The sequence below is a fragment of the Vulpes vulpes genome, chromosome 13 (assembly GCF_048418805.1).
Source record: "Vulpes vulpes isolate BD-2025 chromosome 13, VulVul3, whole genome shotgun sequence".
Lineage (NCBI taxonomy): Eukaryota > Metazoa > Chordata > Mammalia > Carnivora > Canidae > Vulpes > Vulpes vulpes.
This window is the reverse complement of record NC_132792.1, coordinates 61125478-61678007: the sequence shown is the minus strand read 5'-3', so window position 1 is coordinate 61678007 and position 552530 is coordinate 61125478. Positions and strand designations below refer to the sequence as shown.

Sequence of the window (552530 nt, the reverse complement as noted above, 5' to 3'; positions counted from 1 at the left end):
ACACGTTTTGAGGCAATGCGGTGCTGTTGCAACCTGAAAAAATAGATTCCTCGTAATTGAAGATAACAGTTTTAGATATGTTTTGAAAGTCTGGAGAAGTATATTATATAAAATGTGACTGATTCCAAAACAGCGGTAACAATAAAAAATGTCCAATGAATGAATGAATGAAGACAGTTTTTCAATGCTATAATGTACCTCCATGTGACATTGGACATTTAACTGGCCTTCAGTTTTTAGGATGGGTTTACTTACTGTTCACATAGTCCTCTACCTAACTGCTCACGCGCTCTCCTACAACTCCTATAAACGTTACGCCTACCAACAGTTCTTCCAAGTACGGTGTTTGGACATTTCCCTCTCTTCCCCTAAAAGTAAAGGTCGTGCGAACAAATTTTGGTTCTTAACATATGATTTCTAACCAGTAATCCATCATCAATACATCTTAAATATCCCACCATATCTTATAAGGTTACTAACATTAAATATTACAAAACAAATATAATATTAACAGAATGAGCAATTTGAAGAGACTAGAATTCTACATCTATTTCCATTACTGTATAACGAGAAAGAAGGAAGGAAAGAAACAAAGAATTCCTGTATAGGTTTTATTTATATTGGATATATAAAGTCAAATTTAGAAGGTAAGCTTTATTTTATGAGCCAATATCCTCATCTGAAGAGTCTCACACTATCTTCTGTCTCTTTAAATCACATTCTTTCAGTGGCTTCAGTTCCCTATGCATTCAGTTGTCACTCTTCTTGCAGTAACAAGGTTTAATTTAAAAACAGGCTGATGTCTTATGATTTTATAATATATATGATATTGTAATGATACTGGTTCTGACTCTGTTGATTTAAATTTTGTGATAGCTAACTAAATTCAGTATGAAATGAAATTATCCTTGGTACTAACTAGAAAAGTCAAGACAATGAATAGGCAAAAAAAAAAAAAAAAAAAAAAAAATCCTGAGGGATGCATTAACTAATTTAAAAAAATAAACTATTTTGAGGGCACCTGGCTGGCTCAGTCAATAGAGTTACTCTTAATCTTAGGATTGTGAGTTCAAGCCCCACATTGGGTGTAGAGATTACTTAAAAAATAAAATCTCGTAAAAAAGAAAGACTATTTTCAACCCTCCACGCAATATAGTTTTTTGGAAAAAAATAATATTTAGGGAGTTGAGAGTTACTCTATGTATTTGATAATAATGCATTCGTATTTAAAGTACTAAAGTATTCCTTGATTAGTTCATATAGATATTTTCCTATGTAGCATGATTTAGGACAGATTACAGGGCATATTTTTATGCACCTATATTTCTTTAAAAAACATAATATTGAAGTTTAAAATGAATAACCCTACTTCTTAAGTCATTCTACTTTGCATTTTACTTTAAAGGTTATTTTCAGATTTTCTTCAATAGTGATATTTACTAATATGGAAACTAACGTTTTGTATGATTAAATTGCTTCTGAATTTTTGGAAACTGTGTTTAATTCTTAAAGAATTATTTTTAAGTGAATTAATATACTAAATTATAGTTTAATTACTTTCCTGAAGCCAGTGATAGTGATTTCATGTGTATGTATGTGTGTGTACACATATGTATATGTATCATATGTATATGCACACACACATACACAAATAAACATATATACCAATTTGCTGAATGAATTGTCGGTTGTTCTGCTTAAGTATAAAGGCAAAAGCTTTTGAAATGGCTTAGAATGATCTGAAGTTCGATTAAGAAAAATATTCTGTATGCTATCAGTTTTTTGAAGTTTCAGTGATGAATCTCAGAAAAGTGTCACCCTACATGAAGCAGAAGAGGTGGGGAAAAGTTATGAGAGGAGTCTGTCCAATACAGGGCTCAGGCTATCCTTTTACGTATAGTGGTTGCAATCTTCCTATGTGCTGTAATTCTGTAACTGTTATTACATTTAGTCTTTGGTTTTAAATTTTTCTTACTACTTCAGGCCTTTGCTTTTAACGGTGATCTCAGCATTCCCATCGCCACATTGCGCACACATGGAAGGTTGTAAAAGTACAGCCTATGCATTCTCTCACTATTGTTCCATAAACCTACAGCCTACTTCACTAAGGATAGCTTGCTTTTCTCACTGAGAAGAGACATTTGAAGTCTACTAAGATAGATAGAGTTAGAGATCCTATATCTCTATAGACATTTTTATATGCATATATTTGCTACTTATTTGTTTTTGTGATGATACATTATAGAAATTACTTAGATTCTCATGTCTTGTTTTGGATGAAGAGATGAAATATGGAGTTCTTCAATATATTGAATGTTCTGTAGACTTCAGATTTGTCTAATACATAGTACACACACCTGGCAGGCCACCTTTTGATGGCTGACAATAGTTTCCCACTCAGTTTGGTATCAATTTACCTAACTTTGCCTTCCAGAAGAAGTAGCTGGTTAAGAACAAAATTATTGAATTTTCAAGTGATATTTCTACTAGAAATAGAAAGCTTTGGACAGTTTTACCTGCAAATAACAGAATAAATACCCACTCAATAAATACCCATCCACAAATATGTTTGAGAATTCACTGTGTACAAGGCATAGCCAGTGGGTCTCTTTTTTTGTGTTGGATGTGTTTGGTTCAAAAACCTTCTCAATATCTCTTTTGTGTTAATGGTCGCTTGTGTCTTTTACTTGAAATGACATTATCTGTAATGCAAACCTATTCTAATACCTTGTAGGTATATATACTGTATGAAATCAAGAATACTAAGTTGGAAAAATGCTTTAGAAAACATACATTTAAATTTGAATTATCTAATGCCTCATGCAAATTTCTTAGAGTTTCAGATGAATATATATTTTTGTAACTGCCAAGTAAATGAGTAGATCATAGCTTTTGCTTAAAAAATATTTTTATAAGTATTCAGTTGAAAGTTAGTTACTTTATGTATTTGGATATAATTTACATTTCAGTATTTTAAATAGTATTCATTATTTTAAAAAGTATTTTACTATTATTTTACTATTTTAAATAGTAAAATATCAAATTTGTTCTATAAATAGTAATTCTTAAAAAAAAATAGTAATTCTTTTGAAAATATTCATATTTAACATTGTATAACAGCCAAAATGTAGCAATAAATTTCACCTGAGTGTGTTATTATAAGCAGTCAATTTTTCCTTTGTAAAAGATACATGTAACATAGTTTCATTCAGGACTTTGTGAATGGTTAAAATGATCGAAGTGCATTATGTATTTTTATATCATTTAATTTTGTCTGCATAAAAGACTAGAATAGTAGCATTGTATCATTAACGTCAATAATAATAAAGCAAAATGTAGTAAGACCATTTCAGCTACTTTCCACTTAAATTTTTTTAACCAGTCTCTATTATGTTCTTACCTGTTTGGGAGACAAAAATCCATGAAACAGAAATTTTCACCCATTAAGAGTTCACAAGCCTGACAGAAGAAACTTGGTACACATATGAAACAAATCTACAAACCTGAGCCAAGGTAAGTTATAGAGACAGTAACTGCTAGGAAAGGGACAGGAGAAGAAGTTTAATATGGGCCACAGCATAGGAAAGGTTCACGGGAGATACAAGACTTGTGCTGTTTCTAGAATTAACTAGCTAATCTTTAAAGATTATTCAGTATATACTATGTATAAGCCCCAGTCCTAGTTGCTGAGGGTGTTATAAATGCACATAATTCCCAAACTCTGCAGTTAAAGAATGTGGTGTATCTATTTTATAACAATAGAGCATTATAGGGGCAACTGGCTGGCTCAGTGGAGCATACAACGTTGATCTCAGAGTTGTGAGTTAGGGCCCCATGCTAGGGGTGGAGCCTACTTAAAAAAAAAAAAAAAGAATCATGAAATCCCAGGGAGGAGTTTGGAAAGCGTGTATGTTGTTGATTGTGGAGGCAACCTCCGAAAATTCAAAAGAAATAATCATTGAAGGAAACAAAAATCAATAACTAGACTGTGTTTTTTGGAGATTGCTGGTATTACCTGAGATTGCAAAACTGAATACAGTAAAAAGAAGGAAATGGAATCAGCAAGGACAGGTGATTTGTTTTAAAACAGCATTCCAGACACTGGTATTCTGGAGATGCTATTAAGATATACATAAAGTATTTTGTGGTGAAAATATGCTTTAAAAACATGAAATTTAACAGGTGTTTTTATCATAGGATTTATCTAACCTTTTATTTAAAAAAAAGATTGTATTTATTTATTCATGAGAGACAGAGAGACAGACACAAGCAGAGGGAGAAGCAGGCCCCACGCAGGGAACCTGACATGGGACTTGATCCCGGGAATCCAGGACCACACCCTGGGCCTAAGGCAGCACTAAACTGCTGAGCCACCCAAGCTGCCCTCTAACCTTTTAATATACTTGTGAAAAATCCTTACTTTGGAGGAGAGGGGTGCAATACCTTGTTTTTCAAACTTACTAGAGGGTAGGACATATTTTATAAAAGACTTGTGGTGCTGGGGGGCTCGGTCTGTTGAGATTCTGACTCTTGATTTAGCTCAGGTCATGATCTCAGGGTCGTGGAATTGAGCCTGCCTGGGGCTCGGCATGTAGTCTGCTTCCTCTCTCTCTTTTTCTCAAATAAATAGATAAAATCTTTTCAAAAGGTTTATTAGTATTTTCTTGGGATACAAATATTCAGCAAAGCACAATTTGGGAAAAAAATTCTCGAAATTTCATGATAACATGAAGGAGGAAAAAAGGCAAATACATTAATAGGAGATAATGCAACCTTTACCTGATGGGAGTACCATCAAGGCTTACAGGAAGAAATGACAAATATTGACATAAATAAACAGTAACAGTGGATTAAGATTAAAAGCAGGCTGTGATGTTTTATTATCTCACCATTCATCTATGTTCAGGATATCAAGAGGCAAAGAAGAGCTTATTTCATTCAGAAATGCAATGGTCTCCTCTCCTTTCTAACCATTTTAGCCCTGTAATGTGATCAGATGCTAGAGGAGAGGACACTTTATGATGTCAGTCCTTGGCTCCAGTCGGCCATGTTTTCTGAACTAAATTTGTAATTTGCCAATGGCTACGTCCAGGGTGTCTTGAGTTAGATGACTTAAAAATAAAAGATGAATTTCCTCTTCACAAAACGTATTTTAAAATTTGCTAAGTTTAGGGTTTCCCAGACTGGCATTGATTGGACATTTGAACATGACTGGAATGCAGTAATACAAAATATCTCACTGATTGTTGAAAGGTAGGTCTTGATAACATGAATGTCCAAGTCATCTCTAAGATTCCTTGGGATCAGGAATCTTCAGATATAAGTGTGGGCTCCTTCACTATTAATTAAAGAGGATGCATGGGAAGAAGTTTCAGCATAAGACTCTAGAAATTAGCAAGCCATAGAGTTCTTAGACTCTCTGCCCTTGACTCACTATGTTGCTTTTATTTAGGAGTGACCTGTGAACTCCTTGCCAGAAGAGTGATGAAATATATTATTCCAGGGCTGTGCACTCAGAGAAAAAAGGCAGTGATCACCCCATGATGTAATAGAGTGCTCTGTTTAGGGCATGTTAGTTCAGAAGGATGAAGACAACTGAGGGCATAAAATATGGACAAAGTGTAAGTAAGGACATGCAGAGATTGATTGCCAGGAATATTAGGTCCATTAAAAACTGCTGCTGCTCTCTGTGCCCCCATGTTGACTGTTGAAAATATTTACCTGAGAAGCTAGACGTTAGGACATTACCTAACTCTAGCAATGAGGGGTCTGGAAACTGTAACTAAACATAGAGAAAATAGGTCTGTTGATGATATGAAAATAGGCTTGTATATGCCCCTTGAAAAACTTATTTGAATTGTATAAAGTATTAGTTGGAAGGTTAGCTACGATAAGCTTTTTTTCCCCTACTTTTTAAAATTGAAATTCACATAACATCAAATCAACCATTTGATTGATGGTTGGACACAATTGAGTGGCATTTTGCACATTCACAATGTTGTGTAGTGGCCACCTCTACCCAGTTCCAAAATAGTTTCATTACCTCCAGACAAGTTCTTTATTTTATTAAAGATTTATTTCAAGATAATCATAGATTCACATTTTTGACAAAGTTGCAAAACCGGTTCAATGGAGGAAGGATAGGCTTTTCAACCAGTGGTGCTAGGACAATTGGACATCATAGACATAAATATGATTCTTGAACCCAACATTACACCTCATATAAAAATTAACTCCAAATAGATCTTGGGCTCAAATGTAAAATAGAAAGTTATAAAGATTTTAGAAAAAAATATAAAAGAAAACTTTCAGGAGCTAGCTATAGAGTTCTTAGTCTTGACGCAAAAAGCATGATCCATAAAAGGAAAAGTTGATAAATGAGAACTTATCAAAATTTAAAACTTTTTTTCTATTTTAAGGACTATGTGAAGACAGTGATAAGACAAGTTACAGACTGGGAGAAAATAGTTGCAAACTACATATCTGACAAATTAGTGTCTTAGAGCATGTAAAGAACTCTGCAAATAGCCAGTTGCAAAAGGTTTCCTACTGTATGATTCCATTTACATAGCATTCTTGAAATGGCATAATTATAGAAATGGAGAACAGATTAGAGGGAAGGAAGGAAGGAAGGAAGTGGGTGTGTCTATTCATAGGCAACAAGAGTGATCTTTGTGATGATGGAGTCTTCTCCCACTTGACAGTATTAATGTTGATTTCCCGGTGGTAGAACTGTCTATTTTTTTTTTTTAAGATGTTACTTTTCAAGGAAACAGGGTAAATGTTAAATTTCTCTGAATTATTTATCAGAACTGATGTGAATCTACAATAATCTTAACAAAATTTCCTATTAAAAATATAGAAAAAGGGCAGCCCGGGGGGCTCAGCAGTTTAGTGTGGCCTTCAGCCCAGGGCATGATCCTGGAGACCCAGGATTGAATCCCACGTCAGGCTCCCTGCATGGAGTCTGCTTCTCCTTCTGCCTGTGTCTCTGCCTCTCTCTCTCTGTGTCTCTCATGAATAAATAAATAAAATCTTTAAAAATATATATAGAATAAGAGGACACCTGGGTAGCTCAGTGGTTGAGCGTCTACCTGCAGCTCAGGGCATGATCCCGGGTCTGGGCATCAAGTCTCACATCAGGCTTCATGGAAGGAGCCTGCTTCTCCTTCTGCCTATGTCTCTGCCTCTCTCTTTGTGTTTGTCATGATTAAGTAAATAAAATATTTTAAAATATAAATATAGAATGAGTTTTAGATGACTTTCAAATGATAGCTTAAAGGTAGTTTTATTGGGGCATTTGGGTGGCTCATTTGGTTGAGCATCCGACTCTTGATTTAAGCTTAGTTCATGATATCAGGGTCATGATATCAGGCCCCACATTATGCTCCATGCTGAGCATGGATCCTGCTTAAGATTCTCTTTTTCCCTCTTCCTCTGCTCCCCACCCCACCACCGCTGGAGCTTTCTCTCTCAAAAAAAAAAAAAAAAAAAGATTTTTATTAGTAAGGAAAATAAAATCACATTCTGAGATAGAGGCTAATAAACATGATTTTCTTCTATATTATTCTTTCCTCCCAGCATTCATTCATTCAAAGAGTCAACTGTTCAAATTGAGCACCCACTCTGTGGAGGCATGGTGTTGGGATTGAGCATACCCTGTTCACCCTTCAAGGGCCCTTGAGGAGCTCATATTTTATATGTGTGGCAAACTCATGGCCAGATATACAATCTACTACTCTGATTTAGAGGCTCAGTCCAGCCCTTAATAGCTCTGTAACCATGGACAAGTTACTTCTTTGACCCTCAGACTCCCAGAGCTGTAAAACTGTAATAACAATACCACTTACTTCAAAGGGCAGTAGCATGAATTAAATGAAATAGTGGAGGTTAAGAATTTAACACTGAGCTTGGCACCTGGAAACACTCTAATGTTCACTAGATAACAGACTATTAAGTGTTTTTATGAGGTTGAACTAAAATAAAAGTAGGAGGAAAGACTCTGAAGAATTGTTTTCTTCAGACCCATGGCTTATTTGAGGAAGAGAGAGATGAGACTGGAGGGTTTAGCTGCAGTTGGAAAGCATGATACGCCATGCTAAGGAGTTTGTAGTTTATCTTATGGGCAGTGATGAACCTTTGGAGTTTTCAAGCAGGTAGACAAATGAGATGATCAAAAGAGTTAACATATACAGCAGTGCAGTTAGAAGGCTGTTAATGATGAAAATAGTGTTTCTCAGAGTGGGATTCTCAGGCCACGTGCTCTGAGACTCTCTAGAGTCTCTGGAAGGATTATGTTCAGGGATTTTAATAAACTTTACAGATGATTCTTTTTGCACTTTTGGGTTTGAGAATCCTGATCTAAAGACAAGTGATGGAATTCTCAAACAAAATCATATCAGCGATAATAGAGAACAGGGGGAGTTTTGAGAAATATTTAAGGAGTGGATTAGCAAGATTTGTTCATCCATAGGATGTGGGGAAGTAAATTAAAGGAAGGAAGGAAGGATGTTGCCAAAGTTTTTAGCTTGGACAATTGACCTATGGAGAGCTAAGGATAAAATCCTGTAACACTAAAATTTAAGCAAAAGAAAAGATGCTGTGAATTAAATCTGAAAGAAATATTTGAAGTAGTTGTGAGGAGATTCAAGAAAATGGGTGGTCATGGAAGTGAAGAAAATAGAGTTCAAAGAGGGAATTGTCAAATGATTCAAGGATCATAAGTATGATGAGAAACAAAAAGGGCATTTGGACCTTGAGTTACTTTTTTTTTTTTTTTTTTTTTTGCCTTTTCTTTGTCTTTAGTTGCAAACATCTTAAAAGCTTGCTTGGGGGCAGCACGGGAGGGGGGGGGGGCTCAGCGGTTTAGCACCGACTTCAGCCCATGACGTGATCCTGGGGACCAGGGATCAAGTCCCACGGAGCCTGCTTCTCCCTCTGCCTGTGTCTCTGCCTCTCTCTCTCTCTCTCATGAATAAATAAATAAAATCTTAAAAAAAAACTTGTTTGTAATATCAAAGAGTGCATATATATATATATATATATATATAGCAATTAACAATGATCCCAAGAGTGCCTAGTGCCAGCACTGGATGATACCTATATAAGTCCAGTTCCTTCGGTATAAGTAATAGAAACCAAAGTGTGACTAATTTTAACACCAAAACAAAACATAAAAAGGGTGAAGCAAAGTTGATAAATACTGTAGGTAGATCTGTGGGGCAAGACCAGTCAGTCCCCAGTGTTCAAATAATGTCATCAGAAATTTCTGATTATCTCACTTTGATTTAGCCCCTTTCTCAACCAACTCTGCTGTAATAACAGCAGATTGGCCACCAACATCACGAAGCTTTTATTTCACAGTTTACCAATATCAATGAAAGGGAACTTACCAAAAGTTGCAGCAAAACTCCTGCTTGCTTCTGATCCGTCTAACCAGTCATGTGACTTCCCTTTAACCTAATCACTAGAGCCAAACAGATGCTGTACTCTCATTGGCAAGGATTGCATTGTCTGTCTCTTGATTAAGAGTAGGAGTTGTCAGAGGATTCCCAAAAGAAAATCAGAGTGATATTATCAGAAGCAGGAATGGAGGGATGCCTGCGTGGCTCAGTGGTTGAGCATCTGCCTTCAGCTCAGGTCGTGATCCCACGATCCCACATCAGGCAACCCACAGGGAGCCTGCTTTTCCCTCTACATATGTCTCTGCCCATGTCTCTGCCTCTCTCTGTGTATCTCTCATGAATAAATAAATAAAATCTTTAAAAAAAAAAAAAAAGGAATAGATCCTGGTCAGACATAAACAACAGATGGCCACAGGAGTAGTACTAGAGTATTTATGTGCCAATCTTAATTACATGCTTTATCTTGCTCTGATATGTTCATCAGTGTATTTCCATTTATGAGAATTTCCTGATTTTCTAAACCTAGAACAGGAAACTGGTAGTAGTTATCTTTAAAAGACATGCTTGGTCTAAAGCCAAATTATAGTAGGTTATATACAGACCAGATGAGAACAATGCAACTATAATTTTTTTTTATTTTTTTATTTTTTGGTAAAATTGGTAGAAAAGAGGGTGCCTGGGTGTTAGAGTCAGTTGAGCATGGGATTCTTGATTTTGGTTCAGATCATGATCTCAGGGTGGGACGATTCCTGGTGCTGAACCAGGAGTCTGCTTGAATCTCTCTCTCTCTTGCTCCCTCCAAAATAAATAAAATATTTTTTAAAAATAAAAGTAAATTGGGCAGGCTGGGTGGCTCAGCTGTTTAGCACCGCCTTCAGCTCAGGTCGTGACCCCCGGGGTCCTGGGATCGAGTCCCACATCGGGCTCCCTGCATGGAGCCTGCTTCTCCCTCTGCCTGTGTCTCTGCTATGCCCTCCCTCTCTGTGTGTGTGTGTCTCTCATGAATAAATAAATAAAATCTTTAAAAAAATAAAATAAAATAAAAATAAATTAGTAGAAAAGGAAAAGGAGAGAGCTGGAGCTACAGTTTGAATAAGGGGCTGTGTAGGGACACATGGGTGACTCAGTCAGCTGAGCTTCTCACCCTTGATTTCGGCTCAGGTCATGATCTCAGGGTTGCAGGATGAAGCCCCAGGTCCGGCTCAGGGCTCAGCATGGAGACTGCTTGTCTATCTCTCTCTGCTCCTCCCCCTGCTTATGCTCATATACTCTCTAAATAAATACATAAAATCTTTTTAAAAAGAGAGAGATGGTGCAAAGTGAGTGTTTGTTTTTTAGCTTATAGGCAAGGAATCAATGGAGAATTACTTCTCTGTTAAGAATGAAAATGCTTAGTTTTTGGGGGTTTTTTTTCCTATGTAGCTATTACGTATAATGCTTTTCACAATAAGGGTATGTAAATACACATCTCTTGGACTTTTATTTGGCTTTGGCCCTTAGAGACACATTACTCAAGTGTAAGTTTCAGATGTGAGACCTTGGTAGAGACCACGTTTTGTGGGAAAATGGGTTTGGGAGTCCCAGTACGTATTTGGCAGATTAATGGTCTGAACACGAGCTCCATACTTGTATCAGAATCCTCTGAATGTTGAAAATGCCAATATAGCTAGCTAAACGATGCAGATTTTTATATTTAAATTACATGCATTATTGTCCACAGAATGGAAGTATTCTTAAAAAGTAAACAGGGTAAAGAAAGTCTGGGGCACGCTATTTTGAATTCAGATCTAAACAGTAGCTACAGTGTATAATTCTGAACTTATCCTTGACCATTGATTCTGGGATAGAATAAAAAATCAGAAGCAGAAGTACTAGATGATTATTACCAGGGTAGTAATCACTGCGAAAGATAACAAGTATCAGTGACTTTGAATTTTAACTTTGTAAGTCTGAAATCCAGAAAGAAATGTATCTCGTGCACTCTAAGTAAAAAAAGATGAAAAGCTATTACACAGTGTTTTCACATCTGACGTTATAAATCACAAAGACATGTAAGAGGCATTGCCCACAGCTTTTCTCAAGCCTCCAGGATATATTTCAAGCATCTTTTGGAGTGACTTTAACCCACTGTCACTTTATTCTTCAACCAAAGGAGAAAAGGGAAAAGACTGTTATTAAGTTTCATTTTTCCCAGGACCATTTCATCAAAGTCTATGAGATCACTGAACAGAGTTATCAGCAGCCTGAGCCCAGGGCCACAGACAGCAAATGATGCCAAATTCACCTGTAGGGAAGAGGCAGAGTGAAAAGTTATCAGAAATATCTTATATTAGCATTTAAATGGACATTGGTTAAGGGAATGGTCAGAACAAGCCAGTTGTTTGAGAAAACTGAAAACGTGCAAACTTGATTGCAGTTCCTGCCAATGCTCAAGGGAGTAACGCCATTTGAAATGTTAAAGTTTTGTTTAAAGATTTTATTTATTTATTCATGAGAGACACAGAGAAGGGGGCAGAAGCAGGCTCCTCGCAGGGAACCTGACGCAGGACTCGATCCCAGGACTCCAGGATCACGCCTTGAGCTGAAGGCAGACGCTAAACCACTGAGCCACCCAGGGATCCCGAAATGCTAAAGTTGAATCACACCTCTGTTTCTAAAATCCTGAGTATTATGATGTTAAATGTAGAGACTATGGAAAATGTCAGAAAGGAGATGTATAAGGAGATTTTCTACATCTAAGGCGATAGTGACCTGGCTGATGGAAGGAATGTTGCTGATCCTGGCTGGCGGAGTGTGGGGGGCCCAGCAGGTGGTAGTAACCCTGTCTTTTATTTTCTGTATTCTGATGTTTTGACATCTGGGGCCTTAGTGACTCTGGAGGAACTGCCCTCCCCAGGGTTACCCATTTCCCTGAGGTAGTAAACCCTCAGCAGCCGGTGTGCTTTTCAAATATAAACAAGCCAGTGGAGAGCCCAGATCTCCAGATCTCCAGCCACCTCCTCAAATCAGGTTCTCATACTCAGGGTCATTACCTCCTGGCCCTAATCACTCCAGGGCCAGGTACCAGACAACTAGACAGATTTATGCCACCCCAGAGCCTCCTGAAATTATTTAAGCCAATCCTAACCTGCTTACCCTCTCTCACCTGTTTCTTCCTGTAGAAATCACAATAATGTCTCCTGCTCCCACTTCCTCTCCTTCTCCTCTGCCTCCTGACCTTTCCTGGCACTTCCCCACATGGCCCTGTGTGGCCTGGTAGGCCTCCTGCCTCTCCCTTCCGCCGGGGTATCGTTTTGGTGGTTACCATCTCCAGATCTGTTGGCCTCACCATACCTGAATAATACTAAAACCTGCTTTTAAACAGGGATGGAAATATGAGAGGGGACAGGAATAAATTTCTTTTTAGGGTATCTGAAAAGGTAAAGTTCTATTGAGTGGTCATATTGCCCCGAAAACCATTCTGTGATGGTCCTGGGTAAAGACTCATTCACAGCTGCTGAAATGTTCCTCCTTAGGGGCCACTATAGCTCACCAGCATCATCCACTGTGCTTCAGAATTGGCTCTACTGGTTAGGTAGTTACTTATTTTATTTTATTTTATTTTATTTTATTTTATTTATTTTAAGATTTTATTTATTTATTCGAGAGAGCGAGAGTGAGAGAGAAAGAGAACAAGCGCAAGCCTGAGAAGAGGCAGAGGAAATGGGAGAAGCATATCCCCCGCTGAGCAGGGAGCCAGACATGGGGCTCCACCCCAGGACCCTGGGATCACGACCTGAGCTGAAGACCGACCCTTAACCGACTGAGCCACCCAGGTGCCCCGGTTGTTACTTTTAGTTAGTTGATTGATTATTTTGTTGATAATATGCTCACAGCTATGGGCATAGAACTGGATGTATTTTTTTCCAAGAGGACAAGGACACATTCTCCCTTTAAATCATGTGATAGGTTTGTCTGTATCTGCAGAATAGGTGTCAAGTGGTGGTTCCTAAATCTGGCTCACCAGCAGAATCGCTGATAGAATCAGAAGACATAAATGCACCTTTTTCCAGGCCTCACTCCAGTTTTACTAAGTAATTCTGGTGACCTGCCAGGTTTGGAAACTCTGAAGTGATATAGCTTAAACCAGCACTTCTTAAACTTTGATGTGTGTATGAATCCCCTGGGAATCTTGTTGAACACAGATTCTGATTCAGTGGTTCTGAGTGGGGCCTGATACTGCATTTCTAGCAAGCTCCTTGGAGCAATAATCACATTTTGAGTAGCAGAGTCCAGCACACAATTCACCCCAGGGACCTTATTTTAAAATACAGATTCTTGAGAATTTACTTGGAGGTTCTGATTCAGCAGGGTGGACTGGACCTAGGAGTCACTTCAGATCACTGTATCATATGGTTATTATATCATTCAGGATATACCAGCCTAAGGAAAAATATCTGAGTGTCACATAAGAGTGGCAATAGGATAACAGAATTTATTTATTTCAAGTGATGCATATTAGCACCTGCTCTGCACCAGCATTGTTCCAGGACCTGGAGCTACTGCAATAAATTAAGAGGGATTCTTGTTCCCATGAGGGAGATGGCAAATGAAAAAGTAAACTCCTCAACAGATAAAACAATCCCAAGGAGTGGTAAGTGCTTTGAACACTATAAAGCCTGGTAAGGAGACAGCGTCCTAGAGAATTGCTGCTGGCAGGATAACAAGAGCCACAGCAGCTGTGATGCTAAGGGGAGTTAGTGGGTGAGGAACAGAATTTACAAGTCCAGGAATGCTGAAGTATTTTACTTGGATAACCCTGTGTCCTTCTCTGATGACAACTGATGACAGATCTACTATTCTCTTCATTTTACAGGTGAAGCAACGGAGGCGTACAAAGGTTTAAAAACTGGTCTTTCCAAAATGTTATCAAAATTGTATTTTAAAATACACATATAGGGCATCTGGGTCGTACAGTCAGTTGAGTGGCCAACTTTTGGTTTTGGCACAGATCATGATCTCAGGGTCATGAGATGGAGCCCCAAGTTGGCCTCCGCGCTCTGTGCAGAGTCTACTTGGATTCTCTCCCTCCCTCTGCCCCTCCCCACCCCTCACTCTTTTCTCTCAAATATATATATATATATCTTATATATATATCTTATATATATATATATATCTTATATATATATCTTATATATATATATATATCTTTAAAAATATTTTAACAAAAGAAAATAAAAATACACATAAAATTTACCATCTTAACCATTTTTAAGTGTACAGTTCAAGTGTTGAGTACATTCACATTGTTCTGCAACCGATCCTCAGCACATCTGAAAAGCTGAAAGTCTGTACCTCTTTTTTTTTTTAAGATTTTATTTATTTATGAAAGACACACACACACAGAGAGAGAGAGGCAGAGACATAGGCAGAAGGAGAAGCAGACTCCTTGCAGAGAGCCTGACGTGGGACTCGATCCCTAGACTCTAGGATCACACCCTGGGCGGAACCGCTGAGCCACCCAGGCATCTCTGAAAGTTTGTACCTCTTAAACCCTAACTCCCCGTCCCTCCTCCCTGGCCCCTGGCAACCTTTGTTCTTCTGCTGCTATGACTTTGACCACTCCAGGTACCTCATCTAAGTCCAATCTTATAGTATCATCTTTTTGTGCCTGGCTTATTTCACCCAGCACAATGTCCTCAAGGTGTAGCATGTGACAGGATTTCCTTCCCTTTTAGGGCTGAATAATATTCCATTGTATGTATGTGACACGTTGTACTTATTCATTTCTCTGTTCACAGACACTTGGGATGATTCCACCTATTGCCTATTACGAATATACTGCTATGACCATCAGTGTAGTAATTGGTCCTCTTGCCTCTTTTCATATACACCAGACTCATCAAGGCCCTTCTTGCCCCAGGCCTCATTGTTCTTTTCTCCACAAGGAAAACCTTTTCTCAGATATTCTCCGGTTCTGTGTGACACTTTGCTCAAATCTCTGCTTAAATATTACTCTCTGCTTAAATATTACTCCCAGGAGATGTAATTAATATTACTCTGGTAACCCCATCTAAAATCTACCTTCTAGTCCACAGCATTCTGTGCCCTTGCCTTGCTAGAGTGTTCTTCAGAGCACTTGTCAGTACTTGGTATTATATTATGGACTGAGTATATTTGTTTGTGGCTTCTCTTCCCCATCTGTCAATATTACCTCCAAGAAGACAGACTTTTCCTTTTCCTGTAATGCTCTATCTTCATTGCCTAGGATACTACTTGGCGATAAGTAGGTGTAAATATTTATGAATGAATAAATGAATGATGTAAGGAAGGAAGGAAATGGTGGAATCTGTATTTGTATCCAGACCTTCTGTTTCCAAAGCTCTTGCAGGGTTGCTGCCTCACCCAACCTCGGGGTGCTTTAGGATCTGATTGGAGGGATAGGGCATGGGAATGGAGTTTCTGAGTGGAAGATCACTTGTGGTGAGGGTGGTGGCAGTCAGTGAGAAGTTCCAGAAGTGTAATCCAGATGCTGAAGGTGGAAGAAATAAGATCCAATCGTAACTGAAATAGTTCTTTATTGTGGGTTGAATAGTGGCCCCCAAAAGATAGTACATGTACTAACCTCTGGAACCTGTAGATGTAACTAAGAACTGTGTCTTAGTCTATATAGGCTGCTTTAACACAATACAAAAGCTTATTTGTTAAAAGCATCTTTTAAGATGTAATTAAGTTAAGGATCTTAAGATGAGATCATCCTGAATTATGTGGGAAAACCCTTAGTCCAATGGCACAGGTCCTTATAAGATAAAGCCAGAGGGATAGGTGAGACGTGGAAGAAAGCCATCTGAAGACAAGACAGACATTGCAGTTCATGCCACCTCAGCCAGGGAACTCTTGCGGGCCATCAGAAGCTGGAAGTGACAAGGAAGGACTCTCCCTCAGAGCCTTTGAAGGAAGCACGTCCCTGCCCACGCCTTGATTTCAGACTTCTGTCCTCCAGATCTGTGAGAATAAATTTCTGTTGCTTTAAGCCACCAATTTGTACAGCAGCCCCAGGAAACGAATACAATCCTAAACTTAGCAAACCAGAAGGGATAAGAGAGGGGGCTAGCGTTTGGTGCTCTTGCTAGATTCAGGACCCAGTTTAGACACACTGAAGACGTACCTTGGGGCACCAGGTGTTCTTGCAATCCCCTGACTCCGCATATGTGTCTAGATGGGCTTCGGCCCTGGTCATGGCTGCACCGGGCAACATCTTCACTTCATGTCGCTGGGTGGGGTGGGGTATGGAGAGCCAGCAAGGGCTGGCTGCACAGTATAGTGGGCAAAGCGAACCAGATGGTAGAGAATTTAAAAACGCTAAAGATGCATAACAAGTAAGAAAGTACTGTGGGTATTGGTCATACCCCCCAAAAAAGTCATTTCTTGTCCAAATGATAAAAACTGTTTCATTTCTGAGTCTTTATCAACACTCTGCCAAAGGAAGATAGAGTCTTTTCTTTCTCTCTTTCTAGGGACTTTGAAAAGCCCAGAGAAAAAGCTTACTGGGATGAATTTAAATTAAATCTTTTCCCAAGGCTGGAAGGTGATTAATAACCCACTGCCTGGCCCTTAAAGACTTATACTTATAAAATTTGTTCAGTGCCCACTTGTCCTAAACCAATATTTTATGTAAAAACTATTGGCCTTTCAGAGCTATAATCACACCAAATAAAGTTGTGTATCTTGTGCATAGTCTTACTTGGTATTTCATGTATTAGCTTTTAACTCCCAAACTTTATATTTACTATTAGGATTTAAATTTTAATTTAAAAAAATGCTTACTTGAGCTTAATAATAGTGTTAGGTTTATAAATCAATAGCAAAAACTCATTACAATTTTTATTTTTATTTTCAACTTGTGAAATTCTCCCAACTTTCTCTTCTCTGGCCAGCTGACAGGGTGGTATTATGGCAGTTTGATGTGTGACTGAACGGGTCTCTCCAAAATTCTTATGTCAAAACTTAATCCCCAGTACGATGGTATTTGGAGGTAGGGGCTTTGGGAGTTGATTAGGTAGTAATGGTGGAGTCCTTATGAATGGGATTAGTGCCCTTAAAAGAGACCCCAGAAATCTCCTTCACCCCTTCTGCTGCGTGAGGACACAGTAAGAAGATGGCCCTCTATGAACCAGGAAGTGGGTCCTTATTCAGACATTGAATCTGTTGGCTCCTTGACCTTGGACATCTCTGCCTAGAGAACTGTGAGAAATAAATCTCTGCTGATTCTAAGTCACTCATTCTATGGCATTTTGTTAAAGCAGCCTAAAAAGACTAAGGCACAGTTCTATTTGTCAGGGCCAGACACATAGGAAAAGCCTTGCACGTTACCACAACAGTTCCCATATTGCCCATATTTGTTGGTTCTTTAGGAAAATTGTCTATTTTGCATCTTCGTGCAGGTACTGTGGAATGAACAAACATATATAAACCCATTTGGTGAGAACTGTTGGCCAGCAGTCGGTACCACCAGCTAACCAGATACTTTGGCCAAGTTTCACTCTTTCACAGTATGATTGTATAAATGGAATAAAATAACATAAAATACTTAAATACTTAAAATACTTCTTGACTTCCCAAAATAATAATAATTATTATTTAATATATTAATTTATTATTATTATTATTATTATTATTATTATTATTATTCCTGGCACAGAGCAGCATTTAATATATGCTACTTTGCTCTAATACACCCCTATCCCTCTTTCCATGATAATTTCATTTCTCTGTCAACTTCTGGAAGAGTGACGTTAATCCTTACTTATTTGCATGTGAGGGGTATTTTCAGGAAATCCAAACGTTAAGTCTTCTTTGTCTAAACTTTCCTCTAGTATCAGCTAGTTTCTAGCTGTCTGTTTATCAGAAATTTCCAGACTGTCAACCATGCCCATTCAGTTTTACAGCATTAGCAATATTTCTTCTTTTTTCTCCACATAGTTAAGTTTCAGCACAATAGGTAGCAGGAAAAGTGGATTTCACCAACCTCAAAATGTTTATGCTTATTCATGCTGTTCCTAATGCAAGGGTCCATCCATCTCCCGGGCTGTGGCAGCTGGAGCAATCCGTGCTGACTGATTGGAGTAGGAATTCTTCTGAGTCAGTCATGAACATAGCTGGGCCTTAAAAGATGAGTATGACTTTGCTAGATATAGTTAAGAAGGAAAAGCACACCAGGTTTCTGCTAAGATGTTCAGAAAATATAAAAATGTAAGGCTCCAGTAGAACGATGATGCACTGGCTATTGTCATTCTGTTCTCTTCCGTAAGGGGCCCTGAATCAATCTTTGCTAAAAATGACATATGAACACCAAGACATGTTAACAAGTTAAACCAAAAATAGGGCAGGCAGCAAGGTGGTAATGGGGACCAGGGAAGCACTGTGGGGGTCATGGCAAAGATACACTGCTACAGAGACACCTCCTTGACCTTTGTTAAATGCTTCCACCATAAAAGCTGTAGTTTAGTTGAGAAAAAAGCTTCTCTTCGGAGATGAATATCACCATAATGTAATTAGCTTTAAAGCACTTTTTTAAAAAAAAAATCTAGAATCAGGGTGAATATTTCCAAGTTGCATGACAGTGAGCAATGCTTGTCAAATAGTATAGTCATTGGGGCACCTGAGTGCCTCAGTGTTTGAGCCTCTGGCTTTGGCTCAGGTCATGATCCCTGGGTCCTGGGATCGAGTCCCACATCAGGCTCCCCGTTAGGAGCCTGCTTCTCCTGCCTATGTTTCTGCCTGTCTCTGTGTGTCTCTCGTGAATAAATAAATAAAATCTTTTTTAAAAATCTTTTTAAAAAAACCACAAATAAGTATAATCATTAATACAGATGCATTTTGCTATAAACATCTCTGATACACAAATACCCTAATTTATAGAAAAAAGTATATATTTTTATGTATGTGTGTGTATATATATAGAGAGGGGAAAAAAAAACAGAGAGAGAGGAAGCCTAAGTAATTCTTTATAGAAAGTTTGGCAGCATTTTAAAAATTCTAAGTATCCCTACTGTGATCATTTGTATTAACTAGTATAACCATACATCCATTGGGTGAGTTAGGATTCTCCGCTGGTAATGGTCAAGTTGGCCACTGACATTAGGAAGGTGGCATCGTCCAGGGGAAAGAACACAGGAGACTTGATTTGAGGCCCAGATCCTCCCCGGAGTAGAGTCACCCTGGGAGCACCCTACACGCTTCAGGGCGCTGTTTTCTCAAATGTTGAATCAGAGAGTTGGCTCAAATTAAATTTAAGGTAGCTTCTATATAGTTAAAACTATCTAAAAGGCAATGTTCAAGGTTCAGGAATCCCAAGTGGAAAGGAAAAGTGAAGAAATGCTTCTAGAGAAGATATCTTTGGGAATAGACAAGGAAGGATACATAATGGAAATTCATCATGCTTTGAGTTCGCATTCCCAAGGGAGCCATCCAATCCACAATAAGTCTACAGAAATGAAAGTTGGGAAATGTGGAGACTTTAGAAGAATAGCAAGCAGTCTAGTTTGGCTACAACAGGGATGAGCAGGTAGAGAACAAGTTCGAACATATAGATTGAGACCATACAGTTTATCTATTCAGCAAGTATTTACTCAGGACTTACGATGCGCCAAACACTGTCCTAAGCCTAAGCTACAATAGTGAGTATGGTAGGTAGGTTTCCTTAGGGAAACTTCTAGTCTTTGGGGGGAAGAGAGACTATTTAGCAGCTTTGTTAAGAGAACATTTGACAAGAACATCCAATCCAGTCTGGGGCGGGACAGTTTTTGAAGATGCCATGTGTAATCTGAAACCAAAGGTTGAATTGATGTTAGCCAGGTACTACTTGGATGTCTGTTCTAGGCTGCGAAGTATCTGCCTTCCCTACCCCTTGATGTGTAGCTCCTGTTATCAGATTATGAGCCATGTGTCCAGGAGCCAATATAAATGAGTCACTGGCACTCTGAGCAATTGAGATTATCATGCAAAAAAAGTGTATTTACCATCCCTGGACTAGGAGATACTACACCAGATATAGCATGGCATCTCGTCAATTTTAAATACAAATGTATACTTCTAGTTCAAATCCCTCATAAATGGGGAAAAAAGCAGGTAACTGTGAGACCGTGATTTTGATTGAATGCTCCCATGGATATTTAAGTCATCCAGGATGATAATGGGAATAAGAGTAGAGTCAAACTTTAAGCTTTAATGACAACATTTTCAAAGAACTTGGGTAATTTTTATCCAGTTGGAAGCAAAAGGGAAGTAAGTCCTAATAACAGCTGCGATCAACCTAAAAGCCCTGGGGAAGAGGAACAAGAAACTGTTTAGAAGTGATCATGGAGAGCATGAGGAACACAGCCACCTGCTCCAGGATGACAATGCATAGGGGAGGAGAGGCAAGGTGTGGCAGCCAGATTGAAGATGAGTTGGACTACACTTATGTTGAGATCTTGGGATGAGTTTAGCTTGAGGGTGAAAGGTGGGCACAATGGAAAGACATGGTCAAGGAGTCAAAAGAACAAACATGGTTTTGGGGACCCAGGGTCTAGGATGAGAATTTAGAACTGTGAAGAAGACTGAAAGGTTTAGATCTGTGATAGTGGTAAACAGTGGCAGGGATAAAGGACTTGATGACGAGATGTTTCCCTATTGATGCAGGCAGGAGCTTCTCATTTATGCCTGAAGCCAGACAACAATCTCTGCTCTGTGGCTGACTTCCTGACTTAAAATATCAGCAGCTTTATGCCTTAGGTAGAAAGGTAGCATAGCCTGGGCCGCAGCCACCATAATCTCACTCAGGGTTCTTCTATGACAACCCCACAGGTTTGTGGAAAAAGCAGGGGCGTCTTATTTCAAGATTACCAGTCACGGTCAGGGTTGGCATTAGCTGAATCAGTTGGAGTCCCCAGGTTTATCCTAGTTAGAACTCAGGTCTGGTCTCCATACTAAGCATGGAACTAGAATAGAAGCCAAATCGACCCATCAGTGATGGGTGATGAAAGGGGAGCCTCGGAGTGTGGAAAGAGAAGCTAAATTGTCCTTCAGCTCATTGCTCACACAGGCCACTAAGACTTCCTCTAGCCCTGGAAAGCCATACATGCAGGAATCAGAGCCCTGTCATTTCTGGCAAGGATTCCTTAAACAATTCCAAATGCAGCTCCTTTTGATTACATGACTAGGTGTGATGAGGCAGGATAAGAGCGGCATGAAACAATCCAATCATGCCTGTGAACACATCGAGAACTGAAGCCATTTGAGTGATTTGCTAGAGAGTATATGATGTCAGTGACCGGTTATGGCACCTACCAAAAAGGAGCAAGTCCATCCCTCCTCTGGAAAGTGAAGCCTGAGGTAGACACATCTGTGCCTGTCCTCCTATCTGCTTTAAAGAGCAATCTGAGGGGTGCCTGTGTGGCTCAGTAGGTTAAGTGTCTGCCTTCGGCTCAGATCATGATCCCAGAGTCCTAGGATCAAGCCCTACGTGGGACTCCTTGCTCAGCAGGGAGTCTGCTTCTCCCTCTCCCCCTCCTCCTGCTTGTCCTTGCTCTCTGTCAAATAACTAACTAACTAACGAACTAACTAAATAAATAAATAAATAAAATATTTTTTAAAAATAAAAAGAAAGAATCATCGAAGACGCTGGGGGTGAACAGCAAATCTGAGCCATGCCCTGAATTGGATGAAGACACATGCACATTGTCTCAACATATACCTCAGCAGGGTCACCAAGACGTGTCTCCTTGAAGCATCCTTAGGATGGGGTTCCCAGTCAGCATGGAATCCTTCAGAACACAGCAAACCGAACAAACATTCTAATTGAATCCCAGAAGAGAAAAGAGGGGTGGACCTGGAAAAACCTAAATCAAACTGGACTTTTGAAATCCAATAAAAGATGAATGTGCTATATAAAAGCTAAATAATAAAGATGCAAATAGCAACCTAATGTTACCCTCTAGAGGACAATGGCATCTGATATTAATAATACACACATCAGACTGGGAACATGGGTCAGGTTTTCTTTATGAGAAGTGATTTTTTTCTTGGCTTTTATAATGCAATGAATTTATAATTCTTTTCTCCATAGTAGCTTTTCTTTATGACTTAGTCACTTAGGATCATCTACACAGATTTCAGTATTACTCCACCAATACTTTAAGTAATAAAGGATTGGTGGGAGGGAAAATATGATTATAAAACTCCAATACTTGACATCAGAATCAAGTTCACTTTCCCTTTTCTGGGACTGTCCATAACTTTTAATTTCAATTCATATTATAACTGTGTGAAACTTATTTTTTCAAGCAAGAATAAATGTATGCAGAAAGCTTTATATCTCTCTTTTTTTTAAGTGGAAGATGAAAGAGGAAAGGCCCAAGGAAAATACTAAAAGGAGAAGTCACCACTTCCCAGTACTCCTCCATCTTGTAAATTAGCTGACAGGTGTCTCTTCACCCCCACCCTTCACCACCTTTAACATGGGCTTTCACAAGATCAAGCTAGAACATCTTAGTGAAATAAAATGAGGATCTGGGTCAAGGAAGGTCCTCGACCACCAAATAGGATGGATATCTGCCTTCCAAAGTTTCAATTTTATCCAAAAAAGTCCTGGTAGCCAAAATTCTCACCCATTTTAAAACATTTCCATGTAAATGCATTAAATATACTATATATATATAAATAGTATATATATATTAGAATTATAAATTCATTGCATTATAAAAGCCAAGAAAAAAATCACTTCTCATAAAGAAAACCTGACCCATGTTCCCAGTCTAATGTGTGTATATATGTGTATATATGTATGTAAATATATGTATATATGTGTGTGTATGTATATATGTGTGTGTGTGTATATATATATATCTCACATGCTTTATCTCCTACAGAAATTTTTCCTACATTTAATTTATATACTTCCTTCCTCTTATTCTTAATCATTTTAACCTAATTCTTCCAGATGCAATTAAAGCCTATTTCCTCTACTTTGGTAATTAGAGAAATTTCCTCTATGTAGGTAATTTGACAAAAGAAAACACTGCCAATGTTTCCTTCCTAGACTGCACATCCTTAGTTACCAGGGTTTTTTTATAGTATGAATGAAAACTCAAATGGAAAATTCAGCAAACACAGAATATTCTTGTGTTAACCTCAGTTTACCTCTGCTGCATTACTCAATTTCTGTTTTTATAATGCCAGTTAACTTAGGGACTTAACAAAAATCAATTCTGATTTCTGTCAACTCTCAGCAAAGTTGATGTGTTAAGATAAGGTCCATTGGAACTAGCATTTTGACAATACAAATTCAAATGTAGTTGAATCAAACCATTTGATACTTGACTTAAAACTTGATGTAATACATTTCCTTTTCCTACTCCCTCCTACAGTACTATTTATTTTGAAGTCTTTGGGGATCTCAGGCATGTATTTTCCAGACCCTAAAGCTACTATATGCACTAGGATTCATGTGCTTTTTGGAGACAATTCTTTTCTAAAGTCTGGTTTTATCCAAGAATTATTTGCTCCATGAAGCTGTAATCGTGAAATACTTTTTCCAATAAAAATCCTACAGTAATATATCAGGAGCTTTACAACAGTTTATTACTACAGAAAAAGGTCATTTAAATCCAATAAAGCACCATCATCATTTAACCTCTTTAACGAAGAAACTAGCTTAGCTATTATAAAATATCTTTCCAAGTTTGGCCTTAAAAATAATTATGCAAACAAATCAAGATTCAGCATTGGATAAGAGCATGAGATTTGCATTTAAAAGATTTGAATCTCTGTTCTTTTATTTACTAATCCGCCTAAACTTGGGAAAATTAACTGTTAACCTCTCTCACCTGAGAAACGGAGGCATATGGAGCACCCAGTGGTGCTTATAAGGAATAAATTCCAAATGTATATAAACACCCAGTCCAGCAACACTGCAAGCATCCACAGATGGTAACTCTTTGTATTAATTGAGTTCTATTAATTTTCAGTTGCAACCTTTCCTTTTTTTATTTATAAAAATAGCCCTATGTAATAAGAACATAAGCAATGAAAATAGGAAAGGTTACTCCTTGAATTTATAAGAAATTTGAAAGATATAATATTTATTAGATTAATTATTACACGGTCTACATTATTTTTATAATTACATATTTTATGCATACACATTTATATGTGTAATATATTAATAAATTATAAATTTTATTTATTTCTTTATACATGTAAAATTATATGCTTTATTTAGCTTACAGCAATGTATTAATATTTAATTAAATTCCAAGTGATTTCTTATAAGCCAAATGACATCATAGTACTTCCAATTCATAATACATATTTTACATTTAAGATTTTCTGGACACAGAGTATCAAAATACAGTAATAATCATATGTGCCTAAGTTATTCAAACTGCAAATAGATAAATGTCCAATACATTATTGAGGTTTAAAACAATTGGAATTGGGCAGCCCGGTGGCTCAGCAGTTTGGCGCCACCTTCGGCCCAGGGCCTGATCTTGGAGACCCTGGATCAAGTCCCACGTCGGGCTCCCTGCATGGAGCCTGCTTCTCCCTCTGCCTATGTCTCTGCCCTCCCCCCGCCCCCGTGTCTCTTATGAATAAATAAATAAAATCTTAAAAAATAAAACAATTGGAATTATTTGCATTTACCTCAAGATTCAACCCCACACCAGTCTTTCTTTCTTTCTTTCTTTCTTTCTTTCTTTCTTTCTTTCTTTCTTTCTTTCTTTCTTTCTTTCTCTTTCTTTCTTTCTTTCTTTTTCATACCAGTCTTTCTTGCTGAGATATCTTGGAGCTCTAGTAGAGAATGCTGGAGATCAAACCCAGAAAAGCAGAATCAAATCCGAAGGGTGAGGTGCGAATAAAAGGAGAGACAAAGTCTAATGAGGGTTAGAAAGTGAACACCAGGAATGTGGCAATAAACAAGGTCAGTTTGAGTCTCAAGTCCAATCTAGCAAGTTCATGTACCACAAGTGGACTGAAAAGCATCTTGCTTTTTTACTTTTTTTTTCTATATAAAAATATTTAAGTCTAAAGAAATTTTTTGGAGTATGATTGATAGACAATGTTACATTCGTTTCTCCATATGTTATGCTGTGCTCACCACAAGTGTACCTTCTAGCTGTTACTGTACAGCACATAGTCCCTATGCTGTACCGTTCATCCCCATGTCTTAGTTATTTTATAACTGGAAGCCTGTATCTCTCCCTCCCCTTTACCTGTTTTACCCAACCCACGCCCCTCCCCTCTGGCAACCACCAGTTTGTTCTCTGTATTTATGGGTCTGTTTCTGTTTTTGTTTATATTGGTATGTTATATGTTGTGTAGTGACACTGGTCTGCTTTTAAGGTAGACATTTTCAGAAATATTCAACAGCAAGGCCAAGGTTGCTTAGTTAAAAGCAATGATTCTAGTGAGAAATAGTCAAAGGCTGACTTAGGGAAATAAGTAGAGAAATGGAAAAGAAGGGAAAATAAAGGAATTTATCTTGGTAGTGGAATTGGCATATATTGACAACAGGTTATTTATGAAAGACTTCTGACTAACCTATTTTTTCATAATTCTTAAAAATACATTCAATCATTGCAAAGTATACGATAGGAAATGTTTTGCCTTTTATGTGTTTGGTCAAATACTACCCTTCCTGTTCTGAACCAAGAGCCAAGATTCTAAGTTTTATGATATTGCACTATGGCCAGGTGCTTAAGCTTGCCCCCCTACACAAGTATCAAATCCGTCAGTGTAGAAAGCTAGAAAGAGTAATCAACATATTACACAATTTAATATTAACTCAGCAGAATATATATAGTATTTCCTCTATTTCCCCTTTGCCTTGCCATCTCATTTATGCTTTTGTGATGTGTTTTGACATCATTTGGGGTGCCTGAAGGTGAGGGCAAGCTTTCCATTCTATTTTTTCAGCATTTCTGTTTATGTCCATGTTGTGATGGGCTCTGATACCCCCAACTCAGACCCAGTTATGCAGTCTCTAACTGATTTCAGCAGTGTCCTTTGAATACTTTAAGACACCACATGAAATCCTTGCCAATTTCTTATGTTGTGCAAAATGGCATCCTAGTTTTATTTTCTCATCATTGCCATCATTACCACACCTCTCTGCATAGCTTTTGTCCTTGAGGGATAGAGTATCTTCCATTCCCTTTTCAAAAATTTTGCCCCCATTTAAACCCTCAAAGATTTCTGTGCCCACAGCTCCATTCCCACTTCTTTTTTTTTTTTTAAGAGTTATTTTTTTGTTTGAAGGAAGGTGGGTGGAGCAAAAGGAGGGGGAGAGAAAATCCAAGCAGACTCCCTGTTGAGTGCAAGCCCAACACAGGACTCAATCTCACAACCCTGAGATCAGACCTGAGCCAACAAGAGTCGACCACTTAACTGCCTGAGCCGCCAGGCACACCCTCCATTTCCACTTCTTTCTAACCTATACAATTTTTTTTTTTTTTTTTACTAAATTAAACGTAACAGTCCCCCCTCCCCATTTATAATAGTTTATCAAACATCATTTGGTTCTGGAATTGAAATCAATGGAAAACATTTCCTGCTTCATAGGGAAATGAAAATTAAGTTCCAGGTTGCTTAAGGGATGTAGTCCAGGGAGCTGGCTGTCCCCCAAGAAGACAAAGATGCGGGAGCCAGAGGCAGCTGCCTGCAGTCGGATTGGCACTTCTGGGGATGGTTATGTTGTTCGCAGATGGTGCCTTGATAGATGCGTGTTCACTGTGGGGCTGAAAATGTTGTGGGCACTGAAGCACAGGCAAGTTTTCATTCCCCTTATTTCTGAAGCAATGAGAAAATATTTCCCGTGTTTCAGAATGATGCTGCAGATCCTCTTAGACGCATTCAGGAGTGCAAACTCCAGCCATTTAGATTTCCCCTCTGAGGAAGTGTAACTACAGGGTTCAAGAGACCATTCTCTCTCCACCCACCCAACCACCCCTCATTGATTGGGAAACCACCCTCTAGTTCTGTTTTTATTAGAACTTTTGCCCTGTGGGATATTTTATGTTTCCTAGGCAAATGGCAACATGAGAACAAATGCGTATATAGTTATATACATAAAGACACCTCTAGTAGTAATCGATTTGGATTGTACTGTAATTTCTTTGGCCAGGAGCAAATAACCACCTGTCTCAACCAAGTGACACCAAATCCTGCTCTAGCAGAAACCAGCCAGGGAAGCCTAAACAGGTGGAGCTTTAGAATAGAGTTTCTTTTCTTTGTTCCTTCCTAGGGAGAGTGGTTTGAAGAAGGAAAGGTTGGGCAAAAGAGCCCAGATCTTTTTCATTTGAAATACTTTGTGGATGTTATTTTACACAAAAGACCTGTTTCTCTGGATTCTTTTTAAAAAAAAAAAAAATTGGCAGCAGCATAGTGAGGTATTGTTTATTTTTGCCTTTGGAAGCCTTGGAGCGAAGTGAAGAAAGAATCAGCAGCTCCAGATTCTGCCCCTTTGTAGCTTTATCGTCTATTTTAGAGAATATGGACCAAGCTAATCCATAGATTTCCCAGAATTTTCTTCCCTCTCATCTGCAGAATGATGGTCTCTGCATCCATATTATCTTATTGCCTTATACACACAAGATCTATCACATCATGTCCTAGCTATCTATTTATACAGAAGAGCCCAACTAATGGCTTCATGTAGCCTGGAATTTATAAATAAAAGAATTCTCCATTTTTAATTACAGTATGCAAAATATGACAGCAAAAAACATTTTTTGATTCAGGGTTCGAGGCTAATAATTGGCATCCATCCATTGAAATTTGACTATAAAAAGATGTTACATAATTCATTATTAGCGTATATCTATGACTTTTATGGCATTTCTGACCATTTTGCAAAGTGAAGCACACAATTTGGAATTGCCTCATAATACACATTTGAGGCTCATTAAAGAATCTCTATCACAATTGTAATTTTACCTGAAAAATACTAAAGTTAGTGGAAAAACCTGATCCCAAATCTCCATTCTTCTATGTTGTAGTTTTGTAAATGTGGGTGAGTTCTTTTTTTTTTTTTAAGATTTTATTTATTCATGAGAGACACAGAGAGAGAGAGACAGAGACACAGGCAGAGGGAGAAGCAGGCTCCATGCAGGGAGCTGGACATGGGACTTGATCCTGGGTCTCCAGGATCATGCCCTGGGCTAAAGGCGGTGCTAAACCGCTGAGCCACCCGGGCTGTCCCATATGGTTGAGTTTTTGAGGCTTTGTTTTCTCAGCTTTAGAAGGAACCAGTCACGGAATTAATATAGGGGTTACATGGGAAGTTTACAGAAAGTGCTTAAAAACTCAAGTATTATGTAAATATTTGTTGTTAGAGTAGTTGAATCTGCATGGATCTGTGGCATCATGCTTTGCAAAAAGTATCTAGTTCCTATATCTTCTATGATATGCACAATAAAGTTCATCTTTCAGGAGATCACATCTCCAAAAAATAATTATTTCTTTACTCAGGAAAATAGATACAGTATTTGGAAATAGTTAAGGGGACTGTCAACTTTGTGTTTTTTAAAGATTTTATTATTTATTTGAAAGAGAGAGAACATGATCAGTAGGGAGGGGCAGAGGGGGCAGGGGAGAGAGAGAGAGAGAGAGGGAGAGAGAGAGAGAGAGAAGCCGACTCCTAGCTGAGCAAGCAGCCCACTGCAGGGCTTGATCCCAGGACCCAGAGATCATGACCTGAGCCAAAGTCAGATGCTTAACCGGCTGAGCCACCCAGGTACCCTGAATGTCAGCTTTATTAAAACTATTAACTATGCTATAATTTGATAAGTTATATATTCTACCTGTAATTCTCTACTCAATTTCACGTCCAGGTAGATATTTAGAAAAGTGCAAGATGTCTCTGTTTTGTTGGTTGGTTTGTTCTTGAATTTTTTAAAAATCTATTTACTCTTTTTAAATATTACAGATCTGGTCAATTGTCTCACAAAATGGTTTTCTCCTAAAAAAAGAAATCATAATTGGGGCACCTGGGTAGCTCAGCCAGTTAAGTGTCTGCCTTCGGCTCAAGTCATGATCCCGGGGTCCTGGATCAAGCCCCACGTGGCGCTCCCTGCTAAGCACTTTCTCTCCCTCTGCCTGCCACTCTGCATACTTGTGCTCTCTCTTTCTGTCAATTAAATAAATAAAATCTTAAAAAAAAAGAAACCGTAGTAATTATGTTATGTATATAATTCGAATACTGAATTTATTTTTGAAATGTTTAAAAATACATTCGCCAAATTTAAAATCAAATGGTACCATAACTAGGAATTTTTCCATAGGCATTCTTGGCTGGAAAATGGATTTTATTATTGTACATATGCACATGTTCATGTGAATATGAATATCACTGCATGATATGAATATCACTTGCATGATATCCTTTGCCCCTCAGTTACAACCCAAAGAAATGCTATTCGATTTTCATTTGAAGATATAATTCAAGTGGAACTTAATTATTTTGAAATGATGTTCAGTTTGGTTTGGTTTCATACGTAGCAGCGGTGTGGAGGGTGTTCTTTCTGTTGGTTCAGCCTGATATTATTCTCCTTTGGCCTGGTCGATTTGTGGTGATGAGCTGACTTTCCGTCCTCTGCTAGAGAGTGAAGAGCGACCACAAATTGCTCTTATTCGGTTTATAAAATGCTCAGTGTTGCTCTGATCTGGGAATCAAATTACAGAGAACACCAAGACCTTCAGGAAAGGCGGGGACACAGAGCACATTGCAGAGACACAAAAATGAGTCCCACCCAAGATGCTGGGAGAGGCGCTCCTGGGTGCCCTAACTGTCATGCAATCTGGTTCCCCTTTTGCAAGATGACCCCTACCAGCCTGGTTCCCTCCATCCACCACCTTACTCAGTTGTCATTGTTCCTGATCTCTCCAAACCCCTTTTTTGAAATTACTTCGTCAGCCATCTCGCCCCGTATACAGCTTCAACTTTGGCCAATGAGAAAACTTCCCAATCAAGCTGTGAGGTCCAGGAAAACAACTCCAGGCAGATAATCTTCAACTCTAGAGTCAGAAATTGATGTACTGAGCTCAGCACTGAGAAGTGCGCAGAGTTCAGATAGCAATAGCCCTATAAACAGCCCCAAAGCAAAAGACTAGCCACTAAGTACAAATAGCCACAGATCAGAAGATGATTTCTATGTACAAAGAGTGCTTTTAGCTATTCTTTTGACTTTGCTGTCAATAGCAGTTTTCAAACACACAAAAAAGAAGCAATATTCTTAAATGCTTCAGAATGAAGGAGTGTTTTACGTCATTTTATTCTACATCAAAAGCCTAGGATAAGGTCAACTTTTGGTATTAAGCCCACACTTAACTCATAGTGGGTCAGGGTGTCCAGCCGGGAATACACAGAGATTATCTGACATGCAGATATTTTGTAATATGTTCTTTTTTGTAATATGCTCTATGTGAGACATATCTGAGCTCACCCAAGAGAAATGATCTAGTTCTCTAATTTGTCACTTGAATTGAAAAAAGGAAACCTTTTTAGAAAACAGATTAGTCCCTCCAACCAACATAAAAATCCCTGTAATGTGATAATTTAATTAATATATGCTATGTGGATAAATTCTAGCAACTTATATATACTAGCTATAAACTTTTTAGTGCCTTTAACTGAAAGGTTTTAAAATGCTGTTGGGACTGAAATATTTTCTGAAATATCATTCAATTAACTTTGATTGTTTATATAAAGAATGATGGGAAACTAATTGTCAACCCAGATAATGCTTTTATTGCTAAGAAAGCATAAATTCTTTATTATTAAGCAACTGCAAAATTCTTTTATGTGTTTAATGATGTGGCTGTTATAAAACTAGATTGGGCAAACTGCTCATTGTATGTTTTCTTGTGAGGCAGTTTCATTAAGAAGTTACATTTGGGGGGATCCCTGGGTGGCTCAGCAGTTTAGCACCTGCCTTTGGTCCAGGGCATGGCCTGGGATCTGGGATCGAGTCCCGCATCAGGCTCCTGGCATGGAGCCTGCTTCTCCCTCTGCCTGTGTCTCTGCCTCTCTCTCTCTCTCTCTCTATCATGAATAAATAAATAAAATCTTAAAAAAAAGAAGTTACAGTTGGATGTGTGAAGATGTGATCAGAAACGGTTCTCATTTAAATTAATTGTGAAATGTCTGAGTCACATAGTACCAGGGCGCATATTACCTATATTAGTTAGAAGCCTAAGTTTCCACTCTTGGATTTTTAGCAAGAATATTTTCATTATGTCTTAATTTAATTCTGCATCCTTAACTTTTTTATTTGTCGCAGTATTCTTTAATTGACGTTTTCTTGGAGACGTGAGTTCTGAAAATTTGTGAGCTGCAAGTTCAAACTGGCCCTCAAGGTTAAATGGAAAGCTCCTATTTTTTTCTACCAAACTCCCTTTCTCAATCCTCAGAGCTCACCATTTCCTCAAGTTCCCTTTCTTGCCCATTCTGTCTTGAAATTTAAGGTGTATATCTGCAGTACAAGTTGAATCTTATTTTTATTTTTTTATCCAATATAACAACCTCTGTCTTTTGAGTCTTTAATCTGCTTAACACTTTAAGCGTTGATATAGTTGGTTTAATTTTATTTTCTTGTTGTTTGTTTTCTACTAGCCCCACTGTTCTTTCTTTGATGTTTTTTATTCTCTTTTCCTGCCCTCTTTCCAATTAATCAAATATATTTATTACTACCCTTTTTTCTCTACTAGTGATTTTTAGTTCTATATGTTTGTATTTCAGTGGTATACATTTCCAAATGCATCCTTGACTTACTGTACTGCGCCTTAAGTAAATAATACAAGAAACTTACAGGAGTTTATCTTTATTTGCTTTCTCCCCCCTCCTCTCCAAACTGGAACACTGTTGAGAAAGAAAAGGTTCACCAGAATTGGTATCAACTGGTTGGACTAATCTAGCACATACGAAGACTCTATTTTTGTAGCCCCTCTCTTCCTGGGACATACTTCTTTAGAAACTGCTGCTATTTTAAACAAAAGTGGCTCAAGGTAAAGATTAGGAAGAAGGCTTTGGGGATCACAGATCATGGGCCCAATCCTTGATCTGCCACTATCTAATAATTTTTGGCAAATTAATTAAACTATGCTGTCTTAGTCTTTACACCAGTGGTAAAAATTGATCAAATGAGATCAAACCCATATAGATGTTATGAGAATTTAAAAACAAAATGCCTGGAGGGCACAGGATGCTGCCTGGCATACAGAGTAGTTACTTAACAAAAAGTGGGGATTATGTTTCCTGTAATTTTTTTAAAGACACGTGTGCCTTTGCTCAAGTTTATACTTTGCATTTTGAGAACCTTTGCTGAGGTTGCAGTAGACTGAGAGCATCATCCCACCAAGCTCTGCAGGAATGGCCTCAGTCTGTTGCTATAGCTAATCTTTCCAAATGCACACGGAGCACGTCTTTCTTCAGCTTGCAAGTCTTTATGGTTGGCTATCATCCAAGAATAAAGTCCAAGCTTATTAGCATAGCAAAGAATTTCCCAAGCTCTTCCCTCTGTACAGTCCACATTTCAACAAATTCAACTCCTTGCTACTCTCTGTTCAATAAAATCATGCCTTAGGGCCTTTGTTCAGGGTGCCTGAAGAATGCTCACTGATTCTTCATGACTCATCTCATCTTCATTGTTCAAGTTTCTCTGGTCTTTCACAATGGAGTTAATTTTCCCCTTTTTTTGTGCTCCGATATAACTTGGGATGTATCAGTAGCTCTGAGAGCAGTGTAAATGAGTTAAACTAATGAGTTAAACTAATACATGAGGTCAGCAGGACAAAAAGACTCTAGAGATAACATTTCTCCAACCGGAATTATGAAGAAATATGCCAGTGGTGGTTCTCATTCCTAGAGAGCCATGGAAAAGGTTTGTGGGATGTTATTGTTATAACAATGATCGAATGTGCAGTCAGTTCTGCTATGATGTTGGTTTCAAACCTGTGAATTTGTTCCAAGGCAATTAATATACGAAGGAACAATCTGAGCATAGAAGCGAATTTCGAGTTTGCTTTTTGCAAAATTCATCCACAGGAAACACTAAGGTAAATGCAGAAAACTGCACCCAGATGAACCCAATTGTGTGGGAATACACAACATACACACGCACTGGGTGGGAAGCAGAATACACCACCCCAGAAAATGCCACTTCACACACTTCACATGTGGATTATTTTGAGCTGAAGACTATCAGGGCCCATCAGAGTAAAGAAGAGCTTTTAACCTGCCCATTAACTGCTTATAAGAATTTAGATAGGTGGCCTGTTAGAGGAAGAGAGCTATTAGCAGAGATAACTTTTTATATCCAAAAAGACTTAACTGCATGGCAAGGCAAAAATTTATCAAACATTTGCTCTTTTCGTTTTCCTGTGAATTATCTCCCTTCCCTTTGAAGCCTCAGACTTCGCCTCCAGACTATCTCCTTCTCTTTAACTCACGAGAGTATGTAAATCTCAATTACCTGACTGCTGGGAAGTCTAATATTTTATTGGGGCTCATGTACATATGAAATTTGTTGGGGATCCCTGGGTGGCTCAGTGGTTTAGCACCTGCCTTCAGCCCAGGGTATGATCCTGGAGTCCCGGGATCGAGTCCCACATCAGGTTCCCTGCATGAAGCCTGCTTTTCCCTCTGCCTTTGTCTCTGCCTCTCTCTCTCTCTCTCTCTCTCTCTCTCTCTCTCTGTGTGTGTGTGTTTCTCTCATGAATAAATAAAATCTTTAGAAAAAAAAAAGAAATTTGTTTTTCCCCTGTTACTCTGCTTATGTCAATTATTTAGCAGACCAGCCAAAGAACCTAGAATGGAAGAAGGGAAAAGTTTTCCACCCCAAAACACACACACACACACACACACACACACACACATGCACACACACTCCAAATATCTACCAGCTACTTCAGGTCACCATGTGTTATCCTACAAGGTTATGTTTTATTATTCTTTTGTATTTGTGAAATTTTATATATAAAACAAAACAAGAACACTTATGCAACATCCTAAATCTGCTTAAGAATTCTAGTTCAAAGGCAGCCCTGGTGGCTCAGGGGTTAAGTGCGCCCTTTGGCCCAGGGCGTGACCCTGGAGACCCAGGATTGAGTCCCACGTCTAGCTCCCTGCATGGAGCCTGCTTCTCCCTCTGCCTGTGTCTCTGCCTCTCTCTGTGTGTCTAATGAATAAATAAAATCTTAAAAAAAAAAAAAAAAGAATTCTAGTTCAAAACACCAAGTAGTGCTTACAAAGGAGAAACCACTAGAGGATCCTAATGGAAATCATCAATACTTCTAAGGATCCTGTTGGTGTTAGTACTGCCAGGCTTAAGAGTTTCCCACGTCACTACAATTTCCAGTCTTCAGCTTCCAGGTGAATCTCTCAATGCAGATGGGAAATCTGGAGAAAAAAAAAAAAAATTCCAGCAATTAGGTGGACATTATTTGAAGACTAAGGTTATATATACATTGAATCAAAATTTCAATTTTGATGAGCTTGGTATCTACTATAAACACATGCTCCAAAAGACCTACAGTTCAAAGGCAAAAAGACATGCCACAGGAATGAAGACTGAGAGAGATCACCAACAGGAGGACAATGAGTCATACCTGTCCACATTGGATATTACAATTCCCACCCACCCCTCAGGCTTTTAGATTACCTCTCTTTGATCACTTCACAATAACTTGCAAGTTGTAGCCCTTCCAACCTCTACTTCCCAAGCAAACTCCAGGTCTTTTGCAAGGTAAGGTGCCATATTTACCCTAGAAGTTATACATTTACTAACACTGAACACACAATATTTTGCTACCATTTTTATTAGGTTTCAATGTTTTGCTTGGTTTTTAACATGTCGCTGACAAAATTTTTGAATTTTGTGCCTCTAACTCCCATTTTCCTCTATCATAAGCCCTGTGGTTTTTTAATTGCACAATTTTGCATGACAGGTGTTTTTAGGAGTATGTCACATTCTGACAGAACTGACTGTACCACTGTATCTAATGGGCTGGTGCTGAACATGCTAGTCAGAGCCATGTGTAGGAAAAACCAAGAATTTTCTTATGTTGGACATTACTTCCCATGTCCCTATGGGCGTAAACATAAAAGAAAAGCTCTAATTATCTAAGTCTAGAACCCAACTCAATTTAACATACAAACTTAAAAAGGTTTTAAACAGTTTATTCTTAAATATAGACTGAAATTTCAAGAAGTGTCATTACCATGCAAATTGAAGGAGGATTATATTTTTTTCTAAGGACTATTCACCACTTGAGGAAGGCAGTCCCCTGGTTACAATGCCAATTAGGATTTTTTTCATCTCAAAAAAGAAAAATAAACATACACAAAGAAGTATAAATGAAAACCCCCACCAGCATCATTCTGCTCACGTGTCATTTCTGTGGTGATTCTATGTTTTCATGCAAAGATCAGATCCCTTCATTACATCTCCTGGTGCAGTCATGCCTGAGCATCTGTATATTGAAATACATATTTCAGATCAGGTTCCTATAATAGACTAAGGGTATAATGTTGTATTAATCATGGCTTTTCGTTTTTTGTATTTCAACGTTTTGACATCTGGAGTCTTGCCAACCCTGTTGGATTTTGCCCTTGTCAGGATCAGCCAGTCTCTAGAGGTAGTAGACGGTTTGCCTGAAGGCGTGCTTTTCCAGTACAAACCAGTCAATTCAGAGGCTATATCCCAACCATCTCCTTTAGAGGCTCTCACACTTCAGGCCACTATCCACCTGCTCTAATCACCCCAGGGCCAGGTACCAGGCAACTAAGGGCAGCCCTTGTGCTCTGGAGTCTGCTGAAATTTTTCCAACCAGCCAGTCCTAAGTTTGCTTACCTAACCTCACCTGTTCTTTCCTGTGGAAACTACAATAAAGGCTCTTGGCCACAGTTTCCCACCTCCCTTTTTCCTCTGCCTCCTGACCAACCTTGGTGCTTCCCTGTGTGGCCCTTAGTGACATTGTATGCCCCCTCCTGTTGGGAACTATAAATAAACTTTTTAATGACAATTGTCTCCTGATCTGTTGTCCTTATCATACCTCAAATTTGTTATTAATATACTACATATTAAACCAAGTATTTATTTTAAAATGTGGGTGAAGTTTGGCTTTATTTTCTATGCATTTCGTGATCATAAAGGGGGATTACAACTAATTATTATAAAATGGTAGCATCGCATTTGATGGAGTAATTACTGAACAAGTAATTGACTACCTTAGGAAGAGTATTAACTTAGTTTTAGGAAGACTATCCCTTTTTTAAAAGATTTTATTTATTTATTCATGAGAAACACAGAGAGAGGCAGAGACACAGACAGAGGGAGAAGCAGGCTCCCCGCAGGGACCCCATGCAGGGACCAGAATCATGCCCCGAGCCAAAGGCAGACACCCAACTGCTGAGCCACCCAGGCACCCCAGGAAGACTCTCAATGAGAGGTTGGTTAGCCAACTTTGGGGTGAAACAAATGACACTTTTTTTGTCTGTGTGTCTCAGCATCACAAGTATTTTGACAAACTCATGCAAAGTCTGACTTTCTTCTATGGACTATAGGATACATGAGATGGAGTATACTGTCACCAAAGACTCAAATCAGAGCAATGACTCTGCCTAGGCTCCATGATTAAATTTACAACATTCCATCAATTTGGCCTCAGATCTCGTGTTTCAGCAGAGAGGAAAAAAATGATCATCAGAAATGGAAATTCTTATTTTTTTGGCAATTAAAATTTTCTATATAAATTAAAAACTACAATTGTAATTTGGACTCTAGTCCTTGAGAATTGGGTTAGGATAAGTCAGCACCCCAAATCTGATAATCCTGAGACAATGTCAAGATCAAGCAACTAATCCTAGAAGGCTTTGACAATCTTTTAGGAGAGCCCTGGACCTTGATAAATTTACCAGAAAACCAGAAATAAATCACAACTGATACTGAAATTGTAATTCAGAACCACAATGAGATCCCACCTCACACCAGTGAGAATGGTGAAAATTAACAAGAGAGGAAACAACAAATGTTGGAGAGGATGTGGAGAAAGGGAACCCTCTTGCACTGTTGGTGGGAATGTGAACTGGTGCAGCCACTCTGGAAAACTGTGTGGAGGTTCCTCAAAGAGTTAAAAATAGACCTGCCCTACGACCCAGCAATTGCACTGCTGGGAATTTACCCCAAAGATACAGATGCAGTGAAACACCGGGACACCTGTAATTCAGGTTGATACGTCTCCTTTTACCCTAAATCATCATTTCCTTTTGTTGAATGTTTCTAATTCTCATTATATTTGCATAGCTACAGCAGATTGAATTGTACCTTCTCTAGATTTGGAAAATATAATGTCTACGGAGTGACTGGCACATAGGGAGTGTTGAATGAATAATATAGATAAAGCAATAAAGTTATCAATCATTACAGCTTCATCACCGAGATGACAGAATAATGTACTCCAAGGCTAGGTGGCTCTAAGGTCAACACCCAACTTTGCCACCTAAAGCTGTATGTCCTTGAGTATACTCTTTAAACTTAGTTTCAACATCACTATAAACTGAGAATTAACCTATGACTTATTTTATAAGGTTCCTAATTATTTAAACACGTGAAGAGTTTAATGAAAGGCAATGTCCCATGACCTGTCAGTAAAATCTAATTTTCATTACCATTGTTATTTCTGTTTTGATTTTTTTTAAAGAGACAGAGAAATTGGGGGGGCGGGTTGCAGAGGAAGATCTTAAGAAGGCCCCAGACCCAGTACCCAATGTGGAGCTCGATCTCAAACCCTGAGATCATGACCCGAGCCAAAATCAAGAGTTGGACACTGAACTGACTGAGCCACCCAGACACCTCTGTTTTGATCTTTAAAAAAAAAAAAAATTCTTTTAAGATTTTATTTATTCATGACAGACATAGAGAGAGAGAGGCAGAGATACAGGCAGAGGGAGAAGCAGGCTCCATGCAGGGAGCCTGATGTGGGATTCGATCTCGGGTCTCTAGGATCATACCCTGGGCTGAAGGCAGACACTCGACCACTGAGCCACCCAGGCGTCCCTGTTTTGATCATTTTTAACCCTTTCATCCTCCATCTCATCAGAACTAATAAGCTGAGTTGATTTTATCTGTCATGAAAGCTGAATTGCTTTCACCCTTAACTTTGAAATATGTGTAATGCAGAAAGTGAGACTCTGATCATTTGGATTTCAAATCTAGCATCTGAAATATTTAATAACTCCAAATTGCCTCACCTCTGCTCTATTTTCTCAAATCTGATCTTTGGGGAAAATGGCTTTTCGCTTGACATGAGACTGTTTTAACTAAAGGCATTTTGTTCATATCATCTCGGTAGTTTCAAGTATAAGGGTTAGCCATATGGGTAATGAAGGATAATATTACATTATGACTTGATATTAACCTAACTAAATGGGAAAATATCAAGTATGACTTTCAGAGGGAACTTAATGAATAGAAGACTCAAAGGTAAATCACTTAACTCATTTATGCATAATGTTTTCCACTAGACTCTAGCCACTTTTTTCTTCATTTATTTCTTCTTTTTTGATTCTAAGCATAAAAACAATCCATGGGGAAAAAAAACTCCATAAATTCCCAATTCTAGGATTACTTAGGTAAAACAGAAGTATACAATTTGTCTTATTATAGAAAAATGTTAAAGACAGGGACAGGTATTTTTAAATAAACAGAAATTCACATACAAAATTTTGTAATCTTTTTTAAGTTGGTTCTTCATTTTTTTTTAAAGATTTTATTTATGTATTCATGAGAGACACACACACAGAGAAAGAGAGGCAGAGGGAGAAGCAGACTGCATGCAGGGAGCCCAATGCGGGACTTGATCCCAGGACTCCAGGATCATGCCCTGGGCCAAAGGCAGACACTAAACCGTTGAGCCACACAGGGATCCCCTGGATTTTTTTTTAAGATTTTATTTATTTATTTGACGGATACAGAGTGAGAGAGAGCACAAGCAGGGGGTGCAACAGGCAGAGAGAGAAGCAGATTCCCCACTGAACAGGGAGCCTGATGTGGTGTCACCAGGGCCCTGGGATCATGACCTGAGCTGAAGGCAGAAGGTTAACCAACTGAGCCACCCAAGCACCCCTAAAATTTTGGAACATTTGTGTTCATATATTCACTGAAAGAGCACCTGTAAACTCATAAATTTTGATTCCTGCTATTGTCTTAAATCACAAGGCCAATTTCCCTCTATTATATTCATTAAAGTTTAATGTAGGCTCAACAAAAAATGTGGAGTTCTATGCCAGAATTTCCTAGTGATGCTACAAATCAATTCCAAAAAATAATTATGTTGGAAACACAATAGTCAACATAAGTACAATCCAGAATTTGCTGGCTATGTTGGCAGGGTTCTACGTAGAAGTACCCTGAAAGAATGGGAGAATCTTCACTGCCAAGCAGTCAGTGATCATGTCAGTCATTAGTTTTTGAATATTATGACATATTGTAGCGATGTCCCCAAGTAAAGCGGGTGTAAAAATAAGACCTTAAAATATGGAAACAGGGCAGCCCCAGTGGCTCAGCAGTTTAGCTCCGCCTTTGGCCTGGGGTGTGATCCTGGAGACCGGGGATTCACTCCCGCATTGGGCTCCCTGCGTGGAGCCTGCTTCTCCCTCTGCCTGTGTCTCTGCCTCTCTCTCTCTCTCTGTGTCTCTCATGAATAAATAAATAGAATATTTTTTTAAAATATGGAAACAAGTGGAATTCTCATCTCTATGACCTCCAATACAGTAATGTATTTCTGATATACAGTGAGAAGAATCATGGCCATGCGATTTACTTTTTTTTTTAATTATTTTTTTATGGCCATGCAATTAAAAAAAAAAAAGTCACCATATGCTAAGCTTTTTGGATGAATTCCTACATCTGGAGCGTTTGAGATTTAAACCCTTTCTATGGCCACTTAAATTATCCAGGCTCTTGTTGTTTTTTTGTCTGGTGGTGTTGGTGGGACTCATCTTCAATTCAGGGGAGGAATGAACTTATTGAGGTCTTCCTTCTGTTGCTAGACTGGATATCAGAAAACACCAGACCTGGGTGAGTTTCTGCTGCTCGTTGGGTGGAGACAGCTTTGTTATTCCTCCAGTTGTTGGGGTCCCAAACCAGTTCTTCTTCCTCTTACAGGCTTTCAGAATTCTCCTTCAGTTGCCTGTGTATTCTTTCTGGGGTTTACAACTATTAGTAAGTCAGAAAAAGCAGAGAGAAATAAAGTCTAAGCCATCTTACCTGGGTTAGAAGTACTAAACTGGCTAAAAGCATGAATTTTAAACTCTGTGAGTGTTATACTTCAAAGTCAAATGGCTTTGTATGTATCTGGTTTTGCACTCTATTTTATTTCATGACTATGTTTTTTTGTTTTGTTTTTAAGATTTTATTTATTTATTCATGAGAGACACAGGCAGAGGGAGAAGCAGGCTCCATGCAGGGAGCCCGATATGGGACTCGATCCCGGGACTCAGGATTATGCGCTGAGCCAAAGGCAAATCAAATGCTCAACCACTGAGCCACCCAGGTGTCCCTCATGACTATGTTTCGATTAATCAGGTTTGCCTCTGTTCTTCATCAGTACAAGTTATGCTTCTGCTCCCTGCCTTGTAAAAAAACAAATTATAGTTTATGTAGATTTTTGCTGCTATTGCTGTTGCTTGTCTATATTCAGCTGATATGTTCTTGAACAAATCAAATTGTCAAATGGTCTTCTGGCTCATTTTCCCATTTGTAAAAATAGAGAGATTCATTGAGAATATGCCTCTGAAAATCTGTTACTGAATAAACTACTGAGGAAAAATGTAAACCAGCAAATGAGGGAGATGGTTTGGCAAAGACTCTCATGACAGTTTGAACCAGAGATTTCTTCAAGTTTATCAAATCAACCAGTTTGCTTGGAATGTTTCACCATGTGACTATAGGCTTGACAATTTATCTCCCTGTTAATTTTCTATTCTATAATTCAACTTTTTTTTTTTAATCTCCAAAGATTTTTCTAGGTTTCTTTGACTCTGTTTTTGTAAGCTCTATTCTGGACATTATGTCGGATTGAGACAATCCTAGAAGTGTTTGAAATATAGTTAAGTCACAAGATCTTTACCTGTATAAATATAATTACCAAGATATATTAGAATTAGAATGTGGTCAAATATGTGAATGAAAGCTTGCTATAGTATAAGCTCCATGAGGGGAAACACTGAGTTGATTTTTTTATGCACTATTTATCCCCAGAGTGTAGAACAGAGGCTCAATGAATACTCATTGAATTAATGATGGACAGCAGAAGTAAAATTTTAAAAATTAAAAATCGATATGGCATAATTTCCAGTGAATAAAAATATAGAGCTGGGACGCCTGGGTGGCTTAACGGTTGAGGGTCTGCCTTTGGCTCAGGTGGTGATCCTGGAGACCTGGGATCAAGTCCCACATCAGGCTTCCTGCATGAAGCCTGCTTCTCCCTCTGCCTATGTCTCTGCCTCTCTTTCTCTGTCTCTCATGAATAAATAAACAAAATCTTAAAAAAAAAAAGAGCTAACCAATCAGAATGGATGCCACCTGGTATACACTACTGAGTAGCAGCCATGGGTGCAGATCCAGAAGAGAGAGAGAGAGAGGTGCCAGTGGTGCAAAGCTTCAAAGGTTTGTAGATTTCAAGGTGGAGTGGCGGGTGATATTTAACTGGGGGAATGATTTGAGTAAAAGTGCCAACCAAGATGAGAGTTCTAGAGAATAATGAGCAGAACCATCTGGTTTAATTGGAGAAAGAGAATAAGGAGTTTTGAAAAGGAGCTTGGGGTCCAGATATCAGACAGTCTAAATACTTCATTTTTAAAAATCTTTGTATAAAAATATACAGGGGGCTCTTTTGTTGCTTCAAAAAATAATAGCAATACAAATATCTGAGTCTGTCTTCTTTTTCATTATTATCAGATTAATTAGTTTCACTTAATTGTTAGTTGAGTTTCCAAAACCAAACAAACCATTAACTTTTAATACATAACCTTAAAAATGTAATAATGACACAAAGTACAGAAATAGCTTCATGCCTCATAGCCATGTTTAAATGTTCTCATAAAATCAAATGAAACCTATTACTGATATTAAAAAACTAAAAGAAAAAAAGGTATATCTTGACCAAATTATTCTTGGAATCTGTGTGTTTGGTTAAGTCTTTTCTATAAGGAGAAATAGAAACAACTAGCAAATTTTTCATGTGGCATGAGTAATCAAGAGAGTGGGAGGGAGGGTCACCTTACATGTGCATAAATAAATCATATTCAGATTCCTTCATATGTCTTACAGTCTTTCTCGACCCTGTCCTGATCTGAGAAGCATTGAAGAGAACAGTGACTCAGAGCCATTATTTAGTTATACAGAAGAAAAGGCTAATAAATACTAAACCCACTACTTGACTCTCTTCTGTCCTTGTATTTTTCCCAGCACTATTAACTGGGACACAGATTGTCTTCTATCAGAATCTGGAAAAGTGAGAGAGATTCAATCACTGATTAAAAAAACAGGTATCTGAAGGAAATTTTTTAAACATTTTTTTTTAATCTTTATTTATTTATGATAGTCACAGAGACAGAGAGAGAGAGAGGCAGAGACACAGGCAGAGGGAGAAGCAGGCTCCATGCACCGGGAGCCCGATGTGGGATTCGATCCCGGGTCTCCAGGATCGCGCCCTGGGCCAAAGGCAGGCGCCAAACCGCTGCGCCACCCAGGGATCCCCTGAAGGAAATTTTTTTATTATTACAGAGAAACAGACAAGAACACCCATTTTAAAATTTGATTTGAATTTTGAATCTCATTGTATACACTATATACCGGTAAAGAATGTCTGTAATAATAGATGACGTATCAGAATGCTATTCTGGGTCAAGCATGGACAGGAAGGGATTCTAAGACCAGACCACACTACCGTGTTTACTTCACCCAAAAGCATAAAGGCTTCATTCTAGGAAAATAAGAAGATAGAGGGATGCCTCCAAACAATGAAAATGCATATGATGTTAAGTCATAAAGGAACCTAAACTCCCTTCTCTTAAATTAGCAAAATTTGACCCACCAACCTCACATATGGCATTGACCTTGAAAACTGGTTTTACACCTTTAAGATGTTAATTCATCACCTCCTAACTAATTCAATATCTTCCTCTGAAGGAACATTGCAATTTATTGAAGGAGCATACAGAAACATTTAGAAGCCTACCCTTCATTAACTTTAAAAAGATGCTAATCTCAATGATCTCCATAGGCCAATTTATTAAAAGAAAAATTAGTTTAATACTTGGTGAGTGGAACCTCAGAGCCTAAATTAATCAGTTCAGCACCACTGTCATTGTGGTGGGCTAATTGCAATCATCTTCCCTCCTAAATCCTTCTCTTATCTCTTGTATCTTCCCAAAGCCCTTTAGCACTCTCTGGTTTGCTACTATTGTTTCATTCTTTCATACATCCTTATATCCACTATGTGATAACTTACATGGTTCTTTATGTCATTATTATTTTTTAATTTTAATAATGTTTTTATTGAACCAAATAAATCCAAAATCTTATCATTGTAAAATGCAATCCATATAAAAGTGAGTAATATATTGTATATTCTTCATTTGGACTGAGTGCTCAAAATCCAATTATAATTTTACATTTACAACACATCTTGATTTAAAAGTTAAATTTTATCAGATGTACTTCATCTGTATTTAGATTTCATAAGATTCACAGTTGAAAAAGAATATTCATATACCCAAGTTGTTCCAAACATACCTTAAAATTTTTCAAGAACTAAATCAAATATCAGTTTTTAAAGTTAAATTTCCACTAATTAAAATTAAATCAAATTTTAAAATCCCATCTTTTTATTGCTGAGTAGTATCCCATTGTATGGATGGACCACAGTTTGTTTATTCGTTCATCCAGTGAAGGATATTCAAGCTGTTTCCAGATTTTGGCAATTGTAATAGAGCTGCTATAAATATTTACATATAGGTTTGTGTGTGAGCATAATGTTTTATTCTTCTAGGGTAAATATCTAAGAGAGGGAATACTGGCATACAGTGAAGTCTGTGTTTAACCTTACGGAAAACAGTTTTCCAGAGTGCTTGTATTATTTTGCATTCCCACCAGCACTGTAGGAGTGCTCCGGTTTGTATTCTCACCAGCCTTTGGTTTGGTGAATAACTTTGTTTATTTGTATACTTTAATTTATTTTTTTAAGATTTTTTTGAAAAGCAGCCTTTACTTATTTATTTATTTTTACATTTTATTTGTTTATTCATAAGAGACATAGAGAGAGGCAGAGACATAGGCAGAGGGAGACGCAGGGTCCTCACAGGGAGCCTGATGTGGGACTCAATGCCTGAACTGGTATCACGCCCTGGGCTGAAGGCAGGCACTAAACCGCTGAACCACCCAGATGTCCCATTTTTAAAAGATTTTATTTATTTATTTAAGAGAGAGAGAGAGAGAGAGAGAGCATGAGTAAAGGAGGAGGGGCAGAGGAAAAGGGAGTAGCAGACTCCCCGCTGAACAGGGAGCCCCACGCAGGGCTCAATTCCAGGACCCTGGATTGTGACCTGAGCCAAAGACAGATGCTTAACCAACTGAGCCACCCAGACATCCCTATTATTTATTTTTAAAGACTTACTTATTTGAGAGAGCAAGCATGAGCAGGAGGGGCAGAGGGAGAAGGAGAAAGAATCAGAAGCAGACTCTGTGCTAAGTGTGGAGCCCCATGTGACGCTCAGTCTCACGACCTTGAGATCATCACCCGAGCTAAAAATCAAGAGTCAGATGTTTAACCGACTGGGCCCCCCAGGCACCCCTGGAGAGTAACTTTAATTTGGGCCATTCTAATGTTTGTGCTGTGATGCATTTCCCTTATAGCTAGTGATATTGAACATCACTTTATGTGTTGAGTTGCTTACCATATATCGTCTTTGTTGAAGTGTCTGTTCAAGTACCTACTCAGGTTTCAGAACTAATAACCTGCATCCCTATGGGAAATAACTTTATTAATTAAAGTATAGTGCTTTTGTAGAAGTCTCTTTGCCTTTGGTCCTACAGCCTATTAATTTCCAAAGTTACTCAGGTCAGTGCCTTTCCCCCATCTTGCTTATTTCGTGTTTCATTCCCCCAGGGAGGTTATATACATTTGCAAAATTATTAAACTGAGGCTTTTTGAGCATTTGAAGAGTTTATTTGAAGAAAATCAAATTGGAGTTGGGTAGTGCCAAATTGGAAGCGGTTGGAAGTGCTCCAGCAACAGGAGCCAGGGGAAAGAGATGATGAGGAAGCAAAGCAAGGAAATGATTTGATTGGCTGTAGCTTAAGCAGTTGCCTTATTTGGGAAAGCCCATTTGGCTGTTTGTGATTGGTTGTCCTTAGGTTTTGATTCCTCAACCTTGAGGAATTTCAGGCTTCAATTTTGGTTTGCTTATATAGGCTACTAAGGCATTAAAGCCATCTCAGTTGGGGCCCCTGGGTGGCTCAGTTGGTTAAATGTCTGCCTTTGGCTCAGGTCATGATCCTAGAGACCTGGGGTCAAGCCTCATGTTGGACTCCCTGCTCAGCAGGGAACCCGCTTCTCCCTCTCCCTCTGCCACTCTCCTTGCTTGTGCTTGCTTGCTCTCTCTGTCAAACAAATAAATAAAATATTTTAAAAGGTAAAAAAAAAAATAAAATAGCAAAATAAAATAAAGCCACCTTAGTCTAATGGCCTGCTTGTTTGATTAATTTAACAGTTTCAGTTAGATTATTTTTGTCACCATCTAATTTCATTCTGAGATCTCTGAATTGCTTAAGTGATCTTCTAAAATCTGCATATATTAAGGTTTGTTCTTTGGGCTGTAAAGTTCCAATAGGTTTTGACAGACACATGGCATCATATGCCCACCATTATATATCATAAAGAAGAGCTTCACTGTCTAAATAAATCTTCTGTGCTTCACTATTCCTAGGGGATTAGGGATGGCTCCCCATCCCCAATCCAAACCCAATCACTGATACATTTCCATCTGTATAATTTTGGCTTTTCCAGAATATCATATAATTGGGATAATAAAGTATGTAACTTTTTTTAGACTGGCTTTTTCACTCAGCAATATGTATTTAAGATTCATCCAAGTCTTTTCATTCCTGATAGCACATTGCTTTTTATCATTAAACAGTATTCCATTGAATGGATTGAAGAACAGTTTAATTACCTCTAGGTTTTGCAATTATGAATAAAGATATATAAACAATTGGACAAAGGTATTTTTTGTGGACATAAATTTTCATATCAGTTGAGTAAATACGTAGGGGTACAATTGCCAAATCATATGGTAAGACTGTGTTTAGCAGTAAATGGAATGGTCTGCCAAATGGTCTTCAAAGTGGCTGTATCATTTTGCATTCCCAGCAAAAATTAGTAAGAGCTCCAACTCTCTACATCTTTACCAGCAATTGGTATTGTCATTTTTTTGGATTTTAGGTTGAAGCCTTACTCTAATGTGATCTCCATCTTTATAAAAGGAAGAGACATCAGGGATATGTGTGCACAGAGAGATGACCACAGGAAGTCACAGTGTGAAGACAGCCATCTGCTACCCAAAGAGAGAGGCTTCAGGAGAATCCAAACCTACCAATACCTGTTCTTGGATTTCCACCTTCTAGAACTGTGAGAAAATACATTTCTGTCATTTAGTTCACCCAGTTTTTGGTATTTTGCTTTGGCTGCCCTAGCAAACTAATCCACTGGGTTCTGTATGTTTTCCCCTATGTTTTCTTCTGGAAGTTTTATATTTTTAAATTTGATATTTATGTCTGTAATCCATTTTGAGTAAATTTCCATGGCAGGTATAATGTCTGTGTCTAGGTTCTTTTGTTTTGTTTTGTTTTGTTTTGCGTATGGATGTGGAATTGTACCAGTACCAATTTTTAAAAAGACCACTCTTTTTCCATTGAATTTTTCTTGCATCTTTGACAGAGATCAATTGATTATTTTTGTGTGGGGTTATTATTATTTTAATATTTAAATAAGTGAATTTGAATTAAAAATTAAAAACAAATATCTAAAAATACAGTAATGATCTACTTAGCTTGATATTAACTCCAAGGCTATTAACTGATCTGTATAACTTATTGAATCACCTATCTCACTTTGAATTCTTTTTTTATGTTCATAGATGAGGTCAGATTGAGCTAGTCCTTAGAACAGAACATTGCATTTGAATACCAATTATTTAGACTGGCATTTAGGGGAATCCAGCTTCAGGCCAAAATTTTATAAGAGATCTTTCAGGTCCCACCATAGGCGATTGCAAAGTCCTTAACTGAGAGACTAGATGGAGGAAAGCTGCCTCCCCACACCAGATTCAGTGGAGCGCAGCCAGTGCATTTCAGTCTTGAAGGGGTTGCAGTCAAGGACTCAACCATGGTTAACTTCCCACCCCCGATCCTGCCTTCTGGTAGTCACGCACATATCATATTTGCATATGTTCATCAGTACAAAGCTTTAGCATGTTTGTTTTGATCATCTTTTATAATTTTTATTCCTGTTTCTTTGATTCTCCAGATTCCATCTGGTTAGGTAAACATTCTCATGGTTTTAAATATTAATTTTTTTCACATTTGGAGTGAGGAAATTTGTAAGAATTCTCAGGAAATTAGTGGCACACTTATTTTCAGAGAACTATTTCGTTTGATGGTTATGAAACTTACACTAGGTACATTTAAAGTGAAGATAGACATGCCTGTAATTTCCCTTTTGTTTATTTCCAGGATGGCTAAAGTTGCTGCTTAAAGCAGTCTTATTGCATCTGTAAAAGCATTTGTTTCTTTATCATGTCACATTTCTTATAGCTGTATCTATTCACAATCCTCAAAAAATTCTACAGAATTTTAAGCTAAACTTACTTGGAGAATATTTTTTCCTAATACTTCAGCAGATTCACACAACAGCTGCTGGGCTCTCCTGCAAACAGTTTAGTAACATAAAGATCTGGGAAAAGTGCTGTTCAGGGCTCACTCTATAGGCTGGGCCTTGGGTTTGTCACTTAATTGAAACATAAGCTTCCACCAATTATTTTATAAGTAGTGATTCCATCTCTATTATTGTGTAAAATCTGTAATACTTATAAAGCTGTTATATATATTTATCCAGCTGACACCTGCACACATGCATACACAATATTTCAAAATGGAAACATATTGCAAATTCACTACAGAAACAACCAACCCTCTCCTATTAAATTTCACAGCAGAAAGCATAGTAGATAAAAGGGTAACAGATTCCGGGCTACCTATAATGCATACATTTGAGTTTACAGATAGAGGCTCTAAGTTATCATCACTTAGAATTTTAAATACTTGAATATAAAATAGCTTCAGTTAATACTCTCCTAAAATACTGATAATGACGCACATATACACATGGACACACACATGTGTGTGTATTTATGTATTTTTTTTAACTAAATGCTATTCCATAGTACAAGTCTAAGTTCTCTTCTGGGGTAATCTGATTCTTGCCACAAGAGAACATTGAATGTAATTGATGTGGACCTCTCTGGTCATCAGTGGAGACACTCTTGGTTGGTAAGATGGGTTCATAAAATTGTGTGAGTCTCTGACTGTAGAGCATTCACGAACTAGTAAAGGAGACATACAAAGTTATTAAAACAAAATCAATAAGTATTTCAATGGAGGTAGATGCCCTACTTCAGTTAAGTATGAAAGGGATGAAGAAGTTAAACTGTATGTCTGGAATAGTCAGAGGTGTTCACAGAAGAGATCACTATGCTGGATATTAGAGAAAGTAGAAATTATGTAGCCAGACAGAGAAAGGAAAGGGACATTTTAAGAAGAAAGTATATTCCGTGTAAAGTCATGAAAGTGTGAAAGAATAAGATCTGTTTGACAGAATAGAAATAGTTTTGGACAGCTGTAACATAGAATACATGTGACAAAGAAGCCTCTCTTACTGGGGATGAAATAAATTTCCAATGAAAATAAGAGATGATTGAAATATGATGCCATCATTCAGCACTTAAACCAACTTTTAAAATTTGAGGAAGTTCTACTTGTTTTTTTTTAATATTTAAACTTAAATATTTAATTAAGTCAATAGGTTCAGTGAGAAAAACACAGGAGAGTAGCAATAAAGTATATGCATTATATTTGAAGGTGGAATTGTATTAAAGATCTATAGTTATATGATTGACAACCACCCAATTAGTAGATTTTCAGTATGGAAATTATTTCTAAGCTATTTGGCCATATAACTGACCAGCCCCAGGAAAAAAGACATGTAGATATGCACATTTGAAGGTCCACCATCAAAATAACGAAAAAATCTTGGCAAAGTTACCTTTAGGGAAAGTCTACCACTCACTGGTACAACCACTTGTGTGGATCTTCTAATCTGCCTTTTAGAGTGTCACTGTTAAGAAAGAAAATGCAAACAAGGATTACTTAAGAACAGTTTTAATGTGAAAGAAAGGGACTCAAATGAATAACAGGAGGAAATCTTTAGGAGAAAAGAGAGAACGCAGAGGATAGGACAAAACTTCAACAATAAATTCCTGAAGGCAAAAAAGACAAAAAAACAAAAAACAAAAAACAACCACAACAACAACAACAAAAATTCCTGAAGGCACCACTTCTTTTCTACTGACATGAGAAACAATCACCTCACTAATGAGTGAATAAACACAGGCCAATTTTAGAGAGAAGGCAGCATTTGGAAGGAGGGACCCTCCCTTTTAAAATGGCTTTTAGCCTAAGAGCAGCTTGAAGTTGGCACCACTTTGAATGGCTAAGATTATGAGGGAAAACATGTACTTTTTCTGTCCTGAAGAAATGAGAACAGAATTCAGAGCTACCAGAGATACTGGAGAGTCTTGGAGGAAATCCTGAAAAAGTGAGAGAAAGGGAGTAGGATCCTCTAATTCTGTGTTTAAGCTTTGCCAAGCTTTGTTCAATCCCTTGTCAAGCCTTATCCATGCATGTGTATAACAGACTCCAAACAGCATAGAGTTCAGTAGAAGACCAACCAAGTTAATCAAAATAAAATTCAACCATTTTGAAGGAATAAAGCAGAACTCAGTTTCTAAATTACAGAATTCATGATGTGAGGCTACAATAAAGAAATACATCGCAAAGCAGAACAGGAAAATATTACCCATTCTCAAAAGAAGAGAGAACAAAGAGACTGAACCCCCAAATGACCCGGATGTTGGAAACAGCAGGCAGGTTTTAAAATGGATTTTACAACTATGCTGAATAAAGCAAAGGAAAATGTAACTCATAACAAATGAAAAAATAGAAATTCACAGCAGAGAAATTTAAGTGAAAATTCTAGAATATGAAATACAATATTTGAAGTTAAAATTCAGTGAATGGATTTAGCAAAATGTAAGTGGCGGAAGAAAGATAAATCAGTAGAATTTGTCAATCTGAAGAAGTAGGAGATAAAGATGGGGGAAAAAGGATGAGAACCTCAGAAACCCGTGAAACAATATGAAAATGCCTAACATACATGTGTAATTGAGTCCCAGAAGGAAAACAGAGAGAGCACAGGAGAGAAAAATATGTGAAAAATAATGGCTATGTAGGGTGCCTGGGTGGCTCAGTAGGTTAAACATGTGACTCTTGATTTTGGCTCTGGTCATGATCTCAGGGTGATGAGATGGCCATTTGGGATCTGCACTCAGTGGGGAGTCTGCTTTGCTCCCTCACCCTTTGCCCCTCCTCTCACTTGTGTGTGTGTGTTTTTTTCTCTCTCTCTATCTAAAATAAATAAATAGGGAAGTCTGGGTGGCTCAGTGGTTTAGCACCACCTTTAGCCCAGGGCATGATCCTGGAGACCCAGGATCAAGTCCCATGTCCAGCTCCCTGCATGGTGCCTGCTTCTCCCTCTGCCTGTATCTCTGCCAATCTCTCTCTGTGTCTCTCATGAATAAATAAATACAATCTTTAAAATAAAATAAAATAAAATAAAATAAAATAAAATAAAATAAAATAAAATAATAAATAAATCTTTTAAAAAATGCATCTTTAAAAAAATAAAATAATGGCTGGACTTCCACTTCTGGCCAACAGGGAGTAACATGGACCAGATTTACCCTTCTATGTGAAGCAACCAAAAAAATTAAACAAGATATATGAAACAACACTTTTCAAGACACTGGATATCAGACAATAAAGAATAGTGATGCCTAAAGATAGGAAATGAGGTTACTACTATGGTTGCTCCAGCTTACTGCTTTAAGAGTGTTACACTGAGCTGAAAACAAATCCAGTTGGGCTCAGTCTCCCTAAGTTGATGAGACAGAGCTGAGAGTCTAAGAAGAGCCAAAGAGTTAGAGTTTGTAAGACAGAATATTAAAGAGGGAAGAGTTACAAAGAGTTATTCCAGAGGGTCCTCTTTAGCATGAGCGGAGAATTGATAGGTGCGTGTACATGGTAAGGAAACTATGTGAGGCCATAGAAAGAATGATCAGAAAGGATTTAGAGGAAATAGTGCTTGGTACTCACACAGAGCTGGAAATAGTACCTGACCTTGCCATTCTGAGTTATAGCCTGAAAAGGAAAAAGATGTTGGTGTGAGAAATGAAGGAAGACCTAAACACATGGAAATATATCCTGTGTTCATGGTCAGAAGATTCTATACTGTTTCAATGTCAGTTCTTCCTGAATTCACTTACAGATTCATTGCAATCCCAATCAAAGCCCCAGCAGATTATTTTGCATAAATTGTCAAACTGACTCTAAAATTCATATGAAATGTAAGTACCTAAAATAGCAAAACTAATTTGAAAAAGAACAAAGTTGGAGGACTAATGTTTCCTGATTTAATATTTATTATAAAGCTATAGTAATCAAGACAGTATGATACTGGCATAGATATTGAAAGAATAGATTGAAGAGTTCAGAAATATATCCATACAAAAATGGATAACTTATTTCCAGAGAAATGTGAAGGCAGTTCAATGGACAAAAGAAAATCTTTTAACATGGTAATGGAACGGGTGGATATCCACACATAAAAATGAACTTTTGGGCAGCCCAGGTGGCTCAGCGGTTTAGCGCCACCTTCAGCCCAGGGTGTGATCCTGGAGACCTGGGATCGAGTCCCATGTTGGGCTCCCTGCATGGAGCCTGCTTCTCCCTCTGCCTGTGTCTCTGCCTCTCTCTCTCTCTGTGTCTCTCATGAATAAATGGGTAAAATCTTTTTAAAAAAATGAACTTTAAAAAATAAATAAGTAAAATAAAATAAAAATAAAAAGTGAACTTTTATCCAAATCTTTCCACCATATTGAAAAATTAACTCCAAATAGGGCGTAGACCAAAATGTAAAATTGAACACTACAAAGCTTCAAGGAAAAATCTATGAGAAAGTCTTTGTAATCTTGAGTTAGGTAAATATTTTTAGATATGACCCCCAAAACATGATTCATAAAAAAAATCAGCAAGTAGCATTGTGGCTACCAGGGCCTGTGGGGAGGAGGACATGGAAGTAATTAATAGATATAGAGTTGCAGTTTTGCAAGATGACAAAGTTCTGGAGATTGATTATACGACAATGTGAACATAGTTAATAACACTAGATTGTACCATTAAATGTGGTTAAAATGGTACATTTCATGTTATATGTATTTCACCTTATCAGATTTTTTTATTTTTTTAAATTTTATTTATTTATTCACGAGAGACACAAAGAGAGAGAGGCAGAGACACAAGCAGAGGGGGAAAGCAAGCTCCATGCAGGGAGCCCGACATGGGACACATCCCAGGTCTCCAGGATCACGCCCTGGGCCGAAGGCAGGTCACCCAGGCTGCCCCAGATTTTTTTAAAAGTGAAAACCTAGAAAACACCTAAGCATCCAACAATAGATAGCATACATTAAATGAAGTATGGCATTGCATTTGATGAAAACCTTTAAAGTCACTAAAGTTGATACATTATAGAAGAATTTTTAATGACTTCAAAAACTCATGTTCAGTATTAAGAAAAAAAAGTGGGTTTAGAAAGCTGTTGAAACTAGAATCCATTTTTTAAAACAAGCATTTTAGGGGAACTTGGGTGGCTCAGTCAGCTAAGCATCCTTGATTTTGGCTCAGATCATGATCTCAGGGTCATGAGATCAAGTCCCACCTCAGGCTCTGTGCTGGTCGTGGAGTCTGCTTAAGATTCTCTGTCTCTTTCTCCCTCTGCACCTTCCCCCCCCCCCCCCACTGCTCTCTCTCCCTCTCTAAAAAAATAAAACAAAATCAAATAAAATAAAACAAGTGTATGTAAGTATTGAAAAAAAGTTGAGACTGTTAACAAGCGTTAAGACTAACTGACACAATAACAGGTGTTTTTATTTTATTTTTTGCATAGTTTCATATTCTAGAAATTTTCTATAAAACACATTTTTGTAATCAGATTTTTTTAAGTTATTTAAATCAATTTTAATACACAAAATTACAGTGGTGATAAAATTGTATAGACCTATTAAATTCTATACTATTAGGTTCTTTTTTTTTTTAATTTCTAAAGTGAGGAAAGACTAACCAAAACAAATGTTGGTAAGGATAAGGAGCAAATGGACCTCTCAATCCCTTCTTGACAGAATGTGAGATATAAAAACTGTTTGGAAAATACCAATAGCTTAATAGTTTCATAAAAAGTTAAACACACACCTGCCATGTGACCCAACCATTCTAGTCCTAGGTATTTACCCAAGAGAGATGAAAAGATTGTTCATGAATGTTCATGGCAACTTTATTTGTAATGGCTTCCAAATGGAAACAATCTAAATGTCCCTTAGGAGGTGAATGGATAAACATGATGTGCTATATCATTATGGTAGATTGCTACTCGTCAATGAAAAGGACTGAACTATTGATACACACAATAGCACATGAATCTCAACATAGGTATGTTGACTGCAAGAGTTAGACAAAAGAGTGTACATGGGTACCTGGATGTCTCAGTCGGTTAAGTATCTGACTCTTGATTTCAGTTCAGGTCATGATCTCAGGGTCATGAGGTGGAGCACCATGTTGGGTCCTGCATTGAACGTGGAGCCTAGTTAGGATTCTCTCTCTTCTTCTGCCCCTTCTCCCATCCCCCTACTCATGATCTCTCTCTTTCTCTCTCCAAAAAAAGAAAAAAAAATCTAGGAAATACAAAGTGATGTATATTGTCAAGAAGGAAATCAGTGAGCCTGTGAATGGGATGAAAGGTGGAAGAAATTACAGAGATAGTAGGAAACTTCCTGGGGTAACAGATATGTTCATTATTTTGATTGTATGATGATTTCCTGACTATGTATGTATCTCAGAATGTATCCAAATGTACACTTGAATATTCACTGATTTATTGTATGCCAATCATACCTCAAAAGGCTGCTTTTCAAAAATAAGGGAAATTCAAATGGGAAAAATAAAATAAAAATAAAATAAAAAAATTAAAATAAAACCAACTTCAGCTAATCATAATAAAATTACAAATATCAAATATAAAGAGAAAATCTTGAAAGCATCCAGAGCAAACAACACATTCTATACAGGTGGACAAGAAGGCAGTACACATATTTAGAATTCTGAAAGAGAAGTGAAAAAATATCTGACAACTCAAAATTCTATATCCAGCAAAAATGAAGAAGGCTAAATAAAGGCAACCGTAGCTAAGAAAAAGATAAATCATCACCAGCAGACATACCCTTTGAGAGATGCTAATAGGAATTCTTTAGGCTGAAGGGAAATGACACCACACTAAAATTTAATCTTCACACACTAAAATTCAATCTTCAAGAAGGAATTGAGAGCACTGGAAATAAAGAGAGACTTTTCACAATACCAAGAGAGTCAGTTCATTAGGAAGACATAGTATTTATAAATATTTTTTTCTCTCATAACAGCTTCAAAATTCATGAGATAATGACAGAAGGAGAGAAATAAGCAATTCTGTAATCGTAGTTGAAGAGTTTTTAAAACTATTTTTCAGCAATTGATAGAACTAAAGAATATCAGTAAAGATATAGATGGATCTGGGATAGCTGGGTGGCTCAGTTGGTTAAGGAGCTAACTGTTGATTTTGGCTCAGGACATGATCTCAGGGTCCTGGGATTGAGCCCCAAGTCTGGCTTCACTCTCAGCTCAGAGTCTGCTGAAGTCCCTTTCTCTCAGTCTCTCTCTCTCTCCCTTCCCCGTTCTCTCTCTCAAAAAAATAAATGAATAAATGCATAAATAAATAAATAAATCTTTAAAAAAATATAGATGGATCTGAACAAACTATCAACTCCTTGATCTGGATGATATTTATAGAATATTACACTCAATAGCTAGTTGCATAATACATATTTTCAAGTGTACTTGATATGTTCACTGAGATAGATCATACGCTGGACCTTCCAACAAATCTTAAATACATTTAAAAGATGAAACTGACAAAAGCTCAAAAGAAGAAACTGATCCTCAAGTGTAAAAGCTTAGAGTCCTATGCAAAAAGGCAGGAGAGAAACGCTGCTGTATCTCACTCAAATCAGGCTGCAAGAAATTCTAGGGATGCTGTTTAGGATTAAGCGGAAAGTTGACAACACCAACTCTGATGTGGAGAATCTTTTGAAAATCCATGATAATCAAATCATTGTGGGCATCACATTCACAGAAGAGAAACATCTCACATTTTGGACTTCTGACTCAGAACTGCTCTCATGTGCAGAATGCTCAGTCCCCGTGTTCCCCAACCTGCTGGTATAATAGTTGATGGGATGTGTAGGACAAGGGCAACACCAAGAGAGGGGGCTACAGAAGCTGGTGATAATAATACATTGGCTCTGAATAGAGCAGCAAATAATATTTCTTCTTGACTGACCAAGAGCCAAATTAAAGAAGACAAACTGTCCCAGTGCTTGCCCATTGATGCTGTTCAATGGACTGTCTGCAATTCACCCCTGAGACCTGGCTCTGTAGATACTATTGTAACAGATATGCCATTTGAAAGAAGAATGACCTCCAAGAAGAGAGGAGAAACTGTAACCTTTATGCAGCTTGCTTACCAAGATGAGCTGTATCTGTGCACCTGAGACAGGCCAGGTTCTATTGCTTACCAGGCCAAGAAACGCTCTACCAGGGCATTATTTCTAATCAGACATGTATGGCGTAAGGCACATACTATCTGGGTGAGCCTAGAGGGTCTTCCTGCAGCAGCTTATGTTCTCAAACAGCCATCTCAAGCCCTTGATTATCCTCAGAAGAAGATGGTAGAAAGAGGAACTCTCTGGGAATGAAAGAATGCAAAGAATGCAGTATTTGTACTTCCCAAACTGGAAATGTCAGCAAAGAACTGAGAAAAATAGCATTAACAAAAGTGCAGTTTGCACTATTTAAACTGGTCTAAGGCTCTTCACCCTGGTTAGCAAAAGAGGTGAAAGAAAATAATGTGATGGGATTGAAAAAGATCCTATCGGGAAGCAGAGCTTTTCTTTGGATCTGTTCTGAAGAGGTAGCTTTCCTTAGTACTTTCCTTAAAATGCTTCAAAAATGCCCAGAGCAGAGCTTACTGAAATGCTCTGGGATTTGGGTATAGAACAGTTCATTTTCAGATTGTATAGCAGTTCTTGTTTTGCACGGTGGCAGGTAGAAAGTTACCCCAGCTTAAAGGGAGGCAGAGGACGTGAGAGCATCTGAGGCCATGTCCCATTGCCTGTGGAGCTTCACTGTTTAGTTGCTCAACATTTCATTACTTCAACCTTAAAAAACAAAGTCCAGGAGGAGGTGAAATCTCACGAGACCTGTAGGAAAGTTTGCCATCTGCCTTGAAAATGAAAATAAGCATCCATTATTCAGATTAATACACAGAACTAAAGTAGACGACTGAATTCATCGAAGGAAGTACAAAGATCCTTTACTATTAGTAGAGGACATGTCCATGTATACATCGACAGATGAAGCACAGGACAAAATAAGCCAGATTAAAAGCAAATTCACTTTTCTTTTAGTAAAGAAAAAAAATGAAAGCAGTATTAAAACATTTAAAAAAGAAGATGCTTTAAATGAGGGGTATTCAGATAGCAACAATGTCTTATAGTAGATCCTATCTCCCAAATATGCACAAAATCAACGGGGAGATGGGAAGTATAGGTTGAGTCAATCTCCTCAAAAGACAAAAAGATAAAACTAGACGATAAAAAAAAAATAGAGAATTAGGCAACATTAACTAAGTGGTATTCCAGGTAGTAAGAATTAAAAACATGGGACAAAAGAAATTAGCAAAGAAGGAGGAAGAGGTGGAGAAGAAGATAATAGAAAAATATTTCCAACAACAGGTTGAAAAGAATGTACTGTCCTCAGCTGAATGACTAAATGCCTAGCACAGTGACTAGGGAGAGAAATTACCACCACCAAGAAGTTTTGGAATACTAAGAATAAAGTTATGATTTGGAAAACTTCCAAGCACAGTGCAGGGGAGGGGTTGTGGGGTATGGGGTGGGATGAGCAGGGCAGCAGAAGAAGTTGTCAACAAAGCTAGGAACAACAATGGCATCTGACTCTTAATTGCAACACTCTTGTCAGAAGATGATGGAATTGTGCCTTCCAAATTCTGAGAGAATTCTTTCCAATCTAGGATGGTATGTTCAAAGAGTCAAGTGGTGAGACTAGAAAAAAATATTTTAAAAGATGCAAAACATTGGTCTTCATGCATCCTTTCTCAGGAACCTCCTGGATGATGCTCAAGTAAAACGAATTTCTAGAAAAGATATGGAATTTGGGGAACAGAAGACCCAACTAGAGAGCCAGGTAAAGTTAATTCCTGACATCATGGTAAAGAGAAATACTAGAATGGTGGCAGGGAATCAGGTCCAGGAAGCAAACTCATCCAGTTAGAGCAAGAATATCCAGGGATTCTGGAAAGCTTGTTCTAAGAAACAAAATAGCTATATTTACCTCTGGTTTATGGACATGTTCTGGTGAGTTTTAGTCACACTAATGGGAGGGAGTTTAGGGATGAATCAGTGGAAGGTATGTATGAAACGAATTAAACCAATAAGAAGCATTGATTGAGGCCAGGGAAATAAAGTTATACAAGGAAATGCTTCCTTCGTTAATGAATACATGGTTCAGCTGTGATTATTATATGACAATATTAATGTCAAATTGAATATAAACCTAGCATGGTATATAACTACATTAGGTGAATAGAGAAAAGGTATATTGGAAATGAGGAAGTGAAATCCTCATCTTTCATAGTACAAAGTCAATAGATATTAGTATTGAAAGAGTCAAACAATAATACATGGTATAATGCAGGAATATGATGGTAAATAACGGAGGAAAATGAGTCAAACATCTTTTCTCTGGAAAACGTTACTCAGGGGTGAGGAAGAGACTAGAAGACAAGTTTTATTTTTCCATCGTAAGTTATAAGGTGATTTGACTCTTTAGGAAAAAAATAAGAAAATGAAATTTAATATGCAGTGATGTTACATTGTATCATTCAGATAACTATTTTTTGAAAAAAATTATTCCTCCAAAAATATACATATAGGAATACTGTATTTCCAGGCCCTTCCCCTGCTGCTTTATTGAGATAGAGTTGGCAGATACAATTATAAGATATTTGAGGGATCCCTGGGTGGCGCAGTGGTTTAGCGCCTGCCTTTGGTCTGGGGCGTGATCCCGGAGACCCAGGATCGAATCCCACGTCGGGCTCCCGGTGCATGGAGCCTGCTTTTCCCTCTGCCTGTGTCTCTGCCTCTCTCTCTCTCTCTCTCTCTCTCTCTCTCTCTCTCTCTGTAACTATCGTAGATAAATAAAAATTAAAAAAATAAGATATTTGAAATCTACATTATGATGATTTGATACATGTATACATTTGAAAGGATTCCTGCCATCTAGTTCATTAACTAGAACATTATTTTATCTCAAGAATTAAAAACAATTTAAATTCTTTGACCTTCAAAATCAGCCATTGGTTAGCCTTACATCTCTTTCTGAATCATGAATGCTATGGGATAGACAAGCTAAGGACCCCCGGGTGGCTCAGCAGTTTAGCGCCACCTTCAGCCCAGGGCGTGATCCTGGGGTCCCGGGATGGAGTCCTGCATCAGGCTTCCTGCATGGAGCCTGCTTCTCCCTCTGACTGTGTCTCTTCCTCTCTCTGTGTCTCTTATGAGTAAATAAATAAAATCTTAAAAAAAAAAAAAAAAGGAAAGCTATAGAATTAGTAAGTGATGTGTCCACCATGTAGATTATCCCGTATTGGACGGAGAATTTTTTCTCTTCATGCTTGAAATAAAGTGATACTCCCCTACTCCCCTGTGAAGCTGTAAGCCAGGTCTAAAAGTTCACTAAAGTCAAATGTGGGATTGCAAACAATATTACAACAAACTTTTCCAGGCAGTCTTCCAGTTATGGTGTGAGAAAAGGAAACAATGACTTCCATTAGCTGTGTACGAAATTAACTATGTATTACTAACAGAATATATACTTTTCTAGGCATGAGCAAGTCTACTGTGGTCATGGGGTAATCACCTCCCCTCACTCCCCTTCAGAAGAGGACTGACTTTGGCCTGCCTTGTGGAGAGTGGACGTGGTGCAGAGGAAGGGAGCTAACTTGTTGCCATGTTATATCCCAAATCCATGTTATCACGAGGCATCATTGCCGGGTTTGTTGTAGGGCCACATGGCGAGCCTCAATCCGTTTATCTCAATTTAAGTAAAGTGCATTTTGTATCTACTACGGACAAAATATTGTAGTGTGTGTATGGTGTGAAAAGATAGTCATGACAACACACGGCATGATGACAGAACAGGTAGTGCCACATGGGGTTTTTTTCTAAGGTTCCATTCTCGTGCAGAGTCAGATCACCGAGGTGCAGTTTCTCACAGACCCAACACTCTCAGGCATACAAATTGTCTAGACTAAGAGAAAGTTTTTTGCAGTATTTTGCTCAGCTCTCCTCTGTGAACCTAAGCAAGCTGAGGATCCTGTGTGGGGAGCAGGTAGAAATTTGTGTGGTGAAGCAGGGAGGCTGTGGGGACCCAGCGAGGAGGAAAGAGGTTCCTTGAGGGAGCATCCAGCCAGCCTCCTTGTCTCAGGGTGGAAGGAAAAATGCATCTACATTTCTTTTCTCCTTCTTCTCATGTTTATTTCCTTCTCCATCTTACCATCTCTTAACATCCTTGTTTCCAGCCCATGTAACCCCTTGGTTGGGTGGGCAAAATTTTTCTTGTGTGTGGGGGGCACAATGGACCACAAGGATTTTGCTCTGGGGCACAGGGATTCTTTTAGGTAAAAGCCATTTAACACTAGAATCATTAAACTTGAAAAGAAGAGCTATGATGTTGCCAATGTTAGCTCGTCCTGCTGGGGATGGAGGGAAAAATCATTACTCAAATATTCATAGGTAATACAAAAATGAATTTCTAATATTTATTATTCCATTTTTTATTTATCACCTGATGACATGATACATGTGGTGTGTCAATATAGTTCTAAGTATTTTTTATAAATACTAACTCATTGGATCCTTATATGAACTCTACAAAGGCAGGTTCTATGATTCACATCCTCACCTTGCAGATGAAGAAACTGAGGCCCAGAAAGATGAAATAAATTGCCCAAGGTCACACAGCTAATGTGCAAGAGAGATGGGGATTAAACCCAGATTATCTGTAGGGTCCCTACCATTTAATGCCATTCTGCGCTGCAATGTGGTGACTGATGAATACATGTAAAGACAGTTTAATTGCTCATTGTAGTTGCTAACTTGATTTCACTTATTTTCTTTATGATGCCCAACATCTGGGCAGCTGAAAGTTTAAAGATTGCTCACGTGCTGAAAATGTCATCAGGCATATAAGGGTCTGGCGGTACAGATAACTTGAAAACCCTCTAGCTACAAACATGAATTGCTCAATAAATTATAACTAACATCCTTATAAATGCATGGCTGAACTGCTAAGAAAGGCAGGAAAATCGCCTTAGGTCAGAAATGAAGAAGGAACTGAGGATAAGAACAGTGAACCGCAGAGCTGACACGGTGTCTGTCGGGGTGGGGGTGTGGTATTTATCATATTTAATAATCCAGGGGCTTGAATTTATTTATTTATTTTAAAGATTTTGTTTATTTATGAGAGAGGGAGAGAGAGAGAGGCAGAGACACAGGCAGAGGGAGAAGCAGGCTCCATGCAGGGAGCCCAACGTGGGACTTGATCCCGGGTCCCCAGGATCACACCCTGGGGGGAAGGCAGTGCTAAACCGCTGAGGCCCCCGGGCTGCCCCAGGTGGCTTGAATTTAATACCAGTACAGGGAGAGATAGAGTTGGGATCGAGACCCACATCTTGATAGTGCTACCCCTTCAGTATGAGTGAGGATTAAGGAAGGCTAAGGGAACTCTCAAAAATTGTGGGAGGGATTATAAATTTACACAACCACTTTGGAGAGCAATGACAATGTCCCGTGAATTTGAATAGGTGCATCCTTATGACAAAGCAATTCCTTTGCTAGTTTTATATGCTGGAGAAAACTCTAGGCCATGGGGAAAATCAGACATGGATGAGAATTTTATTGCAATGTTGTTTGCATTAGTAAAAACTTGGAACAGGAGAGTGGATAAATGAATTGTGCTATATTGGTTTAATGGAATGCACAGAGCAGTGAAAATCAATGTACTGTAGACATGTATCATCAGGGATAATTCTCAAAAGCTTCACTTTTGTGAAAAAGAAAGACAAGTTGCAGAGCATTTGCAGCATTAAACCTAAGAGCTGAAATGTAGAGAATCAGAAAGAATTAAAAAAAATTATAATTCTTAATGTGAGTCAAGGCAGAGACCAAAAAGGACTTCTCTCAAAAATGAAAGCCACACCAACATTGCAGATATAATGGCTTCTGTTAGGCTCAGTATTTCCCGTGCAGACCAGAGCTTCAAAACAGGCCCAGCAGCATGGCAAGAAAGATAGAACGGTGGCTTTACTAAATAGGAAATATTCTCATTTATTTCACCGAAATTCAAATCAACTCAATCTATCTGTTACTCTGCTTTCTCTCCATACTACATCTTTGCCTCTTTCTGGCCTCACCAAGCATCTCTCATTTCCCGAATCCACACACACGCACAGGGTCTCAACCTTATGCAAAGTCATTTAACTTCCTTTTGCTTTTAAACTTGCATTTAAAAAAAAAAAAAAAACAAAAAAAAAAACTTGCATTTTAAGCTCATCATCCTGCTCACCAAATAAAGGCCCCCCTTTTAGGATTTGTTTATAACTGTGTTTCTGTTTTATAGCAATATTTTTCTCTGTTACAAACAATTAAACAAAAAACACAACAGGAGTTCAAGAGGACCTTGGAGCCAACAAAGTTTAACAATTATTGTTATTTCTTAAAATAACATCTTTATTGAGTTATAATTCACACACCAAACAATTTACCTAAAGTGTACAATTCAATGTACAACCATCAGCACAATAAATCTTAGAACGTTTTCATTACCCCTAAGAGAAATGCCATATCCACCCCTTATATCCCCCTCCCTATTTCTGGCCCTTACCTTCTGCTCATCCACCATATTTCCCCCCTGCTCTGCCTCCTGTTCTCTTTCAGCCCCAGGAAACCATGAATCTACTTTTTTGTACATTTTGTTTATATGGATTTGCCTATTCTGAATATTTCATATCTAGAAGCATATAATATATGGTGTTTTAGGATGGATTTCTTTCACTTAGATTCAAGATTCAAGATTCATCCATGCTGTAGCATGTATCAGCACATTTCTTTTTATCACCAAATCATATTACATCATACGGTCATACCGCATTTAATTTAGTCTTTTAACAGGTGATGGATATTCAAGTGTTTTGATTATTTTGGCTTTTTGGTTATTACGAATATTACAGCTATAAACATTTGTGTATAAGTTTTTGTGTAGTCATGTGTTTTCATTTCTCTTGAATATACACGTAAAAAGCAGAATTTCAGGGTGATATAATTCAGTATTTAACCCTTTAAGGAACTGCCAGACTGTTTTGTAAATTAGCAGCATCCTTTTAAGTACACACCAGCAGGGTATGAGGATTCCAGTTTTTATACATTTTTGTCAACAGTTGTTATTATCTATCTTTTGATTTTAATATAGCCATGCTCTTAGGTGTAAGTAGTATCTCACGTGGTTTTGATCTGTTTTTATCAAATGAATAGAGATGTTAGGTACCTCTTCATTTGCTTATTTGCCATTTGTATATCTGCTTTGGAGAAATGTCTGTTAAGCTTCTTTGATAATTATCTTTTTTTTAAGATTTTATTTATTTATTCATGAGAGACATACAGAGAGAGAGGCAGAGACACAGGCAGAGGGAGAAGCAGGCTCCACGCAGGGAGCCCGATGCGGGATTGATCCCAGGACTCCAGGATCACGCCCCAGCTGAAGGCAGGTGCGAAACTGCTGAGCCACCCAGGGAACTCCATGAAAACACATTTCTTAATCCAATGCCATCAAAATGAATACCTATGTTTTCTTATAAAAATTTTTAAATATTTTATTTATTTGAGAAAGAGAGAGTGAGCTGGAGACACAATACAAATAGGGAGAGAGGCAGAGGAAGAAGCAGGCTCCCTGCTAAGCTGAGAGCCAGACGTGTGACTCAATCCCAGGACACCAAGATCATGACCTGGGCCTAAGGCAGACACTTAACCAAGTAGCTATTCAGGCACATCTTCTTATAAAGTTTTTTAATGATTTTTTTTTCTTTCTTTCTTTCTTTCTTTCTTTCTTTCTTTCTTTCTTTCTTTCTTTTTTTTTTTTTTTTTAGAGAGAAAGCTGAAACTGAGGAGGAGGCAGAGGGGCAAAGGAGAGGGAGAGAGTATCTTAACCAGGCTCCACACCTAGTGTAGAACCCAACATGGGTCTCCACCTCACGACCCTGAGATCATGACCTGAGTCAAAATCGAGATTTGGACTCTTAATGGATTGAGCCACACAGGTACCCCTTTTAAATAAAATTTATAGGTTAGATCTTGCATTTAAGCCTTTGATCCATTTGAATTAATTTCTGTGTATAATATGGTAGGTGTCCAACTTCATTCTTTTGCATGTGCTATCTGGTTGTACCAACACTATTTGATGAAAATACTGTTCTTTCTCTTTTGAATTATCTTGACACTCTTGTCTAAAATCAAAATCAGCCACACCATAAATGTGAGGTTTTAGTTCTGTACTCTAAACTTAATCCCACTGATATATATGTCTGTCCGTATGCTAGTACCACACCATTTTGATTACTGCAGAGCTCTGTAGTAAGTTTTGAATTCAGAAAGTGTGTACCTTCCCACGTTGCTCTTTTTTTTTTCAAAATTGTTTTTGTTATTCTATCTTACATTTCCATATGGATTTTAGGATCAGCATGCCAAATTGCTGAAGCTAGTTGGAATTCTGATGGGAACTGTACTGAATCTGTAGATCAATTGAGGAGTATTATCATTTTAACAATATTAAGTCTTCCAACTTATGAAGATAGCTTTCATTTTATTTAGGTCTTTTTAAATTTCTTCCAACAATGTTTTATAGTTTTCAGAATATAAGTTTTATACTTCTTTTATTAAGTATCTTTATGTTTGACTCTTTTTTTTTAAATTTTTTTATTATTTTTTTATTCATGATATACATAGGGAGAGAGAGAGAGAGGCAGAGACACAGGCAGAGGGAGAAGCAGGCTCCATGCCCGGAGCCCGACATGAGACTGGATGCCGGGACTCCAGGATTGTGCCCTGGGCCAAAGGCAGGCGCTGAGCCACCCAGAGATCCCGTTTTATTCTTTTTGATGCTGTTATAATTGTTATGTTCATTCCCTTTTTGAGTTGTTTATTGAAAATGTATAGAAATACAATTAATTTCTGTATATTGAGCTTCAATCTGGCAGCCTAGCTAATATACTGGTTTCAACAGTTTTTCTTTTTCTTTTTTTTTTAAGTGGATCCCTTAGGATTATCTCTATGTAAGATCTGTAACCTCAAATATAGTTTTATCTTTCTCTTCTGATTAGAGTAACTTTTATTTCATTTTTTGGCCTAATTTTGCTGGCTAGAACTTCCAATACAATGCAGAATAGAAGTGGTAAGATGTTATTTATTTATTTATTTTTAGCCTGTGCTTCTCTCAGATTTTTTACTTTCTTATGATGAGTGGTAAAGTAGTCTTGAGCTTATGTCTTTTCTTTTCTTCTTAGAAGTAGTAAGAAAGAAGTGAGTTGAAGGAAATTGAATACTGTCCTATAACTACTGAGAACAACTAAAAAGAGAGAGAAGTTGTGACCATTAGCATTAGGAATATGAAAGAAAGAGATCAGAGGGCTCTCAAACCTCTCCCAGGAACCAAACAGAGTACAGAAGAGTGGTCTGGGCCTGAAACATGGTCTTAATTAAAAGCATGAAAGCTTGTGGAGGTTCCTTGTCAAAATATAAAGCTTGGGATGACTGGGTGGCTCAGCAGTTTAGCGCCTGCCTTCAGCCCAGGGCATAATCCTGGAGTCCTGGGATCGAGTCCCACATCCGGATCCTTGCATGGAGCCTGCTTCTCCCTCTGCCTATGTCTCTGCTTCTCTCTTTCTCTCTGTCATGAATAAATAAATAAAATCTTATTTTAAAAAAAGCTTATTCTTTTTACAGTATGTATCAACTTATGTAGGATTATCACACAGTCAAGAGTGCATTTATATAATTAGATCTCAAATTTTTGGCTGGACGAAAAATTTCATTTAACAAACCCTAAAAAGGGGCACCTGGGTGGGCTCAGTTGGTTAGGCATCTGCCTTCAGCTCAGGTCATGATCTCAGGGTCCTGGGATCAAGCCCCACGTAGGATTCCTTTATGAGCAGGGAGTCTGCTTCTCCCTCCCCCTCTGCCTACTTGTGCTCTCTCTCTGTCAAATAAATAAATAAAATCTTTTAAAAATAAATAAAATTTTAAAAACCTAAAAAAAAAACCTTACCCAACCTTCTGTTAGTTGCTTCATGCACAACAAAAATAAAATGTATCAATATAAGGTACTAATATATAAGGCACTATCAATATAAGGTATTCCTTATTTATGACACAAGGCAGTAGAATATATTGTTTTATTTTTATTTATTAATTGTTAAGATTTCATTTACTCATGAGAGGCAGAGAGAGACAGAGAGGCAAAGACATAGGCAGAGGGAAAAGCAGGCTTCCTAGAGGGAGAACAATGTGGGACTCGGTCCCAGGACCCTGGGATCACACCCTGAGCCTAAGGTAGATGCTCAACTGCTGAGCCACCCAGGCATCCCGAATATATTGTTTTAAATTAGGCCTTAGTGGTTTATGTTAATTTTTCTTTTAGTTTGGTTATGAATATGTGTCATTTAATAAAAATTTAAATCTATTAGACTGTCAACAATACCTTCCAAGTTATGTTTGGTTTCTTTTCTCTGGATTCCTTCCCCTTTTGTTTTTAATATTGGCATTTGAGATTTGTTAAAATATTAAATTCTGACCAATAAGAATATATCATTTAAATCTCTAATTTTTCATAAGTAGCAGACTGATGACATGGGAGCTATTTCAGAGTAAGAGGTAAGATTAGTGAGAAAATCAATTTAGTTTTTTTTGGCTAGTCATTGCTTACCTTTAAAATGGGGAAAAGGAAGAGGAGGAAATACGGATTATCTCTGACATATCTTCCAGTATAATCAACAACATTACAGTCAAAATTTTTTGAGTATGTCTTGGCAGGCACTGTGCTAAGTGCTTGACATTTTCTCATGGAAGCTCACATCAACCCTACAATATGGGTCTATTAGTATTGTTGATTGTATGTCTGAGGCAGAAGAGACTTAAAATCTACAAAGTTGGTATGTACTAGAACTAGGGTTCAAATCCATGGAAGGCGGTGTTCTTTTATGAGATAGAGGGTCAGATGTTGCCACAGAAGCAGATACAGGAGAGTCTCAGGAAAACAAAGTTGATTATACTCACAAGTCCTCAAGCCTGGAAGCAGCCACACCACACAGAGCCACATGGGGATGCCTCAGGGTGGTGAGGAGGTAGAAAGGAAGAGCAAAGGGAAAGCTGAGGCTAGAACATTTATTTAGGTTTCCAAGGTCAAGGCAGGGCAAGGTGAATGGTTTAGGATTGGCTAGTTTAAATAATTTTCTTGGGCTCTGAGTTATATGGATGGCACTTACTTGCCTGGTAGCTGCTCTTTGGATGATTAACGCAGAGGAATATTGCCTCTGCCAGATGACATGACGTATGTGCCAGATTGAGAAATCAGGCTCTGGATTGGTTAGTTTGCATATCAAAGGCAAGCTTCTGGCTGAGTGGCTGAGCTCTTCTTTATCTGGAAATGAATGAGCTAGCCCAGAGATGGGGAGTCTCTTCCCAGCCTGCAAGATTTTTAAGATGACAAAATACCATAATAGAAATAAAATTTAAAAAATATAAATAATGCAAAGTCTAAATCCAAGCCTGTGTTTTTTAAACATTCTCCAATATGACCTCTTTTATTCTAAAAACAGGTAGTAAGAAATTAACAAAAAATTATATTACAATGTTCAAACACATACTTCTATTGTTGGAAAATATGAGTTGATCAATTGCATTACAAGTACATTAATGGACCTTAATGAATATTCCTCTAGACAGATATAGCTTTGAAAATAAAAATGTGGGATGCCTAGGTGGCTTAGTGGTTCAGCGTCTATGTTTGGCTCAGGTAATGATCCTGGGGTCCCAGGATGGAGTCTGGCATTGGGCGCTCTGCGGGGTGCCTGCTTCTCCCTCTGCCTGTGTCTCTGCCTCTCTCTCTCTCTGTCTCTCATGAATAAATAAATACAATCTTAAAAAAAAAAGAAAAGAAAAATGTTACAGAAGCAAGAGATAATTGAGGTGTTATTGGATATTCAAAGGATTCAACTACAATTCAAACTGATCCCAAGAAATAAAGTGAAAGAGCACCATATGGAATAAGATAGATTAGTATTTTGACTTTTCCAACAACTAGTATGTTATTAAACAGCTATTGCCCTTGGTTTCCACACATGTAAAATGCAGAGTGATAATGACAGATGATCATGGTCACACAGTTGTAAGTAGCTGACCCATATTTTAACCTTAGGCATTCTGAAGGAAACAAAAAATGTAAGACATTTAAACTTGTAAGTGGTAAAACAAAACAAAACAAAAACCCAAACCACCTTCCCCGGCCCCCACAAAACTTGTAGATAGTAACTCAAATGCTGAACAAATACAGAGAGAGCCCATTTATTCCAAGGAGAGATAGGACACATATTAGAAAAATTTAGTCTTGCATATTTCATTGCATAAGGAACCAGTTTGTTACAACCTAATTGCAAGTCTTTACTGAAGGGAGACTATTTTGAAATTAAGTAGCAGTGGAATTTCCTAGAAGGTTTGACATACATCTTTGTTGCCTGTTGGAATTCTAAATTCTAAAATATTCTGAAATATTGTCATTAAGACCACAAGTTTTTGCTATAATGCCATTCTATTAAAGATAATGAAATAAAAAGTAGAAAAATGTGTTGCTTTTGATAATTTTTTTTGAGCAAAACAGATTACATGAGTCAGTATATGCTGATAGTAAGAAATAACCATCCCAAGGTTTATGAAATCTTGGGTTCTCTAGCAATGATTTGATAATAAAATATGTCTAGCAATATGACTGTTAATGGCAAGCATTACAGACAAAGGGATCTTAAAATACATTTTAGAGACAGATGTAGTAGAAAACAGTTGTTATCAATTCTAGCCAATTGGTTTTCATCGACCACTGACAATTGTTTCAGGCCTAGACTGGAAGATGAACAACATGCTTTAAGGAAAAAAAAAAAAAAAGTAAAAGACAAAAGAAAGAAAAGTGGCAAATTGAAGAGGAGAGGCTAAAGAAATACATAAGGGCAAATCAATGCTGCCATCTTACTCAAACACTGTATTTAAGTACTCATAAATATTTAGAAGAATATTCTATTGAACAAAATCAATTAGATGTAATTATGTATGTACAAAGGGAATTTAAACATAAGAGATTGAGAACCTGGTTATTAGATATGCTTCATGGTTACCTAATGAATTACCAGCATTTTAATCTTTTATTTATTTATTAAAGATTTATTTATTTGAGAGGAGTGGAGAGAGATTGAGAGAAAGAGAGAGAGAGAGAGAGTCCACAAGTAGATTCCCTGCTGAGCAAAGTGTGATTAGGAGCTCCATCCCAGGACCCTGAGATCATGACCTGAGCTGAAATCAAGAGTCTGATGCTTAAGTGAGCTACCTGGGCCCACTTATTTTTTCTTTTTAAAATGCATTCATTCATTCATTCATTCATTCATTCAATTTTTGATTTCCTAATCCTCCCAGTCAAAATTAGAAGGTTTAGCTGATGTTCCTCATGACCTCGTCATAAATCTTTTGTGTTAGATACCTAGTAGGTCAGTGTGATGGTGTTTGTGGAACCTTAGCATACCCTTACACATCACAAAAATCTCTCTCAGGATCAAAACCATCTGAGGATTGGAGAGAGGGTATCATCCATAGGAAATAGGCCAACATTTGCTTTGGAAGGAGAGTGGTTTTGCAGAAAGTTGTCTTTTTTTTTTTTTTAAATTCACTCTAGGCTATGGTGGTTCTGTAACTGAACCAATGTGAGTTCACTCCTTGGTGAGTCACAGACCAGGTGGGAATTGTCACACAAAGTAAACTATTTGCAGCAAGTAAGGAGATCACGGGGAATGACTTCCAAAGCTGTGACTCTCTGAGCAAGTGAATAGGTTCCTTTTATTTAGGGCTAGGATGAATATATAGGAAGGGGAGCCCTGTGATTGTTTGTAGAGGTGGGCACAAGGTCTTGTGCCTTAAGGAATGTGCCTATGCACACATACTGTTACGTAAATGAGGCTTGTGCTCTTCCTGGGGCAGAGATTTTCCTATTATAATTAAGTAAAAGTAATTGTCAGTCATTCGAGAGGTCACTCTATGGTCCTTCTGTGCCGGTATGAGTTTGAGGTTGGATTCTAACAGGTCTGGGTGGTCTGGGACACTGGAGGTCTTCTCAGGGCAGTCGCTATCGCTTGAGGGGTGGTTTTGGTTTTCATTTGCCTGAGTTAAGAGATAAGCTGGAAATAAGAACTTAAAGAAAAATGAGGACAAAGGTCAGTAAGTACAAGCAAAGGGGCACTAAAGGTCCAGTCTTGGGGTCTAGCTGGTGTGAGTTCCACTAATTCTGCTGAAATATATCTTTAACTGTGGAGGCCGAGAAAAATTAAGGCCATCCCACCTAAAGTTTAGCATCAGCACAAGTGCAGCCACCCCAGGCCCCTGTGAATAAGAGCTGAACTTTAGGGGAAAAACTGCAGAATGTCCTCAATGTCCTCGGCAGAGAATCCCATATCAGAAAGACAACAGAGCCCACACCTGTGGTAGAAAGTCCCATATTAGAATGAGAACAGAGCTCAATGCCCTTGAAAGCCCCATATCAAAATGTAAACAGAACTTGAGAAATTCCTCCATCCCTTCTGAAAAATCCCCTAGACCAGCCTATAAAAAACCCAGCTATAACCCACTTCAGGGTCCAAGTCCTTGCTCTGCTGTGTCGGGTATACTTGGACCCAAGCTCGAGCTTGTAAATAAACCCTCATGTATTTGCATCGGTGTCGGCTCCTCGGTGGTTTCTCGGATTCGCAATCTTGGGCACAACATAACCTTTAGTGCTGCTGGGGTTGTTGAGATAAGTTGCCTGACTGAGCAGTAGTTGGCATTTACAGAGATGCATGTTTGAGAAGTAGGTCCCATGTTACTTACTCCTTGATAGCTAGACTGGAGGAATAGCACCTCCTGTCCTAGACAGAGTATCTGGCTCCCCAGTGTGCAGAAGAATAGTTTCTCCTTACCAAGTCATCTTTTGTTTGCTTGTTGCTCTAATTTTGCTTGTTGCTTTTGTTGCTCTAATTTTCTCCTTCTTTTCAATAAATTCACAATCATGTTACAGCATTCTGTAACATTTTTCATCGCTTAAGTTTTGTTTTTTTTTTTAATTCCTAACAAAGGCTATCACTAATTGGGATGAAAAATCAAGACAGCATCATTTTGGAAATTATAAGCAAAAAGCATGTCAGAGTTAATAGTTTATTGATGATTCATAAAAAAGGTGTCTACACAGTTTGATACATTTACTTCAAGTGATTCATAATATAATTGAAATAAACAAGTGATAAAAAGATATTGACATGAAGTATTTTAGATAATTGCTAATAAATATGCCACATATTAAAAATTAAATATTATAACCTAATATTTAAAGATGGAGATTAAAGACAGAAGTGTCACTTAAGAAAGCTGGATGCAGGGCTTTGTAAGTTGGCAGCATTATTTGAGTTGTGTAGGTCCAGTTAGTCAGTTATTAGTGTGGTTAGAATCAGTCCCAATGTGATTGATTATCATTATTCAAACATACAAGAGATATACAAGCAGTTTGTCAGTATATTCATTTCGTATGTGGCCAGAAAATTACCACAGTATCTTGCCCTACTCCTTTTCCATATAAACACGCTAGGGAAGTAAAATTAGTCATCAAAATACCTCTTGATCAAGGAGTGCCTGGGTGGCGACGACGTTGGTTAAGTATCTGACTCTTGATTTTAGCTCAGGTCAAGGTCTCAGGGTTGTGGGATTGAGCCCTATGTGGGGCTCCATGCTCAGCAGGGAGTCTGCCTGAGGACTTTTTCGTTCCTTTCTCTGTCCAGCCCCCTGCCTACCCCGCACTGCTCTCACACACTCCTGTGCATTCTCTCTCTATATATATAATGAATACATAATTTTGTTTAAAGATTTTATTTATTGATTCATGAGAGACACAGAAAGAGAGGCAGAGACATAGGCAGAGGGAGAAGCAGGCTCTCCCCAGGGAGCCCAGTGGGGGACTCAATCCCAGGACCTTGGGATCATGACCTGAGCCAAAGGCAGACACTCAACCACTGAGTCGCCCAGGGGCCCTTGAATAAATAAATCCTAAAACAAAACAACAACAAAAAAAATCCTCTTGGCAAAATGAAAAGGGAAGTGGTATGCCTGGGATATTAGTAGCCAAGGCTTTGGGAGGCAGAACAGTGTTTAAGGTGCTACCTTGGTTCAAATATGGACTCTGCTACTTACTAGCTTCAACCTTGTGCAAGTAAGTTACTTACTCTCTGCGTGCCTCAGTTTCCTCACCTGAAAAAAAAATGGGAGTAATAGTAGTACCTACTTCATGACACTGTTTTGAGAAGTAAATGAATCAGGGCAGTCGATAAAGTGCTTGAAACAGTACCTGGCACACAGTAGATGCTATATATGTGCTCATCATTTGCATTAGTTGTGAGAGATAGTACTTTAGGCAGAAATGAAGAAAACCCTTTGTTATTACCCTTACCCCCGTAACGGCCAGATTACTCATATGTGCTGGGTCTTGTGGCTTTTTGTCTTGGTAGACAGGCCTGAATAATCACCCAAAATTCCCATTTCCTCCCATTTTCCACCCTTCAGGTACAAAACTTTCTTCCCTTATTATAATTTCTTTGTGTGAAGTAATACAACTGAGTAGATCATTTAATATGATAATCTATACCTATCTTACAGCTCTATTTTTGCATCTAGAATATCTTCTTTTTAATTAAGGGGACTATAATACCACGTCTCACTGCTTTGATTAGCAAGATACTCTTTCTACCTTGGACATCTTCAGGTAATTGGTTCAATACAGTTGATGTGAATTTTGCAAATCTCACCCTCAGGGAATCGGAACAACGATGAAGAAGATGATAATGATATGATGACAATAATAGCAATATTAGCACTACCCTTTATTGAATCTTTACCATGTGCCTGCATTTGTACTGAGTCCTTCCTGCATTATCTCATGTAATCCTCACGATACACTGATGAACTAAGTGCTATTTATCTTCAGTTTACGATACTGAGGATAGAGAGGTTAAGAAGCTTGCGAAGATTACATGGCCAGTAAGGGGCAAAGCCTAGATTTTATCCCACGTTAGAACTCCAAGGTCAGTATTCTCAATGATCATTCTTGATAGGCTCCTGAATATGTCCCTGCCTTTCAGCTGAATTTGAACTACTGCTGCATGAAAAAGAAAATACATTCTAAATTTTCCTGAGGAGGTACTGAAGAGATATCAAAGTCAAGGGACACCTAAATGACCTTTCACACATATACACACATATGAGGCCTCATGCTATTCACAAATCTAATACTAGTTGAAAATAGTGTCGTTGTAACAAAGCATACTATAATATATGCAATGATAATAAATATTCTTGCATTAGCCTCAAAATGCACTCAGGCATCTTCTGAATTGTTTCCTGAAACATATTGAAAGTTCCCATATATAGAGTATCCCACCATGTAATAGTTGAATGTGATTTAAACCATAATTATCATTTATTTTTGACAAATTGGACTTGGAAATCTAAATACATTAGGGAAGTCCCTCACTCAGGACTATTTCAAATCCCTACTCTTCTGCTTCGTCTCCCAGAATCTCCCTTTATTTCAGTGTCTCTGACACAAACTCTCCACCCAATAGCTCAAAAAGAAATATCCTGGCTCACTGAATTCTCTGTGAAGATATTTGTCCCTGTTTGTTATGAAGTTGAAAAGTGAAGGAGATACAAGAAAGGGGCACCTATGTTCTAGGGCTTATAGTGTAAATTTAAGGAACCTGTATAAATTTCTCAGCTCTTTGATTTTAATATTTAATTAATTTCAAAGGATTACATTGCTAATACTTCCTAATTAGGTCAACAGGCTTTCGGCCATTTTTCTCTTGTCTCATCAAAAATAATTTGTTTAAGGAGCTCTGCAAGGGAGCTTAGTACATTTTATAAACTGGATTCTGTATATTTGTAAATTATGCTGACAGGCATTCCTATAACACAATGAGGTCAAAACAATCTCACGGAAAATGGCCTTTTCATGCTGTACTCAAGCCAAAAAAAAAAGGGAAAAGAATCATAAAAACACATATTATGTGTATAGAAGAAAGTTGTTAAATCCAATCCAAGACATTGGTGCTTTTCAGCTAATCTTAAAGGGAGTAAATGAAATAAATTGTTAAAATGTATAGCAACAGGATATTAATTAAAGATGTATTTATGGGACGCCTGGGTGGCTCAGCAGTTCAGTGCCTGCCTTGGGCCCTGGGCATGATCCTGGAGTCCCGGGATCAAGTCCCGCATCGCGCTTCCTGCATGGAGCCTGCTTCTTCCTCTGCCTGTGTCTCTGCCTCTCTCTCTCTCTCTCATCTCTTATGAACAAATAAATGAAATATTTTTAAAAAATAAAGATGTATTTATGAAGAACCTATTGTATGAAAAAATATTATATTACATGCTATAAATTATAAGAGAATTATCAATACACAATTAATAATTTTAGAGGGTTTGCAATTCAAAAGAGGAACCAGGATATGCACACAATTAAATGGAACAAAACAGAACCTAAATGACATGTGTTTGAAGAAAAGTTTAGCCTGAAAGAATATAGCTGGATTGAATAGATCCAAAAACTTAATTCAGTCATTCAACTGCTATCACTTGCATGCCTACTGGGTGCCAGGTCATGAGATAAACCCTTCCCACTAAATTAAATTCTTGACTACTTTTCGGGATACAGGGCAGAGATGGAAGTAGTGTCGGCTTTGGATTTAGAAAAACCTGAACCAAAATCCTATTGACTGGTACGCCTGGGTGGCTCAGCAGTTAAGCATCTGCCTTCAAGCTCAGGGCATGATTCTGGAGTCCCGGGATCGAGTCCCACATCAGGCTCCCTGCATGGAGCCTGCTTCTCCCTCTGCCTGTGTCTCTGACTCTCTCTCTGTGTCTCTCATGAATAAATAAATAAAATCTTTAAAAAACAAAAAACAAAATCCTATTGACTATTCATTGGGTGACTTGGGCAAGTAATTTATAATCTCTTGGCTTCATTGCAGAAATCAGAGGGTCTGATTTCTCTTTGATTCTCTTTTCCAACCTCATCCTATGTATAGATCATCAACGAGTGAATATATCCCATCCTCTCCATCCCCACATGCCTAGTCCTAAAGCTGGTTCTCCTGATTGCTTATGGATTCTGTAAACCAAATTGGCTTTCTATCTCCATATCATTCTTTCTCAATCTATCATGCATGTTGTAACCAGAGCAATCTAAAACTTTTACCTCGTCACAACACTCCTCTGCTCAAAATTCTTTAGTTACTTCAGATGCAAGTCTATTCTTTTTAAGAAGGCAGTTAAGACTTTTAATGAGCTGAACTGTTTACATTTTTAACCTTACATATCAATCTTCTTCCATGAAAACTCTACATTCCTCTATCCACCAGCCTATTTTTTTGTGCTCTGTGCCCTCGTATATGCTACTTTTTAACGCCAAAACCTGAAACATTGCCCCCATTCACAACTCCACCAATCCCATCTTGAAAACTTAATTTTAATCTTCCTTTAAGACTTTGCTCAAGCACCACCTCCTTCGTGAAGAATTCCTTGAGGATCTTGGTACAGGTAATTTTTTCATCATCAGTATGTGCACAGCACACAATACATTCAAATGTCTTATTTGTGTATATGCCAATTGCCTCAACAAGACTGAACACCTAAGAGCAAAGAAAAGGATTTTTACCTTTGAATCCTTAGCCCTAACGTAATGTCTGCTATGGGGAGGTTGTGCAATAAATATTTACTGTAATGATGAAATCAGGTTTGGGGAATCAGTGGAAAGAACCAACAAATGCTTTCTGGAGGAGGTGGTATGTGAAGTTGGCCTTGAAAAACTTCTGAAATAGTTTCTTAATTTTAACAACGTAATTTTTGGATGTTCAGTGTTTTAACACACCTAATATATATACATATATAGATGCATATCTTCATGATCCTCCCTTTAATACATAAGCGTTTTGCCAGTGAAGCTTTGTTATTTCCATGCAAGGCCCATGGTGTAGTTGCTCTGAGTGAAATGATTACTTACTATGTATGTTAATTATCCTATTTATTAGTATTTTTTAATTTTATTTTTTATTTATTCGTGAAAGACACACACAGAGAGAGGCAGAAACATAGGCAGAGGAAGAAGCAAGGCTCCATGCAGGGAGCTGGATGCGGGACTCGACCCTGGGACTCCAGGATCACGCCCTGGGCCGCCCAGGTGTCCCTAATAATCCAATTTAAAGACACATCTTCCTTGTGTCTTTTGGAAGAACTTTGATTCTCTAGCACGATGCGGTATCAAAAGTACTTGACTTTTTAGGGGGTCTTAGATGGCTCTAAACAATACCTACTAGCAAATAAAAATGTGGATGTGCACTATGTATGTTTAATTTCTCCTAAATATATTTTGAAAATTATAAGTAGGCATACTTTTGATCCATTATGGAAAACACGACAATACTAGGCACTTCACTGCTATTCAATTAACTCCCTCTGGGCAGATCACTCAAGTCTGACTGTTAAAGTAATAACCGGGGGATTGTTTCACTCCAAACCATGTGTAGTTCAAGTTATCGGTGATGGTTCAGCTATGAGGTACTCTGGGCAGATTTCTTACATGAATTATTAGATGGAATGAACAGTACTTTCTGGAATATTCCATTCTTAACTATTGCATGTTTCCATACAGGTAGATCTGTTTAGGCAGTCATCCAGAAGAGAAAAAAAACCACCAATACCAACAAAGAAATTATGAATTACAGAAACCCAGGACACAGAAAGAAAAATAAATCGATACGGTTGCAGTTGGCTCTGGGTACAACTATTCCCTTCCTATTTTCCAACACAGATCTTTATGTTTTGGCAGCACATCCCGGTTGGGAGCTACGGAAATCGTCTTTGGAGACCTCCATGTGGCCCTCAAGAGAACTCTGTGAAGAAAGCTCTGCGGTCTGCTGGTCCTCGACCAGGAAAAAGTCCCTGAATAGTAAAGGAAGCAAGGTGTTGGCTAAGCTTGGGGATCCCATCAAGCGCCTAGAGGAAGTACCGGAGTGGAGCAGAGGAGCATGTGGGGTGAAGCTACAGGCGTCCACGCATCATTACATGCGGATCGTAATCCACATCATCCTCTGTGGATCGGGAATTCCAAGTCAGGAGGGAGGGCTGGCTCACCGCTGTCCCGCCTCCAGGTCAGAAGCGGAAGGAGGGCTCCCAAGCTTGGGGGCCTTCAGCGGGGTCCTCGGGCCCTGGCGCCCCTGGACGCGCTCCAGGCCTCGCCAGACCCGAAAGGAAGGCGCCTTCACGTCGGGCCCAGCCCGCAGGCCCACCCGCCTCTGCCGTCTGCGCTCCCGAGTCCGAGCCCGCGTAGGCAGCGCGCGGGTGCCCAGGCCAGACGCCCCGCGGCCGCGGGCACGACCCCCTCCGAGCCGCCTGCGGGCCGCCCGGGGAGCCAACAAGCACCAGGCCTACGAGCACCCTGGAAGAAGCACCGTCACCATTGGCTTCCGGAGCGGCGCCGTCGCCGGGGAGCGCGGGCGGGCAGGGCGAGCGCGAGAGGCGCGCGGAGGGGCGCGCGGAGGGGCGCGCGGAGGGGCGCGCGGAGGGGCGCGCGGAGGGGCGCGCGGAGGGGCGCGCGGAGGGGCGCGCGGAGGGGCCCGCGCCGCCGGGAGGGGACGCTCGCGGCCGGGCGCGCGGCCACACACGCACGCACACGCACGCTCGCGGCGAGTTCGAGCCCCGCGGCCCGCGGCCGCCCGAGGGCGCCCCCCGCGCCGCGCCGAGCCGCGCCGAGCCGAGCCGCGCCCGCCTCCCGGCTCCCGCTGCTGCCGCCCGGGGGCGCGCGGAGCCCGGAGCCTCCGCCGAGGATCCCCCCGGCGCCGCGCGCTGCAGGGAGCGGCGGAGGCGGGCGCGGGGAGCCGGGCGCCGCGAAGGAGTTCTCCGCTCGCCGCGGAGTTGGCGGAGTTGGCGGCCCGCGGCGCCCCACGCGCTCGCCGCTCCCCGGGCTGCAGCCCACGCGCGCGGCCCCGGGGGAGCCGAGGCTCCGGAGCGCCCGTCCCGGCCCGTCCCGGCCCCGGCCCCGGCCCCGGGGAGGAAGGGGGCTGCCCCCGCCGAGGCGCACGGCCGCGCGCCTCCCGCACTCTCGGCGGCCGCGTCGGTCTCTCCATGGCGTCTCACCAGCAATCCCGGATCCAGGCTTACCTGGAGAAGAACAGGATCGGTCCCCTGTTTGAGGTAGGGCGCTGTGGGGCACGGCGGCCCCGTCTGTGTTCGCGGGAGGGTCCCGAACACCCGGACGCAGGAGGGGGAGTGGACCGAGGCGCGGGAGGCGGCGGGCGCGGCGCCGGGGCTTCGGCGTTCGCTCGGGCCGGGCCAGGTGTCCGGGGACGCGGCCGGGCGGGCGCCTCGCGGGTTACCTGGGCGCGGACAGGTGAGCCGGAGCCGGTCCTGAGGGCGGGAGTCGGGCAGCGCAAGTTGGAGCGGCCGGACTGCCCTGGACCCCGCAGCCTCCCGCGCAGGACCCAGACCGGCCGAGACGCACAGATGCTCACACTCGGACTGTCTCGCTCACGCACACTTTCCTCCCGCGATTTGCACTATACCGCATGCTGGATTTTTTTTTTTTTTTTTTTTTTTTTTTAAATATGGGCAGTACTAGAAACCCAGAAAGGTGGAAGAGGTGCTTGGCAATGGGAGAGAATGTGGTTAACTGGGGGCAAACGGGAACTGGCAAGGAGCAGGCTTCGGGAGGTGCTGGCGCGTTGCATGCAATTGTCACACCGAGACGCCGACGTTGATGCCTGGACGGAAGGGGAGCCCTTTGCATTGCGGACCCTGCCTGTGTTCGGGGGAGAAGGGGGCGGAGAAAGGTTCAGGAGAAGCAGACACGTATTTACGAGTGGAGACGTGGAGCTCTGGGCTGTTGTCTCTCGCCATCAAAGAACTGATGACAGAAATACAGCAGCAGAGGGGACGAGCGGGAGGACAGGAGGGAAAGAGCAGGAGCCCGAACCGGGCGCTGGCGGAGCGTCCCGCGGGCAGCAGGGGCGCCGGGCAGATGCCGCTGCCGCGGGGCGGGGAGGGATGCCCACGGCCCGTCCGCATTCGGTGGTCCAGCTGGGCGCTGAGAGGAGACGATCGGGCAGGGAGGGGTCAAGATCCCCTCTCCAACCCCCCCAAAAGAAACCCCAGTTGTGGTCATTATTGGGGGGTTACGTGTCTGCGGTGTCCGAATAAGGCTGCACGCACGGGGGGAAGAGCTAGGGAATGGAGCTGTTTCCCTAGTATTGATGAGAAGAGAGTTAACTGCAGAGAGGGAAAAAAAAAAAAAAAAAAAAAAAAGTGAAATAATATCCTAGCAGAAAAAAGGGAGAGGCAGACAGGGTTGTGATCCGATAGGGAAGGATGGGTTTCAGGCAACTGAGATTTGCAAGATCTCAAGTTTTCCTGCTGCCCAACTTTAAGTTAATATTGTTCTATCTCGACAGATACGGCCATTGTTTCAACTGAAACTCGTTGTAGAGAGTCATAAAGTCCTATAATGCACGTCTTGATTCTTGTTTCTGCCAAAAGTGTTGGTAAAGGAAGTCCATATATGAAAGCAAAAGAATTGCTGGAGCGACCAGATTGCTTTTCTTGAGTCTAATGATTAGAGACTCTACATGAGTCTATGAAAAGCAGAATCATAATAACCCTTTGTGACACAGTGTATTGTGTCAAAACAAACATAAAAGAAATACTTTTATAGGGTCTCCACTCCCCTAGTATATAAAGTACAATTTACCAGGGAGAACATGTGAATTGTTTTAATATATTTATTGGCGTTTTAAAATTCCTGAGACTCTCTCCAAGTGATAATAATGGAGTCTGAAATATATGTAAACTTTCTACGTGATTGGGAAATAAAATCCAATTTGATTTTTATCAGGTGCTCATTTTTTTTTAAAACTAGCTCATTAGATAGTTTTGTGCTGATGAATTTTTTAAAAAGATTTTGTTTCTTTATTTGAGAGAGAGTGGGAGAGAGAGCACGGGAGCAGGGAGGACAGGCACAGGGAGAGGGAGAAACTGACTCCTTGCTGAGCAGAGAGCCTGATGGGGGAGGGGGGCGCCATGCCCCCAAGGCTGGGATCATGACCTGAGCTGAAGGCAGGTGCTTAACCAACTGAGCCACCCGGGTGCCCCTGCATTGATGAATTTTAAATGATGACAGAATTGTCTCGTGAAATCAAAAGACCTCTTCCCCCCCAAATCAAACAATGATAAAATTGTATGCTGTGTATCTTACGGATTTTTTGGGGGTGATATATAACCTACATCCCCATCAGCTTAGATTGCAGTGATGAGTGGTTAATTTTTGAGGGTTTATTTGCACTTCAAATAATTGAAAGGAGAAAATAGCTAACTTCTACCAAAACTGTACACAATATTGTATTTCTAAACTCCTTTAGATGAAAATAAATCTCGTTTCCAGGTGACTTAAGAGCATAAACTTATGTTGCCTTCAAATATGATTTGACATGCTTTGACACATTATAAAACCATGCTTAGAAATCATTGCATTAGGGTCTTAAGTAATGATATTTTAATTAAGTAATATAAAGATGTAAGGTGAATAAAGTAATAATGACTTATATTCTACAAACTCTTTGAAATTTTTGTAAGATGGAATACTTTTAGTATTCTCATTGGCTTATTCAAGACAGGTTAGTAGCGAATAGCCTAGGCATCAATCTATAAGGAATGCTTGACATCACTTCAATAAATTAGAACTGTAATCCTATTTAATATAGATTTCCACATGTAACTTCTTAATTAATTGGCAAGACGTGAAATGGTTTGGTTTTCACCAAAGTACAGTATTTTACAGAACATATAAAGTTCTCCAAAACTGAATGGGGTCTCTAGGTGAAGGGTGTATGGAGTTATCTGTGCTATTCTTATACTTTTCCTGTAAATTTACAGTTATTTCAAAACTAAAAAAATATTACAAATAAAAAAATCTAGGAAATAAGTATTTAACAAATAGTTCACCCATGGGTTTTTTGTTAAACATTAAATTATGTGAATTTAGTTAAGAATTGTATTAGTAGTTTATACATGAAAACCAGAAAGTAACAAACTATATTTCTCAGTAAAGAAAATTTACAATTCTGGTCAACTAAGCCTATGCATTTTCCTCTTCTTCTTCCAAAATTTTATTGGAATATCAACAAAAATATTAAAAAAGAACCCAAATGCACAAGAGTGCTGGAACACCAGGAAGGGTACTGAGGCAGAGAGACTATTTCTCCTTCTTTACAGTAGAGTTTCTTTATTATGAATGGTGGTATCTCCTTTGCCCTTATATATAGTCAAGTGGCATAGAGGCTATAATAAGTAGTGGAAATGCTGTTTGGAATTCCCTGGAAGGACTCAGTTACGACATGCTCCTCATATGCCCTCCCTCCTTCCTGTTGTCTAGACTGCCCCTTTCTTTGTAATTCCTCCTTTGTACCTTTCTTTACTCCCACCACCTGCCCAGGTCTTCTTTCTGTCACTATGGAACAGTTTTCCTTTTCTAGAGTTTTGTATAAATGAGATCATACACTATGTACTTTTTGGGGGTACATCTTCTTTCACTCAACATAATTATTTTATAATAATCTATGTTGTGTCGTGTATCAATAATTTATATCTTTTAATTACTGAGTAGTATTCTGTATGGATGTATGCTTTTGTTTTTCTTGGGTAAAAACCTGGAATAGATTGGCTGGATCATATAATAGGTATATGTTTAACTTTTTAGGACATTAGCCACTAGTTTTGAGAAGTGTATGTACAATTTTGCATTCCTATGAACATTGTACGAGAGTTCCAGTTGTTCCACATTCTCACCAAAACTTGGTATCATCTGTCTTTGTAATGATAGCCATTCTAATAGATTTGTGTGATCTCTCATTGTGGTTTTCATTTACATTTACATTGTGGCCCCATATTTACCCCTATGTGAGACCAGTGTCTGTGGAGACTATGTAGGAAGCCTGACGTCTCTCATCCCTAGCAGTGAGACATTCTTCTCCCTCCTCACTGGGGTCATGTAAGAGGAGGCCTAGAAAAGAGTCAGGACTTTCTACACTGCTGAGTGGTAATGATGCCACTCCTGCCATGAATTCCATGCCAATATACATTATAACTAAACTTCTGGGTGTGTGTGTGGGGGGGGGGACGACAAAATATATCTTGAAACCAACAAGAGAAAAATATCACACCTATACAGGAAAAACAATTTGAATGACAGCAGATTCTCATCAAACCTGTGGATGTCAGGGGGAGGTGGTACAGCATTTTTCAGGTGCTGAAACAAAGAGCCTAGAGTTCTGTACTCAGAGAAAATATCCTTTAGAAATGAAGGGGAAATCATATTTTGATATTGTGGACATTGCTGCACCATAGGAGATGCTGAACTCTAGGAAACAAACTGATGGTGGCTGGAGGGCACGTGGGTAAGGGAATGGGGTAACTGGGTGATGGGCATTAAGGAGGCTGCTTGATGTAATGGGCACTGAGTGTTATATGCAACTGAATCACCAATTCTACCTCTGAAACTAAAAAAAATAAAATAAAATAAAAGCAAAAAGAAATGAAGGAGAAATCAAGATTTTGTCACCAGCCGGTCTACCCTAAAAGTATCGGTAATGGAAGTTCTCTAAAAAGAGAGAAAATTAGAAAAGAAAAAAATTTAGAACATTTGGAACCTTTAGAACATGGAAAGAGCAAAAATATGACTAAATATAATACATTTTTCTTCTCAAGTTTTCTAAATTATGTTTGATGCTTGAAGCAAAAATTATAACAGAATCAGACGTGATTCTGTAAAGGAAGTATTTAAGACAGTTGTATTTTAAGCAAGAGAGAGTAAAGGGGAGCAAAGGAGGTAAGGTTTCTATAGTTTACTTATATTGGTAAAACAAAAACACTCATTGATAAGTTGCATATATAAAATGTCATACCTAAAGCAACCTCTAAAAAAGCTATATGAAATGATGCCCTCAAAAATGCTAGTAATGTGGGGCACCTGGGTGGTTCAGTCAGTTAAGCATCTGCCTTCAGCTCAGGTCATTGTCCTGGGGTCCCAGGATCGAGTCCTGCTTCTAGCTCCCTACTTGGCAGGGGGTCTGCTTCTCCTTCTCCCTCTGCCCCTGTGTTCGTGCTCTGTTTCTCAAATGAATAAATAAAATCTTTTTAAAGCACTCTAGTAATTTAATTGATTTTTTTAAAAAAAGATTTCATTTATTTATTAGAGAGAGAGAGAACATGAGTGGGAGGAGAAGCAGAGAGAGAGAGGGAGAAGCAGACTCCCTACAGCAGGGAGCCTGACATAGGAGCTTGATCCTAGGACCCTGAGATCATGACCTGAGCTGAAGGAGGACCCTAAGATCATGATTTGAGCTAAAGGCAGATGCTTAACCGACTGAGCCACCCAGGTGTCCCACAAACTGTAGTAATTTAAAATGGAGTTATAAAAAATGTTCAAATACCTCACAGGAATAGGAAGAAGAAAAACAACAGAAAACAAAAAATAACATGGCCGACTTTAGCCCTAATATGCCAATAATTAAATTAAATGCAAATGGTCTAAATATACCAATTAAAAGACAGAGATTGTCCTAGTGGACTTAAAAACATGACCCAACCATATACTGTATCTAAGAAACTGATTTAAAATACAAAGATATAAGCAGGCTAAAAGTAAAAGAATAGAAAAAATATGCAAACGTCAAAAGAAAAGAGGAGTGGCTATTTTAAGACCAGATAAAGTAGACTTCAGAGGATAGAAAATTACCAGAGATAGGAACTGTCATTATATAGTAATATAAGAGTCAAGCCACCAAGAAAAATAGCAGTCTTAAGTGTTCATGCATTGAACAACAGAGCTGCAGAGTGAGGCAGAAATTGGTAGACTTAAGCAGAGAAATAGACAAATCCACAACCACAGTTAGAGAATTTAAAACTCTTCTCTTGACAATTGGAAGAAACACTCTACAGCAAATCAGGAATACTAAAGAGGACCCCTCAACTACACATCAACCAACAGGATCTGGTCGACATTTGTAGGCCACTCTATGCAACAACTGCAGAACACCCCTCAAGTGCATTGGCATGAAGAAGTTGAATGACTCAGTTATATAGGATGAAGTAGGTGATCTTTGGAGATAATTCAAGCTTAGCAATCATTTATTGTCTGCTTGACCCAGAGCACTTTATTTGATCTCTGTGAACATCAATGTCCTCATCTGCAAAATAATACCTAAGACGGACTTTATGAGGAATATATGAAGTAAAATAGAGACTAAAGAACCCATTCCAGTGCCTGGCACCTAATATACACCCAGTAAGTTTTGGCTGCCATCACATTAGATGCTACTACTCTTTTGTATTAATATTGATAACTCAGTGACAGACTGTGTGGAGAGTTGCTTTTGGAGCATGGCCTTCTAGTATCCTGAAATTAGAACTAATTCAAAATGTGCATCTGCTTTTTCAGGTTGTAGTTCTGGTATCTCTGAAGAATTGTGGCGCAGGTAGAAAGGAGAATAACATTTGGCCAGGCAAAATGTGTGTGTGTGTGTGTGTATGTGTGTTCTTTGTTCAGCAGTGGGGGCAAGTCTTGCTTGTTGGCTCTATCACAAAAGTATACTTTGGCTAAATTTGGAGACATTATATGTAATTAGAAAACAATCTTGAATAAGTGTTGTCTCAGAGAGGAAACCTGGATTAGCCTCAACTAAAATAGCACACATAGATCCAGCCTCTTCTGTTATTCTCTGTAGTGTGATTTTTTTTGTAACCCTTATTGTCATTGGATATTATTTTGTTGGATTTATTCCTTTGATTTCAGTTTATACTCTGTTTATCTCACTAGGATATAAGCCTCTTATAGGAAGATATTTTGTCAACTTTTTAACTGCTTATATCTTCATGCCTATCAAATGTTTGGTACATAATAGGTGTTCTACTAAATAATTGTCAAATACATTTATGAATAAAAAAGATCAGGACCAACCTATCAGATTTGGAAAGTGTGGTTTGGTTATGAATAATCACTTGCCACTAGAAGTCTGAGAATATCTCAGCAGTTTATAGGAGATTTCACTTTCTTGAGAATTCATTATGACTTTGTTATCTTTTCAAAAGCTATTAAATTTTTTGGTACATGATGTTTGGAACATCATTTACATTCATTTGGTACATATTTATTGGGTGATGTATTATGTACTGAGAAATATAAATTAAAAAAAATTTCCTGTCTTCAAAAACTCCTAAGCACTTAGAAAAGAGTGATTATACTTGGGACACTCTCAACTATCATATTCTGGTAATTTTACTAAAGCCTACCGTGGTTTTCTGTTTATATGCTTGGTCCATTTTCATGCTCCTCAATACAGTCCATCCTTATACAAATAGAAGTAAGAAATTAATATTTGAAATTCAGATTTATTGATTGGTTTTCAAGAAATTTGCCATAGAGTCAAGTATGTAAATTAAATAGGGTAGAAAATAAATATGTTAAATAGAGTAGTTTCTGTTGTTTTGTTCCTGGAAGTTCTTAGCAACAGTAAGATATCTAAACATGAATTATTAAAAATATCTAAGTGATCTGATTTTTGGATAATGTTCTACATGAAACACCCTGATAGTTTTAGGTTGTAAGTTGTTCCTTTAACATAAAAAAGAGAACTTTCTTTTTGAAGTGTAGCCTGGAGCATAAAGGAGTGTTTAACTCCTGCTATTTCTGCATTGTTTTGAACATGATCTAAATTGAAAGTGACTAGCTATATTGAATTGAGAATACATTTGATTTGTCTGTACGTTGAAATAATATATCTATTTGTATGAAGTGAACTTATTGTATAAGATTTATTGTAGGGATGCCTGGGTGGCTCAGCGGTTGAGTGTCTACCTTCAGCTTAGGGCACGATCCTGGGGTCTGGGGATTCAGTCTGGCATCCAGCTCCCTACAAGGAGCCTGGTTCTCCCTTTGCCTATGTCTCTGCCTCTCTCTCTGTATCTCTCATGAATAAATAAATAATATCTTTTTTAAAAAATATTTATTGTAGCTGTATGTTTTTGAGATATTATTTTTATTTTAATGCTATTTTACTACTATGAATTCTCTCCAGAGGACCTGGTATTGTTTTGGTTATTTCATTTTTTTCAGTTGTATTTTTTGTTTACAATGTATAATAATCATCTTAGCATTATATAAAATGGTAATTAAAACCAGCTACAGTTTATTAAATGCAGAACATTATTCTATTCTGACTGAAAATATTTATTGAATCATTTTTTATTATCTTCCTTCTTAGTGTTATAGCAATGATTTGAAAAATAACACTCTTAAAGTATATAGATGACAAATACTCTACTTTGTGGAAGCTTAAAGTCCTAGATTTCACAGAATTATTTTAAATCGAACCCTTTCTTTAAATTCAGTTAAGACGTTGAGGCAACATCCACTGCCACAGTCCTTGGATTGATAGGGAATCCAGAACAGAGATTAGTGTCGCTAGGTTTATCAATAGTTCAATTCTGAGAAATAATTAGTGAATAATTCAAGAAGGTCATGTACACTAAGTTCTCAGGTTATTAGCAAACATGTTTTTTTTTAAGATTTTATTTATTTATTCATGAGAGACACAGAGAGAGAGAGAGAGAGTGCAGTGCAGGGGGGTGGGTAGTGAAGAGACACAGGCAGAAGGAGAAGCAGGCTCCATGCAGGGAGCCCGATGTGGGACTCCATCCAGGGTCTCCAGAATCACGCCCTGGGCTTAAGGCGGCGCTAAACCACAGAGCCACCTGGGCTGCCCAGCAAACATGGTTTTGATAAAGTTAGTTGAACAGTGACTTGGGTCCCCATTCAGCATAGGGTAACCCACTATTGAATTACTTTCATTGAGCTATGCAGAGGAGGGATTTAAGAAACCTTTATTGAGACTTATAAGAATCAGACCATGAAAATGCAGTTTTGTCATCTTTTAAAGGTTATCATGGAGGGGCATGTTAGTCCTCGTATGAGAACTATTGTTCAGTTCTATAATGTCAAAGATGGTGTATGAACCTCACCTCCCTCAGAATGACTAAAATAGAAAACACAACAAGTAAGTGTTGATGAGGATGCTGAGGAAAAGGAACCCTCATGCACTGTTGGTGGGAATGTAAGCTGGTGCAGCCACTGTAGAAGACAGTATAGAGGTTCCTCAAAAAATTAAAAATAGAACTGTCAAATGATCTAGTAGTTCTACTGGCTGTTAATCCAAAGAATATAAAAATACTAATTTGAAAGGATATATGCACCCCTATGTTTGATGTGATTTATAGTAGCCAAATTATGGAATTAGCCCTCACAGTCCATTGATAGAGGAATGGATAAAAGCAGATGTGATGCACACACACACACACACACACACAGGAATATTACTTAACCATAAAAAGAATGAAATCTTGCCATTTGCAACAGCATGGATGGATCTAGAGGGCATTATGCCAAATTAAATAAGTCAATCAGAGAAAGACAAATAGGGCAGCCCGGGTGGCTCAGCAGTTTAGCGCCGCCCTCAGCCCAGGGCCTGATCCTGGAGACCTGGGATCGAGTCCCACGTCAGGCTCCCTGCATGGAGCCTGCTTCTCCCTCTGCCTGTGTCTCTGCCTCTTTCTCTCTCCCTCTCTCTCTCTGTCTCTCATGAATAAATAAGTAAAAATAAAATCTTAAAAAAAGAGAAAGACAAATACCATATGATTCCATTCATATATAGAATTTAAGAAACAAAACAAAGAAAAAAGAGACAAGCTGAAAAGTACACCCAACTATGGAGAACAAACCAGAGGGGATGTGGGTGGGTGGGGATGGGTGAAATATGTGAGGAGGATCAAGAGTACACTTCTCACAATGATAAGTACCCCCCTTCTTTCTGGAAGATTCATACCTAGTGGTAGCCAGAATGCAGACCATGATCATGAACATTTTTTTTCCTTTTTTGAGGTATAATTAACCTACAGCATTACGTTAGTTTCAGATGTACAGTGTAATGATTCAGCAATTTTATGCATTTCTCAGGACTCCTGAAGATAAGTGTATTATTAATCTCTTTTATCTATTTCACCTCTCTCCAACTTACATTCCCACCAATAGTATATGAAAATGCCTTTGTCATGAACATTTATGCCTTCATTCTTTTCCCCACATTGTCTACTTGTTTATCTTTTTCCTTCCACTTTTTATTTATGCCATTTAATCATAATTTATACTTCTTTGGAAAATACTTTAACTTCTTTCTGACATAAGGATGAATATGTTCTATAAATAGTAAAATGACTTACTCTTGGTCCAAATAATTTAGGCACATCATAGGTTATATTTGAATCCTCTGTTTCCTGTTGTCACACGTGATAGCTGTTTTTCTTTCTAAAAATGTTTGGCTCATTCTGGATTGTCTAGTGAGAATATATTTGCAGGACAATATCTCCCAGGGTTAGCCTTATGAGTAGCAGAGACGAAGCTGCCTGAAAGGCAAGCTTTGAGACTTGGGACTTTTGCATGATCTGTTTTCTCTGCTTAAAAGTTTTCTCTCACATGCCTCACATGGCCAGCTCCTCTTGCTGTGCAGATCTCAGGTTTAAACATATTGTCAGAGAGGCCCTCATAGACCACTCAGATTCGACAGTTTCCCATCAAACTCTACCATGCCACCTTGTTTTATTCCCCTACAGCACTCATCAAGTGTGGCATTTTCTCATTTATTTGTTTAGTGTTGGGCTCCCTTTCTTAATTAAACCTCCACAAGGAAAGGGCCTTTGTCAACCTTGTTCTTTGACCTATTTCTACAATGCACAGTAGCCCATTTCCTACAATTGGCTATTTATTCTTATTCTTCTGACTAAACATTTTCTTAAAAGGTTAAATAAACTTTGCTCTAGATGAGATATTAAGGATCCATTAAAAATGTAGAAAAGGCGAATTCCAGATTATAATAATGTGTGACATTATTATAACTATGTAACATATGCAAAAAGATAGGAATGGGGTATATAGCTTTTATATGAAGTACTGAGTAGAGGGGCTATTTTTGCTCCCATAGCCATTCTGGTTTTCTTTTCTTTTTCTTTTTTTTTTTTTCCATTCTGGTTTTCTAAGCTCTTCATGTTACTGTGCTATTGCTTTTAGTATTGTTATTTATTTTAGATGATTTTGTCTTCTTGAGGCCCCTACTGACTCCCACATGCATATTGTATTTGCATATTAGTACTGAATTTCTTGTCAACTAAAACCTTAATGGGGCCTCTTGGGAAAGGCTGAGAGGAAAACCCCTCATTGAGTAGACAGATCAGAAATGATGGTTATGACAGGCTAGGAACAGGTAGCAAGGAAATGAGCATCAGGTGGGTAGAAATGGTACTGAGGAAGGCAGGAGTGAGTCAACATTTTCAAATATAACCCAACTATCATTTTTACCCATCCTCCCTTTCTTTTAAGCCCTCTTTAAAGAACTGAAAAAACATTGAGAATTGTGAACACACACTGCACACACATATGCACACACTCTATTTCTCCATTCATTATGGCCATGCTTAAATAAGAGTATGCATTCATTTTGACAAATGCTGGTAACTGTGGGCAAAATGCGAGGTTCATGTAAAGTTTGGAGATAATCAAACTTTAGGGAATGTTCATGCTTGCACTTTGTCACTTTTAGCTCTGTGTCCAGACATCCAGGAGATTGGATTCACCGTCCTGGGCCATCAAAGATGCAAGAGTTTTGGAGTACTGAATTATGGGATGAATTCCAAAGTAGGGTGGCATTCGGCATCCTCCAAAATCTATTTAACCATACTGCTTTCAGTGTGAGCCAGGCTCATTTGTCCAATTCACCCTACTACATGTAATGCCAAGTATTTGCTTGGTATTCTGTCTGCACTGAGTATTTTGTCTCTTTTCTACAATATCTTAGACTAGGTATCCTGGGGGACAGATGCTAGGGTGGAGATATGCATGCAGAGGGTTAATTGGGGAGTGCTCATGGGAACAGCACCTTGAAGGGAGTGAAGGAGATGGGTTTGAGTGGAGGAACAAAGTGAACTGTGACGCCAGTAATAATAAAACGCTGGGCTCATCACATCGGGACCCCCACTGGGAGAGCCTTGAAGTGGGGGGACCTTTAAGGCCAATCCAATAGAAGCATGGGGGCTGGGCCTTTGTACTTCAGTGATTAGAAGCAAGCTTCCTCCAGAGAGAGAGAGAGAGAGAGAGAATGTGACCTTGGATGAGTCAACTGCCTTCCTGGAAGGACAATTCTGGACCAGGCCATAGGTGAGAGCCTCCCAACAGCCAACATTCCTGGCAACTTGCAGAATGAGCTTTTGTTTCTGAAGGGAGAATCTGGGCACATACCCCAGAACCTACGTTTTCCTGTCTGAGTATCAACCACTCATTAAGGGATAGTTCATGTTTTGTCTCTTTAATTAAATATTTTGGACATCTCTGGCAACCCTAGATTTTCTGTTTCTGTGAATTCCTGTGGCACATGGGCCTGCGCTACTCACTTTTGGGGTCAATCGCAATGTTACTTCACTACTTTCTGGGTTGTGGTTTGTCTTTCTGACTATACTGATGGCTTTCTTTCCCCTAATATTCCTTCTGAGTATCTAATTTGTAGTATTTGCACTTAAGAATTTAATTAAGTACTTGTTGAATGAATAAATGCAGAAAAACAGCATGGTTTGCAGAAACACAAGCTAATCTTTGTTTTACCATAGAGCTGGTTAAACCTTTCCACCACTTTTAGGTTTCACAAATGAAAAATATGCCAAGATCTCAGAGAAGGTTAAGAGATGATCCATGAAGTAAAAGGAATGAAAATCTTTGTAGTCTCTTACAGAGTTAGTGGATTCCCCCTTTTTTTGTGTGTGTAAGATGGACTGATTTGGATTTTCTGTTGTTTGTAAGAGTCTTAAGTGATCCATGTGGTTAAAAATACTGTGATTTGCGTACAGTAAAAGCATAACTATTTATGTGATTCCATTCAATCTATGCAAGCCTAAGGAAGATGCAGCTAAAATAAATGGCATCCCTCTTTGTTTAATTGATTGCCTTCTTACTCATATGGAGTATACATCTGGGATTCTTTAATGGAGGTGTTTTTTCCTTGCTGGCTCATTTTGACTAAGTACGCAGGTTATTCATAATCATATAGCTTATAGGAATTAATTCTGAATTTGATTTTTTTTTCATTGATACTGAGATTTTATTTAATATCAAGCAGAGTTTTCATTTGTGAAAAGCAAATACATTGCTGAGTTAATGATAGACAAATTGGTCATTTTACTCCTCTCTGGATTAGTGAAGGTGCTACAGAATTTCTATTAGCTTACTTTCTTCTGTATTTTAATACACTTAAAAATGTGATTTTGACGGATCATCCAGTTCAGTGAAGTCCTGCTTCAAAAGGGCTTCAACGCCAACTTACTCTGAAAATGAGTGGGTTTTTACCATGGATTATTCTCGGAGATTGGACCAGAAAGTGGATTTAATTATGATGAAAGAAATTTATTAATTTGATTTTAAATGTGCATGGAGAAACATGCTAACTTATCTTATTTATTCTTACTTAGAAATTATTTTGAATTTTTCTATGAAGAGCCATATCGTTTGTGAAAATGACAGTGTTGTTTCTTTCTTTCCAGTCATAATAGCTTTTATTTCCTTTCTTTTCCTCCATATGATGGCTATCATTAGTGAAAAGTAGTAAAAATGATAGTTTTGTTTCTTTTCAATCTCCATAGCTTTTATGTCTTTTTAAAGTCAGGGCTAAGAATTCGAGTACAGTGTTGAAAAGAAGTGGTAATACTTCGTATTTTTTTAAGTGGTTCCAATTTTAAGAGGAATGATCATTGCAAAGTTAGTGGGGTTTTTTTGTTTAATAGATATTTTTTAAAGTTAGGAAAGTTTCCTTCTCTTAGTAGTTTGCTAGGATTTTTAGGTTAAAACTTGAGTTCACATGGGGCACCTGGCTGGCTCAGTTGGTAGAACATGTGACTCTTCATCTTGGGGTCATGAGTTAAAGCCTCACATTGGGCATAGAGATTACTTTAAAAAGATTGGTGGCCCTGGGGTGGCTTAGTCAGTTGAGCATCTGACTCTTGATTTTTGTTCAGATCATGATCTCAAGGCCCTGGGATCGAGCCCCGAGTTGCACTCCATGCTCAGAGTCTGCTTGTCCTTCTGCTCCTCCTCCTGCTTGCGCTGTCCCTCTCTTTCTAAAATAAATAAATACATCTTTAAAAAAAGAGTTCACTTAATATTTAAAAGATCTTTTTTTATATATTGAGGTTATCATATGATTTTTCTCCTTTATTCTGTTTATTGGAAGAGTTACATTATTGGATTTTAAAAATATTAAACCAGTTTTGCATTTCTGGAAGAAATTGATTCTGATCAAAATGTATAATCTATTTTTTGCATTGCTGGGTTTGGATTGCTAATATGTTATTTAAGACTTTTCATGGGCAGCCTGGGTGGCTCGGCGGTTTAGCACCACCTTCAGCCCAGGGCGTGATCCTGGAGACCCAGGATCAAGTTCCACATCTGGCTCCCTGCATGGAGCCTGCTTCTCCCTCTGCCTGTGTCTCTGCCTCTCTCTCTCTCTCTTTGTCTCTCATGAATAAATAAATAAAATCTTAAAAAAAAGACTTTTCAAAACTTCTACTTTTGGAAGTTTTATTTTTTTTTATTTTTTTTTAATTAATTTTTATTGGTGTTCAATTTACCAACATACAGAAAAACACCCAGTGCTCATCCCGTCAAGTGTCCACCTCAGTGCCCATCACCCATTCCCCTCCAACACCCGCCCTCCTCCCCTTCCACCACCCCTAGTTCGTTTCCCCGAGTTAGGAGTCTTTATGTTCTGTCTCCCTTCCTGATATTTCCCAACATTTCTTTTCCCTTCCTTTATATTCCCTTTCACTATTATTCATATTCCCCAAATGAATGAGAACATACACTGTTTTTCCTTCTCCGATTGACTTACTTCACTCAGCATAATACCCTCCAGTTCCATCCACGTTGAAGCAAATGGTGGGTATTTGTCGTTTCTAATTTTTAAACTTAATTTTTGTATGTGTGTGGTTTCCCCAGAACAGTAGGATGCATGTTGTATAATATATTTACCTTCCTCCTGAATAATGCAGAGGCTTTAGAGTGCTATGCCTCTTGCCACCACTTTTCCCAGTTTATATGCTGTTGTTCGTTATTCCAATTCCAACCTACAAAACATCCAGGTAACAAATAACCTTAAACCTTTATTCACATTTTAAGATGTTCTTTCACATACTTCTTCTTAGACATCCTTCAAACCAATCTTCTACTTCTGTTCTTTTCAGATCTTTGAGGCACACCATTATCTACTGTCCATAAATCAGTGAATCCCTACTTCTGGCAATAGATCAGTTATGTAGGCAAGTAAATATTCTCAAGACTTGGGAGCGTTTCTCTCTATCTTTCTAGAAGACTTCTTAGTGGGTGTATAATGCTTCAACTGTCCACTTCAATTTTATGCCAGTATGTCATAAGGGACCAGGTCTAAACAAGTCTCAAGTTTTTTGTTTTGTTTTTTTTATCCTTCTTTTTCCTTAGTCATGAGTCATCATGAACTTGCCATGAGGATGTACATATAGATTGAGGGCAAGGAGGCAATATGACAGAAGTATGTATGTAAGGATTGTGAGCCACCTGCATATGTAGCTTACTGTGCTCTGGATTTCTGCTGTAATATCCAGTCTTATGGTTTGGTAGTCAGAGAATACCCAGTTCATAATGAACAGCTCAGGTCTCAAGGCCAATTCATGTCCAATGGTCAGATGTTCTTCTAGGGTCCAGTAGTATACCAAGAAATATATTTCAAAAGGAAACTGATTGTCTGGAGAAGCACATAGAGCCTAACTAAAAATCTCTTGAGGCCTGTGCTTATTCTCCTATGCAGGCTTGCTAGCCACTCAGTGCAGCATCCCACTTGGCCCAGACACTTGGAGTATTATTGGATCTCCCGGGACATAAGGATTTAGTGCTAGAACAGCATATACTACAGCAGGATCTGCTGCAGAGTCTGGCCTTACTCTGGACCCCACTCAGAAGCAGCAGCCTCATGGATTATCCAATATATTCAAGTAGTCAATATATCAGAAGCTTGCCCCTTTGTCGGGTTAGGTGGTGTGGATGCAGCAACTTCGGAGAGGATAATCTTGCAGGATTAATGGGCCCTTAGATACTTCACCAACTTGGTACATCCCTAAATTTTCATGAGGTCAAACTATCCATTGTGGGTAACTCAAGTCAGATTTCAGCCTATCAGATTTAGTTTCTTTTTCTTTTCTTTTTATATAGATAGAGTAATATTCTGTAGGCTGCCCATCTGTTCTACTTCTAGGGACACTATGATTAATTATTAGGCACTATGAAAGACTACTGCTGGTCAGAACATTTTGCTTATCATTTTGTTCCTGTTACTTGTTGTAATAAATATGTCCATTCTGTCTGTGGAAGTTAAGCAGCGGCACCTGACCTTTGTTACTCTGGAAGCCATCATCCCAGTTGAAAGCAGAGCCTGCCTTAGTGGCAAGGTTTTCACTGTCATCCCTGGCCTTCAGAAGACAGCCACCACAGAGCTTTTCAAGGATACACTCTTGTTCTTCTCCCTAATGTATTTCCTAATGCTTTAGTGAAGAAAATGTCCTTGTCCCTGTGTAGATTCAAGGGTGAGCGAATGTGCAGTTGTCACATGAGAAATTCACTCCACTATTCTTATCTTTCTAAGCATTTGGATTCTTTCTTTTGTATCATGATGTACTATGGCATCTCAACCTCACTGAATACAGGACTATGTTGAGGCCCAGTGTCAGTCAAATTGTTAGAACAGGAGGGCTAACACTTTACAAAAGGAATCTGTAGATGTTTCCATAAAATATTATTGTACTTGCTTTGATCTAATATCTTTAGAATTCATTTCTAAACACATTTTTGCCAAAATAAATTGGGGACATATTATAAAGTCTAAGCTGTCTCCTACAGAGTAAACCTTTTTAATTGTCTGCCAGGAAGAAGGGGATACCTGATTCTAGTTATTAGTCTAAAATAATAAAAAAAAAGAATGTTAATGAGAAAGGTATCCCATTGCAAGGCAGCTGCCCAGGTGACATTATTCAAGGCCCCCCGAACAGAATAAGACTATCTCCTTTACAAAGAGGAGCATCACTTCCATGAAATTATACCTATAGCTCTAAGAAATAAGAGATTGTTTTGCAGCTGCTGCTGAAACTTTGTGGTTTTCTGACTGTGATTTGAGCTGAGAGTTAAAACTCTGAGCTTGCCATTATTTCTGTATGGTGTTAGTTTAGGCAAAATCCCCCTTATGATCATTAGTTGCAGTCCTTATGCTCACCATTAGTACAGCAGTGGTCAAGTGTAGCAGCCGTTCGATTCCCCAAGGTGCAGGCTCCTCCAAGTGATTTATCACAGTCAAACACAGGTGATCTCCTTGGTCAGGAGTTTAGCAGTGGGGTTCACGCTCATGACCAAGCAAGTTCCATCTCCGAGGGTCTCAATCCTAAGTACTGATTAGGAGCAAGCTGGAAAACAGAAACCACATTTAGTATTTCAACAGAGATGCTCTGTTATGAGGAATTGGTGGAATAGGGGTCAGAGGGTGGAAAAAGCAAGTAGGGAAAAGCTGGGGTAACACCAGTTCAGTAACTTTAGGAAGCAGCTATACCGAGAGCCTTTGCAGCATAGGGAGGAAACGAGTTACCAGAATTTAGAATCTCAGTAGAGGGGGCCTTTCCTGCTCAGAAAGGAGCTTTACCGGGGATCTCTGGGTGGCTCAGCGGTTTAGCACCTGCCTTTGGCGCAGGGCATGATCCTGGGGACCCGGGATCGAGTCCCGCATCGGGCTCCCTGCATGGGGCCTGCTTCTCCCTCTGCCTCTCTCTCTCTCTCTCTGTATCTATCATGAATAAATAAATAAAATCTTAAAAAAGAAAAAAAGAAAGGCGCTTTGCCTAGATGGTTTGGGTACCTCTGTGGAGCTGTAGTGAGGGTGGCTCCCCAACTGCCAACAGAAGCAGAGACAGGAAGCCAGTGGGTCAAGGGGTGATACTGACAGGAACAGCATGCAGGCAGGAGGGAGTCAGTGCCTTCTCCCCTCTTCCAGTTTGCCTCAAGTTCTTCTGTTGGTATGAACCCAGTAGGAAGCCAGCTGCCAAAGGAAATGAAGTTTTCAGAGTCCCAGTTTCTGAATTATGAAGCAGACTTTAGAAGTATGGATGTGTTGAGAGATAAGATTTCATAATTAGCACAAAGGTTATAAATTTTCTCTTGGCTTGGGTTAGGGAGGATCACAAAAGCCGAGTGAAACAACCTAGCTTTCTCTGCTTTTAGGAATTCCCTTCAAAGGATTTTCCCCTCTAGTTTTATCTTACATTGGCTATTGCAGTAATGGCTAATGCAGTAACCAGTTTGGTCGCTCTTAAGTCCTGGGCAGATATATATGCAGAGTTTCATATTTGTATTAGGATTCTCCAGAGAAAGAACCTATGTACACACATACACACGTAGATTTGGCAGAAGAATTAAGTCAGATGATTGAGGCCAAGAAGTCCCATGATCTGTTGTCTCGAAGCTACAGAACCAGGAAAGTCAGTGGTGCAATTTATTACTGGTCCATAGGCCTGAGAACTAGGAGAGCATCAGTGTCCAGAGTTGGAAGAAGGAGGATATTCCAGCCTCAGCAGAGAGAGTAAGTTTTCCCCTTCCTCTGCCTTTTTCAGGCTCTCAGTGGGTTGGATGATGCCCATCCACTTTGGTCAGGATAGTCTTCTTTACTCAGTCTACTCATCCTTAACTGCTAATCTGTCCTAGAGATACTCTTCATGGACACACTCAGACATAATGTTTTTCCAGCTATGTGGGCATCCCTTAGCCCAGTCAAATTGACACATAAATTTAGTCATCACTATATTCAATATGGTTTACTTCTGATCCACTGTTCTCTGCTTTAATGCTTTAGCCCAAATTTCAGAGACAGCTGGAACTGCCTCATTCCATGTCCTAGTACACTGGTTAATTTACTAATAGAATTTATTTCCTTTTCTTAAGTCACAGTATATATTATTTATAGCAGCATGAGGCCAAAAAATTAAAATATGTTTTTTCTACCTTCATTTTAATATGAATACATATTTTGGAGTTTATTTTCTAGTTAGTAGCCTTGGTATATCACAGAATTAAGATAAATACAGCCAGAAGACATTAATAACAAAAACCAAAATGACATATTATAATTCTTTCTTAAAGGATAGTTATACTTCAGAATTTTTGATTTGAAGATTCTATTAGAAATATATTTGTATGTCTTCTGATGTGTTTTAGATAAATCTATAGCAAATAGAGGATGGAAGCTCTTAATCCTTGATACTCAGATTCTCTTTTCAAAGTCTAACTTAAAATGAAAGTTTTCCTCTATTTCTGATTATAGCACAACAGATGTGAACCTTATTTTGTTATTCATGTTAGGTAAGATTTGTTGTAGTTCAAAACTGACCAGACATGGATATCGTTTGAGGGCCTAGCTATCCACCAAACTCAGATGAAGATACTTGAACTTCCTTATAATTATTCAGTTTGAGATTTGAAATTCAGAGTGAAGCCCTGAGGACACCACATAGCTCCTACAACATTAACCATATATCTCCCAGTGATAGGAAGAATCCATATATGAAACATACTAATCAACTAAAGGTAGTTATCTTTATCATTATCTTTTAAAAAATAAATGATTAAGGCTTAAAGAGTTTAAATAATTTGCCCAAGATCATGTCTAAATGCTAAAATTAGGATCTCCTTTAGGGGAAAAATGCTTGGCCCTTGCAATTAAAAATTGTTCAAATGACAATTTGTCTTTTTACTAGAAGTGACATTCGGAAATTACTTAACTTCCTTAACTTTCATTTAATCAACCAGAAAGTGGGGTAAATATTTCCTACCTTAGTGGCTTGTTGTGAAAATTAAATAAGGATATATGCTTGGATTTAGTGACTAGTGTAAAACAGAGTCAATCAATAGTAGTTTTCTCCATATAGGAAAAGGTGTTATAGAATCAACATCATTAAGATTCTTTGAGATGTTGTCTAGCTCTATCAGAGATAGTTCTGTGATGACTCATCCACATAAAATTAATTGGACTTAATTTTATGCCTTATAGGAGAGAGATTTTATTTTTGTGTAATAAGGTGACATAGGAAATTGAATTTTTGACATGAGCTTTGCCTACTACTCAGTAGTTTCCAATGTTTTATTTGTATAGCCCTATCCATAAAAATTAATTTTTTATGTACCCATAATATTTATATGCATGTATAAATTATAGGCATATACAACTGTGTTAACAAATTCTATACATAATAAAACACATGTAAATGAAGACCTTTTCAAAAGATGAAGAAAAGTAGAAGTTCTAATATTTTCTTCCATTCCCTGGAATGGTCATGTACACTACATTAAGAAACTACTGCTCGAGACGCCTGGGTGGCCCAGTAGTTGAGCGTCTACCTTTGGCTCAGGTCGCGATCCCGGGATCTGGATCAAGTTCCGCATCAGGCTCCTGCGAGGAGCCTGCTTCTCCCTCTGCCTGTGTCTCTGCCTCCCTCTCTCTGTGTGTCTCTCATGAATAGATAAATAAATCTTTAAAAAAAAAAAAAAAAAAAAAAAGGAAACTACTGCTCCAACCATTTAGTGGACATACACAAGCATTGCTACAATAGAAACTCATTATATAGAATATTACTGTGTTCTTTTCTGCTTCTGTTGGTATTCTAGTGTCTTTCAAGCCCAGAAAACAAACAAGATGACCCGATAGAAGGTGGTCTTTCAGTCATGAAAGATTGATTCGTGAAGTATTTGTTATAGAGTGGGCCCCTAAGAATTTTGTTTTGCTTAAAAAACAGAGTACAAACTACTTAAAATATTCACATGTCTTTACCTATTGTAATCTAGGAATTAGAATCTATTTAGTGAGTTCTTATTATATACCAATATTGTGCTAGGTGTTAATTTGTTCCAAAAGTATGATTAGACTTGATGATACTACATATTATAAATAATATACAGATATATTCAGCAAGATAGCCAAGTGGTTAAGAGTTTGGGCTTTAGAGTCAGGCACATCTAGATTTGAATCAAGTCCTGAAATTTATACTCCTAATCTCCATCAGTCACTCCAGCCATCATTTACCCTTCAACTTTGTGGAGTGCCTGCAACATACCATTGACTGTGTTAAGTGCTAAGATGTTCAGGACACACAGTGTTGCATGAGGCCATGTCAAGGTCCCTGTCCTTTATCTGTTCACATTTGTATCCCCAAGATGTAGAACAATGCATGTATTTGTTGTGTGAAGGTAAGGAGGGAAGGAAAGAAGGAAGAGGGAGCTGGAAGGTCATTTGGTATATCAGAAAAGGCAGGCATTAAATTAGAAAAAAACTTAGATATTTAATTTTGATTGAATTGAGAAGAGAAAGAGAAAGTACAGCTATTATGATAGCTTTTAATTGAGAGTGCCTCATGAAGCATAGGTAGGCCATGTGAATATTTCTTCAAGCAGTGATGACACAGAACATAGATTTAATAGAGTTAATAGATGTAAGTTGAAAGAAAGAGTGGGAACAGGATATGGGCAGAGATATAACAGGGTGGAAGAATGCCCTGGGATAGTGAGATGCTTAGCCTGATTGACCCAGGAATAGACTGCTGTGCCTCAGGAATAGAGAATAAAGGGAGCAATGGTGAGAAAGTGGCTGGAACAGCAGTCAGGAGTCAGATCCTCCAAAACCTGTAAGGTTGTTGTACTACTTATTTTTGGTTCCTCTGCCTTTCCTTTTATGTGATGTATGTCTTTCTTTTTTTCCCCTCAGTCATTTCACTTCACTCTGTCCATGCCTATAGAATCAAATGTATTGTAACCTAACAGATAAAAAACAAAAAAATCTTGTCTAATATATTGTACATCATTCTTATTTCTTTCTTATATGCAGCATTAAAATTGAGTTCATAGTGCTCTGGATTGTGCTACTGACTTAGAATCTGTTTAAGCTAGCCTATGGCATTAAAAAAAATATATATATACATACACAGGAGATTTCTATTTCAGGATTTCTAGTGAGGAGATGTCAACAGGGAGATGTCAACAGGCCATGTTCATGTACACAAAGGCCATAGAAGAAAAGTTGTCTATAACCTAAGGATTTGGATCGCAGACATCCAAAGTTCCAAAGGAATGTCCTGGAGATGCAAAGTCTGATTTTCAAATATCCATGAACAGCTAACGCATTCCATCATCCTGTCCCTTCTCCAAACAATTAGTTATAAGCTATGGTTTACTTCATCTGTTGTTACTTCAGTTGTCAATCCCAGGTATAGTCTGTTCCTGGTGACAAGAATCAGACTTTTATGAACGATACTCCAGAAAGCATCTGTTCCCTTTCCCACAAAGGAAAAATGTCTACTATAGTTTTCATATTTCTACAGGTAGGCTAACTAAGCATGAGGTTTATCTCCCTCCACCTTCACCTGCCCCATTCCATAGCAACGTTGATTTAGATAAAACTTACTGGGATATCATTTTGTTTTGTTTTAAAGACTCATTTATTCACTTATTTGAAAAAGAGAGGGACTGAGAGAGCACAAATAGGGGAGAGGCAGAGGTAGAGAATCTCCAACTAGACTACCCACTGAGCGGGGGAGCCTGACCCAGAGCTCTGTCTCACAACCTGTGAGATCATGACCTGAGCAAAAACCAAGAGTCAAATGCTTAACCAATTGAGCCACCTAGGTACTCAGTATTGGGATAATTTTAACCGTCGTTGCTATTTTTGCTTTTCTTTCTGACTTTGCTCCCACTCTTGCCTTTGCAACTTTATATGTTCTCCTTCCTTCCATTGCTTGGACCTTCCTTTCATTTCTCTTGGCAGTGTTATCTGATTCCTTCCACTGGCTGTTGATGTTCAAACAAACAGAAAAAAAAAAAAAACACATTAAAAAATTCAAATAAAATAAAACCTGAACAGTGTAGGTCACTTTTTAGAAAATAAAAAAAAATTCACATTAAATTATTATTTTGGACACAAATGTGTCAAGACACCCTTCTGTTCCTCCTAGGCATATATGTATATGCCCTCCACCCTGTGTCTTGTTGCATGTTAATCCAAGGCTCCTCTAATGGTTAGAGAAAATATCTTCAGGGTCATTAAAATTTGTAATATGGTTCAGAATGCCTTTAAATTCACTTGATAAATTAAAAAAATATATTAGCTACATTTTCTCTGACAGGAACAAGATGTACTTGAAAAAGAAATTGAGTTCAGCCCAAAAAAATAAGTTGTAGAGAATGAAAGAAACTTGAAGAGAAATCCAGCCTTTAATTATGTTTAATTGTCACTGTGGAAATTTCTGTTTACAGTATTGTCATTTTAAAAAGATATTTTTAGAAGTGACATTTTGATTAGGATAATTTCCTGCTTCCAACAAGTGAGTTTTTATCAGTATTTGGCTCCATGGCTGTCAAGCCAGCAAAACTGTTGATAGGTTTTTTAGATTGGATGAATGCAAGCCCCAGATTTCTTTGGCTCTAATTGGGACTTACTGAATGCGTTGATATTTTATTGACATAAAAAAACCCACTTTATGTAACACTAACGTAATTCAGTTGTACCACTTGGTAAATAGATATATAAGACACTGATGAGATCAGCAAATGTTTTATTTGTGCAGACAATTTGGAAAGAAACTCAGGTTGAACCCAAGCTTGGAAGAATATACATATTACTTAATCTAAGGCAATCAAGATTTACAACACAGGCACTAGCTTCAGAAGATTCTTTTGGGAAAACATTAACTTTTTTTACGTGTTGAATTATGCCCTGAAGCTAAATTTCAACTGAGAGTCCATATGAGTAAATTAGATAATAAAATGTAAGCAGAAAGGTGAAAACTGGTAAGATAAGTTGTCTTAGGGAAAAGAAGGCTTTTAGGTGAAGGAATTACAATGAAGAATTCTAAATCATTATCATGAACTAAAGTATGAAGGATTTCAGTTATTTAGTAGAAGAGCAGGTTAGTGAAAAGTACTTAAATATTTTTTTCTGAACATTTTAAGAATTATAACCAGAAACGTTTTAAGAATTATAACCAGCCAATATGGGATTGGCTAGTTTGTCACACTATCTGAAAGAGGAAGATTAGGTTATGATTCTCTAACAAGAAGGGAAAACAGTAAACTTCATGAATCTGTATTCAGAAGCCCTGCTCACAGTTTAAGTCTTCCAAAGAGATTTATAGGTTAAGTAACCAGACTTTAATTTGTCCACTTAATCCCTGCATTTCGTGTACAGTCAGTGTCATATTTTCCAATTTGTAAATGTTACCTTTTGACTATTCCATCACCATTGGAAGATCTCCACCATTTATACCCTATGTTTAAAACACCAAAACATCTATAAGCTTTAATAGGCAATTAAAATAGGCAATTAAATGGGTTACAAATTATGTGTCTTAAACATGGTATGTGTTCTCTTCCATTTAAAAAAATTTAAATAGTCATTGCTTAAAAATAGAAATTAAAAAATAATCAAAATAAATTTGTTTTATAACCTTATCATCAGAAGTAACTTATTAAAATTTTAATACATATTTTCCATTCTTTGTTATGCATATATGTTGTTTATTTAACAAACTGATTCATAGTATACCAACTGGCAACTTGAAAACTTTAATAAGAAATATATCTTGCATAAAAAATTCCTTTGATATTAAATTTAATGCTATTTCTTATATAAAGCATCATAAGTTATTTAACCAGTTTCCTATTTTATTGGGCATTTGTTTTTCCATTTTCCCATCTTTGCAATTATAAACATTGCTGTGATGGATACATATATATATTTGCTTCCTAGTATAAATTGTTAGTATATTTGCTATATAAAAAGATGTGCTCAGTTTAGGGAATTTTACATGTATTGCCAAACTGCTTTCCAGAGCAATTATTAGAGGTCACAATCTCAGCAGTGTTGTAGGTTATTTATTTCTTCATATTTAGCCTCTATTTCCTCATCTATAAAATAAGAATAATGATAATAATACAGTTCTTTCCTGCTTTCTAGACTTGTTGGGAAAACACATTGTAATGACATATGAAAATGGTTTCTATAAAGAATTAGAACCTTGATGTTTCAAGGTCCTAATGGAGTTTTCTCCAATAACCTGCTGTTTTCTGTTTTACTGTGGCTTCTGTGAACCTCTGTGCTTGCTGATTCTATCTCCTGTCATCAAGTTAGTTTTAGATATTGAGCCAATTACTTTACATTCAGTACAAATAAAATGTCTGAAAAGGTGATACTGTGACCCACTCAAATCAGTTATGCAGTTGCATGCATTTATCGGCTTAATCCTTAAAACTCCACCTGCCTTTATTAGTTGGAAATAACATGTCTCCATCTCAGCCTACTCTTTGAAAGGCCCAGGAAATCCCAAGGAATTATATAACCTAAAGAAGGGAGAAGCATCCATCTCATTATGTACTCTGAATACCAAGGGCTTAATTTATATTTATAAACTAAGCTTTTTCTTCTGCGAGGGGCCATTCTTTTGCTGCTATGTGATTTACCCTCTGTGAAAGGTCTCACTTGTTATTCCAAAGGGTATTTCCATCTATCTGCCCATCTAAGGAGGCTTATCTTCCATAATTTCATGTGGTCCCGTAGTTTCACATAATTTCTGAAATAGCTAAAAACTCTTCTTATGAATAAAATATATAATGTAATCTCTGGCAAGGGACCCCTGTCAGTAGATGGCAACTATCAGAGAATGTCATCTTAGGAGAAGGCATTGAGATCTGAGTCTTAGCTTGGAAAGTCCAGAGACTAGCTCTTGATATCCAGCATTGGTGACCAAGCTCTGAAAAAAAAAAAAAAACAACAAAACACAAAACAACAACAACAAAAACCCCTCTCTTACCAAAATACACACTTCCAGGTTAGGACAGCAGAATGCCATTTATCTTACAGAAAAAGATTGATAAATACATCCTGGACCAGTAAAACTGGTGGGCATGGCTGGGAGTTTTTCTTGGAGCCAAGCTTTATGAGAAGAAAATTATTATTCTAATACATTTCATCATTTTTTTCTGTAGGTAATTTTCATTATAGGGTTGAGAATAGGCAAGCTTTGTGTTTGCCAGGATTTTCTCTCCATATGAATAGAGCTATGCGAGACTCAGAAGATTCCTCAGAGACATTGATTGGAACAGCGAGAGCTAGATGCGTTGGTATGAGGCTAAGATGTTCCATACATTAATCTTATAAAATCTTTGATTTTTGCAAATAGATAAATACTTAAAGACTAGTTGTTAAGATCTCCCCGCTGGATGAGCCTTGGATGAGCACTGCCATTGTTTGCCTCTTGACCCTACTTGTTATGCTTCTGTAGTTGACCATCCTCCCTTCCAGTTGACAGATTTCCTTTTTTTAGGTTTGTTAAGTGCAGCCATATAGGAAGGAAGGCTCTTTTTAGAGGACTTTTTTTTTTTAGAGGACTTTTTATCTCTATGTGTTTTCACCTCTTGTGTATTGTTATTATAGATTTTTGCTTAGTGTTCCATTTATCTCATTTATAGGTTTTTTTTTAGAAGTGTGAAATCTATAACCCTTAACACTTAAAAGACATAAGTTATTTAATCCTTTTAACAATGTGCTATTATTTTTATCATATCCATTTTGCATGTATGTGAAGGATCTTAGCATTTAGGGTTGACATCACTTTCCCAAAATATACAGAGTACAATTAGAGAAGATGATATGAAGCTGGGATATGTCTGAATCGAAAACCCATACTTAAAAGTTTTTTTTAGATTTTTTGATTTTTTTCAGCTTTATGGAGGTATGACTGACTATATGTTTAAGGTTTACAAAGTGTTGATTTTGTGTACTTATATATTGCAACATGATTGCTGTCATTGTATTAGTTAACACCTCTATCTCATCACATCAGTATCTTTTTTCTTTTGTGGTAAGAACATTTAAGATCTACTCTTATAGCAACTTACAGGTATACAGTACAGTATTATTAACTATAATCATCAAGCTGTCCATCAGAACTTCTTTTTTTTAATATTTTATTTATTCATGAGAGACACAAAGAGAGAGAGAGAGAGAGAGAGAGAGAGAGGCAGAGACAGACAGAAGGAGAAGCAGGCTCCTTGCGGGGAGCCCAATGCAGGACTTATCCCCAGACCTGGGATCACACCCAGAACCAAAGGCAGACGCTCAGCCATTGAGCCACTTATGTGTCCCAGAACTTAGCTCCTCTTATAATTGGAAGTTTATATTCTTTGACCAGCATCTCTTCATTTCTCCCACTTCTCTATCCAGTAACCGTCATTCTACTCTCTGTTTCTGTGTGTTGGGCTTTTTTAGATTCCAGGTGTAAGTAAAATGATAAAATATTTATCTGACTCATTTCACTAGCATAATACCCTCACATTTTATCCATGTTGTTGCAAATGTTCCTTATCTCATAGCTAAATAATATTCCATTGTATATATACACACTATATCTTCTTCATTCATCTGTTGATGGGACTTAGGTTGTTTCCATATTTTGGCTGCTGTGAGTAATGCTGCATGGATGTTGCAAGTAATCAACATGGGAGTACAAATATTTCTTTGAAATCTTGTTTTCATTTCTTTTGGATATGTACCTGGAAGTGGAATTGCTAGATCATTTGATGTATCAATCTACATCTTCACCAACAGTGCACAAGGTTCCCTTTTCTCTACATCCTCACCAACACTTATTATCTCTTGTATTTTTGATGATCAAAGCTTACACTTTTAACTACTAGGCTAGTTTGCCCTATATCTCTTTAGATTCTCTACTCTGCACAGTATAGCAGCCACCAACCACATATGGCTATTTAAATTAAATTAAAAATTCAGTCCTCACTATTCATATTTCAAGAAGTCAATAGTAACATGTGGCAACTGTACTGAACACAACAGAAAAAGGTTATTGCCATGATTGCAGAATATTTTTGGGGAGCAGTGTTGCCTTCGATTCAGAGGTATTTCTATTTCCTATTCTTTCTGGGTTCCCAACAGTTTCACACAGTGAGATGCCATCTTCCCTGGGTCCTTATGATACCAGTTTTCCTTCTGCTTCTTTAGGCCATTTCTGCTCAATCTTCTACTATCTTGACAGCTTTTTAAATGTATGTTCTTGGGGCTCAGTCCTAGAACTTCATCCACCTCTTTGGATTCAAATGCTTTGCCGACAATTCTTGAGTTTTATACTTTCACTTCATATCAGATCTTCTGATATGTCGACTTTATGTCCTTGTTGCTTAGATTTATTGTCAGTTCCATCTTCCTGGGAAGGAAGGGGCTCCTTAGACAAGAACAAGAAAATGAGAGGATGACTCTAGTGAGCAGAAAAAAATGGACCAGATACTAGATGCCTATGAGCTATTCAGTGTAGAAGAGGTGAATGACAGCACCAGGCTAAGGATTCATGAAAGCATAAGACAGGTAAGATGTAACTGTCATCCGAGGTCCAGTACACACTTGAATGTAGTTAGTTATCCAAGGCCATTATTCTGTGTTCATATCTGCTTTTTTACTTCCTGGTCTCAGTAAAATTTTATTGAAAATTCTGAACTATTTCAACTGTACTATATAAAACACGTGAAGGAGAGAACCTTTTGCCTAAATTTGGGCAAGATTGTTAACTATGAGATTGTGTCCTCCATCTCTTCATTTTTACTTTGGACCCATATGATGATGACTGTGATCATTCATGAGCTTCAAAGATCTGTGTCTTGCTTGTATGGTTTAGACATTTCCCTACCATAAGATTTTCCTTCCAGTTTTAATATTGAAGTTTATAGTATTTATGCTGCTAAAAACATACATTCTCTTCAAACTGTCTACTGAAAGGAAATATATTTGGGTCTGGGATGTTCCTTTAGGGTTTCAAGTCCAATAGATACATCTATACTTGCAATGTGAAAGTGATCAATAAACTTATTTATCACAACCAGATTTATACTTCAGGATGTAGAGTGTACAACAGTGAATGTTGCAGAGAAAAGTATAGGAAAAAATTTCCTCACTCAGCACTGTGGCCCATCCTGGTTCTTTAGTGTGTGGTGAGAATTGCTCATACCCTCTCCATAAATATTTTGCAACCATGTGCCCAGGAGATTATCTTGGCAGTTACTAGGTAATGAGAGAATATTTGCTGGATGAAAGAATCCAGGTTTGTGTCATTAAGCAGTCTAAATAAACCTGTGCAACCTCTCTAGTTGGGTGGAAAGTGTGTTTCTGTTTACTAAAAGCAATGCACAAGACATTGGGATTGCTATGAGTATATTTTAAGTAGTTTGCCATTCAGATGTGTGTCCTGTTTATAAGTGTTGTAAGTTTATAAGTGTTTAACAACACTGCCTTTTCTCAGCAGATTCTCAGCAGATATAAGAAAGGAAGTTTCATCTTTTTAAAATAAGCTGAACTAAAGCTAAATGCTTCAGAGATGGAAATTCAGCTTGTTCCAATTATATTTTCTGAAACTACTTTTAAAAGATTTTGTTTACCTCTCAAGTCAATGTCAGTTGAAAGTTCTTAACCCTCTTCTTTGAAGTTTTAATAGGTTCTTAATTATAGAGGGAAAAGATTTCAACAACAAAACCTATGGATCAAAGAACATGGATTCAAGGACTTTTGCTAGTTTAGTGTTCAAAATACAAATATATTGCTGTCTGCATCAAAAAGGATGCTCAGTAGAAGCCAGTATGATTTTACTGTATAAAGACACAATTTAGCCTCTGCTGCTGCTGATTACTATCAGATTAATAGGCTAAAGTTGATTATTTAAATACATAAAAATACTGTGAGAAGGAAATTGTTTCAGTCATTATGCATAGATATAACTGTTATTTCCACTCAGCCAAGGGCATTGTTCTTTCTCTGCGTATATTTTGAAAGATCGGAAATGTAGGTTCTAATAATCTGATGGAACAAGTCTCATGGTGGGAGCAGATGGCAAAATTTTAACAGATGACATGGAGAAAGTAGAGTAATTCAACTTTTATTTTGTTAATATATTTTCTATCAAAGAAGATTATCTTTAAACACCATAAAACAGGATGTTCTTGATTAAGAGGAAGCTGAAGACCAAGAAATGAGAAAAATATAACGCAATATGCTTTTAATGAGCTGAAAGTCTTTTGGCTCAGAGTTACATCCTTTTGAATTCAACAACAATTGAGGTCATAGAACCACAGTGTGCCTTTTTTAATTAATAAGCTGACATCTAACTACAATTACTATGTGCTAGTCACTGTTCTCAGCACTAGGATATTATTTTATTTGATTCTCCTGGCAGCCCTATGTGGTAATTTTGTTAGCTCCTTTTTAGTGATAAGGATACTGAAGCATAGAGAAGTTAACTTTTCCAGGATCATGCATCAGTCAAGTGGGGACTAGAATTCAAACCCAGGTACTTCAGTATCAATATCCATGGGTTTTTGTTTTTGTTTTTTTTAATTTTATTTATTTATGATAGTCACAGAGAGAGAGAGAGAGACGCAGAGACATAGGCAGAGGGAGAAGCAGGCTCCATGCACCGGGAGCCCGATGTGGGACTCGATCCCGGGTCTCCAGGATCGCGCCCTGGGCCAAAGGCAGGCGCCAAACCGCTGCGCCACCCAGGGATCCCCAATATCCATGGGTTTAATCCCCATGCCGTACTTGCCAAGCTGAAACACAGAAGTGCCAAAACAATGAAGGCAGAAAAGTGGTTTTAAATTTTCACAGTGGAAGACTAGGTATATTCAGGAATCACTAGGAAGCAAGATTAATTGATCCAGAGCCAAATTATAGAATTTTTTTGCAAAGTAGTTTTTGAAATTATAAAGATATAGTCAACACCATGTTATATTCGTTTCAGGTGTACAACATAATGATTCGGCAAGTCTGTATGTTAGGTTATGCTCACCACAAGTGTAGCTACCATCTGTCACTATAAAATGCTACCACAATACCATTAACTATATTCCCTATGCTGTACCTTTCATCTTTGTGAATTACTCATTCTATAACTGGAAGTCGTACTTCCCACTCCTCTTCAACCCTTTTCATCCATCTACCACCCCCCTCTCCTTGGCAATCATCAGTTTGTTCTCTGTATTTATGGATCTGTTTCTGCTTGTTGTTTGTTTCTTTGGGTTTTTTTGTTTGTTTGTTTTGTTTTTTTAGATTACACATAAGAGTGAAACCATATGGTATTTGTCTTTCTCTGACTTATTTCATTCAGCATACATAATACTCCTTAGGTATATCTATGTTATTGCAAATGGCAAGATCTCATTCTTTTATAATGGCTCAGCAATACTCCATTGTATGTACATTATACACACACACACACACACACACACACACCACAGCATATTTGTTTATTTATCTGTCAATGGATGCTTGGGTTGTTTCCTTGTCTTGGTTATTGCAACTAATGCTGCAACAAACATTAGAGTGCATTTTTGGTTTTGAATTGGTATTTTTGTTTTCTTTGGGTAAAGACCCAGTAGTGGAATTCCTAGTTCATATGGTAGTTTTATTTTTAATTTTTTGAGGAACCTTCGTACTATTTTCCACAGTGGCTATGCCAATTTACATTCCCACCAGCAGCACACAAAGGTTCCATTTTCTCCAAATCCTTGCCAACGCTTGTTACTACTACTGCTACTACTTCTTCCTTTTCTCCTCCTCCCCCTCCTCCTCCTCCTCCTCCTCCTCCTCCTCCTCCTCCTTCGAAGTCTAGCCATTCTAAGAGGTGTAAGATAATATTTCATTGTGGTTTTCCTTGTGCATTTCCCTGATAAGTAGTGATATTGAGCATCCCTTCATATGTCTGCCGGCCATCTGTATGTCTTCTTTGGAAATAAGTCTGTTCATGTCCTCTGTCCATTTTTAAACTGGGTTATTTGGGATTTTTTTGGTGTTGAGTTGTTTAAGTTCTTTATATGTTTTTGATATTAATTCCTTATCAGATATATCATTTGTGAATATTATCTCCCATTCAGTAGGTTGCTTTTTCATTTTGCGGGTTGTTTTGTTCTTTGTGCAAAAGTTTTTCTGTCTTCGTATAGTCCCAATAGTTTATTTTTGCTTTTGATTCTCTTGCCTAAAGAAATATAGCTAGAAAAATTTAAGGCCAATGTCAAAAAAATGACTGCCTATGTTTTCTTTTAGGAGTTTTACAGTTTCAGATCTCACCTTTAGGCCCTTAATCCATTTTGAGTTTATTTTTGGGTATAATGCTCCAATTTCATTATTTTACATGTAGTTGTCTAATTTTTCCAACACTATTTTTTGAAGAGACTTTTTCCCATTGAGTATTCTTACCTCCTTTGTCAAAGATTAATTGATCATCAAACATGGATTCTGTTGTATTGATCTATGTGTCTATTTTTCTATCTGTACCATACTGTTTTGGTTGCTACAACTTTGTAGGATATCTTGAAATCTGGGGTTGTGAGAGCTTCAGTTTTATTCTTCTTTTTCAAGACTGCTTTGGCAATATGGGGTCTTTTGTGGTCCCATGGAAAATTTAGGATTGTTTGTTCTACTTCTGTGAAAAAAATGCTGTTGGTATTTTGATAGGGATTGCATTAAATCTGTAGGTTGCTTTGGGTATTATGAACATTTTAACAGTATTTCTTCTTCTAATCAATGAGCATGGAAATTGTGTCATCTTGAATTTCTTTCATCATTGTTTTGTAGTTTTCAGAGTACAGATCTTTTATCTCTTTGTTTAAGTTTATTCTAAGTCTTCTATTCTTTTTGGAACAATTGCAAATGGCATTGCTGCCTTAGGTTCCCTTCTACTGCTTTATTATTAGTGTATAGAAATGCAACAAATTTCCATATATTGATTTTATATCTTGAATTCATTTATCAGTTCTAGTAGTTTTCTGATGAAGGCCTTAGAGTTTTCTATATACAGTATCATGTCATCTATAAGTAGTGAAAATTTTACTTTTTCCTCACCAATTTAGATGTCTTTTATTTCTTTTTCTTGTATGATTGCTGTGGCTAGGACTTCTAGTACTAGGTTGAATAAAAGTAGTGAGAGTAGACAGACTTGTCTTATTCCTGATCTTAGAGGAAGTCTCTCAGATTTTTTTGCTTAGTGTGTTAGCTGTGTGTTTTGCTTTTTTAATATGACCGTTATTATGTTCAAGTCTCTATATCCACATTGTTGAGGGTTTTTATTTATTTATTTATTTTTCCATCTTCCTATCTTGATAGAGGTGTGAACTCTTCTCACTGTAGCATTCCAGGGGTTCTCTCTTTAAATCTCAGACCGAATTCGTAGGTTTTCAAGATGATTTGAAAGTTATCTAGGTAAGTTGGCAGGTACAGGTGACTTGGGGATCCTACTCTTACGCCATCTTCAGTGCTTTGTTGAGAGTTTTTAAAATCATGAATGGATGTTGTAATTTATCAAATGCTTTTTCCGCATCTATTGAATAAATCATATGGCTATAATTTCTCTTATTGATGTGATATATCATGTTGATTGATTTGCAAATATTGAATCATACTTGCATTCCTTTCACTTGATTATGGTGAATAATTTTTTAATGTATTGTTGGATTTGGTTCACTAATATTTTGTTGAGGAGTTTTGCATCTATGTTCATCAGAGATATTGACCTTTAGTTCTCTTTTTTTGTGGTGTTTTTATCTAGTTTTGTTACCAGGGTAATGCTTACCTTACAGAATGAATTTGGAAGCTTTCCTTCCTCTCCTATTTTTTAAAAACAGTTTGAGAGTAGATAACTTTTCTTTAAATGTTTGGTAGAATTCACCTGTGAAACTCTCTGGTCCTGGACTTTTGTTTCTTGGGAGTTTTTTTTTTTTTAATTGATACAATTTAATTGCTGGTAGTTGGTCTGTTCAAATTTCACATTTCTTCCTGATTCATTTTTGGGAGGTTATATGTTTCTATGAATTTATCTATTTCTTTTTGGTTGTCTAATTTTTTGGCATAGAACTTTTCATAATATTCTCTTACAATCCTTCATATTTATGTGGTATTGATTGTTATTTCTCCTGTTTCATTTCTAATTTCGTTTATTCGAGTCCTCATTTTCTCTCTTTTTTCTTGATGAGTCTTGCTAAAGCTTTATCAATTTGGTTGATCTTTTCAAAGAACTAGCTCCTGGTTTCATTGATCTGTTTTATTTTATTTTTTTTAAGATTTTATTTATTTATTCATGAGAGACAGAGAATGAGAGAGAGAGAGAGAGAGAGAGAGGCAGAGACACAGGCAGAGGGAGAAGCAGGCTCTATGCAGGGAGCCCGACACGGGACTCCATCCTGGGTCTCCAGGATCAGGCCCTGGCCGAAGGCAGGCACTAAACCACTGAGCCACCCAGGCTGCCCTGTTTTATTGTTTTTTTCTTTTAGTTTCTATCTCATTTCTACTGTACTTTTTATTATTTCCTTCCTTCTACTGGTTTTGGATTCTGCTGTTATTTTTCTAGCTCCTTTAGGTGTAAGGTTAGATTGTTTGAGATTTTTCTTGGTTCTTATGGTAGGGGTGTATTGCCATAAACTTTCTTCTTACAACAGCTTTTGCTACATCCTGAAGGTTTTGGACCATTGTGTTTTCATTTTCATTTGTCTCCATGTATTTTTTGATTTCCTCTTTGATTTCTTGATTGATCCTTTCATTGGTTAGTAGCATGTTATTTAACCTCCATGTTTTTGTTTTCTTTCCAGGTTTTTTCTTGTGGTTGATTTCTAGTTTCATAGCATTGTGGTTGGAAAAATTAAATGGTATGACGTCACTCTTTTTGAATTTGTTGAGACTTGTTTTGTGGCCTAATATCTCATTTATTCTGGGGAACATTCCATGTGCACTTGAGAAGAATACATATTCTGCTGAAATGTTCTGAATATGTCTTGTTAGATCCCTCTGGTCAAATGTGTTATTCAAAGCCACTCTTTCCTTGTTGATTATCTAGATGATCTCTCCATTAATGTAAGTGGGATACTAAAATCCTCCACTATTATTGTATTACTACTGATTACTTCCTTTATGTTTGTTAATGGCTGCTTTATGCATTTGAGTGCTTCCGTGTTGAGTGCATAAATACTTAAAATTGTTATCTTCTTGTTGGATTGTTCTCTTTTTGAATATATTGTGCCCTCTTTGTTTCTTGTTACACTTTTTGTTTTAAAGTTTTTTAAAAATATTTTATTTATTCATGAGAGACAGAGAGAGAGACAGAGAGAGAGAGAGAGAGAGAGGCAGAGACACAGGCAGAGGGAGAAGCAGGTTCCATGCAGGGAGCCCAACATGGGACTGGATCCTGGGACCCCAGGATCATGACCTGAGCTGAAGGTGGTTCTAAACTGCTGAGCCATCCAGGCTGCCCAGTTTCCTGTGTTTTCAATGGGCCAATCTGTGACTGCCTTGTTCTTAAATTGAATTAGATGAGGCATTTATCAGAAATGTAGTAGCACCAAACTGCAGAAGAATACGGGGGCAGAGCACCTGGTATCAACAAGGTCCATACCAGGAGGGGGCTGACAGCTGCTGGGCCTGAGGCAGGAGAACTTGTAGGAGTTGTAGGGGGTGGATCTGTGCAGGTGCCCAGTGGTGGGAGGTGTGGTATTAGCACAGTTTGTTCAATTAGCTGTTTGGAGGAGACCTGGAGCTGAGGTGTGGCTTGAGGGCGAGTGTCTGCAGGAGAAAATATCTTGGGATGCACAAAATAATCTGTAGGGTTTAGCAACTTAGATAGTGAGTGTTGGAGCAGTGCTGGCTCCCTCAGGGGTCTGTGTATTTATACTGGGCCCTAACAGAGGGAGATGGCACCTATTTCCTACTGGCTCCCAGTAGGGAGCTACTTTTTTATTAACACCAATTTTATATTTCCTAGTCGTATGTCACAGGGAATACTTGGTTGCTTTCTATTGTTGATGGATATTTTCTACTGATCATTTCTAATAATGAACTACATGAAGGTTGCTTCCAACTTTTGTCCCCAAGACCAATTTTTTTTCAGTAAACAGACATTTAATTCACTGTTTTTTGTTTTGTTTTGTTTTTTCTCTCCTTTACTAATTATCCATGGAGAAACATCTTTATAAAGTTTGCATAAAGGATTTGGGGATTAAATGCAATAGCTTATATTTTGTATTTAGCAACCTCATCCTTTAAGCTTGCTAGCTTCATTGTTTTTCATTCTAGAGACTCAGTGGAGTCTAACATAGCTTTCTTCCTCTCCAGAGTGCATAAAAATTCTTATCTGATCAACTCAGCTACTCAGCTAGCTGGAGTCACCCCTCCTCTGAGGTATGAATTACCTGTAACCACTTATCACCCAACTCATTATGATATGGATTTTTATGTAAATGTGTTTCTTCTTCTCTCAAATTCAAGTTTCTTGGGAATAGGGGCTTACATACCCCTCCAGGTCCCCCTAATCTCTCTTGGCTATACGCACTTTAGTAGACTGAAGTACTATGGTGTTATGATACTGAGCAGTGAACAAATGGGTATTTACGAATTTTTTTTTAGCTTATTCTTTTTTGACACAGGTCAGTAGCTTGATGCCAAAACACAATGCAGGAAATAATGTTATAGTCGGCCAAAATAACATGGCTTGTAGTATAGAGAAGTAGAAAGACCTCTTATCTTTCAAACCATCTTCCATGGATGCTGTTTCACTAGTCTAGTCTAGTCTTGTCTTTCTCAGAATGTTGGCATATATCAAAATAATCTGTAGGGTTTGTTACAGCACATATTGGTAGATCCCATTGTCAGAACTTTTCAGTAGATATGAAGTGAGACCCAAGAATTTGCCCTTCTAATTCTCAAGCATGCAGTTGTGGCTGGCCCAGGAGTCCCACTTTGGGAACCCCTGCTCTATACTGGCTTTAGATGAGTTCTATAAGTTTCACATTAGCCTTTTCTGACTAGGAATAGGAACTGTACTGCAATCCTTTTGTATTGTCAGTTGATAAAGAATGCATGTAAAATACCAATTACAAGATGTGCTTCCTAGCAGGTATTCAGTGAATTGAAGCTTTATCATCGCTAATAAGATCTGGCATCCAGATTTTAGTATGCATATATTGTACAGAAATTTATTAAGTCCCAGCCCCCTCTTATAGGTAGATTAATTAGTGAACTATTGCCCTCATGGAACCTGTAATATATTGAGGAAAAGAATAATACATAGGCAATTATAAAATTGAAGACATAGTTTTTATCTCAGGGATCAAGCATGATCTGTGATCTTGGGCATGCTCCTCAGTTTCTACATTTGTGATGTAGTGATGAGATAAAATCCACATAGTTGCCACGAATTAAGTAAGGTATCATAAATGTCTTGTATACTATCAAGAGCCACTTAGATTTGAGGTACAGACCAAAAAAAATTAAAAGAATATGTATATAGGAAAGACCATGATAGATCGAAAGAAAAGGATTCTTGTACGGCATTGTAGTGATGATTTATAGGCACATTTCGAGCACATCCAATACCTTAGTATACTTGTTACCCATGTTATTGTACACAGCACATGAGCCTCCCTCTTTAAAGGTAAGAACTTACTTTGTAATTATTGTATTACAAAGGCATGGGTGACTATTTTGTTTTTTTGATTGTAGCTTAGGAACTCAGAATTTTCAGGCACTTGGAAACTTACTCATTCAAGGGGTTGTATATTAGAAATCTGAAGGCAAGACTGAATAAAAGAAATAAAGTGATCTTTTGATAGATGGAAGAGATGATTGGACATTTTCTTTTCTATTTATTTTCTAAAAGCCTCAGTGAACTTGTGTGGAGAAAAATATATTTACTTTTCACATAAGAAGCAAAATCTGGTTCAAGGACAGTTTCTTTAGATGGAAATTATTTTTAGGCTTACATAATCCTAATGATGACCACTTTTCTTTTAACCTCTTTTCTAAGGTGCTTATTTATTAAGGCCTATGAGTAAGCATTTTGGTAAGCTACAGTTATCTTTTTTTTTACAGTTACTTTTGAAGTGATTGTCATCACCATTACTATTAGTGAATAGGCGACTCTTTCCTTACCCTGGATTTAGGTATCCTATTTCAAATTTGACTTTGTTTTGTCTTTTTCCTCACTATTGCTATATATATATATATATATATATATATATATATATATATATATATATATATATATATTTTTTTTTTTTTTTTTTTTTTCCCCCTTTTGGTGTGTCATTTTTTGCCATGGAAGGAACTAGAAGGAAGCAGGATGCAATGAACATACACTTGGTTGGGGATGAAGGATTGGAGTTCTTGAGTCTGCCAATCTGTCCCCTGGAGCAATCTGAAAGTTTCAGCCATTGGGCTCCTTGTCCATGACTGCAAACTGAGTTTATTCTCCTTGGAAAAGAAAAGTTCGAGGGGTAGCTGAATGTAACTAACTAAATTTATGAAATTTGTTGAACTAAAAGGTATGCTTTCTATATAAGCCATAAATGGGTCAAGAAGAAATAGCTAGCAGTAAGATAATATATACAAATGCTCTGGGGGTAGAAGTCAATACAAATCAGAGGGGATTTTGAATGGAAGCTATATCTCATAGATTCTTTAAAACTAGAACAGATTTTCTTTTCATCCCTGTCATATTTTTCCTTTTTACTTTGGATATGGGAAGTTTATCAAGTTTTGATGGCTTAGCCTGTGCATCTCCCCCAGGCCATGAGCGTTGGAACCAGGGATCTGAGTTTGAATTAAATTTTACCACTTAATAGCTCAATTTTTTATTTATGAAATGGAGATGAAGGTTTTTAATGTATGAGTGTATTTGTAGTGTGTATCATGTAGGGTACTCCAGAGAAACAGATCCAGTAGAGATTTATTTTAGGGAATTGACTCATGCATTTGTAGAGGCTGGCAAGTCTAAAATCTGTAGGGCAGGCCAGCAGGCTTGAAACCTAGGTAGTTGTTGCATGCTGGGGACAGAATTTGTTTCTTGGGAAACCTCCGTTTTTGTTCTCAGGACTTTCAAGTGATTGGATGAGGCCTACCCATATTATCAAGGGTAATATTTTTTACTTAAAGTCAACTGATTGTAGGTATTAACTACATCTGCAAAGTATTTTTACAGCAACACCTAGATTAACATTAGACTAAATGACCAGCTACTGTAGCCTAGCCAGTAGTTGACTCCTAAAAATAATTATCACATAGTCATCATATTAATAAGAGCTAATATATACTTACTCTAAGCTAAATGTTCACATGGTTACTTCATTTGGTTTTGATTTCTCATGTTTACATCATAGGAGGAGATTTTACTATCTTAGGATAAAACTTGTCACTGTCCTACTGAAATTTGCACAAGTGTGGGAGTCAGGTCTGGGTCAACTAGATTCCTGCCACAAATATTTTCAAATTCAAATTGGAAAAGAATGTTTCTCTTTACCGTCTCAAAACTGAAGCTGTACTGACATGCTGGGGATCATATCCCCCATGCCATGGTTGAAGAGCATTAGACCAGCATGCTCAGAGAAGCAATGATGAAAGTCAGAGAAAGGTAACCACAAATGTTACAAGAGGTTTCTTCTCTTCTAACTCAATTAACTAATTGCTGCTTTTCTTTCTTCAAGCAACTTTAAGTTAGGCGTTTAGCACTTGCTACCAGAGTCCAGCATGATACTGCCGCATAACTATCAAAATGACACATAACAAACAACCATCAAATCATAGTAGTTTAAGCCACAAGTTTTCTTTCTTGCTCACATTCCATGGCCATTTGAATCAGTGGGAAGTTCTGATCTCTCTCATCTTTACTTAAAAACCTCCACTTTCTGAAATATGGTAGGCCATCAACAGAGGGACAGGAAGATGGCAAATTGTGTACTGGTTCGTAAAGGCCTAGAGTGACATAAATAAATCACTTCTCATAGTTCATTGTCCAAAGTGAATCACATAGCCACCTCCAAATGCAAGGAACTGAGAAAGTGTAATCCTACCATATCCGGAAGAGCAAAACCAGGACAACTGATGAACACCCCTGAATGGCTCACACAACTTTAAACTCATGTAAAACACCTTATATAGTTTTGTTGGCAAAAGGTAACTGATCTGAAGGGAATATAAATTCTGATTTCAAAATTACCAATTTTTTCTTTTTTTTTTGCCATGAATTTTATTTCTTATCTACAAAATATTTTTCTTCCATGAGATCATGAAGATCTTCTTTTATATTTTCTTCTAATAGTTTTTTTCTTTTTTCATTTAGGCATTTAACAGATCTGGAGTTTATTTTGTATAAAGTTTGAATTAGAACTCTAATTTTATTTTATATATGTATAGAAAATACATTGTCCCAATACCCTTAATAAAATAGTCCTTTCTTCTCAGATATACAAGGCCACCTCTAAAATATATTTTCTCACATTTACTTGGATGCATAGAGGATTTTGTTTTTTCTTCACAATGTTCTATTTTTTAAAGTAAAAAAAAAAAACATACAAACCTGGAAACAAGAATAACGTGGGTTAATTTTGAGTTTGAGTACAAGAATGTTTGGTGGAGGGGTGACTGGGTGTCTCTGTTAATTGAGGGTCTGCCTTTCCCTCAGGTCGTGATTCTGGAGTCCTGAGGTTGAGTCCTGCATCTAGTTCCCTGCTGAGTGGGGAGTTTGCTCTCGCTCTTCTTTTGCCCCTCTTCCCTTGCGCCTCCTCCTGCTCATACTCTCTTCTCTTTTTCAAATAAATAAAATCTTAAAAAAAAAAACAAGAAAAAAAAAAAGAATGGTGGATTAGTCTTTGTAACTTTTGTATATTTTCCCAAATATAAAAGAATGTTTTGCCCAAAACTATTTTTTTCCTTTGTAGTTTTTGAAGATATTACAGATAAAATTTCATTACAAAATAGCTTTATTTATCAAATACTTTTTTATCCCCAATTATGCTTTAATAAAAAAATACTTAATACAAGAATATTCCAATTAAATATATAAAAACTGATAGCTTCTCAGAATCCACTTTAAAGGAAATTGATCCTAGTTCATCCTCTATTCTTGGTTTGAAGAATATGCCTGTGTTAGGGACTGCATTCTCTTTTCTTTTATAGGTTATTATGATTTTGAAAAGTGATAACATCATGTTCTTGGCTTCAGGGAATAAAGACTAAGCTTTGGAAAAAGCCAAGAGATTGAATGTTGACCTTGGAAATGTTTTGTAAGGGAATATGTTATAGAAACACATTACTTTCTTAATTTTGTTTAATCCATTAGCCAAAATTTCATTTCATTTGTAAAACCGTGCTATAATTCTCACTCATGCTTTAAACTAATTATTTGGGGCTGGTGAAAGAAGAAAATGCTAAAGACTGGGGTGGATGTATATCCATGTATGCAGTCAATTTTTTACAACTGAATAGCCTCTTGTGAGTAACATGAGTTGAACTCGGATATTAGTGGTGGTTGGTCAGGCTAAAGTCTATCTGTGAGGGCTAATCTCAGTCCCATCCCATATATTACAAGAAATGTTGTTTATATGATGTGATGAAATAGAGAAGTGTGGAGATTTGACAGACTTAGTATTTGATTACCTATGGGAGTGAGGGTGAAGGTGTATTCAAGAATAATGGGATAGGTAGTGAAATTGAGTGGGTAGACATGCTATTTCTGAAGGAAGAAACACACATCCCTGGCAATTATTGACTCATTTTTAAGTGCCAAATGTTAAGCAAAGTAATTTTGTTTCTAAACATGATATTTACTACAGCTTTAATGATGAATTCCATCTTGTTTTGGACTCAGGCTCTACTCTAAGCACATAATTTCTCATTTTAAGTAAAGGCAGTTATCTCAATGCAGCATTTAGTACTAAAAATGATGACATTTCTGCTGTTGCCATCTAGTGGCCATTACTAGTTATTATATCTTTCATTTAATTTTGTGTTCAAGATTTCATTTCTTGAATTATATCGTTTTGAGAGAGAAGGCTATATATTACATATATTACAGTAAATGTTAACTGTTGGGGAATCAGCTTCTTTGAAAATTCAGTAGAAATCCCTATAATTGAATGAATCATATTATGTAGAGGATTAGTGATGTGAAGCTTCTGTTAAATTTTGTAGCATAAATTCTAGTTTCCTAGAGTAGGACTTGAAACAACTTATTTTAGCACCTTTAGGGAAAATTTAGCAAGAAAGCCAGCAATAGCTAAAATTCCTTCATATCATGTCAAATAACAGAATGTTCCTCAATGGCAAAAACGTGGAAAAGTTACAAACGGTTGATTTGTATTATTGTTGTTTTTATTTTGTTTTGCTTTCGTTTTCTTACAAAGAGGTTTTTTATAACTATCAGCATGTACAGTTTTTGTGTGCCCAAAGATTAATGTCATCATACTCTGAAGGACACAAACAAAGGGAAAAGTATGGGGTTTTCCCTGGAAATATAATGTCACTGGGGAAAGATAGCAAAATATACTGTTTGGTTTCAGCCATCTCTGAATCCAGCTACACACACACACACACACACACACACACACACACATGCACATATACACATGTTCCAACCAATAATTCAAAATTCTGAATATCTGGAATGGGACCCCCTTTCCTACTTAGTATCACTGGTCAAATACTAGTGGTGAACTCCTTGAATGTATTGTGTTTTATATTTCTTATGTTTGCCTCACCATGTCAAGTAACAAAAATTAAAGTTCTGATCAGTACAGATTGTTGATATGTAGTGTGAGAAATTTAGAAATATATATGAGTGTAGATCTTTTTTTAAGTAGGCTCCATGCACAGTGCAGAGCCCAACGTGGAGCCCATTATGAAGCCCATCATGAAGCCCAAGGAGAAGCCCAATGGATCCAGGGCTTGAGGTCATGACTCTAAGATCAAGATCTGAGCTGAGATCAAGAGTCACTTAATGAACTGAGCCACCCAGACATCCATATAAGAGCCCAGATCTTTGTGGTTTAGAAGTTTATAGTCTATTAGGGGAGAGATATGTAGACAACTATTATATTAGAACTATGTTATTAAAACAACTGTATAATGGCAGGCAAGGGATACAGGAGAGGGCTATTAGGAGGGCCAAGTGGGAAACCCATCAGCTTAATTCAGTGTCTGCTAGAATTTGATGTCGTGAGGTAGATGGCTAATATCCATATTTTATTTGGAGTATTCAGACATAAGGAAACCTACAGATGCTGAAGGCAGGGAAATAGAAGTGTGCCGGCTACTTTTAATAGAAATTTACATGTAATAAAACCATACACTTTCTTCTATATCTCCTCCTAATGGAGCAGTACTTATAGAAATTTAATCAACATTTACACTAAATAGCAATTTTGGGGACATAATTTTGTCTCTACTCCTGCCTCCATTATCTCTGCCACCAAACAGAGAAATGGCTTATTCATTTTAATATCTCTAAGGCCTTAACACAGAGTTTGGCATGTGATTAAAAAAAAAAGCTCAGTATCTATCTACTGAATTTATCAGCATGTTTCTATTTGTGTAATATTTACAAAAATTTTAATGATGAGTTAATACTTAATAATTGTAATAATAAATAAATGACTAATTCCATTTCATACACTATACAGCATCACTCTTAGTGGGTTTGTCAGCATAGACAAGTGGACTTACTCTGTGTTCTTCAGTTCCCTCATCTGCCTCTCACCTGTACCCTTTCTTCATTCTTTTACATTGAAGCAGCCTCCTTTCTCCTAGCTCCCAAAATATTTCCCCATTCTCCTTTCAGTCCCCTAATTTTCCTAAATGCTATATTAATTAGGCTCCCAGCTTCCATTTTACTAGATCAGGATCCTAATAATCATGAGCTAACTCCTTGTTTGTTTTTTTCATTTAGCAATTTGACTTGGAGGAAGATTGTATGTGTGTCTGTAAACTGCTTTATTCTGCATAATAATTGTAAATATTATAAAATGGGGTGTATAGTAATTTCTTTAGCCAAAATCTTATAGACTTTTAGTTGTTGACAGTCTTTGTTATTTTAAATAGTGCTTTAAAGAAATGTCCTTGTTTATTTGTCCTTTTTGAATTGGCTAGATTGGGATGCACATTTTTACTTTTGAGATGCCTTGCTACAATTGTGCTGCACTGTTTAAGAGCCATTTCTTTTGTCCTGTGAACTATCTTTCTATGTTTTTTTTTTTTACTGGTTTCTTTTAGTCTGTTTTTTTCTATTATTTGTGACATTTGTACCACAAATTTATAAACCTGAAACACAGATGATTTTAGAAACACAAAGATATGAAAATATAGCCTATGATTTTCCTGTAGCCACTTTAACTATTAGAAGTCTGTAGGGTCCCTTAATTAATTTAAGAGCCTAAAAGTTATGCTTAAACAAAGCTAATTAAAATTCCCTTGCAGTTGAACCAGTAATTAATATTTGTGAAGACTATCCCATTTATACTAAATGTGTAGTCACAGGTTGATGAACATAAGCCTGAAAGAAATATGTAACCAAACAATCATCAGGAACAAAACACAGCACACTTAAATATTTTGCAAATCTAGTAGTATTATCACAAAATAGAATCATTATTTTGGCACAGAAGAATTCACTTACATAATCCAACATCCCTAAGAAAGAAATGATTTCAAAGCAGTTTGAGAAAGTTTCAAGCACTCTTGAGATAGTCATTCTATATTTGAATTGTTTTGCTAAATATGCAGTTTTAGCATTGGGGAAATTTACTGAAAAAGCAGTTTACAGCACAGCAGTATCTGACTCAGCAACTCTTAACTTTCCTTTAGACAGGGCTGGCTTTGTGGGTGTGCGACCTGGGCCATCACACAGGCCCCCAGGCTCAGAGGTCTCCACTCTTGGTTTATTGCTTTATTGTTGTCTTGAAATTCTTAATCAGTTTTGAACAAGAGATCCCATATTTTCTTTTTCTACTCTCTATAGTCATGGAGAACCCGTTGATGAAGTTTCCTACTATAAAAGGAGTTTCAAATCCATGCAGTTCAGTATTTCCATGGGCCAAACTAACTTCTTGAAGACCTGCAACAAACATCAGTAAAGAGCTTTGCGATGTTATTGTTGCAGTAGTAGAACATGGAAGATGCACCTCTTCCACGATGTACATGTGTGCCCATGGCGGAGGCCACTGGGAGGTTGGAGTGCCTGAAGACCAGCTGTGACTCCTGTGCTCATCAGCTCATCATGCTCCACCTCCTGGAGACTTGCTCATTCTCACCACTGGCCACTCTTCTGCTTAGGTTTCTGTGATTTCTTCCTCTATCTTTTGGAAGCCTCAGAGTTACAATAAGCGAGTGAGTCAGTTTGTCCTTTGATTATTTAGGTTTTTGAGGTGATTTGATGATCATTTGTCCATCAGAGTCTGGTATCATTGTTAGCTTAGCTATCACTTATTTTTACATAAGGATCCTATATTGGATCTCACAGAATAGAGAGCTTGGGGTTACTTAAGACCTAAGAATTTGGTTTACTCTAGGATCACTGGGTTCACCCAGATCCTAAAATAAAAGACTGTAAGTCTGTTACTAACCCAATCTTCTCTAATATATTGTAAATTCAGATGTGTGGGCCAGTCTGAGTCATTGCTTATTAGGATGGTTCTCACAGACTCATCACAATAACTTGGTGGTGGATTGAACTTAGACTTGGCAGAGGACACAGATGGATGATAGGTTGTGTGATAGGTTACAGTTCATATGTCATCTAAATTCCATCCAGGGAGGGTCCTTTACCTCTGACAGTATCATAATCTGTAGCTACCCATGTTGGACATATGAAAGAGCAGGCAAAAGAAACACACAGACAAAATCTGGTTACTTACTACTACTGAAAACTAACTCAAAGAAAATAAACAATTGATTTTTGTTTCCAATCTCACTTCTTCCCATAATTCCATCCCATAACTTCCAATCTCACCTCTTCTCATAAAGTAAAGGTAAATCAGTCTAGTTTTTTTAAAGTATCAAGGCAAGTAAAATAAACTCTTCTGTTTTCCTCTGTAATGAAACTGTTAGCATTCTGTTGTTGTATCCCAACTTTGAGATTTCCTGAGTTTCTCTAGCTTCTTTGGCCATGAAAAATAGCAAAAAGAGCACCAAAAAAGTTGGCTACTGGGGGGAGGGGAGGAATGAAAGGTATAGAAATATGAAAATCTTATTACCAAAGGAAAGGCACAGAAGGTTATTTACAGAAATTTTTTTAACTTACAGGGTAGGGTGTTGTGTATAAGAGGGAGGAGGGAGTGTGGCCCTGAAATGTGAAGTAGGTTGGTCCAGGGGATCCAGACCTGGGGCTAAGAGCCTCGTGGAAACAGAGGAAAAACTGGGAGATGGAGTGTGGATAACATGATGATTCAATCTGCTGGTCTTTTGGTAGCGTTTGTCTTAGTAAATTTAAATGTGGTTTCCATCCTTCTTGGAGCATATTATCATAGAACAGTGGAAGGATCCAGAATCATAGAAAGGAGTGGAGGATAAATTAGATTTGTGACTATACAGAAGACTACAGGTGTGATATTCTGGGTGGTAAACAGAGATGTGTTTGATACCTTGGGAGAAATGTGAGGCATAGTGGGTCTTCCTGAGAGCCTTATGGGTGAAGGAAGATCATCTGCTTACACTGGACCAGGAGTTTCTTGGGCAACACTGTTCTTCCCGCAGATCCCAGTGGTCATGGTATGTCCATGATTTGCTTTGTTGGGTGCACTGGAGCACAGGGCCTGTGATGATCTTCCTTTTGATGGAAATATATTTCCATATATTTTGATGGAACTATGGTGTGGGTGGCTCAGGGGGAGGAAGGCCAGCCTGGAGGAGGAGGAGGCCAGGGCTGCCCTGGGAGAAGGGTGTTGTGGAGGCTGAGTTATGAGATGTGGAAGTGCTGCCTCTGCCTGTGGCTGCAGAGCCTTATAGAGTGACTATGCCCCTAAAATATGAAAAGTAGTCACCTCTTATTAAAATATTATCACTCAAAGACTTTTACTAAGGATCAAATTCTATATTTAAACATTTCCTTTTATATTAAACATTTTCTTTTCTAATGTTTTATCACATTTCTATACACCTGGCTGGCTCTGATTTTTATATTCATACTATATTTTTTCTTCTAATCTTTATAGACTATCTCTTCTCATACTTTTTTTCTCATGTAAGGTGTGAGGGAGATAAACTCTGAATTTCATGTCTGAAAATATCCTTATTTTTCTCCACAAGGTTGATCATAGCACATTCATTTCCCCTCTCACCCCAGTCAAGGATCTGAAAGGTACTGCCCTTTTGTTTTGTAACCTTGAATTCTACTGATGGGAAGTTTATAATAGTCAGATTTTCTTTATAGGCAACATTTTCCCCCATTGACATCTTTTATTTTATTTTTATCTATGAGCTCATAACATTGCATCAGGATATTTTTAGTTGTGGGTTTTTTCATTAATTCTGGGCTCTTTCAGTTTGATGCTTTGGGTATCTCTTCAGCTTAGGGAAATTTAATTATATATTTTTATTTACTTTCTTATTTGCATTACCACTGTATCCTTCTGAAATTCAGCTTCTTAAAAGGCTGTTGGGACTTCCATATCTCACTTCCATGCCTCTTCATTTATATTCCTTCATTCTTTTTTTATTTTTATTTAATTCATTGTTAGACTTATTAATCTCTTTTTTTAGGTCACTAACATTGACTTTAATTTATTTGAGTCCTTCCAATTATATTTTGATTTGAGCCATAATATTTTAATCCCCATGGACTCTGTATTTTTCTCAGATTTTTTACTTTTCATGGCAATGAGTTCCTATTTTATAAATGCCACATTCTTTCCAGCTAAATTTCCTAAAATAGCTCTATTTTTTTTTTGGCTCAGTTGTGTTCTTTGTTTATGCACTTGTACAATTTTTCCTAAAATTTCTGGTGATTTCTGGTTGTTGATTCATATATATGAATGAAAATGAGATTGCTTATTATAGATCATTTTCTCTGTATTTGACTACATTCCCCTATCTGGCCCCTTCCTTGACTGGGAAGGCTGCGTGAATTATTTGAGGTCTTAGTAATCAGGCATCCTCTTACAATGCATCGGTCGAACACCCAACTGCCCAAATGAGGGCCTTGTTCTGGGGGTAAAATGCTTTCCTGTAGCTCACTCACAGGCATCTGTCCTCACTTTTCAGGAAATGTAGAGTCCAGTGTTATCTCAAGTTCTACTCTGCTACTTCTTGGAGTTTAAAACCATTCCTGGGCAGGTGGCACAGGAAAAGAGTTCCCTGACCTCACTGTGTGGGTAAAACCCCAACTGTCAGCAGCACTGCTTGGGAGAGGGAGATGGGACCTCAACTAGCGTAGTTGCTTGGGAATGGCATTCTTTTATGAATCACATCAAAGGCTTTCCCTTGCGCTCTGGCTTTGTGCTTTATTTTTTTTTTTTAAGATTTTATTTATTTATTCATGAGAGAGAGAGAGAGAGAGAGGGAGAGAGAGAGAGAGGCACAGGCGCAGGCAGAGGGAGAAGCAGGCTCCACGCAGGGAGCCTGATGCAGGATTTGATCCCGGGTCCTCAGGATCAGTCCCTGGACCGAAGGCGGTGCTAAACTGCTGAGCCACCTGGGCTGCCCTGGTTTTGTGCTTTATGTTAGATGTTCTCTCTAGCTTTCTTGGAAAGAAAAGAACTTAATTCCCATGTCTTGAGCTATAGTGTCTCTCCTGCTCTGATGTTACCCCAACCTGCATCATTCCTTCATGCTTCCAGAGTTTCTCAAACTTTCTAGTCCATTGATGGCACCCTTTTTTGCTTTCTCCTGTGAATGTGTTTTCATTATTTAAATAGTATCTTTTATTTTAATAGGACTTTGGCGCATGAGGGAAGGGCTAGTCAATGTCAAAATGTGTAAGAGCATTCTACTGTATTGAGAAGCTGACATGTTTTTAACTTGTCGCACAAATGTCACAAAACCACATGGCTTCCAAATAATACTTGTGGTCTGGATTTGGTGTTGAAGGAGAATATTTTTGGTCAGATAAAAGTATGTAAATGTACACAGCATATTTCATATGTAAAACAGTCTTGAAAACAGCTGTCAAGATTATTCATTGCCGTAGCAGAAAATGGATTTTACTGAATGATTGTGAATCTTTCTAAATCACCTTGTGGTTTACCAGCTGCAGTAAGCTCAGTTGAACTCCGAATGTTTGTTGAAACTGATTGCTGTTTATTGTTCATTAAGGAATTTTAGTCTAAAGCACATGATGTCTGTTTTTATCAAAACATATATAACTCAACAAAATCGTATATAGAGCAATATAAACAGAGTTTAACACATACCTTATGAATGGGAATATTAGGTGCCTGCAAATTAGAAATGTGTTACCAGCAATTACTGATGACATGAATATGCTCTTTTACTTTTCATAAACCATAGGGAATATATGATTGTCAGCATGCTGCTAAATTAATTTATCTAAGAATGTCTGTGCCTAATGCCATGACTTTTGCTTTAATGTAGATATAGTATTTAGCACTAAATGCCTTGTCAATTAACTTTTTCTACATTGTGACTTGGTGTTATGCATAATAGGTATTATATTTCTTCTAAAACGAATCATAAATTCAAATATGTTTTATAATTTTGGATTTTAATAGTAGTAGTATAGCTGAGAAAGTATTTTAATAAAAAAGAAAGATTACTACTTAGCCATTTTAGACTTGCTGGATTTAAGAGAAATTTCATATATAGTCCTATCTTTCAACTCCATGTTATCAGGTTATATTGCCCACCACCCTTCAATGTTACTTTTATCTATAGACCCTTGGGTAGTCACCCATATTCCTCAATAGTTTTAACTCCTAATCATTACCACTCTTTCTAATGCTACACATGTATTCATTCTTGACAATTTTCATACATGTGTAAATGATCTTTCCCTCATCCTAGTGTCTTTAGTCAACTTTTAACCAATGATTTTTACCTAATTTCCATCTTCTACCACGCTTATTGCTATTACCAGTAACTGCAAACTCTGTAGTCTCACTTTCAATCATCCTTCTCTCTGACTGTCTCCTTCTGTCTTTCACTGCCTCTAGTATTCTGACCCCAATATTTCTTTGACCCTATCTGGACATCCAGTGCGTAGATCTTACCATGTTTTCATTTTCCCTTACTTCCTTGATGTCCTGACTCTGTCTCCCACCCAGCTTAGATTCTGGGGTCCGTGGCTAGTCATAATTATTCCCTTGCATGTACCCTCAAGTGCTTTATCTCTTTCTCAGTCCATCCCATTCAATTGGCAAAACCATAACCCTGCCTAAATAGAAACATTTACTTCTTTCATGTGTATACCTGTGTAGCTGAATATGGCTGGGAGGGAAACATGCAGTGACACTAACTTGTCTTGCTTTAAATTTGTGACCACAAACATCAAGTGGCAGTGGTCATATTTATAGTCTAATTACTCTCATACACTCCTACTCACCATTTTAGATGTTTTCCTCTCCCCAAAACTTCCAGTCCTCATTTCCCATGCTCTTTTTCTGCTTTAGACCTTGTTTCCTACTTTCCTGGGATAATTGAAGCACACTGATTTGAAGAGAAAATCAACAGACGAACACCACCAGCTATAGAGCAGGGGTATCCTTCTCTTTTGTTCACTGACAATCTGCAACACACAAAGCTGGTTTACAGTAGGTGCTTATTAAATATCTGCTGAACAAATAAATAGCATCATTGATATTCTAAAGGAAGCATTAAAATATTAACTTAAAAATTACTATGAGCACTATCTATCTCATTTGTCTGGCTACTTCACAACTCCTTTTATCAAATTGGAGCTCTTGGTCCTCTGCCCCTGAACCATTCCTTGCTTACTATTCTGTATCATAATGAGTGGCACTGACCACAGCTCAGTCATTTAAGCTCAGCACCTAGAAGATTCATTCCTCTGGCTGCTTTGACCCTTCCTCCCCAGATCAGCTCTACATTTGAAATTTGTCTAAAATCAGGCCACTGCTTGGGACCCTCACTGATGCTACCACAGCAAGTCGTCTAGTAGTCTCTGAACAGTTTTTTTGGATTTCCCTCTTGACCTAGTGGCCAGAGATCACCTTTTAGAAGGTAAAGGTAAATCTGTCCTTCCTTAACAGCATTCATTGGCTTTGCACTCTATTTAAAGTAGACTCTATGCTTTAATGACAAGACTCTGCAAGGTCTGGCATCTGCCTACCTCTTCAAATCACTCACTCTTCAGTGTCTGTTGGCATTGTTTCAGCTCTTCAGATGTATCAAGCTCATCAATACCCAGGAGACTTTGCATTTACTTTCTCTTTGCCTGGAATGTCTGGTTCTAGTTTTACCCTCAGGTCTCAGATCAAATATCACCTCCTTAGAGAAGTTTTCTTTACCACCCTCTGTAATATATCTCACTTCCATTTTTCTCTAATGTATTATTCTGCCTTTTGTTTCATAGAGCTTTCCAGAATTTATATTTATTTTACTTGATATGAGTGTTTATTATCTTACTCTTCCAAAGAATTTAAGCTCCCTAAGCCCTAGGACAAATTAGACTAATGTATTTGGAGACTAGAGATTACTATAAATATGTGATATGAAAGTGAAAGATGTATCAAGGGAACCTTTGCTATCTGTAGAGTCTAGAGCATATTATTATAAAAGATGAAACTGCAGGTTGGGAATAGTTTTTATATATTTATGAATGCCATAATAGGAAGTATGTATGGTTTTTTTTTTTTTTGCAGGTAATACGCAGCTACAGAAGATTTTTGATAAAGCTATTGATATAATTTATTCATTTACTCATTCTTTCTTGTAGCAGATGTGCCAAAAACTACTCTTTGATCTTGGGAAACAAAGATGTCTAAGACATGTTTCTGAATTCTGCAGATAGCTGTACTGGTAGACATAGGATTTAATGCAGTGGGATGAGTGTTGTCTACAATTGTGTTCATAATGTTATTCAAATACTTCTTATGCCTAACCAACTGTGCTTGGGGCTGATCAGAGCTGTTTTTTTGTTTTTTTAAATTCCATGTGGTTCTTATTATGATAGTCACTTCTTTGAAGCTATATTTAGTAGTCATCTGTAATAACACTTTCCCACCATTTCCTCTTCTTCTAATGAACTGCCATTTCCACCATCCATATGGCTATTAGAAAGGCTGTGATGTTCTTCATGAAAACCTAATCAATATGTCCACTCCATCTCTTCTCTGGGAATTTTTATATTTGTAATCCAGAGAGTCAAAGTTCATTTATATCTGTTGACCTGAGATATAGGAGCTAAGTTAGGTTGGCTATGTATGGCCTAGAGGACAGTTGGTTCAGATGTTGCAAGAATTGATTTCTGACATGTGGAGAAAGCCAAATGCAAAGAAAGAGAAAGTAAATGGAGAGAGACATATGAGCTTCAAGAGCTTGCCTCCAGTTGTTCCTGAAAGCCAGCATCTGTCATTCCACTTCCTGTGGATTGGTTATTCAATTCATCTGGAATTTGTAAGCCAATAAATCTGCATTTTTCCCCCAAGCTAGAGGTTTGACTGAGCCATGCATTTTAGGGGACAATATTATTTTTTTCAGTTTTATTGAGATGTAAATGACAAACAGCACTGTGTAAGTTTAAGGGATATAGCACAATGACCTGACTTATGTATATTGTGAAGTGATTAACACAATAAATTCTCTTAACATCCTTACCTCACATAATTACAGAAATTCCTTTTTCTTGGTAATGAGACTATTAGGATCTATTCTTTTAGTAAGTTTCAAATGTACTCTACAGCAATGTTAACTATAGTCATCATGTTGTACATTATATCCCTAGGACTTAGTTGTCTTCTAACTGGAAATTTGTAACATTTGACCACTTTTACCCAATTTTTCCACCCCAGGCCTCTGGTAGTCATGCTACATGAAATAAGTCAGATAGATAGAGAAAGATAATACTTTCTATACTGTATGGTCAATACTTCCATAAATACTATATGAACTTGCATGTGGAATTTAAAACAAAAACAAAAACAAAAACCTCACAGACAGATCAGATTTATGGCTACTAGAACCATACATTTAAAAATGTTAACCACGGAAAATTCTCCATCTATCTACTTTATACTTTACACAGAGGGATCTTCAAATATATGGCTTCATCTATCCTCTTAGCAGTAATATTAAGGAGAGTTGTTCCTTAGCATATGCTACAGCAAATGGTATCCACAGCTGCCAACTCTGCTCAAAATGGCTTCTCTATTTGTGCTGTTATATACATATGGAGTCTGGAGTATGTTGAAAAGGCTTCCTTTTTTTACAAAAAATTCTTATGGTGTGGACTTGGCAATTAATTGATAACCGTTGGGAAAGTCACTTAAAAATTCTGTCTCAATTTCCTAATTCTAACAGGAGCAAAAGAATACTTGCTTCATGGATTATTGTTGTGAGCATGAAAAGAAAGCATATCTTAAACTCCTGGACTGTGTGATGAATTGTTTCTTCATTCTTAACCAGGCTGTATGATTGGAGGGTGGTATTTTAAACTTTGGGTTTTTATTAGGAAGATGTTAAGATTGCAAATAATTTTTAAACAACTCCCCTGTCTAGTTAAAAATGAGTTAATTTATGATGTTTTCTGTGTATAATTGTTGAACCATTCTCATTTATGGCACATCTGACCCTTTTCTCTGCTTTATTTCTGACCACAGTAATCACCACCTATCAATATGTTATATAATTTGTAGATTTATTTTATTCATTACTTCTTCCTTTCACTATAATGTAAACTCCCTGAAAACAGAGATTTTTGTCTGTTTTGTTCACTTCTGTATTCCAAATATCTCAGAAAGAGACTGGCATATATCAAGTGATTAGTAAATATTTATTGAATAAATGAATGAGTGAATATTTTAGAATAATGTTATGACTGTTGCTTGTGTTTATTTGTTAATATCAATTTAAAAAAGTTATTTATAAACTTTCATCTTTTGTGGTCTTTAAGTATCATATTATTGCTTTCCCAGAGCTGACATCTTAAGACATGGGAGAAGGGAAGGATGGAGGAAAGATTTAGATACCATATGGGAGCAGTTCCACTCTTGATAAAAATGGCTCATAGTTTTTAGCAACTGCTATTAAAACTACTGTTCATATAAAAAGACTTAGTATACATGGTAATTTCTGAGATCCTTTTGGATATCCCAACTGCCATTCTTTTAATTAAAATAATTCTAATTAGAGTTTTAAAAATTAATAGACTATTATTATTTTATAAAGATTTTATTTGGGGTGCCTGAGTGGCACAGTTGGTGAAGCATCTGCCTTCAGCTGAGGTCATGATCCCAGGGTTCTGGGATGGAATCCCACATTGGGCTCCTTGTTTTTTGGGGAGCCTGCTTCTTCTTCTGCCTCTCACTCTCTTTCTCTCATAAATAAATAAATAAAATCTTTAAAGAAAAGATTTTATTTATTTATTTATGAGACAGCAGGAAGGCGGGAAGGGAGGGGCAAAGGGAGAAGCCAACTCCCTGCTGAGCAGGGACCCTGAAATCATGACTTGAGCCAATCAGGTATCCAATAGATTACTATTTTTAAGTAATTTCATTAATAGAGTAAAAAAGTACCTGATTTCTTAGAGCATTTATAGGTTTTTAGAAAATTTTAATAGTACAGAGAGATCCCATATACTTTTTTTTCAAATTTAACTTTAAGCTTACTTTTGAGTCTCTTTGGAACTGTGTCTCTCAATAAGATACTGATTAAATAAACTTTACACATCCTGTGGAATATTACACAGATGACTTTTTTCCATGTGTTGTTATGAAAAATATCTAAAAGATATGCTATTAAATGAAAGAGTGAGATATGTAAAATATGTTACTTTTATGTGAGAGGAAGGAATAAGAACATATGTTGTTCTTGAACATATTTTTATAAATAAATCTGAAAGAGCTTAGTAATGATGTACTAGATACTTTGGACCAAGCATTCAACGAAGGAAACCTGGAATAATTGGTCAAAATATAGAAAACATCTTTATGAGAGCCTCAAAAAAGCTAACAAATTAATGAAAGATGACTGGGCCATGATCAAGGAGAAGATGAAAATTCAGGGTGGTAAGCCATGTTTGGGGCTACTTTTGCCCTGAGAGAATCGGTCCTTTCTAAGAGGCCACTAAAAGATTGACCACAAAACCCCAAGAATCCATTGTACAACTGAGGCACCTGTGTGCAGCTTCATCTGCCAGCAGTAGCATCACCAAAGCACTAGGCCATTCTAGTCCCTGGACACAATTAGAAAACTAGTGGATCGTCTGATGTTCCCACAGTGGCAGTGGTAAAGCTGACCCAGGCCTGGCTTTACAAGTTGTCACATCAGCAGGCAGTTCAATTTACCTGTGGTCCTATTCACCTGCTTTCTACCTAATGGCATAAGAAGAACAAGGGCAAGAAACTTCTTGCCTACCCCTGACCATGATCACCCATTGATAACAATCAGTTTAGGAAAGAATTTTAGTTTCTATTGATTGCAACACCAGGGATTGAGCAGGAGTTCCACAGCCCTAGAAGAACAAAGCAGACTAAAATTAACATTGCAAGGGCTCTAAACACTAAGCTATCTTTTAAACCAAAGTCCACAAAAGTAGGGCAGAACTCACATGCTTAACCTAAACAGTGTGACTGCATGTTAAATGATAAGATATCAGTAAATAGGATCAAAAGAGTTTCCTAAGATATTAAACAGAATGTCCTGGAGATATATATATAATTATATATAAAATCACTTCCAAACCTAGTACCAAGAAAACCACAATTTGAATGAGGAAAGACTAGTCAACTGAAGCTAATATCAAAAAGAACTGGGTGTTGGAACTACCAGACAAGGATTTTTTTTTGAGAGATTTATTGAGAAATAATCGACATACACCACTGTATAATTTAAGGCATACAGCTTGCTGGTTTGATTTATAGATGTTGTGAAATGGTTACCACGAGAGATTGAGCTAACATCCATTTTCTCATATAGATATAAAAAAGAAGGGAAAAAACATTCTCCTTGTGATGAGAACTCATAGGATTTATTCTCCTAACAACTTTTGTATATATCATAATGCAGTATTAGATGATTACATCATCATGTTGTACATTACATTCATAGTACTTATTTATCTTATAACTGGAAGTTTGTACCTTTGGACAGCCTTTTTAATAATTTCCCTTTCCCCCACCCTCTACCTCTAATAATCACAATCTGACCTCCTTTTCTGTAAGTTCCTTTTTCTTTTGTAAGATTCCACATATAAGTGAGATAATACAGTATTTGTCTTTCTCTGACTTACTTCACTCAGTATAGTGTCTTCAAGTCCCATTTATGTTGTTGCAGATGGTAGGATTTCTATGTTCTCATGCCTGAATGTTACTCTATTCTATATATATACATACCACAACTTGTTTATCCATTCATCCATTGATGGACACTTAGGTTGTTTCCATTGTCTTAGCTATTATAAATAATAGTGCTATGAACATGGGGTGGCAGATATCTTTTCAAGCTAATGTTTTCATATCCTTTGGATATTTATGCAAAAGTGGAATTGTTGGATCAAATGGTAATTCCATTTTTAATTTTTTGAGATCGTCCATACTGTTTCCCATAGCAGCTGTACCAATTTATATCCCACCAACTGTGCACAAGGGTTTGCTTTTCTCCACATCTCTACCAGCAGTTGTTATCTCTTGTCTTTTTGTTGATGGCCATTCTAACAGACATGTGATGATATCTCACTGTGGTTTTAATTTGCATTTCCCTAATGGCTGGCGTTGTTGAGCATCTCTTGATGTACCTATTGCCTTTTGTGTATCTTCTTTAGAGAAATGTTTACGCAAGTCCTGTGCCCATTTTTCAACTGATTGGTTGATTTTTTTTCTATTGAGTTGTATGAGCTCTTTATGTATTTTGTTTTTTTTAATAATAAATTTATTTTTTATTGGTGTTCAATTTACCAACATACAGAATAACACCCAGTGCTCATCCCGTCAAGTGCCCCCCTCAGTGCTCATCACCCGTTCACCCCCACCCCCCTCCCTCCTCCCCTTCCATCACCCCTAGTTCATTTCCCAGAGTTAGGAGTCTTTATATTCTGTCTCCCTTTCTGATATTTCCCACACATTTCTTCTCCTTTCTCTTATATTCCCTTTCACTATTATCTATATTCCCCAAATGAATGAGAACATACAATGTTTGTCCTTCTCCGATTGACTTACTTCACTCAGCATAATACCTTCCAGTTCCATCCACGTTGAAGCAATGGTGGGTATTTGTCGTTTCTAATGGCTGAGTAATATTCCATTGTATACATAGACCACATCTTCTTTATCCATTCATCTTTCGATGGACACCAAGGCTCCTTCCACAGTTTGGCTATTGTGGACATTGCTGCTATAAACATCGGGGTGCAGGTGTCCTGGCGTTTCATTGCATCTGAATCTTTGGGGTAAATCTCCAGTAGTGCAATAGCTGGGTCGTAGGGCAGGTCTATTTTTAATTCTTTGAGGAACCTCCACACAGTTTTCCAGAGTGGCTGCACCAGTTCACATTCCCACCAACAGTGTAAGAGGGTTCCCTTTTCTCCGCATCCTCTCCAACATTTGTGGTTTCTTGCCTTGTTAATGTTCCCCATTCTTACTGGTGTGAGGTGGTATCTCTTTGTGGTTTTGATTTGTATTTCCCTGATGGCAAGTGATGCAGAGCATTTTCTCATGTGCTTGTTGGCCATGTCTATGTCTTCCTCTGTGAGATTTCTGTTCATGTCTTTTGCCCATTTCATGATTGGATTGTTTGTTTCTTTGGTGTTGAGTTTAATAAGTTCTTTATAGATCTTGGAAACTAGCCCTTTATCTGATAGGTCATTTGCAAATATCTTCTCCCATTCTGTAGGTTGTCTTTTAGTTTTGTTGACTGTATCCTTTGCTGTGCAAAAGCTTCTTATCTTGATGAAGTCCCAATAGTTCATTTTTGCTTTTGTTTCTTTTGCCTTCGTGGATGTATCTTGTAAGAAGTTACTGTGGCTGAGTTGAAAAAGGGTGTTGCCTGTGTTCTCCTCTAGGATTTTGATGGAATCTTGTCTCACATTTAGATCTTTCATCCATTTTGAGTTTATCTTTGTGTATGGTGAAAGAGAGTGGTCTAGTTTCATTCTTCTGCATGTGGCTGTCCAATTTTCCCAGCACCATTTATTGAAGAGACTTTCTTCCAGTGGATAGTCTTTCCTCCTTTATCGAATATTAGTTGACCATAAAGTTCAGGGTCCACTTCTGGGTTCTCTATTCTGTTCCATTGATCTATGTGTCTGTTTTTGTGCCAGTACCACACTGTCTTGATGACCACAGCTTTGTAGTACAACCTGAAATCTGGCATTGTGATGCCCCCAGATATGGTTTTCTTTTTTAAAATTCCCCTGGCTATTCGGGGTCTTTTCTGATTCCACACAAATCTTAAAATAATTTGTTCTAACTCTCTGAAGAAAGTCCATGGTATTTTGATAGTGATTGCATCTTTATATATTTTGAATGTTAACCCCTTATCAGGTATACAGTTTGCAAATATTTTTTCCCATTCTTTATGTTTTTATTTTACTTTGTTAATGGTTTTCTTTGCCATATGAGAGCCTTTTGTTTGATGTATTCCCATTTGTTTATTTTTGATTTTGTTACTTGTGTGGTTTAGGTGTCACATCCAAACTATTGTTTCCAAGACCCATGTCAAGGAGTTTTACTCCTGTGTTTTCATTTAGGAGTTTTATCATCTCAGGTCTCATATATAAGTCTTTAATCCATTTTGAGTTAATTTTTGGGAATGGTATAAGTTATGGGCTCAGTTTTATGCTTTCATATGAATGTCGAATTATCCTAGCACCATTTATTGAAAAGAGTTGTTATTTTTTTCCATTGACTATTTTTAGCTCCCTTGTCAAGAGACAAGGATTTTAAAGCAGTTGTCATAAAAATGATCTAAGAACTGCAGGAATGGTGTTAGCAAAATAGATAAATAAGATATCCTCCACTCAGATCCCCTTCTCAACAGCAATAGTTTGACATTCATCCACAGAAAAAAGTGTCTTTTAAGGAGATTTGCGATTCTGGTAGGAGATTATGAAATTTTGATGTGGTCCAAAACCAAGGAGAACCATTTTGTGAAGCACGCTCAAATCCAGGCAGCTGACTCACCAATCCTGATCCCAGTTACAGACCTACAAATAGCTAGGTACCCTCCAAGTATTCACAACAACCCCATTTGGCCTTAACCCTGTCATCAGTGCCATACACCAAGGAACCTAGGAAGAGTGATGCCTACCTGTGTATTGGGTAATAGGCATACAGACTTCAGTCTTGGCTATAGATGATGAAGTGGTCCATAAGCCAGCTGCAGCTTCTCTCTGCAAGGGTCCAGGAGCTCCTGGAAATAAGCCTATTAAACTGAGTCAGACTGTAGATTTTAGAAGAGCTCTGTAACTGGGCTCCAGTCCATTTCACCTGCACACTGTGAATAATCCTCTGGCACAGGGACCCAGCAGGAGCTACTTTTGTCTTGCCCTCCAAGATCCTGAAAGGGCTCTATATTTGGCTCCACTCCCTTCATAGCCATAATTTGCCAGATGTCCAGTTGGCACAGGAATCAGGCAGGAGTCACTAATGTCTGTGGCTCAGAAGATCCTGAAATGGGCCTATTATCAACTCTAGTCCCTCCAACTGTGGTCAGAGAGCAATTAACCATGTCATGGAACCTAGCAGGAGACATATCTATCTGTGTCTTCAGAATTGGATATGAAGACCTTAGTCTTAGCTGTGGGACCTGAAGCAGTCCTGGAGCTTGATTCTAGTCTCTCACAGTCATGATCTAGGGCCATCCCTCTACATAGGGACCCTTCCAGTGACCCAGAGCACTGCTATGGGTCTGGTAGGACACAGCCATCCATGCATCTGGTAATAGGTCCACTATCTGAAGATTCAACTGAATAACCTGATCCAGACCTTTTCCACAGCACCATCCTACTGAGAGAGATACAGGAGGCGGTCTCATTCACCCAGGGACCAGACAAGATCCATGTCTATCTCAGCTCCTGATAATAAGTCCACTGACATGGACTACACTACAGCCCTAGAGACAGCTTTAAACCAGCTGTAACCCTGAAATTCTGGAGGTAAACTTATCAGTCCGGGGAACTGATAGAAGAAGGTTTTTACCTGCCAAAACCAGTCTTTACAGACTGGAAGAGGTGTTTGCTCCTTCAGATACACAGATACCAATGCAAGGCCACATGGATTGTGAAGAATTGGGTAGATAGGACACAACCAAAGAAAACCAATAAAGCTCCAATAACGTTCCCCAGTGAAATGGAGATCTATGATTTGCCTAAAAATTCAAAATAATTATCTTAAAGAAACTCAATGAAAATGTAAAAGAACACACATAAACAACTAAAAAAAGTCAGGAAAATAATGCATGAACAATATGAGAAGTTCAATAAAAAGGAGCCATAAAAAAGAACCAGACAGACATCCTGAAGATGAAAAATACAGTGACAGAATTGAAAACAAAAAGAAGAAAGAATGAAAAGGAGTTAAGAAAGCCTATGTGAATTATAGGACACCAAAAAGTGAATAAATATTCACACGGAGAAAAGGAAAGAAAGCTTATTATAAGAAATAGCTGAAAACTTTCCAAATCATGGGAAAGATCACGCCACTCAGGTACAGGAATCTCAAAGGACCCTAAGCAAAATCATTCCAAAACAGATTACTTTGAGACACATTATAATCAAAATGTTAAAAATCAAACACAAGAGAACTTTGAAAGCTCAAGAGATAAATGGCTCATCACATACAAGTGAACACCCATAAGGCTATCAGCAAATGTCTCTATAGAAATTTTGCAAGCCAAGAGAGAAGGGATCGATGTATCTGTAGTGCTGAAGGGGAAAAAAACAAAAAAAAAAAAAACAAAACAGGCTGCCAAGGTAGAGTACTATGTCTGATAAAGCTATCCTTCAGAGATGGAGAGATACAGACATTTCTAGACAAAAGCTAAGGGAGTTCATTACCATTAGACCAGTGTTACAAGAAATGCTAAAGGGAGCTCCTCAAGCTGAAGTGAAAAGATGCTAAGTAACAAGATGAAAACAAATAAAAATGCAAAACCCATTAGTAAAAGTAAATACGTAGTCAAATCCAGAATGCCCTAAAATAATAATGGTAGTGTGAAAATCAATTTTAACTCGAGCATAATTGTTAAAAACAGTATTAAAAATAACTATAGCTATAATAATTTGTAAATGGATGCACAGTATAAAAAGGTGTAAAGTGTGACATCAATAGCATAAAATGTGGGGGAACATTTCTACTTCAATAGAAATGTAGACTTTTTCCCTGAATTGTGGGGTGTTTTTTTTTTTTAACACAATTGAAGGTTGCTTGTTATATCTTAAAGTAGACAGTTATGTCTATAAGATATTTATCTATGGAAAAAGGAGTTAAAGTATATTGCTACATAAAATAAATTACAAAGGAAAACAAGAGAAGAAAAAAGGACTAAAAGGAACAACAAAAAGAAAATGATAACAAAATGGTAATAATGAATCCTAACCTCTACCTATAATTACTTCAAATTTAAATGGACTAAATATTCCAATTAAAAGACTGAATGGATTAAAAACAAGATCCAACAATATGCTGCCTATCAAAGAATCACTTTAGGGCAGCCCCGGTGGCGCAGCGGTTTAGTGCTGCCTGCAGCCTGGGGTGTGATCCTGGAGACTCTGGATCGAGTCCCACGTCAGGCTCTCTGCGTGGTGCCTGCTTCTCCCTCTGCCTGTGTCTCTGCCTCTCTCTCTCTCTCTCTCTCTCTCTCTCTCTCTTTGTGTCTCTATGAATTAAAAAAGAAAAAAAATCTTAAAAAAAAGAGAATCACTTTAGTTTTAAGAACACAAATAGGCTGAAAGTGAAGGGATGATAAATGGCTACATTAAGAAAATAGAAAAATCTTAAACAACCTAAGTTTACACTACAAGAATTAGGGGGAAAAACAAACTAAACCCCAAGTTAGCAGAGAAAATAAAAAAGATTAGAGCAGAGATAAGTTAGAGACTAGAAAGACAATAGAAAAAAAATCAATGAGTCAAGAGCTGGGTTTTTGAAAAGATAAACACAGATGACAAACCTTTAGCTAGACTATCCAAGGGGAGGGCATCCCTGGTGGCTCAGCAGTTTAGCGCCGCCTTCAGTCCAGGGCGTGATCCTGGGATCCCAGGATCGAGTCCCACGTTGGGCTCCCTGCATGGAGCCTGCTTCTCCCTCTGCCCCTCTCTCACTCTCTCTCTCTCTTGTTCTCTCTCTCTCTCACTCCCCCCCCCTTTCTCTCATGAATAAATAAATAAAATCTTAAAAAAAAAAAGACTATCCAAGGGGAAAAAAGAGAGAGGACTCAAAAGAATTATAAATGAAAGAGATGCTGGTGATTTTTAGCGAACATTTAAAGAATTAATGTAATTCTTCTCAAACTCTTCCAAAAAACTGAAGAGGAGAGAACACTCCCAAACTCATTTTACAAGACCACCATTACCCTTTTACCAATCCAGATAAGAACACTTTTTATGGACACTTGGGTGGCTCAGTGGTTAAGCCTTTGGCTCAGGTTGTGATCCCAGGGTTCTGGGATCGAGTTCTGCTTTGGGCTCCCCACTGGAGGCCTGCTTTTTCCCTCTGCCTACGTCTCTGGCTCTCTGTGTCTCTCATAGAGGATGAATGGAATCTTAAAAAGAAAAAAAAAAGAGCGAGAGAGAGAACACTTTTTATAAGCAAAGAAAACCACAGGCCAATATACTTGATCAGTATAGATGCAAAAATTATCAACAAGTTCCTAGCAAACAGAATTGAACAGCACATTGAAAAGATTATGAACCATGATCAAGTTGGATTTATTTCTGAGTAGTGCGGATTGTTTAACATATGCAGATCAATAAACATGATATGCAGTATTAACACAATGAAGGAAAAAATCGCTTGAGCCTCCCAATGGAGGCAGGGTAAGCATTTGACAAAATTCAACACTCTTTCATGATAAAAACTTTCAAAACATTAGGTGTGGAAGGAACATACAATAAAATAAAGTCCATATATGACAATCCAAAGCTAACATTATACTTAATAGTGAAAAGCTAAATGCTTTTCCTCTAAAATCACAAACAAGACAAGGGTGGATGCTCTTATCACTCCTATTCAACACAGTACCGAAAGTCCTAGCTAGAACAGTTAGTCAAGAAAAAGAAATAAAAGGCATCCAAATCAGAACGAAAGAAGTAAAATTGTCTCTATTTGAAGATGACATGATGTTATGTATCCTAAAGACTCCACCAAAAAACTGTTGGAATCAATAAACTAATTCACTAAAGTTCTGGGATACAAATCAGTTTATACAAAAATCAGTTGCATTCCTTAAAAAAATATTTTATTGATTTATTCATAAGAGACACACAGAGACAGGCAAAGACATAGGTAGAGGGAGAAGCAGGCTCCCTGTGGGGAGCCCAATGTGGGACTCGATCCCAGGATCCCAGGATCATGCCCCGAGCCAAAGGCAGGCGCTCAACTAGTGAGCCACCCAGATGTCCCTCAGTTGCATTCCTAAACACTAACAATGAACTATCTGAAAAAGAAATTAAGGAAAGAATCTTCTTTATAATGCATCAAAAGTAAAATATATTAGGAATAACTTAACCAAGCAGGTGAAAGATCTCTACACTGAAAACTATAAGATTTTGATGAAAGAAATTTAAGAAGACAGAAATAATGGAAATATGTCCTATGTTCATGGATTAGAAGAATTAATATTGTTAAAATGTCTACACTGCTCAAAGCCTCAATAGATTTGATGTAGTCAATTCCTATCAAAATTCCAGGGATCCCTGGGTCGCTCAGCGGTTCAGCGCCTACCTTTGGCCCCAGGGTGTGATCCTGGGGTCCCGGGATCGAATCCTGCATTGGGCTCCAGGCATGGAGCCTGCTTCTCCCTCTGCCTGTGTCTCTGCACCCCCCCTCTGTCTATCATTAATAAATACATTAAAAAATATTTTTTAAAAATTCCAATGTCAGTTTTCACAGAAGTAGAAAAAAACCCCAATTTGTATAAAACCATAACAAATCCCAAACAGATAAAGCAATCTTGACTAAGAAGAATGAAGCTGTAGGTATCACAATTCCTGATTTCATATTATACTATAAAGCTATAGAAATCAAAACAGGTACTGGCATGAAAGCAGACATGTAAATCAATGGAATAGAATAGAGTGCATAAAAATAAACCCATGCATATATGGTTAAGTAATATTTGATAAGGAGTCAAGAACACTCAGTGGGGAAATGATAGTCTTTTCAATAAAGTACAGGAAAAACTGGTTATTCCCATGGAGAAGAATAAAATTGGATCCTTGTCGCCACCACTCATAAAATTTAACTTGAAATGAATTGAAGATTTAATTTTAAGGTTTGAAGTTGTACAATCCTACAAGAAAACATAAGGGAAAAGCTCCTTAACATCAGTCTTGGCAACAATTTTTGTCTATAAAATCAAAGCATAAGCAATAGAAGCAAAAATAAAAAAAAGTTGGGTATACTTTAAAAAAGCTCTGCATGGCAAAAGAAATAACAAAATGAAAAGGCAGCTTATAGACTGGGAAAAAAATGTTTGCAAACCATATAACTGATAGTTAATATCCAAAATATAAGGAACTGATTCAACTCAATGGCAAAAACAAGTATCATGGTTAAAAATGGAGAGGTAACCTGAACAGACATTTTTACAAACAAACAAACAAACAAACAAACAAAAAAAAACAAACAGATGTACAGATGGACAAAGGGTACATGAAAAGATGTTCAGTGTTACTAATCATCAGGGAAATGCAAATGAAAACCACAATAAGGTATTACCTCACACCTGCTAGAATAGCTATTGTCAAAACATAAGAGAGATAATAAGTATTGGTAAGAATGTGAAGAAAAGGGAGCCCCTTTACACTGCTGGTGGGAAGTAAACTGGCACAGCCACTATGCAATTAAAACAACAATGGAATATCACTATAAACTATAAGAATAATTAAAATTACTTATTTAATGCTGGTGTAAAGGTAAAATTGAATACTCTAAAAATGGCTTAGCAGTTCCTTTTAAAACTATAGTGGTCTTAAAAAAAAAAAAAAAAAAACCTATAGTGGTCTTAGTATTACAACCCAGCAGTAGCAGTCTTAGGAATTTATCCCGGAGAGATGAAAACATATGTTCATACAAAAGGCTATGCATACATGTTCGTAGTAACATTCAGAATACTAAAAACCTGGAACTAACCAAATGTCCTTCACCGATTATTGATAGTTATTAATGAAAGGTTAAATACATCATAGTACATCCACATCATGGAATAACACTCAGCAATAAAAAAGAATAAGCTATTGTGTATTGTTGTGCATATCAACATAACTTGAATGATTCTCAAGGAAATTATGCTGAGTGTAAAAGTTAATTTCAAAAGGATATATATTTGGGCAGCCCGGATGGCTTAGCGGTTTAGCACCGCCTTCAGCCCGGGGTGTGATCCTGGAGACCCGAGATCGAGTCCTGTGTCAGGCTCCCTGCATGGAGCCTGCTTCTCCCTCTGCCTGTGTCTCTGCCTCTCTCTTTCTCTCTCTGTCTCTCATGAATAAATAAATAAAATCTTTTTTAAAAAAAGAACAAAAGGATATATATATATATATATTATGATCCTTGATATATAATAACCTTGTTAAATACAATGATAATAGAAATGGAGAATAGAATAGTGGTTGCCAGGGCTTAGGCATGGAGCAGGGGAGTAGGTGGGCATCACTAGAAAGTGATAGCAGGAGGGAGTCTTGTGATAATGGTGCAGTTAAGTATCTACACACATGGTGAGATTGCAGAGTTGCGTGTGTGTGCACATGCACATTGCATGTAAACTGGTGAATGTAAATAAGTTCTACAGATTGTACCAATGTCAATTTCCTAGTTTTGATATTGTAGTATATAATTTTGCATGAAGCAAGCTGGGTGAAGTGTCCATGAGACTTTTTGTACATATCTTTGCAACTTCCTGTGAATTTATAGTTATTTCTTTTATTTATTTATTTTTTATTGGAGTTCAATTTGCCCACATATAGCATAACACCCAGTGCTCATCCCATCAAGTGCCCCCCTCAGTGCCCATAACCCAGTCACCCCCACCCCCCGCCCACCTCCCTTTCTACCACCCCTTGTTTGTTTCCCAGAGTTAGGAGTCTCTCATATTCTGTCTCCCTTTCTGATATTTCCCACTCATTTTCTCTCCTTTCCCCTTTATTCCCTTTCACTATTTTTTATATTCCTCAAATGAATGAGACCATATGATGTTTGTCCTTCTTCGATTGACTTATTTCACTCAGCATAATACCCTCCAATTCCATCCATGTCGAAGCAAATGGTGGGTATTTGTCATTTCTAAAGGCTGAGGAATATTCCATTGTATACATAGACCACATCTTCTTTATCCATTCATCTTTCGATGGACACCGAGGCTCCTTCCACAGTTTGGCTATTGTGGACATTGCTGCTATAAACATTGGGGTGCAGGTGTCCCGGCGTTTCATTGCATCTGTATCTTTGGGGTAAATCCCCAGCAGTGCAATTGCTGGGTCGTAGGGCAGGTCTATTTTTAACTCTGAGGAACCTCCACACAGTTTTCCAGAGTGGCTGCACCAGTTCACATTCCACCAACATTACAAGGGCTCCCCTTTCTCCACATCCTCTCCAACATTTGTTGTTTCCTGTCTTGTTAATGTTCCCCATTCTCACTGGTGTGAGGTGGTATCTCATTGTGGTTTTGATTTGTATTTCCCTGATGGCCAGTGATGCGGAGCATTTTCTCATGTGCATGTTGGCCATGTCTGTGTCTTCCTCTGTGAAGTTTCTATTTGTCTTTTGCCCATTTCATGATTGGATTGTTTGTTTCTTTCCTGTTTAATAAGTTCTTTATAGATCTTGGAAACTAGCCCTTTATCTGATAGGTCATTTGCAAATATCTTCTCCCATTCTGTAGGTTGCCTTTTAGTTTTGTTGACTGTATGTATCCTTTGCTGTGCAAAAGCTTCTTATCTTGATGAAGTCCCAATAGTTCATTTTTGCTTTTGTTTCTTTTGCCTTCGTGGATGTATCTTGTAAGAAGTTACTGTGGCTGAGTTCAGAAAGGGTGTTGCCTGTGTTCTCCTCTAGGATTTTGATGGAATCTTGTTTCACATTTAGATCTTTCATCCATTTTGAGTTTATCTTTGTGTATGGTGTAAGAGAATGGTCTAGCTTCATTCTTCTGCATGTGGATGCCCAATTTTCCCAGCACCATTTATTGAAGAGACTGTCTTTCTTCCAGTGGATAGTCTTTCCTCCTTTGTTGAATATTAGTTGACCATAAAGTTGAGGGTCCACTTCTGGGTTCTCTATTCTGTTCCATTGATCTATGTGTCTGTTTTTGTGCCAGTACCATACTATCTTGATGACTACAGCTTTGTAGTACAACCTGAAATCTGGCATTGTGATGCCCCTAGGTATGGTTTTCTTTTTTCTTTTTCTTTTTCTTTTTCTTTCTTTCTTTCTTTCTTTCTTTCTTTCTTTCTTTCTTTCTTTCTTTCTTTCTTTCCTTCCTTCCTTCCTTCCTTCCTTCCTTCCTTCCTTTTTCTTTCTTTCTTTCTTTCTTTCTTTCTTTCTTTCTTTCTTTCTTTCTTCCTTCCTTCCTTCCTTCCTTCCTTCCTTCCTTCCTTCCTTCCTTCCTTTCTTCCCTTCCTTCCTTCCTTCCTTCCTTCCTTCCTTCCTTCCTTCCTAGATTTTATTTGAGAGAAAGCACATGAGCAGGGGGAGGAGCAGAGAGCGGGAGACGTGCTGACTCCCCATCAAGACCTGAGCCAAAGGCAGACGCTTAGCAGACAGAAGCACACAGGCGTCCCCTAGCCACAGTTTAAATACTGCATTCTCAAGTGCCATTTCTATCACTGCAGAAAGTTCTATCAGACAGTGCTATGTGAGATCTGTCAGGAGGGGGAATTCAGTACTTCACAAATCAGGACACAACAGCAGCTCAACTGAAAGGTCTCACATTTATTACTGAATCAACCTACTGGTATAGAGGCATAGTAACAGAGAAAACCATTCCCTTGATAAGACATGTCTATTGGCCAGGTAGGAAGGATGTTTCTATATTGATAGGATAGGAATATGTGATCTCCATGCAGCTTAAATATGTGTGCCAATTATGTTTGCTATTTCATGATGTGCGATGCTTCCTCATAGACTCAGCTTGGTTCTTCTCCAGTGCCTCCTCTTGGAGTTGTACCTGATTTTATTACCAGTTTTCATCCGAATCCACTGGGGAATAGGACAATTCTGCTTTTATTTCTTGGCCAGGAATCGCTTGATTCTGAAAGTCTTGTGAGAAGACATGGCGATCACAGTCAACCACATGCAACCAGGATGGTGGCGGAAAGGAAAGCTATGGTTTTCTTTTTTAATATTCCCCTGGCTATTCGGGGTCTTTTCTGATTCCACACAAATCTTAAGATAATTTGTTCCAACTCTGTGAAGAAAGTCCCTGGTATTTTGATAGGGATTGCATTAAATGTATAAATTGCCCTGGGTAGCATTGACATTTTCACAATATTAATTCTTCAAATCCATGAGCATGGAATATTTTTCCATCTCTTTGTGGAACAGATCAACAAAACCAGGAGTTGGTTCTTTGAAAGAATTAGTAAGATATATAAACCATTAGCCAACCTTATTGAAAAGAAGAGAGAAAAGACTCAAATTAATAAAATCATGAATGAGAAAGGAGAGATCACCACCAACACCAAGGACATACAAATGATTTTAAAAACATATTCTGAGAAGCTTTATGCCAATAAATTAGGCAATCTAGAAGAAATGGACGCATTTCTGGAAAACCACAAACTACCAAAACTGGAACAGGAAGAAATAGAAAACCTAAACAGGCCAATAACCAGGGAGGAAATTGAAGCAGTCATCAAAAACCTCCCAAGACACAAAAGTCCAGGGCCAGATGGCTTACCTGGGGAATTCTATCACACATTTAAAGAAGAAACCATACCTATTCTACTAAAGCTGTTTAGAAAAATAGTTATTTCAAAATAAACTTTCTTAGAAAACTGCGCATAAATAAAAAAAATAGAAAATATTAAAAACATCGTTAGGAAAATTCTGATTTTTCTTTAAAGAAATGCGGCTGAATTCTCAAAAATAAAATGGAATGGAAAGAAAATAATCCCAGTACATAGTGAGATAGAGTGAAAATATCTTCAGGTTTATAAAAAAGATTGATATACAAAACAAAACACAGAATTTGTCACTACTAAAATAAAAGGTATTCCTTATGCTGCTGAGAATGATCCCAGATGGATGGTTGGAGATGAAAGAAGAAATAGAACAATAAGAATAGTAAATATATAGATATGTATAAATGTATACTAACCAGGGGTGATAAGTACAATCAAAGTATTCTAAGTTCCTTGTAAAGTCTGAGATGAAGGAAAAGAACCAATTAATATTTAATGTTACATAAGTCAGTATTAATGTATAATCTCTGGATAACCACAAAAAGAATATTAAAGGTATGTGTGACTTTCAGACTAACAGAGGAAAAAGTAGACTAAATTTGAGCTGATGCAAAGAAGAAGAAAAATGAACAGTTTTGACTAAGTAAATAGAAAAGTGATTGATACAAGATAGGAAGAATTTTTCCTAAAGCTATGAGAATTTATTGTATGGCTATAATCCTTAAGATATTATAACAATGGCATAAGATTGGCAAATAGATTAATGAAAGAGAATATAGGTTCTAGAAATAGGATCATGTATGTGGTCACTTGATTTTATGACTTTTCAGGGTATGTGCAGTCAGAATAAGTACTTATTATGTAGCAGTGTTCACCTATGATAATCCAGTATATCCATCACCAATTTGAAGCTATACTTGCCATAGAGAAGAAATGTGTACATCCTTTCCTTAAGTCACACTAGTTCTAACAGGAAGGGTTGGGCATGCATTATGAAATTTCCTCATTATTCTGTCATGTTGAGCACCTTATTTTAGTTATATATTCTTTATAAATGATAAAAGTCTAAAATAAATTAATTCGTACTCGACTGAGAGACATTCTTCTTCTTAGGGTGATTTCTACATACACCTGCTACTTCCGTCATGGGTTGATTTAATTAATTTCTTTGAGTTTTGAAATGCTTTACTATTTCTTCTAAGTATCACCTATATTTCACTCCTACAGTGGTATTTTCAAGGAAGAACCTGGAAATTCCTAACACCAGATAAATTGTTTTGATAGACTTTTATGTTGAACAATATAATTCCCTAACTGAAAGTGTTTTCATAGGGCATGTTAATATTTTTCAACGGGGACCTTGATATTTGCCTAGAAATTTAATTACATGAATATTTTCTCAGAATGGATACTAAATACTCAATAATTTAAACAGAAAAGACATTTCTTTATTAGAGGAAAGATTAGTAAGCATTAGGTAAATATTATACCACTTGTCATCCTTCGATATTCTACTGGCTAGATTTACTTATTATTTGCTTATATTATTAAAAGTAGAGAGGATTCAGTGTCTATGACTTAGCTTTAGATTTGGAATGGCTAATTTTCATTGTGGTAATTTCATCATTCTTAATTTTCATTATAAAATAACCTAATTTTTACTTTCCCCAGATTATCTAGATTAAATTCTATAATATACAACAGGGCTAATTAGATGCCTTTTCTCATTGTAAATGAGTATTGTAAACTTAATTTTATATTAAATTATATTTGAAAGGGGCCATGAGCCTTTCAGGATAGGAGTGCAAATTTTCTAGGCCTTTTTTGTTGTGGGTGGGTGTGTGACTATGATGGTTTGCATTGATGGGTTGTTGGTGAGAGGCAGGTAACCAGAAATAAGCAAGGATTTAACAAGCACATACTAGTTTGGTTGTGCGTCTTGTATGCAAGCCTTTAATTTACAGAGAATGATTAAATCTATATAAAATACTTGACGCTTGTGCATATTGGATTCAATAAATAACCGACACTTTAATTGTTGGTATTCACATTTCTTCCTTTTCTTCTGAGATCAGTGTTCCAGTGAAATCCCAGTTTTGGGAATGATGGGAGTGAGTTTAGTTAGGGCAGGCATGGGCATGGTTCTAGGGTGGAGGAAGGTTGAGCTACCAGCAGATAATTTGAGTTCTTTGAATAGAGGATTTGACAGAAGAACATCAAACAATTCTCTGTCCCTTTCTCATTTGTGTATAGAAATCTAGATGCTGCATTGGAACTCATTTCTGGACAAAGCCAAAACTCAGAACAGAGCTTAAAGGCAGGGAAAAAAAAAATCCTAGGTCTACTTCCATTCAGAAAAATGAAAGGAGAGAAAGGAAAGCATGGGTTCTGTTGTGGGTAGAAATCAAGTAGAATTTGACCAACTGAGAATGGTGACACCAATTTAAAATAATGTGGTTTCAGGGTACCCGAATGGCTCAGTCATTTAAGCATTTGACTTTTGGTTTTGGTTCAGGTCATGATCTCAGGGTCATGAGACCAAGCCCAATGTAAAGCTCTGTGCTCAGCACGGAGTCTGCTTGAGATTCTCTCTCTCACATTCCCGTAATCCTCCTGTCTGCTCCTCTCTCATAAAATAATAAAATAAAGTAAAATAAAATAAAATAAAATAAAATAAAATAAATAAAATAAAATAAAATAAAAATAGATAAAATAAAATAAAAAATATAAAATAAAAGTTGTTTCAGGAAAAAGTGTTTCCGGGAACAACTGATTTTAAGTGGACATTCTCTCATATATTTGTTGATAACCCAACGTCCATTACCTGTCCATTTATAACATATTAGTTGGGTGGTGGGGGTGGGGTGGGCACTCAGAAGGTTGAGATTTCAAATGCAAATTTTTAAGAGACATAATTAAAAACAGAAAGTTGAAACATGCAGATTTAGAATTAATTCAGTGATCAGGTCTTTATACAGTTTTGAACTAAAATAACATTCTGCAGATGATAATGTGCCATATGCAGTTAATATTTAAGTTAATTATAGATATTGAGTAAAAAGAATCTGATCGACACCACCTCCATTATTGAATGTAATACGTCTTGCATGTTTATTGATTTAACAAAAAGACTACATAATGATAGAGTCCTAAGATTTTAGAAATGGCTTTTTGTTTCTTGATAACTTTCTCTTGAGGTTAAGAGGAACAAAAGTAATAAGTACTCTTAGGGTAATGAAATACAAAGTAACTTACTCGCAAAGAAGTAATTAAGTAATTTTGGGGCAGAATGTCATGCTGTTTGTATGCCATGGGACCCAGAACGAGAGTCCTTTACCTAGAGTCTGTGAAACCTTAGAGGATCAGTCTGTGGATGGATAAACACTGAGGAATGCTATGTAAAATTTGGTGTTTGTGTGTACACATGGGCTTTTCTATTTGTTTTTTTAACTAAGGAGTCCCATAGCTTTCATTAAATGAAATGGTCTTTTATTAAAATGATTTTTACTGTTGACTGGTTACCTTTTCCAGTTTTAATAATGACTCTACGATGAGCTACCTTCTCACTCATGGTTTTGCTTTTATCTAGTGGACATTAAAATTAAAATGCATTTTGAGACACTCATTGTTATTTAATTAGTATTCATTCTCCAGCTCATTAATTGTGCTAATGTTACATATAGTATGCGGTTGTCTATTATTAGATATAGTAGCCCTAAATTCCATTAGTCCTTACATGTTGTATAATATAAATTTGCAATCAGTAATTACTTAATGGTTCTTTAAGTTATTTTTCAAAATTTAAAAAAATGTTATATTCATTTTTAAAATTAATATATTTGAATTGGTACCAATAACAAAATTATAATTAACATGGAAACAGTTACTAATGCAGGAGATTCTCTCAATATATAGTATATTCCTGAAGTTAAAGACTGTAGTTGATAATAAACTATATTAAGAGTACATCTACTTCTGGTTTAGAACCAGAAAAATAATGCCAATAAAAAATGCAGTATGCATGTATAGCATCAAAAATGTATGCTATAAAACGTGATAAAAATGGTAATGATGGTAGTACTAATCAGCACATAAAGTATTATGATGTAAATATATAAAAGTAATACTAACATGAAAATATTAGCTAACACTTCTTTCAGGTGGATCGTTGTGGGTTCAGTCAGGAAAACTGAAGCCACTGTATGTATCTGGATCATATAGGGTTTAAAACAAACCAGTTTATGTGATGGTGAGTTAGAAGGTGGTACATGGAGGCCAGGGAAATGCTGCTGAAGGTTGTGGGGCTGTCACCAAAGGCAGGAGGAGCTGATCCTGAAGGTATCCACCTGGATGGAGCGCAGAAGTAAATGGCTCTCCAATGCGTGCCTGGAAGCTGCCGCAGTCCTCAGTATCCTTGCACAGCTCCCAGAGCTATCCTCGTCTGCAGTGGTTTTCACAAATTTGCTGGGAAACTGCTGTGAATTTCTCATCTGCTCTCACATATGCCTGCAGTTAACTCTGGAGAATTTCTTCTCTCTCTCTGTGCTCTTTCCAAGTCTCCTATGAATTCCTCACAGTAGGAAGCTCTAACCCAGATCATATAAAGGAGATTGTGGGAAACAGTTCCCAGCCTTAGAAGGAAATGGAGACAACCTATATAGGCTACATATATCCCAAGCACTTTATGAATGCACACTGCATTGCGATCATTTTATTTAATCCTCCTGGCAACTCTGTGATGTAGGTAGCATCATCCACATTTAGTAGGTGGAAGTATTGAATGTTAAAGTGATTGTCTTGCGCAGAGTCTTACAGGACACCATCTGATTTCAAAGCTTTGGTGTCTAATCACTACCTTATCCTGTGTCTTCTGTTGCATTTCGTTTACATTAGTAATATTATTGATACTAGCTAAGCATGAATTAAATTGGTGACAGTTGTTAATATATTTTGTTTGGAACTTTAATCCCTCAAATTTAAGTCCGTAAGTGCAAATCGATCATGTTAAAATTTTTTTTTTTAATATTTTTTTAATTTTTATTTATTTATGATAGTCACACAGAGAGAGAGAGAGAGGCAGAGACACAGGCAGAGGGAGAAGCAGGCTCCACGCACGGGGAGCCCGACGTGGGACTCTATCCCGGGCCTCCAGGATCAAGCCCTGGGCCAAAGGCAGGCGCCAAACCGCTGCGCCACCCAGGGATCCCAGATCATGTTAAAATTAATACCTACATTTTATCAGTCCCCAAGTCCTTAGCCTAAAATTTCCACAAATGTTTTGTTCTAGGGCAGGATTGCTATTACCACTTCCATTGTTTCAATTTTTATAAGCCCACAGCCAACAGTCTCCCAGGGATCCTTGGCTAAAGGAAGACTTGAATGTCACTGAAGCAGTAGATGAGGAGGGCGCCCACATTCTAGGCTGATTCCTGGCTGAAAAGGAGGCAGGCAAGGTCACTAGTAGAAGAGGCCCAGGCGAGTCCTCTCCAAATCCTGCCCAAGTTCAGGACAGCCCCTGAGCTGCTCGGGGAGGGCTTTTGATATTGAGCAGGACGGGCCGCGGGGCCCTGGTGCTCAGAGCTGGGGAGCAGCCCCGCGGTCATTCCAGCATCCCTTTTGGGTCTGAGGCTGGCGTCCCCGTAAGGTGGGCGGAGCAGGAGTAGGTTTGTGGCCACGGGCAGGACTCCGGAGACACAGGAATACCCTGAAACACCGCAGCCAGCTCTGCGGCCACGGGACCCCCGGGACCCCCTTAGGGGGCGTCTTCAGGGCTGTCCGGGCCCCGGGACTCCAGGGAGGCCTACCTCCCGGACAGGCTTGGGCGGAGTCCACAGACAGCGGCGTCGGTGGGTCTCGGCTGGGGCAGTGCGGACGGAGGAGACTGCATCCCGGGGCGGCCAAGGCCTTGTTACCCGATGCCGCGAGTCTGCGCGCGCTCGGGTGCGGTTCTGGCTCCGGGGCAGGCGGGCGAGTACCACCGAGTACCACCGCCACCCACCTCCCCGGGGCCCGGATCCCACCTGCGCTTTGGGTCTGCGCCTGCGCCTTCGCAGCAGAGCGGGAATCACCCCCGAGCTCCAAGCCCCAGCGCCCTGGGCGCTCATCGGCGGCCTTTGCTAGCGGACGCCCAGCGCGATCCCCACGGGCCGGTGCAGTGTGGACGCCCAGCTCGATCCCCATGGGCCGGTGTAGTGTGGACGCCCAGCGCGATCCCCACGGGCCGGTGTAGTGTGGACGCCCAGCGCGATCCCCACGGGCCGGTGTAGTGTGGACGCCCAGCGCGATCCCCACGGGCCGGTGTAGTGTGGACGCCCAGCACGATCCCCAGGGGGCTGATGTAGTGTGGACTCCCAGCATGATCCCCAGGGGGCTGATGTAGTGTGGACGCCCAGCGGGATCCCCAGGGGCTGGTGTAGTGTGGATGCCCCAGCGCAGTCCCCAGGGAGCCGCTGTAGTGTGGACGCCCCAGCACGATCCCCAGGGGGCTGATGTAGTGTGGCCACCCAGCGGGATCCCCACAGGGTGATATAGTGTGGACGCCCAGTGGGATCCCCACAGGGCGGTGTAGTGTGGACACCCAGCGCGATCCCCAGGGGGGCGGTGTAGTGTGGACCCCCCGGGCTCATGTCTGCCTCTTGGTCAGGTTCTAGCACCCAGGGAACTTCATGTCACAGCTGTTGCATTGATGGTAAGAATTGTAGTTAAGCCTCCTCTCCCTCCACAGAGTACGGCCTCCCTACCTTACACCGGTTGCTCTTCTGGAGTCCTTTTTGCCTTATGTGAACCATCCCTGTGAACCTTTTACGCAGTGGGGTTTCTGTCACCAACCTGACATTCTAGCTGCACGACTACTTTCTCATTTCACCAATCTTTCTGCCTCTCAGTTATGTCTTTGTGCATATAAATCTTTGGGTGGGTGGGTGGTGGGATCATGGTAGTGGAAGTCAACCTTTTTTATTGTCAGGAGCATCTTTGCAAATCTGAGGATTTAAATTTTCACTTCTGCAAAAGGTTTCTGTCCAGTTCAATTCCTCAAAATTAGTCACATTCTAATGCTGGTGGATAGGTGGATTGAGTGAGAGTCAGGATAATTCCTCTCATAAACACGATAATCTAAAGCTAGACTGTTGTCCAGCCAAGGTACCCAACATACCCTATTGCAAACATTAACTATTTTCATTTTTTTTAAAAATTTATTTATGATAGTCACAGAGAGAGAGAGAGGCAGAGACACAGGCAGAGGGAGAAGCAGGCTCCATGCACCGGGAGCCTGACGTGGGATTCGATCCCGGTCTCCAGGATCGCGCCCTGGGCCAAAGGCAGGCGCTAAACCGCTGCGCCACCCAGGGATCCCTATTTTCATTTTATTTATGGCTGAGTTTGTCCTGTGATACTAATATATATTCATTAATGGAATGTAAGGGTATCCAAAATTAGTTACTAGACTAATGATATTTTAAAAATTTAACACTGATACTTGGTTTATTATGACTGTATAACCCATCTTTTTTTATAACCCATCTTAAACACTTCAGTTTATTTTATTTTTTTAAGTTTTTATTTTAAGTTTTTATTTATTTATTCATGAGAGAGACAGAGAGAGAGGCAGAGACACAGGCAGAGGAAGAAGCAGGTTCCATGCAGGGAACCTGAGTGGGACTCTATCTGGGTCTCTAGGATTATGCCCTGGGCTGAAGGTGGCGCTAAACCACTGAGCCACCCAGGCTGCCCAACTTCAGTTTATTTTAAAAGAAAGAAAAATATCCAGAGAGACTTTCCATCTCGTTTGAAAGGTAAAAAAGAAATGCATGAGATCTTCAGAGGTTTCAGAATAGAAATTGCTGTGGCTTTAAAGCCTTGTTATCAGATCTGATTTTGCTTTATCTGAGTACCCAGGCCTTCTGTGACAGGAGTAATCTAGTTGGTCCTTCAATGCATTTTTCTTTTCTTTCTTTTTTTTTTTTTGGGGGGGGGGTAATGTACAATGAATTTAAATAGAATATAATACATCTTTTCTACAGAGGCAAAATCCAGAATGTTTTAAATTATATCCCATTTATGTATAATTGGGCTTTAACTGAACCCTGCTTTGTTTTAACCACAGTATAGGAATGACTTCTTTAGTTATAACTAGTAGTTGAGATCTTGAATAATAGAAATAAAGAAGACCTGTGCCAGCTGGTTGTTTGTTTACTTCTTTTTCAGAATATACTTAAAAAAATCACATTTGTCTGATAAATTTTTCTACAAAGTGTTTTTGTGGTAGAAATCCTTTGCTTGTTTTAGCTCCAACCCTATGTTCAATCTGCGGATTTGAGATACCTTGATTTATTTTATCAATGTCTTTGAGGTTACCTTGTAATCTTGCCATCTACAAAGTCCATTTAGCCTCTTCTCAGATAAATCTGCGTGTTTCCTGAGATATCATGACAGCAATTTCTTATATAGGAAGTTTGAAGAGTATATTTTGCTGGGCTAAGAAATCTATGAATGCTTTAATTGTTGTTTATTAGGACAATAGGGGACTTTAATTACTAATATTTACCTGTGGTCAGTAAACCAAGAATGAATTAGTTAATCCATTCATCCATTCCATACCATCTATGAGCTATGAAGAGTTCCAGGCCTAGGGAGAGAGTAGAGGTCAAACCAGGCCAGCCCATGTTCTTAGTGATATGGTGAAGGAGGATGAGCAGAGGCAGGCATAGAAAGATGAGCAAGTATTAAATGAGATGATTCTGGTTAAAGAAGATTCTTTAACTATGAAGAAAATAAGATAATGAAGTGACAAAGACTTACCTCATTAGGGTAAGCCTCTTTTAAGAAGATAGCATTAGAGATAAATGATGACAGCCATCTGAACATCTGAGAGAAGAGCATTCAAGGCAGAAGAAATAGGCCACCAACACAAAAAGACAATGGGATGAGGAGAATTTTAAGTATCCCTTCTGTTAGCACTCTTAATACTTGATTTTCTGGCCCACTCATAAGATTATTGCCTTGCACAGAATCTAAGCATAAGATGATAATTGACAGACTAGAATTTTGGGCTAAATCCAGCAAGGTAAACTGTGCTTGATATGACTGTACAGTGGTGCATACAAGTTCACAAACCTAGGTACACAGCATGAAGTGATATCCACATGGCTTAGCAGCTGTTCATATGAGAATAATCTGGGGATTCTAATTGACCACAAATTGGAGCTTGCTTTTTGCTGTTCTTGCCTGGAAAAAAAACAATGTATAGATGTTACTCTTAGGCAGCTTTTTTGCCTAATATAAGGCATCATTATAGCTATCCAAAAATGGAACAGGCTGCTTCAGCAGGTAGAGAAATCTTCATGGCTTAACTCATTAAAAAAAAGAATGAATACCCATTAGGGCTTTTGGAAAAAGTAAATCCTGTATTGTTGGGAGACTAGTTTAAGACACTTTTGGTTTCTGTGAGTCTGTGGCTTATTACTTGTTTCTTTCATTCCAATAGAATTTTCTTCATTTTGTATTTGTATGTGATTAAGAAGGAAAAATTAGTATCTAAGGTATATGGTGAGGTTTACTGAAAGTAAACCTTAGATACATTAGATACATTAGTATCTAAGGCATATGGTGAGGTTTACTGAAAGTTTAGTTTGTAAAGGCATTTCTCAAAATAGTAATCTGAAGTTTAAAATTCTTGTGCTATAATTTTTAAAAGAATTTAGATCAAAGTTCAAGTAGAATAACAAAAATAAATAAATATATCTTGGCTTTGCCCGTGTTAGACTAAAACATAGCTATATAACGTAACATAGCTGCACTTCATTTTCCTCATAAGGAGGACAATAATTTGTACCTGCTTTTCAAGATTATTATTAGGATTGAATCATTTGCTATACGTAAAGCAGTTAGAGAGTACCCGGCAATAGTAAGTGCTTTTGTAAGTGTTCACTATTATTATTAGATATAAATGTACGTTCTATTCTACCTTCAGGAATTAATGACCAAATTAATAACTGAAACACCTGACCAGCCAATTCCATTTCTCATTGACCATCTTCAGTCTAAACAAGGAAACCGCGGACAACTTCAGAGAACTTTATCTGGATCTGCAGCTCTCTGGGCAGAAAGTGAAACATCAGGTAAGTGAAAAATTTATTTAACTATTGATTTTGATACATTTAATGTAAAAATGTGCAAAATCTTTCTGATTATAAGATAAATGTAGATGGTTACCACGGGTTTTACATATTCATTTGAAAATGTGCTTCACTCATATGCTAACATTTCACTCATGTAGAATTTAAGAGAAAAAAACTAATGAACAAATAAAGAGAAAAGAGACAAAAAAAGACTCTTAAATACAGAGAACACACTGGTGGTTGCCAGAAGGAAGGTTGTGGAGGGGTGGTTGGGGTGAAATAGAAAAAAAGGGATCAAGAGTATGCTTAGCTTGAAGACCACTGAGTAATATATAGAATTGAATCATTATGTTGTACACCTGAAACTAACATAACATTCTTTGTTAATTATACTTAAAAAAGAGGAAAAAATTAACTTGTCATAAAATATTCTAGAATTTGAATATATTGTTATAAATTGTGCTATATATTATGCTTCAAAACATAAGAATCTGTGTGTATTCAATTTTAATAGAGGATTCAGAGTTGCACAAAAAGACTTCATTCAGTATGAATTCAAACTAATTATTCTAAGCTTATTTCTTTTCTTTTCATGAAGAATTTGAATTAAATACTTCTAGCTTACCTGTAGAAAGATAAACAAAGATTTTAATGGTTACCTTTCACTTTGCCCAAACTGATGATTATTCTCTATTTCCTGTGGTGCCTATTTTTATCTTATGTAGTAAGTTTGACTTTAGGAAGATTAATTTACCCTGGACATTGGAGAAACCAATCTTACCAAGTCTGCAATAGCCTCATCTCCCTAGTAAGCACTGGTTAAGATAATTGAGTAGACTTTTTTTAGGTGTTTTGGTTTAGCATTTACTTATAAAACCAAATCTCCTATGCCTGTTATGTCATTAGCCAACTCCTAGCCTAATTCTCATGGGAATCTGACTGACAGAACTCCAAATATGTTCCTGGAATGACATTTTCACTTCTCCCATCTTCTTCATGGCTTATGAGATCCCCTGAAAAGATCTTGGTCTCTTTTTTGGCTATAGTTTCATGTTGGTACCTTCTTGAGACCATGTCTCAAAGCCATACTAAAGTGAGTAGGGAGAAGGGTATCCTCTGAAGAATGTAGAGCTCTCTGGTGTCAGTTATCCATTGAGAAGATTTCTGTATTATACAGGAAACTAGGATACAAACTTTTGGCATATAAAAGAGAAAACTCTTGCATTTTCCTGGCTTCACATTCTTGGGTTTAGATTCTAAGTAATATGGGTATATAGGCATGAACACTGCTTTGTAGGTGCAGAGATGGCACCCATCATGTAAAGGCAGACCATATGAAATCTATGAGCCCAATGAAGCTCTTATGAGTCCATATTTATAAATTATAGTATCTGGGGTGATAATAGTGTGTTAAACTCTGCAGTTTTAATCATCACACATTTAGTATCCTATACTTCCATGGGTCAGAAGTCTGTACCTACCAGAACTACATCCTTCGTGTAATTTCACAAGGCTGGAAATCAAGATATTGGCTGGGTTGCATTCTCATCTGGAGTCTGGAATAAAAAAAAGAACCTGCTTCCAAACTCATTCAGGTTGTTGGCAGCATTAATTTTATTGTAGCTCTGTGACTCAGGTTCCTGTTTTCATGCTGGATTTTAGCCCGGGGTTGCTGTCAACTCCTAAATGCAATCCACAGTTCCTTGCCATGTGGCTCTTTCATACTATGGCAGCTTACTTTTTTAAAATCACCAAGGGAATTTCTCTCAGTCAAGTCTACTTAACGTGTTTAACATAACATAATCATAGCATTGATATCCCATCACTTTTACCATATTCTTTTGGTTTGAAGCAAGTCAAAGATTCTATCTACTATACTCAAGGGGAAAGAATTATATAAGGCATAATGTAAGGGGCAGAGATTATGGGGATCATCTTAGAATTCTAACTAACACAAGTACTGATGACTTACTGCTTGGAGAGGGTGAAGGAGGTGAGGAGATAATTATAACTCCCAATTTACTGACTTAGGCAATGGCAGAAATGCTTATTTTAACAAAGCAAGATGGCAACACAGGAGTAAATTTGTGAAGGACAATAATGAGTCCACTTCCTATTGATGACTTTGAGTTTCTTGTGAGGCATCTTCATAGATAATTCCAGGAGGCAGTTAGATATGAGTCTAAAACTCTGGTGATGGGTCAAGGCAGGAATCACAGAGTGGCATTCAGCATTATGGGTATAATTGTTAAAGTTATGAGAGTGAAAGAATAGAAGAAGTTGTGGTCAAATTTGCCGGTAAAGTGGAAGATGGACTGGGGGAAAGAAAGTGTGAGGTTATATCTGATACCTAAAATTTTGTCTTTTTATTAAGAAGTAAGTAAGAAGTAAGGCTGTTGCTGAGGACAAGAGGGTTGGAAATTGAATAGGAGAGATTGGAGTGATGCCAGTTGTGAAAAGTCTCCAAGGAAAAGGAGGAAATAGTTGGCAAAAGGAAAAAAAAAAAAAGACTGTGAGGCAGTTCTGGGGCTTCTCTGAAGTTGAAGACATGAATGAAATCATCAGTGCAGTTGTGATTTTCTGCAGTGGTGCCCAGAAGCAGTGGGAAGGGAGCAGAGCAAACAGTTGAGGGACTGAGTGAGAATTGTAGTTGTGACAGGGCAAAGGTGGAGGGCAGAAGAATGGTTTTACAAAGCAGTTGACAACATTTGTGAGCAATTTATGCAAGTGATCAAAGCACATGGTCTAGTATGAGAAGATCTTGAGCAAGGATAGAAAAAGAATTAGATGGGGACACTTGGGTGGCTCAGTGGTTGAGCGATCTGCCTTTGGCTGAGGTCGTGATCCTGGGGTCCTGGGATCAAGTCCCACATTGGGCTCCTTGCAGGGAGTTCTCCTCCCTCTAAGTCTTTGCTTCTCTCTCTGAGTCTCTAATGAATAAATAAATAAAATCCTTAAATAAAAAAAGAAAAAGAATTAGACAAAAACGCAATCAGAGAACTGAAGATAAAGACCTTTAGAAGGCTAGTGCAGGGGTAGATGTAGTAAAAATATGAGAGAAGTAGAAGGATGGGAGATTGTAATATTTGAGATCAAGATTTCTTTTTTTCTTTTTTCTTTTTCTCTCTCTTTTTTTTTTTTTTTTTTGAGATCAAGATTTCTGAGGTGGAGTGAGTCCAGATAGATGATGAGAAGGTCCTGATGGGAACCTTAGTTTTGGGATACCTTAATTATCAGGGAGGTGAAGCTCTTCAGAGTTAGGGAGGACAAAGAAGTATGAGATTTAATGCATGATTTTTCTGAGTATTAAGAAAATGAAACCAGAGTTGCATTCGAGTTGTTGAAAAGTCAAGGGAGACTGTGCCAACATCTTGAGTTGGGCTGTGGAGTAATCGGGAGGAGAATGATGGCAACCTTGAAGAGAAGTGAGTAGTGTAGACAGGCAGCATTTAACACAAGAGAGGAGGGACTTCCAGCTTAACCGTATTGGGCTAAGAAGATCCAGCCTGTGGCTGATACCACATGAGGGAATGAACCCCCCATTCCAGGAAGCTGCAGAGGAAAGAGTGAGGTGTCTCTTAAAACATGAAAGAATGGGTATTGAGGATAGAGAAGTGTTTGTGTACAATGGATTGTATGTCCTAGAAGGTGAGGAAGAAAAAATTGAGAGAGAGTATGACAGGAGAGAGAAGGAAAGCATAGGATAATTTTTGGATATGAATATAAGTAAAGAAATTATAATATGGGTGACAGTAAATAATACCAGTTTATACCTTGACTGCAATTTTGAATTATTTCTTCTGTGCATGCTCTGACTAGCTAGAAATTATCTCAATATTCAAAGTATATTGGTATAATATCTTCTGAAAATATCTTAAGTTGTCCTCTTATTGCCTTTAAATATATCTAGGAACTCAGGATACAACATCATCTAAAAGTCTGTCATTTAATATAATTTAAGAGAAATCTGAAACCTGCCTTATTTTTATTTCTTTATAGATATTCTAATTATTTTTCTTAAATACTTGTGGGGTTTTTTTTCTTTATTTCTGATGTTGGTAAGTTCTACTGGGAAAATATCTTGATGATTATCTTTTTCCTTTAAATTTTTTTCTTATATTCAGTGAATCTTCTCAAACGGCAAATCCAGATCTTCAGCCTAAAACTATTTTCCTCTTGTGTACTTAGTTATCTCTTCTATTATATTTGTTTTCTATTTCTTCTTCAGGAAAATAAACCACCTGTAAATTGAGTTTGCTTTGCTATTCTTCCTTCCTCCCATTTAATTTCACATTATATTTGCCTTTCTTTACTGCCTAATTTGCCAAGCGTGCTGTGTCACTGATTCAGTTTTCTGCAGTATCACTTTTCGCTCTGTGGTTTTGAAAACAAATTTAAATGCTGGTATCACATTTTGTTTTTTTGTCAGTATTTCCTTATCTTCTTTATTCATTTCTGTCTGCTGTTCTATTTTATTGTAGATTGGTTGATTAATTTACCTCCTCTCACATTTCTTGTTTCATAGAATCCGTTTTGTTTATTCTTATTAAGAAGGCAATTAGCCATATCCTAAAATTTAAAGGTTTTCCAGAGTAAATCTTTTCTAAAACTAGATTTTTCTTTGTATCTTGAATGATACATTCTTGCTTTTCATTGAAATTTTTGTAGAATGATATTTTTTTCCCATTTACTCAAATTTAAATGATGAGGGGGATTCCATCTAGTTTTCGGTTTGCCAATTAATAGGATAGATGGATTCTTCTTTGTCCCCTCAACATATAGCTTGGAACAATTTGGATCCCTTTCAAAAATTTTAGAGAAACAGATCAAATCATGATTGCTACTAAAATTCCATTATCAGTTCAATCCTATGGGTCTCTGCTATACTCATGAGTAACTTTGTCTTATCCTGTTTTCAACCAACTAAATAAGAACAGTATCGTTGCTAGATTGTTTAAATTAATGTGGATTTTCTTTCATGCCTGTAGTGGAAAAGTAAAAAAGCCACATACTATTCCTTCCTTGTTCTTTTTAGCCTTTTTCTTTGTATCATGAAATGCTCTGTTTTATGACCAGGATTCCTTTCCTTTAGCCATGTTGCACTGGAAGATATTATGGTCCTGGGATGGATATAGAAAGACAGATTCTCATAGAACAACAGGAATAGAGAACTCTGATGTAGGGGCAAGTGTCATGAATGCCTAGAAATCTTCCAGTCCTTTTCTGGTTTGCCTATTTTGTGTCTTAATCTTATGTCTTATTCCTATCTGTAGAAACATGTCCTGCATTCTGGCAGACCAGACTGACATTTCTGTTCTAGAGTTTTAGAGTATTTATGTCTCTTTTGGTATTGAATGGCATGTAGTAAAATTAGGTAGTAAAATTAGGTAACAGCTGGTTTAGTACAAACTTCAAATATAAATATGAGGAATCCATATAATGTTTAATGATGTCTATTTGGTATTTACAAGTGGGTGGCTAGAGAAAGATTGATGAGACATTCATAAAGATAGGATAATTTGACAACTTATAACTTTATTTTATTTATTTTTAAAAAAGATTTTATTTATTTATTCATGAGAGAGACACACACACACACAGAGAGAGAGAGAGAGAGAGAGAGAGAGAGAGGCAGAGGCAGAGACACAGGCAGAGGGAAAAACAGGCTCCATGCAGGAAGCCTGATGCAGGACTCGATCCCAGGTCTCCGGGATCAGGCCCTGGGCTGAAGGCGGCACTAACCTACTGAACCACCCAGGCTGCCCACACTTATAACTAAACAAGAAGGCAGAAGGAAGCTCTAAACTCTCAGGAATGTCACATGGAGGAAAGAGAAGGATGAGGAAGCAGTGAATGAGACAGAGGAGGAAGAGTCAAATAGGGGATATGGAGATGAGGAGCACGTAGGGCCTGAGGGTCAGGGAGGAAAATATCCCACAGATAGGCCTGTCTAAAAATATGAAATGCTTGTCAAAGATGTCAGGAGGGGTGACCTCTTGGAAAGCTCATTTAATTTGGGAATTGGTATGACTTTGACCACCTTTGAAGGTGAGCTATAACTTTCAACAAAGTTGGTTGAATTACCCTTTCTTGAGTAGAGAAGTGGAAAAAAATGAGTGATGCTAGGGCAGAAATGTAGGTGACTGTCAGTGGTTTAACATGTCAGTGAATAATAGATAAGATAAAATAAGATGAGTAAATTTTATGTGTTTAGTTATTTTTATTTATTGATTTATTATTTTTTTTAAAGATTTATCTATTTACCTTAGAGAGGGGTGAGGGGCAGAGAAAGAGAATCTTCAAGCAGATTTCCCACTGAGCGCAGAGCCCAGCACTGGCTCAACCCCACCACCCATAGGGTAAGGACCTAGCTGAAACCAAGAGCCAGCTGAGCCATTCAGGTGCCCCAGTGTTTTCATTAGAATACAGGGCTTTACTCATACTACTCATTGAAAGAATGTTATTTTAAGTAATGGTAATCCCATGCCTTAAAGAGTCTTTCTGGAAGCCTTTCACAGTTTAACACGATCTTAATCATATTAATATACAAATTGAATCATGTCAAATTCAAAACTAAAATTTACAGGGGAAGTTAAGCAAGGAATACTTTTGAATATTTGCATTATTTTTGATGTGAGGTGACTTATGGCTTTTGCCAGGCATATCTAATGACTTCACAGATTTAGATTTTGGTCAATCTTGAAATCACTTATTGTTGAATATATCTGTATATATATATTTTTGTTTGTCTTAACAGAACATAAAGGAACAAGAAGGGATTTCAGAAGCTATGATAAACCTTGGCAATTAAATGCAAAGAAGCCTAAAAAATCAAAAAGTGACCTTGCTGTGTCTAACATTTCTCCACCATCACCAGAATCCAAATCATGTAAGGAATTTTGTCATTCAAATGTTACTTAATGTATGTAAGTATGTGTTACTAACAAAATGAGGAAAAGGTAAGAATTAAAGTCAAACTTTTTATCTGATCTTTCTGGCTATTAATCCTAATGAATGTCATGTTCATTTCAGCAGTAACATTGAGCTTTAAATAGATCTGCTCACTCGTATTCTCAAGAATGTTTAATTGATTTAGACTTTTTTGAGTATAATATTCTTGTAAGAATGTAAACTGCCTAGAGCAGGTTCCTTGCCTGTCATGTTCAGTTGCAGCATTGTATCACATTCAAAGCAAAACTAGCCCTACATTTAATAAAGTACGTAAAAGCAAATGAAATCTTCTAGTTTTTATTAATTAATTAATTAATTAGTTAATTTAAAGATTTTATTTATTTATTCATGAGCGACACACAGAGAGAGAAAGAGAAAGGCAGAGACATGGGCAGAGGGAGAAGCAGGCTCCAAGCAGGGGGCCTGATGCGGGACTCGATCCCAGGACTCCAAGACCATGCCCTGGGCCAAAGGCAGGTGCTAAACTGAGCCACCCAGGGATCTCCAAATTAAATCTTTTAGAGGAGAAGTAAAGGAGATTTATATTCAAAAAAGTTAATAAAATTTAAATTCTTAATATTTCTCCCTTCTTTCAGGCCCTCAAATTCTACTTCCTCAAAAATAGTTTATATATTTTCACATCCTTTGAAAGAGTTGGCATCTTTTACATCCTTTTCTTTCTAAAACTAGCATATAAAATAAGTGTGAGTTGTTTTGCTATTTTATAAAACTGGTTTCAACTATATACATTCTTGAGCAATTTGTTTTTATTTATTTTAGAATGTACTGTGGTTGTATATTCATGCTAATCTTATACTTTGTGCATACTGTAGCATGCTGTGAATGTGCCATAATTTATTTATTCCCCTGTGGAAGGACAGTTAGATTATTTATAGAGTTTTGCCGCCACAAACTACTAACTGAAATATCTTGCTATTTCTGATAAAATGAACAACCTTGTACATACCTACATAAGTATAGGTGTTCTCATTTCTTTATGATAAGATTGCTGGGTCAGAGGATCAGTATATTTTTATTATAGTAAATATTTCTGATTACTTTTTTTGAAGATGGCAGAAAAAATATTTCACTAGTCTGAGATTGCCTTTGCTATACAGCATTATCATATAATATCTTTAAAAATTATTTTAATAAAAACAACAAAAAATATGCTTTGGAAAATAAAGTAGTAGTATAGGCTTTGGAGCCACTTTTAACTCTTTTAGATGTTCTTTTTGGTACACAAGTTTACATATCCAAACATACAAGTAACTTACACAGTTCCCTTTTACTTTTTAAATTTGAAGCATCATCTCTTGACCTCCTTCTAAGACTTTGTGGCTTCATACCTCAGGCCCATCTCATCCCCACAATGCAATCATGCAAGTATTTTAAATGTTGAATATATACTCTACATCGATATTATGACTATATTCATTAGCATTTTTCACAATAGATCTGTTGGTATCCAAATATTAATTTGTTTCTAGAACTAATGGTTGTCTTATTTTTCTCTCTGCTTTGTTTTCTGTGTACCCCTCACTAATGTTTCACCAAATGTTGCCTTCAAGCATTCAATACTCAGTACGCTCAAATACATCAAATAATTCTAACTTTGATCATATTTTGTTTATATTTTATTTCACTATGAAAAATTAGAGACCTCTCTTCTGCAGCCCTTTGTCTTCTTGCTCTAATCTTGGCTTCTTGGTTTCTAGCCTTTTTCTCAACAGTCTTCTGAGACCATCCTTCACTACCATTCTGGGGATTCTCTTTTCCTCCTTTTTGTGGAGGACCACCTGTTCCTGAATCCCAAGCCTTTCCACTTTTGGGTTTATTTATTCCTTTTGGTGGAGTCTCTGCACTGAAAGCTTTCTGAAAAAGAATAATTACAAGATAAATGTTTGAATCCTTACAAGAAACTTGATTGGTTCCTCAATTGGGTATAAAATTCTAAGTTAGAAGTAATTTTCAGTTGGAGTTTTGAAGGAATTTCTCTTGTGTCTTTAGGGGCAAGTGTAGCTATTGAGAAGTCTGATGAGAACTTGATTGCTGTGTTTGTCCCTGGAAGCTTGTAAGATCTTTTCTTTATTGCCACTGTTGTAAAATTCTATGATAATATGCCTTGAATTGTTCTGGACATTTAATGGATCCTTCCAATCTGAAAAACAAATTTCTATATCCTTATTACTTTGACATTTGTCCTCCTTGATTGATGCTTGAATGTTGAAATGTTATGAAATGTCCACCTTTTTGAGCATCTCTCTCCTCAGGGACCAGACTTCAGCATTCTCTACTTTACTAAATGCAGCCACCACTCCTCAATTTATACTGCATCTTCCAAAAAAGATTTGCTGTTTATTGCCTTATAACATCTTCTCTTCTTGTTCAACTAATTATTTGACCCCCCCAAAAATTCTTTATTACAGTTTTAGTAAGCATTTAATGGAAGTGAGCATAGATGTGTTCAGTCTTCTGGTTTATCAGAAGACAGCAAAATGTCTTAAAAATATTTACTAATTGCTGCTGAAGGAGTTAGTAATTATTTTTAAGCTGTTAATACGTGATATAAAATATAGTTTACTTTTGTGTTTTTTTCTAAGTTATAGAAATTATTAGTTTTAAATCAGTACCTGAGTTTTCTTTTTTTCTATAAACACACTTCCCTTTACTAGTTCAGTTAAAACATTTCTTAAAACCCAGTTTGTAACTTCCTTCTGTTTACTCATAAGAATACTATTTCCAAGACAAACATTTTTATTCTGTACATTGATCTTGATACAGTCTCTCACATAATGATGAGTACTAAATTTTTTATCATTATGTAGCATGCTTATGAAGTAATCATTTTTTTTAAAACATAGTGCCAAGGTCAGTAGATCATCCTAAGTGGAACTGGCGAATTAAACCAGAAAGCCGTGATTTTGATGAATTGAACCACATCCTTCAAGAAAGCAAGAAGCTGGGAAAAGCCCTTGAGAATCTTTCTCGAAGTAAGTTCATTTACCTGATTGTAATTGAAATTCCTAACCAATATTAAAGTAGAAACATTTATAACTATTGCCAGTAACCCATTTCCAGCATCCTCACTATAATTACGGGAGAGATTGTGAGTGTGTGTGATTTTGGAAATGAGGATTGACCTTGCGTTTTACACAAGGTTCCTAGGAAGACTGATATATAGAGTAGAGGAGCTGTGGACACTGCCCCCAACCCACCCTGCCCCTTGCCCTTATTATTGGATTCCAGTCTTTCGGCAAGGTCTCTTTTACCCAGGTCAGCTACACACATATAATGGTATCTTGCTCATTCTTCTTTTTTGAACCTCATTGCTTTGTGTCATCCTAAATAGTAAACATACCTATTGCCTCCATGATTTTTTCATGTTTCTAAACTTTTAAAAATTCTTTATTTAAATTCAGTTTAGTTAACATATCATGTATTTTTAGTTTCAGGGATAGAGTTCAGTGATTCATCAGTTGCATCACACCCAGTGCTCATTACATCATGTGCCCTCCTTAATGCCTATTACGTAGTAACCCCATCCCCCCACCCATCTCCCCTCTAGCATCCCTCGCTTTGTTTCCTAGGCTAAGAGTCTCTTAGAGTTTTTCTTTGTCTCTCTATCAGATAAGTCATTTGCAGATATCTTCTCCCATTCTATAGGTTGCCTTTTAGTTTTGTTGATTATTTCCTTCACTGTATAGAAGCTTTTCATTTTAATGTAGTCCCAATATTTATTTTTGCTTTTATTTCCCTTGTGGCAGGAGACCTATCTAGAAAAAAGTTGCTACAGCCGATGTCACAGAAGTTACTCCCTGTGTTCTCTTCTAGGATTTTTATTGTTTCAGGTTTCATATTTAGGTCTTAATCCATTTTGAGTTTATTTTGGTGTACGGTGTAAGAAAGTAGTCCAGTTTCATTCTTTTGCATGTAGTTGTCCAGTTTTCCCAATACCATTTATTGAAGAGACATTTTCCCATTGCAAAGGATCTTACAATTTTTTCATTAGTAGAAATTCTCTGGTTGGGATTCAAGAAGACCCTAATTTTGGCTAGATTTACTTTGGAAGAAATAATGATAAAGTGATTTTAGCTTATTACTATATTATGTTCACGAAATAAGTCTTATCCTATTAAATGTCAAAGGCTTATATTAATATGTATAAATCTCACCCCTTTGGTCAGAGATTGTGGCTCTTTATAGCCTCTCAATTTATCTAAAAACATGAATTAAAAGAGGAACGATTGAAGAATATGCCCAGTTATTACATAGGTCGTCAAATAGAGGATGTCAATTTTTGTTCTTTAAAGTGTGATAACTGACTTACAGAAACTTATTATATCATTGTTAATTGGTTAAAAAAATTCACTTGTCCTTAACACTTTGTAATAAGGGAGTTTGAAGGGTGCCTGGGTGGCTCAGTTGGTTAAGTGTCTGTGTTTGGCTCAGGTCATGATCTCAGGGTCCTAGGATTGAACCCCACATTGGGCTCCATGCTTAGCAAGGAACCTGCTTCTCCCTCTGCCCCTCCCCCTTCTCATGCTTTCTCTCTCTCTCTCTCAAATAAATAAATAAAATCTTATAAAAAAATAAGGGAGTTTGATTGCCTTTTGCTTATATATTTACCAACATGTATAGCAGAAATATCAAGGTTCAAGCTACGGTCTGTCCCAAGAAAACCTAGGTATGGCTTTCTACGTGGGACCTAGCAACTGATTACCATGATCAGAAGTTAGTGGAGGGCTCATTTAATTCTTTAAGGAAGTCTGGAGAAACAAAAATGGCCAGAGAGCAGTCCTTGGTTGGGAGAGTAGAAGAAGTGCAAATACGGGACATTATTCTTGGGACAAAGTCAGGGCCAAGAAAGCTGTCAGGTGAGCCAGTAACTTGGCCAGAAATAAGGTATAACGTTTAGTTCTATATATATTATGGAGAGTTGCTTTTGGCTTCCCATGATGGCTTTAAGTGGACTCTTTGTGGCAATAGTGGTGGGGTTTATGTGCAGGTAAAGGAGTAGGTCTTTATATAGGGAGGGATTGCTCTTTTCTACCTTTAAAGGTTTTTTAAGTCTCTTTTGGTATAAAATGCTGCCTTCACGGAATGACTTGAGTTTCTGTGATTTTTGCTCTCTGAGGTTTAATACTTTTCATCGTAGGCCCAACATGTGACTAACTGCCAAGTTATCAATTTGCCTGAGATGGCCGGTGTAAATTAGTAAAAATGCAGCTTTACCATTTAAAGATGTTCATTTAGCAGTCTAGCTGCCCAGGGCTTAACTATGTAATCACAAACTCAGTTCTTCTATCGCCCTGAAGCAGGATGTCATTAATTCTTGATATAATAATCTTACAATAGCTTCAAGTTGGTAACTCTCTCTAATCTAACCTCTCATCTCTAATCTCTATTATGCCTCATTTTATTTACTAGGAAGACATAGGCAATGGACTTTTTCTTCAAGGTATGGTCAAGGGAATCTTCAGTGTCTTATTATTGTGGACCTTTCTCTCCAGTGCCATAGCTATTGACAGGAAAGTTTGAAAGTTTTTAGCGATCTCTTAATTTTTATACTTTCTGATAGGATTTTCTCTGGCAAGGTTGGACTTTGCTTTATCTTAGTTGTGCTGTCCAAAAGATGTGACATATTTTAGAAGTATTTGTTATTTACCTGAGATTGACAGCAAAAAATCATTTATAGCCTCCAAAATGATAGAATTATCTCAGCTCTATAGCTGTCAGCTTATCCAGACTTAAATTCTCTCTCTCTCAACAGGAGTCAAATAATAACAAGAAAGACTAGATATTCTTTCTAGTTCACAAACAGGATTTTTGTTTCAGTAATAACTGTACTGTGCTTTTCCCTGGCTTTTTGCAAACCTTTCAGTGTAATGCTTTATTATATTAAGTTAGTCGAGCTGTGACACATGCTATGCTATGATTCTCTTAAAAGGTAGATGTGCTAGAAAAATTTGCAGTGGCTTATAATGTGGCAAAGTCATGTTGTTATAGGCATGGTGGATTTTTGGTGCCTGGATCCCTCCCTTTGCAGCACTTCTGAACATTTGATTTGATTTGATTTGATTTGATTTTGATTTGATTTATTTATTCATGACAGACACAGAGAGACAGGCAGAGACATAGACAGAGGGACTCGATCCCAGAACCCCAGGATCACGACCTGAACCAATGGCAGACGCTCAACCATTGAACCACTGAGGCACCCCTCTGAATATTCTTTAAACATGACTTTCTCCTTGCAGGAGCCTGGATTCCTGCCCTTTCCAAGTGTTTGTTTCCATCTGACTTTAAAGTGGTGAGAGAAACTGTTTTTTGAATAGGGAAGTTGTGAAGATACAAGACCTTCACATCCCCACATAATGTATCTCTTCTGGTGGCTGTGATCGAAGGGCTTGAGGGCAGCATCCTTCTCAGTGAATTATATTCAGGCCCATCATCTTATTTCTGGTGATGTTAACCTCAGTCAGTTGGTTAAGGTGGTGTCTGTCAGGTTTCACCACCGTAAAGTTAATACTTTGCTTTTTTGTAGCTAATAAATATCTTAGGAGAGATAGATTGAAAATATCATGTTTCTTTTACATACTTTTACCCAGTAATTTCAGCATCCATTGGTAAATCTTGCCTAAAACAATTATTACTGGGGTTTTCTAAAAGATAGTTTCTGTTTTTCTCATTCATTGTAATTCTTAAATTCATTGTACAATTCATTGTAATTCTTCTTTAATGGAAAGAAGGAAAAACTGACTTATAACCACCCCCAAAATAACAGGGCCTACTCACCTTTGCTTGTCACTGGTCATATTTCTCTAATACTTAGATATGTATGTGAACACGAATGTGGATATATGTGGCTATATGTATATGTAGATATGGATGTGAATGTGAGTATAGATATAAGCATTCATCTTTGAATATTGATATAAAGAGAATAAAATACATGTCCCCAAATGAATTCACACTGATTATTCTTGGCTTTGAATATGCTAAATTTGGCAGATTAAATTTACTTAATAGCTTTTTCAAGAAACCACAATCTAAAAGGGACAGATTTGTTGAGAGGTCTTGCTATTTCTCTTCTACCTACATTTTCATATGCCGACTCTCTACCTGGGTCAAAGACACATTCTAAAACCTAGCAAAGTATCTCTATGGATTTATGTTTCAGAAGTATGAGGTAGCATTATTAGTAATTATTGCTTTGGAATGGACTAGTGTCCATCAGAATAAATAATTTTTCCCTAGAATGCCTTGTGGGAATAAATACATATTTATATATAAATAATTAATAATTTTAGGAAACTTTTCTGGAGAATGAAAGAAAAAATAGTGTACTTATATTAACATTTATTATGTTATTCTGAATTCTTCTCTGTTGGCTAACATCTCATTTAACTATACTTTAGTCACACACTTATGTATACACACAGATATACACATTGTGTCTGAGTTTATAATTAGACTGTAAATTCAGTCATTGTTAGGAACACATTTTTTTAAAGTGCCAGTTTTTAAATATTATGTGCACTCTATGCTGTCTTAGTTATGTCCTTTTTTGAGACCATAATGTATATTATGTAAAATAGATGCAGGCACTGCCATGGGAAATATCGTTGATCCACTTACTGCCACTCACTTGCTTCCAGTTTTGAGTATACCATTTGGCCTCCTTCCTCACATTTCCTCTTCATTAAAACGAAGTAATTTGTCCCAGATTGCCATCAAGAATCACTTCAGTTTTCACAATTTCATTTTAATAATCTATAATTTATATTTCAAAGTTACAGTGTATTCATGGCTTATAGATTGTGGTTCAACCTGCTTTCTTTCTTCTTTTTTTTATGATTTTATTTATTTGAAAGAGAAAGAAGAGCACATGAGCAAGGGTGAGGGAAAAAGGGAGAGAGAGAAGTAGACTCCCTGCTCAGCAGGCAGCCCTTCATGGAGCTCATCCTAGGACCCTGAGATCATGACCTGAGTTGAAGGCAGATGCTTAACTAACTGAGCCACCCAGGCATCCAACCTGTTTGCATTCTTTCTAGCTCTTTGTTATCCTCACTCTGTTCCTGCATTATGACCTGCATTGTGACCTTCAGTATATTGGAGTATCTCTGGTGTATCTTCCCTTCATTGTTTTTCATCCTTTTATCTCACTTCTGATTTCCTTCTTCTGTGGGCCAGCTTTACTAACAGTCTCATTCCCTATTGTTTCCATCCTTCTGTCATGTCTCAGTGTGAAATTCACATCTTCGAATAAGTGCTGCCAACCTTCAGCTTTTCCTCCCCAGTAAGGCTGAGAGCTCCAGGGAAAAATGGCTCGACCCTGTTGGACACTACCCTACAGATTCTTGGTTTTTCAACACTGTTACTTACCTTGGTCAGTCCCTCCTTTCTGTACTCTTCCTGCAACCATCAAAAACCCACACAATAACCTATACACCCCTATTTATTCCCTGTCTCATGTTTTAGCAATTAGCTTGTCTCTGACTTTATAGAAAAACTTAATTGTAGAATGTGTAGAAGATGTTCCCCTTTATCCATCTGCATACATAAGTGCTTCCACATCTTTCCTCTCCTTCTCCTGCCATTATCAACAGTGAAGATGGTTCTCACATTTAAAACCAAGCTTTCCACCCATGATCTTGACCCTTGTCCAGTTCTCTGAGATATGATTCCATTAATTACTTTGTCTTTTCTGTACATGGAAATCTTTCTAATTCCAGTCCCACTAATATTAGTTTGTTTTTTCTTCAAAAAAATTATTTATTCATTCATGAGAGACACACAGAAAGAAGCAGAGACATAGGTAGAGGGAGAAGCAGGCTCCCTGCAGGGAGCCTGATGCGGGACTTGATCCCAGAACCCTAGGATCACGACCTGAGCCAAAGGCAGACGCTCAACTACTGAGTCACCCAGGTGCCCCCATACTAATATTAATTTTGTGACTTTAAGAAAATGTTGTAACCTCTCTGTGTTTCAGTTACGTTTTCTCAAAATTGCAATAGTAATGGTACCTATTTCTTAGAGTTTATGAGAAAATGAAATGATGTGTCTAAAGTGCTTCATGTGGTGCCTACTATATAATAATTGCTAATTAAATGTTAGATATTTTATTTCCATTACTGTGTAACAAACTACCACAAACTTGTGGCTTTAAAAATACGAATTTACTATCTTACAGTTTCTGTGGCTCAGGTATACAGGTGCGAGTTAGTGGAATGCTTTACTGTGGGTCTAGGCCAGCTGAAATTAGGTGCTGGTTCATGCTATGATCTTATCTGAGGCTCCAGGATCTCTTCCCATGTTCATTACAATTATTGGGCAAATGTAGTCCTTGTAGCACTAAGATCCCTGTTTTCTCATTAGCTTTTGGCTAGGGTTTGCTCTTAGAAACTAGAGGCCATTGTCAGCCTCTTGCCTTGTGATCTTCTTGTAATGGTAGTTCCCTACTACTTTATTGAGTCCACTGGGGAGCATCTCTCTGAAGCTTGACCTTCTTTTGAAAGTTTCACCTGCCTAGGACAGGACCATCAGGATATCTTTCTGATTTACTCAGTGAACCAGTTAGTAACCATGTCAGGAGAGGGATATCCTTTCATATCTGATCGTGCAGACTCAAAGAGAAAGGATTACACAGGTGTGTACCTTGGGGGCCATCTTAGAATTCTGTCTACTACATATATTCTTAGTATTACTCCTGTTTATCCCTAATAGCCTGTAACATGTTCCAGCTATGCACAGCCCAACAGAAATGTAATGTGAGCCATTTGTGTGATTTTAGATTTTCAAACAGCACATTACAAAAAGGCAAAAAGAATCCTATGAGATTAATTTTCATAAAATATTTAGCGTAGTCCTCTATATCCAAGTTTAACTTGTATTCCATATAAATATTATTACTGGGATTTTTTTCATACTGAGTCTTCAAAATCAAGTACGAATTTTAATTTACATCACATCTCAATTTGAACTAGACACATTTGAAATGCTCAATGGCCACATGATGAATGGCTACCATATTGAATACCACAGCTCTCATTAATGTTAAAAACAAACATACCTGAAAACTCCTCTCTTGAGTTTGAGTTACCTCATGGCAGTATCAGAATTCCTTCTTCTTTCAAAAAAATTTTCAAAAGAAATAATGAACACTCATTATTTCCACTTGCTCATCTTCCTTTCTCCCTTCAATATAGCTGTGCGATTGCACCTGTCATTCTATCGAAACCTTTCTCATTGTGGTCAGCAATTGAATCCACATTGTCAAACTAGATGAACACTTTTCCAATACTCATCTTACAAAATTGCTCTGGTAGTTTTAACACCACTGATTATTCTGTCTGTCTTCAGACTCTCATCTTCTACTTTCTGGGACCTTGCTCTTAATATTTGATCCTCTTGGATGTCCTTCACACCATTTCTTGTAGGTCTCATTCTGGTGCTCCTCCTTCTTCCTGGTCACTTTAAATGCTGTTCCCACGTGTTATCCTTTGTTCTTTCAAATGGTCTCTGCTTTCATTGTTATTGTCCCTCATAGTTTTAACTGTCATCCCTGAAAAGCTAACTCAGATGAATATATTTTCCATACAGACTGTTTACAGTTTATACAAAATGTTTGGAGCGTATCTGCACTGGGATATCCCACTGTCATGCAAAACTCAGTATATCTAAGTAGATCATACATCTTTCTTCAAATGTGACCCTTTTCCTGCATACTTTTCTTTAGGTGATGGCACCATTGTTTACCAGTTCATCCCAACTGGACCCTTATAGACTCCTTTCTCTTCCTTGCTGTTCATAACTAATTAATTACCAAATTTTGTTCATTTTCCCCTCAGTCTTGGGTTGGATTCTCTTCACCCCTGTTAGTACTCCCTAGGTCACACTTTTTTTGAAAGAAGAAGAAGGAGTTCCTCCAATCTCTCACTGTGTTCATTGTGATAAGTCTAAAGTGGAAATCTGACACCCACTTCTTTCAGCTATTCAGTGTTTCCTTAAAACCTCATAGAAAGTGTTAAATGATCTGACCCTTAAACCTGTCTCCGTATCATCTCTCATGACTAGCCATTTATGCACCAGCAACACAGGAGCATTTTCACACTTACTGAGGTTCTTCTGTTTCCCGTATTTGCTTATGCTGTACCCTGAGATCTCACCCTCACTTCTCTCAAGTGCTTCCATTTCTACCAAGTTACTCCTATTCCTCCCTTTAGCTTCAGCTCAAATACCACTTCTTCCAAAATCCAAAATGATCTACTGTTGCTGTCCTTCTCTAGACTGGATTTGGTGTCCCCTTTTTATGCTTCTGTATTTTTCTCTGAACATACTTACTTGCTATTATCTGCTTTTCACTAATCTCATTCATGGTTCCTCTGCCCTGGACTTCTCCAGCATGTAGCACATAACCCAGCTGTGATTTGCTCAGTGGGTGCTACCTGTGATTCCATTTCTTCCTGGTCCCTCTCCTCTGAGACATCTCCCTAACTCTTTCTTCACTGCAGATCTACTTCCTACTTCTCTTAAGTGTGGGCCTTTGATATCAGGTTACATGGGTTTTGTATTTGTAGATTTGATTTGTTTGCTGAGCTCTTTGGCTTTAACTGTGGCTTATCTATTGAGGGAGTTATGCTGAAAAATAAATAGTTAAGTGAGTAGGTAAATAACAAACAAACTAAAAGCAAGGGTACAGCAGTTCCATATTATATGACATTGGTCAACAGAATGTTTCCTTAGCAGAGTTCTGATTCCAGGGTAGCAGGGCTTCCAGCATTTTCCAAGCCTAAGGCTTTTGCAGCTTTTGGCAGTTTTCTCTGAAATGAGGCAGCAATAGGATGAGTATCTTTAGTCCATCCAGATATCAGTCTACAGATTGCAGCCTAGGAGAAACTCTGGCTGGAACTTTTCCAAGGAAAAGAGCCCAGCTGTTGAGAGGACAGAAGACAGATATTTATGATTCGTGACTGGTAATAGCAATCTGGACTCAGCCAAGAAAAAAATAACAAATGGCTTTTTTAGTTCATCAATCATGAACATACCGAGAAAGTCTTGTCTGACAAACAGCCTGAGGAGTTAGAGGATGACAGCCTGTGAGTGAAAATGGAAGCAGATAATGCAGAGTTCTTTGTCCATTCATTGCCACATAGATTTATCTAGTCTTCATACATTATAAGATGGTTAACACATGCACCCAAACCTCAAGACATATTTTAGTAGGAACAATAAGTGTGAAAAGCAGAATTTCAAAGTCTTGTATAAGGTGCCTTTGGAGGGCCTGTGGGAGTGTAGAAGAGCCTCCAACAAGGAGGTTTACGGCCCACCTGATGGAAACTTTATTGAATGGAGTCTAGAAGGATGAGAAGGTAAAGCTAAGGTAAAAGGAGAACGAAGATGTATCATGGGGAGAGGGAGGTGCCTGGCAGAGAGAGAAGCATGTGTGTAAGAGGAAAATTTTATATTGTTGATGCATAAAGGATGAAGTGATAAAGGAAGGCTATGAAAAAGAAAGTCTAGGTGGCAGGGGAGCGGGGAGGGGGGAGACTTCTGTGCTATAGAGATCTTGTAATCAGGTCATCATCCCATGCTTTTGAGTAATCACTCTGGCACAGTGATTATAGTCCTTGCCTTAAGCAAAAATAAAATGAAGAGAGGCTGAAAAAGCTATGGGATAGAAAAAAGAGAATGGGCTTAAGAAAATGTAGATTGTTGTATGACTAAGAGTCCTTGGTTCATATGAGGGAAGGGTGCACATAAAGAGAAAAATATGTATTTGTTTTATTTTTGTTTATAATTAAGGTGAATGGGTGCTCTCTCTACCTCAAATAAAAATTCAAAAGGGTTTGGGGGTGAAAGTGGAGTTTTGTTTCACACTCTAGTTTCAGATACTGTTGGTACATCCCAGTGGTATAGATAGCTCTTTTCTGGTTCCAGCAGTCAAGTACGTACATATCAAAGTCACCTATTTGGAAAAATTGGGTTGGGGATATAGATTCGGGAATCTTCAGCACATATAGAAAGACAACACACACACACACACACACACACACACACACACACAATCAGCATTTGAGACATAGGTAGACAAATGATCCAGCTGAGGAGACTGAAAAGGGTGGGATGAAAACTAAGATAGAATTTTCATAAAAATCAAAGAGGAGAAAATATTTCAGAAAATATTCCTGAGGTGTCTGAACTGACAGATAAGTTTATAAGAAACAGATGGAAATCTATTCCACTGTGAGTACAGCTATCTCCAAGCCCTACTTCCATTGTTTACTGCTGTGGGATTTGTAATAGTGAAAAGTTGGAAATTAAGTATCTCTTATTAGAGAAATGGATAAAGAAATCATGGTACATTCACACAATGGTACACTGTAGAGCCATTAAAAATGATATAGAAAATACTAATATGAAAATATAGTTAAGATAATGCTTTAAGTAAAAAGCAGGTAATGAAAGTGTATATATTTCATATTAATTTTATCTTGTGTATATGCCTGTATAGACATACAGTATTTATATGCATGCCCATACATGTGCACAAAATTATTTGAAAGAATTCACAACCAGCTGTTATTATTTGTCTGTGAATGGAAACTTGTTTTCCTTTCTCCTCTTATTATATTTTCCAGTTTTTTGTTGGTAAACAGGTATTGGCTTGATAAAGTGAAATAAAATAGGCGTCTTTTTTTAAAAGATTTTATTTTTTATTTATTAGACAGCAAGAGAGCACAAGCAGGGAGAGTGATAGGCACAGAGAGAGGTAGAAGCAGACTCTCCACTAAGTAGAGAGCCCCATAGGGCTCAATTCCAGGACCCCAGATTATGACCTGAGCTGAAAGCAGGTACTTAACTGACTGAGCCACCGAGGTGCCCTAGAATAGTTATATTTTTGTAGTAGGAAAGATTCCATCTGATTACATCTCAGGATGTGTATACAGAATAGTTTCAAGTTTCAAGAAGATCATGAAAGCAGATGCTAGTAGATAGGAGATGGAAGAGTGAATGGACAGTAAGGAAGAGAGATAACGAGTATAAGCACTTTGAAAAGTTTTGATGAGAATAGGAAAGGCATGAAAGAGAACACAATTAGTGGGGGAAGGTAAAGGATGTTGGAATTCTGAGTCATTTTGGTTTGGTTTTCTTTTAGTTTTGCGCATATGTGCGCATACATATGTACATATATGTGAGTGTGAGAGAGAGACAGGAGAGGAGATTACAGAGAATACATAGGCATTTGTGTACATATGTAATGGGTTTTAGGTGATCAGAGGAAACCAAAAGAAAGAACTAGCAGAGTCAGAATAGAGGAGGAAGGTAATAGATGCGGATCAAACACCAGAGAAGGTAGATGCGGATGGAGTCAAGAAATAGGTGTGGAGTTTGCTCTTCCTGCGAGAAAGAACATGTCATCCTCTGAGATTAGAGAAAACAGTATAAATGGCTTGTTTCAGGGAGGATAAATCGGAACATCTAGCGAGTTTCAATGGATAGTTTCAAAATTTTCAGGATATTACAAGTTGAAGTTCTTTAATAGTGAGCACATCCTTTACATCGAAGAGATGGGTAGGGGCCTGATGAAAATCCTTAGGTTTGGAAGTGTCCATCAAAGACTGAAATAGCCAATAAGTAAAGTATAAAAATTGTTATGGGGTTCTAGAATAAGATTCTGCAAACTCTGACCAGGGAGCCAAATCTAGCCTGTGGTCTGTCTTTGTGGCCCAGAAGCTAAGCATGTTTCTTAAATTTTTAAAGGTTGTTTAAAAAAAGAAGAAGAAATATATGGATATAACATAGACCATATGTGACTTGAAAATCCTAAAGCATGTACTATTTAGCTCCTTACAGAAAAATTTTCCAACTTTTTCCCTTGGTAACCAAATTGAAGATAGAATCCCTCATTTTGTGGCAGGAATTCTCTTTGCTGTGAAGGCAGTCACCAATCTAACTAAAAAATATTTTAATTGGCAAATGGTCAGGGCTACATCTGAAGTATCAGTAATGTTCATTTTGTTGATATGTGTGATACTTCCATAGGTATTTGCTTTAACACTATGCATTATACTCAGTAGTGTTCTGGGACACTAACTCTAAAAATAATCCTTAATTTGTAGCATTTGCCAATTTCCATTGTATAAATACTCCCAACATGGCTAATTTCAGACTACCAATGTGACATTAGTGAATGAGGATTTGAGAAGAAATGTGCAGAATAGGTTGTCATAAGCCAGTTTGGGCCAGTTTGGGATTTTTTCCATAGGAAAACAAATTTTGGAGAAATAACTAGTTCCATTTCATACCATATGAATTTTCTGACCTACTCTCATGAAATTAATTACACTGACTTAAGCTGTAAAAACTTTTGAAAAGCTTCTAATTCCATTTCTTGTAGCTACAACTGAATTTGAACTCTAGGGCTAAGCTGATACATGGGAAGATGCACATCTTGGTGAATCAGATAGCTCTTGTTTTCTTGATGGAGCACAACTCAAATTTGGGAATGTGAGAACTGTATTTTGGCATAAATTTCTGATACCGCTGAGGCCTCTTTGGAGATTGGAATAAATGGAAATGCCCATAAGCTGAAGGACACAAATGGAATCCATCCAGATAGGCTTGCGCTACAGCAGAATCATGAAGCCACCTCTGACATGCATGACTTGCCTCTTTATCTAGAAGAGAAGCTTAGTTTCTGAAGGCACTAATTTTCCCCAGTTTCTTAGAGGCAGCTTTCTTCTATAAGTTGGACACCATTGCTACCCTAAGCCAAGCCTCTTTGGCTACTCTGATAGGGCAATGTTTCCTTTAAGGTTTCAGTTTGACTTTCAGGAAGATGAAGTATGCCAGTATGCATCAAGAGTCCCACAAGTTAAACTCTGAGCCTTCTTTCCTTACCATATTGTAGCAACCCACTATATTTCTTCTGGCATCTTTTCCAAGGTATTTTATTTTCTGTTCCTCCCTTCTTCTCACCTTCTATAAACTTAAAAAATATATAATCTTATCATATAAGGTATTATGGCTCTTAAGAGTTAATGAAATGGCCAAAAATTGTAAAAATGTGAAATAGCCGTGAATGCTCTCAGGAAATAGCCGTGAATGCTCTGCTAGGCACTAGGAGAAAAATCCTGTTCTCATTAGGGCTTCATGCTTCTGTAAAGGAGCATTTCTTTAACATTCTTTCAACTGCTTTTAATCAGTTTAAGCTTTTTTTTTTTTTTAAAGATTTTCTATATTTATTTAAGAGAGAGAGAGAGCACAAGCACAAGTTGGAGAGGCAGAGGGAGAAGCAGACTCCCCACTGAGCGGGGAGCTCAACTTGGTATGATCCCAGGACCTTGGGATTATGACCTGAGCTGAGGGCAGATGCTTAACTAACTGACTCACTTAGGTGTCCCAGCCAATTTAAGCTTTGATTAAAAATGAAATAATAAAAAGTGAAAAATATCCTAGGTAATTTGATATAAATACTACAGGATATATATATATATATATATATATATATATATATATATATATATATATATATGATAGAGTGGAGATTTGTTTAGATAATTTCTTAGGCAAAATCATCAGAATACATAAATGTTAGGAAAATATAATAATAGGTATTTGAGCAAAATATGTAAGACCAAGCACCCGGAACAATTAGAAATTCCTTTCCCAAGTGAAGTTTCCTGTTTAGTTAGTTTGAATTGTATTCTGGGACCTGTCACTTCACTTCATTGTACTTTAATATCTCTTCATAACAACCTTCTCTTTATCTCCAGTTTCAACTGGCAGATATTTTTGTCTTGCAGAAAAGCTCTTGATACACGCTAAAGTGAAGAGTAATGGACAGTGAATAGAGGATGCAAGGAGCTAGCTCATAAGTGATAAACAAGTACTGTGTACCATGTATTCTGACCATTCAAAAGCCTTTTGACTTACTTGCTAGCTCTTGGCTACATTCTACATGGGTGAAGCATTACCATTATTATGAATAGATTATTCATAAGTAATATGAGGGGTAAAAAATTTAAGGATCAACTGATAGCTTTCTCACAATTGAAGGAGAAAACTCATTGCAGGGCCAAGGGCATTCATGCAGAAAGTTGAAAAAAATCAAGAGCGTTTCAAAAATCCCAGTCAGTTGAATCATGGATTATTTAATTCTAAAAATCTAAGTTTTATGACTGTGGATGAGAGAGTTTTGTTTTATATATCTTTTCTCTCTCTTTTTTTTTTAAAAAATAGATTAAGTCTTTTAAATATTTATTTTAAAACAATATATTCAATTTTAATATTGAACTCATTGGAAAGGAACACTTTTTTCATAGTATAATAAATGTAAATACAAGCATTTAAAATGTATATTTGGCTTCTATAAACTAGAGTAATGTATTTTAAATCTTCTGTAGACTGTGACACAAACTGCTTGATACTCTAAAATTCCTACATTAGCTTGAAATCAGAATCATTCTAAGTGACATTCATATTTGTATATATATTTAAACCCAAACATTCACAAATGTGTGACTTATATCAGGCCTTTAGAAATGTTTATAATTGCCCAGAGCTTTGGGTTCCCTCATCTGTCTACGGATGCTCCCACACTCTGTATCTGAGTTCACCATACACACCAGCTGCAATGCTGCTCCTTTATGAAGTCTTCTCTCCTTGAATTGTTTGAAGAAGCTGTCTTGGGATGCCCGGGTGGCTCAGCGGTTGAGCGTCTGCCTTAGGCTCAGGGCATGATCCTGGAGTCCCAGGATCGAGTCTTGCATTGGGTTCTTTGCATGGAGCCTGCTTCTCCTCCCTCTTCCTGTATCTCTGCCTTTCTGTCTGTGCCTCTCATGAATAAATAAAGTCATTAAAAAAAAAAGAAGAAGCTGTCTTTATAATAAAGCAAGTCCTTGAATAATTGTTAGGTTTCCCCAAATCCCAATAGTGGTATGGTAGCTAGATTCTCTTTTAGAATAGTGACACATAAAAATTCTCAGTTATCAATAACTTTTACCAAAAAAGAATTTCATAGAGTATTGCGATGAATAATGTGTCTCAAATACACCTGTTTTAGTTTTATCTACAAGGGGAGTTGTCGTGCCATTTACCAAGATGAAGTAGGGCATCTTTTTCTACTTTGTGTATATTTGATTTATTAGGTCAGTGGAGAGCAAAAATAATATATAGCAGCCCACAAAGTACAAACATTCTGTACAGACATTCTGTACCTGATCAGGTTAGGGGATTTTTTTACTCAGACTTATTTTCTTGCTACTGTTTTCAGGTTCTTTTTTCTAATCCAGCCCATTCTTTCTTGGGCTTTATTTATAGCCTGCTGAACTTGGCTTCAATCTGTTTTTATTTCCTCTGTATTTCCTTTGACTTCAAACCTTAGAACTTTCCTTGTCTCTTGGCCTATCCCACACTGGGGTTTGATGCCAGCTTCCCTTTACTCTATGCCCCAAACCTGAGGGTTAACTGAGCCTGCTTCAGTGCCTGGCCACAGTACATGCCACCATAGGCACACCATTGTTCAAAAAAAGGAGAAGTAAGGCTTTGGGAGGGTTTTATCTTTAACCTGAATATCCAGACTGAAATGCCCACAGGGATTCAGCAACTAGCTCAGAAAGAAGGTCTATGCTGGTGATAAAGATTCGTTGTTCATCACCGCATAGAGAAATAAAAATGTCATTGGTATGAATTAGATTATCATGAGAGTGTATTAGTGAAAAGAAAAGACAGCTCAGCAAAGAACACTAGACATTTCAGGGAAGGACTCCCTGCCCCCAAAGAAGAGGATTCCCGTGAAGAAGACAAAGAGAATGAAAGGGAGCACAGCATTTCAAGGAGGAGGAATGAGGTTAAAAGAGCGTCACCACAGATAAATAAATTAAGGACTAAAACTTTTCACTTTGCTAACGTAGACCAATTTTAGAGGAGTAGTAAAGACAGAAACTCGACTAATATACAATGAGAAATGTATAGATCGTTTGAAGGTGAACTTGTGAGGAGGAATCATTTATCCATAGGCTCAAAAAGCTGTCAACCGAAGAGAATATGGGGCAAATTCTTTAAGCTCTATAGTATGTGTTTTCATCTGTAGAACAAGGGAATTAAATGATCTCCAGCCACTATTCTGCTATAATATTCTATCCCTCTAGGAGTCTAAATCAGTTCTTAAGAAGGAACAAAATTATAACAGGCTAAGCCTTATTTGATCATCATTATAACATAATGACAACATCTTTACATTTGTCTTTGAATATTTGTTCTTCATTTAACAATCTACCAGCAGTATGGTACTTGTTTTGTTTCTGTTGCACATTTACGTTGTTTCAGCAGTTCATGCTGTTATAGTTGGCTTAACTTCCTTATTTGTGTTGTTAGTAGAAAGGATGTACCACATTATTTTGAAGCACTAATAAAAGGCAAAAGCAAAATGGAAAACATACTAGTTTTACAAATAGAACTTTTGTTTTTGTTTCTGACGTTGTATTATTAAAGACTTTTTCTAAAACTTTTTTATACATCTCTTTTGAATCCCAGGTATTGCACTTTCAGATGAACTTGATAAGGTAAGTTGAAAAGAAAATGTAGAATTGACATTTTAATTCATTGTCTAAATGAAAGACTTTCTGATACACAGAGTGTTCGAATCTGATTGATTTGGTGCTAACTTCTTAAAACTTTCAGTTATATGCTTTGGTTTTTTTTATGAAAGCTATTGCATGAAGTATATATATGTATATATCACCTACTCTCTGGAGTCAAGAGTTTTAGAATTTGGTTAGAGAAAACGGAATCACTGTAATCACTGAATCACTGTACAAAAAAAAAAAGGAAAACTAATAATATTATGTAAAGTATTTTTTTCTATATATGATGATGAAGATGATGTTATGGAAGACACTTGTACTTTTCTATAGCTATCCTTTGGAAACCTAAGTCAGTAAGTTTTTGTATTGTTTTGTTTTTAATTTTCAAGATGCAAAGAGAATATGATGGTTACTTCACCAGGGTGATAGTTGTGAAGTGGTGAAAAGTGATAGAATTAGGAATATATTTTAACAGTAGTGTCAGTAGAACTTGTTAAATGTATCCAATTTGGGAAGTTGTAGAAGTCAGTCAATGATGATTCCCAGGTTTGGGAGATGAGCAGCTAGGTAAACTGTAGTGCCATTTATCAAAATTGGAAAAACTGGAGTGAAAGCAAATTAGGCAGATTACAGTAACATTAAATGTTGTCTTTTGGCTTGCTTATTTTGAGTTGTCTATTAAGCATATTTATATGAGCAGCTACTCATGAGAATTTAGTTATATACTTAGGAGTCATTGGGATAGAAGTTCTCGGTATTGATTGATTGATTGGTTGATTGTCTCAAGGACCCCTTATACTCCTATGACAGAGGCTTTGGTTTGTGTAGATTATATCTTCTATATTTACCATGTAAGAAATTAAGACTTCTAAAAACTGTATACGTTTTTCACCTAAAAAATAGCAGTGATAAAACCATTATATTATAGATAACATGTTTTTTTAATGAAAATACTTTATTTGCCAAAACAAGGTATTTGTGAGAACATTACATTATTTACATTTCTGAGAGTCTATTTAATGTCTGGCTTAATTGGAAACTTCTGAATTTTTGAAACTACTTCTGTACTTAATGTGTTATTTCACCCCCCGCTAAAAATCTGACATCAGATATGTAGTTGGAAAAGGGCAAAGCACCTTGAAATAGCCATTAATATTGTGAATGTTGACGCAAATATCTCTCTAAACAGAAGACATATTACAATTGGCTTAGTGGCTAGATACATAGAAAGAAAATGATAGAAAGTATTGTACAAGAAAAAATGGGATTCTATAAATCATTACATTTTAAAATAAACTATAATATAATAATTGTATTATTTCTACAAAAACAATAAGGTTAGTATTCTTCTATTCCAAATAGGATTATACCTTTTGAATTTTGTACCATAAAAATACATTTCTGTATTAAGTAAAATTTATCAATATACTTTTAAGCATAAAATAAGCCATAATAATACTTAAAAATTAATTTATATCGGTACTATGTGCAAAACTAGATCTTGACTAGATCTTGGCTACAAACAATAGCAACTAGAACAAGTAGCAGATGTAGTCTTTTGGCTTTGTCCTGCTTTTCTAGTCTTCGTCCTCTGTGTGTCCATCATTGTCTTTTCCCCAGCTGGCCTCCTTCTTACACCATGACCTTCCTTACAACTTGCAGAAATTTCATAATTGCTGCTCCTGCATTTATATTCTGTGTTCACTTTATGTACAAGGCCTCATCATCTCTATTTCTAGGTTCAGTTGTTCCTTCCAATTTATTCTGCAAAGCCCTGACTGCCCTAATCATAAATTAGCTTGTGTGATTCTACTTGGCCCTATTCTTTCTTCTGGGTGCTAACTAGCAGTGGGGTTAGTGTCTACACCATCTTGGTGAGCTAAAGAATATTGAGCTAATTGTTCTTTGAACTGAAAATAGATTTTACCCTCACCCTCACTGGATGCCATGATACTTGGTTAGTATCATCCTCAGGACACATCCTTCCCCCAAAACCCTCTTTCTTCCAAGTACTTGCTGAGAGGAGTTTCTCTTTAATTAAACTGCAGACATTGCTAATTTTCATTTACTTACCTGACATTCCTATTTTTGAAGACTTCATGGAAATTGCTGAAATTATTGCACATTTATTATTTTTAATTTTTATTGAGATGTCAACAATTGTCATAAATAAACTCTTATTTAAAAAATAGTTATGACAGTGCAAAGAAATTGTTCCCATTCCTATATTAAATTTTTTAAGAGTACCAGATAATAAGAGGCAAACACAGGCTGCCAGAGCCATAGCCACTATTCTTTGCCTTCCTGGAAAGCAGCCTTGGTGGAGGAGAGAGTTGGCCTTATGGCGCTCTCTGCTGACCATGAAGCTCACAGTCCTGCATTTTTCTTGGTAAGAAAATGTGAATCTCAGACATATCCAAAAAACAACAAACAACAACAACTAAACAATGATTTACAACTTGTGTTACCTGAAACCTGTGTTTTTAATGTAATAATAAAAATCAATTAAGTTTTTTCCTTTTAATCTTCCATTAACAATTTTGGGGGTTCGCTGAAGATCATTTTTCTTATCCTCTATAAAGTACTAATTATTTACTATCCTATTCCAATTATATTCAATTGTAATTTTTTGAAATAATTTTTTCCTTGTGGTTTTTAAAGTTTATGAATCCTGATAAAGGTAGTAAGAATGATTAATTTTACTTAAAATGGAAACAAAATAAAACAGAGGCTAATGTTAGTTTTAAGACTTTTATTTTTAGTTGTGGGAATTCTGTTTCTTATTCATTGCCCTTCCTCTCTCCTTAACCACTGTATTGGTTTTCTTTTGCTGCTGTAACAAATTAAAATAATGCCAACTTATTGTCTTAGGGTTTTATAGTTTAGAAGTTCAACATGACTCTCCCTGGACTTAAATCAAGGTATTATAGGGTTGCATTCCTTCCTAAAGTTCTAGGGGAAATCTCTTTCCTTGCCTTGTCTAGCTCTTAGAGGCTGCCCTATTTCTCGGTGCATGGCCTTTTTTCTGTGTCTTCAAAACCAGCAGTATCTCCTCTCTCGCTACCTGTGGCCAGGAAAAGCTTTCCACTTTGTATGGCATCATGTGATTAGGTTGGGGCCACCTGGCTAATCTGTATAATTGAATCTTAACATTTTTAACCTTAATCATGCTAAGTCCTTTTTGTCATTTAATGGAACATATTCACAGGCTTGGGGGTTAGGAGGCAGACACTCTGAAGAAGCTTATCATTTTTGCCTCTCAACCACTATTCAGGTTCAGATAGTATGACCTTTCATATCTGTATCTAATTCTTGGGACCGCTAGCATTCCAATTCATCCTTCAAAGTGCCATATAGTAGACATGGCCGGTTACTGCTCAGCTTCTGTTCGCTGGAGCAGTGTGGCCACTTCTTCAAGTGTGGTCGGGGTTGGGTGCTTATGGGCTCACTCTCTTCCTGAGGACTGCTTCAGGGATCCCTGTCCTGCCCAGGGATGCCTGGGGTGGCCTTCGGCCTACCTACCTACTGAAATAAGACAAAATAATTTTGTCACCTGTCATTTACATTCCAGGGCTCCTTCTGACGTCAGTCTGTGAGGAGACTTTTCCCGAACCCATATATTTGCCTATTTTCTTCCCCTGTCTTCTGCTTCCTTTACTCTCTTCCAGGTTCACTTGAGAGACCCTAGGAATATATCACTTGATATAGCCTCTGGTTCTAGGGAGACTTAGAGAATCCTGCTAAAAACTTTCCATGACTCCCCTGCTCCTTACCAAATTAAGTCCAGATTTCTAACACTAGAATAAACAGTCTCCATTTTGTCACTCAAATCTATATTTTATGCTTTGCTTCCTTCTTTTTCTCTATTCAGAGTCTGTTTTGTGTTCAACAAGGAATAGTGTAAGGAAGCTAGACCACAGTACTTCTAAGTCATATTTTTTTTTGTTTTTTTTTTCCACATTTTTGCTCATTGTCATCCCCTCACCTCTCTCTAACTTTTCCATTTTTCAAGCTCTAACCTCCCCTGTTCACTCTTGCAGAAAGTGATCTCAACTCCTCTGAGTTCTTAGAGAAGATGTAGCAACCACATCACAAATGACACTTCTTGTCTCATAGTATGGAAATTTTTGCTCACTGCTTAAAGAAACTGCCTGATATTTTGGAAAAATCCACAGAGTAAACCTTGGATTGAACCTTGGCTCCTGCCATTTACTAATTATGTGGACTTCAGAAAGTTATTTATAGATGCTGAGCTTTAGTTTCCTTCTCTGTGAAATGTTGTGGATTTAGTAACTATTGAAAATAACATCAGTTGCTCTCCCACTCAAAAATAATTTTAGGCAGATGGCTAAAATATCTAAAATATAAAACATATAAAAGGATTGTTTGGGAAAGTCAAAGATAACAGAGCATAGGAATTATATGAGTCCCCTGCACAAAATGCAGTTTGAGGCTCAATATCATCATTCTAGTTGAGCTACAGTTGAACTTTTTGTCACGTGGTATCATCATTACTGACAGCATCATAGCAAACCTGTTCACAGGAAAACTAACTATTCTTCCTACTGAATCTTAAGAAAACTATCCCCCATTTATCTTCATGAAGTAGATACATATAATGTATCAATAATATCCTTAAAACTATTTATGCTTTATTTATGCTATGTTCACCAAAGGCTATCAACAGAGTACAAAAATAACTTCTAGATTATGAGGAATATTTGCAAATCATATATATATTATAAGAGACTGATATCCAAAATATATAAAGAGCTCCTGCAATTCAACAATAAAACAATTTACCTGATTTCAAAAAAAAAAAACTTCAATAGACATTTCTCCAAAGATGATGTACAAATGGCCAGCAAGCATATGAAAAAATCCCCATATCACTCATCATTGGAGATATGTAAATCAAAACCACCATGAGATACCATCTCAAACCCTTAGGATGACTACTATCAGAAAACCCCCAGAAAATAATAAGCATTTGTGAGGATGTAGAGAAATCGGAACATTTGCAGTTCCTAAAAACATTAAAGATAAAATTACCAGATGATCCAGCAGTCCTATTTCTAGGTATATATCCAAAAGAATTGAAAGCAGGATCTCTGAGAGTTATTTGCACATATTTTAGCCTTATTCACAATAGTGAAAAGGTAAAAGCAACCAAGAGTCCACTGATGGATGAATAGATAAACAAAATGTGATGTATACATGTGATGGAGTATTATTCAATCTTAACAGGAAGGAAGTCTTGCCAGGTGCTAGAACATGGATGAACCTTGAGGACATTATACAAAATGAAAAAAAGTCACAGAGAGATATAGACTATCTAATTCCAGTTATAGGAGTTATATAAAATAGAATAATAGAAACAGAAAATAAAATGGTAGTTGCCAGGAACTGGGAGGAGTGGGACATGGGAGTTTTTTAATGGGTGTAGGGCTTCAGTTTCACAAGATGAAAGAGGTCCTCTCAACACTGGTTTGCACAGCATCATGAATGTACTTAACATTACTGAATTGTATACTTAAAAATGCTTTGAGATAGTACATTTGTTTTACTATAATTTAAAACAATGTACTCTTACAATAAATAAAATCATTAGTTTCATAGGAGTTCCTTGAATAATGTCTGCTGACCTAGGCAGATATCATAACCCAAAAGCTAAGGTTGGTTGGAACAATTCCACAGAAGTCTAAATAGTGAAGTATAGGACAGAGCTCCCTGGTGTTCTGGTGTAAGTAAAAGATACATTTTAGAGTATTTAGCATTATAGACAGTTTGCATATCTTTTAGACAAATCATCATTTAGACATCTCATTTCACTAACTTTGTTAACTATTGAATGACAGCTTGAGTTTCTAGGCCTTGAATTTTTAAATAGGTATAATAATAATAATAATGGATGTAATAATAATGAACTATTTAGTGCATACTATATTCTAGACTTTGGGATAAACATTTCTTATAGATTATACCATTTTATCCTAATGAAAAAAATATATTTGTTAAGAACTTACTGCATGCCAGGCAGTGTTCTAAATTATATACCTGCAGTATCTTAAATATTTACTAATATCCTATGAAATTAGATACTATTATTCCCATTTGACAAATGACAAAATTGGGATGCAGAGAGGTTAACAAACTTACCAGAGGTTATATTACTGAAAATAGAGGTGGGACACAGACTCAGGCACATTAACCTCACAGACCATGTTCTGAATTATGTCATGTATATGATATAGTTACTGTTAGTTATCAGACTAATAGATGAAAAAAATCAGAGCTCTTAGGGTTTTATAAGTTCCCCCTTCATCCCACAGTAAATGGAAGAACTGGAAATCAAATCCAGTTAGTTTATACTCCAAAGTCTATACTCATAGTCTCTTCAGTGGATTATGCCAGTGTAGTTCCTATTACAGGTGCCTGGTGCAGAATAATCACTTAATAATTACTAATTAATAATTATATTATTAATATAATAGTAATTAATAATTACTATCTTTATTAGAAATTCTTTGTTCACAGTGCCTACTAAGTCTGCACAAAGCTTTTGGGAAATAATTGTGTAATAGCTGGAAGTAAATATGTTCCATTTCTCTAATCCAGTTTTGTGGCCTTTTACCATACTTCTTACTATCAAGACATTCTCCTTGAGTTATTTTATTATATTAAGAACTCTAATTCTAGTATGATAGAAATCTAGGAAGGGAGATAGACAGGGTAGTGTTCATGTTCTCAAATAATGTTTCAACATGTAAGTTAAGTATACATGAGACCATCCAAAAGACTAACTAGGTGCATAATAATGGATAATATTTATTAAGCATATAGTATATAACAGGTACTATGTCAGGTGCCTTAAGTACATGTTCTTTTTTTTTAAGATTTTATTTACTTATTCATGAGAAACACAGAAGCAGAGATAGGAGAAGCAGGCTCCATGCAAGGAGCCTGATATGGGACTCGATCCCAGGACTCCGAGATCACGCCCTGAGATGAAGGCAGATGCTCAACCGCTGAGCTACCCAGGTGTCCCTTAAGTACATTTTCTTATTAACATTCACAAAAGCCCTATGAGAAAGTTCTTATATCATTTCTACACATAATACAGTTGAAACCCATGGAGTTTGGTAACCTGTGTAATTTTACAGATACAGATAAAATACTGTATAATTCAGGTTTGAGTATGAATTTAACTCCAAAACCCTTTTTTCTTAAATACTATATTATGTTGCCTCACTAAGAAGTAAGAAGCTCCAAGAGAGACTATTTTTTATTATTTCAGACTGCTTATATGATACAAGTAACATTGAAATCTGGTACAGACATAATATGCTATGGGCTTTCTAGCCACCTGGTGATTGCCTTCACTAAGCATACCAACGGAAGGACTAAAAACTTAACTCCTTTAAAGATAAGATATTTTTTCACTACACAGATTTGTTTTGTTATTGACTTTCCATTTCTATTCATTTCTCCCCAAGCAAACAAATCTGGATTGCATTCCGCACGTGTGTGTGTATGTGTGTATGTGTGTGTGTGTGTATGTGTGAATATGTGTATGTGCTGGCATGTGTATAGTTATTTGGAGAATGGTTTTGGGATTTAGGGCATACTTACATTCTTATGATCCTTTGTCTTGTTTCTGTGTTACAGAATCTCTTGCCCACCCACATGTGACCACCTGCATGTGTATCATATATTTTTGGCAGTAGAGGAAAATCCATAAAACTGCTTAATATCTTGTGTTGGTCATACGTTTGATCTGTAACAAGCAATAGTCTTAATATTAAGGGAGACTACTAGTATGATTATTGTTCATGTTTTGTCTTAAAAACCTATCTCTCAAAAATGAGATGTGAAAAATGACAATCAAGGAAAAATATTTGCAGTTTACATCACAGGTAAAGCTAAATTAAGCTTAATAGAACAGAGGATAAAAGGCCTAAATTCCACTAAAAATGAACCATATAAATTCCTCACAGAAAAAACATGAAAATGTTTCTTAATCATATGAAAAGATACTAGGCTTCATTCAGAATAGGAGAAATCAAAAGTAAACACTACTGCTTACCTATCAGATTTTTAAAAATTCCCAAGTTAATTAAAATACCTTGTTGGTGAGACCGTGAGGAAACAGGCACTTTCAGACATTGCTGGTGAGAATGCAAAATAGTATAAACACAATGGAGGAAAAATTTTCAACATTTAAAAAACTTCATGTGCTGTACTTTTTGATCAAATGATCCTGTTTCCTTGACTGTATTCCAAAGACACACTGGCAAAAATATGAAAAGACCTATGCGTGAGATTATACCTTGTCATGATACTGTAATAGCAAAATTAAATATTTTAATAGCAAAACAGCTTACTAAAAGAAAAATACCGGATATATTATAGTACATCCACACAATAGAATATTATATAGCTGTAAAAATGAAACAATACCTCTCTAGAAACTTCATTTTTTTGGATAATCACAACTTTGTTTTTTTAATTTTTGTGTATATATATATATATATATATATATATATATATATATATATTAAGATTTTATTTATTTACTCATGAGAGACACAGAAAGGCAGAGACACAGGCAGAGGGAAAAACAGGTTCCACGCAGGGAGCCTGATGTGGGACTCAATCCAGGGTCTTCAGGATCGCGCCCTGGGCTGAAGACAGTGCTAAACTGCTGAGCCACTCAGGCTGCCCCAATTTTTGTATATTTTTAATTGGAGTTCGATTTGCCAACATGTAGTATAACACACAGTGCTCACCCCGTCAAGTGCCCCCCTCCGTGCCCATCACCCTGTCATCCCATCCCCTTGCCCACCTCCCCTTCCATTACCCTTTGTTCATTTCCCAGAGTTAGGAGTCTCTATAGAGACTTCAGAACCAGAATTTTTGGCATGAGGAAAGGAAACACAGATGTAGGACCAGTATTAAGTAAAAATCCTATAAATCTGTTGTGAAGAGGAAGCATCATTAAGAACTCATATTTTTAAATGAAAAAGGCAAGAAGAGGAAATATGTTTGTAAGTGCGCTACCATTTATCTGAGTAAGTGTAAGAAAATATAGATACATATTTATTTATATTAAAACCAAAATAACAAGAGCAAAATCTGTCATACTGTGAAACACACACACACAGCTGTTTTTTTTTTTAAAGTTACCTATAGAAAGGTGTAGAGAGAGAGGATAGGGATAGAGGCTTGATTTCTTAGAAATGCGAATATATATGCATTTGGGACCATTTAAATATATAATTTTAAAACAAAATCTTAAAACAGTAATTTCTAATAATGAAAAGCAAAATGAAACAAATCAGCACAACTGTGTTTCAGGTTGATGGTGTAAACACGCTGAAATAAAATACTCCCAGTTATTATAAACACAGTGACTTGATTGTTATCTGTTCCCTAAGGACAGAAGGAACAGCAGTAAACTTTTAAATTGTTTTTGGCAATTGTATCATTGATGGATAGTGTTGGCATTACTACAAAGAGATTATTGTCTATGCATTGTGTGATATAGTGAAGAAGTAATTATGTTGATATCCTTAAGAACCAGAATTTTTGGCATTGGGAAAGAAAATACAGGTGTAGGACCAATATTAAGTAAAAATCCTATAATTCTGTTTTGAAGAGGAAGCATCATTAAGAACTCATATTTTTTTGATGAATCACTAAATTCTACACCCGAAACTAGTATTACACTGTATGTTAATTTAAGTGGAATTTAATAACTACTTTTTGAGAAAGGAAAAAGAACTCCTATTTTTTAATTTTTAAAAATAAAATGCGCTCCCCACTGGCACTGAGCACAACTGGAAAACAGATACTATTTTCTGAATATCATTCTCTGTTTCTTTTTAAAGATTTTGTTCATTTATTCATGAGAGACACACAGAGAAAAAGAGAGAGAGAGGCAGAGACACAGGCAGAGGGAGAAGCAGGCTCCATGCAGGGAGCTGGATGTGGGACTTGATCCGGGGTCTTCAGGATCATGCCCTGGGGCTGAAGGTGGCGCTAAACCGCTGAGTCACCTGGGCTGCCCAATATCATTCTCTATTAAAAGGAACTCTTTTAATTTCTCTTTGGAGAAATGACTGAATCTAGGGCTGCAGCTAATAAAGTATGCATTGTGCCTGGATTATCTTTTAGTGTCAGGAAGTAACGATGCAATCAAAGAATGATGGAATGTTTTGAAAAGACATGAGAGCCTATTTGTAGGAGCTCCTTCTAGGAACTTTTTAAAGCCTAAAAATAATGATACTAGTATATATGTAGTCCATCCAATAAAATAATAATCCATAAGCCATTCTGATATACATGCATACACACACAAATGGAGGTGAAAGGGAGACTCATTCTCACAGTAGAGTACCAACAAATAAATTTAGAAGGAACTGTGAAATTAGAAAATCACAAATTGGCAACCATCATAGTAATTGATGCAGGGAAGGGTCAGCAAACAATGTTAAAATTAATAGGTGAAATTTTGATGAATTAGACATTATTTACATAGAGACAGAGTTACTCCCCAGAAGATACTTAATAATTAACAAGGAAGAAGTAGCAGCTTTACAATGAAGAAACATGGAAGACACCACCTTGACCACCTGGCAAGGTTAATATCACTAGTGATAAGAAAAATCAGCATTATATGCCTTTTGATAGGAAAGGAATACATCACTTCTATGCCATTTTTGCCAAAAATGCATGACTTGACTATAATCTTAGGATACATTGGAAAAAGACAAATTGAGGGGCCCCCAAAAAATAATTGACCCACATGTTAAAAAAAACGTAAAGGTCATAAATGTCAAATACTAAAAACTGTTCTACATTAAAGGAGATTAATCAACAAGAACATGGCAATTGAGCGCCATATATGATCCAGGATTCTCTATTGCCATCAGCAACTTTATTCAAATAATTGAGGAAATTTAAAAAAGGTTGATATATTGTGTTGTATTTGTGTTATTTACTGGTTTTGATAATTATACTGGAGCCACAAAAGAAAATGTCCTTCTTTTTAGGAAATATACCCTAAAGTGGTTAGAGGTAAGGAGTATCATATTTGCAACTTACCTTCAAATGGTTCTAGGGAAATTTTATGTATAAATATAAAAAAGAAAGAATATGATACAGCAAAATATTAACCAACAGTGTTGACATTATTACATTAACAACATTTGGGTAATTTAGACAAAAGGCATACAGAAATTCCTTTTTTTTCTTTTCTCAATTTTTGTAAGCCTGAATTATGTCAAAATAAAATATTTAAAACATACATATTTCTTGGATCTGTCTACTGTCCCCCAAATAACAAGTATACCCAGTGTCCAGAATCTAGTCTTAAAATGTATTTACCACTAAAATGAATCGACACCCCTTGAAATAATGACTGATTCTGAGATGGAAGCAAAATGAACCTAAAATAACCTCTCATGCCAGAAAGCAAGAACATGTGAAAGATCACTTGTCTGTGTCAAAGAGCTCAGGAGCCAACTTTAAATAGTGTCCCACTGGAAAGAGTTGAGAAAATTTGACATGAATAATAATTGCAATCCATTGAATAATATGTAACATTTTAAAATTGTTATGTTCATCCAAAAATTAATAATCTTTGAAGTATGTTTGGAGGTCAAAGTTACTACTTTTAAAAACTGATAAAAGAAAAGGGAAATAATCACACATTTAATCTGCCTTTCCTATACAAATTGTACTTCAGAGTAACTAAATATTTGAATGAAGTTTCTCTTTACAGAAGTTTTCCAAGAAACAAATGAATATGGTCTTATAAAACTAGACAGTCACTTTGGCAGTCTCTAGTGAATTAATAGATCTAAGCAATACTTAACAATGCTGCAAACATCAGAATAGAAGAGTCAACAGGATATTATGTGCCTCCAGCTGGAACTATAGTCATCCCCCCTTATCTGTAGGGGATACATTCCAAAACCCCAGTGGAGGCCTGAAACTATGGATAGTACGAAACCCTATGTATTCTATGTTTTTCCTACATGCACATGTATTATAGAGTTTAATTTATAAATTATGCAAAGAGATTAACAACAATAATAAATAAAACAAACAGCAATATATAAAAGTTATGTGACTCTAGTCTCTCTCAAAATATTTTATTGTACTGTACTCACCCTTCTTGTGATGATGAGAGATGTTAAAATGCCTATGTGATGAGAGAAGTGAGATGAATGATGTAGGCATCGTGACATGATGTGAGGCTACTGTTGATGTTATGATGATATGTCAGAAGGATCAATTACTTCTGGATGTAGTTGATTGTGGGTAACTAAAACCACAGATAAGCGTTGGGGGGGGGTGTTAGTGTAGAATCATTCTTTCCAAAGCAATGTTGCTGGGAGCAACAGCAACAGCAACAAAAACTTTATCCAAAACTAACTAGTAATTTACAGCAATTACAAGGGGCAGAGGGACCCTTCAGGCCATATCACAGGAATGTAAAGGGGAAAATCCAGACTGCAGAAATCTCACAGGACAAAGAATTTGGTTTTTTTGAACAATAGCAACAACAAAATTATGGGAGAAAAAATGAGACATAGGAGGAAAACCTGTAGATTAAAAGAGACATAAAAGTCAGTCACATCATATAAAGTCTTGTGTAGAATCTGACTTGTACAAACAGATAACTTCTCTGAGATAATCAAGGACATTTGAAAACTAATAAGATATTTGTTGATATTAAAGAATACTGTTACTTTATTGTTGAAAGTGATGATGGTATTTATTTACAAAAGCACTCTCCCTTTTTAGAGATATATACTTGGCCATTTACAAATGACATGATACAGTGAATGGGATTTGCTTTGAAATGATTTGGGCAGAGAAGGGGGGATGTGGAAGGGATGTGGATGGAGATAGGATGAAATGAGTTTATCCATGAGTTGATAATTGATGAAAATGTGTATGACTTTAAAGGGGTTTATATTGCTCTTCTACTTTTTTATTAGAAAGAAAGTTCCCATAATAAAGATCAAAATGTTTTGGATCACAGGTGTGAGGGTGTGGAAGATAGTGGAGGAGAGGAGGAAAGATAATGTTGGGTCTCTATTAAGTCTAGCAAGTATGCTAAGGGCTTTTTGATGTGTTATTGAATTTAGTTTTGGGACCAGCCCAATGAAGTGGTTGTGTTTTTCCTGTTTTATTGGTAAGGAAACTAAGACTAACATGATTAAGTGATTTGCTGAAGATCTCAGAAGTAGTACTTGGTAGAGCTAGAATAAATACTTCCCTCTGGCTTCTGGTTGTTCATCTGACTCCACATCCATGTTTTCCCTTACACTATGTACCATATTCCACAATGAAAGGGGAAATGCTAAAATGGGTTTAATGCATTATTTTAACGACTTTATCAAGATAATAATTCATATAATAAAATGTAAACTGGTTTTTATTATCTTCAAAGTATATTAGCACAACCTGAGTTTAGAACATTGTCATTATCCCAAAAGAAACCTTGTACCCATTCCCCATCCTGACCAAGCCTATCGTCCCTAGACAACCACTAATTTACCTTCTGTCTCTATAGATTTGCCTATTCTAGAAATTTCATATAAATGCAGTCAAACAAATGTGTTCTTTTGTGACTGTCTTCTTTCACTTAGCATAATGTTTCAAGGTTCAATGATGTTGTAGCTCATATCGGTATTTCATTCCTTTTTGTTGGTGAGTAACATACATCCTACTGTATGGATAGGCTAATTTAGTTCATTCACTCATCAATTTATGGACATTTGAGTTGTTTCCACTTTTCAGCTATTCTGAACAGTGTTTCTCTGAATATTCATGTATACGTTTTTGTGTGGATGTGTGTTTTCATTTCTTTGGGCATATATGTAGGGAATGGAAATGCTGGCTCAGATGTTACTCTGTTTAAACTCTTTGAAAAACTGCCAAACTATTTTTCACAGTGACAGCACCATTTTACATTCCAGCCAGCAAGTGTGAGGGTTCCAATTCCTCCATATTTGCTAGTGCTTGTCTTTTAATTTATAGTCATCCTCATGGATGTGAAGTAGTATTTTATTGTGGTCTTGACTTACATTTACATATTCCAATGACTAGCAGTGTTGATAAAGCATTATGAACCATTGAATCATACATTACCTAAGTTTTGTCATTTTTTTTAAATTCACTGTACATATCAAGTACCTTCTGTATGCCAGAAAAGAAGAAATGATAGCTCATTTTTTTTGTCACTGTAGATAAGAATGCTAGTAGTAGTGGGTTTGTTGATGAAAAGATAAATTCTCTTCTGATTGCTTTTATTTTCCCATTGAACTAAAAAGTAACATAATCAGCTAAGAATCAGGAGAGAGACACGAAATGTTGAAATTAACTGAGGAATAAAAATGTGTTTGAACTGAAAGAGAAAAACACAACCAAATGAATTTCAATCTACCAATTTGGCATGAGCATTTTTAACATTACTAGGTAAAGCAGAATTTCTAAGCGTTATGTTATTTATACTTCCACCAACAGTTTATAAAATTTTTGCTCCTAATCCTTGCTCACATTAGCTGTCATCAAACATTTCAATGAAAATTGTTTCTTATAGATTCAATTAGTGCTTTTATAATTTTCAATAAGATTGGATGCCTGCTTGTCTCTCTTGCCCATATTTTTTGCCAGCATTTTTTTCTTTAGATTTGTGAATTCTATATTCTGGATGTCAACTCTTATTGGTTATATGTTTCTAAAATATATTCTCTAAGTTTGAGGCTTGTCATCACTTTTTAAATAGTCCTTTCTATTAACAGACATTTTTAACATTAACTTGTAATATTGTTTTAAGAAAGACTTTCCTACTTGATGTCATGAAAATAGTTATTTTTTATTTTCTCCTAAAAGTTCTGTTTTTTACATTTAGGTATTTCATCTACTTGAAATTATTTTTTTTAATATGGGAAGAAGTTGGGACATATGTTCCCCATATGGATAATATATTTCCTATAACTTTATTGAAAAATTCATTATGTGTCCATCAGTATGCATGCTTCTGTTACTTGTCTTATTTCTGGGCCCTCTTTTTCTTCTATTGGCTTATTTTGCTTACTTCTGTTATTTCATTTGGTTTGGAGTTGTATTTTAGATTGATATGAGGGGATTGACATTATTTCTGAGTTATTCCACTGTGAACATGGCATATTTCCATTTAATTAAATATTATAATGTTACATGATAAAGTCATATAGTTTCATTCAATAAAGCCATGCAAATTTTATTAAATGATTCTTAGATAACTTTCTACTTTGGGCTATTACTTTAAATGGTTTTATAAATGACCATTTTAATATGCTGTAATGTAGGAATGAAAATTATTTTTCTAATTTTATCTTATATTCTGTAAACTTGCCAAACTCATTTATTATAAACTGCCTCTCTCTGAATTCTTTTGATTTTTCTATATAGAGAAACATATGTGACTGATGATAGTTTTGTTTCTTCCTCTCCACTAAGTGGTAAGATTGATGTGAGGTGACTACATTAAATATTCCCATTAGAAAAGGGAAATAATGAGAGATTTATAGAAATTATTGGTTTGTATAGGCACATATTAGGTATTCCTATCCAAGGCATTAGGAAGTGTTCTTTAATTGGGTCCCAGTTCTTTTCTGTAGGAGTGAGAACTAGGTTCCCTGAGAGTCTCCATCTGTCATTTTCCATAGCTGTGGCTTCTTCCTGTAGATCTTTCTTTCTTCTTTTCTTTTCTTTCCTTTTCTTCTTTCTTTCTTTTTTTTTTGTGTGTGTGTTTTTGTGTTTTGTGTGTGTGTGTGTGTGTGTGTGTGTGTGTTTGTTAATGTCTTTGGCCACTTCTGAAGAGGGCAAGATACCATTGAGCAACTTTTTCAGCTTCTTTCCTGTAGAAACATGGTGGCCCCAAGGGGTGTTTACATCTTGTAGTCTCAGTGCCTTTTACTTCAGGTGCTTTTTGCCAATTCAACTGTTTTAAATAATTTTGAGGTTTTCTTTGTTTTTGATTTCTCTCACCTTCTTGTGCCAAAAACCACATTCACAATTATTTTCAGGACCTGCATCTCTCTACAGATTTCATTAATGGTATTTTAGATGTTGTGAAAAAACATCCTAAATAAGATGCCTTCTTAATTTTTTCAGAAGTCTTAATGAAGGGCCTTAGAACCACATCCTTGATTTCTTCACTTTTCTGAGGCCTTTTCTTTCTGGCAGGGCCATGAATTTAATATTTATACAAGGATTATCTTAGTTTAAAAATCTTGAGCTGTCAAGAAAGGCTGGATATAAGAAGCTTGGCCAGACTTTTAATATTTCCTCTACATTTTGCTTGCAAATTGGTGAGTTATTTTTTGCACTCATCTATTTCTTGAAGAAACTTATCATATGTAGCTAAAAGCAAGTAAGTAATGTTTACAGATTTTTTTCTTAGATATCTCTTTGTGCAATTTTGAAACTTCATTTGATCACTTTTTATCTTAACCAGAGATGGCAGTTTTACCAAATGATTAATACCACATAACACTGGCCTCCATTTTCCAGCCTCTTATAATAATTTCCTCACTGTTTTTACAGCCAACATCTACCACTGTATCCCAAAGCCAATGAGATATATTTTAAGTTTTTATTAAGCAATATTCTACTTCTAGGATTAGTTTGTTTCAGTTAGCTATAGCTGTGTAATGTTTTGCCCCAAAACTCAGAGGCTTGAAACAATAAAATTAATTTTTCCTAATTTCCTGGAATTCAGCTGACCTATGCTGGATCTTGGTTGGATGGGTTCAACATATCTCAATTGGAGTTTCTTATGTGTCTGGAGTTTGGCTACTGTCAGCTGATATAGAGTGGGCTTGTTTGTTGTCATTCAGGTGTGTTACAAATGTTTCTTATCTTCATTTTGGGGCTAGTGGACTAGCATAGACATACCCTTCTCATAAGGATGGCAGAAATACAAGAGAAAAAGTAGAAACATGTAAAGTATCTTAAGGCCTAGGCTTCTTTTTTTTTTTTCAAATATTTTTTAATTTAAATCCAATTAATTAACATAGAGTATATTATTAGTTTCAGAGGTAGAGTTCAGTGATTCATCACTCTTATATAGTACTCATGCTCATTAATCATGTGCTCTCCTTAATATCCATCATCCAGTTACCCCATTCTCCCACTACCTCCCCTCTAGCAACCCTCAGTTTGTTTTAATAGAATGTCTCTTATCAAAAAGGAGATAGCAAGTGTTAGCAAGAATGTGGAGAAAAGGGAACCCTTGTATACTGTTGATGGGAACGTAACCTCATATGGCTACTATAGAAAGCAGCATGGGGGTGCTGCTAAAACATAAAACTATGATTTAGCAATTCCACTTCTGAGTATGTATCTAAAGGAAATGAAATCACTTTCTCAAAGGGATATCTGACTTCCATGTTTACTGCAGTATTATTTGCAATAGCCAAAACATGAAAACAATCTAGATTGCCTATTGATAGATGAATAAAGAGAAAGTGATTATTTACATATATATGTATATATCGTATACTTATGATATATAATATAATGGAATATTATTCAGTCAAAAAAGGAAGGAAATCCTGCCATTGTCATTGTGACAATGTGGATGAACCTTGAGGGCATTATGTTAAGTGAAATAAGTCAGCCAGAGAAAGACAAATATTCTATAACCTCACCAGTTTGTGAAATCTAAAAAAAAAAAAAAAAACCCTAACCTATAAAAAGAGAGTAGAGTGCTGATTGGCAGAGGTCAGGGTGTGGGAGAAATGGGTGCAAGTGATCAGATGTAGACTTCCAGTTATAAGATAAACAAGATCTGAGGATCTAATGCACAGTGTGGTGACTAAGGTTTTCAGCACTATATTGTATACTTGAAAGTTGCTTTAAAAAGTGGATCTTAAAAGTTCTCACTACACACACACACACACACACACACACAATGATAATTATGTGAAGTGATGAGTACATTAGCTAACCTTATCGTAATCATTTTGCATTATATGTGTATGTCAAATCATTATGCTATACAGTAAACATATATGTCAATTATATCTCAAAGCTGGAAAAAAATAAAAGAAGGGACAGTAGGAAAAAAGCTTTTAACTATCTGCTTACATTACTTTCTTTAAACTCTAATTCAAGTTCAGTGTGTGGATTGCTTTAACAGTGATTATTAAAATAAACATTTAATGCAAATTTGTGTTAAACATTTAATGTGTGATTATGTGTTCCATAACTTTCCTTTTGTGAACTGGTAGGATTAAAATAATTTACTCAAAAGCTTAAGAGTTTGTAAGAAATATTTAATGATTTTAAATAGATTGCATTGCACCTTGTAGACCTTCTTTTTATATAGCTTAAAAATGTATTAGTGTTGTCCATGAATCTTTTATATGATTTTTAGTAAAACATAAAGATACTTCATAATTTACCACATTTGCATTGATTTTCATTCTATGAATTATTTTTAATTCATTTATACAAATTTTATGCCTATTTTATGAAATCATAATTATGCTAGTAATTATGGAGAAAACAAAGGAATTTAAGATGTGATCTCAGGCTTCCATAAACATCTTGTTTTATTAAGAAGAGAAAACAAATTTCTGGGGAAGATGACAGAGTCGGAGGATCCTAGGCTCAGCTCATACCACAGAGACACCTAGATAACACCCACATTAAATAATAATGTAAATAATGCAGAAAACAACCCGAAGATTGGAAGAACAGACTCCTCACAGTTGGACTTAGAGAAGAGGACACGTTGAAAGTGGTAGGAAGGGTGGAGACATGGTCAGGAACCCAGAACATCCATCCATAGCAGAGAGAGGTACCATAGGCACAGAGGAGGAGAAAGGAGCAGAGCCCATACCAGGCACCCCAGGCATAGGGGACGTGCAGTGGGAAAAACAAAAACAAAAACAACAACAACAAAAAACTTTGGCTTTGGGACCAGAGGGGCTTAACTTTGAGAGTTCTTATACTCAATGGCACTAAACACCTGGAACTTTAAAAAATCAGTGGGCTTGGCTCTGGGAGAGAAAGAGGGTGATAGGAAACTGAGTTCCACCCTAAAAGAGACAAACAGCCCTACTGAGATACAGTATAGAAGCAGCAGTTTGGAAAATACCTGAGATTTATTTGCTGATCTCAGAACATGTGCTGGAGGGGCAGGGATCTTTAGGAGACTTCTCCAGAATAAAGAGGCTGGTAGGAACCATTCCCCCTGACCCCACCCCTCACTGGCGTAAATACATGGACACCTGCTGGAGCCAGTGAGAACATTCTCCACCTAGATTGCTAACACTGTGCCCTGCCTCCCCCACTTTCTCCTATGGATGCACCTTCTTCAATTCACCTTTGGCAGGAGTCCATGCAAAGAAGGGCCACAATCCTGTCAGTATGCAAATAGCCTCAAAGGATGCCATCACCACTCCAAAGTGACCCAGTGTTGACAAAGTACAACATACTTTCATGATATAAATCCTCAACAAAGTAGGTTTAGAGAGAACATACTTCAATATAATAATGACCATATGCATAAAAACCACAGCTAATCTCATACTCAATGGCAAGGAGCTGAAAGCTTTCCCTTAAGATCAGGAACAAGACAAGGACATTAACTCACCGCTTTTACCCACTATGGCACTGGAAGTCCTAGCTACAGCAATTAGACAGGAAAAAGAAATAAAAATGCACCCAAATAGGCAAGAAGTCAAACTTTTACTGTTTGTAGACGACATGGTACCATACATTAAAAACCCTAAAGGCTCCACCAAAGAACTACTAGAACTGATAAATGAATTTGGTAAGGTCACTGCATACAAAATCAATATACAAAAGTCTATTGCATTTCTATACACTAATAACAAAGTAGCAGAAGGAGAAATTAAGAAAACAATCTCACAATTGTACCAAAAATAATAAAAGACCTAAGAATAAACTTAACCAAGGAAGTAAAAGGACTGTACTCTGTAAACTATAAAACACCGATGAAGGTAGCTGGAGATGACACAAACAAATGGAAAGATAGTCCATGCTCATGGATTGCAAGAACAAATATTGTTAAAAATGTTCATATTAAAAAAAACTTCATATTACCCAAAGAAATCTATAGATTTAATGCAATCCCTATCAAAATACAAAGAGCATTTCTCATGTAACTATAACAAATAATCCTAAAATTTTCATGGAATCACGAAAGACTCCAAATAATCAAAGTAATCTTGAAAAGAATGAAAAAAAAAAAGAAAAGCATGAACAAAATTGGAAGGTATCACAATCTCCAATTTCAAGATATACTACAAGGCTTGTAGTAATCAATGCAGTATAGTCATGGCACAAAATAGGCACATAGATCAGTAGAACAGAATAGAGACCCCAGAAATAAACCTCCTGTTATATGGTCAATGACTCTGACAGAGGAGGCAAGAATATTAAATGGGAAAAAATATTTTTAAGAAATTATGTTGGGAAAACTGGACAACAGCTTGAAAAGAATGAAACTGGACCATTTTCTTACACCACACACAAAAAATAAACTCAAAATGGATTAAAGACCTAAGTGGTCTAGGCAATCCTAGAAGATAACATAGGCAATAATGTATCTGACATTGTCTGTAGCGGTATTTTTCTAGATATGTCTCCTGAGCCATGGGAAACAAAAGCAAAAATAAACTATTAGGACTATATCAAAATAAAAAGCTTCTGCACAGCAAAGGAATCATCAAAACTAGAAGACAAGCTACTGAACAGGAGAAGATAATTGCAAATAACATATCTAATAAAGGGTTAGTGTCTAAAAATATAAAGACAATGCAATTCAACACCAAAAAGCAATAATCCAATTAAAAATGGGCCAAAGACATGAACAGACATTTCTCCAAAGAAGACATACAGATGACCAACAGATACATGAAAAGATGCTCAACATCACTTATGGTCAGGGAAATCTAAGTCAAGACTAAGTGATATCACCTCACACCTATCAGGATGTCTAAAATTAAAAAAAAAATGTTAGTGAGGATATGGAGAAAAAGGAGCTCTCGTGCAGGGTTGGTGAGATTGCAAACTGGTGCAACCACTGTAGAAAACAGTAGGAAGTCAAAAAGATACATGCACCCCTATGTTTACTGCAGCATTATATATAATAGCAAAAATATGGAAGCAACCCAAATGTCCACCAATAGATGAAAGGATAAATATATATAATGTATAATATATATATATATAATTGAATATTACTTAGCCATAAAAAATAATGAAATCTTGCTATTTGCAACAACATGGATGGCTCTAGGGAATATAATGCTAAGTGAAATAAGTCAGTGAGAGAAAGACAAATACCATATATTTCACTCATATGTGGAATTTAAGAAACAAACCAAATAAAGAAAAAAAGAAAAAGAAAAAAAGCAGACTCACATAGAACAAATTGGGGGCCACCAGAGGGACAGTGGGTTGGGAGGATGGGCAAAATAATTGAAGGGGGATAAGAGGACACTTCTCATGATGACCATTGAGTAATGTGTAGAATTGTTGAATCACTGTATCATCCACCTGAAACTAATATAACGCTATGTGTTAATTATAGTGGAATTAAAAAATAAACAAAAACAAAAAAACAAATAATGTGGAGTATGATCAAATGTGATAAAGTAGTCTGAGCAGTTGAACTCATTGTGAATTAGCCAGTGGGAGTAGGCTACTTGGTGAGAGTAGGTCTGGTTTACTTCTAGGATAGGTTAACTTTCTGCTGATTGAAAATACTAAGCAAATCTGTGATCTTTGGTTGAATTTTTGACCAGAAATGCTTTTCTTATTAAATTTAAAATACTTACTTAAGAATCTCAACCTCTAGAGGCATCTAGCCTTAGGAGGGCAAAGGAATATATATATATACATTTTTAAGGAATAATTAGGATTTAGATTGTTTAGCATTGACATTTTAAATTATTTAAATATACTTAAAATATTTTCAAGAACTTACTGCTTTTAACATGCATTTTAAAATTTCTTTTGCTATGTAATAACATTTGTGGTGTATTGTATATAGTGTTAAGAACTGCTTTCTTCACTGAAATCCTTTTATAAAAATTTGTTTACTTAGCTTAAACAAATATAAGCAATATATCCAAGGAAATATTTGCTGTTTTAATCTATTGCAAGTAAACAGATTACATTCAAAAATTTCTATAGATAAAACATTTTCAAAAAGACATATATATCAAAAGAGCTTTGATCATTCTGACAGAACATGAAGACTCCTAACTCTGGGAAACGAACTAGGGGTGGTGGAAGGGGAGGAGGGTGGGGGGTGGGGGTGAATGGGTGATGGGCACTGAGGGGGGACTTGACGGGATGAGCACTGGGTGTTATTCTGTATGTTGGCAAATTGAACACCAATAAAAAATACATTTATCATTTAAAAAAATGAAAAATAGACAAAGTAGAATCCCATTTTGTCACTTGTAAAATACTCACTTCCTAATTCCTCTGAACCCTGTTTGCCGCACATTGTATTGCTTTGTTCATCAGCTATTTCTCACTGAAAGTCGTGCTACCAGCTAGCGTTAAACAGGCTGCATATCAAGCACTTTATCCTCTATGTTCTACTTTCCAACAGCAATGGCATCTATCATTTTACTTAACTTCCCAGTAAGCAACCAGGGAGTTATTTCTGATTCTGCAGCTCTCAACTTTGATCATACTCAACTCTAAATTCTGTTTCACATTTTTCATTTACAGTGTCCAAACCCACTCCTTTCTGTTGTTACGTGGTCAGTCTCTTTGTCCCCATTCTTATCTTTTGAGCCTATAATAGGACAGATCTCCAACCCCAATTGTTTCTTTACATAAATGAGATTAATAACATTGAACTAATTATCAAAACCTTTTTAATACTCTATCTATAAAATTAAACTTCAAAGGATGAAAATTTGCCCCATCAAATTTCTGTTCTGTTTACTCTGCCCATATTGACAACCAAGGATCTGTTTTTACCCAACTTGCCCATTCTTGCCATTCTTTTTATCATTTTATCCCCAGATATGTCACACATGTAGAAATGGTTTTAATATAGTCCACACCCTTAAGTAATTGTATCTAGCATATGTACAGAATTCTGTACTTTAACTCTGCTACCAGTGAACTCATTTGATACAATAGGTTTTGTAATTCCCACCATCACTGTTGTACATTTGGACAAAGTGAAATTCACAAAATAAATAACAGTTCAGACATATAGGCCAAAACTGATTCTGAAGCTGTAAATATGTTCATAATTTTGTAAAATTCTAAAGCATGCCTTTACTTCAGTTCATTTTTAAAAACAAATATAGGTTTAAAATTTAGGAATAATGCTGTTAATTTTAATTGCTATACTTCAAATGATATTGGATTGTGACAAGTGAATGTGCCTTTCTAGTAATTTAATCCAATAATTTGATTTCAGACCTGAAAGCCATTATAGTGCTTTGATTTCCTGATTATGGGAACATAAATACAGAAGGAATTCCAATTATTTGCTGTTATACAAACACCTGATAAAATTTATCTGGTACATTTACATGTGGGCTAAGAAATCGGTATTAAGATATCCAACTATTTTCTGTCCCTTGATAGCAGTTGGATAAATATTCATCATATATGTCCTAATCGTATTTAACATGTTGCCTTTGGTGTTGCCTTTGGTGTAATATTAATATTAATTACTATTATAGTGAATGTATTATTATACTATATTTGTATTGTATTGTATTTGTATAATATTTTGGAGAATTGTAAAAACCCAGAAGATCAGGTCTGAATTTTTAAGGAATTATTCAGAAATCTTATAATACTAAAAACTATAGAGAAACATAATTTAAATTAGGTCTGTGTTTCTCAGATCAGGTTATTTTTAAATGCATTTTTTTCTCATTATAAGACAAGTATATATCACAATACTACAAAGACATGGAAACACCAAAAGAAGAAACTAAAATGACCTGTAATCCCTCTGTTCAGATAAAACCACCAAATTTTGGTTTTACCACTGTTTTTCCCAATAAATGAAGCAGTATCTGGCACACAGTGTGTCTTAATAAATATAAGAAAATTAATAAATGAGTAAATTACTGTCTGAGTGATGAGTTATAGATCAACCCGAACAATTGGTTTTCTATTATTCTTTTGTGAATTGCAAGTGCCCCACTTAAGCCTTGATTGTCAAAGTGTCCACTTCAAAGATGGCTAATCTGATAAACACATTATCAACCGCAGTAGACTAGATAAAGGTCCAAGCCACCTCCTCTGGCTGAAGCTCTTTTATTTTAGAGATCTTGGTTGATTTCAATTACTATTCGGGTCACTTGTTTTTTTCTCTCTCCGTGCTTTTAATTCCCATTCTTAGTTTTTAAATTGAACAATAAAGAGTGAGCCCAGAAAACCCTAGGCTTCCACCCTGAACCCCAATAAAAGCAGAACCTCATAATTTCTCTGTTCTCTCTCTCTCTACCTGTGATGTCACTGTATGGCCCCCAGGTGTGCTGTGTAATTCACAGGTCTTATAAGCAATAAATTTCTAATTTTTCAGTTTCCTGATGGTTATTGCTGAAGGGACTCTTGTAATTACAAGAACCACACATTGGTTATTGAGAGGATGAGGCACAAAATATTGATGTGCACTCATATGAATTTTTATTTTTTAAATTATTTTTATTTATTTATTTTTATGTGAATTTTTAAAACAAAACTAAGATCATAGAGTTGGCATGCTTTTACATTTTTCTTCACTTACTGAGATATCTCAAGCAATTACACATATTCAGTATTTTAATACCTTTCAAATTATTAAATGATTTAATTATTCAGAGTATCATTTTAAGAACCACATCATATGCAAATCTATGAAAAGAATCACTTAATTTTTTTTTTAAATTAGTATAGCATACCTGTCATTGATATTGCTCCACTTGTAACTTCCACTGGATCCCTACAAGTCCAAACTATTTCACAATTGGAGGCAATCCATCCTTCCACCATCATCTCTTGATTTTATTTCCTGACTTCATACCAGTTTCCTCATAAGAAGTTATGTACCATTTACAGCAATGCTAAGTTCTTTCACATTTGGAGCCTTACCACACATGTTTCCTTTTGTCACAAATGCTAGTCTCAGCTCCTCCTTCCTGAGAACACATATGCAGCTTTCCAAATCCAAATCACAGATTTCACTCCGGATCCTTTGTCACAGTGACCTTCAGGAGTTAGCACAAATTACATAGAGTAAGTCATCCAATAGAAAATTTAAGTCAATTCAAAAAGAAAAAAAGGAACATTTTGATTTGCCGAGGCAGTTGAAAGTCTAGATAAAATTACTTCCCTGTTGTCCTATTAACAAGAATAAGTTATCTGAGTCAGTACATTCCTTTCTTCTCTTTAGGAAACAGTGGCGTTTAATTCTTCTCTTCTGAGACCCCGTGTAATCGGAGAATGGATTGGTAGAGAAGAGAACGATGCTGACCCACTCGCCGCTGAAATGCTACAGCCCCCAGTTCCAAGAAGTAAAAATGAGCAATGGGAAAATGAAGATAATAGCTCAAGCCCTGCAGGAAGGTGAGATGAGATGCCTTCTAAGATTCTGAATATTTTTCATCGTTAAAAGCTAATGGGGAAATGAATCCAAGTGCGTGATTTCGATGAAATAATTTAGCAATTTTATATAGAAAACTATGTTGGTTCCACATAAGATAAAAATTCATTTCTCTGTTTTAAAATTAAAGTTTTACTAGATCTGCTTTTAGTTTTGGGTTTAATTTTTTTTCTTTATATCTAAGAAAATCACCATCTCTCTGCTACTAAAACCAAATGGAGAAATAATTTCAAAGACCTAGGCTGTCAGTCAAGACCCACTATAATGCTGGGCAGAGAGTGGCTGACCATTAAGAACTGGAGATGGAGGACTTCTCTCTTACCAGAAAGATATAGCTAGTCAACAAGAAGAAGAAAACTATTAAAAGTATAATAGATCACATGAAGCAGAGTTAATATAGAATAAGAGAGAAAAACCTTGGTTTAGAACCATTTAAATTTAGAGTTGCTAACTATGATTGAACATGATTCTTTTCATTTTCCAAGTTTAATTTTGGAAGCATTTATGATTTGTGAATTTGAAAGCCCATATTTCACTTACCCAGTCCTATGATGCTCAAATTGGTGGTGGGAGATTTGCCTAATGTTTCCATATGCTGATAGAAATGAAGCAGTTTTGAAATGTCCAGATCATATTTATTAGAAAAAATTATATTCAGAACAACCTTTTTCTTGTTTTATAATACTACCTGCAGGGAGTAAAACCCTAAAATGAAAACTTCCACAATGAAGTTGGAGTGAAAAAGCATTATGAAGGCATGGCTTACACCAGCCTCAGAAAACGGATTTAAATACTCATGCATTGAATGTGAGAGAGCCAAAACTTTCTTTGAGTGCTACTAGCTGACCACCACAGAAGAGTTTTTCCTATGCATAGTATAACCAGAGTAACTTTTATTTCCTACATTAAATTTAGCAGCAACCAATAACTATTCTTTCTCAAGGAAAAAATTGTATTTTCTACAATGTAATAGCTTTCAGGTTTTTTTTTTTTTTTTTTTACTTTGACTTATCACTTGGCTAGAAGGAAGGAAATTCAGAATACTCATTAATGTGCTTCAGGCATATAGAAAATTGATTCTATTTCCATGAGAAATAACTTTTAAAATATTTAAATAGTTGAAGTGTCCTGTATAAGGAGAAGAAAACCATTTTAAAAAATCCATTTACCTTCTTTTGTGAAATGCCAGATCAATTTCACCTGTCAATGAGGGTAATTTTATTTTTAATACCAGACTTATGAAACTCACTAGACCTTTATCTTTAGTCATTGCCAGATTCTCTGAATGGTCTCTGAATGTAAAGTAGCGAAATGTCAACCTTCATTTTGCTTTCATTTAGTCATAATAATAATCGGAGCTATTTATTGCAAATGTTAGTGCTTCTATTTTCTTCCTAGCTTCAGTGAGCTCTGATTCCCTTTTGAATATCCAATAAAGGGGAATCTTTCCTTCAGTCCTAGTCAAATCTATTACCCAGAAAACTCAACCAATGAAGACCTCTCTCAAATATTTGTTATGAAAAGTTATTTTTAGTGTTTCTCTTCTCCATCTTTAAATTATGCATTGAGGTGTTCTCTACAAAATGAAGGCAAGTGAAGTCTCGCACCAGTGCCCCATCAGAGCAGAAAGAATGCATGCATATCTGAACTTAGTTTAAAGAATAGCAGTAAACACTTGGGGTAGAAACTGTCTCTCTCTCATCTTCTAATACCAAACAGGATTCTGAATTTATACCAAGAACTTACATAGCATTAGATTTGATTTGGATGAATAAAAATAGATTGGGGAGAAATTATTTAAGGTCTCTAGAGGCTATAACTAGAGCGTTAGCTTTTGTATTTAAGTAGTAATGAACTTGTAACAGTCTTAAACATTAACAGGCTAAGTGATACTCTAGGCTTAGGAAAAAGAAGATTTAATTTTCAAGGATGACTTCTTCCATTTTTCTCTCCCCTGCTGGGCCTGGCGCACTGTCATTACCAATAGACATCTGTTATGTGAGGAAAGGAGACATGTAGAAGGCTGTGAGTAGACATCTGCTAAATAAAGCTTATTTATAAGAAGGATTGTTTATAGTCTATCGTAACTTTTTGCCCTTTCCTATCACAGTTTTTCCTGTTGTTAATTCCTCAAGTCTTATTTGAATGGCTGCTATTACAACACTCCATCTTTAGTACATAGCCAGCTTTTCTCCTTAGGTCCTGCATGTAGAACATTGTATGAAGAGGGCCAGCAGCTTTAGTACTTATAGCTGTCACCTGAAGAGTTATGTGCTGGTTAAAAGAAAGGCAGTTATGAGGGCAATATAGAGAAACCAATAGGATAAGACAAGAGGGACTGATATGTAGTCCCTGACTACTCCGTGGTCTCTGAATGGACCCAAGAGATCTGTGAATCTCTTGAAATTAAATTATGTAGACAGTGTTCTGTGTATCTACACATGGACATTTTCCTTACATATCTTTCTTAGATTTTCCAAAAGGTTTTATTACGTAAGTTTAAGAAAGAAATTAAAGCATCTGAGCAAGAATAGTAACAGGGGTTTATCAAAGAGAGAGGTGAATACACTGGGGAATGATTGAAGGCTTTCTGATACTATCAATTGACATGAATTGCTATGGCTTATCTAGCCATTTAGTGGGAAAGCCTACATGTTTATTGCACATTTAGAGATATTAAAAATAATCACACATTGGTAATATAATGTAAATGTAAATAAAAAGTGTAATAAACCCATATAATTCTGTTTTAAGCCATCTTAATTAACCTTTGCAATAGATGGGTAATGGATTTCCTAAAATTACTAACTAAATTGTAATGTGAATTTGTAAACAGGCTTATCAAGCCTTGAAAGCATGATGAAGCTCTTCTGAGCTTAACCACTTTATTAAAACAAGACTAATATCAATAAATATTCTAGATCTGGTAAATTGGCATTGTTAAGTGAGGATTATTATTAGATGGTAAATATGCCATAAAATGAATAGAAAATCTTACAATTTAGAAATATGTATTAAATATTAAAATAAAAGCTAAAGTCACTTTCCATTAAGAAATGTTTCTTTTCATTAAAGCTCATATTTTCTTCTGATGTATCTGTTAACAAAGCCTGGAAATGCTCCTCTTCTTTTAGAGCTTCCTCAGTTGGCAGCAAGAGACAAATAAGTAAAAAACCAAAAATGACAAATATGTATACATATGTCAGAGACTGAATTAAGCTTAATAATTTAGGGATATTCTAACATGTAGCAGAAAGAATGTTGGTTAATCAAAAATTAATCTGCCAAAGGAATCAGAATAGAGGCCTTAAAAATACCTAAAACATTTGAAGGATATGCCTTATGACTCACACATTTCTTTTTTAAAGCCAAAAATGTATGTAACTAAATCATACATTTATTTCAGAGTGTTGATGAGGTCATTTTGATATGTTCAAAATTTGTTCTTTCTCATTTATTCATTTATTTCTTTACAAGATACATATCCTAACTCAAGTTATTATTTTATGGAATATATTTCTAGTCGCCTATGGACTGAAAGACTCATTTGTAATCTCTAGATAGGCAACATTTTGGACTTAATCAGTGTCTAGGACTCATAGCCTAGTACTATCTTTATCACCAAACCATGTATTTTAATGACACTAAAGGGAACACTTAACCCTCATGAAATGATCTTAGTCATTTTTGGCTGTTGAATAGGAGTTATGTACTTATAATCTGCCATTTGGGGGCACCTGGGCGGCTCAGTGGTTGAGTGTCTGCCTTTGGCTCAGGTTGTCATCCTGGAGTCCTGGGATTGAGTCCTGCATCAGGCTCCCTGCAGGGATCCCAGTAAATAAAATCTTAAAAAAAAAAAAAAATCTGCCATTTGTTCCTTATCTTCAACATCCCAATTTACATATTTTTCCTTTTTCTGTTTCACTACCAATATATTTCTCTGGATTTTCATGTCTGTCAATTTGGAGGGCTCATATACATCGTCTTATATTAATTCTTTATTTAATGTGTTAAAAATGGTAGAAAAAGTGAATTCATTAAACATTTATTGAGCATTAGGGGGTCCCTAGGTGGCTGAGTGGTTTAGCGCCTGCCTTCGGCCCAGGGCATGATCCTGGAGTCCTGGGATCGAGTCCCACATCAGGCTTCCTACATGGAGCCTGCTTCTCCCTCTGCCTGTGTCTCTGCCTCTCTCTCTCTCTGTCTCTCTCTGTGTGTGTGTGTGTGTGTGTGTCTCATGAATAAATTTTAAAAATCTTTAAAAAAATAAATATTTATTGAGCATTAACACAAGGTAATGTTCTAGATACTATGATACCAATATGAAAAAGAACATTCTAGATTCAAAACACTTACTTTCAAATGAGGAGAATGACAAAAAAATATGTCTTATTTCTGCAATGCAGCACTCAAAATGCCTAGTATATAAAAAGCACTTAATAAATATCTGCTAAATTAATTATAAAAACATCATATCTAGATATGGTAAAAAAAAAAAAAAGACAACTCTTATGCATAAACCAAAATACAACAATTCAGTGTGAAACTTTTTATCTTCAACAACTGGGACCTTAATGCAAAGAGAGTCCTTTACTTTCTGGCTAGAGTCTAGAAGGGCACAGATTCTGTCTGCTGGGCTGCAGTGGTGAACTAAACAAGTTTAGGAGATAGATCAAGAGGGGAATAATCCAGTTTTCCACTGAGAAGAGCACCTGGGGTCAGATAAAACTAATACTTACCAACCTGTGTTCAGAAACAAGAATATGTAACAAAATACAGCAGGGTCAGACATCCAGGGAAGAGTGGGGTCAGGAGGAGGGAAACAAATGGTCAGAATGCAGGCAGGCCATCAGGAGTGAGAGTAAGGTTCCACCTAGAGAGGGAGAAGAGTGGCCACTTCAAACCATCCTTTTCTATCTGATCTGGTTCAGAATTTATCTTTTTGAACCAAAGTCAGATGGAGTCCTAGAGTGTATTAACACCACATTGAAGTATTAACTACTCTTCTTTTTCATAAGGCCTCTTTCTGATTCCCTTTCTCTCTAGGTGGGATATTACTGCCCAAGGAAATACCTGTAAATATCTAGGATGCTGTACATTGTGTTTTTTTGAGCACAAAATGGTATTAATTATCATTTATTGGCTGCTGTTGGTGTCTTATATCTCATACTTCATTTCATCCTCATGAAACATTATCATCTGTATTTTAAGAATAAGGAGATTAAGTCCCAAAGTAGTTACATCAGTGTTCCAAGATAACACAACTATTAATTAGCTGAGCCAGTCTATCTTGCTGCAAATTCTTGCTGCAAATTCTGTGCCCTTAAATGCTTTGTTATGCCACATGTCTTCAGAAAGGAATTCAGAATCCCCTTATCATTAAGGTTTAGGATCAAAGTTGGGATAAGAGGGGGCCCAGAATGCTAAGTGTCTTAGAAAGACCGCACACCCTACCTCTCCCCATCCCACTCACCACTTGTCTGCAGTAAGAGCCCTGCTTCCCTGAGGAATGTAATGTTGTAGTTTTCACTTCTACAGTCTATAGGTTAAAAGGAAAAGAGGAAGGTGACATCCTTGCTCCCCTTTCCTGCTTGCAGACCTTGCTGTCTCCTTTACCCCTGGTTCTGAATTTCATGTTTTATATGTGCTAATCTTCTACTACTTCTGGTAGCAATAATTTATCAATTCCCAGGTCATTCTCTTTTATCTTCTTTCTTTCTTTCTTTCTTTCTTTCTTTCTTTCTTTCTTTCTTTCTTTCTTTCTTTCTTTCTTTCTTTCTTTCTTTCTTCTTTTTGTTTTTGTTTTAGGTCATTCTCTTTTTCCTGAATATGTAAGCATCTGGCTCACTGTCACTTTCCCCAACATACTTCCTATCTTGATAAAGTCACTGTCCACATTGATGATTCTTCCCCAAACCTAGTCTCTCCTTCCTTTGTCTGCTCTTCCCCACTTATCTTGAATTCCACCCTACTTCAGTCACTCATTCCCTCTGTTATATCTAGGCCTCATTATTATCATCTGTAAACCTATAGTGTCATTTTCAGGTATTTTACTCTCTGAGTATACCTCCTGTCTTTCTAGTTTGCTCCTTCTCATACCCAGCTGTAACTGGGACCCAAATACACTGGTTCCACCCAGTTTTCCTTGCCACTCATCCAGTTTTTATTTTTGGCCGTTTATTGTGATCTGTTTATTGAATATACCCTAGTTCCTTACTTCTCTTGTTCTTTGTTTTATTAGGTGGTAAAACTCTATCCTGTTTAAATCTAACTCTACCTATTCTGTGGCTGAACTGGCATAGACTGAAGAAGAACACATGGCCACACTGACTGTGAATTCATGACCACCAAACTCCAGGAGGTCATTGGTCCTGCCAAAAGATGCTCTGCATTCACTTGGTCTGTTCACATGTCCACACTCCTCAGTGATGATTTCATGACTTTCCTTGTCTCCCCCAAGCTCCAGCACTTCTCCTCAATCCTTATGTTCATTTGATGTCCCTTCCAGGAATGTAAATGTCATAGTCACTCTGGAAAATGGTCTGAGAATTTTATATAAAACTAGACATGCAGATATCATATGATCCAGGAGTTGCACTCTTGGGCACTTTTCTCAAATAAATGGAAATTTATGTTTACAGAAAAGCATGTATACAAATGTTCATAGCAACTCCATCATAATAGCCAAAAAACCTAACATAGATGCCCTTCAAAGTGTGAATGGTTAGATAAACTGAAGTATATCCATGTCATGGAATACTACATAGCAAAGAAAAGGAATGAACCATTGATACATGCAACAGCACGAATGAATCTTCAGGGAATTAGACTGCCTGAAAAAAAAAACAATCTTAAAATTGTATGATCCCATTTATATAATATTCCTGAAATGACAAAATTAAAAGACTGGAGGATAAACTAGTGGTTGCCAGGGATTTGGGATGAGGGAGAAGGCATATGGAGGAAGGTGGGAGTGGTTAGGAAAGAGCAGTGTGAGAGTGCCTTGTGGTGTTTGAAATGGTCTGGATCTTTATTCTGGTGGTGGATACATGACACACAAACCTACACAAGTACTAAAATTATCTAGAACTAAATACAGACACACAGGCATACACATATATATGAACACAATTAAAACAGGAAATCTGAATAAGATTGGAAAATTGTATCATTGTCAGGATCCTGGTTGGAATATTGTACTATAGTTTTATTAGATGACGCTATTGAAGAAAACAGTGTAAAGAGTGCACAGGATCTCTTTGTATTATTTCTTAGAAGTACCGGTAAACCTATAATTACTTCAAAGCCAAAAAAATCAATTAAAAGTGTTAGTATCTGTTGAAAACACCTTGACGTTTTTGACAGTCTATCTCCTTTGCAGTCTTTCAGCAAAGGGCATTCTTGCCTAAACAGTTACTATGTTGGTCATTGCAAACTGGTAATTTTCTGATTCTGTCATGCCTTCTATATTTATTAACTAGCATTAACCTGGAAAAATAAATGCTTTTTCTCCACCCCTATCTCCCCTGACCTTCTCTAACATATTCATCTAACTTAAAGGTGAACCAATGAGGTGGGCTGATTGATCTTGCCCACTGATGACATACAATGTCATTTTTCCTGTTTCCTTCCTTGCCTTAGATAGTGTTGAACCTGGTACTTCTATTAAAACAATTTGAAATATCTCCAGCTGAAATTTATCTGGTTGGTTCTTTGTGTTTATGTTTTTGTTTTTTACCACACTTCCTCTGCATTTTGGTCTGATGGCAATGGGGACAATGCATTTAACCCATTTCCCTTATGGGCCTTCCTTCTGAATATCTTTAGAAAGTGTTAGACTTCCTCTACTTCATGTGTTTTGTTTTGTTTTGTTTTTCATCAGGTGACATTTGCCATCTCCTTCCTTTGGGCAATTATATGAAAAGAAATCTGATTACAGAGAAGAGAAGAAATTTGGGACAGTTTTTGAAACTGTATATGATTGTTATTTGGACTTGTGAGGTTGTCCAATCAGATACTGTCTTGAGAAGTTGGGGGAGAGAGAACCATGAAAGACAGCATTTACCCAAAGGAGCCCTGGCTTTATCACAAAGAAAACCTTCCAAATTTACAAAGATTCTTTAGACTGGAAAAAACAGAAACATGTATTTGTCAGTTCTGAATCCATTCTTTCTTTTACCTCATCCAACCCAGATCTAGGCAGTGTGATAGGACAGTGAGGAAGTTTATTTTAATTATAGAAATTAAAATTTTCAGGGACATGGGTGGCTCATTATGTTAAGCAGCAAACTCTTGATTTTGGCTCAGGTCATGATCTTGGGGTCCTGGGGTGAAACCCCATGTCACACTCCATGCTCAGTGGGGATTCCACTTGAGGATTCTCTCTCTGCCTCTTCCCCACTCATGCTCGCTCTCTCTCAAATCTTTTTTTTTTTAATGAATTAAAATTTTCATTTAAAAATAATCTTGTCATAGTATGTTAAAATAGTTATTCTATTACGTGTGTTTTTCTTTTTTATTATAAATTTATTTTTTATTGCTGTTCAATTTGCCAACATATAGAACAACACCCAGTGCTCATCCCGTCAAGTGCCCACCTCAGTGCCCGTCACCCAGTCACCCCCACCCCCTGCCCACCTCCCCTTCCTCCACCCCTAGTTCATTTCCCAGAGTTAGGAGTCATGTTCCTAACATGTTTCATGTTGTGTCTCCCTTTCTGATATTTCCCACTCATTTTTTCTCCTTTCCCCTTTATTCCCTTTCACTATTTTTTTATATTCCCCAAATGAATGAGACCATATAATGTTTGTCCTTCTCCGATTGACTTATTTGATGTGCATTTGTTTGTACATCAGGGAATTTCATGTAATAATCTGGGATTTTCTACCTCCTCTTTTTAAAAAATTAGAAAAATACATTAACATTGGGCTTTGACTTTGACATGGCAACAATAGGTAGGCGCTGGTCAGCACCCTCTCCCTTAAATGGGGCAGGAGTTTCAGTTTGCTATATTTCTCACCATACCCACTTGGGAGATTTTTAATGAGGTACCAAGGATGTCTAGGAAAGAAGATAGTCTATGTTTCCATAATCCTTGGAGAAGACTTTACTAACATACCTGTAATTTTGCATCACAAAAATAATTGAATGAAAATTTGGTTGTAGACTTTATTTACCACAGCTAATTGGTAGAGTCATCATCATTGAAAACTAACATTTAAATATTTCTTCAGCTTAAAGGTGGAGCCCAAGACCAAAGGATTAAAACAGCAGCAGCAGCAACATAAGAAACTTCTGGCAGCAATGCTCTCTCAAGATTCTTTTGAGTCTCTCCACAGCCCCACCCCATCTGTAACAGAAGAAGATATTGATAATGAAGATGATGCAATGGAATTGCTGGGTAATTTTAAAAATTAATAATTTCTCTTTTTCTTCTTCTCTAGCATTGTAAAAATGGCTAGTGATAAAGAGATTTTAAAGTTTTTGAATAGTTTTGTCTTAGGGGAAAGAAACCGTTGACCCCATACTTTATACGTTAGATTTTCACAAAGTTGCATGTAAGAACTAAGTTGAAATCATCTAAGCATGTGAAGTATTTATTAGACTGTATTTTGTGCTTTGTATATGCAACACTTTACCTTCTGACTCCTTAACCAAGCTTTATTCCATGTGCAATTGTGATAAAAATTCAAGTCTGTCTGCTTTATTCTTTGATTATGATTGCCTTGATCACATCTTTTGTCTATAAAATATATCCAAAATACGTATTTCAGCCCTCATTCAAAGATGTCCCCCTGTTGTTTCAAGGGTATTTTAGAAAAATACAGTAAAATTTAGAGAGACAGATAATAATTAGTGTTTTATGTCTTCTGTAAGTGACAAGAAAGTTTGCAAGATTTCAATGTTTTTATAGGCTTGTTACTTTCATGAAAAACCTTATTAGTGTTGTATATGTAGGGAACCCTTTATATCTTAAATGAAGTAAATGTGTGTTTTTATTTCACCATAAATCTTTGGATAATACTTTTTAAATTGAACTTTCCTTTTATTCTAAATCATTAAAACAGTTTCCATATACTTTGTAACCATATACTAATGTGAATAAATAATGTAATCCTTTGAAAGCTGTAAATAAGCTTAACATAGAATAAGGAGGCCCAGAAATATACAGACATTTAAAAAAATTTTTTTTCTAAACTAACTTCCTAGATTTTAAGTGTTTATGGCATTAAAATATTATCATGATAAAAAGTGATATAGACCTCCTTGCATAGACCTACAAAGGTATTATTTTTTCATTGATGGCAAGGTCACTGATGTTCTCTGATGTTATAATACTGCATTCATTCCAGCATTGAGAAGTCTTTCATGGCATTTTCACTTCATGCTGTTCATCTCTCTCTCTCTCTTTTTTTTTATTTTATTTTATTTTATTTTATTTATTTTTTTTTTAATTTTTTTTTTCTCTCTTTTTTTTAAAGAACAATTAAGTCTGGGTGTTTTTTTAAGGAATCTCATCTCCCCACCTCCAAATCATTAATGTGGCAGATGTGCCAGATGTTGTGGTACCTTCATTCAACTTCAATTCAGCCAATGTTTACTAAGCACTTGCTGTGTGTTAAGCACTAAGCTCAGTCCTAGGGACATAAAAATAAAATAATCATGGATCCTGTTTGCATGAACTTCACATTTCTAGTATTTGAGATAAAAATGCAAATACATCATTCTAGTAGTTTTTGCTATAGGTGCTAATTTGATTAAGCACACAGTTTAATGTAGGGATAACACCTAATGCAGAGGTAGAGGATGGTAATCAGGGAATGTTTCATAGATGATTCCAGTGGTGAGTTGAGTCCTGGAGGACAAGTGGTTGGAAGTTCAACAGGCATTTTGGTCATTACCATTGTAGGTTTGTGCTTGGAGGAATGAACTCTTCTGTAATTGTGCTCCATAATTGTGCTCCATAACTGTGCCTGTAAATTGTTCCTTTGCTTCGGTCAGTGCAGCAAAGGTGGCAAGGCTTAAACAGTGACTGTCAATGGAAGGCCAGGAGGTTGTTCATACAACATCAATGTTGGCTTTTTTTGGTACATTGACATTGGGTTGTGCTGATACTGTTCTCTCTCTCCCTTCCTTTGCATGTCAGTTTTTGGTCAGTTGATATCCACAGGAAGATAGTAATACTTGCAAAGATAATTTTTTGAAGAAATCCAGGATTGCTCCAAATCACTTTAGATTTCCTGATAGCCTCAGGAATGTCTCGTCAGAGTAGAGGAAATCATCAACTTCAGTGATACTGAGGAGTTCTTTAAGAAAACTCAGGTGTCCCTTAGTGCTGGTACCCCCTAGATTTTAGCTCCTCTGAAGTTTCTAGTCTCCCAAGCTGAAGACCAGATGGTTGGGTTTTGGAGACTATCTAATATGAGCAATTAATAGCTGATCCTAATTTTTTTTTCATTTAGACATTTTAGCCTGTGGTCTCAGCAAAAATAAGAATGAGAAATATTTGAAAGTTTGGACTTTCTCCGTGTAACTCCACACTCTCAGCATAGGCAGCTGTAGTGTACTAATGCTTGCTTGTCTTAGATAATGAGATTTCTCTGCAATGACATGGAATGTTCCAAGTCCACTGGGCTATCCTCTAAAATAGTGCTATATGCGACCCTGTTGCCTAGTTGGATAAGTGAACAAAGGTCATATAGCAGAAAATTGTATCCAAAAGATTGTTTTGCCAAGAAGTTCATCAATATTGTAAAATGTTATTTGGTTGTGAAATATATTTGTTTTTAAGACCCAAGTATACCTATCCATTCAATTATTTAGAAAATATATATTTAAAATATGGGCTCAGTTTTCTTCAAAAGTAGTGTATATAAATTCATGGCTTATAATTTTACTTATGCTTTTATCTAATATCATGGTTCATCTCTTATATGAAATCAAACAGATGTACATGAAAATTTTCAGTTAATATAAAAGTTAAAAATTATTTTCAATGATACAGTAATGGATAAATTATTAATATGGATGAGTATGGGTATAAAATAAAATGATTATTAAGTTATTCAGTTTTAAGACCTGACATCTTCAGTAGCCAGGTATGTCTCTATTAATATTCCATTAGATTTCAGTACCTATACTAATGAATTGATGTGATATTGCTAAATCAATTTAGAAACTATCTAATGTCTACTTTTCCAGTCTTTTAATATTAGTTTTCAATCATATTTTTATTATTAAAGAATTTTAAGACAGTGTTTTTTGAAACTCTGATTCCAGAGCAACATGCGTAATTGTACATATTTGAGGAAAATATAAATGCTCAGTTCCTGAAAATTTATATGAAATCAAATTTTAGTACATAGAATTGTAAAAGGCAAGAGACATCTGATCTGGTATTTAAGATATCTTTTGCAAATATGTAACATTGTAGAATGAATTTACTGTAACTTACATGTTTTTAGTGTGTAACTTGTCTATATCAGGCATAACTGGCTAAAAATTTATTATGCATGAATGGAGTCTGTACTCTTTGTGAAGTGATAAATAAATGAGAAATATAATTATTAGTTAATGTAACAAAGGATTGTTCTTCAGTAAAACTGAAGGTGGAAAAGAAGCCTTTTAGTTGAATAAGTAGAGGTCAGTAAAACTTATCTTAATTTGTTTAAGAAATCTAGGATTATTAATACATACTGGTTAATTTTTTATTGTATGTTTTTGGATTTCTATTTCAAGTGTATTGGGCATGTGAAAATATAGTTTGTACAACATCTGCGATTTTTTAAGTAGATTACATATTTACTGTAAGAATGCTTTAATTACTACTTTTAAATTAATAGCACAAAAGTAGTTTGATATGGAATTATTATATGCCAGAGAATAAAATATCCAAATTTCTGGAATTTTAAAATATAGTAATTTTAAGCACCACTGAAATTGGTGCTCTAATTACAGAAGACATTGGATAAAGAATCTGCCAACTCACCTCAAAGTAAGTAGTTCTCATTTTCAAATATAAGATATTCCCAATTAGTTTAGTAACTATGCTGGAAATTAATGACCACAGTGATTAAATTTACATACTTTTGAAAGTTGTTAAAATCAATAATTTTTCAAAGGTAGAAAGACAAATTATAATGGTACAGCAAGAGATTTATAAAAAGCCTATATGTATCTTTTACTACACTGACTTTCACAGAAAATTTGAGGAACTTTACTAATTTAAAAGATATTTCAGTTTGTATATGTAAGCTCATTTTCATCACATGCATTTTTCATTTTATTCTTGATGAAATGCTAATTGCAGTTATGTATTTGATGATCTTCTATATAATTTATACTCCCTGGAAAATAGCAGAATTATTTGAAAGACATAAGTATTATTCTTACACATTTTAGTATAGGATATTACTTAAAAAAAGTTTTTTTGGCTTTTTCAGAATTGATGTTGAGCGAAATATCTAAAAATCACATTCCAGAAATGCTAAGAAAGGAAAACAGCATTAGTCATGATTTATAATATCTGGTATTAGAAAGTATAATCATGTAAAATTAATCATACAAAATTAAATAAAGGTATAAAAATTAAAACTAATATATTACCAAAAGCAAACAAGGTGATTACAAATATATTTTATTTGTTTTAAATTTAGTAATTAAGAACAAGTATAATTATACTGGTATTCTTTGTAGAATATAGTAATTTCTAAATTTCTCAAACCTCAATATTGTACCAGATTATGTAAAACATAAATTTAATTTTCAAGAGGAACTCATTGCATTAAGGGACTCTTTTGGCAAACTCTTTGGCATTGTGACCAATCTTTATAAGTAAACATTCACGTTCTGTTCTGTTTTGTTTTGTTTTTCCTCAGTTGGAGGCTTCTTAAAGCAGAAAGCACCCACACTTGCAGGATAAAAACATGTATTTCACCTAATGAATAATGTATACTGTCATTCAATGATGTTAGAAAAAAAGGAGAGAGGACCTTAAATGTTAAAAAAAAAAAAAAAATCTACCTACCTATCTATATACTTATATTCTAATGGTATTAAGTATGTGAACTAGTCTAAAGCACATATAAACTTTTTTCCTTTGAGTATTGATCATTGGGAATACCAGGACAATAGAAGAGTTGTCACTTTAAAATGAAGATTCTTTGGAGAAAAGATTCTTTTAAGAAGACAAGGACTTTCCAAAATTAAATTTATAGATCCTTTAATATTATCTGTAAGGTTGCTTTAAATACTGCTTAGAAATTCATTCAGTGTAGAACCAAAATAGCTTAATATGGAATTTGTACATATTAGATGTTAAAATATTCCAAATTTGTGAGGTATTGGTATAACGACTTTGAGGACCACTGAAATTAGTGAAATCTGGAACATACTGAAGAAAATAACACCCAGATCACCTCAATCTAAGCAACCCTGTTTTTTAAATACAAGATATTCTCAGAAATTCCAGTAATTCCAGTAGCATTGGTGGCCACAATTACTTAAGCATTATAGAAAAATCTGCACATATGTTTTTAAATGTTCACTAAACAAATTCATATAATTGAAAAACTAGGATTTCACACAGATGTATGAAAATATCTTTTACGTGCTAAATAATAAATGTCAACTCCTGTTGAGCCATGTGATATATTGTAACAGAAATTCTATGAAATGCCCCCTCCATAGAGTTTTGTCCTATATTTTTGAATTCCATCTTCAGCTTGTTTTAAAGCTATCCTTGCCTGCACAAATGCCAAGTAAATTCAAGTTGAAGTGTCCTCTAAGTGGAGTATAACTCCACACACTTAGCACCATGTTTGTCTCTCCAGATTATGGTGACAGCATTTGAGAAAATCCACTCAGACACATTTTTTTTTTTATTCAGCAAATATCACGCACCTGCTATGGAACAGTACTAGTTCATATAAATAGCACTAGGAATATTATGTCTTTTATTTTTCTAATTACTTGATATCTTTGGGTTTTGAGAGAATGGTGAATCTGTTGAACTCTGGCATCTATATAGAACCTAACAATTTGTAGATTTTTGCTTAGCTCACAATTAGTCCATTAATTAATTCACTCATAGCTTTATGAATTTCTCTACTTACAAAGGGACTCTTCACATTACTGGGAGTTCAGATTTGCCCGAATATGAACATGTTTCTTGAAATATTAACTGCTCGAGGATGATTCTCAAAGTTTGGTTTGCTTACGAAGCTGATTTTTAAAAATCCCAGTCCCTCCCACCCCCAAATTTTGATTCATTAGATTTGAATACAGCCTATGAATCACCATACTTTCCAACAGGAATGCCGTTCCTCCTGTCCTTCAAGAAATTCTGTTGCAGGTGATCTGTACAACATATAATGAGAAACTCTAATCTATAAGGTATGGTCAGTGAACTTTTTTGTTATTTGATCTACTATATCCTGAAGCAAGAGGAATAAGATTGTAGAAAGTATGATTTTTATAATATAAAGAGCATGGAATAGAGGTTTCTGAGTTAACCAGGCTCTTTTGAAATGTCTCCTGAAAACAAGGAAAAGTCTTGCTAAGAAGCTTTGGTTACAGTAGTTTGTATTACTAATTATTTCTCTCATTCCTCCTGATTATCATATTTTATAGGAGCACTTGAAAAATGAACTCTTAAGAGTACAAAAATTACATAAGTTATAAAATAATTCTAGCATAGACTTCTGGACATAGTTTGATTGAGAGTCCCTTTTATCACATTATTATTCTGAACTTTATTTAGGATTCTGACTTTGCTTTTGTTAGATGTGATTCATAGCCCTCTTCACTATTTTCTAGAAGTACTGGTTTTTTTGTATATAGAATTGCATTTGTGATTCATTCTCTTCGTTCTTCATTTGTGTTTCTTTTCAACAAAATATTGGAACGTTTACAAATAATAACCAGCAGTTACATGTAGAGATTGCCTTTTAAATAAATATAAAGTTGCATGTCACCAAAAACATACATCATCCTACATGATTTACTTTTATGGCATTTAATAAGAATTTTTTTCTTTAAAAACTTTTTCTAGTGGTAAAAGTAGATCACATAGCTGAATAAAGTCAAGAGTTTGAAAATAAAATCTAAACCCATAGACATATCATTGACAGTTGTCTTTCATCTCAATTGTATACCTGTATGAAAATTCCTTTATTTCAGAGATAGTTGTCTCAGTATATTTATAGGTAAGTTGTTTAATACATATTTCTCACTTTGAAATAAGTTATATTTTAAGACATATAGCAGTAATATAAGTTATGTGCTTTTTCATATTTAGACCATAGCTTTTCACTGAGTATCTTGCAAAGGTGAGAGCCACATTGTGACATGATTTTTTGGTCTATGGCTTGAGCACTGAGCTAAAAAAAACTCTTAAGAGCAGCTCCAGCCCTCATGCGGCCTTTTGTTAGTTTTGTTACCTGAGCTACAACTACTTAATTATAAAATGCTGGTAACAATAACAACTTCAACCTTTCTATCCCATAGGGATATTGAAGGAATAAAAATGGGCTGTTCTCTGAAAATGCTTTTATTATTATTTTCTTTTTGTCATGCCTAACAGGAATATTTGAAAAAAAGACACTAGAGTTTATAGATGGAACTTTCCTTCCAAATAAATTGATATCCTCCAACCCTATATGCATTTTGTGTAGTTACAATCAAAGAAAAAAATAGCCTCCTGTAGCTTTGGAAATACCTACTAACAATATGTATTTCTAAGATGTTTCTCACAAGATAATACAATCAAAGGCTTGAAGACAAAGGAGGGAAAGCTACAAATGTATTTGCAAGCTAAAATAATTGATATACCAATACAAAGCATTACATTTTTTTATTTATTTTTTTTTTTTACATTTTTTATTTTTAAATTGGATAGTTAAGCCAGGGCAAACATTGATGTGATTTGGTTGAGGACATAGAGCAAATTACTCCACTGTCTTTGATTTTCTTCCACATAAGTGTGTAATTTCTAAGAGGAAAAGAAAACTGTTTTGTGCATACACATGAATATTCACTAGCACAAATTGAGCTGGGACCAGAAATGAGGCAAAGATGAGATATTTAAGAACTAGAAATTTGTACTATGTTTACATGCTTCTGTGTAAATAAAACCATAAAAATGTTGAAAAATCTACAAGCTTTAAAAGCTCTTCAATTATATTGATAAGTATGAAAGTATTGATACAGCACAATTTTGGTGGTTTTACCTTAATTCGTTGTATAAACAAATCACAACCAACTTGAAAATCAGTGTTAAATATTTAGGGTTTTGTTGCTTTTGAAATAAACTTTCCCATTTCAAATACATAATAAAATGGTGATGATTTGTTTAGCTGTGGTAATGATTTTCATACAGCTTGACTGAATTTGAATGAATTTTGTTCTCTATGTAAGAGCCATTTGAAAGTGGTACAAAAATCACTATTTTATTGTACTTTTTTCTTTGTTGAAAATTGCAACAAAGTGTTATTAATCATCAGTTACTTACATTTTCACATAAAGAATGATAGACATTAAAGAGGTATTAACTGTTCTTCTGAATTGTTTCAAGCTTCTTGTCTAACTACAATATCTATTTAAATTTCTATATATGATAATATTGCTGATATTTAATCATCTCTAAATAGAAGCTAAAATTATTATAGTTGAAATATTGAATATACTGTAATAGAGAGGTCACAGAACTTGCCAGTTATTTTCAATATCTGAAAACAATAGTTTTTGTAAGTTATCAGTCAAGATTTTAAGATATTTTAGAAATACATTTTTCAAAATCTGAAATATTTAAACTGGTCATGTATAGGAATTTTAGAATGAAAATATTATGGTTTTTAAAATAGTCATATTCCATAATTTCAGAAAATACTCTTAGCAATCATGAAAATATTTTTTTTTAAGTTGCTCTAAAACTTTTAAATAGAAGGGCACTAGAGAACACAATGGGAAGAAACATGACACTGTTCTAATGGAGGTAAATTAAATTTAGTTATTTTATTTTATGTTTCAACATTTTAGTTTCTTTCTGCAAAAGATGATTGAATGCCTGATATTAATATAGAATAAATTGATTTGTATTGGAACATAAATGTAAAATTTCATGTAAAACTTTCATTTCTTGAAAATTTATTTTTTCAGGAATTGTCAAAGGGGGTTTATTTGGCCAACTAGTTTTCATCTTTTAAATGCTGTAATATTTACTTTTTAAATTATCAACATTTGTTTGGGCAAAGTCTATTACAGGAATTTAATGTAGAGTACTATAGATATGGTAAAGCAAAATTTAAGTTGATCTAATGAGATTAATTTTATGGAAGATAGTATAACATAATATTAGAAATAACAACATACATGAGCTTTGTACTCAAGTAACCCTATTTGCAAATTTTACCATTACTTCTTACTAATTCTATGATTTGAGAACAGTAACTTCTTTCTAATATTAGATCCATCGTCAGAAAAATAGGAACTTTTGCAATGCTTATAGGGTTTTGTGAAGATTACGTAAATTATGTGAAGTGCTCAGTGCATCTGATAAAGGATTAGAGCTAGGAAAAGGATTTGTTATTACGCTTCATATCATTTTTATAGCAGTTCCTTTCCTGTCTTCATCTAGCACATGAGGTTTAGTACATGTGAGAAATAAAGTAAGATAAGACTTTGGCCTTGGGGGTTAAAGTGTTTAGTCTTTTATCATAAATGCTTCATATAGATATATTCCACATTTAGAAATTATTTGGACAAGTACTCTCCACTTGATATTTAAGTCCAACTAATTTTTTCCTTTCTTTTAAAAAATCACGAACAACTTTCTCATAGGAGAATGTCACATGAGTTTAAATTTCCCCCAGTGTCTTGGAAAGAATCTTCGCCTTTCTTCCATTGGAGATAATACCCTCATCAGAAGAGAGCATTAGAATATTCAATGTTTTTAATAATTCAAAGAAATTATTTGCAATTTGAAATATTAAAACTTTTTAAAAGAATATCAAAAACAAACAAACAAAAACAATATCAAAAGCTAGGAACTTATATCTGATTTTCTCTTACATGTATTTGTTTTTTACTGGTCACAGGGAGGTTACTCCTTGATTTTTAGTCATTGACATTCATAGGTTCTTTAGTAGTCTAAGAAAGGTGATAGCTGGTTTGCAGAAGCATGGAGACTTTTTGGCCTCGTGCATCCCACCTTATCATGGGAATAAGCTATGTTGCATTTCAAAACTAGCTCAAAGAAGTAAATATTTTCCAAAGCTTGTGCAGGCTATATGTACTTTCATATTATAATGCATTATTTCTTTTTTTTAAATAATGCATTCTTTTATTTCAGAAAATCCACGTTCAATAATATAAGCAAAATATCAAGAGAAGAAGGGGAGAATATTTTTTCAGGCTACAATCTGGTGTTCTTATCTTCCTTTTGTGGACTTTTGATCTTTTAATCCAAAATTTTCTCAAATAACATGTTGTTAAGATTTTATTACCATCTGATTCCTAACATCTCAGTGGCTAGGTTAAGGACATCTTTTATTGAAAGTAGTAGTTTAAGATAAGAAATGTATCTCTGCTCATATATAATCTAAATACAAAAGGACCAAGGGCCGAACAAACTCCTAGCCACTCTATTTTGATAAAGAAAATTAAGAATGTAAGAGAAGTAGAGCTCTTGGGTAGCTCAGTTGGTTAAGTATCTGACTCCTGATTTCAGTTCAGGTCATGATCTCAGAGTTGTGAGATCAAGGACCTCATTGGGCTCCATACTGGGCATGCAGTCTGCTTAAGATTCTCTCTCCCTCATCCTTTCCCTCTCCCTCCGCCATTCACACTCTTTCTTTCTCTAAAAAAAAGAATGTAAGAGATGTTATTTTACAGTATAAAAGCTTTTAACTGGAAGAAGGAAAAAACTTTTTTTTTTTTAAAGATTTTATTTATTTTTCATGAGAGACACACAGAGAGAGAGGCAGAGACCCAGGCAGAGGGAGAAACAGGCTCCATGCAGGGAGCCTGATGTGGGACTCGATCCGGGGACTCCAGGATCACGCCCTGAGCTGGAAGGCAGATGCTCAACTGCTGAGCCACCCAGGCGTCCCAAGGAAGAAGGAAAAATCTAAAACATACATTTAAAAAGATTTAAAAAGCAACAATTTTTGGTGATAAAGTCCCAATTATTTGCTCATTATTCCACTAAGAAGTAACCATGGTTGTTCCTTTAGAAATACTCTTGATTTAAAATACACTTTCCAACCATAAAGAGAAATGCCATCATAATATACTTATTTATAAGCTTATTTTCTAAATTGTATCATTGCTTTCTTTGGTAGTCAGGCATTTAAATAATTCTCAGTTTCGAAGGGAAAAGACAAGAAAAGTCATGTGCTCATTACTGGTCTTATAATGGCTTCAGGATTTTGGCATTCTTAGTTCCTTCTTCCACTGAATGTTCAAATGTGCATACTATCAACTTATTTCATTATTTATTACCATCCTGATAAGAAAAGAAAAGAAATAAAAAGAAAGAAATTTGAACAAAGAATAAGTTTCTCTAGAAAAATATTGGCAGTTTTTGGCAATATAAGCTAATTTAGGAACTTTTAATATCAAATATTCTGGAAGTCAGTTGTCCTTTAATATAATATTTTGGGGGCACCTGTTGTTCAGTTGGTTAAGCATCTGCCTTTGACTTAGGTCATAATCCCAGGGTCTTGGGATTGAGCCCCAAGTTAGCTCCCTGCTCAATGGGGAGTCTGCTTCTCTCTCTGCCTCTGCCCTCAGACTCTGTGCTCTTTCTTGCTGTCTATCTCTCTCTCTCTCAAAAAAAAAAAAAAACTTTACAAAAATAATATTAATTTTTTATTATTAAAAGATATATATTCAGTGTAAAGAGTGTAAAATTACAGAAACAAAATAAATAAATGTTACCCAGAAATAATTACTGTTAAAATGTTTTGGTGATGTTTTAGATATTTTTATATATAATATATGAAGAATAATATTACCATGTGCATTTATAATATACAATAAACTGTGCTAAGTGCTTTCTATACATTACTTAGAAATCACAAATACCATGGAGTAGGCAGTATTATTTTAAACACTAAAATGCACATCTACATTTATGTGTATATATTTACTTGCCACATATATGCAGTTTTCACATAATAAACGAAGTTTAAAATTTAACATCTGGGGTTTCTGCTTCAACTTATGATGGAATAGCTGATATTGAACTTATCTTTTCACATTTAACAATAAAAAAATTATACTAAGTATATGAGGTCAATTTTTCAGGCACTGGACAAAAAGCAGTACAGGACTTTGATTCTTAAGAGAAGGGGGAAAAGTGAGGTGAGTCCTATGTTTCACACTGGGTTTTTTCATGATGACACTTCCCCAACCAGTTTGTATATCAATGAGGAGCTCAAGTGGAGAGTGAAGAATGGCTTTCTCATTGATTTGAGGGTAAGACATGGAGTTTGGGGCTGTTGGAATGGCTGAGGTTTGTAGGATAGTATGCCAGGAGAAAGAAACTGAGCAGAGAGTGTGAACATAAGTCAACAGATTTGTGGGGTGCCTGGGTGGCTCAGTGATTGAGTGTTTGCCTTTGGCTCAGGTTGTGATCCCAGGGTCCTGGGATTGAGTCCTGCATCAGGTTCCCTGCAGGAAGCCTGCTACTCCCTCTTCCTATGTCTCTGCCTCTCTCTGTGTCTCTCATGAATAAATTAAATTAAAAAGAAAAAAGTCAACAGGTTTGTTCCCTTAAATCTTTAGCTGGGACTGTGCTGCTCTTGCACAGAGCAAAACTACTCAAGACCTGATGGTGGTGGTTGTGTGTCTGAGAACCAAATAGAGGAAGAAGGGTCAGACAGATCTGTGATATATCAGAGTTCCAGCCCAACCAGAGAGAATAAACTTTCTGAGCTCCCCTTTAACATTCAGAAGAGACCTTAGAAAAGTCAACCATAGGAGTAATGATCACATAGTAAATTGAGAGCCACTCCTAAGAACGAAGGAAAATTCAAAATAGACCAGCTTAACAAAGCATAAAATCATGACTAAGAAAAGTACAGTGGATCTGCCAGTTAATTCCTTTTTTCTTTTAAGATTTAATTTATTTATTCACAAGAGATAGAGAGGGAGAGGCAGAGACATAGACAAAGGGAGAAGCAGGCTTCATGAAGGAAGCCAGAGGTGGGACTCCATCCTGGAACTGTGGGGATCACACCCTGAGCCAAAGGCAGATGCCCAACCACTGAGCCACCCAGGCGTCCCTGCCAATTAATTCCTGACAGAAAACTCAATATTGTTTAGAGAATACAACATAAGCCAGACTTCCTAAAAAGAATCCATTTTAATGTCCATCATATAATAAAAACTTACTAATCATTCAACAAAATAATAAAATGTGACCCAAAATCAGGACGAAAAAACAACCTATAGAAGTATTTTACTCAGATTCTGGAATTTGCTGACAAAAGACTTTAAAAGCAATTATTATACATATTTTATGGACTTACAGGAAAAGAACACAGGGAGTAAACAAATTTAGTAGGAAAAACTGAAACTAGAAAGGAACCAAAGGAAAGTCTAGAATATAAAGGGAAGTGTAGATACCTGAAATTTTAAAAATTACTAGACAGGATTAACAGCTAATTGAACAATGTAGAAGTAAATTCTAGTGAACTTAAAGATAGGTTTACAGAAATTATCCACATTGAAGATCAGAGACTTAAAAAGTAAACTAAAAGGATTTCAGTGACTGGTGTGACAGTATAAAATGATAAAACATTTAGTCAGAATTCCAGAAAGAGGAGGAAGAATAAGAAAGAAATATTTTAAGTAATATTGCTCATTTTTCCCTTAATTTGATGAAAAATATGAGTCTACAACACAAGTTTAGAAAATATCAGGCTGACAAAGTAAAGCATTTCAGGTAAGCAAAAGCAGACTGAATATGTTTTCAGTAGACCTTCACTATAAAATTGTTAGAGTCTCTCAGACTGAAGGAAATTGTATCAGATGGAAAATAAGATCTATAGGAAAGAGTAAAGACACCAGATATGATAAGCATGTGAATAAATATAAATTTTTGGAAAAACAACTGATTTCTTAAAGTAAAAGTGCAAATAATGTGCTGTAGAGTTTATAAAATAGAAAATCATGAAAAATAGCAAAGCAGGGTATAGTAAATGGAATTACAGTATTATAGTTTCTATATTTTTACAAAAATGATACAGTATTAATAAGAGATGGTATTGTAAATAGACTGTCATAAGTTAGGGGTGCATTACTTTAATCCCAAGAACAATCACTAAGAAAAACATTTTTTTTAAATAGAAAACCAAAGAAGTTAAACTAAAATACTAATAAAGGACATAAAAATGGAATATTAAAATTCACTTGACTAAGGAGAAACAAATCAAAAGCAGTTGGGGCAAATACAAAGCAAATAACATAATGAGAAACTTTAAACCCAAACATATTAATAATTGCATTAAATATAAATGGACTGCATACACCAATTAAAGGGCAGAGATTGTCAGTGTGGATAAACAAGCAAGATATATATACACTTATATAAGTGTAAGGTTCAGTGTAAGACCAGATAGGTTGCAAGTAAAAGGATAGTAAAATATATTACATGCAGATGTAGGCATAGAAAGTATAGCACAATGATATAAAGCACATTCATCAGTAAGACATAACAATTGTAATATGTATGCATTTGAGTTTAAGAATATATAAAGTAACAAAATTTTTTAAGAACTAGACAAAAAAAAAACTAGACAAATGAGGGGATCCCTGGGTGGCTCAGCGGTTTGGCACCTGCCTTTGGCCCAGGGCACAATCCTGGAGTCCCAGGATCAAGTCCCATGTCGGGCTCCCAGCATGGAGCCTGCTTCTCCCTCTGCCTGTGTCTCTGCCTCTCTCTGTCTCTCTATCATGAATAAATAAATAAAATCTTAAAAAAAAAGAACTAGACAAATGGGTATTCATAGTTGGATATTTTAATACATTTCTCTCAATAATCGATAGAAAAAGTGGAAAACTCATATATATAAAAGATTTAAACAATATTATCAGGGATGCCTGGGTGGCTCAGGCACTCAACTTAAGTTGAGTGTCTGCCTTTGTCCCAGGGCGTGATCCCAGTATCTGGGATTGAGTCCCACATTGGGCTCCTTAAAGGGAGCCTGCTTCTCCCTCAGCCTGTGTCTCTGCCTCTCTCTCTCGCTGTGTCTCTCATGAATAAACAAATAAAAATCTTTTCAAAAACCAACATTATCAATATTTATTGTAAATTAAGATTTACATTTTACTCAACAATGCAGGTAACACATTGTTTTCAAATGAAGATGGATGTTCATTGAGAAACACTACACAAGGTCAACTTTCTGTACTTAAATCATGACAGGATTATACTAGAAATCAGTAGCAATATAACATTTAGGAAAATCCCAAAATTTGGAAATTAAATTTTCAAAGAAGAATCAAAAGGGAACATGGGCCAAAGAAGAATCAAAAGGGAACTTATAAAATAATTTAAACTTACGTGATAATGAAAATACAACATGTATAGCGTACACATCAGTGCTTAAAGAGAATCTCAGAGGTTTAAGCAAGGGTAATTAAATGATTGATACAAGTTTCTACTTTAGAAATCTAAAAAAAATGTGAATTGTGTCTACATAAGAAAAGAGGAAATAGTATAGATAAGACCAATCAGTGAGATAGAAAACAGGATAAATAAAGAATATCAGCAATGCCAAGACTGATAAATTTCTAGTAATACTGACAAAAAAAAAGAGAAACAAAAATTACCAATATTAGAAATGAAAGGACTAGACCTAACTACAGATCATATATACACAATGAATTAAAAAAAGGATGTCATGAACATCCGGATGCCAACATATTAGACAACTTAGATATCACACAAAAAAATTCTGGTGAAATGTCATACCAGAGATAAAATAGGAGATTGTACCTCTGAATAGTCTAATATCTGTTAAAGAAATTGAATTTGTAAGCAAAATCCTTCCCAAGAGGAAAACTTAAGGTGAATATGGTTTTATTGGTGTGAATTCTATCAAATATTTAGGGAAAAAATAATGTCAAATGTAACAAAGTCTTTTAGAAAATAAAGAAGAGGGAACACTTCTCATTGTTTTGAGAGCATGTAGTTATAGTTTCAAAACCTGACAAAAACGTTAAAAGCAAAGAAAAAATAGATGAATATCTCTTATGAACATAGATTCATATATTTTTGACCAAATATTATTAAATTATATCTCTGATTAAAACAATGTTAATTAAATTCCTAATGAGCTTTTTTTAAAAAAGGAATTGATGAGCTAATTCTAAAATTTACTTGGAAATAATAACTTTGAATGACCAGAAAGTCATCTGGGAAGAGAACAGATTCAGTGGAATTATACTATCTGATTTTAAAGCTCAACACAAGGCTACAATAATCAAAACAATGTATTGACGTAAGGATAGGCAAAGAAATCAGTGGAATGGATTAAAGTCCAGAAATATATGTGTTCAATTAGTTTTCAACAAAGGCACCAAAGCAGTTTGATACAGAATGGATAATATTCTTAACTTTTGGTATTGGAAAATTGGATAAATTTAAAGAAAAAAATAAATTTTGACCTTCTCCTTCATACCACAACAAAAGTTATTTTGAAGTGATTATATGTGCAAACATAAACACAACGATTATAAACTTCTAGATGAAAACCTGCAGAAAATATTAGAAATCCTGGGGCAGGCAAAGACCTTTTAGAGATCACAAAAATCACTAAGGATAAAAGAAAATTCTAATAAACTGGACCTCATTAAAATTACAAACTTCTCAGAAAAATGAAAAGAAGAAAATAAAATGTTAAGGCATTCTACTGATTGGGATAAAATATATTCAATGCATTTGACAAAAGACTTGTATCTAGAATGTATACAGGGTCCTTACAAATCAATTTTTTAAAAGGGGCAGTAGCCTAGTAAAAATAGATTTCAATATACAGTTCACAGAAGAAGCTAAGCAAGGGGTAAATGAGCACATAATAAGGTATTCAACACCATTAGCCATCAGGGAAATGCAAATTAAAACAATGGAGAGGGATCCCTGGGTGGCGCAGCGGTTTGGCGCTTGCCTTTGGCCCAGGGCGCGATCCTGGAGACCCGGGATCGAATCCCACATCAGGCTCCCGGTGCATGGAGCCTGCTTTTCCCTCTGCCTATGTCTCTGCCTCTCTCTCTCTCTGTGACTATCATAAATAAATAAAAATAAAAAATAAAAAAAAATTAAAAAAAAAATTAAAACAATGGAGATACCGCTTCACAACCAACTAGTATGGATTCAGTTGAAGACTCTCAATACCAAATGTCACCAAGGATATGGAGCTGCTAGAATTCTCAAATTCTCATGAAAAATTTTACGCTTTTGAGAAAATATCTAGCAGTTTCTTATGAAGTTCAATATGTACTTAACCCAATAGCCTAGCAATTCTTAGATATTTTCCCAAGGACAGTAAAACATAGATTCACAAATATTTGAATATAAAAGTAGCTCTCTTCAAAATAATGCAAACAAAACAGTCAAAATTACAATCGGTAGGAGGATTTATAAACAACTTGTATATTCACACAATGGAATACTCTTCAGCAATAAAGATGAATTAAGTACAGATACATGTAACGATACGAATCAATATCCTTACTCTGAACTGAATTGTTTCCCTTGCCAAAACTGTGTGTTAATGCCATCATTCCTAATGTAATTATATGTGAAGATAGGGCTTTGGAGAGGTAATTAAGCTTACATGAGATCATAAAGGTGGCAAAAAAAAAAAAAAAAGCCCTACTTAATCTAATAGGACTAGTGCCCTGAGAAGAGGAAGAGCATTCTCTCTCTCTCTCTCTCTCTCTCTCTCTCTCTCCCCCCCCCCCTTCTGTGTCACTCATGTGTGGGTACTGAGGAAAGGCCATGTGGGACACAGTGAGAAGATGGCCATCCGCAACCCAAGGAGACAACTCTCAGTTACTGACCGTGCTGGCATCTTGATCTTGGACTTTCTAGCTTCCATGACTGTGAGAAAATACATTTCTGTTGTTTAAGACACCCAGTCAAAAGTATTTTTTGTATGACAGCCTAAGCCAACTAAGACACTTATAAACATTATGTTGATCTAAAGAAACCAGACACAAATGATTACATACTACTAATTTAATCATAAAGAAATTCAAGAACAGGCAAAACTAATCTATGGTGACAGAAATCAGAATATGGTGGGCTGGGTGAGGGATAACCATGAAGAAACTCTCTGGGGTTATAGAAATATTTTATATCTTGACTGGATGGTTCATTAAATGGGTGTATATATACATTTCTCAAAACTCATTTAATATCTGTGCATTTTTCTAAAAATTTGAATTGAAAGATAAAATAACAATTTTCACATATAAAAAGCTGTGGCTGCATAATGTTACATCATGAGAATATTTCAGGAATTAAAATTAAAGTTGCCGTTTGTTACTGTTTCTGAAATAAGATGATGGTTGAATTTCATGTAAAAACATAAGAGGTACGAAAAGTAAATCAAGGCAATCATATGGATGCTTGATCTGGAAATGTCTCATAACTGTGACCTCTGTTAAGTTTTGCAAAAATCAGTGTCTGTTGTAAGCGTGATGTTTGAAAAATCCTGAGCAGACACAGAAGTTGTCATTTTAATTTTATACTAGCTCTTCAGAAGGCAGAATTTGATCTTTGATGAATTTCCTAGTTTTGAATATACGTACTCTTCCAAAGTGGTCACTATCATTTATTTGATATACTGAAATTTTCTCACCATTGGGCTTGTGACATAAAGAATGAAAGATATGGAAATTCGACCTAAAAATGTCCTTATTGTTAACTGAAAATGTGTAGTACCATAATGTGAATGTGATTATATTCTTTTTTAAGCATCTTAATTGAGATACACAACATGAAATAAAATTCACTTATTTACAATTTCATTGGTTTTTACAATATACACAGAATTTTGCAACCATCTCAAAAACCAAGAATATTTTCTTTACTCCAGAAGAAACCCAATTAGCAGTCACTCCTTGTCTTTCACACCACCCACTCCTTCATCTCTAGGCAATCATTAGTCTATTTTCTGTACCTACTCTCAGCATTACATATAAATGGAATCATATATCACATGGTCTTTTGTAAAAGCCTTCTGCCTAGCATAAAGTTTACAAGATTTATCAATGTTGTAACATTTATTGGTACTTATTCCTTTGTTAAAAAAAAACCCACACACGTTAGATATTAGAGCATTTTTAGGTTCACAGAGAATTGAACTGAATGTACAGAGATTTCCCACATACCACCCACTCATGTATGCACAGAATCTCCTCCTATCAACATCCCACAACAGAGTGATAAGTTTCTTATAATAAATGAACCTACATCGACACATTACTGTCATCCAAAGTCTATAGTTTACACTTCATCTTTGGTGTTACATATTCTATTGATTATGAAAATGTATAACACATGTATCCTCCAGTATAACATCATACAGAGTTTTACTACCTCCAAAATCTTCTATTCCATATATGTGCCCCCCCCCCATAACCCTGGCAACCACTATTTCTTTTACTTTCCCCATCATTTTGTCTCTTCCAGAGTGTCATACAATTGAACTTATACAGTTTATAGGCTTTGGAGATTGACTTCTTTCACTTAGTCATATGCATTTAACATTCCTCCATGTCTTTTTATGTCTTGATAGACCATTTCTTCTTAACACTGAATAATACTCCATTGTCTGAATATAGCACAGTTTGTTTATCCATTCATATACTTGAAACACATCTTGACGCTTCCAAGTTTTGGCCATTGTAAATAATGCTGCTGAAAATATCCGTTTGCAAGTTTTTGTGTGGACATGAGTTTTCAACTAATTTGGTTCCAGTGTACCAAGGAACGTGATTGCTGGATTGTATAGTAAAAGTATGTTTAGTTTTGTAAGAAACTGCCGAACCATCTCCCAAGGTGGCTGAACGAACCATTTTGTATCCTCCTCACCAAGGGATGTGAATTCCTTTTGCTGCACATCTTCATTAGCATCTTGTGTTTTAAGATTTTTTATTTTTAGCCATCCTAATAGGTGTGTAGTGTTATCTCATTGCTGTTTTAATTTACAATTCTCTAATGATATATGATGTTGAGCCCCTTTTAATATGCTTATTTGCAGTCTATATATAGCTGTCCAGATCTTTGACCTATTTTTTAATTGGTGCTTATTTTCTCTTATTGTTGAGTTTTAAGAGCTCTGTAGCTCTGTATATTTTGATAACAGACCTTTACCAGATGTATCTTTTGCAAACAATTTCTCTGTCATTCTTTTTGACATTTTCTTTCCCAGAGCAGCAGCTTTTAATTTAATCAAGTTCAGCTTACTATTTTTTATGTTAATTCTTTCTTCATGGATCGTGCCTTTGGTGTTGTGTCTGGATAGGCATCAACTTACCCAAGATCTTGTTATCTTTTAGGAGTTTTATAGTTTTGCATTTTACATTTAGGTCTGTGATCCATTTTGAGTTAATTTTTGCAAAGGGTGAAAGGTCTATGTATAAATTCATTTTTCTGCATGTGAACGCCCAGTTAATTTCAGTACCACTTATTGAAAAGATGATCTTTTCTCCATTTTATTACCTTTCCACCTTTGTCAAAGATTAACTGTAATCATGTGGATCTATTCCTAAGCTCTCTATTCTTTTCCACTCATCTGTTCTTTCACCAATGCCTCACTGCCTTGATTATGTTAGGCTTAGGTCTTCAAGTTGGATACGGTTAGTCCTCCAGCTGTGTTCTTCTGCTTCATCATTGTGTTAGCCACTTTTGCGTCTTACATATAAACTTGAGAGTCACTTTGCAGAAGTCCAAAAATAACTTTCTGGGATTTTGATTGGAATTGGAATTGAATGTATAGATCAAGAAGAACTGGCATCTTGATAATATGAGTATTCCCATTCCGGAATGTGGAATACCTCACCATTTATTCAGTTCTTTGATTTCATTCATCAGAGTTTTGCAGTTTTCCTCATGTAGATCTTCTGCATACTTCGTTAGGCTTATACCAATGTATTTCATTCTGCAGGGTGCAAATGTAAATGGTGTTGTGTTTATAATTTCAAATTTCACTTTCTATTGCTGATTTTTAGGAAAGCAATAGAAATTTGTATAATGACCAGTATCCTACAACCTTGCTATAATTACTTGTTAGTTCCAGTAGCTTTTTTTGTCAGTTATTTTATGTATTTTTCATAGAAAATCATGTCATCTATGAACAAAGACAATTTTATTTCTTCCTTCCCAATCTGCATACCTTTTATTTCCTTTCCTTATTGTATTAGCTAGAACTTGAAGTACAATGTCAAGGATTGATGCTAGAGAACTTTCCTTCCTTATAACTGATCTTAGTGGGAAAACTTTGAGTTTCTCACCATTAAGTAGTATGATTTTAACTGTAAGATTTTGTAGATATTCTTTCTCAAATTGAGAAAATCCCCCTCTTCCTAGTTAATTAAGAGTTTTTATGAGGAATGGGTGTTGGATTTCATTAATTGCTTCTCTGCATCCTTTGATTTGATCATGTGATTTTTCTTTTTTAATCTGTTGATGCGATGAATTATGTTGTTTGATTTTTGAAAGTTGAACCAGCCTTGCATACTCAGGATAAACCTCACCTGGTCATGGTTCATAATTGTTATGATACATTATTTGATTCAACTTGCTAATATTTTGTTCAGAATTTTTGCCTCTGTGTCTATGAGAGGTATTGGACTATAGTTTTCTTGTAATATCTTCATCTGTTTTTGGTTCTAGGGTAATACCATCCTCAGACAATGAGATAGGAGGTATTCTCTCTGCTTGTATCTTTGGGAGGAGACTGTAAATAATTGGTATAATTTCTATCTTAAGTGTTTGGTAGAATTCACAAGTTAAGTCATTTGAGTCTGTTTTGAAAGATTATTAATTATTGATTCAATTTCTTTAATAGATACAGGCCCATTTGTATTGTCTATTTCTTATTTATTTTTATATGAGTTTTGGCAGTTGACCTTCAAGTAAAAGTCCATTTAATCTAGGTTACCAAATTTGCATGTCTAGAGTTGTTCATACTATTGCTTTATTATTATTTCCATGTTCATAGTATTTGAAGTGATATCCTCTATTTAATTTCTTATTTTAGTGATCTGTTGTTTTTTTAGTTAACTTGGTTAGAAGTTTATCAGTTTTATTCAGCTTTCAACAACCAGCTTTTGGTTTTGTTCATTCTTTTATATTGATTTCATTGGTTTCTGCTCTAATTTTTGTTAGTGCTTTTTCTCCTTTGTATTTATTTTACTCTTCTTTTTCTAGTTTCTTAAGGTAGAAGCTTAGATTATTGATTTTGGAGCTTTTTTTCTTCTTTTTTAAAGATTTTATTTATTTGAGAGAGAAAGCACAAGCAGGGGGAGAAGCAGAGGGAGAGAGGGAGAAGCACACTGCCCAATGATCAGTGAGGCTCAATCCCAGGACCCTAAGATCATGACCTTAGCCCAAAGGCAGACACTTAACCAGATGAGCCACTTTCTTCTTTTCTGATATACGTATCCAATGCTGTAAATTTGCCTCTAAATACTACTTTTGCTACATCCACAAATTTTGATAAGTTTGTTTTCATTTTCATTTAGTTCAACATATTTTTTACCTTGCTTTCTTCTTTGGCTATGTGTTACTTAGAAATGTGTTGTTCAATCTCCAATTATTTTGTGATATTCTATTGTTTTTCTGTTATTCATTTCTAATTTAATCCCACTGTGGTCTGAAAGTAGATATTTTGTTATTTTTATTTTTTAAAATTTGTTGCATTTAATGGCCAAGAATATGGTTGGTGTTGGAGACTGTTTCATGTGAGCTTGAAAAGAGTGTGTATTCTGTTGTTGTTAGATGAAGTAGTTAATAGATGTCAATTATATACAATTGATTGATGGTGCTGTTGAGTTCAACTATGTCCTTACTGATTTTCTGCCTGCTGGATCTGTCCGTTTCTGATAGGGGGATGGTGAAATCTCCAGCTAAAACCATGAGTCCATCTATTTCTCCTTGCCATTTTTTTTCCTGTTTTAGCCTCATTTATTTTGATGCTCCATTGTTACACATATACATATTAGGGATCATGTCTTCTAAGAGAATTGGCCCTTTTATTATAATGTAATGCTCCTCTTCATCCTGATAACTTTTCTTGTTCTAAAGTTTGCTCTGGATTGTTGAGTTTTTCCTCTCACCACTTTATTTCACTTCAAATTATTTTTGTATGCTTTTTGAGAAGTTGAAAGTAATTCATATCTTTTCTCTTCTAGATATGATGTGGTATTTTTCCCCTCTGGCTTCTTTCAAGATTTTTTTCCTTATCTTTGATTTTCTGCAGTATGAATATGATATGTCTAAATATAGGGTTTGGGAGTTGTTTTGATTTTTGGACATTTATCCTGCTTGATAATATACTCTGAGCTTCCTGAATCTATGGTTTGGTGACTGACACTAATTTGGAGGAAATTCTCAGCCATTATTGGTTCAAATATTTCTTTTGGTCTTTTCTCTCTTTCCTTCTGGTATTCTTATTATCCATATGTTACACTTGTTGTGGGTATCCTGTAGTTCTTGAATATTCTGGGTATTTTTTTTCTTTTTTCACTTTGCTTTTCTGTTTTGGAAGTTCCTATTGACATACCCTCAAGCTTAGAAATTCTTTTCTCACCCATGTCTAGTATACTAATGAGCCCATTAAAGACACTCTATTTCTGTTATAGTTTCAGTCTCTGGCATTTCATTTTCATTCTTTCTTAGAATTTCATTACTGCTTAAATTGTTCTCTGTTCTTGCATGCTGTCTTTATCCATTAAAGGCCTTAGCACCTTAGTCATAGCAGTCTTAAATTTCTGGTCTGATATATCCAACATCCTTTCCATATCTGAGATTTATGGTAAGCCTTAAAGTCAGATACTGTCAGTCCTCCAGCTTTGTTCTTCTCCTTCAATATTGTATTGAGTCTAGATCTGATGCTTTGCTCCATCACTTGGATTACTTTTTGCTTTTTAATATGCCTTGTAGTTTTTTCCTCGAAAGCTAAGCATGATGTATTTGGTAAAAGGAACTGTGGTAAATAACCCTTTAGTAATGCAGTTGTATCTTTTAGGGGCAGGAGAAGTGTTCTATAGTCTTATGATTAGGACTCAGCTTTTTTAGTGAGTCTGTGCCTGTGGACTGTGAAATTTATAAATATTTCACATTCTTTTTGCTCCCCCTAATCCCTCAGATGGGGACAGGATAGCTATAGAGTGCTGGAGTTTAGTATTACCCTTTCACCACTTGGAAGATTGGAGAAGACTAGAGTTGGGTATTTTTCTTCCCCAGGTCAATTAGACTCTTAAAAAACGGAATAGTTTGGGTTCTGGTAAAATAGTTTCTCTCAAAGGCAGGCCTTGTTAAGGACAGAATACTCTGGCATATTTTAAGATGGTTACATTTCCCCTCCCCCTGCCAGAAGCACAAGGGGATTTTTTTTTTTTTTTTTGTGGTATTCACTGTGACAACCTGGTAAAGCTCCTAAAGTAAAACTCACAAATGTGTTGGTGCTCCTTCATGACTGGGTCCCCCTGGAGTTTTTAACTTTCAGATTTGTCCATCCTGAGCCTTAGCAATTCATCAATTATAGGTTAGGTATTCCAAACTAGGCACTGTTTCCCATGGGGTCTTCTACTCATGGGTTTCTTCTCCAGAAAATTGTGATTATCTGTACCTTCCTGACTATCCAGTTCTGGGGGGCAGTGGTTCCCCCTGCCACATACACATACACACGTATAATTTTTTTTATCATTTTAGTTCAGTATTTCTGTGCCTATATTATATATATATATATATATACATATATATATATGTTTTTATTTTTAGTTTTTTTCCCTTGTTTTTAAAATTCAAGCTCAGAGACTTGTTCTCTAATTGGTGAGCTTATTCTATTTACATTTATTAGATCTGAAAATATTTGAATTTATTTTGCTACCTTATTTTGTGTTTTATATTTTCTAGAATATTTTTTCTTTTTCTACCTTTTTTCCCCTAGTTTTATTTTACTACTTTACTTCCTGTCAACAGATTTCTATTGACTTTGTCAGTTTTTATTAAAAAATTCAAAAGAGATAGCATGGTATTAAGAATGGCTTTTGGAATTAGAATGCCAAGGTTTAAGACTCCCAAGTTCACTCTTAATAATTACACAACCTTAAGCCTGTTATTTCAACCTTTCTTTTTTGCAGTTTTCTCCTTCGCACAAAAAGAATGACACTCCAAGAATTGTCATGAGGGTTAAAAGAGTAAATATATGTAAAATAGTTCCTGATGCATAGTAATAGTAAGCACTATGTGATTGTTTGCTATTATCCACCTCTCCTTTTTTCTTTTATCCTTTATTCTGGTGAGATTCATGCACTCTCTTTACATTCTTTAAAAATTTTAACATACATTTTTGACATAACAAAGTTTGAGTGTAATCATCATCTCTAGCCTTCTTAGCAAAACTAAAATTTCAGAACATTTGCTATTAATTTTCTACCTCCATATTCCACTTTATTGTGCTCTAGGATTTTAGCTTTTCCTTGTGTTTAAATTCCCCAGAGTTTGTCAGTATTTGCTTTTATAGTCATTGCTTCTTTAGATTTGCCAACATATTTTCCATTATCTTTGCCTAGTTTTGTTTTTTCCTTCTGGATTCAATTTTGTTCTTTCTGAACAAGATTTTTTTTAATGGTTCTTTTCCTTAAGGTTCTTACAACTCTATGCTCATTCTTTTTTTTTAATGCTTTATTTATTTTTTCATGAGAGACACAGAGAGAGAGAGAGGCAGAGGCATAGGCAGAGGGAGAAGCAGGCTCCCTCTTGGGAGCCTGATGTGGAACTTGATCCCAGGACCCCAGGATCACAACCTGAGCCAAAGGCAGATAGATGCTCAACCACTGAGCCACTCAGGTGTCCCTCTACACTCATTCTTAAATGATACTCAGCTGGTGTAGACTTCTAGGATGATGGTCATTTCCCATCAGAATTTTGAAGATAATACTTTGAAGAAGTCAGTTTGTCTTTTCTGTATGCATATTATGTACTTTCATTTCAGTGATTCTTGAGACCTTTCTCTTAATCACATTCTATCCTCCATGTGTCTTAATCTTTGTCAAATATTTATTTTTTTAAAGATACTATTTATTTGAGAGAGCTAACATGAGTGAGGGCAGAGGGAGAGGGAGAAGCAGATTCCCCAGTGATCAGAGAGCTGGACGTGGGGCTTGAATCCAGGACTCTGGGATCATGACATGAGCCAAAGGCAGATGTTTAACCCACTGAACCACTCTGGTGCTCCTCTGTCAAGTATTTTTTTAAAATAAAATGCAATCATGAAATACTCCAAACATATAGGAAATTATGGAAGATAATCAAACAGATCTATTGTAGTCATCATTACATTTAACACATTTCATTATATTTAATCTAAATACCTTTTAAGGAACAAAAATCACATAGATACAGCCATGTTCCCTATCCCATCCCCATTGTTTCGTTTCTTCCCTCTCCTTCTCTAGGGGTAACTACTATGCTAAAGTTGGTTTTGTATTCTTTCATTCCATGGTTTTATATGGTAAAAGATGTGCCCATAATAATGTATGGTTTTAAATATTTACATTTGTGATATCATATTATACATACAATTTGGATAGTTTCTCTTTTCATTTAATTTTATGTTTTGGAAATGTACTCATGTTAATACATGTAGATATAGTTCATTCAGTTCAGCTCCTGCATTCTATTTAAATATACCAAAATTTAGTTATCCATATCTGTATTCATCAGTTTCCAGATTTACACTATTACTTTCAGTGCTGCTATGAATATCCCTATCCTGTCTACTCAGGCAGCTCTTCTGGAATTTCACTGAGATACATACCTGAGACTGGCACTTCTGGGTGCCAGTGGGTGTTTGTGTATGTGCAACGGTTTGCATTTTATTTAATTTCTCTCATTGATCTCTTTGTATGTATGTGTTAGTTTCTCTAGAGTCTGGGTAATAGTTCTCAACCAAGGAGAGTGCTAAACCACTCTCTGAATGTTATTGTATTTCTGAATGTGTGAAGGCATTTTTACTCGTTATAACATCTGGGGGCACTCCTGGCATTTAGTATGCAGAAGCAGGCATTTAGTATGCAGAAGCAGGCATTTAGTATGCAGAAGCAGGCATGTTAAATATCTTGCATTGTGCAAGATTGTCCTGGGTAATGAATAATTTTCCTACTTAAATTGCCTATGGTGCCTCTATTAAAACACATTTCATTACTCTAGGTTATGTACTTTTTTTTTTGCCATTTTTGCCATATGGTATAAACATTTTCAAATATTGCTGTATTGAACTCCAAAGTGATTGCACCGATTTATATCTTAATAGCAATTAGTAGATGTTTCTGGTTTTTTACAACTCTTGTCTATACATGATATTGTCAATTTAAAAAAAAATTTACTGTATGAGGTGATGGATGTTTTAATTAACTTGATGGTGATAATCATTTCACAATGTGTACATATATAAAAAAAACCATGTTATATACAACCTAAAAAATTGTCAGTTTGATTATGAAATAACTCAGTACTTCAAAAATTTTCATATCTCTGATAACTAGTGAAGTTGGATTACTGTATGTTCTATTGCCTAATTTATCTCTTTTGGGTTATGGATGATTTCCTTAGATATGTTGTCCCATTCTCTCTGTTTAATTATAGTTATCTTGTCCTTTGACACTTTCAATTACTATATTTTTCATACCAAATAATTTTATTTTTTTAAATTCAAATCTGTTTGTTTTTGTTTTCCCCATATTTACCAGTCTTTCATTATACTTCCTGAATGTTCTTCTTCTTTCTTTAACATTTTAAATAAACTTATATTTAGTCTTTGAAGTTAATCTATCATCTCCATTTCTTGGGGTATCAGTTCTCTCTTTGTTTTTACTTGTGTGTGCTCCCTTATGATAGTTTTCTTTTCTAATGTGATTTAAAGCTTTTAATTGTGACCTAGTTTGATAGAGAGTGCAACCCATTTAGCATGGGCTGTGGAAGCATGCATGCAGAGTGTTATTTCATTTCTCTTATAGGACAGTAGGAGGATTTATCAGTTGAGTTTTCATGTCAATTTCTCAGCTAAGGCTTTCCTCATCACTTAGATATCATAAATTAGGACTGTACACCATCATGAAGTAAGTATATGTTTCTGTTTCTATTTCTCATAACTTCTCCAACAAGAATCAGTGGATGATAAGCTTTTTTTTATCACTTCCATGGATGAGTAGAGACTTTTTTGGTCACAGTTTCTGGTCACAGTTTAATGTAACATACAGCTCTTTGGGGTTCTTAACTTTATTTAGAAGATTCCATTCTAGCTCCACAATTTACATGAGCTGAAGGCCTCATCTCTTTTCTCCATAAAGTATTGGCACTAACCTCATGGCCTACCAATTTTGTCCGAGAACTCTGTAGACTTGATGTTTTTGTTCTAGATTTGTACCTCTTTACTTCTGCTAAAAAAAAACTTCATTTCTTTTAGAACTTATCTTGAGTAATTTTTTTGTTATACTTTATTTAGCATTTCTGTATTTGGGATGACAGAAAGCCTTTTGTGACATTCAGTTAGCTACATTGGTAGACACTTAGAGTGTTTAATTTGAATGAAATCCAAATACTGGTTTTCATATGCAACAAAAATATAGACAGAAATATATGAAAACTCATTCTAATAAACAAATAGCAAGCATTATGTATGCCATTTAATTTTTGGAAAACAAATTGGTCAAAAAGTATATAAATTAATATGATCTATAAATATATAAATTAACACACAGGTGTCTAGCTCTACCTCCATGCATTAAACCAAACTACTCTCCATAGTTAACTGAAAGGGGCAGAACTAAGGAGGGAGGGAAACTTTCATGTTTCTGTTTTATATATTTCCTTATTATGTGATTTTATACATAGGTATTTAAATAAGAAAAAGATGCTAAAACTACTAATAATTTTAAGATTAAATGTTCTGTAATTTCCCTGGTTAGTGTTTTTAGTTACTAACAGTGAAACCCTATAAACCTAAAAGACAGATTGGGAACTTGTTTCGCTGACTGCTGTGCAATGGGTAAGTCTGGAAGTGCAGCCAACCTCAGAGCAAACTCCAGGATCTGGGTGCAGGAGCAGGTGGTGGCAGTGACCAAAAGCAGAACATGTCTCAGATGCTGCTGGAGACAAGGACTCCGGGAATCACATTGGCTGCAACCACCCATGGAGGAAATCAGTATTGGTCTGTGTTCTCTCTATTATGTCAACCTTATGGCATTCTGAGTTTTTCATAGAGGTCCACAAAGTTCTTGTATATTTTAAAACATTTATAATTGTAGGTATGATAGATACCATCTATAGTTGGCATTTAAAGGTCAATTGAATTTGCCTTTCAGAGCACACTGCCTTCAATTTTGTAGCCACATACTCCCTTTTAAAATTTTTCATTCTTATTCAACTTTCCACAAGCCATATTTGATTTATCATAAAATGAGAAATAGTAAATAATAAAGTTTCCTAAACCTAAGTTTTTTAACTTAGGTTTTGACTCTACCTATAGAGGTAGAGTCTGCCATACATAAAACCTACATTATTCACATCAACAGATAAAATGCATGGTTTTTTTTTTATTTTAATGCATCATAGAATCAGGGGAAAAAATTCTTGCTTTCTCTACATACTAATTGAACAGTACTTCAGACTGCATTATTTCCCTGCAGGGTAAAATAAAGTTTGCTAGCTTCTATGTTTTGTAATTAACTCGCTACCCATTTATATTTGGCATCTTACTCAGCACTTAGTTCTAGGCAATCTTTTACACTGAAAACTCCATTAAACTTCTCTGTGGGAGAATAATTTTCTTGCAAATTAAATTGCCTAATTAGCTGATCCTTTGGAAACTGATTCTGAACTTGATCCCCAAAAGGTTAACCAAAATATTTCTACTTTTAAAATGAGCTGCTTACAGATTACTTTGTGAAGATACCATATTCAAATTACTATTAGACTAACAATTAGGCTATTCATCCTCGGAATTAAGTGACCAATCAAAACAAAATATATTTAGTCAGAATGTATTTGTTATCTGCCCATCTAGATCTTGCACATAAGTAGAAAACCCCCCACTTTGCATGTGGATTCTCAGAGGTGCTTTGATTTCCTTATAAATTGCCTTGCCTTTGAGCAGCCCATGCTGCTCAACAAAAAGTTGAGTTTATCATATCAGCTTTCTACACCAAAAAGGAATAAATACACTTTCTAAAGTGTGATTGAGAGGCATTGTTACTCAGGGAATACTGTGACTTTCACTATGGCTTCTACTTAATATTCATTCAGTAATAACAGGGATATTTTCCTATGTGCTACTTTATTCTGATGGATACAAGTGATGGTGCCTTTCCAGACCAGGTGCTCATAGCATAAACATCAGAATATGGGCAGCAGGGTTGTTGGCAGTTAGAGATGAGAGGCTAAGAATTAACAACAGATGTGAGTTAGTAATGAAATGTTTTAGAGTGTTCTCTGCCTTGATTTTTGGCCACTTGAATAAAATGCCCTTATAACTACAGAAAGAAGTGGAAATTTTCCACTTAAAATATGAACAGATGCAAAAATGCCTATAGTTCAGAAGGTGCTTCTTTATGAATCTGGTTCTCATCTAGTGGTCCTCATTTCTCAGTTGTGAATTTTTTATAAATGACAGTTGTAGGAGAATAGATGGGAATTATACATTAGCCCTCAGTATTTGTATTCTGAGTCAACACAAACAAAATGAAGCTGTCCGTTATTTACAAAATAAGTTTGTTCAGACACCTAATTTAAGAGTGAAGTTAGAAACTAATTCTTCATTTTATTTGGGCTTTGAGTCTAATTGTGATGACTAACCTAGAATGTAAAATTTTTTTTAAATTGCTATTTTTCAAATTTTGGAAAGCATATGTATGTTGTGCTGTTAGTTTTTTTAATTAATAAAATGTACCTGTTTTATAATAAATTGTTTTCACCAAGCTGACAAGAAAATTCCTAACCATGTAGTTTTTTTCCCTCCTCATAGAATGTAACAATGTATAAAATTTAGTTATTTGAAAAAAATTGTTTTCATAATTGTTAAGAATATGGTAGTAGGGGAAGGAAGAGAGAGATCACACAAGTAGAGGAAGAAATTTTCAAAAAGAAATTATTAAAGATAAAAATAGGCTAATTCTCTTTGTGATTATAGTTAACAGTGCCAGCCGAAGTTTATGATTGTACTTCTAAATAGCTGTTTACGTCATTGACTATACCATGCCCTGTGTGAGGTGCTGAAAATACAAAGCCAAATGAAATACAGTTCCTACTCAAATGTGACAGTAGAGGAAAAAAACAAAAAAAAATTTAAATAGTTAACAAACACATGTGATACATACAATATCAGAAGTATATACAAGATAAGATGTGATTCAGGGGAAGGGGTGATTGATTCGGTTAGTGGGAGAATCAGAGAAGTTTTCCTAGGAGAAGTGATAGATTGACAGGGTTTCAACTGGTAAAGGTGGGTTTATTGTAAGAAGACTGAGTGGCAGAGGTTATACCACTAAGAGTGAACACTAAGTGCTGATTTAAAAGTAGTAGTATGTAAAACAAGGTAAGATCAAGTTGGCATTTTCGAAGTTATTCTGATGGTTATGGGGATAATTTAATTAAAAGGAATTACCACTGCATTTGGAGACCAGAGGTAACTTTGCAAGATTCCAGATGAGACATGACGATTATACTCAAGAGGTGAAGAAGATGGAAGAATCTGAAATGATTTCCATATATCTGGCCTCTGTGAATGTTGGTGTCACCCATCTAGGAAAGGAAAATAGGAAAAAATAATTTTCAGTTTTTGAATGAGAAATAATTTCATTTTAAAACAAGTTTTAAAGTGTTTTTTTTTTTTACATCATCTGTAAATAAAAAAAGCATATGAGTAAATCTGTAATTTATTGGTGGGGTTGATGAAGAAAGTAAGATAGGAAATTTAGTTTTGCACATTAAAACTGCTTAGAGGGCTTTAAAGTAAAAACAGAAGGGATACTAATGCAAACTTGAGAAAAGGCAACATTAGTCATATGGCAAATATCCCATTTTTGCTTAGTTGTCACAGGTGACCTACCTTAATACAGAAGAATCATGTACATGGAAAGATTGTCTGGATTTGTTTTTGTTCTTACCTGTCTGCAAACATCTCAGCTTAAAAAATAGCTCCAATGTGATTTGAGTATGAAATGAAACACATAGCCAGGAACTTCAAAGAGTTAAGAAAGTAGTAGGTGAGGGGAATAGTTAAAAACATGCCGAGTGATACATGCTATCATATAGCAAGAATGTGATGCTGTGGGGAACATATGGATGAGCTCCACATGAACAGAAGAGGGTGGAGCGTGAAGAAAACGATTCATGGAACTGATGATGGAACAAAATCTCTGAAAATCAAATAGTTACTGAGCGGAAAATTAGGTTTTAAATGAGGACAACTGAGAACATGGAAGTATGCATATTGGGTTGTACCCGAGGCAGGAGAAAGATCATTGAAAGTGATGAAGCAGACAATTTGGCTGAGGTCAGATAATGGAAGGCTTTGTGTTTCACATTAAATGGCTTGGATTTTTCTCCTGCACTCATTGGAAAATTACAGAATGGTATAAGCAAGGGGATCACATGATGATACATATTTTTTCATGAAACTTTAGAAATGTATTGGATGAGCGGTATGACCAGAGGTGGAAAAAAAATACATATACATGCATACAGAGAAGTACTTCACACATACACAGTAGGGGAAAGGACCAGAACTTTCATTTCTGACCTTGTGTTCATTTAGTTTCATATCAGAAAAAAATGCATTAAATTTTATAGTTGTACTTTCTGAACATTTTAATTCTAAGCATTTGCTTTTCACTGCCCTGTGCTAATTCCTGGTTTGTCCTGAAACGGGGACTGAAATGAATGACAACAGATTTACCTTCATTTAACTATTTGGCAGGGTGAGAGGATGATACTAAAATGAATCTGATACTTGGGAAACTCATTCTCTTTTGTGACTTTTTATCAAGTTTTAGCTGCTCTTTTAAGTCAATAAAGGGATTTATTTTCACTTAACATTCAATAAATCATTTCTGCAGTCTCGCCCTGTGGCAGATACTGTGCCAGGCCCCATTTGTCAATCTCTGAGCTTCTGATTATTTGGAAGTTGGAAGAAAAATGTATAAAGTTCCAATACATATAGTTATTTGAAACAGTGGTGGGGAAAACAGGGGAGACTGAGGGAAAATAGCCTGATTAATCTTATAAATACTAGGAATACCTTGGTGCCATTTCTTGTAAAAGGCCTATTGCGTGGAGGTGAAGGGACAGCATTTGGGCCAAAGTACCTTGATGCACTACTATATCATGTAAATTATTTGTTGATGTTTCTAAGAATGTGTCTCTAATCAGATTAGGAAGTCCTTCAGAGTGAAGACTTGACCTTTGCTGTTGTTCTATCCAGCAATTTAGCATGGCATCTGAAACACCACTGGTACTCTTAATATGTGTGTAATGTTGACACATTAGTCTTTTCTTAAGGAATTTAAATTTCTGTTCATACCCTAATCTTGATCATTATGCATAATTGCTGGACCCTTTTCCAAAACTGCATTTTGTGACATATCACTATAATTTTTTAAAAGATACATTTCCTGAATGGCACAATCTATTTTGGTTCAGGTTACAGTATTTGCAAAGCAGATGCCTTTCAAAGCTGCATGAAACTGTTGTTTTGGAGGGACTGTTAGCCTATACACAGTGGCCAATATCCATCTCAGTCCGCCAAGACTGTGTGACCCATACTAACACCATTAACTCTCTACCACCACTACCAGTGCCATATCCTCCATACTGCCATCAGTAAATAAGGCTTCAGAAAAAGGATCTAACCTGGTTAGATAGTCAGGGAATGCTTATAAGCAAGAAAACTAAAATATTTGTTTCTTACTCAAAGAAGGATATAATTAAAAATGAATTGATTTCTAGGGCCATAGTTCCCTCTGTTTTGAAAAGCCAGTCTTTCAGATTTTACAGTTGTGGCATCTTTAAATATTCACAGCTCTGTTTAGAAGAGGGATTGAAATTGAGGAAAATCAAAGCATTAAGGAAATGCTGTGTTTATTGGAGCCATAATAAGAAATGGTCACATGAGTGACCTTAACAAAAGCCCATGGAAGTTTAAAATAAAAACACAACTTTTAAAGCATTTTTAAAAAAATGTTTTCTTTTCTCTCAATGGGGTGACCTGCAGATCCCCGTGCCACAAAGGGAGGAGGAGAGCTCAACCGAGAGCCGGCTAGGAGATTTTGGAAGGCTCATGTTTCAGGTTTGAGATTATCCACTTGAGAAAGCTAAAATTAAAAAGAAATCAAAAAGACATATTAGTCCCATCAACACTCAGTATGTGCCTAATGTTATATTATGCTAAATTGATACTTAAATAATAAAACAAAGTTTCTGTCCGTAAAATTTCTGCGGATTAGTGAGGAAATGGGTATGTAATTGAATAATTATATTACGTGGTGAGGGATATGACAGAAGCAAATATCCAGGAGGAATTGAGGAAGGAGCGAATAACACTGTCTAAAAGAAAATCAAACTGATATATAGAAGAAAGGGGAATTACAACACAATTTAGCTTCAGAAAATCTGCTAGGAGCTTTCCACACAACATTTAGGATTGCCTGGATAAGACAAAAGGATATCTGAAAAGAAGTATCTGTGATGTGTTTAAGTTTCAAAGTAAAATTGCCATGTTAGGCAATTGTGGAGACCATATCCTAAACTAGATAAGTTTGCTGTTAAGAGTTCCTTAGTATGTTGGCAAATTGAATTTGAATTTTACAAAAGGGGAAAAAAAGAGTTTCTTATTAATAGGAAACATCTTTAAGCCCTACATTTTGTTAGTGTGATAAAAATGCCACGTAGATATTCTTTTATTTCTGAATTTTTTATTTTACAAATGAACAGAGGCTCTAGTTTTCATAAACTTTGCAAAAAGGCATTAGCAAACAATATCCTTCTCTTTAAAAAAGGGACTGTTTTATTTTAAAAGAATAAAAATGAAGTTACATACACTTTAGTTAGAACCTAAGTCAATTGAAAAAATGATATTTTGATTATTTATTTTGTTATCTTTTCTCTTTGGACTGCTACCTTTGAAGTTAGAAAAAGATCCCAAAAGTCAAATGTAGAACCTGCTCATTCAGGATGCACCCTGAGAAATATAACATGTTTACATGAGAGGAAATGTTCTGTTTTTCTGGATTGCATGTCAGCTGAAATGTGGAAGTGGACCTCGACTAGAAATGGAAGAGGGGAGTCCTAAGGTTGGAGCTAGTGGGCTGATTGACAGTCCTGTCCTTGACTTGGGTCTCCTTGCCCTTAGGAGGCCATTTCTCAATGGCTAAACACAGGACATGAGTATTCTCTAGTCCACTTCCAGCACTCCTTGGATTTAGGCAACTCATCGCATCCTGTGGGCTCTTGTTTTTTTTTTGTAGAGTGAGGGAACCAGACCAGGGATCCCTAATACTCTTTCTTAATAGAGAAGGATAATTGTTATCCGAGAAAAAATTGGTACCAGGAAAAGATCACAAGATTAATTCACTTAAAATGATGTACACAATTTAATAGTTAATATTGGAGAAAAGTTTGACTAGAATATTTTCTTAAAAATTAATGATCATCTTTATTTTTTTAAATTTTTTTCTTTTATTTATTATTTATGATAGTCACAGAGAGAGAGAGAGAGGCAGAGACATAGGCAGAGGAAGAAGCAGGCTCCATGCACCGGGAGCCCGACGTGGGATTCAATCCCGGGTCTCCAGGATCACGCTCTGGGCCAAAGGCAGGCGCCAAACTGCTGCGCCACCCAGGGATCCCAATGATCATCTTTAAAATTATATTTTGCTTTTACAATTTAGATATAATTTGCTTTTACAATTCCACTATGTACTCACTCAAAGTAATAAATTATTTTTTAAGATATTATTTATTTATTCATGACAGACATAGAGAGAGAGACAGAGACAGAGGCAGAAGGAGAAGCAGGCTCCATGCAGGGAGACCCACGCGGGACTCGACCCCGGGGTCTCCAGGATCACACCCTGGGCTGAAGGTGGCGCCAAACCTCTGGGCCACCGGGGCTGCCCTTTTGTGGGCTTTTTTTGGCATGATCACTGTAGGATGACAGTGGTCATTGTGTCCTTCATTCACATTTAATTTTTAAGCACTTGCGTAGAAGTGGCCAGTGTTGCAGAATTATCTGGAGGCTTTGATAATTTTTCCAAGATTCTCTTTCAATCTTTTGATTTTCAAATACTCCTTTTCTGAAGCCCTTATAATCTCACCATTCCTATCTATGTTTTCTTTTTCAGTTGTTTAACTGGTCCAACTCAATCCTATCCTCATTTTTCAATGACTAAACACAGGACTCTGAGTGTTCTCTAATCCACTTCCAGCATTTCACATTTTCCTTTACTTTTTTAAGATTTTCAATTTGAAATTGTTAGCTGCATTGCCAGGTTCCAGCAAGACTGACTGTGGTTGAAAAGACAAGAGAATAAGGCTGACAGGGATTTTCAAGTGGGGAGTGATTTGTATATGTTGCCACTTAATTGGCAAGTATTTCTGAGTTACTTATCTATCTTTCTTTAGTGCTAAAATGTGTGGACTGCTATAATGAAGAGTTAGATAGTGCATCCTTCTCATATAACCTTCTTTGACCCTGGTTTTTGTGTGGCTAAGTAGAGGAGTCTTATCCTGGATCAGGCTGCAGCTTTTTGGAATACTTTTTTTCTTTTTTCTTTTTCTAAATCAAAACAAGGAACAGATCCATGTGGCAGCTCCTTCCAACCACCTCCTTTGCTTTTCCTCCTGAAGCCTGTTTTTCTCATTGGTCTACCCTCTGGTCTCTGATCTGCAGCCACCAGGACAAAAGGCAGAGAAGGTGAGAGAGTCAATGTTGGATGGAGGCAAAGCAGAAGAAAATAGAGAGGTTTGTCGGGGGAAATAAACTCCAAAGAAGTTATAAAATCTAAACTGAGTGTTTGAATTTAATGGACTCTGCAGGGATAAGTTGTTCTTCTGGAGAGAGAGAGAGAGAGCACGCAAGTGAGAAAGAAGAAGGAGGAGGTGAAGAAGGGGGTGAGAGTGGAAGGAGGGAGACTTAGAGAAAGAGAGGAGGGAAACTGAGACTTCTAGATTTTCATAAGTACATTAAAAAACAAATGTGCAAAGGAACTGAGACTGTGTGGTTTCTCTACCTACCACTGGAGGTAAAAGCTGATTGCTCTGGACATGCTCTTGGAGCTGAGTCAAGGGCAGAGTGCCTGGCATTTCTAATCACAGAACCACTCTTGTCACAAAAACATCCTTGATAGCTTTTTCTTCCGTGTGGCCCAATGGGGGCAGGTAGAGACCACAGTGGATTGTTCCTTCATTTTCCTTTCCTTAATTTCTTTTCTTTGCACCTTCAGAGGTCTTTCTCTCTGCTTCATATTGCATCTAATTACTTTCTGTTTTGTCCTTGTCTGTCCAGATTGGTCTCAGTGTTTCTGTGCTTTGGGTTATATCTAGCACTGTAGTCACATTGTGTTTTCAGAACCAGATCGCTGCTCTTTTAAACAATGGGCTTTTGCACAGGGTCAGTCTCCTTTAGATTCCACTTTGTTAACTGATACACCCTGCATTTTAGGAAGCAAGTCATTTTCCAAAAGATAAGGCTGCTAGCCCAATGGTGAGAGGTCAGGGTGAAGCTGGAACGAATCCATGGCATCATTCCCTGAGGAGCCTTCGAACACACGTTGCAAAACAGGAGTTTCTTCAATTCTCTTTCCAGAGGAGAGAGGAAGGGAAAAAAGCAGCTCAAGGTGAGGGAAGGGAAGAGAAACAGGGTATGAGCATGTAAAGAAAAAGCCAGAAACACAGAGTACCTTTCAAAAGCTAATGCTTTTGAAATAATGCTGATAGCAGAATGGGTCCATCATTTGGACCGCAAAGACAAGAGTTTTCTAATCTCAGTGAAGATCAGTGATGAGCTGCACAAAATGTATCATAAAATTACTTAAGCTGCCATGTTATCTGGCAGCATGGACCAAAAGTTTACTTAGATTTTATCTTAACCTTTGAACAGAATTTTGAAATAGGACTTAGTTTGTTATGAGAGCTTTTCAAAAAATGAAATATAGCTATACAGTTACCAAGGATTTTTTGTAAGTAGGAAATCTTGGTATATTCAAAATGGACAGTCATTATAAGAAACAGAAGTAGGTTGGAGAAGGTACCAATCATACATGAACAGGTAAGGAGAAGTAAGCTAATCAGAGTCTTACTCAAGACACTGTTACTAAACATTACAGCACTCTTTTTCTATAGGTATTTTTGTTATATTTCTATCTTATCTGTTAAGCATTTCAAAGACATAACTTTATATTATGGTAAGTTATTTGTAAAGTTATATTGTTAATTTTACTTGTAATTCTATCAAATCCTACTTATTTTTGTTTTTATGAAGTATTAGTTTAGTGAGGTCTGGGCAGTACTGAGATTCCACTAAGTATTTAACATAGTTTGCCAGAGGAGACTTTCAGGTTAAAAAATTAGAATAGAATTTGGCTTTTAACGTTGACTCCGTCACTCTAGTTGTGTGATCCTAGGAAATTTAATAGACTCTTTTATACCTCTAAACTTTTGATTATTAGTCTCTAAAGTATATTACTCTATGGAGCAACTTTAACCATGTTTTTATATTTAGCAGTGTCTAGCACAAAGCACATGATCAATACATGGTAATTTACATTATAACTAGATCAGTTTATTTTATAAAAGCCCCAAATTTCATAATTCCTTGTTGAAAGATCCTTATATAAGAAATTTTAATACTATATAGCTTTTTAAAATAGAAACTGATAATATTTTAATATTAAAACTGACATAAAGAATTCCATCTTTAGGGTCAAGAACAGGGGTCAGAAAACTTCTCCCGTAAAAAGTCAGGTAATAAATATTCTAGGTTTTATAGACCATACCATCTCTCTTTATACAACTCTGCTGTTACATCCTGAAATCAGTCATAAGTAATAAGTAAACAAATGGGCATGGCTGTGTCTCAATAAAACTTTACAAACAGAGGCAGTGGGTCAGACTTGGGCTTTGGGCTTTCATTTGTTGACCTATGTTGCAGACAGTCTTCTTTTCCTTTCTTTCATTCACTTATCTTTCAAAAAAATTAACTACCTGGTTTATTGGCTCTCAGAAATAAGGTACTTGTTTCTATGCCAAGATCTTCAATCTTTACACACTGACCTTTATTAAAAAAAGGTAATTTGGATTTAACCCTGAATGACTTAGAGTTTGCTTAAAGAAACAAATGTTCTAAGAGTAATGCAGAATAAAGGATTTATTGTAGGATTTGACCACACACATGGCAGGAGCTGGATAAATAGTCTGTGTGAGGCTGTTGCTTCTATGTCTGGAGTTGGGCTGATGCCAGCTGAGCAGCAAGTGAAGGAGGAAAGGTGGGCATGATGTAGGAGAAAGCAAAAACAAATCAAAGCCACAAGAACCAAGTAGAACCCACATCAGCTTCTTCCTAACTTGACCTCCAACTTCAGTGATATAGGTAACTCCCAGAAGCTGATGTTCTTCTCCATGGAGCTGGACATGCTCTTGGTCGAGGGGTCACATACTGTCAAGGCAGACATCAGGTAGGAGTGGAAGTGGCTGCAGGCCCTTTTGCTGCACCCAACACAAGGTCACCCGAGCCTGCACTTACCTTCCTAGTTGAACATGGCTACTACTTCACTTCCTCTGCAAATCACCTACAGTTCTTAACTGAGCTAGCTACAAACCTCTTGCTAAATTGAAGTATCTTTTGCCAAGGAATTTGGAGGGCATTGTCAGTCAGTGACATTAAAGTTTAAACATGCTTCCCTTACGTTGGCTTTTAAAGTAGCCTTGAGGATAAATATTGCTGGCTTTTGTATTTTAGTTGCCTCTGTAGAACATCTACATTCCCTCCATACTTATAGCTTATCTATATGAATAATTGAATAACTTCAAGAGGTGAGGCGAGGTCATCAACTAAGTTATCAGAACCAAAGCTACTGTTCAGGATTCACTTTGAATTTCAGCTTTCCTGAGACTGAGTCTCTTTTCATTGCTCATTCCCTCCTGTCCCATTCTCTCATATTCTCTATTATCATCAAAATAGTTGACTGGATGCTCACATATATCTATATCAAAGACAATGTTTTTTCCTCTCTTCCGTCTATCAGAACCACTACACATGGCAAACCTGATTATTACTTTGAACAAAAGGTCACTAGCCAGTAGATACATTTCTGAAGCTGAATCTGGCTTAAGAACAATTAAACAAATTTTGGGAAGATCTTCCATATTATATTTTATGCATTTACTGTCTCCAGCTCATCCTTAGAAAGCCTCCCATCAGACATATTTCCTAACTGTGTCATCATGAAGCTAATTAATGTCCAAACACCTTAAACCATGGGAACAATGATAGGCTACTCATGTCCCTAGATAAAACAAGGCAGTGATGTTGGTATTCAGCAACATAGCCTTAGAGCTCTCCTGTGTTAAGGAGGGCAACCCTCCTGCTAATTAAAACAAAAACAAAAACAAACAAACAAAAAAAACAAACCAACTTCACTATGAATGTTTGTGAAGCACCCAGATTTAGTTGCAGCTCCCCTACCTAACTTATACACATTTTGAAATATACCTTTGACTGCTGTCAATGGCACAGACTTTTCCTCTGTTAAGTCTAAGCCTGGTGAAATAAATCATTAAACCCTTGCTGCTCACAGGGTGGGTAATTGTAAATGAGCAGCATAGGCATCACCCATGAGCTTGCAAACAATGTGGAATCTTAACCCCCAACCTAGAGCTGCTGAATCCTAATGTACATTTTTTTAAAAATCCCTTGTCACATATTTGCACATTAAGGTATGAGAAGTGCCAACTTAATTCATGGAGTCTTCTCATTCAATTGGAAAATCATCATACATAATGGCCAAAAAGGATTAGATGAGATGAGATGTGCTGAGTGTCTGGCACCAAAGCCTGGGGCAAAAGGACTTTCCTCTACTTAAGGGAAGGAGGAAGTGGATGTTTTTGTTACTCTGATTAATCATGAAGGTTGGTGGAAGTTTTGTCCATTCACGGGAATCATGGGGAAATGACACTCTCCTTTGGAGGAGAGCAGGGGCCTGCAGAAACTTGTCCGCCTTTGGGAATTAAGCATTGAGACCATGTATGGGGTCAGCCTCAGAAATCTCAAGAAGGCCATTCCAGTGAGATTCCTCCTCTCTATGTTTGCCTAGACCTAGATTCATTTAGCAACAGCGCCACGTTTTTTCATTGGTATGTCTATCTGCATAATGAGGCTTTTAAATCTTTTAAAAAAAATCTGAGCTTAATTTGCTCATAAGTAAATCCCCAGAAGGAAACTACCCCTTGGGACCTTTGTCATCAATCTTCTTAGCCCTGAAGTCGAAGACAACTATAGCAGTGGATGCAATGTCAAGTCCACCAGGAACTATCCATCACTCCTTTCTTCTAAAAATAGATGTGGAGCACCCACAATCTATAAAACGCTTTAAACATTACACCTAAGCTTGTGTTTGTTATGCCGGTTTTTGAGATGAATGTAGGCAGATGGCCCATGTGCATGCGAATAGTGTGAAAAAGAGATAAGAAAAAATACTTTTTGTGTGCAAGCTTATTTATTATGACTGATAAATAAATAGCACTTATATTAAAGTAGGAAGAACTTTAGGGGTATTGCAAATTAGCTTTCTTTTTTATTTTTAATGCCAAAGATAGGTATGCACTTATATTGCCCACATTGATTTCAGTATATAAATATACTGACTGAGCCTTCTAACTGCTATGAAAAGCAAATATGTGGATTTTTAATACTAACAATAATGATAAATAGAAAAGTGTGTTTATGTGTAATATTTCAAACAAATTGTTAAACAGTACTTTAATGAATTTGATCACTGTTTTTTTCCCAATGAGATCGTTTGTCTGCTTTTAATGTTTTCTAACTGAAGAAATCATTAAAACTGTATATTAGCTATGTACCTTATGCTATCCATCTGACACTTTCACACTATAAATACATAAAATATTTTGGAACATTGTTGTGGTGTTATTGCAATAATTATTTCCAGATATGTGTATGTATTTCCAGAATATATGTATTTGATATGATTTCCAATGTGTATACATATATACATATATATAAGTTCATATGTATACCTATGTGGGCATATATTTCACACTGATAATTCAGAAAAAAAATTCCACTTCATTTATCTACATCTCTGATTAGTGTGCATTGTGTTTTTGTTCTTATCAGGTTGCAGAAATATTACACTACTTTAAAGTATTTTTAGGGGTTGCATTTTACTGATAGGCATTTTACTCTCTTTGTCCAGATTTGATTACTAGGCTTTAGTACACCATAAACAATATGTTTGGGTTTTATGACTGCTGTCTGGCTTCTGAAAGTGCTAAACTTAGCAGGATTACATTGTGATGATCATTGCTTTGAATCTGATAGATTTTATGTGTTTCAAAACAACATGGATAATGATAATGCATGACTTGTTTTTTTTGTAAAGGGCTGGAATTTGCTTTTCTATTGGTCTGTCTCCTGGGGCAACCCTGAAAGATTCTGGGCTCTTCTTCCTACTTAGCCTTTAGTTGAGTAGAATTATCGTGGGTGTGCCAAGTCTTCTTTCCTTCTGCTAAACATCCTCATGTTCTTTGCTCCCTAATATCCTGGTTTGTAGAGCTGATTCTATCCCTGGCATCTTTTCATCGTCTACTCTATTAAATGTGTGTCAATGAGCACATATCTTGTATGTTGTTTCGTATTGCATTTGGCTTTTCTGTGTTCACATTACGAACATATTCTTGGCTCATATAGAACAGCTATGGTAGATCTCCTTGTCTTTCACACACTTGGTTGACCTTTTGACTATAAATACGTAATTTTATATTGATCCTTACTAAATTTCAGTTTAGTTATTTGGCCATTTATATTAGGTCATCAGAAGTGCATATCATGATCTCTATTCTGTTCTACTGATCTGTGTGTTTTGTTTTTATGCCAATATCATACTGTGTTAATCACTGAAGCTTCATAATACAGTTTGAAATCAGGGAGGGTGATGTCTTCAGCTTTGTTCTTTTTTCTCCTCAAGATTGCTTTGGCTATTTGTTTTGTTTTGTTTTGTTTTTGGTTCTTAGGATTATTTCTTTTATTTCTCTGAAAAATACCATTAAAATTTTGATAGGGATTGCATTGAATCTGTATATTGCTTTAAGTAGTATGGACACTTTGATGATTGCTTCTTTCTGTATCTTGACTGTATCAAAGTCAAATTCTGACTGTGATAATGTCTTATTTTCTTGGAAGACTTTGGGAATATCTAAATAAAGGATACAGGGGGTTAGGGGGAGTGCTTCTTTTGACATACTAATTCTATGGAATTTTCCTTAAGAAAAACATTTCTGTGGTCAAATAAATCTGTAAGATTATTTATACTGTGTTCCCGTCTTGTAGATTTTCAGTCATCATTATTAGATAGTCAAAACTTCTAAGAAGTTCTACAGTTAAGAAAAGAATTTAAAGTTCATTAACCCAATATTTCCCAAATTTATTTGCTACTGAATTATGTTCAAATAATGCTAGTGACATATCATAACGCTGGTGTTCTACTTGTTATAATTTGTGAATTGTTAATTTAATCTATTGGATCTATTTAATTTTGATTTGATTTTCAAATAATACTGGCTGCTATTTCAACATCTGTATAAAAATGTAAGCATTTGGTAGGTGTGATATTTATCTTCATCTGAGATAATGAGAAAAATGATGAAAAGTGAGTATTATGACAGGCTACTAGAGATCTTACCTCAACTTTCCCATCATTATGTAATATTCTCTGATATTCAAGCAGAAATTACTCATCTATCTGATATAGCATGCATCTTAAACTACTTCATCTTGTTTACAAAATTAGGATAAGGAGGGGCACCTGGGTGACTCATTGGTTAAGCGTCTGCTTTTGGCTAAGGTTGTGATCCTTAGGTCCTGGGATTGAGTCCCTCATCAGACTCCCTACAAGGAGCCTGCTTCTCACTCTGCCTGTGTCTCTGCCTTTCTCTCTGTGTCTCTCAAGAGTAAATAAATAAAATCTTTAAAAAATTTTTTAATTAAAAAAGGGATATTATCTAGTCTGAAAATCAGGATATTTCTCTAATTTTAAAAAATCTAGGGCATAGCAAAGGTCATCTCTGTTGTGTTGTGTTGAAAAATTTTGGAACTCCAGAATAGACACATTTCTTATAGATCACATAGAATTAATTAGGGGGTATGTAACCCATAAAGGAGATCAGAGTAAGAGAACTCCAGCTATAGTTTTGTCATACATGTAAGAATGTAGTGAATACATTTGTTTTCCAATTCATGAAGACTCAAAACACACATATAAGGGCTTGATGGAAGATCTTACTTGAAATTCTACTAGATTTTATAATTTTATTTGTCAAAAATCTGACAGCAGTGGTGATTTCTTCAGATGTAGAAAATAGACCAAATCAGTCCATATTGGAGGATTTTCTGTGCTTGCTAGGGCTTCCTCAGTAAAGTATTTCTTCTTCCTCCTCATCCTTCTCTTCTTCTTCTTCAAAAAAAGGGAAATAGGGACATCTGAGTTCCTTAGTTTGACATATATAGGAATTTGAATAAATATCAACCCCACAGTTGGAAGGTGTTCTAAGTAAAATCATAAGTTTATGCAAAATCTAAACTCTAAATGACATTTCTATATTAATTATACTCTGCAGAGAAAGAAATATGAATATGAACCCTTAAAAGTTGGAAATGTCATTAGGAGACAGGCACAGGATTGCCACAAGTTTATAATTTTTCACTTATAAATATGACTTGTTTTTAGCTAATGTGATACATCCTTATATTTGTGAATTATATTAAAATGGCAATGAAATGGTTATATACCTAAGTCAGTATAAACTAAATAGCTATAATTAAAAATAATTTATTACACCTACTTCTTAATCTTTTTGTCAAGCTGTTATTCTTCAGTTTATATTGCTACTTTTGGCACAGTATAGTTTTCTAAATCCCTCATATTGTCACTTCCTGAAGTGTGTATATAAACTACCTACTCATATTTTCAAACCCATATATGTTACAGTGGTACACTGGATGGAGTGCAATTGACATTAGAGATGGATACCATTTGTTCATCTGATAAAATAATTGAAGTAGGAAAAAAAGGTATTTTGTCATTACAAAGGTGTGCAATCTGTAGAACTGTCTACAGCGAAGATATCCTAAATCTGTCTCGAGGCTACAAAATGCTCAGCCCCTACCATAAGCACTGACTACGCACTAATGGATGATCTTTTAATGGGGTTCTATGTTAAAAGTGAACAGAGGCAATATGATGCCTCTGATATTCAAGCAGAAATTACTCATTTCTGAGTAATATGATGAGTCTTCCATATGCTATATTTCCTAAAGGGTCTAAATACATTAAAGAGCTGTAGTTCATGGTCTTCGGGAACATAGTGTTTTTATTGGAACTTAAGTGTTATCATTGGCTCCAAGTGACAAGGTAAGTCATTTATCTCCTTTTAGCTTTGATTCCCTAATTTGGATAAGTTGGATGATAATAGGCTTACTTTTTTTTATGATTGACATATAGGCTATGAGAATTTCCCCCTTTTTTAAATAAAATTGTTTTATTTAGACATCAGAAATGACTGTCATTCCCAGTGGTTCCCAGGACCTGTGCAATAATCTTGCTTTTACTCCTATCCCAAGATTCAAACTGTTCAGGTATTTACGTATCTCTACTTTAGTGTTCTTTTTACACACACACACACACACACACACACACACCATTCTATATGTAATCTCTGCTTTTCTGAAAAACAAATTATTAGAATAATATTGTAAGTATATGGAAATATTTTAGAAGACATAGTAACCTTTCGCTGAGGATTTAAACCTTTCAATATTAGGTGATAAAGTAAAAATACAAACAGTTAAAATGAATTCAACTAACATTCAAGTCATTTTTTCCTTCTAAGTATAGTGCTCAATTAGGGATAGAAAGTTATTGAAATGTGTGTCTCTCATGAATAAATAAATAAAATCTTAAAAAAAGAAAAAAAAAAAAAGAAAGTTATTGAAACCAAGAGTATTTAAAATAGCTATTTAGGGGATCCCTGGGTGGCGCAGTGGTTTGGCGCCTGCATTTGGCCCAGGGCGCGATCCTGGAGACCCGGGATCGAATCCCACGTCTGGGTCCCGGTGCATGGAGCCTGCTTCTCCCTCCGCCTGTGTCTCTGCCTCTCTCTCTCTCTCTCTGTGACTATCATAAATAAATAAAAATTAAAAAAAAAATAGACCAGATATCAGGGATTAATCTTAAAAAAAAATAAAATAAAAAAATAAAATAGCTATTTAATGTCATGGGTAACAGGTTGAGAGTCCCTTAGTAAAAGGGATACTACGTACTTACTTTTGTTTAGCTACAATCCTTTCAGTGTAATTGTCTACAGAATCACTAATAAATGTATTATAATTGGAGACTTTGAAAATTGTGTTTGATGGAATGGTATAATAGTAGTTAAAATTTACAAAGTTCTTATTGTATGCTAAATATAATGCTAAGTGCATTGTTCTGTGATATTTGGTGCTGATAGAAGTTCTAAGCTCTAAATTCATTCTTCTAATTGATTTTTAATTCAAGCACAGAGTTCTTAAAAATTTGATAGAAATATTTAAAAGTAAAATATATATCGGAATAGACTTTTGCTTCCACATTCACAGATCAAAAAGACATAAAAAAAGAAACCCAGAAATACAATTTGGGGATTTTCTACGAACTTATTAATTTAAACTGGTATATTAAAATGCACACAAAACAATTCGTTTATAGAAACGTTGCTCTTTTTAAAGTACAATCATACTCTAAAATACTGTATCTTTATATCTTTTACTTAGCTAATTGTATTGTTTTTAAAGATTTTTTAAATTCCTTATACAAAAAACTTAAACATTTTCTCCACCTAATTACTTCTCAAAGTATGCTGTTTGCACCAGCAACATCAGTATCTGTAGGGAGATTAGAAAATGTCAAACCTATTCAATCAGAATTTGCATTTTAACCAAAGCCCAGCTGATTCATACACACATTTGGCAAGTTCTAGCTACTTTTAAAAAATGTGTAGAAATGCTTTTAAACATGCTATTATTATCATGGGGTCATAGAGAAAAAGTCACAAAGTGTTAATATCAAATATGTAACAAAGTTTTAAACTTTTTAAAAATATTTCTTTTAACACAGCTTAAAATAATTCATGTTGTGCATTTGCACTTTGAAATGATTAGACCATATTTAGAATTACATATTATAAGATTTTAAAATTATTTTATGGCATTATTAAAAATGAAGCGAAAGAAAAATTTGGGCAAGTTGAAGGAAAATTATTTCTTTGTGCTTAAAATTTGTTATACCACAAGGGGGTGCTAATGCTTTTGATTTGCAATTTGAAAATTTACATCTAGATAAAATTAAGTTTTCAAAAAGAATAACTATGTGTTATATATGTCAACTCCACACAGAACAAAATGGTGTAAAGTTTTAAAATAGAAAGATGGGTTGTAAATTAAACTTATTTTACAAGTTTCTTTTACGTACAAAGAATAATTTAGAAAACTTCATATTTCTATTCTTTTTTGAACATTCTGCAAAATTTAGAGAACATTTCAACATAAAAAAAAAATGAAGAAAATATACCAAAATATGAACAGTGGCTACTTCATGAGACTAACATTATGGGAAACTGTTATCCTTTTTGTATTTTTTTGTATATTTTCCATCTCATTTTCTTACCATGGTCATGGGAGATTACATTTAAAAACCAGAAGAAAAAAAAATTTAAGAAAGAAAGGAAGGTAGGAAGGAAGAAAAGATTTAGCTCTGATTTGCCAAGATATGTTGGGGCTAATACTTAAATTTTGCTTGAAACTTACAAATGATTTCAACATAAGACACAAGAAACAAAGAATTTGAAGTCTTGTGAATAGGATTAAATAATATTTACAACACCAAGATGCCCCCTGAATTTTCTTTCTTCATGTAGTATCTACTAAGGCTACAAGGAGAGTAACACAACTTGATTTTGGATTCCTGCTTAAATCATTGCAAAATTAGATATTCTTTCAATAGAAACTTCTTACTGAGTGAGACTACATGTGAACTAACACAAATGTGTTCCTCTGGCAGGATATACTAATTCTTTTTAAATCAGGAGGGTAACTTTGATGTGGTTGCCTTACTAAATCTAGAACAAACTTGGTAGCCAAGAGAAGTAGGTTTTGTAAGAGGCTTCATTAGTGTTATAATAAGTAATTTAGCCCCAGGAGGGAAAAAAAAACTATAGCAAAATTTTTAGTGAAAGATATCTGTGGTTCATTGTAGATACAGTATAATATGTAAATAGGTTATCTGTTCTCCAAAACTTATCTACAGTTTGAAGAAGTTAGTTAGGAGGGTTTGCTTGGTTTGCCATTAGTATATAAAATATACGTAAATATCAGTAACATATTTGAATTTCATTCAGTTGCATGTCTAATCAGAATTTGATCTGTTACTCTTTTTTTACTTTTTGCAAAAGATCTTGCTTAGAGAAAAAAAATACCATATAATTTAAAAGTTAAAAGCAAACAATAGATCACAATTCCTAAACATGTTCCTTTTACTTTCTTATTTGGAGTATTTACCAGTATCAGCCTCAGTAAGTCAACATGTAAAATAATTAAATCTGTTCCTTTGTTAAGAGGTAGAGGTTTTTAGATGTTTATAAAGCACAAGCCTACCTCATTAAAAGAACACAGCACAGGTCTTCCAAAATTGTGCAGAAAATATATGTTTTTTTAACATCCAAATGAAAATTAATGAGTAACACCTATTTAGGTAGCTAGTGTTCCAGATTCTGCCCCTCTGAATTCTTGTTCCCTTAGGGTTCTGAGATTTAATTTTTTATGACCAAAACCGTATACACCCTCTTGCTGCTGCCAGGTGGAGAAACTTCTTTGCCTTAGTTCTTGACATAAGTGAGAGAATTCTTAAATGATATTTTATCAAATTATATGTGAACACAAAATAGAAATACTTGATGAGAGCAGAATTTATATTTTTTTCACTTTTCCAAAGCATTTCCATTCTTAAAAATGCAATTAGAATGATTGAATCAAGTATATTTAGACCTGACTTAGTATATAAATATAAAGACACATTAATATAAAGACACATTAGTTCCAAAGGACCTAGTAGTTCTTTAAATTCATTCTTCTTGGCTTTGTTCCTTCTCAGAAAATACCAGTCTCTTAGCCAGATAAATTTTGATTACTGTCTTATCCTTTATTGCCTTCAAGAACTAGTCCGATGGTTTAGCTTACCCCTTCAAGAGAAGTTACCAAATAAACCTTTTTTTCATAAAGCTTTCTCTACCTTACCTTTCCAAGTGTGTTCTATAGATCATCAGCAGCAGCATCACCTGGGAGCTTGTTAGAAATGCACACGTGCATCCCATTACCATTTGTGGTCTGAAGACCATGCCTAGCTGAGTGCTTATTCTAAGGGGAAGGAAGACTGAATAAATGAATTTTAGATTAAGAATGGCAAATATAGGACACATGTGCTACCACTTTCCTCTATTCCAACTGGTGGTAATAACAATCATCACTAAATGAATATGTTACTCTTTTTCCTTGATCCTAGGCTCTGCCTGAAACAAATTCTCAAACCAGCACTCTAAGTAGCCCTTAACATAGATTCACATTAAATCTATTCATTATGACTTATCTAAGCCTTCTGGATAAAGATTATCAACTGTGTTCACCCGTAAAGAAAACTAAGAGAAATTACTTTTTAAATGGCTGCATGTAAGAGTGTTAGAATATAAATTCATAGTAACCACAGACACAAGAACAAATATATAATGAATGAATGACAAGACCTGACATGTTATATAATAAGTGAAAGAGGATTATTCATTCCCAGAACTGTAAAGAATATCTTGCACCGTCTCTGTAGACCAAAACTTATTTTTTTCCTAACTAGAGAAACAGTATCAGAGCACTAAAATATATGAGAAATAATCCAAGACCTGCCTTCTAAATTTATAAAAAGAAAAGAAGAAAAAGAAGAGGAAGAGAAAGAGGAAGAAAGGAAGGATGGGATGCAAGAAGAAAGAGGATCTAAAATGTGTATTTGGCTTGTAATAGTTAATATTCATTTATATTATATTACTTTAATGTATAATCATTAGAATTGGGATTTTTATTTCTTTAGTTGAAATTGAAAAAGAAAAAAATACAGGTAATTTTATAATAAATGCTATCAATGATAACATCATAGTTATGCTGCTGATCAGTTTAATTCAAATAAGGTGTGTTCTGACTTTAACAATTAGGTTGCCGAAGAGAACAGAAGTCATAAGAATGTTACATGGTAAAAAAACTTGAGTTACTAACTTATGTCTACCAGCATAAACAGTACCTAATACTAATAAATCATGAGAAGATAGGCCTAGTTACTTCTGAGAAAATGAGAAATAAAAGAATTCATATCAAAATTATTGATTTAATATACAATATTTTCCAGAGATACCTTTTAATGTGAATAATGAAAAGATACTGATTTTTCTGATGATGGAATTGCTAACTCCCTAAGCTCACATTGCTGAAAACAAGAATAAAGTTGTTTTCTACTCTTTTTCTCAGAGTCTAGAATGCTTTTAGAAGCTAGTCAAGATCCAGTGCAGAAAACTATTTAGGTATTTCAAGTAGAGAATTATTTAATACAGGGATTAGATACTAAAAAAAACTATTGACAGGATGAAGGAGCAAAAGTCAGGGTTTTAGGTTTTCAGACTTTTGCCTCTATTGCTGATCTAAAGTTCCTTGAACATCTGCTTCTTCCAAGAGATCAGGAAGCTTCAGACCTGTCCTGCAGTGCCAAGCTGGTAACTAGCCATGGAGGCCAGTAATGGAAGCCCGCCATTGAAAAAAAAATCACATTATGTCATTACTACTGCCAGAGGGAAAATGTCCTCTATCATCCTCGTCTTCCAATTTCTTGTCAAGTGCATCGTATGACAGAACCAAACTGCATCCAGAATCCTAGCTGCAAGAGAATCTCAGGAAAGTAATCCTCAGTCTTCCAACTCTTATGGACCTTGGAAAATCACACGAAAGGATAGGAAGGGGTGCTGAGCAGAAATAGTGGCAAAAACATACAGAGAGAATAATTTGCAGGAAGGAAAACAGTACATGTATTAGATGCCCCCTATGTATGAGAAGCTTTAAAGGGCTTTACTTTTAAGTTACTTAATGTTCCAAACAACTTTTAAATTATCACACTAATATTTCAAACAACTTTTAAATTATTATTCTACTTATACTGAAGTTTTGAGAATTTAAGTAACTTGTCCAAATTCACATAACTAGTAAACCAGAGAGCAAATAAATGTTTAATATTTGAACTCAGTGTTCTCTGAGTAAAAAATTAATTCCCTGTTCATCATATGGTGCTAATGTCAATGAATTCTTCAGATAAATAATGACTCAGGTATACTTAAATTATTACTCATTTCCAAATCCCACAGTGTTATTTTTCAATGCATTCCATCTAATTTCATTTTTTTAGAAGTCAATAGGTCACATATATAAATGGTCCTCAACAAAAGTATAAGTCTATGTTCTTAAACTATCAGTAGCTGTGAAGAATTTTGTAATTTGATATTTAAAGAACCTAAGATTATAAATGATGCCCTTTTTCAAATTAGAACAAATTCAGAGTTCTTCTAAAACAAGGTCATTATCTCACTTCCATTCCAATTTGCTTTCTGGAGAGTTTGAGATGAAATGGACATCTAGGGAATGCTACATAACATCATCTATTTAACTAGTCCCACATTCATTGTGAGTGGATTTTACTGATGAATTCTAAAGTAACTGATGGTTACTTATGAGTAAGTAAAAACAAAAAATTAAGTATGGGAAATTTAAAAAACTTATAGATATACCTATAGGAATGTGTCATCTGTGTGAATGTGATCTGTCGTGTGAAGGCAACCATGGGAAAAATTCATGTTGCTGAAGCCTGTTTGTCAGGCATTACTAAAATGGAATTAACGATGGTTGAAAATGGCTGATGTGGAAAAATGTTGAGGACAACTTTTCTTTAGCTGTAGATTCATAGGCAGTTACGTGGTACATTCTTTTTATATTTCAAAAAATATTATATGCCTACTGTTTGTAATGTCTTACATAGATATAATTAGAAAATCTGCCCTGATTTTTAAGTGGTACCTTCAGACAAATCAGACCTGCTTCATTTTGCCCCTGAAAGTCCCTTGAAATTGTTGCCAAAAGCCCTCTATCCTCAGAGAATTCTCTAGGAGAAAAAAGTCTGTGGAACTTGATCAAAGAGTAAATGCAAACAAGGAGGGATGAGCAAAGCAGAGTACTCTTAAGGGTGTCTGCTTTCCACAGTGGGGGAGCTATTTTGTCCCACCAACTGAGATGTATATATCTTTCTGTGAAATTCTACTTATATGCATATAAATATACATGTCCATATTTTCAATATCTAATCTCTTCTGCACCAAATGCACAGAAAGAGCAAATGCACCACCAAGAAAACAGCTGGGAATCATTAGTCATAAGCATGGCCAGGATCAAGGTAAAAACCCTGCAGGTGGAGTGTTCTCTCTGACAAAGTAATCCAGAAATCTGGAAAGAGAAACATTGTTTAAAACATAGATCTTAAAATAAATCATGACTGTAACTTCCTTTGGTCTTGGTTTTCTTTTCTACTTTTTTTTTTTAAACCTAGCTCTTATTGCTTAAAAATGGAATATCTGGCATGATAAAAATAATAACCAGGAATTCAGTTGTGATGGAGCTTAAAGGATCCTATAAAGAACAGAGAGTTAGATATAACCCTTTTTCCTCTACCTTTGCAGTTTATTAACTGTCATACCAATATCATTTTTTTTTTTTGTTTTCATGTGGTATTGTGGAAATAGAGAACTAGAATTCCTACAATTGAACACAGACCTGTCATTATATAGGTTGCTTATTCTTTCTAGACCTCAAGTATTAGACCTCTTAGTATGAACTAATATCCTTTTTAATTAACTACATTAACTAAAATCCTGTCTTTGAGCTTGATGCTCAGTGTTGGCTTATAGGCAGAACATTTAAAAGTCTGAGATGTGAATTTAGAGAATTTAGATTGCCCTTAGGATGCTTAAAATTCAATTTATTGAGCAAAATGTGGAGAATACATCTGTAGAAGAGAAAGAAAACTAATGTTTAATGTAGCTTCTTGGAAGTGCTGGAACTATTATAAAAGCTTTGAAAGGAAGGGAGGAATTTTATGGGGATCATTTGTGAATTTAGTTTGGTCAAGAATGGGATAAAACATTTTCAATGTATGGTTAAACAAAAAACTAGATTGTCATATTGGATAAAAGGCATATATTCGGTAAAATACTGAGGAGATAGTTATGTCGGAATTTTGTATTTTATTTTACGATGAATTAAACAATACAATATTAGTTATCTATCACAGCCTGACAAATTATCCTAAAAACAACAAACATTTATTATCTCACAGTCTTGATGGGTTAGGACTTTGGGATCGGATTAGCTGGATGGTTTTAACTTAAGTGTCTCAGGAGGTTACAGTCAGGATGTCACCCAGCTTTGACATGGAGGGGGGCAGCAGAGGATCACAACCCGCTCAGCAGCTTTCCTGGTATAATCTCCAACTGTCCCGTGTGAAGAGGGCAGGAAAACACAAGAAAGAGGCTGGCAACTCTGTATTGATAGGTGACAATTTTAATAATAGCAAAGAGAACTTAATATTTGAGACTTGCTTTGAGCAGCAAGATAAATGGATCCCTGTATGCCTGGGTGGCTCAGTTGGTTAAGTGTCTGACTCTTGATTTTTGGCTCAGTTCCTGATCATGGTCTTAGGGTCATGAGATCGAGCCCTGCATTGGGCTCCACTATAAGTGCAGAACCTGCTTAAGATTCTCTCTCTCCCTCTGCCTCCCTGCCCGCCCCCCACCACTTGTGCACACTTTCAATCTCGCTCTCAAAAAAAAAAAAAAAAGTTTATATAAGAGGTCTTAACAGGGCTCAATTGTGTATACCATGCAGGTATTTTCAGGATCGCATCACTATCTCAAGTGATGATTTTTATCACATTCACCAATGAGGCGGTGAGGGGCTGGAGACTCTGTTTCCAAAGAGGCTCACTCACAGGGCTGTTGGCAAGAGGCCTCAGTTCCTTGTCATATAAACTGCTTCATAAAGCTGCTAAAGTGTCCCCATGACATGGCTGCTAACTAGCATCAGAGTGGGTAATCTAGGAAGGGAGAGAGAGTGAGAGAGGCAGACAGACAGAATCAGAAGCCACATGGCTTTTATGAGCTAGCCTCAGAAGTAACCCACCATCACTCCTGGCACATCCCAGGAGTCACCAGTCCTCCCCTGACACAGTGTGGGAAAGAACAGAGTCTAAATATCAGGAGACAGGATCATTGAGGACGGACCACTTAGAAGCTGGCTACTACAAATAATAAAACAAAATGCAACACTAAGAACTGAAAATGGATGAGAGTTTGATTCTAAGTATAGATATAAAAAGGAAAAGAAAGATCTTACAGAGCTCGATATCTAATATGCTCTTTATTGTGCATTTTACTATTTGCTGAGAAGAATGCAAAATATTACCATATCCAGCTAATTCATAATTAAAGAAATCTTAAACAAATGACATATCACTGAAATAGGCTACATTTTCAGATATGTATATATTTGACCAGTTTAGACGTCAGTCTGAAAATTAAGTGCTTTATATGCTGAAAGATATAAAATACTTTTGAAATACTACATAAATCTTTCTAAACTGAGAAGCCTTAAAGTTTCTTTCCACTGTAGTACATTAATATTTGTTTATAGAATCTAGGGTGTTATAGCACATCTATTTTTTTAAAGGAAATAGAAGTTTATTGACTACACCACAAGAGAGTGGTGAGCAGGATAGCAGAGGAGAGGCTGTCTGCCTGTTATAACACATCTGTTGCCCTAAAGATCTTGTATCCTTTTATTTCCAAAAGTTTTAACGATGATTTATAGGGCTTAAATACAATATCATTTAAGTTTCCATATGAACAACAAACATAAGATGTCCCTATTCACCTTGAAGTCAGTGGACCCGCGTGATTTTGCATAGTCAACTTAATATTCCCAGGAATTTTTTCTTACTGTACAAGTAATCCTACAAGTAATCCTGTACTACTTGCCTCCTTGTCTTTAACTGAAGAGTTAGAGTATAGGAATGATCAGACTAAGGTTGTGTTATTGCATTAATGTCAGCATTCAGGATATATTTGAAGTGCATACTCTTTTCCAGGCACAGAGCACAGCACAGGATGTGTAACTATGGTCCCTGCTCTGAAGGACTAGGCATAGTGGTCTCCAGCTGTGTTTGTGCTCCTCTCAAAGAAGGGGGAGAGGGGAAAGAGCATCAATGCATGTATATTTAATTATTTTCAAATATTCTCCATGTTCTCTATCTGAGTAATATTTCAATGAAAAATATGTACTTATGTAAAAAATTTGCACAATGTGACTAGATGATTTTTTTTTTTTACTTCTGACTCACACAGATATCGTATTATATGAAAGAGAAGGGCCAGTTTTGCCATTTTCTTGTTATTTCCTTAGTTTTCATTATTAGTGTTATCTTTAATCTGTAGCTTCTCTCCAAAAACCTTTTAAGCCATCTCTCTATTTTGTGAGGGCTACTTAAGTAAAATTAGGTAATAAAATCTATTAATCCACTTAATCTGGCCTGATAAATTCTAATACCTTTTAACTCACTGAGAACAGATGAAGAAAGACAAAATGTTAACTGCTATGGTCGGAAGTCTACTGATCCTCCAGACACCTCAGGTTCTTTCCCTAAAATGTGATTGTTAGACATTAAAAAAAAAAAAAAAAAAAGGTCATTAATTTCTAAATACAATCAAGATTAATTTATCTTATTTTTGAAAAAAAGACAAAACAATATAGCATGTTGAATATTTTCTGTATTTTATTTAACCTAGTTCATAGCTAAAGGTTTCTCAAAACTGATTTTTGCTCTGGGGAATGAGTAATGAACAGACACATGCCATCTAAATCAGAGGTCAGCAAACTGGCCCAAGGGCTAAATCCTACTCTTTGCCTGTTTTTGTAGGTAAAGTTTTATTGTAACTCAGACACAGGTATTTGTTTACATTGTTTCTATGGTTACTTTAATGCTACAATAGCAGAGCTTGAGCAGTAGTGAAAGAGACTCTATGGCCTGCAAAGATGAAAATATTTACTATATAGCTCTTTACAAGAAAAGTTTACCAGCTCTTGTTCTGAGTGCTTTGAGTGAGTGTCCAGAGTAAATGAGTGTCAGGTAAATTTGAAGACAGCACGATCCACTGTGATCTAGTAATTAAAGGCACAGACTTTGGTTGTTTACATATTCCTAAACCAGCTCTTGTCCTCTCTGGTCTAATGACCCTTAATTTCTTGGAGTCCCATTTTTCCTATAATCTATCATAGGATTTTTTTTTTTTAAGGATGAAATGTTAAGTGTACAGAGTGCCTAATACAACACAGTATGTAGGTATTGGACAATGGTAAAGCTTTAGGACAGATTATTAAACAAATGACCTATAAGTAATAGAAGTAAATGCAATGAGAAATTCAACTCAAATACCTTTGAACAAGATCATGTAACTGACTTTAACATTACATAAGGTTATTATTTTATAGAATATATGCTGGTTAATTGACTTCAATCTAAACTTCAAGTGGAATTCCTTGGGATTGCCTTGGAGATTTTTTAAACATTTGGCCAAGACTTGAATGGTGACAGGTGACATACTTATCATATTTAAGTGACCCAAAGACAGGAAAGATAAGAATTGTATAAAAAGTATAGACTTGGAAAGACTTAGAATGAAACTAAATCATGGCTGTTTGTAAAAGGAGAGAGAAAGAGAAAGATTATGAGGGAGAGAGAAAATATGTTATCTCAGGTTCCATCAGAGGCATACAATGTACAAATCAAAGGATGCAAATCAGACCCATCATATTTAAGTAAATATTTGTGTTCAGTTGTAGATGCCATATTTTATTTATTTTTTATTTTTTTCTTCTTTTTTTAAGATTTTTAGATTTTTATTTATTCATGAGAGACAGAGAGAGAGAGAGAAAGGCAGAGACACAGGCGGAGGGAGAAGCAGGCTCCATGCAGGGAGCCCGATGTGGGGCTCAATCCCAGGTCTCCAGGATCAGGCCCTGGGCCAAAGGCAGGCACTAAACTGCTGAGCCACCCGGGCTGCCCTTTTTTTTTTTTTTTTTTTTTTTTAAGTAGGCTCCATACCCAATGTGAGGGTTGAACTCACAACTCTGAGATTAAGAATTGCATACTCTACCAACAAGCCAGCCAAGTGGCCCTAGATGACATTTTTAAAAGGAACATTGATCCCCAATAGGAAAAGTTAAATATTAAAAAAAAAAGTTAAAGTTAGATTTTCTCATAGGTGTAGCTGTACCTGCATATGTTAGAAATTGTGCTAGAGTTTTTTCATATGTTGACTATCTGCCCTTTCCCATAAAAAAAACTGAGGTGTTTTTAAATAGAAATCTAGCCAGCTTCTAGCTTTGAGCCTGTGTATATCAAAAATAAGCATTTAAAAAAAATGTACATATGAGTACACTGGATTTCATGTGGGTTGGTAATAATAAAAACCATGATACAGTATTGCAATAAAAGTCAGCATAAAGTGTAATTGTGATGTGCAAAAAAAAGCTAATGTGAAATAAAATCAATGAAGGGAGATGCACTAAATTATTAACAGTTTTCCCCAAATTTTCTTATATTTATTTAATCATTAAATATTTATTGAACTTCCACTAGATACTGTTCAAAGTTAAAATAAATAGTGGTAAACAAGTATTGTGTAAACATTGGGGAAAACAAATTGCCCTAGGAATTTATTGGAAAATGAGAATAAGACATTTAAAGGTGTAGAAACCCAGCTGAATGAAAAAAAAAAAAAAATGAACCGTAGATATTACAATGCAACAGAGCCTTAGGGGTGGTCATGAATGAGGTCTTCATGGATTTAAAGGGCTATCATGTGGAAAAATGGACTGTCATTTTCCGTGGCATTCAAGGGGTTAGGATTAATGGCAGAAAGTTGCTAATGACTGATTTCAGCTCTGCATTTTCAGGCTCAGCTCAGCCCTATGAGTTAGGGCTCTCTAACATAATAGGCCAGAAATCAGCAATGTTTTTCTGTAAAGGACCAGATAATAAATATTTTAGACTTTGCAAGCCACATGGTCTCTCACAAACTCCTCAACCCTGCTGTTGTAGTGCAGAGCAGCCTTGGACAGTTTGTAAATGAATGACTGTAGTTGGGTTCCAAAAGTACTTTATTTTCAATCTAAGCAACAGGTTGAACATGGTCTATAGGCCAGTTTGCCGAGCCTAGGGCTAAGCTAAGTTACAGGGCTGGGTACTGCAAACGCAAACAAGTAGCATATCTATCAATCACATTGAATACGGATTTTTGAGGATGACTCAGAGAACATTACCTAAGTTTTCTTCCAAATCATGGACAGTGTAACAACAGGTATCCACTTCTGCTCTGTATTTATCTATAAATATATTCCTCTCTTTCATATTTCATTATATGTTACCTCTCTTTTATCGTATCAATTTATATGAGGGAGGTTACAATTGATATAGCAGGAATATAGAAAAAGAAGGAAAGGGGGAAGGAGGAAGAAAAAAGAGGGACGAAGGGGAAGGGAGGGAGAGTGGGAGGAAAAGAGGGGAGAAAGGAAGGGAGGAAGGAAGGAAAGGTGGGAGGAAGAAAGAAGGAAAGAGGGAAAAGGGGAAGGGAAGTGAAAAGAAGAGAAGAGAAGGGAGGAAGAAAAAGAGAGTAGGAGGGAGGGAGGAATGAAAAATCTTTAAAATGCAGAGCATGAAATTTTCAATTTCTCAGCAACAGTTTTGTTAAGAAAGAACATTTTCTTATTCCCTCTCATTTTTGTTAACCTAAGGAGCCTGGCTTTTGAAACAGATCTTGGAATTGTACTATAAAGTGAAGGTGTCAAGAACTCAGGATATTAATTAAAGGAAGTTCCTGTTCACAGAATAGGAGGAAAATCCAAACATATTTGGCAGAGGAGGATAGAAGAAATAGAAGAAAACAAGTAAACGAAAGAGCCCTAATTCTCATTCCCTCTTGAAGCCAACTTCAAGGAATTGAAATCATTAAATCAATAAAATTGGATCAATAAAACATCCAACTACATAATGGAAGCCCCCAAGGATTTGAGCCTGTGGATCTATAATCAGGATAAAGTTCAGAACCCCAGCCCTCAGCTCAGAGCTTTTTCCAGTATGATGTGGAAGCAGAGGGCCACACTGGCAGAAGGGAGTGCCTGGTGATGGATGTGAGGCAGCTGACTTCCCAGAGCCAGCAATATTTCCAGGCACCCAGGATGGCCCTTACTCCAGCTGAGACAGCTGACTGGCAGAAACCTGAAGTTAGACTAGAGATGCTATAATGTGTGGGACCTCCCGCTGGAGTCAGGGGGCCCCAGCACAACACCCAGTTGAAACCCATCCTACTACCAAGGATACCAGAGACACAAGGCCTGTATCAGACAAGCCACACTACAGAAGAAACCCCTGGGAAAATACTACAGAGATTTGAGGCCCCTTCCTCTATTGCACCTCAAGATTGAGAGGTCATGTGAGTCCCCCTATATACCTTGCTACCATCTCGAAAGTATCAACAGGAGGGAAGCAAAATCTGGTAAGCTGAGATTTGTGAGAGGCTAAGTCATTCAAGAGAAAACTGTTGAGCTGAAAATTCTTCAATTCCTTTGTTTGATGAAATAATATCATTGATGGTTTCTTTGCTTTTTCTATTACGATGTAGGATAGAGACCATAAGAGGACTATTTAGAGAGAAAATAAAGGGCTACATTTTCTTTGCACACTTGGGCAGTATCAAGTAAAATTTTAACCATCCTACAAGATAAGGATTCTGAAAAAAATCTGACACTGCTCCTTTTAGGATAACTGAGATTCACCTCACCGATGGTATGTATGAACAGTATTAGTTTCACCTCTGTGGTGAGGCAGTGTGGAATACTTGAATATACCTAATATTTCATAATTAGTAGATCCTCCAAAGTTTGGTGGGGAATAAACTGAACTATAGGCTAATTACATATTTTCCCTTACACATCATGATTTATTCCTACAGATAATCCATTTTATCCCACTGGATAATATAAATATGTGAGGAAATACTAGTGCCAGGCACTACAACCTGCCTTTATACGTGTATGTACTTCGAACAAAATTATAAAGTACATGTTGTTATTGGCATTTCTCAGATGAAAAAAACTAGGATTTAGAAAACAATTTAAATGAATTGCCCATGATCCGGCTGCTACTTGAGTCCGACCCCAGGAGCTTTGTCATTTCATGATCAGGGCTCACTTTCAAGAGTTAAGATTGTTTGTTCTTAGATTCAAAGTCATAAAAAAACATACACAGAATAAGATTACTGTTAAAAAGAACCCCTAAAAGAAAATAATCTATTTAAGAGATAAATAATCCCCCTGATTTACTTGTTTTTGTTTTGTTTTGTTTTGTTTTGTTAACTTGTATAGTGTGTAAGTTTATAAGTGGATCATCTACCTTAGTTCACAGCACATTCTCACATGGGCACCTGCAATATCCTTCTCTATTTTATAGTTATTTTTTTCCTTTTAGCCTTTTTAAATATTTTCTTTCTTCACACTTTCCATATGGGCATTCATAGTAATGTATTTAAACTAAAAAATCATAATTTTTCAGTTCCACAAAAATTTCATTTTGGGGTCTTGATTGGAAATGCATTTAATAGATCAATTTAGGGTAGTTCTCTATTCAACTCATGTAACTTTTAATGAGTTTTTGCATGTTTCTCTATAAAGATATTAAGATTTCTTCCTTAGGTTAATTCCTGCATAAAACATTGTTTAGTTTTTCATTGCAATTGTATCTTATTTTCTGAAATCTAATTTGTTATTGCTAGATAGAGAGATGGGTTTGAGGTTTATAGGTTAATCTTTTATCCTACAAACCTAGTGAATTCTCTTATTTATTCTAATTGTGTATGAAATCTGTTAGGTTTTCTCTGTCATTCGTCAAATGCACAATTGCATTTTTACCTCTTATATTTCTTGTTCTTTATCTTAGTTTTTTTTTTTTCATATATTGAACAGTAGCTATCATGGTGGGTGACATTTGTTCTCAGTCATAAAGGGAATGCATCTAAAGTTATCTCTCAAATGTAATATTTGTGGTTAATTTTTGGTGATGAACGTTTATCAAGTCACAAAATCTTCTATTGTTATTTTTTTCCTGAGGTTTATTAATCAGAAGTACTGGTTCAAAGTTATCAAATGCTTCTACTGTGTCTGTTTGGATGAACATGTGATTTTTTCCCCTAATAGTCCATCAGTGTAATCAGTTATACCAATCTCTGTGGTGTTGAAGTTTTGAAATTAAAACTTATTTGATCATGTCTTTATTATTGTCTTAGGTTAGTGTTAAAATCAAGTAACATTTTTAGCATTTTCATATTTGTCTTTATACAGGATATTTAGCTTGTAAATTGTGCCACTCTTCTTGTGTGTGTTAGTCTTAAAAAATGAATTGAACATTTGTTTTCCTATTTTCTTAGAAAATTCTGTTATATAGGTAGAGACTATATTGGTTCCATTAAAATTTGATAAAACCACCTGTGAAACTGTCTTAGTCTAGAAGCATTTGATTTCACTTGGGTAAAGGGAGATTTTTATTATTTTTTTTTCAATCTCTAGTATTTACTAGTCTAGTAATTTTTTTCTTTTAACAATTTTACTTTATGTATTTTTAAAGTTTATTATTTTTTTTAGTAATCTCTATACCCAAGATTGGGGTTGAACGCACAAACCCAAGATCTGGAGTCACTCTCTCTTCTGCCTGACCCAGCTAGGTGACCCATAACAGTTTTATTTTTTAAAATGTTGTCATAGATGGTAGAAAGTTGCTAATAAAAACTCTTATTTTTCTATTTTTTCCTATTTACATTTTGTATTTGTAACATTTCTCTCATTTTTTCTTCTTCATCTTGCCAAAGATTTTATCTATCTTATTAGTTTTTTCAAAGAAGTATTTTTTGGTTTTATTAATCATCTCTTTTTTGTTGTTTGTTTTCTGTTGATTTCTGACCTAACATTTATATTTTATTTCTTCCAGTATCCTCAGGTTTATTATCTTAAATAGTTACAAGGTTCATTTTTCTCTTGCTTTCTAAGAAGTATGTTCCACTCTAATATTCCTTAAAGTACTGAATTAGTTGTGTCCCACAAATTTTGACATATAATGACTTCATTTTGATTTAGTTTTAACTACTGTTTAAGTTTCCCAAAATGTTCTTTTTAAGCTAAAGATTATTAATAGTGGTTCCTTTCTATTATAGACATAGAATTTTTTTGTGTGTTGTTGTTTTTGGGTATCCTTTTTTAGGGCATAGTTTCAGTGCTCATACATTGGTATTTATTGAATATCTTGTAGCCATGAAAGATTTTTTTTTAGAATGTTTGAAATGTGTCTGTTCTCTGTTTGGGAGTGGTAGGTTTTCTATATCCATATGTAGAGTGTAGTAAATGTGTTCTCAAATACACTGCTTCTTTTTTTGTCCTTTTGATTTATTAATATCTGCATATATCTCTCTATAATTCTGTCAGATGTTGTTTTACATCTTTAAGGACTATGTTAGAGGGTGCGTGGGTGGCTCTGTTGGGTAAGTGTAGTCTGAGGCTATTGTGATTGTTTCTTGTAGATAATTTATTTTTGTCTCTCAAAGCTTTAGAGTTTTCTTTTTCCTTAAGGCTTTATATTTCTCAATAAAAAGAGATGTTTCTACGTGTGGGGGAATTCCTTTCCCTTTACCTACTCCTTAGATATTCCCTTTATAAATCATTTGTTTTGGAGGATTTGCATGTTCAAGGAACATTTCAGGCACTATTTCTTCAAATATTGACTTCTTTCTCTATTGTTTTCTCTTCAACTAAGACTTCCATTTTATAGAAATTGATAATTGTTTATATTCTCCACATCTTTTAAATTTTCCTTTTCCTTTTCTTTTCTCTATTCTTTCCTAAAATATCTGGCAGTGATCCTGGAAAGTATATCCAGAACACTCATTCTTTGCTTATATCTTGCCTATGTTGAACAAATTCAGCTGTTTATTGTGAATACTGCGTACTTTGATTTATATCCAATATCTTCATATGGTCTTTTCTTCTCATAACTACTTGTTTTAGCTACATGTTTTTGAGATCTCCCTTTATCTCGCTGTGAACCTCTATTATGCTCCTTATGAATATTGTTCTTTTTTGATCTTTCAATTCTACTTACTTTGGTATAGATTATCTAGTTTGTGTTTCTTTTTATTGCACTTATGCCCCTTGAATGCCATTAGAGTTCTTTTTCTATGAGTATATATTCCCTTTGACAAACTTGACTGAGACCCAAGCAAGAGTGGCAAGCCCAATCCCTATCTCGAAGTAAGTTTTAGGGAGTTGGGGATAGAGGTAGAGTAAAGAACCTTGCTGTTGTAATATGAGCTCAATTACCACCCTCATTAGATAATCATAGTCTGTGGATACTTCATTTTCTAAAGTGTCTTTCATCTTTTAAATGCCATGGCCTAATTCTGAACACATATACTTTTACCCATTCATATATGTGTTGTTAAAATGCAGATTTCAAAAACTGTGAAGGATGGGGCACCTACCTGGCTCAGTCTGTTGAGCATCCAACTCTTAGTTTCAGCTCAAGTTATGATCTCATGGGTCATGGGACTGAACCTCATGTCAGGCTCTGCACTCAGCAAAGAATCCACTTGAGAGTTCTTTCCTCTGCCTCTCCCCCGACTTGTGTTCTCTCTCTCTCTCTCTCTCTCTCTCACACACACACACACACACACACACACACTCACACAAAATAAATAAATAAAAACCTTAAAAATAAAAAAATAAAAAACTATGAAGGGCCAGTGATTTTTGCCCTTTTTCAAGCCAATAAGATAATATGCCATGGTTTCATGGATGCTGGCAGAAGACACAAGACTCCTATATTACAGAAAAAGGCCAGTTCAATACCCATGGCAATAGCAGTAGCCAGGTATTATTATCATTTCCTTTTGATGATTCCTCATACCCCAGTTCCCAGAGGTAATGTAATGAGGTCTGGTGATACCTGCACATGTGTGGATTGTATACAAGAAGTTAACCCTAAACTGGGGCAACTCTTATCTTTTATAACAGGATGCAAGCAAACCTACCCAACTTTTGTCCTGGAGGGAGATGTTAGTAATATACTCTCTATGTCCCAAGCCTGTTTACTAATACCAACAGCACTGAAAAGATGTCCAGAACAAAAAGCTGTCAAGGCATGCAAAAACACAGTTGTTTCTGAACATGGGTGGGTAAATTATCATAATAATCAATTCAAAGAATTTCCCTAAGTCTGTATAGTTATGGATTCTTAATGTATATATAATTGCTATGAATCACTTAGGTCTTTAAAATATTTTCTACATTGTAGCTAAAAAGTGAAATTTGATTTCTTTGTTTTTAATTAAAATAATAATGTTCTGCAGTCATCTTGCTCCTTGGAAACATGCAAACTTTCATAGCCACAGTTTACATGGAGGTAGAAAGTTTATGGTTTTGCTAGGAATTATGAACCAAGCCACCATCCTCCTCAAAAACATACCATATGCCTGTAGAGTAAAACTGAAAAACTTAGCCATTGCTTAAAAAGTCAAAGATGAATGAAATTTGAATCATTTCAAAGAAAATTTTGCTTTTCAAAACGTGCAAAAACACAAATGAAACTCAGAGGGAAGCTCTCAGATTAGAATCCTGATGTCAAAACATCAGAGATGTCAGAAGATATGCCCTGACAGGATTTTAGGTGAACATACTCTTGTGAGTATGCTCCTGAGGTCAGACTATTCCCCATGGAACAAGGAGAGAGGGTCACACAAAGAGAAGCTTTGTCAGTCTCAGTCGAGGGGCAGGCATCTGGTGTCTCAAATGTGAGTGGATCACGTGAATCCTCTCATATGGCTTGCAGATTGGACTGTTCAGACCGTATTCTACTGGCTGAAGTTTTTATATATGTACAAAATAAGATGTTTACTCTAAGATGATTTATTAGGAATACATTTATTCTTTAAACAAAGGACCTCATCCATGTGCTTTGGAAGAGTGGTTGAATTATAAGGGCATGAACTTTACATTGAAAACTCATCTGTCTATTTTTCTAAGTACAAATCCTGGGAAATCAGAGGAACTTAAATAACTTCATCCTGTAGTTCAGATAATACATAAGGCAAATCAGTATGTGTGTGTGGGTGCATATGCACTGATAAGGGAAATTTAAATGGATTCTTTCCCTCATTATTTTGGCATCCAAGGAAGAACCCCAAAGGGAGTCTCTTTGCTAGAAAATTGATACTGTAAGAGCAATTTTTCTCATGTTTCAGATAATACCTTTAAGTCCACTTTAAGCCTTAAAGTAATATAACTACTAGGAAAGAGTAACTTTATTCCTGTTTCTTGTCACAGTCTGACAGCCAGTAGCACATATGTCTTAGTTTTAACTTTGTTTATACTGATAAAAAAAAAAATGAAGGTGGTGAATATTTTAAAACTGAGAAGGTTTTTTCTTCCCACAACTAGTTAGATTTAAGCACTTTTGAATTATGACTGTCCCTTTTTTTTTCTTTATCACATTCAAGAAAATATTTTGACACAACTGTGATAAGGTAATTTACAAATTCAAACTCATGTTAATTGTTGCTTTTAAAAATTAGGCTAAGGTGACTATTTTAACATATGTAAACGACTTTCTCTTTCCTCAAACCCTCCATACCAATCAAAATAAACAGTGCAGTACAACTGACAACCAAGGAAGATGGCCACCAATTCCATAATCCTTAAGGCTAGCAGCTTGAAGCAGCAGAGATCATCTAAAGACTCCACAGATTAAAAAAAAAAAAAAAAAGACTCCACAGATCAGCTTCAATGCTGCTCCCTTGACAGTATTACACTGTCCCATTAATGTGCCCAAAATGTTTAAAAGGGAGCACAAAATGTACAATATTCTAGTAGCATACCATTTGGAATTACTTTTGCTACCAGAGATCAAAAGTAATGGGTACCAATGGTTCCAGATCATAAATAGGAAATATACAGAGGGGAGGATCTTCTGTTAATGAACTGAGAACATTTCCTATAATATAAGAGATAGGTAAAATTCAGAAATTTGCTTTGCACTCTAAACATCCAGAAAATAAAGTGTTTATGAAACAAGAGATAAAAAAGAATATAAAAAGATAATACGGTGGAATTTAAATGGAGCTTGAAAAGAGAAAGGAAAATTAAAATGGAAGTTAAGCAAGATTAGGTCATTATACAAAGAACAAGCTTAGTTCTATATACTGGCAGAAAAAAATAGGAAAAATAGGATAGCATTCAAGACATAAAATACTTAGAAATAAATTTAACAAAAGTTTAAGACAACACTAAATGCTGAACATACATTTCTGAGAGATAATAAAGAGAACTCAAATAAATGGAAAGATACATTATGATTGTTGCCTGAGTAAATCAATCTTATTAAGATCAATAATTTTTAATGCAATCCAGTGAAAATCCCAGCAGCCTTGTTTAGAAATTTGATAAACTATTTCTAAATTTTTTATGGAAACATAGTTGCTCCAGATAGCCAAAAAACGGTATCGTAAAAGAATAACAAAGGGGAGAACTCATACTACCTAATATTTATAAGCTATAGTAAGAAATACAATGTGGTACTAGGATAAGAATAGAAAATACAATAGAAAACAATAGAGAGTTTAGAAAGACCTTTGTGAATATAGTCTAAAAGGCAAGTTTTTATTTTTTTATTTTTATTTTTTAAAAAGGCAAGTTTTTAAATGAATTATGCTTGATAAAAATGAAGGACTCTTCCTTTCTATAATATAAAAATAAACTTAAAAATAAATGCAAAACTAAACCATAAAATTTCTAGATGAAATCATAGGATAATATATTCATAACCTCACGAAAAATAAATATTTCTTGGAGAGGACATGAAACCCACCAGTCATTTAAAAAAGTGACAAATTAAGCATTATCAAAATTAGAAAGTTCTGCTTATCAAAAGTCACCTTTAAGAAAAAAAGCAGTATCTATATACACACAAAGATATACATCAAAAGAATATCTAAAGAAGTTTAGTAACTTATACTAAAAACATAACCCCCAGATGGGGAAAAACTTAGACATTTTTATTTTCTGTTTTTAAAAGATTTATTTATTTATTTGTTTTAGGTGGGGGGGTAGAGGGAGAGGGAGAGGGGAAATCCTCAAGTAGACGCCCTACTGACCACGGAGTGCAGGATTTGGTCCCAGCACCCTTAGATTATTACTGGAGCCAAAATCAAGAGTTAGATGCTCAACTGACTGAGCCACCCAGGCATCCCAAACGTTTTTCAAAAGAAGATAAGCTGGTCGCCAATAAGGACATGAAAATATGATCAATATAATTAGTTGATGTTAACAGTTTTGATTAAACCAGCAAACATGATTTTTAAAAATTGTGATAAAGCCTACTATTTTGCCTACTCCAATGTTCATCCTTCCTTTTTGAAGTTTTAATTCTTTTTCTTTTTTTTAAGATTTTATTTATTCATGAGAGACACACAGAGAGAGAAAGGCAGAGACATAGGCAGAGGGAGAAGCAGGCTCCCTGTGGGGAGCACGATGTGGGACTCGATCCCAGGATCCTAGGATGACCACCTGAGACAAAGGCAGAGGCTCAACCAATGAGCCACCTGGGCATCCCTGAGGTTTTAATTCTTATGTTACTATTTTCTTTGTTTAGAGAACTTCCTTTAACCATTCTTTAAGAGTAGGTTTGCTACCAACACATTCTTTTAATTTCCTTCAATTGAGAATGTCTATTTCTCCCTTAGTGCTAAAGTATATTTTGACTGGTATAAATTGCAGTTGATGATTCTTTAACCTTCATCACTTGAAAAATGTCACTTCCTTCTGACATCCATGGTTTCAGATAGGAAATCCACCATCATGTAAGTTGTTGTTCTCCTATAAATAATGCAGCATCCCTCTCTAGCTGCTTTTTTCAAGATTTTTGTATTTGTCTTTAGTTTTCAGAAGTTTAATTATGATATATATTGGTATGGATTTCTTTGTGTTTACACTGTTTGGGATTTGCTCAGATTCTGGATTCCGTAGATTTATTTTAGTAGTAGTAGTAGTAGTATTGTCAAATTTGGAGTGTTCTCAACTATTATTTCTTCAGATATTTTTTCTTTTTCTCTCTCTCTCTTCCTTTCTCTCTCTCTCTTCCTTCTCGACTGCAATGGTACACATACTACTTCTTTGTTATTGTTCCACGGGTTCATCCTGAGACTTTGTTTCACTCTTTTTCCCCCCAATCTATTTTTTTTCTCTGTTGTTCAGATTGGATACATTCTATTGATCTGTCCTCACATTTGCTGATTCTATGCTCTGTAATCTCCACTCTATTACTGAACCTATCCAGCAAACTTTTTATTTCAGTTACTATATTTTCCACTTTTATCATTTTTGCTTGATCTCTTTTAACTACTATCTCTTGGCTGACGTTTTCTATTTTTTTCATTTGATTCAAAGGAACTTATAATTGCCATTGAACTGTCTTTATAATGGCTGCTTTGAAATCTTTGTCAGATAATTCCAGTATCTAATTCATCTTGGTATTAGAGTCTGTTTATTGTATATCCAGAGTTTTTTAGTTATAAGAGGAAGGACCTGAGAGGAATATAGCTACTTCATCTTGGCTGGAACCAGATATCTCATCATTACTGTTGAAAGCATAAAGTGGTAAAACCATTTTGGGAAAAAACTTAATAGTTTCCCCTTAACATTAAACAGCTTCCCTTATGACCTTAAAAATTAAATACACACCCTTACCATAACAATTCTTTTTCTTGGTATAAACCCCCCAAATTGTATATTTCTTATTATTCATAATCTTTATCATTATATATATAGAAATAAATATAATTATTTTGTATAGGTAATAGTCCCAAACTGGAAACAACCCAGATGTCTATTAAAAAAAAAAAAGAATGAAACACCAGATTTTAGTGTATTCATACTTAGCAATTAAAAAAAATCCAATTACTGGAACATTCAATAGTATGGATGAATCTCAAAATTATGTTACGGGAAATAAACCAGATAAAAAAGAAACCATATTGTATGAGTCTATTTATGTGAATTTCAATAAGACACAAAACTAACAGGGATAGAAAATCATAATGGGAATGGGGGAAATGGCTGCTGGCTGGAGAGGCAAAAAGAAACTTTTTTGGGTGATAAAAAATTTTGTGCTATGATTCAAGTGTTGGGTAAAGACTAAATTGTACTAAACATCTGTGCATTTCACTGCATGTAAATTTCACTCTGATTAAAATAAATAACAAGATGATAATATACATGTTCTAAAATTTGGGGAAGAAAAGATCTCTGCATCCTCCTGACTAATAAATTATAAGGCAGAAAATGAAATAAGAATAGGAAAAAATTTAAGAAAACTAAAAAGTTAAGAATTAAAATTTGCATTGGAAATAAAGGCAAAAAAACACCATGGAAATTCAAATTATTGCATGGAAGGCACTGTTTAGAAACTTTCCACAAAATGCAGAGGAAAGGGGGAAAAAAGTATGGCGAAAGAGATGTCATATATGAAGTAATAATAAAATGTAACATGAAGAGGCCAGAAACAAATGGAAACAGAGTAATAATAAAAAAATCCGAGATTAGTAAAATAATTTGCAAACCTAGTAGGCTCCCTGTGTACCATGTAACACTGAGAGTTTAAAAAGCCAACATATGGGCAAATTTAATATCACCTTTTAAATTTCAGAAGTAAAGGATTTTAGATGACAAAGATAAAGAATGCATACTTATTAACAAATGATAATCATTCTTTAGAAAATATAAGTAAAAATAAAGTACAATTAATGTTCAGGTTAAGACCTCAATAATGACAATAAATGTAAATTCATGTCAATAAAAGTAAATCTTTTTAATGATAACAATTCTCATAAGTTTCAAAATTTGGAATTCCTTATAAAATCAAGAATAAAAGTATCTTATGGTTTCTGTAACTGTTGAACAATGCCATATGAAGCATAACTGATAAAGAAAAACAAAATCATGATCATTAGGAATTCTATTATCTATTGAGAAAAACCCAAGAAATAGACTATTATGATTAATAAATATTTGACAAAGTGACTTGTATTTGGTAAATTGTCCTATATTAGTATTATGAAGAAACAGAGCTTTAGAACTTGAGTGCAAGAATTATATTTTATTCTGTTTCATATCCCAGTTCCTGGAATAACATATCCCACAAATACTTGTTGGTAGAGAAAATAGTTTCTAATATATCCTAACCAGCTATTAACAAAATCATAAATAAATGAAATATTTATGGATAAAAGATGGGCCTTATTAGGGAGAATAAGGGATTTTACCCTCCACTAGCTAATTCTTTAATAATCAGAAGTTGGCTGTATTTTAAGAACTTTGATATCCTTTATTACCTCAGATTGTAAACTTCTGAAGGAAGCTAAATTGTATTTGTTAGTATTTAATTTGGCTCTAGTGAGATTAATGTAATATAGTAAATCTGCAAGTAAGTCAGCACAGGCAACCTGATATCTTCCTTCCTAATCTTTACAATTTGTTGGAAAAATGTTGTAATGGAAAAGCAATGGTCATGGATTTTTTGTAGGATAAAGGGTGGGGACAGTGTGGGAATTGGATAAAGGATGGCATAGTTGAGGATCATGCATCACATCTATTAAACTAAAAATACTCTGGTATCATCATGCTCAGCTAATCCCTGGTATTAAGAAAGATGTTTTTGGTTGGATTTTACTTGTTTCTTATATATTTTGAAATGAAAGTAAACTAGTGAAACTAATTTAAGATCTCCATGTGTCTACCTTCAAAGCACTGCTGGCCAAAGGAATAAAATTTTGCATAGTAGCTCGCTCAGGAAACATTCACACACACACAGTACACATCTCAAGATGTTTACCATTTGTAAGTATTTGAAAAGATGAAAACTGCCATCTGTGGTTTCTTACTTTGTCAATCAGAGTGCATCACCAACAGCTGAAGGTATTCCTAAGGCTTTCTTGATCAAAACAAGCAATAACAGGAAGGCTAATTTTTTTTCCCTGCTTCACTGCTAGCAAGATTTATGTTTCCGTGTAATAAATATTTTGTTATCATAAAATAGTGAAGATTAATATTGTGATCTACTGTATTAGTTTACTAGGGCTGCCATAACAAAATATAGACTGGGTGGCTTGAACAATAGTTACGGAGACTGAAAGTTCATGGTCAAGATGTTACAGAGTTGGTTTCTTTTGGGTCCTCTCACCTTGGTTTGTAATTGACCATCTTCTATGTCTTCATGTCATATTTTTTCTGCCCATATCTATGTAAACCTTCTTGTTCTTATAAGGATAAAAGTCATATTGGATTAAGGCCTTCCCGGTAAATCTCAGTTTCATTTCATTACCTCTGTAAAGGGATCCCTGGGTGGCGCAGCGGTTTGGCGCCTGCCTTTGGCCCAGGGCGCGATCCTGGAGACCTAGGATCGAATCCCACGTCGGGCTCCCAGTGCATGGAGCCTGCTTCTCCCTCTGCCTCCCTCTCTCTCTCTCTCTCTCTCTCTCTCTCTCTCTCTCTGTCATAAATAAATAAATAAATAAATTACCTCTGTAAAGACCCTATTTCTAAAAATAGTCATGTTCCAAGCTACTGGAAGTTAGAACTTCAAGATAAGAATATCGGGAGGGGGTGCACAACTTAGCCTACTTATTCATATTGAGGCCTGAAAATGCAGATTTATTGGAAAGTTAGGAATCATTCCTCGTGCAGCGTAAATGAACCACCAAGTCTGTTGAATACCAAAATCTGCAGAATCTCTGTTCTATTACTTTTCACTTTAAGTTTTCGGCATCAAAGAGACCCAATGAGTAGTATCATTAGAGAGTAGCACAAACACTGAGTCTTGATTGTGATTTGGCAAAGTTTATGACTAAGGTATGTTCAAAAGGATATGGCTGAGATGTTCAATGAGACTCTAATGAATATGAATTGTAAAGCAACTTTGGAAGTCTAGATATGGTCAGAATGGTCAATGAAGTTCCTAATGGGGAAATAAGCAGAATTTTCTGATCAAGAAAATAGACAGATGGTAGCAAGCAATATAGTACCTTTTTATTAATGTATTCATTCTCTCATTTATTCAATAAGCCTATTCTTCTATGTGCTAGGCAGTGAAGTAGACCTTGAGCACAGAAAGAAAAATAAAACATGGGCTTCCTACTCAAGTTTTTCACTGTGAGAGAGAAAGACATACCAAGCAAAAATTATAATACCATGTGGTAAAGAGAGGAGTATAATAGGAACATAGAGGAAAGTAAGCCAGACCGCATTAGAGCTGTTAGAACAGGGTTGAAGAGCCTTAAATTATGGATAGAATTCCTTTGGTGAAGAGGATGAAATGATGAGAAGGTGGAGAGAGGACTGTAAAGGTCAGGGAGCTATATGAGCAAAGTGCTATATGAACAAAACAGTGTTAAGAAACAGAATTGTATATGAAAAGAAACTAGAAGCCACCTATTCAGTGAAGCTAGATGATAGTTAGAAGCAGGAAAATAAATTGAGAAAAGGGCAGGACCTCTTGTCATACATGCAGGGCCTCTTGTGACATTGAGAGAAATTGAGATACGTTCTGTAGTCAGGAAAGGTATGGGTACGACATGAGCTGATGTGCATCTTCTCTAGATCGTATGGCAGCTGTGTGGAAGATAGTCTGAGGGGACAGTGCAAGAAGTAGGAAGAAGAGTTGAATGCTTTTGCAGCAGTCTAAGTGCCTTAACCCAACACATCAGTAGTAAGGATGGAGTGGAACAAGTGAATATAAGACATATTTGGGAAGAAAACTAGCAGGCCTTGATACTAAGTTGGAAGATGTAGAATAGGGAGTTGAGGGTGGAATAGGAGTCAAGATGGATTCCTAATTTCTGTGTTATAAATTCAGGTGCCCCTTGACAATATGGGGCTCAGTAAACTGGAGATGTGCTTATGAGTTACTAGTGTGTCTATGATAGTTGAAACCCATGGGAATTAAAGTTCTTTCCTAGGAGAGAACAGAGAGTAAGAAGAAGAGAAAACTAAGCATGTAACTCGAGGAATCTCAAAATGAAGGCCACAAAAGGAAGAGCTAATAGAGAGCTACAAGGAAAACCAGAAATTGGCATGTTGAAGAAGCAAAGGGTGTGAAGAGTTTTAATAAAAGCTGATGATTACTGATGTCTAAGATGGAGACTGAGTAGGCTCATTGGGTTGGACATCTAGAAATTACTGGCTTTTGAGAGCAGTGGTATGGTGATGCCAGCATCCAGATTGCAATAAGTAGAAAAAATAGTGGTGGGTAGGAAAATGGAGAATACCCTCCTGTGTAGTTTGAATGGCTCTTTCAGGGAAAGTGTTAAGTTCTCCTTGGACCATTAATATCCTTCTTTAGCTTTGGAGGTCTATGGACCTCAAGGGTGAAGCAGGCAGGGTAAATACCAGTTATGGTCCAATCACTGGTTTCCTGGAAGGTGGAAAGTGAGAGATCAAACAACAAAACTAGGGAAGTGGGGCCAGATGGAGATAAAGAATAATGATGTAAAGAAGGTGAACTAATGAACTAATCAATAATATCCCCTATTTTACTGGGAATACATGCCAATTCCCAGATTCTAACAAATGCAATTAGGAATAAAGGGGCTAAGAGGCTGAGCATGGAAACAAGGGAACTGTGATCTACATATTAACTCTGGAAAAAGTACAAGAACAAAGAATTGAAGACCAATTTCAAGCATGAATTTCCAATGTCTGCCTTCAATATACTTATTTAATATAAGTTTTTATATATATGAGCAGTATAGGAATTTTTAATGGACAGAAATCAGCCTCAACATAAATGTTTGCAGGAATTACTAATATGAAGTTCAGATATTTCTAAGAGTTCTGGAAGAGTGGCTACATGAGAGAGGGAGGTGGGCAGGAAGATAGTAATTCCTGACACTAATTACATGGGGCAGTGCATTGATGAATGTTACTATTTGTGGCATTGCACATACCAAGAGTTGGGTGTTGACACTTGTGTGTAAACGGTGGTCATATTATTTATGAAGTGATTCTCTTTAATCAGGCACTGCCTAGAAGTTCTCTGAGTTAGTCCCAGGGGATAATCAAATATGTTAGTGTTATAAATCTATAGTAAATCCTCAAAAATGTATGTGATATTAAGGTCTAATATAATCATATTTGGACTTAGATCATTAAAAATAACTAGGAAAACTTCCTGACTTGATTCTCATACTCAGCAAGTCCTGTTAGGTGTCTACTAAGCTTTGGGAGATAACTAGCTATTAAGTCAGAGGTACAGGAGGAGATAAAAGATTATTATTGTCCCTTTCTCAATTATTAACTTAATTGAGTTTAACTTAGTTTGACTTATGAAATTAATTTGAGGAGTCCTGAAAACTATAAGAAAAAAACTAAGTATTAAAAGTACCCAGTGAGAAGGATGCCTGAGTGGCTCAGCGGTTGAACATCTGCCTTTGGCTCAGGGCATGATCCCGGGGTCCTGGGATCGAGTCCCACATCGGGCTCCCTGCGTGGAGCCTGCTTCTCCCTCTGCCTATGTCTCTGCCTCTCTCTCCATGTCTCTCATGAATAAATAAATAAAACCTTTAGAAAAATAAAAAAATAAAAGTACCCAGTGAGGACATATTAGTGTGGTGTACATTTTATTATGTAAGCCAGTGGTGAATAAATAAATTGATTTGAAAAACTTGGGGGAAAAAATTTTATGGTTATAGTAAATCTTTAGACATGTCTTCAAGGAGTGATATATACAGAGAGACATAGAGAAATAGCATGAGCTAAGGTGTGGAGATGGAAACAGATAGCAATGTTTAGGAAGAAATGAAACTGATGAGCTTCTTACAAGAAAGGTAGAACCAATATTTCTGTAATTGTTCTTGTTCTTAATTGTCAATTCAGTTCAGGTGCATTTATTTTGGTAAAAAGAAATTGAAGAACTACTAGATCTAAGGTAAAGTACCTTGGGATCTCAGGCAGTCTCTTACAGGATTGTTAGCTGAGTCTGCAAGCAGTGGATGCATTTTATAAGAAAATATTTTTAAACTTTTCTATTCAATTACAATTTTAAACATAAATTATTCATAGAAGTCAATATACAGCATCATTTTAAGTCAGATTGGAATAAAAGCTCCTAATTAAATTTCTTAGTCTTTAAATCGAAATCTGTTCCTCAAGTTTTACAAATTTTCTTTTTGTAGTGACATGAATTTAAGTCAATATCAACTAATTTATTGATATCTTCACTTTAGAGTGCTATGTTACTTGGTACCCACTATTTGTAGATTTTGAGTTTGCTAACAATTTTGATTACAGAGAGAACACAAAAAGGCATGTTAGTTTTGTCTCTTACTTCAATTGTCCATGTACTTGCAAACAAACAGTATGCAGAGATGCCAAGAGTAAAATCACCAACGATGAAGTCTTGAACTTCAGTGGGTCAGAAGAGAAAAGTTTTGTTTCTCTTTCTCAAATTATTTATTTATTTATTTTTTTAGTTTTTATTTATTTATGATAGTCACAGAGAGAGAGAGAGAGAGAGGCAGAGACACAGGCAGAGGGAGAAGCAGGCTCCATGCACCGGGAGCCCGACATGGGATTCGATCCCGGGTCTCCAGGATCGCGCCCTGGGCCAGAGGCGGGCGCCAAACCGATGCGCCACCCAGGGATCCCTCTTTCTCAAATTAATGTGACTTTGTTGTCAAATGGCATGTGTTAAGTTTAATATTTTATTTTCCTGGAAAAGTTCAGAAGTCAAACTTGTGAAGCGCAGCTTTGGAAGTAAAATATGCTAGTCCATTGTACCTGTGAAATGAAAATGAAGAATGATAGAATGTTCTTCCCCATAGCTTTGGGGAAATAGGAAAATCATCTGCTCCATTCTCTGCAGTGTCTCCAGTTCAAATCCATTTTTATGATTTTTGAACTAATAATGATGTCAGTACCATTTATTGACTGCTGTGTGCCAGACACTGTTTTGCACTTCTCATGTGTTGACTCATTAACCAATATAACAATTTTGAGTTAGCCAGTGCTTTTCCTCATTTTACTTATGGGGAGCTGAGGCTCTGAAATGTTAAATAATTTGCCTCAAATCATACAGCTGGTAGCTAGTAGGAAGTGTAATCAGAATTTGAATTTTAGTAGTCTGATTCCAGAGATAGTACTGAACCACTAAACCATTTCACTTCTCCAGTGTTCTAAAATACTCCAGAAATAGGTCAGCCCTGGTGGCGCAGCAGTTTGGCGCTGCCTGCAGCCCGGGGTGTGATCATGGAGACCCGAGATTGAGTCCCACTTTGGGCTCCCTGCATGGAGCCTGCTTCTCCCTCTGCCTGTGTCTCTGCCTCTTTCTCTTTCTCTCTCTCTCTCTCTCTGTGTCTCTATGAATAAATAAATAAAATCTTAAAAAAATAAAAAATAAAATAAAATACTCCAGAAATCATATTATGCCCTAGTTCAATAAACCTCTTTGGCTTGTTGATCATTTCAACCTATATTGCCATTCAAGACTTTTCATAATTAATTATCACTTTAGTCATCCAATTGTATTTACCATAAGAAACTTTTACTTATGTATACATTCAACAAACACTTATTAAATGTAGGCCAAGAACTGTGCATGGTCCTAGAGAAACAAAGATGGATATGCTATGGTTTCTGATTTTTAAAAACTTAAAAATAAATCAGGAGCATTGACAAATCATTTTTATACTTCTTCCTTCCCTACTTCATTATTTCTGCTAAGTTCTTTCTCTGTATGTCTGGACCTTTTGCTAACATGATTCTTCCAGTGAGTCTTATAGATCTGTTTGAATTATAAAATGCCCTTGTTTAGAAAATCTCAAATTCCTGGCTACCTCATAAGATTCTGGCTACCCTACAATTGGCTGAATTTGTTTCTAACACTATTTAATGCTTCATCCACTTGAATATATATTAGTGGCTTTGTGAATGCAGAGTATGGTTACTTTTCATATGGAAAAAATTAAAAATAAGTATTATATCTTTTAGAAAGTTGTACCTATGAGCATATAGATTACCTATTATAAATGGGATAAAATCATTGGTTGGATAAATAACTTTCAACCCAGTGGATTTCAGCAAAACTGAAGAAAAGTAAGAATTGTGAATGTTATTGGAATTAAACTCAAAAGTATAATGGGAGAAAGCTATAGGAATTCTTGTCCTATGGCCTGAACTTTTCTTGGGAAGAAAAAGATTTTTTATGAGTGTTTCCATTTTCATACCTTTTAAAATGCTATTTACTTATATATACTTCTTCCTATTTACCAATTTAAAAATCACTCTTCAGGGCAGACTGGGTGGCTCAGTGGTTTAGCGCCGCCTTCAGCCCAAGGTGTGATCCTGGAGAACTGGGATTGAGTCCCACATCAGGCTCCCTGCATGGAGCCTGCTTCTCCCTCTGCCTGTGTCTCTGCCTCTCTCTCTCTCTCTCTCTCTCTCTGTATCTCTCATGAATAAATACATAAAATCTTAAAAAAATCAATCTTCAAAGATTACTGCAATCTTATAATCTGAATATCCCAAACAGGTATTTATTTTCTTAAAATAATTGTGAGGAATATTTAAATGCATATTCTCTTTAAAAAAAGTAAAAGCGCAGGAGTGATGATCAAAATGACATTCCTGATGCAAATATCTAAGGCCCTTAATTCCATCTTAATTCATATACTTGTTACATTTTTAAAAATTTCTTTTTCATTTCCTTACCTAGATATAGGTACCTCTGCCAAAAATTGAACATCTGTTACTTCATTTAAAAGGCCAAAGTTTTATGGATAAAATTAAGAAATACACAATCAGTTTGCAGCTTGGAGGCTTTCTATGAAGCTGGTAGGAGTTGAATAGATATGGTGGGAAAGAGGGAAAAGATGATCCACATACCTGTCAGTTCTCAAGAACAGGTGTATATATGTCAATAAATAAGCAGACAAATATTAGAAATTAAAGTTACAGAGCAATATATTAAGTTTCAAATACCAGGGGTAATATGTCATTGAAGTTCAATGGAAATAAACTGTGACTGTGAACTAGGGTGATGAGAAAGCTACACAGAGGAAGTAACATTTGAGCTAAACTGGAAGGAGTGGATGGCTTTTTATTGCTAGAGAAATCATGAGAGAACTTTGTCAATAAGACAAAAATTTGAGTGAGGACATATGGCCTATGATAAGGTATGTAAGAACAAAGTTTCATGAACAATAGGGATAGTATTTTGCCATTGAATCAAACTAAAAAAAATATATATATATATATATATATATATATATATATATTTTTTTTTTTTTTAAAGAGAGAAAGAGAGTATGTGAGTGAGGGCAGGAGCAGAGGGAGAAGGAGAGAGAGAATCCTAAGTAGGCTCCACGCTCAGTGTAGAACCCAACATGGGCCTCAATATCACACCCCTCAGACCATGACCTGAGCGAAAATCATGAGTCAGACACTTAACCCACTGAGCCACCCAGGTTCCCCCCCATTTAAAATTTTTTGAATTATTTTTAAATTTTATATTATGTTTCCCTCCTGCCTTTGACCACAAAGAAGTTGTCACCTCATGGAAAAGAGTTATTGCCTTAAAGAAAGATAATTTCCTACTTAGCTTTATCTTTCAAAGCTAACTCCCTGAGAGTAAAGAGATAGAGTCATCTTAAAGCATGACCTGTGGGGTGAGAAAGATATTTTCTACAGTCTAAAAGGTCTCCCTATGCATCTCTAGAGCAAAGCTCCTCAGAGATTTAATCATGGATCATATTCACAGTGGAAAATGAAATGTAGATAAAGTACCCAGCTGACAGAATGAAAGAGGAAATCTCATACAATCCTGGAAGGTAGGCTAATGTAAGAGATCAGAGAAAAATATCCTGATTTACCTCTCAGGATGGAAATCCCAGTTGTGGGGGCACCTGGGTGGCTCAGTCAGTTGAGCGTCTGCCTTCAGCTCAGGTCAGGATCCCAGAGTCCTAGGATAGAGCCCTGCCTGGGGCTCCCTACTCAATGGGGAGCCTGCTTCTCCCTCTTTCTCTTATCTTACACCTGTGCTTTCTCTCTCTCTCTTTCTCTCAGTCTCTCTCACTCAAATAAACAAAATCTTTAAAAAAAAAAAAAAAAAAAAAAAAGACATCCCAGTTGTATAGGGTGTAGGAACATCCAGGTGGATTAAGAATGGGGAGAAAGGTGACAGAATCTTTACTCGGAAACCTTAGACTGGTTGATATAAAATCTGAAAGCTCTTTGGCTGTTGATTTCCATTCTATGTTTATGTAGCTTGTGGTGTAGAACAGAAAGGAGAAGAGGACTAGGAAGATGGTTTAGGAGGGCACTTCCAGTTCTCCCTGAGGTCTGTGTCAAGGGGAAGAGGCCCAGCAGCTTTTACAGACTTGGTGAGGGACACCTAGGATAGCTGGGAATTTAGAGTTATGAGATCACCACAGTGAAGGCAAGGGGACCCCACAGCAGAGATGCAATGTCCCAGCCTAGGCTGGGTCCAGGAGGTGGATGGAGATGGGAATCATAAGATCCCAGAATGGAGGTGGAGCTGAATCAGTGGTGGAAGGATGATGGCCAGACTCCATGATGCTGAGGACAAGTCATGCCCAGGCTCCAGGCTGCATATGCACAGTCTTCTCAGTGTCCAGGAAGGAACACAGAGGAGGGTATTGGGGTCCACATCAACAGTGGCTGCCTGCTGGCCATTGTCTTGAGGACACATACTCTTCCCTTCATATCTAGGTGCCACCTTAGTTGCCAAGGGAGAAAAGTGAAACTAGAAAGAAGAAAAGAAAAGTTCTTTTTTGGGAATTTGGACCTAAATTTGACTATATCTAAGCTAAAAAAAAAAAAAAAAACTACACTTATTGAAAAAGAAAGGTAAACCAGAGGAGGTTAAGATACATTTAAAAGGCAAATTTAGGGAGTTTTATTATTGTTTGTTTAGTTTTATTTGCCCCCTGTGAAAAAAGAATGGATTTTTTTTAGATCACTTACAAAAAATAAAGAATGCTACATTTTTTACCCATCTGACTTGTTCTGGAGCAATCTGCATGTGCTTCAGAGGCTGTGAATAAACCAAACCTCCTGGAGTAGAGTGTGTTAGGAAATAGTGATCCATAGACTTAGAAATATATAAATATTTGTGTGAATGTGGGAACACCAATACATTAAAGTTGGATCTGGAAATATTTTCAATGTGTTTTATATGAAAAAGTGCTTTAATTTCAAAAGTTCCGAAAGATGAAACACAGAAATGTTGGCTGAGTTTTCCTCTGGCCCTGGCTTTATCTAAGCCATGGCAATAGTCCATCTGGAGATCCTGAGCTAGGACAGTGTGGAACATAATGGGTCATGTGATGCTTTAGTCCTCCAGCAGTGTTTGTGTATGTGTGTGTGTGTGTCTGTGCCTAAGTGTGTATGTGTGTATCTGTATGTGCATGTGTACATGAGTATAGGTGTGTGTGTGTCTGTATGAGTATGGGTAAATTTGTGTGCCTGGATGCATGTATATATGTGTCTGTGTCTGTCTGCATGTATGTGTGTACCCCTATGAAAAGCTGCTACAGGCTGACTCCCTTTTTTTGTCAAAATGTGTTCGTGAAAACCACATATTAGATCTGAAACTCACAAAGTAGATCATATTTTTCCTACTCAAATGATGTTATAATTTTGGTTTGAGTTTAAGATACAGTATCAAATCATAGCTATAATCAGCACTACAACTACAAAGGGAAAATCCAATCACTACAAAATTTTATAATAATTTAAAATGACAAAATTACATCATGATAATACTAACTGTGGGTGAAAGTATTATATAAAATAATTATAGGCAGAACTTCAATATGGTATAAACTGTATATAAAATACTCTACACACAACTTAGTTATATGTATCATAAATTTGGCCAAATGTTTAATTATGATAACTATTCTCCTTTAATTCATAATTTTGCTTGCTATTTTGAAACTGGAAAAAAAACTTTAAGGAATTATTTGAAAGACCACATGTCTTAAAATAAGGCGATTTGAAATCTTAATTGTTTGTCTTTTATATATTTGGGTAAGTTCAAATAATCTGCAAGTCAGGTTATTTAATATAAAACTACCCACTAAAGTAATTCTTTCAGACTTCACTAAGAATTTTATTCTAAATAATCTGGAGAAAAGAAAAATTGCTTGAATGTTGTATTTGCTATCTATAGCTTTGTAACAGATTGCCATATACTTAACATCTTAAAACAATGAACATTTATTATCTCACAGTTTCTTTGGGTCAAGCATCTAGGCCCAGCTCAGCTATGTCTTCCATTTTAGGGTTTTGTTTTTTTTTTTAATTTTTTAAATTTATTTATTATAGTCACAGAGAGAGAGAGAGAGAGAGAGAGGCAGAGACACAGGCAGAGGGAGAAGCAGGCTCCATGCACCGGGAGCCTGACGTGGGATTCGATCCCAGGTCTCCAGGATCGCGCCCTGGGCCAAAGGCAGGCGCCAAACCGCTGCGCCACCCAGGGATCCCCCATTTTAGGGTTTTTTACAAGGTTGTAAAGAAGGCAACGGCAGGGCTCTTGGCATCTCTACTGATGCTCAACTGGGTAAGGGTCTCCCTTCAAACTTAAAGGGTTGTGGGGAGAATTCAGCTCCTCAAGGGTTTCAGACTGAGGACCTCAGTTCCTGGGTGTTGGCCAGAAGCCACCTCTGTTCCTTGTCATGTGGCCTTCACAACAGGGCAACTTACTTCAGCAAAGTGTGCAAGCCAAAAAATAAAAACAAAAAAAATAAACAATAGAGAAAATGTGCTAGCAAGTCACATTTAAAAAAAAACCAAAAACCTCATCATGCTAGTGATATCCAATCAACTTGGCTTCATTCTACTATTTAGAAGATAAGTCACTATAGTTAGCCATACATCACTAGAAGAGGTCTACAAGGGCATGAGTACTAGAAAGCAGGGATCATCTTAGAGTCATCCTGACACAGATGTGCTCAGCGTATTATCCTTGATGTAACTTTTCTTATTTTCTTTCTCATGGGTCGTGCTCTTGAAGGGCAAAGAAATCAGTGTTGTGAATGGAGAAGGGACCAGAACATATGTATTTTTTTCCATTGTTCATACAGCAGAGTGGTAGGTTGATGAATGATACAGCCATAAGCTTGAGGCTTTTGTAATACTAAAAGACATTGTAATAAATGATCATGACAGAAACCATTTCATAAGGATGATGAACCTCAAGGTGACATCTTTGTTTTATTAATCATCGTGTTGAGTGGGGATACAAAGTGAGAGTGAGTTCAGTTGTGCTCAAGAACTGTGGATGAGGCTGTAAGTTAGGAATGGTGGGAGAATCAAAACAGATGGAATATGAAATCTGGAGCAGCCTTAGGGAAGAAAAACTGGCAAAAGATCCAAAATGTTTAAAAGTGGTTTGGGGGAGGTTTTGCAGTTCAAAATGCAATTTAGTCAAGATAGACAAAGAGACTGTCTCTTCCATAGCCTTATGAAATTTTCAGGAAAAATATCCATTAGTTAGGAATCATTTGAAGTGAGGGTGTATGATCAGATACGTTGGTACGATTGATGTTAAGGTAAAAGCAGAGTAGCACCAACACTCATCTTTGTGTAGCATCAAGTTAATCAGTATGTATGTAATGTAGTATGTAGTACAAATAGAGTATCCTGTTACGTAGTGTATAGTATATAATGTAGTATGAATAGAGTATTGTGCTATGGCTGAGAAAACATCACCTTAGTGTTCACAACACATCAACTGTGTGACCTGATCAAACAAAGTCTAACTCGGGGATCCCTGGGTGGCGCAGCGGTTTAGCGCCTGCCTTTGGCCCAGGGCGCGATCCTGGAGACCCGGGATCGAGTCCCACGTTGGGCTCCCGGTGCATGGAGCCTGCTTCTCCCTCTGCCTATGTCTCTGCCTCTCTCTCTCACTGTGTGCCTATCATAAATAAAAAAAAAAAAAATAAAGTTGTTTAAAAAAAAAAAAAAAACAAAGTCTAACTCAAATGTCAGAATCCATAGGCTTAACTTGGCCTACACTATTGTTTGGCCTATACTTTAAACTCCAAAGACTGCTTAATCTCCTGACAATGCTTGGTTTTCTTATCCTATCCATTTTATTCATATAAGGTACCTGCATAAGAGGATAAAACAAGCCTTAGAGCAGGGGTTCTCAACCTTAGCACTAAATATTGACTTTTTGGATGTTATTGACATTCTTTGTTGTGAGAGGCTGGCTTCTACCCACTAGATCTCAGTAGTATCTACTGCCTGTACCGCCTCCTCAGTTATGACAACAAGAAAATGTCTTCAGACATTGTCTGATATCTTCCTGTAGTGAGAGGAGGAGGGATAAATTACCCATGGTTGCATTGCCTTATGTTGCGGATCATTGTGTGGGCAAAATAAAGTGTAACATCTGAAAGCACCTGAAAGAGTGATTAAAGCATTATAGACATTGAACAAATAAATGATAGTTTTCCTTTATATATTTGACATTGGAGAATAGTATCATACATGGAATTAACTTGATAGAAGTTTACTGAAATATGGATAGTAAATAATACTACCTTAATAATAATAATTTATGTGAGCACTAATTTGAGAAATCATTGGTTGTAGGTGTTTATGTGTATATATAAAAGCTGACCCTCACCTCTGAAGTCAATCCAATCAAGCTTTCATTACTGTCTCTTCCAATCGATACCATGTGCCTCGAAGAAGTGCTTCACTTTTTCTTTTTTTTTTTTTTAAAGATTTTATTTATTTATTCATGAGAGACACAGAGAGAGAGAGACAGAGACATAGAAACAGAGAGGGAGAAACAGGCTTCATGCAGGAAGCCTGATATGGGAATCATGCCCTGAGCCAAAGGCAGATGCTCAACCACTGAGTCACCCAGGCATCCCTGCCTCACATTTTCTAAGGGACCTTATCTATACTATATCTTACTTACTAATGAAATGGAATAACAATGCCATGTATATCAGGTGTTGGGATAATTCATTCATTCATTCATTCATTCATTCATTCATTCATTCATTATATATCTGTTGAGGATTTGTTACATTCCAGGGACTGTATAGGAAATGTGAGACAGTCTCTACCCTTCTGGAAATGTATTAGTGGAGAATTAAATGATGAAATAATTATAAAATTTACTTACGGAATGTAACAAATATTCTGGCAATAAGGAAGGATAAAAAGGATAAAGAATGATAGATGATGCTCTCTTAGATAAATAGTCAAGGGAATCCCTTATTAGAGGTCAGTATTTGAGCAGAGCAGTATGGCTATATGTAGGGAAAGGGCACCCCAGGTAGGGAGCACAGTAAGTCTGGAGACCTGAAGACATTAACATTCTTGGATTGCTCAAAGCACAGAAACAGACGGGGGTTGCTATTGAAGGAGTACATTGAATAGCCAATTCGTACATTTTTAGTTTTTATATTTTTTCTTATCTTGAAATATCCATTTTTAGTAAACTCAAAAGATGTATATAATGTAGGATGTGAGATGAGTTCTTAGGTGATATCATGCTGCATGACATGTTATTAAAGAATAGTTCCATAGAGGCAGCTATCCAAGAAAATGGAACAAAGTTGAAATGGTCTTGTAAAATTTCATTTGGGATAGCAGTGTTTTGTGGCTTGAAGTGTAAAGGATGAGAACAGCATGTAAATTCCAAGAAAGCAGCACAGAATGGAAAGAGAATTTACAGTGTGTCAGACAGGGTGGCAACATCTTGTGGCATGTGGCTCCCATCTCAGTGATGGGAAAGGTATGTCCTGTGCCTGCTTCTTGCCTGTGGCACACCACAAGGGAGAATGAGTTGGCAACCACAGCCAAAATACATCAGTAGCAATTTTAGTATATGGCCAGCCACGATTTTCTTTTTTATTTTCCTAAAATTTGATTCTTTTAAAATTTATCCCAAAGGACTGAGTATGAAACATGGAAAAAGGGAGTTTGGAGGGGACAGGAAGAGAGAGAGTAGCTATGCTACTTAATGCTGTTTTTGGATTAACCATATTGGATTTAGAATTTCAACAAAGGTGACAGGCATAATGAAATATTTTTTTGTCTGACTTTTAAAAGCTTTTTAAATGTGCATTTGGTGGTTAAAATTTACCTAATTGAGAATATCACACGATGAGATGAAAAATCTCAGTATCAACAGCACAAAGTTGAGAGAAGGAGGGAGTGAAACAAAGTACAAAGGATTTACAGTGGAGGACTGTTGGAGCAAAAGTCTATAATGCCAAGGATCTAGGAAGGAGGAATACTATCAAAGCTGAAGACTTAAGTAAAAATAAAGACAGAATACAAGAAAAGAAAGGAAGGAGGGTAGTGTGGAAGATGTCAACCACCTTCTTAGGTGCACTTCCACCTTCATGGTACACTTGAAACTCAAGAAAAAAGTAAATTAACAATGAATCTTGAGTTCAATCACGAATATCACAGTAATTTGCTTTTTGTGTATTTGCACCATGTTTATTCAGTAAAGTGACTTCAGGTAGAGTCAACTCTACTTAAGATAAGTTTAGAGCATGGACGCAGAAAAGTTAACTGCTAGTCTTGGGACTGTAGCAATTAGTGTATGAATTTATCATTCTCTCTCCAAGGAACTTATTTTGAGTTAGCAAATTATATAATCAATACAGAAGCACTCATCAAAATGAGCCCAATTAATAATTATGGTCTGGATCAAAAAATCAAAATATCATCAAATATGGTGCAGGGTACATATATTAGTCTGATGGTCAAAGTTCATTAGCAATCAACAAACTAGTACAGTTCACATAGGGACTTTTCAACATAGGATCTTATTTATTTAACATAGAGCCTATAGGAACATAAAAATTATTTTAAATAGGGTTAACAATTAGTTTAAAAACAAAAAGAGTAGATGTTTGCATGTTGTGTCACCCGTAGTGACTGAAATAATGTTTGCTATAACATGATGATGCTGATACAGCCAGCAGTCATTCCATAACTAAACCATTGGGATGAGAAGTGCCTTCTCACTATCAAGAGATATTAATTACATGAGTGCGTTAGCCAGAGACACATCCCAGTAAAATTAAAATGGAATAAATACACTTTTAAACAGTAGTTAAAATGATCAGCTTTTGCAAGATTTCGTGGCGATTTTTATGTTTGAAAAAATTCCTTCTTACTCATCACCTTATGGAAATTAATAATTGGCTTAATCCCAGTCTTTTGATACCATCTTTGCCTTGCCTGTGTGTACACTCTATGTATACTTTGCCTGGCTTGCCTCACTTTCTGTTTTCCAGTTGTATACCTGAACATCTCTACTTCTAAGCATTTTGCTGATCTCCTGTTTGAGCCTCCCACTACTATCCCCCAAATCCAATCCCTGATGCTCCTCCTCTGACACAGTTTCTAGTTCATCGTTGTCCACAATGGGCCCTCACTTCAATTCAAGGGCTGTAACTGGGCTTTCACTAACATTAGGCCAGTGTGCTTATATAACTTTACCTGACACGAGTCCCCATGCCTGGAATTTCAGTTAGTTTTAGGGAAAAGAATTGTTCACAGTCTCTATCTGTAAAACCTTCCAAGGGTGACAAGAGATTCCGGGAAAAGTCAACTATTTGTTTTGTTTTGTTTACACAATATAATCTCTTGATTTGTGGTGGGTGAAAATTAAGAAAAATAAAGATATACTGATGCAGAAACCAGACTTTGGGTAGTGTCTGGATTTGAATTTGCTAGAAGCAGTAGTATTTTTCTTGCAGACTGGAAAGAGAAAACCACTCCCAGATGTCTTAATTTTTCTGACTAACAGAAAAGCCTTCACAATTTACATCATGATGGGTTCAATTAGCACGAGTCTTGTGATTCATTTGCAATCTAAGCGAACAAATTCTAGCCTAAATTTTTACAAATGTTTGTGGTCAGTGATGTGTTTGGCTTTTGAAGGTCAAAGAAATTAAACAGGAACTGGTAGCTAGCAAAGATATCTCAGGAAGTTTCTTACTCCTTTCAGTTTAATAGAAGATACAGAATATATGTAAACTGAAGTTTCTGTAAACATTTCCCTAACTTACTAGTCTAATCACTTTCTTTGTTTATTGATCTCATGTGGTCAAGGAAAGTAAATATTCTGTAACCTGCTCTCTGTTGTGTTATTAAAGAGGAAAACTAGCACAGCACTTTTTTTTTCAAATGCAATTCTAACTTAAAAATTTTCAAACTAAGGTCATTCTAAAAAATTATAGCCTATAATTTCTAATATCTATCTCTTTGTTCTTACTATTTACAGATTTGGTTAAGCTGTACTATTCTGATGTACTGAGAAAGAATGCTGAGCTCATATTTCAGGCATGATTGTAGAAAGAGAACCAATAGAAGCATGGCCTTAACATTTTTCTTCTACCTTTCAACCAGAATTCGTCCCAGCAAATTGAATAATGTTTTGCTCTCTGTTCTTTCTTTCCCCCTTCTAAGGAAATATAGCTGTTTCACATAACAAAAAAGTTTTCATAAATATTTTTATTTAAACTTGTCTAATTTCCTATATATTTTCTTAACATTTGTTTTATTTTTAATAATTCATTCAGAATACATAACATCTGCTTAAAATATTTGACCAAATCAGTACTATCAACGTAAATCAACAAACCAATTGCAATGCAGGAAAAAACTGCCATATAATTCTTATGTAACCCTTCACTGAATCACTGTGAGGGACTTATGTTTGGAAAGCTTTTAATTTTTGTTATAAAGTTCCCAGAACCAGATGTGAAAATTCACTCATATCCCACATTGTCTAGTTCAAGCAGCTGTAAATTATTTCATGGATTACACTTGAATGAAATGAAAGTCCTGAGATTATTTCATGTAGGCAGCTGTTATTTCCTTAAATTAAATCAAAACAATTCTTTGCTTGATTAATTCTTGGTTATTTAGATTGTATAAAGATAAAGTGCTTACAGTCTTTAGTCATAAATTTGTTCATTTTTTTCAGTAGTGTCCCTGTGAGTCAAAGGATGCAGCAAAATTTTATAGACTACATTGAAAAATAAACTACTGCTTTGTGCTTTCTTCTATGAAAAAAATAAGCATGGCACTCTCTCCTTTTTTAAATATAATATTAACATAATGTATCATTTCACTGGTAGAGAAAGTTAACATAAGAATTGTCCCTGCTTGATTTTAACTGTTAGGCTGATAATTTTATCAGCTTCTCTTGCCATGTGGTCTATAGCTTCAATCCACACCTCTTCCTAGCCCTAGACTTGTCCTTCTGTCTACCAAACATCCGGATGGATATCTCCATCACAGCACATGCCAAACTAAAGATATTCTCTTTTCCTATATTCCCCAAAAATGAAATGTGGAGAAACCTACTAGGATTTCAATCACAAAACCTACTGAGTCTTTCTCGGAAATGACCTTCTAACACATTTCTCTTGCTTCTTATTATGACTTCCTCATTCCAAGCCCTCAGGTGCTTATACAGGTACTACTTTGATAGACAAATCTTCCTGCCTCATCTGTTTGCAGTTTGTACTTTTCCAAAGGGGTGGAGGCAAGTACAACACATGTATTCAAAAACCAGTTTTCATGGGACTCCTGGGTGACTCAGCGCTTGAGCGCCTGCCTTCGGCCTAGGGCAGGATCCCAGGATTGAGTCCCACATTGGGTGCCCTACATGAAGCCTGCTTCTCTCTGCCTGTGTCTCTACCTCTCTCTCTCTCTGTGTCTCTCATTAATAAATAAATAAAATCTTTTAAAAAAATCAACAGTTTCGAAAAGCCAATTTCACCTAAAAGATCAGTTTGTCAAATAATCAATTAACCAAATTTATCAAATTGTCCTGAAGTCTTAAGTCTTCCCTTAAGACTGGTGTCTGATAAATGCTTTTAGTAAAGTCTCACAGGAACTCAGGGCTATCCTTAAAAAAAAAAAAAAAGTCCTATAGTCAGCAAATAGCAATGAATACTCTGGGCTAGACATACTTCTAAAACACTGAGATTATGATAGTAAATGAGAAAGGTTTAATTCCTATCTTGAGGAATCAGAAAAGAAACAAATTTTTTATTTTATTTTATTTTTTAGCATTTTATTTATTCATGAGAGACACAGAGAAAAAGAGAGAGTGAAACAGAGAGAGACAGAGAGAGAGGCAGAGACACAGGCAGAGGGAGAAGCAGGCTCCATTTAGGAAGCCCGATGTGGGACTCCATCTGTGGTCTCCAGGATCAGGCCCTGGGCTGAAGGTGGCACCCGGGCTGCTCCAGAAACATTTTTTTTAGAATAAATGAATAATTGCAGTGGTGTATGTATGTTGTCTATGTATATGTGTGTGTGTGTATATATCTGTATATATTCAGGTACATATATATATTCAGATAGTGATAAGGGCTATAAGAAAAAATGAAGCCAGTTAGCAGGATAGCAAGTAATGAAAGTAATCTTTTGAATAGAGTTGGTGAATATAATTATATTATTCTCATGCATAGTATTCTCACTATTCTCATAGTATTCAATGACTGTGTTCTTATTTGCATCAATTTAAGGCATATTAATTTAGTTTAAAGCTAAAGGATATAGCATAATTTAGTTTATTTAATAATATAATTTTTATTAATATATTTATGAAATATATATTCTAGAACAGCACTGTCCAACAGAATACAGTGTGAGCCACAAATTGGAGCAACATATGTCATTTTAAATTTCTAGTAGTTACATTTAAAAAAAAAAAGGAAAAAGAAGTAGGCTAAATTAGTTTTTAATAATAAAGTTTATTTAATCCAGTATATCCAAACTATTATTATTTCAACATTAGTCAATGTAAAATTTATAAATTAGATATTTTGTATTATTTTCTTCATATTAAGCCTTCTGTATCTTGTGTTTACTCTTACGGCATATCACAATTCCAACTAACCATTTTAAGTGCTTTATAGCAACATATGGATGGTGACTAAAGAATTGGCTGGTATAGTTCCATAATATATTGATAATATTAACTATATCAAATATATCCTTGATATTTAGTTGAATATACAATTGTATGTTTTTATGTAAGAGAATATTAATGAGAAATGCACTTATAGTTATGAATAATACATTTATAAACTTATTTACTAAATATGATTGTTGAATATATTCATTTCAATGAAGAATATTTTATCAAGATATATATTACATATAATATCTCTGTGTTATAGAGATCATAACATTGTGTTCAAAAAGATTATTTCTGAGGATGCCTGGGTGGCTCAGCAGTTAAGCAACTGCCTTTGGCCCAGGGTGTGATCCTGTAGTCCCAGGATCAAATAAATCCCACATTGGGCTCCCTGCATGGAGCCTGCTTCTCCCTCCGCCTATGTCTCTGCCTCTCTCTGTGTGTCTCTCATGAATAAATAAATAAAATCTTTAAAAAAAAGAATATTTCTAAAAATTTTGCATAGCTTTAGAGAATTATTTTAATAAATATACCTACAGTTCTCTTTTTAAAACACAGATTTGATCACTTTAACTCCCTTCATTATCTGAGACTAAGCATCTCAGGTTATAGACAAATAGCTACATAACATTCCCCAAAATACTATGTACTTTTAAATCTATGCATGTTTTCATGTTCTTCCATCCCTCAAAAACCTCCTTCCTAAACCTCCTTCCTTTACCACCTGTTCTGGCCTATATTCGTTTACTCACATCTTATTTAACATATTCAGATTTCTAATAATTCCTTTATCATTCAGATTTCAGTTAGAAAACTGAAAATATTTCTACATAATTAAAATAGAATGGTGCCAAGTGCTAATAGACAGTATCTGGCAGTTTTTGTCTTTTTTTTTTTTAACCTTAATTCATTGCTTTCTTGTTTTCCATAACATTTAAAACATTTGTATCTGTTTTGTTTCTGTTACAAATCACATTATATTATAGTTACCTACTTTCTTAAGTAGACATTAACATTCACTAAATAGTTTGATTTTGAAGTATCAAAATAGAGAAAGAATATTTTTTTAAAATTCCAATCAGATTATTTTTACATAATCATTCTCTACCACTGTTGTCTTAAGAATCATGAGATTCCCTGGAGAAAAATGTATTCCTGATTGCTTTAAAGAAATTTCTAGTTGGCTAGTGTCTTTCCTTAACAGACTGAATTTGTATCTGTTTACCACCAAAGATGGTATATGTTATATTGACTTTATCTACACCACTGTGCTGCGTATGATGGAGAACTATCTTGGAGAATATTTAATTTTTAAAAAAGGCCCAAAGGGGAAAAAAAAAAAGAAGGAAGAAAGGAAGGAAGAAAAGAAGGAAGGAAGAAAGGAGGGAAGGACAAACAAAAGGGAAAGAGGGAGGGAGGAAAGAAGTGAGGGAGGGAGAGAGGAAAAAGGGAAGGTAGAAAAGACGGAAACTTTGATACCATTGATGTTCTCAGATTCAAAGTTTTCTATATTTAGAAAAAGTGCTCAGCATTTCCTCCCTTAACTTATTCAGCTTTGAAAATTCCTGGACAGGACCTTCCTCAAATTCTTTAATTTGTTTTTCTTTGTCTCTTTCAATTTGTGTAAACTTTCCAAAATTTTTAAAGTTTAGGCATTTCTGTTTCCTTCTTTTGATTATTTAATCCTAGACACCTGCTCCATATAATAAAGTTGTTAAGGAAATGGAGCTATGGAGACCTAGATTTGTGGGGTTTTTTTTCCCTTTGCAAACTAAACATAGATTATTAGTATCCTTCTGTGACCTTCTGTGACTAAACAGGATGTAGGATTCTTCATAGTATCACCCTTTAGAGCTTGGCAAGTACTAGTTTTTAGGAGCTTATTGACTTTCTGCGGCAGAACTGATATTGGTAAGGAATGAAAGGATGAGTATTTCTCAGAGTGAGCCTTCTCCCAAGATTTCAAAAGCCAGTTGCACTACCATCATCACAGCTGTGCTGGACAATCCACAGCCACCACAGATGCTGAGGTTGTCTTAGCTTACAGCATCCTGAAGTCTCCAATGAACCAGAAAGTACATTCTAGCAGGCTTCATACTCTAGGGTTCTCTTTTTCTCCCACGTTGTGATAGTTACTCTGAAATAGAGAAAAGAAAATGATACTCAGATGAGGACGGGGTGAATGGGCTATCTTCAAAAGGCCTTATGAAGTATGTGTTTTGAATTTCCAAGTAGGAAGAGAATTCTGGCATGGAGCTTCTACTGTTTGTTGGAGGACGGGGAGCAGGTGGGAGGAAGGTTTGAGGTATGTTCTGATTGGAAGTTGTTGGTGTGGGGAACCTGGAGACAAGGTAACTAGGAGCAGACTGTGTTATGCTCTTGGTTTAGGGAGCATATTTGACTTTCTCTTATTGGTTCTGAGTTGCAAAAGGGGATAAAAGGAGAAAAGCTGGCCTTTATGAACCAAGTCCTGAATGTTTTGGGGCTAACTGCTGCTTAGGCTTCACTGGATGATTCCAACAGAGTTTGTGAGTAGTGTTCTAAGTAATGTCCTATGTGGTCTTTCCGCTGTCTGTTTATATGTTCAGTCTGTAAGTCTTCTCTTTTAGACATTCTCTCCCTCGCAGGAAGTTGACCAAAAATCCAGACCTTCAGTCTTGATGATTGTTCACTTGTCCCCATAATCAATTGTATCACAAGGGCTTCTTTATCTTCTGAATCTTTTTGATGTTGTATCCTCATGGTGATCACCTGAAAAGAAAGTGGCTGCGTAGAATCATTCAAAACTTGCATTAAGTATTAAGATTGAATATTAAGCTGATAAAGTTAAATGGACTGATGTCAAGACCACTGTGACATAAACAAGAATAAATATGTCCATTTAAGATGCTTTAGAACCAAGAACCTGAATGTCCAACCAAGGCCAAGAGAATAATCCCCACAGGTCATAAAGATCAATCTTACAGAGCCAAATAGTTTTTTTTTTCTTTAGATGATATCTAGCCTCTTCTAACTTACCTATTTCATTAAGCCACGTGCAGCAAAAAGTATTCACAATAGCATAGATACTATCATGATTAGTGAACAAGAAATCTAAATTGTCCGTTACTACTCTTGCCAAGGAATTAAGACTGATTTATATCCCATCTAGATTATAAGTGGTATAATTTTATAACTTCTGCCGAAGTTAAAATGACAACGCCTTACAGTCTTTTGTTTGTATAATTCTTACTATTGGAAACACTACTTTGATTGTGTAAATATTGAACTGGTGACACCTCCAGGTAATGTGCTTGAATAGTCAAGAGTAGCCTCATTTTGGAGCTTGGGTCTCAATTGTAATTTCTAGACTTAATGATTTATAGAATTAGAGTGTCTGTGTACAGAGAAATTTTGTAATACTATTCTTAAAGTGCATGAAATAATAGACAAGCAAGACTAGCTAGCTATCCTGGCTGCAAAGGAAGTGGTATCCGGTAGGAACACACAGATATCCAGGAAGAAAGGAATTATTCATGACATGAGGTTAGAATGAAAGCCTTACATTGGCTGGTTTACATATTTGTATTTCTATTAGTCCAGATGGCAAATAATTGGCCCATGATCTTAGGAATGTCCTTCTTCTTTTCTGTAAGAGAGAGATGCTGGCAAAGTCACACATTGATCTGTTCAAGGTCATTTGTCCCTGTAGGTACAAGTGCAAACACCACTGGTTATAATTTCCTTGATCTCATTTCCCCTAGATTGGAATTTCCCTTAGATTTTCATCATTAGGGTCTAGTGAGGAAGACCACATCCAGCAATAAATAAGCTTAAAGGTTATTGTTGGGATAATCTGAGATTGATGCTATAATGATTAAGCTCTGATCTAATTTTAGTAAGAGAGGAATAAAAGAAAAAGGGCCACTATGCATGTGCAATAACCAGGGGTCTCTAGCAAATGAAGAATGATTATAAGCAGCAGATAAAAAACAAAATAGGAATTAGGCAGAGGTTTTGATCCAGCATCTCCAGAAGCTCTCTACCATGTGAGTGGATTATTCTAAAGTGGAATCTTGGGTCATCTGTCTACTGTGAAGATCAACTGCTTCTAGAGAATCCCTGAGAATCTTTGGCTGAGGTCCCCTATTAGGTTAGTCTTCCAATTTTGTTGATTCTGGATTGCTTCTTTAGTTGTGAAATGTGAGTGAACCTAAGGGCTTACTCCAGGGAATTTTACTTCTGTATCTGTTGTTAACAATATATGATCGAATCCCTTCCAATGAGGTTCAAGAGCAGTTTTTCCCCGATATATCTTCCAATAGATGAAACCTTATAATTGAATATCATGAAGAGGCTGTTTAAGATGACTATTTGAATGCACCCTTAACCTATAATATTTTGTGATGTCTCTGTGCATGAGTATAATGTCATAGGTAAAATCCTTAAATGTCTGGGCCTTCCAGTTACCAATTCACAGGGAAGCAAACAACGTGTCCCTGAGGGAGCAGACCATACTGCATTAAGGGTGGGTAAGAGTACCTTTGGTCAAAAGAGTTCAAGAATTTCTGAAAGTTTTGTTAGTTTTATTTCAAAGATGTCATTGATTCTTTCCACCTTTTCATAAGTTTGTAGGTGGTAAGACCAATATGGTTTCTGAGTAAGGGGTAATACCTTCCAAAGTTCTTTTATAGTATTTTTTGTGAAGAGTGTGCCTGGGTCACTTGATATAAAAGTGATATTCCCAAAGTTAGAACCACAAAATTGAGCAGATTTTCAGCAACTGTAAAGACTGTACTTTTTGACAAAGAAATGTTTCAATCCATCCTGAAACTGTATAGACATACAATAACTAAAACAGAAATCTCATGGAGAGTGGAAGCCATCTAAAATCCTTCAGAAGGTGTTCAAAGGGCCCTCAAAACTCTGGTTTCTGGCCATGTCCAACATTTACAATTCTTCTAGAATTATTCTGGTGACAGGCCCATGTGATTCAAAAATTACCTCAGCTGTCTTTTTTTTTTTAAAGGTTTTTTTTTAAATGTATTTATTCATGATAGACATAGAGAGAGAGGCAGAGACACAGGCAAAGGGAGAAGCAGGCTCCATGGCAGGAGCCTGATGTGGGACTCGATCCCCGGACTCCAGGATCGTGCCCTGGGCCAATGGCAGGCGCCAAACTGCTAAGCCACCCAGGGATCCCCCCTCAGCTGTCTTTTTAAAGTTTAAGCAGCCATGTAAATTTAAAGTAGTAACTAATTTATCTGTACTATACTGAGTAGTTTCACAGAGAAATTTAGTTAATATCCATTGGAAACCATCTACTGCCACCAAGCAGCTGTCTTGAGAGCACTAGAGATTATCTAAATGAAGCTAGAACCACATTTTTTCCTTCTTATTTTTTTTCAGAATGAGGGACTAAATGTTGGTATTTTATAATGGTCTCTGAATTCTTTAAGGATTTATCTTTTTGAGTTTATTAAAGGCTATTTGTTTGACAAAATGATCTGCTAGAGATTATTTTCTTTAGCTCCTATGTTATTTCTTTTTTCATGAATCCCAGCTTTTATAATCACTATGTCCTTTTGAAGAAAAAGTGCATATAAAAGCCTCTTAAACATCTTGTCCGTTTTTGATGGGGGTTCCAACAAGATTGGCCCCTTCGTTTCCAAAGCATTCCAAACTCATATATATATATAAATATATTAAATATATTTATATATATATTTTAAAGTGTGCCTGTGTATATATTTACTCTGTGTTGTTGTGTCTAGTTGACAAGCTCAAGTAAGTCCAATAATTCTGCCATCTAGACTAATTTTATTTCATGTAGACGATTATATTCCAAAGACAAAAAGGTAATAGCATATTCTGCTCCAATTTGAAGTTTTGAGGTATGATCTATCAACAAATAATATTAGGCCAGACTTTCAGTGGGAGTCCTCAAAAAAAAATTAATGGGAGATAGCAAGTTCCCTAACTGAGCTAAGAAAATCGTTAAGGTTCGCTTCTTCTGGTAAGGGCAGAAGAGTACATATCAAGGTGTTGCAGTGATAAATAGCAACATGAGGACAAGTCACTAACAGTATCTCATAGAGGCTAATTAGCTAGCTGAAAAGTGCTGTGTTCTTAGATAACAGTAATGTCTGTGTTGTATGAGGAACACAGAACCATAAGATCAAGAGAGAAGGCTATATAACTAGTTCAGCAAAAGCATCAAGTTTTGAAGTGGTGCTTATTGCCTTAAACAAGGGGAAGAAGCTTTGACAATCAAGTAAATGTGGTGAGTTTTTATGACTCCCATGAAATTGAGTTAAAACTCGATGGGCTTGCCCAGATTGCCCATATGCAAGTAGACAAAAAAATTTTAGTTGGTATTGCCTGTGAAAGGAGTCTATTGAGAAGTCTTCTTCAGATAACAGAAATCCTATTTATGACTTAAACTAAAAGTCATCACAATCTCAGGAAAATTTGACATTTGTTGGTTACAATATCCAGTTAAACCAGAAATACTCTTGATTGTTTTGTGAAGGGTCTAAAATGTTTGGATAGTCTGTAGCCTTATCAGGGAAAAAGTGACTTCCCTCCTTATATAGGTTATAACCTCAAATAATGGGTTTTATTTTGGCAAAATTGTAATTTATCTTTTAAACTTTATGTCCCTCTTTTGCTAAGACTAAGAACAAAAAAATGGAATCGTTTTTACCAGCGCCCTTGTTCTCTGAATAAAGCAGGAGATCATGTACATATTATATCAGGACCGAATTGCAAGGGAAACTAAGATATTTTTAAGTCTTGACTGAGGACCTGGGAAAAATAGGAGGGGGCTTCAGTGAATCTTGGTCATGACTATCTCAGTATATTGTCCTCTCCACCTGAAAAAAAGGGGAAAAATTAAGAGTGAAAACAGAGAAGACTTCAGATGTGTTATTAGAGGCTATTGCATGGGGAAACTATGAAGGCAAGCTAATTACAAACAAATGGTTTTTAATTCATTTGAAAGACTATGTCTTTTTTTGATTGGCTCTGAGTTGGAAACAAAGGCAAAAATAGAGAAGCTGGCAGTCGCTGACCAAACCCTGACCATTTGGGGCTAATGGCAGCAGAGATTTTGGTGTGGTTTCTTTGCAGGGTTAAAGAAAGGTGGCAGATCCATGTTCCATAGTCATAGATGATAACCTGCCCATTGTTTAAATGGATTCAGCCTCTCACCATTTTTCTCCTGTAAATTTTTTCATATGTCTTCAACTACATCTAGAAATGCTTTGAAAAATAACTCATACATGAGGCAGTATTTCTGCAAAGTGGAAATATACTTAACTACTGGCAGATATCTCAAAACATAGACTCTTCTTCTTAATTCTTTTAGGGCTAATGTTTTTCTCTGCAATTGTTTATGTTGTTACAGAGGATCTTGATGATTTAAGAATGGAGGGAGTAACTACCCTTGTACCTTCTGGGAGCAAATTTAACCAAGGTCGTGCTACTCACCCTGCTGAACCTCAGGCCAAGGTCACACTGAACATCTGTTCAAGGTGTGCCAGGTAAAACAAATCATAGGTATAGTATATATAAACATAATCTTCATTTTTAAGATCTAAGTTTTGATGCAAAGGGTATACTCCTCTGTGTTAAGAATATAATTTCCTCCCAATTATCTTTTGTGCTAACATTGGCAAGGGACTTAGTCTAGTCGTGCAGTTTATCCTTGTGTCGAATGCCACTCAGACCAACAATGAATCAAAGAGTTCAGCTTGTCCTCGCTTCACAGTGAGAAATTTTAAGTCTTCTGTCCCTGAATTTCATTTGCCATCTGCCCTACTGTTCCCTTTCAAAGGAAGAATGAATTTAAGGGCTCTAAAGCTTCAAAGCCACTTTTAAAGCACCTGCATAAAGGCAAGTTTGCCCAGGTATCGTTTAAGATCTGATATTATTGGCCTCTTAACCTGCTCCTCATCTTGTTCACCTCCTGGAAAGAATTTAATCAGCTTGACACTTTTCAGTTTTGGCAGCTGGAAGCAATCTTTGCATATACTGTATGTGGCCAAAGAAGTAGCTTAAGTTACTGCCAAGTCAGCTCCCAGTGCTGGTCTAGCAGAAACTCACCAAATAGCTAGAATTCATTCTTTTGTAGGAACTAAATCTCATTTGCAAAGAGGCTTTTAAGCCTGTTTAAATGATAAAACAAGCCTTCTAACCCTTATGTAAATGGTGCAGATTAGCAAGAACAATGCACTGGCTGGCCAGTTTTATCTCCTTTTCTTTATGTCTAGCTGTTCTATTGTACTGTTTGAGAGGGGATTAGCTGCTTCGAAATAGGGAGGGAGGGAGGGTAGGAGAATCAAATCAGATTCTTGTAGCTTTTCCTCTTTTACCCTTTTGAAATTTTTATTTTAATCGCCACAGGCTTAGAAAAATAGAAAGGATACCTCTTCAAAAAGCAGGGATGTTATTTGAGACCATTAGAAATGCCATAGCACAGTGGAAACATCAATGGAAACATTGCTTCAGACCAGTAATATTTGGGTGAATTGACTTTGATGAGGGCTTCCAAGAAAACTTGTAGCATTTTTGTGATGGTATTTAGGCATCTTGAGTGTACAAGGTCATCTATGTGAAAGTTGTTTAGCATTTAAAAAACTTTTATAGTATAAATAACAAAGATTCAACTGAGTGAACTTTGGAGGTATAATTGGCTTTATCAAATAATTCCTGAATCATGCAGCTTCCCATGTAGCGAACAGAAGAGTTCACTTAGCAACGGGAAAGGAAAGGTTTTTTAAAGGTAGGGAGACTGGAGGTGGGCGGGAGGGGCGGGGGCAAAATTGAGGAGGATTGTTAGCAAAGAATCCATTGTTTTAGGCATGGCTGCCCTCCTAGATGGAACAGAAGGGGTCTCTCAGTAAACTTCCTAGTGCTGACCAGGAGATTCCCATGATGACTGGTTAAAGGTTACACAGTCCAGGAGAGTTGAAACTGCAGTTCGATTAAGTATTAAGTCTTGGTTTACTGACTGAGAGTCTCTACTTAAATGGCTCTATTATGGCCCTGGGGTTTCTTTTTAACAGTATATTTGTTCATTTACAGTTTGACTTGGGGGGGATTAGCATTTGATCCTTCATATCATTTGTAAAAGATTGTTTTATCAAAAAGGGAAACCTATGAAAATGGTATGTTTCCAAGCTGCTGTGGATTTGAATTGAGAAAGGACCAAGCACCCACCTAACCCTGAATCATCCACCATTCAGCTTGCCAATAATAAGAGTTAGACCGTAAGTCGCAAATAACCTATATTTAAGACTAAGCCTTTAACTAATTTATTGAAGAGGTATTTGATTGAAAAAACAATCGATTACCTTTATTGTTTCCTCACTACATAGCACATACCATTCTAAGCACATTAAATACATAAATTTATTTAACTCTCAAGTAACGAAGTTAATTACAGTTGTTATCCTCATTGCGTAGATAAGGAAGCTGAGTCAGGAGTTGGTTAAATTACTTGTCCAAAGTAACACAGCAAGTAGGAGGCAGGACACATTTTCAAACCCAGGTAGTATAGCTGGACTGACTGCTTTGTCATTTTATTTTATTGCTAAGTTGTTGTCTGAAGGTAAAGATGGAAGCCTCAAATGGTTAGAAACAATGAGATAGGAAGAGATTTGGGGTGTTTGAAATAATGGGAGCTCCTGACTTTTGATGGAGTATAGGCAAGCTTGTACTACCAAAAGCAAGATAAGGATGTATTGATTCAGGGAAATGTGGTAAATAGTTTGGACGAAAATACTAGGCTGTGGATTTTAGGGGGCTACCATATTCAGAGTGGAACTAGTATGAGTTAGGAACTTTAGAGAACCTGAGATTTTACCTTATCTGCAATCTGATGTGTTAATTGGCCACTGTTTTATCAATGTGGGCAGAAGATAGCTGTCAGAGACCAAGGACTTGGCACTCCACTGGTCTCCCAATCCACAAATTTTCAGAGAATGACACAAATAGGATAGGAGGTTATCGGATTAGAGAGGAACACTGAGTTTAGGAAAACAGTGTTTTATAATGGGATGTTAGCATTGCTCTACTGGGAGCCTCCCTGTCTCTTCCAAGGCTGTTTGCAATACAGACATCCCTGAACAGAGTGTCTGAAACTAAGGCTGTCAAGTGGCTTTGCTCACCAGATATGTAGGAACCTGAGAGACTCATGGAGGACTATCTCCCAATACTAATTAGAGTGAACTACTTTGGTAATACAGTGATGTGCTAATCAGAGGTTTCCATAATTAATTTTCAGACATCAATTTATATTGTCAGTTCATCTCTCCTAGTTGCAAGATTGACTTTTAAGACTGTGAGGAAAAAAAAAAAAAAAAAAAGAGACTCTTACAGTCTCTTTTGAGACTGTAAAATGAGAATTTTACTTTTTAAGTCATGGCTGAGGCAGAAATCATAAACTGGAGGACTGTGGGCAATGTCCAGTTGTTTTGTATCTTCCTAACATTTAAAAATACCACTGGACTAGTTATTAATTTTACATAAAATATTGGGACTTCTGTCTCATCTTAAAAATCCCTACAGGATGGGGATCCCTGGGTGGCTCAGCAGTTGAGCACCTGCCTTTGGCCCAGGGCGTGATCCTGGAGACCTGGGATCGAGTCCCACATCGGGCTCCCTGCATAGAGCCTACTTCTCTCTCTGCCCCCACCCCTCTCTCTGTGTGTCTCTCATAAATAAATAAATAAAATATTTAAGAAAAATCCCTACAGGTGATAACACTGGGGCCCACATTCTCAGATGATTACCCAGTAGCAGCTTTCCCCCTAGGCCCTTAGACCCTGCAGGTATGCTCCAGTTCACCTCATATTGTCTATCCAGCTTCACTCACTTATAGTACCTGTGTAAAGTCTGTAGGCCTTTGTAACCTCTGATTTGTAGAAATTTCGATGATAAGCAATGAATCAGGACTGGAGGAATGCAGGCTGAGGTACCTCACCAGGCCACTGGGTGAAGATTTTGGTGCCCAGAAAAGGCAGATAATATGGTCTCAGGGTACCTGACTGCACAGGAGTTTATGGTAGGCAGGTGGTAGTTTTAGAGTGACCAGGTGATCCCTCAGAACTCAGAGAGAGTGAGTCAGTCAGTAAGCTGCAGACTAGACCAACATGGAGAACATGGTTGCTCCATTTAAAGAACTATACCCATTGTCACTGCTCTTCTTGAGTGGGCACTGGTACCCAGCCTGGAAGATAATAAGAGATAATGTGGAGTTTATATAGGAAGACTAGACATTAGATTTGGGGCCTTTTAGGATCAGGATTTAATTCTAAATCTCACTGGATTGGAGACACTGTGGTGCTGATGGATAAGAAACTTTTGGATAATTAATGTTCAGTTGTAGGACATAAATATCAACACTTTTCAATGCTTTACAGCAAAGGTAAATAGAAAGACAGCTTCCTTTAAGTCTGGCAAAGGGATTTTTATATGCTCTAAATTACCTAATGTATCATTTGGGAAAAATTATGCAAATATTCAGAAAATCTGGTACTGCATCTTGCAATCCTGGAGAGATAACCTCTAAAGACAATTGAGAGGTCTGGACAGAATAATGCATGCAAAGGCAGCTAGCAAATTGTTCACAGTGCAAGGCTGTCAAGGAACAGGGATTTCCTCTTTTTCTCTCACTCACTGGGATAATTACCATGTAAATACTTAAGCAGTTTAAAATGCTTTGAGTTTTTTCCTCATTTTTTGAGAGGGCTGCATTAAAGTGCTCAGGTATTGAAGAAAAAAGAGCCTCATTTTTCTGACATTCTGGAATTTTCTCCTGCCTTAGGCTTTTAACTAGGGAAAAAAAAAAAAAAAAGTATGTCCATCTTCCAGGATTTATGTATTTAATAAAATGGTCTAAATTGGAAATATTTTTGTTGTTTATTTGTTTGTTGTTCCTTCAAGTTTTAAGGTCAAGAAATCTATTTTGTTTTTGTTTTTTTTTTTTTTTTTTTTTTTTCTCCCATAGAACTGGAGAGGTAAAATGCATAGGTGAGATTATGGTTTTGTTGTGATCTTGAAATAATACTGCAGCTGCAAGATATTGTAGACAAGCTCAGTGAAGATCAATGAAACTTAAGCGATATTCAGAGTTTCTGCAAAGAACCCATCAGTGAGCAAGTTAAGGTTAAGAGGTAGAGTCTACTCTATAGATTGCTATTTTTCTCAATCTTTTTTTCAGATATTGCACCACTTATGCACTACTTACGGAGTCACAGTATGTAGAAATGAGTTTGCATATGATATGTCTAGAACATTATTGCTTTTATAAAGTTGAGGGCATTCAGCCAAAGGCCACAGAGCCCTCCTCATTTGGAACCTGATGGGAAGACATAATCTGTAATGAGACTAATGGGTTCTACTGGAATGATTGAGGGATATAAGATACAGGAGACCACTGGTGAGACTTCCACTTTCCAAGACATCAGGAAAAGAGGAATTCAGCCCGTATTAAATTGCTTTGTAAAGTTTTATGTGGGACAAGGTGACTAAAATATCAAGAATGTCAAAGAGTTTATTGATTAGCCTGGTTACAAGAAATAAGAAGATTACAGAATTTTTTTTTTCCATAAATATTTCACATATGGTTGGGAAAGTACAACTGAAAGAAAACTCGCGTTTTCAAGCTGGAAAACTATTCCAGGATAGTGTTACTCCTATAGCTCTTGACGGCCTTAGTCTGATGTGGGCATTGCTGCAGTTTGTGTGATTTAAACAGAGATGATATCACCTGGCAAGTGGGAAAATGTTGGCTAGTAGATACCTGACCAACCAAGATATATTAAGATTCTAACCCAGAACATCTCATTTTCCCCCTCAGATTACGAAGTATAAAAGCTATTATAAAACAGCAATTTTAAGTAAATAAGAATTTTCTGTGGAAGATGTAGCAGTGTCCTTATAACTGGTGATTTTACTCATTACAAAGTAGATTTTTAATATATTCATTGAGTATCTCAGTTTGACTTTTGAATCACACTAAGTAGTATCAACTAAAAAGTAAAGTGTCAGTAGGTCAGTAATGCAAATTGTAATTATCAGCAACATTTCTGTCGTTTTAAAAAACAGTGGTTTGTAAAATTTTGAGTTTCAAATTATGTATTTTTATTAAATGTCCTAACTTTTTGTGGTAAGATAACAGTTAAGATACCAATAGCCAGGAGGCAAATGTGGATACCAAGGCACCGAATTACTATTTCAGTGACGTTTATAAGCCATTTTTCTGGAAAGACCACCCATTAATTCTGTCTACCTACTGCCATTCTGAGGAGTTAAATCTTGTTTTCTTGGACTCCTGCCAGGGCATTCTGGGTGGTAAAATGCTATTTGTTTTTGATGGTGCAAGTGTTTGCATTCATTCATGCTTAACATCAATAGTGCACACACAAAAAGAAGTGAAAGCCATTTTAAAAGAAATTGGATTATAGTGAACATACAGTGACCCTGGCTCAGAAACTATAGCATGAGAATGCTAGGGGAAATTTGTTTCCAAATAGTCAGCTGATTTTTAACTGATTTGCTTCATGACATGGTATCAAAACTTGTTCATCATTTTTCCTAAACATCATGACATTAAAATACTGAATTTGTTTGTGTGTCGACTTGATACATAAAGCAGGAGACATGCTGTGGTAAAGGTGAATGAGAAATCTTGGAAGTGTGAACTAATCTCAAACTATCTATATTAGGATTTCCTAGCTGACCTGAGGAAATCTGCATAATTAATCATACATTATATTCAGTTTCACTTTCCTAGGCACTTTTTCTTTTTTTCCTTACCTGTTTTTAGAAGGCTTAAATTCAGCAAGTTTGGGGATCCCGGGGTGGCTCAGCGGTTTAGCACCTGCCTTTGGCCCAGGGCGCGATCCTGGAGTCCCGGGATCAAGGCCCACATTGGGCTCCCTGCATGGAGCCTGCTTCTCCCTCTGCCTGTGTCTCTGCCTCTCTCTCTCTCTCTCTCTCTGTCTATCATGAATAAATAAATAAAATCTTAAAAAAAAAAAAAATTCAGCAAGTTCCCAGTGGAAGGAAAAGTGAGCAGAGGTGACATTGAAAAATGAGTAAGGACAAAAATGGGACTTCTTTCACTTGTTTAAAGTTAAAAATTGTTCATAAAAATTGAAATCTCGTATTTTATATCATATCTATATATAGCTTCAGCTTTATGTAATATTAATGCAGAAATCAAAACCCACATGAAATCAAATGAAATTCCCCAAATTCCCAGTATTACATTTAGCTATGACTATACCAGTGAATACAAAGTAAAACACATAGTTTTCTTAAAATGAAAGTAAAGCTATAAATCCCCGAATTTCATTACAAAATATTTTTTTCCTATTGCAAATTAAAAGTCATTTAATATAAATTCCTTGATTTTGGCTGGAGAGAGGGAGGAAAAAGAACTCCACAACAGCAGCAATATAAGATTTTAAAATCAGTGTTTATCTGATATGAAGGAGAAAGGTATTCATTGTACTCCCATCTTCTAGATTTGGGCTTTTGGCAGGTTCGACCACGAAGCCTTCGACCCAGACCACTTTTTCATTCTTTGCCTTTGACTTTTTTCTTGTTAAACTAAAGTTAAATTGCTCTTTCGGTGCTTAAAACTGCTAAGGGGAAAATAGAATTTTTGGTTTGTAAAATTTAACTCACATAGGACCATGTCAAAGGGTCCGTGCCCAGTGTCTCCCAGCTTCCTCCACCCCTTAAGCACTGCTGCCGAGGTGCTACAGGCCCAGCCAGAGAAACTGCACAACTCCACCTGTGTTAGCTACTGAATCCACATGCATCTGCTGTGACGGCTGGTTTCTATACACCTACAAAGGCCATGACTTATTGCTGAGGGCAGCAGGCCAACTGTGGGAGTAACTTCGAGAAAGCCATATTGGGCACTCTCTATAAAGCAGCTCTTTCTCTGGTGAGAGCACCCAAGGTAAGTGCACAAAAGCAAAACACAGTTGCAGACCTACTTCTTTCCACTCTCAACATCCTGATGCCTGACATGTGTACAATTTGACAACAGCATCAAGAGCTGATGAGAGAAGCTGGAAAGGATTCTAGTGACTTAAAAATTCCATAGCATTGTCTCTGAAGAAGTGTGTCCGGAAAAAACAAATTTGAGACTGTGAGCCTTCTGGCAAGAACAGTTCCTCAAAACGTCGAGGTCATTGGGAGAAACACCAACAGTCAATTATATAAGAATTCAAATGATTTCCCTTGGTTTCCCCAGCACTCGATGGGTTTACAGATGCCACAGTTGGTGTTCAGTTGTTTATTCGTGGAGTCAACACCAGGTTTAAAGTGGCTGAAGAATTAGCCTCTATGAATAGTCTGTTTGAAACAGCTGCAGATACTTTGTGGAAAATATTTGAATCTCTCATGTGTTATTGTGTTATTGAACTAGTAGCATCATTGATGAATTTTCACTGGCTGTTGTGGCCTGAGCCATCCTCACGTCCATGAATTTTTGTCAAAAACCAAAGCTGGATATTCTGACTCACCCTACCGCACATCAGTTTGATGCCTTGTTAGTGGTGGAGTTTTCTTGCATTTTTTTGAGCTAAGGGCTGAGATTAAAAGTTTCCTAAAAGAGAAAAATCACCCTCAACTGCTATTACTGAACACTGAATAGCTTTGGAAATTAGCTTTTCTTCAAACTTAATAACATTTCCTTATTACAAGATAAAACAGTGCTTATATGAAAACCTTATATGGTGTAAAGTCATTTTGATGACAATTAATATAGTTTGAATTACATCATGTTAAGTTGTTTGATATGCTTGTGTTTTATATGTATGTGAATTAATATTACTATTTGGTAGTACCTATCTATGTGAAAGGACATTTTTAAGGGTGAAATATCTAAAATCTCATTATAGGATCATTATTAGCAGATGAAAATTTGCTATCAATTTTGATGAAAGGGAACCCCAATTTTGTTTTTTTTTTTGTTTGTTTTTTTAATAAATTTATTTTTTATTGGTGTTCAGTTTGCCAACATATAGAATAACACCCAGTGCTCATCCCATCAAGTGCCCCCCTCAGTGCCCGTCACCCAGTCACCCCGCTCACCTACCTTCCTTTCTACCACCCCTAGTTCGTTTCCCAGAGTTAAGAGTCTCTCATGCTCTGTCTTCCTCTCTGATATTTCCCACTCATTTTTTTCCTTTCCTCTTTATTCCCTTTCACTATTTTTTATATTCCCCAAATGAATGAGACCATATAATGTTTGTCCTTCTCCGATTGACTTATTTCACTCAGCATAATACCCTCCAGTTTCATCCACGTTGAAGCAAATGGTGGGTATTTGTCGTTTTTAATGGCTGAGGAATATTCCATTGTATATGTAGACCACAGCTTCTTTATCCATTCATCTTTCGATGGACACCGAGGCTCCTTCCACAGTTTGGCTATTGTGGACATTGCTGCTATAAATATCGGGGTGCAGGTGTCCTGACGTTTCACTGCATCTGTATCTTTGGGACCTCAATTTTGAAAAATGTTATCCTCCCCCCAGAAAATTTTTATTAATAAACCTGTATTACAAAAGATTGTAATTGGTTATTATATTTTAGACTCAGTTACTAAAAATTTGTGGAAAAAATTAAACATCATTTTTATTTACAGATAAGACAGATATCCAGCCTGTGGCCCCCAAAATCAACATACTGTATTCAAAAGCACTGTTTACATTCACTTATCAGATTTTATGGTTATTACCTTTTAGATTTTGGTTGTTGTGAGGGCACTTTTTCAAACAGATAATACTGGAGACACTCAGATGTCTGTAATTGTTTTTAACAGAATAGCATTATAATTAATTTATAACACAAGGATCAGTCCTTGTTTACTCTTAGGGGCATTTTAGAGTTTCCTGAGAAGGATTCTTCCCCAAGTTTTCTGTTTCTTCCTCTTTGAAGTCCTTTTATTTTATTTTTTTTCTTCTTTAAGATTTTATTTATTTATTTGAGAGAGAGACCGAGATAGCAAGAGAGAGAGCAGGGAGGAGAGTCAAAGCAGGCTCACCACAGAGCAGGGAGCCTGACCCAGGGCTTGATCCCATGACCCTAGGATCATGACCTGAGCTGAAGGCAGTCACTCAACTGACTGAGCTTCCCAGGGGCCCCCTCCCTTGAAGTCTTCAATGAGTTTCATCAACCTCTACTGGGTATTAGTGAGGACAATTAAAGAGCTTTGATTTTCTTTTTACAGTTTTACAGATAGCATGATTCTATCCGAGATAGAAGTTGGATATTTCAGGGCATCTTGGTCCTTGATTAAACCAAGGAAAGCCAATAAATTAAGGACAAATAAAGGAAAAGGCCTAGGATACCCTCCTGACCCTAGAATTGAGGAATATGTCTAGAAACCTGAGTAGCCTACAGACAAGAATAGTAAATTCCTGTTTTTGTTTGCTTGATTTTCCCTGGGGAGAGGAATAACACAGGTAATAGACCAAGAGGCACACAGATTCAGTTTATGATTTCCATCTGAAACCACAATGTGTTTTGATCTGAAAACTGCCCCAGTATGAATCATAGCAAACCCTCCCTGGAAGTGGAAGAAAATAAGGAAGAAAAGATGAAAATAAGAACTTGTTCATGTCCTATAGGCTGCTTATTCTATTCCTAGGGTGTGCATTGCCCAAATCCTACCCAGAGTATGACCCATTTCTTGTAAGACAAAAAAAAAAAAAAAAAAAAAAAAGAAAGAAAGAAAGAAAGAAAGAAAGAAAGAAAGAAAGAAAGAAAAAGGACCATGGACTCATTATCTTGAAATATGGCTTATGTCATTTCATCAAGATCTATAGGCAGGAATAACTGAGACGATATACTCACCCAGCTTCTCATGTGAAGATCTTGAGAGAACAGCAAGGCATATGTCTAAATTTCCTAGTCTTAGGGTGCTAGCTGTAGAGATGGTGAGAAATTGTCAGACTTAGAAATCTTTTGAAGATAGATCCGACATGATTTGCTGTTGGAATTAAGTGGTACATATGAGATAAAGGGAAGAATCAGACATTGATTCCAAATATTTGCCAGAGTAACTGAAGTATGGTGTTCCATTGGTGAGATAGAGAAGATGGGAGGAGCTTGTGTAGGCTGATGGGGAATTAAGAGTTTTGCACATGTTAAAATTGAGATCCCTATTGGACATATGTGGTCAAAATCTCTCTCAGCAACAGAACTGACAGCTAATAGAGTGAAGTAATAGAGATTACTTTCTCTTTCAGCAGTATGAAAGAAATGAAAGAGTTTGCCATGTCTTTCAGAACAGGCTTTGTGATTGACTGTCACTGGCATTGGGATTAATCAACTACACTGATCAGAAGTCACCTCATATCTCACACCTCTTCATCTCCCCCAGCATGGTTGGTTCGAGATCTACCATAATCTGCTTAACTTGCTTTTCCTTTTTAAGGCTTTTATCATGCTTTCACTCTCATTAGAATATTAACTCTATGAGAGCAGGGACCAAATCTGTCTTGAATCACTGGTATATCCTCAGTACCTTAAATAATTTGTGATCCACATGAAATAGTCAATGAATGCTTGGATGGGCAGATTAGAGGAATATCAACTGGAATCGCTTTCTCTCTATTTCTTTCTTTGTGTGTCTCTTTCCATTTTTATCTCCATCTCTATCTCTAGATTTATCTTTCTTTCTCTCTATCAACATCTCCATTTTTTATCTCCAGATTCTACTTTCTGTTGGACTATTCCAATTAGATGGTCCCGGTGCCTGGATGCTATGTGTTTAAAATATCCTTAGAACTTATGTCCTTTCCCAGGGTTTAAATGGTAATCTTTAAAAAGGCAATGCTAACCTCTCCCCAAGTAATGTGCCTACCAGAGAATAGGCACTGCATGGGGGTGATGAGATCTCCAATGAGTTCTAGTGAGTCATGGGCTCACCCGTATGTTAGGGAAGAGACCTCCTTTATTTGACAATTTCAACAGAATCATGAGAAGTTGGGGAGAAGCACTTGCCAAAAGGAAGAGATTCAGCACAGATAAAATAATAGGATGACCATCATAATAAAATAGAATCAATAAATTGTTCTATTTATAGAAAGCTTTAAATTGTAGAAAGTATTTTGAAAGACATTAATTCGTTTAAAACCAGTCCTCATAATTTTTATATCCACTGTACAAATGATGAAACTTGATCCAGAGAATTTAAATAACTTCTACACACAGCTAATAAATGTCTTTGGTGGACATGAACCCAGGGCTTCCGAATCAATATTCAATGTTCTTTTAGCTATAGTACATGGCTTCTATATATCACTCTGAAACTCAGAATCATTCCTAATCTTCCATTTTCTAGCTTGGGGTTAATAATAGCCCTTTGTGATTTTCTTTCCACTAACATTGTTATCACTGAGACCCTCCTTAAAGTTCCTTTTGCATCCAACACACACTTCAGTTGCTATCTGTAGCTATCTTTGTGATTTTTTACTTCCTCCTCTCTCAAGTGCCCAGTATCTTTACCTCAACCCAGTCCTGTGGATCCCTCTCCCTTCTGGATTTAGTCTCTACTCCAAGTAGTATTCTTCGCTTCAAATGTGAGAATTCTTATAGTGTGACTCTAGATTTTTTTAGTACCAACCAGCATGACAGGAGGTTACCAGTTAAGTCCTGAACAGTAGAATCTTCTTTTGGATTTTAGTAATGACAGTAAAGGGTAGGTATCTGGGAACAGCTTTAAAAAATAATAATTTTTGCCCTTATCTTTTTATTTTTTATCCTATGCCCTGAGTCCCAGTTTAACTGGTTCTATGTGTGTATCCCATAATCTTCCTTCCAAAATCATCTCCCCTCCCTCTGCATGGAAGACTTTTGCCTTATTCACAACTCACAGACATATCCAAATACTCATTCTTCCAGCACAGTTCCTATTTGCTTTCTTCCCTTTAAAGTTCTCTCAGTACTTTTAAATTGAAAACAATTACTTTTTTTTTATTCTCCTGGTTAATTTTTTATCTTTACTTTTGCTCAAGTTCACTTTCTCACTAATTATGATGCACTTGCATTCTCTTCTCTTAGAGAAAAAAAGGTGGCAAGATATGCATTGATTCATCTTGTATCCAGTTCAGAGCTCCAACAGTTTACCGGGGATATGTTTGGAGTGGCCGTCATTCCTGCCACATTGCCTACATGGATAATAAAGGGGAGAGGGTTGGAGCCAAGGTTAAGAGCAGAACTAAATAAATATGTGATGAAGTCTAAAAGTTGGACAGTTTTCCATACTGAGTGGTCTAGTGACTATAAATTTCTAATTGGTGGTTTGAAATTGTCTTTATTTCGCTATCAACTCTTTATTAGTTTGCTAACTTTAGTCACCTGTTTCCAGCCAGTTTTCTTCTTTAAGAGTAAGCATGCCTTATGTCCATCTTCTCTAGCCGCATAATTTTCCCCCCAATAAGGACATTATTAAAATACTTTTCTTTAAATCTTAATAAATTAGGAGATGCTACCATTTTAAAAAACATCACTTCTTAAAACTCACATTTTTATTTTTTTTAAGATTTTATTAATATATTCATGAGAGACAGAGAGAGGCAGAGACATAGGTAGAAGGAGAAGCAGGCTTCTCGAGGGGAGCCTGATGTAGGACTCCATCCCCGGACTCAGGGACCACACCCTGAGCTGAAGGCAGATGCTCAACCGCTGATCCACCCAGGGATCCCTCACACTTTTCTTATAATTTACTTTTCTTCTTGCTGTAATAAACCATTTAACAGTTTCTTCAGAGACTCCATAGGTAGCAAATTTTCATTTTTGTGTCTGAAAATGTCTTGAATGCTTTCTTCCCTTGGAATAATGGTTTATCTAGTGATTTGAGTTTCATCCCATTTGTGGTTGTTTCTCCATGTCATTGTTATATTCCTTCATAGGTAATCCTTCTTTATCTCCAGCAACTCTTAAATTCTTTCTGTGCTTGATATTCAACTACCATTTAGCGTAAGACCATCAAAATTAATGTTTTCCATCTGAGACTCATGGCTCTTCCCTTTTAACCACTCTTGTTTTTGACTATTTGCTCTCCTGTATTCCTTCTCTTCTCTCCTTCAGGCACCCATCTAGAGCTTTTCCATCTATTCTCTACATCTTCTTATGTCTCGTTGATATTTTTTAACCTCATTTTTCTTAGCTCAATTCTCTTTTAATTTCTTGATATTTCAAGTAACCAAATTGTCTCTTTATGTCCAATTTAGATTAAATATCTCTATGTTTTTAGAGGTTACCCTTATTACTCCTGTAATATATGTTTTTAAAATATTTTTTTCTTTCTTTGAGATTCTTAAATTTGCTTATTTAAAGTCTTGATGGGGCATTGTTTTGTTGTTAGGCTGGATGTATTCTTACCATTTTATTTTCAGTTGCTTGGCAATCTTTCATGGGATATCTTTTACTCCTATACTTTAAAGTTTTTGTAAACTGATCTAGAATGGGAGTCCCCTCACTTCTTCTTCCCTATTCCTGCCTATTTGCTGGTATTTCATCCACCCTTTCTATCTTCCACCCCATTCTGGGGTGTCCAATATAATATTACTATAGTATAATATAAAATCTTATATTGGAGCCTCAGGGCTTCCAGCCAGCAGATGGTGTGGATGGGTTTCTTTCGATGGCTATCTCTGTTTCCTTGAGTCATCTCTAGGTCTACAGACCCTACAAGTGATTTTGCTCATTACCAGCATTAGCTCACCAGAAGGGCATCTCATTCAGCCTCATCTCACACAGTAAGCCTGGTTTCAAGAATAAGATATTTTGCATTCCTTTCCAACCTCTTCTGCCTCTTTCTGGTGCTAGGAGCTAAATAGCTTTTAGCCGTGGTGATTTTAGCCTACCATTATTCTGTTTCCATTTAAGTTCATGATAGTATTTTATCTTGTATTGAGCATGGTTACATCTTTTAAAATAGGTTTTAAAATGTATTTTATCTCTACCAGTTTTTGTGTGTGTGCACGTGTATGCAAGCAGCAGGTTTTTTTGTTGTTGTTGTTTTGGGTTTTTTTTGTTTTGTTTTTTTTTTTAATCAGCAGGGTTTTTATACAATTTTACTCTATTGTCTTGACTTGAAGTTATCTCATTGATTAAATACTTCACTATCCATACACACAGGTATTCATAAATAGATGAATGGGGTCATTAGATAAATATGCTGAGAATTAAAACGAATATATTGTTGAAGAAAACACTTATAGGGATAGGTGGGAAGCAAAACAGAGTCTTTAATATGACCATTTATATAATTACTTTCCTATTATAGTTTTAAGGAAAATATTTTTTTAGTTGTGTTAGTCATGGACCTTCATGATAAGAATCAGAAACCTTAGTGGGATTTACTTTAGCTAATGGGGGTTTAAGATAAGGATATTTGGGAAGAAATAACAGAATAGTTCAGTCTCATTGACATCTGGAATATTGCTCATGACTATTTTGAATATATCAGCTTCTCTAGTGGCCAATCAACAATGTTGGGACCAAGCAAGACACCCTTCTCCTCTCCTGACTCCTCCAAACCTGCTTCTGTGTGAAGGTACTCTTTCAACTTTTTGCTTACTCCTGGATTTTAATACCTCCTGGCATCTTGTGCCTCTCTGTTTCTACTGTTATAGAATAAATATTTGTCACTCCCACAAAATGCATATGTTGAATCTTGGACCTCCAAAGATGTTTAGGAGGTAATTAGGTTTAGATGAGGTCATGAGGCAGTACCCTTATGATGGAATTAATGCCCTTAGAAGAGGAAGAAACAGGAGTGCTCTCTCTCCAAATGCACACAAAGAAGTCATGTGAGCACATAATGAGATGGTGGTCATCTTCAAACCAAGAAGAGAGCCTTGACCAAGAAACAAATTTGATGCCATGTTACTTGGCACCTGGTCTATGATATTTTGTTATAGCAGCCTAAGATAAGGCACCTTTATGATAATTGCCTTTCACTAAATCTTATCTACAGATTCCTAGAGAGGGAATCTGATGAAATGCATCAGTTACCATTTGGTATTATGTCTAAGCCTGAAGAGTAGTGTTCTTATTCTACACCTTTTGACATCTACTTCTTTTGACATCAGTGCCTCAACTTTCAGTGATCCCTGGTATATATAATATCCTGGAACCAGTGGATCTGGAGCCATTTTGTACAAAATGAGGGTATATAGGTCTCAGCCTTATGAGGGTTTTAATGCCCAGAGTTTTAAAATTAGTGACCTAGACTTTTTAGACTTTTATTGTTCAACACAATAAAAAGTATTGCATTACCATTTTTAAATAATTTGCCATTTGTTTGTAACAAGATTAGCCAGATGCCCATTCCTTCTTCCTGCAGCTTGCATGCCTTAGTGTGCCCTCGTCCATCCTCTGAGAAAGCACCATGGAATCCATTTTATGTCATGTCCTGCTGCATGCATGAGAGGATGTGCTGGTGGCAGAGAAGCTGCTGCCCTGGGAGATTCATGTTTCAATATGATCCACTAGGCCCACTAACCATAGAAGTATTATAGGATGGGGGTACAATTCACATTTAAACCATGCAAAGTTAGAGACTTTCTGATGTAGATCTTAGACTATATTATATGTTTATAATGGAGAGAATACCTAGAACTTAGGTCTATAAAAACATAATCTAATATGATGTTCAAGGAGTAGGCTATGTTGTAAAAGCTAATTCTCTACCATAGATTCACCCAGAAAAATGTGGGTTCAATTTAGTAATGTCAAAAGATTGGAATAAAAATCATTGCTAAGGTGAAATTCACATCTGTGTAATGAATAGTCCACTCCTGCAAGGGAGCTAATACTGAGGTATTTATGATATGTTAGTAAATCCATTTTGATTTGAAATACAGATGGAAATAAGAAAGGCAACTTTCAATTATATATACAGGTATTGTGCAGCAGTGAATATGTCCAATTATCTGGATATTTCAGGAAAGTACCCATTATGGGGTGAGGGAGGATTGTCCTTTGGATCCGGTCACTCCATTTTATTACCTTCCCTGAAAGGAATTCATGAAATAATTACTTGACTCCCTACTCAGAATTCTCTAGCTTTCAGAGAAGCAGGTAGGGAAGACTGCACACAGCAATCTTTCTCTACAGCTACTTCACCTCCAGCTGCAGTTTTCCTTATCTGTTGAATAAAGGCAGCTGGCTGATGTTTGTTGCAGCCAAGGCTTCCTTCTTACATTTGCCAGAAAGCACAGAATCCTGCTTACCTCTGAATATAGTACCAGCCTTTCCACTTTTCTCTCTTAGATCATTTGTGTCATTTCCCTTTGCTCCTGACTAGCAATCACACTGGCCTTCTGGCTTTTCCTCCAACAGGTGAAATGCATTTCAGTCTTGCTCTATGGCACTTGCTATTTCCCCTGATAGATGGTATACCTTGCATGGCCTACTCCTTCATTTCAAATGTCACCTCATCAGAAAAGCCTTTAGTGATCCCAACTTCATCACTCTCTCCTTACCTATTTCCTCTAAATTTCACACTTATTATTTCTTTCACTGCATGCTTCCTCTGTCTCCTGCTGCTAGAATACCAGCTGCATGAGGCCAGGAATCTTGTCTGTTTGCTGCTCTCATTCCAGCACCAAAAACAGTGCATGGAACACATATAATGATTGAATGGTTGAATAAGATAGTAACACATGTATAAAGTACTTTACTTATTAAAATTGGGAATAACCATTGATTTTTTAAAAAAAGATTTTATTTATTTATTCATGAGAGACACACAGAGAGAAAGGCAGAGACATAGGCAGAGGGAGAAGCAGACTCCCCGCAGGGAGTCCTGGATCACAACCTGCGCCAAAGGCAGATGCTCAACCACTGAGCTACCCAGGTACCCCATAATCATTGATTTTTTTATCAAGTGTGTTCCTTATCAGGTATTTTTCTAAGCACTTTATATGCTTTAACTCACTTAATCCTGACAATATGAGGGATTACAGAACAGGGATTTTAACCAAGAAGTCTTGCTTCAAAGTAGGCACTCTTTCTTGGTTTGCTGCCAATAATGGGAGGAGGCTGAGAAGGGATGGAATGATGTGGCTATGTGGCATGTGCCGGTCATGGTGAGCTGAATTTTCCATAATGTTATCCTGTCATTTTCTCATTAACCTGATATATAACCAGTAAACGTGAATTGGTCAAGGTTACTTTGTCTGCTCTGGTCCTATCTAAACACACATTGCTGTTTAAGCTAGAATGAAGGGATACTCAGAGTTATCAAAAAGTTTGAAATGTTTCCAACCAAGTAACTTCACTGTAGTTCTTTAGAGAAGGATATGTATATGAAAAGGAAAATTTGGACTTCAGGGATGCCTTGGTGGTTCAGTGATTGAGCATTTGCCTTCAGTTCAGGACGCGATCCCAGGATCTGGGATGGAGTTCCATGTCAGGCTCCCCGCAGGGAGTCTGCTTCTCCCACTGCCTATGTCTCTGCCTCTCTCTGTGTGTCTCTCATGAGTAAATATATTAAATCTTTAAAAAAAAGAAAATTTGGACTTCAGAGTCACCATGCTAGACTTTGTGTTGGTAGCAGGATTCACAAGGCACTGAGTCTGCCTCTCATGAGATGACCAGAAAATCATCACAAAGACACAAATTGCATTTCCCTGATGTATATTTGAAATAAAATTTGCTTGTGTATGTTCTTCTTGGGTAGGTTTATCCCAAATTATACTTTGGATTGCATACAAATAGAAACAAATTTAGAAAAAATAACTCATTAGTGTTTTTCTTGGCTTTAATATGATTTTTGCCTTTTTAAAGTGGCTTAAATTTGGAACAAGAAAATGCCACTTTTTATCTTTACTATTATTTTATCATCTTGCCATCTTGCCCAAATAAGCCTCTAGACAGGCTAAGAAAAAAGGAGAAAGGGCACAACTTATTACTAAATTAGAAATAAAAGAAAGAAAAAAAAAAAACAACAAAAAAAAACAAAAACAAAAAAAAAGAAAAGAAATAAAAGAAAGGACATCATTACAGATCATTGTATATTAACGATAATAAAGGAATGCTATGATAACTCTATGTCCACAAATTTGATAACCTAGATAAAATGGACCAATTCCTTGAAAAATGTAATTTACCAAAACTCACACAAGAATAAATAGATAATATGAATAAGCCTGTATTTATTAAAGAAATGGAATCAATAATTAAGCCTCCCAAGAAAAGAGTTCCAGACTCAGATAAGATCACTGGTGAATTCTATTAGATATTTAAGGAAGAAATGATACCAATTCTCTACAATCTCTTTCAGAGGATAGAAGCAGAGGGAATACTTATTAACTCATTCTATGAGACAACTTACCCTAATACCAAAACCAGACAAAAATAATATAGGAAAAGAGAACTGCAGACCAATATTTCTCATGGCCATAGATGCAAAATCCCTGACAATATATTAGTAAGTTGAATCCAACAATGTATCAAAGAATTATAAATCATAACCAGGTGAGGTCTATCCCACGTATGCAAGGCTGATCCAACCTTCAGAAATCAATCAACGTAATTTATCACAATAGCAGAGTAAAAAATAAAAATCACAGGATCAAATCAAGGGATTCAGAAAAGCATTTGATAAAATCCAACATCCATTCCTCACGAAAACTCTCAATAAAGTAGGAATAGAGGGGAACATCTTCAACTTGAGAAAGAATATTACAAAAACTTACAACTAAAATCATACACAGCATGATGAGAAATTCAAATCTTTCCCACTAAGATCAGGTACAAGGAAGGGATGATTTCTATCCATCTTTTTCAACACTGTACTGAAAGTTCTAGCTAGTGCATAAGAAAAGGAAATAAAAGGTATACAGATTGGGAGGAAGAAATAAAACTTTGTTCATAGACAACATGACTGTCTATGTAAAATATGTGAAGCAATTGACAAAATCTCCTGAAACTAATAAGCAATTATAGCAAGGTTGCAGGGTACTGATTAGTATACAAATGTCAACTGTTTTCCTAAAGAACAGCAATAAATAAGTGAAATTTGAAATTAAATATACAATACCATTTAAATGTTCACCCCCCAAAATGAAATACTTAGCTATAAATCCAACAAAATAAGGATCCCTGGGTAGCTCAGCTGTTGAGCATCTGCCTTTGGCTCAGAGTGTGATCCTGGGATCTGGGGTCTAGTCCTGCATCAGGCTCCCTGCAAGGAGCCTGCTTTACCCTCTGCCTATGTCTCTGCCTCTCTCTCTCTCTCTCTCTCTCTCTCTCTGCCATAAATAAATAAATAAATCTTAAAAGTAAATAAACTTAACAAAATATGTGTAAGATCTATATGAGGAAAACTGCAAAACTCTAATGAATGAAATCAAAGAACTGAATAAATGGAGAGGTATTCTACATTCAGGAATGGGAAGACTCAATATTATCAAGATGTCAGTTCTTCCCAACTAGATCTATACATTCAGTTGCAGTCCCAGTCAAAATCCCAGAAGGTTATTTTGTAGGTATTTATAAACTGATTCTAAAATTTATATGGAAGAGGCAAAAGACAGAGTGGCCAACACAATATTGAAAAAGAAAAATAAAGTTGGAGGACTTACAGTAATCCACTTTAAGACTTAACATAAATCTAAATTAATCACAATAATTGGTAACAGAAAAAATAGATCAATGGAAGAGAATGGAGAACCTAGAAATAGACCACAGGTGTATAGTTAACTGATCTTTGACAAAGGAGGAAAGGTAGTAAAATGGAGCAAAACCAATCTTTTCCACAAATGATACTGGAACAACTAGACATCTACATGCAGAAAAACAAATCTAGACACAGACTTTACACTCTTCACAGAAATTAACTCAAAATGGATCACAGATCTAAATGTAAGGTGAAAAACTAAAACTCCTAGAAGATAACAAAAAAGAAAACCTAGATGTCCTTGGGTAAATGATGCCTTTTTAGGTACAACACCAAAATAGGATCCATGAAAGAAATAATTGATAGCAGGAATTCCTTAAAATTAAAAACTTCTCTGTGTAAGACAATGTCAAGGGCCAGAGAAAACAAGCCACAGACCGGGAGCAAATATTTGCCAAAACATATCTAATAAAGAACTATTACCCAAAGTATACAAAGAACTATTAAATCTCAGCAATAAGAACACAAACAACAAATTTAAAAATGGACCAAAGACCTTAAAAGACGTCTCACTAAGAAGATATACAGATGGAAAATCAGCATATGAAAAATGCTCCAGAGCAGATATTACTAAGGAAATGCAAATTGAAACAACGATAAATTAAAAAGGGCTCAAATCTGAAACACTGAGCACCAAATAGTGACAAGGATGTGGAGCAACAGGAACTCTCATTCATTGCTGTTGGCAATGCAAAATTGTTACAGCCACTTTGAAAGATAGTTTGGTGCTTTCTTATAAAACTAAACAGTCTTATAATTCAATCCAGCAATTGTGCTCTTTGGTATTTACCCAGATGAGTTGAAAATTTATGTTCACACATAAACTTGCACATGAATGTTTATAGGAACTTTTTAATAATTGCCAAAATATAGAAGCAACCAAGATGTTCTTTTTTTTTTTTTTCCAAGATGTTCTTTAGTAGGTGAATGGATGAATAAACTATGGTACATCCAGACAACGGGATATGATTTAGTGTTAAAAAGAAATGAGCTAGTAAGCCATCAAAAGGCACGGACAAAACTTAAATGCACGTAACAAAGTGAACGGAGCCCATCTGAAAGATTAAACACTATATAATTCCAACTATATGATGTTCTGGAAAAGACAATACTATGGAGACAACAAAAAGATCAGTGGTTGCCCGGGGTGGGATAGACTGGAAGAGGTGAATAGGCAAACCACAGAGGATGTCAACTCAGTTAAAGCTTTTGTATGCTAACATAATGAGGGGTACATGTCATCATACATTTGTTCAAACTCATGGATGATGCCAAGAGTGAACCCCAATGTAAACTATATACTTTGGGTGAATATGATGTACCGATCCTAGTTCATCAATTTTAACAAATGTGTCACTGTTTTGGAGAATGCTGATCATCGGGGGAGGCTGCACACTTATGTGGGCAGGGTTTATGAGAAATATCTGTCCCTTCAACTCAGTTTAGCTGTGAACTTTAAATTGTTTTTAAAAAATTAAGTTTTAATAACATTTTAATGAAGGGAATAAAACAAAAAACATCCATTATTTATGGTATGGGTTACTATATCACTATAATTTATGTTGATTTATTCACCATTTGTTTAAAGACTTATTTTTGCATGTAGAAAGAATAATTATAACTGTGAAGGAAGATATCTCACAACACTCAGGGTGATTAGTTATCACAAGATATAAAAAGCCTTGAGAACCAAAGTATGATTAATTTTCCTTGCAAATAAATCAAACAAAAGTAGACTTCCCTATTTGCTTACTGGCTACTAAGTAGTATATATATATAATAAAATAACAAACTCAAAAGTTTATAATCCTGTTTGTCCATCAAAATATGTATATTCCTTGATGTTCCTAAGGAACATGTTCCTAAATTATTTTATGCCTTCAAAGTCAAAAAAAAAAAAAAAAAAAAAAAAGAAAAGAAAAGAAAAGAAAACTTCATAGAGATATTTTTTACTTTCTCTTTTTAGAATGGATCAAGTCAGACAAGAATCAAAGCTGCCTGAATTAGATATCCTCTTCCTTGATTTCCAAATTCTTAATTTCAGTTTTAGGAAATACTTGTTAAACAGAAGATTAATGGCAACCGTTCTGTTATTATCTCAGTGGTTATAGATTTTTTTTCTCTTCTGTACCAGATTTCCCTGCTGAGCTAAGTCCATGAGCAGCTGTTGTTACAGCAACTTGGTTAAATTTAATCAATATTTTTTGAATGCCTACCTTGTGCATGGAACCGTGGTACTAACTAAAGAAAAAATGAGACTTCATCTAGGATGCCGTCTCGTGGGCTGAATGTAATAAATACTTGAATAACTGTGATTCAAAAACTGGCCTAAGAGTGTTCATTGTACTGGATCTACTTTAACTCATTTTTATTCTTAATGAAAAACATCTTACACCAATTTTTAATCAATTATCCTTATATCAATGAGCCAGTTTTCTAGTCACTAGACGATTAATAGGTGACTGAAAAGAACACTAGCCAGGGTAAATGTTTCTGCTTGGGATGAAGGAACCCGAATTCTCTATTGCAACTGTTCAGTTAGCACACTGTGAGACTTCTTAAAGATATGAAATCAAATCACTTTCTAATAGCTTTAATTCAGCAAAATAAAACCAGAAGAAAAAATGAAATGCCCTTGAGAAATATTTGACAATGCAAAGCAGAAATTTTAAGTGAGAGTTATCTAGTAATTTAGAAATAGTTGAGAGTTCAGAAATTCTAGAAAATAATCTAGATATTTAATAGATAATCAAGGAAAGCCCTTTTATACCTTTATTTTAAAGTATAAATTTATATAAAAGACTCATTTTTTTCTACATGTCAATACAAATTTACTATATCTAGTCTCAAAAATGCATGATTTTATTTTATTTTTTTAAAATTTTGAACCTCCATTAAAAATTGCCCTTGGGTCTAAATACCAAGTTGTCCAACACAGGAGAAATATAAAATTTTCCTCAGCTCAATAGTTCAAGAAAATAGGTGGATTTAGGGAGTTTATATTGGAAAAGAATAAATGGAGCTATGCATATTTGAAAGGAAGTCCCATGGAAGAAAAAATATACTTATTTTTGTCACTCCAAAAAAGCAGTCCTGGTACTAAACTAAAGGACACACAGGCTTTACTTCAACTTAAGGACAGTTGGGACAACTGGAGTAGTAGAAAAATGAGAAGGTCTGACTTCCGGCAAGTGTGACTGCTTGATGGCTTGACATGCAAGCAGATGCTAAATAACTCTGGCGGAGAATCTGTGTGGATTAAGAGATTGGGCAAGATGACCTGGTAGGCAGAACCTCCATAATTGTAAGAAGTACATTTCTGCTGTTTATAAACCATCAGTTAGTGGTATTTTGTTAGAGCAGCTTGAATGGACTAACACAATGTTCTATCTGTCTTTCTCAGCTATGAATAGGGCTCTGAAATGAGCTTGAATTAATATATCTATCACTTGCTGAGCCAGTTCTTCTAGTCCAACCAGGTGGGCACCTTAGTGTATCAGTAGGGTCTTCTAGAGCTCTAAGGAAGAGGTGCAAACCACTACTTGAAGTGATGGAGCTTTACTTTAAGGTGAATTATCATCTCAGGGGAGGCACTGTCACTTCAGGTCCCTTTTACCCAACTCTAGGATGGGTTTCTGCTTCCTCAAAGAGTTGAGAAAGATACTTTTCATTGTTGAGGACAAGTAACATGAGCTTGATGACCTACCTGCCATCATTCACTGAGCAATCGTGCCTTCCAGATAGAGAGTTTGAGGTGACTGCATTGGTGCCATTCATGACAGTGGAGCTTCTGCAGAGAGAGTGTACAGCTGCCCTCCCTGGTCAGCCGGTTTCTCTTCTGTCTTGTCTTCATAATCTCCTGACTAGGTTAAGTCACCCAGTTATATCAAGTGACTCAGTGCTAGGACTTCTTCTTAGAGTACTTAAAAAAATTGTGACAAACCAATAGTTACTTGATTGTGACAATCAATAGTTATTACTGATCAGAATAGCCATTTAGTTATTGAGCTTCTCTCTTCTTTTTAGAAAGTGGGTTCCATGTAAAAATTAGACTGAGTCTGTCGTGTTGTCTCATTTGTTTTCCAAACATAGAGCAACATTAACACATGTACCATGTACTCAATAATGTTTTGAATAGCCAAATGGATAATTGGCACCAGTACTTTCCAAAAGTGGAATTGCTCTGTCTAGAGTCACAACTGGGTGCCACCCCTGAAATCATATGTGATACTTAAGGGGGGAAATATGACAGCCAACAAAGTTTCTTAGACCAATCTAGGGTTTTTCAAACTAAATTTTATTTTTGGATCCTCACATTCTCTTTAAGAACTAAAAATTAATTTTGTATTTTCATTTCAAAGATGAATCAGAAACTGTAAGCATTTTCTGGATCATGTGGATGACCGTCTGATCCCTGAATCATCCCTGGATGATTTCAGTTCCCACAGGTGTTTAAGATTTACCGGTGCCACTTAGTTGCAAGTCATTTAGAAGAAAAACAGCTGAACCTAATATTTCCATGACGTGTTAGAGCTAAGTAAAGGCTAAAATATGTCTTAGTTTACTCAAGGAAAAATTTCTCAATAGCTCAAATGGAGAAAAGTAGAAGGACATGTGAGGACATGCATAATAGCAGAAGCATGCTGTAATTGTCAACATCATATTTACATCGATAGCGTGGTTTCAGCCAAACCTGTATCTATAATTGTGTTGAATTATTGCTGAAAATTTAAATTTTTATTACTTTATAATTTTGATTTTATTTAATTTACTATTTAAAAATTTTATAGCTAAGAATTGCCTAAGGAGTTTAAACTTAATAGTAGGGTTTATTTCTTATTACATTAACATTTTAAGTTAATTTAAATCAATGCTGGGCTTCCAGAGAATTCCTTCCCTTTAAACAGTTTACTTTAGGTTTGAAATTTAACTCAGTTGACTATTATATCCGGTACATAGAATCACTGTGCTAGAGGCAGTTTAAGTCAGAAATAAGCAGTGTTGAATTAAATCAATTTGCACTAACACATTAATTTGGAAATTTAAAAAGTAAGTTTCAGAGTATAGACATAGTCACAGAATTTTCTGGCTAATGGAATTTCATAATAGATTCATGAAATTATTTTTCAAATCTTGTTTATTTTTTTACAAATTGAGAAGCAAACTTATATTTCCATTGAATTTTTAGGAGAAACAAAATATTTTGTGCCACTCATATGTGCAAAGATACTCCTAGAGATTTCACTGCTTATAGACTCACTGTAGCCAACTGCCAGCAAGGTGGACTGAATACCAAGGGTGGCTATGGAAATTTAGCACTGACTTTCAACCTAAAAAAGCTTTTTAGTACAGTCACATTGAACAGAAAGAAATCGAATGTCTTATAATTGAATTTGATGATAGTGAGAACCCTGAGAGCTCTGGACTCTCAGACCCCTGGGCTCACTTAGTTGACTGTTGTCAAATGATTTTACATATGTCATTTGGAATACTGTTTGGCAGATTGGTTTTTGTTTTAGAGGCTATTTATAAGATTTAGACAAAATTATGGCTTAGGATTAGTCCTCCTCACTCTTGAAATTTTAGAAATGGAAACAGTAGTCAGGCTCCATTAGATGGTAAGGAGCTTCAGATTGATTCCTATGAGAGGAACAAAGACCCCACTGCAGCTGGGAGAATTGATTTCTCAAAGTGCTTGGAAAAAGGGTGATACAAAGGGGCAATAACACTGCCTCTATTGATACTAAACGCGTTGCCTCTATTGATACTAAACAGAAAGATAAACAAAGAAGCAAAAAATTGTGACATATACAAGTCTAAAACATGGGTAGAGATCAAAATGACAAATTTGATCAGTCTGGAAAGAAGTCTCAATCTCAGAAAGAAAATATATCTCCCAATAGCTTTTAAATCTTTATTATAGAGACACCCGAGTGGCTCAGTGGTTGAGTATCTGCCTTTGGCTTAGGTCGTGATCCCTGGGTTCTGGGATTGAGTCAGGCTCCTAGAGGGGAACCTGGTTCACCCTCTGCCTGTGTCTCTGCCTCTCTCTGTGTGTCTCTCATGAATAAATAAATAAAATATTTAAAGAAAAATACTTATTGTAGTGCAAAATCAGAATCTACACATAATCTTTCCAACAATTACAAGGAAAAAAATAGATGGTAGTTTGACAACAATAAAAAAGATGTTACAGGCCAGGATTTGGGGAAACTTCACATTCAAATTGTGAAAATAAACATAAATGTTAGAAGCAAGCAGAGCCACTTATACAAGCCAGTGAGCTCTGACTGTACCCACCAGTTGGTGGGTACGCACAGATAGCAGGGGCAGACTTGGAGCGATACGACGCTTACTGTCAGGACTGTTTTGAAGGATGACTAATGTCTTTAAATTAACTTTTAGAACAAACTAAAAAAATCCCCATAAAAACAGTAAGGATTATGTGTAACATGCAAAGGAGAGTGAATTTGCTTATTTCCCTATTTCTTTCATCTGCTTTATTTCATTTGTTTCTACTTCCCTTTTCTTTCACTATCTGAATGAAGTCCCCTGGAACCAACCAAACCTTTGTTTATTTTAAAAGTGAGCTCATAAAAATAGGGTGCATTTGGGGCTTTCTTCTGAAACTCAGTGTGTGTCACTGTTGGCCAGTGCTGTGTCTGCTTCGTGGCAAAAATAAAACACAAGATTTCCAGTTAAGAAGAGAAAGAAAATTAGAGAGGACATAAATACCTTCTCTATAAAATGGCTCCATATCACAGACAGTTTTAAAACAGGCATAAAGTATAAGGATCTAGGGGCCAGGGATGTCTGGGGTGGCTCAGTGGTTGAGTGTTTGCTTTCAGCTCAGGGTGTGATTCCTGGGTCCTGGGATCGAGTCCTGCGTCAGACTCCCCACAGGAAGCCTGCTACTTCCTCTGCCTATGTCTCTGCCTGTCTCTCTTTGTGTCTTTCGTGAATAAATAAAATCTTTTTTTTTTTTTTAAAGAAAGGATCTAGGGGCCAGTTTGGATAGATATTGGGACTGCAAAGGAATTGAAGTTGTAAGAATATTCATACATTTTATAGAGGAGTATACTGCTCTAAATAAGAGACAGCCATTTAGATAGCCAGCCATTCTCTTTTCTCCAAAGTCATGAATTGTCATTACATCTTTCTACTTTTTTTTTTTTTAGATTTAATTTATTTATTCATGAGACACATACACACACGCACACAGAGAGAGACAGAGAGACAGAGAGAGAGAGAGAGAGGCAGAGACACAGGCAGAGGGAGAAGCAGGCTCCATGCAGGGAGCCCCACGTGGGACACGATCCCGGATCCCCAGGATCACGCCCTGGGCTGAGGGCAGCGCTAAACTGCTGAGCCACCCGGGCTGCCCACATCTTTCTACTCTTATCTGAATTTAGACTTGAATATGTGTGACTGATTCTGACTGATTGGCTAACTTTAGTCTGTGACATTATGTGTGATTTCTGAGAATGACTTAAAAATTAGCACAATATTTAGCCTTTAATGTTTTATAACCAATAGTAATGAGAATCATTAAACATGCAAATGGAGTTTATTTCTTTTTTTTAAGATTTTATTTATTTATTCATGACAGACACACACGGGGGTGGGGGGCAGAGACACAGGCAGAGAGAGAAGCAGGCTCCATGTAGGGAACCCGATGTGGGAGTCGATTCTGGGACTCCAGGATCACACCCTGGGCCGAAGGCAGCGCTAAACCACTGAGCCACCCAGGGATCCCCTGGAGTTTATTTCTTTAAAACACTTATCGGATACTTATCTCTCCAGAATTTTAGAAAAAAAGGTAGCAGCCTGTTTGTAAAAAATTAGAAATTTGTATGATAAAAAGAAGTGTTAACGTTGAGTTTAGTAAAATAAGGATAAGAATTTAGAGTAATTGCTGCTTTTTCTTTTTTAAAGATTTTATTTATTTATTCATGAGAGACACAGAGAGGGGGGCGGGGCAGGGACGTAGGCAGAGGGAGAAGCAGGCTCCATTCAGGGAGCCCAATGTGGGACTCGATCCTGAGACTCCAGGATCACGCCCGGGGCCGAAGGCAGGTGCTCAACTGCTGAGCCACCCAGGGGTCCCCAATTGCTGCTTTTTTTTACATCTTATTTGCTATATTGTATTAACTACGTATTTTATTAGTATGCACGCTTAAAATTAGAATATGATCATTTATGTAAATAAATATATAAATTTCAAATACCTATTTTAGTAAATCTCAAAAATCCAGAAATTTGTACCAATTGTTTTATTATTATAGCCCGTCAAAACTAAGGTACTACATAAGGTACTTCATTTCTGGAAGAACATGATCTATGATAATGGAAGTGGTGAAAGAGTCTGTGAATGAACGCTATGTGTATTTAATGTGTAAACCTACCGTTATGCCACACTTTCCACTCTATCCTTTATTTATTTTTCACAACCAAGGCTCCTCTTCACTATCACTTTCATTACAGTTAACACAAAGACTTTAGAGGCATAAAGAGTATAAATTAAATTCAAATAGCCTGTTACATTCTCAAAGTGCAATGATCAGAAAAAAGGTGGGACACGGGAGGTAACCATGTAGCAACTTAGAAGTGACATTTGCAGAACCACTAAGATTCGAACATCCTATGTCTGTAAAGTAGTAAAACAGATGATCAGTTCAGTTCAAATTCCCTAGTGAATGACTTCAGCCAAATTGATGGATTCAATGGCCTATATGTAGTGATGAAACAAATATGTTCCTTGAGGCATGGATTTAGAGATTGCTTCAAGAGCAAGTGAAGGCAACCCTTGCTCCACAGCATTTTGAAGCTGTGGTTGATACAAAGCATCAACTGTGTACCAAACTCCACATGAGGCATTTAGAAACATGTCTGATCCCCACAAACAAGTCTTCCAAGTGGGTGCTTTTTAGCCTTATTCAAAGGGATTGAGTAAATTGCTTGCGGTTGGTTAGAAGACGAGTAAATGGCACAGGTGGAGTTCCAGTCCTGCTCAATCTGACTGAGAGCCCCAATTCTTGTAGCTCTATGGTGCTGCCTCCACTTTTAAAGCAGTCAAATTGTTGGTCCTAATTTGGAACTAGACACATTTCAGAACATTAAAATAAGATGTTTGATAGAATAACACATGATAAAAACATGTTATTCAAGCTATTTGATAAATGATGACAGTTTGGTTGAGAAAGGATTTTTATTTAAATGCTACCTCTATGGATAAAATAATCATAGAAATTGCTTTGACAAAAATCATGAGTTCCTCAGTTTTGTGCGTATATATACAATCAAGAATACCAAACATGATGCGAAAAGATCAATTACTGAAATTATTCTAATATATAGTCTTGCTTATTTAAATACCTTTTCTAATAATGCAATAGCAATAGCACTGTGGACTTTATTTTGTTGTCATAATAGAGGAAGATTGATTTAAGTGACTCTTCTTATTTTCCCCCCATTTTTGTTTCCGTACTAGCACAAGATGAAGTATCTTATGTAAGAAACAGGAACAAAAGTGAAAAATTATATTTCACTTCATTATATCTGAAAACTTCTTATTTGTTCACTTGCTTAACATTCTGGGCCTCTCTGGTACACTTTGTAGTAAAATTGAAATTGCAATTACTTTATTTGTTATGCTAATTACTTTTATAATTTACATCTTATTTGTAAGGGTCACAATTCCTGAATGGCATGCATAAATCATGTCAAAAGTATCATTATATTAATTTATCTCTATTAGTATCTTCTATCAACTAGTTCCAGAACTGCCAAAGAGTTAATTAGCCTCGCTAATATAAAAAAAAAAATTTAGAATCAAGCCAGACTGGAGATATTATTACTATTAAAACAAAGAATACCAAGTGTCATTAAATTCTCAATTTTCTGATAACATTTCAGAATAAAAACCAAAATTCTTAAAATATGTAATATTTTTCAATTATAAACGTTAGTGCTCAAAACAGGATATGAAATTCCCCGAAAGAAAACTCAATGGGTTTTAATACCATTGCTCATGATATACTATGTTTCAATAAATCTGTGTTTTTAGGAAAGGTCATTTGAGGTTTTTAATTAATTTTCTTCAGAATTTTAAATATAATAATCTATTTTCTCACTTGAAACCAGAAACTCTAGAGCATCTAAATCATACCATATAAAAGTCAGAAAAATAAATAAAATCTGTGGAATACTAACATGATTTGAAATATGATAATCATACAACAATAAATTAAATTAAGAAATACTTAGGACTCCTTGGAAAAGTCTTATATACAAGCTAGGTCTTGGTACCAAGACAAACCAGTTTTAGTTTCCCAAAGCAGGGGCACAGAGAAAAAAATTTCACTATCAACAAATTCCATGAACATTTTGAGAGATCAATCGATATACACATCAGAAAAAATAAATTGGAGCTAAAATTTCACAAAGCAGTATTTATATTCTTTAGTAAATCGCTGAATATATTTCTTCTCCTAGAATGTTATGCCAAAAGATGAATCATCCTAATATCTTTATGCTTTGTTGCCTTTTCCAATCATGCAGACATTTGTATTCAGTGTTGTCCTTCTTAAGAATTTTAAAAGCATTGGCAAAATAATAAAAAAACGCCTTTATCTTTGCTATTATAATCTTTTCAGGGGTCTCACATACTTAACATTTTTTAAACCAATCTTGTTTACCAGATTACCAGCTTGCTTATCAGAAAACTTTATTACAGTGTCCAAATAATAATAAATATGGCAATTTAATATTGAGATATTCAAAAAAACATTTATAATCAAAGGCTGCATTGTCACACAGGGTCATGCTAAAAACAAACAAGCCAAACTTCCTGTCCCACAACAAACTTAAAACAGAAAAGATCTCAAATTCAGAGACTAAAGACTGACATACCCAATTAGCAACTGTTTCTTGCCTGTTATGGGTACATCAGAGCTACATTCAAGCATGGTGGAAAGGGGAGCCCTGTTTGCATGCTTAAATGTCTTGTATTCTTCTGTCCTTTATTGGAACATGGAGAGTTACCTCCATGGGGAAGTCAAGTCACAAAATCCCCACCTGGGGGCACTTGGGTAGCTCTGTGGTTGAGTGTCTGCCTTTGGCTCAGGTCATGATCCAGGTGTCTTGGAATCAAGTCCTGCATCAGGCTCTTCTCCCTCTGCCTAGGTCTCTGCCTCTCTCATGAATAAATATATAAAATATTTTTAAAAATACAAAATAAAAAAAATAAAATCCCTACCTGGAGCCATCTTTCTGTTTGACATAGAAGCAAGCTAGCTTACCTTACCTTTCTTAGGCTGTAACCTCAGTGCACAGTAGTTTCAGATTTCTAAAGTGAATCTTCTCAGATTTCCCTGTCGTCCTCTATCCACCATCCCTCCTAAGTAGGTGGAACTTGGTAGGATTTGCTGGGGCTTCCTTTTCTGTACTCCTCCGAAAATGTACAAATTTACCAAGAAGGATTGCCATGAGGCTGCCCTTGGTTCATTCCTTCATGCTGGTTCCACCCCTAATAACAACTGCTCAGTTCCTGGTACTGCATATCGCTGGCAACATTTCTTCCATTACCAGCTGTAAGCAGATAGAACCTTGCTACAACATTACCTGTCTCGGGTTCAAAGGAATGGCACTCATAATTTGGGAATTTCACTATGCCTCATTATTCTACCAGTTACCACAACCGAATTCCAGTTATTCTGAATTTTGTGAAATGGAAAAAAGCAAAGAAAAGAACATAAACCGTCTGACTAAGGCAGCAAGACACATAGTCTCTTCCAGTGCTATAGCATAAAAATGTCTGATGAGAGAGAGAGAGAGAGAGAGACAGAGACAGAGACAGAGAGACAGAGAGGCTCCACACAGAAGAACTCCACAATCTGACGGATGCTTCCAGGGGATATGGGAAAGAGGGGGTGGTCCTCTGTCAGGTGCGTATGTGAGGCAGCCTTCTGCTTTAGTACTGTGAGTAAGGGGTCTCGGATTAAAGGAAGGAATGGCTAAGGAAGGAACAAAAGTTTTTGGCAGTTTTCCAAAAGGGTGTTTTGGCTCCCACACGATCCCACTTTTCAACCTGTTAGAGATCAGCTCTTTAAAAAGACCTCTCACGGCTGCTGCTGGGCCAGATGCCCCTGACCAGGCAATTCTCTGAGTCAGGCTAAGTATATAGCATCTGGAGCTCAAGAGGAATCTGAGTTGGATTTTTCATCTCCTTAAGATGGTGTCCTACTTACTAGGAATAAAATTTAGTTTCAGCTAGAAGGGTATATACGCAGCAAGTTACAGAAAGGAAAATACTAACATCCCCTGTTAGATCCTTCTCTATTCTTGGTGTTTGGATATGGGACAATTCTATAACCACCTCCAGAATGGGTGGGAGAAGCCATCTCCTTGCATAGCTGTGAAGAAAGGAGGTACCACAGAGAGGGCAGGCCCCTGGCCATCAGTGTCAGCATCACCTGGGAACTCAGTGGAAGCACAAATCCTTGGGCTGTGATCCAGACCTTTTGGACCTATGGGTGGAGTCAAGCAATCTGGGTTTTAATGTCCTCTAAGGGATTCTAACACACTAGAAATTGGGAACCACTGGTCTACAAAGTCAAAGAAGCATCTTAATTGTTTCTATTTAGATAGATTTTTAAAAGGGACCTCTCTAGGGATGATGGCAGACAAAAAACATACCTCCCCTGTGCCAGATTATAGGCTTGAAAATGTACGTAAATAGCTGTGCTAGAGGAAGCTTGAGGATCCCAGGGCCCAGGGCTGCCTCTAGTCAGACAGCCCGTGTTTGCCTGTTTTCTCTTGAAGCTTCTTTAGCTCCAGAGAAGTCTGGCGATTCGATTTTAATCCTTTTTCAGGGCTGCCTCAGCTTTAGGAAGGTTGGAAAGCCTCCAGTGCTGTCCTTTCTGCATGTAATAATCTGGCCAAGGTATGTGAGTCCGTGGCCCATGTTCTGGTCGTATCTGCCTGGAAACTGCTTTAGTAGTCCCAAAGTGTCTAAGAGTCAGTCCTGCTCTATGCCTGGTCTTCTCCTCCTTACTCTGTGTTGACATTTTTACCTTGGAGTTGAGATAAAGCAGAAGAGACTGAAAACAAAACATCTATTTTCCATGTGTGCTTTCCTCAGATTTAGCTTTAAAATTCTTAAGCCTCTGCCAGGAGAGTAATTAGCAGCCCAGATAAGAGGCCACCTATGGCCACTACATGTCTGTAACTGGCCCTGCAGGAGAAACTATAAATTTGATGAGAGCGTTACAGATAATTTGCAGACCCATATCTCATTTTCAGGAGATAGGAAGTTAAAAGGAAAATTTAGCAGGAAAGAGCATGGTTTTTATCTCTGTGTTACCATCAATCATTGTATTTTAGAGGTTAATGTTCAGAGGTTCTTATGAACAAGGGAGAAAATTTCAAAAGCAATATTTAAGGGAAGCCGTCTGGTGAAGGAGGATGTTCGACTGCATTCTACTTTCAGGAAAAAGGTGCTTCATTCTGATGCGTTGTTACTTATCCTCATGTGACCTAAACAGCCAGAGTCAAGAAACAGCAAGAGTGCCTCAGATGAATGCTGGAATTTGCTAAAATAAGAAGGGAAATTGAGGTACTGCTAGAAGTAGTATTTGCTGGAGGCTCTTGGAGGTAGGTCTGTGTCAGGAGTCCAGAGGATGTTGCGGAGGAATCTGAGAGGTGGTGCCAAAGGGCCCGAGTCACAATAAGTGGACTGTTCACCAGAGTGTCAAACCAGAATGGCCAGGGGTAAGAGAATGCTGGGGTGGTGTCAGTGGGTTTGGAAAGGAATACAGGAAGAGGAATTTCCAGGTTATTCCCCAAAGAAGGGCAGCAAAGTTCCATAGAACAGAAGTTTTAGGATAGAAAAGGAATTACAGTAAGTGTTTATTGAATTCAAAGAAATGTCATTCAAATTACATCATTATCCGAGGGGGCACAAATGTGAATGGATATGTGAGGCCCCGATACTGTCAGGAATCTCAGGCCTGATCTCTGACTTCATGAAAGCTTGCAAAGTAATTAGAAAGATCATGCAAATACATGCAGGTCTCATGCCAGATTGCAGGCTCAGTGCCCAGTGGAGAGCTTTGCCTTTGAAGGTCCCCAATAAATTATTGATGTTGATGACAATTTTGGCTTTTTTAAGACTTCAAAATTGAGTGAGTGACAATAAGTTGTTAGGATTTTTCTCAAAAAATAGTTCTGGAGACACGTCCTGGAATCCTAAAATGGAATATTAACATTTAGAAGGAGACTTAGAAATAACTCAATGACTGATACTATGAAAGAGGCTTTTGTAAATTAAAAGCAGACTTTGGAGTCTGGAGGGGGACGATAAGTTAATTTCTAACTGTTTGAAAAAATGGTTCAAAATTTCTGAAAACCAAAACTGTTTATTGTGGTTCCCTTGTTCTAATTGACATTTATTATGATATACTACTTATTTTACAGTGAAACAGAATATCATATTCTTCAAAATAGCTGACCCAAATAGTAGTATATCATATTCTGAAGTCCTTGGTAGAGGTTTTGCAATCCAGAAAGGGAAAGCCTCACTCTGCAGTCTTTTCAGCATCTCCATATGGATATCTGGCTGCCTCTCCACACCTCTACCTGTATGTCTAAAATGCATTTTAAACTTACCATGTCCCCACCTAAGTTCCACTTAGTCTCCAGCATATTTGCTTTCCCCTCAGGGTTCCTTGTCTCAGCAAATGGTAACATGATTTCAGCTGCTTGGGATTTCTCTCTCTTTCTTTTTCTCTCTCTCTCTTTCTTTCTTTATCTCTCTCTCACTCCCAAATCGAATTTATCAGGTGTACCACTGGCTCCACCTACAGAATTTATCTCCAATCAGTCCACTTCTAACCACCTCCACCATTGATGCTCTTAGGCAAGCTGTGCTCAACTCTCAACAAGATTGGTGGAATAATCTAAAGAATTTCCCTGCTTTCTTGATCGCCCTGCTACAGTCTGTGATCAACGCAGCACAGCCTTCTCAAAAGGGAAGTCTGATCATATCACTCTGCTTCAACCCTCCATTGGCTTCCATTTTCATCAGGGAAGAAGATTAGGTATTTCAACATCAGATTTCTAGATGACATTGTAGAAAGTTCTACTTCTTTCTCCTTTCTTTCTTTCTTTCTTTCTTTCTTTCTTTCTTTCTTTCTTTCTTTCCTTCTTTCTTTCTTTCTCCCCCCCTTTTTTTTATCTAATCAAATTTGAGCTTTATGAAAGCTCAGTTTAAGTACCACCTACTCCATTAATATTTCTCCAATTAATCCAAATTTTGTTTATCATGTCCTTTGAAATATACAGGCTAGAAATGTTAGCTTGGCCTTTAATTTCATGCATACCATAGTGTATTCAATTTGGTTCAAAGAAACTTTTGATAAGTGTCCATTCTGGTTATAGTTAGATACTACTTTCTTCCAGAAAGTATTCAGGGAAGATTAAAATAAATAATACATACCATAATAACATAAAAACAGAAAGACAACTACTCACAAATTTGAATGTCTTCTAGGACAAAGTGAGAAAGTAAATACGCACTTATTTGAATCTTCTCTCATCACATTACATAGTTCAATTGGGTTGACATTTAATTCTAGAGATTAAAAAAAAGGGAAATATGCCCCTTTTTTGAATGTTTTGGATTTTTCTTTAAGTATAAAAGAGAAGTGGTACTAATCATCTTTTCTATTCTCTCACTGCTTACAATGTTCAAAACTTCCTCCTCTGAATGGATTTGGTGTTTTTACTGACCATTTTAGACTAGAACTGGACTTCTATTTGATGCTTTCTTTGGTTTCCTTGTTTCTTCTTATATAATGAGACACTGGGATCAATTGAATCTCAAAACAAACTGCAAACCAGCAAAATTTGAACCACTGCTATAGTTACCAATCTCCTAAATGATCTTCAGCCTCCTTTCTCTTGACTGGTCTGCCTTCTTTAAATCTATTTTATATGACTCAGGGACTTTTTGATAACATTTACTTCAGAAATACCTATTGATAGTATTCATGTGCCTGGTACTATGATAGGCTCTGATACACACTACAACAGTCTCTCTCAGGATGCTATCTTTCTTTGGCTTAATCACTATTAAGACTGAGTCAATGGAAAATGATTGTTGACTCACAAACTCATTGATATAATTTACTAATATGTGTAATATTTCCTCTAGCCAGGACTCACTAGCCATAAAATTAAATCTGATTGATTTATTTTAAAGCCAAACATATTTACTATCATTATCAACCCCGCTTGTATGTAATTTTAAATACTTCTTATTAGCAACTATATCTGCATATGTTTATAACTGTAGCATAGCAGCCAGCCTTGTGCAGGTGCAACCTTTAACATCACTTTTGCTAATATCTTTTATATCTTATTTCCTGCACTGGGATGACCAATTAGAATCACTCAATATTAATATATATGCAATTTAAAAGTTAGGGTTATCAGAGCTCAAGGACCATCCTTGATCAGGAGCCTATGGATAAATTCTTTACCCTTTCATCCTTCAAGTGGACATATTTCATAAGGATCCTCAGAATTCTTGTGGAATTGTCAAGAAACCATCTGTACAGGAGATGGCTCAATAACACATCCTTGTATTGGCTTTCTCTCCCTGTGTTTTACTTTCATGTTCTGCCCCCCAGATCATATAAGCATTGACACATCAACCTCTGTCTTATATTCTGAATTAGAGTGAACAGGGCTAAGAACTACTTAACCCTAAATATACACAGGATAGTTTTACCTCTTTTCAAGGAAATATAACTCTATTACAGTATTCCATAGAAAATTCCTCATATATAGGATGGGCTCTGTTTTCCTGGACTAATCCCCAAGGTGATTTAATCATTAAAAATGCCATAAGAAATCTCTTTTAGAGCTTATAATGAAGCTCAACCTAAGCTAGGTATTACAGTCATAAAATATGAAAAATAAAATTCTCGCCTTTAAGACACTTGAAGTATATTGACAGACATCTAAACAGACAATTAAAATATAGTAAAGCAAAAGCAATGGTGAAGTTTTGCATAGCTGCTAAGACTTCTGGACAGTGGCGTTTATGGAGTATAAAATTAAAAAAGATGAATTTTCAGAGACAGGTAAGGGTTGTGTAATAGAGAGACTCAAATGACTTGGTAAGGAAATCATAACTCATCTTGCGGGTGATGAGAAGCCAGTAAATGGTTGTTCTTAAACTTTTTTGAGTCAAGGATTATTTTGAAAATCTGGTTGAAGTTACTGTCTCCCTGTCCAAAAAGAGCACATCTGCCAAAAACTTTTCATTCCATTTATTGTGAGTTATTGTGATTCCCCTAAAACTGCCCAATGGGCACTCTAAAAATACTCTTGTTAAGATTTCTTGCACTAAAATATTTAAATCATGAGAGTAATATGTTTGGATTTGTTTTGAACATTTTGGTAGCCATATGGAAAATGGATTTTTGAAGGGCAAGTTTCTAAATATGACTATCATTGAGGACACTAATAAGAATCCAGGTGAATGAAAATGAGGAGCAAAATTACAGTAGTGTATAAAGAAGTGATGGATTCAGGAAATCTCCTCAGGAGGTATAAGTAACAAGACTGGGATTGACTAGCTGTGTGTAATGCAAGACAGGGTGATGATGAAAATGAATTTACCTTTGGACATGTTATCTTTGTGATGCTTTTGGTACATCCAAGTAAAATGTTCTACAAAAATTTGGCTACACCAATTTTGAGCTGAGAACTCAAAATAAAGATTTGAAAAATATCAATCTGTGTGTGATTCAAACCATGAGTAGATGAGCTGATTCAAAGAGATGGTGTAAAAGAGAGTGGGGAAAGTGTTCATTCAAAGTACAATTGAAATTTAAGGGATCCCTGGGTGGTGCAGCGGTTTGGCGCCTGCCTTTGGCCCAGGGCATGATCCTGGAGACCAGGGATCGAATCCCACGTCGGGCTCCCGGTGCATGGAGCCTGCTTCTCCCTCTGCCTGTGTCTCTGCCTCTCTCTCTCTTCTGTCTCTCTCTCTGTGTGACTATCGTAAATAAATAAAAAAAAATAAAAAATAAAAAATAGGCATAAAAAAAGAAAGTTAAATAAAAACAAGATATGAAAATTTCTGTTTTATATGGCAATTAGATCAGAAAGTCATTTCAGAATGGCAGAGACACAAACCAAATTAAAACAGGATGAGGAATGAATGAAAACTATGGAAGCAAAGGCAATGAATGAAGAATATTTAGGGAGTTTGGCCCAAAAAAGAATGAGCAAGAAAAAGCAACAGTTAGATGTTTGAGATAATTATGGGAGGAGGGATTTTGTTTTGTTAAGGCTGAAAGAGAAATGAGCCTGTTTCTTTTCACTGTGGCAAATGAACAATGCAGATGAACAGAATGAATAGTAGTGGGTTAAATAAGATCCAAGAAAGATGAGATGATCGGATCCAAATCACCAGCCTAAATGGATGATCTGAACCTTACACAGAAGAGAGGGAGTAGCAGCTCTTTGGAAGGTAGTGAATACTGGCTGGAGTGAAAATAACTCTATAGGTGCTATATGAGGGGGAGTAGCAGATCTTTTTTCCTTAATACATCATTTTTCTAGATGACCTAAAAAGGAGGTAATAGTTTTGTAAAGACTTTGAGAGGAATGGAAGAAAGACAATCAAGAAGCCCAAGTTTAAAGTTGGAGACCATTGACTTCTACTCTCCAATCCTAGAGTGTCTGATTTTCTCCTGCATTGCTTCAGGTGCACATGTGTAGGAAAATGATGACTTGATACAGAATTAGGGTCTGGTTGGTCAGTCATGACAGGAGGATGTAGGTGCATGCAAACTGAGGAGACCACAAGACCCAGCTGAGTAGGGCAGAACTGGAACCAGGGGAGGCCAGATATGTGGGAGAAAATAGAAATTGGGATCTATATTTGACTGAAGAGAAAGTATTAAGGACAGTGAGTTTGTGAGTCTAAAGGAGATGAGTCTGTGGTCAGAGAACAGAACATTGGCTTTAAATATTGCTTATAGGGAACAATTCTGAGTGATCTTTCCTTGGGTGAAGGAAGATCTCCAGATTTGAGATCAGGGACTTTGAAATTAGTGGGAGGATGGAAGAACATGGAACTCAAGAACATAGAAACATTCAAGATGACAGTGATGCTTGAGTTGAAGAAGAAAACTTTGGTTCTGAGCCAAGTCTCAGAAAGGCAGAAAGAAGGAAGGTGAATATTTCGAATCCTGTGTGATCTGAGGTGGAGGGATTAGGCAGGCTCCTTTGGAGAGGAGGCAGTGTCATATTCTTAGAGGAAAAAATGATATAATATTCTTAGTAAAGGGTTTCAGTGATGACAAAGGGGAACAGGAAGCATTTTGTTTAGGTCCTGAGAATATAGGAAAGCGAGTGTTTAACATGGAAAAGGAGTTTCAGAAAGCAAAGAGAAAAGGTAAGAGTATAAGTAAAACTCTTGTAGTGTAGAGAAAAAAAAGATTGAACTGTTATTAAGACTGCATTTCCCGGATTTGCCCACATAACCCTTGTTTGCATAGTGCCTATTAACCTCTTACAGAAGTGGTGCTGTGTGGATTACAGTTTGGGAAACGTTGGCAGAGCACTCAAGGATAGCAGGGCTGTGAGGCATTCCTTAATGGAGTTGCTGCCAAGACAGTAAATCCAACTCTTCAGGTATCTGGAGGGCAGTGTTTGAACAAAGATGAGCCAGCTTCAAGGCCACCCAATTTGTTGGGTCGTTTTCATGGCCATTTGTCTTGTCGACTCACCTACATTGAGAAGTCTGTGAAATCAAGATCGGCTGTAATTTATTTACATCTCAATGACATTAGGCTTATTCCTGAGCATATTAATAAATGCTAAGTAAATATTTCTTATTGAAGCTTGCAATGGGCAAAAACAAGTTTACAACTTAGTTTTCATTTCTTCCTGCTTTCTTTCTGCCTTTGTTGGAGATTTATTTTCCATTTAGGTTTTTAATCTAATTTGAAATACCCAAATGTATTGCAGTCTGTCAGTTTTTAATAATTATTTTTACTTGCACCTTTCAATATCTCAGGTTTCTACATACTTCCTCTCTGAAAATTTGATGAAATGGTAGACAAAGAACATATGAAAAGACTATTTGATATGGCAGATTAGTGAAGTATTTATTTTAATTACTAGAAAGTAAGAAAATAAGAAATAATTGGGCAGATATGAGAAGTATGTAGCTATATCATTTAAAAGTGATGTTGCAAAGTAAAATTTTAAAAATTAATTCAAAGTATAAAATCAATCAAAAAAAGTTTAAAGTCATACATATCTGACCAAAAAAAAAGTTATGATTATCACAAAATTACACTAGAGAATTCTTGAGTTAGCTTATATAATAAATATGGTTTTGTATATAGAAGGTAATAAGTAAGTATTAGTATGTAATACGAACAAAAATGTGCATAATTTAATATTAATTTAATATTAAAGGAATAAAGATGAAAGCATAATTTATAATATTTGTAATTACACAAAAGGTAAAGTGTCATGCATATGTGCTTGAATATGCAAAAGCCAAATGCAAATTAGTATGATTCTACTGTGACATATAAAAGCAAAAATGTAAAACAGTTGAAAAGTTTAAATTTTGAGGCTGGTACGGTTACAAATTATACTTGAATTGTATTTTTTAAAATATTAAGGCTATTTGTTATGCATTTATTAATACTCTCCCATGAGGGCACTTGCCATCTACTAAATACAAGAAAAAAATAAGGGCATTGTTATGGAAACTTCAGTCTCTGGATTATTTGATACATTGTTCTCCAATATTAGCAGGGCTTATTCTTAGGACCGAGTTCCAACAGTTATTAATAAACTCTATGCCTTTTGATAGCATGATTTCACAGCATAATATACATCCAGACTGTTTGAATTAGATATTGCTAGTTTCGCTGTGGTGAGGTGGACACAGAAGTTCAGAAATATGTTATCCCAGAAGTACCCATGTGGCCTTTCCTTCCTGAAGGGAGGCAGTGTCTGTGAGAACACTGGGCAGTCAGACATATTAAGGATCTTCACTTCCATTATTGAGGCTCACCTTGGCCTGTAGGCCTTTAAACTCCACTTGGGTTGATGTGGAGAACTGTGCTTGATAAACCTCTATGTAATCATGAAAACTCTCCTGCCCCTGGATTCAGAAGCAAGGTGAGCCCACTCTGGGGGACTCCTGCTTTTCTTCCACTCACTTCCCCATTGTAGTTTCAGTGAAAACGTTTGCTTACAAACCTTCCTCCACTCAGGCAGAGAAGAAAGAAGAAAAGCAGACTCTGCCTGGACTTAATCTTCCCATGTGTATAGGAAAAAAGATGATGAAAGACTTGTCCTTAAAGGCTAGAAAAACAAAAACACGGTATGACAAAGGCTTTAGTAAACCTTTGTTTCTACTCTGCAGAAGGATGTCTGATTTTAAATTTGAAAGTTCATAGTCACGTCCCCAGTAGTATTTCATTCACATTTTACAATTCAACATTATTCGAGGTTGTACTGACCATTTTTAATTATTTAGGCTCCAAGGAGACCACCTGGCAGAAAGGACAGAGGAGACATCACAAGTACTTCGTTCTCCAGATGAAATAGTCCCAGATTCTTTGGGTAAGTTTTAAATCCAACAACATCTACTGTGATTTAATGGCACTGGAAGATTGAAATGTGAAAGAAAGAAACTAAAACCAAACATCATGGTTAACAGTGGGTCATACATCTACCTTTCCCTCAAGCCGTGTGTGTCAGAAGGTTAAGGGACAAAAAGAAAAGGAGGCAAGATGTGTGGATTCTGAGGAGCAGCCTCATAGTGTCTGTGCCTGATTTAGGTACTAACAGATCAACTATATGTTGGCTTCTCCCCAAATTTTGTCACTATTTTCATCTTGTCTTTGTAACTTACATTGCCCATTCCCATTTTCACATTATAGATCCCTTCACATTTCCCCAACAGAAATGTCAACACCATACTAGGTTTCCCTCCATCTTTCTCAGCCCCATATTAAATTGGCCTCAAATCACGTCAGTAAATTCCCTCTCCAAATCAGTCTCCTCTTCATTTTCCCTGCCACTGCCTCCTCTGTGCTTTCGTCCTCCTTTTCTGCCTACTATAACAAGCCTGTACATAGGTACTCCTTGTACTATCCTGTCTCTTTTTAGTTTATCTTTCTAAACATAAAGATGCTTCTTTTATCCCATTTTCTGTAGGATGCAATTGAAACTCCTTAACATAGTGAATTAAGTTCATGTCAGGGCACTTCAGAATGTTTCCTGAATAAATACAAAAGTACATGTAGTGCCATGACAATGATGTCTAAGATATGGCACCACTTCATCTCTCAATGTCCTAGCTAAATACGGTCAGTACATCTAGTTGGAATCATTAGAAAAGGAACCATAGGAAAATATTTTCCTTACATTTGGATAGAGAAAGATATATTAGTGAAGGTGAAAAAGAAATCCCAAAACATAACAAGAAAATTTCACTCAGCTATAGAGTGTTAAAACTCGTGTTCATCAAAAGATGACAGAAATAAGTGAATCAATAAGCCACAAAATAGCAAAATAGATTTGCAATATATATGCTACTGATTGAAGATTAACATTTAGAATACATGAACAATATACAATTTAATAAAGATCAACAAACCAAGAGAAAAATAAGCAAATGGATATGAACAGATATTTCACAAAAGAGGAAACCAAATGGCCAACGGACATATGAAAAATGCTTAACTACTTAGTAATCAAAGAAAAGCAAATTAAGACCATAGAAGGATGCTGTTTTATAACTTTTGGTTTGGTATTAATTAGGAAATCAGACAAGGTAAGTGCTGGTGAACAGAGAGATGAAAGGAAACTCATACACTCTAGGTGGAGCATAAACAATGTTGGAAACAGTTTTCCATTATTTTAAAATCTTGAATATTCAAAAGAATATTCAATATTTAGTCAAAAGCTCAGAAACTCCATTTCTGGGTGAATATCTTAGAAAAACAAGTCTCATGTAACATGAATAGTGAGCAACCTTTGTCAATATGCTGGGGGACAGGAAAATGGATACATTATGGAATTGTCCCACTGCAGAAAACTGAATGCATTTCAAATACACACATAGGATGAATGAAATCAAAGGTGTGTTGGTAAATGTTAACAACTCTTTCTTTGAAAAAGAAAGCCATAATTTGTAGAGACTGTTGTTTTCTGTGGTGTAAATACTACCACTGTGGCTGATTTAAAGCAACTGATCTGAAAATGGCAGTGGATCTCCCAATCTGGTATGAGCAAATTACAACTCACAACTGAATGAGTCTTAAAAGCATTATATGATTGAACAAAAGAATTCATAGAACACCATTTTAAGCTCAAAACTAGCAAATCTAAATAATATATTCTTTAGGAAAATATACATAAGTGATAAAACTATATTTAAAGAAGGGAATAAAATCGTGGTTATCCTCAGGATAGGGGAAGCAAGGAGATGGGATAAGGAAGGTGCTCTCAGGTATATACAGGAAGGAAATGTTCTAATTCTTAAATTAGAGGGGTGGGTTGAGAGTGTTTACCCTTATGCTTTGTAAATAAATTTACTATCTGTCTATCTATCTATCTATCTATCTATCTATCTATCTATTTTTTTACTTTACATATATATTTTTTACAATTGACCCTTGACCAACATGAGGGTTAGGGGTGCCAACCCTATGCACAGTTGAAAATTGAAGTATAACTTTTGATTCACCAAAAACTTAACTACTAATAACCTACTGTTGACCAGAAGCCTTATCAATAATATAAACAGTTGATTAACACATATTTTATATGTTATACGTATTATATACTGTATTCTTACAATAAAGTAAGCTAGAGAAAATATAATGTTATTAAGAAAATCATAAAGAAAAGACATTTATAGTGCTGCACTGTATTTATTGAAAGAAATCCATGTATAAGAGGACTCATGCAGCTAAAAAAACTCATATTGTTCAAAGGCCAAATATATATACTTTTTTTACATGTCAAATGTTAACAACATTAAACATTAAAAAACAAAATGTGGAGGCATCTGGGTGGCTCAGTTGGTTAAGTGTCTGCCTTCTGCTCAGGTAATGATCTCAGGGGATCAAGCCCAGCATCAACCTCCCTGTTAAGTGGGTAGTCTGCTTCTCTGTCTCCCTCTGCCCCTCCTCTCCTTCATGTGCTCTCTCTCTCTTTCAAATAAATAAAATCTTAAAACAAAACAAAACAAAGAAGTGTTGTGGGAATGTAAACCAATGCCAGTGTAGCACGACACAAGAAATGATAATAGTTTCTTTATACTCAAATCTCTTGCAGTACTGATGAGATGACAGCACTCTCATGGTAGACCTTTAACATTGACAATGAAAGTTAAACAATATGGCACTAACAACATGGAGGACCCAGGTCAACCATTCCTTGACACCCTAGGTTTGGAGTCAGCCTATCTTCTCTTCATTGATAGCCTTGCATGTGTACCTTTACTTAAGCCCTTCTTCCATGATTCATAATAAATTCTTTCTCCTCCCCTCTGCCTATCCATATCCTATGTTCTAAGGTCATCTCAAGTCTCCTCCTGTCCAGCTAACACCAATGTCTTCTTTTTCCTTTTCTTCCAATAGTGTTTCAATTACTTCTTGTGTGTTGATCTTGCTCAACTGAATTATATACTTTTTGAGGTTTTCTTGTGTACTGCATCATGGCTGGTATAAAACTAGACAAAAACCAGATATTATTTAATTACTGGCCCATTACTGGTTTTTAATTTTATCAAAAGCACTGGAATCCATTAATCTACCAAGAAGATATATATATCTTTGAGCAATCACATTTGCATAATAATTGGGTATTGAGGGGTTTAAATTTTTTGGAAAATTTAACAATGCATCATCACTACTATGTGGTTGATTATACCTAATTGCATCCACTGGAGGAAAAATATTCATTAAGCTCCTTTCTTGAACTGCTTGTATCCTGAATTCTTCACATTCAAATTTTAGTAAACTTAATCAGCAAATTACAAAATATAAGTTTCTGATTCAGTACACTCTTTCCACTTACGATAGAGCACTAGATTCAGTAATTAAATATTTTTGGCATTATCCAAATGTGCTGATGTGCTTTTTAGTCAACTATACATCCACATTGAGCTTGGCTCAATAAACATACATATTCCTATGAATAGGTGTAACTTTCTACATAAAAAACCTGTTGTGACATAAATAGCAAAAGTAAAATTAATGAGAGGAAGAAGTTGGATGTAGCTAAACATTGAGATAAATTCTACAGATTCCTAGGTTCCTACCTGCATGCCTAATCAACCACATTGGCTAAGTTTCTCATCCCAGTGCTGTCAGATACTGTTAGACTTTGATGAAATTATCTTGTCTATGTTTCAGTTTCTTCTTCTCTAAAGTGAAAAGACAAGATAAATTCTAATATTTGAGAAATTGAGATACTCATTATTTCCTCCATGTGATTGAAAAAAGCTCAAAGAGTTCATTGCTTGTATTTTGAAAATCATTTATACTTTATAAGTACAATAAGTAAGTATACTTTTATAAAGAAATTGCTCTGGAATACAGCAAAATAGCTTACACATATGTATACACCAATTATTGTTAATAAGCAATGCACTTAGAACACTTAAAAATGGAATGTTTAATCATTAAATACTAACATTTTATTTTCACGATGTCTGTTGTTCCTACTGGTATAATTAGATTGATACTCTGGCACTAGATTTGGACTATTTAGAAAGGTTCAACTTAACAACTTCCAGTATGGATATGTGAATTCGCAAATATTCTGACAGTACTCCACCATTGTCCTTCTACACTAAGTTGAATGGATTCACTATATATTGTAGATCTCTCTGGATATGGCACCAGTAACCAGGAAAAATTCAACCCAAACAAGAACAGAACAGAATGTAAAACCATTAAAACTTACCACTGCCTTCCCTTTATAAACATTCATTTTTCTTAAAAAAAATTCATACTGTAAAGGTGTTCAAGTATATTCCAAGAGAAAGTCACAGAAAATTATCTTGCTCAACTTGTTTTGAACCAAGTTGAACCATGCATGCACCAAGTTGAATGCATGACATACAGTATTTATCGAATTAAATGAATATACAAATGACCAAAAAAATGGATGAGTGAAGTGGTGAGTACATACCTGCATTAGAAATCAAACAAAATGGGGATCCCTGGGTGGCTCAGCCGTTTAGCGAGCCTTTTGGCCCGGGGTGTGATCCTGGAGACTTGGGATCCTGTCCCACATCGGGCTCCCTGCGTGGAACCTGCTTCTCCCTCTGCCTGTATCTCTGCCTCTCTCTCTGTGTGTCTCTCATGAATAAATAAAATCTTAAAAAAAAAAAATTAAACAAAATGACTGGGGGGCCTGGGTGGCTCAGTCATTTAAGCATCTGACTTTGGCTCAGGTCGTGATCTCTGGGTCCTGGGATTCAGCCCTCATCACCAAAGATCTGCTCAGGACTCAGTGGGGAGTCTGCTTCTTTCTCTCCCTCTTCTTCTGCCCCTCCCCCTGCTCATGCTCTCTCTTTCTCCCTCTCTCTCTCCTTCTCTCAAATAAATAAAATCTATAAAAAATAAAAATCAAACAGAATGACAGTACTCATTAAAATAATTAATTTGGGGTGCCTGGGTGGCTCAGTTCGTTAAGCAAGCATCTAACCAGCTCTGGTCCTTGGGATCGAACCCCAAGTCAGGAAAGTCTGCTTGTCTTCTGCCTCTGCCCCTCCTGCTGCTTGTACTCTCTCTGTCTCTCTCAAATAAAAAAATAAAATCTTTAAAAATAAATAAGATCATTAATTCACTGAGAAGTTGAGAACTAACTCATGGTGCATCATTTCTAACCTAAAAAAATCAACAAATCCACGAGAGTTGGTTTTCTTCTTCTGTATATGTAATTTGCTTTTGTAGTATAGAATAGAACATATTAATATTATCTATTAAGTCAATATTCTACTTAAATAATGATTTTAATACATAAGTGAAACAAAAAATAGTGAGTGAATACTAAAATTACACTAATATTTGCTTACAGTTATATAAATATAATTAAGCCTTGCAGGACTTAAGTTATGCTAGTTTATACATTCTAATTTAAAGAATCAATCTACTGTCATCCTTACAACTGGGTATTAGTAGATAGGGGTTCAAATATTCTTCATAAATGGATTAATATTTTTGAATTTACTATAAATTCATGTATCCTGATTTATTATTTTATCAACAAAAATTTGCTTCTTTTTGATGTAATGGTTCTGTTTGGAAGGATGCTAGGTAACTTTTATTTATTTTATTTATTTATTTTTTTGCTAGGTAACTTTTAAAATATACCTACAGCTTGAGAAAGTATGTCAGTCTCCCAAAGTTAGAATTCTGTATTCTAGATAAACTATGTGCCCTGGGATTTAGTAATTTTTCTTCTTGAATGTAAAACTCTGAATTATTAGAGGCAGAGCTCCATGGTTCAAAAGCTATGATTATGGATTTGCACTAAGCTTTCCACTGTCTCTCTGGTATTAGGTGACCATTAAGCATTTGAAGGATTTAATGCTTTGATTTTCTTCCCAGAGTGCACATTTTACACAGTGGAAAAAAATCTGCCTCCATATGTGTGTGAATCTGAAGGAAAGTCTTCTTGAGGGACTCATATGGCTCTTTCAAACAAATATAAGAAAATCAATTTTAAAAGTTTCCAGTCATTTAAAATATTTTCCTCTTAACTGATTTTTGAAATTTGAATAGAAGGTTATTAAAACACAGACTTCTTCTAATGCTCCATATATCTGTCCATATTGCTGAATTATTTATAACCCTTAGAAATCCTTGTTGTTATAATTAACTCAGCATATATATGGAAAAGGTTGCCATAATTTTATTCATATATTAGAAAGCCAAGACTCACCCACTTCTCAAATCTAGTCAAGCCAATTAATTACAACTTCTCACTTGATACTTAAAATGGAAAACCCACCACCATTTCATGGTATGTGCCCTTTTCCAAATTTTTTATAATTTGTCATCCCATTTAATAGATTTAATAGAGAGAAAACAAATTGGTGCTTAAATTGTGTAGTCAAAAAGAAGGAAGGAAGGAAGGAAGGAAGGAAGGAAGGAAGGAAGGAAGGAAGGAAGGAAGAGGGAAAGTGGAGAGGGAGGGAGGGAGGGAGAGAGGGAAGGAAGGAAGGCAAGCAAGAAAGGAAGGAAAGAAGGAAAGGAGAAAAGAAGGAAAGAAAAAGAGAAAAAAGACAGTAAATAGTATATAAAATTATAAGCCAGAAAATGAACATTAAATAAAATTTCCAAAGTTACCTAAATCATATGCCAAAAACAAGCTTGCTCTGACTAATATAACTACAGCGGTCACACATTTTTTTATTTCATTATGCCCTTCTCATACTCAACATTTTTGTATTTTGTCTTTAAATTAAACAAACATTCTACTGTTTAACTCACAAACACTATGATTTTTCAAAAACCAGTTCAGTCACTTTCCTAAACTTCTCATAATAGGTTTATGTATCACAGAGTTAGTAAGCAAAATATGTGACAACAACATATTCATTCTTTTTGTAAAAATAGATTCTTTACCCGGGACTGAAGAAGCACTAATGGAAGAAGGTGAAGAATTTGAGAAAGCCTCCAGATTAACGGGACCTGTAAGTACATTCATTTACTTACTTTTTTCTTAATTCCTAAAACCAGTGTATATTACCGATAGGAAAATTTAAAAGGAGTAGGAAAATAATATTCTTTAAATAAAAAATATTTTCTAATGTGCATCCAGCATATCCCATAAGGTCATGCTGAGTGCTTGTATCAGTAGGTAGCCAGCTTGATTACAGGTAAACAGCAAGGCTGCACTAAGCACTTACAGCAATTTGGGAAGAAAATTTGAATGAGTTGGAAAAAGCTAAGTTCTGCTATTGTTACCTGCTGACTTATGCACATGAATATTCTAAAAGATTATGAGCTGCCATCCTCAACTTCATTAACTATACACATCTTGATAAAAATGAAATGTTTTGAATATCCTGAAAGTCTACTTATAACTTAAGCTTGGTTGTGAAGTCCTTGTGAAATTTTTGTTAAACTAGACCTTTTCAATAGAGTATATTGAGAAAAACACCATTAGGTCTAAGATTTTCAATGAAATTTAATGTTAAAAGAATAAGCACAGAAAAAATATAATCTACATAAATTCTAAGTGTAAAATTTATAAAAGATTTTGAGTTGCTATAAAAATGACTATACCATCTTGCATCACCCTAAATTTAATATTTAAACTGGGTTTATATACTATGATATTCTCTGTATTAGCATGCTAAGGCTGCTGTAACAAAGCACACAGACTGGGTGGCTAAACAACAGAAATTTATTTCTCACGGTTCTGGAGGCATGAGTCTGAGATCTAGGTGTTAGGATTTGTTTCTTCTGAGGCATCTCTCCCTCCTAAGTGATCTTCAGGTCTTAAATGCTGTTAGCATCTCTCATCTGAGACTTTTTTCAGCCCAAACACAATCTGTTCTTTCAACAAATTCTTACATTGTGTAGTTTTCAAAGATTTCAGTACCTCTGATACTTTCTCTGAGCATATTCTTGTTTGCCAAGTCCCCTGTAAAGTGTGGGTTCTGCCGCAACCAAACCCAGGGTTCCGGATAACACTCCCACATCAGAGAGTATCATGGGGTATGCACTTGATCAAATATTATCTTTGGATTATAATCTGGGAATAAAAGATTCCCAGGAATATAAATATAAAAGGAAATTTCTGACATTTATAAAAATTCAGTATGTTTTGATAATCTCATGATGATAAAAGCATGTTATCATTCAGGTTGTGAAATGTTTCATTCATTACTTTTTGCAAACATTTTTTTTAATTCCTCTGTGAATTTTACCAAAGTCTGTGTATCTCCCTTGTATGTAAAAGGATACTGCTAGATTCTTTTTCTAATCACTTTCTAAAATCAAGATGAATCCTGCCCACAGTATATGGCTTGCTCAATAATATCTAATAACCCAAAGGGGGAAAGAAAACTCAGTGATTTCAAACTGTAAGAGATTTTTGCTTTCTTTTCTCGGTGCTCATATAGTGCTTTCCTAATGCAAAAATTTGTTCTATGCCAATTTTACTTGTTTTCACTTATCATTCATTAGATTTTGGATTCTTAAAAATTCTATGATTCTATTTAATGTCAAAATAACTATTTAATTCTTTTTTGGAAGCCTACAGAATATAAACAATACATGGAGAAATAAATGAATATCAGGATCCTGAACATGCTTTCTACACAATGGCTGCTTTTAATATGAAGGAAACATGGATTAAAAAAAGATGGTATTTTAGATGCAAATTCCCTAAATAATGTTTTTTAGGATTGTATTTTTGGTAAATCAAAGAGAAAATTGTGGCTTTATCTAAATATTAATGGAGAATTGGAAGAAAACAGAACTTTTTTCTTTATTACCGTAAGAAATGCAAAATACTTCAAAGCAAATTTTGAGTCACATCCTGTAAAAATATACAACATGCCACAAATGTTGAAATCCATCTAGAGTAGTTTCAACACATGCTGTCTTATTTGCTAACTTTCCATGTTGGGTATTGGATATTAATAAGTAGGTAACAGACTCTTGAAAACTGTTTTCCCCAGTGGCTTAACTCGTGTTTAAAATATTTTGTGAATATTTTGTGAATATTTGAATGAGGTAAAGGCAACATTTAGATTTACATTTTTATCCTCCCTCAAATAAACAAGTCATTTTTTTTGAAATTTCCCTTTCCTCCTTTCCTGCATTCTGGAATGTTTCTTAGCATAGGTACATGTTATAAAGATTAAAGCTAGATTTGTCAGAGACATCTATTTATTAGAAATGAACCAAAAAAAGAAAATATTAGGAAGAAAATTCAAAGCAGCAGATATTGATTAATGACCTTTAGTTCATAAATATAGTACACAAAATTTTTTAGATCAGTGATTCATAAAGATTTAATATTAAGGGATGCCTAGGTGGCTCAGTGGTTGAGTGTCTCAACCATTCAGTCTCTGCTTTTGGCTCAGGTCGAGATCCTAGGGTCCTGGGATTGAATTCTGCATCAGGCTCCCCGGAGAAAGCCTGGATCTCTCTCTGCTTATGTCTCTGCCTCTCTCTGTGTCTCTCATGAATGAATAAATAAAATCTTTAAAAACTTTAATATTATTTTTTTAATTTCACAATTTCTATAGCATTTTTAATGTTCATAATTCCATTTTGTTTTAAAAGTATATGTGCACATATATTTGCATAATGGGAAGATGAAAAGATAAGAAGCACATTTAATGTTCAACATCTTACTGACCTTTTTTTTTCCTTTGTAAATCTTTTATTTATTTTATTCATTAGTCAGTACCACCAGCCCATCATTAGCAGATTCTCATAGCATTTTACGTAACTAGTCATCATTTCTTAAAGTGGCAGAAAAATTTTAAAAAGGATTCCTGTTAGGAAAGTTTTTCTGAAGTTTTCAGTAGTTACTAAAAGTGCATTTTCTTTTTAATTTTTATTTATTTATGATAGCCACAGAGAGAGAGAGAGAGAGAGAGAGAGAGAAGCAGAAGCAGGCTCCATGCACCGGGAGCCCGACGTGGGACTCTATCCTGGGTCTTCAGGATCACGCCCTGGGCCTAAGACAGGCGCTAAACCGCTGTGCCACCCAGGGTTCCCCTAAAAGTGTATTTTTAACACGTTTTCCTTCTACAGAGTTTTATCTCTTAGAGGAGTTATGTTAAACAAACTAGAATGATAGTAGTAATAATAATATCACATCTTTCTATAGCACATATATTTTTTAAGTGTTTTTACATACTTATTATCAATTGTCTCTGAGTTTTGGAAGTCCTTATGCACATAGGCTTGACAACCCTTTGGTGAAATCAGTAGTACTCTACATTTTAGGTGAGCATATTGATCTTCCCAAAAAATCTCATGATTTGTCCCATGTCACGTAAACAAGGCAGAACTAAAACTCCTGTGTCCCGGTGCCCCAGACTCTCACAGAACTTGTCGGGTCCCTACAAACACTAAGGTAGTAGAGCCACTATTAAATATAGTTACTTTATGTAATGTAGAAAAGATAAAAAGTAGGTCGTTATCAGTAACCAATATCAAAGGTAGAATTATTCACTAGATTAAGTAGATAGTGAAAAAGTAGGAGTTTGAGGTACCAGATCATGACCGGTAATTTAAAAAAAAATTATTTTACTTAAATTCAATTAATTAACGTATAGTATATGATTAATTTCAGAGGTAGAGGTTAGTGATTCATCAATTGCATATAACACTCATGTGCCCTCCTTAATGCCTGTTACCCAGTTACCCACCCCCCCACCTCTCCTTCTGCAACACTTTGTTTCCCACAGTTAGGAGTCTCTCATGGTTTGTCTTCCTCTCTAATTTTTGGCACTCATTTCCCCCCTTCCCTTATGGTCCCTTTCACCATTTCTTATATTCCACATGTGAGTGAAACCATATGATAATTGTCTTTCTCTCATTGACTTATTTCACTCAGCATAATTCCTTCCAGTTCCATCCATGTCAATGTAAATGGTAGATATTCATCCTTCCTGATGGCTGAGTAATATTCCATTGTATATGTATATACATTGTATATACATATATATATATATATTGTGGTTTGTCTTGTCATTTGCCTCAGGCACATAGACAAGCAGAACTAAAACTCCTGTGTCCCAGTGCCCCAAACTCTCACAGAACTTGTCGGGGTCCCTACAATCACTAAGGCACTAGAGCCACTATTAAATATAGTTACTTTATGTAATGTAGAAAAGAGAAAAAGAAAAAAAAAAGATAAAAAGTAGGTCATTATCAGTAACCAATATCAAAGGTAGAATTATTCATTTGATTAAGTAGATAATGAAAAAGTAGGAGTTTGAGGTACCAGATGATGACAGGTAATTTAAAAAAACTTATTTTACTTAAATTCAATTAATTAACTTATAGTATATGATTAATTTCAGAGGTAGAGGTCAGTAATTCACATATATACCATATATACCACATATATAGTGAAAATACAAATCAAAGCCACAATGAGATACCACTTTACACCCATATATATGGTATATATATATATATGGCAAGTGATGTGGAGCATTTTTTCATGTGCTTCTTGACCATGTGTATGTCTTCTTTGGAGAAATGTCTGTTCATGTCTTCTGCCCTTTCTTTTCTTTTTTTTAATTTCTTTTTTTTTTTTTAAGATTTTATTTATTCATAAGAGACACAGAGAGAGAGAGAGAGAGAGAGAGAGAGGCAGAGGCATAGGCAGAGGGAGAAGCGGGCTCATGCAGGGAGCCTGATGTGGGACTCGATCCCAGGACTCCAGGATCACTCCCTGAGCTGAAGGCAGGCGCTAAACCACTGAGCCACCCAAGCGTCCCACTTCTGCCCATTTCTTGACTGGATTGTTTGTTACTTGGGTGTTGAGTTTGATAAGTTCTTTATAGATCTTGGACACTAGCCCTTTATCTGATATGTCATTTGCAAATATCTTCTCCCATTCTGTAGATTGTCTTTTAGTTTTGTTGACTGCTTATTATACAGAAGCTTTTTGTCTTGATGAAGTCCCAATAGTTCATTCTTGCTTTTATTTCCCTTGCCTTCATAAATGTGTCTTGCAAGAAGTTGCTGTGGCCAGTTCAAAAAGGCTGTTGCCTGTGTTCTCCTCTAGGATTTTGATGGATTCTTGTCTTATATTTAGATCTTTCATCCATTTTGAGTTTATTTTTGTGTATGGTGTAAGAGAATGGTCGAGTTTCATTCTTCCACATGTGGCTGTCCAATTTTCCCAACACCATTTGTTGAAGTGACTTTTTCCATTGGTTATTCTTTCCTGCTTTGTATGACAGGTAATTTTTTGTGAGAAGAAAGGATCAGTAAGTTTGAAACATAAAAGACTAGTCTTGCTTGGGTTCTTAATTACTGAAGGAGTCTGAGAAACCAATGCAGCATATCAAGAAGGAGGATCTTAAAATTAGGGGAAAGAAAAGGGAAAAAGAAAATAACACATTTTGGAAAAAATATCCATGACAAATGATTCAAAAGTGAAATTCAGGGGATTCTAAAATTTTCAGGATTATAGATAAACTTTGATTACTTTTAAGCTTGAATAATATTATGCTTTGTTGATTAGTAAATAAAAAGTTTTGTTTAATGATGTAGGGACAAGTGGATGGCCTCTCTGTTTCTCTCTCTTCCTCTTCACTGATTCTTTTGACTTTCACTCACAAGTAGTAAGGTGTAGACTTGATGGTCTGAAGTTGAAATTTACCACACATACCACATTTTCCCATTACCCCATGAATATGAAGTTAAAAAAGAGTAAATTTTCGTTAGATATAAATATGATTCTCTTTTGATAACAACTATAATTGGAAGATACATAAAAAAGAAACATTTAGGGATCCCTGGGTGGCGCAGCGGTTTAGCGCCTGTCTTTGGCCCAGGGCACGATCCTGGAGACCCAGGATTGAATCCCACGTCAGGCTCCCGGTGCATGGAGCCTGCTTCTCCCTCTACCTGTGTCTCTGCCTCTCTCTCTCTCTTTGTGTGACTATCATAAGTAAATAAAAATTAAAAAAAAAAAAAAACATTTACGTGCATTCTTCCGGTAACACATGGAACTGATGTACAAATTCAGAAAAGAGTTTGGGTAAGAAGGACATTGTTCCTAAATGAATTTCTTTTTACTGGAAAAAATTTAGGTGAATTAGTTTTTGTTAACTTAAAAAAAAATTGATTCATCCAATGAAGTTTGTAGGTCAGCAAAGAGTTCCACCTGTATTTCTATTCCTGGTCTGATTGTTAATAATTACTGTGGAATCTTCTTTTAACCAATTCTTGGTGCCCTTGGGAATTATGTTAAATGAATTTCAGTACACATTGAGAGCACTGATTGCTGAGATTTAAGGGAAATTTTGCAATCTGCTGAAACCCTATGACTTTTCATAATAGGTAGGTTGCACGAATGTCCTTTATTTCTCCACTCTAGAAACCTACACACTATTTTCAAGCCAAGTAGTGGACGTCTCCTTGGATATTCATTCCTTTTATCCCATTTCTCCTTCCCAGATCTTTATTTCTTCTCTCATAAGCATGCCAAAAAAAGACATATACACTTAAAAGGTATAAAATTATAAATTATCACTTAGACTTAACAAAAAGCACAAAAGGATTTGTACCCATAGCTTTCCAGTAAAAACTACAGGTAAGAATATTTAGTGGACCTTTAGCCTATTTCTTTAAGAATGTTTATATCCCTACTTCCTATCTTGTTTCTTACTAATATTATTCCATCCTACACACAACTCTCCCCACAGGAAAATTTTGTCTTTTCATCCTCCTCTCAATTCAACATCTTATATGTTTCCATAAAACAACTTCCAAATTCTTTTTCATACTAAAGGATAATTTCATGATAAATAAATATTGTTATACATATTTTGGAAGGTCTATAATTCTATGTAAATTGATTTAAAGAGCTGGTCAAAAAAAAAAAGAGCTGGTCAGCAGAAGCAATGTTGAATGAATTGGCTAATGAACATATGGTAATTTTTTCTTGCATTATGTCTCTAGGGTGAAAAATTAGACACCAACTAGCATCTATGGAATTAAGACTAAACAAATTTCAACTTGTATTCTTGCAAAGTAAAAAAGAAAAGAAATTAATGTTCTTTATCATCTCACCAAATAAAAGTAATAAATTAGAGTGGATTTCATCTCTTGAAGGTAATGTTGACAAATTATTGGCAGCTAATTGTAGCAATGAATTGTCTGCTAAGGAACAGCACGGTAGTACATATTTCACTCAACCCTAAAGGCTTTTACCATTTCTTTTTCCTTCTAAGTGTGGAATTTTGCTTGGCTTTATCACTCACAGATCTAGGACACCAATAAAATTGCTTAAAATTAAGTACTATGTAGCAGGAAATATATCTGACCAACTTTTGGAATCTAGTGAGATTTTTCCTTTTGACATTTTAGGTCTGTTGATTTCTAACATACTGAGGATGGAAATATTTGCCCAAACCTATGCAAATATTATTTTCTAAAACATCTATGCATTTTTAAAATGTAACTTCTAAGTGTCACATCTGCATTAGAAAAAAAAGGCCTAAGATGGTAAAGTATGACATAATGAATGTTAAAACATTTATTGTAACTTTTGTCATTAGTCAATCTCTTTACATAATTTCACTGTTTTTCCATTAGTAAAATTATGAAATTATTTCTTAGAATCAGTTAAGTTCCTCATTTTAGTTTTAAGATAATTGGAAGGAAGAGTGACGTAGTACGCATTGATGTAGAACAAGTAAGGTTGACTTCTAAGCAAATAATAACCAAGAAGATGTACAATAGCATGCTATTAATGTCCTGAGACCCCAACTCATGATGAGTCCACTAATTCTTATAAATATGGTGGACAAAAGAGAAAATGCATTTTGACATTTTCTGTATTTTGACATTATCACAAATTTTTTATTAAAATGATTGCCAGCTACTGAAAATTTCATTTGATTGGTATATAAGTAGAATGAAAAAGGAAAAAAAACCCCAATATAGATTATGTTTGTGTAGTGAGGTAAAACCCTTATATATACTCTGATCAGGAACTGTGTAATGTGTGTGCTGGTATGGCCTGTTTTGTGTGAAATATATTAAATTAATATTCAGTCACTAAGTGGGGATGAAAAAACATTAAGATCTTCGCAAAAAGGTTTTCTTTTATATGTCCATATTGTCCTTCAGCTAAGGGAACTACATAGATTACATAAAAATGATTAGATATAAAGTGCTTTCCTATAGAAACTTAAATATTTGTGCGCTTCCTTTCCTTGTGAACCACAGTGATCTTACCAAGGTCATTTTTTGCCTATTATAAGAAGTGGTCATATATAAAGCTGAGTCTCAGAGATGTACTAACTCAAACTGAGAAAAGTATTATATATTCCTACTATTATGTTGACCTAACATGATGTATATTAAAGGGCATTAGGAGAAATAATATTTTAGGAACTATGTTTGAAGGGATCTTGATTGTTGAGTCAGATTGAATGACCATTCCTTTTGAAGACAGTGAACTCATTTGCTTCTTTTCCAAGCATCACAGATTTTTAAAGAGATTTCCAAATGTTAATAAAATAGCAACATCAATATCACATTCAATGTGCACCATGTTTTTTTTTAAAAATATTTTATTTATTTATTCATGAGGATACACAGAGAGGAGAGAGAAGGAGAGGCAGAGACACAGGCAGAGGGAGAAGCAGGCTCCATGCAGGGAACCCAACATGGGACTTGATCCTGGCTTTCCAGGATCACACCCTGGGCTGAAGGCAGCACAAAACCACTGAGCCACCCGGGCTGCCCAATGTGCACAATATTTTTAAGATACAATTTGATTTAACTTTCTGGCATCTCTGATACAGTTTTCTTTATTTCAAATTTGTTTATTTTTATTACAAATATAATACTATTTATTATATAAATTTTGGAAAACCCAGTAAATAATATAATTTAAATCTAAAACCATAATATAAAAAGATGAATTGTCAAATTTTATTTTTCCAGTATTTTTAAGCATGTATATCATGCTTATTATAAACATGTCATATCATAATTTAAATTTTGAACTATAGTCAACAAGGAACTTTACATTCTGCATTTCCTTACATAACATAATGACAATAGTCTCACATAAAATTCTTTGTAAACCTAAATTTAGTACCTATTCATTATTGCAGGCTTAGCTGTTTTAGTATCAATTAGACCAAATCTCCTATCTTTTTAAAATTTAGGACTTTAATTTTCATGTCAAATCATAACACAGAGTTCTTATATTTGGTTTAATGTCAGATTTTTAGACTGGTTATGCCCAGCTAATTTGTCCTAGGCTGATAATGGTCATGAATTGGTGATAGAAATGTTGGGATCCAGACATTCCAGTCCTTCTGGTAACTGTTTTGAGTCTCATTCAGCTGCAAACAGCCTTTTCCAGGCCCCACTGTATGTGGTACAAATATATTTTCCATGTTTATTTTGATGTGAACAGGACTGGGAATCACTGGTTTGGGTTGCTTCTGAGATTTTGGGCTTGGACATAATGCTTTAGAGACCAGCCATGCACAAAATCATCAGTGTCTCAGTGTTTTCCTTGGGCTAGTTTCTTAAAGGGTCAAATAGTATGAACTATTTCAAGTTCTTGACACATAACCAGAAAAAGTCCATTTTAACCAGAAATCTCTCAATCTTTACCAGAAGTAAGTGTTCTCTTAAAATGATAAAATAACAAATAAAAAATTTACAAAATTAATCTTTCATACTGATAAATGTAAAATGGAACATTTTTGGTCATTAATGTTAGATTTCTTTGTTTACCAGTAAATTTCTTTGATTAGTAATGAACAATTTTTACGTATGTATATTAGACTCATGTAATTTCTATTTCTTATGAATTATTTTTCTTTGCCATTGGCCATATTTCTTTTGGGATATTTGTTTTCCCATTGACTTGTTAGTGTTTATTAGACATTAAAAATGATGACTTTATGTTTCTGGTAAATATTTTAGTAAACTTTTTTGCCTTCTAATTTGTAGAAGAAAAAACGCCATGATAGTTTTAAAAATTTTTTTTATTTATTCATGAGAATACACAGAGAGGAGAGAGAGAGGCAGAGACACAGGCAGAGGGAGAAGCAGGCTCCATGCAGGGAGCCCAAAGTGGGACTCAATCCCGGAACTCCAGGATCACACCCTGGGTGGAAGGCAGGCGCTAAACTGCTGAGCCACCCAGGGATCCCCTCTCTATATTTTAATATAGAAAAGGTAAAGCCCTCATTTTCATTCTTTTTTTCAAAAATCAAAGAATTTAACCATTATACAATACTTAGCTATTCTTTATTACAACTCTGAAGCATCCCTGCTTGTATTTTTTTTAAATATAGGTTTAGGGTTTTGATCTTTTGACAGAAACTTGGTATATCATTTGTCAGAATATAGTAACCTACCCATCAGTTTCTACAGAATATTCAGTTTGCTTATATAAAAAGCACTTCACTTAGCGATTTTTACTAATTCTGAAACGAAGCTTCAATAATATTTACAAGAATCTTATACATTAGAGACAGAACTGATATGTTAACTTCCGGTTATTTTGTTCAGTGTATTGGGACATTTTGATTCAGAAATAACACAAGTGTTTTGAGAAGAAAGGAAGCTGAGTAATTTGTAAGTAAATGTCTGTGATATAACAACTATAAAAAAGGTATTTGTATTTCTTCAGAATCATGAATCCAATGCTTTTATTTGTTTTACTAAAATCTGAATTTCTGGAATTGCCAGTTCCTTTGTTTTTTGCTTTTTTAATATGTATTGATAAAGTAGTTGCATTTCAATAGTGTAAAAGCTAGCATGTCACAAAAAAGAATTTCAGAAAGATTGCTTAATCAAAGAAGAAATATAAAGGTATTATTGTCTAAGGAAACAAACTTTAAATGATGTCAAGAAAACATAATCTAGAATTAACAGACATCTTTACTTGAAGACCATACAAGTTGAGAAATATCTATGTAGAGTCTACTCTTCAAGAAGGGACAAAAGTATCCCAGCCTGAAGAACCTATAACCGAAGGACAATAAAATGAGAGTGGAGAGTACTCAGATCTTAGACATACAAGCCATTTATGTCTGCCAGGGATACCATTCCCTTGCAATTGTCTCCTTCCTGTGGCTTCCCCACTTGACATTAACTTGAGGGAAATCAATAACACTTTGGTGGATTTGCCTCACTAGATTGTATTTCTGGTGGATCATAGGATGCATGAACACTTCCTGACTCCAATTTTCCCTTAGTCTTTTCCATGATCAATATATCTTCCACTTCTAAATCTTTTCTTTTCTTTTTAAGATTTTATTTATTTATTCGTAGACAGAGAGAGAGAGAGAGAAAGAGAGAGAGAGAGGCAGAGACACAGGCAGAGGAAGAAGCAGGCTCCATGCAGGGAGCCTGATGTGGGACTTGATCCCGGGTCCCCAGGATCACACCCCAGGCTGCAGGCGGCGCTTAACCGCTGCGCCACTGGGGCTGCCCTCCAGATCTTTTCTCTTTTCATTTATGTCTTCTGACCAACCACCCTCATCCTTAGGAGAAATTTCTTCCTATAGAATGCCACCACTGTTTCTCCCAGTCAACTAATCTAGGAAGCTGGCTACCATCCTAGATCCCTCTGTCTGCTCCGATCCTGAGTCAGGGAAGTTACACTCACCATTTTAACAACCCTGCACTAGTCTGTTAGAATTTATTTATCCACATGAAAGTCCAACCCAAGAAGTCTCTGGCAGGTAGTGGACTACAAACTCTCTAGGAAGCCAGATCTTTCTACTTGAGATTCGCTGCTATTGATATTGATATTGATATTGATAGATAGGTATTAGATATATAGATATATATATTATTAGGTATTAGATATATAGATAGATAGGTATATAGATAGATATTGATAGATAGGTAGAAGGATCCTATTTGCGAAAGGTTAGCAACTCTCTTATATTTCCCTTGAGAGCAGGGACTCTGGCTCTAACCATGTGAAATGCTTCAGCTTTATTTACATTAGCTTATTTAAAATTGTATAGCCACTCTTGTGGGGTAAGTTTATCTCCATTTTTAGGTGGAGATACTAAATCTCAGAGAAGGTAAATAACTACCACTAATGATGAAAGCACTGTTGGAACCTGCTATAGACTAAATGTTAGTGCCCCCTCAAAATTTGTATGTATCATTTTTCTAATCCCTAATATGATGGTATTTGGAGGAGAGGTCTTTTGGAGGTGATTAGGTCGTAAGAGTGGAGGCTTCATGAATGGAATTAGTGCCCTTATGAAAGAGAGCCCAGAGAGTTCCCTTGTCCCTTCTGCCCTATGAAGACACAAGAGGACAGCCATCTGTGAGCCAGGAAATGGGTTTTCACCAACAACACACAGAATCTGCAGAACTTTGATCTCAAACTTACCAGTCTCCAGAACTATGAGAAGTAAATTTCCATTGTTAATAAGGCACCCATCCTATGATATTTTATTAAGGCAACCTTAACAGATTGAGACAGAACCCATACTTGAGACAGAGTGGGTGACAGTGGCACTACTGGAATTTAAATCATTTCTTTTCACCTGTTTTTGGAGACCAAGAAACATCCATTTGTGCTTTGAGGATCATGATTCTGACCCTGTCTTTTCTTCAGTGAGAACAATTCCAGTGTTATCTGTTTTATACATAAAGTTTGGGTGTAACATTTGTTTTGAAAATATGAATTGTCCTGCTATAAACAAACTTTGAAAATTACTGTTTAGATGATTGAGAAACATGAGTATTTATTTTCTTTTAGAGCACTAACATTAACATAGAGCTGTTCCTTTTACATCATATGAATGTTTTGTCTTTGTGTTAAGCACTTTTAAAGGCTAAAGGATTGGGAAAATTATAAAAGCTATTTCTTTACAAGGAAATTTATATAAAAATTTTGAAAGCTTGTATGGTTCTAGGAAATCATGTTAGGTTTGTTCAAGTAACAAACACATTCAATTATGTGAAGCAAAAATATATTAAACTTTATCAGAACTGATCAAATTAGATATAAGAAGCAGCTGTAATTTCTTACTATTTAAATTATTTGCAACAATATCTCATGAGTTTAGTCCCTATATATTTAATTAAATATCTGACTGTATCTTTGACTTACTTTTTTCTTTCTTTGTTTTTTAAAGATTTTTATTTATTTATTAATGAGAGACACAGAGAGAGGCAGAGACATAGGCAGAGGGAGTCTTCTCCGTGCAGGGAGCCTGACGTGGGACTCGATCCTGGGTCTCCAGGATCACACCCTGGGATGAAGGCAGGTGCTAAACTGCTGAGCCACCCAGGCTGGCCACTTTTTTCTTTTTTAAAATTTCAATAAAACTCAATTAATTAACATATAATATATTATTGGTTTTAGAGGTAGAGGTCAGTGATTTATCAGTCTTATATAATAACCAGTGTTCATTATATTACATGCCCTCCCCAAAGCTCATCACCCAGTTACCCTGTCCTTCCACACCGCCTCCCCTCCAGCTACCATCAGTTTCCTATGATTAAAAGTCTTATGGTTTGTCTCCCTCTCTGATTTTGTCTTGTTCCATTTTGATGATTAAATTCCACATATGAGTTAGATTATATGACAGTTGTCTTTCTCTGATTGACTTATTTTACTTAGCATAATATCCTCTAGTTCCATCCACATTTCCTTTTTTTTTTTATGGCTGAGTAGTAGTCCATTGTGTATATATACTGAATCTTTCTTCATTCATCTGTCAATAGACATCTGGGGATAGGGTTTGGCTATTGTGGACAGTGCTGCTATAAATATTGAGGTGCAAGTACCCCTTCAGATCACGACATTTGAATCTTTGGGGTAAATACCCAGTAGTGCAATTGCTGGATCATAGAGTAGCTCTATTTTCAAGTCTTTGAGGAACCTTTACACTGTTTTCCATACTGGCTGCACCAGCTTGCATTCCCACCAATAGGGAAGAGGATTCCCCTTTCTCCACATCATTGCCAACATCTGTAATTTCCTGACTTGTAAATTTTAACCATTCTTACTGGTGTGAGGTGGTATCTCACTGTGATTTTGAGTTACATTTCCCTGATGCTGAGTGGTATTGAGCATTTTTTCATGTGTCTGTTGGCCATGTGTAGGTCTTCTTTGGATAAATGTCTTTTCATGTCTTCTGCCCATTTCTTGATTGGATTATTTGTTCTTAGGGTGTTGGGTCTGATAAATTCTTTATTGATTTTTGGATACTAGACCTTTATCTGATATGTCATTTGCAAATATCTTCTCCCATTCTGTAGGCTGCCTTATAGTTTTGTTGACTTTTTCTTTTGCTGTCCAAAAGCTTTTTGTCTTGATGAAATCCCAATAGTTCATTTTTACCTTTGTTTCCTTTGCCTTTGGAGACATGTCTAGCAAGAAGTTGCTGTGGCCAAGGTCACAGAGGTTGCTTTCTGTGTTCTCCTCTAGGATTTTGATGGATTTGTGTTTAACATTTAGGTCTTTCATCCATTTTGAGTCTATTTTCGTGTATGGTATGAGGAAATGGTCCAGTTTCATTCTTCTGCATGTTGCTGTCCAATTTTCCCAATCTTCCCAACACCATTTGTTAAAAAGATTGTCTTTTTTCCATTGGATATTCTTTCCTGCTTTGTCGAAGATTAGTTGATCACAGAGTTAAGGGGCCATTTCTGGGTTCTCTATTCTGTTCCAATGATCTATATGTCTGTTTTTGTGCCATACCTTCTTGATTACAGCTTTGTAGTAGAGATTGAAATCCAAAATTGTGAGGCCACCAGTTTTGGTTTTATTTTTCAACCAGCGTCTTTCCTGATTCCATTAAAATGTTAGGATTATTCCAACTCTGTGAAGTAAATTGATGGTATTTTGATAGGGATTGCAGTGAATGTATAGATTGCTCTAGGTAGCATAAACAGTTTAACAATATTTGTTCTTCCAATCCATGAGTGTGGAATGTTTTTTGATTTCTTTCATGAGTGTTCTATAGTTTTCTGAGTACAGATCTTTGCCTCTCTGTTTAGGTTTATTCCTATGGTATCTTATGGTTTTGGGTACAATTGTAGATGGGATTGACTCCTTAACTTCTCTTTCTTCTGTTCCATTGTCAAGTGTATAGAAATGTAATTGATTTCTTTTTTACTTTTTTAAAGATTTTATCTATTTATTCATGAGAGACACAGAGAGAAGGCAGAGAGAGAAGCAGGCTCCCTGCAGGGATTCTGATGCAGGACTAGGTCCCAGAACTCCAAGATCACATCCTGAGCCGAAGGCAGACACTCAACCACTGAGCCATCCAGGCATCCCAAAATGCAACTGATTTCTGTACATTGATTTTAGATCCTGCCATATTTCTGAATTCCTGTATGAGTTCTAGCAGTTTTGGGGGCGAGTCCTTTAGGTTTTCCGTATAGAATATCATGTCACATGCAAAGAGTGACAGTTTGACTTCTTTGCCAATTCAGATGGCTTTTATTTCTTTTTGTTGTCTGATTGCTGAGGCCAGGACTTCTAGTACTGTGTTGAACAGCAGTGGTGATAGTGGACATCCCTGCTATGTTCCTGACCTTAGGGGAAAAGCTCTCAGTTTTTCCCCATTAAGAATGATATTTGCAAAAAAAAAAAAAAAAAAAAAGAATGATATTCGCTGTGGACTTTTTGTATATGGCTTTTATGATATCGAGGTATGTTCACTCTATCCCTACACTGATTAAGAGTTTAATCAAGAAAGGATGCTGTACTTTGTCAACTGCTTTTTCTGCATCTATTAAGAGGATGATATAGTTCTTGTCCTTTCTTTTATTAATGTAGTATATCACATTTATTGATTTGTGGATGTTGAACCACTCTTGCAACCCAGGAATAAATCCCACTTGGTTGTGGTGAATAATCCTTTTAATGTACTGTTAGATCCCATTGGCTAGTATTTGGGGAGAATTTTGGCATTCGTGGTCATGAGGGATATTGGTTTATAATTCTCCTTTTGGTGGGGTCTTCGTCTGGTTTTGGGATCAAGGTAATGCTGGCCTCATACAAAGAGTTTGGAAGTATTCCTTCCATTTCTATTTTTGAAATAGCTTCAGAAGAATAGAAATTAATTCTTCTTTAAATGTTTGGTAGAATTCCTCTGGGAAGCCATCTGGCCCTGGACTCTTGTTTGTTGGGAGGTTTTTGATTACTGCTTCAATTTCCTTGCTGGTTATGTGTCTGATTTTCTTTCTTTCTGTTTCTATTTTGGTAGTTTATACTTCTCTAGAAATGCATCCATTTCTCCCAGATTGCCTAATTTGTTGGCATATGGTTGCTCATAAAATGTTCTTACAGTTGTTTGCATTTCTTTGGTGTCGGTTGTGATTCAGATTTTCATTCATTCATGATTTTGTTTATTTGGGTTCTTTCTCTTTTCTTTTGTTAAGTTCGGCCATGGATTTATCAATCTTACTAATTCTTTCAAAGAATCAGCTCTTAGTTTCATTGATCTGTTCTACTCTTATTTTGTTTCTATTTCATTAATTTCTGCTCTAATCTTTATTATTTCTCTTTTCCTGCTGGATTTAGGCTTTATTTGCTGTTCTTTCTCCAGCTCCTTTAGGGATAAGGTTAGGTTGTGTATTTGAGACCTTTCTTGTTTTTCAAGAGAGGCTTGTATTGCTATATACTTCCTTCTTAGGACCGCCTTTCCTACATCCCAAAGATTTTGAACAGTTGTGCTTTCATTTTCATTTGTTTCCATGATTTTTTGAAAAATTCTTTAATTTCCTGGATGACCCATTCATTTTTTAGTAGAATGCTCTTTAGCCTCCATGTATTTGAGTTCTTTCCAAATTTCCTCTTGTGATTGAGTTCCAGTTTCAAAGCATTGTGGTCTGAAAATATTCAGGGAATGATCCCAGTGTTTTGGTACTGGTTGAGACCTGATTTGTGACCCAGTATGTGATCTGTTCTGGAGAATGTTCAGGTGCACAAACAATGAATGTGTATTCAGTTGCCTTAGGATGGAATGTTCTGAATATATCTGCAAAGTCCATCTGGTCCAGTGTGTCATTCAAAGCCCTTGTTTCCTTATTGATCTGCTTAGATGACCTGTCCATTGCAGTGAGTGGAGTGTTAAAGTCCCCTACTATTATTGTATTATTATTATTGATGTGTTTTTTAAAAAGATTTTATTTATTTATTCATGAAAGACAGAGAGAGAGAAGCAGAGACACATACAGAGGAAGAAGCAAGCTCCATGCAGGGAGCCCAATGTGGGACTCAATCCAGGGTAGCCCAGGATCACACCCTGGGCTAAAGGCGATGCTAAACCACTGAGCCACCCAGGCTGCCCTATTGATGTGTTTTTAAATTTTGTTATTGGTTGGCTTGTATAACTGGCTATTCCCCTGTTAGGGGCATAAATATTTAAAATTATTATATCTTCTTGTTGGATAGACCCTTTAATTATGATATAGTATCCTTCCTCATCTCTTATTAGACTATTTGTTTTAAAACCTAATTTGTTTGTTATAAGGATCACTACCTCCTCTCTCTTTTGATGTCCATTAGCATGATAAGTGGTTTTCTGCCCCCTCACTTTCAATCTGGAGGTGTCTTTGGGTTGAAAATGAGTCTCTTGCAGACAGCATATTGATGGGTCTTGCTTTTTTACCCAATATGATACCCTGATACCAATGTCTTTTGATTGAGACATTTAGCCCACTTACATTCAGAATAACTATTGAAAGATGTGAGTTTACTGCCACTGTATTACCTGTAAAGCCACTGTTTCTTTTCTTTTCTTTTTTTTAAATTTTTATTTATTTATGATAGTCACAGAGAGAGAGGCAGAGACACAGGCAGAGGGAGAAGCAGGCTCCATGCACCAGGAGCCTGATGTGGGATTCGATCCCGGGTCTCTAGGATCGCGCCCTGGGCCAAAGGCAGACGCCAAACCGCTGTGCCACCCAGGGATCCCAAAGCCACTGTTTCTATATATTGTCTGTTCCTTTCTGGTCTATGTTACTTTGGGACTGTCTCTTCACGCAAAGGATCCCATTTATTTATTTATTTATTTATTTATTTATTTATTTATTTTTTAAGATTTTATTTATTCATTCATGAGAGACACACAGTGAGAGAAACAGACACAGGCAGAGCGAGAAGCAGGCTCCATGCAGGGAGCCTAGGATCCAGGGACTTGATCTGGGGACTCCAGGATCGCACCCTGGGCCAAAGGCAGGTCCTAAACCACTGAGCCACCCAGGGATCCCATAAAGGATCCCTTTTAATATTCCTGTAGGACTGATTTGGTGATCACAGATTTTTTTTAATTTCTGTTTTTCCTGGAAGCTTTTTATCTCTCCTTCTATTTTAAATGAGATCCTAGCTGAATAAAATATTCTTGGCTGCGTATTTTCTCATTTAGGACCCTGAATATATCATGCCAGTCCTTTCTGGCCTGCCAGGTCTCTGTGGCTATGCCTGCTGCCAGTCTAATGTTTCAACCCTTATAGATTACAGACCTTTTGTCCCAGGATGCTTTCAGGATTTTCTTTTTGTCTCTGAGATTTGCAAGCTTCACTATTATATATTGGGCTATTGACCTATTTTTATTGATTTTTGAATGGGGTTCTCTGTGTCTCCTCAACTTGGATGCCTGTTTCCTTCCCCATATTAGCAAAGTTCTGCTATAATTTGCTCCAATATACCTTCTACCCCTTTCTCTCTTTCCTCTTTTTCTGGGATCCCAATTATTCTAATATTGTTTTGCTTTATGGTACCACTTATCTCTCAAATTCTCCTCTGGTGATCCAGCAGTTGTTTATCCCTTTTTTTCTCAGCTTCTTTATTCTCTATCATTCTGTCTCCTAGATCACTAATTCTCTTTTCTGCCTCATTTATCCTAGCAGTCAGAGCCTCCATTTTTTTTTTATCACATCTCATTAATACCCTTTTTGACTTTGACTTGACTAGATTTTAGTTCTTATTTTCCAGAAAGGGATTCTCTAGTGTCTCCTGTGCTTTTTTCAAGCCTTGCTAGTATCTTTATAATTTCCATTCTGAACTCTAGTTCCAACACCTTATGATCATACTGATTAAGTCTCTGGCAGTCAGTACTGCCTCTTATTCTCTTTTTTTGAGGTTTTTCCATCTTGTCATTCTACCCAGAGAAGATAAAATACTAAAATGTCAACAACAACCCCAGAGAAATATAGAGTAAGCAAATCAGAAGAAACCTAAAACTAGAGGAAAAAAATAGAGAAAATATAATCAAACAGCTGAACAGACTAGAGCAATACACTGGATTCTGTGTGGATTTTGGTCCATCTGTTAGAAAACTAGATCCCAAAATTTTAATGAAAGAACAACTTATATGTACAAAAAAAATAGTTAAAAATAATGAAAGGATACAATGTAACCATAAAAATGAAAATTAAAGGACAAAAAAAATTTAAAAGGAATATAAATAGAAAGCTGAACAGAACAGAGCAATACAGTATATCCTGAGTGTATTTTGGTCTATTTGTTAGGAAAAACTATATCTCAAAATTGTAAGGGAAGAAAAAAAAAATATATATATATACAAAAAATTAAATATACTGAAGGATAGAATGTAACTGTAAAGATGAAAATTTAAAAAGACTTTAAAGAAACAGAAAAAGAAGAAGAAGAGAGAAAAAAGTCAATATAATCTATATAGGTGAAGAGAATAGAGCCATACACTAGATTCTGGGTGTGTTTGGTCTGTTAGAAGAAACTGCATCCCAAAATTGTAAAGAAAGGAAAACATATATACATACATATATAATATATATATGTATATATTTAATTTTATCTTGCATATATATACATTTATATACATATAAATATATACACATTTGTATATATACATGTATTATACATTTATGCACATATATATACAAGATAAAATTAAATACAATGAAAGAAAAAATAAATAAATACAATGAAAGGTTAGAATGTAACTGTAAAAGTGAAAATTTAAAAAGATTTTTTTTAAATTGATAAAATAAGAAATTTTGGTTGAAAAAGGAAATAGGAAAATAATTAAAATTGAAGGACTAAAGAATTGTGAGGAAAAAAAGAAAAAAATCAGTTCTATATGCTATATTCCCCTAGTACTGGAGTTTTGCCGTACGCAAGGTTCAGTAAACTTGGCTTTGGCTGGATGGTCTTGCTGATCTTCTTGGGGAGGGGCCTGTTGCATTGACTTTCAAACGCCTGTGCCCCAGATAGAAGTGTGCCACCCTTGTCAGGGGCCCAGACTAACTAACCTGCTCTGGATTGCTCTAGGTGGCTTTTGTTCCCTGAAGGTTTTCTTCATCAGTTTAGAAGATGAAAGTGAAAATGGTGGCCTCCTAGTCTCCAGCCCCAGATCCAAAAGCCTGAGGCCCCACTTCTCAGTGCACCCTTAGGGAAAAGCAGTCCATCACTCCTGTCTCCCTGGTCCCCATCCCTACTCTGTGCTCACCCAGCCTGTGACTGAGCATTTCTATCTCAGGCATGCTACCCTGTTTGGAGGCCAGGCAATATATAGGAAGATAAGCTGCTGGCAGTTGGTTACCAGAAAGTGATATAACAGTGGAGTGAAAAATCAGAACTTTTAGAATTCTGCTTCTTTAAATCTCCAGTTGAGTTGCAGGTGTTTAGAATGATTTAATAGCTCTAGCTGAATTCCTGGCACCAGACAGAACTAAGATCTACTCCTCTACCATCTTGGACTCCTCCTCCCTTGAATTACTCTTCAACTTAAGAAAAAGAAAAGAAATAAAACCACATAAATCCAGTAAGTCATGAATAAGTGAAAATTGTCAGAAATTCAGGAGGAAGGGACGCCTGGGTGGCTCAGCAGTTGAGCGGCTGCCTTCAGCTCAGGGTGTGATCACGGGGTCAGGGGATCGAGTCCCATATCAGACTCCCTGCATGGTGCCTGCTTCTCCTCCCTCTGCCTATGTTTCTGCCTCTTTCTCTGTGTCTCTCATGAATAAATAAATGAAATCTTAAAAAAAAAAAAAGAAATTCAAGAGGAAGTATTTTATTCTCATAGACTGACCATAGCCAATCTTATCACTTTCACTTTTAATGGACATTAAATTTTAACTATCTTATTCCTGATCCAAATTTTTAAAACACCAAATTTCCACTTTCCTCTCCTTTTATGACACTGCTTAATTATTCAAAGTCTGTCCTAGGGGGCTTTTTCTACAGAATGGAGTTAGTTCGCGACCTTCCATTTAACAACAGCTCTGTAGCATTTAGGAAAACCTCCTTATTCTACTGTTAACTGGTTTTCAGTAGACAACAGAATACTGATGTTCACCATTTCTTAGCTAAGTGACTATTTCATACAGCTGTTGACATAAATGGAAAGCAAAGAAACTTACTAAATCATCTTTTATATATTGGAGATTCAAGCGTAACATTCATTTTATCTGTGGTTTTTCAGTCTTTGCTCAGTCAGGATGTGCAGATGTCAATAAATAGTTGACTTTTGATGTGTTTTCACACAGTCAGTAAAACAGACTCTAACAAGGCAATCTTTATCTTTGCAACATTTCTGTAGCTGGCTTTCAAAAATCAGTAACTAATATTTGTATGTTTATAAAATGCTTTTATATTATTCCAACAACCCCGGAAGTATTGTTATTACCATTTTAAAGATTTGTGAAAGAAGCTCACAGAGAATAGTTACCTCAAATCACATAGGACTAGAATTTCTTTAGGCTTATTCTGAATGTCTTTTAGAATTTTAGCAAATAGATGGCAGTGTAGCTTGCAAAATCACCAGCTAAATTATTTTACTAGTGTTTGACATGAGTCCAGAGATTTCCATGATATGGATTCTGAGATTGTCAACATTTTGATATTTTTACAAATAATATAATAAAGTAGAAAGTAAAATTTCTATTATAACGAATCATCTTTACCTAAATATATTCTGTACCTGTACAGTGCCAAGAGCAGGAGGTGTTCAATAAATACTTGTTGAATTGAATTGAAGAAAGAAAAGCCATTCTGTGAATATTTGGATGTTCTTTTATTCATTAGTCACCTTTTCCAAAGGTCTGATGTCCTAAGTAGAACATAATGGTGTATTTAAACATAACATTACAACTCTTTTAACTGCATGTAAGACCACAGTTCTTTTGCCTTGGGAACCTCCCAATTTGCCAGAGGATATTGCTTAGGCTGTGGGTTATAGGATGATGTGGATTTAATAATTTCCACTTTGTGGTCTTTAATCTCTTCAAATTTTTCTTTTTATCTAACAAGGTAACAGTGCCTCCTAATCAGATGTTTGAATATGATGTGGTATTGTTATTGTCAGTTTGGTTATTATATCAGCTTAACTTTATGTAAGGGAGTGTGCTCAGGTTGGCATCAGAAACCAGGAGGTCTCAGTACCTCCAAGACATGTCCTCTCTTCTAAAACAGACTTGGAAAGCACTTCTTAAAACTATCTTATTTTTGAACTCTTATCTTAGAGAAAATCAAGTATCCAATATCTTCAACCTCTTTATTGGTGCTTCCATTTTCTGTTTTCAGTGGAAATAATACTGACGATCCCTAACTTACAATGGTTTGACTTATGGGTTATTATTATTATTATTATTTATTATTTTACTTTATGATGGTGCAAAACAATATGCATTAAGTAGAAACCATACTTCAAATTTTAAATTTTGATCATTTCCTGGACTAGCAGTATATGATATGATATTGTATGATACTGAGGCCACAATCCCAGTCAGTCATGTGATCACAAGTCATAACCAATTCACTTACAACCATTCTGTACCCATACGACCATTCTGTTTTTCACTTTCAGTGTAGTATTTAATAAATTACATGAGATATCCAGTATTTTACTATAGAATAGGCTTTGTGTTAGATGATTTTGCTCAACTGTAGGCTAATGTAAATGTTCTGAGCATGTTCAAGATAGGCTAAGCTATGATGTTTTGTAGGTTAGGTGTATTAAATGCATTTTTGACTTAGGATACATTCAACTTACAAAACACTTACTGGGGCATAGCACCATTGTAAGTTGAAGAAGATCTGTACTTTCCTAGACATTTCTTCATTACTCATGTTTATGCAAATACTCATTATTTTGTTATACCAGTTATAAGAGGCAATATTGTATTTATCTTAGTTTTTCATTGCAATTTACTGACCTTTTTTTTAAAAAAAGATTTTATTTATTTATTCGTGAGAGACACAGAGAGAGGCAGAGACACAGGCAGAGGGAGAAGCAGGCTCCATGCAGGGAACCCGATGTGGGACTTTGATCCCAGGACTCCAACTGCGCTCTGGGCCGAAGTCAGGCGCTAAACCACTGAGCCACCCAGGGATCCCCCCTGACCATTTGTTTTCAACTTTAAATAACAATTCTTCTGAGCTTTATATTATCTGATACAATGTCAATCTACTGCTCACATTCTTCATTGAGGACTTTGATGTTTGTCATCACTAATCTATCCAACATGATATCTTCAAGATTATTTTACATTCTGTTCTTTAGTAGTTTCCATCCAATATCTGGATGGAGCACTCTTCATTTCATTTAGTCTTTTCATGGAAATTGGTTTAGTTGACTACCACATTTTTATTCTTGAAGCTCCTGCTTTTTTTGTTTCCTAAGATACCATTCTCTTCTGATTATCTAGGCTCTGACATCTATCTTAGTCCTCTTTGCTAAGTTTTATTCCTCTGTTTGGCCCTAAAGTTTTAGTGTTTACCAATACTACTTCTTGTCTCTATTGTTTTCTCTTCTTATCTTTCATATTCTCTCCAAATAATGTCATTCACACCCATGACTTCTTTGGCTTTAAGTCTAGCTCTCTCTTCTGGAACTTTCCCTAAGGTTCAGAATTATGTATACCAAACCAAACCAAACCAAACCAAACCACCACCACTACAACAAAAAGAAAAACAACACAGAACTCATTCACCAGAGGTCCTATTGGCATATCGGTCTTAAAATATCAAAACTGAAATCCTGAAACTTAACCTGTTTTTGCCTTAATCTAGAGAACTCACCATCTCTCATCCAAGCTATTTTGAAAAATTATCATAATGCCTTCAGTCTTTTACCCCATCAGTCTAGCTTCTCAAAACTAAGATTTTTCTAAAATAAAAACCTGATCCGGCAGCCCTGGTGGCGCAGCGGTTTAGCGCCGCCTGCAGCCCAGGCTGTGATCCTGGAGACCCAGGATTGAGTCCGATGTCAGGCTCCCTGCATGGAGCTTGCTTCTCCCTGTCTCTCTCTCTCTCTCTCTCTCTCTCTCTCTGTTGCTCATGAATAAAAAAAACAAAAAACAAAAAACAAAAACCTGATTATGTTATTGCTTCTGGTAAGGTAACATTCAGACTAGTTGTTGGTTTGGCATACATGATTCTCAATAATCTGGCCCAGCTATCTCTCCACCTTATATTCCATCCTTGGAAACACAAGTGTTAGTTTCAAATTTTCCTGTGGAAATATTTTATATTCCTGTTTCCTGGAAAACTCTCTTAGATTCTTTTTCACTTCTTGAATCATCATGAAAACCCCTATCTGCTATTAGTGTTAAGCTTCCAAAATTGTTTGCTGACTTCTCTTGAATATTTCCTGTGTCCCACTTGCTGCTGCGTTACATAGTCCATCTCACTCTCATGTAGCATGATTCTTTACAGAATTTTGTTACTAACGTATTTATCTCAGTCTGTTAAATTCTAACCTTCTGAGGTTAGAAGCTGGTCTTGTTTATTTTTATCCCAATGTATAATTATGCAGAGGGAGGAATAAATCAATGAATGGATGGTTCAACTATGCGCCTCTAGAAATACAAATTTGAAATTTTTTTAATTGCTAATAATATGATATAATGTGTAGCTTCATGTTGCAGTTGTTCTCTGACTGTTTCATTCAAGTACAGGCCAACTCGAGAGTCATTCAGAGAGAACTGTAAAAAAAACCCTGACAATTCCATAATACTCAGCATAAATACAGAAGACCTATTTGTTCTTAATTTTTTAAAAAGATTTTATTTATTTAATCACGAAAGACACAGAGAGATAGAGAGAGAGAGAGATAGAGAGAGAGAGAGGCAGAGGCACAGGCAGAGGGAGAAGCAGGCTCCATGCAGGGAGCCCGACATGGGATTCGATCCCAGGTCTTCAGGATCACGCCCTGGGCAGAAGGCAGCGCTAAACCGCTGAGCCACCGGGGCTGCCCTGTTCTTAATTTTTAAAAAAATAATTAGCCAATCAACAATAATTCAATCAATAAGTAGTTATCTACTGCTATAGGGAATAACAGACATTTTGGATATAATGTATTTTCTCAAATGTATCATCTAGTCATATGAATTAAGGCATTCACTAGAAATCAGACTAAAGTTTTAGGTAGAAAATAACAAAAAATTGTAATAAGAATGGACATTTTTTATTTCTTTGAATGTTCCAGTTCTGTGCTAAGTGTTCTCACACAAGACATGCAATTTTTGCAACAAATCAGTGACAAATTATCTCCATTTCATTAATGAGCAAATTAATTAAAGGTTAATTAGACTTGCTCAAGGACACAACTTATAAATGGCCAGTGATAATTCAAACCAGGTGATCTGTTTCCTGAGCTTTCTATAGCCCAATAGCATCTCTGTTTAAGGGCACAAATCAAGGAGTAAGAACAATTATTACTACACAACACTAAAGTAGGCTTAAAAGCATAATAAAGAACTCTTAAACTATATAAAAATTGAGGGAAATCTTAAATGTTGGGAAGGTTTCCTATGCAGTATGAGAAGGAACAAAACATACTAGATGAGAAAGAGATGTAAAGAAGTCTTGGAGTTTAGAATAGGTAGTATTGTTGGGAGATCCACAGAAACCTGTAACGTTGTAGCTGATTATTTGCTTTTGAGTAGGAGAAAAAATGGTGGATTGATGGTCCTGAATGCTAGCTTGAGGGCAGTGGATCTTTGGATACTTCTGAGCTTGTTCTTTTTGTTTTGGAATAGTAGAAGGAAATACCTGATGGCTACTTGATATGGTTACATTTGAATGGAGAACATTATAGAGATGACAAGGACACCCATTGGAGTCTTTGTAATCTTTGAGTATGCTGATGAATTTCTGAACCCAGAATAACAATGGATAAAAAGAAGGAATAGCATATTTTTTTTTACCATGCATTTTCCTCTCTGCAAATGTTTTTTTTACTTAGGAGGTACAATTTATATGTCATAAAAATTCAACCATTTCAAAGATACAATTTAATGATTTTTATTAAATATCATGAGTTATACAACCATCATCATAATTTGGTTTTAGGGCTTTAAGATCACCTCAGTAAGGTAACTGATGCTCCATTTACAGTTCATCTTCATTTCCACTCTCTGTCCTAGGCAACCACTAATCAGTCTACTTACTGTCACCATAGATTTGGCTATTCTGAACATTTCATATAAATGGGAACATATAGCATGTGGTCTTTTGGGTCTGGGCTCTTTTATTTAACATAATATTTTTGAGGTTCATCCATATTGTAATATGATCAGTAGGTTCATTATGTTTTACTAATGAATACAAGTATTCCATTGCTGGATATACCATATTTTGATTATCAGTTCATGAGTTGCTGGACAGTTGAAGTGTTTCTAATATTAGACTATTATTAATATGCTGTTGTGAAGATTCACAGACAGATCTTTCTGTGTATATCTTTACATTTCCTGTGGGAGATTCGTATGAGTGGAATTGCTGGATTGTATGGTAAGTTGATATATAACTTCTAGAATTTTGCCTTTGTAATTTTTAAAGGTGCAAAATGAAAGTTTTGAAACACAGAATAACTGTTCGGCCTAGCAATTCCACTCCTTGGTATAAACACTCATAATTGGAAACAGATGCTCAGAGAAAAACCTCTATGACTGTTTATAGCAACATTATTAACAATAGTGAAAAAGTGAAACAACCCCATCTCTATCAACTAATTAATTGGTAAACAAAATGTAGCACATCTATATAATAGAATATTATTCAGCTGTAAAAAAGTGAAATTCTGATACATGCTACAACATGGAAAAACATTGAGAATATTATGCTAACTGAAAGAAAACAGACACAAAATGTTACCTATTATCTGATTCCATTTATATGAAATATCCAGAATAGGCAAATTCATAGAAACACAAAGCAGATTAGGGGTTGTCAGAGGCTGAGAGAAGAGGAAAAAAGGAAGTCACCGCTTAATGGGTTTGGGGTTTACTTTTGGGGAGATGAAAAACTTCTGTAATTACATAGTGGTGATGGTTGCACAGAACTGTGAACGTACTTAGTGTCACTGATTCATATATTTTAAAATGGTTAAAGTAGTATATGTTATGCATATTTTACCACAATAAAAAAGATTAAAGCTTTGTATGATCCGCAAACTGAAAAATTTTAAATCCACATGAATAGAGTAAATTGATTTGCTTTGGTACACTGCTCTTGGAGAGTCAGAATGCCAAGGGAAACTGTTCTTTCTTAGAATCAATTAATCATCATCATTATCATCATAGCTCACTTATCCACTGTCCTTACATTGGTCTCAGGGCTCTACAGACATCATCTCGAATTTTCACAGCATTCCAGATAGGCAGGAAATATCTCCAATTTTCAAGATTAGGAAATACAAGCTCTAAGAGGTTAATAAATCCACAGTCACAGAGTTAGTAAATGCTGGAGGTGTGAATCAAGAGAGTCTCTTTTACTTTAAAGGCTTTGGATTTTCTACTATATTTTGTTCTTTTAAAATTGTTTGAGCATGTACTAGCTGAAAGGCATCATGTACAAAAGAATAGTAAAACAAGGCATTATTATTGAAGAAGGCAGAAGAACCTGAAAAGGGACTCTATGATTGGAAATCTGTGTTTTAGGAAATTCACATTGTGTTTAATGCTAGTGGACCCCTGGGTAAACTGGAACAATGACCATAATTTATCCCACATTGTAACATGACAGTTCCTAGCTCAATATATGCTTACTATAAGCTGATTTCAAATATTCTGGCTTACTTCCAAGAAGAACACAGAGCTTATAATTTCAATTACATGGCATTTCAAGCAGAACCATGTCCTAATATTGGACTGAGGGATTAGAGTTGACTGCCAGGATAGCAACACAGTTCAGGAAAGAATTATTATTTTTAGATCACTTTGAGGACCAAGTGAACCAGCTTACCCTTGTGCTGGAAAACATCACAAAGGCTAAAGGGCTTAATACTTGGTGAGCCTTAATAGAAAAAGTAAGTTATGTGAAGTTGTTGTATACAGGATCTCAATGGAAAGTTAAGTCTCGCACTCTACATTTTATTGAGGGGTTAGAGGCTTGAATTATAATCAGCCTCCTGAACTATGGGTTAGGATTTATTTGACATAAAGACTTAACCATTAGTTATTAGAAAAATATGAAATTACTTTGATAAATATTTGATTATATTAAAGCTTGAATAGATAAAATACAGCCATTAGAAAATATATATGAATTATTTTATTGTGACATTGCTTCCTGAAATTAGTAAAACTTATATTGAAGTCCTAAACTTACAAATATTAATATCTCTGAATTTTTTAAAAAAATAAATTATATTACAAATAATTTGTCAAAATCTCATGTAGGAATTTAGATATATACCCACAATCCTTAAACCTCCTTCAGATCAAAAGGTGAAAACGTTAAAATTCCTTTTGTATTAGTTTAATTGCAGTCCCAGCTTCATCGGCTTGACATGTATGAAGAATCCTAAGAGCAATTCCATTCTCAAACGTTGATGTTGAGGCTTTCCAATTTTACCTCAACCTTTCCAGGTTAAAGGAAACTAAGACCTCAGGATGAAAAACATATATCTGTTAAACTTGTTGAAGCGCTCTTTATTATTTAGAGTGATCAAAATTTGATCCCTCTGACCTCCCGCAGGTGGTTTGTATTGATGTCCCATTCAATTCCATTTCCCTCCCTTTGAATTCTATGAAAGAACAACTCCTTGAAACCTTTCTAACTATTTATTTGGCAAGGCTTATAACTACAAGTTCGTTCCTTGTCTCCCAGGACATACCCTTCCTGTGTCCAGAGCAGTGTGCTGGAGCTGGCTCACAGTGGCTTCCTGGAGCTGGTTGGTGCTGTCCTTTTCCAACTCTGTGTTCAGCGACATCTCATTGGTAGCCTGATATCAGCTCTGGGAATATTTACATGGCAGAAATGTGCTACAAAATGAGCCTTAATTTTTCCCCTGTAGAACTGATTGTTAAACTTTTACTACCATATCACTGATATGAAGAATCCAGGTGAAAATACAGAATGAGTGAAATAAGTCAGTCAGAAAAAGACACAAATATCATATGATTTCACTTACATGTGGAATGTAAGAAACAAAACAAATGAACAAAGAAGAAAGGAGACAAATAAAAAACAGACTCTTAAATACAGAGAACAAAATAGGGGTAGCCAAAGGGGAGGTAGGTGGGGGATGAGTGAAATAAAGGAGATTAAGAGTACACTTATCTTGATGAGCAATGAGTAAGGTATAGGGTTATTGAATCACTACATTGTACATCTGAAACTAATATAACACTGTATGTTAATTAGCTTGAATAAAAATAAATAAAGCTTGAGAACACACACATACACACACACACATACACACACACACACATACACATACACAAAGAATCCAAGTGAGAAACATAGAGGATGCTGTAAAAACTGACAGGTCATTGCTTTTGGTTATCACTGGCAAATGTTATTGTGGATACACAGCTGGAGCTTCAGGGCGTGCCTTCCAGGAACTTACATCCTTTTAGGGACTCCCATGGAGTTGTGTTTATAATTACAGTTAGGATTTCCAAATTTTAAAGTGGGGAAATTTTCTCCCATTCTTACATAAAATAGCATAAAATAGCGATGCCGTACTCAATGGATCAAAGGCAGAGTGGTTGAGTTAGAAAATGTTTCTTAATTTTAATGTTATGTGGCATGTTTAGACCAACATTTCTCTTTAGTTAGGTCTTAAATTGTAGTGGGTTTTTGGTTTTTTTTTTTTGAGTATCAGGAAAGTCCCCATAAATTTGTAGGTAGTTCTTTCTGAGAATAGCATGGATCCAATTTCCTGCCAATCCACCAGAGAATTTGATGTTTTAAAATGATAGTATCTTGTGAAGTTCTGTACTGCTGCACATTATTTTGTTCTTGAAGTGATACTTAAAAGAAAATGACAAATAGCATATTTTATGTTTACAGTATTGAAAACATATTCTCTTAGAGCGAATTGTTACTATTTTATAAAAAAATGAGCACCCTTGGCACATATAGATGTGTTGTGAACACTAAATATAAAATTTAATACACTATTAGAGCATGTGTCCTGTTTTGTTAACCAACTGAAATTTATTTATTGTTATTAATATGATCCCTTCCACCAGGCTCATTGTATACAGCCCTGTAGAAGAAAAATAGTAAGAGAAATAGTTCTAGCTCTAAAGATATTCTAGTTCTCTTAGGAAGATTATCTAAAAGCAACAAGATGAAAACCATTAAATAAATTGTATGATACGGACTGTAATACATGTCATTTTAGAGACAAGAGAACTTTCTGTAGATCGGAAGAGTTAGATAAGATTTTAAGGGAAATTTGAACTTGATCTTTAGACTACAAAAAGTCATTTTTGATTATCTGTTTTAGTCTTTGACATAGTATCTCTTTCTATCTCTGCAAGTAAAGACATAAAGAAGACAGAAAACTAGACACCTCAGGGACATTTTATATGACCCTCCTTTAGAAATTTGACAATGTAGTTTACATATGGCTCAATAGGCCTTGTCCTACAAATTATACGTTCAAAGAAACATTTTTTAGGAATATGGCCTGTAATATAAAGAGGATTCTGATGTATGAATAATATGCTCCATATTATTGAAATTAGTGACTTTGATCTGTCATACATGGCCCCTGCATGACATTTCTTGGTGTGAGTTCTGTGCTTGGCAAGGAACAGTCATGGTCAGTGGTACCAAGCCCTTTCTGTGGCTGCTGAAGGGGTCAGATCATATTCTAGTCAGGGGCAGGAGGCTCTGAGAATGAGCTTCCCATAGTCTAAATTTTTTTTTTTATTTACTTATTTATTTGACAGAGAGAGAAGGAGAGGGAGGGAGAGAGAGAGAGAGAGAGAGAGCATGCGCAGCAAGAGGACCACCAAAGGGAGAGGGAGAAGCAGATTCGCCTCTGAGCAGGGAGTCCGATGTGGACCTCAGTTCAGGACCCTGGGGTCATGCCCTGAGCTGAAGGCAGGTGCTTAACTGACTGAGCCACCCAGGCACTCTGAGCCTCTCACATTCTGTGCGAGTTCCTGTTTCTGTGGTTTTATAGCATTTGGTTACCATGTTCTTTCAAACAATTCTATGCATGTATTAAGTTAAAAAAAAAAAAGGCACTTAAAAATAAAATGCCAGGAGTGATTTCATTAACCAAACGGATTAAAAAATACAGTGCTACATACTGGGGGAAAATCAAACTAATAAATCATACTATGAACTAATAAATAACGCATACTGTTGACCTTAGAAATGGAAAAGTATATTCTGAAAGTATATCCTGAAAGTGTTACTTTTACATTTTTTTCTAAAGCTCTGTTAAATTGCTACCTTAGTTCAAAGTGGGGAAGAGAAGCCAAAAGCTGCTACCGGGAGTTAAGTTGACAAGTATGTTCTTTCAAGATTACTTTGTGTTAGGGCGTAAAATTCCTTTTCGATGTAAACAGGGGTTTTAAGAATCTGGAAAGGAATGTTAAACAGCAGGTGAGGGTTGGAACCTTGAGGCCAAAGAAGACATTAAGTAAACTTAACCTATCCATTTCACCCTGGAATATGAATAAATCTAGAGCCCGGAAAAGAATACCTAAGGCTCTTCTGGTCACAGTGAATTAGTGTCTGAGTTAACTGAAGCTGTACTATTTGCATAAAGAACTTCTGGGATTTTTAAGAAAACAGAAATAGAAAACCAACTCCAGTAGGCTCTATCTTTGAAACTTTTAAGGGACTACAAACATCATAGTCCACCAATCATAGTAAAAAGTACACTTAGAAATGTTTACGTAAAAGGCCTACTTTTACATAAAAGTCAAGGTAGAGCAGATTTCTTAGGACAGCCACACTACAGATTTCTCTGTAATTCGACTAGCCATAGAATAGGCAGACACATCCAGGCTTTTTTTTAATGGTTACTTAACCTTTAGCTAAGAAATGTATTCAGAAATGTCTTGGAAATATTTAACCTCAGGAAATTCCTGAACCTACAGAAATGAAAATCAAAATTTCTGTAGCACAAGTGGAAAACATTTTGGGGTTGCTTATTCTGATGAACTAATGTGTATTATGGCATCATAAATATTCACCTCATTTTGAGTGTCTTTCTCCTAACTTGCAGCAAGTATTTCTCACCAGGCAGGTGAGAGCTATTTCTAGAAGATAACAGGATCACTCAGGGTCACTGGCTTCAAAATAGGGCCCAAGTTCAGCTCTGGAAGAACTGTCATAATTTCACTGTTAAGGAAAGGTTTTATTCCAGGTTAATGAGGTCTCTTGTTGATAGTCTTCCTGACACTAAAACAATTGAATCTTCTGTAACTCCCTATGGACTCTGACAGAAGGAACAGGTATAATGGCAGTGTCAGTAATAACAGTAATAGAATAATAAACCAGCATCAGATTAAGAGCTGCCTTTATATTGAAAATGTATTATTTGCTGGTGAAAATGCTGTCAGGAGGCTCAATAATCTCAAGATTACAAAGCTAGGGAATAGCAGAGCTGGCTTTAACACAGGTCCGGATGGTTCCACAGCCAGTATTTTTACTTCTGGTAGTTAAGCTGCTGCCACTCTCTAGATTTCCCACACTGACAATTGCCCAAGCTGCTGGGTACCGATGGGGAAATATATCCCCAGCTTTGTAAGAAGTGACCATATGCCTAAGTGCATCTATGGCTTAAAACTAAGAGTGTCTCCAGTGTAGACAATGTGTATAAGAGCAACCAGGAGCCTTGCATTTTCCATTTGACCCTCCGATGTCCCGACATCAAGTACAGTACCTAACACGGGGTGTGTGCTTACTTGAAGGAATGAAGTAAGCTGGGGGGACTTTATTTTCCGTACATTCATGGTCTGCAAAAGATAGAAGTACTCAGATGCTGTAGACCACTTATATAGAATTAATTCAGTGAGGATCTAATGTATTCTATTTTGAAAAGCATAATTCTAGTAAGTTTCTGGCCTCTTTTTCATAATGAATGTAGAAAATGTAGTTTTTTTTCTTAAAAAATTATAACGAACGCTAATTCATTCATTATCATTCATATAAAATTCATATATTCATATCAATGTTCATATCAAAATCCCTAAATATTTGCTAAGCATCTATGCTGGATGTTATGCCAAGTAGAAGTGTGCAGTGCTGAGTTGTAGAGTATAGGTAGGAGGATAATTTTGCTTCTAAATTGAGTCTGTAAGGATAAAGAAAAGTTATCTATGTTTAATGGAAAAAACTTTTATTTTATTATTTTTTTTTAATTTTTATTTATTTATGATAGTCACAGAGAGAGAGAGAGGCAGAGACACAGGCAGAGGGAGAAGCAGGCTCCATGCACCGGGAGCCTGATATGGGATTCGATCCCGGGTCTCCAGGATCGCGCCCTGGGCCAAAGGCAGGCGCCAAACCGCTGCACCACCCAGGGATCCCTGGAAAAAACTTTTAAAAGTAAGAAAATTGAAGTAACATTTTAGCCAACTATCCTCTACTTTTTTGTGTTTTATTCATTTTTTAGTGTTCAGTGATATGTTAATTGAAAGGATAGTAAAGAAAATCTAAACAGGACAAGTATGGAAGTGAATCTGCACACCACAACACTCCAAAAATTCTGTGTAAATAAATATCTTGATCACAATCTTGAATAACTTAGATGGTGTTGATTGATATGATTTTGAACAGGACTAGCTTATTTCTCTGTGAAAATCTGGAGTCTTCACATATGGAGATTTCTTCCTATAGATGAAAGAGAACTCTTATTTAGTTAAACACAGTTGACAGAGGGCTTAATAAATGATTTACACACAGGGTGATCAGATGTGTACCAAGTATACTCTTCGTGAATTGAAACAATTCCTCCTCCAAACATAAAAAAAAGGCATCTTATCAGCACACTTGCATTTCATCATCAAAATGTGATTGTCAAAGTAGAAATAAACTTGATTCCATTTTAAAGTCTCGCTGGGCAACTGATAAAAGACAAAACTTTATTATTATTATTTTGCATTTTTCCTACAACCAAGATCCTTTGAGCCAACTTTTAAAATGAAAGTTAAACCCTGTACTGCCTGTAGGAAAGCTTTGCAATGTCTGGGACCCTGTACATTTTCTACCATCTGTCTCTGGAGGCAGTGGGACAGGGATGTTTATTAACCAGCTCACTTTGAGAAATTTGCAACGTTAAAAATGTTGGCTGCATTGAACATAATGCTGAATCTGTGTAGAGTTTTTCCAACGTTTAAACCTAGGCCAAGCCAAATCTTATATGTGTTCTGAGAAGTAACGACAATGCACAACGGATAGAACATGGACTCTGGAATTTTATAAAGCAGAGGTCAAATCTGGCATTAGTAGTTTTTTTGTTCTAAGATGCTGAGCAAGCAGTGTGGTTCCTCTGACTCGGTATTTTCACTCACTCATAAAAGCAACTTTATATGATTGCAGGAAGAGTGAACTGAGATCATTTCTATGTCAAGTGCTAAAAATGGTAGCTATTCAACTTTATCACAATTGCTCTACATTGTCATGGGTTCTTGGGTTGAAATAGCCCAACAGAGTACGATCCAGTCAATCAGCGAATGCATACAGCATGCCTGCTGGGTGCCAAGCATTCTGATGGCCCTGAGAACACAGTGGTGAAGAGGCCCAGCTTTTGTCCTCTAGGGGCTTCCAGTCTGTTTGCAGAGATAATGAAACGCCATACCTTTTGGCCAACCCAGGATGCGTGCTGCCATGGCAGGAGGGAGAGACACAGAGATGTCTGTTTTTATTTTTGTTTTTGCTTTTAAATTCTCTCTTTTTTATACAAACAATAGAACACATTTGCTTTCGTGCCCCACCCCATGTATGTGAACGTTTGTTTTTCTTTTCTTTTTTTTTTTTTTTTTACATATTTGTTTTTCTGTTGGCACAGTGGTTTCGGGTAAGCTTACTCTTTGTATTATAACAGCAGATTCTCAAGCTAACCTAGAGATAGGATGGTAACACTGGATGACTCCATGAAGTTGAATTCAAGCCATACTTCTTAGTCAGCAATAGACTTGGCTGGGATTGTCAGGCCAGAATATCCTCTCCTAAAACGAGTGATGTATGAACATATTTACTTTAGTTCTGAGAAATCAGGGAGTATAGTATCACTATTAAGAACTATCCATCTTTAATTGAGGTTTGCAGAGACTGTTAACTTTATTCCAAATTCAGGCAGGAAGAGTTATAAGGGGTTGTGGCGGCTCACTGTCTGGGTGGGAACCTGGAGCCTTTCAGAAATACACTTCCTTTCACTCAAAGCAGAGATAATTCAGAGCATGCAAATGATTCTTAGACTTATTTTCTTATATTGTCCTAGTAGACTGACCCATTTAAATAGTGCATTGCTTCTAATAGGTAGACTTCCTTACCAAATGCTCATAACTTTCCTCAAAGGTTGGAAGTTTTTATAAACTCAGTGGTAAAAGCTATCGAACTTAGAGTCTCTTTTCCTGTAACTATTCTTAGCAACATTGGTATAGCTATAAACTTGGCACAGCTATGACAATAATGATAAAAATGAAAACTAATTATTTTAACCTTAACTATTTGCATTTCCAAGAAGAATGCCAGAGCTTTTGAAGAAAGCATTATTTAAAAATTTCTATATAGATGCATGGACACAGACACACACAGTCTATATTTCTCTAAACCATTCTAATATTTGTATATGTATAACCAAATTCACTTTTTTTTTTTACCACTATATATACATCTGTTTTACTTAGGGAGAAGAATCATTTAATTATCAGTCTATAGTTAACAACTACTAAGTTTATAAGAAAATACTTCTTTCAGATGAAAACAACTATGGAGGATCTGTCTTTGTTTTGTGTGGAAGGAGTGAAAATTAGAAAAAAACGTAACTTAAAATTTTCTTGTTCCTCCACACAAGCCCCATTGTTTCAGTTTCCCCCAGTGTGGAGCTTCCATAACCAATCTGCCAGAAGAGAGTTCTCCCAACATTAAGCTCTTAAAAGACTCCTTGGCTGTAAAATTACAGAAGTGTAATTAAGCAACTTGTTTATATGTATTGGGTCTATTCAATTTGTACACACATGTAGAAGTAAATAAGTGGTGTTTTTATTTGACTATCAGTGGAAAAGGTAAAGAAACTTCCCTTCGATTTTTCCGAATGCTTTTTAGGTTATCTTCTTGCTATGGTCTGAGTGTTTGCGTCCCTCCAAAATTCATGTGTTGAAATCCTAATACTGAAAGTGATAATATTAGGAGGTGAGGCCTATGGGAGATGGTACCTTTGGGAGATGACTGGGTTTAAACCCATGAGTGGGTTTAATGCTTTTATAAAAGACACCCAAAAGAGCTCCCTTGCTTTTTCCACCAGGCAAAGATACAAATAGAAGTCCACAACCCAAAAGAAGGCCCTCACCTGGTCATGCTGGCACCCTTGGACTTGCAGCCTTCAGAACTATGAGAAACAAATATTTGTTGTTCATAAGCCATTCAGTTTATAGTATTTTGTCATAGCAGCCCAAATGAACTAAAATGCTCACTTGTTTTTAAGTCTGATGAATTCTTAAATAAGATTTTGAGAAGATTAGCAGATAAAACTATTCTTAGAGAATGATTTAGTATGGCACCAAAAGAAATCTTCTATCATGGGCTTAGTGTATCTGTTCTTTCAACAAACATTTATTGACTATCTTCTATTATAAAGCATTCTGTGAGGTACTGGGAATCTAGAAATGAAAGATAGACTTTTTGGCATTAAAGAGCTTACCGTGTGATGGGAAAAGCAATTGAATGAACAGACTTTGTGAGAGCACAAACATGCTCTGGCATGTATACACTGCATGCACATGGGAGGGGGAGACATTTAATGGAGCCCTCACTGTGAAGAGTGATCAAAGGCAACTTCTAGAAGAAGGTCGCATCTGGGTTGATGGCTAAGTGAATTCTTGGGGAGGTTCACAACCAGAGAGGAAGAGAAAAGTCTGCCTGGGAGCCCACATGCGGTTCAGCACAGCTGGAGAATTAGATGGTAGAAGCTCAGTAGGTAGAGTGAAGGCCGTGGTGTTGGAGCGCTGAGCCATGATCAAAGTGGGAACAATTTATTGAGGGTCTAGCACTGTATGTTTTGGATATTACCCCTAATCTTTCCACTGAAAGCATTCTGACTCTTTTTATTCTCTCCGCGACTAAAAAGAGACTTGGGGGAGTCTAAGGAACTTGGCCGAAAGGCCATATGCCTGAGTGATACACACACACGCACACACATACACAGATTCAGACCCCATCTTGTCTCCAAAGCCATTACTCTTTCTACTGATTTGGGGCCTTGGCTTCCCAGGAGTATTGAATGGCATGTTTACATTCTGAAAGCCTTGAGGAGACAATCATTTTCTGTCTTTTAGAAAGATCATAGCCAATAAGATTCAAAACCCCGTTCTACTTTGGAATTTTCTTAGTCTTGGTTTCTTCATCTGTAAAATAGAGATAATTATTTGACAGGAGTATTGTGAGGACAGCACAGAGCTACATGTGTGGTCTATAGTAGGTATGAGATCAAAGCCATTTCTTTCTTCAGATAATACAGTCAAAAGCAAGGCTAACTATTGAAGGTTTTTCCGCCTCATTGTCCTGAATTAAATGCAATAGGGTCATGATTGTGGGAAACAAAAGCCAGTCTGATTCTATCCCCTCACTATTGATATGCCTCAGTGTAGATGCCCAACTTGGGAACTTTAGGAAGAGATCAAGTTTCCTAAGAGAAGAAGGTATTTGGAAGCTCAATATAAAAATATAAGGCTGCTTCTTCCTCAGTGAAGAACTCCTGCTATATAGCTCACTACACCATCTTGCTCCCAAGATTTCAGGCAACAGTCTTTCTTGAAACTTCCTGCTCCCACCCATATTTTATTGCTGCTCTACAACAATGCTTCCTCATTTGGAGAGAAAAATCTGCCTCCATGAAACATTCATCTATATGCCCTAATTTTGCTCCTGAAACAAGAAAGAATTCTAATTTCCTCTCCATCATCTTTTTATATCTTCAGTTACTTAAATATCTCACTCTTTCTGTATGTCTTCTGTCCTTATAATGAAAAGTAAACAAGTTCTTCAAACATTCCTTAGGTGACATTCTTCCCAGACATTTCTCCACTTTAATCATGTCTCCTTGCAACATAATATCCTAAGCTAATCAGAGGTGTACACTTAATCTACTAACAACCTAAAGGAGTTGATTGTGCATTTATTAACTATGCCGACTATTGAAACAGCTTTTCAGTAGTTTCCATTGCACTGCTATAGACACTAACTTTGTAGTTATCTAAAGGTTCTCTTTTCTTTCATATGAACTGCTCTATGGCTATGTTTTTATAATTCTTTATGTAATTTTAAAAATAACATAGTAGGGTATTTTACAATTAGTTTTACTAGGTTAGTTTCAGCTTCTTGAAAAAACTTGAAAGCTTATTGTTGTGAATTATTTTATCTCACCTGCCATTGAAGCTTTTCTCCTCTGCAAAAGCGGCCAACATTTGTCTCTATCCCCTCCTTGGCTGGGGTATATATGCTGCATGATTGTACGTGGTGGTCAGCCCTGAGGCTGGTGCTCAGCCAAGTGAGATTAAATTCTCTCCATTTTCTAAGGCAAAACTCTGTGTGGCAGTTTGCTTGATTTGTGTTATCTCTGGGCTTCAAAAGGCATTCTGGAGGAGTAAAGAGAACTGTTTTCCAGGAGATTTGTGATTTTTAAAAATATGGAAGCTGCCCTCTCATGACTTAGCTTTATTATTTTGGTATGTTTAACTAACTAACTTAGCTTTATTATTTTGGTATGTTAACTAACTAGCAGTGACCATAAGATGAGTTACATTTAGCTTCTAACTTGCTGTATCGCTATGAGTATGAGACAAGGCTAAATAGTTTGTTCTGAAATTTATTGTCAAAATGTATTCAGGATTTCAGGTGTTTATCTCAATTAATATTGAGAGTATGTAAAATCAGGCTACACATGTTATAAGAATAATTTTTTCGCTTGAAATTTCTGGCTTTTAGATTTCCAGACCTGGCAGGAAATCTTTTTGGCTTCTCTGCTTCTGATCCTAGCTGTTTTCACAAAATGCAAACACATGCAAAAACATTGTAATAAACCTCAATGTTCAGTCATGTTCAGTAAGACTTCAAAAGATGTTTGCTTTGAACTTGGTTCTAAAGATGGGCATACCTTCATGAGAATGGAAGATATCTTCTTACTCTCTCTATGATGTGGTTTGGCCCTTTTCAGGGCCCCAAAGTAAGCTTTGTTCTGTAAGGCACATTAAATTTACTTTTTTGGACTAAGAATTAACATAGAAATTTCTTCTTATAGAACATCTTGGGGCTCTACTTCCCAAAGGGGTAAGGGTTTTAGACCACAAAGAAAAAACAGTGCTGTATCAAAGAGACTTAGAGCATCATCATGAGCTCCGCATTCTATGCCCTGCCTTAGATTTAATCAAGCATTCGAATTGTGGTTCACAAGGTTGTTGGGTGTTGGGAGATGCACATAAACTCTGGTATCACTTCATAGTTCACAGAAATGTGAGACTAGGCTGAAGAGATGTGGTATACCTGTAGTTAGCAGAGTCTGATTGTAAGGATACCTTCTGTAAACAGATCCTTCCTCATCTTTATTCACTTTATTTCCTAAGTTTTACCCAGATTCCCTGGTAATCAAAATGCAAAGCACTCTGCCTGTCCCGGAGAGAGCTGTGCCTCTGATCTTTCCTCAGATAGACCATTGTAGCTGGTGAGACCGTTTTTTTTTGGGTAGGGCAATTTTATTGGATCTCACTCATTTATTGCTATTCTTATATTCTATCTTTATTTTTGTTCATCTGTGTTTTAGGGTCATTGTCCAATTCAAAACAATCAGAACCCATTTTTAAAATGTCTTGCTCTAGTTCATATTTGAACCAGATTTTTTGTGGATCTTAAATAGATCTAAAATCTATTCCTCCCTGTATCTTGCTACTAGAAGGCCCATGATTCTGTCATTTCTGAAACAACTGACAACTTTTACATAGTCTTTATCTGCTTATATTTCTAACCACATTTTCTAATTATCTTTTGATTATTTGGCACCTTAATTTAAAAATTTGTGCCTTTTGTAATAATCCTCATTCATTCAATAAATACTTTGGGGTGACTCTAGATGCCAAGCCCTGCATTCAGTGCTATAGACAGTAAAGAGATAGAAATGTCTACTGTCAGAGAGCTCCAACAGTATCCTTAGTCCAGCCCCAGGCTGTGCCCCTCTATATGGGATGAGGAGTCCCTTGGTCAAGGGGACATATCTATCTGGAGCCTGACCAGGTGCTAGGAACAGGATCTTGGAATCTTCTGCCCAAATGATTTGAAACCTCCTTCCTGCACGGCCTCTTTCTTTTGTCTATCTCTCCTCAAGAGCTCAGTTCCAGGCCTGAGGTGTGGGCAAGCAACAGCTATTTGGGAGGGTATAAATGAGCTTGGAGATGCAGGCAGGGATATCCACACATGCTCACAAAGCTTCTGGTGATATGAGGTAGGGGAAGAGACAAGCAAGAATATGGCACTGGGGTCAGCACTGCCTTCTTACTGTCTCTTTCCTGCCATGTTATAGTGCAAAACTTGAAGGAATATAAGAATTCTGAATTTGAAGCCAAATTTGAATTGCATGCCAAGTCTGTTTGAAAGTCAAATATATTTTATACAATAGCTTGTTGACAGTGTGGACCTCTGCTTGACCTCTTGCCTTAGGCCCCACAAATGTTAAAGAAGTGTCTATGGAGCTGACAATGTAGTAGACAAGCCAAGGCATTCAGTGTAGCAAGCTCTCTAATTTTAGGGAGTCATGGGAACACATGGGGAGGGAAACACAAATGTGTGGGTCAGGGAAGTCCTCTTGGAATGACAGGAACTGCACTTAGCCTTGCCAGGAGTAGAATCTTGTTAGGTAACATCAGGAAGAGGGCATGGAATGCACAAAGGAATGGCTGGAGGATGGATGGAGGGACAGAAGAAGGGATAGAAAGACAAAGAGATAGAGGTGCTGACTATACAGGGACCTGGGGGTTATTCAGTATAACTGGGCTATTGGGGATAGTCTTAAGTTGAAGGAAAGATGGTCAGGAACAAAGTTCTGTTAAGGATGCTGTCTTACTGCCTTTTCTCAACAATTTCTCTTGACTTGTGTCATTTACTTCCTTCTAGTTCTGATGACCAGATTTTAAAAAGACTTTTGCCATCAGTCAAGTTTAAGTTACTGAAGTTAAGTTTGCATGTAAAGTCATTCAATAATTACCTGTCATTGAAAGTGAAAGATCTTTGTAATGAAAGTGACATCAAAATAAGACAAGATAAATGAAAAAAGTAGTATCTAATTTCCCTGCAATCAGGTCTCCTTTTCAGCTTTTTTTTTTTTTTTAAGATTTTATTTATTTATTCATGAGAGACACAGAGACTAAGAGAGAGGTAGAGGGAGAAGCAGGCTCCATGCAGGGAGCCCAGCATGGGACTCGATCCTGGGTCCCCAGGATCACGCCCTGGACTGAAGGGAGTGCTAAACCGCTGAGCTGCCCTCCAGCTATCTTCCTAAAGAAATAAGCCTATTTCTAATTTTCCTACCTTACATAGTATCGGGTTGGTTTTCTCTGTCTTTCATTCACAGAAAATCTCCTAATACTAGTACTAATACTTATTATCCTGATTAATAATGATTCCAACCAGGTTTTCATTCTTATCTTCTATGCTTTATAGACATTATTTCATTTAATCCTCACAATAACCCATGAGGAGCACATGGCATTATCACCATGTATTGAAGAAGAAATTGAGACCCAAGGAAGTTATAGAAGTTGCCCAATGTACATAAGCCCAATGGGGTATGAGCCCATGGTTGCTTGACTCCAAAGCTTGTACTTTTGCCTCTAGGATATCATTTTTGTCACCTTCTGATGGTACATCAAATCAAGGCTAAGTCCAGTGATCAACTCATATTAAACAGAAGAAATCCTGTACATAAACACAGGTGGTGAGATCAGACATAGTAGTGGGAATTGTCTTTTCAAATTATCCTAGAGACTATAGGCAAAACTTCAGAGTTAGTAATTGTGATACTTTGAATAAACATCCCCTCTATCTTCCCCTCTAAGTCACTTTTCTTATTTATTTGGAGGTCACTTCTTTTTCTTAGAAAATTGATTATGCCCCAACATATTTCCTCCAAAGCAAGTCACAACTCTCCTAGTGACACTGTTTATGACATCAGCTGCCAAGATTGTGACAGGCTAGATAATGTTATTTCATACATTTTATTTATTTGGTTTGAAACTTAATTCTACAGATAGCATTCTCCTTGGAGCACTTAAGGAATCAATTAAAACGTTAAAAAAAATCAAGCCCCTTTAAACAAATGTTTTAAGGATTAAAAATACATTTTTAATGAAGTTCTTCTGCACTGTACTGCCTACATTTATTTACATTTACAAGTCCATGAAAAAAATTTTTCCTAGTAAGTTTAAATGATTATAGTCCTTTGATGTCCATTAAATAATGCAAGGGTGTCTGAAATATAAAACTGGTCTTTTTTGTTGTTGAATTAAGAAATCAGAGATATATGTTGAAAGAAACACAAAATTATATGTGTCCATGATTTGTTAGAGAAGTGTGTTTCATTCAATGTAGAGAAATGCCTAGTATTGTTACTTATCTAAAAAATCAATCTTTTTTTTTAATTAAGGAAACATGGACTGAGAACAGGAGAGACATAAAAGTCTGGGTATTTCATGAGCACTGGGTATCACTTTTCCTTCATGCTCCCATTTGAGTCACAGTTCAGGAAGTTGGTCACCTTAGCCATTTAGTCATTTCGCAAAGACACAAGTTAATTTAATTTTAAAAGAATACATTGTATGTTTGGTTTAAATTATGAGGCTGACATTCATATTTCACTGACCTTGGAGAATTTATGCAGGTACTTTTACAGATTCCAAAGTGACATCTATTGATTTTTTTAAAAGCTTAATGGAAGACAATTTAAAGGCGTAATTATTTCAAATGGTAAAAATCAAAATTGCCCACTGATTTTTATGAGGTCAGTGTTATAATTAGATTATCTTAAGATTGAATCAGAACAATAAGAATGTTCTTTAACTACTTTTCTAGATATATAACCAATAATTACTTTGTTACATACACCCAAAATCTGGATCAATGAGAGATTAGATATGTGACCATGGAGATGTATTCAACAATAAATACAGTATATAACATTTCATTCTAGTTTTTTAAGAGTTTCTTTTGTACCTTACAATTATGCCTATAACTTTATAGTTAAACATTAAAAATGGTCATCTCTTTAATTTTAAATATCTTTTTGTTATAAAGTAAAAAACAAATATACAAAATCACCCAAATCAAATGTATGGCTTAATGACTTATTATAATGACAACACTACCCATGTCAAGAAACAGAATTTTGCTAGACAACTGAAAAGTCCCTCTACTGTGCCCTATCCAGGTCACAACCTCTGCCTCTCCCCATGAATAACAGCTATTCTTTTATAATCATTAGCTCCTTACATTTTAAAAGTAGCTTTGTCACTCAAATATACATCAACTGACGTTATCAACTTTGCCAACTTTTAAAAATCAGGTATGTCTTTAAGTCTTTTTTAATCTTTAAGGTTCCTCCATTGTTTTTTTAGCATTTTCTTACACTTTATCTGTTAACCCTGACCATTTGATCTGTGGTTTTCTGCAGTCTGAATTTTACTAACTTCATATTCCATATTCAACATGTTCTTCAGTCCTCTGTATTTTCCTGCAAATTACCCAGAAACTGGATAAAGCTCCTCTTTGGCACAACTAGAGAAACATATCTGGTTGTTTCTCATGTTATTATCTTAGCAGCCATTGAAGTTTCATGCCAAAATCTGTTGATTCAGTGGTAGTTGCAAAGTGGTGATATTTTAAATCAATGATTTATTTTGTGTTTATTTGTTAGAATACTTTTGTTAATAGACTCTTTCCCTCATTTACCATTTGATTAGCCAGTAATACAGTTCCCCATAAGAAAGGTGGAATACATACTTGATTTCTCTTCTTTACTAGTTTTCTAAAATAATGAATATGTTCCCTTCAGAAGATAACCAATTCTTTCTTTAAATGCATTGGACTTGTTTTAACCCATGGAAATTACTGTCATTGCTAAAAGCTCAGACTGTTCCATTTCTAGCTCTTGAGAGTTTCTTCGAGTTTATTTTCGGGTCATTTTGTAATGCCCCTGGTAGTCTCTGGTAGTTTCCTTGGTATACAATAAATTTACTAGAGTTTATCATGTAGTAGTTTGTCTGGCTAATTATTGTCAGACCTGAAATTCAATACGTAATATTTTATTATTTCAGGAAAGTTTTCTGGAATTAAAATTCTTTGTATCTACCCTGTTCCCTTGCTTTTGTTTTCTTCTTTAGGATCTTCTATTATTCATATACAGTTGACCCTTGGAGAGCATGGGTTTGAGCTGTATAGAGCCACTTATATAGGGATTTTTTCCCATAAATACTGTCCAGTGCTGTAAGTGTATTTTCCCTTCCTCACCATTTCTTAATAACATTTTCTTTTCTCTAGCTTATTTTATTGTAAGAATACAGCACATAATACATATCACATATAAAATATGTGTTAATCGAATGTTTATATTATTGGCAAGGCTCCTGATCAGCAGTAGACTATTAGTAGTTAACTTATGGGTGTGTCAAAAGTTATTCGTGGATTTTCAACTGGCACAGGAGGAAGAGATTAGAACCCTTAACCCCTGCATCATTCAAGAGTCAACTTTATTTCACCTTTTACCTATCTTCAGTATTTATCATTTTCCCTAAAATACTGTCTTAAAAATCTATTTCTTAATTTATTTTTTATTAACCCATCCCTCCTTTTTTTAAACCTTCTGGTTCTCCTAAGGCATTATCTGTTGTATTTGTTTCATTTTTTTGTCCTTTTCATTTTAGTCTTTAATTCTCAAAAAAATTTTTTTAAACTTGTTTTCCTTCAATTCTGTATCTCATTATATTTTTAAAAGGTAAGTTTTGAATATTTCCATTTTTCAGTGTGAAAATAATTGTCCATAGCACTCAATTACCAAAAAATAATAAATATATACTTACTAGTACATATTTTACATATTTCAAGGTAAAAATTCTATTCAATAACTCCTTACAAATCCTAATTGATCAGAGAGTTATTTAGTGGGTATTTTGAACACACATTCAGTAATAATTGAATTATTGTTTTTTAAAGTGACTTATTTCTTTTATTTCATTATTTATAAATTTGCATTTTATAGGTTCTGTGTAGATCCAGAGACACAGAAGATCTACAGATTGTTTGTTTGTTTGTTTGTTTTTTTATTGATCAATTCCTTAAACAGTTTGCCAGGCCCTATACCAGGACATAAGAAACAAAACTTAATAAAAATAATGTTTGCCCTCCAAGAACTTAAATGGGAAAAATTTAGTAATCAGTGATTATAAAAGAACGTGATGTGTTTTCATAAAGATGTCATAGTGTCAAAGGAGCACATAGAAATTTGAGCAATGGGGCCAGGGCAAGAAGCAGGAAAACCAATAGATGGGGGATCAATGGAGATGAAATCATTTGCAAAATAATAACAATGCATTTTATAGTGGAAATTTCCCATACTCTTGCACATTCACTGTGTCAAATGAAACACAACCCTGTGGTTCTGTTGTCTACGCTTTACATATGAAGAAACTCTGGTTCAGAAGAAAAGTTAAGGGGCACCTGGGTGACTCAGTCAGTTGAGCATCTGCTGTCAGCTCAGGGAGTGATCCCAGGATCCTGTGATCAAGCCCTGCATTGGGCTTCCTGCTCAATGAGGAGCCTGCTTCTCTCTCCCCTAACCTCTCCCACCCCCACACATGCGCGCGCTCTCTCTCTCTCTCTCTCTCATTCTCGCTTGCTCTAACTCAAATAGATCAATAAAATATTTAATAAATAAATAAATAAATAAATAAATAAATAAATAAATGCTTAAAAAATAAAGAAAAGTTGACTCTCCAAGATCTTATGGCTGATAGTTTGCTGTGTTGGCAATTAAACCATTTTATTTTTATTTTTAAAAACATTTTATTTAATTATTTGAGAAAGTGAGAGCATGCACAATTGGGTGGAGAGGAGCAGAGGAAGAGTGAGAGGGACCAACAGACTTCCCACTGAGAAAGGAGCCTGACATGACATGGGCTTCAATACCAGGATTGAAGCCACAGCCAGCGCTTAACTGACTGAGCCACCCTGGCACCCCTAAACTGTTTCAGAAAGAATGAATTAATACTACTTTCTGCATATGATAATAGTGAAACAAAATTAATCATATATAAATTAATCAATGTATCAGAGAAGACACACATGACTAGTATGATAATACTTCAAGGTCAAATGAATATTTCTAAAATCAATTGATCAACAATATATATCTCTGTCTATCCTTATAAGTCAATGCAATTAAATATCATTAACACTAGCCATCCATTCGTATAGCCCCATGCTCTCATCCTGTTCCTTCTCTTGTCCAATATCCACTGATAAAAGTTGCCACCGTCTCAAACAGGGAGCTTCTCATTACTGGCTTTGCATCCCTGCCTTTTGTTTTTTTGTTTGTTTGTTTGTTTGTTTTGGCTTACATGAGGTTAAAGGAAAGAGAAGAATAAAGTGTGTTTTTCCCCCCTTTTTTGCAACTGCATAGTTACTTTTCAGATAATAAGAAGGAACACTAAAATGCCTTAAATTATTTAAAATTTAACATTATTAATGATAATCATTATCCCATAATTGCTCCTGCCTTTTTTTATTCTTTTAAGGTAAATCTCTAAGTCAAAGGCAATACCATAAAGGAATTATTTAGTTTAACATGAGAAAAATTGGAAAAAAAAATGTAAATTGTTTTTGTTTTAGTTTAACGATCAGATACATGCTTAGGGATAGAGTATAATTTGTCCCTTCTAAGGGGACAAATTTGGTTTCTGATCATGCCTTAGATTGCTGATTTCTAGTATAGACATAATGTGAGCATCAATGGAACTTTTTTTTTAAATTTATTTATTTATTTATTTATGATAGTCACAGAGAGAGAGAGAGGCAGAGACACAGGCAGAGGGAGAAGCAGGCTCCATGCACCGGGGGCCTGACGTGGGATTCGATCCCAGGTCTCCAGGATCGCGCCCTGGGCCAAAGGCAGGCGCCAAACCGCTGCACCACCCAGGGATCCCAGCATCAATGGAACTTAAAGACAGGGTGAATCATAATGCCTTATCTTAAAATGTCACTGTCTTTTAGCTCTTAACAATGCTAAAGTAGTCCGGTATCTCTTCTAATGGATAAAGGTGTTGTTTTCAGAGAAAGATGTGTCTGCACTAGTGCAATATTTATTCATAAGATTGTGGGCAAATTTTCAGAAAAAAAATTAATTAATTAATTGATTAATTAATTTTTATTTAGTTTAAAATGAAAAGACATTAGAACCAATTAGAAACAGCACTTGTAAGTCTGAAGACAAGTTTAACTATTTAAATATATATTTAAATATCTTAAATATATATTTAAATATATTTATATTTAATTACAAATATATAATATTTATATAAATATATAAGTATAGAAAATATATTCAAATACATAACTACATAAATAATTATATAATATATAAATATGTAAAATATTAAATATATATTAAACTATTTAAATATATTTCTAAAGACAAATTAAAACTGTTAACTTATACTACATCAATGATTTGAAAGACTTTTAAAAAAAATTAAAAAAAATAAAATAAAATAAAAAAAAATGAAAGACTTTTGAGCTTTCCAAAAATTTCTGAGTTGCAAGCTACTGCACCCACCTTTTTACTAATTGGAAATAGATCACTGCCTATTTTCTTGGACATCAGTGGTAATTGCTGCCTGTAGAATTTGTTGGAGTTTGGAAAGCTGAACTTCAATTTCTATAACATCTGCAAATTCAGTAATCCTGTGTAATAATGCAATCAGAAAATACAACTTATGACCATCATATTAGCAGCTATATTACAGGAAATTATAGTATAAAATTAGGAAGTCATGCATGATGTTAATACATTTATATCTAAAAATACAGTATACATTTTTGTGCATAGTCTAATTAGTGCTCTCATTTTAATACTCGTTCATATATTTGCTATATTGTATCTGGGCCCTTGCACAAAATCTCCCCTCTTGTAAGAGTTCTTCTCTATTTTTTTAAAAGATTTTTATTTATTCATGGGAGACACACAGAAAGACAGAGACATAGGCAGAGGGAGATGCAGGCCTCCCTCCCAGAAAGACTGATCTGGGACTCCATCCCAGGACCCTGGGATCATGACCTGAGCCAAAGGCATATGGTCAACCACTGAGCCACCCAGGCATCCCAAGAGTTCTCTTTATTCAGCTCCTTCTCTGGCTAATCAACTAAGTCTTTAAGACTAAAATTAAAAATAATTTCCTCAAGTTTTAATTCCTCTACTTTGTCTTTTTGATCACATGTATACAGTGGCTATGAAAACTTCTAGCACATGAGAGTTCTCAATACAAGCTTATTAAATAAATGAAAGGCTTTTCTTTCTTTCTTTTCCTTTCCCCTGTTTTTTCCCCATAGCACCTTGGGCTTACCCATGTCAAGTAGCATTTGTCTATATTTGAATTACTTGTTTGTCTGCTTCAGGTAAACTTTTTATGTAGGGATGAGTTTGTGTTCACGTCCTTGTCCCCACACCTAGTGCAGTGTGTGTCATGCAGTAAGTGCTTAATAAATGCTTGTAAAATAAATAATGGGTGAAGTTTGATGAGTCCCTTGGGTTTAGATATGCCTTGACCATTCCCATCAAGCTCCCTTTCTTTTTCTTAAGAGGGTGCTGTCTCTGTTAGGATTATTGTTTAATTTCATTTGAAAAGGTAGGAAGGAAAGCATTCTTGTGGAAATAGGGTTCTTATGAAACTTTCTTTAAAATAAATTCATACTAGAAGCCTCAGACATAAAATGTTTGTGAAAAACATATATTCTATGTGAAAGTACAAGTCTACATGCATTTTAACTAAGGATTTGTTAGAGGTGAATAGAAAATATTGATTTAAATAAGAGAAGTGTGGGATAATGAAAAATGATGTTGGATTCAGTTGAGTGTGGGCTTAGTCCTAGCTCTATCTCTAATATATTCCATCTCACTGAGAATATTTTCTTAACTGGAAAATAACTAAGGGAGTGAGAAGAGCCTTCATCTCTAACAGCCATACTCCCATGACAAATGGTAAGCTATAACCATATCAGTCTTTATTTTCTCTTTCTCTGAGTTTACAATATATTTTATAATTCACATTTAAAACATTTCTATGTCAACTATGATTATATTAAGATTCAAGGTAAGTAAAACCACATTTCAGGAAATGCCTCCCCTTCCTTCTTTCCTTCCTTCCTTCCTTCCTTCCTTCCTTCCTTCCTTCCTTCCTCCCTCCCTCCCTCCCTCCCTTTCTGTCTTTCTTTCTTTTCTCTCTTTCTTCTACCTTTCAGGTATGGTTTCCATGTATTCTATCCTTTACCTCCTTGATGTGCCCCTATCTTTGTGCCCTGTATCCCCTTTCTTTTCTCTGTCTTTCAAGGGTTATTGCATTTGGATAATTTGGATTTACTTCTGGGTGATTATCAAAATATTATTGTTGTTGAATGACTTGATACTTAAAAATGCCAGTTCTTTAAAATTTAAAATAGGATGACTTCTGTTGACAATGGTGTGCCTTTTATTTCATTATAGCGCCCCCAGTGGGGGAAGGAGGTAAGGTCGGCATCCGCATTTCAACAATCCTGTGTTGGAAATGGGGAATCTGAGACAGACGTATTGAATCCAGCCTCTTGATTAGAGCCATCTATTCCCACCCTAAGAATTAGAGACCCTGACATCTTGTTCTTTGTTTTGTGCACTTGGCCCTGTGCCAGATTTGTAATCCTCTCTGCAAAGTGTTTGTTTCCTCTGTATTTTCTTCCTACAGTCTTTTTATTTCATGCTCCTCATTCATCAGTGCCACCCCATGTCAGTGATTTATGAACGGCAGCTAAAGCTGAACTCGTCTGTGTGGCCTTCGAAACAAATGATGTTGTGTGGGTTTCTCCTTTTCTGTGGTACAGATATTGAAAAGTACCTGGCACTGTGGGAAGAAGCAAGGCTGTCAAGAAGCCCTATAGGTTATACAGTGCTTTGGTTATATCTAACCATCAAGAAAACCCTCAGTCATTACCAGGTCTTAGCATAAGACTGTAAGTGTCCAGACAAATTGGGAAAACTGTTGCACTCTAGCTCCAAGGGAACAAATAGCCTTCTTCAGTGAGTACTGAGGGGCTACTCTGCAGCACCTCATTTGTTAGTCCTCAGTTGTTCAGAGGCCAGCCAGGCAGGCCTCCAACACTGGTCCCTCCAGAAAGCAGATCCATACCAGTCGGCAGTTTGCCACCTTGTCTTCTTACCCCTAGAAACCCAGGTGAAGGGGGGTGAGGGGGGGAGGGACTATTAGTACACAGAAGATTGGTTCTGTCACAGGGAAGACCCAAACTGGAAGAGCCCATAGCATTCTTTCTAAACTAATTGTCCAAATAAAGGGAGATAGTATAGCAAGTTCAACTAGAAAAAGCAGTTTATCTAAAGAAATTTCCAGCCTTCTCCATATGCTTTGAGTTAAATTCCTCACAGTTTTGGGGTTGTATATGGATTTGATTTTTCCTAATAGTTTATATTTTAACTTAAGTAAATATAACTGTCCAGTCTCTTCGACTGCCTTATCCACTGAAAATCCCACAAGCTTGGAAGCATTTGGAAATATTTAAACTACAGCATACTAATTTTTCACCAGTGGAAACCATGATTTGGAAAAAATATTATATATCTGTGATTTCTAAGCTTTTAGGGAAACCAGCACTTTACTTCTAGCTTAATTTTTGGTTTGAAATGAGCATGTTTTTTTTTCTTCTTCTTTTTTTAAAAGAAGAATTGGAGACAAATGTAAACTTTATTCACACTTATTTAGTTATATTTTAAACACACAGGTTTTCCTAAAACATCATTTCATGGTATCTCGGAATTTACTTCTAAATGTCTCTGGCCACATAGTATAGAAATATAACTTATTCAAACTAATGAGTTGTTTGACAATTTTGACCACCAATGTTTAGATGAATACGGGATATATATTTAATTTGATGTTAAATTTCCATGATTTAAATCTCAGTGATTACTAGCACCCAGTCAAGGTCCAGTGAAAAGCACAAATAATAGAGAATGTACTAATAACATACAAGCAAGGTGAGAAAGCCTGCATATAAACATTGGGAAAAGGACAGATTAATGATCTATACTCTCCCCATAAAATATTTTGAAGTCTATATATTAGATCTTCATGCAGATTTACAGAATACAGAATGAGTGACTTTTTTCTTAATCTAGTTTTAAGAATGTATTTATAAAATTAGTAACAGAAAGTTTTGTGCGTCTCATTTAGCATTTTGTCCTAAGATTTAGCTAGCTATTCTAAGTGAGTATTTGTTTATGTGACTTAAAATCCACCCCCCAAAAATATTGTTGCCTTGACAAAATTATTTCCTTCAGAGGAGAAAGTTGCCAAACTGACTGTCCCATAAATATCAACTGAGATGGTTGGAGAACAGTAAGGATTTGGTGTTGTTCCCAGATTTCGCTACTTTCCATGATTCATCTTCCATCTTTCTCCTTTCCCTGACTTTTTCAACTTCTCTTTTTCTTTACCTCTAGGGAGAAGCCTCCAGTGGAAGACAGTCACTGAAAAACTACATGGAAGAAGTGAGTTTTAAGTTAGCCTTGTAATAACATGGTCTGAAATCAGTCTATCATATAGGACAAATATTCACTTGGCTTTTCTCCATCTGCTGTAAGGTTTCCAGTCTGTACCCATTCAGTGGTCATACCCTCAAAAACAAGATAATAAATAATATGTTATCAGAATGTTTCTTAGTCCTCGTTGATAGAAGGATACCTTATAACAATTCAGTCATCCTGAAAATGAAGGGAAAACTGCATAGACCTAGTAGGGCTATCATATATTTTCACTCAAAACATTTGTTGATATCCTAATAAATGAGAAACATGTGCACAAAATAATAAGACATGATCATTGCTCTTATGGAAAGAACAGTCTGTACCAAATTGGCTTTCATTCATGTGATAAATACTCATCAAGGATATTACTTGTGCAAGCCATTAAGCAAAGTGCTGTCTTGACAAATAAAATATATGGTAGATTTTTGTTGGAAAACCATTTAGACGTCTGGATTTATTTTGGAGATATCCAAGGGTGCTCTATGTCACAGGATGTGTCTTTGGACTGTCTGCAAATAGTATTTGGGAACTTTCAGATAAATCTGTGGATAGAATCCATAAGGCTTGACCTGAAGCCAAACCACAGTAGTCACTAAATTAGCTATCCAAATCTGTTGTAGGTGAAGGGAACTGGAAAATTGCTTGGTGATGATGTCATGGAAGTACCAAATATTTGGTTTGAATATTGCTCCTCAGAAAGATAGAATCTGGTTCTCTAAATATTTTATTCTTGTGTGTATGCACTCATTCAAAACCCAGTTTGAGTGGCCTACTGAATGCACCCATACTTAAACTTATACTTGGTTTCAAATACCACTTGGAGAGGAAAATCAGAGTGCCTAGTGCCCTTTTAAGTCTCTAACATCTCTGGTTTGCATGTTTGGACTTAGTTGAAGTTTTGCCAAAGGCACAGGGAAAAGAGGTAATGAAAGGAAATAACCAGGTTGATTGCCTGGGTTCAGGTTAGAAAAATCAAAATATATGGTATAAAAAAATTAGAGGCTTAGAGCACCAAAGTTAAATTTCAGTTTTATGAATTTGATCCAGAGATTGAGTAGAATACATTAAAGCAATTAATGTTGCCAAAGAGAGGCAGATACTGTTTTCAATGTGTGCATCAGTAACATTTCTTTTTAGGATTCTGTGGTTGCTGCAGCTCTTGACTCAGCAGTCCCCACTTGGTGGTGGGACTGGGTGGGAGTGGTGGCTCACCTCCACAAGAAGGGTGCCTGATGCCCTTTGTAATGCATCCTGTATAGGTCCAGCACTTCTGGAGGAAGGGGAGAATTGAAATGCTAGTACAAGAAATGGGCTGCGTATAAGATGATGGAACTTTTAAAATAAATGCTATTTCAATTTTGAAGTTCTTATCCAGGAAAAAGATTTTTATTTTCTCAGCATTATGAATGTACAGTCTAAACATACACGCTTCACACAATTGTGAATGCTTACCGAGGTAACTGAGTTGAGAATTTGTGCCTTTTCATCAGAAGTTCTGGTAGAGCATTCCTCCTCAGTGTGGTCCTCCAGCTAGCAACATGGCCAACACCCAGGGTCTTGGAAGAAATGCAAAATCACACCAGATCCAAAGAATCAAAATCTGTATTCTAACAAGATCCTGTTGTTCAATGCACCCTAAAGTTTGAGAAGGACAGCCCTAAAGTGTTCTTTCAGTGTTATTTCTAGAGAGGAACTACATACGTAATGGAAAACCCCCAATTTTTATAATACAGGTAAAGAGGGAAATTCTATTAATAAATTTCTGAGTTTTATTTATTCATTTACTCTCAGGAACAATAGTTGGTTGATTAGGGGTATAAAGTCTCTAGCTTATGAGATTCATCACTGACTGAGTTTAAAATCACAAGGATAAGGCAACCCTGGTGGCTCAGCAGTTTAGGGCCGCCTTCAGCACAGGGCCGGATTCTGGAGTCCCGGGATCAAGTCCCACGTCGGGCTCCCTGCATGGAGCCTGCTTCTCCCTCTGCCTGTGTCTCTGCCTCTCTCTCTCTGTGTCTCTCATGAATAAATAAATAAAATATTTTTAAAAAATCACAAGGACATGCAAACTGCCCATCAGCATTTTTTAGGAAGTTCAGTATCACGTATGCTTTTTATCTAATATCAGTTGATATTTAGATTTTAGCTCTTTTTTAAACCAACAAGTGATCATTCTTTACAATAAAACTATAAATAATATCTTAATTAGTGAACTATTAACTCATAACTTGTTGGTTTCTCTTTGCAGACATTAATCCATTTGGTCTTTAGGAAATAAATACTCAAATTCTTCTCCATTGAGAACATGTTGAGAATGTGAGCCATAAATGAGAGGCTTTTTTTCCCTCTCACTTGTGCTCTTATTTCATTTTTGCTCTCTTTCTGCATGTTAGTCAAATCAGCAAACAATAAGGAACAATATTTATAAATGTTAGAAGCATTGAAGTTAAAACTGGGCTAGCAAACATTTGCTTTTATTCAGTACACACTAAAACTCAAATAAACCATAGTGTTTACATTTTTAATATATTTAACATTTCTTGTTAAAGTTTGGGCAACTCTTTTCAGATCAAAGTCCTGATTTTTTTTAAATTTAGTCTTGTAATTAGACAGAATTATAACCACATGACATTAGACAATATTGTTTAGACCTAAGTCAAAACTAAAAAGACAGTAGGGTCTCCTCTACAAATAAAGCTAAAATTGAATTTCCATTCTATATTTTCTGGTTTTTAATGTATTACTTTTCCAGAAGATTTGTATTTTTGACCAAATACAAAATGGGATGTTTTATAATAGTCTATTTTACTAATCTTCAAAATCATTCTTATAATTTTTTTTTAAAGAAAATACATGTTCTTCACTTGTAAGACACTTGATAACTCAGGTAGGAATAGTAATTTCATATTGTATTGCAGAACTTTCAGTTTCGAAATAATACATTGATTAAAAATATATACGTAATTTAAAAACTCCTTATCAAAATCAAGTATTTCCAAAATTTGATCGTCACACCTTCTAGAGAGAAGCAAATCCACTTAAAATATCACATTTTCCATATGAATAACTGGCAAGCAGCACTCTAGCCTGGCTAAAAATCCCTTTAATTGTGAGGAATTTATTAATTGAAATATGTATTTATCAAAAAGTATCATCAACTTAAATGGTCGAGAAGCTATAAAAAAACTAAAGACTCAAGTTAATGATTTTTTGGAAACATTTTAAAGAGTGCTTTAGAGCAGTTCCCCACAACTTCAGGAAGTTAGCTGGTGAAGGCCGGAGGCAATATACACAGGAGTGTGAACTAACTCAAGGTGTCAAGTGGCGGCTTCACAATCCCTAAGGGTGTCAGGAAGAAAAGCATGTTCAGTGGGTAGGCCTTTTCTAAATCTGTTGAGGTTGGTTTTTGCCAAGTATACCATCTGAACTGGAAAAGGGATCGATTCTATGCAAGAAAGTATCTTAAAATCACTTCTCATGCCAGTTTTGTCTTCTTCCTCCTGTGTTACACTATTTGTGTGGTCACTACTGTCGTGAAGTTCCAACTGTACTTCTTTGGAAAGTGTATGACATCTTCCTATAATAAATAAGATATAATCAGCTTCTTATCATGCAATGGGCTTTACTTTTCAAAAATTGATATTATTTAATGATACGGTTTTATTCACTTTAGAAACAAAGAAACAAGGAATTTTTTCAAGGAAACCCTATTTTGTCTTTGACATTCATTAAAAACTGATACATGTTGTTTAAGAATGACAATTTTTTTAAAAAGTTATAGCTATGACTCTTATACAGATACAAAATGAACACATATGAAAGATTTATTTAACTCACTAGTTAATAAGGGACCCAGTAAAGTGTTACAGCCAGTTCAAGGGAGAATTTAAGCCCTCACATATACAGTCAAATTAAGGAATGCTGAAATTAAGTTTATAAAGAGATGCAAAAATTGGCAAAACGGACCAATATCCATAAGGTAATAATCAATTACATTCAAATGGATATAATGTATGGACTAGGATCATTTGCACTACTATCAATGTCTATGAATTATGTAGTTATTAAACAGCTCAAAGTCAGGGAAAGACATAGAGCTTCCACAGAATCAGGTAATGAGAAGAACATGCTGGAAAAATGTATTTCTTTTCATTGTCTATACCCAATGATCTTTCATCTGTTTCAAAGTCTTACAGCTTTATCCCACAATTTCCTTAGAAAAGTCACCAAATGGAATGAATTAAGAGATAAAATGGAGTGTGATCCCAGTGCACAGTATAGTATGGCAAATTTGTTAGATAAATTTGTTTTAGTGACTTCCATTTATTTTGTAATATTTTTCACAATCTACCATTTATTTTTAACTTCATTACTGCTTTTTCTCTTTTCTTTTCCCAAATCCTAATAGTTCAAACTTACAGCTTCCTAAACGTATTACTTCCCTCATCTTATGTTTTAATTGCCCATTTACAATTCCCAAAAGAAATAGGCTCTTACTTACTAAAAAATTATGGATTCCAGTCTGATAATACAAGGAATTTCATTAACAAATACAAAAAAAAAAAAAAAGGTGTTTTCAGACTTTATAGCCATACCTGTGGCTTTGGTTCCAGACCACTACAATAAAGCGAATATTGCAATAAAGTGATTCAATGATTTTTTTGGTTTCACAGTGCATATAAAAATTATGTTTATATTATATTGTAGTCTATTAAATGTGCAATAATAGCATTATGTCTAAAAAGTGTATATACTCTAAGAACACTTTAGTGCTAAATTCATTTTAATCAAAGTATAGGCTTAATTCTTTGTCAGTAGAAGCAGTCTATTAAATTTATCTGAAAAGGAGGGTAATGTTGTTTTGCTTTACATGTGACATGCTTCAGGGATTTTTATTTTTATTTTCTTAAATTAAAAAAAAATATTTGAGAGAGAGACAGAGATAGCAACTGAGAGCACAAGTGGGGAGGAGAGGGAGAAACAGGCTCCTTGCTGAACAGGGAGCCCATGGACACGGGACTTGACTCGGCTCCATCCCAGGACCCTGCAGCCGTGACCTGACCCGAAGGCAGATACTTAACCGTCTGAGCCATCCACGGGCCCAAGGGATTTTTATTTTTTAGGGATCTTATGGTTATAGAAGTAAAATGAAAGTGATTTTTTTGAAATCACTTTCTTTTTGAAAGATAGAAGCTGATGTTTTGTGCATTATTTTCATATATATCCAAAGGGAGAGGAGTATCTGTTGCCTCAGAATTGAAGTATCCAATGGTGAAGTTTAAGCAAAGGAGTATTTTTTTTCCTCTAAACATACTGAACTTCCATGACCACAGATGACATAAATCACTGATTGATTGCATTTAGAGAATCCAAAAATAGGCTATCCATGTGGAATAACAGTACTGCTGAAGTTTATAAAGCACTTATTGTGTTGGCAGATAAAATGATATGTTGATACAGGGCTAGCAACTGTTTCCCATGTGATACATGTCACTATTTCTCACCACTCCTAGTCCCTGGATGTTTACATACTTACGGTGAAAGTGTTTAAGAAAAAGGATGAATGGCATTTCTTCTAAAAGCAACTCAAGAGCTTGCTCTTGGGCATACGAAATAGTTTGTACTATGCTTAGACTTAGCTTAATATTCTTGCAGAAAATTTTTTGAATAAGTTGGCAAGGATAAACATATCAGCTCTTGTTTTTAAAAATGTTCAAGATTTCAGTTTCTTGACCCCATCAAAAGGTCTGTGGGCTCAAGTTTGAACATACATTGTATTGCTGTTGGCATTGATGAAGCGAACAGGTGCATTATGTTACTAACTGTATTTAAGGGAAAACTGAAGTAAAGCATTTAAATGACCTATTAGTGGTAGTATTTGTACTATCTCTACAAATTCAACAACTCAACATTTTAAAGTTCTTCCCAAACTACATGGTTTACTGAGCTCATGTTCCATTTGTACCTTACATAATTTGCAATAAACAAAGAATAACTGAATGTTTATACCTGTTCAGGAGTCAAGCCATTAAAATTGGAAATCAATCAGCAGGATTGGTTAATATTCTGAACTATTGTGGGGAAAAAGTAAAACAAATGACTTATTAGCTATGTCTTTTCTTATGAAAACAGGTTTTAGTATTTGGGCCAGAAAGGTAAATACCAAAATACTTTTTTTTTTAAAGATTTTATTTATTTATTCATGAGAGACACACAGAGAGAAAGAGAGGGAGAGACACAGGCAGAGGGAGAAGCAGGCTTCATGCAGGGAGCTCGATGTGGGACTCGATCTGGGGTCTCCAGGATCAGGCCCTGGGCTGAAGGCAGTGCTAAGCCGCTGAGCCACTGGGGCTGCCCCCAGAATACTTTTTTAAATTAAAAACATTTTTTCATAGTCACTTTAAAATTTAATGATTTAAATGAGTAAGATTTGGCATTTTGTAAGCCATTTAACTTACAAAACCAAAAAGGCTATTTTTCATAGTTCTTTTTTAAACACGAGATTGTATGTTCTATTTTTGATAAATTGCAGGAATGTGATTTTCTTCTCTGTTACATGAAAATCTTTGAAATTATATTTTTGTTGTCCTCTATACTGCTATGGACTTTTACATCCAATTTTTTTTTTTTTTTTTTTGCATTTTATACTGTTTCTTAGTCATGGCCTGCAAGACCAAATCCAATAATTGATAAATATGAAAAAATAAGTTACATTCTAAAAATAAACACTGATTTATATGTAAAATATGTAATCCAAGTTTGACTCTTTTTCTTTGCTAATGCTCCCTACAATAGCGCATCTGTCTAGTACCTCTCACATTCTACTGGCTGTCTAAGGAATCTAGACCTACAAATTTGCCTTTGTGAAATATTAGAGATCATCTTACCCAGTACCTTCACCACTCTATTCTGTCCCAAGAGAAGTGACATGCCCTAAATTAAACATGGTAAAAAAAACTATGACTCGATCTCTGAGGCAAGGGCTTTTCACTGCAAAGCCTATATGACAGCAATATAAGTTTTTTGTTCTTGTTCTTATTTTTCCTGGTTTTATTGAGAAGTAATTGACATACATCACTGTATAAGTTTAAGATGGTCTTATTTACATATATTATGAAATGATTACCACTATAGATTTACTGGCATCCATCATCTCATATATATGCAATAAAAAAATGTTCTTCTTGTGATGAGAACTCTTAGGATCTACTCTCTGGGAATTTAAGTTTTAATCTAATTAACAGATTATTTTCGCGTTGCTGGTGGTGCTTAAAAAAAGATATGCTTTTATTTCAAAATTGAAAAACTACTTAAAAATATTGTGATTATTTTAACTTTTTAAATAAATATTTTCAACTTAGGACAGTTTTATCTTTATGAAATTGTTGACAGTAGTGCAGAGAGTTCCTCTAGACCTCTCACCTAGTTTTTAATTGTCATTAATACCTTATGTTAGTGTATTTTTCACAATTAATAAACCAATATTAATACATTATTAGTGACTAAATCCATATTTTATTTAAGTTTCCTCAGGATTCTTCTAATGTCCTTTTTCTATTCCAAGACCCCATCCAAGTTATCATTTTATATTGCATAGTTATATCTTTAAGCATTTCCTGGTTGTGACAATTTCTCAGACTTCCCTTGTGTTTGATAATAGTAAGAGTTTTGAAGAGTATTGGCCATATATTTTGTTGATTGTTGCTCAGGTGAGATTTGTGTGATACTTTTCTTTTATTTGGACAGGGGTGATGTATTTTGAGGAGGAAAACCGTAGAGATCAGATTCCATTTTCATCATATCCTACCAAGGGCACATTTGATGAGCACAAATCATTGTTACTGATGTTGACCTTAATCATTTTGCTTTCCATGGTGTTTGTCAGGTTTCTCCATGGTAACGTTATTCTCCCCTCCTCCCCCTTCCTTTCCATATTGCACTCTGATAGAAAGTCATCATACACAGTGTGCACTTAAGGATTGAGAAGTTACTCTCCACCTCATTAAGAGCAGAGCATCTATATAAATTATTTGAAATCATTTTGCATGGCATATTTATATATTCTTACCTATTAATTTAGTCATTTATTTTTGTCAGAATGGACTCACAGATATTTATTTATATTGCATAGTAACCCAGTGCTACCTTATTTATTTTGTTGTATAAATTGTTCCAGCTTCAGCCTTTGACATATTTTTCAGTTGGTTCCTTTAACCCTTGGATATATCCTTCGTTTGTATGTGTGTGTGCATGTGTGTGCACGCACATGCATATGTAAGCACTTTCTTGCTTTCTGGCACTACAAGATGCTTCAGGCTTATCTTGTTATCTTTCCTGCCTCAGTCCTAGAATTAGTAATTTCTTCAAGAGTACTGGTTCTTTCATTGGAGAATGGTGTTAGGAACCAAGGTCTAGGTGATAGTTGTGTTCATTACTGTTGGGATGTCATTGCTTCTAAGCTTTTTCAGCTGCCAGAGCAGAAAGATATATGTGTATGTAATAACCCATGTTATATAAATATCCATAAATATTTCTATATGTAGCCTTTTGTATATATAGTAAGTTAAATGTGACAAATGCTTGTGTCTTATATTTACCATTATAATATCAGAATACTTTCACTTCCCTAAAATATCTCCTCTGATTCACCTATTCAATCCCTTGTCCCCCTCCCAAACTCCAGAAAAATTGTGGCTTTTTGAAACTCTAGATTGAGAATGAACATCTCATGAGGTAACTATCACAATCAAGGAAAATCAGAAAGGATGTTTCTCTCATACAGGAATTGTTTTAAGCAAATTGGACATTGAATACTTGGTGATACCATCTTTATTAGAAATCAGGAATTCTGGGCCCTTATTATTATCTTGTCAATATTTGTCTGAACAAAATAGACAAAACACTTCAAGTTGGAGAAAAAGATTTTGAAAGCGGGGGAAGGTGATGATAAATTTGAAAAGTCAAAAGAATAAATTGACAGGTCATACTGATTTTGTTTGAAAATTTCAAAATATGTTTGAAAAGATTCTTATAAATCATGGGTCAATAAGTTTGAAATTTAGAAGTGACAAAAGTTATCCATGCCCTTGGAGACTTTTCACATTATTTCTGAAACACGAGAATACGAAAGGATAATTATCATGCAGTAATTATTATGTTGGTACAATAAAGGAATAGAGAAGTAGTTTCGTCTTCCCTGAGAAAGCCTTTCAGTAGAGATGACATCTGAGCCTTGGGAGAAGTGTTAATGTGTGAGACAGATAAATAAATGTAGGCAGAAAGTATAACATGTGAAAACATCTTGGCATATCAGACAGAATGACCAAATTGAAGAGCCACCAGTTAAACTATAGCTGGAGTGGCAGTGGTAGTTGAGGTGGGATGGAGATGGAAGTGGTGGTATATAGGGGTAGACAAGTATGGATCATGAGGGGCCTTGAGTTTAGATTTTATCCTAAGAATTTTGAAGCCACTGAAGGATTGTGAAAAAATAATGAGTACATTATATGGCATCTTCAAAAGCCCACTCTGGCAGGAAACTGGTGGGGAGAAGTAGGAAGGAACTTGACCCTAGAAAACATCATAGATGGCTATTACTGTAGTCATGGTGGGAGATGATAAGGGTCTGCTTTAGAGCAATAATAGAAAATATAGAGCAAGAAGTATGAGAAATATATTAACAAAAATAAGGAAGTGAGAAGCGGAAGAAGGCAGTGAAGTAAGTACTACTGAAAGGTAAAGCTGAGAATGTTCTCTAAATCCTACTAATCTTTATTCTCATTAAAAGGAGTTTGAAACTTTGATTTCAAACAGGCACATTTTGCACATTTTTATGTTGAATATTTCATTGTTAAATTTCTAAGTATGCTTGCCAAGATTTCCATAAAAATATTAATTCAGGAAGGAACAGAGTCTAGATATTTCTTCCTATTAAGACATTAAATCTTATTAAAAGGGGAATGCAAAAAAGTGAGTTCAGAGTTTATGGCATGACTTTGACATGAAAATGAATTTAAATGTAGAACTCTGTTGTGAGGAAATTCTTATCTTTTTTTTTGAACATGTAATTCATAGAGACTAAAGTGTTCACCCATATTGATATTTATGGTATCCACCTAGACTTTAATCCATAATGAACTTTTCCTTTGGCAGGATGAGTCTTTAAAGCAATTGCAAGTTGTTCACCAGCCATGGATCTTGCCAAGTGATACAGAAAGTGAAGGAGTAGAAGCAGAACAAGATAAACGTGAGTAGACATTGCTGTTTACTGACAAATTGCTTTTAGCCAAAGGAAATCCACAATGAAGTTATTTCCCTTTCATAACATTAAACGTCTGCAAAAAATTCAGGTTTGTTTAGGGCGAAGGTATGTTCTACTTCAGGTTAAATCTTGATTCAGAGATGTTTTCATGGTGGTGCAGAGGCTACAAACCGACTTTGCGAGGAAGAGTAGGCAACATCTCAAAAGAAGGAATGATTCTTCCTGAAGACCAACACGGAGTCTCCATTTGGAATGTGAATCTTCTATAAATATTGTGGAATTGTATCAGTGATAATTTAGGATTATTAGAAAATTTTTAAGTATCTGAGGATCATCTCATCATCATATGTGAAATATCATTATTGGTTAGATGAATAAGTGGATATACATAGAAACTGTTGTAAGTTCACAAAACAAATTAATATTATCGTAGTATTTAAGATGAATAGAATATATAGCTCTTGATTTAAATCTCCAGATTATAATCATAACAATGGATGGATTACTCTACTTTGGCATGACTCAGTACATGCTTCCCGGGGGTTTACTAACATAGTCAGATATATGAGCTCAGCAATCCAGATGACAGTTTGGAGTCTGGACTATATAGAAATAACATCATTAAAAAAAAATAACATATCAAAATTTACTTTTTTAAATCAATAGTGGCCTGCAGAGAGAAATAAAAATTGTAAATGGTAATGTAGCTCTCATGATAATTGGTGTGAAGTGATTAATGAATAATTCCCCTAAGCCATAGCTACCAGAAATACCTACTACGTTACAGAGCTAACATTATGCTTCTGTACCTAGGGGGATCTTGGAAATTACTCTTCCAGGTTAAAAGGCATTTTGAAATATTCTCCCATTTCCATAGCTGTAGGCTTATGTGGTCAGAAGTACAGCCAGGAGAGGGGAAGCAGAATGCTCAGGTCAGAGGAGGCATAGAGCTGAAGTGCCACTCTGCTGTCACACTCCAGAATCAAGGTACCATGGTGACATTTTATAGACTTGGAGGGAAACAACACCTTCTTCAGACAACAGCTGATAAAGACTTAGAAAGTGCGCTGTACTTTTAAGCAAGTACAAAAATAAAGATACTACTTTGAAGATCTTCAGCACAAGGGATTCTGAGTAGAATGATCTAGGAAAAGAGCAGCAGGGGATACAAAGAAGAGAATCCCTCATAAGAAAGAACTGATAGTGGCCCAAAACTTTTATGAAAACAAATGCAAACACACTTACACTTCCTTCCTACCCTCCACACATTTAAATATACATAAAATCTCATTCTACACTTTGCATTTAATCATTTTCACCAAATTCTTTTGAGGCCTTCATAAATATTGCATTTTAAAAAACCCTTCTAGGGCAGCCTCGGTGGCTCAGTGACTTAGCGCCACCTTCATTCCAGGGTGTGGTCCTGGAGAGACCCGGGATCAAGTCCCACGTCAGGCTCCCTGCATGGAATGGAGCCTGCTTCTCCCTCTGCCTGTGTCTGTGCCTCTCTCTCTCTCTCCCTCTCTCTCTCTCTCTCTCCGTCTCTCTGTGTGTGTGTCTCTCATTAATAAGTAAATAAAATTAAAAAAAATAAAAATAAAAATAAATAAAAACTCCTTCTAGATACCGTGTATTCATATTATATAAAGACAATATATATAATTCTGCTCTATTAGAATCAACACATAGGTGCCCATATTGAGCAAGTCCAGGTAAACAACATCCTTATAGGATGCACAGTGTGTTAATGCTATGAATGTGCTATAACTTATAATGAAAACTTAAGAGCAAGAACATAATCAACCAAAATAGTGTATTTAATCCATGTACAAATTTAAACTTCTTTTTTCCCTTAAATCCAATGCCTCCAATCAGTATTAAGTCTAAAAATAGCTTAATAATGCAAAGGAGATAAAAAATCCCCAAAGTTTCTTAACCCTTGTCATCTAATTATATTGTCTTTCTACATATACTTTCATGAAATTTTGATAGGTTGCAACAACTTCCTCTTTCACTAGGCTGCAAAGTCTTTGAGAGAAAGAATCTGTTTTATCATATTGACATACACAGTAAGATAAATATCAGAATAATGAATGAATGATGGAATATATTTCTTTATTATTTCTAATTCATTTATCAAGGCAGTTGGAAATTTAAACAAATAAAATAAATAATTGTGACTGAATAATTATAAAAATTATTCATAGCTTTTAAAATTTTATTGGATTTATAGTTTAGCCATGACTTTTGCCATATGGTCTATCAATCACTCTAAAAAGACCATTCTTAAATTCTCCTAACCATAGACCTAGAACCAAAAATATTTGATTTCAGCAATGTTGTACTTGGAAGTGACCCTTGACAATGGTAAATTGTTTGAAATAAAATCAGAGTTTAAAAATAATTAGGTAGTAATAAGAGCCATCTGGAAATGGAATGCAGCTAGCATTGTAGCCAAACTCATAGCACAGAGAGGCAAATACTTTTCAAGAACAGCATCCAACATTCAGGTGCTGGGACAAGTGTAAGATGGAGCCACTGAGGCACTAACATCTCCAGTGATGCTTGTACTCAATGCATATGGTATGTGAAATAGCAAGATATGTACAGACCATCTACCTCTTGATTTTCTCCATGAAAGAAAATTGATAACATAAATATTTGTGGACCCAACATATGATTTAGAGTCTAAAGGCTCATATATTTGAAATTTATGAATGAGGAAAAGGACAAGATTCATCATTCCAACAGTAACACCTATTTCTTGAGTCAGCTTTCTATAAATTATACCTAGGTAATTTTATAGAATTTTATCATTTCTCCTGAGACAAAATTATCATGGCAGAAAGTTTCCAAATAATGTGAGGATCTTCATAGTGGTGCATATTTCTTATTGCATCATTTTAGAATAAGACAGCTCAAATAAGTTTTATAAAAGATACCTTTAAGGAAAAGATGTTTTGAGTCATTAAACAGGAAGCTTTTAAAAAAAAACTTTTATTATAAATAAGATAAGCAGAGCCCTTAATTAAGTAGATTTTTAAAAAATATTTTATTTGTTTATTCATGAGAGACACAGAAAGAGAGGCAGAGACATAGGCAGAGGGAGAAACAGGCTCTTTGTGGGGAGCCCGATGGAGGACTGGATCCAGGACCCCAGGATCACACCCTGAACCAAAGGCAGAAGCTCAACCACTGAGCCACCCAGGCATCCCGGGTTTTTTTTCTTTAATTCTGCTTTTGTTTAAAAGTATAAATCACAATTTTAAAAAACTCGTATGAGGGGTACATTTATTTTTAATCTCTTAGATTATAGTGTGAAGTCACTAAATAACTCATATCTCAGATATTTAAATCTGCTGGTGTACTGTTTGATGCTCATATTCCTGGGCTTCACTTCAGACCTATTGAATCAGAATCTCTGATTTCAGCTTTTTTAAATAAACTCCTCAGGTGAACCTTGATTATTCTAAATATTAAGAACTACTGGAATGAAAAGTCCAATTGATCAAAGGGTTGTGTTTTCAGAATTGTCTCAATAGTATTGTTAGATTTGGGACTTTCTTTCTCTAGGCAGCTTTTCCCATCTGTATGTTAAATTTGGATGTAAAATATGAGAATGGAAAAAGAAGGCTGAAATATGAAAGTATAAATGTAGAATGAAATAGAGGTACAGGCCCTCCAGTCAGTAGGTTAAACATATATATGGACACAAAATCATAAAATAGCTACTGACAAACCAACCTGCACCCTCTAATCATACAATGGAGTTTTAAAACTTGAAAAACCAAGCTAAAACAACAATAGAAGAAAAATGCAAAGAAAAATATGACAAATAGTAGATGCAAAGTGTGATGGCATAAATTAGTCCAAATTTAGTCATTAATCTTAAAAAATGAGTCTATAGGATAAAAAAATAAGGCAAAGTGCTACTTTACCATGACTGAATTGCTGGGATTTGAGTTAAGATCAAACAGAATGGTGGGTGTGAATATACTTTGTCAATTGCTGTACAAGTATAGCTTATTATTAATATAATATTATGTTCATAAACTTTGAGAATCTTCAATAATCAAAGTAAACATTATTTTTAGTCTATTATTGTTTTTTCTTGTTGTTATTACCCTTGCTACTTTTTGTTTGAAGGCTCTGCATAGTAGCTTAGTGGTCAGCTAATGCCTGGACAGGGTATTGAGGAATGCAATGGATACCCCAGCACTTTACAACCTGACTTACACAGAGCTTCTAGGTCAACCAGAGGCAAGAGATAGAGCCTTATTAGGTTTTTCCTGGACAGATGCATAATACTACACACATGTGTGGCCTTCTAGATTCTCAGGAATATGTCAGATCTTTTGAAAGCTTCTTATGGGCATCTCATCCACTAGATTTTCTTTTTAATTTTTTTTTTTGTGAACCCCTTGTTTGCTACAATGGTATCACTGCCTCAGGTGCCTGCTGTGTAGAACTGTTGCCTCTAATTGTTTTTGACAAATGCCATAGAGACTGAGTTTCTAACTTAGTAAGCTCTAATCCAGGACAAAGAAAAAACATTCAAGTGAAGATTTTGCAGACAGCTTCTATATAGATCAAATCATGACAATTCTCTAGAGATGGGACATCTGGGGGAACTCAGAAGATGGGTAAGTTAAAAATCCCACACAGCTCACAGTTCTCATTGAGATTCAGCTGCTTTTCTTTAATAAATGTTCTATGGCTTATTGCAAACCTTTGGTTAATTTCTAGAGTTGTGAAAATTTGATTTGGTGTTTGCTAGTGTTCTCATTGCTTTTAAGAGGAACAGATTTTTGGAGATCCCTACACCCACATTCCAAAAGTACTTCTTCTATTTTTCCTGATGTCATCAGCCTAGTTTTCTCTTCATTTGAATGAGAGTATGATGTCTTCCTAATAGATTATAGAACCAGATACTATGTGTTTCTTAAGTCCTAATTTTGTGATAAGATACTAAAAATAATTTTGTAGTAAAGTAAGTTTTGGGACTTTATACATATCATTATATTTGTGAAACTCTCAGTTGTAAATATACAATAAATGCAGCTATAGGATTCTATTGTCCACTCAGGATGTGGTGTGACCTTTGTTCTCTTTAATCTAACCTCAGGTTACTTCTTTCCAGGTTGCCTCCCAAGATTTGTTTTTGAGCAATGCTTGAGGGAGTGGTGTTATTATACCACAGCTGATTATTTTACTAAGCCCAAGATCAGGTACTAACATCCTATCAAATGAAAGAACAGAAAAGGATGTGTTAGGGCCAGTGGAATGTAGCTAACATAAAGACCAAAATGAGTAAATAGTGAATTATAGGTGTTAGGGCTTCTTGAGACTTGGAACTCAAAATTTAAATATTAGGGTTGTGTCCTCAGAAATAGGGACTAGAAATATGTACCTCAGGAGAGAAGTGAGACAGGACGTCAGTATTTTGTTCTTATTTAAAGGTTAACTGGATTATCCTACACAATACATCTGTTTGTAGAAAAAAAGATATACACATATAGGAAACAACCAAGAATTAAAATAATAATAATAATAATAATAATAATAATAATAATAATAAAACAGTAATACAATAAAAATAGCACAAGAATAACTAGAAAGATGACCTCTAAAAGTAAAAAAGACAAAAACTTCTGGATAATTAGGTAATTTTTGAAGACTGAAAGAAATCTTGATTTTTAATCTCACTTTCACATTCAATCTTCTGTGAGTATTCAGAAAATTCTAAAACTTCTAAAAAATTCAGGGCATCTGAGCTCATGCCGGGCAATAAATCCTATAAATTAGGCATTTGCATGTTTGGTATCTGTTATCATCATAAATATCCAAGGATTGATCTTTAATCAATAAATATAAAAGTAAGCTAATAATTACTGTTAATTATCTGTTACAAGCAAAACATTCTAATATCAAATTGTAATTTTCCATTATAACAGTGATTGTGGAGATCTATTTGACTATAAATAAGTTTTTGCAAATTTTAGAGGCCAATGCCTCTGAATTATTCACGTGGCATTCTTACTTTGAAATGTCTCCCATGTCTGTGGTAAAACCCTGATAATAGGGATCCCTGGGTGGCGCAGCGGTTTGGCGCCTGTCTTTGGCCCGGGGCGCGATCCTGGAGACCCGGGATCGAATCCCGCGTCGGGCTCCCGGTGCATGGAGCCTGCTTCTCCCTCTGCCTGTGTCTCTGCTTCTCTCTCTCTCACTGTGTGCCTATCGTAAATAAAAAAAAAAAAAAAAAAAATTAAAAAAAAAAAAACCCTGATAATATGAATGATTCAATTGATTTCTAACTCCCTAGAAAAAATGTAAAGGGTAATATTTAATAACATATACAAAACTTAATGTCATCAAATAAACTATTATTGAGTATAATGGAAAAATGTATCAAGTTGCTCTGCAATATATAAATTACATGCATCAGAATAGATACAAAGTTTACCTGCTTTATTTATTGACAATTCCTTGTCATATGCAGTAATAGTAGCCAGAACACTTTGTAACAAGTATCAGAGAAGGCTGTATTTAAAGAACAGAACAGTTCTTTTGTGACACAGAAGTCTTTGGATTAGAATATTAAATGGAGTTGAATTCTTTAAAATTGAAAATAAGAGATACATGGTCCAATTTTTGGTTAAAAAAATTAAAGTTATAAATGAATAGCATATGTTTTAAATCCTTTTACCAAACACTTTTTTGTTTATCTTGGAATATTCTTCCATTTGCTCTAGGTGTAGCCTGACACTACAAAATATAATAATGAAAATAAAATGAAGGGAAATCTAGTTGATTCTCTAACCTTGATGGTTTTAGCTTATAGGCAGTCTTATATTAGATGGGTTATATCCTTCACAAATGAGAAGAATGTATTGACTAGCTACAAGTATAACCTATTTGTTCTCCATGAATTATGTTCTGTGTATTTTCAGTTACTGTAAGAACGTCAGCATTTTCACACCAGACAAACCATTGCATAATGTCCCCTGACTTGTTTTGTAACATTGACCTGCTTCACTTTCACAAATTAAACAGACTTGAGTATTTTTGACCCAAATTAGTTTTTTTTTTTTTTTAGTTAAGGTTCTCCAATATGTTCCATATGTTCTGTAGACCAAATTACCTCCTTAGAATCGTGTTTATGAATCTTAAATTTTAAGACACATTAGTGAGAAACTGTTCTGTGTTGGGCTCTATGGCATGGGAGATACAAAAAATTTTTAAAAAGGTTAAGATCTCTTTTCTCTAGTAAAGAGAAGTGCATAAGCATCTGTAGCATAAGGTATACTATTTCTTAAGAGATAAATCTAATGTTAAAGAAATAAGAACATACAATTAGAAAGATCTTAATGAAGAAGTGGTGTTTGAACTAAGAAATGGGTAGGATTTTGAAGTACAGGGATGAACAAAAATGGCATATGAGCAAGAATAACACAGGGCAAGGACACCAATGTAGGAAGAACATTGGTTATGTTTGGTGGCCCAGGAAATTAGCAATTCATACTTTTAGGGAAAAACACTAGACACAGGGAATCAGAGAATAATAAGTCTGGAAAGGTAAGTCACAAAAACAACACAGAGGGTGCAAATTATAAGGATAAGAAATGTGAATTGGTAAAATAAACAGTGGAGAAATCTTTACATAGGGAGGAGCTCTGATAAGAACGTTCATATTCATACCTTTGGATAACACCAGCACAAATGATGAGGAGGCCCAGATGCTTGGCCCTTTACACATTTCTTAACTTGATGAGAAGAAAACTAGTTTTTAAACTACCTATGCTCTAGTGCTATTTCAAACAGAGATCATCATCTCCCTAAGACATTCCTTTTATTTTTTAAGATTTTATTGATTTGTTCATGAGAGACACAGATAGGCAGAAACATAGAGGGAAAGGCAGGCTACTCACTGGGAACCCAATGTGGGACTTGATCCTGGGACTCTGGGATCACGACCTGAGTTGAAGACAGACTCTCAACCACTGTGACACCCAGACACCCCAAGACATGCCATTTTAAACATATAATAGAATATTACTCAGCCATAAGAAAGAATGAAATCTTACTTTGCAATGATGTGGATGGAGCTACGGTATATTATGCTAAGCAGAATAAGTCAGAGAAAGGCAAATGCCATCTGATTTCACTTATATGTGGAATCTAAGTCACAGAATGGAAGAAAGTGGCGGACCAGGGGAAGAGGGAGGCAAACTAGAAAACAAACTGTTAACTATAGAGAACAACCTGAGGGTTACTAGAGGGGAGGAGGGGGAGGTGGGTTAAATGGGTTAATAATAGGTATTAAGAAGGACACTTGGGGGGATCCCTGGGTGGCGCAGCGGTTTGGCGCCTGCCTTTGACCCAGGGCGCGATCCTGGAGACCTGGGATCGAGTCCCACGTCGGGCTCCCGGTGCATGGAGCCTGCTTCTCCCTCTGCCTGTGTCTCTGCCTCTCTCTCTCTCTCTCACTGTGTGCCTATCATAAATAAATAAAAAAAGAGTTTAAAAAAAATAAAAAAATAAAATAAAAAAAAATAAAAATAAAAAGTAAAAAAAAAAAAGGACACTTGGAAGGAGAACTGCATGTTTTAAGTGATGAATCACTAAATTCTAGTCCTGAAACTAATATTACAGTGTATGTTAACAAAGTGGAATTTAAATAAAAACTTGAAATAAAAAAAATTAAAAAATAAAAATAAAGTAAAATGAGTCTATTGTAGGCATAAATAAATAAATAAATAAATAAATAAACCTTTAAGAAATTATTTTCTTTACTATGCAAAGAAGGCAAACATGGACAATTAGTACAGCCCAACTTATAGGAGAAGAAATAAATCATTGTTGAAGTGCTTTTTAAAACTTTGTTGTTGTTGAGTGTAGTTGTTAATCTATCAATTAAGTATCACTAAAATATGTAGCTCAAGCTTATAATTTTAATTCTTTGAAAATTAATATTAGAGTAAATTCTTGACTGAAGTCTTAAAGTATGCATGTTTAGGTATTTTTTATGTTAAAACCCTTATCAGAAATATGGTTTGTAAATGTTGTCTCCCAATCTGTAGGTTACCTTTTTTATTTTGCTGTTTCCTTTGCTGTGCAGAGGCTTTTTAGTTCGATGGAGTCCCACTTACTTATTTTGCTTCTATTGCCCAAGCTTTTGTCATGTCTAAAACATGATTGCCAAGACCAGTGTCAAAGAGTTTTCCCCCTGTTTTCTTCTAAGAGTTTTATAGTTTCCAGTCTCACATTTAACTGTTTAAAACATATGAGTTGATTTTTGTGTATATTGTGAGATAAGGATCCAATTTCATTCTTTTGCATGTGGCAACTCAGTTTTCCCAAAATCATTTAGTGAAAGGACTATTGTATATTGTACATTCTTAGCACTCTTGTTAAAAACCAGTTGACCAAATATGCTTTGGCTTATCTCTGGACTCCCTATTCTACTCCATTGGTCTATGCGTCCATTTTTATACTGGTACCGTACTATTTATTACTATGACTTTGTAATATCATTTGAAATCAGAACGTGTGATGCCTCCATCTCTGTTCTTTCTCAAGATTGCTTTGGCTATGAGGAATCTTCTGTGGTTCCATAAGAATTTTACAATTGTTTTCTATTTCTGTGAAAAATCATGGGAGTTTTTATAGAGATTTCATTGAGTCTGTATATTGCTTTGTATGGACATTTTAGCAGTATTAATTCTTTAAATCCATCAGCATAGGATATCTTTCCATTTATTCATGCCTTCTACATTTTCTTTCAGCATGGTTTTATAGTTTTCAGTGTACAGATCTTTCATCTTCTTCATTAAATTTCTTAAGTAGTTTATTCTTTTGATGCTATTGTAAATGGAATTGTCTTTTGTTTTATTTCATTTTCAGAGAGATCTTTTTTGTTTTAAGAAGTGCAACTGATTTTTGTATGTTGCTTTTGTATTTTGTAACTTTACTGAATTTATTTATTAGTTCTAACAGGATTTTGTGTGTGTGCATGTGTACTTGCATGGAATCTTTAGGGTTTTCTATATATATAGGATTATGAAATCTACAAACAGCGATAATTTTACTTCTGTTCTGATTTGGATGCCTTTTATTTCTTTTTCTTGTCTGATTGCTTTTGCTAGAATTTCCTGTACTATTTTGAATAGAAGAGGCAAGAATGGGCATGCCTTGTACCAGATCTTAGAGGAAAAACTCATTTTTTCTCATTGATTATGCTGTTACCCACGGGAGTTTCATAAATGGCCATGATTGAGTTGAAGAATTTCCTTTTATACCTATTTTATTGAGAATTTTTATTAAACCATCTATTTGTTAAGGGATTAATATCCAAAATATATAAGGAATACATACAATTCAATAACAAAACAACATAAAATCCCTAATAGCCCAATTAAAATTTGGACAAAGAAACTTAATAGACATTTTTCCACAGAAGAAATACAAATGGCCAACAGGTACATAAAAAGGTGCTCAACATCACTAATTATCAGGGAAATGCAATCAAACCCCATGAATGAAATATAGCCTCACACCTTTTAGAATAGTGTTTATCAAAAAGATAAATGTTGCTTAAGATGTGGGAAAAAAGAGAACCCTGTACATTGTTGATGGGAATGTAAATTGGTATACCCATTATGGAAAACAGTTCATGTCCCCTAAAAAATAAAAATAAAACTTCCATATGCTCCAGCAAGTCCTCCTCCGGATATATGTTCTAAGGAAGTGAAAGCACTGGGTGTCATTCCTGAGAAGGAAAGCTTTCGATTTTGCACCATGAAGGTATGATATTTGGTTTATAGGTTTGTGTGTGTGTGTGTGTGTGTGTGTGTGTGCGTATACACTTTTTTTAGATTAAGAAAATTTTCTTTCATTCTTAAACCATTGAAATGTTTAAAAATCATGAATACATGTCAAAATTATCAAACATTTTAATTAATTTTTAAACATTTCTCTCACTTATGTTAGTGTGGTTAATTTCATGGATTAGTTTTTGAGCGCCAACTTGGGATTGCATTTTGCAATAAACCTAACTTGATAGGGACATTGGTAAAAGTTGTTTAGGATTTTTATCTCTATATTTATGATTCTTTTGGCTTATTTGGGCAAAAAAGATTTTCCTTTATCACAATTCTACTGTTATGTTTTTGAATCAACATTAGCTAGCTTCATAAAATAGGTTGGGGAATATTTCCTGATGGATTCTCTGGAAATGTTTGTGTAACATTGAATTATTTTTTAAATGATTAGAGAGATTCCATGGTGGAGCTATATATGGGCCTCAAAATTTCTTCATGTGAAGAATTTCTAACTATGAATTTAATGACTCTAATGGCTATGTGACTACTCCAATTTTCTATTTCCTCTTGTGACTGTTTCGGTAATCTTTATTTTTCTAGAGGTTTGCTCATTTCATTTGAATTTTCAAATTCATTCTCACAAAGTATTTATAATATACTCATAGCTTTTAGAAAAAATATGTTCCAGTCCTGTAGTGATGTCTCTTTTTTAATTAATTAATTTATTTTGTTGGTTATGCAGTCACAGATTATAGATTCAAGGGCAATGGACATAGTTGTAGGAAGTGATGGGAAAAATGTAAAGGAATGTGGGGGTTATGTTTTAAAATTACCATGGCCAGCAATTAACATATGTTAGACATTCTAAATGTATGCAAAATGCACCCTACCTCCATTTTCCATCCATTTGTTTCTATGTATCACTGTGGAAGTTTTATTCTGATCTATGTTCAAGTTTATCATTTCTCTCTTTAATGCTATAAAATCTGCTGTTTAACACATATGTTGACTTTCAACTTTCATTTACTATATGTATTTTAGCATTTTCATGTATTTATTTTTAATTTCTAGTTATATCCAAAAACCCTAAATATTGTCTTTCATTTCTTACTACCCATACTTATTTTGAAATCTATATTTAAATATATTATCTGATTCCTTGTGAGTCTGTTTCTATTATCTCTTATTTTCTCTTGTTTTATTTTATCACATGGTCTTGTCACTATGTATATCTGTTTATTTTTGATTAGGTGCTGAAAATGTATATGACAAATTACAAAGATGATTTGAGACCTACAATGATGTTATCTTCTTACAGATAGGATTTTACTTTGTTTCTGGGGTACTAGCAATCCTAGATTATTTGAATTCAACAAAAAGTTCAGAAGATTTTAAATGTTATTTTATTTATTGAGAGAGCTGGTTTGTTTCTATTTTGCCCTTATTCTTATCATGTGGCCCATCAGAGTAGCAACCCCAAGCCTAGGGAATTAATATGGGTCATCTTCCTCGTAAGTCTGGATCCTCAATTTTTGTTCTGTCTGCCTCTGAATCTTTTGCAAGTTGTCAGCCTCTAAGGACTTTCTTCTGCAACTGGTAGATACCTTTAGAGGAACGATATCCTCAAATTCCATGCTCATTTCTGTTTATTTTCTTGTTCTTCCAGATATTGACCAATTAATACGTTATTATTTTGGTAGATCCCTGATGCTCTATCTGTATAATTCACCCAACCAATCCTGGATGTTAAAATTTTTAACTCTAATATATTTCAGTAAATGTGGCAAAATCAGAATATTTTCAAGTAATAGCATTTAGTTTACAAAGACTAAGAAAATATTTATTTTTTAATTGCTTTAATTTGTGCCAAACATAGTGCTGGACACACAGTATATGCTTGCTAAATATTAGTATATCCTGAGTTTTTACTTTTATACTAAAGATATTCATATAAAATGGTTTCTATTTGTGGGGGAAAAAAGGACAATTTATCTTCTAAACCACCAGGACTGGTCTCTTGCTTCTTATTAGGTTTCTACTTACCTTTACTGATGTTATTATTAATGACATTGTGTTTTTACTCCTTTGTGGAATTTGTTCCCAGACACTTACTAGGTCCTTACTTGTGACTGACTAATGGCCTCATATTTTTATTGTGAGCATACAAAATTGTCATTTTATTAGCTCATTGGGACACTAATTTTCTTTTTTTAGACATTATGATGGAGTGGGATAAAACTAGGAGTCAGAGGACTATAAGGTCTTCCTTCCCTGTGGTCCTCAGGCTAATATATTGCAGAGAAAAGGCTTATACTCAGGTGCATCTACAATTGCTCAGTTCTCAGATTGTAACTATCAAAGGTGCATTAACTACATGGGAGTTAAGAGAATGCTTTCCTTCGGGATTCTCCACCAAATTATGTTTGCCTTTTACTTGCTAATGAAGCAACAGTTCATTTTTCTGATTTTCTTAATTGTGCTATGGCTTTTGCATTCAGCTTGCTGCTTCTAATATGCCTTGGTACTAGCAGAGGAGAGACGGATTTTATCCAACTTTGGAGCCAAAAGAGTGACTTCTTCCTTGGGTGGGTTCATGGGTGGTATGATTATCTTATGCAGTGTTCATATGTATTTTCCGAGGCTGAAAGAGTTCATCTCATATTTACTAATTGGTGTACCTGCAGCCATATCATCATTGAGCCCAACCTACCTTATCATTTCACTCTCCTTTTTCATCTTTCTTCAGACTTAAGTGCTTATTTACCTCAAGCTAACAGAAAAAAAGCCAAAGAACAAATTATTTCCTCCAAAAGATGCTATGTTTCCACTCTCTGGGTTAGACTAAAAGTTGACTGCCGTAGTCTCCTAAAAGTAGAATAAACCTGGAGTATATTTGTTATTAGGATCTGACAAGAAATCGTCGCCTGAAGATAGGCATTGTGGCTGAAGAAACTATTTGTGTAGGCAGAATAAAGAGGGTATATGAAGATAGAAGAAGAGTTCTAAGCACTTAAGAACTTAAAAAATGTGGAAAAATAAATCTTTTCACTGAGAAAGCATATATTCTTATAGATATATGATTTAATAATGAATTAGGGAAATTGTCCCATAGGCTAACATAAAATAGAATTATGAAGTCTATTTGAGTAATTAAAATGATATCACTCCATTTCTCCTTAAAGCCTATTATGAGTAACTGACATTTTAAGGCTTATATAGATATGCATGTATCTTCAAAAGAAGAGAAAATGGAAGAGGACTGACACTTATTAAATTTTTGGTGATATGTGCTATGTAGTATCTCCTTTAATCCTTGTGACAACTTCATATGTAGGTGATATTATTCTGGTTTTACAAACTCAGATCTGTTAAATATCTTTTCCCAAGGATACACAATAAGTGCAATTTACATTCTAGCTTAATCGAAGGCCATATGTTCTTCTCCAAAAATGTCATTCCATCTCTTTATAAAAAAAAAAAAAAGGAGAGAGGAGGAATGTGTGTATAGATAGTATCAAGAGAGGAATTATTTCACTGAGCACAGTTTGTATCATAAAGAAAACACTATAGAGCATGAAAATAAGAAAAAATGACATATAAAGAAACAAGCAGTGTTACATTTGGTTAGAAAATCTGCTTTTAATATAAACTTCAACTTGATTTACTTAATTTTACACTGTGTTCCAAATTGTTATCTACAGACGAAGTCATCCAGAAAATTAAGGGAGGCATACATGGTAAACATAAAAATTAAAATTTTGACAGAATAAAATAAATAACATTTAGTAATTACATTAAACATGTTTTAAATCCCATAGTTAGATATTAAAAATAGAACAACTGTTCAAAGCAGGCTGCCAAATTTCTTCAAAATGAGTTGTTTTGAAATGTTGACTAAATATCCCAAAACTATATATCAACTTCAGTATAATTAAACATTCTTCAGACCAAAAACATGGCTTTTCTTTATATTTTTAAACATATGTTATATGGGACTTTCTCCTTCATATTAGGACCCAAAGAATTATCCATGTTAATATTTAAAATAATTTTCAGAAATTTTCTACTAGTTACACAAGGCTTTATAATTTATAAATTACTTCCACATATTTAATCCCAAAAATTAACCTATTAGGGAAAATCTATTCTTGTTCCTATTTTACATTGTAAGTATTCGACACATATTTATTTAATAAATATTTATGTATTCATCATTGATTTACTTAATAAATATTTACTGAATGAATTGAACGAATGAAGGAATCAATGAATTTAATTCATATTGTTTAAGTGACCTTTGAAGATCACTTGAGAATGGCCAAGCCTGAGTCTCTATCTTCTCATTATTCAGGGAGGCCAGAGTGTCTAGAAACATAGACAAATATATGTAATAAATGGTTTATTAGTCTACATAAAAAAACATGATATGTTCAATGACATTTCCTATGTTCAGTGTGTCGTTCCTTTGTCCTAATAATAATTTAGTCAGAGTTGCAATGAACATAGAGCATTAATGCAGCATTTACATCACTCCTTATATATGCATTTGTGATCCCTGCCTCAGGTTATTTGTGTTGCTATTTTTCACTGAATAAACCTGTACTGATAGCGTTCAAGAAGAAAGTAAGCAGGGAACCCTAGGCGGCACAGCGGTTTGGCGCCTGCCTTTGGCCCAGGGCGCTATCCTGGAGACCCGGGTTCGAATCCCATGTTGGGCTCCCGGTGCATGGAGCCTGCTTCTCCCTCTGCCTGTGTCTCTGCCTCTCTCTCTCTCTGTGACTATCATAAATAAATTTAAAAAAAAAAAAAAAAAAGAAGTAAGCAAGCAGGTTCTAATCTGTAAACAAAAATATTATCTTAATTTCTACACTTTATGGCTACTCTCTTGCTTGCTTTTATTTCCTCCCACCAAAAGTGCTTCATTTCTTAATCCTCCTAAGTAGGGGGAATAATAGGCCATCCCCTGGATGAGTAGTACTGCTTCACAGAGGGAAGCAGTGTAAGGCTGGATACTCAAGTCAGTTGCCATACAAGAGCAAGTGTTATGCCAAAGTTCAATTCAGAAACTTGAGATCAGTTAATTCTGTCTTTTATTTCTATTATCCTTGGCCACTTTGCCTTGCTCCACTGCCCCTATCAAAATAGAATCTCCTCATATATTTGTTTTCTTAAGCACTGTGGATATATTTCCCAGATCTTTCTACTGTGCCCTATGGAACTTGAATTTTACTTGCAAACTGATTGTCTGTCAGTGCTATTCAAAGAACACTCTTCATGCACTCACCCTTTTTTTGGCCTTATTTGCAATGGTTCCTGGAAAATACTGTTACCCTTATAACCCTCACCAGGGGAAGCTGCTCCTTTCAATTGCCAGGTGTCAAGTACCATGAGGTAGCATCACACATTTGTCCAGCTGTCCTCTTTCTTTCCTTGTCACTATAATTTTACTGACCATTCCTATTCTTTCGTGTGAGGTGCTTACATTTGATTCATTGCTTTTCTCCCTGCCTCAATCCTATCATTAGGAAAACTTGACTCCTACTTGAGAGACTTATCCAATGTCTTAACTGTTATAACTCTTGGGCCCTCTCAAACATAGTGATCTTCTAAGGCAATGTATTTTTTTTTCTTGTCAAATATGAAATAGCATCTAACTCTAAAATCTTAGATTACTGTGATCCATTCTCTGTCCCAAACCTTTTGCCATTAAGATTATCTATTTCTGACTAAATCTACACTTCAATCTGATTTTGTACCTAGACACTTCACTACTCCATTTACTTCAAATATATCCAACCACAGCTGACTTTATCCTTTACCCAAAAGTCCATGCTACACAGAACTGTGATACATAAAGTGTGGTCCACAAATCAGCAGAATCAGTGTTAGCATCAACATCTCTTTGGGAATCGCAAGAAATGCAATTTCCTTGGACTCCATTCCATGACTGCTAAATCAGAAACGCTAGTAGTGAAGTCTGGCAGATGATTCTGATACACTAAAGGTTGAGAACTACTAATACAGAGCATTAATTTAATTGCTCTCTTGCAAACACTTTTATATCTTTGGGTGATAGAGAACATTCAAACATGAATGCATCGTATTACTTCATTTAAAACCCTTCCATGTGTAAGATTTCTAAAGGTTTATCAATTTCTCCAGCTTTATTCAGCATCCACTTTCCACATAAAATCATTGCTTTCAGTCCAAATTTTTTTGTAGTTCTTATTTATCCAGATTTGAATACTGCAAAACTGCCAAACATCCACTACTTGATGATTAGGGTTAGGGTTAGGGTTAGGGTTAGGGTTAGGGTTAAGGTTAGGGTTGTAAAAGGTCAGAGGTTGTAAAATCCTCTGAGGGGGATACTGAGCTAATTTGCTCAAAGTCATGTATATAGGAAGGGGTAGAATCAGAATTTGAACTCAGGTCTGTCTGAGCACAAAACCTATGCTTTTTCAATTTTTGTTGAATTATGTAAAATGGCAATTGCATTGATATAAGTCTTTGATTCCAGTGGGAACAGAAATTACCAATGGATCTCTATAGATTTCTTTAAAAAATGAATTATATGAAAATCTAATATCAAATAACTTCGATAAATATCAGGTTATATAGTTTTATTTATTTAGTACATAACTTTATTTATTTAACTTTGATAATATCAAGTTACATAGGGCTTCTAGGAGCCTTTATTTAATATGCTGGTGTTTATTTTGATCTTCCAGAAAGCAGATATGGTATGTTGCTGTCCAAAATTCTTCGACTGAGGAACCATTTTTCTGTGGATCATTCATATTAACACCATGCAGGGCTAGCATTCCAAGATCTGCTTTGGAAAACTTGGACTTAATCTATTTCCTTTCTCTTCAAGAAATGTGGAGTTGCTTATATCCCTTTATTTCACCTGCTTTTATCCTCCATTCTATTTCTGCATTCTTTTAAACTAGAATACTCTTGTCTCTTTGTCCCATCAGGCACTGCTCTTCTGCCTAAGGATTGCATTCAGAGGAATTACATTTAGCATGTAATGTTAGGTGCCAGGTATTATGAATAGTGTGTAAATATGCTTGGATGCACTGCTATTATAAATCTCATAATAACTTTGTGATGATGACATTAAATTTCCAGTGTGATAGAATCACAATCCTGTGATGTGTATATATCTAATCCTGACTAAGTTTTAGTAGGGTAGCCACCTGAACAATGTTACTGTCTTTGTGTCATTTATGTGAGATCTTTTCAAAATCCACATATATATTTGTGACACTATCTGGAGGGCATTTTGCCCTGGATTTTATTTAAAGATCAGCAGCCATTTGAATTGAAAACGACTGGAGTATGGAATAAGATTATACCCACCATTAAGCAGTTAACTTATATGTGATTGCAGGTCACTATATACTCTAAGTATACTTTTTTGATATTATGTCAATTAATCTTCACTAGAAATTGTTTAAACTGCTAGGGAATTGTGTTTAATAGATTTTTTTTTCCTGGTCCAGCATATTACCTCTTTTTCTTTCACTGCTGCAGGTTCTGCTGATCTTCTCCTCTGTGTTCCATGCTCTTCTTGTCCTACACTGGTCTACTCTGGTATGTTTGCTCAGGGCACTTAATATCAATGTCAGATAATTATGGGGACTATCTACAATGGCTCCAAGTTCAGATTTTTTAAATGCATGGTTCCTGTGATCTGTAATGAGAAAGTGATTTCCCTCCTACTCTGCATGATGTTTTCTTTCTCTTTTTGTGATGTTCTATAGATCTCAGGATTCTCATTGAATCTGTATTCTCCCATGTTGAGGAAGTGGGATGGGAATTTAAATCCCTTCTCCTTGGCAGAAAAATCACTTTTAGAGAGAATAGAGATGAAAACATACTCCCCCACTGAGTGAAGATCATGTACTTTATAGACACCATTAAGTATCTCCTAGAGATACAAAATACAGAACACTTTTATATCCATGGACAGGAGGCTACTACATGAACTGGATATAGAACGTGAATAACTCATAGTTTCTTCTCTCAAATGTGTCACAGAGAGAAGAGAAGCAAAAGGTTGAGTTTGTCCTTAGCACTCACAGAATCATAGAATATCAAAATTGGAAAGAATTTTAGAATTATCTATTTCTCTTCTGATCTAATGCTGATCACTTCTCTGCAATGCCCCTGCAAAATAGATATTCAAACTTTACTTCAATATCTTAAGTAATGGGAAGTATACTACCTCCTGTGGCTGCTCATTCAATTTTATTCTGGTCTAATTGCTCATTGACCTAATAATTCTATACTAATAAATTACCTAAATAAATAATTTATGCAATGCCTTACTGTGTAGTTATCAGAATATTATGTTCATTGCACATATTTTATAATAAAATAATAAAACAAAAAATGTTTTATATTAAAACATGGAAAATATGAAAAAATGTGAACAAGCCAATGACCAATAAATGAAGATTGATTAAAAAAGTATAGCAATCTAATAATGGAATATTATATGTCTTATGAAAGACATTCACTGGATAAATAACATGTTTATACTGATATTAACTGGATGAATCTATATTCTGATATATAAGCATTCTTATAATAATGTTACATTAAAAAGTGAGTCATAAAACAGTATATTAAATATATAGTTCATCTTTTGTCATATGCAATGCATAGACATACAAAATCATATATTTATGTCTTCAGAATACAGTATGAATGATTTTAGACAAAAATGTCTTAAAAAGACATCTGCATCCCCATGTTCCATGCAGTATCTACAGTAGCCAAGATATGGAAAAAATCTAAGTTCCTATCGATAGATAAATGGATAAAGAAGATGTGATATATGTATACAGTGGAATATTATTCAGCCATAAAGAATGAAATTTTGCCATTTGCAACAACATAGATGGAACTTGAGGATATTTTGCTAATTGGAATAAGTCAAACATAGAAAAACAAATAATATCTTATCTAACTTATATGTGGAATCTAAACAACAACAAAAACCAAGCTCACAGGTACAGAAAACAAATTGGTGATTGCCAGAGGCAGGGATTGAGCAAGACAGATGAAGGTGGTCAAAAAGCACAAACTTTCAATCATGAAATAAATAAGTTGTGGGGATGTAACACCCAGTATGGTGAAAAAGACAACAAGCAAGCAAATAGTATTGCTTAAGTTGTACAAAAATGTTTAAAACCTACTTTAAATGAAATTACTCCCTTTGCTCCAAAATCTGAGTCCTTGTAGCTGCCTTCTTTCTGGCTCTATTTGTATCACAAGCAAAATTTTATCTCTCTTCCACATAATAATTCTACCATCGTAGGAACACAGAGATCCTGTTCTTCTTTTCTTTAGTCCTCCGCATGTTCTTTGTATAACATGTAGGTATACAGCCCTTCTATCCAAGAGATCTAAGTGAATAAATCATTCATTTGATTCATATTTAATAAAGACCTCACATGAAACAGGAACTATGCCAGAGAATAACATGTCGCTATCATATGTGAAAAAGCTTATTGAATGATGAAATCACACACTGAACATGATTTACTTAAAACATTGCAGATTATCATTTTGTAAACATTAGAGTGAGCAGGAGACTTCTACCTTGATGAGCAGCCACAGGGCCTAGAGAAAGTGATATTTAAGACTAAGTCCTAAAGGAGTAGGAGTTAGTTAGAGTCAAGGGAGTTAGTGGGAGTTGGTTGGGGTAAGCAAAGCATTCCAGAAAGAGAAAAGTATGTGCAAGAATAACTGGATTCCCTTCTTTCCTTTTTCTCCCTTTTTCCTCTTCCTCTTTCCCATCAAACAAATACTTATTGAGCAAACACCATGTGCAAAATATTCTTTCAGGTCCTGTAAGCTGGAGATATTTTTCTTTCAAAGTGTTTATGGTCTACTGGGCAAATCAGAAATATTAGATATAATAAATTGTATTAATATACTAATTAAATATTGAATATTTAAATTAATTAATATATTAAATGTAACAAAGCAGAAACAATAGATAAGATATTCTAGGAGCATGGATAATCTCCCTTGCCATCCTAATCATACTCTTCTAGGAAAAAAATAAAGGAATTCTTTTCAATGAAGCAGTATAGGCACACAGTTCCAGTACTAAAGTAAGGACTTGTACAGTCTGATCTATCTTATGCCATTCTGGCTTCCTAAATTCAGCTTTCAACATTCCTTCTGAGATAGTGATTGTGTACATCCCTTACAAGCATTTCTCATTGGCTGTATTTCTCCCTTGGCTCTCTCCTGTAGGAGGGAGAGAAGCCAATCTATTTTAACAGTCCCAGATATCTGTGGAATATCTATTTCTAATTATATATACAAAAAGGGTTTATACAGATACCAGAAATGAACACCCTGCCAGCAAAATACTGTTGACGGAGATGGTACCCTAAGGTTGGTGCCATTGTAAAAGTTCATACAGAGTAGAGGAAAGCATTAAGGTCCCAAACTTTCTTTTTAATATGCTGCACTGTAGATGTATTATTAAGCACATTTTCTTTTTCTTTTTTTTCTCCCCTTCAGGTCTCTGAAGCAGGCAGAAGTTGCAGGTGGTCCTTTAAAGAAATTGCAATTATTCAAATCCTTATGTATAGTTCTAATTTTATTTACTATGTGTAATCATTTAGAGAATGGTTATTTTTATAATATCAATAATAAACAAGTACTCTTGTAACCAGGGGGTGCCTAAATGTGTAATCAGAGAACACTAACCCTGGCAAAGGATTCTGGGGAGGTCAGGATGTCTGCTGCCTTTTGACATGGTTAGTGTCCTGGGTTTAGATTACTTTATACCTAGTTATTAAGATTACTATTTGATACATTAAATATTGCCTGATTCAAATAACTTTGCTTAAAATTTTTCTGTATTTTAACTTGTGTAGGATTTTCTACTTCTTATATTTTTATAATATTTTCTCATTTTTTAGATTAATAAACATTATACTTATCCACATGTGCCAAGATGTGCCATTTAGGTCTCTCTAGGAGTTAACTGTTTGGTATCATCACCTGCCATGTGTGTTTCATGCAGCAGCAAGAGACATATTCTCTACTACTGCTCCTTCCTATGATTATCTTCCCTGTTCCTACCAAAACTAATAATTAACATGTTAATTCAATAAAGCAAATCAACAAGGAATGAAATGCATGCCCCAAAGCATATGCAGTGAAAATTGTTTGACCATTTATCCAATTACTGAATCCAATTAAGATTATCCATTTTGCATTTGATATATGCTCGCTTTTGAAATATATTATGCACTGATGCTAAGTGAATGGATCTAAGTAAATCTACTGAGTATCTCTATTGTCTGTTTTATCTTATTTGTCTTAATCTAAGTTTGTTTTCTGGACCTTAAAGCATATGGCTAAATTATAAAATTGCCTGTATTACTGTCAAAGAAACAATATTAAAGGCCAGAACATGGCTAAAGAATAAACAAAGAAATTCTGATTGTATGAATGAAGTTATATTCCTAACTCAAATAATATAATAAATTTTCTTACATTAACACTTACATGTGTACAGAATCTTGAGACTTATTTTCATAAATTGTATTGGTTTTTATAGGTGGAAACAAGTTAAAGGCTTAGAAAACATTGTGTTTTTGAGCAGAAAAGAAAGAAGGCAAGAGAATTTATGGGACCAGAGACTCCTCCAGACACTCCTCTATTTAAAGGAACTTATAATAAAGATTATCTTCAAAAATATTCAACTAAGGATTGAAATGTTTTCTTTATTAGGAATAGTCTTTCTTTAAAACATGTCATCCCTGATGCCTTCATCTGAGCCATATTTTGCTCCTACCTTCACTTGATCAATTTTTGCCTCTTGCTCACTGACTTTTTCCTTGTGATAGTCACTCTCTTAAGCACCACACCAACCTCAGGAATCAGATTAACCAGGATATCAGAGTGTATATTGCTGAAAATGCTACCAAAGACATACAAAACTGGACACTAGTTAAAGTAGTAAGGACAGGGCAGCCTGGGTGGCTCAGTGGTTTAGCGCCAGCTTCAGCCCAAGGCGTGATCCTGGAGACCCAGGATCAAGTCCCACGTCAGTCTCCCTGCATGGAGCCTGCTTCTCCCTCTGCCTGTGTCTCTGCCTCTCTCTCTCTCTCTCTCTCTCTCTCTCTTTCTCTCTCTGTCTCATGAATAAACAAATAAAATCTTAAGAAAAAAAAAGTAGTAAGGACGGATGAATCAGTGACAGTCTATTGCAATAGAGAAGAGGGTCCAGCATGAACTGAATTCAACTTCCATTTGTGTAGAGGAGACTGCATGTTTCAAAGGAAGAGAGAAGCAGTAAGGATGGAAATTGCCAGAGCTTGAGTGGACTCAGGGAAATGGAAATTTATAAAAAACAGGAAGGGGCATTGACTCATGTAAAACTCATTTGGGTTTGCTGATCCAGTTTGACTTCTGTCCTTTCACAGAGATTGGGAGACGGGGGCTCTATCTTCAAGCGTTGGTGGGGACAGACACTAAATTCTTCTGGCAGCCTTGCACTTCCCCAGGACAGAGCCTAAAGGAGCGGCAGCCGTCATCCTCGAGATTCTGCCTTGGTTGTTAGAAAATGTTTGTGTTTGTTCATGTCTTCTAACGTGGGAGGCAGTGGGGGTGGATGAAATAATTTGTGCTCAGAGTCTGCAGTTTGTATACACCCAGGTTGAGGTTGAAGCCTGATCAAGAAGAGAGCTCAGGGGAGCCAGGTTAGAAGTTGGTATAGGAGAGAATCTTCATCCATGCCAGCCATGTGTGCGTGCACGCACACACACACACACACACACACACACACACCACAAGCTCTGCCACATTTTCTTTGTCAACTGCTATAACCACTTTTGGAGGCCAAGGACAGAGGCCAGGATCAGAGGACTTGCCCGGGTTGCTTTTCTATCTCCTCTTCCAAATGTCATACATGAATTCTGAATCTCTAGGCACTCACCTCAACTCCCATTACTCATTTTGCTTTATTTATGTTTCTTTTTCTTCTTTTCCTTTCTTTTATCCCCCCCTTTTTTTTGCTTTATTTGTGTTTCTTAACACAACTTCAGAATTATTCAATGGTAGTGCTTGAAAACCCCACACAAAAAGGGCTTCTGGAAATGCTCCTTTCATTCCCCACTTTAACATCACCACTATAGACAGATGGCTTTTGACTCTCATTCATGCCCAACCTCTGGGTGTACCTGGCTGATAACATCTGCCCTTTGAACATGGAAGCCAACCCTTATTCTCAAAGAGATCACAATCTAGTGGGTTCATAAACATATGAACAGATAATTTAAAGAAAATGTGGTAATGTACAATGATGAAAACATTTGCAAGCTAAGCTACTGTGGGAGCACAAAAGAGCAGTTGGGAACCCATCTGAGATCTGGACTTGGATGAGGATGAGTTGTGGGGTGAGTAGAAAGTCAAAGAAGATTCTAGGGAAGAGATAAAGCCTTACCTGGTTCCTTAAAGATGAGATGAAGTCAACTGAACAACAAAAGCAAATAAAAGGGTTTTAGTGGGAGCAACAGAATGAACCCAGTATTGAAGTCTGGCTGAGAAGTCATTTGTTGTTACCTCCATGCATACTCTAACTATGAGTTGATTCAGTGTAAAGAGTGTGCATGAGGGCAACAACAAATGCATGGTGTTTATCACTAGAACATGCAGGGTGTAGAATATGATGTGGGAGTTAATGGGGCAGACAATTGGGCACCGATGAGGCTAGGAAAAATCTCATGCTTCATCCAGTGGTCTTCAAATCTGGTTGCTCATCTGAATTACAAATGCTTAAACCCTACTCTCTGGGATTAAGATTGCGTTGGTTTAAGGTGGACACCAGTATTTATTGAAAAGGTTTTTTGTTTTTTCACTGTAATGAATAGCCAAGGCTGAGAGCCATTGCTGAAAAGGGTTGCTAAGGATTTTCAGCAGTAGAGAATAGAGTGACACTGTCAGATCGATGTTAGATAGTTTGCTCTGGCAGCTATAGAGGAAAACAGCAGAAGTACGAGACACAGGGAATGGACAAACCTAGAAGTAGGGAAACCAGTTATAAAGTTGTTGTCGGAGCTAAATAATAATAAAGATGTATTTAGGTTTATTCAAGCAAAAAATATTCAAGATCTAACTGTAGTTGGTATACTCTGGAATCAAGGGAGCATATAGAATCAAAATATATGTGATGAGAAGAATTGTCAGCTCTCATGGAATTATTGCACATAGATGGGGACAATAAGGTATTGTCAAGTATGCCTCCCAGGTTTATGGCTTGAATCTAGGGATGGCTATAAGACAATAAAAGGAGCAACAGGGGTAATCAGCTGTTGGAGATGGTAACAATAGTGTAAATAAGTTGAAGTACAACTGTGTATTTGATCAGAAATGTCCAGAACATACTGAGGCCAGGTGTAGGGCTGAAGATACAGATTTGTCATTCATGTTAATAAATGGGTTTATCAAATCTATAAAAAATGGGTCACATTGCTTGGGGAGATCCTATGGATACCTCTCTAAAGAACACCTAAGTTTAGCAGTCAGGCCAACAAGATCATGGGAAGGAGACAAGAAAGAACTATTTAGAAAGATAAGAGATAAAAGCAAGGGGTCCCAACTACCAAGAGGATGGATAATCATGTTTTTCATGCTGTTTTCATGGTAGTTTTCCCTACTTAGATTTAAATCTTTCATCTAACATTAGATGCACTATATGCTCCCTAAGCTATACTTCCTTAAGCAATGAGTTGCTCTTTCTTTAACTTTTGGAAGGCCAGGAAAATGTTCATCTTGGATGAAGCTTTCATGAATGAGACAGACAGGGACTGTGATTACCCTCATGTGATGTCACTATAGAGTGTGCTGAGATAGAGAAGAGAAATGTCACATGAACTAATTATTTTTTGACCTCTTTTAAAAAAAGGGAACATCTCCACAAGCTTTTGAGAATGTCAAACCTCCCATTCAGCTTCATCTAACACTTATTCAACATGCTTTATTGTCAAACATCCACTATGTCATACCCAGGTTAGACTGAAGACTCAGCAGTAGTGGAACAGACATGTCCTTGGATTCATGATTCTAGATGGCTAGTGTGGGTATAGCACTGACAAATAGTCTTTTACAATAGAGCATAAGAGCAAAGTACAGGATGCTAAGGGACCATGCCTGAGGAACATCTAATCTACACTGCAGATAAGGAATCTTGGACTTTGGTTAATCTGCAATCTAAAGGAATAGAGAGGTTATTCAAGTGAAATTGGGGAAGGTGGAAAGGAATTAGGGATAGTAATGGAGAAAGGGGTTGAAGGCTATTTTGAGAGAACAGCATGTGTTCTCGCAAACAGATCCAGAGGCAAGGAAGAACATGGTGTAACAGATGAAAAGAACAACTGAGTATGGCTGGAAAATAGCGGATGCACAGTACTGCCAAGTAATGCAGATAAGAAGTAGCAGCCATACTGTATACAGCCAAACTATAAAGTGTATTATAAGATATATTACATTCAGAGGGCAGTGAGACACGTGGAAGAGTTTTGAGCAGGTAAATAGTAAGATTTGCATTTTAGAAAGGTGGTATTTGGCTTCACTGTGGAAAATGGATCATAAAAGGATGAGACTGGAGGCCAGGAGAATGGTTAGGACATGTTGCAGTGGTCACATGAGAGACAGGAAGTGCATGGATAGAAAGGAATCTAGATGGGTAATGATTAAAGATGAGTGGGAAGGGTTACAGATAACCATCAGGTTTCTGGCCCAAACACCTGGTAGTGAAATATGTTTGGATTGAGGGGAAGATGTTGACTTCAGTTGGGGACATGTAGAATTAAACTGGGACACATCTGAGACTTTGAACACCATCAACTTAAAAATGGTAAAGCAGCGCATCATAGAAATCAGGGCAGTAGATGGCATTATCCAAGAAAAGTGGGTGCAGTGAAAAGAGAAGAGAGCCTCAGGAATACACCAGCACTTAAAGGACTGGAATAGTGATTTCAAGAGCAAAGATTTTATGTATACTGGACAGAGTGGGTGGCCCACACAATGTTTCTAGGAAGCAGAAGGTCAAAACCAATGCACTTCAAGGTCCCCGGTTCCTGTAAGCACAGCTGGATTTCAGGGGGGAGACAAGCATGGGCTCATTTGTGGAACAACCTTTAGTAGTCTAGTTTAATGAGGCTGTAGAAACTTCCTGTGGGTGGATAGATGGAAAAATAGCTATATGGGTGTGTGTGTGTGTGCAAGGAACATAGAGTTTCCCTTAATTAGGAAGAAAAACTAAGGCATTACTAATTTGAGGTCTCTCTGGTCAATGTGTGGAGGCACCTACTTTGAAAATTCCTTTTCCTTTGGTTCATAGTGATGAAGAGACAATTAAAATCTTTAGGAAAAGCTTAAGAATTAGTCCAGCTGCAACATTTTTATCTTCTTTTTTTTTTCTTTTCAAACTAATCACACATAAGTTTTTGGTTGATTTTAAGGAAAATAACCACTGCCAGCTGCTGAACTCAGAGTCTTAAAAGGCACTCCTTTGAGGGAGAAGAGGGAGCATCTTTCCTCAGTCCTAGGGACAAAGATGTTCCCCTGCTGCAAATTGTGGCTTGCCTACACTATAAATATTTGTTGGTTTTCAACTTACATTTGGCTCTCTTACCACTGTTCTATTTTTTTAAATGTGTACGATGGCTTCTTGTCTCTTTCATGTCTTTGATGTTTATAGAACCCATCTCTGTGAAGCCAACATAAGTGGTGTTGAATATGAGCAGAAGCCATGATTTGGCAACTCCCCTCAGTATTATAATCACTTAAAATCTTCCTGAAAATCCCTGAGTTCTACATGCACAACAGCAGTGGTAAAATGGCCCACTATCTGAAAAATACAGTAGTCACACAACAGTTTTCTCTCAGAAACTGCCTAACTAATGGCAAGGGGACTGAGTGGCTCTGTGCATGTGCAGAGTTCATGGCTTCTCAGGGGAAATGGCCAACCTATAGTTTAAAAATGGAGTCTTTGAAAAAACTTGCAACTAACTTGTCAGACTTGCATTTTCTAGGATAGTACCTTATAGCTGTGTCTGAAGGACCCTTTAAAAACCACAAGCATTCGACTGAGTGACCAGCCCAAGGTTTACTACCTGGATTCTGAGCCAAAGGGGAAACTGTTGTGCTTGTAGAAGTTTTATTACTGTATTTTGCTAAACTTTTTAGGTAAAGATAATGAGAATAGACAGGAAATATTCCTTAGAGCATCAACAACATCATATTGTCCGTGGCTTAAATTGAGCTGGGGAAATGTGTGCTTCATTGTGGAAAACAAATATGTATACATCTTAAGTAAGTTATGAACCAAGATGTTAGCATCTTTTATACACTTATTGTTTGAATTCCCTGCGAAATAGCTTTCTGGGGTCTGTGTTTGAATTCCCTGTGAAATACAAATTGAACTCTATGATAGAGGTTAGTATTGTTCAACCTAATGTAGTTCTCTTCTTTCTGGGCATTTGGGAAGATTTCCCAGTCCTGTGCAGCGAGGCAGAGTTATATGATCAATTCTGACCAATGGGCCATCCGTGCAAATGATTGTAGCTTCTAGTTCAGAACATTTAGCAGAGGTGTGAGTTCTCCACACTCTCTTTGCTGCAGTGATCCTGCCTGTTATAAATTGAGATGGATTGAGGTGGCAATGTCTAACAATAACCCCCTGAGGTTAGGAGTTTTTTTGTTATCACAACATAATTTGGCTTCTTTTGAATAATATTAGAACAAACTCTCTAGTTGCAGAAGACGATGGCTTCAAAATTTGCAGTACAAGGCCCTGTTCACGTAGGCTTTATAGACATTCCTGAGCTTAGAGCAAGTATAACTGATCATGATACTTTATTTTTTTAAATTTTATTTATTCATTTATGATAGTCACAGAGAGAGAGAGAGAGAGAGAGAGAGGCAGAGACACAGGCAGAGGGAGAAGCAGGCTCCATGCACCGGGAGCCCGATGTGGGATTCCATCCCAGGTCTCCAGGATCGCGCCCTGGGCCAAAGGCAGGTGCTAAACCGCTGCACCACCTAGGGATCCCTGATCATGATACTTAAAAAAAAAAAATACTACAAGCTGTACTTTGTGAAAAGGAGAATGCAATGGGGTGCATTCATAAAATAAAATGTCCCTCTAAAATAAGTCTTGCCTCGACTTATTCTGGTTGGTTTATTGGTTTCACAGATTTAATTCTTATACATTGCCTCGACTTATTCTGTTTGGTTTATTGGTTTCACAGATTTAATTCTTATACATTGCATACATTAGCATGTATGCAAGATGGTCGTGTCATTTCATTTAGGATTTTATCTCATCAATCTTTCTGGGATTTTTGGATTTTAATGACTCTAGAACCTCAAGATAGAATCAAGTTTCAGATGGCAAGTAAGGGAGTAAGCTTCCCAAGGCTATGAAGTTTATCAAGTACAGTGTATCAAGTACAGAGGAGATATTACATTTCCAGAGGCAGATCCAAGCCACAGACACCAAGTTTTATGGAACTGATTGTATAACTTCGTGTGCTTTACTGTTACATTTTTAACACCCTACTTTTTATCTTTGGTTTATTTTGTTCACAATGTGGAACTGTATGCCTTGGAAAACTCTCCTGTTACTGACAGTAATAAAAGTCATTGGAAAATTAAGTTTACAGAGGGGATCTTTGTCAATGATAGCCAGATTTAAGCATAGCTTTCATATTAGGAGATATACTATTGGGCCAAACAGACTGCTGTTGAAGGAGAAAGGCAAGGATAGTGTATTGCAGTAATAAGATCATGTGGTTTGCTGTTAGGTATGTGTTTGAACACCTCCTCCATTCCTCAGAAAAAATGAAAATTTAGGGAATATAACTAACCTCTCTGATGGTCAGTACAATAATAGTGCTGCTGCAGCTACTGCTGCTGTGGTTACGATGCTTCGCAGGTCTTCATCTGTGCCTTGTATCATCTCATTTAATTTTCATCGCAGTTCAGTGAGGTTTAGAGAAATTAAACACCACACTTCTGTTCTTGCCATCAGTGTGAACCAGCAGCTCCTTCTGGCATGCCTTAGTCAAATGATATTAATCAGGGGATCCCTGGGTGGCTCAGTGGTTTGGTGCCTGCCTTTGGCCCAGGGTGTGATCCTGGGGTCCTGGGATCAAGTCCCACATCAGGCTCCCTGCATGGAGCCTGCTTCTCCCTCTGCCTGTGTCTCTGCCTCTCTCTCTCTCTGTGTCTCTCATGAATAAATAAATAAAATCTTTAAAAAATTCCTATTAATCAATTTCCAAAAGGCTTAGTTGTCTATTTATTTATCTAATAATAGATCAGCATGCCAGCATGGTCTAGATCTGGTGAGAGCTCCTTTCCCGGTGTGCAGATGACTACTTTTTTCACTAAGTCTTGTGGAAGAGAGAGTTTTGGTGTCTTTTCTTCTTATAAGGACATTAAGCCCATCATGGGGGCCTGACCGTCATACCTCATCAAAACCTAATCACCCCCCAAATGCCCCATCTCCAAACACTATCACATCGGAGGATCAGGCTTCAACATACGAATTTTGGGGGTGGAGTACCCAAATGTTCAGTCCATAACAGATAAAGTGCTAAATGATGACAGTAATTACTTTTTTTTTTTTTTGTAGTGATGGTATTACTTGCTACTCATCTTTAAGAAATGACTGTAGACATGTAGATGTCAGCTACGGAGATCTAGTCTTCGGCAGTCTCTAAGGGTCTAGCAATTAGACATGATCAATTTAACACATCTGATATTAGAAAACTGGAATTCAGTGTTAGAGTCATGTTTTTTAAAGTAACTAACTTGACTGTCACTTCCTTTGTCAGCTGAACTACAGAAACAACATGAGCTTGGAGCAGGTCCAACTTAACTCAATAAGGACCACCTTGTACTTGCCATTCTTCTAACTCACAAGTTGTTCTCAAAAGTCAGCCTACAGATTGCTTAGAGGGAGATTTTTAAATACTCAGGGCTGGGATCCAATCCCAGAGCAATTAATTGGAATACCTAGGGGCAAAGCCAAGGCATGAGGGTTTGCAACTCTCCTTAAATGATTCTTTTCCTTTCTTTCTTTCTTTTTTTTTTTAAGATTTTATTTATTTATTTGAGAAAGAAAGCATGAAAGAAAGAAAGAGAGAGAGAGAGAGCACGAGCACGGGGAGGGGGAGTGGTAGAGGGAGAAGCAGACTCCCTACTGAGTGGGGATCCCGATATGTGACTCAATCCTAGGGCTCTGGGATCATGACCTCAGCTGAAGGCAGATACTTAACTGTCTGAATCACCCAAGAGCCTCTCAAATGATTCCTATATGCAGCTAAGGTGAGAAATACTACAACTTGAAGGACTATTAACAGCAATGTAGCTTATGAAGGAGATTTGAAGGCTCCGTTTCTCTTTAAGCAAAAGTTAATCATGCCTTTAATTTCTTCATGAGATAGATTTGTAGTTACACATTTAAAAAAGCTTTTATAAAAATTATATTTTTTTCATTAGCAGTATATATTGAGGCCTTCTCACATATCAGCTACTTCCTTAAGTATTCTGTGTATTATCTCATCTAATTTTTGCGGTAGCCCTAGGAGACAGCACTATGATGATCCTCATTTCATAAATGAGACAAATGAGTTGAAGGGAGATTTGAGTTAACTCATTTGGGATGATACAGCAGGTTTCAGGGCAGGTCTGTGAACCTCAAGACTCCAAAAGCCAGGCCTTTGCATGCCACCAGGATGAGGGTATAAGCTTTCCAGACCTTATTATATTTCATAAAGTTTAGTCACGGAAAGATCGTTTATGTGATGATTCTGGAAAACAACCTTTGAGAGTCTGACATGCTGCTATTTATACAGGGTATATTTCTAACACATTGCACCTCACCTGGTGTTACATACAGAGATGAACAGATGGTCTCAGCCATTTGTTTTAAGAAACTTCGCTAAAGATGGTGTCTATCTCCTTTCATAAGCTTGGCTGTTTTTTTGAGGAAGCAATCAAAAGTTTCTTCTCCTTGGAAGAGGGGTTATCATATCTTACCACATTAAAAACCTAGCAGCTAGGCTCCAGGCAGTATGCTGATTTCTTATATTGGAAGGGCTGATGACAAGAACAAATAGAAAGATATTAATAGCAATATTAATAGTCTGGGTGTTAATTAAAAACAAATACAATTAAACCAAAAAACCAGAGCTGCAAGGATCTGCTGTTTGTCAATGGGGTGAGCCAGCTTTTCTTGGGAACACCAAGAAAAACAGGTTGTGATGTTCAGAAAATTGCTCCAGTGTCCACAAACAGTTGGGTCTAGCCTGGCATCCTGAAATATGGGCCTCTACTAATTATAAACATTGTAGCCTGGAGGCATTTTGTCTCCAAAATATGTTGGGAGAGGCTTCAATTGGTTATTTTTAGTAAAAAGAATAGTTACCCACCTTTAGTACTTACTATGAGACAGACATTGTACTAAGTGCTTTACATGCACCAACTCATTTCCTCATAGCAAATCAGTTATTATCCCCCTCATTTGATGAATGAAGAGATTGAGACTTAATGCTGGAAGACTTGGCCCATGCCAAGAAGTGGGGAAGCCAGGATTTCAACACCAGTTGTCTCATGTGTGAAGCCAAGGATGGTGACCATTATTCTCTTCCTCCACTTCATTAATGTGTGTAAGTACCTTGCTGTGGCTACAAAGAGCAAGTGATCAGATGTATGACAAACCAAGAGAGGACTCCAGCCTTCTTGCCCCTTCCTGGAAGAGCCTATAACACCACTTTTTCCTTTGATGAGGATGAATAGCATGGAATTTGAAGTCTGCGGAGAGAGAAATCCTGGTCCTCTCTCTTTCTTTAAATCAGAGTTTTCAACAGACTTTGAATACATGTACAATTCAAGGCAGGCCAAAGTTGTACAAAGTTGTATTCAAAGGCAGACTATGGCTGAAAAGTATGGTAGGTACCTCCCTGGAGGCCAAGAGGCCAAGTGGCCAAGAGGCCAGGAGACCAGGAGGCCAAATACTTGGCCATGCAATGATAGCAAAGGATTTCCCATGCAGAGCCACAGCAGGGCAGCTTTGAAGTTTGATGGTTCTAAAGAAAAAGATGGTGAATCCTGGCATACCTCCCAACTTGGTACCTCATTCCCTGACATTCCTGGCTGCCTCTCTCCAGGCACTTTTTTCCCTTGAAAATTATGGTAAAATCCTTAGGAATTTTTGTTTCCAAAATGAAGTTAATGCTGCATTGGGAAGAGCTTGTAATTGGGAGGGAGAAGGAATGACTTTCTGAGTTACTCGTACTACTTTGTTCTGTTATATGTAACCTGCTCTGAGATGAACATCTTTGGCAAAAGCAGAATGAGCTCATAGAGTTTCCTTTGGTTATTTTTTTAAGTCACATTTCAACAGGACAGATAATCTTTGGGGAGGGGAAAAAATTTCTTGTATGTTCTGATCCCAGATGTATGGGAAACACACCAAACTTGCTTTCACAGAAGTTGAAGGACTTCATCTGCCAAGTCGATTGGTTCCAAAAGCAGGTTCACTATTGCCTGCCAGCGTCCCTCATCCAAGCTGACAGAAGCCAAAGCAACAAATTTATGGCATCAACTCTGTATCTCTGTGTTGAAATCTTGCCAAGTGGAATGTGAGGGGAGGAAAAGGAACAGAGGGAGCTTGAGTTGGTCTAAACTACATGAGAACACTTGCCATGAAAATCAAACCAGATCCTTGCTGAGGGTTAAAGTCATTCGTCAAATTCCCTTCCTGTTTTCTTTTTCATGCTCTTTGTTTTGTTTGCCTGATCCTTTGACTTCATGGTTCTTATGGAATCGGAAGTAAAGCAATACCACAGAAGAAAGTGAACCGAGCTTGTGGTGTCCCTCACTGAGCCAAACCCAAGAAACACTGGAAATATCCATTGCCAGTTCAAGTTTGTGAGATTTCCAGCCTGATAGCCAGACCAAAGAGGTTTGGAGTGATGTGTGGGCCTCCTCAGTATAAACCATTGCAAGGTTTGTGTTTATTATTTCACTCATCTGTCAGCGACATTGACTTTTTGGGTTAACCTTTCTTTTTTTCAGAGCCATTAAGTCAATATACTTCCAATAGTCCAAGAGATAAAGCTTTATAAGTTGTGAAATATTACACTAATTCTTTCCTCTCTAGCAGATATTGAAGTTCAATCATAACCAGTCTGCATGCGTGACCTGCATTTGTTAAAGACCCTAAGGCTGGTACAAGTACAGGGGATAAAGATGTGTTTGTTAAGGTCATACTTGGTGGGGGTGTTAGTAAATATTTCACAACCTGATCTCCTCTAGTAAAAGGCCCCAGTTTGTAGTGTACGCCTTCCATATAGTGTACCCTAACTGCACCTGATTCCAAGCTTCAATGTGTTATCACTGACCATGGAGGAGGGAAGAGATGTTTATAATAGACCCTTGCCAAGTTCAGTGAACTGGCTTCCAGAACACCTCTCAAACATCATACCTGGCTTTGTCTCTACAGCAGATGCATGGAGATGTTAAGTGCCTTGGTGTTCTTGTGGGCAAATTGGGAAGAGAACTAAGGATAGGAGGGGGACATGATGACTCCATGCAACCTCCATACTCATCGCCTGTGATATCATATACACACACTGTGTTTTCTGGGTTAACACGTGTAGCCTTTGGAAACTTAAAGGAAAATCGAGATGCAAGTTTCTATTTCTCTTTTTGCATGACTATTAAAAAGCTAAGGAATGGGGATCCCTGGGTGGCGCAGCGGTTTGGCGCCTGCCTTTGGCCCAGGGCGCGATCCTGGAGACCCGGGATCGAATCCCACATCAGGCTCCCGGCGCATGGAGCCTGCTTCTCCCTCCGCCTGTGTCTCTGCCTCTCTCTCTCCCTCTCTCTGTGACTATCATAAATAAATAAAAAATTAAAAAAAAAATTAAAAAAAAAAAAAGCTAAGGAATGGTTTCTAATGTGGGGCAGTAAAAGTTGACCATTTAAAGTTAAACTGGGTCTGATTTCTGATGTGCTCCCTAGTCCTGAGGGCAGGAGGATGGTAGCTGACCTAATATTTCATTTCCATTCACCATGAGCCTGCAACCTTTCTCATTTCCACCTCAAAACAGCAGAAAGAGTCTCACAGCTCATCTCTGAGTGACAGCACTCACAAGGTAATATTCCAGTCTCTTAATGTACATTATCTCTAATCCTCTTTCAACCATGTAAGGCAAAGATTATCTGCATTTTAGAAATGAAACTGAACCCAGAGAAATTAAGTTGCCAAAGTTTACAGTGATAGATTAGGGCTGTGATTCAGAGCCAGTTCTCTCTGAAGTCAGTCTTTCCATCTCTTTCTAAGGTTTGCCTCTTGTATATATTTATTTGTATAAAGATGCCAGTTTTTGCCATGAGTCTGGCAGCCTTTCTGAAAATGATCAAATCCAGAAGAGAGGAATTCAAAGGAGTTTAGAGTGAGTGGCTGCTGTTCATTGACGGATTGACGGGTTCTGGCCCCCTGATGTTCTGAGCACTCATTCCCTCCCCTGGGAGATCCAGAAGGGGATTCTTGCAGCAGACATCCTTTCTGGCCTGAGGCCCATTGTCACAGTCAAGGATATGAGAAGGATACTGGACAATTAATCAGGGTCAGGTTCCATGTCTGAAAAGTATAGTAATTCAGGCCTTAGAGATGATAAATGATCATTTATACTGAGGAGAAGAAGGCCTTGAGTCCTCAGCTCAAGGGTAAGCATAGAGGCTCTTAGTGTGGTTTTGAATCTATATGAGCCCTTCCAATACTAACATCACATTAAGTGGTGACTCAATGGTATTATATAAGGGCAAGTGAGTATGACTTGTGCCACATCATGTATTCAACCCTGCTTTATTAAAGATCAGTCTACCTCGAGTGGGAGGATGGCCTTGTTTTTGTGGTTGCATTGTTTGAAGAACAGCTAAAAAAACTTGTTCTACCAAATATAATTTAGTAAATGTGGTTGGAAAAAGATTTGTAAAAAGAGTCAAACTTAGTGCTTAGACTTAGTGTTTTTGCTAACTTGTATTATTTTGGACAAGTTACATAGATTCTCAGAGTTTTCATTTCATTCTTAAGATTATTACCTGTCAACTAATGAAGATATCAATCAAGTCTATCAGTCAAATTACCTATAATCTATTGAGACTCAAATTTGTTATTATACATCCAAATGCTTTAAAAATAACTAATAGCTATGAAACAAATGAAAGTTGATATATGTGTACTAAGTACACTCTAGATGCTTGTAGAATATGAAGATATATATCACAGTCTCAGAAATAAGGACCTTACAATTTAATTACAAAGAAATGCTATAAATACTTAAAAGGTTAAAGAGATAAATAATATCAAAACACTAGAAATGTCATGCAATAGCCCTGATTAATTTCCAAATAAATGCCTCTGACAGCTGTCATAGGAGCTCATAGGAAGACAAGAAAATAAATGGTGATATGTAAACTGTTTTGGGTAATACTTTGAGGAATAATTTGGCAGGCTGTAGAAAGAGAGACACAGATAAATCAAGGATAACTTACAATGGATACATAGGTGCTGTGGGATTGAACTATGTTCCCCCATAATTCATATGTAGAAGCCCTAGGGTGGGGCCCTAATCCAATAGAACTGTTCCCCTTATAAATGACACCAGAGCGGCACCTGGGTGGCTCAGCAGTTGAGTGTCTGCCTTTGGCTCAGGTCATGATCCCCAGGGTCCTGAGATTGAGTCCTGCATCGGGCTCCCCAGGGGGAGTCTGCTTCTCTTCTGCCTATGTCTCGGCTTTTCTCAGGAATAAATAAATGATACCTTTTAAAATAAATAAATGATACCAGGTCTCTCTCTCTTTTTCTCTCTCTCTCTTTCTTTCTTTCTCAGACACAATGATAAGGCAGTTGTCTGCAAGTCAGAGTTCTTACCAGAAACTGAACCCTGTCAGAACCTTAACCTTGGACTTTCCAGCCTCTAGGACTGTGAGAAAATAGATGTTTGTTGTTTAAGGAACCCAGTCCATGGTGTTTTTTTATGGCAGCCTGAGCTAAGACAAGAAGAACCATGTAAATAAAAAAGAGAAGGAAGGGAGTAGAATACTCTTAAAAAGATTTTTTTTTAATTTGACCTCTAAGATAATACTGAGTTTAATGTTTAGAAAATTATAGAGTGAAAAGGATGGAGAATAAATCAGGGTCAGGTTAAAAATGACTCTGAATGCCACTAAGAAGTTAACACTTCATCCTATAGCAAATGTGAATGCATCTTAAATTTTTGAACCAGAGACTGTGTTTGGTAATAAAATAGCACTTTAACAAGAATGATCCTCTAGGAATGAGGATGATGAATTTTACAGAACAGAGAGACAAGATATAAGGTTGTTGTGATAATTCTTTTAGAACTCAGTGCTAGACAAAAAATCATTTTCAGTCTATATCGAAAGTGAGCTTTCTAACTCATCACATTCCTGGTTCTGCCAAGAAACTCAGGAAAAGCAGCAATTGTAGTTTTTATTTTTCTCTTTTTAAAAGACATATTTATTTTTTTGAGAGAAGGAGAGAGAGAGAGAGAGAGCACGAGCAAGCGAGCCTGGGTGTAAGGGGAGAGGCATATGGTGAGGGAGAAAGAAATCCAAGCAGGCTCCACTCAGAGCACAACACAGGGTTCGATCTCACGACCTGGAGATCATGACTTAGATCACAACCTGAGCAGAAACCTAAAGTGGGACACTTAACCTACTGCATGACCCAGGCGGCCCTCGTTTATTTGTTTCTCTTACTCCAATACAACATTATCTGTTTTTTTAATAGTTCTACTTATTAATTCAACGAACATGTATTAAAACCCATTAAATGTCAAACTCTATTCTAGGTGAACAAAACACAATACAAAGCAAAGATCCCCCACTCCTATGAGCTTACATTCTAACAAAGAGAGACACAATAATCATAATATAAAAGGAAGCTATGTCATGTATCAGAGGTTATACAGCATAGAGCATATATAGTATATAATTCCATTATATTCCTCTAATATAGATTAGAGTGCCTTTTCATAAATTCTCAGAAAAAAAGAAAAATCAGAGCAAGATGAGGGAGATTAGGTAGTTTTGGGGGAAAGTAGATGGCAGTGTGGTGGTCAGGGCAGTCCTTACTGAAATGGTGACATCTAAGCAAAGATGTATACCTGTATCTCATATTGTAAATCAGTATGAACATTCTTTTCAAATAAGAAGGATTCAAAATAATAAAAGGAAAATTTCAGTAGTCAAGCATGCAATGATAAAAGCCTACACAAATGTTTTAGCAGTGGTGAAAGGAGATCAATGTAAGGGAGATTTTTGAGAAATAATTGACAGCTAAATGACTAATGCACCCTTTGCTTTTGCTATCCATATTTAGAAAGGTGGCTGAGGTCCTAGACTTTTTTTTTTTAAGATTTTATTTATTTATTCATGAGAGACACAGAGACTGAGAGAGAGGTAGAGACACAGGCAGAGGGAGAAGCAGGCTCCATGCAGGGAGCCTGATGTGTGACTCAATCCCAAGATCCCGGGATCATGACCTGAGCCAAAGGCAGATGCTCAACCACTGAGCCACGCAGGCATCCCAAGGTTCTAGACTTCAATAAATGAGAGACCTACAGCTTCATTAACAAAGGTAGGGCTTTCAGTGAATGGTGGTAATGTGCTTGTGAAATCTATGACCCTTGTGGAAAGCAACCTAAAGAACAGAAGGAAAGAGAGACACAGAATGAGAAAAATTTTAAAAAGAAAAAGAAAAAAAGAATTAAAATAAAATTTTATTTGCAGTGAGGGTGGAAAAACTCTACTTCCCTAAACCACATTCTATGAGGAAGAGCTGCCAAATATTCTGAAATTCAGATGAATTGAGGAAGGTTGCTGAAAGCCAAAATAAATGAATATCTTCACATCTTGAATGAAGTATAAAATTCTCTAAAAATAAGTGAGAATCCTAAGGGAATGTGGGTGGACTGAAGTAATAAACATCCCTCTGGGATGTCGGTTTCTTTGAAATCTAGGCTCCTATATGGGAGGAGTCTGGATATGAAGTAAAGTTAGGAAGAAACAGGAAATATTAGCTCTTGATCAAAGTCAATAATGCCATAAGTAAAATAAACTCAATAAAAGAGCAAAAGATGAATAGGATGCTTAATTTTGAACTATATCAACCGATTGGATAATTTGTTCACTTCAGGACAAATGTGCTCCCAAGACATAGCATAAAAAATATGATGATGGTGTGTTTGAGATAACACGTCTCCTTTAAAATTGCTGACAGCCCCAGATTACTTCTGCTACTCTGTAACTTATTCCTGAACAAATAGTAGAAATAGAAATAAACTCATTCAAAATGAGTAATAGGACTTCCACTTCTAGTCAATGTGGTATAAAAGGGACCAGATTTACCCTCCCAACTGAAAAAAAAAAAATAAAACAGTGGACAAAGCATATGACATAATGGGGTTCAGCGTGTTAGGCATCAGGTAATAAAAGACAATTCTCACTTAACGTCAGGAAACAAGGGAAAATCTGCAATTGTTCCAGATTACTACCTGGAGAATGTTTCTAGGTTCCAGAGAGTGGCACAGTAAGGGAGAACCCAGGGAGAATTTGTTCATTTCCCTGAACTGAGGAGACAGATCTGGAAGTGTAGGGAGTTGAGGAAGCTTGAGTTCACAGGGAAGAAGACCGAGATAGAAAATTAGAAAGAAAAAATTCCAGAGAATTCCAGAGCATTTCCCTCAAATCATCGACTGAAGACCAATCAGCTCATGTATGTGAAGAAACTGCACAAATCTAAGAAAATAACTGCCCGAGAGGATTAGGGGGATAATATTTGGAGCTCTTACATGGCATAGAACATTTTCTGTTACCACCAGTCAGAGTATCAAACCTTATAATTCACTATATTAGGTAGACAGAAGGATTTTGCCTCTATAGTGAGGCAAAATTAACACAAAACTAACTGTACTGTTGTCCTGTTTACTAAAGCTTAAAAAAGCAAGACTTGAAAGGATCAACTTATTTCTCCATAACTTAACTATGTCCCAGGACAGTTTTGGAATATTTATATAGGGATACAAAAATATTTATTACTCAGTAAAGTGCAATTCATAGTCCACCATTCAATTAAAAATTAGATTTTTCAGAGAAGCAAGAAAATGTGACTCATAATGAAGAGTAAAATCAATCAATAGAAACTGACCAAGAAATGGCACACTTATGAAATTAGTAGACAAGACATTAAAGCAGTTATAACTCTATTTCAAGTATCCCAGGAACTAGACGAAATATTGGAAATATTGAACTGAGACTTGGAAGATAGGATAAATGACCAAATCAAACTTTGAGATGAGAAAATGACAATGAGTAATGGAAAAGACACCGGGTTATTTAACAACAGTTTTATACATTGCAAAGATTAGTACTAATCTTGAAAATAGCCATAGATATAATTCCAAATGAAACACAGAGAATAAATATATATTAAAGAGAAGAAGAAAGAAGAGGAAGAGAAAGAGAGAGCAAGAAAATGAAGAGGAAGAGGAAAAAAATCAGTGAACTATAGAACAGCATTAACAGACCAATTCATGTGTAGTGGAATCCCTGAAAGAGGAGAGAGAAGAAAAAGTGGGCAGAAAAAAATAATTAGATAAGAATGGCTGGAAATTTTCTAAGTTTGATGAAAAGTATAAAGCCACAGATGCAAGAAGTTCAATGAACCCCCCAAGCATTGGAAACATGAAGGGAACTATATGAAAGCACATCATAATCAAGTTGCCAAAAACCAATAACAAAGGGAAAATCTTAAAAGAAGCTGCAGGGCAAGAAGATGCATTACATAGAAAAGTAAAGGTAAAGAACAAGGTAGACTTCTAATCAGAAAGAGTACAAGCCTTAAGACTGTGAAACAATGCCAGTTACCGAAGAAAAAACAAAATGAGACTTTTCAACTTACAATTATATCCCTAACAAAAATATCTTTGAAAAATAGATAAAGCAAAGCCATTTTCAGGCATACAAAAGCTGAAACAACTGATTGCCAGTAAACCTGTGCTAAATTAAATACTAGTGGTATTTCTTTAGGCACAAGGAGAATGATTCCAGATAGAAATTCCATTCATACAAATGAAAAAGCACACCAGAAAGCATAACCCCTTGGATAAGTATATTTTTTTCTATGTATTTCTCTTTAGAAGATAATCATTTTTTTAAGATTTTTTTTTTTGAAAGAGAGAGAGGAAGCAGGGGGAGGAGCAGAGGGAGAAGAAGCAGACTCCCCACTGAGCATGGAGCCTAACTTGGGGTTTGATCCCAGGGCCCCAGATCATGACCTGAGTTGAAACCAAGAGTCAGCCACTTAACTGACTGAGGCACTTAGACACCCCTTAAAGATACCAGTTGTTAAAGCCAAAATAAAAACAATGTACTTTGAGGGTTTATAATGTATGTATAAGTCAATGTATGAAAACAGTAGCACAAATTCCAAATTAAAGATTTATTTATTTATTTGAGGGAGAGAGAGATAGAGACCAACTGAGCAAAGAGAGGGAGAGATAGGGGGAGAAGTAAACTCCTCGCTGAGCAAGGAGCTCAATGTGGGTCTCAATTCCAGGACCCTGAGATTATCACCTGAGCCAAAGATAGACACTTAACTGGCTGAGCCACCCACATGCCCTTCTTTTTTTAAAAAGCTTTATTTATTTGTTTATTTGTTTGTTTATTTATGAGAGAGAGAGAAAGAGAGCAAGTGAGCACACAGAGAGAGGGAGAGGGTCAAATTCCAAATTAAAACAAGATGGCATTACATACCTATTCGAATGACGGAAAAGCAAAACCAAAAAGCAAAAAAGAAAACCAACAGCAAATGCTGATAAGGATGCAAAGCAAGGGAAACTTTGTTGCTGGAGGGAGTGCAAAATGGTACAACCACTTTGGAAGATGGTTTGGTGGTATATTAAAAAGCTAAACAGTCTTACGATACCATCTAGCATTTGTGGTCCCAGATAATATGTAATGATTTGAAAACCTGTGCTCACACAAAAATCTGTTCATAGCAGCTCTATGTATCATTACACCAAATTGGAAGCAATCAAGATGTTTCTCTGTTGATTAATGGATAAACTGTGGCACTTCCATATAATGGATTACTATTTAGTGATAAAAAGAAATGAGCTATCAAGCCATGAAGAGATATGAAGAAAATTTAAGTGCATGATGCTGGTATGAAAGGACTACATATGGAATGATTCTAACTATATAATATTCTGGAAAACACATACTGTACAAACAATAGAATGATCACTGGTACCCAGATCTTGATTTAATACCATCATCTTCATTAGGACTTGACTGATTCTAGGACTGGGCAAAAAATATCCATGATGAACCAAAAGCATCTTGTAGTGTTAGAAAGTAAGAAAATGAAAGAAAAAAATTCACACACATTGAAAAGGTATATCAAAGGAGTCAAGGAGACAATTGAGTGAAAGAGCTCCCAAGAGCCAAAAGTGGAATAATTTGAGCTACAAAATAAATAAGAAGTGTTGGATTATAACCCAAAGTATAGAATAAATATCCATGAGTGCATACTAATGCAAATCAATAACTGAACAGAATGACAAATGAGTAAGAAGAGATGAACGTCCCATGCAAAAGAATTCCAAATACTTTATATAGCTACTCTAGCCTCAAGGAGATAGAACATAGCTTCCCACTCCTTAGGTATGGGCTGTACATAGTGCCTTCCATCCAAAGTTTACAGTATGGAAGGGGGGAGGAAGAGTAACTTTACAGTAAATAAACCTGGCAACCACTGCCTCAGCCAGGTGATCCAGGCCAACACCACCATCATAAATCATGTTGGCAGTATGCATACTTGATATGACGTAATGAAAGTGGCATTTCACTCCTATGGCCTTCCTCCCTATAACCCACGATCTAAGTATTATCATGAGGAAAACACTAGTCAAATCACAATGTGGGGCTTCCTACTAAACACCTGATCAGTACTACTCAATTCTGTGAAAGTTATCAAAAACAAGGAAAATCTGAGAAACTGTCACAGTCAAGAGAAGCCTAAAAATACATGAAAACTATATGTAATATGGAAGCCTGGAAAGGATCTCCAAACAGAGTAAGCTCATTAGTTAAAAACTAAGGAACTATAAATAAACTATGGACTTAGTTAATAACAAAGTATCAATATTGGTACAATAATTATAACATATGTATCATAATAACTCAAGATATTAATAATAGGGGAAATTGTGAGTATATGGGCACTCTCTGGATGCTCTTAATTTTTCTATAGATCTAAAATTGTTCTAAAAAATGAAGTCTATTTCAAAGTAAAAACAATCAATAATGCAAAGTCCATGAGAAGAGAAAGAATGTATATAATTACAAGGTCCTTATACTACATGTAAGTGACATAAAAATCACTTAAATATACTGTGGTAAGTTTAAGATGTATGCTATAAATCCTAAAGGATCCATTAAAATAATATAAGGACTTACAACCAATAAGTCAACAAAGGAGAGAAAATGGAATGATTTTTTTTAAGTCAATACAGGAAAAGAAGCAAAAAGGAGAAAGAGGAACAAATAATACATGAATAGTAGGTCACAAATAGCAAATAGATTTAAAATAAATCATACCCAAGTCACATTAAATGCAAATGTCAAGAGAACTGATTTAAAAATACTAGACTTCAGATTGCACAAAAAAGCATGCTCCAACTATATGCTACTATAATAAGGGAGCATTTAAAATGTAAATAGGTTAAAGGTGAAAGTTGGAAACGGTATATCACAGTGACATTAATTTGAAAAATGCTTGTGTGGTTATATTAATATCAAACAAAGTTGCTTCTAGAGCAAGTAAAATTACCAAGGATAAAGAGGGACATTTCCTAATGACAAAGCAGTCGATTCATCCAGAGGACAAAAGGCTAAGTGCTGATGGTCTTAATAACAGCTTCAAAATGCATCAAGTAAATAAAAAGTGAGGAGTTTTCAGCCAATACTTTTTTTAATGCTTTTTCAGCCCTGCCCACTTTCTTCTCTCCTTCTGGGACTCAGATGATCTGTTAGATCTTTTTTTTTTTCTTAATCTTTCTTAATATTTTTTTTTCTTAATCTTAAGTGCTGTGGGTCCTGGAGGTATTTTTCTATTTTTCTCTCCTTGTTCAGATTGGCTAATCTCTATTCATTTTTCCAATTCACAGATTTTTTTCCTTTGCTGTCTCCATTCTGCTTTTGAGACCATTCATGGAATTTTATATTTTGGTCATTGTCTTTTCCAATTCTAAACTTTCCATCTGATGGATCCTACAATTACGGAGAGAAGGTTACACATATTTTCATTGCACACTCACATGTATTATTGTAAATAATTCTGACATCGTGACTCTCAAAGTGTGATCCCAGACCAACAGAGATGGTCTTGGGGGATTTGTTGGACAGTCACACTCAGGACCCACCCCAGACCTATGCAGTCAGGAGTTCTGAGGTTGGAGCCCAGCGATCTGGTTTTAACAAGTCCTCTAGTGATTCCAATCTAAGCTAGAGCTTGAGTCCATTCTTCCTAGAACTTGATTTCTAGTATTTTCTTCCTATTCTTCCTGACACGTGCACATGCCCGTGTGCCCATGTTCTCTCTCTCTCTCTCTCTCTCTCTCTCTCTGTGTACACACACACACACACACCATGGCTTCTGCTGGACCTTGAGTAACGTCCACCTTACTGCCACCCAGAGTGCCAGGCCAAGCTCAAATAAGAGACAAATAAGAGAGCTTTTATTGCACACTTACCTACACTATTAGTAGTGCTAGCAGTTCACTCTGTGAACAATATGTTCATGCTATGACCAATTCTGAAATGTTTTTAAGAGACTGAATGAAAAATCACCCTTCTTCCTCTGGCTGCTTTCTGCTTTCAGATTCTGCATGATTTGGGAAATCTGACAAGAGCAAGAGCAGATGGAGCCCCAAAGTCAACTTGACAAGAGACCTAGCCTACTGAGACCAAAGATGCATGTATTCAGACCTGTGCTCCTTTCAGACCTTGGAAATGCCCACCCAAGTAAAAGTTCCAATACATAGAATGTGCCCACAACTCAACTCTTTGCCTCCCACCAGACCTGATGGGGAAGAAGGAGAAGAGAGTCCCAGTGTCCATGCTGAGGATTGTTACTAGTTCAGCCCTCCTATGGGAGAAGCATAAGCTATTCCCTTAGGAATAGCATTTCACACCACAGAGAGGAGTAAAGAGCAGGGTGGAGGGAGGAGTGGGGGGATCCTAGAGTGTTTAGGAAACCAAAACAGCCTGGAGAGCAGTAATAATTGCTGACATTTACTAATAGCTTACTGTGAATAAACTACTCTTCTTTGTGGTTTATATGTATTTACCTTTTCCATACTTTTTTTAAAAAACATTTATTAGGTAAATGTATTGCTAAACCCATTTTGCAAGTGGGGAGACTGATCCTAGGAAGTTAGAAATGGTTCCTGCATAAGGTTGGAAGTAGAGTGATTAATAAGAATCCAGTAGCCGCTGCTTTTACAGCCAGCTGAATCTTATAAATCAGCTCACATAAACAATGGAAACCAAATGATCAAAATAAGAGATTTTTATTAAGGGCCGGTGGCATTTTGAAAAATCTGATAAAACTTGGTAGGGAAAACATCAGCAGCTTGAAACAGAATGCATAAGCTTTTATTTTATTTAGAATATCTTATTTCTCTTGGATATTCTTTTGCCCTTCTTCTCCCTGAAAGCTTACCTTAGTGGTTATGGATATAAATATTCTCTAGTTTTGGTTCTGTTGTCAATCCATGAGTCATCTGTGAAAATATTGAGAGCTCTGTGAGAGAAAGGTCTCTGTCCTCACTATTGTATTTCCAGTGTCCAGAATATACTCACTAATGTTTTTTTGAAGTGTTAATATTTTATATGAAAATAAGAGCTTCTTATTGAGTTTGTCTTCATAGGTAGGCCCAGAAATCACTGTTTTCTCCAATGAGCCTAATCCAGCAACTATAATACTTAAGATTTCAGCTAGAATCAGTGCTAAGGCTCTTTTGTTATAATTAATTGAACATAATGTCTGAGGCCTCAAACTTGCCTAACCTTCAATTCCCTTTATTGCCCTCGCTTTATTGCTTCTAGAACAACTATCTCTATGTGCTCCCCCACTGGGAGTGCTCTCACATAATTTAGCTCCCCCTTCCCAGAACTACAAGTGCTGAAAACTGGAAATGATCTTGTCTGGGGCATGTGAATATATGTGCTCATGAGAAATCAACCGAGCTGGGAATATCCACTCAGGCCATAACTTTAAATCCACTGTGTGCTAAGAAAAACAGCCTCCATGGTAGGGTGAAGCCTGCATATGCTAACAGAGCCATTGTTTTTCCAAATTTCTGATTCTTATCCAAGCAAACCCACTCTGTTCTAATATATTATGTTGTCATAAGAAATGTGCAATATTACAATCTGGTTCATCTCTAAGTGTCTTTAGGGTATTCTTTGTTTCTCTGTCAATTCCTTGGCTTTTTCCTAGAAGTCAGATGGATATAAATACCCAAAGCAGAACTCCTTGGGAAATGCCTCCATGACCAGACTTGTGGGAAAGTTCAGGACCAGATGGTATTAAAGAAATTATGATAATTTCCCTCAGATGCCCTTTAAACCAGACCAGCCTCCTGGAATACAGGAGGGATGGGATTTGTGTCCTAGTGCTCTTAAAGCCAAGGCTGTACCTCTCATTCTAGAAACACTGTGTGTGTGTGTGTGTGTGTGTGTGTGTGTGTGTGTGTTTCTGGTACTCAGAAAACACAATTACTTCACCACAGAATCTCTCCTCTTGGGTTCTACCTGCCTTCACCCAATGAAGGTTTATATATATATATATATATATATATATATATAACATATAAATATAAAGTTATAAATATATATTTATATGTTTATATATATATTGTTTGTAATTATATAACTTATCTCTGAAAGGTCCTATGTTGCATTTCTAAAAGCTCAATTATATAGGGACTTAAATGTTTTATGAGATCCATTTGCTATGATGCCAGATTAAAGACTTATTTTTTAGGCAGGTAAGTTTAAATATTGTTTGGCTTGGTACACTCCTGTTAATTCCTTCAACAATAATGGTAATATTACAATGAACTTTCTTTTATTCCAGTAGGAACATGGAAGTGTTGTTTCCTTACTAGAACTTAATCATGGAAGACTTATTCACAAGTGCACTTGGATCAGATTATGCCTTTTGATCATGCAAAGAAGTTCATCTCATGTCCCTGAGCGTCTTAAAAAGGCAACCAACCTGCTACCTGTTCAACTGCAAAGCTTATGTGAATCTCACATAAAAAGAAAAGAACTTCTAAAGTGGCCTAGCCTTTACAGATCTACCTAAACAGGTCAGAAGATCTCTGAATAATTCAAGAAACCTAGCACTTGGTTCTCAGATGAGTGTATCTGTGAATCCTTCACCAACTCTTGTTGTTCAACAGCCAATGGGTTCCACTAGCAAAATATCTATTTATCTGCCCCTTCTCTCTTATCCTCTGCAGCCAATTGGTTAAAATTTTCTAATTAAAGAGTTAATTCTAATGAACTCTTTAATATAGCTTTTCCCTTTGCACTTGAGCTGCCACCATCTTAGTCCCTACCTCTCCACCTATCTTCTGGGCTGTTTCCAAAGACCACTTGTTATCAGTGCTCATCCAAGTTCTCTTTTCATGGAATTGCCAGTAACTTCTGTCAAGCAAAACCAAAACAAAACAAACTAACCATGTTACTTCTGCAAGAAACACTCTTGGCAGCCTGCTGTCTTTGCTAATTGTGCATCTCAAGTGGAAAAGCTTGTGTATCTCCAGAAACAAAAGCATGTGCCCAGAAAGTCTGTGACTCAAAGACTGGGAAGCCTTCCTGGAATGCCAGTTCAGCCAAAATTCAGAACCAGGATATTGCCTGCCTCTCATGCCTCAGACATAATAAACGTTACTCAAGAAATGATAATCTCAAGTTTTCAAATTAAAAACCACTACATAAAATTTTAAGATAAAACAAATTATTCTAGATAAATTCTATTTTTTCATTGAGAAACCCCAGGGTATATTCTCAGACTCCCTCAAGCATTGAGGTGTACTTCCTTTACCATCAGAAACACTTTGGAAAATCATAAAAACTCCAATTCCTTCACTGAGGCCTCAAAGTTGCTCCAAATAAGACTAAATTACATTTTCATTGCCAACTAGCAGCTTTACAGTGTTGTGCAGATGTCAGACAACATTGACGTTAGTGCTATAGATGTTGTTAAATCTGCTTTATGTGTCCTTCACCTTACCTTTTCCTATCTAACTCACTTTCATTCCTCAACTTTCATATATCAATTGCAGAGGAACTTATTTTAATTCCTTCAATCAAATCTTGCTTACCTTTTTTCTCACAGGAAAAAAAAATCTTTATCATTATTTTTCTGCAAATTCATGTCAGGAAAACACAAGACAGACCTAAGATAGGGGAGGGCGTGATCACTGGTATTCTTTACAGTGTATCTTTCTAGGTTATCTGGGCTTTTCACTGTCTGAACTATTTAAAACTAATCATAATGTGGGGCACCTGGATGACCTAGATTAAACGTCTGACTCTTGGTTTAAGCTCAGGTCATGATCTCAGGTCATGATTTCAGGGTCATGAGATGGAGCCCCATGCTAAGATCCGCGCTCAGTGTGAAGTCTGCTGGAGATTCTTTTTTCGTCTCCCTCTGCCCCTCCTACTGTGTGCACATGCTTGCTCTCTCTCTTTCTCTCTCTCTCATAAATAATTTCTTTTTATAAAAGGGCTAATCATATTGTAAATGATTCTTTTTAGGAAATGCAAATGAATTGGGTCCTAGTGGAATGTAAGTAACTATTGCCCTATGGATAAACCACTCTGCATTGATTTATAGACCTGTTTCACCATTCTTTACTGCCTATATTTGTGAAGTTTTTTGAAAAATCTGCTCTGGAGGCTCCTGGGTGGCTCAGTTGGTTAAGCATCTACCTTCAGCTCGGGTCATGATCCCAGGATCCTGGGATAAGAGCCCTATGTAGCATCAGGCTCCCTGCTTTTCTCTCTTCCTCTGCTGCTCTCCCTGCTTGTGCTCTCTCACTCTGTCAAATAAATAACCAAATCTTGAAAAAAGAAAGAGAAAGAAAGAAAGAAAAAAAAGAAAGAAGAAAGAAAGAAAGAAAAAAGAAAGAAGAAAGAAGAAAGAAGAAAGAAGAAAGAAAGAAAATTCTGCTCTAAACTGGTTGTAAGGGATCCCTGGGTGGCGCAGCGGTTTGGCGCCTGCCTTTGGCCCAGGGCGCGATCCTGGAGACCCGGGATCGAATCCCACGTCGGGCTCCCAGTGCATGGAGCCTGCTTCTCCCTCTGCCTATGTCTCTGCCTCTCTCTCTCTCTCTGTGTGACTATCATAAATAAATAAAAAAAATAAAAAAAAATATTAAACTGGTTGTAAGATCTTACCAACTCCCTCATTAATTAAATTAATAAAATCTTGCACGTGTTTATTTCACATTGTTTAAGAGCCATGCTTTTTGATCTTTTAAAAAACATTGTCCTTTGGCTTGTGTATAACCTTAGTATTATAATTACCATCTGTTCCACTAAATTGCAGTTTCCTGGGGGGTGGGGTGACATGATAAGTACTCAATAAATGTTAAAAAAAAAATACAAAGAATAAATGCACTGTTTTTGTACTTTTAGATGTGACCTGAAGTAAGAAAAGTCAGTAACTCAGCTGTTTGTCACATTTTTAAAAGTACGAATTTCTCTTGAGAATCTGTTCAAAGTGTGGAACTTCTTCTGAGAAAAGTACATGTATTACGTATAGACAAACATAATACAATGCATGTAATTTAGGGTATTTCCACACCCATTCTTTTTCCCAAAACTGCTTTAAATGCTGTGTTTTGCCAGCTTTGCAAAATGAGCCATATTTTGAACCTCTCATCCTCAGTTTTACCTCTTCATCTAAGAAAAATAGTTCAACAAAAACAGAACAGCAGCTCCTGTCTCATTTTAATCACTGTGCTACAATAGTCATGACAACAAACACGATTCGTGAGTTTATAGCAGAGAAGTTTTTAAACATTCCTCTCCTCACCCGGTTCCTCCACAATTGCTTAAGACCAAACGACTAAATAGGGTTCAAGTACATGGATAAACATGATATGTGCAGAATATGGAATCACAAAAAATATACAAATAGCTTTTGGAAAGGAATCAAATGACCCAGTGAGAAGGGACATTTCCTTCTAAAGATGCCTCATTTTTGTAAGAAACATGCACACTGTTGTGGGAAATTATACTATCTGTTAAAGAAGAAAACAAGATCCTAATCTCCCAGCTAACTTAGAATACAAGCTCAATTCACTGTTACTGCCTCAATGTGATATGCCTGTTTATAAAGATGAAACTGTGACATTCTAGGGATGGTCTCAACTGATATAAGGGGATAGTAACCATAGCTTTGGTTCCTCATTCTTCTGATTTTCAAAGAGATGCTAAGTCTTTTGGTCTAGTGGAATAGACAAGATTCATGGATTTTGTTACAAAAGACTTCTATACTGTTGGCTCTGATATAGTGTTCCCTTTTATTTCCTTTGATTAAAATAAAATGAACAAATACATATTGAACTTTATCCTGAGCGTGGCAGTGTGGTATCATTTTCTGTTCCTGAATTAACCTCAACTGTATCTGCGGAGCTGACTAGAAGCAGTTCAAGGGTAAGTGAATGCAGTAGTTTTGCTTGGGGAAAACACCCAGGAAGCAAACACCATTTAAAACATTTTAGAAGGATATAATCACTAGAAGTGGTTTAATGTTCTCGCTGCTATGACCCAACTATAGTCCTCATTAAAAAACTCTATAGCTTTAGAGCTTATTAAATCATGTATTTTTCTTAACTGAGTTTGAGTCTGTCAAATCACTCCTTGAGTTTTGATTTAAATTGCTATGCTCATGCCAATGACTATAATCAACGACAGAATACAGAATTAGAGGCAACTCACTTCTGCCTTTTAATACCTAGAGAGCTCAAAAGGATCTTTCCTTTCTAGATTATTTGCTAAATCTTTATAACTGAAATATAAAAGTGAGTAGTACTTCTATTTGTACACATAAATGATCTGCCTACTAGAAATTTAATTTCTATTTCCCTCTTTGATCCCCAAATGATGTTCAAGCAAATCAGTGAGAGATATTTATTTATTTATTTATTTATTTGTTTATTTATTTATTTATTTATTTAATTCATGAAGACACAGAGACACAGATAGAGGGAGAAACAGGCTCCCCGCAAGAAGCCTGATGCAGGACTCAATCCCAGATCCCAGGATCATGTCCCGAACCAAAGGCAGACCCTCAACTGCTGAGCCACCCAGGCATCCCAGATTTTTTTTTTAACCTTTGGAAGAAGGTGAGAAGGGGTTTTTAAATATATATATATATATATATATATATATATGTATATATATATATATACACACACACACACACACACATACACACACACACACATATATATACATATATGTACCTAGGACACCAGAGGTAATCAGTTAGGCAGTTAGCTAACTCTCCAAGTTTGGATCAGAGGCCAATTTTTAATAAAAGGCTTCATGAAAATGTATTCTTATGGTCATTCTTTCTTCATTCTTCTGTACCCATTTTTTCTTGTATACATCTTTATCCAGTTTTGGAAGGGTTGCCTCCAAATTAGCCTTTTTTTCTCAACACTTAAGTAATTGTTGCATGGCCACAGTAATATGTTCTTCCTACTTGAGTAACCAACCAAGCAATTGCATTGACAACTTGTGGTATTTTAATAGTTGCGCATGTTATTGTCATTATTGACCCTTTGATCTTCAAGTATTCTTAGATTTCTAATTCCTGGCTTCATGTAATTTGTTACATGGGATTTCCAAGTATTTTATTAACCTTTACCTATGTTCCCTTTTATGTTTATTCTCTTAGCAACTTCTTCTAATCTGTTTTCAACTGATACTTTATGTTTAGGCGATTCTCAAAACTACAGTGTTATATACTGAATTGTGTTTCACACCCCCAATCACATCTTGAAGTACCAACTCCCAGACCCTGAGAATATAATCATATTTAGAGATAAGGTCTTTATAGAGGTGATTAAAATGACCCTGTTAGAGTGGGTCTCTAATCCAATAAGATTCATTCTTATAAAAAGAAACACCAAGACACATGGGACCAAAAAAAAAAAAAAAAAAAAAAAAGCCTGTGAAAGAAAACACAGCAAGAAGGTAGTCAACTGCAAGCCAAGGAAAAAGGCCTTTCAGAAGAACCCAAGAACCCAATGTTATGCAGTGGTCCAAAAGTGTCCCCCATCCCAAATACATATGTTGAGATCCTAACCCTCAAGGTGATGATATTAGGAGTTGGGGGATTAAGGAGGAAATATGGTCATGAAAGCCCTCATGAATTTGATTAGGGCCCTTAAAAAAGAAACTCCAGAAAACTTGCTTGTTCCTTCCACCATGTGAGGACGGAGCAAGAAGTCAATAGTCTGCAGCCCAGAAGAGAGTGTGTATCAGCTCCCAAGTGTGCTGACACCCTGATCTTGGACATCTAGCCTCTAGAGCTGTGAGAAACAAATTTTTATTGTTTATAAGTCACCTAGGCTGTGGCATTCAGTTATAGCAGCCTAAACAGACTAAGACACCACTGACAGCTGACTTTAACATTTCTCGTCTCCAGGACTGTGAGAAAATAAATTCCTGTTGTTTAAGCCACCCAGTCTGTGGTATTTTGTTGAAGCAACTCCTAGAAAACCAATACTAATAATAAGCTGTAGTTTTTCATTTCTAGAAATCTTCTAATTATCTTCAAAACCTTGGAGTGCAATTCCAGATGATCTATTTTTGTGATTATCATTGTCTTCTTCTCAATTCTGTTTTAGATTTCTGAGCAACCACTATGTCACCAATGGATACACTGCAGTACAATTCTGATACTAACCACCTGGTTTAACCTGTGTCAGACTTCACAGGTTGAACCACATGGTCTCCAACTAGAGTACCCTCACGTCAAACACTGGATACTTTTTAGGGGTCCCCCAGTTTCATACACTTCTTTCCAACTACATACAAATTCAGGGGTTCTTAGGACCCCCCTCAGTTCTGTAATTTACTAGAAAGAGAACTCAGGAAAGTGCTGTACTTATGATTACACTTTTATTATAAATTATATAAATCTGGACCAGCCAAATAAAGGGACTCAAAGGGCAAGGTCCAGGAGGGTTCTAAAGGCAGGGCCTCTGTGCTGTCTCATGGAAACAGTTCGTGTAATTTCCTGCAATGTGTTCACCACCCAGGAAGCGCCACTGAGCTTCAGCTTGCAGAGTTTTTTATTGGAATTTCATTATGTAGGCATGATTGATTGTATCATTGGCTGTGACCGAACTCAATCTCCAGTCCCAACTCTCTGTTTACCTGGTTGATCTCTCTGGTGAGTAGCCCAAATGCTGAATCATCTCATCTCTTATAAATTCAAGTGTGATCCCAGAGGTTCACAAATCACAGAGATACTATTACTTGGGAAATTCCAAGGATTTAGAGTTTTCCTTCCAGGAAATAGGGATAAATGCCAATTAAATTCTTTATTACACAATAGCAACCTTTAACTTTATCCTTCTTTTGTGAAATAATACTCAGTTTCCATATCCAATAGTTTTTTTAGATAACCCAGTAATTCTTAGATACTATTTCTTATTTCCAAGCTAGTTCCTTTATTATCCTTTGCTTAGACTACTGCAATAGCTTACAAAAGAATTAATTATTTTTCTCTAATTTTATCACTGTCCTGATTCTAAACACCACAGTCACATTAGCATTCAATGCAAAATTCAATTGTTTCACTATACTTCCAAGAGTTTTCTTCATTTAAAAAAAATCCAATTTTTCCCAATTTTTTCTTCTATCTGACCTACCAATCAGTTTCAGTCTTCACCTGAAAATGAACTACCACCTAATTTCTACAGATGTACCACACTTACCTATAGGCAACCTAGTACGGTGTTACTAGAGTGACTTTGGAATCAAACAGATCGTAATTCAACAAGAAAGGTTAAATTTATTTAGTAGTTGTTTCACCGTAAGTAACTTGCTCTCTCTATGCACTGGTTCTCTATTTTATTAAATGGATATAATGCTTACTTCACAGGAATACTTTAGGGATTAAGTATTTAAAAATATTTATTAGAATGTCTGGCACATAGTAAAACGTCAGCAGCTGGCAGCTACATTTATTTTTATTTTATTTTCTCAGAATACTTTTTCTTTATCCTCACATGGAAGTTTCCTACCCATCTTGCTAGATGCAATTCAAAGATCTCCTTTCCAAAGTTCTTCCTAATTTTTCCCCCAACCAGATGTAGATCCTTTGTTAAAATTGCAAAGTGGTTTCAATTTCTCTCTGGTAGTTTTCATGATGTTGTGTTTATAATGCCTTCAATTACTTATGTTGTCCACTCACAACACTGGAACCTACGGCCATTGAGGGCAAGGCCTTTCTAATGCATCTTGAATTTGTCATGGCGCTCAGCACAATCCTCACACTTGAAGGTGATTGCTGCAGTGAGTCATCTATCATTGAAAGACTTTTCCTATGAAATATATTAACTTAAATGTTAGAACAAAAAACTACAGGAATATCTTATTCTCTTATAGTAATAACTATATTTCCTTTCCTCTCCCCCCCCCTTAATAGTATAGACAAGTCACAATTTTTTTTGTGAGAGCCTTTTGCTTTAAATGCATAAGTACTCATAAACAAAATGGCTAGTTATTTTTTAAACTCTACTAGGTAGATGGATTTTCTTTTTAATTTTCGAAATAGTTATTTAATTTGGAGTATGGTATGTACACTTAACAGATGCAAAAATACTATTTTGAAAAGTTAAGTCAACTTTCCTACGTTACTCAATAAGTGAGTGGTAGAGCCAAATCTCAAATGCAGCAGGTCCATCTGACTCTAAAACCCGTCCCATTTTCAACATTCATTATGTTGCCTCTTGGCGAAATTCCTACATGCTTTTGTATAACATGTGTAAAGGAAACAGCCTTTAGGCTAAAGGCTCAGTTAAACCTCTAAAAACAAACCAGTCAAGGGAGTGAGTGACAAAATAAAAACAGAAATGCAGTAATGCTTCCCAGGGCTCATAGTGGTATTGTGTGGACATGAGTGATTAAATACCTGCATCCTATAAGAAAGGCTGAATTCACTGAGGGAACACAGGACTAATGTCTTGGGCATAGCCTTGGCTGAGGGCCAAGTTGCAGGAACTCTTAACACAATGGATATATTGATTGAAAACCATCTCTGCATTGGAAGCACTGAGTTCAGTGAGAGCATGTAGGAAGGAGACTGGCTTTCTTAAGATGGTGATTTGGTAAATATTATTAGTATTGATAACATTTCAAACAAAGTAGTTGAAACTTGTGACTTGCTGGGCAGGTTATCACAACTGTCTCTCTCTCTGGTTATAAGCATGTTGGGTCTATGTAATGAAACATCTAGGGCAGCCCTGGTGGCCCAGCGGTTTAGTGCCGCCTTCAGCCCAGGGTGTGATCCTGGAGACCCAGGATCAAGTCCCACATCGGGCTCCCTGCATGGAGCCTGCTTCTCCCTCTGCCTGGGTCTCTGCCTATCTCTCTTTTTCTCTGTGTGTCTCTCATGAATAAATAAAATCTTAAAAAAAAAAAAGAAAAAAAAAGAAACATCTAGAATTCTTTTTGGGCAGTGTTGGAGAACCAGTGGATTGTGGCAGTCTACTTCATAATAATGTCAGTTGGAAATTTTATTTATGGTCATACATGCATGAATGAATAATAGTGAAGTAAAGACACCCTTGTGATGGGCATTCTCAGAGAGGTGGATGATGACTCTGCCTATGAACCTTAGGTACAGCTCCAGGGCACCAAGATGTAGGCTGAACTGATTAAGTACATATAAAATCATTCCTGGGACTGCCCATATGTGACTTCTTAAGCAACTGACTCTGAATTCCTTCTGTGATAGCCACAGCCACTCAATAGACATTGAGTTTTCCCTTTTCCCTGACATAGCAAATAAAACTCACATCCAATTCTGGTGGTCTTAATTCCAATCCAAGTAACTCCAGTGGTATTTTCTCCTGGGGTTATACAAGACATAAAAAGGTTCTCATGCAAAAGACAAACCCATTAGAAACTGCCTTTTCTACTTAACTCAAGTTGAAGAGTTTGCATAGTTAGACAAGTAGTACAGACTGTACCTCTTGACTGTATGTCAAACTGTCCAGAGAATGTGTATTCAACTAATTCTTTCTAGTGAGCAAACAGAAATGTGTTTATATTAGGCACTATGCAGGTGAAGCTAATACAAACCATTCTTACTCCACAAATTTTTTTGCCTTGCAATATTTTCATGCAACATTATTATATACATAATATATACATAACTTTAATGACACAATTTAAATTTGTGTACTGAAAATATTCTGTAAGAATCGAGTTATTCTACTCTTATACCATTCAACTTACTCTTTTCTGTGCTGTATAGGACTTATTCTCTCTAAATTCCTTCCTAAAATCCATGGTTAACTCTTTGGTGACTATAGGAAAATATCCTCACCTTTTTTTTTTTTTTTTTTTTTTTTTTTTTTATCCTCACCTTTTAAAATGTATTTGCTTTTAGAGAGATATAAAATAATTTTTGGTTTTCCACTTTGGAGGATGTGATATATAGACAGTCTGTCATTTGAACTCTCTTGAAGAGTACTGCTAAAACCAAGAGAATAGAAATACACCCATGCACAAGGACAAAATTGAAGAAGTTTGTGGAGGACATGGGAAGAGTATAATTCACTTTGTAGCCAAGAGTCAATCTTTTAATTTAAAAGCTGACAAGGTAACTGAAATGTGTCTTTTTAATATCATAAAGCTAAATGCTATATGAAAACCAAGAAAATAATGTCAACTATTATATTGGTAGCAGTGAGATAAAAAGAAAAGAAGACCTGAAAGAAGTAGGTAGGATATATTAATTTCTTGTGACCTCACAGTGGAGACTCAGTTGATACTATCCAAATTAGTAAAATATTAAATATATTGTTATACTTACAGAAGTAACTGCTAAATGTTCTAAAGACAGAAAGCAAACCTCCCAAATTTATAAGGCCATCATGAAGCTCACAAAGCATAAATCAAGAGTATACCTAGGACAAAGGAACTAAGAAAAGCAGACAGTAAAAAAAAAAATGAAAAAAGCATGTTAGGAAACAAAGAGAAAAAAAAAAACAGTGGCTACAATTTCTGTATCAGGCAAACAATTCAGAGTGAAAATATTGGACAAGACTAATAAAAACACTTCTTTTGATAGCAATGGGAACAATCTATAAATATTATCTGACTTTCATCAATATCTAAGCACCAATCATCTAAATATAAATTCGTGAAGTAGACACACACATATACAGATATAGAGTTAGCATGTTAAGATATTAAGACTTGGTTCTTGTTTTATAAGCCAAATGAAGATGATAGAAAAGACCTAAGTAACATAATAAAATTTATGTGTACACATGTAATTCTATAACCTACAAACAGAAAATGTTCCTCCTTTGCACCTTTTTAAGGAACATTAATACACCTTAACCAAATATTATGTCATAGAGGAGATCTCAGTAAATTGGAACAACTTGGGATGTAGGCAACATTCTCTGCTTATACTAAAATTGACTGAAGGTCTCACATTAATTAAAATGTAGGAAAAAAAACCCTTACTAATTACGGAGCTCATGTCAAAGATATAAACAAAACTAAAATTGCAAATACGTAGAAAAAGACCATAATGAAAACAAATCAGAATTCTGTGTGCTCTATAAAGAAAAGCTTTAAGTAATCATATTAATAAATAAGAAAGATGAAAAGTTAATAGACCAAGCATTTAATTAAAGTGGTTTGAAACATGATGAAAATTATACTCCAGGGAGTATAAAGAAGACATTAAAAAAGTAAAGAACACATTAATGAATAAGAAAACAGAAAAATGGTGGGACTAATTCAACTAAGAGCCAATTCTTTGAAAAATAATTATCCATATAATGGGAACATTATTCACTCATCTGATCAAGGAAAAAGGAGACAAGTTTAAATATAAATGTAAGAATAGAAAATAACCACAGATGCAGAAGAATTAAGGGAATTATGAATGAAAACTTTGCTTAACTTGAAGAAAACAAATTTGAAAACCATGATAAAATAGATCATTTTCTAGAAAAATGTAGCAGATTAAAGCTGACAAAATGACAAGTTTTCTAAAAAGGAAGTTGATGTGGGAAACAAAGGCAAGAGAGAAAAATTAAATTTCTTACTGCTTACAGCCCATTGACAAGTTCTTGAAACAGGCAGAGTGACATTCCTCTAGGAACTCAGCAGCATGTTAATACTTTGCTAAGAGCAAAAGGCAATCAGCTCAGTATCCTGGACCCCCACCCCCCCAATCCCAGGGTCATGTAAGTCTACTTAAACATATAAAAATTCCATTGGAAACTTCCTTTATCTTTACTCCCCAAGATATATGTTGGCAATCATCCTCCAAGCACATGGCTCACTGATAGACATCTGCAGGGTCGCATGACTAGGGTTTTACCAGACCATTATAAATGGCTCTTCCTAACAATAGCTAGACCCCTTGAAGTCTGGAAACCTTGCTTCCAAAATTCCTTAGAGACTTATACTATCCTTAACCCTCCCAACTTGAAAGTATATAATCTGTCACCCATCACAATCCCAGTGCAGCCTTTTCTGCCCACAGGTCCTGTCCCTGTGCTATAATAAAACCAGCTTTTGCACCAAAGACATCTCAAGAATTCTTCCTTGGCCATTGGCTCTGAACCCCAACATTTCTACATCAGAAATAATGTTTGCAAAAAAGTCTACTCATCTCCCCTAAAGTATCAGAATCATAGTTTGCTAAGAGGACTATATAAAACCTATAAATGACAGAAGAGAAACAGCTATTTAAACTGTAGCAGAAAATGGACAAGGACAGTTTTTAATCCTTTTTATGAAACCAGTATAATATTGACTGTAAAATTCAAAAGGGTGGCACATGGAAAAGATTTATGGATATTAACTGAATAATCTGAAATAGTAGCAAAGAGAATAATAGCATCCACCTGCCCAAGAGAGGTTCATATACACATTTTTACCACAGCTCAGTATTAGGAAACTTATTAATATGATCATCTCCATAGATGCTGAAAAGACAATTTTTCACCATTTTTTAATTTATACTTGACTTAAAAAAAACAAGTCTCAAAGTAAAACAGGAATAGAGACAAATTAATATAATGGAATGTATAGTTTATCTCAACTCAAAGATGTCTTTCCATGATAGTCTAGAATAGGACAAGAATTTCACTATCACCACTATGATGTAACATTATTTTGGAAGTGATATCTGATATAACTCCCAAGAAAGAAAAAGAGAAGAAAAACTGGAAAGGAGATAGGAACTCTCATTGTTTGCAAATAATTCAGCATGATACCTTCAAAGCCAAGTATCTAAAACATTATTCAAATTAAAGAATTCAATAAAGTTTCTGAGTACAAAATTAACATATAAATCAATAGTTTTCTTATGTATGAATAATGGACAGTAGGAAAGATATTGCAAGAAAAATCTTATTTTTATAAATCTTATTCTTAATAGCAACTCAATGTGTAAAATGCCCAGAAATAAGCTTAAGAACAAATAAGGGATATCTGAATAAATTTAAACCTCCCCCAAAGCCTTTAAATGCATCCAATTTATACAAAGAAGATTATATAGAATAGATACACCATTTTCAAATAGGAAGAACCAAAATGACAAAGAAGCAAATGTTTTTTCTAAATTGATCTATGGAAGTAATTCAGTATCAATGAAAATAAAAGGTACTGTGTGTATGTGTTTTAAATCCTACAAAGTGATGTTGGAGTTCTGTGTTTATGTTTATGGGAGTTTGTATAAATATATATGTATATATGTATGTGTGTGTATATATTTTTTATACAGAGTGGGACAACCTCTTCACTTATGACGTACAAAAACAGAAGACATAGAGGTGCCTGGGTAGCTCAGTTGATTAAGCCTCTGACTTTGGCTCAGGTCACAATCTCAGGGTCCTGGGATCAATCCATGCGTCGGGCTCCCCATTCATTGGCAAGTCTGCTTGTCCCTCTGCCCCTCCCCTGCTTGTTCTTTCTCTGTCTCAAATAAATAAATTTTTTTAAAAAAATAAAAACAACAAAAGGCATAAGATCAATAAATTTTGTCCTAAGATGAAAATTCAAAACACAAGTGACGAAGTCAGAAGAAATATCTGCTGCACATAAAGCAATAAAATGCCCACTTTTCATTTATAAAGATGCCCTACAAATCAGTGCCTTAAAAACTAACAGTTGGGGCAGCCCCAGTGGTGTGGCAGTTTAGCACTGCCTGCAGCCTGGGGTGTGATCCTGGAGACCCAGGATCGAGTCTCACGTCGGGCTCCCGGCATGGAGCCTGCTTCTCTCTCTGCCTGTGTCTCTGCCTCTCTCTCTCTCTCTCTCTCTCTCTCTCTCTGAATAAATAAAATCTTAAAAAAAAAAAAAACCTAAGTTGAACAGAAAAAAATGAAAAAGAGCAAGAGAAGGTCATGGGGAGATGAGTGTGCAAACTTTCACTACATAGTAAATAGCAAATCATATAGCATATACTAAATGACAGGATATTGTGAATATTATATAATTTATAGAACAATGAATAAAAGAAAAAAAGCCAGATGGCGGTGGGGTTTGCAAGGCATTAAGTGCCAGCAGGGAAAACTGCAGTATTACAGGTGATTTAGGGTGACTTTCATTGAAGAGGTAAAATCTGCGCAAAGATTTGCAGAGGGTGAGAATTAGCCAAGCAGATAGCTGGGAGAAGGAGAACATCCAGAACAAACTCTCTAGAGCATGAGCTCTCCTAGCAAGGATTGGAGCTGAGGAAAGTCCTATGTGGAGTCACCTTGGGGACGTGGCTTTTTGCCGAGTGAACCAGATACTCAATGGGAGGTTTGCTGAAGCAGAGTGACAGGTTTTCATTGGTTTGTTTTGCCAGTGAAGTTTCAAATTGATGCAGGGTGGGAAATGTAGAAGCAGAAAACACAAATGACTCTAAAACTCAAGGTAAGAGAAATATAAATTAAATAATAGTCAAAAAACGTCATTCACTAGAATGGCAAATGTATGTATTTTTTTAAGTGGTAAATGGCTATGGCCAAGGTGTAGAGAAACGTTCTTTTTTTCTGCTACAGGTTAGATTGGTTTGACAGCAACTGTCAAGAAAAGAAAAAGCACTACAATTCCACATCTATAGATTTATCCTATAGGTTTAGCAGAAAATGTCTGAAATTATATGTAATTGTATATTTAGATATTATATATTTTTATATATTTACACACACACACATACATATATTCACAAAGATATTACTTGCGTTTAAAAACATTGGAGTCATTCAAAAAGTGTAAAGCTGTTTAAAGAAATTACAAAAATACGGGGCAGCCCCGGGTGACTCAGTGGTTTAGCGCCGCCTTCAGCCCAGGGCCTGATCCCAGAGACCAGCGATCGAGTCCCATGTCTGGCTCCCTGCATGGAGCCTGCTTCTCTCTCTGCCTGTGTCTCTGCCTCTCTCTCTCTGTCTGTCATAAAGAAATACAAAATCTTAAAAAAAAAAAAAGAAATTACAAAAATATATCAAATGGAATATTTTACAGTTTTACAAAATTATGATTACTGATATATTTGCATTTATTTCTACAAGTTTGTGTATATGCACATCTCCTTTGCACACTTTTTCCTTTGCTTCTTTTTTTTTTCTCTCTCTCTCTTTTCCTCTTCTCTGTTATGTTGATCTGGTTTTCTTTATTACTTCCTCCACCCCATGAGTTTGGAAGTTATCCATTCTACTTCTGTCCTTTTAGTGGTTTCCTTTGAAATCTCAGTCTAATGATCTGTACCCTGCCCCTACACACAAGTATTTGAGAACACACGAGAGCAATCATTATGGCTTCCCCTTCTTTTTAGTCTTTAGAATTTCAAAGATATTTATGGAATAAATTAAATTGTTCTTATGGCCATTTATTAGAGTGCTGATTTTCCTTTGTTGCATATGTGGATTTGACCTCACATTTTCTTGTGTGGTTGTGAATCTAGGTTGGTCTTCTGCTGGTGTTGCTTTGTAACCTGGATTATGACTGTTCTCAAAGACAGTGTTTCTTTGGATTATACCAGTACCTCTGTGTTTCACTTGTCTTAGACAGATTTTATTTTCATGTTGGATCTTAAGGTTCTAGCAACACATAGGCAGAATGCATTTAAACCACTTTATTACATATGGAAGTGGCTCAGATTCAATTTCATGCTGGTGTCTTTTTCCTTCCTCACTCATGGTTCCAGGTGGATGGCAAGATTCCTTTGCTGCTGTCCTAAGCTGGTATATGATTTTTTTTCTAGTTCTTCTTGAAGTAAAACTAAGGAAATCTTTTGAGGCCCCACCTATGTGGAGAGTTCCTCTCATCAATTACTTTTCCAAGCCTGGTCCAACAGAGGAGACAAAGCTCTGACCCCAGGCCATACACTATATCTCCTTCCAAAACAGCGCTAGACTATAGGAGAATCTCACAGGCACACATACATGTATAATCTGGCTAGTAGTCCTTGCCTTTGATGTTTAAAAACCTCAATGTGCTGATACTTTGTCAAAAGTTCTTTTTTTTTTAACAGCGATAATATGACCAATGACTCCATTATTTTTCCCAAATTTGGGGTTCGCATTTTCCTGTTTGTCACATATGTTATCTCTTCCTGATGATTAGCCATAAAAGGCTAATAAGGTTGTGTTGTGTTTTGTTTTGTTTTAAGCAGGCTCCACGCTGGACACAGGGCTCGAACTCATGACCCTGAGAATAAGACCTGAGATCAAGAGTCAGATGCTCCACCAACTGAGCCACGCACATGCCCCATAAATTATTATTATTATATATATAATATATATATTATACATATAATTTTTATTTATTTATATTTTTGCATGAACTCATCTTTAGTATAATTAACTTATTGTGGGATGGCCATGTACTCTGAGTCGCTGGAGCATTTTACATACTGTGTACATTCTTCCTGGGCCCTAAGATAAAATCAATTATGTTATCTCCCTCAGTTAAGTCTCCCAAGACATAGCGTAGTATAAATCCACACCTCACTCTTGCATATATTATTGAGTAAGATCTTTAATTTCCCTTTGTACCTCCCAGCAGTTCCTAAACATGTCAAATTCTTCAGGCAGTAGGCAGAATTTTCTAGTCCCAGTTTTGTGGAAGGTACGTTCCTTTAAGCCTGCCAATTTTACTCTGGGCGCTCTGTGATTTATCCTACCCCTTTTTGCATGGTCTTGAGACTGTGCTCCTGTTCCAGCTCAGGTCCTAAACTGTATTCCTCAAAGGCCTTTACCCAGATCCACTTCCTCTGTGGCTGTGTCCTTTGGTTTGTACTCACTCTTCATTTCTGTAACACAGAGATTTTTCTTTCCATCTTTTGATCTTGACTATATATTTAAAATTATTTTTTATTCTATTTTATCCAACATTTCTGTGCATTTGGAAAGGGTGCCACCCAATTGATTTCTATCTTCCACAGTATCTGGAAATCAATCACTGAGATAAAGATCTTTCAAGATCTGAAAGTAGTAACACTTAGTCTTTCTTTTTCATTAAAAAAAAAAAAAAGATTTTACTTATTCATGAGAGACACACAGAGAGGCAGAGACATAGGCAGAGGGAGAAGCAGGCTCCCTGCTGGAAGACTAATGCGGGACCCGATCCCAGGACCCCAGGATCATGACCCGAGCCAAAGGCAGAATCTCAACTACTGAGCCACCCAGGTGTCCCCACTTAGTCTTTCTTAAAACAGAAATGTGAGTATCCCCAAATCTAATTTTTAATCACAAAACAAAAAGCATGAAGAACATTTAAAGCAAAGGGACAGAGGAATAAATATAAACTGAAGCAACCAATGACTTCTTGCCTAGATTATAGTGCAAGATAGAATATGAAATCATTTGTGAATGGTAAAAAATGCACTTAGCAAAATGGAAAACTTTATTTAGCACCTATTTTAGGTGTCAGTCTCTGCATTAATCCCACTGAACTCAGAATATTTAAATAACTTGATAAATGTCATAGGTCCAATAGATATTTGTGCTGAAATTCATCACCAGGCATAACTAGTTGTTTATTCTCAAGCTTAGGAGTCCACAGATGTATTCGGAGAACTCAACAACATATAAGTTATAAAAACTGACTGTAATAATAATTCACAACTAAAACCCATTTTCAAGGAATCCACCTTTTCTTAAGTCAATGTTTCTGTAACTGGGATCTGAGGAGCCTTGCTAGTGGAAGAAAATGTCCTCAGATATGCTCAGGAGGAGGACAGAAATATCTTTTCCCTTAAAATGAGTCTGTACTTCATTCAAGTTTTCCAAGAACACCGGTTTGAATTTTATGGACTTTTTGTTTTATGTTCCCTGAGATTTTTTTTTTAAAGCCTAATATTGTTGGTGCTGCAGTAGGTTGAAATGGATTTTCTCTCATCTCTTTTTGGATAGGAAGGGAGATCAGTGTCCCCAGACACTGGCTGGCTTATTTACAGAAACTCTCAGGAAGGTCCTCTGCTTAGTCCATCTCTGGGACTGGGGAACTGGGGAGAGCAGCCTCTGGGAGACACCTCAGCTGCCTCTCCATGGCTGACCTTGCCCTGCAAAATGTGCCATCTTTGTGCTGTCTTCCTCCTCCCACTGAGATCCAGCATATAGATTTCTTGAGGCTCAGACACCAGGCCAAATTTGTCAATCCTTAAGTATTTAATCTAATCTTTTATCTAAACTAAATTTTTCCTTTCCTGTCTGTCTGTCTGGTTTCCTTTTCATGTTGTTGCCATTAGTACAACGACTTGCCGCTCCACCCACTTTTTTTTTTTTAAACCGTGAAGATATTGATAAGATTGAGAGGAAGTGTTTAAAAGGAAGTAACTAAGATAACTGAGGGTGTGGACTTATTTATGTGGGAAAACTAAGCTGGGAAGGAGTCCTGTCACTATGTAATAGTCTCAAAATTCCTCTGCCCTGGGGATGAAGGGGGCTTAAGTAAGTTTCAAAAACAATTTTATTTTTTGAGTTATTTTTTGAGGATTCGTAGATTTTTTAGACAGAGATCAAATATCTGTGATTTTCAAAATGCTATGACTTACATTTGCAATCCTTTTGTTTCTTTCTGTTTGTTCTTTTTCAAAAACATGAGTTTTTCTGAAACATGGAAGAAATGGGCCATTTTGTGATCACTGGGACACTTGCGCCTGCCAGTAAGTTTATGATAATGAACATCTGTGTAAACTGTGGCCAGGAATGACAGACACACACAGGTCTGAAGACCTCCTAGCCCACAGTTTTGGTCTGTGGGCCAATTGGACTGAAGCCTCTCTAACTCTTTTGGAGTAAATAGAGAAAACATGGCACTAGACCCAGATCCCACTGGCTTATCCAAAAGATAATCAAAGTAACTCTGCCACATAAGACTCAGAGCTTACAAAATGTCCAAATACAATATCATTTAATTACCACAAAGATTATGTCATGCAGACTCTCATATGTCAGGTGGACTCTCATCTAAAAATAGAAAACTGAAACTTCAGGAGATACGTGCCTTAGGTCACTATAGAGTTATGTAGCAAAACTGAAACCAAACACAGGTCTTCTAAATCCAAATTCAACTTTTAATGGCACAGAAAAAGGAAAATGCTAAATTTACTCTTATTAGAAAGCTAAGCTGCTGAAGATCATTGTGTGAAGATCATCTATATGCACTGCACAAAGATTCTCCATTGAGGAGACAAGTCTGGCTGAAATTGTACTCCATCCTCTCTTGTCTATTCCCTATGCCTCATATTGGCATAGGGGACTGCATCTATTGGAGAAAAGGATGACTGTTTATTCTCAAAATGTGTCCTCTGCTCTCCCAGCCATGTGCCCAGAGATGCCTTTTTCCTGAAGGGGTTGTATTTTTTTCTCATCAGAAGGGCCATGTAGACTAGAATATACCCTGGTTAGAATTCTTTTAAAAAGTCCCAGCTGAGTGGAAATTTTGAGTGGAGGTAGAGCAGCGGATACATGGCCTATGCCAATTTGTCAGAATGATGTGATTGTTCTACAGATTGAACTTAATGGAACAAATTCAATGCTTTTTTTGTTGTTGTTGTTTTAAGTGAAGGAACATTTCTTGGGGCTAAAGCTCTAGACAAGGGAACCCAGATAATGGCTCTCTCATCACCCCATTTTGCCCTTCTCTTTAGTCCATGAAGCTTCTTGGCTCTGAATTTTTCCACTAGTGAGGGATACTTAAGTGGGACTTTTTACTCCCTTCTTGGTAACCCAAGATCAATATTGACCTGTATACCAGGATCTACTTTCCCAAATTATTAATTACATAACAAATCCATATAAAAGATCTGATGTAATAATCCAGTAACATGTTATCATTCCCACAGTTGAATCCTTTTGGATAGTGCCAATTTCGAAGTGCCAATTCTTAAAAGTTAGGACTTAATGTAAGAAAATGAATCTCTGGTGTAGGAAATATAAGTATTGTTTTATGTGGGTACAGTAGGCAGCTTCTAAAATAACTCTCAATGATCCCTATCTCTGGTATTCTCACCATAGTGGATGGGACCTACTGAGTTAGCTTATAAAAGACTGTGACTTTTCTTCTCTGGCCCAGCTTGGGTGCTTGTCCTGATGGAAAGGGCCATTTGCCAATGAACAGAGGGCTGCCTCTGGCCAATAGTGAAGAATTGAAACCCTCAGTCCAACAGTCTGCACAGAACTGAATCCAACTGACACCTCTTGAGTGACCTTGGAAGCTGATCCTTGCCCCATCAAGCCTTGAGATCAACTACAAATTTGTCCAAGGACTTGGCTGCGGCTTTTTGAAGAACTATAAAGCAGAGGACTCAGCTAAGCCATGCCCGGATTTTTGACCAAAAAATTGTGAGATAAATACATGTTGCTGCTAAGTTTTAGAGTAATTTGTTATGTAACAATAGATAACTAATCCAGTGGGTGCATAGGGAATATTTTGATAAGTGGAATTTTTCTGACATCCTATCATTTAGAAAGAAACTACCTGGGGGACGGGCAGTCTTCATTCAAATTATGAAATTTCAGATAGCTCTCCTGAGGTATATTTGAAATTGGAATTTAAACTATGGGCAGATTCTCAGTGATTTTATCAATATTAGTTGAAATAAGAGTGTTACTTTAGAATTCTATGTGAGAGTATAGATTATGCCTCAGCGTAGAGAGAACAAAAAAAAACTAATCATGTGTTAATGGAAAGATCACTTAGCCTTTTAAAAGCTTCAGTTCTCTTATGTTACAAAAGGGAGCAATTGGACTAGAAGATCCTAAGGCCCCTTCTAGGTTTAAATTCTATGGACGAATCTTAACTGCTTCTACAGTCACTGCCTCTACTCTCCAGAAAGAAAGAAAGAAGGAAAGAAAGAAAGAAAGAAAGAAAGAAAGAAAGAAAGAAAGAAAGAAAAACAGCTTTACATCAAAGACCTAAATTTCTGTTCAATATTTCCCTATGGATCTTTTATTACCCTTGGGAATTCTGAGGCTTCCCTGGAATAACTGAATACAAATATAAAAATCCATAAATTAGATAAATGAGATACTAGATGGTCAGAACCAGATCATTCTAGGGAGGGGGTTACTTCTAACAAGACCTGGAAAAAAATTCCACCCAAACAGGAGGAAATTGTTGTGCCCTTAGAGCCAAAAATGCTTAGCATGAATGCTTAAGAAGCATGAATCATAAAACGTACACAGAATAGATAAATTAGACTATTAAAATAAAAAAAATTGTTAAATCTTTGAAAGATACTACTTGTAAGTGAAAAAGTAAGCTACAGAATGGGCAGGAGATAATATTCACAGTATATATCTCTGATAAAAGACTGATAGTATGTAGAGAGAAGCCTTACAATTCAGTCATTAGGAGACTAACAACCCAAGAAGATTAGTAAAAGATGAACACTTCTCAAAAGAAGATATATTAATGGCATATAAGCACTTGAAAAGATGCTTAACAATGTGTAGTCACTGGGGAAATACATATGTTAGCCACATGAAATGTCATTTCACACTCATTAGAATGTCTAAAATTAAAAAGACTAAGGGACGTCTTGGTGGTTTAGTCAGTTAAATGTCCAACTCTTGGTTTCTGTGGAGGTCATGATCTCAGAGTTGTGAGATCGAGTCTGACCTCTGGCTCTGCGCTGGGCATGGAGGCTGCTTATGATTCTTGCTCTCCCTCTGCACCCTGCTTGTGCTCACTCTCTTTTTCTAAAATAAATAAATAAATCTTTAAAAATAATTAAATTAAATTGAAAAGACTAAGAATATACCAAGTGATGATAAAGATTTGAAGCAGATGAAACTCACACATAGAGTATGGGAATATAACATTCTATGGACACTTTGGGAATCTTTGGCAGATTTTCAAAAAGAAAAACATCTATTCACCCCATGAACCAGCAACCTCACTTTCAAGTAGTTAACCAAGAAATATAAAAATGCAATCTCACTTTTAGGCAGTTAACCAAAAAAACAAACAAACAAAAATACCTACAAAAAGCTTTATTTTCAATAGTCAAGAGCTACACATGACTCAAAAGTGATCATCAACAAGTGAGTGGATAAACAAAAGTAGTATATCCACAGGATAGAATACTACTAAGCCATAGACAAAAAAAAAAAAAAAAAAAAGAGAGAGAGAGAGAGAGCAAAAGGTATAGACATACACAAAATTAGGTGAATCTAAAATCTTTAAGTTGAAAGAAGTCAGGAACAAAAATGTACACATTACATGGTTTCCTGAATATAAAATACTGAAAATTCAAGCTAAAGTGACAAAAAGCAAATCAGTGGTTGCTCAGGTCCAGAGGCTATAAAAGGGATGGATGGCAACGGGACATGAAAAAACATTTTGAGGGATCCCTGGGTGGCGCAGCGGTTTGGCGCCTGCCTTTGGCCCAGGGCACGATCCTGGAGACTTGGAATCGAATCCCACATCGGGCTTCTGGTGCATGGAGCCTGCTTCTCCCTCTGCCTGTGTCTCTGCCTCTGTGTGTGTGTGTGTGTGTGTGTGTGTGTGTGTGTGTGTGTGACTATCATAAATAAATAAAAATTAAAAAAAAAAAAGAAAAAACATTTTGGGTCATGGATACAAATAATTTTGTAGTGTGATTACAGTGTGTGCATCTGTCAAAGCTCTTTAAATTTTAAATTTTAAATGGATGTCATTTATTACATGTAAATTATACTTCAATAAACTTTATTTAAAAATGGCCTAAAGGTAGAAAAAGAAGGAAAAATAATCATAAGCTGAAAGGTCAGTGATTGAGTGGGATTTCAAATGAAAGTCCATACTCAACAAGCAGTAAGATTGAAGTGGATTTGATTTTGAGCTTTGGATAATGCTACTCAACTTCTAGACTTAAGACAGAGGCTTTTCTTTATGTCTCAAATGTCTTTACATCTAACCATATTCCACAGGTCTGGGTTACTTACTCTACTTTTTTTTTTACCGAGAAACTTTCTTCATAAGAGCCTACTCCTGAGGGGCTTCAGACTGTTTCAGATCTGTAAATGGTTGTAGCCTTGGGTTTATTCTTTCTCACATCAACATGAGAGACATAATAAAGCCATCAGGAAAGACAGGTAATTTTCCAAGCACTTATGAACTTCATGTTTGAGACAGGAAGAAAAATAGCAACCTATCATAAAAGGGAGAGTAAAGAAAGCAAGATATTAATATCATCTCAGAGAAGTCTTTTGAAACTTATCTGGAGTTCTGGATCAATAAGTGTATAGCACTCACCATTGGCCAGGGAGAGTGTTGGGCTCTGAATCTGGAGATGATCTAGACATATTTTATGAGCTAACAGAAGTCTTGTTTGCATCTTTATTACATGAAGAAACATCAGTTTGTCTTTCAAGAATTCAATTCATATAAACACCACAACAATGGAATATTTTGAACAGAATCAACCCTTAAACCTTAGTGTGTGTGGAAGGGGGAAGGGGGGCAAAGGGAAAGAGCCTCGTGCATGTTTTATTTATTTATTTATTTATTTATTTATTTATTTATTTATTTATTTATTATTTATTTCTTTTAAAGATTTTGTTTATCCATTCATGAGAGACACACACACACAGAGAGAGAGAGAGAGAGAGAGAGAGAGAGAGAGAGAAGCAGAGACAAAGGCAGAGGGAAAAGCAGGCCCTATGCAGGGATCCCAACGTGGGACTCGATCCCGGGTCTCCAGGATCAGGCCCTGTGCTGAAGGCTGCGCTAAACCACTGAGTCACCCGGGCTGCCCCTTGTGCGTGTTTTAGTAGGGGTTTCTGCTTCATCATTTCACTGCCCTTCTCCCATTGAACATGTCTGGCTTCTTGAAAAATCTGCCTGATTTAAAACCTGGTTCTATGTGAATGGTATTTAGACAGGAATAGCCCGTTTCAAAATAACAGCTTTTGTAAAAATAGAGCAATAGGGACAGGTAATATTTTATCACTGCTTCTGGTTCACACTCAGTTCATAAAACTACTTGCTGGGAAAGCCAGCTTCTTAAGTCACTGGGATTCAATAGTACTACTCAGGGCGATCTTGAAAGAGTAGGGTTGAATTAATTAAGCAATGGAAAACCTTGCTGGGAATAATGGGGTTCCTATGTGTGTTTGGACAGCTTTGATAGGCAGCCCTTACCAGAGAACAGGAGCTCCAATGTAATCCAAGAGGTGCTGGGAGTCCTGGCCATACAGAGCAAGAATGATCATTGCTTTACTGACCTGGAACTTTGTAATGTTTAATCAGTCAGTGGTTTAATGAGTATTTAGGACAGAATTAGAGGCTTTTGCAGATCACAAAAGAATTATAAGATATGGTTCTTTCTATTAATGGTCTTATGTGATTATTAAAATAGGCAGGAAATATAAGCATTTTAAATCATAAATATGAATATAAGGGCCTTCTTAGTTGCCCAGTGAGTGTTAAGACTGCTAAAGTGTTCTGAGAGCTGAGTGAAAGTTGCAATTGTTTAGCTCTTCTTCTTAGGCTAGGAATACAATGATCAAACTCTACTAGAGGTTTGGGAGCCACTAGGAGGTATTTTTTTAGGAGGTATTTTTTTTCACCCTCTTTCCTTTAGACAAAACAAGTCTCCCCAGACCTATAACATATTTATCTCCAAGTCACAAGAGTTCCCTGGTTAGTTGTTAAAAGTGCTGTCAAAACCGATCGTTCCTCCAACTAAAGAAAGTAAAATGTAGAATATTTTGCGAAAATAGATGCAGTGTGAAGCTGATCTCTTGCGAAAGAAAATACTTAATGGGTAGTTAGTGGATTTGTCAGGTGCGCTTATGACATTTGTAAATAATTTTGACTCATGATACACATGACACTTGAAAGTTTCAGGACTTCTATGATAATATTCTCTTCAACATTCTTGCCATTATATTATCCCTTGCTGTATCTCAGAAAATCTAGATTTTTGAGAATGTGAGAAGTGTTTTTTCTTCAGAAACCCCAGGATCACTTGTAGCCTTTTATGTTAGGCTTCTCAGAGGTAGAGCTTATACTATTTCTCTCTTTTCTTCACCTCCTGAGTTCAGGTGGCCATACTTCATAAAGGAAGGATCCCCTCAACTGGCCTTTCCAGGACCTTTAAAAACCACTCACTATGCTTCTTTATGTCTCTCTGTGCAGTGAATTTTTGTATCAGAATGTTTCCTTACAAAGAACATTTTTTATTAACCTATCATCTTTTAAAAACCATCCCTTTGGGGCACCTAGGTGACTCGGTCGTTACACATCAGACTGTGATTTCAGCTCAGGTCATGATCTCAGGGTCTTTGATCGAGCCTCATGTGGGCTCTATGTGGGACATAGAGAGCCTGCTTAAGATTCTCTTTCTCCCTCACCCTCTGCTCTCCCCTGCCATGCACATCTCTCAAAACAAAACAAAACATCCCTTTGAAACCCATGCCATTGGACTATACTCCCTCTCCTTCTTTCCCATGTCCAAGGGTATTTGTCAATGTCTTTATTTCTTAATACTTTGGTTACCCCGTGTGACTCAGTCTCCACATGGAGGAGAGCTCACCACTTTTGTCAGACGATTCCAGTCACACTTGGGTGTGTGACTACTCCACAGCAAAACCTTATGTACAGCTTCTTTGTTTACCTGTCCCATGACTAACTTTCTATGAGGATATTTGGGGGTCAGTACTACCATGGCAGGGAACACCAGGCCCACGGTGCCACAGTAGGGACTGCCTCTCGAAGAACAAATAGCCAGGGGAGGTAGTGACCAGAGGAGAAGCTTAGATGGGGTTGGCACATATACCATAGAGTGCTCCTAACCCTGATCACAGGCTCTATATCTGCCAATCCTGGAGGAAGTAATAGTCGGGGAGACTGCAGCCAACCACAAAGGAGATAACCCTTCTAAAGTTGCATCCGGGGACGCCTGGGTGGTTCAGCAGTTGAGCGTATGCCTTTGGCTCAGGGCATGGTCCCAGAGTCCCTGGATCGAGTCCCACATCGGTCTCACTGCCTGGAGCCTGCTTCTCCCTCTGCCTGTGTTTCTGCCTCTCTCTCTATCTCTCTCTTTCTCTCTTTCTCTCTATGTCTCTCATGAATAAATAAAAAAATATCTTAAAAATAAAAAAAAATTTAAAAAAGGTGCCCCTGTGCTGCATTTTTAAGTGCAATTTCAAATTCCTGATATTTAACAACTTGACTAAAGGGATGAGCTCATAATTGAAAATGCAAAAGCCTCTAGGGGGAAGACCCTTCCAAAATTTTAGAGTATTGCAAACCATCCAATATTTTGCTCAGAAAACAGTGGAGCTGACATGGACTGTAAGGTAACAGCCATAAATGAGTAGGACATTGTCTAAAGAAAAAATCTTCACATAGTTTGGCAAAAGCTGCATCTTTGCAAAGGTCATAGAACGGTGTTATTCAATTTATTTACATACATTCTGTACATAATATAGTCTCTGCTGGGTAGTGGGTGAAAAATTAAGCGATCATACAAACCTGCATCATTTTGAACGGTTACAGGAAGACAAGAAAAAACCTGGATCTTAATCTGTGCCGCCTCCACGTATTAACAGGAGGATGAGAACTGCTCTATTTTGATAATAGGATCATAAAACCCCATCCTGGGCTCAGAAAACCTTCCAATCCTACCTTGCAAGTTGGAGCAGCTTTTAGTATTAAACAGAGAAATTATTAGCTACGTCATTAAAAGCTTATAAACACCGAATTTCGACAAATCTAAGAAGCCACAGTACAGCATCCCATAATTTTATGTACCCCTAAGAAAGAACAAAACCAGACAGTTAAACTGGGTTGTATGGTCGCTGTTTGATGTATCCTGACTCCAGATATGACCTAATGACGCCTTAAAGACCAGGTCAACCGCCACCGACTACCTCAGCACTGCCTTCCAGGTCTGCAGGAGCCCAGTGTTCTTCTTGCCCAAAAAGAAAAAAGAAGAAACAAACAACAAACAAACAAAAACCTTCCCTTCCCTTCTGCCCATCTGCTGGGCCAACCATAGCAGCTTTTCCCGTGACCAAGCACCCTATCCCAAACCCCTTCCGGCTTTGGCAGCCAGTGGATCAGGATTCAGGGGAGGGGAGGGAGATGGAGGCCCTCAAACTGGAACTTTACTTGTCTTACCTTGGTGTCCCCTTATAAATTCAACTGCATAAAGGACCTGGTAGGCCAGCCAGCTATGTGCAAAAAAAAAAAAAAAAAAAAAAAAAAAGGTGAAGGTGCACCTTCATCTAAAAAGCCCTCATTTCTTCCAAACCCCTTCACTCTCTCATTTCTCCACTTCTTTCTTTCTCCAGGAAAGCACCTATTGTCCATCAGTTCAGAAAACTTTTTTCAATACAGTAGTCCCCCTACACCCACCCACCCTTTATCTGTGGTTTCAGTTACCTGTGGTCAACCACTGTCTGGAAGCAGATGATCCTCTTTCTGACGCTTTGTCAGGGCAGCTGTAGCCTCACTACGTCTTGATGCCTATGTCATTTCCTTCATTTCATCTCACCAGGTAGGCATTTCATCATCTCACATCATCACAGGAAGGGGGAGTATAATATAGAAAGATATTTTGAGAGAGAGAGAGACCACATTCATATAACTCTTATTACAGTAGATTGTTATAATTGTTCTATTTTATTATCAGTTATTGTTAATCTCTTACTATGCATTATTTATAAGTTAAACTTTATCATAGGTATGTGTATGTTAAGAAAAACATAGTATATATAGGGTTTAGTACTGTCAGTGGTTACTGATATCCACTAGGGGTCTTGGAGTATACTCCCACAGATAAAGGGGGGCTACTGTGCTCCAATTTCCTTAGTCGTCAGGCTTGGTCACTTATGTTTAGTTTAAGGGTGGATTTTTGTGAGTATAACCTTGTAATTTCAGTCTGCTGTGTATGAAGGAAATGTCTGAGTGACAGGACTTTGACATACATTTGCTGAGACTATTCTTGACAGTAATAATAATAATAATACAGATTCCCATATTTTTCTGTTAAATGACCCTCTAACTCTGGTGGCTTTACACTTTTATGCCGTGGACCTCTTTGGCAGGCTGGTGGAAACTACAAGTGTCTTCTCAGAATAAATTGCTAAATTCCCCAAATAAAATACCTAGGACTACAAGATGAAACAGGGCAGCCCAGGTGGCTCAACAGTTTAGCACTACCTTCAGCCCAGGGTGTGATCCTGGAGACCCAGAATTGAGTCCCATGTCAGGCTCCTTGCTTGGAGCCTGCTTCTCCCTCTGCCTGTGTCTCTGCCTCTCTCTCTCTCTCTCTCTCTGTCTCTCTCTCTCTCTCTCTCATGAATAAATAAATAAAATCTTTAAAAAGAAAAAAAGATGAAACAAGTCACACTGAAACGCAATTATCAAAACATTAAAAATGTACATTTGTGATACGGTAATCTATACGGTATCTTTTTATTAACATAGTAAATATCAAGAGGTCATGTGAGGTCAAATAATTCCTAAGTGTATTTCAAAAGATCTGCAACACTATGTTAATAATAACAATGATGGCAATAATATTAATAGCAGCAGCAGCAACAACAAACCATTGCTGACAGTATGATGGTTTGTTGCCTGCATTCAAGTGCATGAAACCTCCTAATCCTCCCCATGGACTTCCATTCCCCCCAACCCCCATACTAGTTACACATGCCGAGGACCCAGGTTAGGGGCCACCACACTAACTAGGGCCAAACTTGGCTCTTCAAATCTGTATCAGATCAAAATGACCAAAGTGTAGAAATTAAGAGAGAAACATCACAGACCTACAGACTGAACCAACTAGCAGTCACTTGGTGGTTGTGTCCAATGAATCAATGTTGAGAATTTAATCTACATTTTTCTCCCCTCCAAACAGAAAACATGGCAAGTGAATGGTGAAGGGTGATAGCTGCCACTGACATGTTCTGTAAGTGATTCAGATCAGAACTGGGCGTCTTAATAATATTAGTAGCCCAGATACATCTCATGTTCAGAAAAATATTCTTTTGGAACTAATATGCTCTGTGTTTTGGATGATGACCACACTACCTGGAGCTCAGTTACAGTTTGACAAATGTTCATTGAATGTCGGAAATCTAATAATGAAACTTATGAATAAGGCAAATGAAGAAGGAAAGTAGTGAACAAATAGCCTTATGAGAAAAAGAATAAAATCTGACTTCATTTGATTCCCTCTAGCCATCTCATTATTCAAGAGCTTGAAAAGAAGAGGAGTAAAAAGCAGTGTAGATGTCCACCAGACTACAAAATTCCCTACTGTTATAATCAGAGGAATTTTTAAAGATCTCTAAAGACAGTTATATTTTCTTTTTTTCAAAAGATTTTATTGATTTATTCATGAGAGACACACACACACACAGAGGTAGAGACATAGGCAGAGGGAGAAGCAGACTTCTGTGGGGAGCCTGATGTGGGACTCGATCCCAGGAGCCCCAGATCACGACCTAAACCACAGGCAGACGCAACCACTGAGCCATCCAGGTGCCCGGCAATTATACTCTCAATACCCTAAAAACAAGATGGAAAAGTATGTGCTTTCATGTAGAATTTGTCATAAGAGGACTATTACAAAGTTTTGTTGAAAAACTGGTTATGAGGGACGTCTGGGTCACTCAACGGTTGAGCGTCTGCCTTTGGCCCAGGGTGTGATCCTGAAGTCCAGGGGTCAAGTCCCGCATCGGGCTCCCTGCTCAGCAGAGGGAGCCTGCCCCCACTTTCTGCCTGCCCCTCCACCTGCTTGTTCTCTCTCTCTTTGTCAAACAAATAAAATAATTTTAAAAAACTGGTTATGATATTTCAAATAACTGGAGACTATCCAGAGAACCTTTTAGCTAATCTTTTAGCTCATGAAAAGATTTTTGAAGTAAATCCATGCTAAGAAAATTCCATCTGATTGGCAACAGGTAAAGTACTTTTATATTTATTTCTATCTCAAGGAAGAAAGAAGAATATTTCAAAGTCAGATATTTATTCCCATTGAAATCTGAAGGTGACATACAATTACTTGATTCCAAAATGATCTGCTGTATAAAAGTACTTCTGATATCTTATCTTCTGAAAGGTTACACCCATGAAATGCTGCCATCATCTGTAAGTGCCACAAAGCAGGGAATATAAATACATTTCATTTCTACATTAAAGATACTGCTTTAATGAAAATAAAATGGGATGACTTATCAATAGCCACCTCCCATTTGGTAACAAGTTACTAAAGACTGTTCCCCAGTCCTCAAATCCAAAATCCTTCCCATGCAGTACTTGCATTTGGTCAAAAATTTTTTAAAAATTAAAAATCATCAATCAAAAGAAAGTTGTGTGTTTCTTGACATATCATACCTGTATCTATTCACTTATTAAAGAACTTTTTTCTGGGAATCCCTGGGTGGCTCAGTGGTTTAGTGCCTGCCTTCAGCCCAGGGCATGATCCTAGAGTCCTGAGATCGAGTCCCACGTCAGGCTCCTTGCTTGGAGCCTGCTGCTCCCTCTGCCTGTGTCTCTGCCTCTCTCTCTCTCTCTCTCTCTCTCCCTCTGTGTGTGTGTGTGTGTGTCTTTCATGAGTAAATAAATAAAATCTTTAAAAAAGTAAAAGAACTTTTTTCTTACCACTCTAATAAAAAAATGCCCATTGTTACAGACATTTCTCTTGTCATTTTTACAAATCAAGATGAAGACACTTCACTTTTACTAGCATAGACCTTATCAAGAAAAATACAGTGTAAATAAGAAAGAAAGCACCTGAGTAATATTTTGCTTGTAAAACTTGTTCTGTATTAGTCGCTAGTAAAATGAGAGGTTCTACAATAGTAAAAAAAAAAAATGACTAATTTGTAGATGTAGGGTAAGTTGTCATTCTTTTCTCAAAGTAATCATTTTATAATTCAATAAAAACTCTATGCTTTAATAATACCCTCTGTGACGGAAGGCATCGTGTAGGCTTGCTAGCCTGATGGGAATTCATAACTCAGAAAATCAAACTGCTTACTTTACTGATTCGCTGTCACTAAGGTTAATGTGTTTCCATTAGAAAACCTCCCAGTTAGAGAGCAATGTGACCTGTACACAACACAGAAATGTCTTCATTGGTTTCTGCTGCAGTGTTAGAGGCATTTGTTATGGGTCATTCTGGAGACCTCCAGGGCAGCATCACACATGGCCACTCAATTCTAATCTCTAAACTACACTATATTGTCCTGCAATATGATTTTGAGCATTAGTATAGATTTGACAATATCAAATGGTTTGCCTTTCTTTCTGAAAGTACGTGAAGCATTACAAGGAAGAAGATATGCGTAGGCTATGATTATAAATAGAAATCTATGTGTAGTGTTTCCAATTACTGTAAAGAGTGTTAAAAAACGTTTTCTAGAATACAGAGGGAAACATCATAAGATTGCAGTTTGTAATCTGTCTACAAATACTATAAATCTTAACTGTTAGTGGCAGAAATGTCTGTCTATTTTACTTACACTATTTGTTTTTCTTTGAAAACATGGTGTGTGCAAAAAGTATCTGGCTTGGGTTTTGCAGAGTGGAAAAACATAAATGAAACTAGAGAAAGAGCTTGTGGTGATGAATGTTGCAGTGTGTAAATTAAATTCCTAATGACATAAGTTGGTGAGTTTTTCCTTTTTCAACAAGTAGGCTTGCATGAGGTAAGCTTGATTCCTGTGGAGACTTAGCACATTCAGCAGTTTGTTCATTAGATTTTACCTCCTAATATCTGAGTGGAGATGAGCACTTGGATGTGGGTTTCTCTTATGTAAATGTCTAGGTAAAGTGGTCTAATGCCAGCTTCTAATGAAATCTGGCTTCAGATGTGAAGGTGTTGTTCTTTTAATAGAAACATACCCTCATCTGGAGTTCTTGATAGACCTTTCTCCTAATTTTATTGTGTACATAACTATGCCTCTTCGTTTTTGGTTCTTGGTTTTTTCTAACAAAGACATTTAGCTCCTCTATTTTTCTCTTTTTGGATCATGCTCTCAGTAATAGTTCTCTGGGCATCAAGGATAATTGGAATAACTCATGTTGCAGTTTTTCTTGGGGGACTTGGCCCTCTCCATAGTATATTTAATAGGCAACTGTGTTTTCAGGTCTAAAGTAAATTCAAATCATCAAAGGATAAGATGACCTACTGAATGATTTTACTCATGAATCTTTGATATGCCTTCTTAAGGACTTGGAAGTACCAAGTTTCAATTGTGCTATAACTTAAAAAAATTATCAATACTCTTCTAATTCTTCAAAATCCAGGTTGAAACATTTTATAAGAACTTTGTAAATGTCTATGAACTACATTATCCAGTCCACTTTTTTGTTTTATTTGGAGAAAATGAGGTCCTTGAAACATAAATTCTCTAGCACAAAATGCAAATACTCTCCTTATTGTCATTAAACACTCACAGAGTGAGTGTTCAAAGTTTGATCACTCATAGACCTTATGATTCCTACTTTCTGTTAATATGGTCTCAAATAGTCCCAGAACTCAGACAAGTTATTTGGCAAATGTGTCAGCAAAGAGGGCTAAATATTTTAGATGTTCTATGTGGATAGTATCACCATTGCCAGAATAAATATAGTAGGTATCTATTGATAGGTCAGCAAATAATTTTTGCTTCACTTACATAGCCTTATTTAGCATGCACATATTTACCGATATATACATTTTGCTATTCAAATATTACTTGAAGCAGTTTATATTAAACTTAATGATATAATAAGCTCTAATATATATAAAAATACAAAGCTTAATTAATTTTGCCTTCTTTCCACTAATAGAAAAAATTACGGTAACTATAGCAACTATATATAAAATTTATGTAAGCTTTTGCAGGCTAAGACAAAACAAAATTCACCATGTTGCTTGAATTTCATTGCATAATTCAAGAATGAATTAATGTTTCTTTAAATGGCACTATGAGCTCAATTGTTTTTTTAATAAGCTGCAGGCAGAAAAGCTTAATATATATGAAAATATGTTCATACATGAAATAGCCTTCTTTACCCTATTTTTTTCATAACAATTTAAAAAATTCACTTCATAAAGCCATTCCTAAGGACATCATTCTGAAAAGCACATACCTTGCTTGGATAAGTACCTACCCTCAGATACTATTTATATTATATTTATGCTGCATGTGTCTACTTTTAGAATGACTTTGCAATCTACCACTGAAAACTTTTTACAGAAGTTGTAGTGATTTCAGAGGTCAGAGATAATTGAATTGACTGGGCATGTTACACACAGCATGCTTTTAAAAGTTTTTTTTTTTTATGATGCCACTTGAATATTTCACTTTCTGATGTCATTTCAAAATAGCATAAACGTCTATAAGATTATTATTCATGCTAGCATATATTTAACGTATACAAGTATGTGAATATGGCAATTTCATAAACAATAGATTCGCTCTAGAAACCTCATCATCCTGACCAGGCTAAAAGCCCCCCTCAGAGCTGAGGCAGGTATTCTTGTGATTTCATAGACAAGATGTGTGGAGCACCTTTTCACAGAAAGCCTTCTTTATAACTACTTTTGGGCTAGATGGAATGCCAACATTCAATGATGTTTTGTCTAAATCTTATCCTTTGATATCTACTCTCTGATCAAATAATGTATTCTGCTATATTTCTTTTTTAATACCTAGATATCTTACTCTTATGTGAACCTCCTAAATTTCAGCCCACCTCAACTACGGAGGACTTAAGTGAGCAGGATAGCATTGGTGCTTAAGTTATTCCGCATCTGTTGTTTCCTTTAGAGTCCCAACAGGTGACTCATAGATCCCTTAATTGTTCATATACACCAGACTCCACACTCAAGAGTGATCAAAATGGTACCTAAAGTCAAGTCAGCAATAAAATAAAACCCCCACGGTCTCTACTGGGTTGTAATAAAATGCCACGTATTAGTTTGTATTCTATTTTGTTATAGTGACTTCTTCTAACTGCAAACAATACTTGAACTAATATGTTGGAAAGAAAAGGTTTGAGATATAACACAAAACTTTGTTAATAGCTATTAATACTTCCTTCTATTAGGCTATTGCACATTATAATAAAATAATTGATTATGCGGTCATCCTTTTAGTCTTGGCATATCTAAATATTTTCCATTATCACTAGAAATCATGTCCAAGTCTACTTTTATCAGCCATGATTCTAGGCAAGATCTCAATTATCTCCTAATGGTCTTTCTCATAAAAAAGTATGTGTATAAAAAGTTAATTTGACAGCTAACTTGAAGAGGATTATCTGCAGGCCCAAGTAGATTTGGAATATAAAAATCCTGTTAAATGTTTCTGTTTCTAGTTAGTCTATATTATATATCAATGTAGTTTAATGGAACAGTCACTTTTTCTTTGTGGAATACAGACTTTGTTCTTTGTGAATATTAGGACTGAAGTGTTAGAAACATAAACCAGCATTCTCACTGGGCTGCTTTTGCTCAATTGTGACATTATTCTAAGATTTGCCAAAAAAAAAAGTGTAGTAATCATAGGAAAATGGAAAATGTTTGTCTGGTTCCCAGCTATCTAGGGTAAATCTCAGGACGTCTGTGATACTGCATCTGTTATCAAAACATTTTTTTTTTCTGTAGAGTCCTTAACTTCCAGCCAGACTGTACTCCTAATAAGGAGAGGCCCAATTATCCTGTATGCCTACCCATATAGCTATATTTCAGATTTGTCCCTGCCTCAAAGGCATCTGCTTAACTTGAAAGATTATTTTTCAGGAATTCTAAGTTAATTTTGAAAATCAGGATATCATTTGAATGGTCACATAACTCATACTCCCCCCCTCATTGGTAACTGTAACGGCAGGACTGCCATCTTGTTATAAGCCAACACATCACAATGTTTTCAGTTTTTATGCACTCAGTAAACTATGTGCTGCACAAATGAGGAAGGTTATTTTGAGTGGAGAAAGAAGTCATTCTGTTCAATCTTTCATTCAAAAACATTTCTTACACACTTTCAATAGGACAGGTTCTATGCTAGGCACAGGGCATATAGTACCAGATAAAACAAATGTGATAATGTCCTTCATGTTGCTTTTCCAAAGGACTCTGAAGAATTCTACTTAAAACTAGAGTCTCCCTCTGATTTGCAAGTCCAGTCAGAAATAGTTATCCTTACTCTCAATTTGGTTCTGGGTTCTCCTCTGCCCATTGCTCAGACTGAAATAGAATCCAGATGTTGTTTGGTGTTGTAAATTTTGAAGGGGAAATAAAGCTTAGTAGAGAATCCAGGAACATTTGTGCTGTACCATAGAATGCTCTGGAAGCTATTGTGGCAAAATAAGACCTCTGTAGGATGCTGTTTAAAAGTTGCATCATCCTAGGTCCTGTATCCAGGGCAGGGCATGACCATTTTAGCATGCTTTCAAGTAAGGGTTTTTAGAGCCAATTTTGCAGACACTCCAGCTCTGGCCAATGTCTCCTTTGTGCTTGTTATTTGGCTCTGACCTATTGACTTCAGAATATCCTGAAATCCAGCTTCATGTATCTTCATTCACTGGAAAATTATTTATGACTCTATGACTCCCAATTCAATTGTTCCATTTGATTTGTGGACAAAATTTTAAAAAGGCCATCAGGAATTTGTTAAGTTTTTTTTTTTTTTTGCAACTGGTAATACTGTAAATGCTGTGGGCATTTTATCTGTTAGAAAAGCATCAAGATTTGGTTGAGTTCATTCATATTCTCTAGCCTTCATTTGCTTTTGGTAACTGCTGCTTTACTATGAGCATGCACAATTTGACCAGACACTACCAATTTCCTGACACCATTTTATTTTATTTTATTTTATTTTATTTTATTTTATTTTATTTTATTTTATTTTATTTTTATTTTCTGACACCATTTTAATGTAAGTGATTGCTGTGCTGGTTAAATGTTCAGGTAAATTACCTAAAAAATACAAAATCAGAGGAGTGATAAATAATTTCCAATGGCACGTTTTCAAACCTTTTAAAATGACATAAATTAAAAACACAAATGATAACAATATAGACTAAAATAATTATTTTTATGAAGAAATTTGAAATTGTCAGAAGGAAAAATTTAAACCAGATCTTAAAATTAAGGATCAAATAATAATGAAGATTGATAGGTAATAACATTCTTTAGGAAAAATTCTTTTTAAAATGTGAACAAGAAAACTAAAAGAAAGACAATAAATGTAAGAGGGATTAGTATTAATGAAATCCAACTACATCCATAGTGAGTTTGTAAGCTGTGTTTGATCACAATCCATCATTGTTCAGAGCTGGAATAAAGGAAAGGAACCAAAATGAAGACATTGATTTTCTTCCTGAAGCGATCACATGATTACACCATTCTGGAAAAAATGAGTAAAAAGAAAAAAAAAATCAATTTTGAGTGAATGTGTTGAGGGTAGGGGAAGAGACCAGGTCACTAAAGCTAATTGAGAGTATGAGCAGTACTTCAGGAAAAAAATGTCTTCAAATTACCTGAAATTTTATTATTATTCAAGCCCAAGTCAAGGCCCCCTTTTTAATGCAATAGGAAGTAAATTTCAAATAGATTAGTTATCTATCCCCCTGCCTCAATTTAATTTATAATTTGCAATTATAAGGATTTCATTAATCAGGTAACAAGACATATTTATCAAGCATATAAATTCATAGGTTATAACAGCAAAATGACTTATTTTAAAGGCAACATTGGCATTTTAGCAAGGAAAAACTAATGCTGTTTAGTCAAGGGCTCACTTTTTAAGAAAAAACCATCCTCCTGGCATACTATGGGATACTGTTTTGTGATTTCTGGGTGAGACACAAGATAATACTTCTTTGAAATAATACTATAAGGAAACAATGAAGAACATGAGGATAAAAGTAATAAATTGAGAACCAAAATCTTATTCATATTCCTATTTAGAGAAAAGCCACAGGCCCCATGTTGACTCTATTTGTCATTTAAGAATATGCAAATAGATCACATGAAAATGATCCTTGCAATGAGAAGTTGCTAACAAGGGCAAGGATTCTGAGGCAACCATCCCTACCATAGGAGGCCAAACTACCTGGGGCTTTTGATTTTTCTGACTGTACCTTTCCCTTCTTCCAAAACTGATGTTCCAGTTCATTATTTCTTAACATGTTGTCATGTTTTCCAATGGTAGAGAACAGGGATTAAAAAAGGTAGGTAGACAAGAAAGAAAACAAAATGGCACACTAAGAGAAAAAAAAATGGTCTGAACAGTGGTAAAATGGTACTTTGAGAACTCTGTAAATAGGCCCTGGTGATTAATTCACTATATTTCTGTGTCCCTTCTATCCATTCCAAACACTTTGAAAAAAATTTAATTAAAAGTTTGTAGAAATAGAGCAGTCAGAAATAAGCCCTTATTTATTGATTTTCTTTTGACAAGGGTGCAGAGACAATCCAATAGCAAAATAATATTTTTTTCAAGAAATGGTGTTGAGACAATTGAATACTCCTATGCAAAAAAAAAAGGAAAAGAAAAAATTCATTTAGACTCTCCCTCACATCATATACAAATATTAATTATAAATTTATTATAAATCTAAATGTAACAGCTAAACTATAAAACCTAAAAAAAAATGAGCAAAGATGGTAACCTTAGATTTGGCAAAGATATCTCAGTTATGACACCCAAAGCAAATTTCATAAAAGAAAAAAATGGATAAATTAGATTCCAGCTAAATGACAGATTTCATCTTTCAAAAGACATAATTGGGAAAATGAAAAGATAAGATACACTTGGATAAGATATTTATAAATCATGTCTGATAAGGGACCTATATCCAGAATGCAGAAGAGCAATTTCAATTCAACAAGAAGACAATTTAAAAATGATCAAAATGTATTAATAAATATTTACCAAAGAAAATATAGGAAAGACTAATAATAACCACCTGAGAAAATGCTTAATATTATTGGTCACAAGGAAAATGCAAGTTAAAATCAAAATAAGATGCCACTTTACACTCACTAGAGTGGTTATAATCCATAACATTGAAAATGCCAAATGTTGGTATTACAAAGTACAGAATCTAGGAACCTCATACATCCCTTCTGGTGGGAACCAAAATGGTATAACCACTTTGAAAAACACTTTGGCAGTGTCTTAGAAGTTATACATGTAGGTACCATATAACCCAGGGATTCTAGTTACCTACCTCAGAGAAATGAGAACACTGGACCACACAAAGGCATATATGTAGATGTTCCTAGCAATATGATTTCTAATAGCCCCGATTTGAAACCAATCTTGATGTTTGTCAACTAGTGAATGAATGTACAAAGTGTGATATAGTCATACATTGGAATTTTGTTTACTAATAAGGAAGAATGGACTATTACACAACAACATGAATACCAAAAACATCATGCTAAGTGAAAGAAGCCAGACACAAAGGAAAACATAGTATATGTGTTGTTTATATGAAATTTCTAGAAAAGGTAAATTTATAGAGATAGGAAAGAGATCAGCAGTTGCCTTATGCTGGTAGTAGGAGTAGGACTGACAGCAAGTGGGCATGAAAGAACCCCTCTGGGTGGTGGAAGTGTTCTCAAATTGTATTATGATAGTGGTTGCACATTTTTATAAATTTAATAGAAATCTCCAACTTTTATACTTATAATTGGTGGATTTGATGTTGCCTAAATTATACCTTAATAAAGATATTAAACTTTTATGGGAATGTGAAAGGCAAGTCTCCACAAATGTAACTATTTTTTTCATACTCTTAAGAATAAGCAAATGTTAAGCCTACTAGAACTATAATATTTATAGAAAAAAAGTGAGTGATTTACTTCTGCTGGTAAAAATTATTTCAAAGTTTAAGTCTGTCATTGTTTCCTCAGTGGACTATTTTCACATGAACTAAGCCAAAGGAACCTTGTTCTTACCCTGGTTTTTCTGGAAATACACACAGTAAATCCAGCAACTTATAAGATGAATGAGTTTTTTTTCGCCTTCTTGGGTACCAAGGACTACTTGTATCTGTCAATATTATTGGAGTGCTAGGTGCAAATTACTTGCACTCAATTGTTGAAGAATCTTGAACAAAGACTAGAAAAGATCAAGGATCATAAATCTCTGTTTTAGGAATAAAATAACAAAATAAAATAAAATCTTAATAAAGCTTAAGCACAGAAAGAATTTTTTTTCCTCCTCAGATTTGCATTCTTTTTGATTCATTATAATAGAGGAACTATCAAAGATGTGAAGAAGTGAGGAGAGGAAAGATGGGGGAGATGCTTTGGCTAATGTTCAATAGTAAAGAATGAAACTTATTTTAATATCCATTACTGATTTCTTGACATGTTGCTTTACTTGGTTGTCTTAATTTGGTAAAACAAACTATATCCATTTTCAAATATCAGGCAATTGTTTTGTCATACCCATCATCAAATGATTCTTTCACTATCTTTAATTTGGCTTTAACTAGTCAAGACCCATTGAAATTCAGTTTAACTCTGTGTTAGTAGAGATTATAAAACAGTGTTTAGAGGGAGAAAGCAGGGCATGTTATTCTATATTCAGTGCAGATCCTACTCCGGTTAAGAAAAAAGTATACTATACCAGGAAAGCTTTTGCCAGCAGAGAATTCAGTAAAAATAAAAAAAGAAAGAAAGAAAGAAAAATATTTTTATTATGAAAATGTTTCAGTTTTGAGATACAACCTGAGGGAAGTTATAGGAATAAGAGAAATAAAGTAAAGGATCCATCATTTCTAGGGTCTACACCTAAAGCTTCAGAGTAGAGAATACTCATATTTGAAAGCTGTGTCTTAAATTAGCAGGGATATTTGAAAGTTATGGAAAATATGGACTTTGCCACAGATTCAGTCCCCAGACTGGAGGAAACTGGATATTGCTTCCATAGGAATATACATAAGCTGAGGGTGAAAGCTAAAAAGTACAATCCTGTGGGGGTTTTAAACATTTTATTTATTTCTTTTTGACACACACACACACACACACACACACATATACACACACACACTGTGGGAGAAGAGCGAGGGAGAGGAAGAAGCAGACTTATTGCTGAGTGTGGAACCCCACTGGATCTCATGACCCTAAGATCATGATCTGAGCCAAAACCAAGAGTTGGCAGCTAACCAACTGAGCCACCCAGGCACCCAATCCTGTGGGGTTTTTAATATTACCAGCTTTAGTTTTTCTATGACCATGTTTAAAATTGGCACAAGATGCTGTTGGTAAAGTTATTCTTTATTTCTCTAGAGACTATTGAGGAAGAGATGATTGCCATGATCTAAGTCATTTTCCTTCTGATTATCATTTTCAGTGAAAACTTATGTTGGAATACGAACTTATTGTTGAAGTTGCCATCACAATTACATTATTATCACATGGTTAGAAATGTATATCTGAGATAAACTTATTGAGTAATAAAATCTACTGTTAATAATGACTTCCATATTTAAATTCCATATTTCCTTTTAGATTCCTAAAATGAATTTCCTCCTGCTAACTTCTCATGTCGCTAAAGAGTATATCATCTGAACCCAAGAGTTTCCACATTTTCAAAGACATCTCTATACTTCTCCATTTTTTGACTAAATCAAATTAACTGAACTTTACTTTCAATGTAGGAAGAGTTATATTAAGCATAAAACTTAAGAAAAGCTTTGCCTGGTAATCATAATTTAAATTAATTCATATGTTTTAGATTTTTGTCTATTGCATTCTTCTACTTGGCTCTTATAAATCAGCCTGCAAAAGAACATATTACTTATTTACTTTCACATTAACAAATTACAGTTACAATTATAGGTAAGTTAGTTGATGTTGTACAGAAGCAATTTTAAACATAGCTAAGAAAATATTGTCATTCCTGCCAAAACTGTTCCCAAACATTCATTGTCAGATTGAAACGTGCCTTCCAGATCCTATGAGTGATCAGGGTTCATGATGTCTGAAGAAGAGAAGGGAAGACTCAAAAAGACATGAACACAATTTGGGGAAATTTGTTTCTGAGAAAATATTGCTCCTTTTATTTTCAAAAGCATCTATTGTGCATTGTGGAGGATTTTGTGACTCATTACGTGAAGATGCAATACTGATGATCAAAGTATATATTTTGTATTGAATTTAATTACATTTTTAAAACTGGCTTATGAACAATAAACATTTTCTCACACAAAACACAGAATGGAGTCTGAAGGTCCCAAACTGAATTTCACTCCACAGCAGCTGGGAAGTCATTTGGTAAAAGGGAAATGGCAAGGTGATATAGGATATCATAGAGGTTTTCTGGCTTCATGTAAACTTTCTCTTTGGTCTCTAAAACATTAACCAACACAGAGGTGACTGTGGCTGAGCTGGGTGTTCTCCTTCAATGCTTTATTACCTTCTCTAGGCTGACAGCAAAACACTTTGGCAGTTAATTAAACATCAAACTCTACTGATCTTAAGTCTAAGGGAAGTTGGTAACCACTTTGCAAATATTAAAGATAGAAATGGCATTTTGAAGATATAGATTTTATTCTTTCTGGTTCGCTATGGATTTTGCGCAGAGGTAGGCTTTTTAAGAATTATGGAAGTTGTTTTTTGTAGTTTTGTCAGGTATGCATTTGTGAACATAAATTGAAAGAGATTGGACGATAGGACTGTGTTTGCATTTTAGGAAAGAATAAAATGAAAGTATGTGGTGTCTGTTTTCTTCAGGGTACAATACATCATCTAGTGAACAATTTTTATTTTATTTTTTTTAAGATTTTATTTATTTATTCATGAGAGACACACACAGAGAGAGGCATAGACATAGGCAGAAGAAGAAGTAGGCTCCCTGCAAGGAGCCCGATGTGGGACTCGATCTCAGACCGGGAATCACATCCTGAGCCAAAGGCAGACGCTCAACTGCTAAGCTGCTAAGGTGTCCCCAGTGAACAATTTTTAAATGTATTTTGCAATCTATCATCCTCATTCTCCTAGAAAATAAAATTATAGTTGACTGTATCTCAGGGATGTTTTAAGTTCACAAATTCACAAAGGATACTGTCTTTTTGGGTCTAGCCAGATGTTGTTCATGAAAAGGAATTAGAAATAGAAGAAAAGGATGGTAGAGATGGATGTTAGAATTGAAAGGAAGGCATTTCATATGTATCACGATGGACTAAATTACCTTTAGGTAATAAAAACACCACACTGAAATTTTAGCACGATACAAGTTTCTTTCTCATGCACATTATCCATCTACTGTGGGCCAACGGGGAATTCTACTTATTTTGGTTACTCAGGGACCTAGAATGACAAAAGCTACATCCTGACATAACTCCACTTGACAATGGAAAAGGCACGTGGCAAACCTCAACCTGGTTCTTAAAATGTCTACTTGGATTTCATTGGCCAGAGCAAGTTCAAAAAGCCAAGTCTAACTTCAAAGAAGATAGAGAAGCCCAGTTTTGCCCTGTACCCCAAAAAAGAGAGCCAGAAATATGTGAGGAACAGCATGAAGACTTAAACAGTATAGAATAATTTGTTGGAGACCTAATTGATCACATCTTAGACAATCAGTTTTACTCCCAACAACTTATGTTGGTTTCTTCCATTAGTCTATTTATTGGGGGAAAAAATAGTGTTATGAAGTGAAGAGTACCCTGTGGTATATACCATTTACATTTATTCTTGTCCTCAGGAATGATTTTGATTTCTAATTGAAGAGAAGAAAGCAATTCTCAAAGAGATTGATCTTGCTCTAAATAATAGTTTCACAAAATTCTTTGATATAGGTCCAAAGCATGTATTTCAGTAGGCATCAGAAAGCTCTTGAACATTTTGCCTTCCATAGATATCTCTAACAGAATGTGAATTATTCTTATTATGTTAGAAGCAGTGACTTGTGGCCAGATCTTGATCCTTGAAACTAAACTAAATTACAACTAACATAACAATGATATTCTTATCAATTGTATCTATCTGCTTATTAAATATAATATCATATCCCTATTACAGATCACACAGCCTATAGCAAATTATTGCTTCATAACCACACACCTACACTGGTCACTGATTATGACAAAAACATGGTCATAATAAGTCAAGGTGGGTATATTTTTTAAGATTTTATTTATTCATGAGAGACACAGACAGAGAGGCAGAGACACAGGTAGAGGGAGAAGCAGGCTCCATGCAGGGAGCCTGACATGGGACTCGATCCTGGGTCTCCAGGATCACATCCTGGGGCTGAAGGTGGCACTAAACTGCTGAGCCACCGGGGCTGCCCAAGGTGAGTATTTTCACACCAACTAAAGTTACCATATTTTTCACTCCGATTGTTAAAATACTTTTTTTTTTAATGCCACTTCTATACATGGGAGGTAGTCTACAAAATATTATTTGGATGCTAAAAATGCAGTATGTCCTCAATAGACATTTGAAATTAAATGTAAGAAGGTTTAATTTTCTGAAACATTTTCTTTACTGGAAGCAAGCTGTACTTGAAAGTATGTGATGATCTCCAAAAGTATATGACCAATACATGTTGCAACATCCGTTTGTCAGCATTGCTAGCAAAGTAAAATGTAAAGAACACATTAATTTTGTTAATAGGCCAGTACTGGAAAGAAATCTGAAGTCAATTCTCCTATAACTTTTCACAGTAGTACTGTAGCATAAGGTATAATGCTTTATTTTACCTCTGTTGCTTTTTGTAGGAAGTACTTAAAAAAAAAAAAAACACCTGCAGAAATTGAAGAGAAAGACTATTCACTCAAGTTTTTTTTTTTTCTTTTTTAAAATCAAAGATATAGTTAGGAATAAATGGAACATCACTTCATGAGGTAAGATGTCAGGGTAATTCACTGTTTTTATAGTAGATTTTTAAAAATCACAGAGACCCCTATATTGGACTAGAAACTGAATAGGAAACACAAATTTCTTTTGATTTGGGTTGTCAAAGGAGTCCTGAGGCTGAGATTTTAAACTTCCCAATAGATTTTTGGTTTTACAGTGGTTGGCAAAGTTATTTGCATATACCCACTGAATTAGTAGTAGATGTTTCACTTGAAAAATAGAGAAAAATAAACATGGTAGAAAGTATAAATCACCCATACACTGTTAAAATTTATGTAGGCTCTGAAGTAAAAGTCCCTTTGTGCTCTTCAGTTTTAGTATTTTTTTCTCTATGCTTATGCATACTCACCACACATAGATATGTAACTTTTAAAAAGGGAAAAGGGGGGAAAAAAAGGGAAAAGGACATATTACACATATTGACCTCTAAGTACTTTTTAATGTAATATATCATGTATACCTTTAGTCCATACATTAAGGTTACCTTTTTGAGAGAACTATTTAGTGTTTCACTGTACTCCTGTTTCCTAATTTACCCAGTCATTTTTCTATTGATGGACACGTTTGTGTTTTCCAATTTTATAATATTCCAAATAAAGCTGGACTAAGTATTTTAAATATTATGAATACTTTTAAATGTCTTAATTATAAAAATCAAAATAGCTTAACTAAAATTATTAATTACATGAATCATGGGATCAATGGGAAGAAAACAAAGATGAGATGGATAACAAAAGAATCTCTGTTGATTAACAATCAGCTGGAGAACTCAGTACATATTGCTTCTCTAGGGAGTCCTTTTCAGAATATTCTATATGTGATATTATTAATGCATTGTAATATTACTGAGGTAATACAGTCTAGGATCAGGCCACTGACCTGCTGGGATCCAAAATATGTGTCTTAATTCAAGTTTCATTGAGCACTTTCAAGTACCATATCACTTGAGAATGACTGCAACAACGGGAGATGTTGATTAGGTGGCTTATTCTAATGATAGATAGTCAAAGCTACTTACTAGTCTCACTATAAGATTTCTGTTTGGTTTTAAACCCAAGGAAGAAAAATGATTTGTGTCCAGATGCTACTTGAGAAAACATAAACTTTGTATTTTAGTGTACAACACATAAACCCAGATGATATGCACTTTACTGTTAATCACCAAGGTTTATATTAGAGAGACTTAGTTAATTTACATGGTATAATTATTTTCTATATTTTCCATGAAGTTTTCTTTTCCTATAATTTGCAAAACAAAACAAAAGACCAAAACTCAAGCTGAAACTTTGCTGCAGAATGGAGATAACTCTTTGTACATTTAGATGGATTTCATGACCAAATCTGGAAAAGATTGAGAGTTATTTTTTAAAATTACCTATAAAGTTAGACTGCCAAAATCCACATTTTATTTTAAGTGGATTCTGGAACATTTTAAATTATCTCAAGTTCACCTAATCTTTTTCGTGGTACCTGTGATGTGTATGATACCTCTAATTTTAGCATCAATTCCTTACATTTATGTGTTTTTTCTACCATTAATTTTATTGTTTAGATAAGATTTCAGGTGGTTGTGATTTTTCCCAAAATACTTAGCCACTTGACATTTGGAAATTGAGAGATTAGTTTATTTTTAGTCAGCTTTCAAAATCATGAATTCCATGCATGTGATAATCAGGTCAAAACCATAGGGTAGAGAAAGGAGTTATTCACTTCTTAGCCATCAGCTTCATAAACAAGGAATTCTACAAAAGCATCACTTAAAAATATGTCATTTAATTTTATTTTTAAGGTTTATTTATTTATTTATTTATTTGAGAGAGAGAGAAAGCATGAGCAGAGGGAAGAGGCAGAGGGAAAGGTAGTAGCAGGCTCTCCATTGAGCAGGGAGTCTGATGCATGCTTGATCCCAGGACTCTGGGATCATAAACTGAGCTGAAGATAGTTGCGTAACTGACTGAGCTAGCCAGGTGCCTCAGAATATTTGACTTTAGATCGTGGAGATATACACATTATATTCATCTTTTAATTTTCATAATTTTGGCTTTAATTTCATGGTTAAGAGAATACCATTAAGCAAACTCATAGCTTATTTATAAGCTTTCAAAAGTTCGATATTCTAGTTATATTCCCTCTCTCAGAGGGAATCCAAATCCAGAGGGGCCCAGCTGATGTAAGTATTCCTAATTTAGAGGCATAAATGAACCAATCAAATAGTCATAATAAATAATATTGGCCAATATTTACAACCTTTCAGCTTATTTGTGTACTAGTGCAGACATGTTAATAAAAATTCAAAGTCTAAGCTACCACAAGTCATGTGACTTAATTATTAGGTATTATAGTCTTACATTTGAAATTCAATCCACATTTCAAAGGGTTGGTTCACTTGGAGAAAATTACATAGTAATTTTGTGCAAAATAATTGCAATTGACTGCCTTTAGATTAATCTTATGCTCTCCTGCTTACCACTGTCACTAACACTCCCAATTTTTATTTTTAACTTAGTCTATGTTTCATGTATCTGTCTGGCCCTTGTAAGTCTTTTGAATCTATTATTTATATCTTAAGTAATCCTATTGTGTTTCATGTGGTATCATACAAGAAGAAATGTCTGTTAATTGACCCAATGCCATAATATTTCCAGGCATTTTCAAGTGGGCATTATAGTTAAAGTTACGATTTTAAGTCACCCAAAGTCTGAAACCCCTTCTCATTTTTGGAGAATGCCCTATCTTGTGATCTTTATGCAGAAAGATATTGAAAATCCCAGATACCAATTGTCTGAGAATCCTTTGCAGCACATGAACTAAGTTTCCTTTAGTAAGGCCAACCTGCCTCAGAGACTTTCTGGCAACAGCAATAATCACATAAGCAGTGACATAAGTGGTGATATCCAGGTTGGGCTCCATTGGCTAGGGCTAAGAGTATAGTGGTGCAAGCTGCAATATTTAGTGCTAGTGGTGGTAGTCTACCTAGGTCAGTCTCAACTTGATTTTAGACATTATTCCTGGGGTAGGAGGCCAAGATCAGCTTTCCAAACCCCCTGATGAGTCTGTAAGCTCCTCAATGGCCATGAACAAGTTTCTTTTCTGTTTAAATCAGCAAGAAACTTGACTAACTGGCCTTGACATTTAGAAAACATTTGGAGTTGCCTTTTTCTACTACAGAGGTCAGTAAACTTTTTCTGTAAAAAGTCATACAGTAAATATTTTTGGTGTTTTAGACTATATGATCTCCATTACAATTACCTGATTCTGCCATTGCAGTGAGAACAATAATAATGAGCAAAAATAATGATATGATAGATGCTAATGATAAATAATAATAAATGGATGATTATAATGATATACCAGTAAAACTTCATTTACAAAAATAGCATGCACTGGATTTGGTCTGCAGATTGTAGCTTGTCCATGTCTGCTTTATTATTTTAATGACAGATCTTACAATGGATTAAACTTATTGAATCTGTTGGTTGAAACTGTGCCATCCAATGCATCCATCTCTTCTTCTTCAACAGCATTGGATAATTCTAACAATTTTGTAACTTCTAATACCTTTCTGAGACTTAGTCCCAATTTGACATTACTGACTATGCATATCCTACTTCTACCTCTCGAAATAAATGTTTACTTTATGAGTTTATAAAAAGCAATTTGTGTTCTATGATGAAGACAAAATATCTAAAATGCCTCTTAAAATGTAATTCTCTTTGTATAGTGAAACATAAATGCCAATATTGTCTTATTCAAAAAGGCTGTTTTTAATTTACTCAGTAACGCAGTAAAAAACAGGTGATAATCTTAATTTAATGGTGATAATATCTTTATAAGTATATTGAAAGCATGATGTGTAAATGAGTCCTGAAAACCATGAGGACATGGTATATAAATTTGAATCACAGATTGTTATGTAGCTTTAACAAATAGAATCAATTCTGAAATGTGGATTAGAATTTCTATTACAAGCTATAGTGCTTAATCAAATTATATGATTGGTACAGCTTAAGATTTAAAATATTTATTAACATGTCTGCCCTGGGGATCCCTGGGTGGCGCAGCGGTTTGGCGCCTGCCTTTGGCCCAGGGCGCAATCCTGGAGACCCGGGATCGAATCCCACGTTGGGCTCCCGGTGCATGGAGCCTGCTTCTCCCTCTGTCTGTGTCTCTGCCTCTCTCTCTCTCTGTGACTATCATAAATAAATAAATAAATAAATAAAAATTTAAAAAAAACATGTCTGCCCTACATACCATTGAAAAATATTGGCCATTATATTTATAGTGATTTATCACCTCTGACACCTTATTAGTATTCTCTTATGGTTGGCAACTAAATTAGTTAGCAAGAATGGGAAGAGGTACTTCAGGAAACAACTCCTAAAATATTTTGTATTGCTTTGGATAAGATTCTTTTTTTTTTTTTTTTTTTTTTGAAAATGGAGGACTTTGTTTTAATTTAAAAAGAAAGCAAGTGAGGATGACACCGTAGGAAATTCTCTTCTGATGTTCTTTTAAATATATCAGTATCCTTGTTGACCTACCTTATATAACAACATTTAAATGAATAACAACCATATCAAAAAGACAAATTATTTACTGTTGTTAGGAGACAATTCTCCATGTGTCTTTCACATTTCTACACTTCTTACAACCACACTGGTGAACAGTACCTGACTGTCTTTGCTCTCAGTGATATTTTCAAGGATGTTTGTATAGCAAAATGCCTTGGAAGACAAAGCAAAGGACAGGTTTGTTTACTGTCCAATATAATAAAGAAAAGTCTTCCTTAAGGGCAAAGGTCAGGCAGGTTTACTATCCATTATAAAAGATTTGGTTTCCCGTCCTGTACTATGACCCTCTATATGCACAGGCATCACCTGGCCCTCTTACCATCATTGTGGAAGTTGGGACTCAAGGAAACAGCACAAATTGTTGATACTCTGGATATTGAAATTGCTGTGAGTCATAAATTGTCTTTTGTATTTTTCTCAGGAGTCTTATGTCTTTTTCCATCAAGAAACTGATAGTCTATCTTGTCAGCCTGTGAGTAGAGTAAAAAAATCTTTGAAACAACAAAACTAGGATACTTGATTTTTTAACATATAATTCAGCTTTATTAAAAAATCCTTTAGTTCTTCAAGTGAAAGCATATTGTGTTCAATGCTCTGTGCTAGATACTATAAATAGAAATTGTTTCTACCCTCAGATAAGTGGATGTCAAGTGGCGAGATAGACATTGTAATATAAATTTTTAAGTATAAAAAAGATCTTTGGACCATTGAATGCCTAATTCAGCTTAAGTGAGAAAGTTCACACAGAAGGCTTCTTAATGAAGGGAAGGCAAAAATAAGTCAGGGAATATAGAAATACGTTTTTTAGAAAGTGACAAGCAGGAAAAGTTTCCAGGCATTGAAAACAGAATAATGACAGAATTTATTTGTATGGCTGAAGCTATTCACACAGAGAAGAACCTAACTAGATCTGCTTGCATTGTGTGCCAAAGAAAAAGGGTTTAGATTTTATCTGGAATGCAAAGGAGAGTCATTGAAAGATTTTGATAGGCAGAATGACATGTTTAGGTATCCATCTTTATTTTTTTTTCACATCACTTATCACAACTTAACAAATTATATACTTATTTTATTGTCTACTACCTTAAAATATACATCCCATGGGAGCAGGATCTTTTTGTTGTCATTGTTCACTGAGATCCTCAATGCCTAAAATAATGCTTAGCAGTTTGTACTCTCTTAGTATCTCTTGAAAGAATAAATAGGAGCCACATGGAAAATGGATTGCAGACAAAGAAGCATGAGATCAGAGGCATGGTACTCAATAGTGGTTATTACAATATCCAGATGTGAGATTACAATGGTTTGAACAAACACATTCTTTGAGATAGGTATATAGAAGCAGGTTTGGAGGAGATAATAAATTTATTTTAGCACACATCAAATTTGATATACCAATAAGACATTTATGTGGAGATATCCAGTAAGCAGTTGATATATGGCTCTTGCACTCTGGTAAGAAATTTTGGCTCCGTATAAACATTAGAGAGTCATAAGTAAATAAGTGTTAAGTAAATCAATGTACAAGATTCAGATTTGCTACAGAAAGGCCAACTGAGAAGAAAATCAGCGAAGAATGCCTTCCTTTAAAACAATGACATCTAAAGGGCAGGAGGAAAAGTAATCTGAGGATAAGGAACTAGAGTAGAGAGGTAGAGAAGTAGGAAAAAAATAATCAGAATTAATAAGTAATTATTTCTTTTTCAGGAATGTACACTTTATATAAAGCAGAGAATATCTAAATAGATAATCTTTCAATTCTGAGGGAAAACCTTCTGGAAAAAATTTTGTGAGGTGTCTTACCTTTGAAAGTGAAAAAGAAAAAATAATTCTGTTTTGGATCTTGGGAGAACATGTGATCTGGTCACTTTAGATTAGCTATAAAGGAAGCAGATTTAGAAGACTCGGCTAAAATCCAGACAACCAAACTGTCACTTGAGAAAACTTGAGTTCCTATGAGTCAAATTGACAGTGAAGCAATCACTTCATGAGTCTATTTAAAATTTGAAATATTCTCTTTCAATGTGTTTGTAAAATTCCATCCTAGCATTTACTGTGAACTTTTTAAATACCAAAGTGTAACAACCATTCTCTTAGCTTGATATTCAGAATAGATTAATCTTGAGAGGGTCAGCAAACTCAAGATAGAAGGACTAAGCATATGAAAATAAGGGAAGAAGGAGCAGAAATGTATCAGGTCATTGGTTAAACTCAGTTACTAGATCAAAGGAGATGCCTTATCAAAGTCTGCCTCTATCAGGAGCTCCAGGCAAGACTCTTTTTGAAGACCCAGGGAAAAGTTATTGCTGTTGAGACTGATAACTGGAAACTGTCCTTTTAGAAATCCCTTGAAAACTTTCTGGTAAATGCATGACATGTCTTACTTGCAAAATCTTTTCTCATCAAAGATGACCCATCAATATTCCTGTTAGCTTTGTTTTCATATTTGATTAATATACCATTTATTGATTTGGGGCCTAAAATTTTGTTAAAGTCCAATTATTTTTCTTCTGTTTTTCTTTGTCACTCCACTTCCCTTACATTTTGTCTATAGTATCTGTTCATTGGCAGTCATATAAGATTAGACCTCCATCGAGGTAATTTTGGCAAGTGTTTTTCAAAGACAGCTCTACATAAAAAGTGGTAGACATGTAAAATTATTATTGGCTCTTTGCCATGAGAAAAATATACAGAGTTGTCCACAAATACCAACTCAGACCTCATAATATTTCTGTCAAATGAGGTGTGAAAGCAGTCACAGATATACATCAACTAACAGAGAGTGACTTTGAGTATTTTGTTTTACCAGAAACATAAGAATACTTTTGGTTTAAATCATGAAACACTGAATGTTTGAGTCCTTGTATTAATGATGTCCTTTTTACAAATTGCAATAGAAGTTTCGAGGTTAATAGTGGATCTGTGTTACCAATAAAGTATTAACAGCACAGTAACATTTTTACAACTGGAATATAATGCTTATAATTTTCGTGTTTTAGAAGACAGGAATTGAAAATTGTCCCAATTGTACTATTCAAGCACAATAGGCCATTTTTGAATATACATTCGAAGTCATCTTTTGTAAAAACATGGCAATGTTTTTTTTTTCTTTTTTCGCCCCAGCTTTACTGAAGTATAATTGGCAAATGAAACGGTATATATTTAAAGTATACAGCATGATGATTTGATACATGCATACACTGTGAAATGATTACCACAATCAGGTTAATTAACACATCTAATGCCACACATAGTTTTCTTTCTTTCTTTCTTTCTTTCTTTCTTTCTTTCTTTCTTTCTTTCTTTCCTTCTCTTTCTTTTTTCTTTCTTTCTTTCTTTCTTTCTTTCCTTTCTTTCTTTCTTTCTATTTTCTTTCTTTCCTTTTTCTTTTTTTTTTTTTTTTTTAAGATGAGAATGCTTAAGGTCTACTCTCCTAGCAAATTTCAATTATACAATTCAGTATTATTAACTAAATTGGCCATGCGGTACCTTAACCTCAGAACTTATTCATCTTCTATGTAAAGGTTTATTCCTTTTGACCAGCATCTCCTCGTTATCCCTACCTCCCAGCCCCTTGTAACCACCATTCTATTTCTATGAGTTTGATTTTTAAAAGCATTTTTTAAAAGATTCCACATACAAATGAGATCATACAGTATTTATCTTTCTCCGTCTCACTTATTTTGGTTAGTTAATGCCCTCCAGATTTATTCATGGTGCTTCAATGGCAGGATATCCTTCTTTCTTGTGGCTGAATAATATTCCATCTGTTCATTCATATTTCTTTGTCCACTTATGTGTCAATGGAAAGTTAGGCTGTTTCCATATATTAGCTATTGTAAAATAGGGTATTTTGAATTGGAAAATATTTAGTAATTTCAGAAGTATGTCATTGATTTTTTTTATTGCTGTAGTAGTGATTTTTCTCCCTAATGTTTGTGCACTTATCTATAAAAGATTATTGTTATTGTTATTGTTATTAAGAGGTATTTGTGTTTAAATATTTGTCTTTTTTTAGATTGGAGATTCTTCAACATAAAATTTTAGTTCATACTGGCCCTGTGCCATAGATATAATTCATTTGTAATTACTATATCAATATCTGGCATTTATAAAATATGGGCTTGACATGTAATACTTTTAAATTGCTTTTAAATTGCTTATTTATATGACCTGAAGATATTAGTTTTTAAATTATTCTCTGGGATATCCACTTTGGATGCCTGCATTTTTCTCTTGTGTTAGTGTAAGAGGGAACTGAGCAGGAGGATTCTTAGAAGATTCTAGACGATTGGGTGACTCTGGAAATGAAGCATTCTGGGCTGTTGAAGATTTTTTAATGGCTTCTGCATTAAAGTTCAGATAGGTAAGATAAAGCTCACAGTCTCTAAGCAGCAGGTATGTTTGCTTGAGTTCCAGCAGAAGCCCCGAAACCAAACCAATACATTGGGGACTTTCAGGCCCCTGTTAAGTGTCCTGAAGGACTATAGCAACTGCTGAATCGTCAAAAACTCTGACTCAGTAGTTGTTTCTAGACTTCACATAGTGCCATGGTTCCTTATTTTGAATCTCTAGCTGCCTCCCTCTTCCTTACAGATTTCTACTTTTAGACCATTTTTAAAGTCCAGTTCAAATGCCATTTTCCTAAGAAATGTGAAGAAAATGATTTATCAACACTTTCAAGATTTTGACATATACTTCAGGTTCACCAAAGTTTCAGAATATCATTTGTATGGTTTTCCAATGACACCATATAGAGGTAGCTATTTGAAATATTTAGGTAGGTGCAATGAGTATAAATTTTATATGTAGCTTCTGATTCTACTTGATGTATTGCTTAACATCTGTCACATGTTGGCCCTGGTTATATTTGTTGAATGAGTGTAATGTTGACAATTTGGCTGAATAATGTGATGAACTCATTATCGAAATATGGTAGGAGGCAAGACTTTGAACTTTAATTTTAATTTTTCTGAACATTAATTTTTAAATGCAACCAATTTTGTACTATATGTAGGCAGGTGAGGTTGTAAGGGATATATTTAAGACTTCATCATTTCACACAAATCATTGAATCAGTTGTAAGAATGACCACGTCTACCTCCACACTAATGAAAATCACAGAAATTTTAAAGTATTTTATTTTTATCTAAGTGCTGTTTTTTTCCAAAGGCAATAAAGCCTGAGAAATTGAAGAATGACTATATCTAACATACCATATTGTCTTTTTTGATTCAAAGTTCTCAATAACAATATTCATAATTTTTCCTATTTATGATTTAATAAAGGATGTCAGTGCTTATCTGGTGAAAACAAATCAGAATGCCAAGGAGTGATACCCGGCAAATGTTAACAGTATGATCAACTCCAAATATATAGACTGAATGATGAATAGCTTCAGATTCTTATAAATGCCATAAATTAACAGCTACGTTAGGGCCCACATCCAATGAAAGTGTTATTCTTGTACTTCTGCTATGTTCTGGAAAGAGAAATGAATGGAATACAGATACCCAAATTCTACAGAGCATTTGATACGGAACCCAGGGACCACTACAATTAAGATTTCAGGCTACTGGCATTTGGGTAAAGATATACCAAAATTTAGCTAAGAGACTTGAAGTCTTTGTGAATCTGAAACAAATGACCCTAAAAATTCACACATGGACTAATTTAAGCAAAGATTTGTTTGTTTTGTGTTGAGTGACAGGAATCTAAGAAGAGAGGAAGTTTCGGCTCAAATGGTAGAAGCACTTGGGAGTTTCAAAGCTCCAGGATATTGACGAATATATAATACTTTCTCTGAGGGATCTTGTTGGGGCTCGGGAAGCAAATGTGAGGGTTGACATGGCGGTGATAACAAATGCACAACTGTGCAAGACAATTTGAAGTTGAGACTGTTGGTTAGGAAGAAATGCAATCTAAAGTTGAATCTAAACTTTCACCTATTAGATATGATTGTAGAAAAATGTCGCAGAATTATCATATTTTCGTATTTTCTAGAATGAATTAATTTTTTGCAATGAACTTCAGTTTTGAAAGAGACTAATACCATCACCCAGTAAAAATTTAGGGTACAATATGCATTAGGCTAATTGCAAATGAAGATGAAACACAACCTGCAGCTATGGGTATGTGTGTCCTGACGGAATGCACATACACACGCCAACAGATGGATGGTGAAAAAAAAAAAGGGACATTTGGTCTATAATTCTAAAGTTTTGAGAATTTCTGAAAGTAATAGCTAAGTTTTCCACCTCCCTATCATGCAAGACTAGCCCTTTAGGAGTGTAAGACAAGGTCGACTGAGTGTCCTGACTGCCTACATGTGATCTATTTCAATATCTTCTCAAGAATTCAAGTGTAGACTCTTGTGCTGGGACTTGGAATAGAAGGGAAAAGTCTACTTTCATACCTGCAAATGGAATCCTTGCCTTCTTGTTCCTCCAACCAACTCATGGAAGCTAAGGAACAATGGTCTTTTTAAAAAAAATTTTATTTTTATTTATGATAGACAGAGAGAGAGAGAGAGAGAAAGGGAGAGGGAGAAGCAGGCTCCATGCCGGGAGCCCCACGCGACTCGATCCCGGGACTCCAGGATAGTGCCCTGGGCCAAAGGCAGGCGCGAAACTGCTGAGCCACCCAGGGATCCCCAGGAACAATGGTCTTAAATACATATTATATGATGGAGAATTAGGGAGGGTATCCCTACAAACTCAGATGGAAAAGGAATACATTCTGTATACGAGAGAATTCACTGATGATCAATGAACATGAAGAAAATTGTCCCATTCCAGCTTCAAGAGCTGACATGGTAATTTAGAAACTAACAAATAGGAAATAGACATTTTAAAATAATTAGAAAGTGTTGAATTTTTTGTGTATATTACTTTTGGTTTTGGTATATAATATATTTATTTATCAGGGTTTTTTAAAAAGGTTTATTTATTTATTTATTTATCTATTTATTTATTTGGAGAGAGATGGAGGGAGCACAAGTGAGAGCGGCAGAATGAGAGAATCTCAAGCAGACTCCATGCTCAGCATAGAGCCAGATACAGGACTCGATCTCATGGCCCTGTCACAATCTGAGCCGAAACCAAGAGTCAGAGTCAAATGCTTAACCAGTGGCACCACCCAGGCACTCCTATAGGGGGGTTTTGATATGCAAAAAAGATGTACATAATTAATGGACAACTATTTGATGCATTCGGAGATAAATATATGTCCATGAAACTAATACCACAATCTATGCCATTAACCTTATCCATCGTCTCCAAAAATTTCCTCCATCTTTCTTATTTTCTCATTATTTATTATTGTTATTTTATTCAAAGAACAGTTAGATAAGATCTATCCTCTTAGCAAAATTTAAATGCTCATAAGCTCTTATTATTTAAACTTTATAATGGCCGTGCTTAACAACTAGCTTGCAAAATTCCTGAGGGTTGAGTGACCAGCTCTCTGAAGCCACTAAGCACCAGCTCCAGTATGTCCCTGCTTTTACCTCCCCTCCTGTATAGATAAGACAGGCTCAAACACTGATTCTAGATGGAAAAAAAAAAAAAAAAAAAACAAGATTCTGTCTGGAGATAAAGAAAACCTCCAAAGTGCAAACTTGTATGTTCAGTCACATGAGCCTCAATTTTAAGGGAGACCAAAATACTTTCATTGCTAGGACTATAGGCAAGAGGCGGATCATATGAACCACACTGAAGGAGAAACGCTTTATGAAGTTATGTGAATTTTAGAAACAATGCATATGGTTCTCAAAGTTGGTTTGAATTTGCTTGAACAAATTATGGAAATGAATAAATAAAAAGTACTTTTATTTGTGGTAGAATTATGTTCTAAAACGACAAATCCCTGACTGCTGCCAGATTGTGCTCTTCAGTCGGAAAATGAACTCCTATAAATAGCTGAAATCTGAGAACGGAATCAATTCCAGAGTGTTTGTGTATCTCTTATATTTATCTCTGCGTTTCCCTATAATCGTTCAATGTCTAGACACATTCACTTCAGTAAATTAAAATATAAGTTGACTTCTATTTGTGAAACATATGAAATGATATGAATTAGATGAAAAAAACGTGTTATCAATTAAAATTTCATTCATGAAATCCTATACATGTTCATGACATAAATAACTGCTTGTTTTAATTTTCTCAAGCTAACCTAAATTAAAATGAATCCCTGTAAAACTGAAGCTGCAAAATATTTTATCATGTATTTTATGCCGATACTGAATGCGTTAAAACGAACAGAATTCTAACTCTAAATATTTTTCAGGCAGCATCTGTTACACAGATATTTATAAAGATTCTGCATCAATACCGTGCACAGTATAACTTAAGAGAAAGTTCTTTGATGCTGTCACTGTTGATTTGTGTAATCCCGGCTCTCCTTCTCTGCCTTTGTTTATTTCTAGTTCACAGAGTTCTCTTTCCTCTCTTTCCTTCAGTTTGTTTGCTGAATTCTCTATGATATCCGAGATACCATCAGAGATTTTTTAAATATCAACAAATAAAATTCAGTTTGTTCAAATATCATATCTGATTTCAGTAAAAGTATACTTCTGGAAAAAAATTTGGTTAATAATGACTTGAGTCTTTGGCATAAATCAATAGAGGTAGAGAAAGTGCTAGCTTTGTGAGGCAGGTTATGTTTGCATTTGAGCTGATATTCCACTTAAAGTTGTGGCCTCTCTAAGGGCGTAAGCATCTGAAGGTAGAGACAACTTCTGAAGGTGAAGAGATCCCGAAGGGCCGAAACAATCAGCTATGGTGGCGAAGCAATGGGCAGTATTGAGGTGACAGGCTTCTATGTTGCCAAAGGAGCCACAGTGATAACCACTCAAAGAAAACATTACAGTCACTTACTCCTACAAATGAGGTCACCCTTGGCTGACACCCAATTCTGTGACCCCTGAGCTGAATTGGCTAGAATATAGTGAGAATGATGTAGGGGATGGATACAAAAGCATATCAGCAGAGGTTGGCCTGTGTGTCCCTTTGTGTCATCTTTTGAAATTGCTCTTTCCTAGTCATGAAAGAAGTATTTTCAACTTATTTTTTATTAGCTATCAATATACTTTGAAAATGGCCTATGCTGCAATGACTGTGATTAGTGTTCGTTGTTATGGCCTCATGGCTGGTGTTAAAATACAGCTCTGGGAGGCCGGCTGGACCGGGAGCATTGCTGAGATCTGATTGGTTGAATTCATATGTGGTCTCCTTCCTCCAGACAGTAATTACTGACATACATGCACAAGTATGAATGTCGTGGTCACCGCTCCAATAATAAAGGTTTTTTTTTTTTGTTTTTTTTTTTGGTATGGGTTGCTACATTTTGTATAGGACATGTTTACTTGTTCTAAGAAATTTCTGAGATGTCAAATTCAAAGGATCCTACGGATATCCTCCAAAATAGCATCCCCCCTGTGAAGACCAAATGATGTGGAAGACAGAACATATTAATGTGTTACAGTTAACTATTGCATTTGCTCCCATGTCATTGGGGAAGATTTTTTCCACCCATTAACGAGCCCCTTGCAATAATGAGAAACAAATAGTGCATGCCCCCAAAGTGAAGCCTGGATCATTGGTCTTCTGAAACAGGTAACATTGGGCTGTTTGATTCATTTCTAAAACAGTGAGACAGCAGTTCTCAAAAGGCCATTCCCGAACCAGTGGCATCATTATCACCTAATAGCACTTTAGAAATACAAATTTCCTGGGCCCCACCCCAGACCTACTAGATCAAAGCCTCTGGGGCTGAGATCCTGCCATCTGTGATCTAATAAAGCCTCCAGGTGATACTCATATATATTAGTTTGAAAACTGCCCTAGAGCACCCCGTTTCCATCAGGAAATGGCTAGACTAGGAGGCAGTTAATTGGCAGCTGAAGTTTGTGCTAGGGATGGAAGCAATGAGAACACACTGATGCAAGATTAGACTGTAGCTTGAAAGCCACCTTAGTTTTGACGGCTCAGACCTCGTGTTTCTTCATTCTCCCCGTGGTTGCCTCATGAATTGAGAATTTATGATAGCTTAGGCCTCACCCTGGCCTTGAAGAGTCCACACCTCAATTTGACCTCCAGTTCCTACCATTTTGTCTAGTTCTGATCCTGGCTCCCAGACATTCTCACCTTGTACCAGCTCTGCTGAAATCCCAGTAAACAAATCTTCAGACTCAATCCCTCTGTAGCGCTCTCCTGCTCTGTTACCACAACTGCATGATTATTGCTGGATTCACGGTTTGCAAGGGTAACTACCCAACAGGTGGCTGGAGGACCAAGGAACGCAGGAACCTTATCAATTTTTTACTTACCCCTCTATCCAGTGATATGCCAGCAAATGTTTCCCAACAGACTCTGGAAAAAAAAAAAAAAAACAAGCCCTGATTTGTGGTGTTGCTGATTGTGGTGGTGTAAATACTCCCATTAGAGCTAATTTCAAGTTACCAGAATGATGACGCTAAATATAGAGTTGGGAAGAGAAGAGCGCAATTGTATCCCACATGTCTGTAGGAGCTGGCTCCGGGACACCACACCCTTATTCCCAGTTCCCACCCAGGTCCCTGGTGCACAGCAGGTGATCAATACATAAATATTTCATAAAAGAATGAAAATGGATAAATCAGTGTGAACCTTCCTTCACCACCACTGGAAAAGCAAATCAACGTGCATGCGCCATTGGTGAGGAAACACGACATCTATACACATGGGTAGCACATTTTTAGTTTTACATTCTTATCCAGCCTCAGAGAATAAACAGTTGACATCAAGTTGCCTAAACATTTGTCACATAATCAAAAACAGTTATGTCTTGTACATAGGTATAGCTTGGCTGTTCTAACTCATCCGCAAACAATTCAGACGTGTAAATTAATAGGAGTATATAATTTCAAAGCAGAAAGGGTCTATATTTTAACACACTTAAGTGTTTGAACTTGTCATTGAGGTGGGATCATTAAATTGGTGAAACTGACATTTGTAGACATGGCTTTCTTTTTCCTTTTTAGCTCTTATTAAGGATATGTAATGTGATATGAAATTCACTAATAAAGCCCTAGTCTACTTCATTCAGCATTACCAAGTGCTATGTGCAAAGAAATGGTGTTTAAAATGTCAGTAATATCATTGGATAAGGATCCCCCCACTGTTTTATTAAGACAGAGAGTATTTGTCAAACGTTTGCAGAATAAATGTCCACAAATACATAACCCCGATTGAAGGAAAAGTTATGCCTTTCTTACTGTAGGAGTAGAGCTGATTTTTGTGACTCCAAAACATGCATTTGGACTACAAAGCTTTTGTTAACGTCTCTGCAATTAGATAATAGAAATCACTGCTGTTCTTCACTTCCCTGCTCTGTTCTGCACTTTTTAAATGCTCCCGGTGGGTGTTCATGTTCGCTGGTATTTTCTTTCAACAATTCCTGTAAGTTATCCTTTCTTTGTGGATAAGTAAGAGTTTGCAAAACTTTACACCCTTATTCTTCAATTAAATACTGACATGGAGCAGCAGTGTGGAGCATGCTAATCAGCAGGACCTCCCTGTGGGAATCTGTGCTAGAAGACTGGTTCACATTGAAGGCAGACAGCGCTGTTGACACTGGCTGTCAAAAAGGCCTCACGTCTTTGAAAGGAAATCTTAATCTTCTTTATTCATGTGTGAACAGGTCCAGGGCCCCATCCCGGGACTCAGATGCATTGGCTGTTTCAACTCCAGGTTGCTAGGTTTTGGGGCAGAGTCTGTTTGCTGTGTCTAGTTCCCCCGAATGGATGAGGACTGAAAATTAAAATCTGTCTGACACAGACCATGGTTTTCTGTCTCTGTTTGAAGAGACATGGCAACCTAGGGCGAAATGAAAAGGAATTTTATTGAGCGCAAAACCACTCAATGTTCAAATGTTGGATGGGGAGCCGAATGGTGATTTGGGGCAACGGGTGGATTGTTTATAGACAGTGGGATGGCTGTCAGTCAAGGCACAATGGCAAAATTTGTGTCCGAAAAAAAAGTGCTTTTCTAGTGGCTGAACTCCCGTTTCCTGTTGAAATGCTCAGCTCCACGAATGAAAAGCTTTTTTTCTTAAGTTTCCAAGCGCAAAAACTCCGAATAACAGAGATGCTGTTACTGTTAAACGTCGTTTGATCTGGGTGACACGGCACTTATCAACTGTTTGAAGCTAACTTATATCCCAAAGATCCCCCATACAGATTCTCCGCTGCATCTGAAGTTTCTTCCTCTTGGTTTTATCTCTTCTTGCCACATTTTTCACAAATAGAAAACAGAAGAAACAAAGATGTAACCACCAGTTGGAAATCATCAAAGGTATTTAGGAACAATATGTACTGTAACATTTTGAAAACCTGATACCAAAAAAAAAAAAAAAAAAAAAAGATCTTATTCACACATATGATTTTATTTGGGGAACCCATTTCTTTCTAGAATTCTGAAATTTTCTTGAGTGCTCTTTGAGAGCATCTACGATGCATTGTTATCGCAGATGGCATTTGCAAAAGCTTAGGTAATAAAATAATCTACCAATTAGCAATGCAAACAAGATTTTCAAAATAAGTTTTGACTCTATGTTCCCAGAGAAATCTTAGGGCTTGCAATTAATAAATGTTACTATAACCTAGCGTGTTAGTCAAATGAGTTTCTCTGTTTGATTTTTTTTAAAGGCGAGATTTGAGATCTTATTAGATAATAATAGATTCCAATAGAGCCTCTAATTCTCTAAGTATTTCTTAGACTTTTCTATATCTATAGCCGACTTATCCTACATATATGAAGCCAGTAGAGCTGAATCATTGGTAAGGAGACACACATCCCTTAGTGCTGTTCTAGGAGGGAGGATAGTAAATTTGCTGTGTTGGGTCAATGACCAGTTCCCCTTTGGATTCATGTCACGTATTTGTAAAATAACTACTCAGGGATATGGTTCCAGCTTTGACAAGGGAAAGGAGTGGACCTACAGGAAAGAAGGCCAGCATAAACATTGTATTTTCATTTTTGGTTTGGGGGAGTGCTAATTCATCATACTTCTTATTCCCTAGCAGCTCTGAACAGTTTTAGAAATAGTCACAGGACTGTTTATTCCCAAGATTAAAAATCTGGCAAAGCCAAAATAGAGGACATAGTTTATTCCCAAGTCTGGATCAAGTTTGTCACTACTTCCCTTGAGAGCACTTCCCTGAGTATATTAAGATGTGGTAAAAGTTTGTACTTTAATAGTCCTGAGTAGGCATGCCAGGTCAGTAAATCAGAGTTCCCTAATCACAAGAAATGTCATGAGATGAGGCTAAGTGTAAGGCTGAGGGTGGGAGAGATCGCACATCCTAGGAATATTTTGGTTGTCCTGACAGCCATCAGAATCACTGGAAAATTGAATGGTCCTTTATCTAATTTGGTCATTGTTGCTCATCATAAAATTAACAGTGGAAGGGTTAGAGCCATGTGCCCATGGTGTTATAGTCCCCACTTGGAAAGGACCTAACGCCCAGGTTCCTAGAGGAGGGTTGTCTGTCACCCTTTCTACTCCATCAAGCATCTCTGTCATCCCTCTGGTAGGGGGGTAGAGTGGGGGTGGGGAAGAGATAAGAACACTACCCTGTCTCACCACAAAGCAGAGGATTATTGGCCTCATGACTCTGGCAGTTCCCTGAGACTCTGAAAGTGAAAGTAGGTTTCTATACATGATCTCAGTGTTGGTAGGAACTACAAGATGTGGCCTATAAATATTGCTAGAACCAGAAGGATAAAGGATTGAAAGATCCTTGCAATTTTCCATAGTCCCTCCAAACTTCCGAGAGTACAAAAAATTTAAGTGGCCTGTGCATACATATTCCCTCAGGAACTAGGAACAGCAGAGTTATCATGTCTTTATGTTGGCATTTAGGATTATTAGCTTTGGCCAATTTAAAGTTACTAAATCACCTGGAGCTTCAAGGAGGGCAAAAAAAAAAAAAAAATCATGAATGTAAATAATGTTAATACAGTAATAATAATGTGGACGCCCTGGGGATTAGGAGGAAATATTTGAAATTCCACAACACAAAAAGGTTTTTGAAACATATATTTCCCTTCAGGGTGGGGAGGGGAGGGGTTGTTGTTTAACCAGACTGTCTTCTGTCATTTAATTTCCTTGTTCCAAAGTGATCACTACATCCTTCAGGTGTTTTAGCTGCTAGCACTTGTTGCTCCCCTGAAATTAAAATTCACTATGTCATTACAAAGGACTGGGAGAGGCGTACAGTCTTGGACAAGAAAACCACCCTTATCTATTTTCTGGAACTATTTTATCTGCCATTTCTGGGCCTGTGTCATCTTCCCCTGCCCTCACGGCATGGAAAATTCTTGAGTGATGCAATGACTGTAATTTCCTGGTCTTTTCCAGATTTCAGCCTTTGATTATAAATCAACCTTAAAAAATTAACCCAGCATTTGAAATTGTCTATGACATTACTATTGATTCCATGCCATTTCACAAAGGTTACTTTTTCCCCGTTGTAGATATTTCAAAGAGCCTCTGAGTAGCCACATCAGGGACTGAACTGAAAATAAAAATAAACTACCCTAAATTGCAAATTCTAGAAGGGAAAAATTATATTAGGTTTCCCATGTTTCAAATAAAATCCAGTACGTTTGTCTTAAAAACAAAAACTAGAAATGAGCTTCTCTATATTTCAAAATTGTAGAATATAGTGGTAAATAAAGTTAAACAAAATGATAGCTTGGAAGTAAATACATGCATATATGAGGAAATATTCCTGACCTCCCTCTCATCCCTGTTCCCAACACACACAACCCCAGCCAGAATTCTATGAACAAGAAAGAGGGGAATAGAGCACATTGTCTTTTTTTTCCTAGTAATCTCTAGGATTAAATTTACAACTCCAAGATCAAGAGTCCCATACTCTACTGACTGAGCCAACCAGGCATCCTAGCATTTTGTCTTTGACCAACGATCACATTTATTTAGCCAGCTAGTTACCTATTTTTTTCTCTCACTTGGTATCTGTTTTTTTTTTTTTTAAGATTTTATTTATTTATTCATGAGAGACACAGAGACAGATTGAGAGAGAGAGAGGCAGAGACATACGTAGAGGGAGCCTGATGTGGGACTCAATCCCAGGACCCTGGGATCATGACCTGAGCCAAAGGCAGATGCTCAACCACTGAGCCACCCAAGTACCTGAGTATTTGTTTGTTTGTTTTTATCATGGCTTCCATCAATACTTTCCCCAGTACCTTCTCTTGGCTTCTGGTGTCTCTGTTTTCTCACTAGGGGATTTCCTTGAAGTTTTATCCAATAATACACTGATTTTGATGCACACAGCAGGTCCTGATCCGGTCAGGTTTTGCTGGCTTTGGTGAGACAATGGCACCATTGCTCATATTCTGCAGAGGTCTAGTTAATTCTCAAGCCCTGTTGAATATTGAGCTGAGGACAGACATCCTTTCTCTGTATTCTAAGGAAAAAGAAATAATTAACTCTGGTGTAAAGTCTAACTTCCTAGTATTCACATCCTCCCATAGATAAAATTTCAGACAGGTCCTTGGCTTTTTTCGATCCTTTCAGCCTGAAGAACAGTCTTATGTCAGTCATTAAAGTCTCATTTTAATGTTACCTTTCAACTTTTACCTGATGGAAAGTTCCTTCCTTCCCCAGTTAATGGTCACTTAAAGCCTGAAGGCTTGAGGTAAGTGAGGGGATGGTCAGTAGTTGGCATCCTCTTTCTTCCTGGCTCTTGTGCCCTCTACTCCCTGTAGCTGCTATTGGTTTGGAGTTGGTGGGGATGTGTGAGTGAGGGGTTAGTTGAAATTTAGAAAGCTGGTTCTCACTTCATGGGCCATCTCATGGGTGCATTGGCAGTTCAAGTGGGGAACTCGGACTACAGTTCCCTCGTCCTAGTTTTGTTTCCTCAGGCTCTCATTTCCCTGGTCCTCTAGTATCTAGACTTCTAGATTGCTCACGTTCCCTCAGATCCAAAGATTCACAACTCCTAGGTGGGGCTTCGGTGTGGAGGGGTTTTATAAGTTCCCAGGTGATTCTTTGATTCTTTTTTTTAAAGATTTTATTTATTTGAGAGAGAAAGCACAAGCCGAGGAAGAAGGAGAAGCAGATTCTGCTGAAGAGGAAGCCCAGCCCGGGGCTCAATCCCAGGATCCTGGGATCATGACCTGAGCCAAAGGCAGGCGCTGAACCAACTGAGGCACCCAGGCAACCCACTCCCAGGTGATTATAATCTACCTTCAAACTTGCGATCTACAGATTTATGCCCAGCAGAATTTTCTTATCTCCACTCTTTCCCCTCTACTGCTGCACCCACAAATCAAAATCTCACCTGGGTGAAATGGTTCCCTCTCAACTATATCCCATACTTTCTATTACCAAGAGAACATTAAACATCACTCTGAAACATCTGCATTCAGGTTAATGGTGATCCTCTGTCCTCTGTTATGAAGTTGTTTTTAAAAATATTGTTTTTATTTGATACTTAGGTATTCAAATAAAATTTGGGTAACTTTCTCAAAATAAAATGAACAGTCACTTTTAGGGACAGCAAATTGCTTGCAAACATTACCCCCTCTTGCAACTTGCATTCCTCCAATCCCTGTTGATAACGTTTTAAAAAATTATGGGACCTGACCTAGTAAGGGCACTCTAGAAGAACTACGGCGGGTACTACAAACACCAAAGTTCTTTTTTTTTTTTTTTCATTGTGAAAAAATCTTTTTTAACAAAAAAATTTAACAAGTTTCACTTAGCAAAATATACCCCAAAGGAAATCACAGTACAAAGAAAGTTTTAAGTCAAGGCCTCACTAATTCCTAAGTATTAGTAATATGTTTAAATTTTCAAAACTAACTTATTTTTTAAAGCTTAAACTTAACCTAAAATATTTAAAAATGAAAGTAAACTAGAATGAACAAACAGGAGAAATGTTCCTCTTTGAATCAGGGATCTAGCACCTTGAGTTTTCCAAAAAGCACGTCTCCCCAATGTGTTCACGGTGATGTGGTGTGAAAGATCCATTTAATGTACTTAAAACTACTTTAACTCAGATAACTTCACTCTGAAGTACACTACCCAAAATGTTAATGGAGAAAAGCTGAAAATAGTTCTGCCAAGTACACAGAGATGATATTGCCTCCATTCTGGCTTCTGTAAAGCTACAAAACAAAAGAAAAATCATCAGTTTTGATGATTGAAAGTCCTAGAAACTACATATTTGATCAGAAAACAATACCTACATCATTTGCTTACTAAAAATGAACATTGAACGAGCTGTGGCTCATTTAAACCAGATAATCTTATAGATGATTTCCTTAACTGATAAAAGTAATTAAGATTAATTGATTAGGAGTGCTAAGGAAAGCTCACAAGCTATAATAACCTTTCTGGGAAATGTCAAATGAGTGAAGACTTTGATTCGTATGTCCTTTAAAAGATACATTTAACGTAAGAACAAGTGCCATGTCAAAGATGGCATCAGTACTGTTTATTTTCCCAAATGTGACTTTGCAGTAAGCATTGAAAGTACCTTAAACAAAGACAAAAGATAGAATATTCCCATATACACACATAGCTCTTCCCATATGGTCCTAGGCTAAACATGATTTTAAAAGCATATAAATTGCTGGCAGGCTTAAAAGTGGATTGATCATAGCTTTGTAGACAGCTGAAATGAACTGTTTAAATGCTCTCCCTTTGGTCAAAACTTCAAATGAGACTTCATGATTTGTCAAATTGGGATAATCCTGGAAAAAAAAATACAATAAGAGATCTACTGAATTCAAACACGAAATGGAAACTGTGGTTGCTGGCAGGGACAGCTTGAGCCGGATACATTTTATAGAGCAAATCAAGATCTGGCTTCTGGGTAAGATGACATCAACATAAAAAGAATAAATGTAGGTCATGGGATGTCTGGGCGGGAGATGTCAAAGGAATGTAGGCCACGGAACCCTGACCATTTGTTGCATTCAAAGCAGCTAAGTAATATGCCATCTCTTTCCAAACTTTCCTTCTTCTTTTGTCTTCTAATACCCCCTTCTTCACTCGTGGACATCTGCTATTGTGCAAAATGAAATGTGGGGTTTTTTTTGGAGTAATTGGGTTTAGGTCAAAGTCCCATCAAGGGGATCCCTGGGTGGCTTAGTGGTTTAATGCCTGCCTTCGGCCCAGGGCGTAATCCTGGAGTCCCGGGATCGATTCCACATCAGGCTCCCTGCATGGAGCCTGCTTCTCCCTCTGCCTGTATCTTTGCCTCTCTCTTTGTATCTCTCATGAATAAATAAATAAAATCTTTAAAAAAACAAAACAAAACCAAAGTCACATCAAACCTGATCCAGGATGTGCTTCCTCAGCGCAGAGAGACTTTCTGTGGACAGGCCAGACTATTCATTAATACATAAAGGAGTCAATCCTCAAAGATGGCATAATGTTTTTAAAAATGTTATACATTCCCAAGTGCTTTTACAGGAATAAGGACCTGAATAATGAACTATGAAATTTCAGAGCTAACTTTACCCATGGTGGCAACCTATGCCTCTCGGACCACAGCTAATTGTTCCTCTTTTGTGATCATTATGCATCTGGCTGCTTGAGATGGTGATGCTATCTGATGGCTGTTTAATTTCTCTAACTGTATACACTGCAACTGCTTAGTTCTGTAAAGGAGAGTTGAATTGTCTCAGATGTCCCGCCTCAATTTCAAAAATGAGGAAAAATTTGGTGAATTCTGTTGTAAGGTGCTTAAAGTGAATATGTCTCCAAGATTCTCATTTTTGGTCAGTTGAGCAGAATCTTTCATGGCTTTTCACAGACATGGTGTTCTGTTCTTCCAGCAACATACAAAGAGTTGATGTGTTAAGAAATCACTTCCCTGCTAAGAAACAAAGATAAAACTACTCTAAGGAAAAACGGGAAACTATTTTTAATTAAAAGAGATGTAGATATTAAGTAGAGAATAATTTCACACATTTACACTTATTTTTTGCGAGGGCCAGGCGCAATCTTGTAAGTGTTTTAATGCATTATTTATTTTAGTAACTAAAATACTGATGAGATTGGCGCTTCCTTTCCACATGTTGAAGATGAAAGAGATGAGATAGTTAACTCGTCCAAGGTCAGATGGTAAGGCGAGACAGAGCCATGATTTGATTCCTGAATTGACTTTTGTATAAATGATGCCCAGATTTGGTTGTTAATTGTGAAATAACTCAGGCAGAGAATTCTACAAGTGTAAGCTTTAGCATAGTCTTAAAACCAAAAGGAAAAAGTACATCTGTCACATAGCTTGGTTGTGAGAATAAAATAAGATAAAGCATAATTCCTGACTTAAAGAAGAGTAGGTACCAGCGTTTTAGAAGAATTAAGACAATTATCCTTACAAGGGTAGGGATTTTCTCATCTAAATTATTCATATTGGAAAACTACAATTCTTCATTTATTTAAAGATGCACAGCCCTGCAGAGCATATCAGCTCCACAAAGATGAATGAAACAGACATACTTTAAGAGGAGGGAAAACTAACAAAAGTGCACATTTGATTAGAAACTACAAAGTGCTCAGAAAGACAAGAATTGGCTGAAGTGAGCATTCTAGTGCCTCTGTGAGTGACACAATGCCTTCTTGCATCCTCTGCAGGTTCAGTTAGTGTAAGCTGGCGCCCATTTATCTTCATGGGTCCCCGTGCATGTGCCTGCCACATAAGAGAGTGATTACAACAAAGGACAAATCATTTTATTATATTTTCCTCCTTACTTAATGTGGTTAGGGACCTTGTCATTTGATCTTTCCGTACAAACTAGAACAAACCTGTGAACCCTGCTTAACCTTCTTCTGATAGTCATACAGTTTAGGTTTTTTCTCCACTATAATTGTCATTGACATCTTGCAGATCTTAATCTCTATCAGAAAAGGCTGGAAATTTGCATTTTGAAGCAAGGGCATATTCGGCTGTCCTTTAAAAGGTAGGGGTTTTAAAATCTATTCTTTTCCCAATGTTTCGTAGAGGATTTCTTCTAGATCTTTTGGTAATCTTTCCTGAACTGGATAACTAACCACGTGTAATGACATATATATTGATCCTCTAGGTGCTTATATTCTTTTTCTCCTTAAACTTAGACATGAACTGTAGTAACAGTTGGTTCATAGATTCTAATAGACGTAGGAAATACTCATTAAATCCCTGCACTGGACTTTCTACTAAAAGAAAATAAATAGTAGCCTCTGAAAAATTACTTTCCTGGTTTGTTTTTGTTTTTTAAACACCACTCATTAGGTTAGAACAAGTTGATTTGATGCTGTAGTAATAAGTTTTAAACCAGCCAGTACTGATATCCCGTAGAAGGTCTAATTTTATCATACATCGGAATGTTTGACTCCCTATGACAGGCTCAGTGCCAAATCAAGGATCAACGATTGTTTCAGAAATTCTGTGCTATTTGAAAGCAGTTCCTTAGGGACTGCAACTGGATGGCAGGGGGTCTGGTATTTTTCCTGAAGCTGTGTTAATAAACACACTGTTTTTAAAGTAAATATTTGTTAGGGTAGATAATAGAGATTAATAATTATAGATTAATAAATATAGGTAATGGATAGTAGAGATTATGATGACCAGCCCAAATCATTCCACAAAACTGCAACTCTCCAAGACCCAATGTGTGACAGAAACCATAGGTGAGAGGTTGCAAAGGATATAATCACATCCCTCTGATGTCGATAATCTCAGGTGATGTCTGTGTTAGTATGGAGTATGCCAGGATTATGTGGCAAAAAGTGCTGCCAGCTTTAGGAAGCTTGTGAAGACAAAATCAAGAAATCAGGGGAGCTGAGGTCTTGCCAGAAGCACTGAAACTGATTTTCTCTTACTTTGCCAGACCTGCCACGCATAGTATGTTGCTTTTGTTCAGCAACAGATCTTTTTCTTGTTTAGATGAGTTATTCTGAGTTTTCTAGATTTGTTACATGGAGAAGCAAAGTGTACTTTACTAAGTGTATCCATGATCGTATGACTGTGTTTGTGATGAACATAGTACTGTTGAGAATGAGACCATGTGAGGCCCCAGCACATGTTATGAGTGTCACAGTCTGGGGCTGAGTCTGTGATTTGGCAGGGCCTATCTGTACTGTCAGCAGGGTCTAGTGGCACAGTGGGCTGTTGTCACCTTGGACACCCTGATGCTCTTGGGTCAGTTGTTGGATCTTGCCAAACCTAGTGCGTTCATCAATTAATAGGGTTAACGATATCCAGGGGTGAGATGGAGCATCACACTGAATCTTGAGAGTGAATGTTAAATTTTCAGGGATTTTGTGAGCTGGTTGATGTCACTGAGGAAGCTCTCAATGGGTGGTGGTAGGAACAGTCATATCATAGAAGCTGGCAATGCTCCAGTCAGGGCTTCCCTCCTTCCCATTCCCACCCCACACCCTGAGAGATGCACACCGTGGATAAAACTAATCTTATGGGACTGTTTGAATTGAATGATATGATGCTTGTAAAGCAGTGTCTGATCATAGGAAGTTCTCTGACAATTACAGTCATTTTATTGGTATTAACATTATTATTCAACACAGGCAGCATGAGAGACTGTTTTTGTCTTCCTAGTTTCTTTTACTTTCCCCACTATGCTATCCATTCCTACTCTAGTAGTTTCCTAGAGCTGCCATGACAAAGCACCACAAACTGGGTGGCTTAAAACAATAGAAATTAATTGTCTCAGAGTTATTGAGGCTAAAAGACCTAAATCAAGGTGTTAGCAGGGGCATTCTTTCTCTGAAACATGTCGGAGAATCTTACCTTTTCCAAGCTTTTGGTGATTATTTTTAAAGATTTTATTTTATTTGTTTATTTATTGGAGAAAGAGCAGGAGGGAAAGAATCCAGAGCAGACTCCACACTGAGTAAAGAGCCCCACATAAGAGCTTGATCTCATGACCCTGAGACCATGACCTGAGCTGAAACCAAGAGTCGGACACTTAACTGAATGAGCTACCCAGATGCCCCTAGCTTTCTGTGTTTTGTTGGCAATTTTGAACCCCTTTGTTTTCAGCTATTTAGCTCCCAAGTCTGCCACCATTGACACATGTCGTTCGCCACATGGTTCTCCATCTTCACAAGATTGTCTTCTGATAAGGGCACCAGTCATATTAGATAAGGGACCCACCCTATTCCATGATAACCTCATTTTAACTAATTACATCTGTAATGACCTGATTTCCAAATAAGGTCACATTCTGAAGACCTAGAGATAGGACTTCAACGTATCTTTTTTGAGAGGACTCACTATAACTCATAACTTCTTTCTAGCACCATTTGAAGTTCTTTTTCAGTATGCCTTACAGCATTGCTCAGCTCATTTCTACCTGCAGTTGATTTCAGTTTGCTCTGTGTATTTATCTGTAACCTGATAGAATTGTAAAACATGTTAATGTGGAACAAAACATTGCTTTAGGTCACCACTGGAGTGGTTTACGTTGAAGAAACAAGATACTTTTATAGAGTGGTAAATATCAGGCCTTGTTCTGTATGTACGAATTGTAGAAATACATGATAGATGGATTAGCTTTCAAGGAGCCAAGTAGGGGAAGTGGATGTACCATAAAACCCACCCACACAATAAGCTATGGTAGCCTCGTGCGTGTGCATGGGGTCTTAGACACGTAAGACACAAGGCCTATGGATCCATGGCAAGTGGGGAGGAAAGGCCAGAAAGTCTTCTCTGTGATGATTTAAACTGGGCAGGAAGAGGGAGAAGCAAATGTTAAGTATTCATGTTCCTTAGCTTCCAACCGATAAGCAGATACTTTAAAAGCTGTTTTTTACTGCTTGTTCACATACACCTTTAGAAGTCATGCTGCCCAAATGGCAGACACAGGCGGTTGCTAACTTTCAAACTGGTGAAAATGATAAGATGATCAAGCTTCACAATGCAGGCTGGATGTCTGAGTCACGGGTTCATTGAGTTGTCCTCTAAGAAAGATTTTTTTAGGGCTTTCCATACACTTATCAGATGCATAGCCTGCAGTTATTGGCTCCTCTATACCACTTTAAGATCTTTAATAATTTTCTGTGTGTATTGAGTGAAATGGCCAAGAATGTCAGAAATGTTAACGACCAGCTTGTAGGACGCCTGTATCCATGTCTATGAATGGAAAAAAATAAGTTGGATAGCACACATTTAACATACAATCATGAAAAAAGTCAGCAATAATACAATAAAGAGAAGAGACTTTAGAGACAGAGATCAGAAGTTGAATTCTGGCTCTGTGTTTTATGAGCTGTGTAACCTTTTAATAATGTTATATCATATGGTTGTTGTAAAAATCAAGTTAAATGACATGGAGAGACAGATTGGGCACTAGAATTCGAGTAAAGCTCAGATTTCATTTGCTAAGTTCAGTTTCTATATCAACAAAATGAAGATAAAGTAATACACATTATAGAGAAAAAGGTATGTGCTGATATAAGCCATTCTCACATGACAACCCAGTCTTGACCATGAGGTATCTGTTACAACTCCTCAACTCTGCTGTTGTAGCCAGAAAACAACATAGACAATATGTAAAACATGTCTATGTGCATGTGTCTATTTCCCCAAAAAACTTACAAGTATTAAAATTTAAATTTCTTATAATTTCCATGTGTAATGAAATATTATTTTTTAATCACTTAAAAAAATGTAAAAATCTTTCTTACCCATAATTTTCCAAGCTGTGCACTATACCATTATGAACAACTCTTGGATCTATGGATATGATTTTTGGTTGGTGTTGATGATGGCTCTGTGCTGTTGGATTTTTATTTTTTAAGTAATGTCCACGTATTTAAGTAATGCTTAGGTATTTATTTTTTAAGTAATGTTCCTGGAGTATTTGTCATGTTTCAGATCCTGTGATAATATCTATATTATCTTATTTAACATTCCCAAGAACACTAGGATGCAGGCATATTTTCTCTTAGTTGATGAATAAATTAAGATTGTAATGGTTAGGTAAATATTCATTCACTACTATATTCCAGGAAATTCTTGGTAGGAGGAAAAGTTGGCCATATAAATAAGGTAACTGGCTTCAAAGAACTTACGTACTGGGGAGAAGGGAAATAAGGAATACATGAAAAATCAAATTGTAAGATCCTTATGATTATAACAAATTTTATGTAGGAAATAGGAAGATAGATAAGATAGTGAAAACTACAACATCCAACTAATTTATGTAAGGTTAATGAGCCATACAAATCAATTTGCTTTTTATTATAAACACAATGGGAAGTTATTAATGTGGTTTATAAGGTGAGTGGCTCCTCCACAGTGAATGGTTTACCCAGGGTCAAATTTAGGAATTAGGACAGTGAGAAAGCTATTGTAGTACTCCCAAGGGGGTAGTGGTGATTTCAACAGGGAAGCGAGACCAGAAGCAGAGGAGTAAGTGGATATAAGATAGAATTTGACGTAGAACTGATAGGATTTGCTGACAGAGTGACTTTTATGAATTGAGAAAAGGAAGGAATCAAGGATGAGCTATAGGCTTCAGGTTTACACACCTGAGTGGATTATGTTATGATTTATTGATGTATCAATGGATCAGATTAGGGTGGAAAGTCAAGACCTTTATTTCAACAGTGGCATTAAAGGTACCAAGTATATATTCATGTTATTCCAAAACAACAGTAGGCTATATGATTCTGAAATTAAAAAGAAATTTTAAACTGGAGATATAAATCTGAGTCATCAGGTGACAAGGGATGGTTGAAGACCTTGGATCACATGATATCTGCCAGGGAAAATATAAATGGAGCCCCAGGGAAAAGGCTCAGGGCATTTCAAATAAAGCTTTTGAGAATGAGGATTAGCCAACATGGTACAAGCACATGGTATCTCAGATATCTCAGAATCCACAGGCAGAAAGTGTTTCAAAAGGGAAGAATTAGTTATTTAGTTAGTTCTGGCGAGAAACATACCCAATGTAGTTACTCACAAGAGACCAAGCTAGGGTTTGCAATCACACTCCCTATCACTCTACATCCAATGGCTTTCTACAGTGTGGTGTTTCTGGGTTCACTAACAGATTTCCCAAGTCACTGGTGTATACAAACAAATTCTATAATTCAAATTCTGGTATTCCTCTTAATGCCCATGGTTGCCTCTCAAAACAAGTTAATAATGTTTTATTTTTTTAATTTTTAAAAGATTGTATTTATTTATTTGAGAGAATGAGAGAGAGAGAGAGAGAGAGAGAGAGAGAGAGAGAGAGAGAGAACATGAGCAGGAGTGGGGCACAGGGAGAGGAAAAAGCAGACACCCCTGAGTGTGGAGGAGCCTGACATGGACTCAATCCCAGGATCCTGAGATCATGACCTGAGCCAAAGTCAGACACAACCTCTTGAGCCACCCAGGTGCCCCAATAATGTTTTATTTTAATGTTTTATTTTATTTTAATTAAAGACTTTAAGTTATGTAGAATACTTGATTTCAGGTCACCTTTCTGCCTTTTTGCCTTTGGGGCTGATTTATTTATACTCCAATATTAATGCATTATCTGAAATCATTCACTCAACTATTTCTCTAGTTTTTTAATTTCATGATACAACAAAATATTTTTTGTGCCTTTCCCAACCTCATAGTTTTATTCCACTTAGATATTTAAAACAAGAAATAATGGAATTGCTTCTTATTCCTTTGTTAAAACGGAATAAAATCAAAAGCAATTATAATTATTCTAGAAATACCAGAAAAAAAGAACTTTGATGTTATCCTTTAAGACTAAGGTATATATTTTATAGTACTTATCTATAATTAAGAATTGTGTATCTTGGTTTTGTAATTAAACTGACACTGTGATTTTATGATTTATGATTTGTGTTTACATGAGTTACAAGAGTTAAATACTGCAATTCAAAAAAGGTTATATACTTATAAAATAGATTCATAATTGGAAAGTAAGACTAATTGTATATAAGACAAGAGAGAAAGAAGAAAATTATGAGACTCTAAAATAATGATTTCATGGGCTATTGTAAATCTAGCAGGATAATGAAGTAATGCAAAACTGCAGACTTAAAATGCCATTAAGAGATTTTAGTGATCCAACTCATGATCAAAATAGATTTCAGCTACCAGTAAACTGCTATTTAGTTTGAAATGATCTAAAACATATATTAAAATATTAACAGTTAAGAATTTAGGAAATTCACAACAAACACATGAAATTACTAGGTTGAAAGCTTAATATATTTTTCTAAAATATATGTAAAAAAATCACACACACACATACACACACACTACTCCCCACAACCCCCCATTACAAGTTTATTTGTTTAAATCGCTAACACCAATCAACTAGGAAAGACATTTAAGAACTCACACTCACCCCCCACCACTTATGCGTCTTTGTATGTGTAGATGTGGGTGTTGTGTGTCTTTGCATGTAGCTTAAGAAACATTCTATTCCACTAAAAATTTACATTGTCTTCTGGAAAAAAAAAAACTTTTCTAGTTAATTGTCTATACTTTTATTCTTTACACCTCTATTTTCCATTTTTCTATTTGAGCTTCTATAGAAGTTTTACCTTTTAGATATTTAGCCAGCTCTTCTTTTTCAAAACCTTATGTTTTCAAAACTTTTTTTCCAACATATGATTTTTCTTTCATCTTTTCAAAATAATCTCAGACACTGGTAGGGCTTTACAGGACTAAATTCCAGTAGCAAATAGGATTTGCAGCATTTAATTCCTGCACTTTAAATATATTTGCAAGAGAGGTAAACTTAAGCCAGACAAAATTTGTTTAAGGTCAGTCAACATTTATTGACTCCTAATGCTGTATGTAGATATCTATCTCATCCTTGGCATCAAATTTACACAATCCCTGCATACCACTGAGACCCATGAAATAGCCTAAGGACACATTTACTGAGCAATAAATTAAAAATATTACCTAATAACATAGCTGAGAATTTGAACCCATATATGCTGAGGAGCATCAAGCAGAATGATAGGAGACAGATGAAAGTATCCAGGTCCCTTTGAAACTTTTTGCCCCATATGTCTGTATACATTAAATTACTAATAAATAAAACTGGGGATTTTCTTTTCTTTGCATGTTTAACATTAGAATAATATGTCTTTGCTGTTCAAGGAACATTTAGTATGAAATTTGTTGTATCTTAATTTACATAGACTATTGATTAGTGTGTTTAGATTTTTCCCCAAAGATTATTTATAAATTTAATCTTCTGTCCAAAATTTTCTTTAAAAATATATTTTTTTATTTTAGAAAAATTAAGAAAAATCAAGATCAGTAAGTAGTATTTATGGATAAATTATTGATATACATAACATAAGATCTGAGGAATATAAGCAATTAGTGGTTATGTCCTAGAGAAAGGAGCTAAGGAAGTGTTGATGTCTTGGGCCACTACAGAATTGCAGAACACAAGGAGAAATTTAGAGGTTATAAAATATGATTCTTATGTCACAGGTGAAAAAATTGAGGCACTCAGAAGTAAATGGTATGTCAGAATTGGGATTAATACTGAGACCCCGGGCTTCCAATTCTGAGTTTTCACCATATCATGTGATCAGTAATAAATCTCTGGTGAAAAACTGTTAATCAAAACAATAAATGTTTGTATAGTTTTTTTTTATTCTCTACAAGTTGCCAAGAGATTTTTTCATTCCATATTAATTTATTAAGTTCACAACGTACACTTCTGTTCCAAAATGCATATTAATTTTTCTTTAAACTCTATAAATGTCTGACAGAACTCTGTGAATTTCAGTGTTTAACGTTATGTATTAAAAAGTTGTGAATGGGCACAGATCTACAAACACAATAAAGTTGGGGCATGGTCCTTCAGTTCAAGCAATGGTTCTTGGCAAATTTCATTACCTTAATAAAATTACTCTTGATGTAAATCCTGTCAGTGTTGGGCAGTTTAATTATCCATTATAACTACACATAGGATTAGATAATGATGAGCTCTCCCACATGTGGATTTCTTTGAAGGCTCTAGGAAAATCCATATACGTCAAGAGTGGCAAGTTCTATTTTATGAAAAACCTCACCAGATAGGATAAAGAAGAGCACTGTCACAAAGTTTGGGGCCATTTTCTCAAAGTATTTCACCATCTTTGTAAGAAAACATTTTTTTCAGTGTTCTGATACAGTTTGATGTCATATTTTTATATCTGTGGTCTTCCTATGCTTGCCAGAAAGATTTAAGGAGGCATATGTCCAAAAGTAATTTTGCAACACCAACACATTAACATATTTTAGTAAAAATCTATTCAACATTTACTTTTTAGTGTCTATGGAGATGACATTCTGTAGCTGAAGCTTCATTCTCCTTTAAAGGTAATAAAATATCCAGAAGTAAATTCATTCCTATGTACCCATAATGAAAGTGATAATGACTTATCATTCTATTTAAAAGTCACAGAGGAAT

The 552530-nt window shown here is 36.2% G+C and overlaps 1 protein-coding gene, 1 long non-coding RNA gene and 1 pseudogene across 5 annotated transcripts; 2 read left to right on the top strand and 1 right to left on the bottom strand.

Moving 5' to 3' along the window:
* Window positions 1–25156: 25156 nt before the first annotated feature.
* LOC140595186 (uncharacterized) lies at window positions 25157–34736 on the bottom strand. Its single transcript, XR_011996627.1, has 2 exons — window positions 34668–34736; window positions 25157–25227 (listed from the first exon to the last, which is right to left on the bottom strand). It is a non-coding gene; the product is annotated as an uncharacterized lncRNA (long non-coding RNA).
* Window positions 34737–51866: 17130 nt separating this feature from the next.
* LOC112932426 (tRNA (guanine(6)-N(2))-methyltransferase THUMP3 pseudogene) lies at window positions 51867–56715 on the top strand (annotated as a pseudogene).
* Window positions 56716–78313: 21598 nt separating this feature from the next.
* Window positions 78314–473861, top strand: C13H8orf34 (chromosome 13 C8orf34 homolog). Of its 4 annotated transcripts, XM_072734592.1 has the most exons (15): window positions 78324–78666; window positions 157724–157871; window positions 164629–164760; window positions 167687–167815; window positions 184365–184393; window positions 209877–210049; window positions 219320–219486; window positions 317305–317440; window positions 359209–359294; window positions 366317–366393; window positions 418576–418623; window positions 428812–428905; window positions 447277–447336; window positions 450289–450314; window positions 451337–451476. In XM_072734592.1, the coding sequence occupies exons 1-14, from the start codon at window positions 78598–78600 to the stop codon at window positions 450294–450296; spliced, it is 1356 nt and encodes a 451-aa protein (XP_072590693.1). In that variant the 5' UTR covers window positions 78324–78597; the 3' UTR covers window positions 450297–450314; window positions 451337–451476. The 4 variants fall into 4 exon arrangements, with proteins under 4 accessions (XP_025868058.1, XP_072590693.1, XP_025868066.1 ...); XM_026012273.2 differs by lacking the exon at window positions 451337–451476 and having other exon boundaries at window positions 78314–78666; window positions 450289–451283; XM_026012281.2 differs by lacking the exon at window positions 451337–451476 and having other exon boundaries at window positions 317305–317431; window positions 450289–451283.
* The last annotated feature ends 78669 nt before the right edge of the window (window positions 473862–552530 follow it).

Coding starts and splice junctions, on each gene's coding strand:
- C13H8orf34 (XM_072734592.1), top strand. CDS start 78,598: ATGGCGTCTCACCAGCAATCCCGGATCCAGGCTTACCTGGAGAAGAAC. Junction 167,816..184,364: donor CCTTGAGAATCTTTCTCGAA/GTAAGTTCATTT, acceptor TTTGAATCCCAG/GTATTGCACTTTCAGATGAA. Junction 359,295..366,316: donor AATAGTCCCAGATTCTTTGG/GTAAGTTTTAAA, acceptor TTGTAAAAATAG/ATTCTTTACCCGGGACTGAA.